The sequence below is a fragment of the Balaenoptera borealis genome, assembly GCF_965194805.1.
Source record: "Balaenoptera borealis genome assembly, chromosome: 14".
NCBI classification, from domain to species: Eukaryota; Metazoa; Chordata; class Mammalia; order Artiodactyla; family Balaenopteridae; genus Balaenoptera; species Balaenoptera borealis.
This window is the reverse complement of record NC_138875.1, coordinates 13,038,036-13,605,601: the sequence shown is the minus strand read 5'-3', so window position 1 is coordinate 13,605,601 and position 567,566 is coordinate 13,038,036. Positions and strand designations below refer to the sequence as shown.

The following is a 567,566-nucleotide window of genomic DNA, read 5'->3' as shown; positions in this document are numbered from 1 at the left end:
GCGTCCAAAGAAGCCTGAATGACACCCCACCACCTGGTTCCCTAGGATGGGGTGCAGGGAGCAGGGACAGGGAGGGGCCAGTCCTGAGGGTTACATGGCAGTGCGACTCCCCGGGACCTCGGAGCCCACCCTATTCTCCACCTTGAAACCGAACTCCTACCTTAGGGACATGCTTAGAATGTCTAGTTCCTCCAAGAAAATCTAGGCGTGGCTCTTGTGTTAACTGCAAAATAGGAGAATGGAGGAGGGAGGTCGCTGGTAGAGGATGGTGTCCGTGCTCTCTGTTGCCTTTTTAAAGGATTTCTTTGCAGAATGGAAACACAAAAGTCTGTTCTATGACTCTAGTAAAGTGAAGCCTGCCAATTTTCCTGGATCTCCAGCACCAGGGTTCAACTGAGCGGTCCCTAGTCATCCAGCAGAGCGGGCAGCCTTTCCGGGCTGCTGGAATGGAGCTGTCTTTATGTCCCTACTGTCTTGTCCACGAGAAAAGAACTCCCATTCTAACCTCTCCCGATAGCTCATGTAAACGCTTCTGCCAAGATTATGAGACGGAAGCCCTATGAACCACGCTATGTGACCTACTAAAATTCAAAGTGTACTCAACGGACCTTTCTTGTCCTCAAATAAAAACCTGTTAATAGTGTTCCCAAATGTGCGGTCACTCAGCACATACAGAAATCAGTCACCAAGAAACATAAAGCTTGATGGGTATCAGGCTTCTCTAGGAGCCCAATTAAAATGTTCACCTGGCTGACCCATGTCCTTTTGTTCCCTGAAGTTATATCCTCTATTGTACACCTGGCAGGAATGAAAGCGATATGTCTGTTTTAAAAGTAGACATATATTCTTGGAGTAGAAAACTTCAGGAGTCTTATTTTCAGGCTCAACTTCAGGAGCCAAAAAAAAATTCTTTTCCTTGTTGTTGTTGTTGTTTTAATGAGAAGCTAATAAGAGTATTGGAAACGCTGATGTTGACCAGGAGCTTTGAATAGGATGATGAGTTACAACACATCAAGCTTTTACTAAAAAAGTTTAGCCTAGAAATATTATTATACAAGAGTGACTTTAAAGACTACGTTGAGGAAGCTACTTTCAGGGATCGCTAATTATTACAAAATGTTTAAAATCTTTTTCAGCTGCTTTCCAAACAATTCTTTAGGAGGAGTCAAGCATTCAGCATGGTGTTGGGTAAACTCTAACACCCTTAGTCATTCATTCCCCCTGACTGGTATTTTAATTCACACTGCATCATGGGGGTTCTGCCTTCTGTCCAGTCTTGTAAAGCTGTCACACAGAGAAGGTTAATTTACTGGGGCAGACCGGGATAGGCAGTTCTTAAGATTAGTTGGGGGCCAGCGCCAGGGCAGGCAGCCACGGTTTGAGTCTGGAGAGGCACAGGCTATATGTCGAAAAGGATTCTCCAGGGAGACACTTCCAGGATCAAGGCAGTTAAGAGCAGGCAGTGTTCAGAAGCGCACGCTGGCAGGCAGCATGGTCAAAGCTTCAGGAAGGCATCACGCTCCAGACTGAGGCGCTGTGCCCATGTGTGGGAGGGAGGGAGACGAGACCAAGGCAGCACCCCAGGTCTTGAAGAACCAGGGTTATCAGGATGGGGCCCCCGGCACTGGGGAGTAAGATAGGATCAGATAGTCTTTAGTTCATTCAACAAAGACTCCTTGAGTGTGGACTCTGTACCTGGAACATGGCCCTAGATTTAGGACAGAGAAGGAAACAGACCCACATCCCTACCCTCACAGAATTTTACATTCTAGTGGAGGAAGCCGGGAATACACAAGATAATAAATAAGTGAAAGAAACTGTGTGCTGGGGAGGGAAAGGGAAGGGAAGAGGGGAAAATCAAGCAGGGAGGGGGGTTGTGAAGACTTTGTATTGGATGGAAGCTGAAATTTTAGTTTGGTGGCCAGGGAGGGCCCCCTGAGAAGGTGCCTTTTGAGGGGAGAGCTGAAGAGGGAGAGACTTCCTGCCATCAGACAGGATGTGTGTGTGAGGGGGCGGGCTCTAATATCCCCACTCCACTGCCCTGGGCTGAGTCGAGATACTGGGATTGGGTTACAAGGTTAGTCAGACCAGTAACATTTATTGATGCTTAGTCACTTGAGGTTGAATGAAAACCGCTTAAATCCAGGCAGGGATGAGATCTTATTCATCTTTGTACCCACAGCATCAAGCATAGGTATCCCATAAATGTTTATTGAGCTGAACCCTTAAATCTCCTAGAACACGGGGTGGGGCTGAGATAAATGTGACCCCATGATTCCCAGGACTGCCCTTCTATCAGGATGACACTTCCACAAAACAATGTGATAATCTTTTGTTATCACTTTTCATGACTGTCTTCTTGATCTTTGAGGGCAGAGAAGATTATATTTCAACTTGTTCCCTGAGCACCTAAGAGGCTAAGAGGGAGGGAGAGAAGGAGGAAATACAGGAGAGAGGCAGAGACAGAGGAGAATTAGGACAGGGAAACAAGCAAACCCTGCCGGGTGCTTAAGACCCCTAAAGATCTTAATCCAGCCCAATAATGAGCGTGAGTTTTCTGTTTACCATGTTTGAGTTTTACATATTAAAATTGCACCTTGAAACTGAACTATGGTGATAGTCGTACACTTAAAACAAGTGGATTTTATGGTACATAAATTATACCTAAATAAAGCTGCTTAAAAACATTGAAGTAGGAGCCACATTTAGACAGCTTTCATGTGCTGTAGATAACCCAAAGAGGCATATTTAACCAAACACATTATCATCCTTCCTAATAGGTGTTTAAACCAAATAGATTTGTATGAAATAATAGGAAAAAGTATATATTGGTCCACGCCCCCAGTTCCTGGCACAGAGCTCCTTAAACCCTTGTCATTTTCTAAGTGAGAAGTACACTAGGAGCATATTTTATTCTAATATTTGGTCTTTGATGCTGGTTCCTGACATCAAGGTGATAGAAATGTCTTTTGTTCTAATGAGGTCACCCTGGGTGGGCTCCTGGTTGGGGGCTGGTCACCAGAAAGACCAAGATCAGAAGCTTGGAATTTTCAGCCCCACCCCATATTCCCCCAAAGAGGGGAGAGAGGCTAGAAGTGCAATTACGGATCGATCATGTCTATGTGATGAATCCTCCATAAAAATCCCAAAAGTACAGGGTTCAGAGAGCTTCCAATTGGTGAGCACGTGGGGGTGCTGGAGAGGGGTGGTCTGCAGAGGGGTGGACGCTCCTCGCCCCTTCCCACACACCTCGCCCTGTGCACGTCTTCCATCTGGATGTTCAGTTGTACCCTTTACTGTACCCTTTTATAGTAAACTGGTAAACAGTAAGTAAACGGTGTCCCTGAGTTCTGTGAGCTGCTCTAGCAAATTAATCAAACCTAAGGAGGGAATCTCTGATTTACAGCTGACTGGTCAGAAGCACAGGGGACAATCTGGACTTGTGAGTGTCGTCTGAAGTTGGGGGGTGTGCAGTCTTCTAGGACTGAATCCCTCACCTTTGGGATCTGACGTTATCTCCAGGTAACTCCAGTTCTCCAGTGTCAGATCTGAGTTAAATCATAAGGCCGCCCAGCTGGTGTCACAGAGAATTACTTACCTTGGGGAAAAAACCCACACATTTGGTGACCAGAAGTGTCAGAAGTGAAGTATATGTGAAAGTAAAGGAGAAACAACCAGGAGGAAGAGTGAGTTTTTCTTTCTCAATTTGCAAATTTACTTTTCCCTTATGTGATTTTTGCCACCTTAAAGTACACATAGTCTTTTTAAAAGTGTAAAAAAACAGTCTTCAAGTACATATAGTCTAAGATAGTTTACTGTTAATGATTGCTAAAGATAGTGCACATTTCAAGACTGGTTTTTATTTGGGGGCCTTACATAAACCAATCTCAACAGACTAATTATTCCAGTAAGGTGTTCTCTAAGTGAGAGAGCTACTATATTTGAAACAGTGTCTAATCTCTTACCTATTTAGAACCAGGTACTATCTATGGACAATGAAGCCTCATCTGGAACAAAATAACTGAAGTATTCTGGAAACTCCAAAGGATTTCATAGGAACCATATCCAGATTGCTTTTCTAAAAGTGGCGATGGGTTGAACAAAGCCATCTTTTTTCTTAACCTCATCTTATTAAAGACGTACAATACACATTCCCGAACTGTTGGTTAGAATTATGTGGCCACAAGCAGGGATGACAGTCAACAGCTATAGGCATAGGTGTCCACCAATCAATTTGGATGGTGACCATAAGCAAGATGGCCTTTTTGGTGCGTCCTGGCTGAGTGTCAGCTTACAGTGTGACGCCATGGTCCTCCGGACACCCTCCTCAGCAGCAGGTATCTGCTGCTTTCTCATCACATTCGTACAGTTTGGGGTTGAGTGAGATCCTCGCTCCCACCAGTAAGGTGCTAGTGTCTTTGCTATAAGCTTGGCGGAAGGAAATCGTTATAAACTGAACTCTCTTCCTTGTACAATCAATATGAGACACTGTTCTCGCTGACTAATGGGTTGGAGTGGCCACAGCTGATCAGCCAGGAAAGGATTGGAAAGCGTAGCTCCTTTCTTACGCCCTTGTGTGTCACCTCCATCTTCTGTCCTATCCTCTCTCCCTCCACAGCACCTCCACCTTCTATCACCCATGCCATTCCTACTGCCTTCCCTGTCTTTTCTTTCCATCAGCTGTCAGGTTCCCGGCATCCAGTTGGCCCCTCCCCTCACTTGGCTCCGGCTGCCAGTTAGGGCAAAAGTGCAGCTTTGAGAAAAAAGGGAAAAAGAATGAGGATGTTCTATCACCATTTGTCGAGACCCAGGTCTGGATCCAAGGCCTTGTCCTGTGGGTCCCCAAAGCTGCCTCCAGACTCTCCAGGATCCATTCTTCTGTGCTCCATCCCTAGCCTTCATCTTACCCAAGTTGACCTGGCACCCCATACCTGCTCCAGGTCCAGACCTGGCTTCGCCCACCCTCTTCTTCCCACTGTCTCTGTTCTCAGCCACCTCCTGCCCTAATCATTCAAACTCAAAGGAACCAAACATCTGTTTCTGTGCTTCTGGATCCAGAGGATCAAGTCAGAGCACCCTCTAGTGGTCAGGAGAGATGGCACCCTTGACATCCCCCAGAGGTCAGACCTTTCAGAGGTCAGTGAAGGATGATGCCAAAGTTCTTCACATACTTCCTACCTCTTCCGGCTTTAATGTATTTCCTCTGCTGTTACTTCCCTCTCTTCCCAGTGGGTGGAGTGTGCTGGGGGGGTGGGGTGGTCCTGGAGTAAAGGACCCCCTACCAGATCCTAAACCTTCTCCTTCACTCTCTTCTGACACCTCCCCCGCTTCACAGGGTCCACAGCAGTTTGACAAGGTCACATATTCGTCTGTTTTAAAGAGCACAGATTATTCTGCCACAGGGCAAGGGAACTACAGGACATCAATCAAGTCCAAAATCAGTAAATACCTATATTCCCTTTTTTGTCAGTGAACGGTTATTGAGCCTGTGTGCAGCTGGTGTCGCTGACCATTTTCCACTCATCCTTAAAAGAACGTTAGCAGCAGTGTGAACGTCTCCACTTTACAGATGAGGACGCTGATGCCTAGACAATTTAAGCACTTTGCCCAACTTAACATGACCAGTAAATGGTGAATGTAAACTTGACCCAGGTCTATAGAACCCAAAGCACCTCCCGTGAATCTCTGCACCAAGACTCCTCCCATCAACCAGGATCAAGACAATTCCGTTTGATTTGGTTTAAAGGCATCTGTCTCTTCCAAGCTTCCTCAATTGTAGCTCAGGGTTAGCAAGTGGCTTCTAAGCCTCACTGTGGCTCACAATCCTGCAGGGCCCCAAGTGTCCCCCAAGATTTCAAGCAGATCCACTCTTTCTTATCCTTACCCTCGCCATTTATTTGTGCAGTTACATGACCTATGTTTATCATTGTAATCCCCAAAGATTCAGTGCTTTCAAAGTTTCCAAGGGTATTTACATCACTGCCTCTCACCCTGACCCTCCGTCCCTTCAAAGCTTACTCAAGTTTCTCCAACCAGATTCATTTTTACCATCTGTGCGTGAAACCCTGTGAAGCCCTCCAGGTACAAATCCTTTCTTTGTCCCCCATTTCCTGTTAGTAGTAAATAGGCTTCATTCACCTTCCTACACCTTCCAGAGCTCCAAAGAGCAGATTCAAACAGTTGCTAATCAGAGAGGGGAAGGAATGCCGAAACAAAGGAGGAACAATCAAGAAACAATAGTTCAGAGATGGGGCAGGGTCCTGGTGCCTCCTCAAGGAATATACATAACGGTATCTCTGATCTCTTCTGCAGGAACTAAGGCCCTCACCCAGGTGGAGGATGGTAATTTCCAGGCTGAGCACAGGATTCCTGAAACACCACCCTGTTCCCTGCCCACCAACCAATCAGACAGAGCAAAGTCACACACCCTGCAGCCCTCACCCCAAATTTTGCCTATAAAAACTTCTCCCGGGCTTCCCTGGTGGCGCAGTGGTTGAGAGTCTGCCTGCCAATGCAGGGGACACGGGTTCGAGCCCTGGTCTGGGAAGATCCCACATGCCGCGGAGCAACTGGGCCCGTGAGCCACAATTACTGAGCCTGCGCGTCTGGAGCCTGTGCTCGGCAACAAGAGAGGGCCCAACAGTGAGAGGCCCGCGCACCGCGATGAAGAGTGGCCCCCACTTGCCGCAACTAGAGAAAGCCCTCGCACAGAAACGAAGACCCAACACAGCCAAAAATAAATAAATAAATAAAATTTAAAAAAAAAAAAAAAAAAAACAACTTCTCCCCCCAGTACCATCAGGGAGTTCAGGGTTTTTGAGCATGAGCCACCCGTTCTCCTTGCTCGGCCCTGCAGTAAACCTTTCTCTGATCCAGACTCAGATGTTTCGGGTTTTTTGGCCTCACTCTGCATCCGGCACATGAACTTGCGTTCGGCAACATGCACTCTTAGGACCCATTGGTTGTTCTTTTATTTAGCACTTCCTGTCTTCTGCTTTACATCATTGATAGCTTCTCACATATCTACATCATCAGTAGGTCCCCAGAGACCAGAACTTTTGTTTACTCATTTTTTCCACCCTGGCATACAGCACGCCCCACAGCATCATGCAGAATAGAGAGCCCATACCCTGCACACAGCCAGGGCTTAATAAATGTTCAAAATGACCAAACAGGCATTTCTTTTGTCCATTCCAGATTCATGCTCCCTACAACCCCTGTCAGGGGATCTTTTCTACGTTTTTACTTCACAAATCTGTTACAACCCCGTTACTCCAGCTTAGCCAGAGTGGGATTTAGGGTTATTTCCAAATCCATTTAAAATAAAGAGTTTGGGAGGGGGATGGCTGTGGGTGGGGTGAAGAGTTCCGACCTGACCTGAGAATTCTCACCCTGTGCTTTTCAGGAAAATAGATCCCCATCGCAATTCTTACTGTATATTATGGGTTGAAATGTGTCCCCTCAAAATTTGTACATTGAAGTCTTAACTTCCAGTACCTCAGAATGTGACAGTGTTTGGAGTAGGGTCTTTGCAGAGGTAATCAAGTTAAAATGAGTGGAAATTACACTTTCTTATTAAAGTGGTCCCTAACTCAGTATGACTCTGGCTCTTATAAGAATGGGAAATTTAGACACAGACATGTACAGAAGATGATGTGAAGACACAGGGACACACTTTGATCTCAGACTTCTAGCCTCCAGAACTGTGACACAATAAATTTCTGTTGTTTAAGTCCCCCAGTTTGTGGCACTTTGTTTTGGCAGCCCTAATAAACTAATACACCCTAGGACTCACAGAATTGGACTCCACAGCCCATGGTGGACTATCCAAGTGCCATTTATTTCCTGAGTGTTTACCTGCATTAGGTAAGCTAAAGAAGATAGTCCAGGGAATTCCCAAGAAGACAGCCCAGGGAATTCCCTGGCGGTTAGGACTCCACGCTGCCACTGCTGGGGGCCCAGGTTCATTTCCTGGTCAGGGAACTAAGATCCTGCAAGCCTCCTCGCAGTGCAACCAAAAAAAAGAAAAGAAGAAGAAGATAGCCCAGCAATTGTGCATTCACACTCCTGGGAGAAGAAAAATAGTCATGACAGCTACCATTTCTGAAGCGTTTAATGCGTGTATCAGTAATGAGATAATGATCAATACAATAGTGTGTATAATCACTATACTAGGTGCTTTGCAAACACTATCTTAGTTAATCCTCCCAGCCCCCCAGGCGGGCGTTGTTATCCTCAGTTCACAGTGGTGGAAATTGAGGCTCAGAGATGTTTAGGTAAGTTGCCCAGGATCCTGCTTCTCAAGGCTTGACTGTGACCTGTTGGAGGTCTGTTGTGTTCTTCTTCCACGGGGCACATCCCCCTTCTTTTGTTACAGCGTCCACCCCACTGCATGGGACTTTGACTATCCTGCCTAGTCCTGTGGTCACTCGTGGTGGTGCCATTTCTCTCTCTGGTGGTTTGAGGATGAGCATGTGACGAAATTCTGGACAATGAGACACAGAGGAAGTCGGCTGGAAGGCTTGTAGAAAAGGGTTCTTACTATGCAAAAGTTGCACCAAGAAGAAGCCGTTCATTCTCTGCTGCTGGATGTTACTGATCTGTATATGATGTCAGGATGGGGGCAACCATCTTGTAACAATGAGGGGAGGTCCCCTGAGGAGAACACTCTAGAGGTAGAAGGAAGGTAAAGGGCCAGGTGATGACTTCAGTTCATATTTCTCATTTTCTGAGGTCATAAATCTATTTTGTGTTGTTTTCTGCTACTGATAGCCAAAATCATACCAATATGCCACTTCTACACATATGCTTTGATTTTCCACTGTTTTTATATTGTATTATTAGAACTAATAACCTTACATTGACTGCCATGCAGAGTTTCAAAGGCCCAACAGAGAGAAATGGCATTTTTTTCTTATTGAGGTAAGCTATACATAACATAAAATTTCCCATTTTAACCATTTTCAAGTGTACAGTTCTGTAGCATTAAGTACATTCACCTTGTGGTGCACCCATGACCAGCACCCACCTCCAGAGATTTTTCATCGTCCCACACTGAGACTCTGCACTCGTTAAACAATAATTTCCCATTCTTCCACCTCCCAGCACCTGGCAACCACCATCATACTTTCTGTTTCTATGAATTTGACTTCTTGGGCACCTCATGTAAATGGAATCATACAGTATTATCCCTTTGTGACTGGCTTATTTCACTTCACATAATGTCCTCAAGGTTCATCCATGTTGTAGCCTGTATCAGAATTTGCTTCCTTTTTAAGGCCGAATATATTCCATTGCATGTATAGACCACATTTTATTTATCCATTCATCAAATAGACATTTGAGTTGCTTGTACCTTTTGGCTATTGTAAATAATGCTGTTATGAACATAAGTGTACAAATATCTGAGTCCTTGTTTTCAATTCTGCTGAGTACATACCCAGAAATGGAATTGCTGATTGCTGGATCATATGGTAGTTCTTTTTTGTTTTGTTTTGTTTTGTTTTGTTTTAGGAACTGCCATACAGTTTTCCACAGCAGCTGCACCATTTTCCATTCCCACCAACAGTACGCAAGGGCTTCAATTTCTCTGTATCGTTGCCAACATTTGTTTCTGGTTGTTTGTTTGTTTTTATTGCCAGTCTAATGGGTATGAAGTGATGTCTCATTGTAATTTTGATTTGCATTTCTCTAATGATTAGTGATGTTGAGCATCTTTTCATGTGCTTATTGATCATTTGTAGATCTTCTTCGGAGAAATGTCTATTCAAGTCTTTTGCCCATTTTTTAATTAGGTTGTTTGGTTTTTATTTAAGTTTTAGGCATTTTTATATATTCTAGATTTTAATCCCTTATTAAATATGTGATTTGCAAATATTTTCTCCCTATCTGTGGGATGCCCTTCCACTCCACTGATAGTGTCCTTTGATACACAAAAGAGAAATAGCATTTCTTTTGGCAGGTTCTCTAAATAATATGGAGAGCCTATATGTTCTTCAAAATACCCCAAAATCTATCCTTGAGTTAAGTCAGACCAGCAGAGCTAGACACCTATTTGATTCATGTTGTCCCCTATTATTCATCCATTCACCCACTCAGCCTTATTCAGTACTGAGCCCCTCTCATCTGATAAACCTTGAATTGTGTGCTGATACTGTGTGAGGTGTATTAAAAGAACTGGCCCTGGGCTTCCCTGGTGGCGCAGTGGTTGAGAATCTGCCTGCCAATGCAGGGCACACGGGTTCGAGCCCTGGTCTGGGAAGATCCCACATGCCGCGGAGCAGCTAGGCCCGTGAGCCACGACTACTGAGCCTGCGCGTCTGGAGCCTGTGCTCCGCAACAAGAGAGGCCGCGATAGTGAGAGGCTGGCACATCGCGATGAAGAGTGGCCCCCACTTGCCGCAACTAGAGAAAGCCCTCGCACAGAAACGAAGACCCAACACAGCCAAAAATAAATAATAATAAATAAATAAATTAAAAAAAAAAAAAAAGAACTGGCCCTGTGACAGGTGTTGCTGGGTTCATGGTATGGATGTTGCCAGTAGTGTTCCCTAAAGACTTTTGTACCGTGTCCCAGTTAGGAAGACCCATGAGACAGATTTCCCTGTGGTCTCCTATCAGGGATATCTGTGCTTCTTCCGGAGCCACTGACCATGGATACAGCCTATCATTCTTCCCTCCTCACAGTGGCTGCTAGAAAGTCTTCAAACCCCATTCATGTGCAACTTCTAGCAGGCAAATTGGACTGCTAGAAGCCCATCTTGACTTTAATGTAATAAACTCAGTCCAGCTCCATCTTAACTTCCTAATTTTATTTTTCCTTTGCCTCAGTAAAAAGCTACTTATCTTCCTCCATTTTAGTCATCATTTATGCTGCCTTAAATTCTTTTTGAAACAATAAAACAAAAATAACATAAATGAATAATCAAACATTGTCACTCGCTATCAGTACATCCTATATAATTTGTAGATATATGTATACGTATAGCTGATTCACTTTGCTGTACAGCAGAAACTAACACAACATTGTAAAGCAACTCTACTCCAATAAAAAAAAATAAAAATGTGGGCCCCCTGCCCCAAAGTTGTTAAAAATTTCAAGATGGTGACAGCAGAGCATTAAGCCAAGCATGGGACTCTTCAGAGTGTGGGGTCCCGTGTGACTGCACAAGTCACACGTCCCTGAAGCCAGCCCAGCCAACTACCGTCATTCTCAAAAGACATGGGTAATAGACACCATTTATTCTACCATTTAGTAATGACATTATGTTCGCTTATCTCTTAAAGTTTGTTCAAGAACCACTTAAGACCCAATTTGCATTGTGTACCCTGTTGCATTGGAGGATGCAGAGGCAGAGAGGTGGGAAAATTAAAGATGTCTTTGGAGAGTATATTTAACTAAAACTAATTATTCTATGAAATTATTCTCGGTCAGCTTCTCAGTTCACCTATCTCTGGTTCATCTTTGCATTTCTCCGCAGATAGATGCTGCCATACGATAGGATCTCCAGCGTCTGCTAGCTGGCTGGCTGGCTGGTGGTTGGATGCGGATAGGCTGCATTTAGGAAACAGTAGAGAAGGTTAGGAAAGCACTTTGGGTTTTGATTTGAGGATGTCTAGAGTAGTAGACTTGGTTTGGTAGGAAATGAAAAGCAGGATGGATTTTGAGAAAGACTGTGACATGGTAAAGCTGATCTGGCCCCAATATGAGGATGATGAATTGAAGGGCAGAGGTGCTGGAGGCAAGAAGCTCAGCTAGAGAGCCCTTACCCAGGGCCCCCGAAGGTGATTAGGACCCGAATTAGACTGGGAGCAGTGAGAGTGTGACCATCATAACAACAGTACCTAACTTCTTTACAGCTATCATGCCTTTTCACCGCACTGTTTCATTTGCTTCTTCAATAATCTTGCTAGGAACCTTTTATCACATTTTATAGAATTGCAAATTGATTCTCAGAAGGTGTGAATGATTTCCCCAGGTCAGCATAATTAAAGACCAGGTCAGCATTATCCCTCAAGGCAACACTTTTCCTTGTCCACCAGTGGAGTTCCACCTGACTACACAGTAGAATCTTGGGATAAACTTTTAAACAATAAGCTGTCTAGGCTCCACCCCAGATATTCTGATATAATTGGCCTTGAGTGAGGCCCAAGGGAGTTTTTGAAAGCTCTCCAGGGATTCTAATTTGCAGCCAGGTTGAGAATCTCTCAGCACCATCAGGACCACTTAGGGAAGGGGGTCTGGCTGAAAACGAGAGACAAGAGGAGATAAAATGGATGAGACTTGATGACTAATTGCAGAAAGATACCAATGGGATGACAAGGTTTTTAGCCTAAGGACTAAACTTCTCAGTAACCTCATCTACACTGCCCAGGATGGATACACTACACCTAGAACAGCTGCATTCAGGGTTAGAATGAAAGGAAAATGGCTGCTTTGGATGTGATCTAAAACAGTCATCTACAGAGGGTCACAAGGAAGCATATGACATGTGTACATGGGGTGAGGAGTAGCAATGTGGATGATGCTTCCTCTGAATTGTCCCACAGGCTTCCAATCAGTGGCACTAAATTGTGTCCCTGGAGACATCCCACTAGAAAGCTTCCCTCTTGGATTCTCGCAATTCTGCCCAGATGAGTGGTCCAGGGAAAACAACCTGGGTGGTGTCAACAGCAGCAGTGTCATCCCTTACATTTAAGGCAGTCAGTCAAGGAGGATGGCTGGAGAGGAAGATGGATTTAGGAGGCAAAAACATTTGAGAGGCCGGTAACGTATCCAGGAGGAAAAGATCGGCAAGCAAGTGGAGATGTGAGACTGAATCACTAAGGGTTGCTCTGGATTAGATTTTAAAGCAACCCAGGTAGAAGTTGGTGTGAATGAGATCACCAAGGAACTCCATTAAGAAAGAGAAGAGGTCCAAGGACCAAACCATGAAGAATGGCTGTCCTTAGGGGTTTGGGCGAGAAAGAGGAAGCACACAGGTGCTTTCTTTGTAGTGCTAGCCCACCTTTCCTGACTCATCTCCCACCAGTTTCTGACGTGCATCACAGAGGCAGATCACTGACACTGCCCTCTTTCCTGAACATGACTTTCACTTTTCCATCTCCTTGTTCTTTCTCCTGAAATGTTACTTCTCTTCTCCATATGCACATACGTGCCCAGTTCTCTGCAAGACCCATCTCAAATGCCACACACCTCCATCGGAGGCTTTCACTCTTCTCCCACAGGGATGTGACCGCTCCCTTCTTTAGCCTTCATTGTACCTCTTTGCAAAGCTCTAATGCACTGTTATAGTATGGACTGCTGTAACAAATTATACCCAAATTCAGCAGCTTAAAAAAATATCTATTATTGCTCCTAGTTTTTGGGGGTCAGGAATCCAGGAGCGGCTAAGTTAGGTGGTTCTGGCCCAGGATCTCTCATGTGGTTGCAAGGTGTCAGCTGGGGCTGAGATGGGCCAAGATGGTGCCCTCAAAATATTATCTCTAACACAGATAAGGCAGGGGATCCTGAGTGCATCAAAAAGGGTGGTGTGTCCCCATAAGTAGATGGAGAAGAAATAGGAACCCCACCCTGGGTGGAAGACCTGACATATTATCAGCCAAACTTCTGGATCTCTTCCCTGGGTCCCAACTACACCCAGCTGAAGAAACAAAAGTTTTTGGCAGCTTCATAGATGGCTTTCTCTCCCAGCTTCATGGAGACTGGTCTTGCTCTACACTCTTCTACTCTCAAGGCCAGAGACACTCAAAGCTGTCAGCCTTCTCCTCCCCACTCTTATTCTCCTGGCAAAGGTGAAAGAAGGGAAGGATGTAATAAAGCCTCTACTCAGAGAAGTCATTCCTCTATCTTTGTTTTACACCCTTCCTAACTAGCCGTGGGATGAAACTAGCTTCTACCAAGCCAAATCAAAGAACCCTGATGCAAACTTTGGAACTCAGACCCAACTCAAGCTCTTTGAGGTCATGGATCTCATGGATCACACCTCTACACCTACCTCAGAGGGTCCGCCATGAATGTTTAAAATTTTCATTTTTTTTCTTTCTCTTTTTTTAAAAATTATAGTTAATTTACAATATTGTGTTAGTTTCAGGTGTATAGCGAAGTGATTCAGTTATACATATATATGTATATATCTATAGTCTTTTTTTTGATTCTTTTCTATTATAGTTTATTACAAGATATTGAATATACTTCCCTATGCTATACAGTAAATCCTTTTTGTTTATACAGGTTTGAATTTTAAGAAAGTAAAGAGAGGCTGAGCAGTGAAGTACTGAAGTTAGTAAGTGTAGCTGCCACTTCCAAATACTTATCAGTGCAGGTAAGGGGCGAGCCAGGACCACTTCGAAGGAGTAACGTCATTGAGAGAAGTTTCCAAGGCTGGGAGAGACACTGAGAAGGAAGAAGATACTGTAGAGTTAAAAAAGAAGTCTAGGAACTATTTATTTGACCTATATATTTACTTAAGGTTGACCTAAAAACTGAATTTGTTTAAAAATGTAAGTTCACAAGCATTCATGGGACACACACACGCACACATGCCCACATATATATACATGTACATGTATGTATGTATACACGCACACACAAATAGTTAAATATATAGTAAGAAAGAAGATAATTTCAATAAATTCCAGATAGCAAAAATTGTATAGGTCCTAATCTTTTACAACGACAATTGAAAAAAGTAATAAAAGTTTAAACGAAAAACCCTTCACTATTTGACAATAAATACACTTCTTATTATGTTACCATAAAAATACAAACTATTTAGAAGAAACAGAAATTAGAACCATACATATTAAAACTTAAGGTATTTAGCCAAAATTGTACCCAAAAACAAATTTAAAAGTTTTAAAAACTCTCACTGTTATTCAAGAAAGGTTGAAAAGAGAAAATATAACCATTTGAATTTGGAAGCTAGAAAAAGATCATATGATACCTAAAATGAAAAAAGGAAGAAAATAAAAGATGTAGAAATCCCAAAATAATAACATTAGGGACTGGTCAACAAATTCAAGAGCTTTATATTTGAGGAAAAATAAGCAAAATAGGCCATGTTTTACAAATTAAATGAAGAAACAAATAGAAATAGCACAAATTTAGAAATGATAAAGTAAGCAACAACTAACATGGAAGGAAATTTAAATAGATTAGCATAGACATGCATATGAAATTCTCATACCATGTTCAACTCTATGCTAATAAATTTCAAAATCTGGCAATTTGCTGAAAAAATGTAAATTTCCAAAATTGAAACCAGAGATAATATAATGTACTAGAGCAATAACAATAATATAAACTGAAAATACTATTAAAGAACTACTTCCCCCCAAAAGTTCCAGAACCAAATCATTTTACTAATAGATTCTTTCAAATTCTCAAGGAATGAAAATTCACATCCTCCATGATTTGTTCCAAAGCAAGTAAAAAATGGAAATTACTCCATTTGTTTTGTAATCCTTCCCTTTGCTTTCTTTTACCCCATCTTTCACCATTTATTTATTTTATTGGTCTTTTACACTCAGTTAACCTCATATTCTATCAAACACTGCCTCACAAAAATGGTTTAAAAAATGTTTTTGCTTCTGAGGAGCATTTAATAGGCCGTGAAACATGTTTATAGATAAGAAGTAAACAGGAAGATGTTTTTCTCATCCTTTCCAGAATCCAAACTTTCAATAATAAATATCTACAATGTGGGCGACACCTACCCTGCTTTTTAAGAAAGGCAAATAGTTTGTGAATATTATGATGTCTTTTTGTATTTTAACTTTAATATGTAATTTGTTTGGCTTTGTTTAGTTTATTTAATGTCTTTCCTTTTTAAAATCTCTGCTGATACTCAAAGGGGAAGGCCAAAATCTTGACTTTCCAATTCTTCCACTTGCAATGACTTTATAACCATGAATGTTGTTCCTTACCAATTCTTTTTCCTGAATACCAACTGCTTAATATTCCAGATCAACCCTCAATAAACAAGTCAGAGTTATGAGCAAGTGAAGAAAACTGCTTGACTCCAGGAAGAAGGTTGCCATCATGCTTGGCACACTTGCTGGAAAACTGAACAACCTGGAAACCTCAGAAATAATTTCTAATTTGCAGAACTGTGTTCACCAAGTTCAAGGGCAAAACTAGTGAGAGGAAAATTTTGCTACCATAGTTCTCTGTTGTGCCTCTTCCATGGGGGCTGTAAGAGGAGTATTTTCGCCAACCACCCATCCAGAAAGATTTGAATCCTTCCAAAAGGGAAGGGGCACAGATTTGCTGAAAGCATTCATAGTTAACTCAATGCAGCCAAAATCATTCATCTTTGAACTTTTCAGCACCTGGACCATGGATAGGTATTCCCTTCCCTCTGCCTCCTTTGAATTTTGTTCTTCCCATGGACCCAACTGCATTCATTTTAACACACACAAATGCACACACACACACTTACACATACTCTAGATGTTTGCTGGAAGGTACAGCTCAATTTTTTGTTCCTCAGGGCCTAAAACAGTAACTAGCACATAGTTTACACTTAGTGAATGTTATTTGAAACTAAAGCAAATCAAATTGAATTGAATCTAGCTAAAATAGAAGTATAAAGAAAAAGCTATGGGAGCAACAGAGGAAAGCAGTTTCTAATCCCACCTGGGGGAGTTAGGAAAAGTTGAAACAAAAATAACACAAAATGTGTCTTGAGGAGTTATACAAACCATGTGACAATGCAATTTAATTGTATGGAGCAAACATTTATTTAATTTTAATAATAAATGCTTACACATCTTTACACAGCACTTTAATCTCTGAAACCCTTCCAGACACTCAATAATTGAATTTTCTAGATCACATTCTTCAAAAATCATGCACATTGATTTAATGTTCCCAACAGAGTAGTCAAATGAAAATAGAAACAAATTAAAGACAGCACAAAGTTCAGGACTCCCCTTCATATTATTCGGACCACCCACTACACAAGAGGTGGAACCAAGAGGAGACAGCTGGCCCTGATTCTGCCTCTGAGAAATGGGAACCACTCGAGCCAATGTGGACACCAACATCACCTTCTGTGCACAAGGGAGATCGTCTAAGAACTCCTCAGATCCTCTGGGCCATACATGCAAAGTAACAGCATCAAAGCTCAATATTGGCTATTCTCCTCAGCACTTACTTCTATAGTCATTTCTTTCTTTCTTAGTAAACTAAAGAACTCCCAAGAATTATATTAGGCTTTGAAGAACTCTCTGATCACATGCAGTGAAGTTTCTGCCCTGGAATATACCTGTGCTATGGTCTATGTATCTGTGAACAGATGTTTAATGGGACTTTCCGTGTTGAAATATATTATGAGGACAGCCCAATGCTGAGAGAAATCAGAGCAAAATCCCTGTCGTCCATCTGCAGCTTAAGTAAGAAAGACTAGAAATAGGAAAGAATAATTGGAGAAAGTTACTAAGTGGCAGAGAGAGAGCTTCCTCCCACTCCAGGCTGGAAGTGGGTGGCCATTGAGAGACCCCTCACAGAGGCTGGGGAGGGGGGGTCTTCAAGAAGATGGTGGGAAGGCAAGGAAAGGGGAAAGAAGGGAAAGAACCAGCCCTTCCTGACTGTGTCTCTGAGCAGAGGTGAGGCCAGAGGTGGGGAAGGAAGAAGCTTTGGATTGAATGGGAGAATGAAGTTTTGCTTTAGACTACAGCAGACATTTTAACTCTTGAAAAATGAGTCACAGCTACCCAAGTGAGATGCTTCTTATAACTGAAAGCCACCCAAAAGCCATGAGACTTGTCCGTGGTGCTGTCATAGGTCAGGAAATAGAGAGCTGACAAAGCCGTGAGGGGAAAAATAACTAATGCCATATCCTGTTTGCATCCACTAAGATCATCCCATTCAGTAAACTGGTTACATTGCCTTAAAACATCACCTCATTTGTCCTAACGTGGCCAAAATAAATATGCTGCTACATGGTCGATTCTGTTTGCTGTTGTAATGATCCAGTTGGCTTAACCACGCGGTATTCCAAACAATTGTGCACACAGAAGGTTGACTGAATGGCTGTGTATAGCTGCAGCTTTTGACTTGTTTCCCTTTTTTCTCATAATACAGCTCTCAATAAAACTAAATAATGAAATCTAGATCAAACTGTCATTAACTTGACATTACGACTTATACGCATAATCAAAACCTGGCAGACATTCAGCGTAATTGTTGTTTTAAAACACTGGTTTTCCACTCAGAAACAGCCAAGGGACTAACCTCCATGATTAATAAGGGCAAAGCTTAGCTGGAGAAACAAATTTCAGCCGAGCCTTCAAATGTCCCGGGTTTAAACTACCTTTTTACACGGACAAGAGGCTGAAGTGGTATATTCCAGCCCCCAGGTGCTTGTGGAAATGGCCTCTTGATTTTGAATCACTGAGACGTGAGACGCCCAGGTCTCATACAACACCTGCGAAGAAACTAGAAGGGGTTTCTTTCACTATGAACTGCTTTCATTTTCACCTGTTGGAAGGGTCAGCAATCCTGACCAAAAAAAAGAACTAACCTGATCAGGAGATGGCTAAATAAATTAACTAATAAACTCTGAAATGCTTTGTAATCGTACCATAATGACAGAATGTACGATAATGAAATGGCTCACGATTTGAATTTACAATCCCTACTTACTTCTTAAAGCCCTAGCAGTTTAGAGACGAGATTATCTATTCACAAGGCTTCTGCCCAACTCATGTAACAGGATTCTATTATGGGTAAACTGGAGATAAAATGAGAGTTTTAATATGATTATAGGTCAGTGGTTTCTGAATTGTTCATGTATAAAAGACCCCAGAGGCATATGCTGAATATATAGTCTGTGAAAGACAAAATTAAATAAACAAAAAGCAATTTACAAGCTGGAAAATATTTTTTAGTTCTCATGGAGCATTATAACACATGTCCTCTAGCATCCAACTTAACAGGGCTGAGCTGACACCACAGAAAAGAGGAGAGTGAATTAATTTTGCTTCATAGGCCCAGAACCTGAAAGAAAATGGTTTGTGGGAAAGCATTTCAAAATTGAAAACGTGAACCACAGGAGCAGACATGATTCCTGAGGGTGTGGAAGCTTCTTGGAATGAGATTCATCCTAGTGATATATTACAAAATAATGAAGATGAGATATATTTATCTATGTGTTTATTTATGTTTGCTGTACCCTGCCCACTTCCAGAAAGGATTTGTAGTGAATGAGAAAATTCTGGGGAGTAGGGGACATATTTTCAGTCTGGATCGGGCAGTATTTTGAACGTATCTGCAAGGCTGTCGTACTAAGTATGGTACCTATGTGTGATGTTACACGCAGCTTCCCCTTTTGCGGTTCAAGGATGACCTTGGCCATGGTAACTAACTTCTTTATTTTCTTGACTCTTGGTCCTGTAGTTGTGCATTTACGCCATTGATTTCTCACCCCGAGATGCCCATCTGAAAACATCAGTCCAGAGGAGAGAGATGGCTCTCCTTATCAGTGTCACTGCACACACACCTCTCCCTGTCACAGCCTAGAAGCGTGAGAAACTCTGTCCGCACTTCTAGTTAATGGTTCAGAAACCAGAGACACAATGCTGGTTGGGGGCAGGGGGATCAGGTTGCAAAACTTATCAGAAATGGTCCTTATAGACTCTCAGATTCTCTGATTCTCCGACTTGGTTACAAATTCTGGGTTCCCATGCCCCCGCTTTCAGTTTTGATCATTTGCTAGAATGACTCACAGAACTCAGGAAAATGCTACTGCTACAGTTTATTATAAAGGATACAAATGAACAGCCAGATGAAGAGGGACACAGGGCGAGGTCCAGAAGAGTGCTGAGCACAGGAGCCGCTGTCCCCGTGGAGCTGGGGTGCGCCACCCTCCTGGCACACGGGTGTGTTCACCAACTTGGAAGATGCCAGGACTCCCTCATTTTGGGGTCTTTTGAAGGTCCCATTACACAGGCATGATTGATTAAATCACTGGCCATTGGTGATTGGACACAAACTCAAGCCCCTCTCCCCTTCTCAGAGGTCAAGGGGTGGGGATGAAAGTTCCAATCTTTTAACCAGGACTCTATCTTTCTGGCCGGCTCCCCCCTCCAGAAGCTATCTAGGACCTCGCCCAAAGTCACTTCATTTGCAAAAATTCAGGCTGAATGGTTGAAAGGAATCCATTATGAATAAAAAAAGATGCTCCTATCACCCCTAAACTCAGGAAATTCTATGAGTTTTAGGAGCTCTGTGCCAGGAATCTGGGACAAAAACCACATATTTATTTCTTATCATACCACACGGGCTCTGTAGCATTAAGCTTAAAAAGGCTCTTTGAGATCCTCTAATCCAAACCAGCTCTCCCACAGTAAGATAAAGTGAGGCTCATTCCCGTCCTACCTCCAGGAACCCCGCAGTGCATTCAGTGGTGGTTTCAATTTTGTTCATGAACAATGCCTGTGAGCCATTTATGAATGTTAGGCACTGCGGGGGTAGAGGGCACTCCCGGAAGCCAGTTCCTACCACGGGCTGACATTGAACAGCACTGTCCCTGCTCTACCGCATTCAGTCCTGTTAACTCTCCTACAGAGAAGGACCCATTCTGCAGATGCGGAACCTGAGGCTTCGACCAGTTAAAGAAGGCCAAGGTCGCCTGCTAGAAAGTTGTGGAAATGTCATTTGAACTCAGGTCTGTCTGACTCCAGGGTTCAGGTTCTTCACCACTCTGCCTCCCAGCCATCACGAGAGAGCAGACCGCTGTGGAACAGACCACAGGCTCAAGACTAAAATAGCCGGCAATGATCCCAAATAATGTAAGAGTCCAATACAATATAATATAATATAATATAATATAATATAATATAATATAATATAATATAATATATATAATATATAATATAACGTATGTCTTAAAAATGATATCCCTGATAGTGAGACCCTCGCAGTGATAGCTTTGGTTCCTCTGAGTGGCACTTTCAGTTATTGGAGACATTACAGATGCAACTGCAAAAAAATTTTATGTAATCAGAACAAAATTTTTAAAAAGTAAAGTTTCACTCAAAATAAAACCTCATTAATTCAGATGCCGCTAATTCATAATCAGTGTTATATTAATAGGAACCGAGCTGAATTTTACCTTTGTAGACACTTTCCTAATAAATCAAGAGATTAACCGTATTGTTGTATGAGATTTATATTCATTATTGGGTTCCAGAGTACTTTAATATTCTCAATTAAAATTCTGCATTGCTATTTTGACTATTATCATCATTATTCTTCTTCTTAAGCCACACTTGCAAAACTTCATAGAAAGGCAAAATATAGTTTCTAGGGTATCTAATATAGAGTGTAGATATTAGAAATATTTATGCAGCAAATATTTGCTTATTTTCCAAAATTTGCATAATCAATTTAGCAAGTTTCTGTTGTTTAATGCATGTATACAGAAAAATCTACAATTTTCTGGTGTAGTCAACATAATACTTACAAAGAATGTGGTTCAGGTGGTTATTCCCTAGGTAATGCTATCATTCATAATAAAAACTGCAACTTCTAAGACTCCAATAGTATTGGGATTTAAAAGTTATTTAACAATAAATTTCTAGGGGCACCCCAAATGTTCTTCCAGGCTATAAAATGTGTTCAGTTGCTTCATAAGAACAAAACAAATAGTCTTCTTTATGGAGTATTTGTTAGACTAAAGGATTCTTTTTTCCTTACTTCAGGTTCATGTGAGATGTGAATCTCAATGTCTATTTTTAGCCAATGAACCACATGGACCTCAATGGTCCCACTGGAAGAGTCGGGCCTCTAAAGACTTGAGATGAATATAAACACATTTGAAGTCCCCTATGTGGGCTTTCCTACCCACCCGCCCTGCCCCCCCTCCAATTCTGTGAGTCTTACACTGGCTTTTAACAGTGTTCAAAAATTGCCAACAGTTGTGATTGAAATGAAGTTGGACCCTATAGCAGACCCTGCTAAAATGGAGGGCAGGTTTTATAAAAATAGAAATAAAATTTAATAACAGTGGTTTAGCAATGAAAGAAGGGAATAAATAACAAATTTCCGTGGGAAGGCTGCTCCCAGGACACAGAGCAGGTGAGCACAGTGGGCGCACCCACCCTGGCTGATGCCGCAGAAGCTCACCTGTGAGGGCTGACGCCGTCCTTCCTTTAGTTGTCTCAGGACCTCATTACAGAAAAATCTCATGAATTCAGGTTCAGCAAATCTGGAATTTGAGATACTTCATGCAACCATAAAATGCTAAAGGTGAGGGATCTGAGTATGTCATCCAATCTCCTCAATTCACAGACGGTACAAATGAGAAAACAGGACAAAAGATGTTAAGTGACTCGTCCAAGGTCATACAGGAGGTTCCTGGAGAGAACCTTCTCCTTCTTGCCACCATCCAAGATCATGTTCATGCTCACTGTTGAGGGTTAGATTGTGTCCCCCCAAAAGGTATGTTCAAGTCCTAAGCCCTGGGATCTGTGAATGTGACCTTATCTGGAAATAAGGTTTTTGCAGATGCAATCAAGTTAAGATAAGGTCTCACTGGATTAGGGTGGGCCTTAGTCCAATGACTGGTATCAGAAGAGGAGGGAAATTTAGACACAGCGACACAGAGAAGAAGGGAAAGGGTGACAACAGAGGCAGATTGGAGTGATGCAGCCAAGGAACACACACCAAGGATTATGAGAAACTACCAGAAGCCGAAAGAGGCAAGGAAGTATCTTCCCCTAGAGCCTTCAGGGGGAGCACAGCACTGCCGACACCTTGATCTTGGATTTCTAGCTTCCAGAACTGTGAGATAATAAATTTCTGTTGTTAGAGCTGCTCAGTTTGTGATAATTTCTTACAATAGCGCTGGGAAACTAATACAATCACATTTATGTAAAACAACATCAAAGCCCACTCTATACTAAAATGGTTTACAGTGACATAAATCCCCAGTGACGATTCACAACCAACCTTAGCCACACATCACGAAAAGCATGTTTATTAAGCATTTATTATTTTCTTAAGTGTCATACTTTACCTCGTTTAATCCTCATGATAACACTATGGTATATAATTTGCCCTATTTTAAAGATGAAGAAACAGAGGTTTGAAGAACTTTCAGGAATTTGAGCAGTGTCAATAAACTAGTAAATGCTGAAAGTTGGGAATCAGATCTGGACCTGGAAAGGTGTACCTCGAAATCCATGCTCTTAGCACTACCTCGGACCGGCTGCATATGGCAGGTCAGCCTGTACACTGAATGCACCGGAGTTGTGCAACACGGCAGCCCTGCTCTGGACAATGGGAATGCAGCCACTGCAAACAAATCATCTAAGAGAAATTGCCAGACATGGCAGAGGCTAATATGCCACTAGAACATCGGATAGCGATCTGACTACACTAGTTCACCTTCCTACCAAGCATTCCTTCATAACCACTCGGCCATGTTCGTTCATTCTTTCTTACAATAAACATACTGCGTGCCTTCATATACCAGCCACTCCCTTGAGGGCCTTCGTGGCCACTCAAAGAATAGAACACTAGCTTCGCCCTGACAGAACTTATAGGGAAGTTGTGGTTGAAGTTAAAAAGACTTTAGTTCTTGCCTGAAAAGGAGTTGAAAACTTCCCTGTGGTTTGTGGACTCTAGCCCTGCAGTGAATTTAGGATTTTCTCCTCTAAGGAATAAAACTGTAGCTCAAAAGACCCAGGGCAGTGGACCACTAACTGGACCCTGTGAATTTCTTCTCATTCACCCAAAGGCTTGGTAATGAAAGCTCAGAAACAGGAGACTGAAACAGAAGAGCACATTTCCCAAGCATGTTCTTCACAGCTGGATTTTTCAGGCAAATGAGTGGTTTCAACAGGCACAAGAGGCATGGAAATCACTAAAGCAAAGACATAGGAGGCACGGAAATTCACGAAGTATGTAGAGAGCTATGAGGTTAATACAGCCAAAGCACTCTGTGTATGTGCGTGTGGGTGTGTACGCATGCGTGTTCACCCACATCCAGGTATATGTGCACAGATGTGCACACACACGGGGTCGTAGGGCAGTGTTGGCTGACAACTCTGGAGAGGTAGATGGGAGGAGCTGAGCTCAGGTGCTCGCTAAAAAGGCACACAGAACATGTAGTTTGGGAAGGAGCAGCTTAGAAGGGTGGCTGGGAAGGAGCCCTCAGACATAAACCCGTCCTGCATTTTAAACAGCCCCAGCCCTGGGGGATACGAGTAAGCTTTTTCTATCTTAACTGCAGTTTAAATAAAGAGGCTAGTAGAGGCTAATATCTGATGCCATTAACATTAGAGCCTTATTCTTAAACCTGATCTTTCCTCTCTTCTGCAGGCATCACTAATAACCTGACCCAAATATAGAGAAGCTTCACGACTTTCACCACCAAAAATATATATATTTTTTAATTTTAAAAGTTCTTCTAACTATTACAAAATTAAGATCTCTTTTATTGTGATTTTTTAATAGAAAAAGAATTTTCCCCCTATACATATGCATGTTACAAACTTCCACCGAGGGTAATTTTGTCCAGCCCAATGGTTACCTCTAGACTAGAGGCTGGCAGACAGTTTCTATAAAGGGCCAGATAATAATATTTTAAGCTATGCAGACCCTATGACCTCTGTCATACCAACTCTAAGGTTGTAGCATGAAAAAAGCTACAGAGACTATGTAAATAAGCAAGTGTAGTTGTATTTCAATAAAACTTTATTTACAAAATGAGTCAGAAGCAGATTTGGTACATGGGTCATATTTTGCTAACTCCTGCTGTAGACCAACATAACTTTCTCCCTTTACAATCAAGAAATGTTTAAACCATTTTTGTAACTGGTCAATTTTTTTTTTTTTGGCTGCGTTGGGTCTTCATTGCTGCCCGCGGGCTTTCTCTATAGTTGTGGTGAGCGGGGGCTACTCTTCATTGTGGTGCGTGGGCTTCTCATTGCGGTGGCTTCTCTTGTTGCAGAGCACGGGCTCTAGGTACGCAGGCTTCAGTAGTTGTGGCGCATGGGCTTAGTTGCTCCATGGCATGTGGGATCTTCCCAGACCAGGGCTCGAACCCACGTCCCTGCCTTGGCAGGTGGATTCTCAACCACTGCGCCACCAGGGAAGTCTGAGGCTTTACTTTGATGTTTCAATAATTATCTTTTTATCTTTCTTTTCCTAGTCTCTCCCAAATCTTATAATAGCAATATGTAAAACCCACCTGATTTGGCTCTTGCCCATAAAAATGCCTTCCTGACTTGGTGCCTTGTGAGCAAAACCGTCAGAAACAGCCCAGCCAGCCCCATTGACTCTGGCCAATTAGTGTTTCATCAGAGAAGTTATTTCTTTTTTTTTTTTTTTTTAATTTATTTATTTTATTTTTATTTTTGGCTGTGTTGGATCTTCGTTTCTGTGTGAGGGCTTTCTATAGTTGCGGCAAGCGGGGGCCACTCTTCATCACGGTGCGTGGGCCTCTCGCTATCGCAGCCTCTCTTGTTGCGGAGCACAGGCTCCAGACATGCAGGCTCAGTAGTTGTGGCTCACGGGCCCAGTTGCTCCGCAGCATGTGGGATCTTCCCAGACCAGGGCTCGAACCCGTGTTCCCTGCATTAGCAGGCAGATTCTCAACCACTGCGCCACCAGGGAAGCCCAGAGAAGTATTTCTACGTAAGGCAAGGGTTCTCTATGCCTTCCAGACTGCTGTGGGGAAGTAATAAAACAGTAAATTAAGGCTGGGTGAAGAACTCGACTTTTGTTTTGATCCTGCTTCTCTGACAATAGCCAACAGGCTTCTCTTTGTGGTGGATTGAACTTACCTTGTTTTCTTTTTTCCCCAAACAGCTGCAGTTGCAAGTTATTGCTTGCCAGAACTTATTTTTCTCATACCTGTTCAAACATCTATGAGAGACAAAAAGCTGATGAAAAGGAAAGAACACTTTGCTGTCCTCAAATTATAGGTGACTAAAGAATTGAATTCATACTGGCCCCAGGATAGGATAAGGGATATTTTTTCCTACACTTATGTCAGAACTAGAGAGTGAAATAGAATGCTGGTTGTGGATATAAATATATGTGCTCCATGTTCTTAAAAAAATTGTGTGCATTATTTGTAACTTCCAAGTCTGTTAGAGTGTGGCTCATCACAGTCACTGTACTGTAATCGTCCTTCAAAAGAAATGCATGTTTTACTTCGTAATCAAAATTCCCAAGGTGAGTCAGTGAGTTCATGAGTATCTCAGCTGGTGGATTTGCACAACTGATCCTGGCCACTCAGCTGCCCAAAAGTCCAGACACCACCATCCCAGTGCCCAGTTTGAGTCTCTTCCCTCTGGGTGCTTACCTTTGTGTCCTCCTTGCCTTCTCAGTTCATACTTTAAATTGAGATTTTATAAGCCAAGCCAAATTGGTGCATGTCAAGGGTTTATTCTAATCTCTTCCATTGTTCTATAATTATGAGATGGGTCCAAGCAATTCAGAATTGTGTGCCAATCCTGAAGTTATTCCAAATTGCTTATTTTGATAATGAGTATTAGAAAGTCTGGCACACAGTAGGCACTCAATAAATGTTTATGGAATCCTGGTATATATACATGGTATTTTTTTTTAACTGAGACAAAATCTACTTTCAACAGGCAGTAGAAGCGAGATAATCCTGGCACGTGACACACTGACTCAGGTCTCTGTGATAAGAGGGAGCACTATACAGAATTCCTGGAAGAGACACATTCTCTCAGCTTCCTTATTATCATGTCATCTCCCACTCTTAATTGATTTTCTCAAAGATCCACAGATATAAGAATAAATATGCTGGAGCCTTAGGGTTATTTAGTCCATGAGGATATAGAATTCAGTAATCTACCCAAGTCTTGTCACTACCTGAGCTACAAGGGCCTTTATAATACACACCTTTTTATGGACTCAAGTACTAGTATGATAGATTGACCCTAGGGGTTTTCTTTTAATAAAATGAAAGAAAAAGAAGAGGAAGAAAAAAGAGGGGGATGGGGAGAAAAGAGAGAGAGAGGGGGTCTCCCAACCCCCAAACTCAGCATATTCATATGAGCATATACGACCAAAAGGATGCAATGTCAAAATTAAACTTGAAAAATTCCATCCTAGGAGAGGTTTTTTTTTTTTCATAAAATGAAACCTTCCTATCTCCTTATTCTGGTGAAAAAAAAAATGAGAAAGATTGATGAAAGCACCTTTCTTTCAAAAGTCCTCTCTGTCAGTTCAGAGCAAGGAAAATTAAATACCAAACAAATTCATCCATCATGATAGGCCTCTTGTTTCCTTTTCATCTTTCTTCTACTTTCTAGATTACTAATTTCTCAGTCACCTTGTTTTTGTTCCCTGTCTGATGGTAAGCATATTTATAAATCTTAATAGTTGTTATATCTATAGATGCTGGTACTTTAGTACTTAATATTTGCCATATACCTAGGAGCTCAAAGAATTTCATTAATATTAATTAGGTATGTCAATCTATTTCAGAAATTAGAATAGGTAAGGAAATCAAGCTTTAGAAAATCAAAAGGATAACGGTTGTCTCTAGTAAAAACTTGAGGATTTCATCCAGACGCTGGGGTCCCTGTCACATTTCATCACTGGCTGCATGACCAAAGGCAAGAGTATCAGTCAGTATAAGTTAGGTTATGCTGTGGTAACAAACAACCCCAAAACCTCAATGGTTTATAACAACTCAGGTTTATTTCCCACTCACACCACATATCCATCATAGGGTGGTTATGGCTTTGTGATAGAGGGAAAAGAGCACACAGAAAATAACATGCTGGCTTCTAAAGCTTTCTCCCAGAAGTGGCCCACGTCACTTCCATTCACAGTCTGCTGCCCAGAGCAAGTCCAGGGACTCTGTCAGTGGGACAGGGACATATAATCCTCTCACAAGGAGAGGCAGCAAGTACTGTGAACATTATACAGTCTACCACAGTGAGAGGCCTCAGCTTTCTTTTTCTTTTTTTTTTTTTTTTTTAAATTCATTAGATTTTTTTTTAATTAAGCATTTTTTTTTAAATTTTATTTATTTATTTATTTATGGCTGTGTTGGGTCTTCGTTTCTGTGCGAGGGCTTTCTCTAGTTGCGGCAAGTGGGGGCCACTCTTCATCGCGGTGCGCGGGCCTCTCACTATCGCGGCCTCTCTTGTTGCGGAGCACAGGCTCCAGACGCGCAGGCTCAGTAATTGTGGCTCACGGGCCTAGTTGCTCTGCGGCATGTGGGATCTTCGCAGACCAGGGCTCGAACCCGTGTCCCCCGCATTGGCAGGCAGATTCTCAACCACTGCACCACCAGGGAAGCCCAGGCCTCAGCTTTCTAACTTGTGAAAAAGTTGAGCCTAAGTTACCTCACAGATAAAGTTTACGATGTAGTAGTTCTGAATACCATTTGACAATAAAGCAGGGCAGTATTATAATTATTGTTCATACCTGCCCACCTCAAGCACCCTAAATGCAGTGGTTCCTCATAAAAGCAATGGGCAAAGTTAGGAAAGGCGTCTTGTTGAGTTGTGCTTGGTCCAGTTTTTCTGGAAGACGCTTCCCAGCAACAACCAATACAGTAGGCCCCACTTATCCACAGTTTCACTTTTCCTGGTTTCAGTTACCTGCGGTCAACCACGGCCTGAAAACGTTACATGGAAAATTCCAGAAATAAACAATTTGTAACTTTTAAATTGCATGCTATTCTGAGTAGCTGATGAGAGCTCTGGTTGTCCCACTCCATCCTGCCCAGGACAGGAATCATCTCTTTGTCCAGTGTATTCTACCCATTAGTCATTAGTAGCCGCCCTGATTAGCAGATCGACTGTCTCAGTATTGCAGGGCTTGTGTTCAAGTAACCCTCATTTTACTTAATAATGTCCCCAAGCACAAGAGTAGTGATGCTGGCAATTCGGATATGCTAAAGAGAAGCCAAAAAGTGCTTCCTTTAAGTGAAAAGGTAGAAGTTCTCCACTTCATAAGGAAAGAAAAAGAATCATATGCTGAGGTGGCTAACATCTACAGTAAGAACGAATCCTCTATCTGTAAAATTGTGAAGAAGGAAAAAGAAACGTGTGCTAGTTTGGCTGTCACATCTCAGACTGCAAAAGTTATGGCCACAGTGTGTGGTAAGTGCTTAGTTAAGATGGAAAAGGCATTAAATCTGTACAATAAAATATTTTGAGAGAGAGAGGGAGAGACTACATTCACATTCAAATTATTGTAATAATTTTTATTGCAATATATTTTTATAATTGCTCTATTTTATTTGTTATTGTTGTTAATCTCTTATTGTGCCTAATTTACAAATTAAAGTTTATAATAGGTATGAATGTATAGGAAAAACATAGTATATATAGAGTTTCGTACTATCCACAGTTTCAGGCATCCTCTGGGGGTCTCGGGAAGTATCTCCTGAGAATAAGACGGACTACTGTATTCTTTCCAACCCAAAATTCTATGATACTCTAACACAGAAGGGGTCAACAAAGTAGGGGAATTCTATGAAAACACTCTAGCCAGGATTTTCTTTAAAATGTATCTGCTTCATAATTATACTTAAATTTTCAAAATACTAATCTAAGTCTTCTAAGCCTCTCACTAGAAATCTTTGCCCCTGAAGTTACTTTACCTAGAAGGAAGTCTTAGAACCCCAGGCTTGGCATATGCAAGGAAAACCCATGGGTTTCTGGTTCCCATTCAATTTGTACTGAGAGAATCATTATTATTTACCTGGCTATGCTGAAATGGGAGGCTGAGCCCTATAGTCACATTCTTTTTAAAAAATTCAAAAACAGGTGTTGGGAGAAGAAAAGGGACTGAAAGTTACTCAGTGATTTATATATTACAGGTTCAGAATGCATTATCTGAAATCCTTGGAGCCTAAATGTTTCAGAATTCAAAATTTTCAGGTTTCAGGAAGCTAATACAGTGCATATATCACCTTCATCAAGCTATATGAAGCTGAACCCATAATATTAAATATTCCAGCATCAGAAATGTATCAAGTATAAACACACGTAAGTATAAAATATAAAGACAATACATAACTGTATGTGGGTTCAGATCTGATTTTTTCCAAATGAGTTTGCTGCAAGCTTATAATAAAATTCTGGGTTTTCAGAGCTTTGAGAATTTGGGAATTGTGGATAAGATTCTGTAGAAGGTATTTTATTTAATATTTAATATAGTCCTATTTACTGATGTGTAGCATGTATTAGGTGAAAAAAGCAAGGTGGAAAAAAGCATGAATGGTATGCTACCTTTATCTTGGGGGTGGGGGGAATGGATATTTGCTTATATTTTTAAAATTTGCTTATGTGAAAAAAAAAAAAAGAAGAAGAAAATGTAAACCAAAAAATAAAACAATGGAAGCAAGGGGAACAAGGTGGAGAAGACAGGGATATAAGCTAGGCCTCTTTGAATACACTTTAACTACAAAGAAAATTTAAAGTTAAAAATGTGTAATCCTTAAAAGTCTAAAGCAAAATGAAGCAAATGAATGGGCTAGTGCAGAATTGAGCTGGCAGCATAACCACACTGAGAGGGATTATTTCAATGACTCCAAAACGCAAAATTTAAATGAACATCCTTTAGTGAAATATAACCTAAGGACAAAAAGAACTGTTGAAAAATTAATCTGCTTTCAGTTATCACATTGCTAGTGGTAGTGTTGGCGATTGTTATTCTGAGACTATTGTCTACATATTTTGAGATAAAGCAAATGAATAAATAATATGCTGGTTTGAGTTGGGAACCAGCAACAGAAAAAGTGATGCAGATGTATTATTGAAAAAGTTAGCAAAACAAACAAACAAACAAACCTGAGTACATAAATTTGAGTTGGAACTAACAGTATGAACTCAACAACCAAACTGAAAAGAGAGTATACCTAAGTAAAGAAGAAAAAAATGAGAGGGAAAACCAATACTTAAAAGAGAATTAATAAATGTCAATCAATTATTTATATACATATTCCCTTGCTCTATCCATTGATAAGACCTAGAAACAATGACCAGCTCAGAAGCAGTGAGTACCAAAAAGCAATGAGATTATGGTCTCTAAATACAGCCTCCTATTAAAAGGAACAGGGCTTCTGGGAGATATGGTTGATTCCATGTCTGGGACAGGAAATGAACAATATAAGCCTGAAACACTTCTCATCCCAAAAGACAGGTAAACCACTAGTGGTCAAAATGAGTGAGGGGCCAACTCTAAGAAGTTCCCAGTGGCCCAGAATGCGACAACTTCAGCATCAATAAGAATACAATAGGGCTTCCCTGGTGGCGCAGTGGTTTAGAATCCACCTGCCAATGCAGGCGCCACAGGTTCGAGCCCTGGTTGGGGAAGATCCCATATGCCGCGGAGCAACTAAGCCCGTGCGCCACAACTACTGAAGCCCGTGCGCCTAGAGCCCGTGCTCTGCAACAAGAGAAGCCACTGCAATGAGAACCCCGCGTACTGCAACAAAGAGTAGTCCCCGCTCGACACAACTAGAGAAAGCCCGTGTGCAGCAACAAAGACCCCACGCAGTAAAAAATAAATAAATAAAATAAATAAATTTATTTAAAAAAAAAAAAAGAATACAATGGATTGAAACCAATAAAATATGTCTAAATCTATGAAACAAACTCACTGGTCACTTTCAGAGGATGCTGATACCAACACATTATTTTTGAAAACAGGTCAATAAAGGGAAAGAATCAAGCATTTAATCTACCTTTCCTATACAATCTATCTCTGGGTTACCAAATAGTTGATGAGGAGACATTTCTCTTTGCAAAAAATTATCACACTAATAAATAAAGAAGGAATGGTAGAATTAGAATACCCCTCTTTTTTTTTTTTTTCACTTTGGAACACTGACATTTTATTTATTTTTATTTATTTATTTATTTTTTAAAAATGTTTATTGGGGTATAGGTGATTTACAATGTTGTGTTACTTTCTGCTGTAGAGCAAAGTGAATCAGTTTATACATCTACATGTATCTACTCTTTTTTAGATTCTTTTCCCATATAGGTCATTACAGAGTACTGAGTAGAGTTCCCTGTGCTATACAGTAGGTCCTTATTAGGTATCCATTTTATATACAGTAGTGTGTATATGTCAGTCCTAGTCTCCCAATTTATCCCTCCCCACTTTTCCCCCCTGGTAATCATAAGATTGTTTTCTACATCTGTGACTCTATTTCTGTTTTGTAATTAAGTTTATTTGTACCATTTTTTTTAGATTCCACGTATAAGCGATATTACATGATATTTGTCTTTGTCTGACTTACTTCACTCAGTATGACCATGTCTAGGTCCATCCGTGTTGCTGCAAGTGGCGTTATTTCATTCTTTTTAATGGCTGAGTAATATTCCATTGTATATATGTCCCACATCTTCTTTATCCATTCCTCTGTCGTTGAACATTTAGGTTGCTTCTATGTCCTGGCTATTGTAAATAGTGCTGCAATGAACTTTGGGGTGCATGTATCTTTTCAAATTATGGTTTTCTCTGGGTATATGCCCAGGAATGGGATTGCTAGATCATATGGTAGCTCTATTTTTAGTTTTTCAAGGAACCTCCATACTGTCCTCCATAGTGGCTGTACCAATTTATATTCTCACCAACAGTGTAGAAGGGTTCCCTTTTCTCCATACCTTCTCCAGCATTTATTGTTTGTAGATTTTTTGGTGATGGACATTCTGATCAGTGTGAGGTGATATCTCATTGTAGTTTTGATTTACATTTCTCTAATACTTAGAGATGTTGAGCATCTTTTCATGTGCCTCTTTGCCATCTGTATGCTTTCTTTGGAGAACTGTCTATTTACATCTTCTGCCCATTTTTTTGATTGGGTTGTTTGTTTGTTTGTTTTTGTTATTGAGCTGCATGAGCTGTTTGTATATTTTGGAGATGAGGATATCCCTCTTTTGTAATTCCTAATTAAATAATTAATTTAGCGATTGCTCTTGAATGGTTGCTGGCATAACAAAAAGAGAGATAATTGGATATTATGTTCTTTGTGATGGAAGTCATAAAAAAATTAAACTTGAATCCAATCAAGCCTCCCGATTTCATTACCAGTTTATAGCAAATATAAGGGACAGAGAAAGATATAATGTGACATCATGGGGATGCAATAGACAAATCTTATGTAATAAGCATGTTTTTTTATTCTAATGTTTTGACAACTGAGGCGTTACAAACCATGGGAGACTGCCCTCCCAGGGCTAATCAATTACTAGTAATAGCAAAGAATTCACCTTCGAGCATATCTTTCATATACAAACTAACCAATCCAGACAACTGGTACCTTCCTTTCCATGGAAACCACAATAAAAGCTCTTGCCCACACTTCCCTCCCACTACTGTCCCCTGATGACTCCAATGCTTCCTCATGTGGCCTTGCGTAGCCCGGCGTGGCCCAGTGTGCCCCTTCCTCTTGGGAACTGTGAGTAACAAACTCTCTTTTCAGGGACAATTGTCTCCTGATCTGTTGGCCTCACCATACCTGAACAATAATAAAACTTACATTTTATTTTTTTTTAATTTTTACTTTTTTTTTTGGTCACACTGCACGGCTTGCAGGATCTTAGTTCCCCGACCAGGGATTGAACCCAGGCCCACGGCAGTGAAAGTGCTGAGTCCTAACCACTGGACCACCAGGGAATTCCCATAAAACCTGCATTTTAAAACACTGTGACTGTGTGAAAACTCTACAAGACAAATGACAAACAAATTGCAAGGGAATTTACCTCAATTAAAAAAATAGAAATAGCAAGGGGATAAAATAAGAGGGAGAGAGAATCTTTGTTTAAAAGAGTTTTAAGAAACAAATCAACTAATTGCAAAGTATGAAACATATTTTACTCTGAATTTGAACCAACTCTTAAAAACATTACGAGACTAATGGAGAAATTTGAACACTGACTAGGTAGCTGATATTTGATATTATGAAATTAATGATCATATTTTTAGGTATCATTATAGAATTGCTATAGTTTTAAAAGGAGGCCTTATCTTTTATGGATTCATACTGAAATATTTATGGATTAAAAGACAGGATGCCTGTGATTTACTTTACAACAATCTAGAATGGGGGATGTTAGGTAAAAGTAGAAAAAAAAAAAACAAGATTGACAAAGTAATAGATGTTGAATCAGGGTTATGAATACACGGCGGGTTATCACGTACAGTATTCTGTTTAATTGTGAAATCTTTGAAAGTTTTCACAATAAAAAATCAAAACCCTTCGAAGAAAGTTCTTTGAAGAACACGTCAAATGCCCCAATTGTTTTAAAAAAGATAAGTGAATTAAGAATGACTAAATAACTTGCCCTATTGCTAATACATGATGGAGCCAGAATCCAAACCCAGGTATGTCCGACCACCCAAACTCCTTGCGCTCCAAAGTCAAAAGAGAAGCTACCGCTAGAGGCTGTTCCTCTGGCTCATCCATAAAGGAAAGGCTTGGGTTCCTGCTTAGTCCCCAGGGCAGCAGCCAGCAGCAGGGGGACTGTACCTGTGGCAACAGTAGCCTCAGCACTGGGGCCTCCTGCTGGGATGCTATTTCTTGCTTTCTCTGGGTTGTACCCCACCCCTCACTCCCAACTCTCCCCTGGCTTTATTTTTTATTCCCCTTTCAACAGCCCACAGTGCCCTGCAGAGAGCACACCAGAATGTGCATGTACACTGTCACCTTGGGCATGTACAGGTTTACTCTCAGGATATTTTCGAAGCTTTCTCTTTTCCAGTAATTTTTCATGAAATACAGCCTTTCACTTTCAGCTTATGAACCACATGAAACAACCTCACCATTTTTGCCTGCATTTTGGACTCCAGTTGTCAGGACTTGGCTTGACCCCTTTCCTTATACATCAGACTCCCCTTCTAAATTACTTTTGACTGCTTGCAAAAATCAAATCTAATATTAATAATTGTCAAAATAAAAAGTCGCCATGTCTCCCACTTATTCAGGGCTAGAAATTGCACTAAGGACTTTAGGAATAGTATCCCTTTTAATCCTCAGAATAGTCCTTCAAAGGATGAAGATTTGCCAGCACTGAGGATGTTCAAATAGAGAGCTCAGGGAAAGGGATTAGGGTTGTCCCAAGGTTTGAATTGACCTTGACCTCGACAAAGGATTTAGTAGCCTGGACACTAATATAAGTCTTTAGATACCATTATGTCCTGTCATCTGTGACTCTTGAGATCATCCTCAAAGAAAAAGACCCTCTGAATATCAGTAACCTGCTCTCTCCAATCTCCTCCCTACAACAACTATCAAAAGCACCCTATAATTCTTTTCTTTTTCTGAATCCAACATTCTTTCCTGGGGATTGCATAGAATTTGTTTTAGCATCTCACAATATATAAAACTATTTCGGAAAGCCAATATATTCAGAGCTCACAACTCTTCCTGAATTTGCCCTTTGGGTTTCTGCATGGAACAGAATTGCAAGGACATAAAAATGCAACTAGGAAAACTTTTTATTCTTCTCTCCCAATTCTTCTTCCCCCTTCCCCATGCTAGGTCCACTTCATGGTGCTTGCCACTATTTTTCTTCAATCAAACATCAAATTTCCACCTGAACGTTATCAACTATAAACAGCTCAAACCACCACCGGGCAGAGGGAGTGCTGTTTCTCCTATGAGAATTTCACCATATACAGATTGAATTTAGAAAGTGATCAACATCTTGAAAAGGTTAGGGGGTTCTCGGATTCAATTTCCTCATTATAGGCTTTAAACTGTTTTCTAGTTCTGGTGCATTAAATCCTGGGCCTGGAAAAAAAAAATTGCCTCTGATGTAAGTGTTAGAAAGAAATGTAGGTTTGGGCTGCACATCACTGTTTAAATAAGAGTCAGTAACTTTCCCCCTCCTCTTAGCCAATAGGACAGAAACCATGATCTTAAATGAGTTTAATCCTTCCAGCAAGACAATTGTCATTCCTCATCAGACATCAGATATGACAACACCAGAGGTCACACTCATAAGACCTCATCACCTATCACTTACATTCCCACTTCAAAATTAAACACATGAGAAAATCTTTGAAAGTATTTGAAAAGTAATATATTTTCCTTATTTGATGTATAAGTGCTATTATAAATAATTCACTTAATAAATCTATTATATCTTTATAAATTTGATCCCTATTCCTCTGAGAGGTTTATTTCTCTTACCTGTAAATACCACAGTTCCTCCGTTCATCCTTTAAAAGCCATCTACTCCACAGTTCTTTGGTCCACAGACGTTAAGCATAAATGTATCATTTAGCCTCAATCGCTTAGTAGCAAGTTGCTTCTGCACACATTTATTACTTCTATTCATAATTAGTCATGATTAACTAGATTGGAAACTCTTCAAGGCCAGAAACTGTTTTGTCTATTATTTTATCCTCTAGTGTAGGGCCTGACTCGGAATAAATGACTAGTTAACACACAGCAATTAATTATTTGGGCCACTGTCAAATGTACAGAGACGATGGTTTAATAATAATCACCTGCAATAATGACAACACTCATATTGCATTTAAGTCCTTGTCTCTACTGGCTAACTTCTTCCAGAAAATGCTTATGAATTTTGCATAAGATTGCTGTCATCTTGACATTACTGTTGCATGAGATTTATAATCTTGCAAACCATTTGTCACTGAAACAATGTGGAAGATAAAAGTAATTTCAATAATACATTGAAAATGTTCTGCTGTTGAAATGTTTGTACAAACATTGTATAAAATGCGGAGAGACATGTTTCAGAAATATCCTAGGCTGGTGACAAGATTGGACATAGAAAGCAGTGCCATCAGACCCTGGGCAAGGATGTACCTAACTTGTAATGAACCAATTTTCTTGGGCCCCAGTTGAAGACTAACTGGGGCTCAAAGAGAACAAAGAGACCTCCTCAACCAGACCTCTTGCTATGTAATAATCTGTTGGAACAAGTGAGATATATTAATTTTCAGGACATAGAAATTCAGGAGGGTGGAGTCAGGTGTGGCACTGCTACAAGTGCCTCATCACAGCAGAAACTTGACTTATTTATTCATTCATTCAACAAACATTACCTACCACATGGCCAGGCACACATCACACTCTTAACATCTCATATAGTGGCAAAGATGTGCATAAACATCACAGCACCATGGAACATGCACCATGACAAGTGCCAGGGGAAGCACCTCCTTCCTGAGCCCAGGCCAAACTCTCTAAATCAAGTTTAGAAACTTCAAATATGCTTTAGCATGAAGCATTTATTTCCCCAAAATTCAGGAACATATTCCCTGCACCCTCACAAAAATTGGAGATTAAAATCCAGTAATATAACTTTGCCTGAAGTGTATTCCAAGAACCACTAGTTCTGCAGGATGATAATGGCTGTTACCCAAAGGGGAAAATAAAGAAGAAAAGGGAGGGGAATTCCTGATCACCAAAGTCTAGAAACTGTTGATTGAATTAATGTAGAATATTTTTTTAGATCCCTTAAAATGTTAGTGTGCATTATGAATCACTAGGAGAGGATACAGTATGCAATATTTCCCAGAGTTAGCTACATGTAGATTTCTTTTTTCAAGAGACATTTTTCTCATTGTACACACCCTAAGAAACTGTTCTCGAGCTTTCCTGAGGCCCATTCTCTCCATATCATCTTTCAGGAGGGAGACGTCAGGCTGAATATCAGCACGGTACAGAGTGGGTAATCAATATATGTTGATCTCAGTGGTCAAATATCAAGGTCCTTCAGGAGGGTATAAGTCCATTTCAAAGATCAAGAAATGATGGATGGTGGATTTTTTAATACTTTCTTCCTAGTTCAAATATGTGTAGACAAACTATTGATATTTTTCCCAGTTTCTAGGACTAGACTCTGTGTACCGCCCTTAGGGGCCCCTACTTTAAATTTACAAATTGGAATACAAGTTTGGTTTCGTATTTCTCCAGCAGAATTTGGAAAATATGTTGATGCAGCTTAAAAAGCATACACCATAACTCAGAAGCTTGAGTAGACTAGCTTTAGGTAGATGAAAGCAGCCTCTGCAAAACTTGGGGCTGTAGATGTGGGTTCTTAGCCGTAGTTGCTTATTGGAATCGCCTGGGGAGCTTAAAAAAACACACACCAGGATCCAGACCTGCCCCAGATGAACTAAATCAGATTCTCTGGAGGTGAGGCCTGAGAATTGTTATTTTTAAAACTCCCTGCTATTTCTAACGTACAGCCAGGAATGAGAAGCACTGCCCAAAAGGTCTACCTGTAAGTCACAACAGCCGGCTGCCACCCTGCCTCATTTTCAGGACTTGCTAGTTTTGGGGAACTTGCAGTGTTATATTAATTTGCTCGAGCTGCCATAACAAAGTGCAACAGGCTGGGGGATTCAAACAACAGAAATGTATTTTCTCACAATTGTGGAGGCTGGAGGTCCGAGATCAAGGTGCTGGCAGGGTTGGTTTCTTCTGTGGCCTCTCTCTCCTTGGCTTGCAGACGGCCGCCTTCTCACTGTGTCCTGACGCGGTCCTTCCTCTGTGTGTGCCTCCCTGGCATCTGTGTGTTTCCAAATTTCCACCAGTCAGATTGGATTAGGGCCCAACCTAACCCCTCATTTTAAGTGAATCACCTCTTTAAAGGTCCTATCTCTAAACACAGTCACATTCTAAGGTGCCAGGGGTTAGAGTTTCAACTTATGAATTTGGGGGGAGACACATGTCACCCCATAACACGTGTGATAGGAGACCCCAAAGTCTCCAGGAAACACTGCATACTGTCATGTCCACAAAACTGACACTTTTTCCTGTTCCCGTTGCAGTTAAGCACATGACGGAACATACAGAAAAAGAAAATCTTTGCCCTTTGAAATAAACCAAGAATAACAAAGTCACTCTGCCTAGTTATGGCCCCCAAGATAATAAAAATTTGAACACATCCCACAAACCTTAAAAAAAGGAGGGGGGATGCTTTATCTTTGACTTTTATAATAGTGGTGTTTACAGATATAACATAAACTTTGTGACTGTGATGATCATGTAAAAAATTATTCTTTTCCCCTCATGAACAGACTAATAACAACTAATATAAATAAACATAATAAATACAAATATCATATTAACATAAACCAATCATCTAATTTGATCATTGTGTTAAGCTTTGTGGTATTTTCCCACTAAACACCTGTTGTGGGTTTTTTCTGTTTTTTGTTTTTAAATATTTATTTTATTTATTTATTTGGTTGCGCCGGGTCTCAGTGGCAGTATGCAGGCTCCTTAGTTGTGGCATGCATGTGGTATCTCTTTCCTTGACTAGGGATTGAACCCGTGCCCCCAGCATCGGGAGCGCGGAGTCTCAACCACTGCGCCACCAGGGAAGTCCCCGCCTGTTGTGTTTTTTACTGGGCACGTCAGTCCTTTTGAAGTCTGACACCTAGCACTTTGAGAGTGAAGAAAAAATATGTTTTTATTTTCCATGTGCTGTTGTGCCTAATTCTTTTTTGTAGTTCTGGAGGCTCCATGGAGGAGATTTATGTGAGGAAGGGCCTTCATCTGCCAGAGCTGACTGAACAGCTTCACCTGAGAACACACTTATCTCATGTGCAGTGTGAACAGATACGTGCCTTGTTTCATTTACAGAATAAATCTCCTGCAGCAAGAGAGCTATACTATCACTGCTTTTTTTTTTCTTCTTCTTCTTCCTAACTCTGTGCTTTTCTGGCTGTTTCTACTTGTGTTTCTGGATCAAGTCTGGTTCCAGGTGTGGTTTGAGCTCGGGCAATAATTTATTCCCTGTTAATGACTGAAAAGTTGAGAATCTAGGTTTCTGGCGATTTCTGTCAGGTGGTAAATAACAGAGACTCTGGTTTATGTGTCATCTTCGTTTATTTGTTTGACGTGGGGATTCTGATATCTTTGACTGTTGAAATGTTAATACAAACAGTCTATAAAATGAAGAGAGACGTGTTTTAGAAATATCCTAGGCTGGCGACATGACTGGACATCGAAAGCGGTGCCATCAGGCCCTGGAAGAGGATGGCCTTAACTTGCACTGTGCCACTTTTCTCGGGCCCCAATTGAAGACTAACTGAGGCCCAAAGAGAACCCAAACCTATTCACCTCTGCCTCCCAGATTCTCTGGGTGAACTGGGTTTATGGCTAGTCATCAGCCAAAATTACCTCCCCATCAATGAGATCACATCACTCAAGAAAATTTTCTGTACCTTCTGGAGAGGCAGACAACCTTTGAGATCTACAGTGGCTGAACCCATGAGTGAGCTTTTGTGTTCTGTTTATTTTTTATCTCTAGCTGAGGTTGTAAAACTGAAGCTGCTAGCTCTTTTTGTGCGTGAAAAATACCTTTTTTTCTTTTTCTTTCCTTGTAAAAGGAAGGTAATGAAATATTTCGTTTATCACATTCTGTATTTGTGGTCATCCCCTTCTTCTCTTCTCCTACTTATTTTCTTTTTCTGCCCTCCCCCCCCAAATTTTTAGAGATGAATTGGTTATAAATATCTTTTGAAATGATTGTGCACTTGATGGATAACTAGTCAGATAAAGGAGGGAAAAATTAACACATAACGTTACAAAGTTACTTGTATTTATGGGAGCACTTTTCTTCATTGGCATATAGAAGCACTCATATAAATTCAAAATAATAACTTTGAAGGTTAAAATAAATTTAAAAGGAGGAAAATCTGGAATAAATACATTCTAGAAGGGAGAAAAATCAAATTTTAATGTTTTCAAAGTGATGGCTCTTTAAGAAAAAACTTCAGAAGCTTGCTGCATCTATACCTCAGAGGAATAAAAAAGTTTAACTCTCAGATAAATTAATAGCTTTGATTATAGGTTAATAAGATAAAAAGTAAAAGAATGCTAAGGTACTTCAAACACAATTTAAAGAATTTTCAATATTAGGTTTATAACTATAGATATTCATAAAGTATAAAGCTTTTGAAAAGCTTAAGATTCTTGTTCAAGGTGAAAATTCTAATTCAAAGCAATTAATTATATTTCTTCTTGATTTTAACACAATACAGAAAATAACATTCTAGTTTATACAAAACTTGGGTTTATTTTATCATGGAAAGCCTAATTAATCTGAATGCTTTAAAGTTTCATGAGTCAAGGAAGTTTTTATTATTATAAAAATATAAAACTATTTGTCCAACTAAATAAAGTATAATAATTAATGTCCTTTAAAAGGGTTTATTCTTGTTAAGTGTTTATAATTCTATATATCATATATATATGAAATCATATAAATATATGAAATCCCTCATTTTTAAATTGAAGCAAAATTCATCTAACATAAAATTAACCATTTTGCAGTGTCTAAGTCAGTGGCATTTAGTACATTCACAATGTTGTACAACCATAGCCTCTACCTCGTTCCAAAACCAGAGGGGGTTTTCATCACCCCAAAAGAAGACCTCAGACCACTAAGTAGTCACTCCCTCTTCCTCCCTGTCCCCAGCCCTTGGCAACTACCAAGCTGCCTCTGTACCTATGGATTTACTTGTTCCAGCTATTTCATACAAATGGAATCATACAATATGTGACCTTTTGTGTCTGGCTTCTTTCACTTAGAAAACCATGTTTTCATGGTTCATCCATGCTGGAGCATACATCAGTACTTCATTCGTTTTAACAGCTGAATAATATTTCATTGTGTTTACATACACCGCATTTTGTTTATCCATTCATTCATGATGGATATTTGGGTTGTTTCCACCTTTTGACTATTGTGAATAGTGCTGCTATAAACATTCATGTACAAGTGTTTATTTGATACTTGTTTTCAGTTCCCAGAAACGGAATTGCTGGGTCCTATGGTAATTCTATGTTTAACTTTTTGTCAGGAACAATCAAATTGTTTTCCACATGGCTACATCATTTTACATTCCTACCAATTAACTTTAAGACTTTGAACTAATAGTAAATCAAGCTATTAGTACATATCTTATACACCTGAAAACTCTAGTTTTACTATACTCTTGCCATAAGTTAGCTGGTTACAATGGATGTAAAATTTTACTATTTTAAGAATTTCTTAAAGATGTATTTGATTGTAGAGAGGTGTATGTGTAAGATGATGGATGTATTTTGTTTTGCTTTAATTAAAATTTTCTGGTTGTGCCAGGATATGAAGAAGGAAATAGAAGACAATTTGAGGATACACCATGAATATAGAACAGAGGAAAAAGTAAGATCAAGAGCCTGGGCTTATAATAACTGCATGTAGTGAATTTGAAATGAGCAAAGAAATATGTTTAAAATGTTTGCAAATTTGACTCAGTGATAATCGATTTATTCATAAGGTAGAAAGAGGCTTGTGTTTCATTTACTGCAAACTGCTACATAAACGGTAATCAAAAAAGTAAAATAGGGGCTTCCCTGGTGGCGCAGTGGTTGAGAATCTGCCTGCCAATGCAGAGGACACGGGCTCGAGCCCTGGTCTGGGAAGATCCCACATGCCACGGAGCAACTAGGCCCGTGAGCCACAATTGCTGAGCCTGCGCGTCTGGAGCCTGTGCTCCGCAACAAGAGAGGCCGCGATAGTGAGAGGCCCGCGCACTGCGATGAAGAGTGGCCCCCACTTGCCGCAACTAGAGAAAGCCCTAGCACAGAAACGAAGACCCAACACAGCCATAAATAAATAAATAAATAAATAAATAAATAAATAAATAAATAAATAAATAAATAAATAAATAAATAAATAAATAAATAAAATTAAAATTAAAAAAAAAAAAAAGATCAGTGCCTTCCACATATACAAGAAAGCCCACAAATACTCTTAAAAAAAAAAAAAAAAAAGTAAAATAGAATTTGGGTCTCCTGTTAAAATGGTAAATTGATCCTTGTCTACATAGAAAGCTACTAACAAAAACAAAAAGAGAAGAGTTAAAAGATGTTCCGTGCCCAGACATCAGTGGTTCTTTTTCTTACTAAAATGCTGTGTAACTTGCTGTTTTTGTCTCACTTCTGTATCAATATTAACAAAATGTCTTTAGTTTTGAAATAGAATTCCGAATAATCATTTTTATGTGTTGCCGTGTTTCCTTTAAATATTACCTGAAACCGTTTCTTGTCTTCACTCATCGTGACTGAGGCTCTTATCATGGCTCCTCTGATAACTCTTTTTGGTACTGCCTTTCCCAAATTCAGGACCCAAAATCAGAACTCCAAAGCTGTAAAGATATCTATTATACCTACGTCACCTTTGGAGTTTCCCAGATGTCCACTGGGTATCACAAAAATTTGATCTCTCAGCTTTTAAAATAAGAGATCATGGAAATAATCTGGTTTTACTATACTCAACACTATTATGTCCACCATATGAAAAATCAGCAAGGCAAAAAGCTAAACTTCTCTGTTTAGCTTTACATATAAATAAAATTTTAATGACATAAATGTTCTGGCAATTATGAAATTTTACATCAGAAACATACTTACATTCATGCACAAAGATGGGCACTATGACTTTCAAAAAATAGATTTTTCAAAAGACCTCTGATTTTCTAAATAAATACTCTTGTCAATTGATGATAATCAGAATACACTTAATGAGATAAATTAAATACTCTGGAGATTTGACAATGCCCTGTTTATAATGTGTTCTTACCCTCATGATAAGTATTAACTAAATCCTTATAAATCGATTGCTTATTGCACCTCAATAGAGGATTCTACTTTTCTGCATCCTGATATTGTTGGTTATTATAATAAATTAACCACAACTTTTGAGTCTTGTTATCCACAAGCATTTTCTGCTTTTCCCTTACACTCACCTAAAAGTCTCTGCTACAAGAACAGATCAGAAATTGAATCTTCTGAAAAAAATAATATATCAAAAGAGCTTCAGTAAAGGACTGAGCCAGACACTCAGGATAGTTGAAACTACAAGGGCTAGACTCACAGCTCCATTATAAGACATATCTTCACCACACTCTGTGAGACTGTCAAGAGTGCATATCAGGAGACCTAGAACTTTCCCCTCCAAAAGCAAATGACTTCATGGAGATAAACTGTTTACTTTGAGATCAACAAAACACAAATTAACTCCTTAGAACTTAATGAATGGGATGAACTGACTTAACTGTGGCCAGTGTTCTATTTTAAATGCTCTTGCGGGGGAAACTCTTTTCTTCTTGATCCAGCCCTGACCCTCAGTTTGACAGGTTACACTTGTTCAGACTAGTTATGAAACCCTCTTTAAATGCAATCTTGTTCCAACTGGACCCTGAGGATTGGGGGTGAGGGGAATCCTATGAAAGATCTTAATATAGGTTATAAATTAATAAATCATGAGGGAAAACAAGAATGATTCTTTAAAAAAAAAGATAAAACAATGGCAACAATGGTTAAATATTTTTCAAAGTACCTTTACTAAGTTCCTTCACTCCCTGTATCAATGGTTATTATTTGCCTAGGTTCACTAAGAATGTGTTCTTTTTCCAACCAGGGTACAATTGGATAAATCAAATCCAATCTACATTATGATCTAAAATGATACTGTATGTAAATGACCATGTGTGATATCTTGGTGCATTCTCTTACATGTTTCACAGAGGGAAAAAACTGGATCACGAAACTGCTTATGATAACCATTTTCCTTAGCCCAGGTTTGTTTTGGGTGTTATCTACTTGTAGATAGACACGCCAATTTGAGCTCTCAATATTCTAAATATATTTAACTGAGAATAAATAAATAAATATCTTCTGGGGAAAAAAAATTCTATACTATGATCATGCCAGAATTCTCATCTAATTAAGTAGCATAAACCCAAGAACTATGCCTTCAATACAGAACAAGGCTGTCAGTGTCCTCCCACGAACCTGGTCTGCAAGCCGTCCTGTGAAACATTGACAAACAAGGGGATGTCAGTGATGGCTAATTTTATATGTCAGTGTGTCTGGGTCACAGGATGCCCAGATGTTGGTAAACATCATTTCTGGGTGTGTCTGTTTCCAGATGAGATTAGATTGAGTAAAACAGATCTCTCTCCCCAATGTGGGTGGGCCTCGTCCAGTCCATTGAGGGCCTGAATGAAGCAAAAACATGGAGAAAGGGAAAATTCTCTCTCTGCCTGACTGTTTGAGTTGGGATATCAGTCTTCTCCTGCCCTCAGACTGGGAGTTACACCATCAGTGCTCCTGGTTCTCAGACCTTCAGACTCAGACACCATCAGCTTTCCTGGGTCCTCAGATTGCAGACAGCAGACTGTGGGGCTTCCCAGCCTCCATAATGACATGAGCTGATTCCTTATAATAAATCTATCTATCTATCTATCTATCTATCTATCTATCTATCTATCTATCTATCTGTACATCATCTATCAATCATCTTACCTATCTATCATCTATCAATCATCTTATCTATCATCAATTTATTTATCATCTGTATGTCTATCTATCAATCTCCTATTGGTTCTGTTTCTCTGGAGAGCCCTGACTAATCCTTACATCCAAAACTTAAAGGTACTGCAGGTAAAGCCCAGTAGAAATGAATTTGAGGCTTCTTGGGTCCTGATCTCAGTGGACAAACTGACAAGGAAATTAAAATACTTCTGAGATATAAAATTTATACCCCTAGGGGCTTTACAAGGCCTCCAGACAGAAGTAACTCTTAAGCCTTAATATCATGTTGCTCTTCTTCTTTTGAATGTACAACAAGAGGGTCTTTGTGTATTAAATATTAGTTACTTCTATGAAAATAAGACTCATCCCTAGGAATTACCTGGCGGTCCAGTGGTTAGGACTCCGTGCTCTCACTGCCGTGGCCCAGGTTCAATCCCTCCTTGGGGATCTAAGATCCTACAAGCCTCAAGGCACAGCCAAAAAACAGAAAACAAAACAAAACTCATCCAATAAAATAAAACATCATATTAATGATAGTGAAACAGAAAATCACTGAGCATCTTATGCGGTCTAATCCATACCTTAGGGGCAGGAAGTTGAACAAAGCATGGACTCCTGAAGCAAAACTGATATTTTGCTCTGCTTCCAATATGATTAAGGATACAACATACCACAATCAGGAAACAGGTAAAAAAGGGGATTTGCACCTTGACACAAACCAAAAATGATAGGGACACTCTGCCTATGTCTGGTCCACAAGACAATAAAAACTTGGGCAGTTCCTACAAACCTGAACTCCCCAAGCAAAATATAGCTTAGTGTCTGACTTTCATAATACCAATGTATTGATCAGTGGATATGATGATCGTGTGAGAAAGTTATGCTTTCCACCATGAACAAAAGAATATGTTTGACCAATTTATAACCTGTGATTTTCCCCCTTTATTGGGGTCTTTATTTGGAGCGTCGGTCTTTTTGATGTCTGATTCCCTTTACCTTTTTGCAAGTTAACTTTTTCTCATTTCTTCTTTCTAAATGTTTTTGTTTGTTGGTTTATCCAAACTTGAGGAAAATCCCCACATTTTAATAATCAGGTGCCCCCACAGATGACGGTTTCTCTCTCATTTGGGGCATTTTTTTCATGAGGCCTTGAAATGTTGATCAGAAGAAGGGGCTGCTTTGACCCCTACCTCCTTCTCACCTCCCAGAGACACTGAAGCCACAGGCTTGAGTGGTCACTCCAAAGGGAGCACACAGCTCACCTCAGCTGAGGGCTAATTAGCTCTTTGGGGCTGCTGGTCCGCAGGGGAAGGACTATGCAAAAGGAGATCTGTTTATCTTACTGTTACCAAATGTCAGGGGACCCTCAGTGCAACTTGCTAAGGGACCCAGCATTTCTCACCATGCAGCATCTGTGAACGTCGCTCTGTGCACCCCTCATCTCATTACATTTCCATAAGCTCTTGTCCCAGTTATGCTCAGAAAGCATAGCCCCCAATCCCCAGGAATGTGCTAAAGCAGAAAAGAAAAAACTGCACTGCTATTCTTGGTCAGCTTAATGGCAAGGAGCTTCAGATTCTCTATAAAATGAAAAACTCAATTGTGTGAGGTCACCAGGTCACAATCTCCCTGAGAACACTGTTATCCGGAGCCAAACATCCTTCTCAGAGGGGTCCTTAAAGTTTAATAACGTCAGTCGACTGCAGCAAGACCCTGTGAGCCCATAATCCCAAAATGAGCCTCTGTGTGCTGTCTATTATGGAGGATCTCCAGTCTACCTGTGGGCAATTTTAGATCATCAAAGGTGACATTGAACACTGTCTCCGAAATTTCAGTCACAGCCTTAACCACCTTGAGATTTAGCCAATAGCAGTTCTGTGGCTCTTTGGGAAAAAAAGGCCACCTTCGCAAGGCTGGAGGAAATGCTTATACCGCAGTGGGAAGCAGAGAAGCACACACAGTAAAAACTAGGCAACGTCAAGAGTGTTTGCTTAGTTGCTGTGCCATGGCATGGGATTGTGGTGTCCCTTGTACCATGCTGGGTACGAGTTATTTTTATACAGAACCTCTTAGTTTAAAAAATTTACATATTATGACACCTGCCCTCTTCTCACTTAACAGCAATCCCAGTAAAATTGAAATAAGTACAGAAGGAAGGGAAAAGCATGTTCTTCAAATTGCTACCTACCAATGCCTCCAGCGAAGATGAATCTCAAATAACTAAGGTTGAGTGAAAAAGGCAGACACAGTGAGTCTATACTGTTAAGATTCCATTTATATGAAGCTCAAGAACAGGCAAAGTTAATCTATGATGATAGAAATCAGGAAGAGGCTGCCTCTCAGTGGCCTTATTGGCCAGGGGTCCTGGGGTAAAAGAAATGGTGCTTGTTTACAGGGGGATGTGCATATGCAAAAATGCAACAATTTTACTGCATGTAACTCTGCTGTTTGCTATGGGCTGAACATTTGTGTCCCCCTCAAATTCTTATGCTGAAATCCTAACCCACAAAGGTGATGGTATCAGGAGGTGGGGCATTTGGGAGGTGGTTGGGTCCTTAGGGTGGAGCCCTCATGAATGGGATTGGTGCCCTTATAAAAGAGACCCCACAGAGCTGCCTCACCCCTTCCACACTGTAAGGACACAAGGAGAAGGTGCTGGCTATGAACCAGGAAGAGGGTTTCGCCAGAACATGACCATGATGGCACCTTGATTTTGGACTTCCCAGCATCCAGAACTGTAAACCATAAATTTCTGTCATTTATAAGCCACCCAGTCTGTGGTATTTGTTATGGCAGCCCAAATGGACTAAGACACCGTATATAAATTATGCCTCAATTTTTTTAAAGTTTGGAAAAACCCTGTACCTACACACTTGAGCTCTAAAGCTGGGGCTAAGACCACTCTCTACCACTGAGGGCAACTGTCGGACCCCTTTCCTCCTCTCACCGAATAGGCCCAGTATGACCCATTGTTTCTTGTTGCCCCTCATGGTAGGGTGGTTGTCCTGCTGTTCTTTAATGAACAACCACCCGTATTTTCCCCTATATAGAAATGCTGGGATGCAGCCAGGGTGCACAATTCTCGGTATGCTCACCCACCTGGACAGTATTTGTTCCCCCTTGTGACCAAAACACTGCAGTGTGATCGTCCTCAAGATGATGGACCTGGTTTGGCATCTCCCCGCAAACTCCAGTCCCTCTCACCATTCTTATTTAGAAACAAATGCACCAGCCTGGTGCAATCTGACCTGCAGACCACTCACATCTCTGACTCTGCAGCGTCCCCTGGAGCGTCCCCACCCACTTTGTTGTCTGTTTTATTCAATTCATTTTCTTTTGTTAATCTTAATACCCATGTGCTAATTGGTGCCCAGTTCATGAGTCAGTGAGCACGTTGGGACCTGAAGCAGAACAGGAGTGCAAACCCCTTGAGCCAAATCATGACCAGAACCAGACCTCAGCTCCCCCAGCTTGGCCCCCGGCGTGCTGATAGAAAACTGCTTCTCCCCATCAAGCCCACCCAGCCAGGGCAGTGACTCATGTTCTACAATTTGATTTGCATTTTCAGTTATTGAAGTTCAGTCTATGTAAACACAACAGTGCGGGGATGCTATCAGCCCATTAGGCATTGGGATTGGGATACTTAAACAGAAGAGAGGTAAATTTGAAGATGTCCTTTGCCAAGCTTAGAAACAAAACTACATTGAAGGATAAGCACCATTATAGATTTTCACTATAGTGGGGCGACATTTTTAAATGGGAGCAGAGGAATTTTTCCATCAGTGTCCTTCTATTGGCAAGATCCCTTGCAACATCTTTGAGATCTGAGAGAAATAATCACCTATGTTTAATTTTTGTCTCATACCATGGACCAGTAACAAAGGAAATCTCTGTATTTTCACTCTTTGGAAACCACACAATCTTCTCTGAAACCTGATGTGTGCTTTCAAGGTTCTGGCACTGAGCATGAGTTTCAAAATCATATTTTTCTCTCCAAATCATCATCCTTGTCTATGCTCCGTCAGGGGTTTGCTCTTATAAAGCCCCAAGTGTAAATTAAAACGGAAACATAAAGGAAATGCTACTCATTTTTAACCACTTAAATAAAATAGCTTTCTGCATTCACGTTAATTTTGTTCACAGGCTATGCAGGGTAAAGCATATTATTTCTTATTTATATCAAAGTTTTATATTTACAAACATGATTTGCGTTAGTTTGTCAGCCCATATGGCATCTTTGAAAGTCAGAGCAGAATTATATTCTCATTTCACAGGTGAAAAAAACAAAAGTCAAGGACATTTAGTAAATTCGTGTCTGAGAAAGCATTTCCAGGGCTTGAATTCCCCATTCATGTTATTATTTCTTAAGTTTTACCAAGTGCTGTGGCTTCATACTCATGACTTCCCTGTCACCCACCCTGTCAAGCACTCTTAGGAATAGTACACAATGTGACTCCAAGGATGCCTGAAGGGGCGCTGATCCTACCAGAAGCTCAGGATTCCTCAGTGTGGGCCTCAAGGTGCCTGAAGATAAACACTCTGGAATGGTTCAGCAATGCCTATTCTAGATAGTTCTTTGGTGATCGGCCTTGTCACTGGCATTCCACAGACGTTGGTTACGTTGCATTCACCAAAGCCCTCGATGGTTCTGTGCTTTGGGTTCGCCTTCAATGCCACAAGTCAATTCTTTGCGCATTTACCTATCACGCAAGGAACTGGGAGGACTCAGGACATTTATCGTTCCTGCTGTGTATGGTTAAATATGGTAGACATGGGGGCATTTCTTGGACACACATGAATATTTATTTTTACTAAAAAATGGCTGCTGAGTTCCCCAAAGACATTCTCTCATAGCGAAGGTCCAAAAATTTTTGCAGGTATGTTAATTATAATATTCTCAATGGCTTTAAAGATGAACTAGGCCATCTCATAAAGGAGGACTGTACTCCACTGCTTGGAGATGGCGTTGCCTTGAAAAGCCAGTCACCTTCTTTCTTTATTAGAAAAGGGCCCGCACATTTTTCTGTGAAGAGAGAGATGCTATCAGCTAAAATGTAGGCTGGAGAACTAGTCTGATTCCCAAATCCTTTTTTTAACTTGTCAGTTGGTTCCAAGATATTACCTACCGCTGTTCCCATCACTAATTGGGGTGCTTTCTGCTATACAACAAATGAACTAAAACTCATGAGTTGGTTTCATTTCCTTTAAATTCTGCTCACTACTAAGACGTACCAACCCTCAAGCTTATTGAAATCAAAGTGTGGGCTGGGGCTAAGTCAGTTCACTGTAAGAGAACTCAATTTGCATCTCCACCCAGCCCAGCCTCGTGGGATTTTCCATCACCTTTTCCTAGGAGCCTGAGCAAATCCCACTCCTGAGCTAGAAGCCTTGTCACCATGAGCTCACCAGACACAGGAGGTCGGCAGGATTTTCATCCCTGGCCCCATGAGTCATCCCTGCTGCACCTTCTTGCCAGTCTCAGCAAAACCAGGCTCCTTCTACTGCCCCGAGGCTATCTCTTAAATACAAACAATTCTCCACTTTTGAAAACTTCATTTTAAAGCAATTGTTAGAAATGTAGAATGCATCCCCACTGTCCTCTTCCAAAACGATGCCAGCCCTGGATCCAAAAAATTGTTATTCTTGCAAGTTGACAGCTCTGGCCCACTGCTACCATCAGGAGAACCATTATGGGACAGAAAGATAAATAAGTGTTCGAGCTTTTAGAGACTCAAAGTGTTTAGAGGAATGAAAAGCAGTCAGAGTTTGGGGCAGCTGGTACCAGGGGAGAGGTATTGGTTAGAAATAACCTGCCTACATGTTGAATGACTTGACTGGCTGTAATTACAGTTGGCCTTTGTATCCGCAGGTTCCTAATCTGCAGATTAAACCAACTGCGGAGCAGAAATACATTTTTTTTTTAATTCCAGAAAATTCCAAAAAGCAAAACATTTTAATTTTCCACACCCAGTAACTATTTACATGGATTTACACTGTATTAGGCATCATAAGTAACCTAGGGATGATTTAAAGTATATGGGAGGATGTGTGTAGTTTATATGAAAATATTACATCATGTCATACAAGGGACTTGATCATCCTTGGATTTTGGTTCCTGCGGGGTCATGGAACCTAACCCCCAAGATACGGAGAGACGACTGTATCTTCACTCACACCGCCTAGAAATATTCACTCTCTGTTGTTGACATATTGTAAATGGTGACCTTGCACATATCCACATGGGCATGCAGGTGAACTCCACCCACAGCTCACCTGAGTCTTGGCCCAGTGCCTTGTGTTGCCCCAGGAGGCCTGTGAGGGCTGCTCTGAGGTCCCCTCCCCATTCCACGTCTCCCCTGGGAGGCTCAGGAGGCAGTTTCTCTTCGCCTTCCAGCTTCTCAGGAGCTCTGAGGCTTCCTTCCTCACCCCTCAAGATCCATCTGCAGACTATAAACCCGCTTAGCTGTCATCTGGGATTGGCTCCTCAGCTACAGGGCAGCTCACAACGCCTGCTGGAGTCCACCTTTGGTTTTGGCATCATCCTCTCTTGCGTGATGCATTCGGTCCACGAAGAACTGGCACTTTGGCACAGAGATAACTGTTCATATTCTTCAAGTCTCATTGTCCATGGTGAGAAAAGTCACGGGGATCAGGGCCTCTGGTACAAGAGATGGCTTATAAATCAAATATTTGGAAACATCTTTTTGTGACACGTTTACTTTTATAAAGTCCTTAAAAACCCTATGGAAAGATAAAAATGATATTCACAAATCAGTTCCATAATAATACAAAAGGGAATATCACCTTGTACAGTCTTTTTTTTTTCTTTTTCTGGATGAGGTAAGTACTGTCATCTTCATCTTTTACTAGTATGTCGGTGGCAAGCAACAACTTACATTGATACACTCCCTCTCTTGGTTCCGAAACACACGCCTGGATCTTTTCACTTCGTTTAGCTTTTGTGTTTTCATTCCTCAGTGCAAATTCCTATCAGGAATGCGACCGCACTTAATCAGCTTATCTATGTTTCTCAGGGCTTCCTTTTGGTCCAGCTGGATTAGAGGAAACCTACAAGGTGTTTGCACCCGTTGCTATGAAGGACTCCTTAGACATTCTCCTGAAATTGGCCGGGGCAGGGGTGTAGGATGGGGGTGTCACAGCGCAGGGCCACAGCCTTTGGAAGCACCTGCCGGGTCACCTTCCACACTGAGCCAATGGCCTGTCTTCTGAGAAGTGACATTCTCCAACTTTTTTCTGCAGGAACTCTTGACCCCCAAGCAGATTGTCTGGGACCCCTATTGTTTTTAGTAAGAATGTTTCCTTCCCTTTATTGTTAGACAATATTCCTTAACCTCTGTTCATGGCTGCTTTGTGTTCCTAAGAGCTTTTCTGACTTTTCAGCCAACACTCACCTAATTCTGCCGCTCCAGTCTTTGGTGCTCTGGCAGTAGTGCCAATTGCCTCTAAGAGTTCCCTCAGGGGCTGCAATCAACCCTCACTCTCTGTCTCTCTTGCTGTCTCTCTGTCTCTCTCTTTCTCTCACACGCACACATAACCATCTCAGACCCCACTTTAGGAAACACTCTTAGAAATATTGCTAGTATCTGGTATAATTTAAGCAGAACAAGATAGGAAACCTGACAGTGTTCCTGGAAACAGAAGATCCTATTATTGCCAACAGTTTGAAATATTCAAGTGCTCACATTTTTCAAACCACTTTGCCAAACAGCTATAAATGATGCAAGTCTGCATTATTTCAAGTCATATTTTCAACGTTCTTTACGAGAGGGGTTACCTCTGGCTCATGTCCAAATGGATGGGAAAACACCAACAAAATATGGTAGAAAATATCTGTGGAGCTTAGATATTGAAGGGGAGACCAGGTTAATTAATTTCAGGTATACATCATCCATACTAGCAATTTTATCACTCCTTGCCTGGAACAACACTGCCTTAAACTTCTCTGGGATTAACTTAGAACTCGTTATTCAGTAGATTAGAACTGTGATGAGAAGAGCTGCTGTTTTTCTATGAGGTGAGCTATGTTGGCATTTGGTGCTGTGTTAATATGCATAATTACAGAATGGAGACTGAGGGGGAAGGGCAGTTCTAAAATAAATCTCTTTCTAAAAAAGAAAGCCTCAAAGGAACTTTTAGTTCGGATTCTTTGCTCTTGCTCCATCTTCTCAAGAAATATAATTGTTTATCTTTTAGTTTTCCACTCACTAATGATTCAAGCCTAAAGAAATGACTTCTGTTTCCATTTGGGTGACCTTGCTGGAAGTTATGCTCACAGGATCAGCCATGGGAGGAAGGAACAGGGCATTCCATGGGTCCTTTTGAGAGAAGACAGCTGGTTTGGAAATCTGACAGCGAGGGCCTGAGGAAGGGTGGATTTGAGTAGGAGAGGTTTGGTCCATTTACCCCTCCAATGCCTGACATGACCCACACCCCACCAAATTAGAGGAAGGAACATACACTGGGCTGACCTGAGAAATAAAGTGTCCCCAACCTCCCTCTAGTCATTCACCATCTCTGCACTCCTGGCATCAAAGACTATAAGCAATTTTCCCATCTCCTTATTCAAAACAGATATTCTGTTCATTCATTAACACAACCACAGGGGCCTAGGTGTACAGGGGGATGTGTAATACTGCAGATAGCAAAGCCTTAAAATAAGGAGGGAAGCAGTGTAAAGATGACTCTTATACTCTCGACCTTCTGGATCTTAGTAACCAAGTCACTAAAAGAAATTCCCAAAGGCCCTTACTTTGATCCCATGATCTCACTTTGAGGCATGGATTAACATAGGGAACTTGCCTAAGAACTATCTTAGATTGGTCTTGTGAAGAACAATAGTTCCTTGTTACAAAAGGAGGGAACTGGATCAGGTAATTGTTAACTTTTCTGACTCTGCCACGTTCTGATTCTCCATCTCAGTCAAGCCTTCAGATAACTGCAGCCCTGGTCAACATCTTGACTGCAACCTCATGAGAGATCTTGAGCCAAAACCACCAGCTAAGCTGCTTCTAATCCACAAAAACTGTGTGAAATAATAAATGTGTGCTATTATTTTAAGCTGCTAAATGTAGGGGACCATTCGATATGCAGCAATAGATAACTAATATACCAGGCATATAACTAAATACAAAATCACTGGTGACCACAGTTCAGAAATGTGGAGAAAACTTTAGACACACAGACATGCCCTGAAAACCTGACTGTGTCATTGCCTCCCACCGAATCCAGGAGTTATTTTACCTTCTCAGGATTTAACTATGCTAAAGATTTGAGTGTTAGGGGAGAATAACAGCACCATCTACATTACAGAGTGCAGGCAGGTAGGGACAAATATAAGGTAAATAGAGGGTCTGGTTTAGCAGGTGAATAAAGGGTGGTCCATTCAATCTTTTTTCCATTTACCAATGTCATGGGTAAATCTTCTCAACCAGTTCTCTAAATAACATCTTAGGAACTGGAAGAGGAGCTGAACTTTTCCAAAGTAAGTCATTTTGAGCCCCATCCCCATGGCACCCCTTGGCTGTATCAGGCAATCAGCCTAACAAAAAAAATCTACAAAAGTTATCTATCCAAAACTGTTATCACTCAGTGTGACCCCTAACATCTCCTGAAATGGTGTTGATAAAAGATTTTAAAGTAATGACTTCACCTCTTTAGCCCATGCTATTTTGAAAATTTTGAAGAGTATTTACAAATGTCCATGCTAGTATAATCAAAAGCATGTTGATTTTATCTGTACAGTATTGAGTTAATTTACCCACTGGGATCAATCTAATTTCCAAAGATTCCCTGGGCCTGTCCAGAGGCACTGAATGTAGCTGACACTTGTGCAAACAGCAGCAGAAGGGCTATGACTGTGTTTAGTTTGGTGTTGTCTGGATTTCAAAGTCACCCAGAGTTCTGGCATCAGCCCCAAAAGTAATTTTCCCAAACACAGATCAAGAAACTTCCCCCAGAAGAACTGAACTCCAAATGGAAAAATAAATATTGAATATAAGCGGGGGTGGGGGTGGGGGAATGTAGTCCCCACCCCCAAAGAGGATTTAAAAAAAATAATGCCAAATATTTTATGAAAGCCCAGAAAACCAAAATGTTACAAAAAGGTATAGAAGAATGTTGTAAGTCTTGTTGAAAGAATAAAGATTCTGAAAAGGTTTTTTTTGCACTACTTTGTAAAAGATTTTTGCAGATTTTATTAGTCTTCTTTTAAAACTCATGAAAATTAGGAGTAACATGTAGGTCTAAATAGTTTTGCTCAAACTTCCAGTTCTTTGGCGCCTGGTTGTGACCTGACAGATGGCAATGGGCAGTGCACAGAGCAAGCTGAAGTCCCCAAGAGGTACCCTACAGCTGACAAGCCCCCACGGACATCTTGGTTGACCAGCAGTCCACAACACTCACTAATTGGATCATCTAACACTGACAGCACCTTGTGTTCCTAGAAAGTTGGGGCTCCCTTAGAAACATGGTGATAACAAACAATCAAAAAATGAGGGGCTTCCCTGGTGGCGCAGTGGTTGAGAATCTGCCTGCTAACGCAGGAGACACGGGTTCGAGCCCTGGTCTGGGAAGATCCCACATGCCGCGGAGCAACTGGGCCCGTGAGCCACAACTACTGAGCCTGCGCGTCTGGAGCCTGTGCTCGGCAACAAGAGAGGCCGCAATAGTGAGAGGCCCGCGCACCGCGATGAAGAGTGGCCCCCGCTTGCCACAACTAGAGAAAGCCCTCGCACAGAAACGAAGACCCAACACAGCCATAAATAAATATAAATTAAAAAATTAATTAAAGGAAATTGTAGCACAGCCTTTAAAAAAAAAATGAGGTATGCTTTCTTGAAACTAGATAAAAATGAATGAAGCTGCAAAAAGAGGTTGTGCTAACAAAGTGAGGGGCTAACAACGAATTATTTGCAAGCACAGATGTATTATTTTTCTGATTATAGTTTAGCTGCCCATCAGCTGGTGCTCCGTCTTTGTGATCTGGATAAACAGGGATAATGTGGGTTCATGTTATTACAGGTGGATACCATGTGGTGTGGGGAGGAGAATATAGAAATGACTCATAAACTCTCTGAGGGTAAACTATTTTTGAGTTAAAATGGATCTAGTCCAAATTAGACCACTGAGCCAACTGTTCTCTTTGATTTTTTTAGGTGTAGGAACCCAGCAGTTTGCCTCTGGGCAAAGCTCAAGTTAGAATCCTAGTCACTTGTACATACTTAGAATTGTCTACAGTCTTTTGAAAGTCAGTTTACTTGCTAGGCTGCCCTGACTATATTTCACTACTTCTCTTCTGTGGTACCTAGACTTCAAGCAAACTTGACAGTGGTCTGCAGTAGTGAATTACCCCTGTGTTCCTCTTCCTGAAGCACACCATGCAGTTGGACCTAACAGCTGACAAAAGATCGTGGGGACACCAGCAACCCTGCAAAAATGTCCAGTGATATCTCCAGCAACATTAGATGTAAAATTTACTCGCAGGGAAGAAATGATGTCAACCCCTTTTCTAAATACTGGTGCAGATGGAAGAATAAGAAATGGAGGGATGAATGAGTAGAAAGTTCTCTCTAGATGTCTAAAGGATAAAGAGGAGGGCCCCAGAGAGGCTCATAGCATATAGAAAGGTGTGAGTTAAGAGCAGGCCAGACAAATTTTACGTTGCTTCACAATTTTGCCAAGGGCAAAATTGAATCTGAAAGCAGCAGCCTCCAGAGGACGTGGCGATGTGTAGCCTACATTCAAGGCTCCTTTGTGCTGTCTCTTCTGGTTGGGGGAATGACATCATTGACAAGTCACCTTCAATTATGTCAGGAGTTTCAGGGACATGGAGACATAGCAACAGAATTCAGAAGAGACTAAAAGGTAATGCTCCTTGGGATCCATTCCCAGTTCTATCACTGACTCACAGGGTGACTTTATTATTCCCATTGTTATTAGGGCTATTTTATTGAAGATTGATACAATACTTAGATTTAGAGGTCAACCCAGGACCTCTCCTTGCTTTAGTATCTAAATTAAAGATAGAACTTTCTTTGGAATACAATTAAGGAGAAAGGCAGATGTGAAGGCTATAAAATCTAAGGGAAGTGGAGTTTGAAATTTTGATGAATAATGCTCTTTTTAAAAAAAATTTAATTTATGGAGGTGAAATTCATGTAACAAAATTTACCATTTTAAAGTTAACAATCCAGTGACGTTTAGAACATTTTCAATGCTGTACAGCCATAACCTCTATCTAGTTCCAAAACATTTCCAACCCTTCAAAGTAAATCCCCACACCCAGGAAACTGTCACTCTCCTATCTCCTCTCCCTCCAGTCTCTGGCAACCACCAAGCTTTATTCTGTCTCAATGGATTTATTTATTCTGGATTTTTCATGTAAGTGGCATAATAAAATGTGACTTTTGTGTCTGGCTTCTTTCACTTAGCATAGGTTTTTGAGTTCATCCATGTGGAGGTATGTATCAGTACTTCATTCTTTTTATGGCTGAGTAATATTCCACTGTGTGTTTATGTATTCCACAATTTGTTTATCCATCCATCTGGTGGTGGACATTTGGGTTATTTCCACTTTGGGGTTATTATGCTCCTTCCCTTCTTAAGTTCTATCCCCCACTCCCCACCCACCTCCCCACATACCCAAACTTTCTCCTTTCCTTACTGTATATCTCTCCTTTGGGAAGACACACATTATTGTTAGCTTATCTCCAGGGGCTTTCTGGAGGGCTAAGAACAGAAGAGAGGGCTGTGGGTAAGAAAATAAGAAAGGGGAAGAGTTTGGGAAAGAAGAACAAAGATAGAAGGGATGGATAGAAGAACACTTAGCAGGCACTCCTTTGTGGAGCTGGAAGCACAAGAAACAGATTGAGAAGAGGGAGTTTTGGTAAGTGGTCCATATTTGTCCAGAGGGCTCTACAGAAATTTCCTCAAAGAGATTTAGAAGGCTGGTTGAAAGGTCACTTATGCTTTTTCTTCTGCTGCCCTCAGGAGAACATTATCCAAAAGTCCAGTGTTTTAAGCAGATATCAGGATTTTCTTCCTTCCAGGTTTCTCTAAGTATTGTTAGTCTAGATATTTTCATAAAAGAATATCAGGTTAATTCCATTTGAATCCTAATATAGTCTTTTAGAAGGAGAGTTAAACATCAGAAAAAGATTTCAATAATAACTAATTGAAGAAAATATTGGTATCTCTTTTCTTTTGTGTTTCCCCATTAAAGGAATTGTTCAGTGGCTATTCCTGCCACTGACATGATGACTCTAATTCACCATTCTAAAAACAGGAAAAGGAAAAAACTGACTTTAAAATAAGGCAAACCTTAGAATAAGAACATCCATTTGATGGAGCAAAGTCCTAAATAAGTCAGAAATAAAACCAGACAAGAGAATCAGTTAATTACAATTTAATGCCCTGGACCCCTATTCCAGCCCTGAGCAGTGTTTTTCTTTTCCATTGTCAGTGTTTGTGTGTGTGTGTGTGTGTATGCATGTGTGTGCATAATAATTTCTACATTTAATTTTAAAATTACCTTTGGCACATGTCCAAAGGAGAAGCCCAAATTCTCTACTGCAGATCAGAAAACAGATAAAGTAGCAATCTTCCACACTAAAAAAGGTACAGTAGCAATCTTTGCTTCAAAAGATACAGTAGCAATCTTTGATGCTAAAATGATACAGTGGCAATCTTTGATGCTAAAAAAGACACAGTGGCAATCTTTGACGCTTTTATTGGTAACTCTATATCTCAACAACCTGACATCAAAATCCTATGAGCTCAACTCTCAAGGTCCAGGGAGAAGGAGGCAAGTGATGGATGGATTCCATATGGACAGTATTATATCTTTTCACAGGACAGAACATGGGTTGCGAACAGCAGGATCTACCAGTTCTTAACCTTAAAACCAGCATTTAAATTCCAAGGAGATGAAATAAAAGAGGTCATTTTTTAAAAAGACATCTAAACCACAAAGTGGCTGACAGCCAGCAAAATCTGAAACAGTGATTTTCAAACTGTGGTCCCCAAACCAGCCACACCAGCAGAAGCAACACCTGGGAACTTGCTACAAATGCAAATTCCCTGCCCCCACCCCAAACGGACTGAATCAGAAACGCTGTGCATGGGACCCAGTAGAGACTGGGTTTTGGCAAGGCCTCCAGGTGACGTTGATGCCTGCTAAAGTTGAGAACTGCTGATGTAAAAATGAATAGATTGCTCTTGATGTGATGCCTAGTTTCTTAAAGCAATAATTTGTGTATTTATTCAACTGAAGGATGCTCTTTTCGTCAGGAGTATTTGAACGTTAAAAGCAGGCCTATAGAATCTGCCAAAATGACCAGTTGTGTTGACCTTTTTGTTATCCAGGACTGAGAGTGTTTTCATAAGGGTTTTTGGAAGCACAAAAGTAATCTATACATTGTGAGAAGGAAAGGAGCCAAACAATTTAATGGGGCCAGAAAGGGCTTTTCTGCTGGGACAGCTGCCACTGGAGGGGGGACCTGTGGCATTTGCATATTAAATATGGCCATTTTTTCTCTGGCCCAGCAGTTGTGGGAAAAGAGAAGTTCAGAGGGAAATATACTGGGCCAGGGAAAGGGGCTTGTCCCTAGTGGGGAAGTTTTTATAGCAGTACTTGGTTTTATTGATTGTGTGTTTTTTCTTTTAATGCATTGATTCCTTTTTTTTTTTTAATTAATCTAATTCATTTATTTATTTTTGGCTGTGTTGGGTCTTCATTGCTGCGTCCGGGCTTTCTCTAGTTGCAGCAAGTGGAGGCTACTCTTTGTTGCAGTGTGCGGGCTTCTCATCGTGGTGGCTTCTCTTGTTGTGGAGCACCGGCTCTAGGTTCGCGGGCTTCAGTAGTTGTGGCACACAGGCTCAGTAGTTGTGGCTCGTGGGCTCTAGAGCACAGGCTCAGTAGTTGTGGCACACAGGCTTATTTGCTCCGTGGCATATGGGATCTTCCCGGACCAGGGCTCGAACCTGTGTCCCCTGCATTGGCAGGCAGATCCTTAACCAATGCGCCACCAGGGAAGCCCTAATGCATTGATTCTTAAATATATTTTTATAAGTAACATTTTGGAGAAATTTAGGAGACTCTTAAGAGTAAAACAAAGCAAATAATTTTTCGTAATCCCACTACCCATATATAATAACTGCTCAAATTTTTATGTTTTTTTACATTCTTCTTCCTTTGTACTTTTAAAAAATTTAGAACACACTTTTTCCAGCTTTACTGAGATATTTTGACATATAACATTGTGTAGGTAAGGTGTACAACGTGATCATTTGATACACATATATATGACAAAGTTATTATCACAGTAAGGTTAGTTAATGTACTCATCACTCGCAGAATGACCAGTGTGTGTGTGTGTGTGTGTGTGTGTGTGTGTGTGTGTGTTTGTGTGTGTGTGTTGAGGACTTTCAAGATCCACTCTTTCAGTAACTTTCAAGTATACAGTGCAATATTGTTAACTATAGTCATCATACCATACATTAGATGCCCAGAACTTATTTATCTTATATCTGGAAGTCTGTACCCTTTGATCACCTTCATCCATTTCTCCCACCTGCTAGCCCTGGCAACCAGAAATCTACTCTCTGTTTCTGTGAGTTTGTCTGCTTTTTTTAGATTCCACATATAAGTGAGATGCAGTATTTGTCTTTCTCTGTCTGACTTATTTCACATAGTATAATGTCCTCAAGTTTCATCTGTGTTGTTGCAAATGGCAGGATTTCATTCCTTTTTGTGGCTGAGTAATTTTCCATTGTGTGTGTGTGTATGTGTGTATATATATGTGTGTATATATATATATATACACCACATTTCTTTATCTATTCATTCATTAATAGACACTTAGGTTGTTTCCATGTCTTGGCTATTATTGTAAATAATATAGCAGTACTTTGGCTACAAGCAATTGCTTTCTAAAACAATACAGGCAGAATAAATAGCCCCTTCCAGCTATGGTAAACAGAAGAGTAGACACAACAAAAGAAAATAAAGTTAGAAAAGAATTGAGAAATATGTTCCTAAAGGTGAGCAGAAAAAACAAAAACAAAACAAACAAAAAACAGAGAGTAACTGTGATAAAGTTTCAGAACTTGTGATCGAGGGGACAAGGTCGAGCCCCTTAGGAAACCATAAGGGACTTACCCTTAGAGAACAGAGAGACAAATTAAAGGGAAAGTCTTAAGAATAGTACAAAACAGAACCTCAGTTTAGCCCAGTCCAGTGGAAAGTGAAATAAAGGGAAACTGAGGTACAGTGTGAGGTGAATTTTTAAAAAAATCATTTCTCTAATTGGACAATGCACAGAGATGCTAGGGCAAAAACAAGTGAAAAAGAATAGCAGAAACAACATCAGTTAAAGTAGTGGTTCGCAACAGGGGTGGGGAGGAAATTTTGCGCCCGCACTCCAGAGACATTTGGCAATGTTTGGAGACATTTTTTGGTTGTTACAACACAAGAGGAAGGTGCTACTGGCATCTAGTGGGTAGAGGCCAGGGATGCTGCTAACCACTGTACGATGCATGGAACACCCCCCTCAACAAAGAAGTATTGGACCCCCAATGGTAACAGGGCCACGGTTGAGAAACCCTAAGTGAAAGTATTGGGAATAGCTTTTCATATGCAAATATGGTAAAACAACAATAACAACAAAAAACGTGGATCCCCTTTTGCTCACTCTTCAAGAACCCATTCAGTTATTCCAAACTCTGGGGGACCTTCGGCAGCTCCCAGAGCACCCGGCTGTCATTGTTTTTCCAGCGGTCATTGTCTTGCACTGCAGTGATTTGTGTGCTCTTTTCCTTCCCACTTACAGGACTATGAGTGCCCCAAATTAGGAACCTTGTTCAAGTCGTCTTTGTATTCTTTATCATGTTGTAAATATTTGGTAACTGTGGGTTGAATGGGTGAGTGAATGAACGGATGGGAATGAGTCACTGGATAGAGACCTGTATCTTGGAGAAATGCATCACCTTTAACATTCATCTGTGACCAGCATCTTAACCCAGACTGTGTTTAGCTTGTAAGCATACCCAGCCAAAGCAGCAAAATCATAATCAGATGGTCCAGTTCAGTGCAGGAGTTCCCACAGTAATCACACCTAAATGAGATTCTAACTCTTAACTCGAAGGTTTAGAATTAAAGGCATTTACTGAAAAAGACCAAAAGAACATTACAGGTAACGTTCTATATTTGCACATAATGTTATATATGCAGATATTGTCTATAATTTCAACATGTTTTACATCCATGAATTCTTATTTAATTACAAAATATCTCTTTGTGCTGAGTTGACAGAAATCTCTAACCACCAGGGTGGACAGCTGTCTTGAACCTCGTGGTGGTTCTGAATGTATTTATCTTGGGTCACTGTTTCCTTGAATTTTGTGTTGACAGGACCTCCCTCTTCTCCAGTGGGTGGTTGCTCTTTTTTGGCCATAATATTGATAAAATTGTGCCTCTGCAGGGGACCCATCTGCATTCATGGATCTCCAGACTCATATCTTTACAAGTGATGTTACTGTGAACATTCTAGTCCTTGTGTCCCTGGGCCCAAATCTGAGAGTTCCCTAGAAGTGAATCATGAGCTGTAATCATCTTCCACTTTACTGGTTATTCCCAAATTACTCTCAAAGTAGTTGTAACAATTCACACTCCTACCAGTAATACACGAGCTTTCCTATCGCTTCACACTCTCACTATATGTGGCACTGTCAGACTTTTTAAATTTTTGCCTTTCTGATGTGAGTGAAATGATGTCACAATGTTACTTTCATTTTCATTTTCCTGGTAGCAGATTGGGGAAAGCATCTTTTCATGTTTATCTGCCATTTTGATTTCCTTTTTTCTGTTAGTCAGTTTTTGTAGCATCTTTCTTTTCTTCATCTCCAGCAAGTTGGAAGTTAAAAATTATGCTTCAACTTTTTAATTTTTGAAAACGTATATATTTAACCATAAAATTTTCTAAGATAACCAAAAGTTATTCAAAATTTCCACCATCCTCCCAATAACCACAATAACCTTAACATACTTCAACATTGAACACCCTCTTTCATCATGTAATTGCTTTCTAGTCTTACAGTTTTACCTGTTTTTAAAAATGTTTTAAGTTAGTTTTTAATCAATAGTTAAATTTTCAGACACATTTTAACAATTTCTGGATTCCCCATTATTTCATTCATCCCCTGCTTTCCCTAGGGTGTCTCTTTTGTTCTTGCTGAATACTTATTTTAATAGTTATTTTATTGAGGAATTATGTCAGAAAATGTCTTTCTTTGACCTTCAATCTTGGAAGATAATTTAGCTGGCATAAAATTCCAGGTCAAAGTATTTGTTCTAACACTTTGCTTCTGGGATCCATTGTAGTTGATGAGAAGTCGGCTGTCAGTCCTTTCCTCCTGGGTACTCTGTCTTTCCTCACTGAGCGCTTTTAATAGTTACCCTTACCCTTGATCCTTTGCAGTTTCATTAGGTGAGGGTTTATCATCGTCCTTCTGGCTTTGTGCTTAGAGTACACTTTAAGTTGTCCTTATTTTCATTGAGTCCTAATAATTACTTGCTCCTTGTTCCCCTAGAAAAAAGGGTTCAGCAAACTTTTTCTGTAAAGAGCTAGATAGTTAACATTTTAGGCTTTTCATGCCACCTATGGTTTCTGTCACTTCTTCTGTTTTTTAAAGAATTCTTCAAAAGTGTAAAACTCACTTTTAGCTCAGAAGTTACACAAAAAGTTTGCCAGCTCCCACCCTAAAATCCCAGTCAGAACTTCCCATGCCACCTGCACACACTGTTCCTACTCTTCATCTCCTTCCCCAATCACCCCAGCTTCTTATGCAAGAGCTACACACACACAAACGCATACAAACACATACACACCCTACATGTGTGCACACGTTTCCACACTGCTATAAACCATGTCCTGCTTAACAGGAGTTGGTTCGAATCACCTGAAACCCAAGGTTTCTGCAGGTATGGAATCCTGACATCCAGAACTGTGATTCTGAACATGTCCTACAGGGAGACATTTTACTTGGTGGCAACAGTCTTGGCCTACTGCAGTGTTTCTCATACAATAAGAAATACATTTGCATTGTTACCCAGGATATACATAGACACACATATCTGAAACAGAAATTCCATGAAATAGTATCTCCCCTTACCTCATGCAATGCATTCTGGTATTTTTCTCATCCATTCTATTCTATTTCATTATTTTTATAAAGGCTGTCACCACTCACTAAATTGCTTTTATGACCCACTAGTTAGTTTTGGCTTTCAATTTGAAAAACAGTGGTCTAGAATACTCTTTTTGGAACATTGGGAGTTAAACAGAGTTTTGTGTGCTGACCTGGGACTTCTTTAACCATCATTTATAACATTGTCTCACTGCAAAAATGTATTCTTATTTCCTAAAAACTGGATTAGGGGGACTCAATTCATCTGTAAACTGGGAACTGCCAAGGTCTAAATCAGGAACATTTTTATATAAGGAGTTCATTTAGACCAAAACAAGGAAGTGCTGACAACCTTCCTAAAGTAATTCCAGTACACTTGTCTGCTTGGGAATAGAGCTTATCAGGAAGTAGTCAACCTTAGCATTTATGCAACTTTTTTTCCCTTTGAAAAAGGACTAAATTTGAATTTCCAAAGACGGCACAGAGGAGATCCATTTTCGCTATAACATGTGGACTGGAAGTTACTTTAATGTGTTTGCTACAAAATGTAATTCCGCAGTTGCCTGCAGGGTTTTCTTTAATCCACTGGTTTTGTTCCTACACTTCCATCTGTGTCTTAGGTAAGATCTTTTCCAACCTAACTGGTCTTGATGGAAAAAAAAGTCAGGCAGTTTGGGAAATATTTCCCCATGCACCCAAACTTCATCAAAGCTACACTTACGACCTTTCAGAATATCATTAGGAATGATAGAACTTGGCCTTATTTTCCAAGTCTTTTGGCCTTGGGTTTCCAAGTCTTTTTACTTTATTTTATGTGAATTTGAACAACAGTCTAATCCAATGAACTCTAAACCAGGTGTGTATCAGTAGTTATCTTCCGGCTTCTTTTAGAGATCCATAAATTAATCATTTTATGCAGTTGCTCTCTTAACAACTTCCATATAACATATGACAATGTTAATTATATTTATCATGTTGTACATTACATCCCTAGCACCTATTTATCTTTTAACTGGGAGTCTGTACCTTTTGACTGCCTTTGTTGGGGCTTCCAGTTCCAGCTGGAACACTGAGCACTGGTATTTGCTTTCTGTCATTCACGCTGCCCCTTTCTGCCACACCTCCTACTACACTTAAGATCCCAATCAAATGGTAAGAAAAGGATAAATCCATAACAGCAGAGAGAATGGGAGCAGGACAACCACTGGACCCTTTGGTGGAGAAAAGACCAGCTCTGACTGGCCACAACGTCACCAGGCTCCAGGATCAGAAAGGGAAATAAAGGAAATTGGGCATAAAGAAAAGAGTTGGCTAGGAACCGTCTCCTCTGATTGGCAAAAGAGTCATGACTTTGGAACTGCAAAAAGGGACAATAAACCTAGCACACAGGGTAAAAACAGATGATTGGTTTTCAGACTTTAAGCATTCACTCATGGAAGATGTCAATGTAATTACAGCACAAAATGTAATATTATCAGTCTTGACTGGAGATTGTAGAGTACATTAAGAGTTGGGGTTTTGGAGCCGGACTATCTGGATTTAAACCCCAGCTCTGTCTCATTGACGTGACGATTAAGTACAGACTAGAGGAGATGAGACATGTGCATGTCTGGAGGAAATGCCTTCCAGGCAGTGGGATCCACAAATGCAACAAATCCAGGCAGGAGGAAACCTGTGTGTTTGGGGAGCAGGATGAATCAGAGAGTGTGCAAATGTAGCCATTAGAAAAAATAAAATAATATCAAAATTCAAGAAGGATAAATGAATAAACAATTTTTGAGAAGTCAGGAAGTACCTACCATATTTTTAAAAGACGTCCAGGGATTTCCCTGGTGGCGCAGTGGATAAGAATCCACCTGCCAGTACAGTGGACACGGGTTCAATCCCTGGTCCAGGAAGATCCCACATGCCGCGGAGCAACTAAGCCCGTGCGCCACAACTACTGAGCCTGAGCTCTAGAGCCCATGTTCTGCAACAAGAGAAGCCACCGCAATGCGAAGCCCATGCACCGCAACGAAGAGTAGTCTCCACTCGCCACAGCTAGAGAAAGCCCCCGAGCAGCAACAAAGACCCAACACAGCCCCCAAAATAATTAATTAATTAAAAAAAAAAAGTCCAGGTAGCCACCAGAAGAACTAGAAATGAAAACTGTTCAAAGTGGTTGACTCTAGGAAATCATATTGGGGGTCGGAGAGGAGGTAATAATGCACATTTTAATTACATCTTCTGCACAACAACAAAACCCATGTGCATATAGTTTTACTTTGATAAAAGGGAAATGAAATTAAAAACTCTCCAAGTGGAAAAAAATGTATTTGTCTGCAGTGAAAGTGATCATAACAGCATTTGCATGATCTATATGCCCCTGAAGTAATTCTACAGCAAATATGTCCCAAGTGGATGCTTTACCTTTGAGATTTTGTGTATCCCTGGAAAAGCCTTTCCACGCTTCTGCTATTTTCTTGGGAAACATTATGCAAATCACTTTACACGCTTCTGCTAGTACAGCTCTATAGTTGCCACATTTTCTGGCCTGAAACACTTAGTCTCTCTACCCTTCCAGAAGCCCCACATTCAAGTTTGAGTATAGATGACCCAGACACCCAAGGGGAAGCAGATAAAAAGGTGCAACTTAAGAGCAGAAGAATGAGAAGAAAGCGTTTTGAAAGTTCCCTGAGCTCTCAATGCCTGTATTAGACCAGAAGAAGGAAACAACTACAACTGGTTACCTGTGAAGCATGATCACAAAGTCAGCAGCTCTCAGGAAATGACTATTGCTTCCAGAGGCTGCGCATCATACTGGCGTCACTGTCACTCCTTTACAGAATATACAAGAAGCAGGGAGTTCATATGTTAACAATTAACCAGAAAATTGCTTTGGAGTTAACTAGGAGCCCCACTAGGTTTCCCCCTTTTAATTCAAATATGAAGATCTAGTTACCTAATAAGCAAGGGGATGATGAATACAAAATTCAGAATCGTGGTTAAAGAAGATCAGATAGAGATCTTCTAGATGGAAAGGGGAAGAAGATTGATGCAATGATAGTGTCAATCTTCCAGCTCTTAAGTTAGGTGGTGGATTCATAGGAGGTTGTATTCTTATTATTAGGTTTCATTATTTACATATGGAACACATATATTCTTTTGCATGTGTCAGATATTCATAATACATTTTTAAGGGAAAAAATACAAGTTGCCTGAAAAAGAGACACCTTTTGCATTACCCTACAATATCATTCCATTTCTTAATAGCATTAAGTTATATCTTCCTTTTTTACCCATCTTTTAAGTTCTTCCACAACATTTCAGTGCTTCGAAAAAATACTGTGCAGGTTGTAGTGGATGAACAGGGATTTAGAATCAAAGCAACTCAAGTTCAATACCTGTGGCCTCTAAAACTCTCACGTTAAGTTTCAGCTGTTGATTTTTATTATTGCAGCTACTTCTTCCCTCATTTCACTTGTTCCTGTGCATTGCCTTGTATCAACATTTACCATCTTTCACTGAAAGACACCATCGTCCTATAAACTCCAGTTGGGAAAGCGGTATGTCCTGTGGTCAGAACTGATCTCACAGAAGCAATCATTTCTGCCACAGAAATGCCACGACATCTTTCCCATGGGCAACTGCACTTACTCCCATGCTGAATCCGAGATCCTGGAACCTCAGCTCAGGCTGCCACTGACCTCTGCTCGCCTGGCTGGGAGAGTCCCACATGGGGGCTGAGGCTGGCTGACGTTCAAGGACACGGCTTGTAAATTCAGACGATCACCAGAGAAAGAAGTCTTGTTGAACCTATGTAACAACTTGTATGAAGACGTCTACAGTGTAATAAAACATCCATTCACATTCAGGTAGCCACGGTCCTTGATGTAGACTGACTCTAATATAGACACCAACAATCCCTCCCAACCCTGTGTGTGCCGATCACTCCTCCATCAGCAGGTGGAGTCTATTTCCTTCCCCCTGAATCTGAGCTGGCCCTGGAATTGGCCTTAATCAATAGAATATGGCAGAAGTAAACTAACGATAGCTCTGGCCTAACCTATAAGGTGTCTGGCAGTTTTCACTTTCATTCTCTTAGAACCTTGAGCTTCCACATAAAGAGGCCCAGATCCTCTGGCAGAGAGACCCCCATGGAGGGTGAGAGGCAGAGAGATGGGGGGCCTGGTCAGGCTCCAGCTGTCCCAGCCGTCCTAGCTAGGCACCAGACAGGAGAGTGAATCCTCCTAGTTTCCTTCAGCTGCTGTAGGTAACAAAGTACAATAAATTTGATGGCTTAAGGCAATAGAAAATTTATTCTTTCATAGTTCTGGAGGCTGTAAGTCCAAAATCAACGTGTATCATCAGAGTTGGCTCCTTCTGAAGGTTCTGAACGGGAATCTATTCCTTGCCTCTTCCAGCTTCTGCTAGTTGTCAGCAATCCTTGGTGGTCCTTGGCTTCAGCTACATCACTCTAGTCTTGGTCTCCACTGTCACATGGCCTTCTCCCTGTGTCTGTCTACGTGTCCTCTTCTCTTCTTATAAAGACACCAGTCATACTGGATGTGAGCCCACCCTCATTCAGCATGACTTCATCTTAACAAATTACACCTGCAAAGATCCTTTTTCCAAAAAAGTCACATTCTGAGGTTCTGGGTAAACGGGAATTTGGGGAAGACACTATTCAACCTAATACAGAAACAATCTTGAGCATTCCTATCCCAGTCAAACCTCCAGACCACTAGAGCTGCATGAGAAACTCCAGAAGAGATGAGTAGAACTACCCAAATTACATTTTCTTTTGCCTGCCCAAATTGTAACATCGTAAGCAAATGAATGGTTGTTGTTTTAAGCCACTACATTTGGGGATGGTTTGTTACACAGCAGAGATAACCAAAACAGACCTTTTGAGACACTGGAAAGGTGATTTGACCAATCATTACCTTGAATTACTGATAATGTGCTGTTACCATGTCAATAAAATTACTAGTAAAAGGATGAGAACAGTGAGATTTTTGCAAAATGCTATTGTAACTTTCATGAAATGTCCTACATACGATTTTATTAAATTGTTTTTCTTCACCCAAGGGTTTCTGAGAGGTGATTTCCTGTTTAAAATGAGAAGGGGAAAAAAAAAATGTGGGGGAAGGGGGCGTCTATGTCTCAAAATGACTGTTAAATGCTGAGTCACATGGAAGGAATGTGCAATGTTCTGAACCAGGGAAGGGAGGTTTGTTTCTTGTGAAGGACAGGAGATTTTATTATATTTGATAGCCCTGGGAAAGAAGAAGGAAGGGAATTGATTGTGTTACAGCTGAGGTCCTCGTCTGTAAAGATTATAAGGTGAATAGACTTAAGGTGTGAAAAACATTGAGATCCAACCCTGACCAGGTGTTCAATAATTCAACCTTCATCTCGCCCAGGCAGATAAGACATTCAAGTCTCTCTCTTCTGAAAGCCTTGTGTCAAACTGTATGAAGGAAATGATAGGCTGCCAATTTTCCATAACAACCTCCAAAAATGATGCAGGATGAGAAATGGCAAATGTTAGTCCCTCATGACCCTAGAAGCAGCAAAGCCTCCTATAAAACTGTTCAGTAAGAAAATATAACATGGGGCGGGAGGAAGTCTTCCAAAAGGGAATGGATCGTGACTTTCATAGTCTACTGGGAAAATAATCACGAATTTTCATAGAGGGACAAGGACAGAGTAGACTCAAATTGAAGTCAAAAGGTAGGGGTTCTTTCCACTTACCAAGCATGAGCATTAGGAAAGTTCCCTGTGCCATTTGGCATTTCATACTCCTCATTTGGAAAAGGGGGATAATAATGCCCTACTTTCCTCAAAAGGTCATTGTGAAAAACATGAAATTATAAATATGAAAGCACTGTGAACACTTGCATGACCAAGATCAGGTTTAATTATTATTATTCAACATATATTTAAGCACATTCACAGGACAAATATTTTCTGCAGTGCTGATGTCAGATATGGCTGATTAAAAGGAATCACTAGGGACTTCCCTGGCAGTCCAGTGGTTAAGACTCCACACTTCCACTGCAGGGGGGCGTGAGTTCGATCCCTGGTAGGGGAACTAAGATCCTGCATGCGGCCAAAATATTAAAAAAAAAAAAAAAAATTAAAAATAAAAGGAATCAGTAAAGAAACCTGTAGACACTACTACATATAAAATAGATAATCAACAAGGACCTACTGTATAGCACAGGGAACTCTAATCAATATACCGTAGTAACCTATATAGGAAAAGAAACTGAAAAAGAATGGATATATGTATATGTATAACCGAGTCACTTTGCTGTACATCTGAAAGTAACACAACATTGTAAATCAACTATACTCCAATATAAAATAAAATTTAAAGAAAAAAAGAAACCTGTGGAACAGTGGTGGTGATGGCAACCATGATCTCATTAACAGAATGTAGAACTTCTGGACTTCTGACTCCCCATTTTCCACCCTGTCCAGGAATTCTAGGACTTTCTTCTGCAAGATGCTTCCTCTAACCTCTACTCTCATGTATTTACAACAATGATAATTATTTGCAAAATGTGAGCTTCCCGTTAAAGTCCTCCAGGAAAACCATCCTCCTGGAATCCCCACACCAGATTCAGCCATCACTTCCTATATACTGTCAAGTCAAAGACAGACCACTGCCAAGACAAAGCTGGTATCTGAAGCATATGTTTTCTCCTTAGGGTCTTGATTACCAGCCAGTTTGGCATCTTACGTGATAATGAGAAGAGAGAAGACTGAATTTATTGTTCTATACCACCACAAATCTCTTGACTTTTGGATTTCCAAGCCAATCTAAAAGAAACTAAGTATTAATTCCTGTTAATTATGCACCAGACAACTTAGAAAAAATCTGTCATCCTTACAAATATCTTCTAATGTTGATAATATTATTTTCCCCATTGGTAAATAAGAAAATCAAAGGTCAAAGATCTTTAGTAACATGCATAAGGCCACAGAACTAAAATGTAGTAGAGCCAGAACATGAATCTAGGTCTGACTCAGGAATTCAAGCTCTTGCTATTACTTAATACCTTGCTTGGAACCCTCATGTAAGAAATACAGAATGAATGATGAAGCTTACACATTCCTTCCAAACTTGGCTTGTTGGCAGCTATTCCACTGTAGATGAGCATACAAGCTGTGGCATGTCTGTGTTCTTTTGGTGGAAATGTAGTCACCCAGGTTTTGCTTCTTTTGCCTATGATATATATGAGTTCTTCTTCTTCTTTTTTTCTTTTTTGGTAACCTAATTCTACTATTAGTCCTTCTATATTAAATCTAATGATTTCTTCAGTGATGGTTCAATGAAAGTCTAAATTCCTAAGTATGACACTCAAGACTCTCCGTGAGCTGGTCCTCTCATAATTCCTGTCTCGTCTCCCCTCATATTTCCTCATTTGCCCAAAGCACTAGGCAAACCATATTAAGGGTCACAGCCTGTGGGCCCAAGTCTCATATTTTCTTATGATATATTTTCATGTAGAATGATGTTCCCATCTAGGATTAATTCTTGCCAATATTTCAAAAATCTTAACAGAAATTAAAGAGTTACCTGAAATAATAACTTCATAGGCTAATTAAAATATTAAATGCTTTGGCTTTTGGCCAAAAAAAATGCTCACTCAGTATGGGAATACTGATTATCTTCTCTGATTAGGAACTTTGATTACCAATAATGCATGGCTTTTGCTATCAAATCCAGAAGTAAAGTACCTCTTGATAAGTGCAAATTTTATAATGACAAAATCTTTTTGAAAACAACATGGGTTGGGGGAGGCGATGGGTGATAAAAGTGTGCCTTGGTGATAAAAAACTTAGGAACCAATTGACCCACAGTGGTCTCACTTAGCCTTACTAAAATCCTACATATTTTTGGCATCTTAATATAAATGCTTCTTTCTCCTTGAAATCTTCCCCTATGTTGTCAGAGAGAAGTAATCCCCTTGCTTTTTGATCCTATGACATGGTGTATATGCTGCTCTTACTTCTGTATTTTCTTGTCTCTAAGCTTCTATCACTTATAATCTGCATCATTATTCTATATACCACAAAGAAAGAAAAACACTAACAACTAAACTATGGAACACCATCTTGACTTCAACATGTGAAAAAGCACAAAAAACATTTGTGTTACAGAACTGATGAGATACAGTATCATGAGTAGTTTGCATTTCATTTCCCTTACCAGATCATTAAGAGAGAGCTACTATGTCTTGTTCATTTCTATTTTCTCAGGACATTATACTATGCCTTACATGTGGTATGTATTCAATATGTATGTGCTATATTGAATTCTTAGCTTAGAATTATCCAAAGCTGGGTGACACTAAGGCTCTTAGTGAAATTTCATAGACTGTTTCTGTCTTTTGCATATACTTATAGATATGAAAAATCTAGTCTATAAATTAAGCAATAATGAATGCATGTGATCCTAATAGATTCCTCATCTTCATAGCAGCTAGAACTAAACATTTTCACTAAAACATTATTTGTTAGATTTCTATTGAGACTTTTATTCAGATAACTTGGGGTGCTGTACAGAAAATTTCATATTTACTTTTGAAAATTGGGCCAAGGGAGGACAAGCATAAAGGAGCATAGGGAGAGAAGGAAAAGTCCATTCAGAACTGAAATCTCTTGTCTTTGTACTGGAAGATACGATAGTCTTAGTGAACAAATGGATGCTTAATTAGCTGGATAGGTGTATGGTTGATGAATGATATATCAGTCATCCATTACTACAATAATTCTGCATAACAAACTACAGCAAAACCTCTGTGCCACCTAACAATACACATTTATTTAGTTCACATGGTTTGTCTGTGTGCTCTGCTGACCTGGGCTGAACTTACCCACGTATCTGTAAGTCAGCTGGGGGTCAGCTGGTCTAGGCTGGGCTCAGCTAAGGCAGCTGGACTGGAGTGGCTCTGCTCTGCGTGTCCCCCGTCCTCTGCCTGGGACCAGAGACGTGTTCTTCTCATAGCAATTGGCAGAGCACACAAGAGCAAGCAGAAACATACCAGCTTCTTAAGACCTAAGTTCAGAACTGCCGGCTGTCACTCTTGCCTCATTCTATTGGTCAAAGCAAGTAACATATTTGCACAATAGTCAAGAGGCAAGGAAATACACCCTCCCTTTTTAGAACAGGACTTGCTAAGTCACATGGCAAAGGGCATAGTTACAGGAAGGGGTGAGGAATTGGGGTCAATGATGCAATTCTACCACGTATAATAATGGCATCCTACATATAAATATTGATCTACAGTTTACAAAGTATACTTACAAATATTTTCTCATTTAATTTCACAACGAGACCAAAGTGGCAGAGCAGATATAATTATTCCTACTCTACTGAAGCAAAAAGGGAAACTTGAAGAACTTAAGTAAATTGCCCGAGATATATACCAAGTGATTGGGATGGAATTCAATCAGAATTAGCAAGTATATTAAACAGATGTATAGGGTTAAGTGATTCAGATAGAATCCAAACCTCTACTACAAAAGCTCTTTGTGGATTATCACATGTAGTTCCATGGTAGGCACAGGGCTAGTGTGTTTTCAGTAAAGGACTAGGTCAATTCAGAAGAACAACAATATTGAGTCTTATCTTGAGGAACAACCAACCACACCCAGAGTTTCTGGAAAGTACGCTCTGGCTGGTTTCTAGGCTACATACATAAACAGGAATTGCTGCTTGTTTTCACACAAACACATTAATTTGTGAAGAGGTTGGGCTAAGAGTCCAAAGAACGATGAAAATCCAAATTGGTGACAGCACTGAAATGCAAACAGCATCACACACTGATAAACTGCTTATGGATTTTCTATCTTCAACTGATTGGGAAAAAAATATTTTGAGGTGATGAACTGTAACATGTTAGAAGTAATTGGTTTAGTAAGACAAAAGATGTCATTTAGAAATATCAATACTACTACCCTCCTGGTGGATTATATAGAGACAGAACAAAATCAGAGCTGCCCAGTGATCTGATAGTTTATTGTTTCATTTACTACCACATATGTCTCACAGACATGGCACTCAGAATAAGTGGGCTTTTGTGTTTCTGCCAGAAACACTGATGCCCAGCTACCCACTCACTGAAATTTATATTCAGAGGGAGAAAGCATGAAAGTCAAGGTCACCTAATGAAAGAGGGATTGGGGGTAGAAAATAAAAGATTAATTGAAAGTCCCAGTAGCTTTCCAATAATCCTACCACTAAATACAATCAGCCCTCCATGTTCACGGGTTCCACATTCTCAGATTCAACCAACCATAGATCAGAAATATTCAGAAAAAAAATTCCAGAAGGTTCCAAAAAGCAAACTTGAAGTTGCCACACACCAGCAAAAATTTACATAGCATTTACATTGTATTAGGTATTATAAGTGATCTAGAGATGATTTAAAGTATGTGGGAGGATGTGCATAGTATATGCAAATACTAAGCCTGATGGATTTTGGTGTCTGTGGGGGGTCCTGGAACCAGTCCCCAGAGGATACCAACGGATGGACATCTGTATTTAGAGGAAACATTCCCTGAGGTTCCCCTACCACTTCCACCCAAGACTAGGACCCCTGCTATTTGATCTCAAAGCATCTTACGCTATTCTTTTGTTGCATTATGTCAGCTTCAATTTACTATTTATTCACGCGACTGTCTTTGTAATGCATGTTGCATCCTAGACTTTAAGCCTTTTGAGGGGAGATCAGTAAGTTTCTGGTTCATCTTTTGTATCCTAGAACCTAGAACAGTGCTTGCCACAGTGTCACTCATAACATTTGTCAAATGAAGGATTGATCCAGCATAACCAACTTTTATCACTTCTACTTCCTACAGCACATTCTCTGTAAGCCAGTACCACAGAGAGCACTGGGGCCATGCTCTTGATTAACTGCCCCGACCCCCTTTCCAATGGCTTCTCCTTAAGAGTAAGATCAAAATCCTTAACGTAATCTATAAGGCACGGGGTGGTCATGACCCTCCCTACCTCCTTTTCCTGTCTCTTGACTTCTCACCATTAAGCTCCAGATGCATTGCTTCTTCATACCATTTTCGGTTCCTTGAATGCACTGCAACCCTGCTGGCTCAGGGCCCACTGCACACATTGCCCCTTCTGCCCTGAACACCGTCTGTGCACCACATTTTCCTCTCTTTTAGAAGACTCATCTCCCAGCTGCAAATCAATCGTCACCTTGGGGAAGCCTTTCCTGACCCCCCAGACTAGGTCAGGCGTCCCATCACAGTCTCTCACAGAATCTATGCTATTGCTCTCTTTGAGAGCACAAACTACAGTTGTTACTTTTCATTTGTCTGTGTGACCATTTGATTACTGGCTATATTCCCCCTGGACTGCAAGCTCCATGAAGGCAGGAACTGTGATGATTTCTGCTTACCATCTAATACTCAGGATTATTGCTCACAAATATCCAGGGCTTGAGCACTGTGCGTGACTTTGGTCAGAACTCAATAAATTTGTATTAAATGAATCAGTCAATAAAAGGAACACACATAGACACACACACACACACGCCTCTTCCGTCTCTTTCCTCTCTTCCTTTAGGATGAGCACCTAGAGGCAATAGATCTGGTTCTAAAAATAACTTCTGTTGGTACACCAATAAGTTTGAATTCAGGTGACCTAGGTTTTAGCCAAGAAACAAGTTCCAACCAGTTGTCCTTAGTCGCAGGTAAGAATTGTTTTACTCATCACACACTACCCCTTAGCAATCTTTTGATTTAAAAAAAAAAGACATAGAATTATCTTGTCTCTGTAGAGAGAAACTCCATTCAAGGTAACCCTTCTTACTAACAAACCAATCATTAGTGAGCTTTCTCTTTATAACTCAGACTTTATCACAGTTGATCACTTCTGTGTTAAAAACTCCTCCTAGGCCCACCCTACCACATATGGCCACAGCTTGTTTGCAAAGAATGCTGATCGTGCTTTCAAACAAAACCGTTCCCATAGGCTTCCGATTCGCTTCCCACTTCATGCCTGTGCTTCGTTTGTTTTAGAACTGGAGTTTAATTTTGAAACGGTTGCTATGACAGGAAGTGGCTGCCGGGGGAAGAATTAGGAGAGAGAGATACGGAGCTGGGGGGATGAGTGAGACAGACACTGCTTATTCAACACACAGCCAGAATCAAAGACTGTTGGATGGGAAAAGCCCTGTAAAGCATACCAAGTTCCCACTTGATCCCTTCCTTCGGTTTAAAGTTGGGGAATGGGGAAAACACAGAAATGGAGAGGCAGCTTCTTTTCCTGGAATGCATGATAGTCCCATTATTTACATTACAACTGAACCCAAGATGTGGTTCAGTTGCTGACCAGAGTGACATTTGGAAAAGTGGAAGCATACTCTCTCCAGAGAATGTTAATGAAACCAAGGAAGGAGTGGGGTGATTGCTGCTTACAACTCAATGCATGACCTTTTAATGGAGTAAAATGTTTGTAATATAAAACTAACTTGGCACTCCTGAACAATTTATCCCTTCAACAAATATTATTCAGCATTCTTTATGTGTCATAGCCCTTGCTAGGCATTGGGCATACAACAGTGGGAAAAAACTCCAGATATCCCTGCCTTCACAGAGCTTACATTTTAATGAGGGAGGGTAGACAATTAAACAACTAAGCTAGAATATGTATGTCAGAATTTACTTGGTACTGTTGAGAAAGTAAGAAGTGAAAATGATTGCAACACACAAGTGAGTGAGGTTGTAGGGCTGGTATTTTGAAAAGAGTAGTCAGAGAAGGTCTCATCTCTCAGGTAAAGAAGTAAGCCATGTGGCTATGGTGTGGGTGGGTGGGGGTGGGGGAGGTCAATACAAGCAGATGGAAGAGCAAGTGCAAAGGTCCTGAGGCAGAGATACATGTGGTGTGCCTGAGGAACACAAAGGAAGCTAATGTAATGAAAGTGGAGTGTAGGAGATAAAGTCAGGCAGGTACAAAGGCGCCAAATTAAATAGAGCTCTGTTGTCTAGTATGAGAATTGTGTATTTTACTCCATAGGAGATGGGACTCAACTGAAGGGCTTTGAAAAAGGAGTGACAGGACCTGACTTATTTTTGAAGGTTCACTCTGGCTGCTGTGCTGAGAGTGGGGCAAGGACAGAAGCAGGGAGATCAGTTAGACAGGAAGGTACTGCAATAATCCAGGCAAGAGATGGCGGTGCTGGGAGACAGGGTTGTCCTAGAGGAAATGGCCAAAAGTTGTATTGGTTTCCGGTGGCTACTATAATGAATTACCACAGACTTCGTGCTTAAGACAACAGAAATGTATTGCCTCTCAGTTCTGGAGGCCAGAAATCCAAAATCAGTCCCACTGGGCTAAAATCTAGGTGTCAGCAAGGCTGTGCATCCTCCAGACTCCATTTTCATCTCTTACAGCTTCTGGTGGCTGCCCTACTGTTTGACATGTGGCCACAACGTTACAATCTTTAAGGCCAGCATCTTCCAATCTCTCTCTGCTCCATCTTCATGTCCTCTTCTCTGTGGGAGATCCCAAATCTCCCTCTGCCTCCCCATTATAAGGATACATGTGTATTTCAGTATCACCTGGATAATCCAGATAACCTTCCCATCCCAAGATCCTTAACATAATCACATATGCAAAGACTCCTCTTTCCTCTTTTTAATCATATCAGGCAATATTCACAGAGCCTAGGGATTAAGATATGAACCTTTTGAGGGAGCAATTTTTCAGCCTACTACAAAAGTAGCAGATCAGGGATATTTTTTGAAGCCATGGCCAGTGGATTTTCTGATAGATTAGTTGTTGGTTGGAAGAGAGAAGAATAAAGGGTAACCTTAAGATTTTTGGCAGGAGCACCTAGACTCTTCCGCAGAGAAAGATTCTGGAAAGAACAGGTTCGGGGAGAAGACAAGTAGCTCAGTTTGGGGATATAAGTTTGAAAAGCCTATTAATTATCCAAATGGTGATTTAAATAGCAAGTTAGACATAAATCTGATTTCAAAAAGGCCAGACAGGGGTTATAAATTTTTGAGTCATCAGAACACGGGTGGAAGTTAAAGCCATGAGACAAAGTGAGATTACCTAGCAGGTGGTTTTGAATTGCATTCATTCGGCTAAAATGAAATTATGTATTCCAGAATCTCTCTCCTTATATGGTTCCAGATGAGTGTTGACCAAAAAGGAAATATGAATGAAACTGGAAGGTGGAGGGGTGTTCGGTTAGATGTTGAAAGAGGCAGACACCGAGGTGCTGGTGGATTCCAGCTGGACCCTCTCTCCCCACTCTGCACCCAGCTCCTCTTCCCAGCCGTTGGCCCTGTTGGCAAGAGCAGCCGCAGGTCCACCAGACTCAGCGGCAACAGCTTCCATAGACTCTCCGTCTCTCTGTGGCTGTCCCACCGGAGCAGCAGGATGTGTCTTTGGAAGCTCCAACTCTGTGCTTCAGGAGGGCTGGTTAGAAACTCTACTCTGATCTCTTCAATCCCTCTTTCAGAACCTTCCTTCCCCAGCTTTTTCCACAATCATAGAAGGTCTTATTCCAACAACAAATCTCATTCTGTAATACTCATTGTGGTCCTGTTTCCCTAGTTAAACCCTGACTACCTGTACCCAGGGAGTGAATTCAGACAGGGAAGAGTCTAAGAACTGAGCCCTGGGGCACTCCAAAGTTTGGAAATCAGAGAGGAAAAGAGGAATCAGTGAAGGAAACTAAGCAGGGCTGGCCACTGTTGCACCTGAAGCTTAGACAATTGGCGGGAGGGGGGTGATTTTAAAGAAAAAGAATACGAAATTACAGTTCAAAAATAAATATAAAAATGAATATACATTTAGAATGTGAAAAGGGAACATCTCAAGTTACAATTTTTAAAAGCTGGCAAATACCATGAATAACATAGTATTTTAAATTATTTAACTGCCTGATACATCCCTATAATACTTTCATCCCTACATTTTTTGGCTGCATACTTTTTGATCAATTCTTCATATTACAATTATCTTCTATTATTATTTTCTTTAGAGAAAATGGAAAAATAAACAATCTTCCTTCTAGCATGATTGATCTCAGTTTTTAAATTATTTTTCACTTATATGCAAAAAATGCATAAAATCGGTGTCTTCACACACAGACTTCCTTGCTGTTTATAGTCCTGGTAGAAATTTGAACTCCACAAACAAAAGAATCTGCTAAATCTGATTTCAAACAATTCTTTTTTTTTAAATTTAAAATATACAGTACATGTATTATTGCATTCTCTTATATTCTTGATAAGAGAGAACTTCTATGTTGATAAGGTATCAAAGAACTGAATTTCACAAAAAGAGCATATTATTTTATACATTTGATGATAAGAATAATTTTCCACAGACTGCTTTTCAAACTTTGTTTCTCTTTCACTCTCACACTCTTCTGATGCTGTATACCAGAGGACAGATTCATTGATACCGTGATTCAATTTCTAAGCAGCACCTTTTGTCTTGATGCCAGTTACATTAGCACACTAGGCAGTAGAAGTATTTCTCAAAGCCATTCCTACTCCAGAGGAATAGAAATAACTCAATTGTACACAAAATAAACTACAACAAAACACATAAATATATCCCACAAAACCCAAACTAAAGGTATCTCCAACTCAACCCATTCTTACCTCCATCTCTAAAACACTTAGTCATCAAAATGCTTATAGCCATTCTAACATTCCAATATCATCTGACAAAAGGGGAAAATTTAAAACTTTGTAATATGGAAACATTCAAACATGTACAAAAGTAGACAAACTAGTATAATAAATTCCCATGAACCCATCCTCCAGTTTCAATAATTATTGATTCATGGTCAACCTTGTTTCAGCAATATTTTTCCTGCTTTCCTCCTTCCTGGACTGAGTTGAAGAAATTCTATATAGCACAACACATCATCTATAAAAATATCAAAATGTATTTCTAAAATATAAGGATTCTTTAAAAAAATGACATTATCATACTTCAAAAAAATTAATAATTATTCCCTTGTATCAGATATTAGGTTCAAATTTCTAACTCATGAGATGCTGTATATTTATTTTTATTTTTATATTTTAAAATAAAGTTGTGATTAATTGATATGTTTCTTAAAGTTTTTTTAACATATAGATTTCCTATCTCTTTTTTCTTGCAAATTATTTATTTAGGGAATCAGGTTATTTGCCCTATAGCATTTCCCTCAGTCTGCATTTTTCCAACCACATCCCTATGGCGTCATGTGTTTATCATGTCTTCCTGTCTTCTGTATTTCCTCTTCATTGATAGTTGGATCTAGAAGCTGGATAAGATTCTTGTTTGACATTTTTTGTCAAGAATACTTCAACTGGTGGTGTTAGAGGCACTTACCATCTAGTTGTTTCTTTTTTTTTTTTTTAATAGTAATTTACACATGCTTTGCAATTTGCAAGTAGCTTTTGACCTCATGTTCTCAGTACCTTCTTTTATTTATTTATTTATTTATTTATTTATTTATTTATTTATGGCTGTGTTGGGTCTTCGTTTCTGTGCAAGGGCTTTCTCCAGTTGCGGCAAGTGGGGGCCACTCTTCATCGCGGTGCGCGGGCCTCTCACTATCGCGGCCTCTCTTGTTGTGGAGCACAAGCTCCAGACGCGCAGGCTCAGCAATTGTGGCTCACGGGCCTAGTTGCTCCGTGGCATGTGGGATCTTCCCAGACCAGCATCTAGTTGTTTCTTGTTTTTTGATGTTCGCAGCAGTTGATGATCAATGTAGCCTTAGGATGGAGTTCCCAAAATAGCCCTGAAGACAGGGATTACTGTAAAAGTACCTTGGGAAACCAGCACAGCACCTTGGGAAAGCACTGCATTTAGTGCCTTGGGAGACAGTAAGGTTGTACAGGGGGCAGAACAGGAAGGGGAGGAAAGCAAACAATAGTGTGATCTCAGGCAAAATCCCACAGAGGGCAGTTTCTCCCTGATCCCATAGGGAAACAGGGCAGTATAGGTAACACTTCAGAAGTGCTCTGACTCAAGGCAAGGGATTCAGGTTTTCCTACACCTCTACCTTTCAGTGATTGGTCAAGAGTTGCTTGACCATGAGAGTGAGTGGCTGAAGGAGGATCTCTGGAGAAGAGAAGAAACTGAAAGGCTATGCACGGTATTGGATAATCTCTATGGCTATTGCAATCCTAAAGTCTTCGACATCCTGTGGCCTATTACTGAGGAAGGTCAATCCTATAGTATCCTTCTCCCTCCCACCTGGACAACCATAATAAGGCCCTTGTTTCAAAGCAGACCTTCTAGGATGTCCTGTGAACAAGTTCGCTCCATCAGCTGAAATAGCACAATATGGCAGGATGCTGGAGGTCCAACACCAGTCAGCTTTTGTTCTTTACATTACCCATTTTAGAAATGAACGCCTGACTCTGAAAGTGGGAAAACACTCTGATGCTTTAAATCAAGCCATATAAATATGAGTTTTGTTATTTACTCCTAAAATATTGCCACCTGTAATATTGAGAAATTTCACTTTGTGTGTGCGTGTATAAGAAATTCATCCATCTGTATGAAAAGTTCAGGAGAGGACTTTTCAGAAGGCCAAACCCCTTGTCATCTCCCAGCATTTGTGCCCATAGACCATATTTCCTCCCTGTAACTATGAATGAACCCTGTGTGCTCCTAAGGTCAAAACACAGTAAGAAGCAAAACCACTGATGACAATATGGAGCTACCAAGGGTCCTGGCTATTCATCTTCTAATAGGAAAACCTCCAGATCATTTTAACTCACCTGTCTCTCACCAGGTCCTGGCTTTTGCCAAATTCTGAGTTTTCCCTTCACATTTCTCAACTCGGCCCTATGCCTCTCACTGTCTTTTTTCAAAGTCAGAGTTGTTCCAAGGAAATGCAAAATGTGATTAAAACTAAGAGCTAGACAGACTTAAAGAAGAATAAGCAAAGTCTCAGAACAGTCAGAGCCTAGAGAGGGAGGAGAGGCGGAGGAAAGGAAGACAGTGTGAGCCTTGCCTTGGACTGTGGTAGCAGCAGGTGCTAAGGATGGGAGAATTGAGCTTGTGGATTAATGGACGCAATATTTGTTTGTTTGTTTGACCAGGATCATCTCATGGCCAACATCTGCCAACATCGCACTGGCAGGGGAAGGGAAAGTTTCAGGGACTCAAGATTCCCTGCTCGATCTATAACCACAGTTCACCTCATGACCCACTGCAGCTTTCTTCCTTCTGGTGCCCTCAACTCCAAACCAGTTGCAACCGAGTCCATTTAAAATGCTGCAGCTGTGACTCCCCTGGTGGTCCAGTGGCTAAGACTCCGCACTCCCAATGCAGGGGGCCTGGGTTCGATCCCCGGTCAGGGAACTAGATCCCACATGCCAGCAACTAAGAACTCGCATGCCACACCCAGCCTGCCGCAACTAAAAAGATCCCGCACGCAGCAACGAAGACCCCGCGTGCTGCAACTAAGACCCTGTGCAGCCAAATAAATAAATAATTAATTAAAATAAAATAAAATGCTGCAGCCAAGAGTCTCTTTACCACTTCTCTGCCAGACTCTGCCTTCGTGGGGGTTTCTTTGGTACAGGACCAGGAGCCTTACCACTTCCAGGTCCTTGGTGGAGCATGCTGGATGACCTCGCTGCCCTTGAGTCCATCCAGAAACCTAGTACCCCAGCATCATTCCCCCACCTCAGGACATTCCTCCAAAGCTTACTTCTTGACAAGAGCTGAGCCCCAATGCCACCCTAATTCCCCACATGCCTCCTGGCATCAGTCATTAATCCCAAATCCACACAGATAGTCTTTCGCTCCTTGACCTAACAATGACATTGACTCCCTAGTGCCTGTGTCTCTGACATTCTCACGAGCTGCCCAAGGAAAGTGCTTTCCCCCATCCTTGTATGACCTTCCTCACATTGGCCTTTGATGCCCCCAAAGGGCCACACGGAGAAGTGGTTTTGCTGTTTCACACCCCAGAAGATGGAGGATCAGATCTAAGAAGTCCTTCCCCACTAGGAGGTTAAATGCAGAGATGACCCTGACAGCCAGAAACAGAATTTTCACCCCAAAACTCGGCTTTGCAGGACAGCTGAGCCACTGAATGGGTCACAAGGACTCAGCAGGACTGAAGACAGCTGTCATTTGTACAGTTTTCAATCAGCATTTGGAGATTGTGTCAGTATACAATTTTTCTCTAATTTTTTTTATAACAGAAACAATAGTGTAATTAAATTATTATGGAAAAATTGAAAAATATGAAAATGTTATAAAAGAAAATCAAACCATCTCTAATCCCACTAAATGGAAATAACTGCTATTATTATTGGTATTTTGGGGTATTGCTTGCCTGTGTTTTTCTACTTACAGGCAATACATTATTGTAGTTAATTTATATACATAGAGTATGAATTGCTTATTAATATAAACAATTTCAATTATTTTTTGTGAATGAACTCTGCATCCCTGAGAATCCTAAAGAACAGTGTTACATTTCACAACATAAATTTTTTTTTTTTTTTTTTGGTGAGTTAATTGAGATCTGACTACTCCTATAGAAAGATTATGGCAGATTTTGAGATCAACAGAGTTAAGTACTGGTCTACTTTGTACCACTTAACAGCTCTATGACCTGAGCAAGTTTCTTAAATCTTCTGTGCCTCAGTTTCCTCTCATTGAAAATGGGGATTAATATCAACTTTAAAGAGTTGATGTGATGATGAAAGGAGAAGGTGCTTAGACCAGAGTCTGGCATGCAGTAAGTATTAAATAAAGATTAGTTATCATTATCATATCCACCATCTTTGTTTTACTCTATATGTATTAATGTCATACACATAGAATTGTAGCTTCCTTAAGTGCTAATATAGAAATTTTATTTTGCGGTAATTAGAATTTCACTTTGACGTGCCAGAAGCCACCTTTATCTCAAATGATTTTCTTTATAAATTAACATTGTGTTTTTCTGCCAAATTCAACTCATCACCCCCTGCAGGAATCCCCTTAGACATCCCTGAGTAATGACCTTCCGGCCTTTGCTTAAATACCACCTATTATGCTGGAGAGTTTATCACTTCTCCAATGGACAGAAACAAATATTTATCTCAGTTTCACACTTAAGGTAGTATCACCTAGGTTTGCACTATATTGAAAATAACAGGAAAACCAACTAAACAGTGGCTTGAATAAAGCAGGGCTTTGCATATATTGAGTCCACCCTACTTCCAGCTGCCTGCTCTTTTGTTCTAGGACTGTGCCTGGCCTGCAACCCCGTGTTTGTAAGAAGTCTCCTATACCTCCAGGCAGCGCTTCTGCATTTCAGGAAAGGAGAAAGGAAAACGCAAAAACATGACCTACTGAGTCAGCCCCTTTATAAAGAATGTTCCCCAAAGCCTCACCAGAAAACGTGCTCTTACATCTCATTGGCCAGACTATTTCACTTGGCCAAATCTGACCGCAGAGGTTGAAGTCAAGGTTTTAGAGGGCTTTCCAGAACAAAACTGAGGTTTAGTTAGTAAAAAGTCTAAGATAATTGTTGTTGGGTCAGCCAACAGCAGTATCTGCCACAAGAATTTAGCCTATTTCCCCATTTTATTCCTTCCCACTTTGAAAGATGAGTAGTCAGAGCCTCTGGGAATAGCTCAAAGCTCAAGGGACTGACTCTGACCCATCTGGGAAGTAAAGGGCTTAGGGGATGAAGTCAAGAACAGAGGAACCACTGAGAGCAAACAGAGAAAGCAGAGCCAACTCCTGCTTCCCTTGGGAAAGGATGATTCATAAAGGCACCCGGAGGACCTCCAGCTGGTCTGGTAGAGTGGGGAGGCTGGAAGTGGGAGACATCAAGTTGAAGACTGAAATAGAAACAGCTGGTGGCTGTGTTTGCTGGCCGGAAGGGGATCGTTTGTTCCACATTCAGTGGAACAGTTCAATTTGATCCATGAACATGCAGAAATCATTGCCTCCTCCACTTTTTAAGCGCTTGGAATTATTCTTTTCCCATTTAAGATTTACATTCACTAGGACTACACATGGCTGTCAGCCTGAACTTGTAGAACTACCACACTCGGTCCACAAGCATACGGTGCTTACTTACCACCCATCGCTCTAGGAGTTTCATTTTTTGTGGGTTATCACAGACTTCTTCCTGGTAACAGGCCATGGGCTGAGCGCATTGCTGGTTATATTATTGTCTTCATAATGACTTTCACATGCATCCCCTGGCTTCAACTATCACCTGTAAGCTTATGATCCAATGTGGCCTAGGACCTGACTATGTGCCAGACCCTGGCCGAGCACTGGAAATGTCACAATGAATAAGACACAGTCTCCATTCTGAAAGATGATATGGGAAACCTCACCCACCCTCGTGGGTACAGGTGGGAGAAACCTTCCCTGAGGAAGAAACATTGATCTGAGTCTAGGATGGCTGAGTAGAAAAAAGATTGAGAATGGGTGTTAATAAAATTGCACAAGATTTCTATGCAAAACTAGTATCTCTCTATTGAAGGGCATAAAAATGGCCTGAATAAATGGAGGGACACATCTTGTCCATGGATGAGAAGATTCAACATTATAAAGTTGTCAGTGCTTCTACTTATATGTGTATTTACTACATATGTATGGTACATGATACATAAAAATGGTATCATACCACACATATACAGTTTAACTTGGTTATTTTCAGTCAATATTAGGTTTTTGTGATCTATTCATGTTGATAAATGTAGATCTAATCCATTAGTTTTAACTATTGAATTGAGCTCCACTATATAAGTAAGCCAGTATATTGATTATTTCCCTACTGAGAGAGAGTTATTTTGTTTCCTTTTGTTTGTTTTGTTTTGCTTTGTTTCTTTCCATTTCCAGAAAATCAGTGTTTCAGGCACAGTGAAGGGTATATGTAAAGACCAGAGCAAGAGAGGGGTCAGCTGCCTGTAGTTGAGTAGGCCTGGAAAAACACAGTGAGAGATGAGTAACAAGAGGTAAAACTGGAAACATAGTTGGGGACTAGTTCACAAAAGGTCTTATGTGTCCTGAACTCCCATATGTACCTGTATTTGGCCCAGGACTTGTCTCTAAGACTTGATTAGGCAAACTTCCAAGGGACAGTCCCCCAGGATTGCATTTGGGTATCTTACGTTGAACAGATCTGGAAGAAAATTCATCATCTTGCCCTTAAGTGCCCTCCTCCTCCAGTTTTTTTTTTTTTTTTTTAACTAAGCCAAGGTACCCACATCCACTGAACATCCAAGCAGAAATATCTACCATCTGTGTGTGACCGCTCCATCCCACAGTCCCTACACCCAGTCAATTGAACAAGCCTGCAAAAGATTTCAAATATAATTCCTGCCACTGTCCTTGTTGAATTCAAGTTCAGTTAGTCTTTTACCTAGATTATTGTTAACCATGCATCTTAAACCCTTCCAAGTTAATGATAATTGTCCCAACAAGGCCTACTTCAAAATTACAACTGTGGGACTTCCCTGATGGCACAGTGGTTAAGAATCCGCCTGCCAATGAAGGGGACACGGGTTCGAGCCCTGGTCCGGGAAGATCCCACATGCCGCAGAACAACTAAGCCCGTGCATCACAACTACTGAGCCTGCGCTCTAGAGTCCAAGTGCCACAACTACTGAAGCCCGCGTGCCTAGAACCCGTGCTCTGCAACAAGAGAAGCCACCGCAATGAGAAGCCCACGCACCACAACGAAGAGTAGCCCCCGCTCACCACAACTATAGAAAGCCCATGCGTAGCAACAAAGACCCAATGCAGACAAAAATAAAATAAATTAAATTAAATTAAAATAAAAAACAAAAAAGAATTAGACAGAGGGGCAAGGGTTCAATCCCTGGCCGGGCAGCTAAGATCCCACATGCCGTGTGGCACAGCCAAGAAAACAAAACAAAACAAGAATTACAAAGAATACTTAGAAATAAGGAAGAGTATTCTAGGTTTCAGAAATGTGAATATTGAGAAATAAATCACAAGAGAAGGTTAATGCTATTATATCCTTTTTCAATAGATAATTTAAAAGTAGGCAGAAAAAAAAAGTCTGAGTAGCTATTTGAACAAGACTCAGGATTATTAAATCTAAAGAATGGTACACACCTAAACAATCTTAGCCCTTTTTGAATTTCAAAAGCAAATGAAAAGTTTCATTCTGTGTCTGATTACTACCGACTCTGTGGCCCCAAGAACTAACCAAGGACCAATTATACCAATAGGGGCGCAAAGGCAAAGATAAATAGCAGCCTACACGCCCCTCTTAAAAAGCCAGACCTTTCAAGTTGGAGAATAATCTACTTTAAAAATATCTTGAGTTAACAGTTATATCAAATTTGATGTCTGTTGTTACTTCAAAGTGTACCCAGTATGCTTTCCTCATACAGAGAATCCCAAGGGCCTTCATGGCTCTGGGTCTGCTACTGTGACTCTCGTCAGAAGACGTACGAGCCACAGTGAATGTGCTCTGGAGACTAGACAGACACATCAGAAGTTGCCAGAGAAGTAGGAAGGAGGTGGCACTGCTGTCCTCACAGACCCATGTGGAACCATAACTACTGCGAGTGTGCAAATCAGTGTGGCCTGAGAAATGGTCCCCTGAGGCACAAGCTTTAAAAAAACAATAAGATGATAAATACTTATTTCTATTTAAATGTACCTTTTTTCCAATGGCATCTGTTATATCCGAATACTGTCACTGAAACTGTGCTCTCCTGCAACCTGGCTGCTTCTACTGCTGTAACAGGGGCGGGGCGGACACGCAGCCGTTAGCGTGAGACCGTGAGCGCGTGACCGTTAGCGCCGGGCCGTGAGCGCGTGACTGTTAGCGCCGGGCCGTGAGCGCGTGACCGTTAGCGCCGGGCCGTGAGCGCGTGACTGTTAGCGCCGGGCCGTGAGCGCGTGACTGTTAGCGCGGGGCCGTTAGCGTGGAGCCGTTAGCGCCGGGCCGTGAGCGCGGGGCCGTTAGCGTGGAGCCGTTAGCGCCGGGCCGTGAGCGCGGGGCCGTTAGCGTGGAGCCGTTAGCGCCGGGCCGTGAGCGTGGGGCCGTGAGCGCGGGACCGTGAGCGCTGGGCCGTGAGCGCGGGGCCGTTGGAGGTCCTGCTCGGCCAGTGGTCAGCGTCGCGGCGGTCCGGCAGCGGCAGACACCCTGGGTTGCAGTCCGCAGGAGCCGGCCCCATTTGGGCGGCCTGAGGAGCCTGAGGGCCGGCCGGGTCCCGGGCACCTGGCTGCCTCAGTGATGGCTGAGCGGTGTCTCGGGGCCTGGCCCGGAGGGCGCCGCGCGCTGAGAGCTGCCTCCTCAGCAGAGACCGGGCGCTGGCGGGAGGACCCAGACCCGGGGCTGGACGAGCCCTCCCGGGCAGGTGACCGGCCCCGCAGAGACCCCGTCCTCTTAGCCGGGGCCTGGACCTCGGAGGGCAGAAGTCAATCTTTGGGACCTTGAACAAGTAAACTGAGGGGTCATGAAGTCGCTTTGCTTACGGGATTTGTGAAGTGTGAAAAGCTGCAAGGAGGCTTGGAGACGGAACTTAATGCCTCCCCTTCCCTCTCTTGTCAGAACAGAGCGTAACATTTGTTTTGATGGAGGTTTATAGGGACATCGTGACCTGACCTACGCGGACAGTTGCAAGAACAAAGGATCCGACACCAAGTAGTTTGTAACAACTAACCACTCCTCTCTCCGTCACCTTTCCTGTGAAAGGGCTTTGCTGAAAGCCTTCCAGGAGCTCAGGGTTTTTGAAGCATGAGCCGCCTGTCTCCTTGCTTAGCCCGGCAACAAACCTTTCTCTGCTCCGAACTCCGATGTTTCGGTATTGTTTGGTCTCACTGTGCGTTGGGCACGCGGACTTGCATTCAATAACAGTACCACAGTCTACAATTCACAGCGAGATCCCACTGAATGGCTGTCAGATTCACTTCCAGCTCCTTCCCCTCGCTCTCAATAATGACAACCATGGCTGTGATAAGCATGCCCAACAGTGGTAGGTGCTACACGCCCTTATACACCTGGTTCTCCTGGGGAGTCTCTCTTTGCCAGTGGTGACAGCAGAGACTCAAAGCAGCATCAATATAGCAGAGGGATTCCACTGACTTTGTTCTCCTGAGATGTTTATCCTTCTAAGTTGTGAGCAACTCTGAAAGAATACAGCAAACCATGTTGGGACAGGCTTAGGCCATTTAGACCATCTGCTGTAAAAAAAAAAAAATTAAAAAGCTTTACAAATATTTTAGTTGAAGGAAATGACATTATTTCGGTAGTAGTAGCAGGCAAAAATAGTCTTCTTGGGAAAACTTGGGGAATTTTCTTCTTAAAGTTTTTAGAAACAAGTTTCTACTCTTTCTTTTCGGTATTGTGATTCTAATCATTCAAACTGAAAAGCATTGTGCAATAAAGGATAACAATTCTGAACAAAATGCCACTTTGATCAACGTTTTCATGAAGATTAACGTTGCTGGAATTTCTCAGGTAAGAGATGTCCCTTTTATAGCAACTGCCTGATTCTGTTTTCTTAGCTCCTTAAAACGTGGAGCTAACAAGGCCAAGGTTTTGGGTTCGCTTCCCAAGTAAGTTACCATCAGAGGAAGAAAGGAAAAGAGCCTTCGTTGGCGGCAACACTATCCTGATTCCCAAAAAGCAGTTCGACATGCTTGTCTCTGGATCAGTAGACGAGTGCCGTCATATTTCCACGTGGAAAGTGGCACAGACCACAGAGGTCCCGGCACCTCACAGACAGGGACAAGCTGCTGATGGGTCAACACAGAGGCTGCGGCAGCTTTGAGAGTCATTTTCAGGGGCATGAATGTCTTTGTCCTCCAAGAACACAATTTGTGACCGAGACAGGAAGGGAACAGCAAGAAGGACTGCAGAGAGAAGAAAATCTGCTCCATTCTTCTGACGGCTTTATACCACTTTTCATTTTTTCTGCCCCTTTTGAGTAAACTGATCCAGAGAACCCTTTGGATCTCAGCTACTCTCTTCTTTTTTTCCTCATACTCCCACTAATTTTTCTGTCCACCTACAAAGCCTGAGGAGAACGTGATTGCAAGTCAGTGTAGGGTCTCTAGCCATTTCAGTTTCCCTAATCCGACCTCCTAGCCGGTGCGCAAGGGCTCAAGTAAAGCTTTTTAAAGGGAGAGACAGAAGGAGCAGGATGGAAGGATGATGGGGTAGATGGATGAATGCAGGAAAGAGAAATTCCTTTTCTATCTTGAAGGAAAACGCATTTGCTCTGTTGGCAACCAGTAGAACTGGCTCAATCAGCAAAGTTAAATTTGATGAGGGAGGGAATGGGGTGTTTAGTACTGGTGACGACTGCACCCCAGGATATATTCAAGAGCAGGGCTGTAACTTCAAATTGCCAGTCAGAAAAGCAACAATAAAAACTGGGGGACTTCCCTGGTGGCGCAGTGGTCAAGAATCCGCCTGCCAATGCAGGGGACACGGGTTCGAGCCCTGGTCCGGGAAGATCCCACATGCCGCGGAGCAACTAAGCCCGTGCGCCACAACTTCTGAGCCTGCACTCTAGAGCCCACGAGCCACAGCTACAGAGCCCGCGTGCCACAGCTACTGAAGCCCACCCGCCTAGAGCCCGTGCTCCGCAACAAGAGAAGCCACCGCAGTGAGAAGCCCGCGCACCGCAACGAAGAGTAGCCCCCACTCGCCGCAACTAGAGAAAGCCCGCGTGCAGCAACGAAGACCCAATGCAGCCAAAAAAACAAACAAACAAAAAAAACCTGGGGAGTGGGGAGGGTGACTAGGAATGGACGAGAGAGCAGAACAGAGTCCTTTGCAGGAGAAGGTACTGACCGGCCTGTTGTTAAAGGCCATCTATGCACTGACAGGAGTCACGTGCATCTGCAGCTCACATCAAAGCGTTCACTGCACTGGGTCAAACTCATCAAGCCGGATCCAGGCCCCGCCAGCTTTGTCCGATGTCAGCAGCCTCCTGGAGGAGCAGGTCCACCAGACTAAATAAGGGAACCAGTGAACCTCGTGCCACACAAGCTCTCAAGTGCAGAGACCCAAGGTATGGCTAACAGGCCCTCACCTCATTATTCCTCCCTCTCAGGCCTCCGACATCCCAGAAGCAGTAAAAACAGCAGCCATCAGACTTACACGAGGTAAGATCTTATAAACCAGAATGTCAGTTAACGTTACACAAGACTCATGGCTTAACAGAGGAAATGCCACTGGAAGGCGTCCCTCTCAGGTTCAGGGAATGTTCCTGTGATGGTGCCCTGTCACGGGGCCTGTGGTGGCAGGCCCTGATGTATGCCAAATCTGGATCAAGGCTGAGCGGACTCGTGTGCAGGGCTGCTGTGGGAAAATTCCCTCTCACATTCTGGATTAGGTCATGGATGCCACAGAGTTAGGGAGGGTGAGGCCCTTCTCAAGAATGCTCCTGAGGCCATGCTTTAAAGGACAACCAGACTTAGGACAAGTTTTCAACTTTCTGCTTTTAACAGAATCCAGACACATAAATACCAAAACTATTGAAGGGAAAAGGAAAGTCTCAGGATCTCTTCACTACTTCCAGAAAAATATGGCAGGAATGTTCCAGAAAAACCAAATCATCAGCAATCTTGACATTAAAGGTTAATTAACTCCACCTTCAGGTTTATGTGCTGATATTTTAATATTTGCATTTTGTGATACTCAAACTTGTGACCCAGTAAACTATGACTTTCAGATAGAGCAGAGCAGTTCACTTTATTTAGATGGGCAGAAAACAAGAAAATAGGCAGCTTCCTGAATCACCCATAGTTTTAGCAAACTCGTCAGCTTTAGGTGGAGCAGAGAAGTGTGTTTTGTGAAATGGTTAGAAGGAGGCTTTTCTCCGAAGGTGTTTGCAACTCTACCAATATTCTAAGTATTTCCTATAGTTTCTCACGTCCTATGCCATTTTCTTTCTGGTTCTACTTGAGTCATTTGCTGGTTTTGATATAGATCAGGAAGTAATGAAATAGATTCCATCACTGAGAGATCATCTCTAACAATCACTTTTGATTGTACATAATATTTAAACTAACTTGAGAGTATCCTTTTGGTTTGGGGGCAAGTGGTCATTGGATTTCATCTAAGAATGATTTCACTGATAGTTGGATTCCTGTTAGTAATAGAACATAGCACTCCTTGCTCTATGTGTCCATTTTAATGAGCTACTCCCTTGAGGCTGTCCCAGAATATGAGTTGGTTACTGAAAAGGAAAGGTGCAGAAGGCAATATTGCACCAATGTAGAAATTGACTCAGCAATGTCAAGTCTTCCTAACCTGTGGCTAGCCTGCTGATCTGCCCCCCCAAAATTATACATAGGACTTGGGTTCTGTGTCTGTTAGAATATTTATGTTCGAGGTGGTCACTTGGCCTATTGTGTCTCTAAGATCCTTTCATATTACTATTTAAGAGGTCCAAATAGCTTACCGTTTGTGCCTATCACCATAGATCTCTGATGTAGTAGCTTCTCTACAGGAGAGCAGCCTTTATCACGTTCTCTGCTGTATGCCCTAAACTATGTGTGCCTTTCAATCAAGCATTTAAAAAAAAAATTTTGCTAGTCATGAAAACAAAAAAACAGGGACTTCCCTGGTGGCCTAGTGGTTAGGAGTCCGCCTGCCAATGCAGGGGACACAGGTTCGAGCCCTGCTCGGGGAAAATCCCACATGCCTCGGAGCAGCTAAGCCCGTGCACCACAACTACTGAGCCTGTGCCCTAAAGCCCACAAGCCACAACTACTGACCACGTGTGCCACAACTACTGAAGGCCGCACGCCTAGAGCCAGTGCACCGCCAAGAAGAGTAGCCCCTGCTCACCGTAACTAGAGAAAGCCTGTGCTCAACAACGAAGACCCAACACGGCCAAAAATAAATAAATAAATAAATAAATAAATAAATAAATAAATAAATAAATTTATTAAAAGATATATGAGAAAACCCCAAAAAAAACAAAACAACTGTATGACTTAGCCATGCAAGTGCTGTGGTTCTATCAAAAAAGTGGCTGATGAGTCTATAAAATTCACCTCCCCAAATGTGTTAGCTTTCTAGGGCTGCCATAACAAATTATCATAAACTGGGTGGTTTAAAACAATGGAAATTTATTCTCTCATAGTTCTGGAGGCCAGAAGGCCCAAATCAATGTTTTCGCTCCTTCCTTGCCTCTTCCAGCTTGTGGTGACTCCAGACATTCCTTGGCTTGTGGCAGCATCACTTCAGTCTCTGCCTCCATCTTTACAAGGCCTTCTTCTCCTTCTTTCTCCTTTCCTGTCTCTTATAAGGACTCTTGCCATTGGATTTATGGTGCACCTCGATAATCCAGAATGATCTCTTTTCAAGATCCTTGACTTAATTATATCCGCAAAGACCCTTTTTAAGGTCCCATTCACAGGTCCCAGGGGTTAGGATGTGGCCATATCTTTTGGAGGATCCACAATTCAACCCATTACACTAAGTGTCCTCTGGACTTCCAGGTCTTGACAAAACTTCAAGTGCATGAAAATAGCCAATATTCCCTTCCTTCCTTTAATGCTGATAAAAAGATGAGGGAGGAAACTCTTCCTCCTTTTGCTTCATTTACCATTTGGAAGACAGCTGACATATGCCTCAAAGGTGAACGTTAAGAATCTGGTGCAAGTGTGCCCTACACCACCATTTGCACAGATGTAGGCAACTTCAAAAGTATGTATACATATTTATGGTGTTTATACTTGATTAGACATGCACAACCAAAGAAGTCTAGTTTTTACATCACCTGCTTAGGTACAGTGACTGTGTTTTCAGAAGCAAAAATCTACAAATGCTCTTATGCAGGTTCCAGGATAGAATGTTTTGGGGGGAAACTATCCTTTTAAAATGTTAAAAAAAAAATGTCTCATACTAGTTGTGGGATCTTGGGTAAATTATTTATAATCATCCTGTGTTTCAGTTTTCCCATCTGTAAAATAGTATAATAATAATAATACCTCCTTCATAGGGTTGTTATGAGTATCAAATAGGTTAGTATTTGTAAAGCATTTAAAACAATGCGTGGCACACTGTAAGGGCTATATGTTTTTTTATTTTTTAAAAATAAATTTATTTATTTATTTAATTTATTTGGCTGCGTTGCGTCTTCGTTGCTGTGAGCAGGCTTTCTCTAGTTGCAGTGCACGGGCTTCTCATTGCAGTGGCTTCTCTTGTTGCAGAGCATGGGCTCTAGGCACGCAGGCTCAGTAGTTGTGGCTCACGGGCTTAGTTGCTCCACAGCATGTGGGATCTTCGCAGACCAGGGCTCGAACCTGCAATGGCAGGCAGATTCTTAACCACTGCGCCACCAGGGAAGCCTGGCTATATAAGTTTCATCACAATTTTTTAAAAAACAGTAATTAGAAACCACACTAAACATTGATGAGATACAGTTACAAACACAATCAAAGCATGCGTATCAATTAAAGTTCTTGGTTGCAAGTAACAGATGCAGACAAAAATTTTAAGAAAATGAATGGCTTGTAGAATAACTAGGAAGGGTTAAAAAAATGGTTGGAACCAAGGGAAGCTGGGCAGCAGAGGACGCAGCCAAAGGGACCTGCAAGGACATCGTTGAACCATTCTGTCCCATCAATCCCCATTTAGAAAGCATAAATATACAAGTATATACATTTTAAGTGGAACTTTGGACTTGTCGTTATTTAGTGTGTTCTTAGAAATACCAGTAAAATTAATCCCTCTTTTTACTGGTTAAGTATGTTGTGGAAGGTTACTTATTGGAAGGTTACTGGAGGATCTCACTTAATTTTCTTTTCACTTAATTAAACTTAGCCGTCAATGACTCCTGAATTTTACATCTTAGAAATTTTCTCTCTGTTCTAGCTTGCAAATCTTGCAAAGAACTCAGATTGGCCTGGCTTGGGCCAAATGTGCACCCCTAAAGTTGTCAGCTGGGTGAGGGAGGAGTCATAAAAGCCACGTGACTCATGCCAGAGACACACGGTAAGCGATGGAGGCAGTTACTGCAGAAGAGAGAGCGCCACGCAGATGGCCCAGCTGAGTGCCACACACTCACAGTGCATACTGAATGTAAGAACTGATGAAAACTAACTCATGAAGAAAAACACACTTGTATACACCCTGGTTTCTAACATAGCTAAGAGAGAGGAGTCACGTGAGAAGAGAGAAATAAGTAAAATAGAAAAACCAGGGAATGCACAAAAATGTAACAGTAATCAACTTCTCTAGTGGCAAATCACAGGAAAATAAGCCAGTATTTGTCGTGAATTTATTTTTCTGGTAAAGGATGTGGTATATAGACTTAGCTAAATTCTGACTGACTGGATGCCCATGCCCTAGTACTGAAGATTCCTGTCAAAGATTACTTGACTTACACAAAGGCAGGGAGAATGGCTAGTACATTTTAAAGTTTTCCCACTATAAAAGTTAAAATGAAAATGGTTTTAAAGCTCTCAGGAGAACAAAACATTCAGTTATGTATAAGACACCCTTTTTTGTTGTTGTTACACTGAACTATGCCCTATGATTTTATTGCATTCTTTTTTTTTTAACATCTTTATTGGAGTATAATTGCTTTACGATGGTGTGTTATTTTCTGCTTTATAACAAAGTGAATCAGCTATACATATACATATATCCCCATATCCCCTCCCTCGTGTCTCCCTCCCACCCTCCCTATGCCACCCCTCTAGGTGGTCACAAAGCACCGAGCTGATCTCTCTGTGATATGTGGCTGCTTCCCACTAGCTATCTGTTTTACATTTGGTAGTCTATATATGTCCATGCCACTCTCTCACTTTGTCCCAGCTTACCCTTCCCCCTCCCCGTGTCCTCAAGTCCATTCTCTACGGCTGCGTCTTTATTCCTGTCCCGCTCCTAGGTTCTTCAGAACCATTTTTTTTTTTTTGTAGACTCCATATATATGTGTTAATATATGGTATTTGTTTTTCTCTTTCTGACTTACTTCACTCTTTATGCAGTCTCTAAGTCCATCCACCTCACTACAAATAACTCAGTATCATTTCTTCTATGGCTAATATTCCATTGTATATATGTGCCACATCTTCTTTATCCATTCATCTGTCAATGGACACTTAGGTTGCTTCCATGTCCTGGCTATTGTAAATAGAGCTGCAATGAACATTGTGGTGGTACATGACTCTTTTTGAACTATGGTTTTCTCAGGGTATATGCCCAGTAGTGGCATTGCTGGGTTGTATGGTAGTTCTATTTTTAGTTTTTTAAGGAAGCTCCGTACTGTTCTCCATAGTGGCTGTATCAATTTACATTCCCACCAACAGTGCAAAAGGGTTCCCTTTTCTCCACACCATCTCCAGCATTTATTGTTTGTAGATTTTTTGATGATGGCCATTCTGACTGGTGTGAGATGATATCTCATTGTAGTTTTGATTTGAATTTCTCTAATGATTAATGATGTTGAGCATTCTTTCATGTGTTTGTTGGCAATCTGTATATCTTCTTTGGAGAAATGTCTATTTAGGTCTTCTGCCCATTTTTGGATTGGGTTGTTTGTTTTTTTGATATTGATCTGCATGAGCTGCTTGTAAATTTTGGAGATTAATCCTTTGTCTGTTGCTTCATTTGCAAATATTTTCTCCCATTCTGAGGGTTGTCTTTTAGTCTTGTTTATGGTTTCCTTTGCTGTGCAAAAGCTTTTAAGTTTCATTGAGTCCCATTTGTTTATTTTTGTTTTTATTTCCATTTCTCTAGGAGGTGGGTCAAAAAGGATCTTGCTGTGATTTATGTCATAGAGTGTTCTGCCTATGTTTTCCTCTAAGAGTTTTATAGTGTCTGGCCTTACATTTAGGTCTTTAATCCATTTTGAGTTTATTTTTGTGTATAGTGTTAGGGAGTGTTCTAATTTCATTCTTAAACATGTAGCTCTCCAGTTTCCCAGCACCACTTATTGAAGAGGCTGTCTTTTCTCCACTGTATATTCTTGCCTACTTCAAAAATACGGTGACCATATGTGCGTGGGCTTATCTCTGGGCTTTCTATCCTGTTCCATTGATCTATATTTCTGTTTTTGTGCCAGTACCATACTGTCTTCATTACTGTAGCCTTGTAGTATAGTCTGAAGTCCAGGACCTGATTCCTCCAGCTCAATTTTTCTTTCTCAGGATTGTTTTGGCTATTCGGGGTCTTTTCTGTTTCCATACAAATTGTGAAATTTTTTGTTCTAGTTCTGTGAAAAATGTCACTGGTAGTTTGATAGGGATTGCATTGAATCTGTAGATTGCTTTTGGTAGTATAGTCATTTTCACAATATTGATTCTTCCAATCCAAGAACATGGTATATTTCTCCATCTGTTTGTATAATCTTTACTTTCTTTCATCAGTGTCTTATAGTTTTCTGCATATAGGTCTGTTGTCTTCTTATGTAGGTTTATTCCTAGATATTTTATTCTTTTTGCTGCAGTGGTAAATGGGAGTGTTTCCTTAATTTCTCTTTCAGATTTTTGTCATTAGTGTATAGGAATGCAAGAGATTTCTGTGCATTAATTTTGTATCCTGTAACTTTACCAAATTCATTGATTAGCTGTAGTAGTTTTCTGGTAGCATCTTTAGGATTCTCTGTGTATAGTATCATGTCATCTGTAAACAGTGACAGTTTTACTTCTTCTTTTCCGATTTGGATTTTTTATTTCTTTTTCTTCTCTGATTGCTGTGGCTAAAACTTCCAAATGCTGAATAATACTGGTGAGAGTGGACAACCTTGTCTTGTTCCTGATCTTAGAGGAAATGGTTTCAGTTTTTCACTATTGAGAATGATGTTGGCTGTAGGTTTTACATATATGGCCTTTATTATGTTGAGGTAAGTTCCCTCTATGCCTACTTTCTGGAGGGTTTTTATCACAAATGGGTGTTGAATTTTGTCAAGAGCTGTTTCTGCATCTATTGAGATGATCATATGGTTTTTCTCCTTCAATTTGTTAACATGGTGAATCACATTGATTGATTTGTGTTTATTGAAGAATCCTTGCATTCCTGGGATTAAATCCCACTTGATCATGGTGTATGATCCTTTTAATGTGCTGTTGGATTCTGTTTGCTAATATTTTGTTGAGAATTTTTGCATCTACATTCATCAGTGATATTGGCCTGTAGTTTTCTTTCTTTGGGACATCTTTGTCTGGTTTTGGTATCAAAGTGCTGGTGGCCTCATAGAATGAGTTTGGAAGTGTTCCTCCCTCTGCTATATTTTGGAAGAGTTTGAGAAGGATAAGTGTTAGTTCTTCTCTAAATGTTTGATAGAATTCACCTGTGAAGCCATCTGGTCCTGGGCTTTTGTTTGTTGGAAGATTTTTAATCACAGTTTCAATTTCAGTGCTTGTGATTTTTCTGTTTATATTTTCTATTTCTTCATGGTTCAGTCAAAAAACGTTGTGCTTTTCTAAGAATTTGTCCATTTCTTCCAGGTTGTCCATTTTATTGGCATATAGTTAAAAGTAATAAAAAAAGAAAGAAAGAAGAGAGCAACCAAACCAAAAAACTAATCCACCAATGATAACAAGCACTAAAAACTGTACTAAAAAACAAAAACAAGAAAAACCAGACAGACAGAACCCTAGGACAAATGGTAAAAGCGAAGCTATACAGACAAAAATCACACAAAGAAGCATACACATACACACTCACAAAAAGGAAAAAATATATATATATATTAAAAAAAGGAAGAGAGCAACCAAATCAATAAACAAATCTACCAGTGATAATAAACTCTAAATACTAAAGTAATATAAACATAAAACCAGAAACAAATTAGATGCAGGAAGCAAACCCCAAGTCTACAGTTGCTCCCAAAGTCTACTGCTTCAATTTTGGGATGATTCATTGTCTATTCAGGTATTCCACAGATGCAGGGTACATCAGGTTGACGGTGGAGGTTTAATGCGCTGCTCCTGAGGCTGCACAGAGAGATTTCCCTTTGTCTTGTTTGTTCGCACAGCTCCTAGGGTTCAGCTTTGGATTTGGACCCGCCTCTGCGTGTAGGTCACCTGAGGGTGTCTGTTCCCCACCCAGACAGGACAGGGTTAAAGGAGCAGCTGCTTTGGGGGTTCTGACTCACTCAGGCCGGGGGGAGGGAGGGGTACAGAATGTGGGGCAAGCCTGCGGCAGCAGAGGCCAACATGACATTGCACCAGCCTGAGGTGCGCCATGCTTTCTCCCGGGGAAGTTGTCCCTGGATCACGGGACCCTAGCAGTGGCGGGCTGCACAGGCTCCTGGGAGGGGAGGTGTGGAGAGTGACCTGTGCTGGCACACAGGATTCTCGGTGGCTGCAGCAGCAGCCTTACCGTCTCATGCCCGTCTCTGGGGTCCGTGCTGATAGCCGCGGCTCACCCCCATCTCTGGAGCTCGTTTAGGCGGTGCTCTGAATCCCCTCTCCTTGCGCACCCCGAAACAGTGGTCTCTTGCCTCTTCGGCAGGTCCAGACTTTTTCCCAGACTCCCTCCCGGCTAGCTGTGGCACACTAGCCCCCTTCAGGCTGTGATCACGCAGCCAACCCCAGTCCTCTCCCTGGGGTCTGACCTCTGAAGCCCGAGCCTCAGCTCCCAGCCCCCGCCCGCCCCGGCGGGGGAGCAGACAAGCCTCTCGGGCTGGTGAGTGCTGGTCAGCACCAATCCTCTGTGCGGGAATCTCTCCGCTTTGCCCTCCACACCCCTGTTGCTGCGCTCTCCTCCGTGGCTCCGAAGCTTCCCCCCTCCACCACCCGCAGTCTCCACCCGCGAAGGGGCTTCCTAGTGTGTGGAAACCTTTCCTCCTTCACGGCTCCCTCCCACTAGTGCAGGTCCCATCCCTATTCTTTTGTCTCTGTTTTTTCTTTTTTCTTTTGCCCTACCCAGGTACGTGGGGAGTTTCTTGCCTTTTGGGAGGTCTGAGGTCTTCTGCCAGCGTTTAGTAGGTGTTCTGTAGGAGTTGTTCCACATGTAGATGTATTTCTGATGTATTTGTGGGGAGGAGGGTGATCTCCATGTCTTACTCCTTCGTCGTCTTGAAGGTCTCCCCCCAACACCCTTTTTTGAAACAGTATGATAAGCTGAGGTTTTTAAGTGCAAAACTATGTGGGGACACTTCTGAAGTATGTGTGCCAGGTGGAAGGGAGACTTGAAGGTTGGGTCTGTGGTCAAGCAAGTGGAAGTTTGGGGCATATTGCTATCTTCTCCCTTCACAATGCACATACCAAATTAAATTCCCCAGTACTACAAGAAATACGCCTATTTAGCTTTGACTAGGTGTTTCTCAAATATATTTCATCAGGGAACCTTTCTTATTATGACATTTATTTGTAACCTAAGAAACCCATGTTCCAAGGGACATACTTTGAGAAATGCTGCTATATGGCAAATACTGCAGTACTCAGGGTGGTGAGTTAACAACTGGGATCTGTGTTAGTGTCTCTAAGGAAATTAATAAGTGATACATTACTTCTCAAATGTTCTTTTTATAGAATGAGTATTAAGAGCAGAAATCCCACCCACCTTTTTTACAAACCACACTGATGCAGAAATGGGAAAATGCTACAAGATATTACTACATTGCTAAAAGCACACACCCTAACAATCTCACTCTCAAGCATTTTACAGATAGAATGTCAGTATAAAAAGAACAACTCTGAAAAGGTGAGACATTACTAAGTTATCTCAGATCTCTTAAAGTAGTCCTCAGTACTGCTTGAAGGGGATCCTCCCCAAATGATTGAGTTGGTGTAGCTCATTCTCTGCAGGGGGCTCCCCCGGCTCCCCTCCCCGACCAGAGAGCATCTAATATATATCGCAGAGCTCACTTGGTTCTCCCCAGAAGAGCTCCAGGAACCCACAGCGCCTCTAGAGACAATCCCCATGCAATGCCCCGACCCCATGCCCTCTGGGCCTGCTCCATCAGAAATTACATATTTGATGGCACAGTTACGTGTCAAAAGGTGAAGGCCAAAGGAGTCCCCAGTCCACTATAGGTGTGTAAGGGTGGGGCTGGAGGTGGGGGATATATATGCTCCTAATATCTGAGTTGACTGAAATTTGGAATGAGTTTTTCATGAGAAACAGTATCATAAGTGATGAGTAGATTTTCTAGGTAAGTAGTTCAGCTCTATCATTGTTTAAATCGTTTGAGGGGATTATTGTGAGAATATACTACCGCTTATAACATTATTTCCTGAAAAACTAAAAACGCATTGTGAGTTCTAAATACAGCACATTAAAAAAAATAGTACAGAGAATTAAAGCATTCCTAAATTACAGACAGGCTGCAGATAGTTTCCTAAATCCTTAGGGTTTCCTCCAAGATTTATTCATGGTCCATGTGACATAGCATGGTTTTTTTTTTGTTGTTCAATATTTTCTCAACCTGATATGCCCACTTTAATTCTTACAGCAATTCTTAATTTAAACAAATGTTAATCAGCACATGTCTTAAGTCTTGACTTGAAAATCTGGTATTTATAGTTAGAATGAAAAAGTAAGTGCCTTAAACAGAAATATATTTTACTTAAATCTTATTTATATTTTCTGTTTTTCAATATAAAAATATGCATTTCAAAACACTTCAAGATATTCTGATAAGCTGCGCAATAGAAAAGGCCCATCCAGTGCACTGTTCCCAGGTGAGTCTGAGGGGTCCTGTCACAGTAGAGCAAGGCCAGCCTGTGGCTGCAGGGGCAATCCCTTGTTTTGTAAATTCACACTGACTTGAAACAATATTAAAAAGATGTGCTTCGAAAAGCAAAATAAAGATAAAGCACAGAGTACCTTTTACCATGTTGTAATAAAATATTCATTAATTCCTCCGTGTGAAAATCTGGAAAAAGATAAAAGGCAAAACTAGATATAAAAGGAAAAATAATAAGTGTTTATAAAGTCAGTTTTCTCTGACTTGTGAAAAGACTGATCAAAAATCCTTTGAGGCCACGTGAAAGTTCATGGGTTCTCCATCTGCCAATACCGTTTCAGCAGCTTCTTAGCTGTCCACCTAGATTTCATATTACAGACTGCATGAGGTCTTACATTGACATCAATACGTCTCTTGTTTTTTTGTACTATAATGCTTTCGCTGGTATACCATGAAGTACTATCACAAGTCAATTATAACTATACTTCATCATAAATAGGAATTAAGAAAGTACATTTTGCCAAATTGATTTTTGAATCTCCTAAATTGTATCTGTTCACTCACCTGCCAATTTGAAAAATCTGCTAATTTGTAGAGGGCTTCCTCATCATTAATATGAATTAGTGATGCTATAACTTAATTCAAAATCAATTATTTTTTTAAAATGGGACTCAGACCAAGAAAGCTTAGCATCAGCCAAACTCTCCTGGCACACCATGGGCAAAAGGGCAACTCCACAGTGATATCTAAAGGTCACTTTATGAAAAGTCCAAATAAAAATTACTCTCAAAATATTTTGTCCATTAAAATTAGTTTATGAATAGAAATTAAACTTTAACGAGAGGACTTTGGGCCTTTGAGCTAGAATCTCACAACCAGAAAGAAAAGCAATTTTAACACTGACATGATATTTTCAGAAAGTTTAACCATTGATTTAAAGAATTCTGTTGGAATAATGCATGATAAAAGCTTTGGAAGTAACAGTTATTGAATCTACAATTAAAAACTAATCATTTAGGGGCTTCCCTGGTGATGCAGTGGTTAAGAATCCGCCTGCCAATGTAGGGGACATGGGTTCGAGCCCTGGTCCAGGAAGATCCCACATGCCGCGGAGCAACTAAGCCCACGCGCCACGACTACTGAGCCTGCGCTCTAGAGCCCGTGAGCCACAACTACTGAGCCTGTGTGCCACAACTACTGAGCCTGTGCTCTAGAGCCCATGCTCTGCAACAAGAGAAGCCACCGCAATGAGAAACCCATGCACCGCAACAAAGAGTAGCCCCCGCTCTCTGCAACTAGAGAAAGCCTGCGCACAGCAACGAAGACCCAATGCAGCCAAAAATAAATAAATAAAATAAAATTTAAAAAACCTAATCATTTAAGTCTTTTTCCCCATGGACAAGACACAAATAACAAGCTTTTTCTGCTTTTCTATCTCCAGAAATTCCACGCTAATCCAGAAATGGAAAAAAAAAAAAAAAAAAAGTGAAGGTCAAACCTGCATCTAGCTGATTGACTATGAAAACTAAAAAAGCACTAAAAAGCATAAAATAGTATTGCTGAATACTGAAGAAAAATGAAAAACACCTGCAAACATTTTTCTACATATCCTGATTGTCTTTCTAATGTTGTTTAGTAGTTAGAACTACTTGCAAAACAAGTGCTGAGAGTTGATAAATATTTATGGTGCCACCTGGTGATTTACTTCATGTTCAGCCAGTGCATTGATTTTGGATGTGACCAGTACTGCCCCGTCAGGAGCACATTCTCCTCTGCATATAATACAGGAAGCTGTACAGCTGGGGACCAGAGACTGTTACAGGTGCTCTGAAACATCGGTGAGAAGAGTTGCCAACTAAAGGAAAAAATGAAAATGCAGAATGCTTTACTCTGCTTTTCCACAGACGTAACCACAACTTCATGAAAATCCTAAAGAAAATGGAAGCTCCTTTATTCCAGATAACCTGTAAATTCAGAATTCCACATATAATTTCCTTTAGATGAGCAGAGTATGTTATACATTAATATCCATCTTCTTTATGAATCCTTGATAAGATTTTAGTTGACAAGGAGAATGAGAAACAGGATCTGGATGCTGAATGACGGCTTTGGCAACATCATATGAGGTGGCTTTTGGGTCTGCCGCACAGTGTGAGTTTCTTTGTTGTGAGCATCTGTGCCAGGCCATTGAGAAACACCAGAAAGATGGTCATGGACATGACAATCACGTAGTGGCTGATGCTACAGAAGGAGAAAAAGAAACATGTTACAGGCAGAGAGAACACATAAGAGGAAAAGCGTAAGATTCCTCTAACTAATATTTCTAGATGTACAGTTGATCCTTGAATAACTCAGGGATTAGGGATGCCGACCCTCTGAGCAGTCAAAAATCAGCTTATAACTTTATAGTTGGCCCTCAGCATCCAAGGTTCCTAAGTATCTATGGTTTGGCATCCTCACATTCAACCAACCACAGATCTTGTAGTACTGTAGCATTTACTATTGAAAAAAATCCACATATAAGTGGATCCATGCAGTTCAAACCCATGTTGTTCAAGGGTCAACTGTGTAATAAAATACACAGAATTACAGAGGATACCAATGATTTTGAAATAGATATCAATATGTTAAAAAGAACAAATTTGTTGTAGAAGTAGTGATGAACATAATATTTTGAGAGAGCTCCAACAACTATAATGATATGAAAACGTCTGATTGGTATTAGTAGTGCCTGTGTCTTTGTCACCATTAGAAACTGAATTTTTAAATTTAGCTTTTAGAAAAATAAAGATAATTTCCCCCCTCTAATTCTTATATACTCTGAATAATATCCACAGACTCCCCAAGATGTCCCCAAGTTAAGTATTCTGATATTTTAGAGCATGCCATCCCATGTTTTGACATAAGTTAGAAGTACTTTGACAAAACTACCAGCCACAAAGAAAGAAAAATGTTACCCAAACTCAAATTCAGTGAAGTGAAAGTTTTAGTCAAAGAATCTAAACAAAAGAAAAGGGACACATCTCTCTATTAATCTCAGAGTCAAAGCTACTATCCCCTAGACTTCTGGAAAAAGATAGAATACTCTTAAAATTACTCAATCCCAGTTCCCATCTATCAGCAATAATAAATGTTCAGTTTTTCTTTTTAAACACAGTACATAGTACATGGCTTGATGATAAATTTGGAAATATGGAAAGAAATTTAGGACACAGATATGACAACAAATGTGCAACAAAGCAGAGGCTTCCTATAGTGATACTAGTACAGTATTGCCCAAGCTAAGCTTCAGTGCAGATTGGCAAGTTATTTATTCACAATGCCTATCAGAGTTGTGTTTAACTATCTAACTTCATAATAGATTCGTACCTTTTACACCCTTCAACAAAGGTGAAGGGAAGGTTCCGCAGGCCTGTAACCAAGCTGGCTTGATGAAGGGAGGTCATATTTTCTCCCCTTTCCTTTCCTCTACCCCCAACAAACGGAAGTCCTGGTGTGGGTTAAAGAAGCGCCTTCCTAAGAATGGCCCCCAGGACAAGCCCCAGGGAACTTGTCTTAGGGCATCCGGGAAGGTGCCTTTTGGGTGCATGTAAAACAGGCCGATCACAGAGAGGGACATGGAGACTAAGGGGAAAGGGAACAGCAGCCTGCAGGTCTCCCTCCCACCTTCTCAATAAATCCAGTCCAATAGGTGGGCAGCCCCCCAAAATGTCAAACTGCTGGCCCTAGGCCAACCTAGGCAAAGCTTCACTTTGCTGTCAGGTAACTGCCCCATAGGCAAGGCCCCTCAAGGCCAGGAAAGAAGGAACTCTACTGTATGCGGCTTTTATTTATTTATTTATTTTTGGTATTGTTATAAGCTTTTAAGTAAGAACCTCCAGTTGTAAAGCTTTATGGTTTGATAAGATTTCCTTTGGAAAGGCACTGATTCCTATTTAGAATCTTTCTCTAGATTCACTGGTTCATCTTGTAAAGTAAATTTGATATAGAAGATCTGGCTAATTAAAAAATAAGAATGAGAACTAGTTATGTTAGAAATCTGGTTCTGGACTAGGGTAGGCTCCTGACCTAAAAAGAAAACAATAAAATTAGATCTTTAACTGCTAGCCAAATATTAACATTAAGTTAAGATTTTTGAAACGTCTGTTTATTTTCACTGTAAAAATAATGTAATAGAATATTGGACCTGGAAATTTTTTTCTACTTAAATTTATGTGTGTATGTGTTTGTGTGTATGTGTGTTTGTATATATTTTTTTAACCCTGAATGAATATGATATAGCTCTTATCTACCACTTAATTATGTAGATTTTACAAAGCTACTTTCCAACTTTAGTAGCTACAGAGGAAATAAATCACTGATAATTATTTATTTAAAAATGAAAACAATGATAAGACATGTTTATTATTCTACAAAGCCCTTCTGGGAATAAAACTATCTAGATATTTATTTTAACAGAATGCTCTTGAACAACTCATGCCAAAATAGACAAGATTATGTTACTAAAATTATGTGAGTTATGCTGAAATTTTATCACACATAAGTTGGTAACTGGTTGACTGATCTTACTTTAAACATCTTCCAAAGTGGGGCAATTCAAGTTTATCACAGCACAGAGGTGTTAGAAAACTAGCAGCTTTAAAAAAAAAAATCAGAAAAACTTCCTTTTCCAGGAGATGGAGTAGGTGTACTTTCCCCAATTCTTCCTGCCAAGTACAACTAAAAACTCTGGGCATTGTATATAAAAGAAACATAAGAAGACTGAACAGTGGAAAGAATACAGACAGGTTAAGGATCTTGGGACCCAAGGAATGATTACACAGTGGGTAGTTTCCTGGATTTTCTTTTTGCTGGAACAAATTGGCAAACCAGAAATGCCAATGGACATAGCCCAACCCCCCCCCAAACAACCCAACATGATAACAAAAGCCTACTCTCCAGCCAAAGGACAGACAAGGAATGGGGCAGGCCCAAAAGATGGAAAACTTTTAGACAGTAACTGTTCCACTTCAGCCAGAAGCCACAGAAAAAAGGGTGGTTCGGCTCCTACCTGCTCCAGCAAAGGCCGAGTGGGGAGCCTACACTTCCACGCTCACCAGGCTGTGATGAGGTACTCCAACCCCCATATATCCCTGACCCTGAACCCCCATGGCATGAGAGAACGCTGAGTAGGGAAGCTGGTACTTTCACCCAAACCTGGCAGTGACAAGCAATTCCCACTGTCTGACAGTGTCAGTGGAGACCAACGTGAGAAGCCTCGACTTGCACACCCATCCAGCAGTAATAAGGGCCCCCCTCACTGGGGTAGTATCAGAACAGGCCCAGTGGAGAGTCATTCACCTCCGCCCAGAGTTAACAAGGCCATTCCCCTCCCCACTGTGATGTTAGTGGAGGTCATGTAGGGGAGCAATAAGGACTTCCAACCCTTCCTAGCCACGGAAATACCAGGGGAGGCCCAGTGGGGAACTGTAATTCCTTCCCCTGACCTGTAATAACGAGGAGACCCCTTTGGGTGTCAATGGAGGCTGAATGGGGAACCTGGATTTCTACTTCAGTCAGTCAAAAAACAGTTTGGTAGTTTCTTATAAAACTAAACATGCAACTACTGTATGACCCAGCAAGTGTACTTCTGGACATTTATCCCAAAGAAATAAAAGCTGATGTTCACAAGAATGTTTAGAGGCTTAATTCATAATAGCCCCAAACTGGAAATAACCTCAATGTTCTTCAATGGGTGAATGACTAAACAAACTGTGGTACATCCATACTACAGAATACTACTCCGAAATAAAAAGGAATGAACTACTGAAACACACAACAACCTGGATGAATCACCGGAGAATTACGCTGAGCAAAGAAAGCTAATCCCATAATGTTACATACTGTATAATTCCACACATGTAACATTCATGAAATAACAAAACTACAGAAATGAAAAAAAAGATTAATGGTTGCCAGGGGTTAAGGAGGGATGGAAGCAGGAAGGAAGTGGTTTTGCCAATAAAAGGGCAACACGAAGGATCCTGTGTTGATAGAAGCTGTTCTGTATCTTGACAATATGAATGTCAATATCCTAGGTGTTCTACAGCTTTGTTGCATGAAGTTACCCTTGGGGGTAACTGGGTAAAGGGAGTAAAGGATTTCTGTATTATTTCTTACAATCTCATGTGAACCCATAATTATCTCAAAATAAAATGTTTAATTAAAGACAACTGGCAGCTTGCAGACAACACAAAAACAGGAGGTGGGCTGGCTTGCGCTAAAGGGTCATAGATTGCTGACCTCTGCCCTAGGCTGTCAGGTCCCTGGAGGCAGGGACCATGGTCTCTGTTTCTCTCCCCATTGCATCTCTAAGGTCCAATTCAAGGCCTTGTGGGCCCTTCAATCAATATTTGTTAAATTATTAAAAATGGTAATTTGTAATTAAAAGAAATCAGAAAATCTTCTTTTGTTTTATATACCCTGGCAGATTTAACCTGGACTGAAATCAGACTCCCCTAAAATAAAAGTCATAGACATATAATCAAAATTAAATGATAAAAAACAAAATCCCAAAATATTTAAAGAAACAAAGAGTCTCTCCCAAAATGAAGTAAAACTAGCCCTAGGAGATATTAAAACATAAAGATAAATGTAATTCTGGCATTAGAATCAATAATCAGAACCAGGGAAGGGAACAGAAAGCACCGTACACTAAAGATAAAGGAAGCATCACAAAAAACTCATGACTGTTCTGGCTAGGCTCACTTTAATTTTATGGGCACAGGTGAGATTTGGTTCTCATGAATGCCTCAATTCTGACTGCACACTTCTGAATTATTTTTCTGTCTCCAAGTCAAACCATTTAACATCCTTTCTTCTCTCCTCAAAGTTCTATCACCTTCCTCCCCTCTCAGTAGATGACTTTGCTTATTTGAGAAAACTTTATTGAGAGCTAAGAGAGAACTTCTCTTCTTGCCCCAAACCTACTAAAACACCCATATCTGTCCATATTTCTTCCTGCACCTGATCCTGTCTAAAACAAACCCCTCCACTTCTATTTTGGATCCTGTTCCAACTTTCCTACAAAAGGACTTTACTTTTGCAATGATCCCACCCCCTCTCTTATAGAGACATTTTCCCCTTCTCTAAAGTGAGCAAAGCTGTCACCACACAGCTGTGTAATTTCTCTCATCCTAAAAATAAAAGAAAAACTCTCCCAAGATCCCATGGCTTCCTCTGACACCATCCTAATTTAAGGCATTTTAAATTTGATATGTAAAACCCAGCTCTTAATTTCCCAAATCTTCCTTCATCAACCTCACTTTTCTGAGGGGCTTCTCCATCTCAGGAAATGGCTTTACCGTTCATTCACTTGGTTACTCAAGATAAAAAACCTAGGAGTCACCCTTGATTCTCACCTTTTCTTCTCCTAGCACATCCAGTCCATTAACAAATTCTACTCACCTCTCTTTCAGAATACTTTGTAAATCTAGCCTCTTGTTACCATTTTGAATCACTGCCCTAGTCGAAGCTGTCATCATCTCTAGTTTAGAATACTGCAAGAGCCTCTTAACCAATCTTCCTCTTCCCTCTCTCAATCCCTGAGTATGTTCTCCATATTGGCCAAAGTGTTGTTTCCAAATGTAAAGCGTATCAAATACTTCCCTGCTCAAGAGTCTAATGCTTTGCCTTATACTTGGAATAAATTCCTAATTCCTTACAATGACCTTCAAAGCCATAAGTGACATCAACTGTCTTTCTGAACTCTCTCCCTACCATGTTTCTCCTCACACCTTTCTCGTCACAATAACCTTCATGTTTTCAAAAGTAATGACATCGGGAAATGGTTATCATAGAAAGCCAACTTAAAAAAAAAAAACAAAACACCCTGTATATGTTTGCATATAAATTAAGTCTAAAAGGAGATACGTCAACCTGTTGGACAGAGGTTAACTCTGAGACATTGAATTATGTGTGACTTCTTACTTTTTCTACATGCTTTCAGTATTTTCTACAATGAGCTTGTGATACGTTTCTATTTATGTGACGTTTACAAATTATGGTAGGTTTAGACATAGAACTCGTGGCCGAGCTCATAATTATCACAGAAATCTTCAACTCTCTCCAACTTCTGTTCCTCACAGGACATTTCAAAATCTGCAACGGTTCCTGAGATAAAAATCCTCAACCCAATAAGCTGGATATAATGGTCACAATTCCTCATGTTATAAGAAGGTTCACTCCCCAACCCAGAGACTGGAGTTTGGAGTCAGAGGTGAGATGAGGGATGGAGTGCAAACTGCCCAGTCTACAACCTCGAGGATCAAATCCAGGACAGCCCAATCTGACCCTGGTTCCATGGGAAGACCAGGCAAGGAGGTTAGGAGGCAGGTAGATGAAGGAAAGCCATGAGGACTGTAAAAGGTTACACTATAAAACGAATATACAGAATGTGGCCTATCCATACGATGGAACACTATTCAGCAATGAAAGGGAACAAAGTACTGATCCATGCTACAACATAAAGGAATGCCAAAAACATCACACTAACTGGAAGAAGCCAGATGTGAAAGACTACATATTGTACGATTCCATTTATTGAAATGTCCAGAATAGGCAAATCTGTAGAGACAGAAAGCAGATTAGTGGTTTCCGGGGGCCAGGTATGGGAATTGCATAGGACTGAATTAGGCACGGGAGAATTTTTTGAGTGATGGAAATATTCAAATACTAGATTGTGGTGATGGTTGCACAACTCCATAAATCTGCTGAAAATCACTGAAGTGATTTAAATCATTTAAAACCTTAAAATGGATGAATTTTATGATATATAAATTATACCTCAATAAAGCTGTAAAAAAAAAAAAGAAGAGATTATATTCTAGCAGATGTTTTTTCCATTAAATTTTACTATCACTTTTAGGTGTTTTAAAAATCTTTAAAATATTAAATATGACTTGATCTCTTAACAAAGTAGTTTTGTAAAACCAGAAAAGTAGGCGACCCATCCTCAAATTTAGTGACAGTCTATTTATAAAAGGTATTCCACAGATCACCTATCTCCTTGACCTGAAGTGGCCTGAAATCATGGACTCTTGGCTCAGTTAAGCTAACATCATTGGCAGGGAACAGTTGTGAAGCTCATCATCTTCGTGCCATTGAGTCTAAGGCATTCAGTTTGTTATATTTTCCATCAATCAAGTCTTGGTGTCATCATAGCATAGCAGAGTTAAAGGAGCATCAAATTTCTACTTGAAATGAGTTCCGCTGTTCCCACTCTCTCCCCTTGACTTATTTTGACAGCATTTAAATCAGTAATTCTAAAGGTATACATATGAGATGGTAGAGGGACAGGGTCTGTGTGTGGAGGGGCATACAGAATCACCAGGCAGACCTGTTCAACGTGTACAATGGGTGATAAAAGGCTAATTATACTTCTCAATTAGGATAATGGGCAATAGAAGCAGGTCCTATCTGTCAGATGTACTGGGGAAGAAACAGGTTGAGAATCACTGATTTTAATAAAGCTTAGTATTCATTGTCAAGTGTAAAGATATTTTATGGCACTTATTAATTACATTTAGGAGGATATTAAAATATTACTGAACTTAATGATAAGTTTTCACTATATCTAAAGATAGAAGTGATACTTTAGTTGTCATTTATATTTTAATAATGTATAACAATAGTGCATGTAGGAAACAAGGTGCAAATGAATACCACTATCAAACTAAAGTTCAAACTGACGATGATGACTCTTCACCTCATATCAAATACATTGAGAACATAAATTTAAATCTATGTTTTTATAGTTATGAAAATTCCCTCAAAGGAATTTTTTCTCTAGTTTAAAAATGCACTTCTCTCATTATGCAATATAAAAGGCAATACTCTGTAAAGTTTATGGCCTGCTATAAATGAAGAAACTGTGTAAAAGATCAAAAGAAGAAAATGCTAAATTATAGCTCTGTTGGCCCAACTCAGTTTCATGGCCTGGGTAGGATATTTTTCACATGGCTGTTGAAAAAAACACCTGATGCCACAAGGTTCTCCAGAAAACCACTGAAATTACACCTACGGTTTCAGGTGATCATACTGACTGGAGTGTATTCCTTTAAGAGTTTCCATTAAAGCCTGGTAAAATCTGCTCCAAAGATGCATTTTGAACATATTGGACTATACTTACAAACAGATATCCTGTCTTATGCCCTAGCAATGCAATCTTTACTTTTAAAGACACTATTATTTATTAACCTGAAACTCATAGCTGAGGAATCTCTCCAACCTATTTTGAAAACCCACTGCAGTCCCCATGACGGCACTACAGACATTACAGATACATGTCACTACAGACATTACAGATACATGTCAGACTGCATTCATGGGGGTCATTAGCCCCTAGTCCTCTCTCAAATTCTAGGACAGGTTCTCACCATTTATATATTTATAAAGCAATAAAATAGTGAGGACAAAAGGACAACATTCCACTCCTGTGAATAATAGGCATGGAATGGCTGAAGTTATTAACTGTATTACTAACACAAAGAAGTTTGGAAATAAAATTTGTCACAAAGGGAAACCACTGCAGGAGCACAATTCAAATAACCCTGGTTCCCATTAAGGAAATTCTGACAGTAAGTTTAATAATATCTGCAACATGACAAGGAACTGCTCAGCTTTTCAAATGTATATCCACATAGGAATAATTAGAAAGCCAAAACTTAAAAGCAATATTCTCACAAATAAAATGCAGGAAAAAGTAGAATAATGAAGTTTTGATAGGTGAACCTTATTATATGGTGCTTTAGTTTTGGATCTTGAAGTGTATTTTCCCACACTATCCAAGCCTTTTCCTGGCAATCAATCAGATGCTTATGAAGATGCATGAACCACTTCTGCGCATTAGACCTGCGTCACATGGTTCACTGCGGCACTATATGCCATTACTGCTACACAGGATGCAAAGGAAAGATTTTAGAATTCTAACTCACCAACAAGAGCAGCAGCAGCAACGAAAACCTCACCTTGCAGCATCAACTGGGGCAATTCCACTTAGAAAGCTTAATTCCACTAACTCAGATTTCATTTTGTCTCTCCATCCCAACCTCTTCCACCTCCCTGATCCCCATCATCTTCCTTTCTTAAGTAGGCATCTTTTGTACAATACAATAAAAGACAAAGAAGACAAACAGAGCAGAGCAAGAAGATATTTCAGCAGGAAAGACTGGGAGAGGATGTGGGTAATTTATGTAGGATAGTTCAATGTTCTCAGCCTGATGAACAGAACTGAGCTCTGAAATCTGAAGTCTCTCAGAGCAAGCATCCCATTTTACCCATGGGAGTTAGACTCGTGACGATGAAGCATTGAGACTGAGATAAACTGAGGTTTAACATAACTTATTAACTGGCTATGCCTTTATTCTCTTCCCATCCACTCTGGATTTTTAATGTTGTATAGATGAGGATGTGAAGATTACACCAGGACAAAAGGCATAAACCAGGACTGCTCCAGGTAAACCTGGACATATGATCACTGTATGTGTAGGGTAGCTCTCTTTATAAAAAAATACTATTACCACAAAATATTTCTACAGCACAATTTTTACCCTGTATAGCATTAATTAATTATATACTATTTTAATATGTAATATAAATGAAGTACAGACTGAAACACGGAGTTAACGTCCTTTTCTCATGGCTAGTGCTGCTGAGGGAGGGGTCATTAATGCATTCACAGCCTACAAGTGCTAATGCACCATTCTGTTTCCCTTGGTTTGAATGATGCTCATTGTTTGTTTTATGCCTCTGCAGTCTCTTTTTTGCTATTATTTTGTGCTCTGATGAACACTTTATTTCCCATGATGGTTGTGTAAAGGAATGCAAGGAAGAGGCCTGGAGGTACCACATGTGTGCCAAGAAGAATGTCACGCTAGATATTAAATTCAAGTTTTGCAATGGGTCAAAGCCTCTTTTAGTAACAAAAATAAAGATAGATAAACTGGACTACATCAAAATTTAAAACTTCTGTGCAAAGGACATAATCAACAGAGTGAAAAAGCAAACTACAGAATGGGAGAAAATATTTGCAAATCATATATCTGATAAGGGGTTAATGTCCAAAATACACAATGAACTCCTACCACTCAACAATAAAAAACCAAATAACTCAACTTAAAAATGGGCAAAGGACTTGATCAGATATTTTTGCCAAAGAAGACATACAAGTAGCCAACAAGCACATGAAGAATGCTCATCACGAACCATTAGGGAAATGCAAATCAAAACTACAACGCAATATATACTTCACACCCAACAGGGTGGCTACTATCAAAAAAAGAAAAGAAAACAAGGATTGGTGAGAATGTGGAGAAATTAGTCTTCTGCACTACTGGTAGGAATAAAATGGCACAACTGCTATGAAAAACATTATGGCAGTTCCTCAAAAGATTAAAAACAGAACTACCATATGATCCAGCATTCTCATTTCTGGGTGTGTATCTCAAAGAACTGAAAGCAGGGCCTTGAATGGATAATGAACACCCATGTTATAGCAGCATTATTCACAATAGCCAAAGGTGGGAGCAACCTACGTGCCCACTGATGGATGAATGGATAGACAAAATGTGATATACACATACAGTGGAATACTATTCAGCCTTCAAAAGGAAGGAAATTCTGATACATGCTACAACATGGATGAACCTTCAGGACATGACCCTAAGTGAAATTAGCCAGATACGAAAGGACAAATATTGTGTGATTCCACCTATACGAGGTACCTAGAGTCGCCAAACTCATAGAGACAGGAAGTAGAAAAGTGGATTCCAGGGGCTGAGGGGAAGGGAAAATGGGGAGCTGCTGTTTAATGGGTATAGAGATTCAGTTATGCAAGATGAAAAAGTTCTGGAGATTAGTTGTACAGCAATGTGAATATATTTAATAAAACTGAGCTGTACACTTGAAAATGGTTAAGGTGTTTTTTTAATGTTATGTATATATTACTATAAGTTTTTTAAATAAAACAAAAACATTATCAAGGAAAAAGACTGTCAAAGTTGGCAATCTGGATTTAGTGCAAGGTACTATGACATGGTAACGGGCCCTGTAACATCACTGAAGCCTGGGAGGACAGACCTTGAAGGAAGCAGGAAAAAATTATGCCTGGAAGCACAGAATAACTTCAGGGATCAAAAGAGAATTGAAGCCTGACTGTTAAGGTTATGACACCAGGAGCACTTAAGGATAACGCTTAATCACCCTGACGGTGCTGGTTTAGTTAGCTCCTCCATTTCCAGACACACATTCTACCCCACCCGTCACTCCATGGAATGAACTTGTATAAAAAAGGCAGTCAAGATTCTTAACTCCTAGGCAATAATTCACTTGTGGAAGTAACATCTAAAATATTAAAGCTCCAGTAGAACCAAAGTACATGGCTGCTCACTTATATGCCAACAGAATGTACACTGTAGTTTCGTATTCAAGGTTCTCCAAGTTAAGGTTCCCAAAGGCTATTTTCTGGAAATTTGTTTATCCAAAACCTAAGGTTTCTGAAATTCAACTTATTTATCACACTCCAGATGAGTAGGCATTGGGCTTTTTCACCTCTATGCTTTGCTCATATCCATTTTGTCTGCTGAAAATACTCTAAGTTCCCTAACTGAAATTATACCCTTCATTCAAGGCCCAGTTCAAACGCTGACCTTGAGCAATGTTTTCTCAGTCATTGAAGTCGGAATTGAAGCGGGCTCCATCTGGTATTCACATAACGCTTAAGCACATGCTGCCTCGTATTACAGTTATTCTGTCTTACAACCCTGAATGCAGGGGCCATGTGTCAGAGTCATATCCTTCCAGGGCTGGAATATTCCTTATAAGTTATACAGTAGAAATTCCCCCTCAGTGCTTGAATTCCCTACGAAAAACTCTGACGCAGGAGTTATCTATCTCTAGCAGTGGGGCATCACCAAGTCTTGAGGAGGCAATCCCATTCATCTTTGGGTCCTTGGTAACACCTGGGAATGCTTCATGGATGGTGAGTGCTCACTATATACTTTTTCCTGAAGAAATGATCTATACATTAAATGTACATATAATGCAAAAAACTGAAACCTAGGTATTCCATGTTATTGTTAAAGTCTTTCAGAGCCAGTTTCCTCTGCTGTAAAGTAGAAATAATTATATTTTCTTCACATCATTGTCATTAAAACTAATGAAATAACCTATATAAAACTCCTAATACACTGTGTGCAATAAATGACATTTTAATACTAATTATTATATCAGTTTAATACCTTTCTCAATAATCCTTAACTTTACCCATTTGTTGCTTAATTTAATCTGGCTTTTCCCCAGATTTGGGTATGTTTTTTTCTGTGGCAAAACAATCCAATCCTCCAAATAGTTTCTGGAAACTTCTAGTGATCCCAGAAAGGAGGAGAGATAAACATGATTGCATTAAATTCCTTAAAACAGTTTAACTTAACATTTCTAAAGAAAGACATTGCAGAATTTTCCAGAGAAAAACGGTGACTATCTTTAAACAAGCAACATGAAAGACTGGGAAAGAGAGAAAATAATTTTTGGACAAAGAAGGATACAGGACTTCCAGAGTGGATCAAGGGCTGATGTTGATGCCAGAAGGTGGAAAATGAAATGCTAAAAAGGGTATTCTTTCTCTTTCTCTCTCTTTCCCTCCCTCTCTTCTTCCCTGCCTCCTCCCCACCCCTCCCTTTCTCTTTTTCGTCCTTCTTTTCTTCTTTCTTTTTCTTCTTTTTGATGAAACAGTATATTACTGGAGAGGAAGAAAAGGTAATTTGAAGGGTTGGTGTTGAGGGGAACGTTCTGCTAATTAAGTTTTAGATGAAAGACTGAAGATGACAGAAAGGGAACAGGACCAACAGTGCTGAATGGAATGGGATCCATGAAGAACTGACAAGAGATGGATGTGAGCAAGAGGGCACAATGTAATGAGAAAGACAGGCTTAGGGTTGTTGCTCAATAGGTACTTGTTGAGTGAAAGCATGAAAGACTAAATAAGTCAGTAAGTGGGGGAAAAGGTCCTGAATTCTGGGATCCAATGCTGAAAAGAAATCTCCTCTACTGGAGTCCTGAGTATAAGGTAACCAAGGTCAGCAAAGGTGACACAGCTAACGAAAATTTCTGTTCAGGGCCTTGCTCATGGGTATCTTGATTCATCACTATGTCCTTGAATTTGCCCTGGACTCTCTGTAGCCCCAGCAAAAGTCCTTCTAGGGCACACACAAAGCCTCAGAATTTCATAAGCATTACAGTACTGCAGCGTTTCTTTAACCGTATCTTTTAACTCTCCTAGGAACAGAGTCTTCTTTATGTCACAAGGTTTTTCTCTCAACCACCAATATGAGACTATCTGTTGCCATCTTCTGACATAAATAAGACGCCACTTTGCCAGCCGTGCAGTTTGGCAGTGTGTGCTTGGGTCTGTGGTGCTTGTCGGCAACCTGCATGCCCCGTGACGGCCTTCCCCTAGCAGGAAGCTGCCACCGGCCTCATTCCCTGCTTCTCAGTATTTTCTCTTTGAGGACACAACTCCGCTCTGTATACTCAACAAAGGCCTCTGGCCCAAAACAGGACTTTTCTGACCTAAGATGCCCTTACTCTTGGCTCATTCCCTCCTAATCAATATTTCTTTCTCCTGTAAATCCTAGATTTATATTATTCAAAACTTTGCACTGAATGGTTCCTTTGCAACAATCACAAACGTGGGATTAGACACAGAGCCACTTTTCAAAAAGAGGTTATTAGAATTACAAAACAAAGACTCCGGGGAATTCTAAGTAGAGGCACTTAGGGGCAGTGGGAATACACAGCCCTGGTGCCCAAGTGCTGCCTCCCTGACCTGCTCAGCCATTTACAGGCTCTGTGGCATGAGCAAGTCGCACTCTCCTTAGGGCCACGGGGTCCTTAACTGTAAAATGAGGCAGTAAATATATCTGTGGTGGAAAATAATGTGTACTTCACAGTGCTATGATAAAGAGCACATGAAATAATGTGCTGGAAGATACTGTAAACATGGTGGCACAATACCAGTGTTGGTTATTAGTGCTACAGCTGTGACCGGGGGCAAGCCTTTGACTGGCATCCTGAGCCTCCTACTCAAGTTTGAGCTTCTGTCTTGTTTTGCTTTTTGCCAAATATAAACGGATTCCCTGGTCTCTGAACTGCCTGTATCATGCCTCTCAGGGCCCATGTCTCAAATAACCAACTACTGGGTACCAGATTCTGTGTTGCAATGCCCTGCTCTGACCTTGCGGGGATGGGTCACTACTCTACTCTGTGAATGGGCTTCCTACATTTGAGCCCCGATGCTGGACCCCAGTTTTGACAGAGGGTAACCAGATCTAGGGATATTCATGCCTTCCAACTATAATATCGTTCCTCACACCACTCATGGGTGAAACAAAATGATAACAAAATCTTAAAAGGAGGTGTGAGGGTATTCCCATGTGATAACTGCCCTATTTCTCCTTCATTTTCCAATTAAGCTTGAAAGAGTGGTCTGGACTTATAACTCTACTTCCTGACCTCCCATTTCATTTATGACTTTCCCTTTAATTTTTTTTTTTGAATTGGAACCTTTTTTGTTGTTGTTGTTGTTTCAGTGTATTAATATACTTATTTCCTGTTTCTCTTCCTCTTCATTTTTTTTTTTAATTAGTCATCAATTTTATACACATCAGTGTATACATGTCAATCCCAATCGCCCAATTCAGCACACCCCCACCCCCACCCCCCCGCGGCTTTCCCCCCTTGGTGTCCATACGTTTGTTCTCTACATCTGTGTCTCAATTTCTGCGCTGCAAACTGGTTCATCTGTACTATTTTTCTAGGTTCCACAAATATGCATTAATATACGATAGTTTTTCTCTTTCTGACTCACTCTGTATGACAGTCTCTAGATCCATCCACGTCTCAACAAATGACCCAATTTCGTTCCGTTTTATGGCTGAGTAATATTCCATTGTATATATGCACCACAACTTCTTTATCCATTCGTCTGTCGATGGGCATTTAGGTTGCTTCCATGACCTGGCTATTGTAAACAGTGCTGCAGTGAACATTGGGGTGCATGTGTCTTTTTTTTTTTTTTTTTTTAACATCTTTATTGAAGTATAATTGCCTTACAATGGTGTGTTAGCTTCTGCTTTATAACAAAGTGAATCAGTTATACATATACAATATGTTCCCATTTCTCTTCCCTCTTGCATCTCCCTCCCTCCCACCCTCCCCATCCCACCCCTCTAGGTGGTCACAAAGCACCGAGCTGATCTCCCTGTGCTGTGCGGCTGCTTCCCACTAGCTATCTATTTTACATTTGGTAGTGTATATATGTCCATGACACTCTCTTACCCTGTCACATCTCACCCCACCCCCTCCCCATATCCTCAAGTCCATTCTCTAGTAGGTCTGTGTCTTTATTCCCGTCTTGCCACTAGGTTCTTCATGGCCTTTTTTTTTTTTTTTTTCCCTTAGATTCCGTATATATGTGTTAGCATACTGTATTTGTTTTTCTCTTTCTGACTTACTTCACTCTGTATGACAGACTCTAACTCCATCCACCTCATTACAAATACCTCCATTTCATTTCTTTTTATGGCTGAGTAATATTCCATTGTATATATGTGCCACATCTTCTTTATCCATTCATCTGTCGATGGACATTTAGGTTGCTTCCATGTCCTGGCTATTGTAAATAGAGCTGCAATGAACATTTTGGTACATGACTCTTTTTGACCTATGGTTTTCTCAGGGTATATGCCCAGTAGTGGGATTGCTGGGTCGTATGGTAGTTCTATTTGTAGTTTTTTAAGGAACCTCCATACTGTTCTCCATAGTGGCTGTATCAATTTACATTCCCACCAACAGTGCAAGAGGGTTCCCTTTCCTCCACACCCTCTCCAGCATTTATTGTTTCTAGATTTTTTGATGATGGTCATTCTGACCGGTGTGAGATGATATCTCATTGTAGTTTTGATTTGCATTTCTCTAATGATTAATGATGTTGAGCATTCTTTCATGTGTCTGTAGGCCATCTGTATATCTTCTTTGGAGAAATGTCTATTTAGGTCTTCTGCCCATTTTTGGATTGGGTTGTTCGTTTTTTATTGAGCTGCATGAGCTGCTTGTAAATCTTGGAGATTAATCCTTTGTCAGTTGCTTCATTTGCAAATATTTTCTCCCATTCTGAGGGTTGTCTTTTAGTCTTGTTTATGGTTTCCTTTGCTGTGCAAAAGCTTTGAAGTTTCATTAGGTCCCATTTATTTATTTTTGTTTTTATTTCCATTACTCTAGGAGGTGGATCAGAAAAGATCTTGCTGTGATTTATGTCAAAGAGTGTTCTTCCTATGTTTTCCTCTAAGGGTTTTATAGTGTCCGGTCTTAGATTTAGGTCTCTAATCCATTTTGAGTTTACTTTTGTGTATGGTGTTAGGGAGTGTTCTAATTTCATTCTTTTACATGTAGCTGTCCAGTTTTCCCAGCACCACTTATCGAAGAGACTGTATTTTCTCCATTGTACATCCTTGCCTCCTTTGTCATAGATTAGTTGACCATAGGTGCATGGGTTTATCTCTGGGCTTTCTATCTTGTTCCATTGATCTATGTTTCTGTTTCTGTGCCAGTACCATATTGTCTTGATTACTGTAGCTTTGTAGTATAGTCTGAAGTCAGGGAGTCTGATTCCTCCAGCTCCGTTTTTTTCCCTCAAGACTGCTTTGGCTATTCGGGGTCTTTTGTGTCTCCATACAAATTTTAAGATGATTTGTTCTAGTTCCATAAAAAATGCCATTGGTAATTTGATAGGGATTGCATTGAATCTGTAGATTGCTTTGGGTAGTATAGTCATTTTCACAATATTGATTCTTCCAATCCAAGAAAATGGTATATCTCTCCATCTGTTGGTATCATCTTTAATTTCTTTCATCAGTGTCTTATAGTTTTCTGCATACAGGTCTTTTGTCTCCCTAGGTTGGTTTATTCATAGGTATTTTATTCTTTTTGTTGCAATGTAAATGGGAGTGTTTCCTTAATTCCTCTTTCAGATTTTTCATCATTAGTGTATAGGAATGCAAGAGATTTCTGTGCATTAATTTTGTATCCTGTAACTTTACCAAATTCATTGATTAGCTCTAGTAGTTTTCTGGTGGCATCTTTAGGATTCTCTATGTATAGTATCATGTCATCTGCAAACAGTGACAGTTTTACTTCTTCTTTTCCGATTTGTATTCCTTTTATTTCTTTTTCTTTTCTGATTGCCGTGGCTAGGACTTCCAAAACTATGTTGAATAATAGTGGTGAGAGTGGACATCCTTGTCTTGCTTCTGATCTTAGAGGAAATGCTTTCAGTTTTTCACCATTGAGAGTGATGTTTGCTGTGGGTTTGTCGTATATGGCCTTTATTATGTTGAGGTAGGTTCCCTCTATGCCCACTTTCTGGAGAGTTTTTATCAGAAATGCGTGTTGAATTTTGTCAAAAGCTTGTTCTGCATCTATTGAGATGATCATATGGTTTTTATTCTTCAATTTGTTAATATGGTGTATCACATTGATTGATTTGCGTATATTGAAGAATCCTTGCATCCCTGGGATAAATCCCATTTGATCACGGTGTATGATCCTTTTAATGTGTTGTTGGATTCTGTTTGCTAGTATTTTGTTGAGGATTTTTGCATCTATATTCATCAGTGATGTTGGTCTGTAATTTTCTTTTTTTGTAGTGTCTTTGTCTGGTTTTGGTATCAGGGTGATGGTGGCCTCATAGAATGAGTTTGGGAGTGTTCCTTCCTCTGCAATTTTTTGGAAGAGTTTGAGAAGGATGGGTGTTAGCTCTTCTCTAAATATTTGATAGAATTCACCTGTGAAGCCATCTGGTCCTGGACTTTTGTTTGTTGGAAGATTTTTAATCACAGTTTCAATTTCATTACTTGTGATTGGTCTGTTCATATTTTCTATTTCTTCCTGGTTCAGTCTTGGAAGGTTATACCTTTCTAAAAATTTGTCCATTTCTTCCAGGTTGTCCATTTTATTGTCATAGAGTTGCTTGTAGTAGTCTCTTAGGATGCTTTGTATTTCTGCAATGTCTGTTGTAACTTCTCCTTTCTCATTTCTAATTTTATTGATTTGAGTCCTCTCCCTCTTTTTCATGATGAGTCTGGCTAATGGTTTATCAATTTTGTTTATCTTCTCAGAGAATCAGCTTTTAGTTTTATTGATCTTTGCTATTGTTTTCTTTGTTTTTATTACATTTATTTCTGCTCTGATCTTTATGATTTCTTTCCTTCTGCTAGCCTTGGGGGTTTTTTTTTTGTTCTTCTTTCTGTAGTTCCTTTAGGTGTAAGGTTAGATTGTTATTTGAGATTTTTCTTGTTTCTTGAGGTAGGCTGGTATAGCTATAAACTTCCCTCTTAGAACTGCTTTTGCTGCATCCCATAGCTTTTGGATCATCGTGTTTTCATTGTCATTTGTCTCTAGGTGTTTTTTGATTTCCTCTTTGATTTCTTCAGTGATCTCTTGGTTATTTAGTAACATATTGTTTAGCCTCCATGTTTTTGTGTTTTTTACGTATTTTTCCCTGTAATTCATTTCTAATCTCATAGCGTTGTGGTCAGAAAAGATGCTTGATATGATTTCAATTTTCTTAAATTTACTGAGGCTTGATTTGTGACCCAAGATGTGATCTATCCTGGAGAATGTTCTGTGCGCACTTGAGAAGAAAGTGTAATCTGCTGTTTCTGGATGGAATGTCCTATATATATCAACTAAATCTATCTGGTCTATTGTGTCATTTAAAGCTTGTGTTTAATAATAAATATTATAAATAAAATAAATAAATTTTCATTTTGGATGATCTGTTCATTGGTGTAAGTGAGGTGTTAAAGTTCCCCACTATTATTGTGTTATTGTCTATTTCCTCTTTTATAGCTGTTAGCAGTTGCTTTATGTATTGAGGTGCTCCTATGTTGGGTGCATATATATTTATAATTGTTATATCTTCTTCTTGGATTGCTCTCTTAATCATTATGTAGTGTCCTTCCTTGTCTCTTGTAATATTCTTTATTTTAAAGTCTATTTTATCTGATATGAGTATGGCTACTCCAGCTTCCTTTTGATTTCCATTTGCATGGAATATCTTTTTCCATCCCCTCACTTTCAGTCTGTATGTGTCTCTAGGTCTGAAGTGGGTCTCTTGTAGACAGCATATAGGTGGGTCTTGTTTTTGCATCCATTCAGCAAGCCTGAGTCTTTTGTTGGAGCATTTAATGCATTCACGTTTAAGGTAATTATTGATATGTATGTTCCTATGACCATTTTCTTAATTGTTTTGGGTTTGTTTTTGTAGGTCCTTTTCTTCTCTTGTGTCTCCCACTTAGAGAAGTTTCTTTAGCATTTGTTGTAGAGCTGGTTTGGTGGTGCTGAATTCTCTTAGCTTTTGCTTGTCTGTAAAGCTTTTGATTTCTCCATCGAATCTGAATGAGATCCTTGCTGGGTAATCTTGGTTGTAGGTTCTTCCCTTTCATCAATTTAAGTATATCATGCCACTCCCTTCTGGCTTGTAGAGTTTCTGCTGAGAAATCAGCTGTTAACTGTATGGGAGTTCCTTTGTATGTTATTTGTCGTTTTTCCCTTGCTGCTTTCAAAAATTTTTGCTTTAATTTTTGCCAATTTGATTACTATGTGTCTCAGCGTGTTTCTCCTTGGGTTTATCATGTATGGGACTCGCTGCACTTCCTGGATGTGGGTGGCCATTTCCTTTCCCATGTTAAGGAAGTTTCTGATTATAATCTCTTCAAATATTTTCTCTGGTCCTTTCTCTCTCTCTTCTCCTTCTGAGACGCCTATAATGAGAATGCTGTTGGGTTTAATATTGTCCCAGAGGTCTCTTAGGCTGTCTTCATTTCTTTTCATTCTTTTTTCTTAATTCTGTTCCGCAGCAGTGAATTCCACCATTCTGTCTTCCAGGTCACTTATCTGTTCTTCTGCCTCAGTTATTCTGCTATTGAGTCCTTCTAGTGTAGTTTTCATTTCAGTTATTGTATTGTTCATCTCTGTTTGTTTGTTCTTTAATTCTGTTGGGTCTTTGTTAAACATTTCTTGCATCTTCTCGATCTTTGCCTCCATTCTTTTTCCGAGGTCCTGGATCATCTTCACTATCATTATTCTGAATTCTTTTTCTGGAATGTTGCCTATCTCCACTTCACTTAGTTGTTTTTCTGGGGTTTTATCTTGTTCCTTCATCTGGTACATAGCCCTCTGCCTTTTCATCTTGTCTATCTTTCTGTGAATGTGGTTTTTGTTCCACAGGCTGCAGGATTATAGTTCTTCTCGCTTCTGCTGTCTGCCCTCTGGTGGATGAGGCTATCTAAGAGGCTTGTGTAAGTTTCCTGATGGGAGGGACTGGTGGTGGGTAGAGCTGACTGTTGCTCTGGTAGGCAGAGCTCAGTAAAACTTTAATCTGCTTGACTGCTGATGGGTGGGGCTGGGTTCCCTCCCTGTTGGTTGTTTGGCCTGAGGCAACCCAACACTGGAGACCACCCGGGCTCCTTGTTGGGGCCAATGGTGGACTCTGGGAGAGCTCACACCAAGGAGCACTTCCCAGAACTTCTGCTGCCAGCGTCCTTTTCCTCACGGTGAGCTACAGCCACCCCCTGCCTCTGCAGGAGACCCTCCAACACTAGCAGGTAGGTCTGGTTCAGTCTCCCCTTGGGTCACTGCTCCTTCCCCTGGGTCCCGACATGCACACTACTTTGTGTGTGCCCTCCAAGAGTGGAGTCTCTGTTTCCCCCAGTCCTGTCAAAGTCCTGCAATCAAATCCCGCTAGCCTTCGAAGTCTGATTCTCTAGGAATTCCTCCTCCCGTTGCTGGACCCCCAGGTTGGGAAGCCTGACGTGGGGCTCAGAACCTTCACTCCAGTGGGTGGACTTCTGTGGTATAAGTGTTCTCCCATCTGTGAGTCACCCACCCAGCAGTTATGGGATTTGATTTTACTGTGATTGCGCCCCCTCCTACCGTCTCACTGTGGCTTCTCCTTTGTCTTTGGATGTGGGGTATCTTTTTATGGTGAGTTCCAGTGTCTTCCTGTTGATGACTGTCCATTAGCTAGTTGTGATTCCGGTGCTCTCACAAGAGGGAGTGAGAGCACGTCCTTCTACTCTGCCATCTTGGTTCAGGGCTTCCCTTTAATTTTTATCTGAGGCATACACACAGTATTAAAAAAGCAAAATAAGGGAGAAAGACTTACAATGAAAAGTAATACCCCTCATTCTTTCTTACCCACTTCTCAAGCAACCACTCTAACTGCTTCCCTTTTTAGACCTTCTGGTGGTTACCTCTTTGACATGAATTAGTATCTTTACATTGCTGTTTATTGATGCAACAATTTAAAACATCATTTATTAAGTCTCTGTTAGGCAAGAGGAGGATTTGGCTGACTTATACCATACCTTACTCATGTCAATTTTAGGTAGTTATTTTAGTTCTTCTATTTTTCCTTATGAATCAACTTTGAAGTATAATTTATATATAAGAAAATGGAACCATTTTAAGTATCTGGTTAAATGAGTATTGACAAATGATTCACCCATGTAACCATCATCACAGTCAAGATGTAGAACACTTCCATCACTCCAAAAGTTTCCACATGCCCATTTATAGGCAGCCTTACCCTAATTCCCAGGCCCAGACAACAACTGATCAGCTTTCTGTGACTATAGATTAATTCTGTCTGTTTTAGAATTTTACATAAATGTAATAATACAATATATACTCTTAATGTACCTGGTTTCTTTCACTCATTATAAAATTTCTAAGATTCATCCATGTAGTTGGGTTCATCAGTCGTTCATTTCTTTTTATTAATAAGTAGTTTTCCATTTTATGGATATAGCATAATTTGTTTATCCATTCAAGTGCTGATAAACATCTGGGTTGTTTCCAGATTTTGGTTATTATTAATAAAGCTACTATGAAAATTCCTGTACAAGTCTTCTGTGTACATATTTTTTCCTTCTCTTGGGTAGGTATCTAGGAATAGAATGCTATTCTATTCAGAATAGCAATCAGAGGGTAGTCTTAAGTTTTTAAGAAAGTCTTGTTTTCCTCTAGGTCTAACTCACAAATAGGATAGTTGCCAGTAAGTTGTGGGTATGTAATAAAAATTGCTATGTCATGTTTTAGGATGAGCAGGAGGGGTGCCTGCCTCTGCCCTTTGGGCCGGGGTGGAAGGAAGCTATGAATGCTAGAGTGGAGGACAATTTTTCTATGAGGTAGAAGCACATGTGTCATAGCAGTGAAATTCTTCACATCTCCTCAGCCTCTTTCCAGGTGTCCTCTGGTTTTTCCCTGGGAGTAAAAGGCAGAAAGTAGTACTTCCTGTGTGGGGATGAAGGAAGGAGGAAAGAGGCCATGGAGAGCCCATTGGTACCATCACTGGACTGGGAGACATGCAGTTAATCCCCTTCCTCATTCCTATGCTCCGTATTACTGTCCGACTGAGTCTGGAGCCTCTGGGCTTCCCTGTTCCTTTGGCAACACTCACTGATAGATTCTGGGCTGCTGCTTCCTCTCTCAGATTATCCATCTTCTAGGAATTTGTTGAACTTGCATTTGCTGATGGTCATTTTTCTATTCTCTTCACTTTTGCTGGGTTTGTTATTTTATTGAAGACTTGGTAGAGAGGAGAAAAATGATTATCTTTGGTCTGTGGTCCTCACCCAGAAATCAATGGATTTGATTCAGTGCAGACGTCTAGTACTAAATCTTACCACTGAACCGTCCCTGGCCAAGCTCATCAATGACCCACTGTTTAATCCAATGCATATCTTTATGTCTTCTCCTACTTACTCTCTCTGTAACATCTCGATAACCTCCCTCCTTCCTGAATGTTCTTTTGATCTCCACCACACTACTCTCACCTGGTTTCCTCCTGCCTTTCTGGCCACTTCTTTCAGCCTCATTGCCACACCTCCTGTTCTCTACCCATAAATATCAGTGGTTCCTTAAGATGCCATTAGATCTTGGCCTTTATTTACGCTACACATTCTCCCTAGATCTTGTGACCCAATGTGCTCTTCTAAATGCTACTCTTGCAGTGTCTAAACAGCCCCTCTCCTGACAAGCCTTCCCTTACCCTGCAAGGCTGAGGTAGGTGCCCTGACTAATGTCCTCACAGCACCCAAGAGACTATTCTAGAAATTCCCACACTGCACCATATTGTCTGCTCATGAGTCTGTTTCCTCCTCCAAACTTAAGCTCCCTGAGAGCCTGAGAATGTGCTTTTCATCCCCAGGAATTCACCTGGTGCATAGTGGGTGATCAATAAATATTTGCCCTGTTGAATTGAGATCATGGATATTTAAAAATGCTTTGTGTTTTATGCGTGTTATTACTAGTAATAACAGTGAAATTTGTACTTTGAAGAAAAAAATCTGCCAAGTAAAGATAAACCTCAAGTGAATCAGAGAAAATCAAATCCTTAATTTGTGTAATATAAATTAATGATGCTGTGCAGAAATTAATGATGCACATCTTCATGTGAGAATTATATCCTCTTCATTCCTTTGCACCTCTTTAGAGCCAAAACCAATATAAATTTCTCCCATCAAAAAGTCTGAAACCCATGTTATAGCAGCATTATTCACAATAGCCAAAAGGGGGAAGCAACTCAAGTGTCCACTGATGGATGAATGGGTAAACAAAATGTGGTCTGTACATACAATGGAACATTATACAGCCTTCAAAAGGAAGGATATTCTGACACATGCTATAACAGGGATGAACCTTGAATACATTATGCTAAGTGAAATAATTCAGTCACAAAAGGGCAAATACTGTACAATTTAATTTATGTGAGCTATCCTAGAGTAGTCAAATACATAGAAACAGAAATTAAAATGGTGGTTGCCAGGGCTGGTAGAGATGGGGAATGAGGAGTTTTTTGCAAGATGCAAACCATTATGGAGATGGAATGATAATGATAGTTGTACAACAATGTGAGTGTCCTTAATGCCACTGAATTCTACACTTGAAAAGGGTTAAGAAGGTAAATTTTATATTATGTATATTTTGCTACAATTAAGAATAAAATAAAAAGTCTCATATGTAAAAATGCTATATTTTGTCAGAATATTTTCCAAACAAAATTCTGACCTATGTTTAAAATGAAAATAAATTAATCAAATTATGGAGAGAATAAGGAGAGGTATCTCAAATACAAGAAACACTATGAAGGATAAAAAAATAGAACTGCAGAGTAATATTAATAATAATAGTTTCCATTTATTGGAGCTTATTTGATGCCAGGCACTGTGCTAAATGCTTTAGATGGATTAATTCATTCAAAACGACAAGAGACAGAGAGAGATTAGAGACGTTAAGTCACTTGCTGACAGTCTCACAGCTAAAAAGTGGCAGAAATAAATCAATCCCAGGAACTCTGGTTTAAAGCCCATGCCATGACCTACTACCTGCCTGGACACTTTGGGATCAGAGGGCTGGTGAGGACACATTAAAACTTTCCCTAAGCTTCAAACTTAAGAGACTAATGAAAACAAAATTAATGACCTATGGAGTACCCTCTTTGTGCCTAGCACACAAGGAATGAAAGAGAGTCAAATCAGCTGACTATCAAGGGAGACAGACCTCTATATAAATAACAAGGCGGTACAAGCCTGAGCTGCCTAAGAGGTAGGAACAGAGGAGAGGACTTGTAATCGAGTACCTCACCCAAACCTACACAATTCCTGGCTGAACAAATACTGACTGAAGGAAATAAAATTAGTCTATAAAAATGTATTCTATCTCTGAATGCATTTGAAAACAAAAAGGCAAAAGGATCAACCTTGCTTTCTTCCCCTCAAAGAGAAGAAATTTAACAGATTATGGCAATCATTGATGTTCAAATCACAATAGAGAGGAAACTGCCTTTTTGTTCAGATGATACTTTAAATAATGATGTTATAGGTATCACATGTTAACATGTTCCCATATTGAAGATTTTAGGAGGCATATGATGATTACATGAAATGTAAACTGCCACAGAAAATTCACACTGCAACTTGAATAGCTTCATTGTTCTCGAGAGAGATTGAGAGATTATGAGAACACAGACACTGGAGTGATCTACCCCAGATTCAAGCAGTTTTCCTTGTACCTTCCTGCTGTTCTGCATTTCTTTCAGACTTAACATCTGTCCCCACATCATCCCAAGGAAACACCTGATAATGTGTTAATGCCAAGAACTGGAGGGACATGTCTCACCTCCAGAGGTTTAAAATAATTGCTACTTGCTATGCTTACTTCAAAAATCAAATTGAAATCTTCTATACTAAGATACCAAGTTACTATTTTTCACTGCACTCTGAAGAATTCTATGTGAATATATACTATACCTTGCTCCAATATCAAGCCAGCTGCCATAATCTTTGATCAAGAAGAAAAAATGCTGTAAAATAAAACAAAATATGGCTCCATTAAAAACAAAGGTTATATAGATTCAGTCTAAAAGCAATTTTGTTTTAGGATTATGTCTTTCAGATTTCTGACCCCTCAGAACCACTATCTGACTGGAATCAATAAGAATTCGCCCTTTATTGAAATTTTTGCTTGGACTAAAATGAGCAATAGCTTAAAAGCCAGAAACAGCATTACCATTCAATCACATAAACACAAAAGTGACATCTTGAATAACTAGAAAGAAAACCCAGCCAACTTTCATAAAAGACACTAAGTATCGATAATACCAAAGACTGCAGTGAAAGGAAGCCGTATCATCTATTCATCAGCAAACACTTACTGATCGTCTACTATGTGCCAATCACTGTGTTAGGTCCTGGAGATAAACTCTCTTTCAGGAGATTTATAATCTAGTGACTGATTCAGTCAATTTATCAGGCGTGTGTGTGTGTGTGTGTGTGTGTGATGAGTGTTATCATTGGAAATACAGGCAAGTACAGGAGCACAAAGGAAGGGGTACGCACCCCAGCTGGGGTAATAAGGGAAGGCAGTCCCAATAAAAAGTCTAAAAATCTAAGTGACAAGTAAGAGTCAGAGGAAAGAGGAGGTTGGAGAGATCGGGGGAGAAGTTTGTTTCTGACAGAGGGAGTAACGTTTATAAACATCAAGAGTCCAGGTAGAGCTTGGCATGTCCAAGGTGAGGCTGGGGTAGAGGAAACAAGGAGAGAGAGGAGAGATACAACACCAGTCAGGTAAGCAGAACTTAGACCACACATGGCTCTCTAAGTTAAACTCAGCAGTCTGATTCTTCATATAAAATTAATCAGAGAATTTAAATTCTCTTCTGTTAACATGTCTTTGCCTATTTGCCACTTTGTGAGCAAAACTGAAAGCTAATTTGTTCTAACATTATGTGTGGTCAATTTCAGAAATATATCCAGTTCAATACAACATAAAAATGTTCTCATCTGAATCAAGTGACTAGGAATCTGATTTGGGAAGTTACCCTAACAGTCGTCTCAGCCCTTTCAGCATAAGATGTTGTGTAGTGAAGAATTAACCCTACCTAAAGAGAGGTCTGGCCTTTACCTTCAGCTACTAGGAGGCGATTTACTCGGCCCTGCCTGATAGGAGTGTTTTGCCTGGGGGAACTCAACCACTGGACAGTTTAATAATGTGATTTATGTTCAGGGGTTTGGGCCGTGTGTTATCAGTTCTACCTCTAGAAGGACTGGAGATTAAAGGTTAGCCATGGGAACAATATATGATCGAGCTCCAATAAAAAGCCTGGACATCGAGGCTCTGGTGAGCCTGGCTGGCAGTACTCCATGTGCACTGTCACGCATCACTGCCGGCAGAGCACGGCTGTCCCAGCTTCACGGGGAGAGTATGGCCAGAGCTCCACATCTGGACCCCTTCTGGACTCTGCCCTCTGCATTTCTTCCCTTGGCTGATTTTAATCTGTCTCCTTTCCCTGTAATAAGCCGCACTGGTGGAAACAACAGTCTTCAGTGAATTCTGTGAGTCCATCTAGTGAATTATCAAACCTTAGGGTAGTTTGGGGAACCCTCCTGAACTTGTAGGTGTAAAATGGGTTCTTTTTGTTAATACATTACATACAAGAGGCCCACCTACCTGTTCCTCACTAGAACTCATTATTAGAGCTAGCATCTTGATAACATCATCCCACTCTGTTCCCTCTTTCCTTCCTTCCCTTCCTCCTCCCCTCTCTTTTTTCCTTTCTTTTTCAATCTGACAAAAAGGTTAAAAATCAGCATTTCAAGTAGGAAAATGGTATATTACCTAAACCTAAAGTTAGCTTTTTCTGTTAACCTCCTATGGACGTTTCATTTCAGATACACTGTACCACTGAAGACTATGTATAAAGTAACAGATTCTAATAAATCAAGTTAGAAGATTTCTGACACTTTAAGAAGAGCACTCTTACCACATTATAGGTCATATAAAAAGAAAGTAATTTATGTGTAAATTATGCCAGCACTAATAATTCAGTATCTAAAGAGTTCATGTACAGAAATGCATTCATATTTCACTTGATTAAATCAACTCATTGGGGGACTTCCCTGGGGGCACAGTGGTTGAGAATCTGCCTGCCAATGCAGGGGACACGGGTTCGAGCCCTGGTCCAGGAAGATCCCACATGCCGCGGAGCAACTAAGCCCATGCGCCACAACTACTGAGCCTGCGCTCTAGAGCCCATGAGTCACAACTACTGAGCCTGCATGCCACAACTACTGAAGCTCGCACACCTAGAGCCCGTGCTCCACAACAAGAGAAGCCACCGCGATGAGAAGCCCACGCACCGCAACGAAGAGTAGTCCCCGCTTGCTGCAACTAGAGAAAGCCCATGCGCAGCAACGAAGACCCAGCGCAGCCAAAAATAAATAAATAAATATATTATATATATATAAAAAAAACAACTCATTGTTTAGCTTGTCAATCTTATTTATATTGAATATCCAGTAATGCCTTACCAAAGCCATGATGTCTGATATGTTGATAACCATGAGAAAAAGACTGGAAAAAAAATAAAGAAAAAACACATGTAATACTGCAGACACATTTAAAAGCACATTAAAATCAAAATGAGAATAATCAAATAATCTAACATTCTGTTATTAGTATTTCTGCTTCTGAAAATATTACATTTGACAAAGGCTCTTTTCACATTATCATGGACTACTGTCCCACAGTGATGGGCTGGACTTCAAAAATGTTATTTAACACTTTGAATATTTATTTCAATAGTATGAAAGGGACATGATAGAGAACAAACGTATGGACACCAAGGGGGGAAAGCGGTGGGGGGTAGTGGTGGTGTGATGAATTGGGAGATTTGGATTGACATGTATACACTGATGTGTATAAAATGGACGACTAATAAGAACCTGCTGCATAAAAAATAAATAAATAAATAAAATTAAAAAAAAGAAAGGGACATGAATTATGATTTTTTAAATTAAAGTTTTTATTTTAGATAATTATGGATTCACATGCAACTGCAAGATATGATATAGAGGGAACCCATGTACCCTCTGCCCAGTTTCCCCCACTGGTAACATCTTACAAAACTATAGTACAGTATCAGAACCAGGATACTGACATTGATTCTGCCAAGATACAGAATGTTTCCATCATCACAAGGATCCCTCATGATACTCTTTTATAGCTACATCTATCCTCCTCTTGCTTACTCTCTGTCTAATCCCCAGTCCCTGGAAACCACTGATCTGTTCTCTGTTTCTATAATTTTGTTATTTCAAGAGTGTTGTACAAGTGGAATCATTTGAATCACTTATAACATTTTGGGATTGCCTTTTTCACTCAGCACAATTCTCTTGAGATTTATCTAAGGTTCTGTGTGTATCAATAGTTTGCTCCTTTTTATTGCTGAGCAGTACTCCATTATACCACAGTTTGCTTAACCATTCAAGCACTAAAGGACATCAGGGTGGTTTCCAGTTTGTGGCTATTACAAATAAAGCTGCTATAAACATTCGTGTACAGTTTTTGTGCAAACACGAGTTTTCATTTCTCTAGGAAAAATAGCCGAGTGCAGTTACTGGATTATGTTGTTTGCTCAGTTTCATAAGAAACTGGATAACTCTTTTCAGAGTAGGTGTACTATTTTACATTCCCACCAGCAACGTCTGAGAGCAATTTCTTTGCAGCCTCCCCAGCATTTGGTGATGTCACTATTTTTTATTTTTTGCTTCTTCAACATTATTTTGTCAGTTGTAGATTTTACTCTGGGTGGTTTTACTTTTTTACAGTATTATTGTTGTTGTTTCTACAGTATTATTTGTTGTTGTTTCTACCAAGTCTAATTTTTCCTGGGTCAAATTTTAGTGCTCTCTGGAACCAAAAGGGGGACGTTCTTAAGTCAGTCTTGTGTATAAAAGAAATGTCACAATGTGTAGTAGTAGCCATTTCCAGTTTTATTTTGTGCTGATAACTTCTACCACTAATTTAGCACATGTGTTTTCCATTTCTATTATATGCCAGCCACTGTTCTTGTTGCTGGTAAAACATTGGTGAACAGAGCCTACCATCTACTCAGGGAGACAAATAATAAATAGAATGTTTGTAATAACAATAAAATGTCAGGTGGTGTTAAATGTGAGGAAGGAAAGTCGATTGATCGGGGGAGACCTCTATGAGGAGAAGACATTTAAGTAGAGACCTGTGTGAACAGAGTGAACCATGAAACTATATGAGTAAAGAGCAATGCAGGTAGAGAGAGTGTGGAACGTACAAAGGGCATGAGGTGAAAACGTGCATGGTGTATTTGCAGAACAGCAAGAGGGTCAGCTTTAAGCAGAGTGTGCTAGCATAAAAGTTGTGGGAAATAAGGTTGGAGAGATAGATATGCAGGGGCCAGATCACATGGGGCCATTTAGGCCATAATTAGGACTTTAGAATTTTTCCTAGTTGTGACAAGAAGCCACTGGAAGGTTTTAAAGGCTCCTCGGTCTGTTGTATGGATAATAACTGTAGGAGGACAGGAGGAAAAGCAGGGAGATCAGCTAAGAGGCCCTGAAGACGACTGATGATAGTGGGCGGGTGGAGGTGATTGAAAATGTGAATAGAAAGAACAGACGATATCAGTGACATGTAGCGAGTGGATTTGGCAATGAGGGATGGATGGACTTGGGCTTGTGTGACGGATTAGAAAAAGAAAACAGGATGAGCAGCCAGAGTTCAACAGGAAGAAAGGGAATTGCTGGGTTCAATGTACGACATATTAAGTTTGAGGGGTCAGTGTTATATTAGGGGGGAATGTCAGTGACTTGTAAAGGTTTAAAGGTCGAAAGAGAAGACATTTATAAAGCCACAACTTTGTCATCTTTGCCTCAGTTCTCTCCCTTTGTATTTAGTTTTTCGTTGTAAAAAAACCAAATACTAAACAAACTAAATACTAAACGAACAAAACTAAAATTCTCCCTTTGTATTTAGTTTTTCGTCGTAGTAGTCTCAGGTTAAAATTACTACACGCACACACACACACACACACACACACACAAATACACGCATACATATACACACACATTTTGATGAGCCTTCTACTTCTCATCCCACATATCCCCAGCTCTTCTTAAACTTTAATTAAAAGCCCTTCTAAAATCTTGCATCTGTTAACAGAGATGTGAGAAAGTACATGTCACTTACTAGTCTTTTTTTAAATTGGGTCTAAGTATCTTCTATGTGGTACTGACAAGGTATAAATGCTTTTAATGTTAAATTCATGTAAATATCCTGCAAAAATATACTAAATTAATCTAGAAATGAGATTTCTACTATTTTTAAACAGTGTAAGAAAACCTTTTTATTATTTTTATTATTATTATTATGGCAAATACATAATAATATGCTACTCTTGGCTCTAGCTTAAATTCATCAAGAAGAACATGCAAATTTATGCTAATATTAGTTATTTCTTTCAGCATTGAATATTCCAGTTTGATTCAAGAATAACAAAACTGCTAAGAAGCTACACATTTATCTCAAGTGTCTTTCAGAGAGGCTGATCAGTCCTGTGCTGATGACACAATTTCATTGCTTCAAAAAAGCAAATAGTTGAGTTGACAGCTTCTCTTCCAGAGTCTTGATTGCTTAACACTGACTGCTCCAGAAATTCCTGGAAACTCAGAAAGGATACTTCCCATTCCATTTGCCAAAAGTGTAGAAATCAAGACTAAGAAACTATGTAAATTATTGACATCTAGAAGTTAATTTCAAGCCATGTAAAATGATATAATGTTAACACATTTGTCCAATACACATTTAAGAAATAATCCAAAAGAAAACAGAATGGTATCCCTTGGAGTTTCTAGGCACAGTTATATCTACAATAAACAAGTTATTAACTACAAAAATTTAACGTTTATATTTTATAGTTTTTTAGTGGGGCTCCTCTCTAGCTTGAATAATATTCTAATAACATTTTATTGTTGAGAAAGCATATTATTCTGCTAGAGGCTCTAATCAACTAATTTCCTCTCATGACAACTGAATTCTGACTAAAAGGGTGAAACATTTTTTTCTCATTTTTATAATAAATCTATGTTACTGTGTCTTAATAGCAATCACACAAAATACCCTCAAGTGTTAACTCTCATTTCCTAAAAACTAACAAATTCAATGTTTCTTAAGCATTCACCTTACCTTTTTGATGATAACTGGGTAGTTAACTGAACAGCTTCAAAAGCACACATCACAAGAGCAAAGGGGATTAAAATCTGTTTAAAAGAACAACAAATGATGCCATGGGTAGCTGTAGCATTTGAAGAAATATTTCAATTTCTCAAAGTTTGTCTGTATTAGTGAAAAGCCAATGCTGAAATAAAACCATGATACCAATGACATATAGAACGGTGACGAAACGGATTTAAAAATCCACATCAATAGCATATGTAGTATAAAAGATAACAACAAATATTTCAAATAAAGTCTATTCCAAATTTTTGTTCTATTTAACTCAGTATAATAATTAATGACCCAAATCAAATAAACTATGGAGCCTGATGATTTGATTCACAGATCCCTGAACTCATCTGGTTATTTGATACTACAACTCTATTAACATGATTTAGCTGCTTTACCATTGCTTGCTGTTGTTTTATTTTAATACTAATTTATTTCTGATTATAAAATTCATACTCCATAAAAAAAAATGGAGAAAGGTATAATAACATTTATACTGGTTGAAAAATCTATAATCCAGAGGTAACACTTAATATTTTGAGATACTGCTTTCCAATGACCAATTAAAAAAAAATACATACACACACACACAATGTTTAAACAAAGAGGGGAGGGAGAAAATATGGAAAAGAAATGATGTTCAAAACTGCATAAGACTCTTATTCAAGCAAAGGCTACATGTAGTTAAGGCTACATGACTGAAATAGAGGTCCAGGAGAATTTTCACTTCCAGCCACATCAGTCAAAGAAAGTGACCAAATATATTACATCAGTAAAGCTTGCTGAATTAAGCTGGAGATTATAAATCTAGCATTTAGTTTAAACTTCTGTTTTTCTTTCTCTCTTTGCTTGTTTTTAATTAAAGGCCCATGATCTTTAATAGACTGAGAAAAGAACAACTACCATTAAGAAAAATGTAAATAAAGATTAAGGAAACTATTAATACACATTTCAAAATAATTCAATAGCGAATGGGACATGAGAAAATGAACACCTTTTTTAACATTTCTTAAAATTACATTTGTATTAGTGCAGTAACAAAAAAAAAGGATATTAATCCTTTAATAAACACATACTTTTAACAGTTATTACTTCTGTGATCTGAATAGAAGGCAATCAGATTTTAGGCAGATATTAGTTCCTTTATTTAAACAAATATATACTAAGTACATAAAATGTGCCAGGCACTACGGTAGAGGGAATAAGACAAGCTTAATGATCCTAGAGAAACAGGGAAAGAACATGAATTACATTCTATTGGAGCATCTGAACCCCTGGAAAGCTGATAATTTGTCATTATCTTAGACTCCTCAGTACCCAGCTGGTGCTGATAAACCTTCAATGACATATTTATTGAATGAATGAATCAGTTCTAAGTACAGGGATTATGAGAAAAGATGGTAACATGTTGACCGTCTCGGGCGTGGGGAACATCAGTTCGGGGAGCCTTTGATCTGGAGGAGCAAGGCAGTTTTGATCCACCCATCACTTCCCACAGTCTTTAATCACCTTTGATAGGACTTCCTGGGACTAACAGACTCTCTACTTTTTTGAAGTTAAATGGGCTTAAGAGTAAAGTAAAAGGATTAACTATATTTTGGAGTAAAAGCTAAAGTGTCTGACTTCCCATTCAACAGTGTCTGAGAAGGTATCTTCTTTCCATGTGACTTAACTCTGTCACTTTATAATCTTAATGTCACATGTTACATAATCTTAATTGTCACAATGAGTTCATAATCTTATTAATCAGTATCTTAAGAAAATAAGAAAACCAACCTTCCACATCATCAGGGCTCCCATCATGTAAGGACTAAACACGGTCAGAAAGCAATAGACAGAGGCAAGATCAAAGCTAAGGAATCAACAAAAAGAAAAAGGAGTTTAGAATTCACATTGCAACTTTAAAAGAATGTTCTTCTAAAAAGCATGTTTAAACTACTTTTCTGAAATCTACTCTTACTAAAGCACAAGTATACATTGTCTCAAGAACTATTACAAAATCAGTAAAACGAATGAGATAGACTTGTATGTGCCGATACATACCAATTTTCAAAATACATCCTTTAGTGTAAAAAGCAAGGTACAGAACAAAATCCCTATTTGTATTATTTTCTGGTTATACATATGCTGTTTTTATTTTAAATTACCTGTTAACAGAAGCTATATTCCCAGTTCCAAAAAAGGCTGTCATTAAGAAGAAAACCTAAATAGAGTTAAGGAAATGCCAAAACAAGTCAGAATTCATTAAAGTTCTTTTTCATTGAGAAAAGATATAACTATTCTACCATGAGGGTAATTTGCTTTTCTACTTGTACATTTGATCATAAATTATTGTAAATGAGTGTTCCATTGTATCTCCTTGTGAATGCATTTGGAAAGGACCAGACTGAACAAGCAATGTACTAAGAACAACGAGGCCTGGGAGGTCATCCTTACTTGTCACTAGTAACCTTGGGAAGGTTACTATTTTCCTCGCCTCTAACATAAACAGTTGGATTATTGTTATTTGTAGTTGGCTGCTAATGATTAAAAAAAAAAGCAACAGACATTTTCAGCTGAAATACGATTTCATTTCATACATGCTCGCTGTGTGCCCACTACATGTGAAACGTGCCAGGTTCTTTGAAAGACTTAGGAAGAAATAAGATATCATGTTTTAAAATAATTCAATAGAGAATGAGAAAGTAAACATCTTTTTGACATTTCTTAAACTTACATTTGTAATAGTGCAGTAATTAAAAAGTAGGTATTAATTATATTGGGGTCTAAGAACTTACTGCTAGTAAAGTATTTAAAATAGTGCCTGGCCCACTGAAGGGCTCAATAAATGTTAGTTACTTTATTATCATAAACACATACACAAAAATAGTACAGAAACACTAAAAAGGAAGTATGAATCAAGACAAATTTCAGTGAAAAAGCGGCATTTGCGTTGGTAACTTGAGCCTTAAGTATTTTCATTGTTCCATGCATTCAACCAGTCAACTAACCAACCAAGATTTATCATCTAGTACATGTCAGAGGCAGAGCTAGGCACTAAGAATATAAATATAAATAAAATAGTTTAAAGTGCTCATATGGTGACTAAGATTATGATGATATGTAGAAGTATATAAGATGAATTTAAAGGTAAACAGTGGGAAATAAATGACGTAGTCAAGGACTTCCCTGGCAATCCAGTGGTTAAGACTCCATGCTTCCAACGCAGGGGGTGCAGGGTTCAATCCCTGGTCAGGGAACTAAGATCCCACATGCCACCCGGTGCAGACAAAAAAAAAAAATGATGTAGTCAAGAAACAGTAAACAGGTGTGATAGAAGCTGACGGTTTATTGAAGGGTACAGTGAAAGATGAAGCAAGAAATGTAGATTGGTGGCATATTAATAAAAAACCTTGAACTTTATTGTGGAGACAATGAAGAGCTAGCAAGCATTTTAGGTGAGTAATATAAATAAGAAATACCAATAACAGTGAGATATTTGGATCAGGGATACAAATAATTAGAGGCAGGAAATTCAATTAGGAAGCTATTTCAGTAGTCCATGTTGGGGACAAGGAAAGTCTGAACCAGTGTGGTTAGAGTGGAAATGGAGAAGGAGGGGAGACCATGGAACTTTAAAACTGGACAGGGAGTTGTTAAATATGACAAGTTTGATGCCCTGGGTAGCTGGGAGCATGGCGATGCCATTAAATGAGATGAAACCTGGCAGAGAGTGATTTTGGAGAGGGGTGGGCAGTCATTAGTCAGTGTGGACATATATCTGGTGATGCCCAGCAGGATGTTGGACATATGACTCTTAAGGTCAGAGAGGTCAGGGCTGGAGAAGTAGATCTTAGAGTTGTTTGTACAGAGGTATCAGTCAAAGCTATCGGAGAGGATGACATTACCCAGGCACAATTAGAGGAGAAGGTTAACGATAGAGCTTGCAGAAAAACATACATGGTTCAAGAGCAAAGGAAGAGTAAGTTTCCATGAAGGAGAATAGAGATGGTGTAAAAAGCTGAGAAGAGAACCTGGATCATGTTCTGGATGTCAAGGGAAAAGAAAGAGAAAAATCAATTGAGTTGAATGTTATAAGAGTGGTCAAGTAAAACTGAACAGATTAGACTGTGCAATCAGGAAGGCCCTGCAGACCACGAGAGGACAACTTCAGCACAGACATTTGACAAATACTGAAGAGCTACTATGTGCCAGGCACTGGTCAAGGCTTGAGGATATAGTACATAAATGGGGAGGAAATGGTAGCAGCAAGGAGCTTGGTAGTAAACACAAAGGACAAGATGAAATTATAATTTAGGGAGATGCAGGGTTCAAAGGAAGAAGTGTTTTATTAGTATAGGCTGAGTGGAAGGAATCTGCAAAGACAGAAAGCAAAATTGAGAGTGAAGGCAAGAGGTAGAGGAGAGAATAAGAACATTTATTTTCTGGACCTATAAGGTCCAGACTCCACCACAGTAAGTTCAAAGGAAATATCTCCCTATGAGTTTCTTCAAGTCAGTCAGCCAGCCTTCCCAAAGTGAGACTTTATTCTGTCACATTGTCTTTCAAACTTCTAATACAAATAACTTTCACACAACATTGCCTCTGATGTGATCCAAAAACCTTGTGAGACAGATGTTATATAACATGAGTATAGTATAAAATACACATAGAAAGATACAAACCTAACTCATAATAGTGGTTTCTTCTGGATGAGGGAAATTAGTTTGGAGTTGGAAGTTGAAAGGAGACTGTCTTTAGCTGTAATATTTTAATTTTTAAAAATGTGTGACATATGTGACAAAATATTAGTTGTTGTTATCTTGGATGGCAAGAATACACATATATACATTTGTTTGTTGTATCATTCTTTATGCTTGTCTCTAGTTTCAGAATTTTTTTGAAGTGTAAACTATATGAGAAAATTATGGTTGGGAGGGTGGTTAAATGGCCTCCAAGGTAATACCACTACCAAATGACAGGCAGAAACCCCTCCCACTTCTTATTACTCCATTAAATGGGAGGTTGCAGTGCCTTAAAACAGAAGTCCATAAAAAGGATACAAGGAAGAAGGCCCTACGGATGTCATCCAGATAGAAGTCTCGAAACCGGGTTATATCAGTATTATAGGTGAATTGGATACTGGAGACCTGTGAGATAAGAAGACATTTATAAATGCACAATAACAGTTCGCTTACTTCTACCCTCAAAAGCAAACTTACCGTCAAAGTTACAATAGCTAGAAAGATAACTTGTACTGACAAGAAAACAAACAAAAACAAATAAATCTTTTCCTATAGCTTAATTTCACCTTAATAACATCTGCCGAAAGGTAAAATATACTGTTAATAATATACTGAACAGAGTTGTAGTATTGCCACATGTGTAATAAAAGTGAGAATTGAGCTTTTTATTATCCTGTATAAATGCTTCACTTTTAAATCCCTATATAATTTTTCCCTTTTCTAACATCTGATTTCTCAGTGTCCCGATCTTCTCAAACTCAAGTATGGTATGATATTAAAAAGCAGGATAAATTAAATATTTTTCTGTTTTTTTGTTCTTCTGTTAACTCATTTCCAGAGAAATTATTTTCTCTCTATAAAAAAGCAAAATATTTCTGTCCTGGTAAAATAAAAAGCCTCTCAATTCCAACATGATGGATGCACTCTTGCTTAATCCCCCTTTTCCCACAAAAGAAAAACTCATGGATAAGTTTAAAGGGAGACTTTCCCTATCTCCCACTTCCCATGTAATTTTCTGTTAAGTTCTTAGGATGCTTTAATCCTCTTTTCTAGAAAAAGACATATCTCCTTTCAGTTAAAATACAGAATTTGAAAAATAACACAGTAAACCTCATTTTTAATTTAATAATATTTAATTATTAAAATTTTGAATATTTAATACTAAGGACAGTCTGACCATTTACTTGAATCTGATCAAAACTTCTTTTCATGTATTGTTTTAATATTCCAGGACTGAAAGTTAAAAACCAGTAATTACTCAATATACTTCAATAAAGTTTCTTCTTTATTGAAATTGTTTATTCTAAAACATCAAGTACTCTTTGTGAACTCAACTAGAACCAGTTAAGGATGAATCAATGGATCAACTATGAAGGTATTTTCCTGCAATATTTCTTTTATCTGACCTCAGTAAAATTATAAATATTTTATCACAAATTTCTTATAATTATCTTCAGTTCTGAAATAAAGGCAAGAGACATCAATTAACTCTCTAGCTCAACATGATAAAGGTGTCCTTAATATCTGGCTGGCTTTTAGCCAATTCAAAGTATATTATGTTGAATAAACAGTCTAAGATTTGGACTGAGGCCATGATCACTAAGGTGACAGAATAAGCATTTTGGATTAGAATGACTAGAAAGAGAAAAATAACACTGGAACACAAATGTCACTTTATGATCAAATTCATAAATTGAAGTGCGACAACATAAATATTATTCCAACGAAAATAAACTGAAGGAAAGAAAAATTAGATGTGAAAACAAAGGCAAACAAGATAAAGAACATTCTTTCTCCTATATTCTTTCACCTATATTAATGTTTTTTTTGCATCAGAGATTTTTTCAAATAATCTCTAAGAAAAGCCCAACCCATATAATGCCCATGAAACAATAAAATCATGCTTTTCTGTTGTAAGTGAAAATTTCCTTACAAACTGTTTGACTTAATTATTAACTTAATTATTAATGCCTTAAGTACTGTAAATTTTTAAGTAGAATTTTTGATGAAATAACATTGCAACCTCCTTATAGGATAGAGAATACTCTAATATTCTTAAATAAATGCAAGAATGATTTTGACAAGCTACCTTCTGTTTACAGGAAACAATAGATTGTGGCAGGGTTTCTTGTTCCATGTGTATCCAGACAAACATCAAACATGACAATACTAATGGGAAGAGAGCTTCATACCTAAGGGGTGGAGGATGTGAGGCGGAAGTGGGAGGGTAGAAAAGAAAAAAACATTAAACAAATAAAAATGCAAATTTATAATACTAATAGGTCTTTCTCAAAATTAAAACAATCTTGATAATACTTCTAAGTTACAATATCACAAAATTTAAATTTTTTAGGCTTTCCAGAAGAAGAAAGTAGGAAAGGAAAGTAACATTTAAATATCAACTCTAACACCATCTTTTGAAATTTATCAGATCTTGAGATCATTAAATGTTTAAAATAGTAGAGATATTTAAAATTCATTCATGAGGTAAATGACAGAAATACACAAAAAAGAAAGAAAACATAAGACAAAAGTAAAAAGACAATTCCTGCGTTAAAATGATTAATATACAGAGAAGAAAAGCAAGACAAACATCCCCAATTTTTAAAAAAATGGGTGCAATACAGGAATAGAAACCTCTCAAAAAGAAAAAAAAAGAGCCAATAAATCCATAAAAGTGTCTGACCATATTGATAACTGCTATAGAAATTAAAAAATAGATGCCATAGTCACTTATAATATTTACCCATATTAAAAAAAATGTCAACAAGAGTATAATGAAAAAGGAACTCTCATACTCTCTACATAGGAACAAATACTTCCTGGAAGGCAATCTAATACTATGCATCAAGAATCTAAAAAATATTCATATAGTATAATCTAATAATGTCACTTCTAGGAATTCACCCTGAGAAAATAATCAGACATATGCACTACGATTCCCATCTGAAGATGTTTGTTACAATATTGTTTACAGAAGAGAAAAACAAGAAAACAACTTAATATCCACAGGGGAGTTTAGTTAAATAATGTATGGTACATCTTTAGGCTGGCGTATAATGTGGACATTATAACGTGGACAAAGGAGAAATGTTCATGAGATAACGCAGTGGCAGATGCTTTTCCTAATCCTTTTCTGCCCTAGTTTAAGACAAGTGTTTCACCTTTGTAATCCCCAAAATACTCTACATATGATAGTAGTTATCACACTATTTTAATCACATGTTTACTAATATGCATTCCTCACTAGTTTGGAAAATCTTTGACTGGGTCAGTCTTGTCACCACTACAGGCCCCCTCATAATAAGTATTTGTTGATTGGAAGTTACAAAACAAAATCAAGCAAACCAAATTAAAACAAAAAAACCTGTATTTCTCTTTCAAGTTTTTCAACTATTGAACTCTATTCCATATTGTGCTATTTCCTAAACATGAGAAAGCAAAAGAAACAAAATGCTTTAAACTCTACCACCGATCATAAAACTAAAACACTGAAGATCAGGCAGAAGAAAACATTCAGGTTTGAGAAGGCATACACAAATCACTTGGTATCTAAGATTTAGGACGCCCCAGGATATGAACAGACAACACATATGTGAGAAAATATTATTAGTAAAACAAGTGCAGAAAAATGTATCGACACAAAGCTCCACTATTTTTGGCTTACTAAAATAGCATTTGATATTCTTATTTAAAAATGAGATATGAAAGGATATGATGAAGTAGGTCCCCTCATAGGTTGTTGGTAATATTATAAGCTGGCACTGTTCTTAAGACAAAAGTAAAAAAAAATTCATATTTTACGGCCCACCTATACTACAACTGAGAAGTGAAAAAAGGAAATAATCTAACTATATAAAAGGCTTATGCATAAAAAATTCAAAACATTATTCATGACAATAAAAACTGGAAATAAAGTGACCAAAAAATACAGGAAAGATCAAGGTACAGCCATGTCATAGTATATTAAAAATCTATTAAAATGATGGTTAGGAAGCCTATAAGCCAACTAGGAAAATGCTTCTAAAATAAAGTAGAGGGACCTCCCTGGTGACGCAGTGGTTAAGAATCTGCCTGCCAATGCAGGGGACACGGGTTCAATCCCTGGTCCGGGAAGATCCCACATGCCAGGGAGCAGCTAAGCCCGTGTGCCACAACTACTGAGGCTGCGTGCCACAACTACTGAAGCCCATGCCCCTAGAGCCCGTGCTCCGCAACAAGAGAAGCCACCGCAATGAGAAGCCCAAGCACCGCAACGAACAGTAGTCCCCACTCAACACAACTAGAGAAAGTCCGCATGCAGCAGCAAAGACCCAACACAACCAAAAATAAATAAATAAAAAAAAATAAAATAAAAATTTCAAAACATAAAAAATAAAATACAGCAAAGTAGAAAATAAAGATATAAAATAGTATATGGACTATGATTAATACTGTGTTAAAAGGATAAATACAGAGCTAAGACTGGAAGGAAATATGTCAGAACATCAATAGGAGGGGTAGGGTTAATAGATGATTTTTCTTCCTTATTCCTACTCTTCAAAATGTGATTATACTATGTTCACAATGATTAAAAAAAAAATTGAAAAAGAAATAGAATGCCTGTATCCTAGCCATTCTTGAAAATTTAGTTCAATTTCCACATGAGTCCTTGATGGCACCAGTTCAGCTCCCTTACCCAAACCCTGTCTCTAGTCATTCTTTATATCACATAATTCACAACTTAAATTATGATAACTTAATTGTTGCATTTTACAATTGCCTAACATTGTAAAATAGAGGCCATATTTTATAGCAGCTTACAACTCTATTATACACCTGGGGTACACTAATTGTTCTAACTGTATGTCTGTCTAGTGTTTAGGACACTAGAAATGTGAAAAAAAACTTGTTGACTAATTGAATCAAGAAAGTGTACTCTCTGAGCAAAAAAACCCCAAAAAAACCCATGATTTTTAAAATATTTGCACTTATATATGAAATTATTCTTTCCTAATACGTAAAAACATAAATTCCATAGTTCTACATATAGTGCTACAGATATACTTCTTTTCAAAAACTATAAAATAAAATTTTTGTAAAATGTAGATGAATAAATCTGATAAAGACAATCTTCTTATGGGACTTTATTTCTTTAGACAACCAATATCTCATATAAAGTCTGTATATCTGAATTAATAAACTGAAATACCAATAAAATGTCATCATGGGCTCAGAGTGTACATAATAAAACCTTTCTAAATTAGGATCTGCTAGTTTGGTCTCTGTGCAAATTGAACAGGGCTGAAAAGACATTTCGTTTGTATTATACTTTGTTAAGCAAAGGGATAATATAATCAAAATTTTGGAGGAAAATGTTTAACCAACTTAAGAGAACTATTTTCAAGTATTATAATAGCTTCCATCTGCATAAAAATAATTAAATGTTGATTAAAAATAAATCTTCTTTATTCATTTAATCAAGGGTGCATTGTTAGAATGTAGGATTACTATTACTGTACTTTTGTAAAGTAATGAAACTGCATTTCTTTTAAATATCCTATAATTCTGACTATTCACTTATTTACATGGAGAACCCTCCAGGTCATCCAAAAATAGTGATGTGGAATGATAACAGGTGGACTATGTTTTGCAAAACTGATTTGACACTGAAAAATGTACTAACTGAAATTATCAGACTGCTGTTTCAGGCTACCTCTGTTTAATTTTTTTTGCAAAGGTAAATATACTTTCTGATGTTGGGTAATATATTTCTTAATACATTCATTAATAAGGTCATACTCATTATTCTGATTATAGGCATGATTTTTCACTTTTTAGATTTCTTAAATTAAATGTGCTTAAATGTGCACAACGGTAAATCCCTAGGTTTATTCTAATTGGGATCAAGATCCTATATTTGGACCAAATTTTGAAACTGTCTGAGCGGTGTTTATTCGATTTGTCTGTTCTATTCAGTGTTTATTATAATGTGCATATTTCTCACCCTCATAAAGATTTAAGTAAAGATGAAATAAAATTCAAAAGCAAGTGAAGAACTCTTTTCTTCAAAGTAGATGGGAGAGTATGTCATTGTTCTCACTGATTTCTAGAGAATGCTTCAGAATCCAACCCAAATCAAGCTGTTCTTTTTTGTTTTTGTTTTACAAGAAAATTTTAATCTTCAATGAAAATGTTTAACTTTTTAACAGTTTAACTTTTGGGAAAATATTCTAAAAGGTTTCTGAATCAAAAGGAATATCTGGACTATGACATATGCAAGAGTAAAAATAAAATATTATACTCAAAGAAGAATGAACAAATCAAAACATAATTTAAAGTGCATGAAAGGAATGCAACAAAGACTAAAATTCTTGTAAGTCATTGTTTGAGACTTAAAATTCCTCCACAATCTATCAGAACTCTCTAACACTGTAGGTAAGCAATATTTAAGCAACTTCAGGAAGTAAACAGAAACACAAAGACTACAGGCAATACTGTGAAAATGATAAGAAAAAGAAAACTGAAGATTACAGATCAAGTCACATACAGTTTTTACAGAGGAAAAATACTTCTAATTTATTCCTCAAGATTCACATATTTTTCATTTCCAGAGGTTAAATACTCAGAGAAATGTCAATATGTCATTTAAAACTTGCTACTAAAAATTAAAATTTAAAAACAGTTTATACCCTGTGCTTAGAAGTAGGTAGGTCGACATTGAGGAAACAAGAATGCTAAACAGCCGATCAAAGAGAATCAGAGGACTCAGTAGAGGCACGATGAAGGAAGAGGCTGCAATAAAACAAATGTGGGTAGTGTTAGTACAAGCGACACAGGGTATGTTGAGTTTAAAGCACTGAATAATCTATTATCATTTATAGCATTTATTATTTGTGTGACATTTAAAATGAAGCTACATTTGCCCTACTCATTTTTGTTAGAAATTTGAAACTTCACATTTTTAGTTAAAATTACATTTCACCATTTTAACCACAATTTAGTTCAGATTTTCCCAATTTATATTCAGCCTTGCTCACTGTAATAACTCTTAAATAAATAATTTGTCATTTTCTAATGTAAATAATAAAAAAAAATATTACTCAAGATTCAGCAACTTTTCTCCTAATTAAACATTTAGTTCAAAGACAACTTACTCCCCAGAAATTGATTTTTCCTAAGCACTCCCTCCTCCAAGTTTTCCCACTGCAAAGTATGCATTGAGAGTTGTAGTGTGCCAGTTAGAAAATTAGAGACAGGAGACAAGGACTTCACCACACATGACAGTTGTAATAAGAGTAATCCAAATAAGTGAAGTAATCTTTCTTCTCAGGATTAGAAAGCAACTACTTCAGTGGGAGAAGAGCAAATAAATTGGGGGTGGGGTATGGGTAGCAAAACATAAACTCCCCAATCTTTATTTTGGAAAGAAAATATGCATAATTTCCTAATCCTCCTGGCTAGGATGGCAATATGCGTGGAATGAAATGCTCCAAGGTATGAAGACAGATAACTTGGGAGGGCATCCTGGCTGAATTACTTATAACTCTTTAACCATGAGGCAAGTTTGTTAATCTATCTAAGCAGTATTTCCATCTGTTAAGTAGAAATGATATAAAGTTGTTGTGAGGTTTAAATACAATTTCACCTATAAAATGCTCCTTAAGCATAGTGCCTGAGATACAGTAAGTGCTTAATAACTGCTAGGTGCTATTATTACTACTAGTCAACATCTACTAATAAGTTAAATGTAAAGACAATCTCATTCAAAGTTGAGTCACTGTAAGATTTAAGATTATGTAAGTTATATTTATAGTAATCTTAGAAGAATCGCTTCTGATTTTTTTTCAGATGTGTAGTTCCAGTAATGTTATCATCATCTGGTACATATTTTAACAGAAAGAAATAGTATTTTAATATTTATTTAAAAAGTCAGTTCAAATGAGACCTGTTTTACCAAACTGTATTTTCTGTATTTGTTTGACTTTTGTGTAAAGGATTGATAAGTTGCTAAAAGGGAAATAAGAGTCCCCATCCTGAGTGACATAAGTTAGAACCAGTTGCATAACATATAACCCATTTAGGGATCCCAGCACATTAGCAAAAAACGTTCACTGGAGCTAGACTATAGTGAATTAGTGCCTGGAAGATATCTCTGGAGATACTGCTGACCTACCTATGAGTCAACCATTTCATGCCTTGCACCATATGGTAGGCATCCTCTAGTACCGATGTTCTCCTAATCCCAAGGAGGAATTGTCTTGTTTAAAATATATGTCCAGCCTATAAGAGACTCACTTCAGATTTAAGGACACACATATGCTCAAAGTGAAGGAATGGAAAAGATATTCTATACAAGTAGAAACCAAAAGAAAGTGAAGGGTAGCTATAGCTACATCAAACAAAATAGACTTTAAGTCAAAAAATGGTAACAACAGACAAATAAGGTCATTATATAATGATAAAGGGGTCAACTGATCAGGAAGATATAACAACTGTAAATATATATGCACCCAACATCAGAGCCCCTAAATATACTAAGCAAATACTAATAGATCTGAAGGGAGAAATAGACAAGAATACAATAATAATAGGAGACTTCAATATTCCACTTTCAGAAAGGGATAGATCATCCAGAGAGAAAATCAACAAGGAAACATTAGACTTGAACCATACATTAGACCAAATGGATCTAACAAAAATTTATATAACATTCCAACCAGTAGCAGCAGAACACATTCTGTGCATGGAACATTCTCCAGGATAGATCATATAATAGATCACAAAACAAGTCTTAGCAAATTTAGTAAGACTGAAATCATATCAAGTATCTTTACTGACTATAATGGTATAAAACTAGAAATTACAACAAGAGAAAGCTGAAAAATCTACAAATATGTGGAAATTAAACAACATACTCCTGAACAACTAATGGATCAAAAAAGAAATTAAAAGGGAAATAAAAAGATATTTCAACAAATGAAAATGGAAACACAACATACTAAAACCTATGGGATGCTAATGTTAATCATATACACTAGGGCACAAGGAAAATATCAGTAGGTTCTATAAGGTAAAAATAATATAAAAAATACTCTCAGACACAATATAATAAAACTAGAAATTCAAGATAAAGCAAAAATTAATGAGGTAGTGAACAGAAAAACAGTAGATCAAATTAGTAAATCAAAATCCATGTTCTTTGAGAAAATAAACAAAAAGGACAAACCACTAGCTAAGTTAATCAAAGAAAAGGAAGAAAGTGCAAATATACAAAATAAATTGAGGGAAATGACTAATAATACAGAAGGAATTTTTTAAAATCATAAGAGATTACTTTGCATCCCTCTATATGAATAAATTTGAAAATCTAGAAGAAACAGAAAATTCCTTAAGCAAATATAGATTTCCAAATTAACCGCAGTAGAGATAAAAAGCTTAAACAGACTAATTTCATAGAGAAATACAAAGTTATCAGGGGACTACCCAACAAAAAAGGACTAAATTCAGATAGTTTCACAGGGGAATTCTTTCAGAACTTTACAGAACAGATAGTCCCAGTGCTACATAAATTGTTTCAGAGTATAGAAATTAAAAAGAAACAATTCTTTTTAAGTAGCAAATATAACATTGATACCTAAGCCTGATAAATTTAGAACAACAAAGAAAATTAAAGACCAATATCATTTATGAGTACTGATGGAAAAATAGTAGCAAATGAACTCCAATGCTACATTGAGAAAATAATACATTATAATCAAATGTGTCTTAGGAGTTTATATCAGAAATGCAAGAATGGTTCAGTACTGGAAATCTATTAGTATTATTCACCACATTAACAGGTCTAGGGAAAAAAAGCCATATTATTATCTCCATAGATGTTGAAAATGTCTTTGACAAAATTCAACATCCATTCTTAATAAAAACCCTACATAAAACAGGAGAGCATGTACTTTCTTTAACATGATAAATATATATACCTCAGTCCTAAAGCCAGAATTTGTCTTAAATGGGGGGACTCCAGAGACACTCCCACTAAGATCAGGAAAAAAATCAAGGAGGTTCACTATCTCTACTATTTAACATTGTTCTGTAGGTATTAGCCAATGCGAGTAAATGAAAGAAAAGAGAGGAATAAGAACAGGAAGGGGGAAATACATATCTGTATTTGTAAACTACATGATGGTATACTTGGAAAATTCTACCTAGAGAGTCAATGATAAACCTAACTCAAGAAAGGAAAATTCAGTAAAGAAGTAGGATATAAAATTAACATGCAAAAATCAATAGCATCACTGTTGGTGGGAATGCAAATTGATACAGCCACTATGGAGAACAGTATGGAGGTTCCTTAAAAAACTAAAAATAGAATTACCATACAACCCAGCAATCCCACTACTGGGCATATACCCTGAGAAAACCATAATTCAAAAAGAGTCATGTACCAAAATGTTCATTGCAGCTCTGTTTACAATAGCCAGGACATGGAAGCAACCTAAGTGTCCATCGACAGATGAATGGATAAAGAAGATGTGGCACATATATACAATGGAATATTACTCAGCCATAAAAAGAAACGAAATTGAGTTATTTGTAGTGAGGTGGATGGACCTAGAGGCTGTCATACAGAGTGAAGTAAGTCAGAAAGAGAAAAACAAATACCGTCTGCTAACACATATATATGGAATCTAAGAAAAAAAAAAAAAAAAAGGTCTTGAAGAACCTAGGGGTAAGACGGGAATAAAGACACAGACCTACTAGAGAATGGACTTGAGGATATCGGGAGGGGGAAGGGTAAGCTGTGACAAAGTGAGACAGTGGCATGGACATATACACACTACCAAATGTAAAATAGATAGCTAGTGGGAAGAAGCCGCATAGCACAGGGATATCAGCTCGGTGGTTTGTGACCACGTAGAGGGGTGGGATAGGGAGGGTGGGAGGGAGGGAGACGCAAGAGGGAAGAGATACGGGAACATATGTATATGTATAACTGATTCACTTTGTTATAAAGCAGAAACTAACACACCATTGTAAAGCAATTATACTCCAATAAAGATGTTAAAAAAAATCAATAGCATCTTATACTCAAAAAAAAATTAAAAATTAGAAGATACGATGAATGAGAAAAGCTCATTTATAATAGCAACAAAAAAGATAAAATACTTAGGAATATATTTAACAAGAAATATTCCCAGCCTATATGAAGAAAACTATGAAGACTGCTTTAAAAGGCACAAAGGTAGACTTGAACAAGGGAAAGGACATCCCTTGTTCTTGGTTAGAATGTCTCAACGTAACTCATGGGTAAAATATAAGTTTTCCCAGAGTTAATTGGCTATATTCTTCAAAAATGTCAATGTCATAAAAGACAAACAAAGGGAAAATGCCATAAAGGATATTATTAAGTCAACTGAAAAATTAATATAAGGATGGTAGAATAGATAAAAATATTGAATATGGTGTTTAAAAAATTTTATACATACATACACTCGTAATCACAGGTGGACAAGGACATGAAGTAGAGGATGACTTTCTGTAATTCTAGGAAATTTCTATTTTTTTAACCTTTTTAGACATTTTAGATGTTTAAAAATGAGGTACAATAATATGAACACAAATTCTATTTTCTTTGCTTCTCTTCTTCATGTGGTTTATCCCTAGGTGATATATTGTTTATATGCTGGTGTGTGTTATATACACTGCATATTTTTGAAGCTATGCAGGAAAATAAAAAGACTTCCCTTTAATGTCATCGTTGCCATTCATAATTTTTGATTTTTCTGTGGATTTGAAAACTAACATGTCATGTGAGAGACAATTACATATAGATACCCCACTAGAATATTAGCCCCACCACCCAGCCCTGCAGAATATAAGCTCCAGGAGGGCAGGGACTTGTTCCATATTTATTATTCTCAGAGAACAGAATAGTGCCAGAACATAGTACAAACTAAACACATTTTTTTTTAAATGAAAGAGCAGTCTCTGCTATTGTCATGCAGAATGAATGTAAATAGTAACTTTAGTAATCAAGATAATTTAAAAGGGAAGGCCTACATAATGCCCATAATGAAATGAAGTTTACATAGTGAAAATAAAGTTATATATACAAGAACACTTATTGTCCAAGAATAACTTCCACTTATACAATGACCAAGGTGTATAGAAAATGAGCAAATCAAAACTTTAGGCGATACATGTCCATTTCCTGTTGTATTTTTAAGCCTCTGCTTGGATTTTAAGAGCAATCCAAGGACAAACACTCCTATCCCTTAATCGTCTTTTTAAGATAAAGTTCCATCCAAAGATCTTTTTTTTTTAATGATGAACAAAAATCATTTATAAATAAATAAATGTTAAATCACACATCATGTCATTCATAGGCATTACAAACTTTTTCTTTTTTTTAATGAAAAACCTCGACTTAAAATTTGCTCCTGTCTTCCAGTTGGAAGGAAAAGGCTAAGTCCTTAAATGACATCTGTTTGCTCCACACGCACATTCTTAAAAGAATTATAGAGGAATACGTTTTAAAATGTATAATCGGCTTTATAAAATGTGTAATGTGTTGGGAGGTGACTAATCAATGTTATTTTCAGCAAGGGAAATACAGATAAAATTTAACTGCTTCCTAGTCCCTGTGTAAGAAAGGAGAATTTATGAATTGACATGAAATTTCAGCATAGGAATCTCTTCACAAAACCCTCTTCTCTTCTGGAAGCACTTTTTATCAGGTGCGAATAAATATACAGCCTTATTATCAAGTCATAAATATTCTATCAAGTAATTCTTAATAACACATGAATGCTCACAAAAGTTCTAATTTTTTTGTCAACTTCCAACAAGAGATAGAAATAATAGCTCGTTATTATTATTTTCCCACAACAAAATTATTTGTTTCAACAGCAATGATACAGATGTAAATGGATAATTTTAAGATGTAACTTGATGGAAAGTTATCTCATTTGATTTGATTGACCTCTTACCTAATATCATCCAGCTAACAACCTGATTAATAAGAGGCAGTCCTTGTTTCTCGAGTAGACTATTATGAGTGCCATACACAACACACACGGAAAGCACCGTGCTTAGCATCTGAAAACAAACACAGAAGACGTAAATAAAAGAGAAGGTGGTGAGTGACTAATTTATATATTAGAAAGAATACTTAGAAAAGTGCTTGAACAACTGGAGTCTGGCCAAAATGTTATTGAAATTGGACCAGTTCACCTTCTTGTGGCTAAGACCAACAGTCAGAATTCTTGTACTAAGCAAAAGCCCTCCTTTACAAGCATGAATGAGGTGTTTTACACTTTCAGGAGTATTTTGGCATACATTATCACACTGTTTCTACTTAGAAATATTTGTTATTAATCTTGAAGTTTTCTTAAATCATGGAACTGCAGAGAGTGAAATGTATATAGCTTGGTGTATATGGCTGAGTGTCTTCCACCTCTGGCCCTCACTAACAGTCATATCTATTTATTCATTCAATACATATCTGTGGCCTGAGTTTTCACTGGTACTGGGAATACAAGGAGTACAATATTCTTTAGGGAATATATACAAACTAGTGTAGAGTTGGTAAACTATTGCTTTTAGAAATATTGTTTTATTGGAACATGGTAACTCTCATTCATTCACATGTTGTCTACAGCTCCCTTTGCCCTACAATGGTAGAGCTGAAAAGTGACAACAGACTCCATATGCCCCACAAGCCTAAAATATATACAATCTAGCACGTCAGAAAAATGTTTGCTGACCCCTGAACTAGTGGATTAATAGCCAATTTAAGAAATGAGCTAAATTATGGCTATGAACAAAGTAAACTCTCTTAAAGATCAGATTAGCAACCTGATCACCAAATCCTAGAGATACATTTAATTTACTCATATTTTCAGTGAATTAAGAAGGAAAAATTGCTGTCAATAAATCTATGACACAATTCTAGGATCCTTTCAAATGTGAGACACATTCTCATTTTAGATACATTAAAATGTGAGAAGACACAAATCTTAGAATCATAAAAATATATATATGGTACACAATAGAGGAATGAATGCAAAGTAATAAGGTTAATGTAAGAAGGAATTACTTTATACTTAGGGGTATTTCTCACAAAGTCCATAAGAATTTTAACATGGTATTCTTTGCTCCTACAGAGTAAGATTCAGAAACACTCACTTCTGTCAAAGTATTCATTATTACAGGTGAATTTTTTCAAAGCTACTATGGTTTAGTGTAAAACCAGTCGGTACACCATTTAAAATGAAAAGATACACTTCAATGGCTTGATAGGATCTTTGACAAAAATACTTCTCTTTTTATATGTTCTCTGTTGTTCTCTAAGAATGAGTTAACATCTTTTAAGTGTTGTACATTTTAATTTTTGAGTGTTCTTGGAAATACTATTATCCCAGCTTTGTTCTGAGTAAATTTTTTGAGGAGACTCAAATAAGTTTTTTTATCAGTGTTGTAGATGTCGTTTATTGTTTATTGTTGAAAAGGAAAAAAAAAGTGGTTTCCACTCTTATCTACAGAAAAGCTATCATTTTACAGAATATGACACCATATAATCTCTTACAACCCTACTGGATATTATCTTTACAGATTAAAAACAGACAAGTTCTATTACTGAAAATCACACATCTAGTACAAAGCATAACTGGGAATTGACTCAATTTTGAAATTTCAAGTTCAAAGTTCTTTTCACCACTCCAAAGCCACCAACCAAAGTGAAGTTTCTTTTCTCCTAGTATGTCATCTGAAGTCTTAAACTGACTAATCTTCATATAAACATACTAAGCCGCTGCTTTCACTTCAAAGAACTTTTTTCCTGACACAAATTAGGACAACACAGAATCTCAGACCAGAGGAAGTCTTTTTCAGTTCAACTCTTTGGACAATACCTCTTATATCTCCTTAATCTCTGCTATCTAGGCGTTTTTGGGGGGCCTCCTGCTGACCTTTTTGCTATCTCATACCTTTTAGAGAATATATTTCCATGTAATATCTTAAACAGAAAACTCTTCTCAGCTGGTATTGAGGTTAAAAAAAACAGGATGGCATCTTAAGAACAAGATAATTAAATACAACTGTAAGATACATTTTAGTGTATCATTTGTATAACATAGTGTTGAAAATCTGTAACTGACCTGTAACAGATGTAACACCAGCTCTTCATTTACAAAACTATCTTTTCTTTTTATGACAGATGTTACAACAAACAGGGATAGCAGAAGAACCAGCAAGCCTGCACCCACTCTGTTTTAAAACACAATTCACAATTTCAAATTTTCCTAAGAATATATGTCACATGAAAATATTAGATATTTTACTCTAATGTAGAATCTCTCAATCATTTGGCTTAATCAAGATGAAGTAACAAAATGAATACACAGGTGTAAGAAGAATAAAAATCTTAGAATAAAGATCCTGTGGGGATGGTGTCATTTGTAACTTTTCACACAATTTTTTAAGTATCTTCATCTTATCTCTATAATTTGATTTTTTTAACATTTACGCATACCATAATTCTCAGCTTGACTTGGACAAATTTACAGAAAACAATATAAAAGATAGCTAAACAAGTATATCAGTATCTACACCATATATTTTCTGACTATGAGCACTTACTCATACAAAAAGGAAAATCTACATTTATAATCCACAAATTGTTCCTCTCTATCATTGACGTTGGTGCTTTTCACAGCTGTTTCTGGCTAAGGGAAGGATGGAAGAGGGGCCACAAAAGCAGCATGTGGGTGAGGCATTGGTACAGTAATGAAACAACAAATTACACTTTTTCAAGAACACCAGATACAGTATGGTTCCTGAAGTCAAAGGAGACTAACATCAAGGAAACACTGTACTATTACTATTGAGTTCTATTTCTCACCTCCTAAAAATCCAAGTAACATAGGACGACTGAAATTATGTTGAGGATAGAATCTGGAACCCAGTAATATAATAGAACTATGTGAAAAGGAGTTGGTTTAAGAGAAATAAGAAAGAGCAAAAGGCAGGGTTATGGAGAACGTGAAGCAGGAACTCCCAGGAAAATGCTTGTTTTTGCCTTTGTTTTGATTCTTCTAGTATTCTCTTTAAGAATCATGAGGGAAAAGTTAATTAAAACTTATGAAAAACAACCGTGTATGATTAAGATTCTTCGTTTGTTTTTGCTTTTTCTCCCCCATACCCTCTTAAAAAAAATAATTTGGTATTTCAATTAATTGGCAAATACGTTTTTACCTCAGAAAACTGGAGTAACAGGAATATTATAGCTATGTTATATATATTTTTGCTCTTTCTTTTAATTTATCCTTAAATATTTCACATATCTATCTTTGTAATTTTCTAAAGAAGGGAGATGAGGTGAGAGATCAAATGGAGAGTAGCAATTTCTCCATAAACCAGGAGGCAAAATGAAGAAGTTGCAAATATAGCTACTGGGAAACTTGAAGCACTGAGGAATTTAAATTAAGAGGGGAAACAACATAATTTTTAAAAATATAAATTAGATTTCTCATGATTTAACAAGTTTGCTTCCTGAATTAATCTTTACTGGAATAGGTAAAGTGAAAAATTTCTATGAAGACCATTTATATAATTTCTTTTCCTTTTAGCATAAGTCCTGTTCAAATATGTCAATAGTGCTTGAGCAGGACAGATGGGTAGAGGCCAATGAAAGGAGGGAAAGTGGCTTTATAGAGACAAGAGAAGAGCTCACAGAGTAGTGGGAAACAAAAAATAAAATGTTCGAATTCATCTTTGCACATGCTGTTTACAGTTTATGACAGCTGCAAAATGTTTTCACTTAGAACTAATAAAGTATGGCTTAGATAAAATCTTCTTAGAATTCAATACAATTTTTTGAGCTCTGCTAATAAATTGACTTCCTGGAATAATTTCTGATCTATTCCATATTGTTATTCTCACAGAAATGAGATAAAATGTATATACTTTATAGGTACTTTAAAATGAACACATACTTTAAAAAAATATTGAGTTAACTTTCCTTCAAAAGATATACTCTCATCTATTAAAGATGGGGTTAGAATGCTAAAAAGTTGGTTACACAAAGTTCAAAAGAAAGTAACAAAGATGATTACATGATTAGAAAATAAGAAAGGAAATGTTAAATGAAATAATGACCATTTAATTTGCCAAGCGCCTGGCACAATTTCATGTTTTACGAAGGTCCAGAAGCATCTTCAGGGAGTTTTAATGCCTCTCAGAGCCTGATCCAAAATTATGACTAATGGTTTGATATTAGTATTTTAACTTCTAGTTTGTTCACATGATTTTAAACTCATGGCCAAGACTTGGTTCATATTTCATAGTGTTAATTGAGAAAAACAATTGCATTAAAAAGAAAATAAGTTAAAATATGGTGCATACACTAGAAAGATATTTGGCTTTCGTCCTACAACAGGCATAAGTGGGAACACTGCCAGGAGCAAACAGAAGAAAATCCAACTCAGTGAGGTGCTCTGAAATAAAGAAAAAAGTTATCTTTAGACAATTATGGTACAAAAAACTGTCTTCATTGTTTCACAGACTACATGGCTGTGAAACTAAAAGGAAAATTCAAAGCCTTACATCTCTTTACTTTAAAAAGTAATATAGTTACTATTTGTGAAGAATCTGTTATATAGTAGGCACTATATTAGGTATGATATAGGCATTATCTCATTTAATTCTCACAATAACCTCAATAGGTATGCTATATTATTCACAGTATCTCAGATGAGGAAACTGAGCTTAGAGATGTCAAAGTGTTAAGTAGCACCAGATCTATTACTAGTAAATGAAACAGCCAGGATTCAGACTCAGGTCTGCTGTTTCAAAGCAAGCACTTCATTCAATTTATGTTCTACCATATATTGATGACATCTTTAAGAAAGCTGGCCTGCAATCATAATCAAATGATTGTGCCCAGGAGGGAAATAAGTAAAAATACTTCTGTAATTAGATTAAGACAAAAAAATTGTCAATAGTCCCATTAATTGGAAAATTTTGTAGGTTCTCATAGAGTAGAAAGAAGATATTTCTATCTTCCTGCTACCTCCACCAAAAAGTATCAAAGTGGAAACATGAGAGTATTCTTTGTAGAAGCACACTGTAATTACCTACCTAGTTAAAGGCAGAAAATCAGGAGTAATCATACTTTAAAATAATCTATCATGAATAAATACTTCTCCAGAGAAAAACTGAGGTGGCTCCAGACCAGGAGGGAGGTGACTCCTCTGACTTGAGCCCAGAGTGTGGCCTCTCATGCCACCGCACTGCTCTGGGCAGTTCCTCTGTGGCATTTAGATATTTGAGCCTAAAGGAATCTAGGAAGTGCTTCAGAGAAGGACAAATCAGCTCTGCTTCTTGAGTATTTCAATCACCACAAGACCAGTTCACTTTGATATGAAAGTCTGCATGAATCACTGAAACCTTAAAGTCAACATCAGTCCTCCTGTTAAAAGGATCAGGATCTTTATGTAAGGTCACATTCTACCCTTTTCTTAAAAAAATGAATAATTCCCTGAGTTAAACGCATATCAAAACAAAGCCGCTATGAATCTGCCTAATTTCAAAGTGAGTACTTATACCTTTGCTCGAGTCCACAGTGGAGTGATAAATGGCCAACCTGCAAACGCAATGAGTCCAGCTGTAAGCATATAGCGGTAGAAAAAACTGAGAACCTAGTAATGCAATCCAAAGAAGAAAGGGAAAATGAAGTCATTTCAAAGGAGTTACATGTGTATGAAAGAGACCTGAAAATGTGGTAACGTGGTAAATTACTTACTAATACTTCAACTCCCAGGATAAAGAGTAACAGGTATCCAACAAAATGACTTGGAGGGAAGGTCAACAGTAATGTGACCAAGCCTTGAATAACTGGAAATCTGTTTAACAAGATTATTTATAAAAAGATTATTTATAACCTATATTGAATATAAAAAAATTAGTTCTCATATAGTAAAAAATAAAAATTTTGTGCATAGAAATCAGGGAATTTTCAACTCATAGATTTTTCAAAAACTAAGATAATCTCCAACAGATTTGTTTCAGTGGCTTTACTTACCTAAATCTTTTTTTGAAACCTAGTATTCTAGGAAAAATGTAACTTCTGAATTAAGTTGATAATGATCACATTAATTTGCTTGGTTTTTTTATAAACATTAATGATAATAAATGAGTCTTATTGGATCTTAGTTTAAACATGGGCACATACAATTACAGATACAACATCAGAAATAAAATACAATAAACCCAAATGAATAAACATAGAGAACATTTTTAAAATTCACTAAAGTTAATTTTCTATTGAAATCCCAACTGTCTTAATAAAATAAAGGTACGTTTTCCTAGTCTAGGTAGAGAAAATCTTAATTGCACTTTTTCACTGGGTGAAATAACCTTTTCCAAACTCAATTTAAGATGTCACTAATTGTATACTAATTGTAATTAAATGTGAATTCATAACCATTAAAAATGTATTACATACTTGAGTCCTTTTTACATTTCATCAGTGGAAAAATTTTTTTAGCATTGGTAGTGCATTATTAAGTAGGCAATTATAAAAAGTCAGTATCACTTGGTTTATAACCTTTTTCTGATTGAAAACAATGGTTACATAATGTCATCAAAACAATTAAGGTGCCATGTTAGGAAAGAAAAGCTAACACCAGTCAAAAGGAGAATGTTTCTTTTGTTCTCAACAGTGATGATTTTGTAAAATCATTTAGATTATTTCTAGAAGAAAAGTGAATTTTTATGTTTTATTTTCTTTATAATCTATCAAAAAGATAAAGATAGAACACAACATATTTTCAAAATCACTCTGTCCTTAAAATTTAAATGTATATGTGTTCTTCATAAATAGAACATTTAATAATTCAGGAGGGAATTTTGGATAACACCTTTCACTCTAAAAATTTTTAAGCCAGAGCAAATGACATTAGGAAAAAATCCAATTTAAGTATGTACATCCAACAACCCTATTCCTTTCAAATGGAGAAGTAACAGTCTGTTCTTTTGTCAGTGTCTTTTTGCCTTGTTTTTAAAAATGTTAACATTTAAAATATTTTAACATTAATTTTTATTTTTCATATTAAGAAGAGGTGGTCAAAGCTGGAGGTAACAAAAATTAGAAAAGAAAACACATTGTGTCATTGCAACATGCTCACCAACCCTGACAACACCCTTATTCTGGGCTGTCATTCCCTGGTCTGCTTTCGGCGTCTGGTTTGCTCAAAGGATGCCCAAGACTAAGTTTAAGTTCTAGATTACTGGTGCAAATATAGAAGTCAACACGATCTGTAACATGACCCTCGCTGCCTGTGAACGTGAACCAGCCCAACATTTTAGTGATTTTCTTTTAAAGTGCTTATAACTTGCATGAGAGCTCTACCTCTGATGTTTTCTACAATGATAAGAATCCATTTCAAGTCCAACTTGTGAGCAAGCACTTAAAGGTAGAACCACAGCATACAAGAATAATCTCCCCTAACCCCTGTAGGTATACATTACTAGATTGGATTTAATTGCGAACTTTCATTCATCTAGGTTTACGTGATAGCTGGGAAAGGAGGGGCAAAAATGTATAGAACAAAAGCATGCAAATTGCTTTGTGAAACATGAAGATACACTGGAAACTGGGATGATGAGACAAATTCAAAACGTAAGTCACTCCTGACATAGTACAATCCATATTAATTATTTAATTTTTACTCCAGATTTTTCTTATAAAAGATAACACAAAGAAAGGAATGAGGCCAGTGCTACCTCAGGGTAATCAAGATGAAGTCAAAAGGGAAAAGTAAAAAGGATGTTTAGGGAATTCCCTGGAGGTCCAGTGGTTAGGACTCTGCGCTTTCACTGCCGAGGGCCCGGGTTCAATCCTGGGTTGGAGAACTAAGATTCTGTAGGCCTCAAGGTGCGGCCAAGAAAAAAAAAAATGCCTGTTTATATGCAACGTTTATGCTGCTATGAATGAAATGAAAGGGCTTGGAGATTTGAGGGTATTATAATTATCTTTCATGACTTATGTTACAGAAATCTAATGCATCTAAATACAGATTTAACTGTCAGTGAAGTGAAAAACAAGACCACAAGATGTGTTACTTACTCTCTCAGAACCGCATACCATACTGGCAGTGGCAACAAGCAATATATGTAGTAAGTCCAGGGACAGGCTTGAATCAGCAGGAAAAGTGCTAGTAAAACGCCAACAGCTACAAAACTACATGACAGGAGATGGCTTGGTTTCTGAAAGTTAAACAAAACATTGAAAACACTCCAAACCCATGCTACTTGATAGGTTTTTAAAAGAGATTTTATAAAGTGAAGAAAACACATTACTTTCTTTCAGTGATTCTACAACTATATGATTAATCTAAGAACTGCATTTAAAAAAAATCTGTCATTGGAGAAGCACATTACAGGAGAAAAAGCTGGATAGCCTGGAATTGTTGCAATTAGGTAATTCTCAATTTAAAATGACTACGCTCCTAAAGTTTGTTTGCAAGTAACTTGTTCGGAACTCTGAACATATTTCTCCTTAGTAACAATTTTATAAATGTTGATTGAGTTCACTGACAAGCCCACAAAAGCCCATTTAATCTACAATAAACTGTGGGACCTAATCTTCATTTGGAACAATGATTCTATCTATTCAAACTTCAACTTGACATGCTGCCCACGCTTCTCTCTCCGTCACCCAACCACAGTAGGTTCATTCAGTCATATCTTCTCTCCCAAACACCTGCCAAACAAGAAAGGAGCTCCTCCATGTAAATCACCAGTGACGGCCTCCACAGGCCGCGGGTGCTCTGGGCCAGGAGTAATGCTGCGAGGGTCAGGGACAGAAATGCCAACGATTGGGACAAGAACACACTTACGGAAAGCTGTGATGCTAAGAGCGCACAGGAGATGAAAACAGGGCTGGAGGGGTCACACGGTACTCTCCTGCCTCCGCGCCTTGTTTTCTCTCTCTCTGTTTCCCCCTTGACAGGACTGGAGGGGTCACACGGTACTCTCCTGCCTCCGCGCCTTGTTTTCTCTCTCTCTGTTTCCCCCTTGACAGGACTGGAGGGGTCACACGGTACTCTCCTGCCTCCGTGCCTTGTTTTCTCTCTCTCTGTTTCTGTTTCCCCCTTGACAGGACTGGAGGGGTCACACGGTACTCTCCTGCCTCCGTGCCTTGTTTTCTCTCTCTCTGTTTCCCCCTTGACAGGACTGGAGGGGTCACACGGTACTCTCCTGCCTCCGTGCCTTGTTTTCTCTCTGTTTCCCCCTTGACAGGACTGGAGGGGTCACACGGTACTCTCCTGCCTCCGTGCCTTGTTTTCTCTCTCTCTGTTTCCCCCTTGACAGAACTGGAGGGGTCACACGGTACTCTCTTGCCTCCATGCCTTGTTTTCTCTCTCTCTGTTTCCCTCTTGTTTTGCTACCCAAACTAAATAAGGTGAGAATTAAGAATTACCTTCTGGAGTAGGGGAGGTTAGGGAGGAAAAGCAAGAGTTTTTTTTCCCCTTTATAATTCCTCCCTCTGGCCTAAAATGTCACCAGAAAGGAAGTAAAGAAGCAAGAATAAACTAGGGCAGAGTAGTAAAAAGGAAGGTGAGACATAGCATTGTGATTAAGAGTTTGGAGCTACACAGATCAGAATTCAAATCCTGGCTCTGTCACTTGCTCACTGTATGACCATGAGCAAAGTACAAAACAGATTCTGAGACTTAATTTTACCCCATCTATAAAATGTGAAGAATAATTCCATATCTATTTATCAAGGCTAGTAATGCTTAAATGAGATTATGAAAAGAGCTTAACAAAATGCCCAGAATATTACTACTGCTTAATAAATAATGGCTATCATTATCACCTTTATTTTTCTTCTCTCCTCCTCTACCTCTCTGCATTAGTCCCAAAAGTCACTACAGAAACCTCTCAGTGACTAGCACTGGAAATGGAGGTCCCATAGCAAGGGATGGAGGAAGAAGGAGCAGGTCTCTAACAGATATGGACAGGTAGAGTCTCTAAAGCTCAAGGTGCCTGAGGCAGGGATTCACTTTAGGAATTGGGACTGGTTTCACATCACTCTGAGGATAGTAAAATAATAAGAAAATAAGTTTAGAGAGCACCTAAAAAAGACACTCGAGCGATTTTCTAGAGTCAGTACAATATCATATAATTATCCAATCCTTTGACACATAGAGTAATCGACATTACAAATAAACATCTACTTGTAGGAAACCAAATCAAAAAGAATTCAGTTCAGCTGAAGTAAAAATTGAAAGGATTTTAAATAACAGGAATGGGGAACATTTCCTACCTCATCATCATTAACTCCCTGCCTCCCCAGACCCTCCAAAAAACACCTGATGATAATGAGCCGTGCTGTGTGCATTGTCATCACTCCTCCATCCAACTAACAATGATTACGTCGCACAGTCTACGCCATGCTCAGTACTAGGTGCTGGCCTATGAGGAGTTTAAACCATACAGGTGGAGATGGAATCCTGGGACTTGGTTTAAGGGGTTAACATTTTGTGATTTCCCTAAGCAGTGAGAGAATAAGGGAAGCATGTGGCAAAATAAGGATATTCAGTTCTAAAGCAAAAGACATCTGAACTAGCAAAAGCAAAGGAGAAGAGCAGATAGAAGTTAAATGCAGAGTTCAATTAGGAGGAGCTATGGCAAATTACCTTTAAAGAGAATGTTCACTGCAGAGTTGTCTGTAAGAGTGATAAACCTGTATAATCTGGGGGACACTGTCATGGAGAAGTGACAGAAACTTTGGAGTCAGACCTAAATTTAATTCCAGCACTGCTGTTCTATTTGCTGTCAATTTGACTAAACCATTTAGCTTGTCTCAAGCTCTGTTTCCTCATCTGGCAGTGGAGGGTAGAATTTGCTGCGAGCTCATCTCTCACTCCCCCCGGGGCCCTCTATAGTCTAGCTGTGTCAGTGACTTGCGCCCTTCCAAGAAGCCATGCTACCTCACTCCTCATCTGGCACATGCTGCTCTCCCTGCACCTTCTTCCTTTTTTCTATTGGGCTATCCGACTCACCCTTTAAGATTTGACTTTGGCAACAACTACCTCGGTGAAGGCTCCCTACACCCCAACTGCAAGCATCATGTTCTAATGCGTGCACAGCTGCAATCATCTCACCCCCTAATTGCTCTCCAAGCCTCCCTTTGGTTAATGCTGTAGACTTCTGGCAACTTATTCTTCCTCCAGATGCTGACACTTCACTAGATTATAAACTCTCGCTGAAGAAGAATCAGAATGTTTTGCAAACAGAACCAAAGGGTTCAAAATACTTTTAATAACCTCAACTGTAATGGTCAGTTTTACGTGTCAACTTGGCTAGGCTACAGACCCTGGTTAGTTATTCAATCACATATTAATCTAGGTGTTGGCTGTGAAAATATCTTGTAGATGTGATTAATGTCCATGATCAGTTGACTTTAAGGGAGATTATCCTGAACAATCACGGTGAGCCTGATTCACAAAAGGCTCTAAGAGCAGAACAGAGGGTTCCCTGAAGAAGAAACTGTACTTGTGGAGTGAAGCTTCCACTCCTGCCTGCAAGTTCCAGTCTGCCCTTCCTGATGGCCTGACCTCTGAACTTAGGACCTGCCTAACTAGCCCCACAGTCACATGAGCCAATTCCTTACACTAAATTTCTTAATACAGAGATCGTACTGGTCTACTTCTCTGGTTTAACTCTAAGTGATAGACCAGCTCTTCACTAAATAAAGTCTAAACTCTATAGTCTAGCATTTGAGGCCTTTGATTACTTCCATCTAATCTATATTATCAGTATTATCTCTCTCTCTTTTTTTTTTAAATTAATTAATTTATTTTATTTATTTATTTTTGGCTGCGTTGGGTCTTCCTTGCTGCGTGTGTGCTTTCTCCAGTTGCGGTGAGCGGGGGCTACTCTTCGTTGCGGTGCGTGGGCTTCTCATTGCGGTGGCTTCTCTTGTTGCGGAGCACGGGCTCTAGGCGCGCGGGCTTCAGTGGTTGGGGTACGAGGACTCAGTAGTTGTGGCTTTTGGGCTCTAGAGCGCAGGCTCAGTATTTGTGGCGCACGGGCTTCATTGCTCCGCGGCGTGTGGGAACTTCCCGGACCAGGGCTTGAACCCTTGTCCCCTGCATTGGCAGGTGGATTCTTAACCACTGTGCCACCAGGGAAGCCCCAGTATTATCTCTTATTAGGCCCTTGAACAAACCTCCCAAATTCCCCCCAAACTGAACTATTTATTTTGAAGGCAGCATGGTATAGAAAGAGCATGAATTTAAGTATTAGAGTTCAAGGACACCAGTGTGTCCTTGAGGAAAACATTTATCTCTCTGAGCCTAAATTCCCCCATCCATATTATGAGAATCATAACCATTAAATTTAGGGTAGTATTAAGCTTAACTGAATAACACATGTACAACACCAAGGACAGTCCTGGAATAGTGCAGTTTAATAAATATTACTTATTTTCCCAGCATAAAAATACATCTTCCCAACTCTGCCTCTATTTATGTTATTCAATTTGCTTTAATTCTTATCCTCTCCCTATATTCTGACTGTTAAACTTCCACCAAGACTTATTTTTTCCTGTTATCATCACCCTAGCTAAAGTGAGATTTTCTTTATTTAAAATATGAGTCATTGTATCACATTCACTTAACATTTTATATTAAAGTTCTCAAACATTTGTTGTCTTATGTAATATAGCGTAGTATATGACCTATACCTGATAAGGTGGCTATGTGTATACATCTCTTACCTACTTTATTTAATTACAAGCTCCTTGAGAAGCTTGTAATTTTGTATCTGAATTTTGTATTTCTTGGTGTATCCTATGAAGCATCTAGCATTGTGCTGTATACGCAAATATTCTCTGCATTATCAGATTAATGAATAAAGAACTATCAGCTGTGAAATCTGCTGACACAACAATCTAAAGACATCATATCCCTTCTCAATAACCCAAAACGTCAAGACAAATACCAAAAGGCAGTGTTTGGCATTAGACTACTCTGGACTCAAATCTCAGTTCCTCCACATCCTAGCTGAATGGCCTTTTGCAAATTACTTAAATAGCTTCAGTTTCCTCTTTTATACAGAAAAATTATAATGCCTACTTCCAGCACTGTTACGTTTAAAGTGGCAAAATAAATTTCAAATACCCAGCTGAATGCCTAGTTATATCCTCCACTAAAACACGTTTGTTTTTGTCTCTTTTCCTACCACATAAGAAATGATTTCTACTCTAGCCAATTTCACATACATTCAAACAATGAAAATTACTTGGGGTAAATTATTTAAGATGCATTACAGCATTATAAAAAAATGGAATAAATACTACTGCTCTTCCTTCCATTACAGAAAAATAAAGTATAAAATTGAAAAAAGTTACCACTGGAAATGTCTGCAGACTATTATTATTAATAATACACCATTCAGGTATATTACTTTTTAGAGGATTTGGACATGGTAATAATCATTAGAGAATGAAGTAAAGGAGATGGAAGAGGCATATTATCCCTGGTAAATGACAGTAATATATTTTAAAAGAGCAAAGTGTTTTAATATAGTAAAACCACATATGTACTGTTATCTTTTCTTAGTTGTATAAAGTATTATTAAAGAGCGGGGTTTTTTTGGCATTGAAAGTACAGTAAACTAGGGACTAATTCTTAAAATGAGGATATATAGAAAGTTCTGGAAATCTGTATTTAAGAATTTTAGAAAGATGAAGAAGGTAAGGATAGTTCCAGAAAAATGTATATTATTTTAAAAGGAACATTTTGAATAAGTGATTTTATTTCTTTCCAGCTCCTAAACTTAATATCAGATAAAGTTAAATATATTGCTTTGAAACTGTTTTCTGATCACCTGTACTGTAGAAAGATACGGAATACTTGTAACATGCTAAATAATTATAAAAATAAACAGAAAAACAACACAGTTAATGCCATAGGCAAATGTAAATTACACAGCTATCTTTATAGCCTCTTAAGTTATAGGACCATTATTACTGATACACCCTTTTCCCAACTAAAGAAACAGAGATTACTGAGAAAAAAAGACCCAGTACAACAAAAGCAAATGAAAGAGTTAGCTTAGTATAGCATGTACATTATATGAACTCACTGCAGTTAATTTGATATAATTTCTTTCCTTAGTCTTATGATTTTACACCATCATCTGAATCTTCATTATACTTTCTGAACATACCTTGACTTCTTTACTAACACCTCTGGTAAGGTTGCAGTGAGACTTGATGATCAGCAAAGAAGCATAAGATGTCCATCCCACAAAACCAAGAACGACATTGAAAGCCAAAAAGAATCTGTCATAAGTGTGATAATAGGACAATCCTTTCAATGCAAGATTAATCAGCTCCTTGCAAAGGGAGACCTATGGAGAAAGAAAAATATAACTTGCCACATGCAAAGACAAAGAAAATCTAAGTTTCAAAGGAAGAAAAATTATTAAAGTAACCGTAGATGATTGATCAAAAACAGATTTTGATTGTTCAAGGATCTTCTTGCAAAGTATAAGAAAAATTCCTGAATAAAATAAATTTCTAAATCTTGATAAAAAAGGACATTTAAAATGCAAACTATCTATGAGATGTGCAATGATTTTAAATGATTCTAAATGATTCATTTTGTGGAAATTATCTTCAAATGACACATGAAAGAAATGGTTCTCTAATATAGGTCCCTGATAGGAGATGCCCACATTTACATTTTTTGACTTTCTCATATCAGATTACCCAAATCAGTTATAAAACGTTATTAAAATAGCTTAATATTTTAGTGGAGAAGAATAGCTTGCCACTGTAAAACCGTAACAAAAATAAGCATTAGAAATGCCATCATACTACTTAGGCAATTTTAGAAACCAAAAATACAATTCTTTCTTACTTTAAAATTATATGACCATTTAAAACAGAGAAAATTAATGAAAAACATAGTAGGGTAGGAGTTGGGAAAAGTCAGAGCTTCAGTATGAACCATTAGATTTCTAATAGTGTGAAGCTAATTCTAAATGCACAGATATGTCATGTTCTAAAATATTACGCATAAATAAGTTGGATGACAGAAGCTTGGAATATACTTTCTCATTATAGAGAACAGCAATTGTTCATTTCCAATGTTAACCTAAAAAAGTTTACCTATAACATTACCTGAAATAAGAGAAGTATGTCCATGTGGATAAAGCAGCTATTTAGGAAATTCAACCCTTCCTTAAAGGTTCAGGAAAGCTCCCTGGCCTGCCCACTTTGCTCTCCATCACCATACTTGCCCCTCCCCATACCTGAATGATCAGCTATTTATATATACAAGGCCTGCATACTTACTGCTTCATCATACTTTTTCTGTTTTATGTAAGATCTTGCTTTTCTTAAAATGTTGATCTGTTTAGAATCAGAAAGCGAGCTACAAAAGAAAAAAAATGCTTTAGGTTTAAAATGTTTCTTCATTTCAATTACATTTTTTCTTGGTTCTTTGCTTAATTGAAAATAAAAGGATGGTGAAAATTGAGAAAAGAAAGAGAGAAAGAAAGAAACAAACAAACTCTGAGCCAAACTGTATCACTGCTGGTTATCTGAACTCTTCCAAGAAATAACTTACAATTAAATTTGGTTTTCTTGATTCAAAGTTTCAACTGCCACACTCCACTTATGATAGTCATACAATATATCATTGGAAGAAATGTAATGCTCTGGCTAACACAGAAATTCTGATTAAATCAATGTAATTAATGGAACAACAAACGAGTGGTCTGAGTTACAACACTCAGCTCTCTCATGCTCATGGTAGACACAACAGACAGGGCAGATTCATTACGGTGCTTTGTACCCTTGAGCCAGACAGGGCCTGACAATTTTCATTATCAAAGAGATCCGAGCAGAGCTTAACCAACAATTAAAGTTAGTGAATAATTTGAATCTATTTGCTATTTTTGTATTACACCATATACTTTTTTGGTTTTCCTATCTTTCATTTCTCTTTCCACCATTTCCCTGTCCCTGTTTTACCACAGTAAAAACCTTAAATACAAAGGAGAAATACCCCTAATACTGCATAAGTAATTTTTAAATAAGTATATTTAAACACAAAATTGAATATATACTGCTTAACTAGCATCTACATTCCTAAAGTGAATACCTTTACATTTTAAAAGTGTAAAAAAGTTATTTAAGGATATATTAGGTTGGATCATTTGAAATTGATGTTTTTATATGTCAAAAACTACTAAATTAAATTTTGACAATTTCATATGGCTCAATAATCACTTGTCTTCTTTCTACTTGGTTTCAGCAGCTTCTAAAGAGATAAGATGGAGACTTTGTAGAAAGTTCATCTTTTAAGCAATGTTATTAGTTTGGGTGGGTCACAGACATCTTTCAGAATCTGAAACTCACTCTAGAAAAATAAATAATCCAAAATCTTACATATAATTTCAGAAAATTCAAGAACCCCAGAACTCAACTATGAACTCTCTACAGTTCTATAGAGGCTTGATTAAGAATCTGTGCCTACTCCAAGGGATACCAGATCTTTCAACTCATGGGAACCCAATCACTTTGTCAGATTGTAGGAAAATCCCCCACCCCTGGACTCAATGGGATGTGGAAGAAAAAGGTACCAGGAAGCAAGAATACATGAAAGAAAAACAAGTTACTTCAAACTGTTGCCATGATCCAGTTCTCCGCCCTTCAGACACCACACATTTTGGAATATCTTCCTAGAAGTCTTAGAAATGGAATTACTGGGCCAAAGGGCTTCTTTGAAGGCTACATCTAAGATAAATTTTCCAAAGTTCTATAAAACCCTTCTAAGGTGATCTTCCTTCTCCTTGCTCTAATCCACTCCACTTCCTAAAATACTGATTACATCTTCTAATATACTTGAAATTGATATGGGTATATTATTGTCTACTGCATCAATTCTAAACTTCCTGGACTACTGATGACCATCTCCTTCTATTCTACTTAATTTCCCATTATCCCAAATATATACTCTCAGTTATAAAATGGTTAAGCTCTTCATTCTTCACCTATCTTGCATTCACGTCTGAGTTATTGTTCATAAAGATCCTCCCATCTCTGCTTTCCAAAATCAAATCTTCATCATCCTTTATGGTCTACTCCAAATCTTACCTCACACCATTAGCACTTTAGTGTGGTCTCATCATCAATTTATTTCTCTTCAATTAAATTTTAACTTTCATGAGGGCAACTAATTATTTACATTAATATCAATAATACTCAGCAAAGTGCAAAGCACATAAAATGAATCAATAAACCTTAATTGATTAAAATGCTATAAGGAGAGGAGCTTCAAGATGGTGGAAGAGTAAGACGTGGAGATCACCTTCCTCCCCACAGATACATCAGAAATACATCTACATATGGAACAACTCCTACAGAACACCTACTGAATGCTGGCAGAAGACCTCAGACCTCCCAAAAGGCAAGAAACTCCCCACGTACCTGGGTAGGGCAAAAGAAAAAAGAAAAAACAGAGACAAAAGAATAGGGATGGGACCTGCACCAGTGGGAGGGAGCCGTGAAAGAGGAAAGGTTTCCACACACTAGGAAGCCCCTTCGTGGGCAGAGACTGCGGGTGGCGGAGGGGGGAAGCTTCGGAGCCACGGAGGAGAGCGCAGCCACAGGGGTGAGGAGGGCAAAGCGTAGAGATTCCTGCACAGAGGATCGGTTCCAACCAGCACACACCAGCCCGAGAGGCTTGTCTGCTCAACCGCCCGGGCGGGCGGGGACTGGGAGCTGAGGCTCGGGCTTCGGTCGGATCGCAGGGAGAGGACTGGGGTTGGCGGCGTGAACACAGCCTGAAGGGGCTAGTGCGCCACAGCTAGCCGGGAGGGAGTCCCTGAAAAAGTCTGGAGCTGCCGAAGAGGCAAGAAACTTTTTCTTGCCTCTTTGTTTCCTGGTGAGCGAGGAGAGGGGATTCAGAGCGCCACTTAAAGGAGCTCCAGAGATGGGCGTGAGCTGCGGCTACCAGCACGGACCCCAGAGATGGACATGAGACGGTAAGGCTGCTGCTGTAGCCACCAAGAATCCTGTGTGCAAGCACAGGTCACTCTCCACACCTCCCCTCCCGGGAGCCTGTGCAGCCCACCACTGCCAGGGTCCAGAGATCCAGGGACAACTTCCCCGGGAGAACACACGGCACCTCAGGCTGGTGCAACGTCGTGCCGGCCTCTGCCGCCGCAGGCTCGCCCCACACTCCGTACCCCTCCCTCCCCGCGGCCTGAGTGAGCCAGAGCCCCCGAATCAGCTGCTCCTGTAACCCCGTCCTGTCTGAGAAAAGAACAGATGCCCTCAGGCGACCTACATGCAGAGGCGGGGCCAATTCCAAAGCTGAACCCTCGAACAAAGAAGAGAAAGGGAAATTTTTCCCAGCAGTCTCAGGAGCAGTGGATTAAATCTCCACAGTCAACCGGATGTACCCTGCATCTGTGGAATACCTGAATAGACAACAAATCATCCCAAATTGAGGAGGTGGACTTTGGGAGCAACGATATATATATATTTTTTCCTTTTTCTCTTTTTGTGAGTGTGTATGTGTATGCTTGTGTGTGTGATTTTGTCTGTATACTTTTGTTTCTACCATGTGTCCTAGGGTTCTGTCTGTCTGTTTTTTGTTTGTTTGTTTGTTTTTATTTTAGTATAGTTTTTAGCACTTATCATTGGTGGATTTGTGTTTTTGGTTTGGTTGCTCTCCTCTTTTTTTTTTTTTATTACTTTAAAAAAACTTTCTTTTAATGATTATTTTTTTATTTTTTACTTTAATAACTATTTTATTTTATTTCATTTTATTTTATCTTCTTCTTCCTTTCTTTCTTTCTTTTCTCCCTTTTATCCTGAGCCGTGTGGATGACAGGCCCTTGGTACTCCAGCCAGGTGTCAGGGCTGTTCCGCTGAGGTGGGAGAGCCAAGTTCAGGACACTGGTCCACAAGAGACCTCCCAGCTCCACGTAATATCAAATGGGGAAAATCTCCCAGAGATCTACATCTCAATGCCAAGACCCAGCTCCACTCAATGATCAGCAAGCTACAGTGCTGGACACCCTAAGCCAAACAACTAGCAAGACAGGAACACAACCCCATCCATTAGCAGAGAGGTTGCCTAAAATCATAATAAGGCCACAGACACCCCAAAACACACCACCAGACGTGGACCTGCCCACCACAAAGACAAGATTCAGCCTCATCCACCAGAACACAGGCACTAGTCCCCTCCACCAGGAAGCCTACACAACCCACTGAACCAACCCTAGTCACTGGGGGCAGACACCAAAAACAACGGGAACTATGAACCTCCAGTCTGAGAAAAGGAGACCCCAAGCACAGTAAGTTAAGCAAAATGAGAAGATAGAGAAACACACAGCAGATGAAGGAGCAAGGTAAAAACCCACCAGACCTAACAAATGAAGAGGAAATAGGCAGTCTACCTGAAAGAGAATTCAGAATAAGGATAGTAAAGATGATCCAAGATCTTGGAAATAGAATGGAGAAAATACAAGAAACGTTTAACAAGGACCCAGAAGAACCAAAGAGCAAACAAACAGTGATGAACAACACAATAAATGAAACTAAAAATTCTCTAAAAGGGATCAAAAGTAGAATAACTGAGGCAGAAGAATGGATAAGTGACCTGGAAGATAAAATAGTGGAAGTAAATACTGCAGAGCAGAATAAAGAGAAAGAATGAAAAGAACTGAGGACAGTCTCAGAGACCTCTGGGACAACATTAAACGCACCAACATTCGAATTATAGGGGTCCCAGAAGAAGAAGACAAAAAGAAAGGGACTGAGAAAATTTTTGAAGACATTATAGTGGAAAACTTCCCTAATATGGGAAAGGAAATAGTTAATCAAGTCCAGGAAGCACAGACAGTCCCATACAGGATAAATCCAAGGAGAAACATGCCAAGACACATATTAATCAAACTATGAAAAATTAAATACAAAGAAAAAATATTAAAAGCAACAAGGGAAAAACAACAAATAACATACAAGGGAATCCCCATAAGGTTAACAGCTGATCTTTCAGCAGAAACTCTGCAAGCCAAAAGGGAGTGGCAGGATATATTTAAAGTGATGAAGGAGAAAAAGCTACAACCAAGATTACTCTACCCAGCAAGGATCTCATTCAGATTTGACGGAGAAATTAAAAGCTTTACAGACAAGCAAAAGCTAAGAGAATTCAGTCCACCAAACCAGCAATTTACAACAAATGCTAAAGGAACTTCTCTAGGCAGGAAACACAAGAGAAGGAAAAGACCTACAATAACAAACCCAAAACAATTAAGAAAATGGTAATAGGAACATACATCTCGATAATTACCTTAAATGTAAATGGATTAAATGCTCCAACAAAAAGACATAGACTAGCTGAATGGACACAAAAACAACACCCGTATATATGCTGTCTACAAGAGACCCACTTCAGACCTAGAGACACATACAGACTGAAAATAAGAGGATGGAAAAAGATATTGCATGCAAATGGAAATCAAAAGAAAGCTGGAGTAGCAATTCTCATATCAGACAAAATAGACTTTAAAACAAAGACTATTACCAGAGACAAAGAAGGACACTACATAATGATCAAGGGATCAATCCAAGAAGAAGATATAACAATTGTAAATATTTATGCACCTGACACAGGAGCACCTCAATACATAAGGCAAATACTAATAGCCATAAAAGGGGAAATTGACAGTAACACAATCATAGTAAGGGACTTTAACACCCCACTTTCACCAATGGAAAGATCATCCAAAATGAAAATAAATAAGGAAACATAAGCTTCAAATGATACATTAAACAAGATGGACTAAATTGATATTTATAGGACATTCCACCCCAAAACAACAGAATACTCTTTCTTCTCAAGTGCTCATGGAACATTCTCCAGGATAGATCATATCTTCAGTCACAAATCAAGCCTTGGTAAATTTAAGAAAATTGAAATCGTATCAAGCATCTTCTCCAACCACAACGCTATGAGACTAGATATCAATTACAGGAAAAAATCTGTAAAAAATACAAACACATAGAGGCTAAACAATACACTACTTAATAACCAAGAGATCACTGAAGAAATCAAAGAGGAAATCAAAAAATACCTAGAAACAAATGACAATGAAAACACGACGACCCAAAACCTATGGGATGCAGCAAAAGCAGTTCTCAGAGGGAAGTTTATAGCAATACAATCCTACCTTAAGAAACAAGAAACATCTTAAATAAACAACCTAACCTTACACCTAAAGCAATTAGAGAAAGAAGAACAAAAAACCCCCACAGTTAGCAGAAGGAAAGAAATCATAAAGATCAGATCAGAAATAAATGAAAAAGAAATGAAGGAAACTATAGCAAAGATCAATAAAACTAAAAGCTGGTTCTTTGAGAAGATAAACAAAATTGATAAACCATTAGCCAGACTCACAAGAAGAAAAGGGAGAAGACTCAAATTAATAAATTTAGAAATGAAAAAGGAGAAGTTAACAACTGACACTGCAGAAATACAAAGGATCATGAGAGATTACTACAAGCAACTATCTGCCAATAAAATGGACAACTTGGAAGAAATGGACAAATTCTTAGAAACACATAACCTGCCAAGACTGAACCAGGAAGAAATAGAAAATATGAACACACCAATCAGAAGCACTGAAATTGAAACCGTGATAAAAAATCTTCCAACAAACAAAAGTCCAGGACCAGATGGCTTCACAGGCGAATTCTATCAAACATTTAGAGAAGAGGTAACACCTATCCTTCTCAAACTCTTCCAAAATATAGCAGAGGGAGGAACACTCCCAAACTCATTCTACGAGGCCACCATCACCCTGATACCAAAACCAGACAAAGATGTCACAAAGAAAGAAAACTACAGGCCAATATCACTGATGAACACAGATGCAAAAATCCTCAACAAAATACTAGCAAACAGAATCCAACAGCACATTAAAAGGATCATACACCATGATCAAGTGGGGTTTATCCAGGAATGCAAGGATTCTTCAATATATGCAAATCAATCAATGTGATACACCATGTTAACAAATAGAAGGAGAAAAACCATATGATCATCTCAATAGATGCAGAGAACGCTTTTCACAAAATTCACCACCCATTTATGATAAAAACCCTCCAGAAAGTAGGCATAGAGAGAACTTACCTCAACATAATAAAGGCCATATATGACAAACCCACAGCCAACATCGTCCTCAATGGTGAAAAACTGAAACCATTTCCTCTAAGATCAGGAACAAGACAAGGTTGTCCACTCTCACCACTATTATTCTACATAGTTTTGGAAGTTTTAGCCACAGCAATCAGAGAAGAAAAAGAAATAAAAGGAATCCAAATTGGAAAAGAAGTAAAGCTGTCACTGTTTGCAGATGACATGATACTATACATAGAGAATCCTAATGATGCTACCAGAAAACTACTAGAACTAATCAATGAATTTGGTAAAGTAGCAAGATACAAAATTAATGCACAGAAATCTCTAGCATTCCTATACACTAATGGTGAAAAATCTGAAAGTGAAATTAAGAAAACACTCCCATTTACCATTGCAACAAAAAGAATAAAATATCTAGGAATAAACCTATCTAAGGAGATAAAAGACCTCTATGCAGAAAACTATAAGACACTGATGAAAGAAATTAAAGATGATACAAATAGATGGAGAGATATACCATGTTCTTGGATGGGAAGAATCAACATTGTGAAAATGACTCTACTACCCAAAGCAATCTACAGATTCAATGCAATCCCTATCAAACTACCACTGGCATTTTTCACAGAACTAGAACAAAAAATTTCACAATCTGTATGGAAACACAAAAGACCCCGAATAGCCAAAGCAATCTTGAGAAAGAAAAACGGAGCTGGAGGAATCAGGCTCCCTGACTTCAGGCTATACTACAAAGCTACAGTAATCAAGACAGTATGGTACTGGCACAAAAACAGAAATATAGATTAATGGAACAGGATAGAAAGCCCAGAGATAAAGCCACACACATATGGTCACCTTATCTTTGATAAAGGAGGCAAGAATATACAGTGGAGAAAAGACAGCCTCTTCAATAAGTGGTGCTGGGAAAACTGGACAGCTACATGTAAAAGAGTGAAATTAGAACACTCTTTAACACCATACACAAAAATAAACTCAAAATAGATTAAAGACCTAAACGTAAGGCCAGACACTATTTAACTCTTAGAGGAAAACATAGGCAGAACACTCCATGACATAAATCACAGCAAGATCCTTTTTGACCCACCCCCTAGAGAAATGGAAATAAAAACAAAAATAAACAAATGGGACCTAATGAAACTTAAAAGCTTTTGCACAGCAAAGGAAACCATAAACAAGACAAAAAGACAACCCTCAGAATGGGAGAAAATATTTGCAAATGAAGCAACTGACAAAGGATTAATCTCCAAAATTTACAAGCAGTTCATGCAGCTCAATAACAAATAAACAAACAACCCAATCCAAAATGAGCAGAAGACCTAAATAGACATTTCTCCAAAGAAGATATATAGATTGTCAACAAACACATGAAAGAATGCTCAACATCATTAATCATTAGAGAAATGCAAATCAAAACTACAATGAGATATCATCTTACGCCAGTCAGAATGGCCATCATTAAAAAATCTGCAAACAATAAATGCTGGAGAGAGTGTGGAGAAAAGGGCACCCTCTTGCACTGTTGGTGGGAATGTAAATTGATACAGCCACTATGGAGAACAGTATGGAGGTTCCTTAAAAAACTACAAATAGAACTACCATACGACCCAGCAATCCCACTACTGGGCACATACCCTGAGAAAACCATAATTCAAAAAGAGTTATGTACCACAATGTTCATTGCAGCTCTATTTACAATAGCCAGGACATGGAAGCAACCTAAGTGTCCATGGACATATGAATGGATAAAGAAGATGTGGCACATATATACAATGGAATGTTACTCAGCCATAAAAAGAAACGAAATTGAGTTATTTGTAGTGAGGTGGATGGACCTAGAGGCTGTCATACAGAATGAAGTAAGTCAGAAAGAGAAAAACAAATACCGTATGCTAACACATATATATGGAATCCAAAAAAAAAAAAAAAAACAAGGTCATCAAGAACCTAGGGGCAAGACTGGAATAAAGACACAGATCTACTAGAGAATGGACTTGAGGACACAGGGAGGGGGAAGGGTAAGCTGGGACAAAGTGAGAGAGTGGTAATGTATATATGGACATATATACACTACCAAATGTAAAATAGATAGCTAGTAGAAAGCAGTTGCAGAGCACAGGGAGATCAGCTCGCTGCTTTGTGACCAGGTAGAAGGGTGGGATAGGGTGGGTGGGAAAGAGGGAGATGCAAGAGGGAAGAGATATGGGGATATATGTATATGTATAACTGATTCACTTTGTTATAAAGCAGAAACTAACACACCATTGTAAAGCAATTATACTCCAATAAAGATGTTAAAAAAAATGCTATCAAAATATTGCAGACCTAAAAAAGGAAGAAAAATAAAAGAATGCATCTTGCCATTCTTAAAGCACCTAACAATTTGCTAAACTAAATAAAAAAAGGGAAAAAAAGCTTGTCCGGAAATAAATTACTTAAGCTAATTTATGTTCTCAAGTGCAGTCTTAAAAAAAAAATGAGCAGAAACATTTTTAAAGAGAAATACTTGTTACATTACATTAAATACATATTTTATATAAAATTACATTATATATGCAGTATTTTGGTAAAGAAACCATGGTCAGTCGAATTTATATTTTTCTAAATGGACTCTTTATAAATCTAGGGACATACCAAAGGTTCAGAATGTGTCTGGAATTCATCAAAATGTTCTATACAAACCTCACTGTTGCATTATGACATTAAAGACTCTTATAAACGTGTTCCCCATGTAATTTTTTTAGTTTTCCGTAAGTTGAGAACGAGTGCAAAATAAGTCTTAGTATCACATATTTTAAACATAAAGAAGTTTTGTGAGAAATAAAAAGTCCAGAATAAAAGGTACAATATTTTAACATCCATGTAAAAAAGACAAAACAAATAACAACAACAAAATAAGGGGGGCTGGCAAGGGAGTAATCAAAGGAGTAACGTATACAAATTAAAATGAATAAAGGGGAGCTGCACGTGCCAATGCTGGTAAATCTTGAAAATCGTACTGAAGGGAAAAAAAGAGAATTGTAAAAAAAAAAAATCGGTAGATTTTAAAAATAGGGATTCAATTATATTACACCACTTTATTTCTTAAGAAAAAAAGAGGATCTAAAGAAATATGGTAAAATGTTAACATTTTTTAAATCTGGATTGTAGGTACAAGGATTTTTGTTATACTCTTTATTCTTTTCAGTGTGTTTGAATAATTTCATAATTAAAATAAAAAATATGTTAGCCAAAGGGATATATACATACACATACATAGGTACACATGATATATATAGACAGATACATAAGAAATTGCAGCTGTGCCTCCAGGAACAAAGACTGTAAAAACTGGAACACACCAGGCACGGGAACTTTCATCATCTGTGTGATTTTTATTGTGAAGATGTATTACTTTTTCATTCACATTTTACTAACCAGATTTTTAAAATAATTAAAACATTAAAATTTAACCATAGTTTCTGGCTATGATGGAGAAGCTTTGGCATACCAATGCTCCCACCAGGAACAACCAGAAAGCCTGATAAAACAAAATTAAAAATAAATTTGAAGGTACTGGAGAGCTAGCAGACCCTTGATGGTCTTGAGACCATCAAGAATTGAAGGGTTTGGACCCTAGAAAGAAATCACACAGAAAATTGTAACCCTTAGGGCATCCCTACACAAGGAAAAAGGCTGAGAATTTGGGCAGATGGCTGCTACCAGGATGTAGAGAATCCAACAAAGCCTTTGGCAATCTTATCAGACTGTAGAGATAAAAATTAAGGTTTGCAGCATCCCATGAAGCCAGGACTTGAGGACCCAAAAGAGAATAAAAATAAGAGAAAAATATACAATTTTCATTCTGGATTTTTAAAAAAAGACATGAAAAGAAGGTTATCTGGAATTACTTAAACTAATTTAATACAGATTCTGAAGTGAAGTCTTAAGAAAAATGAGAGAAGGAATTTTTATAAGCAAGAATTTATATATGGAGAACTCAGATAAAGAAACAGAGGCCAAGTGCTGGTAAGAGGGAAGGTTAACTTTACACTCAGCTGAATTCTTCAGCTGTGTAGGACAAGAGGATAAGAAGCTGGGGAGACGGCACCTGAAAAGTAGGACAGTAATCTCAAGATATATGAGAGAGGAAATCTGGTGTTCAGGAGCCACCTGAGAGGAAGGGCTTTAGCTAACACAACAAGCTTCAGCTGAGATCCCTGGGCGGCTCCACTCTAAGAGCAGAGACAAACCAGCGGGAAGAAGAGACAAAGAAACAAACTGCAACACAGCTTTGAGTCAGCTACTGCTCTGTGCCTGTCAGATGTTAAGGTAAGACCTCTCCAGAGAATGAGATAATCCAGAGCTTCTAAAACTTTTAATGTACAATGATAAGGGTTCATTTAAAAACTACCAGACAACAACAGGACCAACTGACAAAGGACAACAGTAACAAACTCACGAACAATACGGTTATTAGTGTTATCAAGTACAGACTTTAAAATAATTGTGGTTAATACATTCAATAATGGAGAAAAAGACAGAAAATTGCACCACATAACTGGAATCTACTTTTTAAATAAATTGAAATAAAAATCCTAGAATTGAAAAAAAAGTGATAACTGATAGCCACAAACTAGACAAAGCAGAAGAGAGATTTGGTATATCGGAAGATAGGTCAATAGAAAATATCTTGCCTCAACCTTGAAGAGCAGAAAGAAAATACAGAAAAGACCATTTAAAAAACCAACCATACACATCATTGTGAACAGGAACATACATATATATATATTTCTCCTGTATATATATATACACACACACATATATATATACACACACAATTGGAATCACAGAGAGGGAGAAGAGAGAGAATTTGGCAGAAATAATATTTATGATAATAGCAACACAACATTTCTACGTACTAATTTGTATGAAAATTTCTCCTCTATTGACTAAATCTTTTATATTGAAAACATCAAATTTTAAAAGAATCTGTTATCAACATGTTAAGCTTAACTAAAAAGCAAAAGAGAAATAAATATTAATTGTGCACATTTCTTTGCTGTGATTGCTATTGTTTCATCTTTTTTCCACAGTTATTTGAACACTGTAGAAGAAACTAAACCATGTTTTAGAATTATCAAGACTTTCAGCATGAACTAGTGTTTGGAGGGTGAAATCTCCTTAAAATGCTACCCATAGAAGTATTATATATTCTTTACTCAGATTTTTATTACAAAGATATTTCATTTGCATTTACAAATGATATTTTAGAGGTACCTAATGATATCTACTCCATTCCTTTTTAGAATATCTATTTAAAGGAAAAACTATATCAAGACGACAGACAGAAAAAGCAGAATAAAAAAGTATTTATAGAATAATTTGCACTCCTTTAGACTGACCAATGATGGAGAATCTTATCTTTCATGTCATAATAAAGTAAATGAATATTTTCCAATGTAGGTATGTGATGTATAAAAGTTACTTTTTAAAAAACCATTTATTTATTTATTTATTTATTTTTGGCTGCGTTGGGTTTTTGTTGATGCACACAGGTTTTCTCTAGTTGTGGCGAGCAGGGGCTACTCTTCGTTACGGTGCGCGGGCTTCTCATTGTGGTGGCTTCTCTTGCTGCAGAGCATGGGCTCTAGGTGCGCGGGCTTCCATAGTTGTGGCTCGCGGGCTCTGGAGTGCAGGCTCAGTAGTTGTGGCTCATGGGCTTAGTTGTTCCGTGGCATGTAGGATCTTCCAGAACCAGGGCTCGAATCTGTGTCCCCTGCATTGGCAGGAGGATTCTTAACTACTGTGCTACCAGGGAAGTCCCCAAAGTTACTTTTTTAAAAGAAGAATTTCGGGTTTGAGGCAGAAAATTACACTTTTAGTAAATAATTAGTAAATCAGATGGATGAAGTGGTAGAAAGATTCACATTAAAACGAATATTTAAAATTTGGTCCAAGGGAGGAATTTTAATCCATATCAGACTAAAAGAAATAAATATATTAAAAAGAATAAAAGTTATCTTTTGCCATTTTAGTAGAAAATATTAATATTAAAATATTCTGTTAAAATTTATTTCAGTTCCCTGAATTTAAATAGTGATTTTTAAATAAAATATAACATGTTTTGGCTTCTGTTGGCAAGGTACAATATCTCCTTCCCATTTTCATTTTTTTCTAAAATATCTCTTAAGAGTCTTCTCTTGTTCTTTTCTCATTTCATGGAATTGTTTTCTTTTAATGTTTTTCTTATCTTACTTTAGCCTCTATACACACTTTCCAAATAGAAAGTGTTTTTTCCTCCTTTTTAAGGTACTTTCACACGTAGCCAAACTATACTTTTTCTAGTCATGTAGCTCCACCTGCTGGTCATTCCTGGGCATAGACTCGGAGTCCATTAGACCCAATTTTAGTTTTGAGGGTTTTTTGAGCAGTTCTATTTGTCATAATGAATATTTCATGATTTTTATTCTTTCTTAGAGGTCTTTAAAATATCAAAGGTAAAATTTACTTATTTTTTAAATAATAGGATAAAATAGGATATGCAATTACCATATGGATCCATTGGACACTTTTACAAATCTAAGATATGTTACAGGATGTTAGCAATCTTGTTCTTCCTATATCTTGACACATTTGCTATTTCATCACCCTAGGAACTATCACATTATTCACAAATTATTCATGCTAGAAAAGACTAAATAAGACAATGGAAGAATGGTAGAGAGATATTATTAAACCTAAATCTAGTGATGCTGGTGAAATTAATCACATAAGTAAAATCTCAAGACTGAATTTTCAGCTGTCAGTATCCTAGATAAGTTTTCTTACATTTAAGAACTGATGAGTGAACAATATATTTCTAACAAGAAAAAGGAAATATGGTACTTATTCAAGAAGGAAGGACTTCATTGAACAATTATTTGTAACAAGAATCTGAGCTGTTTTACAAAAAGGATGTGTGACCACAGCATTCTTTCATCTTTTATGATGTTTATGTTCCAATAATTACTTGATATAGTTTCTAAGTGGACAATGCTAACATTAGGTGTATATATAAAGGTGACTGGAAGGAAAGAGATGGTGTAGAAATGAAAAAAAACTCATTGGATTAGAGAAAAATAAAGAGCCCATTGTACTCAGATGATAAATGATGATAACTGTTTTTCCTGGTATACTGAACATATGTAACAGGGAAAACAGGATACTACTCATAATAGAAATAAAATATCCAGGAATAAAATAATGAGAAATGTATACTGGATGGGAAAAGATAAAATTTTACTTAGGGACATAACAGAAGATATAAATAAATAAACAAAGTTCAATAGTGTAAAAACGTCAATTCTCTCCAAATTGCTTCCTAAATATAGTGTAATAACCAAAGAATTTTTCATATAATTCAAGTTGATGATTCTAAAATTTATATGGAAGAATAAATTTCTTTTTTATCTGTGCCCATAACTTTTATGATTTTGATTCATGCCAATGATTAGAATACCGTTTGTTTTGTTTTTTGTGTTTTTTTTTGCCGCACTGTGTGGCTTACAGGATCTTAGTTCCCCAACCAGGGATTGAGCCCAGGCCCACATCAGTGAACATGCCAAGTCCTAACCACTGGACCACCAGGGAACTTCCTATTTTTTGTTTCTTTTTAAATTATGTTTCATCAAAGCAATATATACATATAATTTTTTAAAATCAAAAACAGTACAGAGGGGCAAAATGACAACCAATGTGTCCCTGCCCCACCCTTCTCAGCTCTCAGTTCCCCAACCCAGAAATAAAAACTTTTACACGTGTCTGATTTTAGTTATTCTGGTAGTTACCCTCATTTTTCTTAATAATATGCTTTTATTACTATTTCTTTTTTAAAAAGTTTATTTATTTGTTTTTATTTTTGACTGTATTGGGTCTTTGTTGCTGTGCGCGGGCTGTCTCTAGTTGTGGTGAGTGGGCGCTACTCTTCGTTGCAGTGCGTGAGCTTCTCATTGCAGTGGCTTCTCTTGTTACAGAGCACAAGCCCTAGGCATGAGGGCTTCAGTAGTTGTGGCTCGCGGGCTCTAGAGTGCTGGCTCAGTAGTGGCGCACGGGCTTAGTTGCTCCGCGGCATGTGGGATCTTCCTGGGCCAGGGCTTGAACCCATGTCCCCTGCATTGGCGGACGGATTCTTAACCACTGCACCACCAGGGAAGCCCCTATTACTATTTCTTGACTTGATAACCTGAGACCCTTGCTGTTGACTCCCCGCCGACTCTGTTCCTGCTGTCTCCTCCCACCTCAATACGGTTATATTACTATTTTTACCTCCTGGTGGCTACGTTGGTCACTTTAATAATCTAATACCCAAACCTCTATCTTATTCTCTCAACTATAGGTGGAATCATCTCCACATTCTATTTTATGAGGACAATAGCACCACTATTATTCCATTTATATTTCTGCCTTCCAACCTGTAGCCTTGTACATTGCCGAAGTTGGTAACATTTGCATTCTATTCTGTAATCATTATGAAGTCTTCCTTGCTTTGTCTAAGGTTTGACTCTAAAAGCTGAAAACCAATATTTACATTATTTATGATTACTTAAATGCTGTTCACTCAGTAGCAAAGTTTTATACTGTAATTAAATTTTCTCATCTATTTCTTTGAAGCTTTGATCCACATGCCAATCTTCAAATCTTTCTTACAGTCCCAACAATTGTTCAAAATCATGTCGCATCTTAGGTTGCTTCAGAAGCCTGCTTTTATTGTACAATTTAAAATGTTTCCTTTTCCCTTAAGTTTCCAGTGTATGGGGGGTGAAGAAACGACACCTTCCAGTGTTTCCTCCAGCTTCTCATTCAGTGCATATGTTACTTAAAATTCATTTCACTTCGTTTGAGGTCTACTTGCTGTTCTAATTTGGAGGATTTGCCTCCCATTTGGACCATTCTTGTACAATTTATCATTCTGTAAGTTTTTAGTTGCATTTTGCATTTTTTTAAAAAAATGCATCCTATTTTTTTTCTCATTTTGTAAAGTTTGTGCTGCTTTTTTATTTATGGATACAACAGTTTCTCAGATATTTCTGAGGATTTTAATATTTTTAAGCCCTTTTCTATTCCTTCAGTTATCTATTTCCTCACGAGTCAATTCTTTGTTTTATCCAAGGCTTTTCTGGTCATACTGCAGGCTTTCAACAAATGATGATTTTCAGCCAGACAAGTTTGCAGGCAGGGTGGGTGAGCCAGTGGGTGAGAATCAACCATTCTGTTGGGCCCCCTGGTGACACAAAGCTAGCAGTGGCTCCGCAGGCAGGTGTTGAGCATGAAAGCAGGGGAAGTTCATGGTCAGCTCCTGGGCCAAGTGGAGGAAGGTGGGCAATGTGCACTTGAACCCCTTCCAGAAGAGCATTTCCCTGATCAGTCTTTCTCAAGTAGCTAACCTAAAGTAACTCTCAGTTACTTTCAGTGTCCTGTGTATTTTCTTCATATCAAAAATTGATAATATATTTCTTGTTCATTTATTTATTTTGTTACTGACTATACCTCTACATTACAAATAAACAGATGCATATGATATCTAAATGATATAATATAGGGCAAATTCTAATTGATAAAGACTTGGCTTATAGTCTTTATAAGTATATGTGATAATCCTACAATTAGGGACACTCCTCAAAAATAATTCTACCTTTGACATATGTAATATAATTAATTTCATATGGTCATAACTTGCAAAATCCTAATTTTGCTTTGTTTTTGCTCTCCTATACACATACACACACACACACACACACACACACACACACACACACACACAAAGGCAAGCTGCCATAGAGAATGATGTGATTACATGATTCAGAGGGCAATAGTTTCTAGTTTATGAATACTAGTCTAGTGCTATATAAGTTATGAAAAATAACTCCAATGAAGTCATTCAATCACATCCTTACCACCCATATTTCAAACAGTTTTTATTTATTTTGGTCAAGAGCAAAATCCTTCCTAATTAAATGTGAGTCCCTACTAATTGCAAACGAAGTCCAAGGAGGCTGAGTAAACCCGCCCGAGTCGGTGGTGCAGAGCCACATTTATGACTCAAATATCCCCATTCTCAATTTAAGGAAAGCACATCTTTCTGGATGTGGGACAAAATCTGCTGCCCACCAAAATCTACTCTCCTCTTTGCCCAAGTCGTTGTCAGTGTTTCCCAGAATTGTCTCATTGGCCTTTTCTTGTCACTTTTTATATTCTCCCCAGAGCCTCCTACATGTTTAACAGTTTCCACCACCATCTTTATGCTGTTGGCTCCAAAATCTTAATAACCAATTCTCATCTCTATCTTGAGATCCAAGTCCTTATTTTTAACTAATTAACTGGTATCTTCAAATGTAAGTTGAACTCAGTAAATTCATCCTTACCTTTCATACTAGCTCTTCTTTCTTTCTATAAGCCATATGGCACAAGCATCTTCCCAATCAACCAAGCCAAGAGCCCCACACCTTCCCAGTCAAGCCCTGTTGAATTTATCTCCTTAATGTTTCCCATATCTCTCTGCGCCCCTATATCTCCTCTACCAGCCATTCAAAGGTATATAGCATCTGGTTCATTATTTATAAAACAATAGAAGAGGCTTTCATTTAGAAGACTGCACTAACATACCCAAAAAAGACAGTGTTTCTAAGTACCTAATCTATCCTGTCAAGCTTTCAAACTCAGTGAAAAATTATTTCCTACAAGTTAATAAAAAATATAAGAGACTTACTTAAATGGTGTAAACAGAAATGGTAAAGTAGCTTCTTTTTTCTGAGTCATTTTCACCTGCGAACCAAGTATGAAAATACTTTATATTATAAATGAGAAAAAAAAATTAATTTCATTTTGAAATATAAACATCCATTGAAATGGTTCTTCAGGGACAGAAATAAATGGCATTTTGTGTTGCTATATTATTTCATAAATATCTAAAGAAAATGTTAATATTATTGTACCATTACAATAAGCTGAGAATTAAGCATATCAAGCCTGCAAAATAACATATTGTAATGTAATTAAACTATACTTCTTTAATTCTTAGGAAACAAAATAAGCCAAGCTGCATTAACACATTCTGTTATTAAGAATAACAGAAAGGGACTTCCCTGGTGGCGCAGTAGTTGAGAGTCTACCTGCCAGTACACGAGACGCGGGTTCAATCCCTGGTCCGGGAGGATCCCACATGCTGTGGAGCAACTAAGCTCGTGCACCACAACTACTGAGCCTGCACTCTGGAGCCCGCGAGCCACAACTACTGAAGCCCGTGTACCCTAGAGCCTACGCGCCACAACTGCTGAGCCCACGCACCGCAACTACTGAAGCCCGCGTGTTCTAGGGCCGGCATGCCACAACTACTGAGCCCACATGCTGCAACTACTAAAGCCCATGCACCTAGAGCCCATGCTCCACAGCAGAGAAGCCCGTGCACTGCAATGAAGAGTAGCCCCTGCTCGCCGCAACTAGAGAAAGCCCGCACACAGCAATGGAGACCCAACGCAGCCAAAACCAAAAAAGAATAACAGAAAGTTTCAGTTAAATGATCACTTGTTTAAGCTCTTAATGCATGTAATAATATACATGGAATGACAAGAAATGTTGCAATCTCTAATCCTACTTCTACAAGGCAAATTCCATTGATAAAGACTTGGTTTGTAGTCTTTATGAGCATATGTGGTACTCTAACAATTAGGGACACTCCTCAAAGGTAATTCTACACCCTCAAACTGATTCATGGAACCTGCACCTCAGATATGTGAAACTTTAGGACACTAGTTAAACACACAAAATTTAAAGATAATAAATTATAGAAAATCATTTCTTAAAATGCAAAATCAAATATTTTCACTTAATATATGCAATTTTTAAATTGTAATAGCATCCATTTTTGTGTGTGGTCTTGTTTTACCTTGAACTGTTCAAGAATCTGTACTGCATTTGTAAACATGCTCTCTGCTTTGAAGAGATCAGTGCTGTTAAGTATATCCACAGGAAGGGTTCCCTGTAAATAATAGACACTGATTTAATATTACAACTAACAAAGCTCAAAATATTCTTATAAAACAAAACAGACTTACAAAGGAAGCAACAGAGATGACATATGGACAAATTATTGGAAAAATTAAACAAAAAATCTTTTTAAAAACCATAACTAAAAAATGTTCTATTATTTTTTCTTACAAAGTAGATATAATAAAGTAAATAAAGCAAAAGAGATGAATTAAGTTCAATAAAACCTAACATTTATTGAGAGATTACTGTGTGGCAGGCAGTGAACTAAAGGTGCTCTGCACACACAAAAAATTACTATGGTGGGCCACAGCCAGCTCACGTAAAAAGAAAAAAAAGACATAATAAGAAAAATAGGACTATACTACTATGCATAGTAATGGTAAGGATTGTTTTGTGAAACTTTGGTTTCAGTGACAGACGTACACACACACTTATGACTATAGGGGTCATATCAGAGTTCTGAGGTAGATGACATTATTTTTTTTAAGTTTGATTTGAAGGGCTAGGAAGAATGGCTGATGGGAATGGATTTTGTTTGCTTTTAGCTTTTCAGCATCCAGTTCCCATTCTTAACAGCATTACCATTCTAAGTTGAGATATCAGGTAGAGCATAGTAGGTCTCTAATGAGCGCCCCCCAGCCTTCCCTCACTGAAGTGTAGACAAATAACTGAGGCCAGACCACTCAAATGGTAAGCACTGGAATTGGACACTTGAGAGTCAAGGAACAGAGAGTACAACAGGTGTAATGCTACTCTCCCCTAGTGCCGGTGACCTTGCAGACTGGCCCTGCCATGGGACCACGGTGAGCTTCTTTCTCCTGAGTCTCTGGAGCACTCTTGGTTCCTGTTCATTTCCCAGTCTGGCTTTTGAGGACCCCTTTGATTTAGCAAACCAGCAATATCTTTTTAATAAATTTCCTTTAAATGGATTCAGTTTCTGCTGCTTACAATAAAAAACTACTTATATATTTTCATCATGTAACTAAAATACAGAGATATAAATCTATTTACATTTTAGAAAATACAAATTTTTTTAAGAAAAGCTATTAGGCTTGTGCTCCATGTTGTATTTCATACATAATTATGAGGTGTTACATCTTTAGAAAGAAATATAAAGGAAAAAAGTTTTAAATGTAATCAAAGATAATTCAGAAACACAAAAAAAGTAAATTTTACTGTACAATAATTTTTTTTAATTCTGAGAGTTGTTAAGAAAATTGTATTCTTTACCACTGAATTAAGAGGGAAGGGAACTCCAATAAGAGCAGCCATCAGTGGTGCAACATCAGCCTACAAACAGAAGAAGTTCAAATCTAAGAAGTCGACAGAGATCAACAAGGAAAGTAAATAATCTAATTAACATCACTGTAGTTTGAAAAATAACCATGATATTCATTATAATCCATTACCTTCAAACATTTATTTAATACATAGTAGGTACTGATCTCTAAAAAATGTCATTTGCTAGAGGTACGTGAACTTATGAAAACTTAAATTTGACAAGAAACCACTAGGAGCCCCAAATGTAAAACACATAAAACAAAAAGTTACTTATTCTAGATGTTAAAAACTTGACCACTTTATGCAACAGTTTTTGAGTATTATGAGAAAGATGCTTTAAATAGAAAATAAATAGCAAAAATAGACTTTAACTAAAGAAATATATATATATATAAATTAAAGACAGTATGTATCAGAAGGAGGTTGGTTTGCCAGCCAGTGAAGTCCAGAAAAGATACAAACCAGATAAGAGGCTCTTTGGACAAAAGACCTCAAATATCGTTCTGGAGAGCTCCCTTCAAGTCCAGTTCCCCAGAAGAGTTGTTCGTGCTTTCTGTCCCCATGGCCTCACCTCCTCATCACTCCCCAGGCCACTCTAACTTGTTTTGACTCTTTATCATCCTGTAGACCGCTCTTCCTATAGAGCTAATAACCTCCATTTTTCTACAACTAATTGATTGCTTTTATTTTAGTCCATACAATTTTTCAGGGAGTAAAATACTTGGCTGTCAGAATACCCAGTTTCAAACACTTGCTTATGATCTCTGAGACCTTGGGCAGGTTATTTAACCTCTCCAATGCTTCAGTTTCCTTATCAGTTAAAAAAGAAATAAAAGTTTCTCCCTTACAGAGTTATGGCAGGATCAAATGAGACTAAATTTATAAAGTACCTGGCGCACAATAGTCCTGCACTAACCGGTGGCTACAAATGCTGTGTGATGATTATAATTACGTGACCTCTTGGCAGTGCTGTGTGGACCACCCCCTCCTGGGCCTCTGTAACATCGCTCTACTGAGTGTCTCCAATCTCATTGTGGCTTCTTTCCAGATACCTTCTCTAGCCCCCATTTAAAATTGGAGTTTGGTCCCAGGCTCTCAGTCTTACTTTTTACCATCTAGACTCTCTTTACCATCTCATAGAACACTGAAAACCCCATTGGCCACCTAATCGCTTCCTCTCCTTCCCCCAGAATCCACCATTGGCCTCCTCTGATCTAGTCTCCATGCTGCAGCCAGAGGAATCCTTTCACAGAAAATCAGATCATGTCACTCCCCAGGCTTTGAGCACTTCAAAGGCTTCCTCAAGCTTTAGGATTAACTCCATAGGGCCCATGAGGCCCTGTGTGGTCCAGTGTCTACCTTATTCTGCTTCACATCAAACCACGGTCTGTTGCTCTGTACACCCGCTTTCTTCAAGATCCTTTAAAATGCCACGTACCCTCTGCCAGAGCTCCGGGCACATGCTGCTCCTTTGCCTGAAAAGCTCCCTTCCTCCTGCCTTGGCCGGGCAACTGCTTCTCATTCTTCAATCTCAGATCAAGCCTCAATTTCTGAGGAAGCCTTTGCCGACCACACAGCCTATGAGATATATCTGCTTTGTACTCTGATGGCTTCACAGGCCTCTTTTGTTGTACTTATCACGGCTATAATTTTATGTTTATTTGTATGATAAATACAAATAAAATTTATCTTATTCCTAAACTATAAGCTTCCTAGGGTAGGGAGTGTGTCAGCTTTTATTCACCATTATATCCCTTACACAAAGTTTAATGTTAATGTGTTAATGTTTCAATATTTTAATGTTAATGTTTGCACGATGTTTAAACATACTGCAGACACACAACAGTGTTGGCAGAAGGAACGAATAAAGAATTCTCATCTAATGTAGATCTGAAGCAGTATTCAGAGAGCAGTAGCTGAATCTATATTGTTTTTGATTATGATCCAGTCTATATAAAAAACATGTTCTTGTTTTATGGACTTCAAGTTATTCCTATCCCTTTGACAGTGATTTTTATTGCAAATTAATAGACTGCTATCTGATTCTATACATTGTCACTTGGATAATAAGCATCCATCCTGAGCGAAGAGACCATTCTTAATATGCTGAGAAAGAACAGGCTTCTATAACCGTGAGCCTGAAAATAAGACCCTAGACCTTGGTTTATCCACCACAGTAAGGAATGTCAGCTTGTGAGGTGACCTGGAAAAGTAAGGTATTCCCGCCATTTTGGAGGCCACATACCAATGATGCCATGCCTTCCACAAATAGTAAAGATGGCTGTCTACACAGCATATCTTCAACAAGAAAAATCTGTGCTTCATATTTACAGATAATGTTACTGGTCTAACTTGATTAGGTTGGCCACTCATTTTCCTATAATGTAAGGTTTCTAGCTGAGTAATCTATATACTCTTGTCACTTTTTCTCCATTGCATTTGTAAAAACTCTGGGTAGAATTAAAGATAAAATGGGTGTTAATAAAAAAGAAATGGTACACTGACACACTAACAGGAGAGAAACCTATAATGGGGTTTTATTAGATCTGTGCTTAAAGCAACTAAGCAAGGCAACCATGACAAGAAATCACAGAAATGTAACAGGCATGTAAATTTTAATTTGCATAATAATTCTTTAATTAGCCAGTGTTATTTGGAGGGAGGGCATCTTCTCCTTTCACTTTTATTTGCGGCTGCTTTTTTTATTTTGCCAAAAGGAAGATTACTTGGGGTTAAGATATTCTCATTTAACAGGATTTCCCTTGGTAACTGAAATGTTTTAGAAAAATTTTTATCATCTTTTATCATTATTAATATACTTTTTTTCCAGAGTTTTTTGGTCTAAACTTCTTATAGATGAAATTAAATCTGAACATGATTAAATTTAATGAATACCTGATTGACATCTTGTCTCTTCCAGTTCTCCAATTTCCATTCTGAAAGATACAAATAAACACCAGAGCTGATGTTAAGAATTCTTTAAAAAAATAAATCATTTTATTATTATAAGTGGTCAGTGGAAAAAGAAAGTATTGGTAAAGTTCATTTTAAGCCAAGTATGAACAAAAAGCGTGCTTAAGAAGGAAGAGCTGTAAATTTTTTAAACTAGAATTTTAAAAGAATAACTGAAAAGTAAATATTTGATATTTTCTGTGATAGTTTATTAATTTGGAAATAATTTGGAGATAATGGTTTCAAAACATCCAAAGGCTAAGGAAGGAAAGATGGAAGTAAAAGGCACAATGATAACAACTGTCAGCGTGACTGCAACTAATGACAGTCCTGCTCCAGGGAGTTATTAAGGCAACCGATAGCCCGTTAGTCAATCTAAGCTTTTCTTTTTTCTGTAATGAGAGTTGCTTGCAAAATATTTGAAATTTTTTAGCTCTGATGCTCCTACCGTCACTAATCCCAAATGTGAAAGTAGTATAGTGAGTTACTATGAAAACTGCCTCACTCCCCTATCTTTCTACATATAAATTCAGAAATTTCAATAAACAGTAATCAAAACAAATGATTATGAGGCCATGTCTTGATTTTAAGACTTTGTTTTTGACTTTAAGATATATTACCCAAAGGGTTCTAAGGCATTTTTATGATGAAATTTCCTTTAATAAGCTAATAAAGTTTAAAAATATGATCCTAATTCTACCAGTCAGCTACTAAAAATTCAGACTAATCACCTGATGAGGAAAAACACAAACATTCCCTTTCTCTGTAACTTATGATACCAAATATCCATATAAGAAAAAATACATTCTTGCAGTAATGATTCTTGAAGTCATATAATTCTAAAACGTTAAGTCACTGAGAAATCAACTGCCAAAAGAAAGTTCTGTCTCCTAAGTATTCAATACAAACATACTATTTAACCTAGCTTCTATTTAGATTCAATCTAATCCATTTAACACAGAGCATAAGAATATAAAATGGTGCAGCTGCTTTGGAAAACAGTTTGGCAGTTTGCAAAAAATAAAACATAGAGGAACACATGACCCGTTAATTCCACTCCTAGGTACCTGCCCAAGAGAAATAAAAACACATATGCACTCAAAAACTTTTACACAAATGTTCATTGCATCATTATCATAACAGCCCAAATGTGGAAATGACCTAAATGTCCATAAGATGACAATGAAATATGGCATAGACACACAATGGAGAGAGAAGTAAGGGGTGACTGCTAATGGGAAGGGATTTGGGGAGGAGGGGTGGCAATTAAATGTTTTGTAATTAGACAGTAGAGGCGACTGCATAATCTTGTGAATATACTAAAAAAATTTAATCATACACTTTTAAAACATGAATTTGATGGTATGAGAATTACATCTCTCAATAAAAAATAAACAAAAAAAAAAAAAGAAAGAAAGTGTGTAGGAAAATTTTATTATACAAACCAAAAAGTCTTCTATGGTAGAAATACCTAATACAGCTGGGAGTCCACATCCCTGGAGAAGGTTTTAAAAGGAACATTTCTAGGCCTTACCCAGACTCATGGAATCAAAATACCTACAGACAAGGTCTGGAAATCTGTAACTTTTTTTTTTTAATCTGTATTCTTAACAAGTGCTTTGAATGAGTCTGACACAACTAATCCAGAGAAAGGCATTTGAGAGGAATTTATTTTGTCCAATTAGTAAAAGCTTTGAAATGCTAAAATACCCTTACCTTACAAAATAACCAGAGCTCCAAGAAAAAGGAATTCCTTTTCGTCATGGATTGAGACGCAAGGGAGGCTTGGGCAACAGAGAGAGCCTTCAAAAGTACTAGAGACAGGGCAAAATCTGTCTGGTTTTGAAATATCAATTGTGACATATGTGTGATTTATCTAATTGATAGTCTTTGCAGGTAAGATCTAAGCCAAGGGTTTAATCTAAGTCTTGGAATAAGGTTTGTGAAAAAAAAATATTAAAACTTATACTTGAACTTTTACAAGGCAAATAACTAACAATTATATTTCAAGCTGAATATTATAAACCAAATAATATGAACTATACAAAAGTAATACATAGAAATAGTAATGACACAAATATCAAAATGAAAGCTATAACTTGAAAAGTAATTTTTTTAAGTTAAACTTTGGTTTTATTTTAAAATGTCACATTTATAAAAACAATAAAGATAAATGTTCATACCTTGCAAATATGTATCATCAAATTTCTGAGCTAACACTTTTTGAGGATACTTGATTCCAGCTCCCCAAGTGACAAAAGGAGTACAAGTCTCTAAAGGATGACCAGCTCCATGGGAACCTACAAATGAGACACAAAGAGTAATAAGACAAGTATCAATATATAAGAATTAACTTACACCTAAATATTTTTTAATACTTAAAGAGTTGATCTCTATATAGCTAATTCTAGCCACCATACTCCCAAATGTTTGCATCTCTATGTAACAATTCGTTTTTAAATATTCCCAAAGCAAGTCAGAGCATCAACAACAAACAGGCAAAAACAAAAAGCAGAACATCCGTTGAGTGACTGGTTGAAAGAAGAATAAGAATAATAATAAGACTTGGAGGAGATGCCACCAGAGTAGCACCAAAGGCAGAAAGAACAGGGAAAGCTCCTTTGGGGAGTAACCACCCAAGTTTGAGGCCAGGTCTGCTCTGAAGAGGATAGCAAAGTCTCTATATGCTTTTCTTCCAGGCCACTCTGGCCGGTATAGCCAAAAGCCCTTTATAAAGTGGAACCGGCTCACAAGAATTCTACATTGTGATTTGGTGACCCAAACCTCAGCTTTGCCTTATTTTGTTCTCTGTGCACACACTGTGTTTGCCTTGGGAATCTCACAGGGGGGCTAGGCTCATCTAGTAGTACCCTCAGTAATACTACCTTAAACTCACCCCCTCTGCCATCACATACAGTTAATTCTAGGTGGATAAATAATCAGTATTTTTTGTTTTCTTTACCACACTTTTCTCTAATTTCTCATGTTAAATGAGAGTATATTCCTTTCATAGTTAGAAGAAAGATTATATAAGATAAGTCTTTTATACACTAACATTTTATGCATGCTATTATGTGCTAGACAGTTTGCATATACTAAGATATCTAATCCTCTTCAACATTACAAGATATTTGCAAGCCACATTTACCACTACTTTAATCGTAAAGTATATATCACTTAGAAACAGACTAACCCCAGTCTGTCATTCCATGGTCAGCAGTAAAGATAAATGCTGTTTTCCCATCACTTCCGTAAAAATCTTTAAGAGTAGACACAATTTCTTTCAATCCCTCATCAACTATTTTAATATTGTTTAAATATTCCCTGTTTAAAAAGAGAAGAGAAAATTAAATTATATTAATTACATTAATTTGGGAAAATCAAATTTATTCAACATGAACTTATAAAGTCAGTACCTTGAAGTACTTTTAGATCTCATCTTTAATATTTTTTTAAATCAGAGCTCTTTAGAGTGTTAAAAGTAATTTTCTTCTCCTCTTAAAGAAGTAAAAAAATCTGGAATCATTTTCAAAAATGATTTTTAAAAAGATATTGATTAGCAAATAGATTTTAAGGAATACATTTTAAGTCTCAAATGCAACAATGATGGCTTTTAAGCTCATGCCTCTCATAATGTAAACTATATTGCTCTTTCCACATTAGTAATAGGTAAGCATCACTGTTTCAACTATAGAATATTTCCATCCCTTAGAGTGTTTGTGATATAAAACACTATAATATAATATGTTTTGAACAAACTATATTTAAGCTTTCCATACAGTTGAACAAGGATGGTTTGGTATAAGTTCTATCACTTAAGACAATGCATTGTGTTAAAGAAGGGAAGCATGAGGTATTCATTACTGGCAGCTAACCAATAGGCTTTACAGTTAGTTAGACTAATCTAAATCAAATTCAAAATGAAGAATAAAAGTATAACATGAATTCTTCCTTTCTTATGGTCTGCAAAAGTGAGAAAAATAGTCGCTCTTTTAATATAAGGAGTACTACTGAAACATCATATACAAAACTTTATACTATTATCTGCTACATACAGCACTGATTAAATGGAACATAAGGAACAGCTAATTACGTCTTTTTGTGATATAAATATTAACACCATAAAAATGCTTTTTATTTCAAAATTTACTAAAATACTTCTAAAATATAAGTTTTTTCTCTCTGACCTGATAAATGAAGAATATGCAATACACATACAGGATATATTTTACTTATATTAATGTGCAGTGTGGTCACAGCATATGTGATTTTAGCCACTATATCATACTACATCTCATATAAATGAGAACTTATTCTACTTTAGAGTTATTTAAAATATAATGATCTGTTGTGATCATTACAAAGAAAACATTATAATAATATTTTAAAAATTCAAACAGGTGTTTCCCTCAAAACCATGAAATTAAACACAGCATTTAAATTACCTTGACGATGGTCGGTGAGCATGTCCATTTGTATCTATTCCTAGTAAATGTAAGAAAAAAACTATTTTGTCTTCATTTAGTTTAGAAAACAAAGATTGGTTGTTTCTGGCAGCATGAAAGAATTCCTATATGTAACAAATCAGTTAAAAATTTTAGTTCATTTATTTTATTTAAAAAGTAATTCCAATGAAAACATTTAATTAAATTTATACATAACTATAAAATTAAATTATCCTATTTTGTTTAAATTTGTCCTCAGGACCTACCAACACAAAGTACTTGTACTAAAACCATGCTCTGAGGGTAGAAGAGAAACTTAGGAGACTGGGTCTTAATGACATTGTGGAACCACTATGGCAATCTTGGACTGCATCAATCTTGGGCTGCCTACTTCTGGCATTATCTTTTATTGAGACAGAACTTCTAAGCAATATTTTTTTTTCTATTACAGAGTTGAATTTAATCTAAATTAATCATGTATCTATGTACCAGACAATTCCATGATAGGAATTTAGATTTAACAATGTGAAAAAGACAGTATCTCTGCCACAAGATGTATATAGGATTGAAATTGTTTGGGTTTTTTTGTTTGTTGTTTTGTTTTGTTTTTAAATCCCCTCCTTTTTGCATGAACAGTACAGAAATGCTTGTTAGATCCAATGGCTTATAATATAGGCAGTTGTAAGCTTAAATGAAAGCAGAGTTCCTTTTAATCCTCTGGGATGTATTGGAACAGTCAGTCCTCACACATCTTTTTTTTTTCCATTCTTTTTTAGATTCTTTTCCCATAGGATTGAAATTGTTGCCAATGTATCAAAAATTACAGCATAGCATAATAAAGTACTAAGATAGAGGTATTAAGGGAATGTAGAAGAGGGTTCTCTAAGGCAAACTGGAAGTGGGGTAAAGCAAAGGGAAGTCATGGAAGACCTAATAGAGGAGATGGCTATAGATATTTTACCACAATTTTTAAAAAAGTGAGTAGAAATTGGCATATATTTGTAAACCGTTTGACTAGAATTAAGCATGAGTCTCTGGCCAGGGCACAAAGTCCAGGTTGGACCCCTGACTCCCTCTCTAGGCTGATCTCAGACTGTGCTCTAGTAAGTGTTCCTGACATGCTAACCTCCCCTTTTTTCAGTTCCCCAAATCCATTATGCTGGCTCTCCTTTCAGGGCCCAAGTTTACATAACGCTGTTGGCCTGAAATACTCTTCTCTATATGCAATCCAGATCCATCCATTTCTTTGTCTCCTATACTTCTCCAGAGACTATCTCAGAACTCTCAGGAAAGTCTTCCTCTAACTGTTTAGTTTAGATCAGAATTTTCTAAAGATATATTCTTAGTCCCTGCATTTTTCCTTCACACCACTTACCATTGTTGATGATTTCATATTTTTGTTATTACTTGATTAATGTACATGTCTCTATCATATCTTATGAAGTTGTAGGCAAATTTTTTTTCTGGTCACTATCATATCACCAACTAGCAGCGTTGAAGTAAAGTAAAAAAGGCATAAAATCAGGCCAGTCATTAGCAATATCTGCCTAACCACAAGGAATCAAATCCATGATTTTGGAACATTTTTGGCTATGTTTATGAAATTAGAAGCCAAAGGCCTTTAAGCAGATACTAATATAAGTCAATTATATTAAGAAGTGATAGCAAAATAAATTGCTAATTATTTTTTTGAAGAGATTTTATTTAACTTGAAGGTTTTCCCTTTTGACAAAAGCATATGTTAAATGAAAAAAGAAAGCTTCAAGGAAAAATATTCTGATAAAAGAAATAGGGTTTATCAAAGAACACATTGAGCACTTAATTCCTGATAAGTAAATACAAAGAAAAATGCAGACACATACTGACTGTTTACAAACAAACAATAAAAATGACTACATTATGGAGAAGTCTGCAATGTCAGTCCAAAGACACTACTGCTAAAAGGAAGAATCATTAAGGGTCAATCAATGAATGCTTCTTACAACAGATGAATTATGAGTTATAATTTGGAGATGAGAAGGAATAGATTGATAGAAAGGAGTGAGCCCATATCCACAGCTGAGATTTTCACACAATTTTTGAAAATATAAATTCTATTGGATTCCTGGTAAAGCTGTGATGATTGTCACTGACAAACAGTCCAAAAAACTCGATATCTTAACGAAATTCAAATATTTTATTATGATTAACTTGTGAATTTGTTTTTGCTTATCTAATTTTTCTTTAAAGTACAAATTTTTTTAAACATCTACTTTATGTTACAACAAATGCATTAGATTTGAACAGCATTTTTCAGAAGACTTTCACACAAATCACATGGTCCCACTACTTGTAAGAGACTGGTTCTATGGTCAATGAAAGATCAAGAAGGTTTACCTAGGATGATTCAGCAAACTAGGAAAGAAATGCAGGTTTCCTAAATCCAACCAAGGGCTCATTTTACTGTCAGAAACACGGAATTTAAGAGTTAACTTTTTTTTTTTTTAATAAATCTATTTATTTTATTTATTTACTTTTGACTGCACTGGGTTTTCGTTGCTGCGCACGGGCTTTCTCCAGCTGTGGGAACTACTCTTCGTTGCGGTGCGTGGGCTTCCCATTGCAGTGGCCTCTCTCGTTGCAGAGCACGGGCTCTAGGCGCGTGGGATTCAGTAGTTGTGGCACACGGGCTCAGCAGTTGTGGCTCACAAGCTCCTGAGCACAGGCTCAGTAGTTGTGGCGCACGGGCCTAGCTGCTCCGCGGCATGTGGGATCCTCCCAGACCAGGGATTGAACCCGTGTCCCCTGCATTGGCAGGCGGATTCTCAACCACTGCGCCACCAGGGAAGCCCAGAGTTAACTTTTTCTAATTATTTTTTTTAAAATTCTATTAATTGGTTATTGTAGAATGTGTAATTTCCTAGAATCCAGTCTTTTAAAAATAGTATGCTACAATAAAGAACTTTCAAGTTCATACAAGTAAAAAAAAACTAAGATGCATTTACTAACAAATCAGTTTCTAGTACATTAGGTACAAATACGTGTGCTGTAGATTAGCCACTCAATAGCACGTACCTTCACATTATCAAAAACCCAGGTATCCAGTTTTGTTACGTCCTGGGCACCAAAATCCTCACTGTAAGCGTCATAATTATGTGCAAAAACATGGTTTCCACTAGCACCTGAAAAGGAAATTTGGAGAAAAAAATTTTTAATGATCTGCCATGGACCATAATTTATACTATAACATATGCTGTTGTTTTTGTTCTCACAGTAACATATTCCAATTTTACAGATACACTACAAGTGAGTTAATTAACTTGCCAAAGTCACAGTGCTAATGAATACACGACAGCACAAAAGTAAACACCAAAGTTTGTCTCCCTGTAAGGATTAAACTATTCAAAGAATTTGTGCATCTAAGGATGGTACAATCTAAAATAGATGAAATCGTTTGTTTTACAAAATTCCCTAACCAAGAAGAAAATTCAAATATTTCAATTCTTTTATTCATAAAACATGTGCATTTTTCTCAGTATAAGAGAATAAATATTGCTTATTGCCAAATAGTTTGAAAGGGTCAACAAATATATTAATCTTACACATCTGTAGGATTTTGTTAAGAATCTAATCAACTTAGTGAATTTCTGAGTTAGGCTCTTACAGCTCATAAGTAAGAGATATAACAAAATAATGACAAATCTCTTATAATATCAGCTTAGCTCTAATGACACTATTCTACTGTTCAGCCATTCTACTTCCCACATTCTACGTAAAGATCTGAGTGGGTCTGTGGGTTGCCATAAGAAATGGAACATTCTTATTCGATTATCTCCAATTCAGGTGTCCTGTCCTATCAACTGTAGTCAGAAATAGGGAGGTAAGTTTGGTAGCCATAGCAACTTAATCCATCCTCACCACCACCAGTCCCCCAAAAATCTTAACTGCTTTCCAAAGAAGGGAGTATATAAATGGCAAGCAGTATGAGTTTTTTGACCTGCTCTACATAATAATGTTCTGTGACTACCATACAGAAAATTTTGAATATCTGTTTTGCTTTTGAGACGTATAATAATCTTTAGTAATTACAATTATTATATTATATTCTTGACTAAGTGTAAACCTTTTCATTAGGTGAAATGATCATAATGCTCTCACTAAAAAGCATTTAATGTTACAAAATTCAAATGGAATCCAACTGATTTTAGAAAATAATGTAAATGAATTTTCTAATCAAGAGATGTTCTAATACTTGCAGATTCATGCACAGAAATACAACAAATCCAAATGGCATGATCCTGAATATATGCAAATAGAAGTTATAAATATAAATTTTAACATTTAAATCTTTATGTGACTATCTACTAACTTCTTAGTAATAATCTATCGAAGTAAAATGAACCAAACATCTACATCATCATCACAATGAGGAGTTATCATCATCATAATAAGCATTTTGCTAAATGTTTCACATGAATTATCTTATTTAATCCCCAAAACAAACCTAGAAGATAGAAATTATTATTATTATCACATTTTACAGAAAAGAAAACTGAAATTCAGAGAAGTTATCTAACTTGCCCAAGATTAAAAAGCTGTTAGATGTTAAGAGTCATATACCATTTCATCGAATCCAAGGTGTTAAAAACTGTATAATTCAACATTTCAAGTACAACTAAGAAGGAAAAAAATCAAACTGACATGTCTATCTATTGTAATATACACCCTTATTTCAGAGATGTTAAATATGTAAAAACATGTATTTCAAGATCAATAAAATATAGTCTATATTTTAAATTACCATATTGATTTACTGCCTATTTAATAGCTGAGGAAATATAATCAATGACTTTTACCTTTGGCAAACATAGCCAAGATGTCTGGGCTCCCCCAGCACCATGTGTGCCTGGTTTCATTAATAAGAGAATCAAATTCTACAGGATTTTCCTTCCATCCTTCAGGTAATTGAGAAAAAAAGCAAACAATGACAAAAGTAATATATACATGATGAAATATTAGTATAACCCCTAAAGAAGTATTTTTCAAATAATAACAATGAGGATTAATTGCAGAACAAATGCAAAACTAATAACAGATTTTGTTACATGTATTATATTACAATTTTTTTTAAAAAGCTTACAATAGATAATTTACTTCTTACTAAAATATAGAATCACTTTTGACCTTTCGAGTGTTAAGATCTAGGAAATCCATGAATTCGTCCAATCATATTCTATCAATAGCACAGGATGATAAAAAGCTAAAGCTTAATTCTTGAGTCAATCCCAGTGTGTGTTTATGTGAGTTAGGCATGCTAAAATACTTGTCAAAAGTATGTCAAGACAGGGACTTCCCTGGTGGTCCAGTGGTTAAGACTCCATGCTTCCACTGCAGGGGGAGTTGGTTCGGTCCCTGGTCAGGGAACTAAGATCCCACATGCCACGCAGCATGGCCAAAAAAAAAGTATCTCAAAACATACTTCACTTTGTGTCATGATTCACTGTTAAAGAAGCAATATTTTTGCAATAAATTTTTCATGTGATAAAATCATCTAAATAGACAATACCTTTGGCAACTGCACTGACGTCTTCATAAAATCCTGCTATCAGGGCTACATGGCCTGGCCGAGATTCAGTTGGCACACGTGTGTGAGATATCCCCCAGCTGCCTTCATGCATTATGATATTCCTAAAAGATGTTACAGATGAATAGTTAACACAGACTATGATCAAATGCTCTGTTAAGGCTTTAGAAAAATAAGATTATTACTGAAGGAATCCAGTCAAAAGAATGAGTCAAAATTTAAGAAGGAAAGGAATCTTTCTGATCCCACTTGAGCCCAGTCCTATCCCTCCCACCAGCTGGATTCAGTAGCACAAGAAAGCCCAGGTGAGACAAAGAACCACTCAACCACTGTACAGGATCACAAGACAAAATACACCATTATTGTTTAAAGCCACAAAGTATTGAAATGGTATGTTACATAAGAAATCATTGATATACACAATATTATTCTGTCAATGTTAAATTTTATTAGGTGTGATGGTGGTTAAATTATCTTCCTAAATTTGAGATTAAAACAGGCCAAAATTTCTTTTGCTAAAATGTATCAACATTCTTTAAGTTGTCTAACAATGATTTGCAAAATTTGGGGGAAAATGCAAAACTATCAGTAATGCTGTTGCAGGTGAAAGGCCAGCAGAGCAACAAGTTATAAAACACTAATTCATTGGTAACAACTTTCAAGATAAACTTTCAACTCTCAAAATGTTCTGTAGAAAAGTATCTAAAAGTGCTGGTTTAGATACTTTTAATATTGACACCTCATAATAAAACCAACTTTGGTCAAATATATACATAAAAAGTAAAAGGCTTAAAAAACCATTGAACCACCTGCTGAGGGAGAAATATTTTTTAACTTCTTCAGTTATGTAATGGAAACTGAACTCCAACAGAGAGAGAGAGGTATAAAGAAATGTGGATACTTCTGTTGAAAACATTTTGATCAGATCGTATTTTTTAAAAAACAGTGAGGAACAAATAAAACCTTTCAAACAAAAGGTTTAGAAGAAGCTAGAATGGCATACAACACAAGGCACATCAACTGTGAGCCCTTTGCCCTCTATGTAACACCCCAAGGAGAAGCAAGTGGTACCAGAAAGCCTTGCCTTTGCCTTAACAACCAGTATATTTTATATCTTATTAATTTTGCAATGAACTATATTTCTCTCCTTTCTTTGACAACTAAGAAATTCAACCAAATATATCGCCCCAATTTTTAAACTATTCATAGAAATTTATGTTACACATTGTTGTGTACTGAACTTAACCCAGGCTTGATCTCATTTTCCTACTCATATTTTCCTATTGCCCTGAGTTGCTCATTTATTTGCATACTTTAGTATATTATGCATTTCTTTGAGGCACCATAAATTTATTCCTGGAAATTCAACATAGAATTCAGGTTCATTCATTCTTCTAGCAGTCAACAAATATTTATTAATTGCCTATATGTTCTAGGAACTAGAGATAAAGTGGTATATAAAACAAAGTCCCAGACTTAGTGGAAGTTGCACATGCTAAGTAGTACTATAAAGAAAACTGAAATAGGGTAAAGAGATAGAAAGAAATCATGACAGGGGCAGGAGAAAGACAGACGATTTTAGATAAATTTCCACTTGAATTTGAGTTTTAATCTCTCTATAACAGCATTAGGAAGGGCTTTTGAGGGGCTTGCTATGAATCAGAAAAAGAACAGTTGATTGCAGGAGTCCCCTAAGCCCCAAAAATTAAATATTTCTTTTCAAAGCCACTTAATAGAATCCAAAATTGCATTATGTAGTGATATAGACTTGGAAGGGCTTCATATATTTTATAGAAGATGTGTTTTGAGTTGAAGTCTATATTTTCTAGTTAAACACCTTTGTAATTGGCAATTCACTAATATATATGCTTGTCATTAATAAGAAAAGGACAATATAGTGAGTTGTAAGCCAGGTTTCAGAAATTAGGACAAGTTAGGCCAAGCAGCTAAGGTCATTCATTTCGATTCACCTGATAGCAACTTCCACAATATGAGAAATAACTCCTAGAAGGAAATAAACTTGCTAATCTCTATGGCAAAGGCCAATATATATGTGCCCTATTCTCTTTCTCATCATCACTCCTCTACCCAACGTGAGATAAACAGTATTAGTGTAACATTTTCCAGAGATGTCTTTGTACCAGTTGACATGCTTACCTAATAAATGGTGCCCTAGAATTTCCATTTTCATCTAATTCATAAAGTTTATCTGCTCGCAGGCCATCAGCAACAAACAGCACTAATCTTTTCGCTGGGGGAGGCAATGGCGTAAACTGAGGAGTCATTCCATGAACCAAAGGAGATGTAAAGTAAATGTCAAAGATGGAGGCGAAGAACACCAAATGTATGAGCAATCCCAAAATAATGTACAGCAGCATATCCCATGTAACTAATCTTCAAGAAAAACTGAAAAGAGGGAACAAAATTAAATTTGGGTAAGCCTTAGTGCAATCATATATATTTTCACTTATTTTGATGACTACATATAGATTGTATATTTTAAAATATTACATAACACAGCTTCACCTTCATTTATGATGGTAACAAGCATTATTTAATAATGAGATATTACAGAAATAAAATATATGATAAAGTACACTGAAGCAAAAAGAAAAGTTCAAGTATCATAAGTAATTAGCACCAATAAACTATTTATAATAAACTTAAATGCATACTAAGCTCATAAAAACTAACATAGGATCAAAAAACAAAGAAAGAATTAAATGAGTCCTAAAATGAGTTAGGGTTCAGTCAAGTCAAATCCTGTATAAAATAGAAAATATAACTCATGGTGGTCTTGGTTACCCATGTGACAACCATTGATATTCTCAGAATTTAACATTATTTAACTATTTGTGCTTCTTTTTTTTTTTTTTTTTTTTGACTTTTGGTTATCAGCTCAGTACAGTTTTAGCTTCTCTTGACTATCACCAAGTTGAGCAGACAACATGCATTTTGTCCATTCAGTAGGGGAAGGAAAAAGTAGTTAAATTTCATCTTTGCTTCAGAAGATATACACTCATTAAGGGAACACTTTATTTTAGTTCCCTGAACCAATACAAAAAAGAAGAGGGTTACATTCATTCATTCAGTAAAAATGTTCTGTGCACGTATTAAGCACATAATTATGTGCTGGGGAACTACAGAGACCACCAAAGTGACACAGTCACAAATCTGATGAGCTTACAAATACTTAGGGAAGGAAAACTAAGCAATGTGAAACATTTAAATAACACATTTAAATATACCATTAACTGCCTAAATCAATGGGAGTCCATGGGAGTGCTTTTCAAGCCAGTCTACAATTTGCTTTTGTTGGTGAATCTCTCCCCAGATTACAAATAACAGCAAAGTACTCTAACTTGTCCTTCTTGTAATGTAACTGCATTAGTTACACATAGTGACGCTTGGCTGAAAAACACTAAAGATGAGTTAATTTAATTACAGATACATCTTATTCTTCCTGGCCTGAAGAAGTACATTATGAAAGGAAAGGGTGGCAAAATATCCTGCAAAAACACTGAAACACTGGGGAAGAAACCTTATCAAAGTCAAGCATATAATAAAATAAAATAGAGAAAATGGTCAAATTATGGACCACTTTTTTCTTGGGAGAATCAAGAGTCAACTAAATATCAAAGATATTCCACAAATTATAAAAGTCCCTTACTGAGTAGATGCTATTCTGCAATCTAAGGCAACACTCTCAGAATAAATATGTATTTTCCTTATGAGCTTTGACTACATAGCAACTCCCTTCTTAATAATAGCAATCTGATTATAAAAATAAAATCACTGTGGTAAGTTTGGAAATATAGAAAAATTACCTACAATTCTACTACCTAAAGAAAAATCTGTTCACAGTTTCTTACAATTTTTATCCTATCTACATTTTTATAGAGGCTCACAATTTTATATAGATCTTTTCCTTTATTATACATTAATATTTCTGTTATTTAAAAAAATAACCCACCTTTTCCTACACATCATTTACCATTACCATAACTCTATTCTATGGGTGCATTTTAATTTTCCTGATCACCCCCATATTGTTAAGCAGGTTTTTACTATTAAAAGTATTGATGTGATTAATCTAAATTTATAATTTTTATGTTAATTTTTCAGACATTTCACATTATGTGCTTAAGATACTGCCTATAAGTACAGTCACTGAATCAAAGGCTATGAACATCTTTAAGGCCTTTGATATGCTATATATGGAAATAATTGTTTCAGCTGAATACTGATTCTCCTAATGGTAAATTAATTAAACACTTGCAATATATATTTCTCTTGCTTATCTCACAAGCCCTCCTGAAGAAAAAGTCATCACTTCAAATACACAAAGTACAACAAACTAAATTTGATGAATTAAAAAGGAGACGTTTAGCAGAATATTCTAAAGGACAAGATTTCACACACAGAAATTATTATTAATATCAGTGTTTCAAGAAAGGAGGGTGTGGTCAACTTTATCAGATACACTTAAAGACTGGAGTAAGAGCAGGGCAGCAAACTGAAGTCCTTGTTAACCTTACTGAGGAATTTCAACAGAGTAGTGAGAGGTAAGCCCCATGAACGTGCTTGCTCGAAAGTAAATGGGAGGTCAGGGAGGGAAAGACAGTGGGATGAGTACAGCTCTTTGGGAGAATGCTAAGTCTCAAGAAAAGTTCTTTTCTTAAATGAAAATTGATGTATGGCCAATAGAGGGTTTTCCTCAGCTAGGAGACACTAGATCTGTGTGCTGAGGAATGATTTCAAATGTAGAAAGAAATTAACGCTGCAACAGAAACGTGGAGTAACTGCAGGAGTTAAAAATCCTTGTGAAAGCAAGAAGAGCTGGAGCCTAGAGCACAGTGGAGCAGCTGGACCACGCTGTTGTGCCTGGGACACCCCCCCCCCCCCACCCCGCTTTGGGCACTGGAAGTCTTGCATCCAGGGAAACCGCTCAGTTCCAAGTGAACTATCTCTGGGCTCTTCAGCTGGCTCTTCCCACGGCGGCCTCCTTCTTATTTTTCACACCATCTTCTCAAATGTCGCCTCCTCAAGGTTTCTACACCACCCTAAAGTAGACCCTTTCTTCATTTTCCCTGATTTAAACAATGACACGCTCTGTATTTATTGTTGAAATTTACTTAGTGATCCTCTTCCACTGGAATATAAGCCCCATAAGGACACAGATTGATATCTTGTTCACCACTGTTATGTCCTACCTACTGAGAAAGTAGGTGCTCAATCAATGTTTTTTAAGGAACTTATTAAAATGAATGGCAAAGTAATTTTGGCTAAAATGAATCCTACTTCAACAACATTTATTCAAAACCTACTATTTTGCAAGTATTATGCTCAGCAACAGAATTAGAAAAGTGAATAGACATGGACCACACGTCCGTGTTGAATACGCACGACCACATGTTTTAGGAGGACCACAAAGAACGAGGCAAAGAACCCAGCCAAAGCAAGGAAAGACTTTGAAGATATGTGGGATATTAGGCAATCAAAAGATGTATGCAAAAATACAATATCTAGTAGCCCACTTTTCAATGCTAACAAGGAGCCCTGTGATAATTCTTTCAGATCCAAAAAATTACCTACTAATGTATGTTTTTAACCATTTTTTTAATATATGCATATTAAATAAAAATTACCACTAGTTCATACAATTGTTTTTCTTTTGAGTATAAGGGTTCTTGTTATAATACATTCCACTTATTTAGAGTTAATTATTCTAAGGTCAATAGTCTTACTAAATTTTTTCTGACGCACTCTAATGAATGGCATCTATTTTTAAATTTTTCAATCAACTTTATTAAAGTATAATTTATATACAAAAATGGACATTTTACATTTTATAAGTTTTGACCAATATATACACTCATATAACCAACCACCAGAATCAAGATATAGAATATTTTTATCATTCCAAGAAGTTCCCCCATGTCCCTCTGCAGTCAAACCCCATCCCCACAGCTCTGACCATGAGCAATCACTGCCTTCTGTGATGCAAGATTAATTTTTAGCATTCTAAAGTGTCACTGAGATGGAATCATGCAGTATGTACTTTACTGTATCTGCTTTCATTCAGTATTACATTTTTGAGATTCATGCACGGCTGTGATTCAGTTGTTTGTTCCTTTTTAATACCGAGAAGGATCCATTGTATGGATATACTACAAATTGTTTATCTATTCACCTCTTGATGGATATGTGAGTTGTTTCCAGTTTTGGGCTATTATAAAGAAAGCTTCTATGAACAGTAAATGACTTTGTGAATATATGCTTTCATTTCTCTTGAATAAATATGCAGAATTAGAATTGCTGGGTTAAATGGTATGCAGATGTTTAAACATATAAAAAGAACTGCCAAACTTTTTCCAAACTGTTTAACACACCTACAAGCAATGTCTTTAAGTGTTTTAAAACTTTATTGACAATCTATAATTTGGCTATAAATGTCGTTTTAGAATTTACTTTTATAGTAAGTATAATGTGCTTTATAATTTCTTATATATTGTTATAATGTTTCCCCCCACTCTTGAGTATATTCAATTACAGTTAGTTAGTGGGAGTGTAGTGGTAACCTACTGTGGTTTTAATTTACCTTTCCCTGATGACCAATAACGTTGAGCAACTTCTCATGCATTTAATGAACTTTTTTTAATCCTCTTTTTTTTCCCTTTTCACTTTTTAAACAGTGTTTTTCAAATAGCAGTACTTTTAAATTCTGATTAAGTTCAATTAATTTTCTTTTGGCGATTGTATTTTGTGTCCCACCTAAGGAATTTTTGTAAATGACAACACTTTAGTATAGATTTTTAACATTTTTATTTTCAAACAATTCCAAATTCAGAGAAAAATTGCAATAGTGGTATGAACATCCATACACCCCTTAGCCATATACATCTAACGTTAACATTTTTCCCACTTGCTTTATCATTTTCTCCCTCTTGCCTCTCTGGTCCCTGTCTCACCTCTTTAACTTACCCCTCCCATGTGTGCGGGTGGGAGGTTTGGCGGGGGTGTGTGTGTCACATAATATTGTTTCTGAACCATGTGAAGATAAGTTACATACACTATGGCCCTTTACCCCTAAATACTTCAGTGTTTATTTCCTGAGAATAATGATATTCCCATATATACCTACAATAGAGTTATCAACTTCAGTACACTCAACGTCAGTATTTTTATCTAATCTACCATCTATACTCCAAATTTTTGAAGTGTCCCAATAATATTCTTTATAGCATTTTTATAGCTTTATTGAGGCATAATTGGCCTATAATAAGCTGTATATATTTAAAGTGTATAATAATTACAGTCAAGATAGTTAACATACCCATAACCCTCAAAAGTTTCCTCATGCCTCTGTGATTCATCCCTACATATTTCATTTTTGATATTATTGTAAATGGTATTTTTTATTTCAATTTCCCCTTGGTAGTTCTTAAATTACCACTGATTTTTATACATTCACTTTGTATCCTGCAACACTGAAAAATTATTAGTTATAGTAGCTTTTATGTAGGTACCTTTTGATTTTCTAAAGAGATAATTATGTCACCTGTGAAAAAAGGACTTCTTAGCAATCTATACTTTTTTATTTATGTCTCACGCTTGTACTGTCTAGGACCTCTAGTATAATGTTGAATAGGTGTAGTAACAACAGAAATCCTTGCCTTGTTTCCAGTCTTAGGGTGAAAGTTGTCAGTTTTCCAGGTTTTGTAGATTCCCTTTCTTAAGTTAAAGAAGTTCCCTTTTACTCTCAATATGCAAAGAGTTTTAAACTGTGAATGTATGCTGGATTTTGTCAAATGCTTTTGTTCCATCTATTGAGATGATCATGATCATTCGGTTTTTCTCTTCTAGTCTCCCAATGTGGTGAATTACGCTGATTGAATTTCCAATGTTAAACCAAGCTTGCACTCCCAGAATAAACCCCACTTGATCATTAAGTATTATCCTTTCTATATACTATTGGATTTTATTTCCTGAAATACTATTTAGCATTTTGAAGTAATATTTATTAGAGATATTAGACTATAATTTTCTTTTTTCTCTGGTTTTGGTATCAGACAATGCATTGGGAAGTGCTGTTACCTCTTTTATTTTTTGGAAGAGTCTGTGTAGAATTTATATTATTTCTTCTTTTCTTGTGTGACAGAATTCACCAATGAAACCAATGGCTCAGAGTTTTCTTTGTTGGAAGGTTTTTAACTATAAATTCTTCATATACAGAGAGATGTTACGATTATTTACTACTTGTTGAGTGAGTTTTGGTAGCTGTATCTTTTAATTTGTCCATTTGTCCATTTCATCCAAATTGTCAAATTTATTATTCCAAAATTATTCATAATATTCTATTCACTTATCCTTTTTTCTGTCCTCTAGCTCAGGACCCCATCTATCAGGTATCATATTTAGTTATGCAAAGTAAGCCATTTTTCAAGTACTTAATTCATTTCAGTTAGATCTTAAACTCTATTTACAACTAAAGTACATACTGTATATATCTAGATGTACAGAAGCTCACACTGATTTAAATACTCCTCTTTACCATGGAAACCTGAGTACTCTCCTTTTCATGCTGATAAATAAGGAAATATGTATACCACTTCTCACTTTCATTTGTATTTACAAATAACTCCCTGGACTTATGTTCTTTCTTTTCTCCATTGCTATTACACAACTCTTAAAGTTTCAAAGTTTATGTGTTAAAGGATAATACAAATTTTCCATTACCCAAAACCTTATGGAAGTAGTGAAACAAAAATTGTGTTTGAGAACTTTGACCCTGAAGCTGTAACAGCCAACATAAAAATCTAGCTGTGTTATATAGTGACAGTGGGCTCCTAGTCAAGTCCCTACCTTGCACTCTCAAGCATCACTTCCTCAGGGACTATGCAGTCCAAATCAGAAGCCAAAACCTTTACTTCAGTTTACAATTATATGGCTATGACTCTGACTATTTGTAGTAATGTCTGTCTCTATCATTTAAAGCTGATTCCAGGACAGCAAGACAGGCCTTCTCCAGCACTCCTCACAGTCCTGGGCACTTACTAAGGACTAATAAATGACTTACAATTATCATTTCAAAGGTAAATGTAATATGCAGGATAGCCACTAGAGGCTGCCTTGTTTCTCTATTTATTCCTCCTCCAGAACATACGCATGAACTGTGAAGATTCAGGATCCTTATAAACAACCACAACAACTTTTATGTTTAAGTCATTTACCATACATAAAATTTCGGTGATTCCAAAATATCATTCTTCACACGCTACTTATTTTATTATTGCTAAGCACATGTAATTAAGCAATATTATTACTTAATATTTCTGTTTTTAAAAATCACTTTTTATTCAGATTTAGTGAAAAAGAAAACTTTGTCATGGATGAATCATTTGGAAACCACCAAAATAAATGAATAATTACTAAAAATTTTAAAATACACATAACCATGTATCAATAAAAGTTATTTAGCTCATATCTGTGGGATGTTTACCACATGCTGAAAAACAATGTTACAAAATTAGAATGCATAAAAATGTATAAAAAGTTAGATACTTATAAAACTTTAAGTCAATGAAAAACTTGCATTTAAAATATTACTTGTGGTTATTTTAAGACTACTAAAGCAAAAAATAATGTTTTAAACATGAAAATGATTTAAGTGCTTGGAAAAAAGCGATCTTTTATATCTTCATCACTAAGATACAAACTTCAATGACTATCTATATTATTCAGTGAAACATTAGCTGTAAAGACCAAATTAATGCAGATCTTGCTAAGTAGAAAGAGAATTTCTCAACAATATTAACAGCAAATTATTAAAAGTAGAGATCAGCAATTATTAATATTCTAGTATGTGCTATTTCTTAAACATTTTTAATTGGTAAGTAAACCTCTATGTATTGTGGAAGAGAAAAGTACTTACTGAGAAGACTGGCCAGTTGATTTGTCACGGGCTTGGAAGGTCACATGAACAAGTCCATGATTATAGGATACGAAGTAGAATCAGGAAACTACAGACGTGTTATAGGAAGCCAATCATGGAAGGACTTCTACATCCAACTTCTTACGACTCTCTGAGGAAACATATTTTAAATCTATTGATATTTTCAACTTTCATTTTAGAAATCAGACCTTAAATTAAAGATATTCCCTTTGGGGCCACCTTAATTGCTTTTTCTGGCTGTAGCTACTAAACAATTGACAACGGGTTTGTTTTGCTTTATTTTTTAAAGTCTGTCAAATGTTCTCCATATACTAGTATTACATTAATTGATAACTGACTATAACATTTATTGTGTACTAGGTACCAGGTACGGTGACAAGCACATTCCTAATTCTATATACTTTCAGTATCCCCTCGACAGATGAGGGCTGAGAGAAGTAAAGTAACTATTTAAAAGTCTCACAGCAAATAATTGGCAGAACTGGGATATGAACTTTAGGCTCTTCAACCTAATAAGCACAATTCTCTAAGGGAAGACCCTAAGTGCAGGGACCCTAAATACAAAAGATTTCTAAAACTCCCCACTACAGAGATAGAAATATTGTACTATACAAACAACCCATTTCTAATCATGCCCTTTCCATGCCATTCCCTAATCCCTTCCATTCCTCCATTCCAGAAATTGGTTCCATTTTCAGTCTCTCTGGCAAACTCAATAAGGAGCAGCAATCCTTTTAGCTAAGAAATATGTAACAGCATTGACTAGTTTGATATTATTTTTCTGAGATTCAGGATTTTTTTTCCCATGCTTTTCTTCAATATACGGCTCACACACAAAAAAATTTAGAATTCAAACATTAGGAGCTAATGTTCTACAAAAAAATACTTCGAATTCTTAGTATTAATAACATCAAAAACAACTTCTACCAAAAACAAAACGAAAAACCCAAAGCCTCATTCAAATGAAAATTTTAGTTTACTGAGCCAGGGTAAACTGAAATTAAAGCCGACATTTAACTGTTGGCATACATTGACATGTAAACCAATAACCTGACCTAAGGCTATATAAGAACGCTATATTTTTATTTTTCCACAGACCTAAAGGAGATACTTTACTGCTTCAATGTAACATAACTTACCTGATAACATAATTATTGCCACCTCTATTTTGGTGCTTAAAGGAAGAACCTATGCAGAATGAGAGGGAAATCTAAAAGTACAAAAGTGGCAAACTTTGTATACTGTGCTAACATTTTTGTATACTGTCCAATATATATATACTGTCCAAGGTATACAGTATACTGTATACTTTGTATACTGTCCAAACTTAGTATACTGTGCTAACATTTGATAAAGGATATCAAAACTGTCAAAAGCAGCCAAGTTTGAAAACAATTTCTCGGTTCCACAGTCAGTACCTTGACTCCAGCCTAAATGTACAAGTCAGAAATGTTGCAAGGCATAGCGGAGAAAGAATGGCTTTGGACATGAGAACTGATTTTAGTTCCTTTGAATACTTATTGATGGAGTTGACTTGACCGGGTCATTGAACGTCTCTAGAATTAAGTTTACTTTTCCCTCCACTGAAGGACTGCATTTGATATTCTGAGGCATCCCTGTGTATTAAATCCTGAGATCCTAACAGTTTGCTATTGAAGTCGAGGCTATCAGGGTATTCTCTGATCCACGCAAATCCAAACCTCTGAGTTCCATTTACTCTCTCCATCTCCCACACCCCACCCTATGGCATCCTGCCCTATCACTACTAACTCGGTGGCGAGAAGGCGCTCTCCTAGGCCTCCAGGGCAAACGGGCACACGGCTAGGAAGGCAAGGAAGAGAAAGGAAGCCACATTCTGACTACAGCCGCTGCCCTGGGCACTTGCTACACGTGCGGAGAAAATGTCATCAACTGGCGGCACACAGCAGAAAAAGTGAAACGTGCTAAGGAAAAGTGAAGCAGCTCGGCGGCGGGCGTGACCGCACCTCTCCCCCACTAGTCCCGGACTTTACCTGGGTTTATACAGGTCAGGCCTGATCTCAGGAATGAGGCCTCCTCACCGCGAAGGCGGGACCCAGCTCGAGGTCAGAGTTCCCCTCTGTTCCCGAAAGGACATCCAAGAGAATGTTCCTAAGCCACCATCAAAACCGCTCCTCAACCACTGAACGCCCCTGACACTTACCTGGCCAGAAGCTGCTCTCGCGATAATTCTTGGGTCAGCCCTCCGTAACTCCAGTCCCCGCCCCCTATCTCATTCGGCCAATCAAAAAGGAGTGGGGCGGGATTTTTGTCTTGGAGCGGGGAGCGGGGCCCTCTATCTTTGCTCACTAGTGGGGAGAATGGGCGGGGTGGGGGCGGGGCTGGGGCGGGGAGCGGGGGCACGGCACGCGCCATTTCTCGCGAGACTGGGGACCAGGAAGACGCCTGCAGAGCCGGGCTGCTGCTGCAGCTGTGGCTGAGGCAGCGGGTGGTGCTGCTTCCACACCGTTTGCCTCCGAGCCTGGGCCTGGTCTCCAAGTGAGGAGGCGGGACGTGGCCAATCCGGGGCCCTGGAGGTGCCCAGTGCCCGCTGAGGCTTAGTGGGGATTCAGGCTGCGGCCTGTCAGAGCCAGACAGGGAGGCGCCCACGCTCCTGACAGTATAAGATGGCGGCGATGGCGCCTGGAGGTGGTGGCGGCGGCGTGAATCCATTCCTCAGTGATTCGGACGAGGACGACGACGAGGTTTCAGCGACCGACGAGCGGCGGGCAGGACTTCGGCTGAGTTCCGGGGTCGGCCTAGATCCTGGCTCTGCGGACTCGCTATCGCCCCAGGATCCCGTGGCCTTAGGGAGCAGTGCACGGCCAGGGCTCCCTGGGGAGGCGTCGGCGGCTGCGGTGGCACTGGGGGTCACCGGGGAGACCCCGGCCCGATTGTCAGTTGATGCGATCGCGGCTCAGTTGTTGCGCGATCAATACTTGCTGACCGCCCTGGAGCTGCACACCGAGCTGTTAGAGAGCGGCCGCGAGCTCCCTCGGCTGCGCGACTACTTCTCCAATCCCGGCAACTTCGAGAGGCAGAGCGGGACCCCGCCGGGGTTAGGGGCGCCGGGGATCCCTGGAGCAGCCGGCGTTGGAGGCGCAGGAGGTCGGGAGCCGAGTACTACGTCGGGTGGGGGACAGCTCAGTAAGTGAACAACAGCCCTGTCACTCCGGCTGGACTGTTGGGATTGCAAGGGGTAGTTGTGGGGAGGGGGTACTTCCGGGCGGGTACTGAGTATGAGGAACATTTTAGTTAAGAGAGTTGGGGCGGGGGGTGATGTTTTGCGGCGGAAGCAAAAGGATCTGGCAGTTACTGTTCTCTGCCTGCCTGCCTCCAGCTCTTGGCTGGACTTGCACCTGCTCCTGGCTCCACTCTTGGTGTCGGGATCTACTAAATAGCCAGCGTTCACTGGCTAGTTCACTGGCTATTACGTGACTCCAGAAGACTCCCTTGCAACCTTGGTTTATCGCTTTAATCCTTTTTCCGTTTTCTCCAATCCCCTGAATCACCACTACCTGGAAACAGTGTTCCTTAAATTGTTCGCAGTAATTGTTTGACTCAAAGTCAAGAGAGAAAAGAATAGGAAATTTCTCTCCACGAAGTCAGATCCACTTGAAGACCCTTTGTCTTTGGGGTGACTTGCTCACTCAAAAATTAGGTTTTCTGTTGCATAAAATTTGTTCTGTTTAAACTCAATTTAATTGCATTTCTGTTCCTTAATTTCAGTAGGTTTCCAAAATTACAGGAAGTCTAAGGAGCTGGCTAGGCAAGTTCTACCTGCAGTATATCTGCTGGTCTCACCACCTCACAGGCTTTTTTCTCTGCCTAAGTTAGGAATTAACTTTTTTTTTTTTTTATGGCTGTGTTGGGTCTTCGTTTCTGTGCGAGGGCTTTCTCTAGTTGCGGCAAGTGGGGGCCACTCTTCATCACGGTGCGCGGGCCTCTCATTATCGCGGCCTCTCTTGTTGCGGAGCACAGGCTCCAGACGCGCAGGCTCAGTAGTTGTGGCTCACGGGCCCAGCTGCTCTGCGGCATGTGGGATCTTCCCAGACCAGGGCTCGAACCCGTGTCCCCCACACTGGCAGGCAGATTCTCAACCACTGCGACACCAGGGAAGCCCAGGAATTAATTTTTTTACCTTGTTATAATCATTGTTAGCAGTATAGAGTAGTTGTTTACTTCATTCATCATATATTTATAAGCATTTCTTATGGCTTTAAAACGTGCTGTCAAGGATGTATGCTGTATTCCTAGGACCCACCCCTTTTGAGAGGCATCTTAGATTTTTTCCCTTATTAATGGTATGAGGTGTTTTTGTGTGTTATGTGAGGCCAACTGGAATTTACTAACAAATGTTAAATATACAATTTTAAAATTGTAACCCAATTGATTATTTTTTGTCTATACTTTTAAATGGTGCCAGAGACTTAAATTTCCTAACTTAGATGTAGTGAAAGTGCAAAGAGTGAACTTTCCATCAGGGTAAATACTGAGCATATTTCTCTCTTGAATATGGAATTTTCTCAGCAGGTGTAACTTCCTTGCTCAATATTATAGGATAATATTCCATTTCTGGAAACGATTTGCTCATTGCTGACCTTTAAGACCATAAAATGTAACAAAGAGCAGTGTAACAAAATTGTTAGGTAGTTTGGCTTTCTTTGTTTGGTTTCAGATTTTTGAACTATCTAATAATGATTTTCACCGGATAAGCTCTTACTACTTCCTCAAGACCCAGCTCAAATGTCATCTTTGTAAATGTTTCCCACACTCTCCAGGCTTGGTTGTTTGGTTCTTTCATTGTACTATTTTCAAACCTCAACCGTTGCTTTTAACTTTTTGTATTTGATTTGTTAACAGTATCATTTTTCTCCATTAGATAGTCACTTCTTGAGGGTCATCTTTATATTCCTCACAGTTTGTACAGTTCCTGGCCTGTTGTTGAACATAATTAAATTGCATCTGCTGTGTTTTTCTACTATATAAATATAATGAAATGGGTTATTCCTTACTTCATAACTTTATTTAATTTAAAAGAATTTATTATCCTATTCACCCTACCTTATTATGGCGTGATATCACTGTTTATAGTGAAAATGTCTCTTAAAAACCTTTTGTATACAAATATATTTATAATTTAGACTAAATATTATAGAGGTGTTTTAGAGTAAAAATTGACTTCTGAATGCCTTTGCATTATACATTTTTATAGTTTCTTGAAATAACTTAAGTCCTGTGATCAAAAATCAAAATTTAACTACTATCAAATATTCATCTGCAGTTGTGCTTTTCTATTATCCTCATTTAATTGGACCTGTTTTGGGTATAACTCAAAAGTATATAATTAGATAATATATTTTAGATAATGTATTTTCAAGTTAATACAAAACAAATGAGCAACAGGGAAAAAAAAATCAAAATTATCCATAATCCAACCAGTGGTACTTGCCTTTTCTGTCTTTTCTATCCATATAATTTAAAAAGCAAAAATTGTTTTAAACTGTTTTATATAGCTTTATATTAGTTGACAGACACTGTAATTTTTACCATCAACTTTGAGATAAAATTGCATACAATAAAATGTGCCCATTTCAAGTGTACAGTGTGATGAGTTTTGGAAAACAAATTATTACTACAAATAAAATATAAAACATTTTTATTGTCCCCAGAACTCTTTCATTTTCTTTTGCATTCAATATCCCAAGACCATCACTGACCACTGTAGAACACAATTTTCCAGTCTTGGCCTAGGCACTATCGAAACTTTGGGCCTGATAATTCTTTGTTGTGTTAGTGTCCTCTGCATTCTAGAATGTTTAACAGCATCGCTGCCCTCTCTGTCTGCTAGATACCAGTAGCAACCACCCTGACCCCATTCCCTAAGTTGTGACAATCAAAAAATGTCACCAGCACTGTCCAAGAAGGGGAGGGCAAAATTTCCCCAATTGAGAACCACTTCCTTAGTTAAGTTTTGTCTATTTTAAAATTTCATATAAATGCAGTTCCGGAGCATATAGTCTTTTCTGTCTGGCTTCCTTTGCTCAGTAAAATGTTTTTGAAATTTATCCAAATAATGTTTTTATGTGTATTAATAGTTCATTCCTTTTTTGGTTTATCCATTCATCTGTTAGCCATTTGTGTTTTTTCCATCTTTGGCCTATATGAATAAAGCTGCCATGAACATTCTTGTATAAGTTTTACATGGACATATGTTTTCATTTCTTTTGGGTAATACCTAGGAATAGAATTGCTGGGTCATATACTTAGTATATATTTAAATTCGTAAGAAACGGTCAAACTGTTTTTACAAAGTGGTTGTATCATTTAAAATTTCCATCACCAGTGTATGAGAGTTTCAATTTCTATACATCCCCCAAACACATGGTATTTTCAGGCTTTTTATTTAACTCATTCTAGTGAGAGTGCTGTGGTATTTCATTGTGGTTTTAATTTTCACTTCTTGAGGGCTAGTGATGCTGAGCTATTTCTTCTGAGCTTTTTGCCATTGGGTGTGTGTGTGTGTGTGTGTGTGTGTGTGTGTGTGTGTGTTGCCATTAATGTATCTTTTGTGAAATGTCTGTTCCCAGCTTGTTATTGAGTTATAGTTCTTTATATATTCTGGACCCAAGTCCTTTATCAAGTATGTGTTTTGCAAATTTTTTCTCCCAGTATGGTTTGCCTTTTCATTTTTTAATAATGGGTCTTATGAACAAAGGTTTTTAATTTTATCAAGTCCAGTTAATCGGGTTTTTTCCTTAATGATTCGTGCTCTTTGTGTCCTAAATAAGAAATATTTGCCTATCCTAAGGTTGCAACAATTTTCTTGTGTATTTTCTTCTAGAAGTTTTATAGTTTTAGCTTTTAAATTTAGGCCTATGATGGCATCATAAAAAGAAGAAATATTTCTTAAATATTCCTCCTATAAATGTGCAGATATTTATAGCACAAACTTTAGTATAGCTTAAATGCAAGTGCATTGTGTATGTCAAAATATCAGTGCACTTAAATGTCTTAATACAGTCAGAAAATAGATAAATGCTAAAATAAGTCTGTAAAACTGTGGTTAGTACCATGTTTTGAAGATTTTGACTAAGCTCCTAATCACACAAATTCTGTTTTAGAGATTCTAAGGATGAATCCTTCTTTAGGACCAGACTACTGTCTGTTTTAAAGTCCTCTGTGTTCAGTTCTAGCATGTCAGCTGTTGCTAGTTGGATTATGACTTTATAATACTCAATAAATACTTTTTGGTTCATTATAAACAGTATAAAGATTGATAGTATGGATTATCTAAAACATTAAATTATTTTTATTTGTTTTTATGTATTTTTTGATTGATGTGTGTCTGATCTGAAAATTCATAATACTTCGGAATAATAGATGTGTAGTCAAAAGTAGTTTTCTTTAAGGATGTCTAAAAGCAATTTAATTTTGTAAGATTTACTAATTCGTTTACCCAAAAGTCTGTTGACCTCGGTTAATACTAGTATAGTGGTGGTTTTAAAATACTGTAAGAAGTCTTCATACTATATTTAATCTTTTTTTCTTGATTAGAAGAGTAGTCTATATTTATAAAACATTCAAAAATTAAAAGAATTATAGCTTTATAAGTTTGATGTTTTCAGTAGAAGAATTTAAAATGAGCTCTAATGAAGTCTCAGTGTTTGATAAATTGTTGCAGCATCATTTTGATGTTCCTACTAGATCCATTTGTTAAACTAATTAGATCTTTTGTATTTCGTTTTACTTGCTTGAATATATACACACATTAATTATATATTTTCCCCTGTATTTTTGCCAGTTGAGCCAATTTGGTAATTGTTTTGCTTTCCAATTAGACTGCAAGATAAAAGTTGTGCCAATGCCATTGATTAGCACTGAACAGATTGTAGTATCTTATCCTGAGGAATGCTGGTTCCACTCTAAGCCTTAGAGTTCTAATCAAAATTGGTCTGTAATTGCTTAGGATGAGCCAGTTCTTTGTAGAGACAGTAGGTGGTCACATAACTTATGCCTTTCAATGATGGATTTCTTTTATTCTGTATTTATCATGCTTTCAAATTTTTGTAAGGCTGCTTATCAGGAGGCATTTATGATTGAATTTAATAATTTAACTTGTGAGCCTACAGACTTCTTGAGTCACCTTTCTCCTTTTTAAAATTTTCTGTTTCATTACCTTGCCTATCTTTTCTCAAAACTCTGAAAGAGTACGTATCTCACTGTGCTCTGTTCCTTTCTTAGTATCACCTGTGCTATATGATTACCATCTTCCAGAGTTCCCATCTCTTCTGCTTTACAAAGTACGGTAGTTCCTCCCTGTTAGGTTGGAATTGGGTTTAGTGCTTCCTCTGGCTTCTAACAAGAGAGTATCAACAGAATATTTCTAAAATTTATTAGGTTCACTGCTTTTAGCTGAATGAGACTTCCTACTATTGTCTGGACCATATAGATTCCTAAATTTATCTCTTACATGACTGTCATTTTTTTGCCTATGCCTTTCAGTAGCTTCAAACTTATTAATTCTTGTGGAAATTTCGTCAGATATTTTCATTGCCTAGAACAGTGACGGGTATAGTTGGTATTCAATATTTTACATTGATCAATACATTTATTAAACTGTGATCAGCTAAGGGTTGTAGGAATCCAAAAGAAGTTTAGTGTATGTCCTTGAGTTTATGTTCTTGATGGAGAGGCAAGAAAATGAGGGTAAAGAGAAGATAATGTTTATTTTATGTTTTGCCTTGTTTAAAACATCATCTGGGAACGTGCTTACTATTATCTGGCTCACCAATTAATAATAAAGAGATTTTAAAATGCAGTATGATGTTTCAAGCCATTGTGGTACATAGTTTAAAAGGAAGCAAGATAGGGGCATTAATCAAGGGAAACAGGCCTTATTTCTGTCAAAAATTAAACTTACACTTTCTACTTTAGGGGTGATCTTCAGAATGTATGCTTATCTGTTTCTTTGCTTGTTTTTTTAAAAACATTTGTTGGAAAAAACCTTCCAGGATTAGTGTAATTTTCATTTTGTTTAGTATATTTAGGTCAGAAACTAAATTCGGTTAATTTGTTTTTATATGATGGCTTTTAATTGTGCCCACCCCCTTAACTCCCATGGTTTTAGGATGATTAACTGAAAAAGAACACTTATCTTAATCTAAAAATACAGTCTACTTATATCTAAATTACAAATATGGATTGAGAAGTATCTTAAATATTAATAGTCTATTTTTTTCTTTCAGGTAGTTGTTTTTATTGGCTTCTACCTATAAGTACTGTAAGAGTTGATGATAAAGTGTGGTTTCTAAATTATTTATACTAAAAACATACTTGTTAATGCTTAAGTGAATTATGTTTTGCTGTTTGGCCATATTTTGAACACAGCTCCTCTTGGGTTGATTTTCGGGGGTTTTGCGTTAGTTTAGGATTGATCTACTTCAACTCCCTTATCATATGAGTGTTTGTTTCAATATTACAATTAATTTTTTTTTGAGATCTAATTGTCATGTGACATGTTATTAGTTTCAGATGTCCAACATAATGATTTGATAATATGTCTATATTGTGAGATGATCACCACAGGAAGTTTAGTTAGCATCCATCACCACACAAAGTTACAATTCTTTTTCCTGTATGAGAACTTCTAAGATCTACTCTCTGAGCAACTTTCAAATACACAAAACAGTCTTGTTAACTATGATCACCATGCTGTACATTCCATCCCCAAGACTTATTTATCTTACAATTGGAAATTTGTACCTGCAGTTAATTTTTTTTAACATCTTTATTGGAGTATAATTGCTTTACAGTGTTGTGTTAGTTTCTGCTGTATAACAAAGTGAATCAGCTATATGTATACATATATCCCTGTATCCCCTCCCTCTTGTGTCTCCCTTCCACCCTCCCTATCCCACCCCTCTAGGTGGTCACAAAGCACCGAGCTAATCTCCCTGTGCTATGCAGCTGCTTCCCACTAGCTATCTGTTTTACATTTGGTAGTGTATATATGTCCATGCCACTCTCTCACTTTGTCCCAGCTTAGCCTTCCCCCTCCCTGTGTCCTCAAGTCCATTCTCTACGTCTGCATCTTTATTCCTGTCCTGCCCCTAGGTTCATTAGAACCAATTTTTTTTTTTTTTTAGATTCCATATCTGTGTGTTAGCATAGGGTATTTGTTTTTCTCTTTCTGACTTACTTCACTCTGTATGACAGACTCTAGGTCTATCCACCTCACTACAAATAACTCAATTTCATTTCTTTTTATGGCCAAGTAATATTCCATTGTATATATGTGCCACATCTTCTTTATCCATTCATCTGTTGATGGACACTTAGGTTGCTTCCATGTCCTGGCTATTATAAATAGTGCTGCAGTGAACATTGTGTGTACCTGCAATTAAATTTTTTTAACATCGTTATTGGAGTATAATTGCTTTACAATGGTGTGTTAGTTTCTGCTTTATGACAAAGTGAATCAGTTATACATATCCATATATCCCCATATCTCTTCCCTCTTGCGTCTCCCTCCCTCCAATTAATTTTTAAAGTGGTTGCTGGCCCCCATTTCGCTGGAGCACGATAACTCTCTAATTCCGCCTATGCATATAGTTTCTACAAACTAAGGACATCTGCCCAGGAAATCTGAACAAGTTGAATGTAAATTGTCTAATTCACTTTAAAAATAGATTCTTCAGATTTCTGAGAAATGAATACCTGATATAATTGAATACAGCAATGGTATTTACTAACATTCAGCAAAAGATAACACTTAACTATAACAGGATCAAGAAGACTGTCCTAGAGCTGATATATTTGGATTATAGCAAGCTACATGACAGATCTCTCACACTGGTATGAATAAAATAGAGAAATATGGGCTTGGTAAAAGAGTAGCTGTGGAAAGATGCGTAACTGATAAAACAGCAGTAGGTCTGTGCCAGTCTATACCATCTATACTTTTGAACTTGGCCTATTTTTTGAAGACCACTCAACTTGTAGTACTGATATCTGATCCTCAGTTCTGCTCTGCCACTTACAGCTCTGTTACCTTGGGTAAATTACTTAGCCTTTTAGAGCCTTCTTATTCTGTGTAAAGCATAGTAATCATTTCTGTCCACTGCTAGTTATAGGGTTTTAATGAAGTTTACATGAGAGTATATATGTGAGAGGACTTCAAAAACTCATTTTATAGTTCTTTCTTTTATAAGAAAAAATATATGAAGCGATGAGGGAAAACTAGATCAGATTTGCTGATGATAAAAGACTGAGAAAGATAGGTGATGTCTGCTAATACTAATTTATATGATTAAATGGGACTAATGGGTATATGGCATCCTAATTAAAATAATCGTTTAAAAAACATACTGGGAACATTTGTACTTGAAATTCACAGGAAAATTTGATAGCATTTCTATTTGAGTAGCCACCATAAATTAGATCAAAGAAGTCTGCTCATTTTAAGGGAAAAAGCTGTATAGCATAGTGAGTTAAGAGCACAGTTTGGAGTCAGACTACCTGGCTTGGATCCTGTTTCTGCTACTTTTTTATCCTTGTGACTTTGAATAAGTAACTTAATCTCTCAATGCCTCAGTCTCTTCATCTAAAAATGAGGATAACGGTACCTACCTCATAGAGCTGTTGTGAGAGTCAGCTGAATTAATATTTATTATCATTTGCAGTAAGTCTGTATAAGTGTAAAATAAATTATGAAAAGGCAGACATTGGATTTAGGATTTTTGTAATGGTTCATTAAAATCTACTACCATGCAGTTAATGCATTGTATTTTATGTCTGTAAAGGCATTGTACCTACATTTTTACAGATGTGTTTAATCACATTCATGTAAGTTATTTTTAAATATTTCTTTTTGTGTTCTTCTTAGACAATGGTTACTTACTTAATTTTATAACTAACGATGGCCAGAAAAGGGGTTTTTTCCCTTTATTTATTTATTTTTTTGGAACTTAATAATAGTTTTAAAAAAATCAATGTATGTTGCCATCTACAGAACAAATGCTTTAAAAGCAAAGAAGAGCAGAGGTAGACAGAGTGAAGTAAGAAAGAGATTACAGACCAGAAACAAGCTCAAGGAGTCTTTTGTATAGGAAAAAGAGTCAAATCAGTGCGGGAAGGGTAGGCTATTCAATAAATTTTTCTCCTTCTAGAGGGAAATTATTTATTTACCTCTTACCATATACATACACACACACCAAAACAAAGTCTCCAAATGAATTAAAATACTAAATGTGGGAAATGGAACTTGAAAACTTTTGGAAGAAAATATTAAAACATATTTATGACCTTGAGGTAAGGATTTCTTAGACATAAAAATTGTATACTTTAAAGTAAGAGATTGATATATTTGTATCAAAATTAAAATTCCTGTATGTAAAAAGCTAACATAAAGTAAAAGACAACCCACAGACTAGGAGTACATATTTGCCATATACATACAACAGTCAAAAAGTATTTCAAATTTAGAATCTGTATAGAATGCCTATAAATTAAGAGAAGGAAAAATAACCTAATGAAAAATAGGCAAAGGATAAAAATAGGTAATTCAAAAAGAAACAAACCAATGAAAAGTTGCTCAAATTCACTAGTAATCAGGGAAATGCATTTCACAATACCCAGCCTTTTGGCAAAAATGAAGATGTCTGACAACACTTAGTATTCCTGATATGGAGGAAGCAGGCACTCTTGTGCTCCCAGTAGAAGTGTCAATACAACTACTTTGAAGAATATTTTGATAAAATCTAGAAAAGTTGAAGATGTGCACACCCTTCAACCCAGCTTTTCCACGTGTAAGTATTTATCTGGAACTTATGAGGGTGCGTAACAAGGTGTGTACAAGGTTGGAAACAGTCCTCTTGGCCATACATAATGGAAACATTAGTTATGGTATATTCATAAAATGGAAATCTTAGCCTTTAATCAGATCTCAGGTCTGTTGTGGAGCATTACACACAGTTCTATACCATTATGTAAATTTTCAAACACATAAAACAATACTGTATATTATTTGTGGGTACTTGTATATGTATTATAGATATAAAAGCATCAACTAGAATCACACCAAATCCATTATTGTGATTGCCCTTGAGGAGGGAAACATTAGGGACATGAACTTTAAGGTATTATTTCTTTTTAAATTGCAAACTGTTAGCAGTTGTTCATATCAGGTGGTGGTTATATGGTGTTGTACTTTGTACTTTTCTTTAAAGCAATTTAAAGTAAAGCATTTTAAAGTATTTTTGTCAAAATTTGCATGTAGTAAATTCTGGTAAAACAAGAAAAATTTGTAATGGGAGTTATAACTCCACTATTCCACCATTAATTGGCACCTAATCCTATAACTGTGCAGTGTAAATTGAGTTTGGTGTTTTTAGTGACATGAAATACCATCTTCTTTCTGGTATATGAACACAGAGAATGAATTTTGCATAGTAAGTTATTTCTGCATATGTGTTTGGTATATGTCTACCTTTTTTGTTACCTTATATTGAATATCTGTCTTGTATTATCTATTAATTAAATTTGCACAAAATAACAGCAAAAAAATGTCATTCTTTGCTCACAAACTATTGGTACATCTGTACCAGTTTCTCTATTCTCAGTCTCCTGTTGCCATTTGTAACCTTGTGGATCAGTTTTATCTGGAAGGGAAATCTTCAGAATCAGTTAATAATTCTTAGTATAATGTTGACATAAATCTCTTTTAAGATACATTTGACATGTTTCAAGTGAACAAAACTGTACCAATAGCTTTTTATTGCATCATATGGGGAGTCTTGTAACGATTCTGTTGATGTATATCTGTACGGAAATAGAATTACTGTTAGAAAAGTACCTAGCAACAGCCTTAAAGTTTCTAATTTTTCTAGGCAAGAGTAGCTCCTGATTATAGGCATTTCTTTACAATCATGGTAAGCTTGTTTTTTGAAGCTTTTTTTTTTTTCTTCAGGGATGGATATGTGAGTAAGGAGAGTTGACCAAAGAATATAAGGTGGAATGATGAGTTATGAATGTATCACCAAAATCTCTAGTCACATTTTATTATTGTTCTTAATGTTTAATATTTGCATTTTGTACCCTTTAATAAGTTACAGTAGTAAGAATTTTTGTCTCCTAAACCTTCTAATAAGATGTCCATATCAAATAGGTAGCCTGTATTGATAGGTGATTTTTGAATCTACAGTCTCACTGAACTCTTCCTGACAGATTTTTTTTCTATAAACAGTATTGTCTTCTGAATGTAGTTTTGATCAAATATGTGTGACACAAAGGTCGGAAAGTAAAAGGTATACTTATGTACTGTTGGTAGGATACTCTTTTTGAGAATAATTTGGTGATATCAATCATATTTTTAAAATACATATTCCTTAATATCCAATTCCATTTCTATAATTTATTATAGACAAGCTTGTTTGCATTACTACTGAACCTAGATTTTTTTTCATATATTCTACAAGTAAAGGTATCAAAGATTGAAAACAACCTGACTGTCCAACGGTAGGGGGTTGGCTGATTAAAAAAAACTATCTATATGTGCTGATGTGGAATGATCACCAAGATATATGATAAATTGAATAAATTAGGATGCAGGCTAATTTATTCAAGTATTTGTGTTTTCCATTTACATACGAAAAGGGAGAAATTGGCCTATGCCTAGCATATTTCTAAAAGGATATATACAGAAGAGTCTAAACAACGATTGTCGTCACAGAGGGTGATTGGTGGTTGGGAGATGGGTTTACCTTTTCTTTGTATGCCCTTTTATATTTTACCACATATCATGCCTTAAGTGGCAAGGCTGGGATTCCAAACCAGATCGCTAACTTCCAAGTCTGCATTCTTTCCATTACACTACAACTACTGTTTTGTCAATTTTAAAGCACAGTCAAGCAAATATTCTTAAATCATTTTAGTGTATGGTCAGGCAAAGTATCTTAATAACTCATTCAGAGTATATCTTATTAACTCAGAATAGCCAGTCGTTTTAATGCAGAAGGCAAGTCAGGTAGTATAATGTTGATCATTTAAAAAATAAAGTGATAAACTATAGCACCACATCAAGACAGAGGTGAATAATCTGCTGAATGAAATTCTAAGGAAATCCGCCAAGGTTGGATTAGCATGTACTCTCTTTTTCAGTCTTGAAGCTTTGCTGCATGGTTACATCTAAGTTTCTGGTCTAGACATGGAACATGGCTAAGCCTCAAGGAGGAGACCCCAGTTGCCATCATGGGTGTAACCTTCTTCCAGATATACCCACCTATTATTTCAAAACTCCCCAGCAGTCAGAAATGATGTTCATTTGTTTTTGAAACCAGCTGGTCCTGGTTAGGTGGCTTAGATTGCTCAAGGTAGTGTCATCATATTGGCTATGTTCTTTCTAACCATCCATCAGCCCTGTGCTTGTGTGCTGCCTTAGTTCAGGCCTTTAGCTTACATCTGGACCCTCAGTTTTAGCCTTATAACTGGTTCCTGTGCCTTTAAACTTTTCCTCCATCCTTGTTCTTAATTGATTTTAAAAGTTATTCATTCCTGTCACTGCGGCTAAAACCTTTTAACATTGCTTTCTCCTGTCCATGGCAACTTTTTCAAACTCTTTTTTTATTAGCAAAATTATATATTGCAGAAACAAGAATTTAATTGTTTTTAGGAATTTTATTTTTTCCCATTTTTGCATAGTATATGATAAAAATGACTTTGAAATATGTTATTATAGATGTGCATCATAAAGTTCTCCCTGTAATTTTGCTTCTTCCTGCCTTTTCAACCCTGTTGTCATATACCAACCTTTGGTGTACTCACATTGTTTACTCAATGTCCCTTGAACGTGTTTTGTATATTCCTATCTCAGTGCCTTTGACCATATTATTTTTCCTTCTCTTGGAATTCTTTTCCTCCATCCTCCTTTTGTTTTTTCCAGATTCTGTATATCCTTAAGGGAAGGTCCAGTTTATGTTCCTTCCTCTCCCTGAAGCTTCTCCAGCACATAGTGATCTCTAAATCCCCTGAACTTGTGGGGTTTTTTGGTCTGTTTCACTTATGGAAATTAATTATATGGAAACCTGTGACTGTGTTAGTGTTACTGAAATTTTTGTATATGTTAATGTTTTAGCTGACTGGATTTTTTTTTAAGATGTTTGTTCGAGTTCCTGTCTGATATATCTTTGACTTCTTTCACACCTGGCACAAATGCCTAAAGTAGGCAATATATAAATGTTTATTTAGCATGAGTATAGAAAAGAGACCATATTTTATTTATCTTTCTGTCACCAGTGCGTAATATTGTGTCTGGCAAATAAGCCTTTGAAAAAATGTTGATGTTATGTTAAAGAAATGATCTTTAGGTAGTGGGATCCTATAAATATGTAAGTTTGGAATATTCCTTGTGAAATTAGCTTTTCCCTGTATAGCCTGAGGAAAGTTGAGTCCAGGCTGATCTTTCTGAGGCCTTTCACGGTATCAAGCCCAACTTAGCTGGAATCTAGGAGATCTGAACCTGCATGCTTTTACATATTGTTCAAGGGAACTAATGGTTTAGAGCTCAGGCTTTGGCATCAGAGAGCTTGAGTTCATATTTTTACTCTGCTACTTCCTAGCTGTGTATCTCTGGGACAGTCTCTGTTTCCATACTGTAAAATATGGAAGGTAATGACTCCTCTTGCAGGGGGCTGTCACGAAGGTTAAATAAGGTTATCTATGAAAAATATCTGGCACAGAATAAGTGGTCAGAAAATGTTCAATATAATAACTAATGCTGTTATTAATAATAATCTTCCTTTTAACCTGATAGCTGTTCATATGGTGAAATCATCCAGCATTATAGAAATTTTAACTTCAGTGAATAGTTTGTCAACAAAATTTCAGCGTTCAAGTCTCTTCCTAAGTTTAAGTCTTTTGATTTGACGTTTAACTCAGTGGAATCTTGTGACAGAAAAGACAGTGGACTGCAAACTGGGAGACTTACATTGTACCCCTAGCTTGCTCACAGATTAATTTGCTTAACCTTTAACATAAAGTAGTCTAATTGTATTATCGTTATCTGTGTACAGCATGAAACTACAGTGGTTTATAAACTTATTAAGGCAAGAACCAAGTCTTACTGAATTTTATCTTTCTACTCCCTACCGTGGATTAGTAAATATGCATTGAATGAATACACGGTTCAGTTTTCTCATCAAACTGGGGTTGATGGAGGGGTTGGACTATCTCTAAGATTCCGTCTAGCTCTCAGATATTTTGAACATAGGGGTCAGTGAAGTGAGTCCCAGCGTTAGAGAAGAACTGAGGATCAGAAAATATAAATATAAGTTTTGCCATTGACAGATTTCTGAGATCCATTTTTAATTTAAGTGGATAACATATTAAAGTGTTTATGCATGACCTCAGGTTTAGATATGATTACTTTTAAGGTAAATTTGTTATCTTTCTGTTTATTAAATTTATATACTATATACTTCTTTCTTTGTTACTTATCATGACACAGGCATGGTTCAGTAAACGATCTTTACTAAACAAATTGGAATTTAAAGCTAATTGCTTGACATTATTTTTCTTCCTATTCTTTAAGTGTGAACGGGGTACTTTTGTGACTTTTTAATTATAAAATGCCCATATCATAAAAGGTATTAACTGTGTTTGGGGAAAAAATACCAAAGTACAAATAAAAAAATTCAAGCAGTATGGAGAGGAGTATGTATTGAAAAATTTTAACTCTGCTTCTTGGAGTCAGTTATATCTACAACCTTTAAAAATTATCATTCAATCTTTTATTGTAGCTTCCTGTCAGTAACCTGGTACACTATAGTTGTTCACTAAATGTTCACTGAATTAACCAATGCTCTTTACCAGTCAGGAGCTGATCAATTTTCCTGGTACACTTAGCTTTTAAAGTGCTATATAATTTCCATAAAAGATACCTTTTCAAGGGTCTGAAACTCATTTTTTTAACTACTGTAAAAGTTACCTTCTGTCATCAGTACTAAAAGATTAAAAGTATATGTATAAATAAGACTACTCTCATATGTGATTTATAAAATCAGTCTGCATGCCTTATAGTCACACTGTGTATAATGGTTTTAGTTTTCAGACCTAGTAAAACTTACATACAGGTTTTACTGGTTTGCCAACTATGATGAAAGTCCCTGATCATTCGGTTTCTGAGTTGTAAAGTGAATTACTAAGAAGTTACACAATCTTGGGATTTGAAGAAAGGCTTTGTGGTATACTTTATATTAGAAAGTGGTAGTAACTTCTTTCTTAATAAAAGAGGCTGATTTTTCCAAACTCTTCCTCTTTTATATTAGAGTATTTGGAAAGGCATGTGCTTGCCCTGGAAAAGAATTGTGGCTGAATCCAAAGAAGCGTATTTTTCTAGGAGCTGTAATATTACCTATTAGTCTTAAATTCCAAAGTACATTTTATGTGCAAAATCTATTTTAGGTTAGCCCCATCAAAGTTAAAATTACTTCCTTCTATAATTTTTTTCTGACATGGAATAAATTTTAATACATTAGGAGATTTTTTTTAACTTTTATGACACTATAGTTATTGTTAGTTAAAAAGACATTAGAACTTTTTTTCTTGGAGAATATAAAATTGTTGGCTTGGAACTAAAAAAAATAATTAGAATATATTTTTCAATGGCCATAATAATACCAAGTCAAAAATTAAGCAGTGTTTGCTTTCCGCAAGAACTCTTCCTATTGCATAGGTGATTTCTTTGAAAGTTTTAGAGAAATAGTAACAGTATAATGGAGGAATAATATATGGTGATCAAATAGGCTCTAACCTAGGCCTGTATGTGTGATTGAAAATACTCTAACCTAGGCTTGTATGTGTGATTGAAAATACTAGAAAACACTTAGAAAACTAACATTAGATAGATACTTAACATAATAGAAAAATATTTATCCAGAATCAACAACCAACATCATACTTAACAGTTCATGATAACCCAAACTCCTGTCAAAATATAGAACATTACTGTCACCCCAGAAAGTTCCCTCATGCTCCTTCCCAGTCAGTCAGTCCCTACCCCTTTCAGCCCCCCACTCCAAGAACCACTATAATGATTTTTTCTACCATAAATTACTACTGCCTATTCTAAGACTTCATGTAAATGAAATTATGCATTATGTACTCTGTGTAAGACTTCTATCATTCAGCCTAAAGCATTGAGATTCAGTCACGTTGTGGCATATATCTCAATAGTTTTTTTTTTTAATTGCTGAGTAATGTTCCTGAGTTCAGCCTATATTTAATATGAACTTTCTAGATTTCTGTGGTTGCTATTGTTATTTGGTGTTTCTTGGTTTGTGCTTAAAATAAATTATGCTCTAATAAATGGTACTGTAATACTTAATTTTCTGTTATTTGTTTATGCTGTCTTAAAACTTAAGTTAGTAGCAAGTTGTTATTTATCAGATATAATTAAATTGCAGGGGAATTAAATGCTTCTGTGAATACGAACACAGTGTTCTCAGAAGAGTACTATATATAGAATTTCACTTAGTTCACCTTAATAGGAATTTAAAGATAAGTGGTTCATTGATAATGACATAGCTCTATTTGAAGAGTCAACCATTTCAATTATTGGCATGTACTAATTGTTTTAAAAGGAGGTGAGGGAGCCCTATGTGGAGTTCAAATCTTTATTTCTATAACTTGCATTCATTTGTCCAGACTGTGCTTTCTAAACACAGATAATCTATTCCTTAGAGCAATATATAAACAGTAGACACTATGTAAGTAGCATGATTTAATAAAAAGAGTTGACCTAGCCTCTCATTTGTCCCTTCTTTGCATTAGCTAACTAGAGCTCCTTTAATGAGTATCAGCATTGATTTCTTCCTTTAAGTGAGAATGTTTACATCATGTTTTTCTGTTTAGGGACACTTAAAAATCTGGCACAAGCTAGGGACACTCCCCACTACCACCATGCACGTAAAACACAGAACTCTTGAAACCCCTTCATTTGCCTTTTGCATCCCATATTACAAATTCAATAAATGAAATCTTTAGGAATCATCTTGTTTACTTTCTTTTACTTAAACCCACATCCATTTCACTACCAGGACATATTGGTTCTACATCAAAAAATAACCCAAATCTGACCACTTCTCACATTTCTACTGCCTCTATTCTAGGCCAAATCTGATCATCTCTCACCTACATGACTCTAATAGCCTCTTTTTTTTTTTTAATTTTTATTTTATATTGGAGTGTAGTTGATTTACATAGTAGTCTCTTAACTGGTCTCTCTACAAACCACTTTCCTTACAGCAGCCAAAATGATTTTCCAAAAATGTATGTGTTTTTGTTGTTTTCCATTGTACTTGGAATAAAATTCAAACTGTTTGCAGTTTTGTTGTCCTTAGCTGGGCTTGCATTATATCCTGTGTGTCCGTTACTCAGGAGTTAGTTAGAGATCTGGGCAGGGAAACTTGAGTTACTTCAAAGTAGCTTAATTGGTATGAGCATTTTTACCTTATTGTTTTAATAGAATTCCTATATCTTAGAATCACAGTTTATTCACTGGAAAAAAAATCATAGCTAATTGATTTCCAATCCCTTATTTTGGCAGTTAAATAAAAATCTGTTTAATTCTTTTTTTTTTTTTGGTTTATTACAGATCGAGCTGGGAGCATCAGTACCCTTGATTCTTTAGACTTTGCAAGATATTCAGATGATGGTAACAGGGAAACGGATGAGAGAGTGGCAGGTGAGTAAGATTGTAAAGACAGATTTGGATTTTTTGACATTCCAGAAATAATGAAATGACTTGAAGAATTCTCTTCTTTCTATAATTTGGTATGTGAATATATTGATATAGTTATTATACAAAGTTATGTTACTAATTTATTGGTTGCAGGGAACATCCCAGCCCCCAACTGCTCTTTCCAGTGGTGCTCTGAATTTTTGGTTATGCACACCTACAGTTTGCTGAGTTCTGCTTGTAGCTAGTAGTTTACAACCATGTAGTTATACAGCTGGTGTAAAAGAGGTTTAAGTTAGCCATGGTTTAGTACAAAGTTAGTTGGTCATTGGCCTCCTCATTCCTTTTATCCTCCAAACCAGGGCTGAGTAATATTCATGTGTTATATACCAGTACGGCTCTACTGATTGTTAAAATTGGTTTAAATACTTCTATGCTGGTTGGTGAATAAAACTTTGCTTGGTTCCCTGGATGCCCCCTGGCCATCACTGCATCTCTCCAGAAACTTCTTGACTTGCCTGTGATCCAGAAAATAAAGGGTTAATGCTTGGTCCAGCAGGGGCCTCCAGGACCTTGCCCATTCCAAAAAGAAGGCCAACATCCTTCTTAGTTGCTTGGTTTCTCATTCCAATCTCCTTCCCCTCTCCATCCTCCCACCATTTCTGCCTTTTAGGCATCACCACTGGATCTGTAGGGACTTCAGAAGACCAATTTGTACCCTCTGTGTTCTGCCCACATCAAATGAGGCCAGTTGGATTCTTCTGGGGGTCCACCCTGGGATTTACCATTGTAGCAGCTCTGGCTCCTCAGGTGTCAAGTGACTGGTACCTTTCTGGTGCTTCAAGGCTGTGGCTGTCTGTTATTGAAGTAATTTTTGAATGTCTTATTGGAATTGTAGTTTTCATAGGACGTTGACTCTGAGATAGATGGGAAGTAGACAGACATCAGTTAGGTATTTTAATCCACCAGAATGGTGGGCACACCTGGCACAGGAAGGATGCCACGTGGGACAGATGGGAGCCTGTGAGGGAAATATTTTTCTTCCATTTACTGGGACAAGTTTGTTAAAACCTACCAAATGTTTGCCTGTCATAGTCATTGTGAATAAAAGTGAGTGCTAATTTTTATATAGCACTTGCTCCATTCTGAACACTGTTGTAAATGTATATTAACTCTTTGAGTTATACAATTATCATCATCCTCCCCTCCCCAAGAAACTGAGGCACTCAGAGATTATTAAGACTTTAGTGGCAGAGCTAAGACTTGAACGCAGATAACCCAGCAGCAGAGCCCACAACTGACTGCACTGTATGCTGCCTCTTAGCGTGAAGGATGAGGTTTGACCTGGTTAAGATGACATTCCAGTATGTGGTTTTCATTTATTACTCGAGAATAGAGCCATTGAATGTTTAAAAAAATCTCTCTTTCCCTAATCTCTTCCCTGAGTTAGGGGAAAAAAATGATGTAATTGTTTTTAGTTCAACAGAGGCTAAGAGAGGATTCAGCAGTGAGAACGATAGCATTATCAATTGAATGGGGAAGTCATTGGAAGAGTTTAATGCAGCTCCATATATCAAGTCATGATTTAGTCATAAGCATTATTAATTAAAAGCTGTATCAAAAAGGAAATCACATCAGTACTGTCTGAAAATTAGCAAATCAAATGGGAATTATTTGAATAATTTTAGGACAAACTTATCCTACTAATTATATCATTTGTTAAGTGGCATTATGTTATATTTAATTATATAGTAAATGTTAGCTATTCTGTGTTTTCTGTTATATGTTAAGTATTAAATGCATGGTGTTTTGGTTTATTAGAGACTAACCAAATATATTTAGTTTTGTATATTGTATTGTTGTTCAGATGGTTATGTATTAGAAAATAACTTCTACCCAGAAATAGACCACATAATTATTTTCTTCCCTTTAATTTTTATTTGAAAACCTAAATTTTAGACTTAGTAAAATTTAAGAGGTTCATCATTATTCTCAGTATTTAGGTATTTTAGTATTTCTAATTAGGGGAAGCACTGATGCAGAAGCAAGATGTTATAATTAAGCAAAATGTTATAACTAAGCATAACTAAGAGTGAATATTTTAAATATTTGGTAGTTTTGACCTTATATTTTTAATCTAAAGATTATACTCTTGTCTCTAAGTTTGGGGAGATAAAGTAATTTTTGCTTACTATATAATGCTAATAATAATAAGACAATATTGTAAATCAACTATACTTCAGTGTAAATGAGTGACTGAGTGGTGTCTTCCATCTTCATTGGAAAAGGGAAGGAAATGTATGTTATTCCAGGAGAATGGCATTTAGACTTTTAGTGCTCTTGTGCCATCGCCTGTTATTGAACCAAATGTGTGATATGTGGATGAAAATTTCAATTAATCACAATTCCCATTTACAAAAAGAGTTTTGGCTCTTTGCTAACCATTGCTAGTAACTTAGAACCTAATCAAAAAATGAATAATCCAGAAAAGATAATTATCCTGCCATCTATCATTGGATCACATGTAAACCTCACTGAGAAAGAATAAAAATCTCTTTTATTTTCATATGCCAGTCTTGGGCAGAAGGAGATTATAGATAATACAGGTATTGAGTCCGCTGCCCCACGATGCAAATGTAGGGTCTGCTCCAGGCTTTAATAAACTGTTGCTGTTTATGAGACATATATATACTACAACATGTGGGTTCAGCATCATTCTTATCATCTTTTCCCTAAATTTAAAAATCTGGTTATTTTTTCAAGTCTGTACAGGTGTTCCTTTAAAGAGGAAAAGATCTCTAAATGGACAGATGTTTATTGAGCACCTGCTCTGTGCCAGGCACTGTTCCGGTTGCTTTATATAAAATACTTATTTAACCTTGTGAACAATCCTTCAAAATAGGTCATGATATCCTTATTTTATAGATCAGAAAACTGAGATTGAAAATTTTTCCCAGTAGCCTCCGTACGGTTAAAGGGCAAAATCAGGATGTGAACATATAGGTTTTTATTCCAGGGCTCACGATGTATCTTTAAGTACCAGGCTGGAGCTTTGACTCATCTGTACATTCATGTGGATAGCAGAATCTTATCTTTCCCATACAAGACTGTTTCAACATAGTCATTTTCTTTCAAAAAAAAGTAAAATTTCAAAAGCATTTCATTTAAATTATTTTCCACTTCTGAATTTAGTAGACACCAAACCAAAATGAGCTTAATTTAACTGACTTTTTAGTAAAAGCCTTTCTATATGTTATTAAACAAAGCTGTACAGTGTACATACAGTGTAGCTGTTAAATTTTCAAGTTTTCTTCAGGATAGCAAGGGACATCTATGTTCTAAATATTGGGATTGCCATTCTTTAATTAGACATTTTGAGCATCTGCTACATATTAGGTACTATGTTAGGCGCTAGATACAGAAGCATGAAATAGACAGAGTTTCTGCCCTCAAGGAATTTGTACTAAAACCTGTCTATGTCTGTAATACAATTAAATGTTCAGTACTTTGGAAATAGTGATAAGGAACTTGTTGATTTTAGAACCATCTATATCCCTGTCTCAGGTTCACTTGATCCATCTTTTAGCATCAGTCTCTGACTTTATTTGTTCTCATACCTCTACCTGTTACTGTATTACTTCTCTAGTTCATACCTTAATTTTTGTATTGGGATCTAGAGAACTGCAGAAGCTGTTCTTTCTAATTTGCAGGGAAAGACACTACTGAATGCTGGTAAGATCACTGATGTTTAGATTTATTAGATATGGCATCAAGTACTGGAATGCCCATTCATACAACTAACATTTGTTGAGTCCTCTATATTCAAGGTATTATACTGTTATGGGAACAATAAACAACAAAGTAGACATATGAAACCTTTTTAAGCCTACGTAATCTAGTAAACATTCTAAAATGAAATTCAAATTTTTGCCTGTGGGATAACCTGGCCTTACCCCCTGGGTAAGAAGCATCATCAGTAGCCCTCTCACTCCTTAGCTGTTGGGCTGCAGCATACATATCCAGCGTTATCAGGATTAAATAAGCCTATCTGTCTTATTATAATATATTTTTCCTTAGTACAGATATCTTTAATTCCTGTTTGCAGTACTTTTTTGTTTTTCTTATTTTCAACTTTACTTAAATCTTATTTATGGTTTTGTATGATTTAAAATAGGATAGATGCTCCAACAAGCCTTTTAAGGGCAACAAGCCTTTGATATGAGTTGTAAATTGTTAAAATTTATATAAGCCATAAAGGTCTGAACTAGGACAATTGCAGAGACAATTGAGATGAATGGTTATTTAGGATTCAAGGGCTGGAATCATTATAGCTTGACATTTAATTAATGTGGGAGTAAGGGCAAGAGGTAAGTGAAGAGTAATCTCCAGGTTTCTTATTTGGGCATCTGGGTAGATAGTGGTGCCCTTAATGAAGAGATACTGCAGGAGGAGGGAAGGCAGATTTGAGAGGAAGATGATGAAGTTCATTTAGATAGGATTAAAATTCAAAGTTTATGAAACATTCAAGTGGGCATGTCCAGGTGATAAACAGGTAGCCCTGTTTATCTTGGGGGAAAAGTTTAAAGATTTCTGAATCTTAAGAGTACTGGTGAGAGTAAAACTGTAAGAGTGAAATGTTTATCATCCCAGTATATAGAGTAGAAAAGGACCAGGGAGGACACTCTGGGAAACACCAACTTTGAGATGAATGATAGAGGAATCTGTAAGAGAACCTGAGCAGGAGGAACAATAATGGGAAGAATTTTCCTCTTTTAAAGTTTAAGGAGGAGGAATTTTTTTCCCCCTCAGAAGAATATAGAAAACGAAATGTCTACAAACCATGGAGATTGCATCTTGCTTCCTTTCATTTATTTCTCACTATTTGCTAAGGCATGCGTAACAGTCCTCTACCTTTCTTAAGTCTGTAATAGGCAGGGAGCATTCTCTAAACCCAGAAGGAGTGGTGATGGTACTGTCTGGGGATTTTTGTATTATTTTAGGAATATATTTTTATTCTAACTCATATTCTTATGAGAATTTTCCTCTTTTCCTAGAACCTTTCCTGGGATAATAAAATGAGTATTAAGGATGGGGAAGTGGTATTTTATTATGAAGTAAAATCACCTTATATTCAGGGGAAAAGAAATCCAAGAAATTCTGACTTGAAAGAAGACAATTTCATGTCTACTATGAGATGGCAAGGTCCTTGACTCAGCCCTAATGATATGAACTCTTCACTAGTGAAGAAAAATGGGAATGAAAAATACTTTACTCTGATCAGTATTATAGGAAAGATCTAAAATACGTATTATTTTGAGTTTTGTGCCAAAAGAACTAAGACTAACAAATATTTCGAGATAATATTAGTAATATATTTAGTTGGGGCAACAAAGAATCAATATTTCTTTCTGCTTTGAAATTTAACACTGCACCTTTGGTGTCTCGACATGGTCAATTGTATATATCCCAAGTCATGAGCACCTGATCTTGAAGCTCTCAAGTACCCCTGATATAATGCCAGTATTATCCAACCCTATTTAGGAAATAACTATTTCAACTAATCTAGAATTGCTTATACTGACTTAGTCATTAAATATTTTGGTAAGATTGTAATATGCAGTATTAGAATATACCTATGTCTTTGCGATTACTTTAGTTCCAATAAAATTGCATTCAGCAGGGTTGGGCTAGTGGAGGGTTGGGATAGTGGAGTGAGCAGGCTGGTAGTTGGTTCCTACAGTGTTTTTTAAAAAACATGTACTTCAAACATTTTTATGAAGAATTATAGTATTTGAAAAATACTTGGAGGTTGCTTGGTACAATGTATCTCTTTACAGGATAATAAATTTTGAGATTTAATCCAATATTTTTTTAATGAAGAAGTGACAAATTTAAATATGTGTAAATATAGCTGTTCAGACCTTTCTTGTGAAACTTTCTCGCATAACTGCAAATACTTGATCATACTGTGCCTTTATAGAGATGTGCTATGGCTTCAAAGATATGCCTTTGTCTTTTAAAGTCTATATTGTATATTAAGAAACATGCAGCAGAGTGAATTCATTTTGATAAGCACTATCTTTTCAGAGCATTGGTACCTTTTAATGACATTTGGCAATGTATGTGTAGATGTGCATAAAAATATAAATTCTTGCCGTCTGACATGGGTTTTTCTGGCTTTCTGTGCCTTGATCATTTAGTGTTTTGCTCCTGGTCACCTAAACTTTCACCAGTTGAATTTGAGTTTTTTTCACAGTTTGTGTTTTAACCAGTTTTTTTTAAATTTATTTTTTTCATATTTCTTTCATTCTGGTGCAGGGCATTTCTGATCTGCAATTATTCTGTAATATGTTAGTAAATTGTAAGTGATACTGGAAGCATAATATGTATACTTATTTTGCTTGTGGTATAGTTAAGTGCTTTTAAATCAAAAAAAATTACCTAAAGTTTTGAAATAAAAAGAAAAGTAAACCTATTCTGTACTTACCTAACACACTGAATGTGTGCAGTCTGACTTTAAACACAAACTCTAAGAGTTTCCAGAAGTGTAAGTTTTAGGAAATGTTTTAACTTTGTTGCACAGAAATGTTTGCAGATCAGCATTGCTGACTACCAAAAAAGAAATAGTCACGTACATGTCATCTGATTTTTAGTTGTGCTTCCATGTTGCTGCAGTGAAATTCTGTGCATCAAAATAATTGGCTTTAATGTACTAGATGTGATTCAGTTACATCTTAAGTTTTTAATGAAAATATGCAAACTGAGTGAATTCTATTTTTTCCATATATTTTTATAGCTTCGTTGTCTCTGATAGCATTTCATTTGCCATCTTCTTTATTCTGTTTATTAGTCAGTGAGGAAAAAATGCATCTTTAAAGTGTTAAATTTGCTAATTTTTATGCAGAACTATTTAAATTATAATTTTTTTAAATATCCAGTTGTGACAAAGATCACTTAATTTTCTCAGAGCTTTACTTCACAGAAATGGTTTTTTTCCCCCACATCTAAGCTTGCTTTTTCTTCAGAGCAGTATTTATATATTTTAAAGAAAATTCCCAGCAAAGACACATATAGTTAGATCTTGCTCATGATGAAACATTTTAAAGAGCTCATTAAAATGTCTCCTCAGTATTCATGTTTATCTTATAATCAGACTCTGTGGTAATAGGAGAAATCTTTAAGTTTCATTAGTACCTCTTACTATGAACAAATATCTATTTGAAGAGTTGTCAGAAACTTTGAAATTCTACTTAAATTTACTCAGTATCCTTAGATTACCACACTTGTAGAATTGTACTCAATCATTTGCTTTAGAATGATCTTAATTATAAATTAAAGGACAAACTATTTCTATCCTTTGGCTTTAAATGAAACCTAAAATAAACCCCTCAGAACTTTTTTTAGATATGTGTTTAACATATCTGTGCTTGTTTATAGAAGACATACTTGTTTGTAGAAAAATTGATAGGCATCCCACATTTGTTAAATATTTAAACCCTGTTCTTTCAACATCTTAATTAAGGACTATATTCACTAATGTTTCTGTATCTTGATTTATAACATTATTCTAGATAATGCATTTTAAAATACCTTTTTTTTAATCCTAAGATTTTCTTTACGTATATTTGCTAGGACTTCATCTAATTTTTGTCTTTTCCCCTAAAATTATGTCACCTGAAAACATTCCATTACATTTCTTACCTAGACTGAGTGAAACATAACCACCTAAATTACTAAGATTTTTATTTACCTAAAGGAGAGTATGCCATAGATCTTATTTTTAAATAGAGCTATTCCTTGTCAGACAGCTGGAACATTTGATCAGTAGTCCCCTGTATTCTAAAACTATGGAAAACATTCACCAGTTTGCTTGCAAATCCACTCTGCTGCATGCATTCACAAGTTTCATAAAGATTGCATGCTTTCTGTTTTCAATACAAATTGTATTTTTTTTTCATACCCATCCTTGCTTTTTATTTTTTTATTTTTGTTTCCCTTTTCTTGGTTGGATGCCTGTGTGTGTTTATTCCAAATCCCTGTCCAGTCCTGGAGTTTGAACTACGCAAAGCCAAGGAGACCATTCAGGCCCTCCGAGCCAACCTGACAAAGGCTGCAGGTGGTGTACATAAACTTTTTTGAGACTTTTTCTACTTTGACAATGTAGAAGTAGCTGAGATATTTTCTAATGTAAAATAGTAAAATATTATTCATATTTTCTTCCACCAGAACACGAAGTTCCTTTACAGGAACGAAAAAATTACAAATCAAGTCCTGAAATTCAGGTGGGTGAATGACAGATCTAAAAGTATCTTCCGTATGAAATGGTAGCACAAGTATTGAAGGAAGAAGACTTACAGTATTGTGTCTGTCTTTTATTTATCTCTAGGAGCCAATCAAACCTCTTGAAAAGAGAGCTCTAAACTTCTTAGTCAATGAATTTTTATTGAAGAATAACTACAAGCTGACATCAATAACCTTTTCAGATGAAAATGATGATCAGGTACAATTTCTTTTCGTTTTTTTTTTTTAATAAGCGATGATTTGTTTCCTTTTTAATTTATAATATACTTATTTTCTCTTTTATCTAGTTTCTTTAGTTTTTTAAAAAGTTATACATATTGTAAAATTCCATAAGGCTTCCCAGTCTAGTATTCTGTTGGCTTATAGATTTCCTCTTTCTACATAAAGACTTCTCATTCTTTCCAGGGAGCTTTTTACAACTCCCCTATAACTATGTAATCTACTCATATTTCCATGTATTTATAAAATGTGCTTTTTTTTTAACTTTAAAACATTTACTTAGTAGTACAGATTAATGTGTACTTATAAATTCAGTTTAGCTAAAACCTCTTCAGTAACACTATAATAATTAAGATGATAGATAACAGCAATTAAGAGAGAATATTTTGAATGAGAGAATATAAGTTGTGTTTCTGAATAGGAGCCAATCTTAGAACTTCATTATTTTACTGATAAAATCTTATAGGAAAAGAAATGATGCTTTGTTTAGTGTTATCTCCTAACTCTGGAATATTTTGACTTCTTAGTGCGAATAGGTCAGTTTGAATCTTTTACCTTAGTAAAGTAATACCAAGGAGTGTATTGTATAGAAATCAGGAGGCCATCATTTTAAATCAGGTATATCCCATTGGTCCCTAAACTATCCCATGGATCATTTAGCAAAAATAGAAGTAGCAAAAATAGAAGTTCTCTTAAGGAAGATAGCAGTACAGTTACTCCCTCAGTTATTGTAATGTATTTGGCAAAAACTAAATTTAATAAAATATATAGTTATTTTTTATTAAATGGTAGTTTTACTCAACTATATAAAAGACATTAAACTAATATTTACCTAATATAAATAATGTTATAATATACTATGATTATATTTCAGGTTAATCATGTTTTATCACAGACTTAGGTTAATGATCAACTAAACAATGTATAAGAAATATGTTGAATATATGAGAAACATTGAGAGGCCAAAAAGAAGGCAGAAAAAGAAGAAAAAGGGAACAAAGAATAGATAGCACACACAGAAAACAATAGCAAGATGGCAGATTTAAAACTCAGCCATATCAATACTCACTTTAAATATAAATGATCTATCCTTCCAATTAAAAGGCAGAAATTACTGGAGATTTCAAGCTGGCTCTCTCAATAATTGATAGAATAAAGTAATAGAAAATCATTTAGGATATAGAACACTTGTGCTATGCTGTCAACTAACTTGACATAAGTAGAATTTATAAAACTTCATCTTTCAATAGCTGAATACATGTTTTCAAATACGTATGAGTCACTTATCAAAATAGATCATATTATATCTATTAAATAGATATAGGTGATAAAGCAAGTCTTAATATTTAAGAGGATTTTAAATATTTCCAAATAACACATAAGTTAAAGAAGAAATCAAAAGGGAAATTATGAAGTATTTTGAACTGAATGAAGGTGAAAACAAAACCATCAAAATTTGCAGGATGTAGCCAAAGCTACAGGAAAGTTTATGACACCAAAATGTTTATAATAGAAAAGAAGGAAGATTTCAAATTGATGAAAATCAGCTTCTACTTTAAGAAACTAGAAAAAGAAAACTAAGCAAAGCCCAAAGTAAGCAGAAGAAAGGAAATATTAAAAATGAGAGTGTAAGTCAATGGTATAGGCAACAGAAAACAATAGAGAAAAGCTAATAAAATAAAAAACTGAGTTTCTGAGGTTAATGAAATTGGAACACCTCTAGTCTGACTGATTAGGAAAAAGAGAGAAGAAGCAAATTATCAAAATCTGGAATGAGCAAGGTTATATCACTATAAATTTTACTTATTATATATATTTTTAAATATATACCACTGGATTTCTTTTCTTTTTTAAAATATTTATTTATTTACTTACTTATTTGTCTGCGCTGGGTCTTTAGTTGCGGCACACGGAATCTTCGTTGTCACGTGCGGGCTCTTAGTTGGGGCATGCGGGATCTAGTTCCCTAACCAGGGAACGAATCTGGTACCCCTGCATTGGGAGCGCAGAGTCTTAACCACTGGACCACCAGGGAAGTCCCTAAATTTTACTCATATTAAAAGGATAAAATGGGAATGTTATGAGCAACTTTACTTGAAAGAAGACAATTGCCAGAGCTCATTCAAGAAGAAATAGATTTGAAGAACTTTGTATTTATTAAAGAAATTGAATTTGTACTTAAAAACCTTCCGACAAAGAAAACTCTAGGTCTAGATAACTTCACTTGTAAAATCTACCAGGCATTTAAGGAAGAAGTAATACCACTTCTCCACAAACTCTTCTAGAAACTGAAGAGAAGGGAATGCTTCCAAACTCATTCTATGAGACCAGAATAATTCTGATATCAAAGTCAGATAAAAAACATTGCAAACAAAGAAAATACAGGGTCATTTTCCTTGTGAATTGGATGCAGAAATTCTATATAATTCTATATTTTACTATATCAAATCCAACAATATGTAAAAATGCTAATACATCATGACCAAATGGTTTATCCAAGGAATGCAAGGTTTATTTAATCCAAAAATCAGTCATTGTAATTCACCATTTTAAGAAATTTTTTAAAAGAGAAAAAAATCATATCTCAGAAGAAAGCATTTGACATAACATGCATTTCCCATAAAAATTTTAAAGAAATTAGGAATTATGAGGAATTTCCTCAATCTCATAAAAGATATTTACAGAAAAACTATCACTAACATCATGCTTAATGATAAAAGATAAAGAATAAAATAAGGATATCTGTTCTCACTATTTCTACTGAACATCATACTGAAGATTCTAGCCAACACAAGGCAAGAAAAATAAATAAAAGGCACACATTTTGGAAAAGAAGAAATAAAACTCTAAATTCACTGGTAACGTGATTGTATATGTAGAAAATCCTGTGGACTACATAAAAAAAATACTATAGGGACTTCCTGCGGTCCAGTGGTTAAGACTCCACGCTTCCACTGCAGGGGGTGTGCGTTCGATCCCTGCTCAGGGAACTAAGATGCTGCATGCTGCATGGCACGGCCCAAAAAAAAAAAAAGATGCTATAGCTAATATGTGATGTTAGCAAAGTTGTAGGATACAAGATCAGTAAACAAAAGTGAATCATATTTCTGTATGCTGGCAACAAATAAACATTGAACTTTTAAAGATACCATTTACAAAAGTATCAAAAAATAGGAAATAGGGAAAAATCTGATAAAGGATTATACACTGAAAACTATTATACATGCTGAGAGAAAGTAAAGAAGACATAAATGGAGAGATATATTGTGCTCATAAATCAGAAGATTCAATATTGTCAAAGTGTCAGTTTCAGCAAATTGATTTGTATTTTCAGTGCAATCCCAATCAAACTCTCACCAGCGTTTTTTTCTGGAGATTAATTAGTTTATTCTAAAATTCATATGGAAATAACATAGTATAGCCAAAACAACTTTAATAAAGAAGAACAAAATTGGGGGACTTCAGCTACCTGACTTCAAGATATTGTAGTTTAGACAGTATCTTATTGGCATAAAGGTAGACAAATACATCAATAGAACATAATAGAGAGTCAAGAGATTAATTTATGCATAGATAATCTTTTGATGTCTGACAGAATGCAAAGTAAATTTCATTCAGAAAGGACAGTCTTTTTTATAATTGGTACTGGAACATTTTGATATCTATAGACCTCCAAAAATGAATTTCAAACCATACCTCACACCATCTACAAAAGTTAATTCAAATGGATCATAGCTTTAACTTCTAAAACCATAAGGCTTCTAGAAGAAAACATGGGAAAAATTCATTGAAACCTTGGAAGGTGGGCCAAGATTTCTTATATATGACACCAAAAGTATGGTGTTCTTCAGCAAAATTGCTCTCATCAAAATCAATAACTTCTGCTCTTTGAGAGCCACTCTAAGCAAATGAAAAGGTAAGCCATAGATTGGGTGACATATATGCAAGTAACATATATGATAAAGGACTTTATCCAGAATATTTAAAGAACTCTCTAAACTGAATAATAAGGAAACAGCCCAATTTTTAAAAGCATGGACAAAAAATTTAAACAGATACTTCAACAGAGAACATATATGGATAGCAAATAAGCACATGAAAAAGATGCTCAGCATCTTTAGTCATTAGGGAAATACAAATTAAGTCACAATGAGAATACCATAACACTTAATAGAATGTCTGAGACTGTACCAAGTCTTGGCAAAGATGTGGAGTAACTAGAAATCTCATCTTTGCTAGTGAGAATGCAAAATGGTACAGTCACTTTGGAACACTTTTTGGCAGTTTCTTTAAAAAGTTAAAACCTTCACCACCTATATGACCTGGTCATTCCACTCATGGATATTACAATCCAAGAGAAATGAAAGCATATGTTCATACAAAGACTCCTACACAATGTTCACAGCAGCTTTATTTATGGTAGCTAAAATCAGGGAAACAACCCAAATATACAAGAGCAGGCGGTTGAATAAAAAATTTTAACATATCCTTATAGTAGAATACTACACAGCAACAAAAAGGAATGAACTGCTGACAGATACAACAACACAGATCAGTCTGAAAATCCTTAATCATTAATCTGGGTGAAAGAAACCAGACAAATATAGTACTTGCTGTATGAATCTATAAAAAATTCTAAGAAATGTAAACTATTATACAGTGACAGAAAACAGATCAGTATTTGCCTAGGAACAGGGCACATGTGAGGAATAAGAGGGAAGGATTACAAAGGGACCAAGAAAACCTTTGGTAATGAACAAGTTCATCTTGTTGATTGTGGTGATCTATTCAGGGGTATACACAGATGTCAAAACTTATCAAATTGTACATTTTAAATTAGCTCATGGATTTAAATCATGCAGTTTATTGTGTATTTATTATATACCTCAGTAAAGCTGTTTTTTATGAAAGGCAGTGGAAGTGCTCATCAATAACCTGTTCTTTAACCATTAAACAACATTTAGTGGTAATTTCAACTGACCTAAAAGCAGAGCTATATAGAGCCCTCACTCCCCTCATGTTTAGTCTCTAGACAAAATGTAAGACTTTTTGCCCTGTTTTATTTTTGATCATATACCCCAATTTTACCCTCTTAGTGGCACTTATCATTACCTGCAATTACCTCTTGTCTCCCTGACTAGACTATAAGTTTCTTGAGGGTAAAAGAATCTCTTGTTCATCTCTATATCTGCATGTATAGTAAAACTCCGTAAATATTTATTGATAGTTTTCTCATATTTTTATCTGCATGCAATCATTGTCTTACTGTTCTTTGCTTCCCTCCTACCAGTTCTTTTATAATTTTTTACTTTCTATCCTTTCTTTCTATTGTGCTATGTGAAATTTTGTTTTTATTGTAAATAAGCGTTCTGTGTATTTTCAACTTCTTTCAGAATATACTTTTTACTTTAAATACAACTTGTCTCTTCACTGAGGACCCTGTTTCCCCTATTTTCCAAATACGAGATGGTGGTGCCTCTCACACTCTAAAACCAGGATGTTTTCTCCTAGGATGTTTTCTCAATTGGAACATACACTTTGACATTACAACAAAATTATGATTATGTTGAATTTTCAAGATATTAGCAATAAGGGGACTTCCCTGATGGTCCAGTGGTAAAGAATCCTCCTTCCAATGCAGGGGACGTGGGTTCGATCCCTGGTCAGGGAACTAAGATCCCATGTGCTGCGGGACAACTAAGCCCACGTGCCACAACTACTGAGCCTGCATGCCACAAACTACAGAGACCACGCACTCTGGATCCCGCACGCCAAAACTAGAGAGAGAAAAAACCTGCATGCCACAACTAGAGAGAAGCCCAAGTGCCAAAACGAAGAGCCCGCACGCCACAACGGAAGATCCCGCGTGCCGCACTAAGACCTGATGCAGCCAAAAAAAAAAAAAGATATTAGCAATAAGGAAAAGATAAATTTCAGGGGAGGAGCTTCAAGATGGCAGAAGAGTAAGACACAGAGACCACCTTCCTCCCCACAAATACATCAGAAATACATCTACATGTGGAACAACCCCTACAGAACACCTACTGAATGCTGGCAGAAGACCTCAGACCTCCCAAAAAGCAAGAAACTCCCCATGTACCTGGGTAGGGCAAAAGAAAAAAGAAAAAACAGAGACAAAAGAATAGGGACAGGACCTGAACCACTGGGAGAGAGCTGTGAAGGAGGAAAGGTTTCCACACACTAGGAAGCCCCTTCGTGGGCGGAGACTGCCGGTGGCAGAGGGGGAAGCTTCGGAGCCGTGGAAGGGAGCGCAGCAACAGGGGTGTGGAGGGCAAAGCGGAGAGATTCCGCACAGAGGATCAGTGCCGACCAGCACTCACCACCCCAAGAGGCTTGTCTGCTCACCTGCCGGGACGGGTCGGGGCTGGGAGCTGAGGCTCGGGCTTCGGTCGGATCCCAGGGAGAGGACTGGGGTTGGCTGCGTGAACACAGTCTGAAGGGGGCTAGTGGGCCACAGCTAGCTGGGAGGGAGTCCGGGAAAAAGTCTGGAGCTGCCAAAGAGGCAAGAGACTTTTTTTTGCCGCTTTGTTTCCTGGTGTGCGAGGAGAGGGGATTCAGAGCACCACTTAAAGGAGCTCCAGAGACGGGCGTGAGCCGTGGCTATCAGCGCAGACCCCAGAGACGGGCATGGGACGCTAAGGCTGCTGCTGTCACCATCAAAAAGCCTGTGTGCAAGCACAGGTCACTATCCACATCTCCCCTCCCGGGAGCCTGTGAAGCCCGCCACTGCCAGGGTCCTGTGATCCAGGGACAACTTCCCCCGGAGAACACATGGCGCGCCTCAGGCTGCTGCAACGTCACGCCGGGCTCTGCCAACGCACGCTCGCCCCGCACTCTGTACCCCTCCCTCCCCCCAGCCTGAGTGAGCCAGAGCCCCCGAATCAGCTGCTCCTTTAACTCCATCCTGTCTGAGCGAAGAACAGACGCCCTCAGGCGACCTACACTCAGAGGCGGGTCCAAATCCAAATCTGAACCCCGGGCGCTGTGCGAACAAAGAAGAGAAAGGGAAATTTCGCCCAGCAGCCTCAAGAGCAGCGGATTAAATCTCCACAATCAACTTGATGTACCCTGCGTCTGTGGAATACCTGAAGAGACAGTCATCCCAATTTGAGGAGGTGGACTTTGGGAGGAACGATATATTTTCTTTTTTCCCTTTTTCTCTTTTTGTGAGTGTATATGTGTATGCTTCTGTGTGATTTTGTCTGTATAGCTTTGCTTTTACCATTTGTCCTAGGGCTCTGTCTGTCCGTTTTTTGTTGTTGTTGTTGTTTTATTACTTAAAAATTTTTTTTCTTAATAATTATTTTTTATTTCAATAACTATTTTATTTTACTTTATTTTTTTAAAAATAAATTTATTTATTTATTTATTTTTGGCTGTGTTGGGTCTTCGTTTCTGTGTGAGGGCTTTCTCCAGTTCCGGCGGGCAGGGGCCACTCTTCATAGCGGTGCATGGGACTCTCACTGTCGTGGCCTCTCCCATTGCAGAGCACAGGCTCCAGACGCACAGGCTCAGTAGTTGTGGCTCACGGGCCTAGCCGCTCTGCGGCATGTGGGATCTTCCCAGACCAGGGCTCGAACCCATGTCCCCTGCATTGGCAGGCAGATTCTTAACCACTGCGCCACCAGGGAAGCCCCTATTTTATTTTATCTTCTTCTTTCTTTCTTTCTTTTTTTTCTCCCTTTTATTCTGAGCCGTGTAGATGACAGGCTCTTGGTGCTCCAGCCAGGCGTCAGGGCTGTGCCTCTAAGGTGGGAAAGCCAAGTTCAGCACACTGGTCCACAAAAGACCTCCCAGCTCCACGTAATATCAAACGGCGAAAATCTCCCAGAGATCTCCATCTCAATGCCAAGACCCAGCTCCACTCAACGACCAGCAAGCTACAGTGCTGGACACCCTATGCCAAACAACTAGCAAGACAGGAACAAAACCCCATCCATTAGCAGAGAGGCTGCCTAAAATTATAATAAGGCCACAGACACCCCAGAACACACCACCAGACGTGGACCTGCCCACCACAAAGACATGATCCAGCCTCATCCACCAGAACACAGGCACTAGTCCCCTCCACCAGGAAGCCTACACAACCCACTGAACCAACCTTAGCCACTGGGGGGAGACACCGAAAACAATGGGAACTACGAACCTGCAGGCTGTGAAATGGAGACCCCAAACACAGTAAGTTAAGCAAAATGAGAAGACAGAGAAACAAATAGCAGATGAAGGAGCAAGGTAAAAACACTCCAGACTAAATAAATGAAGAGGAAATAGGCAGTCTACCTGAAAAAGAATTCAGAGTAATGGTGGTAAAGATGATCCAAAATCTTGGAAATAGAATGGAGAAAATACAAGAAACGTTTAACAAGGACCAAGAAGGACTAAAGAGCAAACAAACAGTGATGAACAACACAATAAATGAAATTAAAAATTCTTTAGAAGGGATCAATAGCAGAATAACTGAAGCAGAAGAACGGATAAGTGACCTGGAAGATAAAATAGTGTAAATAACTACTGCAGAGCAGAATAAAGAAAAAAAAATGAAAAGAATTGAAGACAGTGTCAGAGACCTCTGGGACAACATTAAACGCACCAACATTCAAATTATAGGGGTCCCAGAAGAAGAAGAGAAAAAGAAAGGGACTGAGAAAATATTTGAAGAGATTATAGTTGAAAACTTCCCTAATATGGGAAAGGAAATAGTTAATCAAGTCCAGGAGGCACAGACAGTCCCATACAGGATAAATCCAAGGAGAAACACGCCAAGACACATATTAACCAGACTATCAAAAATTAAATACAAAGAAAAAATATTAAAAGCAGCAAGGGAAAAACAACAAAAAACACACAAGGGAATCCTCATAAGGTTAACAGCTGATCTTTCAGCAGAAACTCTGCAAGCCAGAAGGGAGTGGCAGGACGTATTTAAAGTGATGAAGGAGAAAAACCTACAACCAAGATTACTCTACCCAGCAAGGATCTCATTCAGATTTGATGGAGAAATTAAAACCTTTACAGACAAGCAAAAGCTAAGAGAATTGAGCACCACCAAACCAGCTTTACAACAAATGCTAAAGGAACTTCTCTAGGCAGGAAACACAAGAGAAGGAAAAGACCTACAATAACAAACCCAAAACATTTAAGAAAATGGTCATAGGAACATACATACCAATATTACCTTAAATGTGAATGGATAAATGCTCCAACCAAAATCCATAGACTAGCTGAATGGATACAAAAACAAGACCCGTATATATGCTGTCTACAGGAGACCCACTTCAGACCGAGGGACACATACAGACTGAAAGTGAGGGGATGGAAAAAGATATTCCATGCAAATGGAAATCAAAAGAAAGCTGGAGTAGCAATTCTCATATCAGACAAAATAGACTTTAAAACAAAGACTATTACAAGAGACAAAGAAGGACACTGCATAATGATCAAGGGATCAATCCAAGAAGAAGATATAACAATTGTAAATATTTATGCACCCAACACAGGAGCACCTCAATACATAAGGCAAATGCTAACAGCAATAAAAGGGGAAATCGACAGTAACACAATCATAGTAGGGGACTTTAACACCCCACTTTCACCAATGGACAGATCATCCAAAATGAAAATAAATAAGGAAACAAAAGCTTTAAATGATACATTAAACAAGATGGACTTAATTGATATTTATAGGACATTCCATCCAAAAACAACAGAATACACATTCTTTTCAAGTGCTTATGGAACATTCTGCAGGATAGATCATATCTTGGGTCACAAATCAAGCCTTGGTAAATTTAAGAAAATTGAAATTGTATCAGGTACCTTTTCTGACCACAACGCTATGAGACTAGATATCAATTACAGGAAAAAATCTGTAAAAAATACAAACGCATGGAGGCTAAACAATACACTACTTAATAACCAAGAGATCACTGAAGAAATCAAAGAGGAAATCAAAAAATACCTAGAAACAAATGACAATGAAAACACAACAACCCAAAACCTATGGGATGCAGCAAAAGCAGTTCTCAAAGGGAAGTTTATAGCAATACAATCCTACCTCAAGAAACAAGAAACACCTCAAATAAACAACCTAACATTACACCTAAAGCAATTAGAGAAAGAAGAACAAAAAAACCCCAAAGTTAGCAGAAGGAAAGAAATCGTAAAGATCAGATCAGAAATAAATGAAAAAGAAATGAAGGAAACCATAGCAAAGATCAATAAAACTAAAAGCTGGTTCTTTGAGAAGATAAAACAAAATTGATAAACCATTAGTCAGACTCATCAAGAAAAAAAGGGAGAAGACTCAAATCAATAGAATTAGAAATGAAAGAGGAGAAGTAACAACTGACACTGCAGAAATACAAAGGATCATGAGAGATTACTACAAGCAACTATATGCCAATAAAATGGACAACCTGGAAGAAATGGACAAATTCTTAGAAATGCACAACCTGCTGAGACTGAACTAGGAAGAAATAGAAAATATGAACAGACCAATCAGAAGCACTGATATTGAAACTGTGATTAAAAATCTTCCAACAAACAAAAGCCCAGGACCAGATGGCTTCACAGGCGAATTCGATCAAACATTTAGAGAAGAGCTAACACCTATCCTTCTCAAACTCTTCCAAAATATAGCAGAGGGAGGTACACTCCCAAACTCATTCTACGAGGCCACCATCACCCTGATACCAAAACCAGACAAAGATTTCTCAAAGAAAGAAAACTACAGGCCAATATCACTGATGAACGTAGATGCAAAAATCCTCAACAAAATACTAGGAAACAGAATCCAGCAGCACATTAAAAGGATCATACACCATGATCAAGTGGGGTTTATCCCAGATATGCAAGGATTCTTCAATATATGCAAATCAATCAATGTGATACACCTTATTAACAAATTGAAGGAGAAAAACCATATGATCAGCTCAATAGATGCAGAGAAAGCTTTTGACAAAATTCACCACCCATTTATGATAAAATACCCTCCAGAAAGTAGGCATAGAGGGAACTTTCCTGAACATAATAAAGGCCATATATGCCAAACCCACAGCCAATATTGTCCTCAGTGTTGAAAAACTGAAACGATTTCCACTAAGATCAGGAACAAGACAAGGTTGCCCACTCTCACCACTATTATTCAACATAGTTTTGGAAGTTTTAGCCACAGCAATCAGAGAAGAAAAAGAAATAAAAGGAATCCAAATCAGAAAAGAAGAAGTAAAGCTGTCACTGTTTGCAGATGACATGATACTATACATAGAGAATCCTAAAGATGCTACCAGAAAACTACTAGAGCTAATCAATGAATTTGGTAAAGTAGCAGGATACAAAATTAATGCACAGAAATCTCTTGCATTCCTATACACTAATGATGAAAAATCTGAAAGTGAAATTAAGAAAACACTCCCCTTTACCATTGCAGCAAAAAGATAAAATATCTAGGAATAAACGTACCTAAGGAGACAAAAGACCTGTATGCAGAAAATTATAAGACACTGATGAAAGAAATTAAAAATGATACACCCAGATGGAGAGATATACCATGTTCTTGGATTGGAAGAAACAATATTGTGAAAATGAGTATACTACCCAAAGCAATCTACAAATTCAGTGCAATCCCTATCAAATTACCAATGGCATTTTTTACGGAACTAGAACAAAAAATATCTTAAAATTTGTATGGAGACACAAAAGACCCCGAATAGCCAAAGTGGTCTTGAGGGAAAAAAACGGAGCTGGAGGAATCGGGCTCCCAGACTTCAGACTAAACTACAAAGCTACAGTAATCAAGACAATATGGTACTGGCACAAAAACAGAAATATAGATCAATGGAACATGATAGAAAGCCCAGAGATAAACCCACACACCTATGGTCAGCTCATCTATGACAAAGGAGGCAAGGATATACAATGGAGAAAAGATAGTCTCTTCAATAAGTGGTGCTGGGAAACCTGGACAGCTACATGTAAAAGCGTGAAATTAGAAAACTCCCTAGCACCATACACAAAAATAAACTCAAAATGGATTAGAGACCTAAATGTAAGACCAGACACTCTAAAACTCTTAGAGGAAAACATAGGAAGAACACTCTTTGACATAAATCACAGCAAGATGTTTTTTGATCCACCTCCTCGAGTAACGGAAATAAAAACAAAAATAAACAAATGGGACCTAATGAAACTTAAAAGCTTTTGCACAGCAAAGGAAACTACAAACAAGACGAAAAGACAACCCTCAGAATGGGAGAAAATATTTGCAAGCGAATCAATGGACAAAGGATTAATCTCCAAAATATATTAACAGCTCATGCAGCTCAATATTAAAAAAACAAAAAACCCAATCCAAAAATGGGCAGAAGCCCTAAATAGACATTTCTCCAAAGAAGATACACAGATTGCCAACAAACACATGAAAGAATGCTCAACCTCATTAATCATTAGAGAAATGCAAATCAAAACTACAATGAGGTATCACCTCACACCAGTCAGAATGGCCATCATCAAAAAATCACAACAATAAATGCTGGAGAGGGTGTGGAGAAAAGGGAACCCTCTTGCACTGTTGGTGGGAATGTAAATTGATACAGCCACTATGGAGAACAGTATGGAGGTTCCTTAAGAAACTAAAAATAGAACTACCATATGACCCAGCAATCCCACTACTGGGCATATACCCTGAGAAAACCATAATTCAAAACGAGTCATGTACCACAGTGTTCATTGCAGCTCTATTTACAATACCCAGGAAATGGAAGCAACCTAAGTGTCCATCAACAGATGAATGGGTAAAGAAGATGTGGCACATATATACAATGGAATATTACTCAGCCATAAGAAGAAACGAAATTGAGTTATTTTTAGTGAGGTGGATGGACCTAGAGTCTGTCATACGGAGTGAAGTAAGTCAGAAAGAGAAAAACAAAATACCGTATGCTAACACATATATATGGAATCTAAAAAAAAATAATAATAATGGTCATGAAGAACCTAGGGGCAAGACGGGAATAAAGATGCAGACCTACTAGAGAATGGACTTGAGGATACGGGGAGGGGGAAGGGTAAGCTGGGGCAAAGTGAGAGAGTGGCATGGAGATATATACACTACCAAATGTAAAATAGATTGCTAGTGGGAAGCAGCTGCATAGCACAGGGAGATCAACTCGGTGCTTTGTGACCAGCTAGAGGGGTGGGATAGGGAGGGTGGGAGAGAGGGAGACGCAAAAGATATGGGGACATATGTATAGGTATAACTGATTCACTTTGTTATAAAGCAGAAACTAACACACCATTGTAAAGCAATTGTACTCCAATAAAGATGTTTAAAAAAAAGATAAATTTCAAAAATGCAAGATAAAACTGCCACATAGATTTTTTTTATATTATTATTTTTTATCTTTTAGGATTTTGAACTATGGGATGATGTAGGGTTAAACATTCCAAAACCTCCAGACTTACTGCAACTCTACCGAGATTTTGGAAATCATCAAGTGACTGGGAAAGATCTTGTGGATGTGGCCAGTGGTGTAGAAGAAGATGAATTAGAGGCTCTGACACCAGTTTTAGGCAACCTTCCTCCAACCCTTGAAACTCCTCAGACTGTAGAGGTGAGAGGTATTAACTAAGTAATTCAGTCCACAAAAAGTATTTAAACCGCATAAAAGCATACTATGAGATCTTGAGTTTCTGTTTTTCTCCCATTTTGATTTTAGAACTCCTTGCTAGTAAAGAAATTAGAAGATAAAATTAGTTTATTAAATAGTGAGAAATGGTCTTTGATGGAACAAATCAGAAGACTTGAAAGGTTAGTACTTAATCATTATTTCTAAAAGACCTCAACGTTTTTAAAGAAATTGACAGATTATATAAATATATAAAATAACATTTCAGTTGTAAGACATAATTTTTCATATCCTAATACTTCTGGAAAAAAGTCTTATAGTTGCTTATATACTTAAAGTGTCCTTTTCCCCCAAAAAAAGTTGTTAAGTCCCCGTAATAATAATGTAATTGCATATGTCTTGGAACCAAGAAATAAGATATTTTTTATTTTTCTCCAAATTATATCAGTAGTAATAAAATAGCTTCTTCACATTAGTGTTGTACATATTTCCCATTCATTATTTCATTTAATTCTTAATTCTGTATAATTTTCCCCATTTTGCAAATGAAGAAAGTTAAGTGCTAATCCAAAGCATAGTTTATAAAACCATTTTTATGCTTTATAAGAGTTTGTAGCTGCACTTCTAGGTATATGAGGCATCAGTGTATATGGTGCAGAAAAGATTAATCAGTTGCCAAACCACTTTCTATTAATATGTTATACTTTTAAACCATTAAACCCATTATGAGGTTTATGCTATTACCAAAGTTTTAAAAAATACAGTTATTCTCTGATAATTTCTCTTTCTTTCTACAGTGAAATGGACTTCCTCAAAAATGAACACTTTGCCAGCCCTGTAGTTTGTGACTCTGTTCAGCCTTCTTTGGATCAGTCTTCCCACAAAGACTCTGGAGACAGTGGACAGAATTCAGTTATAAATAGTTCAGAAAAGGGAGAAAACAAGGATATCCATCTTTCAAAATCAGATGAAATTGATTCCACTATTCCTAAAGAGAATTTCCCAAATTCTTTCCCCAGGAGAGAAAGAGAAGGAATGCCATCTTCTTCTCCATCAAATAAAAACACAGTCCATTTTGATAAACCCAATAGGTTAGTATGCATCCTGTGTTTTGAAATGCATCTTTCAGCTATTTAGAACATTGTCAAAATAGAAGAGTTTCAATTCTTATTTTGCAGGTCAGATGTATGAATTTTTATGTTTGGCATGAACTTAACACATAGCAAAGTCCATGTCACCAAAAAAAAAAAAAAACACAAGTAATTACTAAGTTAAACTGTATTAACAAGGAATAGACCATAAATGGGATAGGTCCTATCTTAGCCAAGTACTTAAACCCATAAATAATATGTATGTTTTATGTGCTGTATTTTACCCAGTGCTTTTTACCTTTTCTGTATTCTACAGTCATTATCAGACTCATTAGAAGGTTTTGGTACTGAATAGTTGCCTGTACTAAAGAGGGGATTAGCTATTAATCTTAGGCCTTTTTCCTGTGTCTGCTTCCATTACTAATATTGTATCATTAATATTCTCTTAATTCATTTAGTTTTTATTGGATCGCAGTGATTGAACTCAGATGACAAAAGCACGGTCCCTTGCCCGTCATGATTATGTTTTCTAGTAGAGGAAACAAAATGTGTTTAAAATTATTTTACATTTTAATGTGAAAAATGTTAAGAAAGGAACATTTACTGAGTTCTTTTTTGTATGTCAGGCACAGTTCTACATGCTTTATGTATACTAACTTAGTTAATCCTCACAAATTACCCTGTGGTGCATTCTGAGCCACAAAGCCATGCTTCCTCCTCCTCCTATTAAATGGAAGAATATTATACCAAGTGTTAGGATGTAATAGGAAAGCATGACTAATTTGTTTTAAAGGTACTCATTATTAGTGAGAAGTATTTGATTTTTTTTTCCCCAAGCAAATCTTTCCCCTCATGTGCCACAACTTTCTGTGTACCTGCTTAAGTGTGTGTGTGTGTGTGTGTGTGTGTGTGTGTGTGTGTGTGTGTGTGTGTATTTTTAGGTATTATGGGGGTTGAAATAGACACAGCCCAATCCTCAAAGTGCATTTAATCTAATATGGTTAAGATACAGTCATAAAAATGATACTCAATAACAGTGGCATTCGTAATAGTTCTTAGTGTTTAGGAGTACTTCCATATATCTCCTTTGATACACCAAAGCCACTCTCTGGAGAAAGATGACTGTTAAATTTCTTCAACTAATTTTTTTAGCTCTTAACTATATGTCAGGCAGTCTTAAACGAGGAGTGTAATGGTAACCAAACATATGGTCATCCCTTCGGTTACAAACCTTACAGTATGAGAGAGGCCAACAGACAATTATTATAAGTATGAAGAGTAGTAATATAAGAGAAGTTCACCTTGCTTTGGGAAGACATAATCAGGGCACCTAACCTAGTCATCAGAGCAGGAAAGATTTCAGGGAAGAAGTGTTATCTAACTTTAGACCTGATGACTAAGTAGCAGTTAACCAGACAAAGAAATAAGACGAAGTCTTCCCACTAAGAGAGAACAGCATGTGCAGGGAGAACACTGTGCACTTTGGGAGCTAAGAAGAATTTATTAAGGTTGAAGCAAAGAATGCAAGTGAGAAGAATGACAGGAGATGAAGTTGGAGAACTAAGCAAAGACTAAGTCATATAAGCCGTGTTAACTCATTTTAGAGAGTTGGGACATGATGGCATCTAAGTTTTAGAAAGAGTCCTCTAGGGTAGAGGTAATTGGAGGGTAGCAAGACAGGAAGAAAGGAGACTAATAGGATATCTATTGGAAGAATCCAAGTAAGAAATGATTGAATTTCCTGTATTAGAAAGAAGTGGATAGATTTATAAGATAGTTAGAAAGTAAGAGATTGATTGGATTAGGAGATTAAAAGAAAGGGAAGGATAAAGGCTTTCTGGCTTGGGCAATTGGATGCATTATAGCTCCCTCCACTGAAAGAATATGGGAGGGGAAACATAACGAGCAAATAGGCTTAAGCTTTGGCACACTAACTCCACAATGAGATGTTACTGGGGCCACTTTGTGGTGTATACTAAATAACCTCTATTATGTAACTTTGGTGTTAGCCCTTTTCTTTGTAGATAGAGCAAATAAAGTACAACTCATAGTTATAATATTATGAATACTATTACGTAGAGACCAGTGTTGTTTTAAAAATGTAAATGTTTTAACCTTTTTTATTAAACATAAATAGGCTAATATTTTCAATTACAAAAATACTTCCTTTGAGATATACCATGAATGTTGAACAAGCCTCTCCTTCATTTATCTTTAATTTTTAATTCTTTTATGTGGGTTTCTAACATTAAGGATTATCATTATCATTATATAGATCTGTAAAACTTCTCAGCAACATACCAGGTCAACCTTTGTATCCACTGTTTACCTTTCTGGGACCATAGAGAATTAGGGAAGAAAAAAAAAACTCATTTCAGGTTTTACAAGCACTTTCTGTGGTCATTGACCTGCCATACCACTTCAGGTTTAATCCACTAACATTTATAAGTCATTCATTCCCATAACATCAAGCTCTTTTAAGATCAGCATCTATTGCTGATTTCTTTTCCCCAGTATAATTCTCCACTGAAGTGACCTTTAAGTCTTTTGTGGCTGAGATATTCAGTTAACATTTGTGGGATAGGGATCATGCAAGGATGGGAATTATAACCTGCAACTTACTTTCTCCTTAAATGCCAGTGGTAACTATTTGGTATTGTCCCATTTTCATTCAATATTTTCTTCTAGGAAGTTGTCTCCTGCTTTCCATCAAGCACTACTCTCTTTCTGTCGAATGTCAGCAGATAGTCGTTTAGGATCAGAGGTAAATTATACCCGATTCTTTCAAACTTTCTTAAAACATTCTGTTTTTCTTCTTAGCATCTTACCCAAAAATAATTGTGATAAGACTCTATTTCAAGTACAAATCTATTATTTAAAATAATGCTCTAAGAAATTGTTCCTAAAATTTTAAAATTTTAAGGAAAGTAGTTGATTATTTTTGTCTTTAGATTAAAGCTTTGTTTAGTATTAAAGTGGCCTTTTACAGTCTAGTTTTGTTATGTCTACCAACATATGGTTATATGCCTCTCTATGGTATAATTCAGAAAACCAAATCAAGTGTACATATTGTTTATAATTTCAGTTATTTTTAGATTACTGTATTTTTAATTTCATTTGGATTGTCTTTTTTTCCCCCACCTTCATGCTTTATGCTTTATAGTCTAATAAGTTTGAACAAATATTCGTGATTCCAGAAATAACTGATAAGCTTTCTGCTTCAGGGTCAGGGTGAGGGTATTATTTCAGCAGTTAACATGAAATTCCATTAAAAAAATACCTAACACACACTAAGCATTATGTTACATGTCATCTCATTTAATCTGCATTTTAATTTGCAAACTTACAAAGTAGGTAATATTAGTCTAATTTTCCAGATAAGGAAATTTTAGACAAGTCCCATAACTTTCCCAATGTTAGACAGCTACCCAGGTCTATATGATTGTAAAGCCTAATTGCTAAGTATTTGCATTGGTGTCAGGAGCTGAATAACCTACCTCTGCAAAGTGAATCTAAACTTAGGTTATTTAGATGAATAAATCAAAAATATTATTTCCTTTTGATGCTGACCAAAAGCTGTAAACTCAAATGTCTGCAAAGAAACCGGGCAGGTCTCATAATATGGTGAAGCAAGAGGGTAATAATAAGGAGTGGTGGGTACTGTAGTAAATTCAAACTTACATCCTTTGCCTAAATCTTCCAGGTGATTGCTTCTGTGTGTGTGTGAGGGCCCAAGGATAGTGCCATTGCTAGACTATATAGCACCTTTGTGCAAATTAAAACGATACTCCTTACTTTTGGTGGATATATACCTGGTGTGGCAAATGAGTGCCTGTTGGATGTCAGCCCCACTTACCATTTAGGCTGATTCTCTGTGCAAGGCATAGCTGATAACAGTCTTTTTCAAGAGAAGTTGGGCATATGGATTTTTTTTTTTTGGTTGTCTGTAATTTTCTTTTTTTTTTTAACATCTTTATTGGAGTATAATTGCTTTACAATGGTGTGTTAGTTTCTGCTTTATAACAAAGTGAATCAGCTATACATATATATATATCCCCATGTCTCCTCCCTCTTGCGTCTCCCTCCCACCCTCCCTATCCCACCCCTCTAGGTGGTCACAAAGCACCGAGCTGATCTCCCTGTGCTATGCAGCTGCTTCCCACTAGCTATTTTACATTTGGTAGTGTATATATGTCCATGCCACTCTCTCACTTCGTCCCAGCTTACCCTTACCCCTCCCCGTGTCCTCAAGTCCATTCTCTACGCTTGCATCTTTATTTCTGTCCTACCCCTAGGTTCGGATTGATTGTCTTTGGTTTCAGAGTTTATTAGCTGTCAGATTTGTTTTCCTCAAGTCCTTTGTAATTGTTGTTGCAGGCTTATCTTCAGAGGGTTTTTTTCTTTTTTTCTCCTATCTTTATACTCACTCCTCCCTTTCTAGCTGTTTTGTGGTTGATTCCACTTCACCTCTTTTGGGCTTCTGTGCCACAATGTCATTAAGAATATGAAAGAGCTAGAGGATGGTTTGGATGCAATCTGGCAATCTTCATTGTAAGACTGGGTCAGCCCCCTTGGACTTCCCTTGCATGCAGCTTCATTATACAAACTACTTTCACCTTAGGCAAAGCCTGTAGCTTTGTGGGCACCTTTTCCTCAAGAACAAAATTAAAAACCGTTGAAGCTGCCCCAGTCCTGTGTTATCCCTGTTTGTTCCCAGAACTGAAGCCTTGTAAGCCTCCCTGTCTTCACCCTTGCTTCTTAACAGTGTTTTAAATCCATTTCTGGTCTATAAAAATGTTTATCCCATTAGGGATTACAGTTGTTCTTATTGTTGTTTTTATCATCATCATCATCAATTGTAATTTTGGTTGTGTGTTTGGAACAGAGGTGACAGGGTCCAAAACATAAACTTTAAGTACAATACCATCATGCACAGAAGTTCTCCAGTGTCATCATTTATTAATTCTTCGGTTTTCTAGGTGTCTCGGATTGCAGACAGTGAGAAAAGTGTTATGTTAATGCTGGGGCGCTGCCTGCCACACATTGTTCCTAATGTGCTGTTGGCAAAGAGAGAGGTGAGACACATAAAAGTATTTTCATTCCCCAGATCTCATCATGTTGTCCATTTTTTGTCATTTTGAAGTTTAGTGTTATATTTTTATTTTGTTAAAGTCTATTACTTGCAATCATATTCTTACTTTTGTGCATGCATCTCTGCTCCTAGAGAATGGTTTTACACCTCTGTCAGGTGAGTTCAGTAAAACTGCATGGTATTCATGTTTTCCAGTTTTGCTTAAAGCATCATTAGCTTTTGCAGCACTAACTATTACTGTAGGTCCATTTATGTGCCATGAACACTGTCCGTTTTTTACATTACCAGTTAACTAATTTATTCTATCTCTGCTTTTGATATGATATGCATGATTTGTCTACAGAAATAGACACACTTTGTATTGAACATTCACAGGGACTAATAATGTAACTTTTCTTAAACGTAGTTACCTATTATTAATGTTAGTTTTATTGTATTTGTTTGGCAGTAATTACACTTGTCTTAGGATGATAGGATAGTTATAATATTGTCTACAATAACTTTTGAAAGTACCTTTTTTGTTTTTCTTGTAGCTCACCTGTTATTGACAGATGCTTTATATGTCCAAAATAGAGTAGCAAATTTATTTTAGTACACATTGCCTATGTTATAAGCCATAAATACTGTAGAAAGTTATTTTTAGAGTTATATTTAGCCAATAAAAGACTAATGAAAAGTTATCTGTAATCTCATTTAAATGACAGTGAATGATTTATTTGCAAACAAGTTATTTATTTGAATTATTCAATTTATGAAATCAATTTTCAGTTCAGAAATTTTTTTTTAATGGGTTAAGAATATTTTAGAATGTGTCATAAAAGTTTCTTTTGTTATCCTCTTAATATTTACCACCGGTTTTAATCATAATTCACGGGACCTACAGTATGATAGGTACACAATGCATTGGCAAAACCCATGTAGAGCTTATCCTTAATTATCTGTTTAGCACAAGAAATTTGTACTGATCCTCAAGAAAATGTATGTGTAGAGCTTAAAAATTTTTTATACCTATAGGTATTTTTAATTTAAAAAAGATAAACATGACTGTTTTCTTACTGATGGTTTTATTTTACCTAATATTTAAAAATAGCTGTGAGACGTTAATAAGTATGGAAATTTTTCTATGTCTTGAAGGATCAGTGTCCAATTTCAGATTGTTTTGCAGTTCTGCCTGGCAGAATGGTGTTTGAGCTTCTTTTCCTTTTTCAGCTTGTAACATAATCCATGCAATGCATTAATGTTTGCATCCCTTTTACTATGTTTCCTTAATATAATCTTTAAAATATCACAGAAACCTAATTGTTATGAGATGCAGTTTAAGCTTTTTATTTTAATTTTCCCTTTTTTAACCATAAAAAACTACCACTAAAATCTGATTGTACTGCATGAAGTATTTATAAATTTGCATCATCAGTAATCAGATATATATATATATAAATATATATGTAAACATATTTATATATACACATATATTTTATTTGTGGTATGATGTTTACTTTTTGGCTGATTTTAAGGTTTTTATATTTTAAAATATTTATATACTTATAATTTCATGAAGAATTGATCATTTATCTTTGTTTAATTATTTGTACTTTATTCTGTTTTACCAGAAGATTTACCATTTATTATATACCAAAGTTGTATTCCCTCAAAATTAAATTGGTAAATAATGAAGTATACCTTGCCTTTCTTTGAAACTAATCCCAGGGCATAAAAGGTCAAAACTTTTATTTCATTTTATCCTTTGATATATTGGATTACTTGTATTTAATATTTTACCCTAGTTCTTTATATCTATATTTTTAAAAAGGTCTTGAGATTGAAGGATTAATATTTTTATTTTTTCTTGTTTCTCAAGTTTTATGTGTTCTCTTATCAGTATAAACCTTTTTATTGATATGTAAATACAATTAAAATGTCCCTTAGTAAACTGATCATAGCAATATCCTAGGTAATTAAAAAAATAAAACATTAAAAACAGGTTTTAAGGTTTGAAAAAATAATACATTCACATGGTTTAACATCTTTTAAATATAAAAAGATGTACAACAAAAACTTGTCTTCCCTTGTCCCTGAGCCACCACCCTACATGCAATAAATTTTATTAGCTTCTAGTGTATTCTTTCAAGTTCTTTGCCCATTTTTTAAGTAGATTGTTTGCCTTTAAATTGTAAGAGTTCTTACAATTCTGGATATTAAACCCTTATCTCATACATGATTTGCAAATATTTTCTCCCATCCTATAGGTTTTCTTTTCACATTGTTGGTAATGTCCTTAGATGGACAAATGTTTTTCATTTTTGTGAAATCTGATCTCTCTACTTTTTTCTTTTGTTGCTTGAGTTTTTGGTATCAATCTAAGAATCCATTGCCAAATCTGAAGTCAGAAAGATTTATTCCTGTGTTTTCTTCTAATAGTTTTATACCTTTAGCTCTTATATTTAGGTCATTGATCCATTTTGAGGTTTTTTTTTTTTTGTAATATATGGAGTGAGGTAGGAGTCCAAAACTTTATTCTTTTCATTTAGTTATCCAGATATCCCAGCACCATTTGTTGAAGAGAAAGTTGTTTCCCTAATGAATGGTCATGGCACCTTTGCCAAAAATCAGTTCAATGTCGATGTTTGGATTCAATTCTATACTTTCAATTCTGTACCATTGGTCTTTGTGTTTATCTTTATGCCCATTCCACTCTATTTTGATTACCGTAGCTTTATAGTAAGTTTTGAAATTGGGAAGAATGAGTCCTCCGGCTTTGTTTTCTTTTTCAATATCGTTTAGCCATTTAGGGCCCCTTTCATTTCCATATGAATTTGATGCTCAGTTTTGATTTCTGCCATAAAGGTCATTTGAATTTTGATAGGGATTGCACTGAATCTGTAGATCACTTTGGGGAATACTGACATTCAAACAACATTAAGTCTTGCAATTTATGAGCATGAGATTCTTTACAGTTATTTGTGTCTTTCAGCAATGTTTTGTAGTTTTCAGTGTACAAGTTTTTCACTTCCATGTTAAAATTTATTTCTAAGTATTTTATTCTCATGGATGCTGTTGTAAATGAAATTGATTCCTTAATTTCCTTTTCAGGTTGTTCATTGCTGGTATATAGAAACAACTGATATTTGTATGTTGATCTTATAACTTGAAACTTTGCTGAATTTGTTCATTAGCTCTAGTAGTTTTTTGTGGATTCTATGAGATTTATATAGAGTCATGTTATCTGCAAATGGAGATATCTTGCTTCTTTCGTTCCTATTTGGATAGCTTTTATTTCTTCCTCTTACTTAATTGCTTTGGTTAGGACTGCCAATACAATTTTAAATACCATTGTTTTCAGAAAGCAGATATCCTTGTCTTGTTCCTGATCTTAGGGGGAAAGTTTTCAGTCTTTCACCATTGAGTCTAATGCTAGCTGTGGGTTTTTCATAAATGCCCTTTATCATATTAGGGAAGTTTTCTTCTAATCCTAGTTTGCGGAGTGTTTTTATCTTGAAAGGTTGTTGAATTTCATCAAAAACTTTTTCCATATCAATCAAGGTGATGATCTTTTTCCCTGGTGTAATACATTGATTGATTTTTCATATGTTAAACCACCTTCACATTCCTGGGATAAATCCCGGTCAGTCATGGTGTATAATCCTTATAATGTATTGTTGAATTTGGCATTAGTATCTTACTGCACATTTTTCCTTCTAAATTCGTAAGGGATATTGGTCTGTAGTTTTCTTTTGTTGTGCTATTTTTGTCTGGTTTTGATATCAGGCTAATGCTAGCCTTATGGGATGTATTAGGAATTGTTCCTCCTTTTCTATTCTTTCTAAGAGTTTGAGTAGGATCAGTGTTAATAATTCTTTTTGTAAAACATATTTATTGGAGTATAATTGCTTTACAACAGTGTGTTAGTTTCTGCTTTATAACAAAGTGAATCAGTTATACCTATACTTATGTCCCCATATCTCTTCCCTCTTGCGTCTCCCTCCCTCCCACCCTCCCTATCCCACCCCTCTAGGTGGTCACAAAGCACCAAGCTGATCTGCCTGTGCTATGTGGCTGCTTCCCACTAGCTATCTATTTTACGTTTGGTAGTGTATATATGTCCATGCCACTCTCACCCTGTCACATCTCACCCCTCCTCCTTCCCATATCCTCAAGTCCATTCTCTAGTAGGTCTGTGTCTTTATTCCCGTCTTGCCACTAGGTTCTTCATGGCCCTTTTTTTTTTTTCCCTTAGATTCCGTATATATGTGTTAACATACTGTATTTGTTTTTCTCTTTCTGACTTACTTCACTCTGTATGACAGACTCTAACTCCATCCACCTCACTACAAATAACTCAATTTCGTTTCTTTTTATGGCTGAGTAATATTCCATTGTATATATGTGCCACATCTTCTTTATCCATTCATCTGTTGATGGACACTTAGGTTGCTTCCATGTCCTGGCTATTGTAAATAGAGCTGCAATGAACATTTTGGTACATGACTCTTTTTGAACTATGGTTTTCTCAGGGTATATGCCCAGTAGTGGGATTGCTGGGTCGTATGGTAGTTCTATTTTTAGTTTCTTAAGGAACCTCCATACTGTTCTCCATAGTGGCTGTATCAATTTACATTCCCACCAACAGTGCAAGAGTGTTCCCTTTCCTCCACACCCTCTCCAGCATTTATTATTTCTAGATTTTTTGATGATGGCCATTCTGACTGGTGTGAGGTGATACCTCATTGTAGTTCTGATTTGCATTTCTCTGATGATTAATGATGTTGAGCATTCTTTCATGTGTCTGTTGGCAATCTGTATATCTTCTTTGGAGAAATGTCTATTTAGGTCTTCTGCCCATTTTTGGATTGGGTTGTTTGTTTTTTTGTTATTGAGCTGCATGAGCTGCTGGTATATTTTGGAGATTAATCCTTTGTCAGTTGCTTCATTTGCAAATATTTTCTCCCATTCTGAGGATTGTCTTTTGGTCTTGTTTATGGTTTCCTTTGCTGTGCAAAAGCTTTTAAGTTTCATTAGGTCCCATTTGTTTATTTGTGTTTTTATTTCCATTTCTCTAGGAGGTGGGTCAAAAAGAATCTTGCTGTGATTTATGTCATAGAGTGTTCTGCCTATGTTTTCCTCTAAGAGTTTGATAGTGTCTGGCCTTACACTTAAGTCTTTAATCCATTTTGAGTTTATTTTTGTGTATGGTGTCAGGGAGTGTTCTAATTTCATACTTTTACATGTATCTGTCCAATTTTCCCAGCACCACTTATTGAAGAGACTGTCTTTTCTCCACTGTATATGCTTGCCTCCTTTATCAAAGATAAGGTGACCATATGTGCGTGGGTTTATCTCTGGGCTTTCTATCCTGTTCCATTGATCTATATTTCTGTTTTTGTGCCAGTACCATACTGTCTTGATTACTGTAGCTTTGTAATAAAGTCTGAAGTCAGGGAGCCTGATTCCTCCCGCTCCATTTTTCGTTCTCAAGATTGCTTTGGCTATTCGGGATCTTTTGTGTTTCCATACAGATTGTGAAATTTTTTGTTCTAGTTCTGTGAAAAATGCCACTGGTAGTTTGATAGGGGTTGCATTGAATCTGTAGATTGCTTTGGGTAGTAGAGTCATTTTCACAGTGTTGATCCAAGAACATGGTATATCTCTCCATCTGGGTGTATCATCTTTAATTTCTTTCATCAGTGTCTTATAGTTTTCTGCATACAGGTCTTTTGTCTCCTTAGGTAGGTTTATTCCTAGATATTTTATTCATTTTGTTGCAATGGTAAATGGGAGTGTTTCCTTAATTTCTCTTTCAGATTTTTCATCATTCGTGTGTAGGAATACTAGAGATTTCTGTGCATTAATTTTGTATCCTGCTACTTTACCAAATTCATTGGTTAGCTCCAGTAGTTTTCTGGTAGCATCTTTAGGATTCTCTATGTATAGTATCATGTCATCTGCAAACAGTGACTGTTTTATTTCTTCTTTTCTGATTTGGATTCCTTTTATTTCTTATTCTTCTCTGATTGCTGTGGCTAAAACTTCCAGAACTATGTTGAATAATAGTGGTGAGAGTGGGCAACCTTGTCTTGTTCCTCATCTTAGTGGAAATCGTTTCAGTTTTTCAACATTGAGGACGATATTGGCTGTGGGTTTGGCATATATGACCTTTATCATGTTCAGGAAAGTTCCCTCTATGCCTCCTTTCTAGAGGGTTTTTATCATAAATGGGTGTTGAATTTTGTCAAAAGCTTTCTCTGCATCTATTGAGCTGATCATATGGTTTTTCTCCTTCAATTTGTTAATATGGTGTATCACACTGATTGATTTGCATATATTGAAGAATCCTTGCATTCCTGGATAAACCCCACTTGATCATGGTGTATGATCCTTTTAATGTGCTGCTGGATTCTGTTTCCTAGTATTTTGTTGAGGATTTTTGCATCTACGTTCATCAGTGATATTGGCCTGTAGTTTTCTTTCTTTGAGAAATCTTTGTCTGGTTTTGGTATCATGGTGATGGTGGACTCATAGAATGAGTTTGGGAGTGTTCCTCCCTCTGCTATATTTTGGAAGAGTTTGAGAAGGATAGGTGTTAGCTCTTCTCTAAATGTTTGATCGAATTCGCCTGTGAAGCCATCTGGTCCTGGGCTTTTGTTTGTTGGAAGATTTTTAATCACAGTTTCAATTTCAGTGCTTGTGATTGGTCTGTTCATATTTTCTATTTCTTCCTGGTTCAGTCTCGGCAGGTTGTGCATTTCTAAGAATTTGTCCATTTCTTCCAGGTTGTCCATTTTATTAGCATATAATTGCTTTTAGTAATCTCTCATGATCCTTTGTATTTCTGCAGTGTCAGTTGTTACTTCTCCTTTTTCATTTCTAATTCTATTGATTTGAATCTTCTCCCTTTTTCTCTTGATGAGTCTGACTAATGGTTTATCAATTTTGTTTTATCTTCTCAAAGAACCAGCTTTTAGTTTTATTGATCGTTGCTATGGTTTCCTTCATTTCTTTTTCATTTATTTCTGATCTGATCTTTATGATTTCTTTCCTTCTGCTAACTTTGGGGTTTTTTTGTTCTTCTTTCTCTAATTGCTTTAGGTGTAAGGTTAGGTTGTTTATTTGAGGAGTTTCCTGTTTCTTAAGGTAGGATTGTATTGCTATAAACTTCCCTCTTAGAACTGCTTTTGCTGCATCCCATAGGTTTTGCGTCGTCGTGTTTTCATTGTCATTTGTTTCTAAGTATTATTTGATTTCCTCTTTGATTTCCTCGGTGATCTGTTGATTATTAAGTAGTGTATTGTTTAGCCTCCATGTGTTTGTATTTTTTACAGATTTTTTCCTGTAATTGATATCTAGTCTCATAGCATTGCGGTCGGAAAAAATACTTGATACGATTTCAGTTTTCTTAAACTTACCAAGGCTTGATTTGTGACCCAAGATATGATCTGTCCTGTAGAATGTTCCATGAGCACTTGAGAAGAATGTGTATTCTGCTGTTTTTGGGTGGAATGTTCTGTAAATATCAATTAAGTCCATCTTGCTTAACGTATCATTTAAAGCTTGTGTTTCCTTATTTATTTTCATTTTGGATGATCTGTCCATTGGTGAAAGTGGGATGTTAAAGTCCCCTACTATGATTGTGTTACTGTCGATTTCCCCTTTTATGGCTGTTAGGATTTGCCTTATGTATTGAGGTGCTCCTATGTTGGGTGCATAAACATTTACAATTGTTATATCTCCTTCTTGGATTGATCCCTTGATCATTATGTAGCGTCCTTCTTTGTCTCTTGTGATAGTCTTCATTTTAAAGTCTATTTTGTCTGATATGAGAATTGCTACTCCAGCTTTCTTTTGATTTCCATTTGCATGGAATATCTTTTTCCATCCCCTCACTTTCAGTCTGTATGTGTCCCTAGGTCTTAAGTGGGTCTCTTGTAGACAGCATATATACGGGTCTTGTTTTTGTATCCATTCAGTCAGTCTATGGATTTTGATTGCAGCATTTAATCCATTCACATTTCAGGTAATTATTGATATGTATGTTCCTATTACCATTTTCTTAATTGTTTTGGGTTTGTAGGTCTTTTCCTTCTCTTGTGTTTCCTGCCTAGAGAAGTTCCTTTAGCATTTGTTGTAAAACTGGTTCGGTGGTGCTGAATTCTCTTAGCTTTTGCTTGTCTGTAAAGGTTTTAATTTCTCCGTCAAATCTGAATGAGATCCTTGCTGGGTAGAGTAATCTTGGTTGTAGGTTTTTCTCCTTCATCACTTTAAATATGTCCTGCCACTCCCTTCTGGTTTGCAGAGTTTCTGCTGAAAGATCAGCTGTTAACCTTATGGGGATTCCCTTGTGTGTTATTTGTTGTTTGTACCTTGCTGCTTTTAATATTTTTTCTTTGTATTTAATTTTTCATAGTTTGATTAATATGTATCTTGGCGTGTTTCTCCTTGTATTTATATGTATGGGACTCTCTGTGCTTCCTGGACTTGATTAACTATTTCCTTTCCCATATTAGGGAAATTTTCAACTATAATCTCTTCAAATATTTTCTCAGTCCCTTTCTTTTTCTCTTCTTCTTCTGGGACCCCTATAATTTGAATGTTTGTGCGTTTAATGTTGTCCCAGAGGTCTCTGAGACTGTCCTCAATTCTTTGCATTCTTTTTTCTTTGTTCTGCTCTGCAGTAGTTATTTACACTATTTTATTTTCCAGGTCACTTATCCGTTCTTCTGCTTCAGTTATTCTGCTATTGATCCCTTCTAAAGAATTTTTAATTTCATTTATTGTGTTGTTCATCACTGTTTTTAGTCCTTCTAGGTCCTCGTTAAACGTTTCTTGTATTTTCTCCATTCTATTTCCAAGATTTTGGATCATCTTTCCTATCATTATTCTGAACTCTTTTTCAGGTAAACTGCCTATTTCCTCTTTATTTGTTAGGTCTAGTGGGTTTTTGCCTTTCTCCTTCATCTGCTGTGTGTTTTTCTCTCTTCTCATTTTGCTTCACTTACTGTGTTTGGGGTCTCCATTTCGCAGGCTGCAGGTTCATAGTTCCCGTTGTTTTTGGTGTCCCAGTGGCTAAGGTTGGTTCAGTGGGTTGTGTACGCTTCCTGGTGGAAGGGACTAGTGCCTGTGTTCTGGTGGATGAGGCTGGATCTTGTCTTTCTGGTGGGCAGGTCCACGTCTGGTGGTGTGTTTTGGGGTGTCTGTGGCCTTATTATGATTTTAGGCAGCCTCTCTCCTAATGGATGGGGTTGTGTTCCTGTGTTGCTAGTTGTTTGGCATAGGGTGTCCGGCACTGTAGCTTGCTGGTCGTTGAGTGAAGCTCGGTCTTGGTGTTGAGATGGAGATCTCTGGGAGATTTTCACCGTTTGATGTTACGTGAAGCTGGCAGGTCTCTTGTGGACCAGTGTGCTGAACTTGGCTCTCCCACCTCAGAGGCACAGCCCTGACGCCTGGCTGGAGTACCAAGAGCCTTTCATCCACAAGGCTGCTAGTGTTGGAGGGTGTCCTGCAGAGGCGGGGGGTGGCTGTGGCTCACCGTGGGGACAAGGACACTGGCAGCAGAAGTTCGGGGAAGTACTCCTTGGTGTGAGCCCTCCCAGAGTCCTCTCGTGCCGCCCCAGTCTCGAAGCTCCCGCCCCTGCTCCTCAGGCTGGGTCCCCCTAATAATTCTTTAAATGTGTTTTAGAATTCATCAGTTCTGATCCTAGAACTTTTCTTTGGGGGAGGGTTTTTATTACTGTTTCAATCTATTTGCTTGTTATTGGTCTGTTGTGATTTTCTATCTCTTCTTGACTCAGTTTTGGTAATTTATGTGATTCTAGGAATTAGTTCATTTCTTGATTATCTAATTTGTTGCTGAAGCATTGTTTATGGTATTCACTTATAATCCTTTTAATTTTTGTAAGGTTGCTACTAATGTACTCTCCTTTATTTCTGATTCTAGGTATTTGCATCTTCTCTCTTTTTCTCTTAGTCAGTCTAGCTAAAGGATTTTCAATTGTGTTGATCTTTTCAAGGAACCAACTTCTGATTTTGCTGATTCTCTTGTTTTCCTTGTGTATATTTCATTTATCTCTGCTCTAATCTTTATTATTTTCTTTTTTCAGCCTGCCCTTAGTTTAGTTTGCTCTTTGTTGCAAGGTTGTTGACTTGGGATCTTGCTTTTTTAATGTAGGCAATTACAAGTATAAATTTCCCTCTGTGTCCTGCTTATGCTGCATTTCACACATTTTGGTATGTTCTGTTTCTCATTTTCATTTATCTCAAAGTATTTTAATTTCCTTAGTGATTTCTTTGACCCATTTTTTGTTTAAGAATGTGTTGTTTAACATCCACATATTACTGAATTTTCCAGTTTCCCTTCAGTTATTGAGTTTTAATTTCCAATCTGGCTGGAGAATATTATCTGTGTGATTTCAATCTTTTAAAAACTTACCAAGAATTGTCTGTAGCCTAACATATGTTCTCTCCTTGAGAATGTTCCATGTGCACCTGAAAATAATATATATTCTGCTCTTGTCAGCTAGAGTGGTCTATATATGTCTATTAGGTCTAATTGTTTTACATTGTTCAAGTCCTCTATTTCCTTACTGATCTTTCGTCTGGATGTTCTGTGCATTATCGAAACTGGGGTATGGAAGTCTCCAACTATTATTGGAGCTGTATTGTATTCTTTCAGAGGTATTCTGAAGAATTCTCATTCTCAAGACTGCATAATATCTAGTCTTCTGTAGTCTTTTAAACATGTTTTAAATTGGGTATTTCAAGCTTTATTGACTACACTGTCAGTAAGGAAGATATTTTACATCATGTGCCAGTATATAATTACATATGTAATTAAAATAAAAGTGTTACAAATCAAGTCTTGCCTTTATTACAAAAAGTTAAAATAGAAGATAGTATCAAACAGGATTTTATAAATATTTTAAAACACTAAAGAATATACCTAAATAAACAATAAAAAAGAAAAAAAAGCTCTTTGTGACCCATTCAGTTGACTTTATGACCCACTATTTTATTTTATTTTTTTTTATTTTTATTTTTTTTAATTTATTTATTTTTATTTATTTATGGCTGTGTTGGGTCTTCGTTTCTGTGTGAGGGCTTTCTCTCGTTGCGGCAAGCGGGGGCCACTCTTCATCACGGTGCGCGGGCCTCTCATGATCGCGGCCTCTCTTGTTGCGGAGCACAGGCTCCAGACGCGCAGGCTCAGTAATCGTGGCTCACGGGCCCAGCCGCTCCGCGGCATGTGGGATCCTCCCAGACCAGGGCTCGAACCCATGTCCCCTGCATTAGCAGGCAGACTCTCAACCACTGCGCCACCAGGGAAGCCCCATGACCCACTATTTTAAATGGAGTGACATAAAGGTTAATTAAAACTGTCTAATAAATTAAACTTTATGTTGTATAAAAGTGGAAAGTACAGTGGCTATAGATATTAGTGTTATTTGTTTTTGTTTTTTAAAAGAAAAATCGCAACCTCACTTAACCTTCAGGGCACAATTATAGCATTTTCCAAATTCAACATACCTTATTTTCAAATCTAAGATACCATTGATTGTAACAATTATGTACCTTTAAGAAATAAGAATTCCAATTAATTTATGATACGCTCTCCATTGTAAGGTGCATCCCAATTTCAGAGATGATAAAAAGTGAAAAAAAATTTTCTCCTATGTTCTGCAAAGTAGTGATAATCTCTTTTTACCAGCTTGTATTTTAAAAGACTTTTTTGCCTGTTCATTTTGGGAGAAAAAAATAAAATAGTGAACTGATTTTCTATATAGTAGTTCACATTAATGGTTTGGTTGAGGAACTTGTATCTTTCAAACCAAATTACAAAGTAAATATATTTGTCATTTGATATATGTATATAGTAAAATAGGCTAAAGAAGTTGATTTTTCACAATTTCTGCTTTAAATGCATTTGAAGGGGAAATTCTGTAATTTAAAACAAGATTTCTTAAAGAATTACTTCTAAAAGCATTTTAAAATAATACATCTAAATTTAATGTTCATTTTTATTCTACGGCAAGGAAATATATGTCATCAGCTAGCTAAATTAGAAAAGCAAAGGAGAAGCCTGGGCCTGGAATGGGGGTGCAGCAAGGTGAAATGGAAAATGAGTCCAAGCTTTCTTTGTAGGATGTTCCAAAATTAGATTGGGGATGGTTGCATAACTCTGAATCTACTGAAAAACCACTGAATGTACACTTGAAATGGATGAGTTTCATGATATATAAAATATATATCATTAAAGCTATAAAAAGAAAAAAGATAAAGGAGAACACCAATTCCCTAAAAGACTTAAAAGTAGCTAGTACCTCTAAAAGACTTGCTCATCTTCTGAGAAACTAAAGTTTGCTCTTTTACATTGCCATTAGTGGTTGCTCCATGGTAAATTTTTAACTTACGTGTAACGATAGCCCCAGATAATTACAACTGTCTGAGAGTAATATAGTAGTACAAGTAAAGTAGATAGTACAGTAAAGTACATAAGCTTGGTCCATCCTCTTTACCCATGTAGACTGTGTGTGTGTGTGTGTGTGTATCTTGTAATTTTTGGAGTAAATCACATGCTCTTTAGCAGTATCAGAGTTTGAAAGTCACTTAAGTATTTCAGTTAGGCTTCCTAAAGGCTGAGCCCCAGGAATTATAGATATTAATAATTCTAAGAATAGATATTTTAGCAGCCCTTGAAGTGTAAAACTTTTCCAGAGGTGAGTAATCCTGTCTTTTCCTTATGTGAGTCTTTGCAATGTTTTTTCTTTAGTTTTTTTCTTTACATGTTACTGTCAACATCCTGACAAATTTCAACTGAAACTCTAAATCAGAGGATGTACACTTGTTGGTACTTGAATTTAAATTGTAATTCATTATTGCTTAATCCCTAGGCTAAAGACTAGATGAAAAAAAATTTAATAACAGTTATCTAAAATTGTTTAATTAATTTATTTATTTTTTGGCTATGTTGGGTCTTCGTTGCTGCACACGGCCTTTCTCTAGTTGTAGCAAGCAGGGGCTAATCTTTGTTGCAGTGCACGGGCTTCGCATTGCGGTGGTTCCTATTGTTACAGAGCACGGGCTCTAGGTGCATGGGCTTCAATAGTTGTGGCACACAGGCTTCAGTAGTTGTGGCGCACGGGCTTAGTTGCGCTGTGGCATGTGGGATCTTCCCGGACCAGGGCTTCAACCCGTGTCCCCTGAATTGGCAGGTGGATTTTTAACCACTGCACCATCAGGGATGTCCCCTATCTAAAATTTTTAACGAAGCTTGGGTTATAGGAAATAATTTTAGTGGAACAGTGAGGACAAGCAGTGAACTATAATTAATTGGACTAATGTCACCTTTCTAGAACTATAGAATTTTGCTTCTTGACCTGAAGTACTCAAACGTTTCCTCCTTGGCATCTGATCTAAATGCAGTACTTCCTTTTATGGTTTAGATTCCTTTCAGATCTTGGAGCCATTATCTTATCAACATTTCCATGCTTTTTTTTTTTTTACTTTTAAAATTTGCCTGATCTCATTTCCTACTTCATTTCTTTCCCCTTTAACATCTGATCACTCACATTGTTTTAGATCCTGTTTAGGTACTTTTTTTCTTCTGTTTTTGTAGTCTGAACACACACTAATCTTACTGAAAGTGATTTCTTTATTATTATTAGAAGTTATTTTGTTTTACTTGTAAAACTGAAAAGAAGGGACTTCCCTGGTGGTCCAGTGGTAAAGAATCTGCCTTCCAATGCAGGGGACACGGGTTCGATCCCTGGTTGGGGAACTAAGATCCCACATGCCTCAGGGCAAACTAAGCCCAAGCACCACAACTACTGAGCTCGCGTGCCTCAACCAGAGAGCCCACGTGCCGCAAGCTACAGAGCCCACGTGCTCTGGAGCCCATTCGCCATAACTAGAGAGAGAAAAACCCGCACACCACAACGAAGAGCCTGCACTGCAACGAAAGATCCCGCACGCTGCAATGAAGACCCCGCGTGCTGCAACTAAGACCCGACATAGCCAAAAGAAAATAAATAAATTAAATAAATAAATATTTTTTAAAAAGTAAACTGAAAGGAAAATCCTGGAAGCCTTTCCTGTTTAATTCTGTACAAAATTTCATAGGAAGAGTGGGAGACCCTTCATATAGCGAGAACTAGCATTGTTGTTAAAATTGCAAAAATCAAAATAGTTAAAGCAAAAATCATTTACTTGAGTAAAGTGCAAATTACTAAGTCTTTAGGTTAATGAATTCTATAGGCCTTGGAAATATCTTTTCTAGTATTGTGGTAATAAAGTACTGGAATACCTTCCACAATATGATTACTACACTGATTTCCTCTCTAATAATCAGTAGATCAGTTTTGTATTTCACTTCAATACACATTAATTGAGTACTATCAGGTGCTAAAGTATGTTTGAAAATATTTAAAATTTCTGTTGCCTTGAAATATGGAGACAATAACATTTTTATTGGGGGGGGGGGGCAAGGGATTCTTTTTGGATATAATGTTACCAAAGCTGTAAGTATTATTTTACCATGGTTATTATTCAAAGACATTTTCAAAACCACTATCACATTGTTTTCTGAAGAAAATTTAGCCACCATTTTTAAAATGTTTTATTTATAATTATAAGGAAAGCTTTTTAAACACTAGACTTCATCAGTTGGAGAGATGATACCAAAGGGAGAATATTGATTCAAATCTATAAATTTATGAATACAGTTGACCCTTCCTTGAACAATGCAAAGGTTATGGGTGCTGACCCACACACAGTTCAAAATCCCAGTATAACTTTTCATTCAGCCAACCACAGACTGTGTACTACTGTAATACATACTTAAGGGGGAAAATCTGCACATATGTGGACCGACACAGTACAAACCCATGTTGTTCAAGGGTCAATTGTAGTGTGAAAATGGTAAATAGGGTCTTAAATGGATGAATTAGTACTTTAGAGGCTTGAAAAAGGTGAATTCACAATAAATAAGTGATATACAGCACAGCAGATACATACTTAACACAGAATTCATTATTTCAGGAATGGTACAAATAGAAGTTGTGAATAAATAAATGAATGATAGAGGAAGAGGAAATTAGGATATTTGGAGATAGTCATAACTTAGCAATTAAAATCCTTGATGGCTCTATCACATACAGACTACACTTTCCACTTTTTTCTGCCATCACTTTCTGGGCCTCTTCTCAGCTCAGTGTTGCTATAAGAAGAGGAGACCATCTGGCATACTTTATACACCGGGTTATAACTGCCATAGTCATTAATGTGCCAGGTTGTACCCAGTTCTCCTTGCCATAGGCTATCAACCAAAACTTATTGGCAATGACTTCCCATATTTGTTGATTTAACCAGCAAGAAATAAAAACAGATGGCAATATAAATTATTACTAACTGTGACTGAGCATAATTTTAGAGTTCAAGGAGACAAGGACTGACAAATCGGTTTTCTCCCATGTGTCAATTTGGATTGGTTGGTAATGGCTGCTGTGTTGAGAAGGCTTTTTGAGGCCAACTTTGATCTCAGAAGGAAAAATTAACAATCCCATTAGCCATAGATAAGAAACATACAGAATATATGTAAAGAATTTTTGACTTCTGCACTAATCTTAATTAATTCCTGTATGTTTCACTTGAGGAAACTAAAACTCAGAGAAATTCGTGGTTTTCATTAGGTTCTTTGGTACTAAGAAGTATTGAGACAGGAGCTCTTCTAGCTCCGAGTTCAGGGTTCTCGGTTTAGCAAATCTATAGCCACATTCCAGTTAAAAGATTCTTTATATTAATGTATGACATAAACTTCCTCTTCGATTAAGAATCACTAAGCCTCATGATTTTAAAATAAAGAGAAAAGGAAAAGAAAATGTGAGGCACAAAAAATAAACAGCAACACAGCTATTTTGGTATATTTGTTATTGAGATAAAGAAGCTATTGTTGTATATTTTAAACAGAGTGTATATGCATGTATTTGCAATTATAGCAAATATCTTACCTACATTTCATAACTTTATTTTTTTAAAGAGTAATACAATAGGAAGAGAATGGAATAAGATAATGTAAGAGCGTATATTTGGAGATGATCGGAAAGCAGGAAGAAGGGTTATGAGGAAGCAAGAAAACCCATGGGAGAGAAAGGTCTGACATGAGGGGAAAGTACAAATAAAATATTTAGGGTCTTTTTGATTTTCAGGCATTAAAATATTTTCTCTTTTTGTTAGTGCCTTCTAGAATAACTACTTTTTCATCCTTAAAGTTCTACTCTCAGTGTGATATGCTGATGTGCAGTCTTAGTCCTCTTATTAGTGTCATTGGCTCTTAGCAGCCTCAATGGAATCCTTAAGGATCCTTGATATTAATGGTCTTCTACCCTAATGTTTTATAAAAGCTTGTTTATTTTCTCCTCCAAAGTCAAGACTTACCCATCAAGCAACATATTAAGCATCTATGGAAACATTATATAACAATATAGGATCCATACATATACTGTTCCATTCCCAGTGCAAAATTATTTTCCCTAATTATTTTTTATTTCTTTTGCTTTTCAGTTATTCACTAATCTAAAACGTACAGAGGTGCCTCAATAGAAAGATGGCAGAATAAATGTTTTAAATTTCTTTTCGCTTCTCATTTATTCTTAGCTCTTCTTATCTACATCTTTGTACTTTCAATTTAGAATTATACCGAGTAATTATAATTTTAGCATAATATATAAAGATGTTAGAAATAATGGAAAGGACTTCTAGTCATGCCTTTAAGTTTCAGTCTCAACTCCTCTAAAAAGCATATCATCTGTTTCTAAGGGAGCATCTTCAAAATAGGAAGATACTTCTCCTACAGTGTAGACTTTTCTTCAAGGTATCATGTATTAGTATGCAGTGATCAATTCCTATTTTAAATCTGCTAGTACTTTTTGTTGGGTAGGGAGGCAGATGGGAAAAAGAAATGGGAGTAATCATTCTACCCTTTTTATTACATCATAGTGACTTCTTTAAAATATCTGCAAAGTAAGTTAGAGGATTTCTCTCCAAAGATATTTTATCACTTTTGGACTTTTATTTCATTAAATTTGAAAATCTATTCCAAAAATGAAAAACATTAATATCCTTTGAATATATTTTAGAATTTAGTCTTAATTTAATTAAAATGGGAAACAACTTTAATTTTCAAATACTTCTTTGGAAGAGAGAAATAAACTTTTGTCTATTACTTTCCTTGAAAATATTGAATATACCTCTGCATGTTGAAAGTGCAACAAACAAAATATTGTTTAAAATTTTCATTTCAGCATAAAGCATTTCTACTGACATTTTCTAGTTGTACTGAGAGCATTCAACACCTGTGGAAATGGTCTTTAAAATTAGCCACTAGGTTAGGTGCTAAGGGTACAAAATTATTGATTATATCTAATCTTAAGAAAGATTATATTGTGCTTATGGAAGTGGGACGAGTTGTCTTTATTTTCTGTTATCATTTTAAGTTTTAAAGTATAGTTAACTTCTGCAAGTGTTTGTTTAAAAACACTTTCAAAATTAAAACTACTATATCAGCTTACAGTAAGATAGAATGTTATTTAGTTTAAAAGCTAATAGACCCTTGGGAGGTATTGGATAAGAAAACAAGGTTATTTGAATCTTAAGTTACTTTATTACATTGTGATCTGCATCTTCTGCACAACCAACATAAAAATATATGTTTCAGTGTTTTCTCTTGAATTATCAGCCTTACAAAATTAAAATTTGCTCCTATATACGCTGAGGTTTATTTCATTTTAAATGTCCATTTAAGAATACATTGGGGAAAAAAAGAATATTCTGCAATGCATTTTTACTTTGACTTTTTCCACCTTCATATTTCTTTAGGAGTTGATCCCCCTCATATTGTGTACAGCCTGCCTACATCCTGAGCCTAAAGAGAGAGATCAGCTTCTCCACATACTTTTCAATTTGATCAAGAGACCAGATGATGAGCAAAGGTGGGTATGACTACTTCTTTTGTAAATAAATATAATGTTGACTTATTAATTTTATTAATTTGGCATCATGATTAGCATTTTAATGTAAATGCCATTTTTTCTTTCTAATATCTATTTTAATAAGAGGAAACACTGACCTTGTTCACAGTGCCCTGCAATGTTTTCATTCTTGTCATTCCAACTACTCATGTTGAATTTGTACACTTTTGTGTTAGTTACCTTTGGATTTCTAATTCCGATATTTCTTTGCTTTTATCTTTCACATTTGATTTCCAGGAACTAAGTATTTCCCTTTTCCCCCACAGATGAACTAGATACAGCATGGCCTCTTAATGGTTATGCTTTACAAGAAATAAAATATTTAATATATGAATGTCTGCATCACTGAGCTATCTGTAAAGCAGTTTCTGTGTGGCTAAAGGGATACAGTGTTTTGGTTAGTCCTGAGTCAAATACCCACAACCAAGGATGCCTGAATGGAGAAATGAGTTATACCTGATGGTGGTGGGGGGATGGGGCACACATCGAGAGACTCTCTGGAAGAAAGAGGAATGGGTTTTGATCAAGCAACAGTGATAGAGGTCTACCTCAGAAGGTAAGGCCTTTAAATACTAGGTGAAGCTGTGCAAGTGTGACTGTGAACAAAACATCCCGGTGGATGGGTAGGTAGACTAAGCACCAGTTGGATAAGATTGAGCTATTGAAACGTTTTTCTACATAGTAATTTTCTATCTTAATAAAGAAATAATTTTTGCTTATACTTTTGCAAAAAATAGAATTATACATTATGATTAAGTAACTTTATATAATTTCAGTACTTGTTTTACTGACTGTTACAGTTTTTACCTCTTCTGAGAAGGTTGGAAAATCATAAAAGTGAACCATAAGACAAATCAAGCTCAAAATTTTAAACACAAGGGATCTCTCCACTATGAGAATAAAAAGTCATGTAGACTTTAAAACTCTGTAAGCATATATCTCTTTCCTACCCTTACCAAAACATACCTGAGCAAGCAGAGAAACATGTTTTTTCAGGATCCAGTCAAGATTAATCTACATGCTAGTCGAATGGAAATAAGGGAAATTCAATCAAGTTCCATTCATTGCAAACTGAAAATTTTCTAAGGACAATTCGATGGTGCTATATAGGAAAATTAATATTTTATTTTCTCCTTGAAAAATACTATTCCCTATCTTGGTAACTTAGTTAATAATTAAATACCACTTATTACATTGTCATTTTTAGATTTGCAAGGCAACCTCTAGCTCTACATAGCCTATTTTCATAGACTCTGCATGTAAAGCTAACGGCTGCCGCCTGGTGGCCAAAAGTACCTATAGCCTTACTTCAGGTCAAGATATGTCAGGATTTAAACACTCATGTCCACACTTAAATCTTTCACGTTACAGAAATAAAGTTATTTACTAAAATAAACTAATCAATTTATTAACTATATATGATATGAATAACAAACTAACAAAGCAAAATTTTTAAGTTAGCATGATATGTTTAACATATAATCAGTTGTTACTTTACTTAATGAATCTCAAGCTTCCTTGCATCCTAAGAGAAACTTAATTTTATGCGCAATAGTATTGCATTTTGGCAGTTCTTTGCTAACAGCCGTAACTAACACCATATTTCTACCTGTGTCAAATAATTCCTATCCTGATTTTCTACAAGTAGGAACAGTGTTTATTTTTACTATCACAGGAGCCTGTTTCCAGTGCTGTTAAAAATCTGTAGGCCATCTGATCTTTTCTGTTTTCAAATGTATTTCAAAACTGTCCTACTTTTTAGAATTTTGAATCTTAACTCTGCTGACTAAGAAGTTTGTTCTGAGGGGACTAACATTTTTTGAACAAGTTTGTACATCTTTAGTATAGTGATGGTGACTCATTATTTAAAGTCATTTCACGTGAAGCTCTTATATAAGTATATACTTCTTATGTGTGTTTGAAATGCTTAAATTTCACCAAAGTTCATTTATTATAATTATCAGATTTTTCTAGAACCTACATATATGACTTCTCATTATTTTAATATACTATGGGGGTAAAAATGATCAGACATTTGGAAATTTTCAGTGGGAACAGGCAGCTAATGTGCTGTCTTAAAGCTTGGGAATTTCTTTTTCCGTTTATCTTTTATTCACTTTATTTGCCTTCCTAAAGTAGGAGAAAATAGAAAAAAGAAAAGTTGAGAAACAGGCATAGAAGACAATGATATAAATATAAAGGGAAATCAGATAGATAAAAATTACAAGGTTATGGTGAGGAGAAGCTGCAATATACAATGAAGACATATTGGCTCAACATTTCCCTTCTCATTGTCCAGATGCTTTTTGTCTGTTATTTCCTCAGCCTGAGAGAACAGTTGTAGCTAACTTGGCTGAACTAAATAGAAATGTAAGGTCATTATTCAGTTTAAGTTAAATTGACGTATTTTGAGAAATAGCAATGAGTAACGCCTGGGCTTTTATAATTAATATGAATTAAACATTCTATTTTGGTTTTCCTTAAAGTTGGCTACTTTGAAACATCTATGGAAAACACACTTTTTTTTTTAATCAGGTTTTACTGTTTTAAAGTCATAGTCAATCAAAAGTAAAAAAAACTTACGGGGCTTCCCTGGTGGCGCAGTGGTTGAGAATCTGCCTGCCAATGCAGGGGACGCGGGCTCGAGCCCTGGTCTGGGAAGATCCCACATGACACGGAGCAAGTGGGCCCGTGAGCCACAACTGCTGAGCCTGCGCGTCTGGAGCCTGTGCTCTGCAACAAGAGAGGCCGCGATGGTGAGAGACCCGCGCATCGCGATGAAGAGTGGCCCCCGCTTGCCACAACTAGAGAAAGCCCTTGCACAGAAACGAAGACCCAACACAACTAAAATAAATAAATAAATAAATAATTTAAAAAACAAAACAAAACAAAAAAAAACTTACAATTCTGCCTTTCAGAGTCATTTTAAATGGAACTTCATTTTGAAGAGTGAAAAATCTTATTTAAAATTTTAGATTATAAATCTATCAATTCAAATGAAATTATCACATTAGTTATTTATATATTATTTCATAACAAATTTCCCCAAAAGAAAGTGGTTTAAAATAACACAGTTTATGTGGGTCAGTTTATCTGGGTCTTCTGCTTCAGGGTCTCTTATAAAACTGTAGTCAAGGTGTTGGCTGCAGCTATAGCCACCTCAAGGCCCATGGGGGAAGCATTTTCTTCTAAGCTTGGTCGTTGGCAGGATTCAGTTTCTTATGGATCTTTGGACTGGGGGCCTCGGTTCCTCACTGGCTTTTGGCCAGAAGTTGCCTTTAGTTTCTAGCCACATGAAACTGTCCAACATGGCAGTGTCTTCATCAAAGCCTGCCACCTGAGAAAGCAGAAGAGAGTGTCTCACAAGATGGATATCACAGGCTTTTGTAATCTGATCTCCTAAGTGACATACCATCACTTTGGCCATTATTCTGTTCATTAGAAGCAAATCATTGGGTCCAGTCTACACTCAAGGAGATGGGATTACTCAAGGGTATGAATATCAGGAGATGGACCTCATTAGGAGCCGTGTCAGAGGCTGCCTACCACAGTTATCTTGGGTGCAATACCAAAAATTCTCATTAAGAAGTATCATTTTGGGCTTCCCTGGTGGCACAGTGGTAAAGAATCCACCTGCCAATGCAGGGGACATGGGTCGGAGCCCTGGTCCGGGAAGATCCCACATGCCACGGAGCAACTAAACCCGTGCACCGCAGGTACTGAGCCTGTGCTCTAGAGTGCGGGAGCCACGACTACTGAAGCCCGTGCACCTAGAGCCCGTGCTCCGCAACAAGAGAAGCCACCGCAGTGAGAAGCTTGCGCGCCACAACGAAGAGCAGCGCCACAACGAAGAGCAGCCCCCACTCGCCGCAACTAGAGAAAGCCCGCACGCAGCAACAAAGACCCAATGCAACTAAAAATAAATAAATAAATAAGTTTAAATCAGCTATACTTCAATAAAAATTAAAAATTTTTTTAAATAAAAGAAAGAGGGCTTCCCTGGTGGCGCAGTGGTTGAGAGTCTGCCTGCCAGTGCAGGGGACACAGGTTCGAGCCCTGGTCTGGGAAGATCCCACATGCCGCGGAGCAGCTGGGCCCGTGAGCCACAATTACTGAGCTTGCATGTCTGGAGCCTGTGCTCCGCAACAAGAGAGGCTGCGATAGTGAGAGGCCCGCACACCCACAACTAGAGAAAGCCCTCGCACAGAAACGAAGACCCAACACAGCCATAAATGAATAAATAAATAAATAAAAATTAAAAAAAAAAGAAATATCATTTTACTAATATGACATCGTAGGTTTTAATTATAGAAATACTGGAAAAATAATCACTGATTGTTTGAGTAGCTAGAAACTGAAATTCATTAGAAACTGAAGCATTAAACATATTATAATCTCAGAATGTATATGTGGGAAGTTAATTTAGGAGGTTATGAGATTCAGCTTCACACCAGTAGGGAATCCCTTCACAACATCTCTCACAAATGGTTTTGCCACTGCTGGAGGGACTAGTCTTAAGAAACTTACTTTCTTGGTGGCAGCCCGTCCATAGTGAAAAGTTGAATTTGTACAAAAACATTGTACTTCATGTTAATTAGAGCTGACTCTTTTTAACCCTTTGTCCTAGTTGTGCTTTCTATGCAAATACAAATCTTTATTCATCTGTATTATCTTTCAGGCAAATGATACTGACGGGTTGTGTGGCATTTGCACGTCATGTTGGCCCAACACGTGTAGAAGCTGAACTTTTACCACAGTGTTGGGAACAGGTAAATAACTGTACAGTGTTTTCCCTAGCTATTGTATTCTAATTTATTATAAATGTTCATATTATCTTTTAAAAATGCTATTAGGAAATATGTGGGATATAAATTATGCTACTGTTTCTATAGCTCAGCACAGTGATTTAATAGTCCTTAAGAAAGCTCTGGGATGCTTTGCTTTATTCGTTCTTCCAACAAATACTTAAAGAACACTATTTCCACTGCCAGGTACTGTTGTAGTCACTAGGGATACAGTGGTGAATAAAAGACAATGACATCGTAGTGGAGAGGTAAGAGTAAACAAATAAATGAAACGATGTCTTGTAATTTATAAACTATGAAGAAAAAAAAAGGTAGGCTAAATGTTAGAGAGTGATAGGGAGTGCTATTTTAGAAAGGATGGTCAGAGAAGGAATCTCTGAGAAAGGGATGTTTAGACAAGAATCTGAATCCAATGAGACAAAATACAAAAATACAAAAATTGCTGAGTTCAAGGATCTGAATCAAGTGAGATACAAAATACAAAAAGTATACAAACTAATGAGTTCAAGGGAAAGGAAGAGGTTGTGTGTATGTGTAGGTAGTTAGGTAGATAATAGAAATCGTATCTGTATATATTGTATACTTGTATATATTACAAGTATATACAGAATATAAAGTGTAAACCTTTGATGTAGGAGGTTTATATATATTTATATTTCAACTCACTATTTACTAACAATACTTCTGGTTTTATGTTGAATTGTAATATTCCAGTCCTCTCTAGAACTCAGAATCTTTGACTTTCTAGACTCCATATTTAGGTCATTAAGTAACTTATTCTTCCATCTTAAAAAGATGGATTTCTTACTTATGAAGACAAATTGCATGGCCTTATTTATACTAGCTTTGTCACTTATTCTTAAGAAAAATTATTAGTCTCTGGAATATCGCTAAAGTTTATGGTCTTTTAGAATTCTGTTCCCATTTTCTTTGAGTATTCATTTTTTTCTTTAGAATTTAGTGGAGTCATATCTAGATTCAGTATTTAAAAGGGAACATTATATATATCCATATTATCTCTGACAATCCATATGTCATCTAGAAATTATAGTGCATACTAATTTAGGGTTAGGCTGTAACCACTGAAAAGTCAAATTAACTTGGAAACAACATATACAACTTTGAATTTACAATTCTGTACAGTTATACATATGTACATGTAATTTTTAATAGTTTTTTCCATTTTCTTTTCTTCTTTTAACTTTTATTGAGATGTAATTCAGAGAGCATACAATTCACCTATTTAAACTGTACAATTCAGTGGTTTTTGTAGTCACAGAGCTACACAGCCATCACCACAGTCAATTTTAGAACAATTTTATCACCCCCCAAAGAAACCCCAACCCCTTGAATTGGTTCTTGTATTTCAAGATTGTTTTGGCTATTCTGGGTCCCTTGAATTTCTGTATGAATTTTAAGATCAGCCTGTCAGTTTCTGCAAAGAAGCCAGCTGAAATTTTATAAGGATTGTGTTGAATCTGTAGATCAATTTGGAGAATGTTGCTATCCTAATAGCCTTTCAATCCATGAATTTAGGATGTCTTTCCATTTATTTAGGTCTTTTAAAATTTCTTTCAGTAATGTTTTATAGTTTTCAGAATATTACTTATGCACTTTTAAAATTTATTCCTGAGTATTTTATTCTTTTTAATACTATTGTAAATAGAATTTTTAAAATTTTCTGTTTGTTCATCGCCAATATATAGGAATACAGTTGATTGTTGGTGTACATTTAATTTTGAGACTCATCTTGCTAGACTAAAGGAAAGTAAAATAGAAGTTTACGTATTAAATACTATGACATTCAAACTATTTTGTTTTAAGGTTACTATTTCTGGATTAAATTTTATTCAGAGATGTCAGTTACCAACGTCTCTACCACCACCTCTTCTGTAACCTGAATAAACATGGATATTGGGGATCTGTCTAGCCACCTACCTCCAGTTTGTTGCCCAATAGATTGCTACATAATTTCTTTTCTTAATTTTAGGCATCCAATACATTAATGAATTATGTCACCTTTTCATATGGGAATATGAGAACAGATACACTTCTTTTCCAGTCAAAGAAAGATTTATATTCTATGAAGAAGACATATGGGAACAAAACCCAGTATGTGTCATTTTTTTGTTTTTGTTATTTTTCATTATGGTTCAGTGTAGTCATTACAATAGCAAAACCCCGTCATCTTGCACATGCAGACAGGAATGAATTGACGTCCGCTTACTTTAAAAACAAAATCATAACACCAGTCAAGAGCTCTGGTTAAATCATCGATTAATTTACGTCCTAATCCCTGAGGTAAAAAGAGAGGACTGAGGAATCATTCCTTGCACATATTGTAGACTGTATCAGTAAATATCTAGAAGCTGGGTTTTCCAAATTTAAAAATATACTAATGTTGCTAGGAAAGGAGAAGGTTGCTCCTGACATGCTAAGGAAAGCTTAGTCTTGGGCAAGCTCGCAATCTCTAGACACCTTGCCATATTTTCATCTTTGCTTTATCTTCTTTCTCTTTAACAGGTAATCCCTGTGACCTCATTTTTTAGGCTCTCCCTGATTCCCTTAATCCTGATCCAGGTATAGGGATCCCCGAAGTGGAAAAGAAAGAAGCTTTATTGCATTCCTAACAGGATTTGTGGTGAAAAATAATTTTCTATTGGAGGAAGGGAGGGTATGTTGTTCATGCTTGATTTATTTATTTTTTACTCTAGATTAATCACAAATACCCAGAAAGAAGATTGCTTGTGGCGGAATCTTGTGGAGCACTGGCACCTTACCTTCCTGTAAGAATTGTAATTTTTTCTTAAAAACCTTTTTCTTCCTTTTTTAACAGTAGAGAAACCTTTTTTTCAGGTGTCTAATTATACAGTTTAATCCAAATTCTGTCCTAACAAAGGAAAAAGATGAGCCAAAAAGAGAAGGCTCACGTTGACACCATATGGCATTGCAGACAGATAGGTACATTAACCATTGATTTTGCATGAGTATAAACATATTAAACCTCATCAGCAATTCTCAGAGTGTGGTCTGAGGACCCTGAGGGTCCCATGAGATAAAAATTATTTTCATAATAATACTGAAACATTTTTTGACTTTTTCTCTGTGTTGACATTTACATGTTGGTGCAAAAGCTGTAATGGGCAACAATGCCAGTGCATTAGCACTGATCAAGGCAGTGACACCCAAATAGACAGATAATGATTGTATTCTTCACTGCCATGCACTTGCAGAAAAAATCAATTTCACTCAAAAATAAGCTTGGTGAATCAGTAAAATCATTAATTCTACTAAATTTTGACCCTAAGTATGCATGATTTTAATATTCTGTGTAATAAAATGGAAGATACTCATGTCAAGCCCTTTTGCTGCATTCTGAACTATGATGGCTGTTTCAGGAAAAGCACTCGAGTTGTAAGCTAAACCAGTTTTAGTTGACAGACCACTAAAAAAAAAGCTGTGGTTATTCAAACTTGGGATTTTGACAGACATTTTCATGAAAATGAATAAAATGGAACCTGTCATTTCAAGGAAAACAAGTAGACAGCATTCATTGCCAGTGATAAAAGTGGAACTTCTAAGTGAGAACAAGAATTTTGGAAAACTTGTATTCACCACTGTGAGCTTGACAGCTTCTATTCTTATCAGAAGAGGCTATGAAAATACCTCTCCCTTTTTCAATTATATGTCTGTGTGAGGCCAGATTTTCTTAAATACTTCAACCAAAACAGTACAACACAGTTGAATGCTGAGCAGGTAAGAGGATCTATCTTCTTTTAAGTCAGACATCAATGAGATTTGCACAAAATATAAAACAACACCATTCTTCTCACTAATTTTTTGATTATAGTTATTTTCATTAAAATTATAATTTCATTATGTTAACCTTTAATGAGTTTATTGTTGTTTTTAATGATTAATCATTTTAAATTTCTCTTTTTTTATTTCTGATATGATAAATGTCAATAGATATTACCCACCCAAACAAAAGCTGTTTGAGGTGCTCATTAATTTTTAAATGACTAAAGGAATCCTGCCACCAAAAGATTGAGAACCACTGGACTGTTGTGCCCTTTTAGGTATCTTCCCCTAGGTCTAGGGCTTAGAAGGGGTAGAGGAATGAGGTGACATCAAAAATTATTTTAATTTAAACAACCATAGTTTAAAGCAGAGCTTGACAAAATACAGCCTGGAACCAAATCTAGTCCATAGCCTGTTTTTATAAATAAACTTTTATTGGTACACAACCACACCCATTTGTTGTGTATTGTCTGTGTCCACTATCACACTGCAACAGCAGAGCTGAATAGCTGCAACAGAGACTTTTTGGCCCCAAAGCCAAGAGTATATACCATCTGGCCCATTACAGAAAGTTTGCTGACCCCTGCCTTAAAGGGTCCTTTCTGTAAGATTGTTCTTTTAAAGGGGTACAAAAATTGGAATTGTATAATACATGAGCTGTTTATGTTGCACTTACTGTTACCTCATAATCTTTGGTGAAGAGTGAGAAACCAATAGTCAAACAATTGTCTTTTTAAAAAATAAAATTTGGGGGCTTCCCTGGGGGCTTCCCTGGTGGCCCAGTGGTTGAGAATCCACCTGCCAATGCAGGGGACACGGGTTCGATCCCTGGTCCGGGAAGATCCCACATGCCACGGAGCAACAAAGCCCATGTGCCACAACTACTGAGCCTGTGCTCTGGAGCCCGTGAGCCACAACTACTGAGCCCACGTGCTGCAACTACTGAAGCCCACGCGTCTAGAGCCTGTGGTCCGCAACAGGAGAAGCCACCACAATGAGAAGCCTGCGCACCAACGAGGACCCAACACAGCCAAAAATAATAAATAAAATAAATAAATTTAAAAAATAAATAAATAAAATTTTTGGTTTTTTATTCAGAAAAATATAAAGAATAAAGAATAATTCATAGTCTCACTCCCAGTAACATTTTTTTTATTTTGTTAAAAATAAATTTTCATGCAGTATAGAAAAGAATAAAATGAAAGTCAAAGACTTCCCTGACCCTAGTCATTATCCCCAAAGATTACTTCTATGGGTAATGGTTTTTAATTAATACTTACAGAGAATAAAAATTTATGCATATACCAGCTTGCATTTTTACATCATTTAAATTTTTCTTACCCAGAATTAATCACTCTGTGTGTTAAAAGAAGCAAAATACAGAGATATTAACAGTATGTGAAATTTTAAAATGCAAACAAGGGAATCTTCATTTTTAAATTTCACAAACTATTAATACCTGTATATCTTGCTGCTTTTAACATATGCATTTTTTATTTTGACAGTGTTAAATTGCCCCCAACCAAGATAGCACAGATTGTACTCCTATCAACAGTGCATTGGAGTTCTTATCTTGCCATACTTCAACTGGACATAATCACCTTTTTTTTAATGTTTGCTATCTTTTAAGAGAAAATTATCTTATTGTTGTGATAAATCATATAGATAGATATACATGAGTGAGTTTGAGCATCCTATTACTTATTGTTCTAAGACAGAGATGAACATCACATGCTATCGAAGAAGAAGGAAACTGTTCCACACTGCTCCTAGTACTAGAATGCTAAGCAGTATTAATAATGGACTTAATGTTTCCTACATGGACCTCCACTTTCTTGTTCCCCACTGTAACTGGTAACAGTAAAACCTCAGTGCGGTCATGGCTTAAATGGAGTAAAGCATCCTGACTTGTCCTGTGGGTTCCCTTAGCATACTGAAACTAACTGCCACAGTTGACCTCAGGCTAGATCATTGCAAAGCAAATACTCAGCTGAAGTTTACTTACCTCTGTCCTTTTGCCTGTGCTGATATTAACCAAAAAGCCCTTTTAATACACTTTAAAAAAAATTGGGGGAAGCAATTTTAGCCTAAAGGATAAATAAACAAGGCTGTACCAAAAGGCATATTCACCAACCTAAATGTAACCAAAATTTGCTAAACTTACATATATTTTTGTCTCTAAAAGTCAAAACAAAAACTAGGTCATTTAAAAATGTCTTTTAAGACCTTGCTTTGCATACCAGATCACACTGTAAATTTATGAAAATGATCATATCCTTTTATTTTAACTATTATATGTAAAAGTAACTTAAGTTTAAAGAATTTTATAAATTTGTCAACTTACAGTAACAGTACAAAAAAAGGGAAGGAAGGGCAAGAATTTGTATAACAGTAACACTTTATTCTAACCTCAGACATTAATTAGGCTAAAACCATGGGAAAAAATTGTGTGAAATTAAGACACAACAGTGGTTGACATTATATTAAATAGCATCTGAAAATATCAATGCAGTTTTTTAAGCACTTTTAAAGTTTACTCTCATGTTTTATCATCCTGTTTTAATATTTTTTCTCAGTTCTTCAGAAAATAGAACACCAGGATTTCATGTTTCCACACTCCTACCCCAGGCAAATGTTTTGCTTACCAGAGTGATTTTTGTAATCCCTCCTATTGTTATGACTGTCAGTGCTCTTCTCTGAGTTGTACAGGTAGTGGTAGAAGAGTCATTGTCTGTTTATAGCAGAGTGTTGACTGTTGATTTGCCAAAAGGGCACTGTAAAGGTTTGAGGGATTGACACATATTTAGAAAAATACAAAAATATGCTGGGAGATGATTAATACCAAGTTCAGGGTAGATGTTATCTTTAGAGAGGGAGTTGGAGGAAGGGGGAGAGGGTGGAGGAGAGTGATATTTCACCTGTATCTGTAATGTCATGTCTTTCAAAAATGAGGACTTGGAGCAAACATAGCAACATGTTAATATATATTTAATCTAGATTTTTGAATACATGGATATCTGTCATTTTCTATCCTTTTCTGCTGCTAGTGTAAATAAATAGTAAAACATGTTCTTGTTTATTTTCAGAAAGAAATCCGTAGCTCCTTGGTTCTTTCAATGTTGCAACAGATGTTAATGGAAGATAAGGCAGATTTGGTAAGAGAAGCTGTGATCAAAAGCCTCGGTATCATTATGGGATACATTGATGATCCAGACAAGTATCAACAGGTATGTTTTTCAGAATGAATCCCATTTATTTCATTATAAAATTCCAAATAGTATAATATTCCAAATCTCTGATTCAGATAGCCTATAATCTATAGTAGGGATGGCAGACGTGTCAACTTTAACCAGTTGAAGTTGGCTGCCTGGTTTCAATTCTGCTATTTCAAGGAGGAGATGCTTTGATTCATTTATAGTATCTGCCACAGCTTTGTGGCAGTAAACTGGCAACAAGCATGCCATGTTACCACCCTTTCTCTTTGGTTTCCCCATCAACGATAAATGACATTTTTCTTTAAAGAAATTGGGAAGGGTAGGATTACGAATGGTTTTCTTTCTTGCTTAAAATATCTGCTAAATGTACTGCAGTGTATATTTATTACATATTATTATGTTTTTTAGGTTTTTTTGTTTTAAATCTACATTTTGCCTGTTTCCTTTTGGCAGGGTTTTGAATTGTTGCTGTCAGCCTTGGGTGATCCCTCAGAAAGAGTAGTTAATGCAACACATCAAGTATTTTTACCAGCTTATGCTGCCTGGACTACAGAACTTGGAAATTTACAGTCTCATCTTATACCTACATTGCTGAACAAGATTGAAAAACTTCTCAGGGTAAATACTTCCTTTATTTATATAGCTAATAGAAATTTAAAAGGTGTGTTCTAAGGCATCTTGAAAGAATGTTGGGGGAACAAAGACAGAAAGTACCACTTAGCAAACATTCTAATTAACTACCTGTTAAAGACTCTATTGGTCTGGAGCCAAGGGAGATTTGAGGAAGTTTTGCTTGACTGAAGCTAGAGGAGAAAGAGCATGATCTGCCGTTTTTTAGCTAAAATAGCACCTTTGTGGCACTAATTTGTGTACTATTCACAGTGCTACCTCTTCCTAGCCTCTTCTGAAGACTTAAATATTTTAGATAAAGTGTCAGCATCAGTTCCCAGAATGCAGAGATGACTAAAATATGAGTCTCTAAAGCTTTCTTATTTATACAGTGTCAAAATGCTTTAACTTTTTTTCACTGCAGTAGTTCATGTCCTGACTTTTTAAAGTGAACTTTCCATTCTTCCCAAGTAAAAGAATTGAAGAAAAGTTGAAGAAACAATAGAAACTTCTTGGTCTAATTTTTGTACTAAAAGTCTCTTTTAGAGTCTAGAAGAAAAACATTTCTTTAATGCGTATTAATTATGTACCATTAAGGTAGATACTTTATAAATAAAATATATTATTTCATTCTTGTAACCATTTGAATTATATTTTGTTTTTTGTGTGGAAACTGAGTGTTCAATTAACTTGCTCAGGGTCCCAAAGCTGTCAAATGACAGAACCAGGATCTGATATCAGTCTCTAAAACCAAACTCTTGCCCTTTTTACCCCTAGATTTTAAAGGCTCTTAACATAATGTACTTTAACTACTCTGTAGATAGTCTTATATGTATACACATGTATTCATTTAATTTAAAAATTGGGCTGTTTTTTCTATAAATTTCAAAATGGGTGTTAAAAAAACTATAAATAGACAACTAGACTGAGTACTCCTTTTTATGAAACCTAGGGAATTTTTTTAAGTATTTTTTTTTTTTAATATTTGCATTCCTTCTATCTGAGAATTATCCGTACCTGGTTTGTTTGTTTGTTTGTTTGGGTTTTTTAAAATTTTATTTATTTATTTTTGGCTGCATTGGGTCTTCCTTGCTGCACGCGAGCTTTTCTGTAGTTGCGGCAAGCCAGGGCTACTCTTCGTGCAGTACGCAGGCTTCTCATTGTGGTGGCTTCTCTCGTTACGGAGCACAGGCTCTAGGCGTGCGGGCTTCAGTAGTTGCAGCACGCCGGCTCAGTAGTTGTGGCTTGCGGGCTTTAGAGCTCTGTAGTTGTGGCACACAGGCTTAGTTGCCCCGCGGCATGTGGGAATCTTCCCGGACCAGGGCTCGAACCCGTTTCTCCTGCATTGGCAGGCGGATTCTTAACCAGTGAACCACCAGGGAAGCCCTGTACCTGTTCTTTTTTTTAGCTCCATTTCATAACACAGCTAATTCCACATTGTTGCTAAACATAGCTTCAGTATTCAGCACACAAGGTAATTCTTCCATGAAGAAATTAACTAATTTAGAACTTGATAGTAAAAAACTAACATATCTGATATTTCTGACACAGTTGTTATTTATAATATAGTAATGACATCTCAAGTGGATTTGAACAGCAATAAATGTTTTCCTCTCTAATGATTCTATTTTTCACTTTAATATTTGGTTTCTGTGTACCATAGTGATCCTTTTACTCTTTTTTTTTCTGTTATCTCTTTCTTTTGTTTCCTTTTGACATTTCTTCTCCTACATTTTATCTATGCATTGAATTGTTTTAAAGTGCTTCCAATGCTGGCAAATACAGTTGTCACCAAATCTATAAAAGGAGTTAGGAATAGCAAGTGCTGCTGCTCTTTTAGCAGTTGAGCGTTTAAAATGATTCCTGTGGCTCACTTTAATTTCTTTAACCTGACTTATAAAATGTCAAAAGATAAGACCCTCTTAAAAGAAAAAAACCTGTAAAAGAAGTTCCATACAAATGAAATGACTGATGTTCACCCTAAAGTTTTCCATACAAAAGATTCTATTACTTCCACAATGCCTTAGTACTTCACATTTTCACATACTCAGAGAAATTCAGAAAAGATTCATGGTCATCTCCATTAGGTGTGATGCTGTGAGTCTAACATACATGTCCTTAAATGTCTTATTGTTTGCCACAGAAAGGAAGAACATCATAAATATATAACGTCAGAAGACTAAAATTAGCTTTCACCTCCTTATATTTCAGGAAGGAGAGCACGGGCTGGATGAACATAAGCTCCACATGTATCTGTCTGCCTTGCAGTCCTTGATCCCATCTCTCTTTGCATTAGTGCTACAGAACGCACCTTTCTCCAGCAAAGCCAAGCTTCATGGTGAAGTGCCACAGATAGAAGGTACTGAACTTAAATTATGGAAGGAAGATGTAGTATATTAACAGCTTAGCTTCCCAAAGAATCGTTTCTGATTAAAAATGTAAAAGTCACTTTATATGGCAGCATAATTACTAAAATGTATTATATGTGTGGAACTGCATGGCCGCAGATTGTATGATATCTGGGGTGAACTACATGGCTCCATCTTTTATGGATAAGCCTCGCGGTATTATTTTATATTTGTCCTTTCTTTCCATTCTTAATCTAGAGCCTTTTTTATAGCCTTTTTTATAGAAAATAAGTGTTTTCTTTCATTAATAGAGCTGAATTAATAGTTACCAGGGCCAGTTTATGAAGCTTTTCATTTCCACTTTCTTTATATTTTGTCTTCCCCAGCTATTTCATCTTATTTTCAGTAGGGGAAGGTAAATGTAATTACTCTTTCCTGCTATGTCCTTGATAGGAATATAAGCATATGCAGCACAAGTTTTTTTTTTTTCCAAAAAAAAAATATGATTTATTTTCAGAAATACCTGAAATTGATAGTAAGAGCCAGTATTTTCTTAGCTCAAAGTCTAGCTAACTAGTAAGTGACCTTTGATCCATGGCACGTGGTAGCCCCACTGCACCTAACCTCCAGGATAAATGGCTATAGACAAGTTATTACTATGTATGAGATTCCTTTGCAGCTTTTTTCAGATTTGTGAATTAGCCGTGTCTCTTACGGGCTTCTGATAGACAAAAGAATTATAACATTGAGAAAATCAACACACAGTGTTTTTAGAATTATTGTTTTCATGTAAAGTAAACTGGGCTACTTATAATCTTTGGGATATGAAGCAGTGTGTCCAAGAATACACAAAGCACAGCATAAAAATGGTGTATACTGTTAGAATGCCAGTTTTACTTCGAAAATTGAGAATGGATGGGGTAGAGTTAGTTTTATATTTTTTAATGATATTGAGGAGAATGAAAATTCAAACTTTTAAGATAAATCTTCATAAAGCACTCACAGCTGGCTACTTTAGGTTCTACCCCTTCACTCATTAAGACACTTCATCTGCCTAGGGACTTTCCTGTCTTTCTAATTCCCTCTCTTTTTCTTTCTATCTTGCTGTATTGTTCTGCTGGGGCCAGCATAACGAAGTACCATAAACTTAGTACTTTAACAACAGATATTTATTGTTTCACAGTTCTGAAGTGAACTCTCTAGAAGTCTGAGATCAAGGTGTCAGTAGGGTTGGTGCCTTCTGAAGGCTGTGAGGGAAAAGCTGTTTCATGCCTCTCTCCTAGCTTCTGGTGTTTTGCTGGCAACCTCTGGTGTTCTTTGGCTTGTAGATACATCACCCCAGTCTCTGCCTTCATCTTCACATTCCGTTCTCCATGTATGTGTGTGTGCACGCGCACGCACTTGTCTCTGTCCAAATTTCCCTTTTATAAGATCAGTTATATTGCATTAGAAGTCCACGCTATTCCAGTGTGACTTCATCTTATCTAATTATATCTGCAACAACAATATTTCCAAATAAGGTCACATTCTGAGGTTCTAGGGGTTCGGACTTCAACATATGAATTTTTAAGGGAGACACAGTTCAACACACAGCACTTGCTATCATTCATTCATTTAGCAAATAATTCTTAAATGTCACCTATTGCCAAGCACATGTTAGAGATTAGATAGAAAATTTTAAAAACTACTTTACCATCCTGAACATATTCCTTCTGGTGTTTATGTGACCTTTCCTTGTGATTATGTCTTTATCATGCCAGAAATAATCTTTTAAGTTCTTATTGACTTAATTTGACCCTCTGACTTTTAATAGTAGCTGTAAATGTTAATGTTATTATTCTCACATGTAGGTTATGATACATTTATTATAAATGAGGAAATATTATATCCTTATTTAGGGTCTATCTATATATCTATGTCTCTGTGTCTGTATGTACGTACATCTGTATAATTTGGGATACAGTTTATTACAAGTGAAGATTTAATAGTTTTCTCTTACATAATGAAAATTCCAGAGCACTAGCTAATATTTACACTTGGGATACACTCATAAACAAAACAGACAAATATCTCTGCCATGAAGAGCTTACATTCTAGTGAGAGGGAAATACATTGAAGAATCATAACAGTTGTTATTTTGCTGGATTTGTATAATTGTGGTAATTTTTTGACAATAAAATACCTATTAAAATGGCGTTCTGGGGACTTTTCTGTATGGTTACAAGTTAGATGCTCAAATTTTTTAAAATCTTTTTAAATAGAATAATGTTCTGAGGTCCCTGAACCATTCTGATTGCTTTTCTGTTAGAACTGAGTTATCCAAGTAATTGCTTATTTCTTGACATTGTTTTGCTTCTGTTGCACCTAGCTTTAAATCTTTGGACCTCACTTTGCCTATAATAAATCTTGACATTATCTGATTTACTTTTAACTGTTCCACTATTTTTCAATAATTTGTCAGTATTTTTGAAGGAATAATATATTGATACATTCCATCATAGTATCACAGATTGTGACCAATATGATATAATCCTTTTTGAAATTATCAGATATGCTTTGACAATATAGAAATATGAAGTACAGATATCCCTCACCATCCAAATCTATTTGATTCCTAGGTTGAGATAATGACAACTCAAGCAGAAACCTCAGATAGTATGGGATACCATGTTACCTAAATTCATTTATTTGTTTGTTTGTATGTGTATTATGATAGCAAATAGGAGACTTCAGCTAGCAAGGGATAACCTTTATCTGTACTTAAGATATTGTTAAAAGCCTTGGGCAGCATAGGAGGACAATACCATCTTAATTTTGTCTTTGAGCATTTTTAAAGTTATTTCATGTTTTCTTAAGTTTAATAATTATCATTACACCATTAATATGTTTTGAGAAAATGCTGCATCCTTAATTGTGTCTTTTTAGGGTGTTAACCTCTATGCAGGAGTTGCTAGGCCGTTAGGAATTTCTGTTCAACAGTTAATGAGCTGTTGGTAGCATTATTCACTTAACAGCCATCTAAGACCTGTTCTTTAATAACCTGGAATCTAATTATGATCTGTAGAATCATAGATTTTATTGATGTGTTCAAATTTTACAATATACTAGTATATATTCATGTTTTATTTACATAATTTTAAAAGTAAGTTTTTCAGTTTTTCCCCCAAAACTTTTAAAGTATATACCTGAGACTCTGGTTATAATATTTATAATACATTTTTAAATAATAATTTTGCTTTATCTTACTGGTCACTGGTTTTAACACTTTATAGTAACTTAATGTTTATCAAACTATGGAACATTTTTTAAATAAATCATTTAATATTGGAGATTAAATACTTAAGAAGCCTGTTCAGCTCAAGTTTTAATGTATTTTAGGTCATTATTCTCTGCTATTAAACAGTTTTTCCCTGCTGTCAACCTATTAGTTTCTTGCTGCCTGAAGGAAATGTTTATCATAGTTATTAGTTTTTGACATAAACAGGCTGGTGGAATTACAAGTATTTCTATTTTTTTAAAACCAAATTCAAATCCACATTTTAGCTGAGATCCTATTTTGTGGCCAATTTTAATTTAAACTAAGTGAAATTTTACTCTTCACTGCAAGCTCTTTCATTACAATATTCATTTACTAGTTATTTAGTCTCATAAAATCTTAATTTTTGGGATTTGCTAAATTTGTTCACATGTGACAAAAATTTACAGTTGATCCTTAAACAACAGGAGTTTGAACTGTACACGTCCACTTATATGTGAATACTTTTCAATAGTTAATGCTATAGTGCTACATGGTCTGTGGTTGGTTGAATTTGTGGATGTGGAAGAACCTCTGATACAGAGGGCCGACTGTAAGTTGTAGGCGGATTAACCCCTGATTGTACAGGGATCAACTGAATTTCATTTTTTTCTAAAAATGGTTTAATTAATATATTTTAGTTTTATATTTAAAGTCTATAATAAGCTAAATAAATATTAGGAGGCAGAACCTTACTTTTCTTTTGACAGAATAGCTAACTTTCCAAACTGTCATTTTCTATGTGATTTATTTTGCTTCTAATTTTTGTAGTGACTAGGTTCCCTCGGCCTATGTCGCCTCTTCAAGATGTGTCTACTATTATTGGAAGTCGTGAGCAATTGGCAGTACTGCTACAACTTTATGATTACCAGCTGGAACACGAGGGTACAACAGGCTGGGAGAGTTTACTATGGGTTGTCAATCAATTGTAAGTTACCACCTCCGTATTCATTTGGTACATCTCAATCAGTTGAATGAAAGATAGCTCACTATATTTAGCCTGGGCACTGAGGGACAAAATATAACAAAATATTAAAAAACAAATAGCAAAACATAACTTGGCATCATCTGTGGTAAATTTCTTTAGGAGAGGAGATTTATACTACTAGATACGTAGTTATTTATCTATGAAGATGGTGCTGCTGTATTATGTCAGAAGACCTATCTGCTGCCTTATTGTCTACAAGTGGTGATGGATATTAAAACTACATCCAGACTTTTCATTTTTGAGGCTAAAGTGGATGATGCCATGTTAGCCAAGCTCTTGTATGAAATATCAGCTCCATTGATTTGAGTCTCATTAACTCCATACTTAGAACCCTACCATTAAGATTCCATATATTTTATGGCAATCAGTTAAAATTTATTTTAAGAAATTTATAGAGTATAAACTGAAGACTTTGCAAAGGGTCCCAAACACCTCCTTTGCATTCCAATTTTACTGGCTATGAAAAGCAGAACAGAAGATATTGTTAGATTTGCATTGTTTCAGAAATTGGCAAGGAAACAGTAATTTATTTGTACCCCTGCCTATTTTTCTTTCCTTTCATATTCAGGTTGCCACAGCTTATAGAAATAGTTGGCAAAATTAATGTTACTTCAACTGCCTGTGTCCATGAATTCTCCAGATTTTTCTGGCGCCTTTGCCGGACATTTGGCAAAATTTTTACAAACACTAAGGTAAAAACTTGTATTCCATGTTTTCTTATATGCAAGAGACATAGAAATGTAATGTGTTAATTAATGCTATAGCAGAGTAAATAAAAGCGTGAGCCCTTCCTTTATTCAAATTATCTTTTAATACCTTAGAAAACTGTGATAGTAAAAGAAAATTCTAGCCAGTAATATTCTTCTCTTTATTGATTTTCAGAAGATGATTTAGCCAAAACTTAGTTTGTATCCAGATTTGGATATAAGATCTACTCACTGTGGATATCTCAAAGCTTTCTAGCATAGGAAGTATCAGCTAGGGGACTCAACTGCGATTCTTTGAATGTGCTTCTGGTACTTTACCATCTACCACAGATCCAGGAAGCAGCCATTTGCTCAGCATGCTTTGGTCAAAACTTCAGGTGATTATAGAATCAAAGCAGCTTGTATAGAATACTTGCTACAAGATACAAGCGCTTGGAATAGAATGGACACTTGAGATAAATGCTGCATATTTCAATCACTGTCGCATTTGCCTATCTAGGTTATTCTGTAGTTTTAGATATTAAATTGGAATGTCCTTAGGTCCCACTTTCTTCTTCAGTCCTGTTACTCCATTTGTCTTCATAGCATATTGTTAAGCCAGTTCTTTAGAGCTCTAATAAAAACATAAAAAGATGTAATTGCTATAATCAAATGTTAATCAAGACATTTAAAAGGTAAAAATTTTGTGTAGCTCTTTACTATTAAATCTGTAGTTACTGAAACATTTAGAGCATGACAGTTTGGTATAGTGGACTGGACAAAATTCGGAAAATGGGTTATGACCCTGTTATGTTTGTATCCTATGATAAATCATTTAATGTATCTGTGCTTAATCTTTCCATGTGTGAAATGAAGAAGTTGCTTCAGTGTCATTTAATTCTATAAGTGTGATTCTGTAGATTAATCTTTTCACAGTGGTCTACATCTCAGTTTAAATTGAATTTGTAAATTAATATGCCTGACCTGTCAATAGGAGGACAAAAACCAGAGCTTGATGTTATTGTAGAAGAAACAAAATCATTTTACATTTTTCACTAACATGTAATTATTAAACAAATATAATTTGATTTTACTGGTAATCACGCTTGGCACAATTTGTTTGACATCTCCAAAAGAAGTAGCTGTTATTTATCTTACTTTTTTTACAAAAACAATTAGGAGTTCATTTTAGCACTTAACAGTAAGTGGTTGACTTCAGTGGCCTGAAATCTGAAATCCAGTAATGTTAAAAATAAAAAATTGAAACAAACATTTGCTTAAACTTAAAATTTTAATGTTAAATTCTGTACTTGATGTTTAAAATTAAATTTAAAAGAAGTTAAAGACTAATCTAAGCTGATGGATATCACATGATGAATATGTTACTTATTGAATACCCTAAATGAATGGAATTTCATTTTCATTCCTTTTATATACAGCAATTTTTTTCAATAATTCTAATCATATAATATCTGCCTAAATACCCTTTCTAACATCAAGGTCAGTTTTAGGGGGTAGTAATTTCAAGCACTTAAAATTACCTTGGAAATTATTTTAATTTAGTGAAGGAAGCTAAAGGCCCTTCAGAAAACTTGCTGACCTGAATTGATTTTTTAAAATATTTTTTCTCTAAAAGGTGTTGTTTTCAGTAACTTAACTCTTCTTTTTTCCTATGGCTCTTAAGAATTATGTTTTTGACTACTTGAATCAACGGTCTATAAAACAAAATAAATAAATAAGTAGTAGTAGCAATGGTAGTAAACATTTTATTTATTTAACCATTGATTGGTCCGTTGAACTTGAGACTTTCTGGATCTTTTCTTTGGGTTGCTTAGGTAAAACCTCAGTTCCAGGAGATTTTACGACTGTCTGAAGAAAATATTGGTAAGTTTGTTCATTATTACTTTTAAAAACAATTGAATCTCTTTACTCCAGAAAAATACTTTATTCATTGTGTGTAAAGTGTATAAATAAACTAGCAAGTACAACTGAAAAGGATTTATACTATGTAATTCTTGGTTTTACAACTCTGCCACATCTAATATTCTCCCAATGGGGTGGCGGTAAGATTAATCTTTGTCAATTTGATTGTAAATATCTACCTTCACCGTAATCAAATTGACCTAAGGCTGAGCTTCTCAAACTGAGTACTTGTACCGTTGGAGAGTTGAAGTGGTATATTCGAGATACTGAAAAGGAAAAAATAAAGAGCATCTAATTCATAATTAGTTACTTAAAACTTTTCAAACTTAAATTGTAATTGAAGAGAATGCAAGATACACATATATGTTTTTTAAATGAAACATGAGATTTTAAAGAAACTACAGGCTTTAATGGGCAGCTCCAGCCCCTCTGTTCATAGTTTTCACTTATCTGTCATAAGAAGTCTAGTTGTAGCACCACTGGCCTAAGAACTCCTTTATGTGTCAATCTTATGTCCATGTGTATTTTTCTAATTTCTTAGGAATAATTGTGAAAAATGTTAGGAACAAAAATGTATAGCCCCCCTGTTTTGTTTTTAAACTTGGTTGATTTTGAATGTATAGGTAATTCTTATCTCAGTCCTACCTTAGTGATTTGAATTGAGTCATCTGAAGAACTCCATTTTGGGCTGTCCTCAGAGATAGAGAATGAATAAATGATTCCCTTTAAGTTTGAAAATGTCGATGAGATTTTTTTTTTGACAAATGCTTCCCAAAGTTTATATTTAATAGCTTTCTAAAGGGTTAATGCTTGGAATACCTAATAGTTGGTATTATCTCTTTAGTTAATTTTTAATTCTGATGATAAATTGGTGAAGAATATTTATATATTTTTGGAAACTGATAGCTTTTAGAATTATTAGTTAGCTGTGAATATTTAGCTGTTCATATAGGAAGTGATTATTAACCACTGTGTATACAGTCTGTATCTGTGAATTCAACTTAAGCTTATGTTCCTAGCCTCAGATTTACCTCTCAGCTACCATAGTCACAGTCAACCAGCGTCAGTACTCCCCAAAAGAAAAAATTACCCTTACCAAGAGAATAAACAAACCTCAAATACTAATTGATATGAAAATGGAACTTTCTTTTTTGCTGAAAATTCTTTCAGGACAGTTGAATACATTTTTTCAAATCAATTTCTTTATGTACTACTTTCTGAAAAGAATTTAAAACCATATAAAAATAGAAAAAAAGTAATTAAAAAAGTTTGAGTACATGAAAGCAAATGTAAAGCACTTAAAACAGTGCCTAAAAATCAATAAGTGAGAGCTGTGGTGCTATAAATAGCAACTGTCATATCACCTCTGGAACATTTTTATTTTTAAATCATCTGCGCGTGCTGCATAAGAAAATCTCTTATGTTAACAGTAGTCACAGGACACTCACCTGTGATTGGATGCTTTCCCCTCTCCCCATGCTTTACTTAGCCTCCCTACTCCATGAAAATAATCAGGGTTCTGTCTGGCTGCAAATCCCTATACAGGATGCAGGAGGAGCTCTGGAACTAGGCTAGCACTGGAAACTAAGTAGTATCTCATATCTGGAAGCAGGTAAAATGTATATCTGGGTGCCTCCTTTCAGCTGAGTGCCTTTACGTTTTGCTGAATACTGCAAATTGAAAGCCTGACAATTTATGAAGACCTGCTTATACGGGCACTTGGGAGAGTGTTAAAGAAAGCTCTGATTTCTGACTGTGCAAATAACAGTAGAGCATCTCATTTTGGTTATTAAACTTTTTCCCATCTATCAAAACTGTTTATGCTAATGGCTCTGAAAAGTATTAAGTTGTATAATATTTTCACAACCACCAGTGGATATGTGTTTTAATTTTTATTTGTAAGCCTTGTAACCAGTTGTAATTTTAAATATAATTTGTCTTATGACCTTTTGCTTTACATTTAAAGCATACTCAGATTTTTTTAATTGTTTTTGTGATTTTAGATTCCTCAGCAGGAAATGGGGTCCTCACTAAAGCTACTGTCCCCATTTATGCAACAGGAGTCCTTACATGTTATATTCAGGTAAGGGAAAAATTCTTTTGCTGGAAAATGTAAAGCACTTTCTATTTAGAAAGATAGCTAATATTACGTCTTTTAATGTGTTTATAATTGAAAATGTTACCCATAAATGAAAACAAAATTTATTTATTCATTTCATTCAATAAATAATTTACAGTGGGGAGCATATTTCAGTAATAGTCTCTGAGGAAAATCTCTGTTGGACAAATAAATTTAGAGATTCTGTGCTTCTTGATATTTTGTTAGAGGTGTTAGATTGCACTTATTTAGCAATTTCTTTGTGTTTCATGGTAATTTTTTCATTAATAAACAACAAACAAAGCACATGTGTTAGGTGAAGCAAACTACAAAATGCTGTAGCATACTATATCATCATTTTTAGTAAGGTACTTTTTAGTAATACTTTATTTTTCTTAATTGTTACTGCATAATAAATTACCCCAAAACATAAAGGCTTATTATAACCCTTTTATTTGCTCACGGTCTTTGCTCAGCTAAGTGTCTCTTCTTGCTGGTAGTGGCTTGTGTTGCTGCATTCACTTGGTTGGTTGGTAGGGGGTTCAGCAAGGATAGCTGAGCTTCAGTCTCCATGTAGTCTTAGGGCCTCTCTCTGTCCTCAGGGCCTGTGGAACAGCAGAGCTGGACTCATTACATGGTGACTCAGGGCTCCCAAAATTGCAAAATCAGAATCTGCTAGGCTAAAGCCTAGGCTTGGAATTAGCACATCACTACTACTGCATTCTATTGCTTAAAGCAAGTCACAGGCCCAGCCCAGATTCAAAACGAGGGAACTAAATGAGAGCATGAGCCAGGAGATGTGGTTCATTGGTGGTTACCAATGTAACAGACCACCTCACTCTACTTAACATTGTTTTAAGTAAACACATTATGTTTATTAAGGCATATCAGTCATTTTTAAGTGTGAGGCAGTCCCACCTGTGAGGCGAAGATACGGACTTAAGATAAAGCATTTTTAGGAATTAGAATGTGAGAAGCAAACAGGAAGATCTTTTTTCCCAAATTTACCCAATTAATACCTAATTTCTTTTGCCTTTTGTATTCAGAGTACAGCAGTTCATATTTATTGCACTCTTCTTCCAAAACAGATTTGAACCATCCTATAATATTAAAATATAGTTCTACAGTATCATATGATACCTTGCAACAGAAGCTCCAACTCTGTTAAAGTAGTAGAGTATTCTTTTAAACTTTTCTACACTAGTTTCTAAGACTACTCCATAATATGTATACACAGAGAATCCCTGTGTTTAGAATATTTGAAGTCATATAACCTTAACAGATTGTATCTATTGTTATTCTTAAATTCATGGAGATTTAAGTCCTAGCACATATTACGAGGCACAATAGCATGAATACCATTTTCCTCTTTAATTTTAGAAGCTCTTCCAGCATAATAACAAGTGTGATATCAATATTTTTCTCTCTCATTTTTAAGCTCTGGAAGTTGGTTAGTACGTTGATTTTTACCATAAATGGTATTTTAAGGCATAATAAAGTACGAAGTACAAAGTTTGCCTCATGGTAGTCCCTCAGTATAGGTTTGTTGAATAAATGAATAAAGACATGTTTTTTGAGCCACTGTATGAAATCCAAATATCTAAAGAGATAAGAACTTTCCTGCTGGTTACAAAATGTGAATTGAGGTGGCTGTCCTAGATTGCCCACACCAGCTGTTAATATTTTTCTTACTAAACCAAATTTTCTGTTAGAGTTAATCACTGCCCTGATTGCTTTGGTAAACAAAACCTATTTTGAATCAAATACATGAGCAGTATTAAATTTCAAAGCTGAGAAATAGTATTATAGTAAATTTTCAAATCAAAGGAATCCATGCTCATTTAGAAGTATATTTCATAGGTCTTATTTCACACTTAAGTTTTTTCAGATTTACAGTTTATCTTCCAAATTTATGGATACTCTGTTTAATATAGTAAGCGACTATAAATGAGAGATCTATATTCCAACATAGCTCTGATGCTGGTTTGTCAGTGTCTAAGTTCTTCCCTAAGTAGACTGGCATATTGTAAAACTGCTGTGTCCATCCTTTATTCATGCTGATCACTACTTTTGTCAATCACTTATCTGTACCTCATTCTAAATTAACCTGACCATGTAGAAAAAAGGTAGGTGGTAATCTAGCCTTCCTCATGGATCTATTGATATATACAGAAGCCATTTATTGTTGAGCTAATAAAGACCTAAAGACAAAATACCTGACTCTATATATATTTATTTTCTGATAGAATGTCAGATTCCCTCCCTTACAGATTCAGGTTAATTTAACATACAGTTATTTTTTTTAACTTTCCTATTTAGTAGACCTGCTTTTTCTAACATATTTCTTAATACAGTACTGGGTAAGAAAAAAGAAAGAAACATTTTCAGATTATTAAAATAATGGTTTGTCAAAGAAAGATTAAAAGTAAAGATTATTTTTTAGTCAAGGGTGCGATTGTTTTAAGAACACAGTGGTCTATATTTCAGCAAGTGTGAAGCTTCTCACCACTAATAATTTCTCAGATATCAATTTTCTGCTCTTAGGAGGATAACTATTTTAGTGGTTTGTATTTAAGTATTTAGAGCCAGAGTTAATGGGAAGTAAAATTGGTAAAATAGATTTTAATAAAAGAATATACCTTGTTATGTTTTAAACCAGAACTATCTAATCGATAGTGCAATGATGTAAGTAATCTGTATCTGAGCTGTCCAATAAGGTAACCACTAACCACACATGGCTGTTAAACAACTTGAATTGTAACTAGTGCAACTCAGGAACTGAATCTTTTATTTTACTTCATTTTTAGTTTAAATATAAGTAACCACATGTGGTGAGTGGCTACCATATTGGACAGCACAGGTCTACATCTGTGAATCAAGATAGTCTTTGTCCTCATACCATTGTGATCATAGATATGCTTAATAAATATCTTTAATTAAAATGCTCCCAAATTAGGATATTTTCCCCTTATTTGGTAAAATTTTCTAATTATAGTTAGGAAATTATGGTTTTAGTTCTACTTGATTGCGTGAAAATTCATTATCAGTCTTTTTCCTCTGTAGGAAGAAGACCGAAAGCTGTTAATTGGATTCTTAGAAGATGTAATGACCTTGCTTTCATTATCTCATGCTCCTCTTGATAGCCTGAAAGCTTCTTTTGTGGAACTGGGGTAAAAATAATAGCTTATAGTTTTTTAAAAGCTATGTAAAGTTTTAAAATTAGATTTATAGAGTACATACTTTTAGTCTAAAAAGATTGGCATACACACCAAATCTCTTGGTTTTGAGACTGAAGATTTTTTTGTTTGTTTTTGGTTTTTCCTATTTGTACATTCTTAATATTTTGTAATCAATGCATTATAATAAAAGAATGGGGGAAAGGATACAGACATATCTTCTTTGAAGCAGTTGGAGAAATAAAGTCAAGTACAAATTTGAAGAAAATTCAGTATCCCAAAACTGGAAAAGGAGCCCCGAGTGAAAGCCAGCTCATTAGGCTCCTTTTTCCATTCCATTTGATTTGCCTAGTCCCTCATAAGCACATCATCTAGCTGCTTAAGTAGTTTTATCTCATTCTTTACTTATGTGTTTATTAATAATACTGTCCCACATTTGGATAGGCTTCACAGCCAACTTACCCTTCCATATAGGTGATTTAAGTTATCCTAATTGATCCTACAAACAACCATATGATGTAAATAGGACAGTATTGTCCCAGATTTTTATAGATGCAGAAATTAAAACCCACAGAGGTTATAACTTACCCATCTGGCTCTTAGTCCAGTGTTTTTTTCTCATAAGTAATAAATTTAATTTTACTTTATTGTTTTGTAATTTTAACTTTTATGCTATTAAAGAGTTGAAATATCTATCATAATTGCAAATGCTTAGAGAAACTAAAAGTATAGTTCCTGAATATGCTAAAAGTTTGTAGTTTTATAAGGTGACTTCCTTTTTTAAAGAATCTTAGATGTAACCTATTAAACCATACATAGTAATTCTATATGTTTTGCCAATATTTTTATCATTAATATTCCTCATAAATGTAGTATTTTTCAATACACCAGTAAGGCAAAATAGACTTTAATGAAAGAATATACCTTTTTTTGTTTTAAACCAGAACTATGTGGCTCTCACTTTTAGCATTGATTTTTTTTTCTTTCAGTGCAAATCCAGCCTACCATGAGTTATTGTTAACTGTTTTATGGTATGGTGTTGTCCATACTTCAGCACTTGTGAGATGTACTGCTGCTAGAATGTTTGAGGTATGTAAACAAATGCTTCTGTTGGTTCAGATCATAATGATTTTCTTTGGAAGAGGGAGAGGGAATATTTCTTAAAAAGGCAGAGAGGGTTTTCATACTATGGTATGTTGATGTATATTTTATGGCATTGAAGAGTATCTAGTTGTGTACTGTGTGATGGGGCAGAAATTTAGCTTTGGTACATTTCAGATTATTTTCTAGCCTTATTGGTTCCTTGAATGTTATTGTATTATCATTTCCATTTCTCAGAATTTCTTTTAAATCTTATTTTAATTTCTATCCTATGTAAATCTTCCTGGCTATACTTTCTATTTACTGAGGCACACGGCTATTAAAATAAACTAAAACAATATAAGATATCTTTAAAGTTGTAAAATATAGTTGGATTCATGAGTAAAATATAGTTGGATTCAATACATTATTCCCTCGCCTTTCATATCTGGAATAACAACATCTCTATAACTGCCCATAGACTTGTAAGACAGAAGAGACTTCATATAATTTAACTAGATTTTCTTAAATTGCCACCTACCCAAGTTTAGTATGAAAATTGGAATACCTATCTTTTTATCCATCATAGAGGAAATTATGTTAGCCTAGTGTACATATATATATATATATGTTTCTAGAACTTGAATTTGAGCACTAAAATTGGTTTAGAGTGTTATTTACTGTTCTTGAGTCTTCTCGTAGAGCCATACTGGCTGGGTTCAGTGTCTGTCTCTGCCACTTAATGCCAGTTTCAAACTTCTCTGTGCCTTAGTTTTCTCATCCATAATGTAAGTGAAGATGATAATAATAAGTATCCATCTCAAAGGATTTTTGTTAATATTAAATGAATTAATACTTCTAAGGTCTTAAAACAGTGTCTGGCACATAATAATAAGAGCTTAATAAATGTTAACTATCATTATGATTACTGTTTTTTTTAATATGCTGTTACTTCACAAAATAATATAATAGTTTAGGAAAAGTATACTTACCCAAACTAAAATTGTCCTTAATACACATGTGATTCTTAACATATCTTAAAGCACTTATTTTCATAAGAATTAGAGAATTCAATTTTTCCTGAATTTCAGAATTTTTACATAATTTAAGATAAATTGCAATCTAAAGGATAGAGCACTGACAGATTTAAAATATATACCTTCTAAAACTCTTAAATATATAAAATAGATCTGTGGAATCTAAAGAAAATTCCATCCTTATGAGGAGGTTGAAAATCCTGTGAACATGTTATTCCCACAATTATACATATTTGATCAAAAAAAACGAATCACATGTTCTTTGTCAAGATAAATTCCAAATTAAAAATTCAGTTAGATGTCTAGCATAAGTGCCTTCTGGGTATAAATAATTTTTGATTATTCAGTATACTGAAAAATAATTATTACCATGAAAGAAAAAAGTTTTTCTTTAGCCTCCTCTGCCCCCCAAAAGAAAAAAGTATCCTATATCTTTAATGTACTCACTTAATAGGATTTTATTCTAAGACCATAACAGCTATTTCTTTCTCTTAAACCATTTATTTCTAAAATGTGTGTATATACTGGTGAAGCATACAATATAAATGAAAATAAAGAAAATGAAGCGTCCTCCCTTTTTACTTGTTTCTGTGGGTTTTTTTCTGCCTTATTTCTTACATGTGGTTTTTGTCTGGTTTTGGTTTCTATGTCTGCTGTCAGTGCTGGTTGGAAACTATACCTATGCTTAAGCAGTTTTCAGTGTTCTCTCAGGTTGATTATGAGTTTCTGAGTCTAATCTGAGAGACTTATTTTAATGATTTTTCAAGTTCATTTATGATAAAAAAATTTTTACTGAGCATGCCAGTAAAAGTCATTAGTAGGAAAAATTAAAGTTACTTTTTTGTCAGTGAGGCTTATTTTGAATAATATTGTATTAAAAGAATAATTACTTCATAAGATTTCTTTTGATACTAATACTTTATAATTTACAGTTATGCCTGCTTCCCCCACCCCCAAAATGAGTTAATTCAAAATAAAAACATAAAAAACAGGTCACTTAAAATTTTTAATTTTTTTAATGTGAGACCAGAAACTACTGAGAAGAAAGCAATAAATGGATATACCAGGAACATAATATGAGATACTTAGTGAAATTGAACACTAAATTTAGCTCTGAGTTTTCAGACAGCAGGACAAAAAGGGGAAATCTAATCAGTCATATTATTCTCATTGTTAAATAAGAGACAATATATTCTTGATGTAACAAATTATTATTGAAATTGATTTATAAAAGAGACTTTATTATGTGACTTCCAGTGTGACATAATGGATTTCCCAAACGATGCAGAAAAGAACTTCATATAATGATTTCTTACATCAATCATAAGGAGATAAATCAGGTAACATTAAGACCACAACTCAAAGAAGGCATGGGCTTTTAAGACAAATGTGACTGAGTCTGTTTTCTAGCTCTACCTCTTTTGGGCTCTAAAACCCTGGGCAAGTTATTTAACTTCTCTCAGGCTCAGTTTCTTCATCTGTTAAAACATTAATAATAATTGTATTTACCTCATCATGTTTAAAAATCAAATGATAAAGTGTGTCTAAAATGTGTAATAATTAATAGCTCTTAAATTTTGCCTTCCGATTTTCCAGCTTAATAAATTAAACCTAAAAACTCCAGTGCAATGAAAAATTAACTTGCCCCCTGGATTATCCTTTTTTTTTTTTTTAATGCTTTTTGGCTGGCACAAGATAGACATTTCAAGGTACACTTTACTAATTTGAATCTAAGCTACCTTATTTATAAAATGATACAGAGGAGAAAGTTGTATTTAATGTATTTGAACTTCTTCCCCCTATTTCTTTCTACCTGACATCTGTAATGTTTAAGGTAGTAACAGAAGTTCGTTTGTCATTTTATTCCTGCCTTAATTATCCATGGTTCTGTTGAAATAAAAATTATTTCAGAATACTGAAGTAGGTTCTAAAGTGTATCAGTTGTTAAATGGTAACAGATTATTGTAAAATTAAAAATCTCTAGTAAAGGGAGCTCTGCTCTCTGATGTGCTGTGTAGGAGGAATGGTTAACCCAACACAGTGTTGCGTTTTTGTTACTAAAAATTCCATGGCATCTTCCATCTTCCATAAGGACTAGTTCCATTACAAGGTGAAGAGATTGATTAGCATTTAGGATTAATTTGTGTTTACATTCTGAAATAGAGAATGTAGGATTAGGATGTTACCCTTTTCTGTTGAACTCATAAAATTCCGTGATTTTTATAAAAACAATGCGTACAGCTCAATATTGTCCTCTTATTCTGCGATTTAGGGTTGGTTGCTAAATGAATTGTTTTATGATTAGATTATAGAAATAGGTCTAATTGTGCTCATTGTATTTTTTTTATTTGAGCTTTTAGAGAAATGCAAAACAAAGAACTATTTGTAAACATTAACTAACTACTTGGACCAGACAAAAACATTTTTTAATTAATAATTTCTTTTTCCAAATATATCACAAATCTTATGTCCTTTGAGTAGTCATAATAATTCAACTTGCATTTCTTGAATGCCTAGTCTTTGTCAGACACAATACTTAAGTATATTATGTGTAGTTAGTAGCACAATGATCCTTTAAGGTAGATGATAGTGTCACCATTTTCAGATGAGAAAACTGAGTTTCAAGGGATTGTGTAATATAGCTAAGGCCACATGACCAATAAGTGGAGAGCTAGAGTCTGAACCCAGGTCTGATCCCCACATGAAATAAGTACTTTCCACTAGGCTGCATTATATTTCTGTACCTCAAGAAATAAAGCTACGTGATGTAAAAGATTGGGAATTTTTGTGTGTGATTTTTAAATTTACTTGCGTTAGAACAATCAGAAGCAATTTAGTGGTGGCTGCTAGCCATTTGAGTTTTGTTTAAAAACAGTCCAGTTCGTACCTTGTTGGTCATAACAAAATTGTATCAGATTTATTTAAAGAATTTAACCATAGAGCCCAGTATGTCTTCTTCTTGGTTTCTTTAAAAAAAAAAAAAAAAAAAAAAAAAGGTAAAGCTTTCTTTTAAAATGAACATGGAAATAGCATAGACTATTTGACCAAAAGTACAAACTGCCATTGAATTGGTAACAAACTGTTTACAGGGACTGCTAGGCTGTGTAAGCTTTATTTTTCTCCTAAGCATTCTCTGCCTTTATAAAGCACTCTAGTAGCAATATTTGCTTAGCTTCTAATTTTGGTTTTGCTTTTGTGTTTTCTCTCTTTCTCTTGGTTGTTCCTTTCTTCTTCTTGTGGCATTGTGTTTGCTCTTTCAATGCATCACCTGTGAATACCCCCTGCGCTGACCAATCAGCTGTTGGTGAAGGGGGTGAATGAAACTCTGGTAGCTCAGAGGGTTGTTCCTGCTCTCATAACTCTCTCCAGTGACCCTGAAATGTAAGTGTCGTTCCTGCCTTTTACATTCAGCATCCCTTTCAAAATGCGCCTGTCAAGAAATAACCATCAGCTTTTAAATTCATTGAAGAATAGATTTAGCTCTTTAAAATAATAATATTGAATTATGCTTACTTGATTTTAAACTTTATTATACTACTATTCATGTATTTTTTTTTAAGTCAACCTTCACAGTAAACCTAATGACAAGGCCATATATTGAAAAGAATATATTAGTAGTATTAATTAGTCCTCAATAAACGTTTCCAAAACTTAAAACATGCTGATGGACTATTTCTTCCAAGCCAAGAAGGGATGCTCTGCTAATCTCACTAATATGTTGTTACCAGTAAGTATAGTGGCATGAACCAGAGGCTTAACATTTTAATGTCTCGTGTGGGTGACTAAACCAAGAAAGGCCAATGAGTCTGCCTGCCCATCCTCAGTCACAGCTAACCCAGTTCTCATTCCAGTTTACCAAACCATTTTTTATTGCATGTTGACTGGTTTACAGCTGACTCTTCGAGGCATGAGTGAAGCGTTAGTTGACAAGCGGGTTGCTCCGGCCCTTGTTACCTTGTCCAGTGATCCTGAATTGTGAGTTTCACAGACTGCGACCTTAAGTTATCCTGTCTGTCTTTTTGAGCATTCTTCTTGGTCTGCTTTTTTTTTAATTTAATTTGTCATTGCTAGAGACTAATACAGTATATTTACCTTGTACTTACTTTGATATATATTTTAATAATAATCAGTTTTTCATCTCAAAGAAAGTTTCAGTTTCTTTCTTTTTTAATTTTAACAGCTCTGTCAGGATTGCCACAATTCCAGCCTTTGGCACTATTATGGAAACAGTTATTCAAAGAGAGGTAGGAAATGACTGGAATTTATTTAATCTATGTACTGTTGAGGTGATGATAACACATTACTATACATGTACCCGGTAGCATCATACCCTTCATTTTATTTCTTAGTTACTTACGGGCCAGAAGAGGATCTCAGTATTTGAAAATATGATAGCCTACCAAAAGTATATTTTCATAAGCTAAGGCAATCTCTAGTCTTTCTTCTCAACTAGAAAATTAAGTATAAGCCAACTCTCAGATGTTCTATTTTAAGTCTATCTGGATATTGCAGTTTTGAATAATCCTTCAAAGCAGATTTAGCTCCAAAGGCTTCTATTATCCAGTAGACTTCTGGATAGTCTACATAAATTCCCAATTGCCAGTTTGTACAGATTTGAAGACAGGTTTTCTCAGTTTCACGAACGGAGGCTAGAGGGTACCTATGTTCTTGTAACTGTCATTGATAATCAAGCTGCAAGTCATGTCGTAGACTGGTATCATCTTTTTTGCAGCACACATCACTGTGACAACCCTCTGTCACGCCTGCTTCAGCAGATTACCAAAGCCTTCCTCCCTAAATATGTATTTTGATTCAGAAACTTGTGATTTAATTTTCAGTTTGTTAGGTTCTATCTGCAACATTAACTATAAGACACTTCTCAAAATTAGTTATCAGAATTTTATTCTTTACTATCAAATTGGACATGTCCTTACACAATGAAAAACCCTATACATTAGAAAGTAAATTATTTGTGGGCATATCACTTAGCCACTTAAATGGAAAACAAGATTTTCCAACTCATAGACATTTTACCAAAAAAAATAAATTATATATATATATATTAAACTGTTCTGTAAAATTTTTTTGTCATATAGATTTTTTTTATAACAAAAACTAAACAACCATGTTAGTTGTGGGAAAAAATGTTTTCCATTTTTTCACTTATATATTTCACCGGTGGAGCAAAATAAAAAAACACATTGTTCTGCAAAGCTTGCAGTCTTGGCAGAATTTCAACATATTCTTAAATCCCAAAATAAAAATGTCTTTTAGGGAAATATGAGTAAGATGTAAGTCATTAATGACTCATTGCTTTCAGAAGGTGAATAAGTGGGTAACTTACACTCTGATTTGTTTTAAGAATTATAATTTAGATACAAAATCATCAAAACTCTATCTTTATCCCTAAATATTGTGGGGTCTTTTCTACAGTTTGTCAGGGAATATTTGTGTTTTTAAAAAACAAAAAATGAATTAACAAGCATAAACAAAAATTTAACATCTTTTCTGAGCCAAAAGACTAAATAAGTACTTATTTAATTCCAAATTTCTACTATTATGTTGATATAAGTCATTTGAATCCAGTGATGCAAGCCATGTTTACTGTGTATCCTTCTCTCAATTTGACTGTATAATATTCAATTTTAAGTTGCTGGAAAGAGTGAAAATGCAGTTGGCTTCTTTCCTGGAAGATCCTCAATATCAAGACCAGTATTCTTTGCATACAGAAATCATAAAAACATTTGGTAGAGTTGGGCCTAATGCAGAACCAAGGTTCCGAGATGAGTGTAAGTTGCATTTTTTTTACCATTTTTCCTGAATTGTAATGTAAGAGTGAGACCATAAGCTTCTCTGAGGATTTGTCATGTGTTACATGACACCTTTCTACACCTTATCTTTCATATACTGAAAGCTGAAAGTGAAACAAGTTTGTTATTGTGGATTGATCGGTATTGCTATTAACTGCTATTAAATGGCTTCTTATACTATATAGTGATTGCTGTAGACATATGAAAAGTAACTCATAAATAATTTCAAGTTATTTTTAAAACAATTCTTACTAACTGTTAATTTCAAAATACTGTGCTCATTATATTTAGAGCTTATTATTTAATTCTTATTTCTAAGGAGATTTTTATGTGTTTCTAGACATGTTCTTATGAAAGATACATTTCTTCCACTTAGCATGCCATTCCACTATTTTGTTATAAATCATGACTTGTTGATCTGCTAAGTAATCTGCATGATGATCTGCTAAAGCATTTTCTCCAGTTTCTATAGTATCACTTTTTACTTTATGACAACAATTTCTTTGGGTGGCATCAAAGCATCCAGTAATTATTACTCCAAAAGCATGACAGTTATCACTGTTATACCTTAGTCCTTTTATTTTTAGCAATTTGACATGCTCTTGAAAAGTCCGCAAGTTTGGCTTCTTACATCAGTTTGGTTTCCAGTACAAAATTGGATTCTCCCATAGACTAGTTATTGCATATCTAACCTGGTATTTTTAAGATGAACAACAAAAATATTGTCAGGATTTGGACTGCAGTGTCCAAAAGGTCTGTTGAGGGCATGAACACATATTGAGCTACAGAAACACAACCACAAGGTTATTTTTCAATGAGTAATAGTGTTGGTAGCATGAGGAGAAAATAACAGTATTTCACAATCAGTTAACAGAAAAAGGTTTAGTATTTTAGTTAGCATTAGGGATAGTTCCTCATCATAGTAACGTCAGGTTTACAGGTGACCCTCTGCAGGTGCTTTGACTAACTTTTTTGAGGCTGTAATTGCTCTGAAGCAAGGAGAATAAGTCTTGGCTGTTGGATCAAGGAATAGGCTGAATAGGCAATGGGTCTTTGGTGGGTGCCATGTTGTTGAGTTAATAACTGTCTAGAATATGATCTAACCTCTTTGTGTACACTCAAAAGAAAGATTTATGCATCACATAGAAAAGAGAAATATTCTGTTCATAATGGCCCCAAAATAACAATTAAAGATTGGCTTGAGAAAAAATTGAGAATAGCAGTTTCCACTGCTTGAATAGTTGTAGTAAACCATTATCCCTGAAGCCTTCTACAACTTACTGTATACCCACAAGTATGTCTTATACAATCTTCCTTCACATTCTGGCACAACCAGACTTTTTTTTTTTTTTAAGACAAAAGAATTTTTTTTCTTCTGTATTTACTACTCAGTCAGTTGGCTTCTCTTCTGCTTTAAAACTTTACCCTGAGGAATTTAATGTCCTATATTAATAAGATTAATGGTAGATGAAGTAGAACCCATATTGGCAAGGATGCTATATTGTTATCCATCTGTAGTTACAGACAGTTTCTGTTAGGAGTTTAGAGAAAGAACAAAGAATTGCTGGGTGGTAATGTCTTCCTTGGAGTGGCATTTTTGGATATTTTTCCCTCTATTTCTTAGAGAATAGAAGACATTGGTTCTTCCAGTGGCCCTTTTTCTCTCCCAACTCTTAGTTATTATAGGACCTTTGGGTCCTGATTTTATCTCAGGGGCCATTTGTTTTATTCAGAACATGATACAGTTTTGTTTGTTTGTTTTCTACTTTTTTAACTTTATAAGTCTCTTTGAAAATGTTCAGTCATACCTTGGAGATTTTCTAGCATGGCAATTTTACATTTCAGATCAGTTTTTTTCAAAGTTCCTTATTTTAGATCTAAGCCCATTTACAAAAAGAGAGGACAAGATTCCCTTCACTTTTGCTATTGGATCTACCCCAGAATATTTTTTGAAAGTTTACAAAAATCTATTTTTATAAAGTTTCCTATTGATTTATCTTTATTTTGTTCGCAGTTTTGAATCTTTGTCCAATCTGCCCTTAAGTGAAAGGCTTCAGAAGTGGCCTTATGTTGTGTATTTCCTGTTTTCCTTGCCCACTGAAGGTCAGTTGTAGAATTACTCACATCTAGGTTATTAAATCTTTTAACCATTTATCTCCATCTGAGGGGTTAACAATTAAATGAATTAATTGGTACAGATGTGGTAGCCCAGGACAATACATATATAATGAAATGTTGAATTCTTTAGTAAACTTCTATCTTCTGAGATTTAGGAAGATCCTTAATTGTAGCCTTTAACTGTCTGTAGACTAGAGTTTAAAGTAACTTGTATAGGTTTGTTTCCTAGTTAAGCAGTTTTACAGGGATCTTGTGTAGTGTGGTTGTTGAGTTTCTGAGAAAAACACTGAGGAAAGGATTGCCTGTGTAGGAAATCAGAGAATGAGCGGAATGAATAGAGGCCACGTGTTTATAGATAAAGTAGTGCAAGGAAGGTCAGTTTCAAAATGTTTGGGCAGAAATGAAATAGGGAATCTTTGAGAGACTGTCTCAGAGCCACCATTTTGTTGAGGCCTCAGCATGCCAGTTAATGAATCGGAGTTTCAGCGAATTCATTGGGAATTCAGTGAATATTTGGAGTTTTTTGTCTTCTACTTATTTTTTCTAGAGCACCTCTGAAGTATGTTGTTATTAATTTTGATAAGTCAAAAAGTCCCCTAAAAACGGCCATTGTTGTCCTAAGTTTGCGTGGGGTTTTTTACCGTTTACTAAGGTAAGCATAAAAGTTGTAATTATAGTACTGGTTTATTGAGGAAGCAGGAGATTTTTCTAGGAGATTGTGGCTTTAACATATACAAGCTCAAGGTAAACATGAACGAAGTCACTACAGTTGGTCAGAAGTATGTGCTTATGAACCATGTTTTGGGTCCCCCAACGAAGCAGGGACTAGAATGGGACCATGTGATCAACAATTTGATAATCACTTACCCTGGAGCCATTTCTGCAAGGGACCCTGGTTTTAGTGGGAAATGGTATTTAGAGAACACAATCTTAGGCAGTAGGAGTGCTCAGTGCTACTGAAATGGTTACTGTTTCTTGGGCCAACACTTTTATTTTAGCAACATGTTGTCTGTATTTTTGAAATTTTACACTATGCATTGAGATATAAGATATTGAGCCCATTGGGTGACTTGAAAACTCAACCACCAGTGCTATTTGACACTGGTCTTTGCTAAGAACTTGAGAAACTAAAGCTAATAATAGTTTCATGAAGTAGTGAAATAATTTGATATTGAAAAAGAATCAGTATACTGTATTTATCTTTTTAATAGCAACAGTAATACAAGATTTATATAAACTTATTTATAAAGATGATAATAACACAAGAGGTAGGTTGTTTACGTTTGTTTATTTGGCTTTCATTTTTCAAATTGGGAAACTGAATTGCAGTGAAGCCAAATGACCTGTATACATCCTCATAATTAGGTTATAATGGCATGCTATAATCTATTTCTCCCAAATTCTAGATCACTCTTTATTCTGAAAAACATGCTTTCTTCCCTAGTAAGAAAAAGCAAGTATGGGATGTGGGTAATCTTTCGAAATCATCCAGAATTAAAATAAAATTTTATAAAATAAAATGAAAAATTATTTTTTTAATGTATTAAGCATGTTTTAGATTAAAATTAATAATTTCTTTTTCTTTTTTCAGTTGTTATACCACATTTGCATAAGTTAGCCTTGGTGAACAACTTACAAATTGTGGATTCTAAAAGACTGGATATTGCTACCCATCTTTTTGAAGCCTACAGTGCACTTTCCTGTTGTTGTATCCTTGCTTTATTAATGTATATCTATATTTAATAATCAATCTTACAGTGAACCTCAGTTGTTAAAGATTGAGAAGTAGAATTTTTTTTCTTCAACTTAACTAAGAAGTAGTTAAGTAGAAGTTTAAAAATTTGAGTTGACTTGCCCCACTCCTTATTCTAGCCATCTCATAATTTTAAAAGATAACTTTAAGTCTTCTGTGTTTATATGTTCCATAGTTTTGAAAACATTGACTAAAATTTTATCTATGTTAATCAGCTGTATAACTAAGCAAGCAATGAGTTATAACTGAGGCTTCTGTTAATCAAAAGGAATCCTTGTATGTGTCCTGGCATTCATTTTTAATGAATGTTTAACCGTCTTTATGACCCTGTGAATATCTCTTGAAGAGATATCACTCATTAAAAAAAATACAGGGACACCGTGGTTAATCATTTGCAGTGATGGTAGAACTGGAGGAAAGCTCAGAGATCATCTAACCCATGTCAGCCACTACATTTTATAAATGACTAAACTAAAACAAAGACATTAGTGACTTCTGTTTTTTATAATTAAAAGCAAAACTGTGACTAGAACAGTGAACTTTAGCTATCCTGTTAAATGTTCTCTTTACTATCCTTGGCCTAGTAAACTAAAAGTAAGAAGGAAGTAAAGATAAAGATGGGCAGAATAAACTCTAGCTTTTAGGCTCTCCCATTAAAAGCCAGAATATTTCAAGAAAGGGGGAAATAAGAGATTGAAAAATGAGTGAACGGCTGAACACTTGAATATAACCGTAAAAGTATGTGCTAGACAACATAATCAGAGAATTATGATTTTGACAGAAAAAAAAATGATGGTAGAGAAAGAAATGCAGAGCTGTCTGTTAAGGAGCTACTTGTCCTTTTAGAAATGTTAAAACCTGAAGTTTGATGTGTGGTTGAGAGCATTTCATTTTGGTACTCTACTACAAATTGCCTATTCATGTGGCTGATATAAGCCACTTTCTTATACAATAGATCATAAAGTGGGCAGAGATACCGTATTTTGATAATTTTGCCTCAACTAACCATATACCTTCTATAAGTTTAATTCCACTAAAAGCAGAACTTACTATCATTCCTGATTTATCTTGTTGGCATTTTCAACTTAGAGAAGATAGAGGAAGCAAAAAGAGGAAGTGATAATTCTGAATTAGCAAGAAAGGACTCTTTAGTAATGGAGAAGTGACAGGACCCTTACAAGAAAGTAATAATGGCATGTCAGAGTTTGGCATGTCAAAGAAAGAAAACATTGATACGCTTATACCTATTCCCTAAACTTTGCGTAAGTAAATGTTTACAAACTTAAGTGAAGAGTTGTGTGTAATCTTATATAGCAGAGTTTCTAAAGAAATATGCCTCAAGGAAAATGAGAAAGTCAAAAGATTAAAAATTTTAGCTCTGTTAACCTAATTTTCAAATGGACTAAGCAGTGGTTTCTGAAGAGCATAGAAGTCTGTGTAGAAGGAATATTATTGTGTATTTAGGTATGTACAGAATATTACTAGAGAAAATACAGTAAAAAGTCTTTATAACAGCACAGTAAGAGGAAGAACCGTCTTAACAATAGACCCTGTTCAAGTACTAAAAGCGTTAGTTCTCCGTGAGTCAGAACTTGTACTTGTGTCAACAGGGTGGTTATGGCCACTAATAAAATCACATTGTCCATATCTGTTCTGCTGTTCTATTGAATTACGAGCTGATAGAACACAAGAGTATTCCTTTCAGCACGACATCGTATTTCAATAGGGACATAGGAAATCTATATAATTTAACATTTGGCATGGTATTAAGTCAAGAAAGCATGTTTAAGAAAAATTTGAAGGAATTTAGAAATGTTTAACCTGGAAAAGAAATGGTTTAGGGATGAAAAGATAATTTGAGAATTATTTTAAAGGTTGTTATATAGAAAAAAGGTTAGGCATACTTGTGTAACTAAAGTGCAGAGCAAACACTAACAAGCAGAGGTCATGGAGAGGCCTATTGTGTTTATAAGAAAAACTTTCAAATTGAGCTCTCTAAAAATGCAATGATCTGTCTTACAAAACTGAATGTCCTGTCATTGTTAGCAATCAGAGGCTTTATGACCACCATTCACAGATGAGGTAGAGGTGATTCCTAACATCAGATAGGACTAAATGATCTCTAAGTTTCCATCCCCTAAGAAAGATTGTGGGGTTCCATGGGAGAAAAGGACCAAACAGTGGGTAGAGAGAGAGGAGAAGGAAAGTGTCTTCCCTCTTACCTCCAAGTAAAGCCATTTTCAGTTTCTCAATCCATGCCCAGATTACTCTAGATCAGAGACCTTTCTCTAATCCAAAGGTCACTCACAGATATATCTAGGTGATACTTTTCCTATACGCAGAAAATAAAACTACATAGCCATTAGGTTGTAGAACTTTGTATATCTATAGGGATTTGGTTCAACCAAATGATGTCTATATTTTTATAACTGCCTATTTATAAGTCACTCAATTATAGGAGCTTTATTTACAACTAGTGTTTATTTATAACTATATTTTTAAGGCAGTAGTTATATGGATTTTTTTTACTTAATATAATTTATTATTTTTTTCAGAAAGACTAACTCATCTTTATAAAGGAACTCATTTACTGGCATTTTTCACTTTAATATGGTATAATATTAAATAAGAAATATTTTTAGATGGCTCACAACTATAATGGGTGAGAATGTATCAGAAGCGATGTGGATAAACAAGGTGAATTGTTTGAGAAATGCATCTGCTTTCCTGACTCCTTTCAATGTCGTATAATCAACTAAAACTCATACGACTAGGAAATATAAGTAGTACTAAACTTATTGCAGCAAAAGCTCTCTTGCCCAATTCAATGAGGACCAGTGTGGGTCAGTTTAACAGAATGGTTAAAGTAAGAAATCAGGAAAATGGTATATACCTAAGATAACTTCTTTTAACTTAAACACATAAATGTAATTTCTTTTACCAATCTTTTGATGTAGGACTGAGGCATTTCTTTTGTGAGTCTGCTGATTAGAATTAAACATCAACTTTCTTAGGTGAACCACATTCGTAATATAACTGTCTATGAATTTCAGCTTAGGTTTCTTTAAAGAGAATCCAGAGACATTTCTGATACTGGGTACTGAATTTTTCTAGATTTTTGTATTTTTCTTTATATTTAAATATGTATATATTTACAGTTGTCTTATATACATAATTAAGCAGCAATTTTTTTTAACAACTTTATTGGAATATAACTGCTTTACAATGTTGTGTTAGTTTCTGCTGTTTAACAAAGTGAATCAGCTATATGTATCCAAGCAGCAGTGTTTTAAGCAACTGGCCTTTATCAATTTTTTCTGAAACTTTCAACTTAGTTGTCATGGAAACATTAATTTTTTTACTTTTCATACTCATTTAAACATCCAATTAAATTTCATGATTTAATTTTCACCCTTATTATTTCATATGTTTACATACCATGTAATTAAATTATGTGCTGTTACAATAATCAATGCCACTGACATAAAGAGATTTGTGGGAATAAACACAGTTGCCTCTTGACAAGTAACTAACTCAACAAATACAGATCATGCTTGATGGAAGCCTGTTTGCTCTAAGTGATCAGCATGCCATAGGCAGCATTTAAGAGATCTGCTTCTTCTATATTCTTCTGTTGTTCTGTTGGACATACCAGTTTGGTTTTTTTTTAATGTCCTTAACTACCTCATCTCAAGTCATTTCAGAGGATTTAATGGTTAATCACTTCTTACCTGGTCTCAGATGTTTACGAATTGACATGGAACATCTTTCTCCAGAGCATGAGGTAAGCTACTTATCATGATTAAGCCACTGTGATTATCAGTGCCACGTTCATGTGTTTTAATATCTCCTATATAGACTTTCATTCCTCTCAGTATGTGGTGTGATTATGATATGCTGTGCCTAATTTTTTAAAGTTTAGTTCAGCATCATTTTATGGATTTATTTACTAGCTATGAGATCTTAAGCCACTCCTTTAACATCTTTGAGCTTCTGTTTAATTCTGTAAAGTAGGAATAACGTTCTGTCCTTCACTGAATATAATTAGAATTTAGTAAGAGAATGTATGTGAAATGCTTTTTATCTGTAAAATGCTGTACAGTATTATCTCTGACCATTAACTTTCTTAGAAGCAAAGTTTCTATTTTCTCTCTCCATTTCCTCATAACTCTTTTCATTCTATTTGTCTTCCAGTATTCTCCAAAACCCTGTTTGTCATTTATTTCCTATTCTATATCTTCAACCTGTTTTTCTAGCAGCTTTTCTTTAACCTATTATCGTGTTTGACTCTTCCCTCCTAAACAAATCAAAACAAAAACAAAATCTTCCCTTCATCCCTCCCTCATATCTCTTTTTCCTCCCAGCAGTTTACACCCCCTCTCTCAACTTTCACACTGTCTGTTGGTACGTCGTATTCATTACCATCACAGTAATCCAACAAAACTTCTGTCTCTACGATCACTACTGATCACAGTGCTGCACCGAAAGGACACTTTGCAGGCCTGATAGGAGCATGCAGGAGTATGTCGCCTTTTCATCCATCTCTTCGTCAACACTTGGTATTCTGAGACTTTTTAAATTCAGCAGATATAAAGTGGTATATCACTATGGTTTTCATTTGCATTTCCCTGATTATTGTCAAACTTGAGAATTCTTTGTATGTTCACTAACATCAAAGCCTTTTTAGGTTTTTTGCCCATTTTTCCCACTTTGGGTTGTCTTTTTTCCTGTTATTTCCTTGAAGTTTGTTATATAATTGGAATATCAGTATTCGGTCAGTTTTGTGTCTTATGAATATCTTTTTCCAATTTTTGATGTTTTTTCACATTTTTGGCCCATTTGAACACTGATTTTTAATTTTTTAATAGATTGATTGATCATTTCCATGACATGATCTCCTATACTTTCTTCTTAAAACGTTTAAAGTTGTATTTTCACAATAGAATTCTTAATCCATCTAAAATTAGTTTTTACATATGATGTGAGGTAGTGCTTAAGTTAAATTTTTTTCTATATGGATAACCAGTTGTCCCATTATTGCTTATTGAACAGTGCATCATGTCTATACTGATTGACAGTGCCACCTCTATCATAGATGATGTTTCCTTGTATGCATGTGTCTGTTATTAGGGAACATTCTTTTCCACTGGTCTCTTTCTCAATTATTGTAACATTGATACCCTGTCTTCATTACAGTTGCCTTGTTAAAAAGTCCTAAAATCTAATAGGGCAAGTCCAACACCCTGTCCTTTTTTAGAACTGTTCATGACCCCTAGCGTTTTTATGTAAATTTTAGCATTATCTTATGAGACTCCAAGAAAGATCTCGTTGAGATTCTGATTGAAATTGAGTTGATTCTATAAATTAATTGGGAGAGACATCAACTTCATGATTTTGAGTCTTCCTATCCAGAACATACTATATCTTATGTTTATTTAGATCTCCTTTAATGTCTTTTAATAAAGTTTTATAACTTTGTTTGAAAAAACTGTCACTTTATATCTATAATGTTATAATGCTACCTTTTTTAGGATTATATGTTTTTTAACCCTTTCTTGCTGATGTATAGCAATAATATAACTTTTGTATGTTGAACTTATGTCTGGCCAACCTGAGAAACTTTATTATTAATTCTAATAATAAAATGTCACTGGATTTTTTATAAGTTTCAAGTGTAGAAAAGTCACCTGTAAATAATAGATTCTTGCGTAATACTTTTATTTTTTTCCCTTTTCCTTACTGTAGGATCTATTATATTGCTATCCCTCTTTTACTTCTGATATCAATTTGTTTCTTGCTTTCTTTTTAAAATAGTTTTGATAGGGGTTTATCAATTCTATTAACCTTTTCAAATATTGAACCTTTGGCTGTGTTGACTTTTCTCTATGTGTTAGTTTCATTGATTTCTATTTTCATCTTTATTTCCTTCTGCTTTCTTTAGATTTGATTTTTTTTCTGTTTTTCTAACTCCTTAAGGAGGAGGCTTAGATTATTTACTTGTTAACTTTTCTCCTTTTTGGATACATAAATTTAAGGCTCTAAGCGTTCCTTTAGCCACATCCCTTTTACTGCATTGTAGCTTTGTTATCATTTAGTTCAAATTAGATTCTCATTTCCATTATATTTTTATTGATCCATGGATTTTGTTTCATAAGGTAAAGGCAGTTAATTTTATGAGTCAGTTCTTTTATATTTGTATTAACTTTTTGTAATCTGCTTGTTCTATCAGCTATTGAAAGACATGTTAAAATTATGATTGAGAGTTGCGTCTTTCTCCTTTTAGTTTTATCAATTTTTGCTTTGTATATTTTATAGATTCCCTTTATCAGCCTGAGGAAGTTCGCTTTTTTTGCTAGTTGCTTGAGTATTTTTATCATGAAGGGGTGTTGAATATTGTCAAATGTTTTTTCTGCGTCAGTTGAGATGATTACATGGTTGTGGTTTTTTATTCTCTTACAGTGTTTTATATTAATGGATTTTTATATGTTAAAGCAACCTTTGCACTACCGCAATAAATCCCACTTGGTTATGGTATATAATTCCTTTTATATGAAGGTAGATTCAGTTTGCTAGTATTCTGTTCAGGATTTTTGCATCGAAAATGAAGGCCACTTGTAGAATAGAACAAATAAGAAGGCTTATTTTCACTACCTTCCATTATTGTAGAGTGGGACTGAAAATAGGGGGAGTGGTTAAAAGTTTTTGAAAGGATCAGACTCCCAGATTCCCTTTTGAACCTTGGTGGAAGACTGGAGCTTTCCTTTCTAGACTTGAGATATCAGGCCTAGCTGAGAGCAGGAATAAGGTGCTATAATGAAAGGAGGGAAATTAAGTCGAAGGTATAGTTAGTCATTAGAAAGCTCATTACCTTTCTACTTCTTGGCTCCAGGAATGGGATGGCAGCCAGAATTATATTTGCAGGGAAAAAAAGATTGGCAGAAAGTTTGTGCCAGAGTCACCTTAAAGTGAATTTACTCATGCATGAAGAGATCCTAATCAACGTTTTAGTACCTCAGTCTTTAGTGGATATCCCAAGATCACCAACCATTTGAGAAAAGCCTCTGACATCAAAGACAGAGGTGAAAACATACACACAAGAAAAAGGATACTGGAGGGAACAGACAATACAGGGAGCGGAAGACAAAGTACAAAAACTCTCCCAAAAAAACACTGATGAAAAAGAAAATAGCCAAACAAACGAAATCTGTAATCTGTCAGATGAGAGAGCGGGAAAACATTAAAAAATCAAAAGTCTTTACCATAATCTGCAAGGCACTAGAGGACCCAGCTCCTTCCTCCTTACCTCCCGGGCCTCACCTTCTACCTTCTGCCTTGCTCACTCTGCACCCACCACTCTGGCTTCCAGGCTTAGAATACAATAGACATACTCCCTCCTGGAGTCTTTGCTCAGCCTCTAACCCGGGTCTCACACACTTACTCCTCATGTCCCTCAGGTTCTTGCTTAAATATCATCCTCTCCATGAAACCTGCTTAGAACACCTCCATGTAAATTGTGATATTCTTCACTTTGGCCTTCTATACCCCTTATCTCACTCAGTGTTCTTTCCAAAGCCCTTATCACTTTGTAATATACTATATGATTTACTTATTTTTTGTGTTTGTTGTCTATAACAAAGGAACATAAGCTCTCCTCAAGGAGGGAATGTTGTCTATTTGCTGCATCCTCTGTGTCTAAAAACATGCCTAGCACAAAGAGGGTGACAATAAGTTTGTTGTCTAGTGACCTCCATGCACAAATATGGGCCAAGAAAACTCAGGAGGGCCATTTGGTTTCCGGTGTGGGTGCCAGCATTTGGGGCAGCAGCTTCCATCCCTCCACCCTTTCCATTACTCAGTCTCCCCGCAAGAGTGATAGCAACTCTTAGACACCCATTGTCTCCCCAGTTTTAGTGACCACAGACCCATATCTGGTCTCTGCCCTAGACTTTAAAATAGAGCATCTTGCTTTTTGCAACCTGGAAAAAGCAAGGGACAAGGGACAGAACAGCTTTTACTGGGAAAATATGTCTGACCATGGTATGTGTATTTGTTAAATGTATAGATGTATATAAATTTTACTTTTAACATTAGATAGTGGGGAAAGCTAAGGGAGAATGGAATCAGACTCAGAAGGAAGGTTAGTGAAAATCAAAGTGAATTATTAAGTTATACAACTGAGATCTTTTAAAGCTATTTCGGTACCTAGTCTAGCAATCCAATGTGAATTCCTTTAACAAAGTAACTGCCAAAATTTTCAATTTTTGGTTAACATATTAGCTTATGGGAATATTAAAAATTCAATTAAAAACTTTAAACCATAGCATTTTACTATGTTAACAGTATTTCTCTAAAGTCATTTTTTTTTAAATCAGGTTATTTTAACTTCCATGATAAAAGAATGTGAACAAAAAGTAGAGAACAAGACGGTCCAAGAGCCTCAAGGGTAAGACATTAATTCTTCTTTTAAGGCTTTAGTTAACCTTAATTTCTCTATATGAATTTTCTTTAGGTGGGTATAGTGTTTTATATTGTGTTATTTTATGGTCATTAATTTAGAAGACAAGAAAATCCTTTAAATCAGCAGTTCTCTAATGCTAATCCATAAACCATCTGGGAAATATAAAATTCAGATCTCTATCTCATTCTCTGTGACCTCAACATTCTGAGTCAGCCTAGGGATCTGTATATTTAAAAGCTTCCAACAAACACACTAATTTGAAAAGATATATGCACCCCAATGTTCATAGCAGCATTATTTATAATTGCCAAGGTATGGAAGCAACCTAAGTGTCCATCAGCAGATGAATGGATAAAGAAGATGTGGTGTGTGTGTGTGTGTGTGTGTGTGTGTGTGTGTGCGTATATATATATATACGCACACACACACACACACACACATATACATACATACATACAGTAGAATACTACTCAGCCATAAAAAAGAATGAAATTTTGCCATATACAACAACATGGATGGACTTGGAGGGTATTATGCTAAACAAAATAGATCAGAGAAAGACAAATGCTGTATGATATCACTTATATGAAGAATCTAAAAAATACAACAAACTAGTGAATATAACAAAAAAGAAATAGACTCATAGACATAGAGAACAAATTAGTGGTTACCACTGGGGAGAGGGAAGGACGGAGGGGCAATATAGGATTAGAGGATTAAGAGGTACAAAGTATTATGTATAAAATAAACTACAAGGATATATTGTACAACACAGGGAATATAATCAATATTTTATAATAACTATAAATGGAGTATAACCTTTAAAAATTATGAATCATTATATTATAAACCTGTAACTTATATAAGATCGTACATCAACTATACTTCAGTAAAATATAAAAATAAAATAAATACAAGCTTCCAAAGAGATTCTGATAGGTAGCTGGATTTGGGAATCACTGGTGAACATAGTTTGTAGAAATTTATGAGAGGAGTTGTAAGATTTAACTTGATTCACTGCATAAAGGATTGTCAGAGATTCAGTGAAATTAAAATATGAACATAGATGTGAAAGAATAAAGTTGGGCATTTCAGGACAGGAAGTAATTTACAAATAGTCTGTGTGTACTCTCTCTCTGAAGTAACCTTGAACAGTTGATCTTAAATGGACTCTGTTAGGCATGAAAAGCTCAACGGTGTTTCCTTTATAAAACTGACTACCAGGAATAAGTGTTTCATCTTGTCAGGCTAGGTACACAGAAGCACACTCCTCCACACCCACAACCCCAAGACACACACACACACACACACACACGAGTCTTTTGCCTTTTACTATGAGTCAAAACTCTTGCTTTAGCCTCCTAGAATGGTGGGAGCTCTTCTGTCATTTTAGCCATGGAAAGTTATAAAACAATAGACATACTTTGATAGGTTTCTATTCTGAACACAAAATCCATAAAATTAACATTAAGGCAAATAATTCTGTTCATTAGTTGTACATTAAATATTAAAATTATTTGGTGCCTTATTAGTTTAAAATGTAAAAGGTTTTGGACCAAAATTGAGAAAAATTATATGTGAGATACATTCTAAATGAAATTTCATGAATTATCATGTAGGAATTTTACAAGAAAGAAATCTCTTTGTAACTTCCTAAGATTGCTAAGGTTATATGACCTTCCTTTTTAAGAAAAAAAAAAAATTCACTTTCATAATCATATTTTCCCATGTTATTCAAATCCTCTATATTATCATTTATTATCATAACTCTTTTTTTTAATTTATTTTTTTATACCGCAGGTCCTTATTAGTCATCAATTTTATACGCATCAGTGTATACATGTCAATCCCAATCTCCCAATTCATCACACCACCACCCACACATGCCTCTGCTTTCCCCCCTTGGTGTCCATACGTTTGTTCTCTACATCTGTGTCTCAATTTCTGTCCTGCAAACCAGTTCATCTGTACCATTTTTCTAGATTCCACATATATGTGTTAATATACGGTATTTGTTTTTCTCTTTCTGACTTACTTCACTCTGTAGGACAGTCTCTAGATCCATCCACGTCTCTACAAATGACCCAGTTTCGTTCCTTTTTATGGCTGAGTAATACTCCATTGTATATATGTACCACATCTTCTTTATCCATTCGTCTGTTGATGGACACTTAGGTTGCTTCCATGTCCTGGCTATTGTAAATGTTATTCAAATCCTCTATATTATCATTTATTTTTTTTAACTCTTACTGTAGAGAATTTCAAAATAACACAAAAATAAACATGATATAATGATTTCCCATGTACTCATCACTCAGCTTCAACAATTATCAATTCATAGTCAATTTTATTTCATCTATACCCAACTCTTTTCCCCTCCCATATTCTGATATGCATCTCTAAAAGATAAGTGCTATTTTTTTAAACATAAACACAATATCATCACACCATAACAACACCTTAATATCATTTATTATCTGGCCTTTGTTCAAATTTCTAATTGTTTCATAAATGTCATTATTGATTTGTTGTTTGTTTTTTCCTTACAGTTTGTTTCTTTGAGTCAGGATCCAACATTCCATATATTATAAGTGGTTAATATGTTTCTTGAATCTCTTTCAATTCAGAGGTTCCCCTTGTATCTCTTTTTTTCTCCATACAGTTTACTTGTTGAAGGAACTGAGTCATTTGTCCTATAGAGGCTCCCACAGTCCAAATCTTGCTAATTGCATTTCCCTCGTGTGTTTCAAAATGTTCCTCTGTATTTCCCATAAATTTACTAGTTGGATCTAGATCTAGAGATGTAATCAGGTTTGGGGCATGTTTTTTATTTGCCAAGACTTCTACATAGGAGGAGGTGTGTTTTCATCGTGAGGCAGGTAATGTCTGATTCTCTCTTTTTTTGGTGATGTTAACATCTATTAATGATGAATGCTAGATCCGTTAATCCATTAGCAATTACAAAATGTATTACTCTATCAATCCTTCTTCATTTGTGAGCTAGAATTCTTCAGAAAGAAAACTGTCCCCCATATGTACTATTTTTACCAAGTCATACCGTTTATATAGTAAAGACAAGATAAATGTTCAATTCTTTCTCTTTGTGTACCAGTTTCCAAAGTAATGAACTGATCCACCCTCCAACCAGAGGCAAAAGAAAAGAAAAAAGGGATTACATGCAGAAATATCAGCACTGTGCAAAAGGACAAAAGTTTCAGAAAAGCATATTTGGGAACTGAAATTAAAGCTAGAGCACAGAGTATGTACGGGAGAACAATAGAGATAAGTCTATAAAGGTAGACGGGCACCGTTAATAAAGAACTTTGTATGCCACATGAGAGGTTTGGACTTATCCTGTGGCCAGGAGTCAACAAACTTTCTCTGTAAAGACAGTAAATATTTTAAGCTTTGCGATTCATACGGTCTCTGTTACAAGTACACAGTTGAACTCTGCTATTGTAGCAGTAAGCAGCCATTGACAACATGGAAATATATGGCTTTGGCTGCATTCCAATAAAACTTTATTTACAAAAACAGGCAGCAGAATGGATTTGGCCTGTGACCCTTAGTTTACCAACCCTTAGTAACTTTGCTTCTCAGGCCTTAGGGTCCATCAGAATCACCTGGAAATTTTTGGGTGCCATCTCCAGAGTTTTTGATTCAGAAGATCTGGATGGAGCCTGAGAATTTGAATTGCAACAAATTCCCAGGTGATGTTAATACTATGGGTCCAGGAGCCACACTTTGCGAACCGCTGCTTTGGAAGCCATGCTCTAGTGAGTACAAGCAACAGAGAAGCAGATGGAACAGAAAGCTACTGTAGTAACCCATGATGAAGGCAGGTGTGGGCATGGATGGGCAGGTAATAATAAGATACACTCATAAACCAGACACCATTCTCAGCATTTTTCATATATTTGCTAATAATTTATCATAATAACCCTATGAAGTAGATACTATTACTATTCCCATTTTACAGATGACACAGAGGTTAGGTAACTTGCTCAAAGGCCACCTAGCTACTAAGTGGAGGAACCAGAATTCAAACCCAGGCATTGTGGTTCTTGAGACCATGGTCTTAACCACCATGTTTTACTGCCTATATGTAACAGTGAGTATGAGAATAAGATGGACTCAAGATATATTCAAATGTGAACTCAGTTTAACTTGGCAACAGATTAGAGTAAGAGAGAACTAGAATCTAATAAGGATTCCCAGATTGAATGATGGCACGGTACAACCAATTGGAACTGTTCTGAAGAGGAATATTTAACATTTGAGGTACAGGAAGAAAAACACTACAAGCAGTTGTTGAGATTTAGGAACAATTAGGATATAGGTGGTAATTAAAGGCTTAGATAAGGACTAGAGGTGGATGGATGATATCACTTGGAAATGGAGCTCAGACCTGGAATTAGACCAACATTTAAAATGCAGCATTTAAGGAACTTCCCTGGTGGTGCGGTGGTTAAGAATCCGCCTGCCGATACAGGGGACTTGGGTTCGAGCCCTGGTCCGGGAAGATCCCACATGCCGGGAGCAACTAAGCCCGTGCGCCACAACTACTGAGCCTGTGCTCTAGATCCCAAGAGCCACAACTACTGAAGCCCACACACCTAGAGCCCATGAGCCCATGCTCCACGACAACAGAAGCCACTGCAAGGAGAAGCCCGTGCACCGCAACAAAGAGTAGCCCCTGCTTGCCACAACTAGAGAAAGCCCACACGCAGCAATGAAGACCCAATGCAGCCAAAAATAAATAAATAAAATAAATAAATTTTTTTTAAAAGTGCAGCATTTAAGAGAAGCTTAACTGAGAAATAGGAGGCAAATCAGAGTGGTGTCAAAAAATCAAATAGGGGTTTCAAAGAGAAGGAGTAGTGATCTTTGATTTGCAAGATATAGCGATGTGGAGAGAGAGAGAACTATTCTAGGACATAAATAATTTTAAAGATAGGCCAGAAGTAAGAGATTCTATAGATTCAGAATCAACAAGAAATGGCAGCTGGTTGGCTATGAGTTGCAAAGGAAAGATCTGAGAATCCCTTGAAAGCCTGCAGTAAGAAGACATTACTTTACAAGGCAGCCCATTTCATTTTTAACAACTCTGTTTTTAAAATATTCCTTTCTCACCCTGAGTTAAAGTCTCCCTTCCTATAACATCTACTCTCTGTACCAGGTTTTCATCATTTGGCGAGGGGTCAGAGTCAGACCCTTTTGTCTAACTGATAAAAATGTAAACTCTTTCTTCAGAAAAAAAAAAAAAAAAAAGCCATAATGCAATGGTTCTTTACTAGAAAGCTTTGTAAAATACATACCTGGGTCCTCTACCCCAGATGGAAAAAATCAGAATCACTGGGGTTAGGTCTAGGTGTCCACATTTCAAAAAGTTCCCCCAGGTAATTGTGATGTGCATCAGTAGAGCTCTATAGATATATACAGCCGTGCAGATATATATTATATATCTCATTTTTCACGAGTAACAGAGAGAGGTATCTTAAGTCTCCTAAATCTTCTCTTCTCCAAACCAAACATTCTTCATTGCTTTCGCTTTTACCTCTTATGGTTTCCAGACTCCTTAGCATCATTGTTGCACTCCTCTTAGAATATCATTAACACTTGATGGGGGACTTCCCTTGTGGCACACGCTCCCAGGGAAGCATGCTCCCAATGCAGGGGGCCCGGGTTCGATTCCTGGTCGGGGAACTGGATCCCCCACTCATGCCACAACTAAGAGTTTGCATGCCACAGCTAAAGAGCTGGCGACCCACAACTAAGGAGGCCCACCTGCTGCAACTAAGACCCAGTGCAACCAAATAAATATTTAAAAAAAAGAAAAAGACTTGATGGTATCTCAAGTATTATCTGAGCCATGTATCCTGTTTTTGTAGATACAAACTAAAATCATACTTATCTTTTACTTAACACTGTTCCTTACAGAAAAAAATAGTACTATAAACCTAGAGTGTTAAGGAAAGGCATCATGGAAAAGATGGGGCTTGAGCTGGGAATTGAAAGATGGCTAGACACGAGATAAAAGAAGAAATATTTAAGTTGAGAATGGTTTGAACAATTAGACTAAGCAGACCTGACTCAAGGGGGTCTAGAAGTTAAGTAGTGATGGTTGGTTAAACACACACACACACACACACACACACACACACACACACATAAGAATTAGATTGCTATGTTTCTTGAATGCCATGCATATTTTATCTTGTAGGTGGTAAGTGGCCACTGAGGATTTTGAGAAGGGGTGTGATATAAAGAAGTGATTATTTAACAGGTGAATCTGACTAATACAAGGAGACCAGATCCAAAACTTTTGGAATAATTCAGTTGTAAAGTATTGGCATTAGAAATAAAAGTAAACAATAAAGAAGATGTTGTAGAATAAAGTCACAAGATTTGATGATAGTTTGAAATGGAGAGCCATTATATTCACTGTTGGGAAGAGAGGAAAAGGATAGAACCACTGGCAAGTAAAAAATAAAAGTGAGTGATAAAAACTCTCCAGAAAATGTGCATAGAGGGAACCTACCTCAACATAATAAGGGCCATATATGACAAACCCACAGCAAGCCTCATACTCAACGGTGAAAAACTGAAAGCATTTCCACTAAGATCAGGAACAAGACAAGGATGTCCACTCTCACCACTATTATTCAACATAGTTTTGGAAGTCCTAGCTACGGCAATCAGAGAAGAAAAAGAAATAAAAGGAATACAGATTGGAAAAGAAGTAAAACTGTCACTGTTTGCAGATGACATGATACTATGCATAGAAAATCCTAAAGATGCCACCAGAAAACTACCAGAACTAATCAATGAATTTGGTAAAGTTGCAGGATACAAAATTAATGCACAGAAATCTCTGGCATTCCTATACACCAACAACGAAAAATCAGAAAGAGAAATTAAGGAAACGATCCCATTTACCATCGCAACAAAAAGCATAACATACCTAGGAATAAAGCTGCCTAAGGACGCGAAAGACTTGTACTCAGAAATAAAAGTGAGGAGTTATTTCTAAAGTTAGGGTATGAAAAAAAACTTGAGACATTGGCTTTATCTAGCAAACAGTGGTAATGTGGGACTGGCCCTCAGGAAAAATGTTGTGATTCAATAAATATTTTTGAGTCATCCTATGGAGATGTTACTTAAAACTTATAGAATGAGTATGTTTTGTAATTGAAGTACTAGAGCAAAATGCTGAGCCTTATGGAGGATTACTTTGTGGGAAGAGGAAAAGCAGCAAGAGAGGGGTTTTCAGAGCACATAGGGACAGACCAGGTTGATGTACTGGCAGAGGAAAAGCAGCAAGAGAGGGGTTTTCAGAGCACGTAGGGACAGACCAGGTTGATGTACTGGCAGAGGAAAAGCAGCAAGAGAGGGGTTTTCAGAGCACGTAGGGACAGACCAGGTTGATGTACTGGCAGAGGAAAAGCAGCAAGAGAGGGGTTTTCAGAGCACGTAGGGACAGACCAGGTTGATGTACTGGCAGGAGAGCAGTGGGAAGAAGAGACTTTCAGGATGGGCATCGTGGTCAGGTATTTAACTGAGTAACTCAGCACGCACCTTTAAAGACCACATAGAACCAGAAGTCTTTGGTAGCAGCACATACTTCATGTATAGATTTAACCAGACGTCTGTTGAGCTCCTGTACCTTGCTCACCACTCATCGTCTTTGACAGGTTCAAACATATTCTCTTACTTAGTCCTCAAGATATTTTGCAATAACAGTTGCAAAATTTTACAGAGGAGGAAACTGAATCAGAGTGATTTAAAGCATCTTGGCCAAAGCCACAAGGCCAATAAGCTGGATTCCTTAATCCATTACAGCACAATTGTTGGATCACTGAAAAATTGTCCTTTATCAGTACTCTGTTCAGTAATATGATAAACCAGCTGTCTTTAGTAGCCATTTAGATTGTGCTTACTTCCTACACAGAAGGTTGGTCAAAAAGAAAGGAAAAGATTTGACACTGTCCATCAAAACTAGTGCAGTTGGCAATTGAGGACATGTTTCTTCTCCCCAACCCCGCCCCCCAAAAAAAGTAATATGTCATAGGATTGTTAAAGACCTCACTGTGATTTCATTTACTCATCTGTGAAAATAGGGATAATATCTATCTTCCAGGGTTGCTGTAAGAATTAAATGAAGTAATGCTGATAATAAGAAGAATAACTAACACTTAGAGCATGCTATTACGTGCCTGGCACTGCTAATAAGCACTTTACACTTGTATAATCCTAAATAGCCCTGTGAGGTAGGTACTAGAATTATCTCCATTTTATAGATGAGGAAACAGAGATTAAATAACTTGCCCAAAGTCACACAGCTGGTAAATGACAGAACCGAGATTCAGTCTCATTCCACACTTGCTCCTAATCACTATACCACACTGCTTCCTTTAAAAAAACAATGAACATGAAAGCTGCTAACCTATTATGGTACCAAAAAACTCTAGTCCATAAATACTTGTTTCCCTTTTGTGATACCAGTTCAGAATGTATTTATTAATGTTATACTACTAAAGAAATGAAAAAATAGATATTTTAGTTTTTTAATTGCTTTACACAAATTTCAAAATTTCTTTCCTAGCTCAATGTCAATTGCTGCAAGCTTAGTGAGTGAAGATACAAAGACCAAGTTTTTGAACAAAATGGGCCAGTTGACAACATCAGGTGCCATGTTGGCCAATGTGTTTCAGAGAAAGAAGTAAAAGCAGGAAGGAAGCCCCCAGTAAACACTAAATGGACCTCAAGCAGACTGGTTCCTTGTACTTGAAGTACTTGCCTTTTTTTATTTCTTTTTTATGTTCTTGCATTATAATTTTATCTTAACCTCCAAAGATATTTGCACTGCTTTTGATTATTGCTGTATATCTGTTAATTTTGGAGTTACAACTGTGGTGATAAAAAATTGAGTTGATAGTCTGTACCAAGCCCCTCCTCTATGTTCTTGTCTTTCAGAATAATTTTATATATATATATAGAAGAGGTTTTTTTTTTAATTTTTGGATGGGATATTAGCAAATATCTGTATGATACACTAAGCTATTACAGTGGTACTTAAAATAATGTAAATTTGCAGTCATTGTTATAAAGTAATAAAAGTGGAGATTACTTAAGTATTTAAATTATGAAGAATAATGCAGACTTTTTATTGTTTCTTAACTGACTAGAAAGAGCCACCAGCATTACTCTGTGCCTTTTGGACTTCAGTTTGTGTGTCTGTAGGAATGGTGTGCATTCCATTCACACAGTGTTTATAATACTGCAATGAATTTGAATTGCAAATCCTACAGTAAGTAGATAATAATGAAACTTTCAATATTTCAGCACTCTCATGAATATTCTTTAAGTGCTATTTAAACCTCCCCATCACTTACATGCGTATAATGGACTTACCTGAGGAAACCCAGCACAGAAGCATGGGGAGTGGTTAACCAAGGTGAATTTTACATACTGGTGTGTAGTAGATTTAAATTCTCAAAACTAAATTTTAGTAAGAAGAACTAATAATTGTGACATTTTTTCCCAAACCGAAATACAGAAAAAATATGGTTTGAATCTAATATTTAACACCTATTTACATAAAATATTTTATTTAAGATGTTTTCTAATGATTTTAATTTCAGAGATTATCTTTTCATTCTGTGTGTTACAGAGAAGTACAGAAAAGTTCAGGACATTTGGGGGCTGCTTTTTTCCCTCTAAACTAAAAATGACATTGGCTAAATTGTGACTGGTTAGTCATCACCTTGTCCCTTGAAGTCAGTGACTATTCTTGTGTTTGATATATATTACATAGAGTCTTAAGTCAGTGTACCGTTCCACTGGAATTTGACAGTTGTCTTTAAAGTAACGCAACTTGAAGTAGAAAAGAGTGGTCCTGGACATAGAAGGGAGGTGGTTGGTTTAAGGGGTTAATGTGAGGCCTTTTTGAAAAATGCATATTTTGGTAAAGAGAATTCTCTTTTGAGCACAGCTGATACAAATGGGTGATTGTCATGTTTGTTGTATAAACTGGTTTAATACACTTGGAACATAGGTGGATTATATTCACTTCCTGGGAAAGCTAGCTTACCACATATTAAAGCTTATAAAATAAGTTGCCATAGGCAAAGCCATTTAAAAAGTTTATTCTGAAATTATTTCTTTTACCTACAGTGAAATAATTGTTAACTAATTAGTCTTTATGGAAACTGTTGGATTCTAGGCATTCCTGAGAAATTGAAAGTGGCTACCTTTCATGTCAAAAATGTTGATCTATTATAAATAAAATGTTTTTGCATACTTGTTTTGGTTTTTGCTATGTGTGTTTATTTTCATTTTGAAACACTATATCCTATATCCAAGCAAAATGAAATGAGAAAGTGTATATTCATTAAAATATATTTTATTTTAGGAATATAAGCTATATAAATTACCTATTTTAGTTTACTTTTACTAAAAAAAGATTATGTTGTATAAAATTAATACATTTCTGAGGTGATTTAAAGAAAAACTGTTTAAATTCTTATTTGCTTTGAACTGTAGTAGAATTAGTATGTTTATTACCTGGTGAATAAATATAATGTATTTTTAATGTGATAATTTTTATTAATTTGACTCCATTTATCTAAATGCTAATGGTTTTTTTGGAAAGGCACCAGCTAGCAAGATACACACTATATCTCAAGTGAGTCCCCCTTATTATGCTGTTAAATATCTTAATGTCAGTAAGACTTCCCATTTATTTTCAAGTTGATTTTTATGGTAAAATATGGATTCTTTAAACACAAGACAGTCATTAATCACTGAAACTGCGTGTGTTCTTCCAAAACAAGCTGTAAAACTCCCGTCCTCACTCTTTTTAAACAGAAGTAAAAATGATACAAATAAAAGTTAAGTTTGCAAAGTAATGAAAAGTTAATTTGAAATTATGCTCCAAAGCAAGGCAGAGACTAAAATTTTTCAGAAATCCAGAAGTGCCATAGTTAACAATTTTGCTGACTTAGTCCAAGAGCAATGCTTGAGTAGTAACACTATCTACCTCTCTATACATAGTATCCTTGACCTTCATTTGTTTCCATCAGCGTGCCTTTTGAAAGATTACTTTGCTAAACATCAGATTGACTTACAACCTGAATGAAATTGTGAGTAATTTAAGTAATTTTAATGGGATATCAATTCAAGGTGCTATCAAACTTACTTTTCTTACAGAAAAAAAAAAAAATTGGTTCAAATAGTCTCTGAACTAAAATTTAGGGAGGTGAAATCAGTGTGTGCTGAATTGTCTTTTCATGACCCTGATTTTTAACATAAACTATTTTAGACCATTACTTGACCTTTAAGGACATAACTTTGTCTAGACCTACCTTGTTGATCTTTGAACAGTGATAGCCAACTGCTGCTAACATTTTGTGCTGATTACCAATTTCTTAACTACTTTTTGTGTAAATAATGTATATTTAAAGAGCTTTGTAATTGGCTACTCTAATTCCTAAAATTCTCCAGATTGTCCAGGTAACAATATTCCAACTTTATTTTGGTTGTTAACTCTCTTACAAGCAAACTGTGAAATAAATTTAGCCTTTCATATGAATAGACGTGTTTGAAAGTTGTAATGTAACGTTGCGGTGTACTTGGTTTGGTTACTATTTTATTTCTGTACGTTTAAAAATAATAGGTTAAAGCTGTATGCTACTAATCAAAAATAGTAATTCTATCTGCATATTGGTAAAATAATTGGATTTTAGGCTATTTTTATACTACATAAGGATGCCCTGCATGAATTTCATCTGTGGAATCTGTGTTCTAATCACAATCTGAGAGTGCCACAGCTCATCATTCCTATTTTCCCTTCAGGACTAACTACAGGAAACTTTGTGTTGATTGCCTTCTTTATGGTTTACTTTGTTTGTGTATTTTAAAAAATCTTAAAATAAAAATTTCTATTCACTGTAAGAGCATACCAATCATAAAGTATACAATAGTTAATATAAACTTTACCACAGTATTTTAAAACTTTATTATGTGTTTTTGATAGTATATAAATAATTCCTTCAGTTCAGTGTGGTGAGGAATGTAAATTATTTGCTTTTCTCCAAAGAGTCTTCAGTAATATCTGGAAAATTCTGTTCAAAGCATGTCTGTCTATATTAGAGGACTGTTTGCACGCGGGCTTTCTCTAGTTGCGGTGAGCGGGGGCTACTCTTCGTTGAGGTGCGCAGGCTTCTCATTGCAGTGGCTTCTCTTATTGCAGGGCACGGGCTCTAGGCACACGGGCTTCAGTAGTTGTGGCTCGCAGGCTCTAGAGCGCACGGACTTCAGTAGTTGTGACACACGGGCTTAGTTGCTCCGTGGCATGTGGGATCTTCTGGACCAGGGATCAAACCCGTGTCCCCTGAATTGGCAGGCGGATTCTTAACCACTGCACCACCAGGGAAGTCCTGTTTTACTATTTTAATTCCTTTTATTTTGTTAAAGATTACTCCATTATATTTATTCCAATTAGATCATTTCATGAATAGATTTCTTGAGGGACTTTAATGTAGCAATATTTATGTTGTCTGTAAACTACCATTTTGTGTCATTATAGGTATTAAATTCTTTGTCAGTAATGTTATTTAGGGTTGTCATTTGTTGATAGCAGTCTGCTTTTTAAAATTTTAAACTACTATCTTAGTGGAAAAGCAACCCTCTCTTGAACTGTTGGCATTTGCAACCTTGGATATTTTTAGATATGGATTTTCAAAAAAGCTGGAAATATTATAAATATCTCTATATGAAATATGTATTGTTGAATAGTACTAATAATTTCTCATTGACTTTATGATTTCATAGATGCTTTATCTTTGTTTCTGACAATTACTTGACAGTTCTTTAAATTTTTAGCTTTCTCTGTTTGTAAGCTGTCCATCATGTATCAAATAACGAACTTATAATGAATGCTTTAATAATGTAAATCATTTCCTAATTTATTTTTTATATGGATTTTATAAATATAGTCACTTTTCTAACAAATTCTTTCGTCTTACCATCAAAGAGAATGAAAATAATAATATGCTTTATATTCCTCACAAGACTTTATGAAAATTACATAATAGTAAACCTGAAAGTGTTTTAGCACTTCTAAAGTTTTATGAAAGGTCAAAGTGAAATTTTAAATTTTAAATTACTGAATCACTAAAGTGTGGATAACCCCCTCCCTCATACTTTTGTTTTCTAGTAAGTGAACAGGTTATACCATGCCAGGCATGATTTACCTAATACTGCAGTAGAAGGCAGAAACTACTTTTGATGGTTACTTTGGCCTACTTTAACCACTCCCAGAGTCACTTCACCTAGTGAAGACTAGTAAGGTAAATTTGCTCTTTAGGGACTTCCCTGGCAGTCCAGTGGTTAAGACTCTGTGCTTCCACTGTAGGGGGCACGAGTTCAATCTCTGGTCAGGGAATTAAGCTCCCACGTGCCGTGTGGTGAAGCCAAAAAAAAATTTTTTTTGCTCTTTATTTACTAAAACTTGTGATTAAATTAAAATTTTTTCAAAGACCCAAGTAAATTAGTTTGATAGATTCATTTTCCATTACATAAGTTGTTTAGGTTTTGAAAAAGTTTTACCCTCTTCATCCCCACTGTTGTCTGTTAGTACACATTTGATTCTTATAGTAACTAGCTTTGACGTGTAGTTTGAATGTCCAGGCTCCCTGTAACTAAACTTTTCATACTGAGGAAAGCAAAATAAGAACTGGCATTTCTTGAAAATAATTGGCTTCTACTGTTATCTAAGAGAAGGAAATCCTTCAGTTAACCATGGACCAATAAAAAAAAAAAAAAGAATTCAGGTTTCTTGCTGAAGCTACGGAGTCTTCATAAGGAGGTAAATGCTACATATCAAATTTGGAGACCATTTTGCTTTCTTTGTCATACTACAGAAACACTTAATATTGTAATCATCCTCAAGAAATTATGAAGAGGTGACAGAAGACTAGAGATGAACAAATGTCCTGATTTTTAAAAATGAGAAGCCAGTAGATTTTATAAAATGTGGATTCCCACATAGTTCTCAATTTATATAAAGCCTCTTCAAGTTGGCCCTTTCTGACCACCCAATTCAAAGTAACCGTTGTAATTCCTTCATCAGCCTGGTTTATCTTTTTCATGATTCTTAGCAGCACTCGTTTTCTTATTTTTTACTGTTCATCTTTCTCACTAGACTCAGCTCCATGAGAGAAAATGTTTTCTATCCTTTTCAACCAGTGTCTCTCCAGTACTTGAAGAATGCCTGGTATATGGTTGGTACTCAACAAATATTAATTGAATGAATTAATGAATTGTTGAGCTTGATATCAATTCTATGCAAGTTTTCTAATTAGATTAAAAGAGTGATTATGAGGATAATCAGAAGTCCCCAAAACAGTATGCGTTTACTGAGACTACATTCTGAACTAACCTAATGTCCTTTTCGTAGAGCCATTATATTTTGATCAGGAGAATTGTGTAGTCTTGTGCATTATGAGCTCAGCAAAGTATTTGACTGTTTCTCTTAATGTCTTTATTTATTTCCAACGTAGAAAATATGGGTAAATAAAAGTGCAGATTAAGAGCTGTGCCATGTGCATATGGCCTAAAAAGCTCTCGGAGCTTGTATTCATATCTCTGGCTCCCTGGGCAGCGCCTTTAACAACAAACCTTACCACGTTTCCTAAGCCATTTGTAACTGTAGGGAAACTACCCCTTTCTAAGGATTATAAAGTCATTCACCATTCAACCTGTGTATTATTTTTGGAGTACCTATGTTGTGCTAGGCATGGGATGCAATGAATGAGACCAACAGAGAACAGAGCTTGCAGCCAGGCAAGGAAACAAACAGGTTGAGAGGGAAGGGCTCTGAGGAGGACTTACCTTAATTAGGGTGATTACTTTGGAAGGCCTCTCTAAGGTGACATTGAACCTGAAAACTAGGAAGAATGGGCTTTAACTATTTGGAAATAGGAAGAGAAGAAAGAGCAGTATATGCATAAGCCTTGGTGTATTTAAGGCATTGGAAAAAGAAGGCCAGTGTGGCTGGAGCATTTTGAAATGAGATGGAGTATCAAAAGATGAAATTGGAGAGGGGTATAGCCAGATCACAGAAGGCCTTGAGCACTATGATTAGAAGTTAGAAAGGGAAGCCTTTGCATAGTTGAAGTAGTAGAATGACTTGATCCAATTTGCATTCCGATGAGATATACTTATGCTTTGTAAGAATGCTTTGGAAAAGGGTATGAGTCGAGGCTACAGACAGAAGCTAATGCAGCAATCTAAGCAAGAGATGATGGCAGCTTGGACAAAAATGGAGGGGAAATGGCTGATCTGAGATATATATCTATATCTATATCTATATATATAGATATAGATATATATATATGTATACTTTTTTTTTTTGTGGCTGTGTTGGGTCTTTGTTGCTGCGTGCAGACTTTCTTTAGTTGCGGTGAGCGGGGGCTACTCTTCATTGCAGTGTGTGGGCTTCTCATTGCGGTGGCTTCTCTTGTTGCGGAGCACGGGTTCTAGGTGTGTGGGCTTCAGTAGTTGTGGCTCACGGGCTCTAGAGTGCAGGCTCAGTAGTTGTGGCTTGAGGGCTTAGTTGCTCCGTGGCATGTGGGATCTTCCCGGACCAGGGCTCGAACCCATGTCCCCTGCATTGGCAGGCGGATTCTTAACCTCTGCGCCACCAGGGAAGTCCCTGAGATATATTTTGAAAGTAGAATTGGCATGACAGGTTGGGTATGAAGAGTGAGGGAAAGAGAAAAACCAAAGATGTAACTGAGATTTCTGTCTGGAATAACTTGAATAAATAATGAGTGATAACAATAGTAAGGAAGTAAGATAAAGAACAAGTTTTAGGAGTGAATCTACAATTTTGTTTTAGATGTGTCAAATTCGAGATGTCTGAGAGTTACCTGTCTAAATATCAAGAAGTTAGTTATACAGGTCTGGATCTCAACAGAGGTCAGGATTGAAAATATAGATTATGGAGTCAACAATATTTGACTAAATCCATGGAAGTAAATGAGATGGCCCTGGGGAGAGAGTAACCGTGGAGAAGAGTATCCAAGTCTGGGACACTCCCATATTTGGAAATTCAGCAGAGCAAGAGGAACTACTAAGAGGTTCAAGAGGAGTGAGGTAGGAGGGAAACCAAGAAAGTGTGGCATCTTGGAAGCCAAGAGAAGAGTGTTCCAAGGAGGGTCAATTGCTACTCAGCAGTCAGGATGAGGATGGATCTGAAATCCGGTGGAAGATTAAAGTCACTGATGACTTCAATAGTAGTTTCAGTGGATTGGTGGAAATAGAAGCCTGATTGGAGTGGGCTAAAGAGAGACAATGACTCGAGATGACAGCTCTTTCAAGAAATGTTGCCATAAAGGGGAGCAGAAGTACTGGTAGCTAGAAAGGAACATTAGGTCATGTAGGTACGTTTTTTAACATGAGAAATTAGATCCTGTTCATATGCTGGTGAGAATAAGCCAGTAAATTGAGAGATAGTGATGATGCAACAGCAACAACAGGCAACAACTGCGAGAGTGAAATCCTTGAGAAGGCAAGAGGGGGTGAGATTCAGAGCACAAATGCAGCCTGGCCTCTTTTGTAATTGGAGAGAAAGCAGAGAATAGATACACTTGGAGGTAATTTGGTAGATTTAGTGGTGGGAAGGTTTGGGGGTTTCCATTAATTTCTTGTCAGTGAAGTATGAAGCAAAGATATTAGCTTGGCTGGCATGTGGAAAGTATTGGAGGTTTGAGGAGAAACAAGGTAGAAATGGTTGTCTCCAAGAATGGTAGAGTGAATTATTGAGGGAATTGTAGGATTGCCAAGCAATTTTGAAAGCCCATTTGAGGATAGTAATTATGAATTTAAAGAAAGACAGTTAACACAATTGTGGGTTTTTTTTGTTTTTTTTGTTTCTTCCAGACAAAACTGTTCAGGAGCAGATGTGAAGATACACAAAATAAAGTATAACCAGGTCTGGGTTTTTCTAGATGCATAAGAGGAGGAGAAAAGACAAGGACATTAAAGCTCTTGCAAAGAAATGATTATAGTGATGGACCATAGGCTAAACTGGGAAAGGGGGAAAATGAGATATTGGAATGAGGGGGGAAATAAATAATCTGAGGGATGGGTCTCAGTAAAGTAAACAACATGTAAGTGAACTGGAAAGATACTTCCTTTGAGAGTAGAAATGGAAAGCAAATAATATACCTGTTCTGTCTCCAGCCTTTAAAGTACAGAGGTTTGTGGGAACAAAATTGAAAAGCCTCCACTTTAAAGAATAGCAGGGAAGGTGATGTCTTAGGGGTAGTCAGGTTTCAGTTAGTATAAGATGAACAAGAGACTCTTCAAGAGAAGAGGTTGAGGAGGTAGATAAGAAATCTGAAGGCACCGTGAGTTCCCATGTGCCCAGTGGGTGGTGGGGAAGGGTTAGAGATTAAGTAACTTTAAGGAATGTTCAGAGTAGCTCAGGGGTAAGAGCTCAGGTCAGAAAAAGCTTGGGCTTCTGATGAGTGAGGTAAGTGGGTTTGTGAAATGCAGTAGACTGACAGTCTCTGAGAAAATGGGTCCATTGGGCACCTGTACTCTCTGAAAGTCAAAATGTTCCTGATAGTGGCAAAACTTCAAGTTACTCACCATTAAGTATGCTAGCTAGGGTTTTCGTAGATATTCTTTATAAAGTTGAGGATGTTCCTCTTCTATTCCTAGTTTACTGAGTTTTTATCATAAATAGGTGTTGGATTTTGTCAAGTGTTTTCTTCTGCATTTATTGATATGATCATGTGGTTTTTCTTCTTTAGCCTGTGAATGTGATGGATTTACATAATTGATTTTCAAATGTTGAGTCAGCCTCTCATACCTAAGATGAATCCCACTTGGTTGTGGTGCATAATTCTTTTTATACATTGCTGGATTCCATTTGCTAATATTTTGTTGAGGATTTTTGTGTCTGTGTTCATGAGAGATATTGGTCTGCAGTTTTCTTTTCTTGTAATGTCTTTGTTTAGTTTTGGTATTAGGGTAACATTGGCCTCATAGAATGAGTTAGGAAGTATTCTCTCTGTTTCTATCTTCTGAAAGAGATGGCAGAGAATTGATAGAATATCTTCTTTAAATGTTTGGTAAGAATTCACCAGTGAACCCATGTGGGACTAGTACTTTCTGTTTTGAAAGGTTATTAACTATTGATTCAGTTTCTTTAATGGATATAGGCCTATTCAGATTGTATCTTGGATGAGTTTTGGCAAATTGTGTCTTTCAAGGAACTGATCCATTTCATCTAGGTTATCAAATTTGTGGGCATAGAGTTGTTCACAGTATTCTTTTATTATCCTTTTAATGTCCATGGGATCTGTAGTGATGTCCCCTCTTTCATTTCTGATAATAGTGATTTGTGTCTTCTCTCTTTCTCTCTTTCCTGGCTAGAGGATTATTGGTTTCATTGATCTTTTCAAAGAATGAGCTTTTGGTTTTGTTGATTTTTCTCTATTGATTTCCTATTTTCAATTTCAATGATTTCAGCTCTCTTTTAATTTCTTTTTTTCTACTTCTTTGGATTGAATTTGCACTTCTTTTTCTAGTTTTCTAAGATGGAAGCTTAGATGACTGATTTTATATCTTCTTTTCTAATATATGGATTCAAGGTTGTAAGTTTCCCACTTAGCACTGCTTAATGCTGCATCCCACAAATTTTGATAAGTTTTATTTTCATTTTCATTTAGTTCAAAATATTTTAAAATTTCTCTTGAAGTTTCTTCTTTGGCCCATATGTTATTTAGAAGTTGTTTAATCTCCACGTATTTTGGGATTTTCCAGTTATCTTTCTCTTACTGATTTCTAGTTTAATTCCATTGTGGTCTGAGAACAGATACATCTAACTTCTTTAAAATTTGTTAAGATATGTTTTATGTCCCAGAATATGGTCTATCTTGGTGAATGTTCCATGTGAGCTTGAGAAAAATGTGTTTTCTGCTGTTGTTGAATAAAGTAGCCTACAGATGTCAATTATACCCAGTTAATTGATGGTGTTGTTGAGTTCAACCATGCTCTTATTGATTTTTATGCCTCCTAAATCTGTCCATTTTGAGCGAAGTGTGTTGAAGTCTCCAACTATAATAGTGGATTAATCTATTTCTCCTAGCAGTTCTATCAGTTTTTGCCTCATGTATTTTGATGCTCTGTTATTAGGCACATACACTTTAAGGATTGTCATATCTTCTTGGAGAATTGACTCTTTATCATTACGTAATGCCCCTCTTTATCCCAGACAAAGTTTCTTTTGTCTGAAATCTGCTCTGCCTGAAATTAATATAGCTACTCTCACTTTCTTTTTATTAGTGTTAACATGGCATATCTTTCTCCATCCATTTACTTTTAATCATATGTGTCTTTATATTTAAAATGGATTTCTTGTAGACAACATATAGTTAGGTCTTGTTTTTTGATCCACTCCAACAATCTCTTTTGATTGGTACCTTTAAACCATTGATGTTTAAAGTGATTATTGAGGGACTTCCCTGGTGGTCCAGTGGGTAAGATTCCGTGCTCCCAATGCAGGGGGCCTGGGTTTGATCCCTGGTTGGGGAACTAGATCCCTCATGCATGCTGCAAGTAAGAGTTCATATGCCGCAACTAAGAGTATGCATGCCACAACTAAGAGTTCACATGCCGCAACTAAGAGTCTGTGGGCTGCAACTAAAAGATCCCACATGCTGCAACTAAAGATCCTGCATGCCGCAACAAAGATCCCGCACGCTGCAGCTAAGACCCAGTGCAGCCTAAATAAATAAATAAATAAATAAATAAATAAATATTTTTAAAAACAAAGTGATTATTGATATAATTGGATTAATATCTACCATACTTGTTACTGTTTTCTATTTGTTGTCCTTGTGCTTTGTTCGTAGTTTTGTCTTCCACTCTTTTTCTTCTTTTTGTGGTTTTGATTAAGCATTTTGTAAGATTTCATTTTCTTCCCTTTCTTAACATATCAGTTTTACCTCTTTTTTTTAACTTATTTTAGTGGTTTTCCTGGAGTTTCCAGTATACGTTTACAGCTAATCCAAGTCCACTTTCACATAACACTAGAATGCTTCACAGGTAGTGTGGGTCCCTTATATTAACAAAATAATCCTAATTCCTCCCATCCCTTGTATCATTGCTGTCATTCATTTCACTTACATATAAGCATACATAAGCAATATATATAATATATACATAAGCACACATATGTATATGATGTATACATAAGCAAACATTGTTGATATTTTGAAAAATCTTTATCTGTTAGGTTAGGTATAAGAAAAAAGTTTTTATTTTACCTTCACTTATTATTTCTTCAATGCCTTCCTTTATATAAATCTGAGTTTCTGACCTATGTTACTTTCCTTCTCTCTAAATAACTTCTTTTAACACTTCTTGCAAGGCAGGCCTACGGGCAACAATACCATCACTTTTTGTTTGCCTGAGAAAGTCTTTAATTCTCCTTCACTTTTGAAGGGTAATTTCACTGGTTACACAATCCTAGGTTAGTGAGTTATTTCTCAGCATTTTAAAAATGTCTCTCCACTCTCTTCTTGTTTTGCATGATTTCTTAGGAGAAGTCAGATATAATTATTATTTCTGCTTCTCTAAAGAGCAAAGATTTTTTTTTCCTCCGGCTTCTTTCAGGATATTTTTCTTTATTTTTGATTTTCTATAGTTTGAAAATGATAAGCATGTATGTAGTTTTTCTGGCATTTATCCTGATGGGTGTTCTCTGAGCTTCTTGGATCTGTGGTTTGGCATCTGACCTTAATTTGGTAAAATCCTCCATCATTATTGGTTCAATTTTTTCTTCTGTTTCTTTCTCTCTTTCTTCTCTCCTGATATTTCCATTATACATACGTTATAACTTTTGTAGTTGGGTGGTTTTTTTTCAGTCTTTTTTCTGTTTGCTCTTCAATTTTGAGGTATCTACTGATATATCCTCAAGTTCAGAGATTCTTTCCTCAGTCATGTTCAGCCTATTAATAAGCTCATCAAAGGCATTCTTCATTTCTGTACAGTGGTTTTTATCTCTAGCATTTCTTTTTCATTCTTTCCTGGGATTTCTGTCTCTCTGCTTACATTGCCCATCTGTTCTTGCATGCTGTCTACTTTATCCATTAGAGCCCTTACCATATTTACCATAGTTGTTTTTAAATTCCTAGTCTGATTATCACAGCATACCTGCCATGTCTAGTTCTGATGCTTGCTCTGACTCTTCACACTGTGTTTTTTGTCTTTAGTATGCCTTGTGGTTTTTTCCTGATAACCAGACGTGATGTACTAGGTAAGAGCAACTGTTGTAAATAGGCCTTTAGTAATGGAGTGGTAGGTGACAGGGGAAGAGAAACATTCTAGAGTCCTGTGATTAGGTCTTGGTCTTTAGTGAGCCTGTGCCTCTGGACTTCGAACTTCGCAAGTGTTTGTCAGCTTTTTCCTCCCCTCTTAGGTGGGACAGAATGGCAATAGTGGGCTGGAGTTGGGTATTTCCCTTCCCCGGGTTAGGCTCTGATAATACCCAGCAACTTAGGCTCTGAGGTTAACTAGTTTCCTAAGGGCAAGCCTTGTTAGGAAGAACAGAGCACTCTGGTGTATTTCAAAATTGTTTCTTCTCCCCTCCCCCTGCCAGAAGCACAGGAGATTTTTCTCTGACATCTGCTGTGAGAACCTGGTCAAGCTCCTGGAGGTAAAACTCACAAAAGAGTAGGGACCCCTCTATGACTGGGTCCCCTGGAGTTTTTAACTCTCAGACTTATCCACTCTGGGCCTCCAGCAATTGATCAATTACAGTCCTGGTTTTTCTACCCCTGCCCTGGTTCCCACAGAGGTTACAGCTTGTGAGTTTCTGCTCTGGTAACTTGTGATTCTCTGTATTTGCCTGTCAGTCTCTCCAATTTGGGGGGCAGTGGTGTGCCCTGTGACCTCCCTTCTCTTAAATGGATTTAGGAAGATTCACTGATTTTTTCCGTTTGTTCAGCTTTTTACTCATTGGGACAGAGTGGCAACTTCCAAGCTCCCTACATGTGGAACCGGAAACAGGAAGCAGCCCAGATTTTGTTTTTTAATGCAAAACACAGAAAAGAGGGTAAACGTCATATGGGGCGAAGGGAAGATGAGAGAGATTGGGCAGAAATGTTATTTGAAGAGAGAGTGGCCAAAAATTTTCTCAAACTAACAAAAAACATCAAGAAGGACAATGAACTACAAGCAGGATAGATTCAAAGAAAACTAAGCCTACATATGTTATAGTAAACCTGCTGGAAAGCAAGTACAAAGAGAAAATCTTAAAAGCAGCAACTGTAAGACTGATAGTTGGCTTATCGACAGAAAACAAAGCAATTATATTTTTTAAATGCTGAAAGAAAATAACTGCCACCCTAGAACTTCAAATGAAGGCAATTTAAGATATTTTTAGACACTGTCCCCCTAGAAAAACGCCCCCAAAACAGAATTTGTTACCAGCAGACTCACACCAAAGAAAAACCAGAAAAAGTTATTCAGGCCAAAGGAAAGTGGTCCTAGGTGGCATCTTAGAGATGCAAAAAGGAATGTGGAGCAATAAAAAAGATAAATATGTGGGCAAATTTTTAAATGTCTTATAGGATTTAAAATATACATACCCAACAAAAAGAGCACAAGGTGGGGACGGGATGTGATTGATGTTAAAGCACTCTAAGTTTCCTGCATTGCCCAGGAAATAATAAAACTACTACTTTGCATTAGACTTTAACAAGTTAAGGATGCATGTTATAATCTCTAGTTTAAGTAACCATTAAAAGAATGTCAAGCTTGTAGACAGGAAGAATAGAATGATTTTTTTTAATCTTTTTTTTTTTCATGTAATGGTTTCAAAATATATTAAGTAAACAATTACAGAACTAAAGGAAAAATCATCGTATAATCATAGTGGAAGTTTTGTATGTTCTTAACCCACTCCTCTCAGAAACTGACAGAGAACAAGCAGTTTAAAAATCAGGAAGGACATGAAAGATTTGAACAACACAATTATAAATTTGACCTGATCATCTTATGAAGAAGTCTGTTGCAAAAGACTTGTAGTTGCAAAATACACATTTATTTTCAAGTGTACATGGAGCATTTAACAAATGACGATATGCTGTGTCACAGAGCAAATCTTCTCAACAAGTTTCAAAGGACTGAAATCCTACAGAATATATTATCTGACCACAGCGGAATTAAGTTATAAATTAATAACAAAAAGGTAACTAGAAAATGCCAAATGTTGAAAATGTAAGCAATGTGCTTTCAGAAGAAACCATAGGTTAAGGAAGAAAGGGTAATGAAAGTTAGAAAACATTTTTATTAAATGATGAAAATTCAAATATATCAAGCTTGTGAGACAAAACTAAAGCCATGCTTAGAGGGAGCTGTACATAAGCTTTAGATACATAGATTAGAAAAGAAGAAAGGCTTAAGGTCAATTATCTCAATTTCAAGAAGTTTGAAAAGAACTGCAAAGTGGAAGAATCAATAAAGATCAGAAATTAATGAAACAGAAAACTCAAAATACAATAGGGAAGATGAACAAAGCTGAAAATTTGATTCTAATTAATTGAACTCTGATTAAACCCCAGCAAGACTAACCAAGAAAAAGAGAAGGCATAAATTACCAGTATTAGACACTAAAAAGAAGAAACCCCTACAAACACTACATTAAAAATATGAGATTTTATGAATGACTGTATACCAGCAAAGTTAAAAGATTAGATGGAATGAACATATTCCTATTTAAAAACAAACACACATATGAACTACTTACCAAAACCAACACAAAAAGAAATAGAAAATCTCTGTGTTCTATATCTATTAAATACAGTGAACTTGTAATTTAAAACCATGCCACAAAGAAACCCCAGTGCCCAAGTGGCTTCATCGGTGAATTCTACCAAATATTTAAGGAAAAAAATAACACCATTTATACACCCTTTCAAAGTTCTTCCATATACCTCAATCTTATCCAGCAAAACCCTGACACCAAAACTTGACAAGACCCAATTCAGAAAGGGAATGACAGGCCAATCTCTCTCACAAACATAGATATGAAATTTCTTATTATATTTGGGTGTCATTATGGGATAGTACTGCACCTTGATTTATCTGTGAGTGAACATTGATTTATCAATGGTTTACTTTTGTTTAAAAAGTGTTTTATAGGCAAGATGAGTGGAGGAGCAAACCATAACAGGGTAGGTAATAAAAACATTTGTATTTACTAGTAAGCTTTTACTGAAAGATTCGTGGTCTTACATTTACTTAATAACTTCGCTTTTTAAGTGTTTGCTTTAGCTCTGCCCAGTAACTATTTTGTATCACCACGTGAAAAAAATTACATAAGCTGATTAATTCTCATTCTTGCGGACATTTATAAGCATTTCATTAACAAGATAGTGTCTATTTTCGGGTGCATAAATAAAGACCATTAAAATGTAATGCTACAAACCATCCACTAGAAACAAAAATGATAGCCACATTTTTATTTTACCTTTTTGATTCTGAAAACTAAACAGTTCCTGCAGAAGTGGGGAGTAGTGGGGATTTCCAGGGTGAGGTGTGCATTATCCATGTAAAATAATTTTCAAATAAACCTACAATGCCTGTATTTGTATAATATGTTTTATTTTTCCCCAGTACAAATAAAACAATTCACTGTCACCTGATTACTTTTTAAAAATTGGAAATGTTTACCTTTAATAAATGTTAAAACATCTATTATTTAAAATGAATTTTACATTTATTACATATAACCAAAATTTAATTGTACATGTGCCTATAAATGTGGGGCTTATAAAAATCATAAATAACACTTAGTTTCTGTAAGTGATGAGCAATCTCTTTAGCTATAGTGTATGCATCCTTCACTTAATAGAGGAAGATAGTATTTGATTTAACTTACTTCCATGCTTCTCATAATAATGCTATTCATATAGGAAAGATAATGTCCTCAAGCTCATTTTAATGGATATTGTTGATGACAAGTGTATTCTACATTAACCTTTATAAAATATTTGAATTATTTGAGTGATAGTTCTGTAAATACAGAAAGAGAGTCTTTAAAAGTATTTTCATTTTTTTTCAATTAAACTTGTTTTAGTAGATTTAATATGTTAACATGGGCATTCTGTTGTTCAGAGTGCTTCCAAAACCAGCACACTCACCTCTGGGGATTTCCAAGCAGAAGTTTTAAGTCCCCTAAACTTTTTTGAAAAAAGAAGGGGTTGATGTTGGAAATGTGCCAGGAGTAACCCTTGGTATTTCTCATAAAGTGCCACAGTGAAAGTACCCTCTCCCACAAGTCAGTTCCTTTTATCAAAATCATAATCTCACACACTACCATTTCCAGAAAGCCTGTGTCCACATTCAAGACAACAGTAGGCCAGATAAATATTTTTTACCATTCCTGTACTTACTTCATCTGGAGTTTTAACATCTGTTTACCAAATTTACAGACTTGTCAGTTAAAATGTAAAAGTACTTTTTCCTCAGTGTAAATAGCTTAGGAACATCAAAAGTTAAAATTAGCAGTTTCTCCTTTTCCTTTTGGAACTCACCTAATGTTAAAAATTAGGTGCTTTAACCTAAGTGTCCATCAACAGATGAATGGATGAAGATGTGATATATATATTGTATGTATATAGATACATATATACACACACACAATGGAATAGTACCCAGCCATAAAAAAGAATGAAATAATGCCATTTGCAGCAACATGGATGGAACTAGAGATTATCATACTAAGTGAAGTTAATCAGACAAAGACAAACATGATATTGCTTATATGTGGAATCTAAAAAAATGATACAAATGAACTTATTTACAAAACAGAAACAGACTTACATAGAAAACAAACTTATGGTTACTAAAGGGGAAAGGGGGAGGAGGGATAAATTTTGAGGATGAGATTGACAGATACACACCACTGTATACAAAATAAACAACAAGGATTTACTGTATAGCACAGGGAACTATATTCAACATCTTATAATAACCTATAATGGAAAAGAATCTGAAAAAGAATATATATATAACTGAATCACTTTGTTGTACACCTGAAACTAACAAAATATTGTAAATCAACTACAGTTCAATTTTTAAAAACCTGAAAAATAAATTGGTGCTTAGTAAGGCAGAACTCACACTCCAGAGCCAGATAGCCAGGGCTTGAATCCCAGCTCTCTCACTTTTCGGCAAGTGACCCTAGGGCAAGTTATTAACCTCTATGCCCCAGTTTCCTCATCTGTAGAATGGGACTAATGACAGTATTTCTTACAAAGCTGTTGTGAGGATTCAATGAATTTGTAAGTGTAAGGATGCTGTTAGTGTTTGATACTATTATTGTCTCTCCAGAAACTTCCTCTGCTTAGGTAAATAAATCATGTTTCTGATTATTGTTTACAACATGGGATGGTATTACTCTGTAACTTGTTTCCTTTACTATGATATGGAATTGCTTTGTCAAAGGATATTTCCACTTTTATTTTTTTTTTAATCAACACTACCAGACTGCTTTCCAAAAAGCACAAAAGTAACTGGGCAGTGTACCAATCAAGCTGCACGGGAGGGAGTTACAAAGTAAAGCAACTAGCATGATTACATTAGCACAAAGGTGGGAGGGGGAAATGGAAGTATGTCATTCCGAGGTTCTTACAATATACCTGAAGTGGCAGAGTTTTATCTGAAGGTAGACTGTGATGTCATAGATACATATTGTAAACCCAGAACTAAAAAGAACAAAACAAGAGGTATATAAAATAAGCTAACAATGGGGAAAAACCAGAATCCTAAAAATACTCAAATCATCCAAAAGAAGGTAAGAAAAGAGGGAAAAAAGGAGCAAAGATGGAACAAACAGAAAACAAATAGCAAGACTTAAACTTCACCATATCTATAATCACATTAAATGTGAATGGCCTAAACACTCCAATCAAGAGACAGAGATTGTCAAACTGGATAAATTGAAAAAGCAAGACCCAATTACATGCTGTCACTTTAAATAGACATAGATAAGTAAAATGACAGAATTAGATATACCATGTAAATGCTATTCATAAGAAAGGTGAAGGGCTATACACTATCAAAGGTTTCAGAAACCAAAATTTAACCACCGATCAAGGAGGACATGTAATAATGATAAGAGGATCAATTCATCAAAAAGACATAGTAATCCCGAATGTTTATGCCTCTAATCAGCACTACAAAAAGATGAAACAAGAAAACTGACAGATCAAGAAAAATAGACAAACCCACAGTTTTTGTTGGAAATTTACAGTTTTCTCACAAGTAGACAGAAAATCAATACGGGTATTTCAACCAATTTAACCTAATTGACATTTATAAAACACTTCACCAGCCACAGTGAAATACAGTTTTTCCAAGTGCACACGGAATATTCACTAAGATACACATGCTAGGCCAAAAGTTGACAAGTTGGTGGTTCTGGAACTCAAAACAATACATTCTATTGACCTGAGGACCAGTTTTCACTCAAAAAAGTTATCTGTGCAAAGGCTTGGGTGTACGCGTGCATCCAGCATCCACCTGGCAGGTGAGGGCAGACGTACTCCTAAGCACGTGAGGCGGGGGACGGAGACAGCGTGGCGGCTGACAGCTCGGAGGAGGCAAGAGGAAGTGGCTTCTGGCCGGAAGACCGAACGAGGGATATGATGAAGCGTGCTCGACGCTATATTGGGTTGATCCTTTCACTGAGCCCTATGGAATCTCCGATGGAGACCCTCTCTTCGTTAACTCTTGGTCGAGGTGCACCTGCTTTGGGAGGCCCCACCGGGAAGCCTGAGCGCGGGCGCGAGGCGGGGGTCAGGCCGCCGGGCTGTCTTCCTTCTCCGGGAATTCGGCCCCGACAGTCCTGGGATGCAGGCCGGCTGCGTCTGTGACCATGAAAGACACCCGAAGGCAGGTCGCAGGCAAACCTGCGTACAGGGGCGCACAGTGCGGCAGAGGACGCGGGCGGCGGGCGCGGAGAGCACCCCAGGTCGCCCCCGCGACCCTCACCTCCCGGCACCCTCCCCGTCCCCCCCGCCCCCCACAAGGCGCGGGAAGCGGACACCACCCGCCTCGTTCGGGCCCCACCTGGCGGGCGGGCGGGCGGGAACAGGTGCCCGAGGCGGGGCGGGGCCGGGCGTCGGCGGGGCGGGGCGGGGCGTCGGCGGGGCGGGGCGGGGCGTCGGCGGGGCGGGGCCCGGCGGCGGCGGGGAGGACCGACACCGAGACCCGGGGCTGCCGCGCCGCCTGGGCAGCAGAGGCCGCAGAGCGGGCCGCCCAGCCCGCCCCTCCGCGCCATGGCCCCGCGCGCCCGGCGGCGCCGCCCGCTGCCCGCGCTGCTTGCGCTCTGCGCGCTGCTCGGCCGGCTGCAGGTAAGGAGGGCCGCCCCGGCTACCGCTCCCCGCGCGCCCGGTCCCGCGCCCGACGCCTTCGCGGGAGCTGGGGAAGGACGCGGCGCGGCGGCTGCCAGACGTCCTGAGACCTGGACGGAGCCGCAGGAGCTGAGGATTTGGGGGCGGAGAGGGCGGAGAGCTGGGGGTGCTGCGGGGTGGACGGTGGAAGGAGGGAACGGGCGAGTGGAGGGGAACTGGGGTGCAGAACGGGGAGTTGCGGGACCCCAGCACCCGGACACGGGCGCTTCCTAAAGTCCCACTTAGTGGCAGGCTTTGGTGGTGTCGTTTATTCTCTAAACATTTCTGGAGCGTCTACGAGGTGCCCCCGCAGTGTAGCTGCTGCGGAGACAGCGGCGTGGACACAGACCCTTCCCCCGCGAATAGAAGAAGAAGCGAGGGAAAAATTCGGAGCCGCGGACAGTGCCCACGTTAAGTAACCATCCCACATACGATTTCTCCTTTCGGGCCATTTTGAACCCGCCGGAGCTCCCGGTCCTTCCCTCTAACTGGGCTTCACACCCTCTCCCCGCCTCAGCTTCGCTGGTAGTCTGAAGACTAGAGCGATGCTCGCCTTCCGGGCGTGTGGTGAAACAGGGTTTGGTAGTTTCTTCAGAAAGGCTGACATCGGATTTCTTTCTTATGCTCCCCTCTTTTTTATGTCTCCTTTCTCCCCTCCGACTCCTCCCTACAGTTTAAGGTCCACCGGCTCAGGTTCTGGCCCAGAATGACATAGAATCACTTGTTCTCAGAACCCCTCTGATGGTGTTAGGACAAAATAGTGTTCACAGTTGGAGAAACCCAGGTACCTGGGGTGCTTCAAGCCAGTAGGGGAGCCAGAAACAGACCCGTCCTCCATGCGCTCAGCCGGGCTGGGACGGGGACGGGCCGGCGGGCACAGCGGGCAGTGGTTAGTCTCACTGGGGCCAGGCCCTGCTGGCCTGGGGGTGCCAGAACAAGAGCATTTTCCCGTGTCCTGTTGTCCTTCCCACCCCAAGTCCTCTCAGAAGAGATTTCTTTACAAGATCACTCGGTACATTTGCCAAATAAATAAAAGCAGTTACTGGTATTCTGCCCTCCCCGGCGGAGAGCTGTAGTGTAGGAAGCCCAGCACCACAAATACTATGAAAGCCTTGTATACTTGGAAGTCCCTCAGAGGGAAGGGTAAACGTTGGTGGTTTTCTGGGTTTCAGCAGTTTCAGATTTCCCTTCTCTGTAAAGATTGGCTTAGGCTCTTGTTAACAGCTTTCGGGGGAACAGCTCGAAACCCCAAGAAGACAAGGGGAACGGCACTTGGAGAACTGTGTTTGGAGTGAGGAGAAGGGGGAAGCCAGCCTGGGATTAGAGCCTTGACAGAAATAGCAGGAGCGTGCTATAAGGCTGGAGCAGACAATTCTCAGGAAGATTCAGTCTATTTCGTTTCTACTGGTGTGAGTCTCTAGGAATGGTTGAGGGCAAAGAAGGCGGAAAAGCCTGCTGGAATTTTTCATTTTAAACACTTCAGATGTTGCTTAATTAAGTGTTCAACAGGTTGGACAGGGTGCTGCCTTATTTGAACCACAGCACTAGGGCTCCAGTGAACAGCTAGCCACCTGAGAAATACCTGCTCACTACACAGTTTAAAAAAAAGCATCTCACAGCGTTATTGCAAAAACTACATATGTACATATATGTGTAAAATGCAGTACGTTCTAACATAAACTCGTTTGCTATCAGAACATTTATTTCTCAGAGCTATCTTTCAGCAAGTGCTATCTTCCCCCAACCCCTTTCCCTTTTGGCTACTTATATTATGTGCATTTTTAAATCATACCTAAACAGGAAACAATCAAATGATATTGGGATAGCTCTAATCAAATGATATAAGTTTGTGCCCAGTCTCCCCAGTGGAAATCCATTAATTCTGAAAGGTGGAGCTAGATGTAATGTTGCAGTATTATCCCCCAAAGATACTGTGGTTACAAGCACTCTGTTCAATTACTGCTTCTTTGGCCAACCTGATCTATTAGTTCAAAGAAAGGCATTGCATTGGCGATTAGTTATCACACACTGGGCAAGGCTTAAAGAACTGTTGAGTGTGGAGGATGGGGGAGGTATTGGTTTTGTAAAATAGTTGGCAAAAACAGCTTCTGGAAAGTGCTTTATCTGCAAGTATTGTATTTAGGTTTATTTACATTATATTAAATCGATTTAAACTTACCTGGGGGGCTGTAAGTTTTGCCTTTTAAAAACATCTCTGTGATTATATCTCTGCGCCTGTGTGAGGGAATCTGAGTTCAGACAGAAGAAGAGTATTTGCCTACCGAAAAAAACATTTAAAATTATGTTGATAGTTCTGCTGTTTATTCCAAGTAAGAAACTATAGGAGCAGGCTGTTTTCTTTGAGGTAATTGATCACACAGCCGTGTTTATCCCTAGTTATCCAAGACCTAAGGGCAGATTCACTCGTGCCCAGGCCAGCAAACATATTTGGGATGTAAAACCTTGTGCTGGTGAGAAACAAGGCGAAGACATAGCTGGGTCTTCACAGGTCACAGTCCAGTCGAGAGGACGAGACAGATGAAGCAGTGATAATAATAACGCAGACTATGATAACGAGAAGCGCAGAGGGTGGTGGAGGGAAGGAGGGAGTATAGTTGGAGGAAACAGGGAGGACTTTTGGAGGAGGGGGCTTCTGAAGTGGTCTTCGGAGGATGGGTAGGAAATCAAGGGTCAGAGAGGGAATGATTCCAAGAGGCTGTTGTGGGGAAGAAAGCTTTCTATTTGAGAGGGTGGCGTCAGTGGTTTAGGCCTAAAGGAATCTTGCCAAAAAGAGAAAACCCACATATTTTTATGACTTTATAGATAGCACAAAGCTATCTGTAAAGCTAGCTTAATTCAAGGAACCCCACGACAGACAGCACATTAAACATTTATAGTTTTTGAGATAACACTTGTATGGCCCTTGTTGAGATGGTAATGTAGACTAATCAGAAACAGATAAGCCGCAGGGCCCTGGAAGGCCTGTGGGGAGACCCCGCAGAGGAAATCCCCTGGGTGGGACTGGGTAGGTAGGTGCCCACGCCTGCCCCGGCTGTCTTCCTGCCCTGCCAGCCCATCCTAGTGGGAAGGCTTGGCCATAAGTTACTACTTTGTTTGGAGAATCACAGACTTGGGGATCAGTGTCCTTTTCGTTCATTTTGTTGATAAATATTTCAAATGCCTTCCCTGTTATTTCCTTCCCACCACTTCCCCCGAAAATGGCACATCTGTAATATGAACATATTCTCCGTGTTGATAAGGAAATATGAGCTTGCTTTTTCAGTTATCTACCAGAAATTCATATGCCAGGAAAACTGAAACAATAAAGGTATGTCTTTGAAGGTCAATAAATCAGTGTTTTATGAGGCCATGAAAAGGGGAGTTCCAAACCAGGGCCTCCTTTGCAGAGAGTATTGTTTGAAGAAGGTGCCACGTGAACTTTCTCTGCCAGATCAGTATTAAAATTCCCCCCATGCTATTTTCCTATCTTTGAAGCGCATGGAAAAAGATAGTGGTGTTTTTTCCACATGGTGTGTCCAGAGGATGCTGTCTGGGCCGGTCTCGCTGTGGATGTGGATCTGCATCCCGCCCTGACAGTTGCCCTCTCTACAAATGAGTCACCCCCCCAGGGCATCTCCCCTCGGGCCAGGTGGCCGCCAGGACAGCTGTGGCCTGTCTGCTGTCTCCCTGCAGCGGCCGCACCCCAGCCCGCAAGGGAAGCATACCTGACCCCACCTCCCGGCGCCCAGAGCCGGCGTGGGTGGGATTCGCGCGCCAGGTGATTCTCCCTGCGAGCGCCTGTAAATTCTCCACCTGGTTTGTAGGAAGTCGGGCACCTAATCTTCGTGTTTCCCTCTGGCTGCCACGTGGGAGCTTCCTGTAGGACCCACTGCTAGGAACACAGATTAAGCTCAACTCCTCCTTTCTACCCCCCAAACCCAAGCCCCGAGCCTGAAGAAATCACGAGTGAGACAGTGGACTTCAGCAGAACAGAAGAGCGAGTGGGTCTGAAGTTCTCAGTGCGCTTTTGAGGTTTAACACTGAGTGGGCGGCGGGCGAGGTTACGCGCAGCCCAGCGGGTTCCTCTGCCCTGGTTCCGAGAGGCGCCGTCAGGCTGTTTCCTGCCCGCGAGCCCGGCGGGCGCGGCTCCCGGCGCGCTGCCCTCCCTCTCGTGGGCCGCGGCTGCTGGCCCCGCTCATCGCCCGGCAGCAGTCTCAGCGCGTCTGCGTGCACGCGTGCTAACCCGCTGTCTTTGTCCTGTGCGCCACCGGCGCCCTCCAGCCTCGGATTTCTGTGGGCTGCCACGTCCAGGGCACGGCACTCAACAGTGAGAAAGAGGACTGCGTTTGTGTTAGATGTGCTCGTTTAGCGCAACGAAGCGAGCGCCTCCTCCAGGTGGGCCGCCCTGCAGCAGGCTAAGGAGACGGAGAGCAGGGGCATAGCCCTCGTCTCCGGGAAGCGCCCGGCCTAGGTGCGTGCAGACAGAATGCAGTGGGACACTCGAGCCATCAAGAGGGCTTTCAGAGTGTGGTGGGCGCCCAGGACAAGAGCGCTTTAACCGGCCTGGAAGTGTCGGCGGAAAGTACCCCCTTTTCCTTACCAAAGCACAGAAAGAGGGGCAAGGGGGCAGCATGTGGGCTAGGTGATCAAGACTGGTTTGTGCTCTGCCTGGTGGTGGGAACGGTGGGGAGGCCAGACCGAGTGCAGCGTTTTCAGGCGACTCTAACGAGGACAGTGTTCCTGGGCTCCGAGGGCCGGCGGGGGGCGGGAGGCGGAGCCAGCACTCGAGGGCCTTCTGTGCAAGGAAAATAGTTTAGATTTTATCTCCATGTATTGTGAGCTGGGGAGGGACGTGATCAGATGTGGGGGTCACGGGGAAGGGTGCCATGGCGCTGGGGGGAAGAGGGGGTCCGGGGCGTGGTAAGGAGGCCACAGCCCCTGCTTTGGGGAAGAACTGGTAAAGGCTTGAATCGGGTCAGGAGGGTGGCAAGAGAAAGAAGCGCAGGAGCGATTTCAGAGCCAGCAGGCTGTGCTGGGCGCCGAAGATACGGGGCAAAGGATGTGGTTGGACCTATTATTTAAAAAAAAAAAAAAAAAATGTGGTAGATGTCAGAACAGAATAGCTGACCGTTTGATCGTATTTTTTCACGGTTTATTAAGGAAACTTCTGTCTCAGTCCAAATCAGAATCACAGCAGGTTCAGGTTCAAGTAAAGAAGGATTGGTTTTTTCCCCAAACAAGCAATAAAGAAGGTTGCAGTTTAGGATATGGAATCGCATCTGCTTTGGATTATCTTACTGGGAGGCAAAGGTCCTTAGACCCCACTGGGGTAAAAAAACAAGCTAAGAGCCCCAAGGCGTTAGCTCTGCAGGAAATTTGTGTGCTCTGGAATTCAGAGCCGTTTCCTGACCTAAAGGTGTCTTTGAATCAGAGGTTCAGGATGTAGGCAGAGTTTTAAAACTCAGGACTAAAGAGATAAGCAGGCAGTGACCCCCAAAGAGTCCAGCGTCAGAGCTGGTGTGGCCTGCGCCATGGTCTTCCCACGCTGGCCTCAGATAGGTCACCTGCCCCCAGCAGAAGCAGTGTTTACCTTGGACCCACAGCTCAGCAAAAACTTTTTGCTTGCATGAAACACCTTTTCCTGGTGGCTATTAGTGCCTCAGCTGAGTGTTTCCCTTCCTCTCTGCCCACCCCCCTTCTGCTCCCCACTGCAAAAAGTCCTAGGCTAGCAGGTGACACAGAGGCCCGTCTGGCACAAGCAAAGTCAGAGAGCTGCCAGGGTTCCAAGTGGTAGGAAGAACTGACTGCAAAAACTACCCTTTCAGTTCATCGGAGTAATAATAACTCATTACATTTCCTGTGCAGTGTTGAGAGTACAAGAGCCACTTCCTCCAGCTACCAGAAATTTGAAGACTTTCCATTAAAAATGAGGAAGAAAAACTAACTTTTTGTGAATGTGATGGTTAAACCTGGCAAGCAGGGAGAGTGGACATGTGCTATCGCACAAATCCTATTAGCACCACCGCGTTTGCCAGCCTGGGTTCTCGTTACCCACCCCCAGAATGGGAAATAAGCCACTTTTCTAAGGTTCTGATTTTTTAAAAATATTTGTTCCTTCTTGGAACATACTTAGCAACTAACTTAGAAGTGTATCCTTAAGTAGCACAAACAGCAGCCAAATTCATATCCAGTTGAAAAAAAATCTGTCAAGGGTTCTCAATTTTGTACCCAAGGTAGGAAAACAGAATCATGTCTGAAACGTTCATGGTAATTGAGAATCTGTTCCATTTTTCAAGCCTAGTAGAGATTATTCACACCTACCCTTGCTATTCCAGTGCATTATTTAACAATTCCCAGTGGTAGGAACTTCCCTATAGCAGAATCTAATACTGTGTCACAATTTGACCCCGTTTCCTCAAATTTGTTCTTTCATGGGGGTAAAGATCAGTTGGCCAACGTCTTCTTTATTTTTGTGTTTCTCTCGTTGAAGATTGTCAGCCCACTACTTCCCCTTGCTCGGGTTATTCATGCTACTTCCTTTAACCTCTCTGTCAGCCTTTTTTCCTTTCAATTCTCTGGACCCTGGTTTTGCACTTCCATAAGACCCTCTGGAAAACATCAGACTTACCCCACAGCCTGTGCCCTGGAGAGTTTCCCCACCTAGTAGGGAAAATAAGACACCCCGTCTTCAGTCCTTGCAGTTAGGTGGGTCTAAAGCTGCCAAGAGCAAGACGCCGCGGGAGCGCAGAGAGCACAGGGTTGTCATGGAGAGCTGGGCAGGTGGCGCTTGTCTGGGCCTGGAGGGACGGACATGAGTCTGAGGGCAGAGTGACCAGGGGAAGGGGCAGAGGGGGGACAAGCAGAGCCAAACAGGAGAAACTCAAGTCCTGTCCGGTTGTCTGGAGCCCAGAGCTGGCCAGAGACCAGGAAAGGCCAAGGCCAGTTGGGGACGGGAGGGGTGCTGGTTAGTCACGAACAAACCTCAGGAGGGAGTTGGACTCTGCCCTGTGCGGGGGGGGGGGGGGGGCCTGGACCCAGCGTCCGCAGCTGGGAACTTGTTAGAAATGCATGTTCTCGGGCCCCACCCCAGACCCACTATATCACACACCGTTTAACCACCTCTGCAGGGGATTCTGACGCACACTCGAGTTTGAGAACCATTGCTGTAGACGTGGGATTCCATAAAAAGATTTTGAGCTCAGCTGTAAGTTAATATATATGGTTAATGTACTAAAAGCACCTGCCTCTTGCTGAATCCGTCCTGTGTGCCAGGCACGTGCTAGGTGCTTTACATAGATTTTCTCCAATCCTCACTCCACCTTGCCAGGGAGATGAGAAATGTGAGGCACAGAGAGGTCCAGTTTGCACAGCTCATAAGTGGCAGAGCTGGAACCCCTCCCAGGTGTCCGCCCCAGTGGCATGGCCTTAACCCCTCAGGGAAACTGCTTATGCAGTCGCCTATCGGACAGGTAAGCAGCAGAGAAAGAAACTTCCAGGACGTGGTGGGGGGCTGGGCAGAAGCAAGCTCTTTTAGCGTTTTGGGAAATAGCATAACCAGTTTGCGTTCTTGGGGCTCGGCTCAAGGAGGTACATCCATTGAGGCCTTTCTGTTGTTAACTGTCATTGAGCAGAAAGAAGAACACTATGACCTTAAGGCTGAGTTTAAACAGGCACCCTGAGCATTCTCAGCATAGGGTCCATGTGCCAGTTGCTCCCTGACTCAGGAGGAAAAGAAATGTGACATTTTGAATCATCTCTGCCACTTCCTGAAGCAAAGGCATCTCTGACTCCTCTATGCCACACACACCCCCACCAGAAATAAACTGTACTGTACCACTGACGATAGCCCTGCTCCTGCGTTTGTCAAGACAGTTCACGGGCCACGTTTATCCCACTTCTGCCACCTGCCAGGCTCTGTCCTGGACGGGGTGGGGTGGGGGGAAAGTGCCCCTTCTGATGGGCTTAGGTTTTCTATGTCCCATTTGGGATCCCTGTGACCAGGCCGTTGAGGTCCTACTTAGGTGTAAAATTACAAATAACCAAAGCACTAGAATGCACAACCAGTCATCTTAACAGCATGGAGCAGTCCTCACGGGCAAGGGAATGCCGGTGTGACCGGCACCTGGCTGCTCTGTGCCTGAACAGCGAGTCCAGGGTGGCCTGGTGAAAGGGGCCTCATCCAGTGTGAGAGGCATTCTGTTCCCAGCACGAGGGACAGCGTAAGAGGCTGGAGCAGCTGTGTTGTGTGTTGATTAGTCGGACCTGTGTTCTATCCCTATTAGAAAAGACAATTTGAGCCCAGGAAGAGATTTCTGATCTTGATTTTGCAACCCCTTTCCCCCAGGGTGTCTCTAATTTTGCCAACTTGTGGAACCTTTCCAAGTCCATGCTTGGGAGTGTGAATTTGATTCAGAGCTAGTAGGAAACCATCATAGTTTTCTGTAAAGGGAAGTTATAAGATCACAACAGTCCTTCAGGAAAAATTATTCATTAATTTACCTAGAATTCGAGCATTTGCTCTGTGTCTGGCACTGTGCCAGTCGGCTTATCACTAACTGTCTGAATGGGCTGCCTTGTCTCTTTGTGAGGAAGCAGAAATATAAGGAAGGGAAAGCCTCAAGCGTGGTGCCTGGCACGCAGTAGGTGTTGCATTAGGGCCGACTCTTTCCCCTCACCCACTCAAGATAAATGGTGTCTGTCTCCAGCGATGGGCGAGGTGGTTCTCAATGTCCATTATGTAAATGGAGACAACTGTACAGCGTTTGGGAATATGAGAAAGTTCTGGCTCTCGGTCTTTAATGTAATCTCTGACCTTGCTACTCAAAGACCAGCAGTGTCAACATCACCTGGGAGCTTGTTAGAAAATCTGCATTTTAAAAAGATTTCCAGTTGATTCTTTTTCGCAGTAAGGATTGAGAGGCACTGGTCTGTGACCATGGCAGTGGAGGAGAGTCAGCTTCCCGTGCCTGGCACAGTGCAGCCCTTAAAGGTACCGGATAATTTTGAATGGTTGAGTTCGTTTTTTATATTTTTAAAATTCTTTATTGGAGTATAATTGCTTTACAATGGTGTGTTAGTTTCTGCTGTATAACAAAGTGAATCAGCTATACATATACACATATCCCCATATCCCCTCCCTCTTGCGTCTCCCTCCCACCCTCCCTATCCCACCCTTCTAGGTGGTCACAAAGCACCGAGCTGATCTCCCTGTGCTATGCGGCTGCTTCCCACTAGCTAACTATTTTACATTTGGTAGTGTATATATGTGCATGCCACTCTCTCACTTCGTCCCAGCTTACCCTTCCCCTTCCCCATGTCCTCAAGTCCGTTCTCTACGTCTGCGTCTTTATTCCTGTCCTGACCCTAGGTTCATCAGAACCTTTTTTTTTTTTTTTTTATATTCCATATATATGTGTTAGCATACGGTATTTGTTTTTCTCTTTCTGACTGACTTCGCTGTGTATGACAGACTCTAGGTCCATCCACCTCACTACAAATAACTCCATTTCGTTTCTTTTTATGGCTGAGTAATATTCCATTGTATATATGTGCCACATCTTCTTTATCCATTCGTCTGTCGATGGACGCTTAAGTGGCTTCCATGTCCTGGCTACTGTAAATAGAGCTGCAGTGAACATTGTGGTACATGACTCTTTTTGAATTATGGTTTGTTTTTTTAAAAAGTGTAGGTTAGTTGTGGCTGAGACAAGAGACGATGAAGCTCAACTGTGTTAAAAAAAAAAAAAAGAAGAGGGACGAGTTCAAACAAGTCCAGGGATAGCACTAGGTGTGGGGTTTAAAGTCTTGAAAAGCAAGATAGATGAAGGGTGCCGAGCATGGCAATGATTATTCCAGAGGCTGGGGCAGTGGTGTCTGGTGCCCCAGCCACCTCGACAGGGAGGGTCCCCCCAGCTGCATCTCCCCCCAGGTCCAGCATCCTGTGGGCACCTGCTCAGTCGCCAGCACTGGCTTAGTCCTTCCGGGAACTTCGAATCTAGTTGAAGTCCTTGGATGTGGCCCTGTGAGGACATCGGAGGGTGTGAGACGTGGGATACATGAGATACATGGTGGGATACAGGAAGGGTGGAGGGTCTTGTGGGTCAGAGTCCCCGGGCAGGGCTCCCCTGGAGAGGTGGGACGGGCCGAGCCAGGAGAGAGGGCTGGCATTTGGATTGGTGATAGAGGTGGGGAGAGCCGAACAAAGCTTGGGGACAGGGTTGACACAGGAGCAGGCGTGGTTAGTAGAGTGGCGTGTGGGTGGTCAGCAGGCCCGCGGGACACAAAACCAGGTTAGGGGGCTTGGAATGCCGGCAAGTTAACCAAGGGTGCTGAGTGGGGGGTGACCCTGAAAGTGGTGTAGGGCCGTCTGTTGAAAAATGCTGGGGACAGGCGAGCGTGGGGAGGGGGCGGTGTGCTGAGGGCCTAGCTGCGAGCTTTCAGTCTACCAGGAGGAGCAGACACACGAAAAACAACCGTAGAGCATCAAAGGGATTGGGACAGGAGACAGTCCTGGTGGATGTGAGACCACCTAGCGCGAGGGGCTAACCAGTCTAGGTGTGAGATCTGAGGTTAAACCAAAGTGGCCAGTGTGGGCGAGTTCGTGTGTCAGACTAGTTGACTCAGGCTCCAGGGTTGAGTAGGATGACACGGGTTGGCTGGACGAAATGGAGCGGGATGGGGGCCAGGGGCCGCAGTGTGTTTTAGGCCTAGGATCCAGGGCAGGGCTGCGAGGAGACAGTAGGAGGAGTGGGTTGAGGTGGGACTGAGCACACGTGCGGGCCCGGGGAGCCTCGCTGAGGAGCCGGACTTCATCTTGGCCTTGAACCATCTCTGACCTTGCCACTCAACAGCCAGCAGCGTGAGCATCACCTGAGAGCTTGTTAGAAATGCAGGGTGAGGCCCCGCCCCAGACCTACCCAATGAGGATCACCTTTTAATGAGATTTCCAGGTGATTCTGTGCACTTTTAAGATTCGGGCGGGGGCAAGTCTAGTCCCTACCCCGGCCACTTTGGGGGCTAACCACCTTATTAGCTTGGTCCACCCCCAGTATGGAGGCAGAGCCTAGGAGAGTCCTTGGCGTCCAGCAGACCAGCACACGCTTGGAAGCACAGGGGCCATTAGCGCTTACTACAGGAAAGAAGAGAAAGCAGTTCTCATCTCAAATGAATAAAAGTTAAACAACAACAACAAAAAAATTCAAGAATGGCAAAAAAAAAAATCCTTTCGCACTGGGAGAATAAAGGGGCATTCACTGGAGCCTGTGGGGTGACGATGTGAGGACAAGGCAAACCCATCCTAATTACTGTGTTTAGGAAACTAACCTTCCTTGGGCCTTCATTTCAGGTAGCCCACGGCTGCAGACTTTTCTCACCCTTTATCTCCCCGGAAGACAAAGAAACTTGCAATTAAAGTTTTGAGATGCAAAGTTATTTCTTCATTTTCCCGTAGGCCCTATGTTTTCTTGTCTAGGAGCAGAGATAATAAATACATTGGGAGGAAAGTAAGAAGGAGAGTTGAAGAAAAATCAATAGACCTTTGATATGTTCCTGTCTAAATAAGTGCAGCACTTTTTTTCTTAAAGGAGCTTATCTGGAATCAAGGTGGTCAGAGAAAAAAAATACTGATGGGGCCATAAAAAGCAACTTTCAAGACAGCTCATGAAGTCACCTGTAACGTTTGCTAAATCGAAATGGTGAATATACCCAGACTTCTAATAGGCCACAATTACTCTACATTTTTAAGGGGTTTTTTTTTTCCTTTTTTTTTAATCAAACCTGACCTGAGTCAGATTTTTTTTTCTCTGTATAATATCTATTTTTTAAAAATCTGGTGGCAAAACAGTGAAGACAGTAAATTTTATGTTATGAGTATTTTATCACAAACGTAAAAATTAAAAACTCTTATGACAAATATTGTATTTCCTGCCTGGTGATAAAAATAGTATGAAGTGCTGATTATTTAAAACATTATGTCCACTACGAACCTAAAGTCAGTATCACACAGTCCTGGAGCTGCAGGTGCATATTAACTCACGATCTGGGTAAGTTATGTCACCAGTTGTGTGAGTTTATACTCCAGCCTCTCCTCGCTGCGCTAGTCACACAGGCCTTCCTGCTGTTCCTGGTCAAGCCAGGCACACACCCTCCCGGGACGTTTGCAAATGCTTTTTTGTCCACCTGAACTACTCCTCTACCTGACACTCGCTATTAATTTGGCTTGTTCCCTCACTTTATGCAGGTCTCCACTCAAAAAGTCATCTCATCTGATGAGACTCCCACTCATAATCCCATCACCTCACTTATCCTGGTTTTTTTTTTTTTTATTTATGGCTGTGTTGGGTCTTCGTTTCTGTGTGAGGGCTTTCTCTAGTTGTGGCAAGTGGGGGCCACTCTTCATCGCGGTGCGCGGGCCTCTCACTATCGCGGCCTCTCTTGTTGCGGAGCACAGGCTCCAGACGCGCAGGCTCAGTAATTGTGGCTCACGGGCCTAGTTGCTCCGCGGCATGTGGGATCTTCCCAGACCAGGGCTCGAACCCGTGTCCCCTGCACTGGCAGGCAGACTCTCAACCACTGCGCCACCAGGGAAGCCCTATCCTGTTTTATATTTTTCAGCGCAATCATTCCAACCAGATTCCGTTACATGTTTGTTTACTGTCACTCTTCTCCCAAAAAGTACAGTATAAGCAAGGACTCTCTCTGTCTAGTATCTACTGTATCCAAAAAACTTAAAATTGTCTCTGGCACATAGGATATGTTCAGTTAACCTTTGAGGAGTAAGTGAATGCATATTTAATTTGTTCCACTTTTAGGTTGTAGACTCACTGAGCACGTCTTACTTAAATGCTAAACCTCCTTGATTGTTTTCTAGAGAGCCATGCAGTGATGCTGTTTAGACTGGGAACGTTCTTCTTAAACAGGAAAATCAAAGATTTCTTTCAAGTTGGTGAAAATGAACCCAAGGGTCCTACAGCCCTCTAATAACCATTCCAGTCCTATATAATAAGTCAGTGCTGTTGACAGCTAAATTGAGTCCTGTGAACAGGTCCATGCAAAATGAAATTACCCCATAAAAATGGGCAAAGGACTTGAGTGGACATTTCTCCAAAACTGGCCAACAGGCACATAAAAAAGATGTTCAGCATCATTAGTCATTAGGGAAATGCAAATCAAAACCACACTGAGAGACCACTTCATACCCATTAGGATCGCTATTACCAAAAAAATGGAAAATAACATGTTGGTAAGGATGTGGAGAAATTGGAACCCTCCCGCATTTCTGGTGGGAATATATTAAAATGGTGCAGCAACTATGGAAAAAAGTTTGGTAGTTCCTCAAAAAGCTGAACATAGAATGACCATATTTGTGTGCCAGTGTTCACTGCAGCACTACTCACAATAGGGAAAAGGTGGAAACAACCCACGTATCCATCAACAGATGAATGGATAAACAAACTATGATGTATTCATACAATGGAATATCATTCTGCCATAAAAAGGAATGAAGTTCTGATATATGCTACAATATGGATGAACCTTGAAGACCATGCTAAGTGAAATAAGCCAGACACAAACAGACAAATACTGTATGATTCCGCTTATATGGGGTACCTAGAATAGTCAAATTCACAGACACAGAAAGCAGAATAGAGGTTACCAGGGGCTGGAGAAAATGGGGCATTGTTTAACTCCAGGGTTCCCAGGTGGAGGGGAAAATGGGGAGTTACTGTGTAATGGTTAAAAGAGTTTCTGTTTGGGGTGATGAAAATGTTCTGCAAAGAGACCATGGTGACGGTTATACAACATCATGAATGTAATTAATGCCACTGAATTGAACACTAAAAAAAATGGTTTAAATGACAAATTTTGTTATATATATGTATATATATATATACATATATATATGTATATATATATAAAATTTTTACCCCAATAAAAAACAGTTTTTAATTAAAGTACCCCCAAAGTTTTTTTAAAAATGGGTTTTCGAAGGACTGGCATAAAAAGACCTAAATTCAGTGTTTCACGATGGAGACAGCCCTTTCTCATCTCCCTGAGATAAGCCACTTTCTTTGCTCCTCCTGCAAGATCCAGACTCCCTACCTTGTTTGTTCATGCCAGCTCTTTACATGGCTATTCCTTCCATAAGACACCAGTCATTCCCTCCATCAGACACTGTTCATTGCCAAAAGGAGTTCGCACCTTCTTATTGGCCCTTCTCATTCCACCACTCTTTGCAATACACTCCATGGCACTGCTAAAAATGACCCCCCCTTTCTTCTACAGCTGCCTCTTCCCAGAGCCCCACTCCCCTGCCTCCGCATCTGCCCCAGGTCTCCCACTGCTTCTCCTCTCCCCCTCCCCCCGCCCAAGCCCCATTCTTCACTCCTCTGCCCTTGCCCCTGCCCTCTGGGCTTTGTGCATCTCCCTCTGTGATTCCTTCCCATGTATCCCAGGCCGGGTTCCCTCCCCTTCCCAGTCCGTGAACAGTGAGGGTTGCATCCAGGGACTTGGTAGAACTTGATCTTTCCAGTGCACCAGGTCTTGTGTTGTCCTGTGGGTCTCTATCTGTTAGTTTTCTCTCCTCTCTATCTGCCTGTGTCCTCTGCTGCGACACACTTTGAGAGGGTAGGGATGGACTCATTCCCTTGTGCTACACAAGCCAATCCCTTGCACAAATACTGATATATGAGAGCTCAGTAAAGACAGCTTTGAAGGTGTGATGATAGCAGAGCTTTTTAAGAGACTGGTGCTTTGTATTATTAAACCCTAGACCAGGCCGAAATTTGTCTTCTGGTCATAATCATATGAAAAGTCATCTTACAAGATAAGGCAAATGACTCAGGCAAAGCAATGACTGGCCTTACTCTAGTGTCTGCATCGTGAGGAAATCAATTCACAACCCCTTCATGGGGAGTGGTCTGTATGTGGGGAGGGGGTTGATTCATATTAGTGGGTTTTCAACGAGACCAGCAGGAGTTGACCAGCTGTGATGAACGCCTTCGAGTTGGAGTTCTGAATACTCTTTATCACTGGAAACATGTTCATAAAATGCATTTTAGAATGCCCCAAATCCCTTAGTAGCTGGTCAATTATTATAATAGTATTCATGATGGTCATCATTTTCTTCACATTCTTCTCAAACAGACACATCTTTTCATATTGTACCAATCAGAGAACAGTTGAGCCTCACTTTTTTTTCTATGCAAATTATTTATTTTTGGCTGCATTGGGTCTTTGTTGCTGCGCGCAGGCTTTCTCTAGTTGTGGTGAGCAGGGGCTACTCTTCGTTGCGGTGCGCGGGCTTCTCCTTGCAGTGGCTTCTCTTGTTGCAGAGCACGGGCTTTAGGTGCACTGGCTTCAGTAGTTGTGGCACCAGGGCTCCGTAGTTGTGGCTCTTGGGCTCTAGAGCACAGGCTCAGGCTCAGTAGTTGTGGCACACGGGCTTAGTTGCTCCACGGCCTGTGGGATCTTTCCGGACCAGGGCTCGAACCCGTGTCTCCTGCATTGGCAGGCGGATTCTTAACCACTGCACCACCAGGGAAGTCCCGAGCCTCACTTTTAGCAGCAGAATTTTTTTTTCAAGAGCTGTGTGTAAAATATATTTCTGTAAAGTGAATTGTAGTATTTTGGACACTCAGGGAGTTTTCTATTTAAACCCTCTGATTCTCTGTATCCACTTCCATCATGACTTAGACCACATACCTGGCTTGTATAACGTGGGGTCTTCACACTCTTAACATGTTCCACAGTTCAGTGTTCTCCAGGGAGTGTGCGGGGTGATCTGCTGGGGTGCACAGGAGATCCCCAAAAGCTGCTCCTTTATTTTCTTTGCCTCTTTAATTGATAACATACTATCTTCATAGGTGCCATAGGTAATGTTCTGAAGTATGAAATGTGAAGCTTTGGTTTGTGCAAAAGAAAAACAAGTCTGATGTTTTCTTTGTAAACCTGTAAGCTTGAAATTCTTTCTGCTTGAAATTCTTTCTGCTTGAAATTCTGAGTTTTTCTAAAATGAAAATGTCTAGAAGGGCATTTGGTCATAACTCGATTCTGTCCCAGTTGACAGAAATCACTGACAGAGTCTAGGAAACGCTTTATCAGCAGAAGCTTTGAGTAAGCTCGCTCCTTCCCCAGCCCAGCTTCTGTCCCCATCACTGACTGAAGCTCCAGACAGAAAGCCACTACCATGACTCAGGCCACCGTTTCAGTCTCATGAGAAAGCACTCCTTTATGTGAAGTCAAACATGCTTTAAAAAAAAATAAACCTTTTGGATTAAAAACATGTTTCTCTGGGAATTCCCTGGCGGTGCAGTGGTTAGGACTCCACGCTTCCACTGCAGGGGGCACGAGTTCTATTCCCAGTCAGGGAATTAAGATCCCACAAGCCTCGAGGTGCAGCCAAAAAAAAAACCCCCAAAATCATGTTTTTCCAATTGCCCAGCTGAAACACTCTGCCATCAGCTTTTGTCATCAGAGCCATGTTAAAACTAAACAGGGATTGTTCGCTTAGGAAAATTGCCAGGCCTTCAGAATTTTTCTACGAGTCCCTGGTCTCTTTTCCACCCTCTTTCCTTTTTCTGTCACACTCCTTTCCCTCCAGCCCCCCACCAGGGAACGATCTGATAAAAGTAATTGGTGTTCACCGATTCTGCCCAGGTGCCCACCGTAGCATCCCCCCTACCGACCGCCATCCAGGTGTGCGCCCCTGTGCTGAGTGAGTGACACAATTCCCGTCCCACCTCATTCCCCCAGCCACCTGCTAGAAAGGTCCCTCGCTTCAGAGTGAGAAAGCAGAGCCTTCATTTTTCCTGAGTTTTGCCACTTGCCATTGCTACATCATTTTCCATGAATTATACCATCTCATCCTCACTGCAGTGGGATGGGTGCAATTATTAGCCCCATTTTACAGGTGAAGAGACTGAGGCTTAGAACTGACTTTTTACCCCCTTGTCCTCAAATTGTAGAAATGTAGACAGTTTTATTACAGAAATGTCAGGCATTCATCTATCCAGGCCAATCTGGAAGCTCAACTCTAAGAGCTGCCCTGGGTGGAAGAATCCTGTCCTGAAGCCTGCCCTGCCCTAACCGACCAGGGGAGCTACCTGGCCAGGCAGCTTCTTCCGTCTTCACCAGCGTGCTGGTACCATGCTCCCTTCTCCCTGTGTCCTTCTGGCCCTGGCCTCTGGTCTGGTAAATCCCTACATTCTGGCATGTCAGACTTTACTTAAGTTAGTGTTTCATTTTCTCCGTTTTCTCTAGAAACCTGCCTAATCTGATGTGCAAGCTCAAAATGATTCCTCTATGATATCCACTTCCAGTTCTGAACCAAGAAGCATGACAGTGGATGCTTTCTTTGCAGTAACAGACATATAACTGTGCCATGTTCAAGAGTAGTAAGCCGGATAAAATAGAGCAGGACCACTGGAAGCTTCTGGAGAAATGGAGCTAAGAAAGGGACCAAACTGGTCAGGTCCCCTAGAACATCTCGGTTGAAAGGGTCTGTGTTTGGATTCACTAACTGAAATGTTTTTTCTGTTTTTTAAATTATTATTTATTTATTTATTTATTTATGGCTGTGTTGGGGCTTCGTCTCTGTGCGAGGGCTTTCTCCAGTTGCGGCAAGCAGGGGCCACTCTTCATCGCGGTGCACGGGCCTCTCACTATCGCGGCCTCTCTTGTTGCGGAGCACAGGCTCCAGACGCGCAGGCTCAGTAGTTGTGGCTCACGGGCCTAGTCGCTCTGCGGCATGTGGGATCTTCCCAGACCAGGGCTCGAACCCGTGTTCCCTCCATCGGCAGGCAGATTCTCAACCACTGCGCCACCAGGGAAGCCCCTAACTGAAATGTTTTGAGGGGAGAAACTTAGACCTCGTCTCTGGCCTGACTGCTCAGCCAGCTAAAAAAACAGACATTCAAAGAAATGGACAAGGAACAACATTTGTTTTTCGGTTCCTCTGGTCTGTGACTGAGACCTTTTATTTGTTTGTTGTTCATTTATTTCTAAAAACAAAAGGCTTCAGAAAGAAACAATTTCCTGGTGTGAGACCCTCATAGTAAAGCCGCTTTCTTGGTGTTCTTGGGAACACAGGTCACTTGTAATTGATTTCTGTTCTATTCTGGATTAGAGCACTTTTCATTCGTGACTTTCTTTAAGGATATTTTTTTCAAGGGCAGCAGAACTATTAGGTGTTATTTTCACACTCAGTAGTTTCTCTCTTAAGAAAAACCACATCTTTCAGTTTGACTGTAACATTCAGAAATTTGATACCATCTTTACTTAATTTACAGCCAAACTCTCAAATATAGTCATGGATGATATTTTATAAAATGAAATCTATGGAAAATCCCTCATTTGTTCTTCTGGGTTGGGTTCTTTTCTCCTTGGTTTGACAGAAAGAGCCAGGCTTCTTTCTGTTTTGTTATATGTCAGCATGAATTTTTAGTAGAGCAGAAAAGTAATTTTAGTATTCATAATGGCTTTCACTACAATTGGTTTGATTAACAGCACGAAAAATAAATATTTAAGTCCACCTTCCCTCCAGGATTCTGAATACAGATCCTCCGGTCTCTGCAGCTCAGCTCACAGAAATGTTTTGTTTCTTCAGCTTGGGGTTTCTCAGGGTTAGACCCAACATGGCATTGCATTGGGAAATAAATCCACGGAGCTTTATAAAGACAATTTTGATTTACAATTTATTATCTCCCTCCGGCCTCCCAAAACCTTGCACAGACTGTGGACATGCTTATTCCAGAAGAGTTTGTCAGCTGTTAAAATTAAATACCAGCCCGTATGCCCTGAAACAAATATACACATGACACAAAACACACAAGAAAGTGAGGCAACAGCTGGCCAATAAATCAGATGTATTGTCTTGCCATTTTAACTCCTTTATTTAGACTTTCCAAAGAATTTATATGGGGGGAAAGGAAAGGCAGAGGATGTAAAGGATACTTGCTATAAACAGACTCTAGTGTTTCTTTATACATTCAGGGGAAGTCTGTTAGAAAGCAGAAGTTAGTCGATGTAAACTCTGTGGGCCAAACATTACTTTTGTAGTTTATTGATTAAGAACTGTGGTAGGACATGGCTGGTTTTCTACGAGACTTCTAAGTACCATGCATGAATCAAATCGTATTCCCCAAAACACAAGTGCTGCAACAGACCTGATTTTGAATGTATGTGACTATATTCTTTATTCAATAAATAGACATTTTAGAAGTGGTTCTGCTTTATTTGCTTAATGAAACCAACGATGGCTCAGAAGCTGTATTGTTTTAGAGGGAAACAGGTCAATCCTGAAGGCAAACTAGACAAAAACGTAGGTAACTCAAAGTTTGTACGTCTCAACTCGGTCACCAAAGGCCTTCTCTTGCTACATCTTGGGCAAAGAGAGGAGACTGGAGGTGGTTGACAAAATCACCCCATGAACCGAAAATCTGCAGCCTTCTGCTGAATCCCCCCATTCCCTGGGAGGTTGCTTCCAAAACACTGAAGCAGGAACATGTTTTTATCAAATTACTGTCTTACTAGGATTGCTACCAATAATAAGAGCTACCACCTCATAACCATTGGGAGCTTGGTCTTGGGGGCTAGAGTCAGGCCCAAATTCTGAGCTGTTGGGAGGCAAGGGCCAGAGGACCAGGAGGGGCTTGAGCAGCCTGGCGGCTCTCCCAGCTGCTGTTGAGATGGGAGATGTCAGAGCTAGAATCTGTAGGAAAAAGAAGGGGTCATACCATATGCTAACACATATATATATTGAATCTAAAAAAAAAAAAAAAGGTTCTGAAGAACCTAGGGGCAGGACAGGAATAAAGATGCAGACGTAGAGAATGAACTTGAGGACACGGGGAGGGGCAAGGGTAAGCTGGGACGAAGAGAGAGAGTGGCATGGACATATATACACTACCAAATGTAAAATAGATAGCTAGTGGGAAGCAGCCGCATAGCACAGGGAGATCAGCTCAGCTCGGTGCTTTGTGACCACCTAGAGGGGTGGGATAGGGAGGGTGGGAGGGAGACGCAAGAGGGAGGGGATATGGGGATATATGTATATGTATAGCTGATTCACTTTGTTATACAGCAGAAACTAACACAACATTGTAAAGCAATTATACTCCAATAAACATGTTAAAAAAGAAAAAGAAGGGGTCAGACTGGGAGGGGCTGAAGGGCATCCGTTCATTCACATCAAAAAAATGCCAGTCTGGGGATGTACTTGGCAGGCTATCCAGACAGAGGGAGGCTGGTGTCAAGGAGATCCAGCTCAGGCTAACCGGAAACCGAGCCCAAGAAGGTTGGACGCGGAGACTTGGGATGGGGGAGGCAGGCAGGCAGAGCCCGTCTGGTCTGTATCATGGAGGGACAAGTGCGCAGGGGATCAGCAAAAGGTGACAGGCCAGGGTGTCCAAGATCTGGATTTCCTAATAGTTACAAATGCGGGAACTGCAGTGCCGAGAGCAAACCACAGGGTTCCTGGACGTGGTGCTCGGGATCAGAGTGAGACCAGCACAGGGCAAGCTTTACACGCTGTGTGAGGTCCGGGGAGCTGCACATCCTCTAGTAAGAGGGTCATCCTAGAGCTGCAGCTCTGCCAGTGGGGGAAAAGAAGCAGAGAGCTTCTTAAGAGCAGAGAGGCAGGACAAGAGAAGGAAAAGAACAACAAAGACACATCTTGCCTTCTGAAGGTGTAGGCCTCCTACAGAGAGTTTTCCAGATTCTTTTTATTTACCCACAAACCACATTTCCTTGACCATAACTATGTATGTATGTTGCCTTTTGAGTTGTATATTTATTGCCATTTTGAAGGTTTGAAGGTGTACTGCGAAGTATCTGATGTAACTCAAGAATAAAGTAGGGTTCAGTTTAAGCTATACCTTAAATTAGATAAGTTCCATAATTTTCTGCCTCACCGTAGCCAATTCTCCCAGTAGCAGAATTGCTTATGCAACTTAAAAGATCTGTAATCCTAGAGCTGTGTCAAGCAGACGTATCAGTTTTGGAGTGATAAAGGTGTTCTGGCATTAGACAGCAGCAGTGGTTGCACAACTTTGTGAATATACAAAAAAAAACCCACTGAATCGCACCCTTTGAAAGGGTGAGTTTCATGGTATGTGAATTATATCTCCATTTTTTAAAAAAGAAGACATGTCCAGGTGTAAAGCCACAGTAAGCTTAGGAGACAGATATGGATTCTAAGGAATAATCTGTGAAAATCTGTTTAAGAGCTACGACATCTGGTCACCTCTGGAATCAGCAGCTCCCCCATTTTTGCTAGGAGGTTTTACGCTCCTGGGTTAGATGGTGGATGGGTTGAATGAATCACTGCCACTCTCCTAAACGTGTAAACAAATTGTCCACACATTCAGGTCAGTGATGCTCACCAGGTACCAGGATTTGGAGCCCCGGGCACAGCCTGTAGCACCTGACAGAGCTTCTGAGCTGCTGCTTCGGCGGAGTCCTTTTACCAAATTCCCCTAAAAAGAAGCTGTGTGTGTAATACAGACCAAGTCTGTGCTTATCTTACAGAGACTCTTGCAGCTTTCTTATGGGTCAGAAGCAATCGACCTTTATCTCCAACCACACATTTCTCTTGTTTGCCTTTGTCATCAGCATCGCAGGAGCGCTCACATATCATCAGGCTCAGACAGATCCTGTTGGTGAGACGAAAGTTGCAGTGACCGAATTCAGTTTCACCATTTTGCCTCTGTGCATCTTTCTTCTGTGTGCACACATTACTGTGCCAGGCGCAGAGAAACAGATTCCTATAAAAACAAAGAGAAAAAGAGACCCGAAAGGAGAGGTGGGGTGCTCTCTGTTACATCATTCTTCCTAATGTTCAGTGGGCTCACTGCACTGTCCACCAGACCCCATCATGTGGTGAATGCTCGGGGAACATCAATCCATGTTATCAGGGGTCCACGGAGAGTGTTAGACAGGTCTCGGAAGCAAGTCCAAATACAACCTTCCTGGCACACCTGGCTCCAGAAGCACATCTGACCTTCTCATCAGCCTCAGAGTAACTGTCCCTGGCCCCAGCCCTCCTGGAAGCCCTTTACCTGGCCTGGGGGAGGTCGGAGAGGTCCATACTGGGGGCCTCCTGCACACCCTACTCAGCTAGCCTGGGCTTTTCTGGTGTGGTGCTCTCTCTGGAAAACTTCCTTCATAACTGAGGTATTGTGAGGATGCACGGCTTCTTCCAAGCTACACTATTTCTACACCTCCCATCCAAGCTCGTTAATAGGCAGGTGAAGCCCTCTGATTGCTCTGACCGTCCTTGGCCTCGTCTCCCAGGACCCTGCTGATGGTCTCCACTGCCAGCCCCACCCGACATGCCACTTCAGGCCTCAGTATCCCTGTTTGAACATCTCATACTCTGCCGAAGACGGCTTCCTTGCCCTGCCCCCCACTTCCACGGGCCAGTTCCTTTTTCCTCATCTGGCTGAGTTCTTTTTTATCCTGTGAGCCTGTGCTCACTTGTCACACTCCTTGGGACACCTCCCCTGGCCTTCAGCCGAGGGAGGGACCCGCCTGGCTTCATCATAGCACACACCCTGGTGTGCGGAAGTCCCTTGAGGGCAAGGTTGTAACCTTGGATCCCTGGGACCCAGCAGGAAGCGGACCCTTGGTATGCACAGTGTGAAGTCTGAGCAGCTGAGCCCAACGCTTCCACTTCATCGTTCAGTCTGTAACTCCACTGCCTGCCTGTCAACAGGAATGTGTGGTTTTTTTTTCTGACACTGAGAAAGCTGATAAAGAAAAGAGCTTTTCTGTGGCAAACTGATAAGAATCTGAGTGATTGTAGGGGACTTGGCTTTTTGTTTTGCTCTGCTTAGATGAGCAGACTTGGAAATTAATATTGGTATTAGAATCATACAGAAAGGAGACAAGGTTCCAAGAGCTGAAGCAGCTTGTCCGGGATCCCTCAGCCAGCGGGCGGTCGGTCAGGGCTCCTGGCTGTAAGCCAGAAGGCTTCCTGTTACCCCTTGCTGTCCCACTTTTTCAGGTTCTCTGCATGTTTAAAATTTTAAAAGGTAAGCGGTATTAAGCATCTTTTTAAAATCAGAGCTAGCTTGTAAGACCACAGCTGGCCTCCCCTGGTATAAGACACGTATTAAGAGGCCCCACTCTGTCCTCCTACAGTTTTATGACCAAAGTGGACTGAGCAAACTGTCCACCATGTGATGACACAGAAGTGGGACCAATTTCGTACGTGGGTTGTGTAAAGCGGTTTTCAACCTTCTGTGTACCATTTGTAAATTTCCCTTTCATCCGGCCTATTACCATGAGCATGACCGAAATTGTTTTAAATGCTTAAATGGATTTTGGTGCCAGAATCATTGGTTTTGTACATTGTTAGGGAGAAATGGGCTAGAATAGGAAAGTGACATCTTTGGGAGGGGGGTGGTATTATGCAGAGCAGTTTCAGGACTGTTTATGGTGATTTCTTATACTTTTCAGAAATGTGAGTCAGTAATTCACTTTTTGTTTTCTCTAGAAAGAACCTGTGCCTAATCTCTACCTGATGCACATTTTCTCTTTAGGTGACTTTTCAGATCACCTCTCCATGTGCTAGCGAGAGGCATTACGAGCATCTGGGACGATGCTGTCGCAAATGTGAACCAGGTTTGTGCTTCGAAACCTCCTGTCATTGTCCTCCAGAAGTGGGTGGGGTTCTTTGTTTAATCTAAGGAACCATTTCTATCCTGCCAGACAAAAAAAGAAATTGGGTAGGCGTTTTACGGCAGTGGCAGGTAGTGGTGTTTGTCACTCTGAAGACAAAAACTTTTCTCTCAGTAGATGAAATCACTTAAAAATCAAGAGCAATTTCAGAAACTGGTACTTAGGTTAAGTACATGCCGGACCATGATTAAGTACCAGCTTTCCAAAATGCTGTTTCTTGAGAAGGCAAGATGGTTGTTTTTTTTTGTTTATTTATTTATTTATTTATTTATTTATGGCTGTGTTGGGTCTTTGTTTCTGTGCCAGGGCTTTCTCTAGTTGCGGCGAGTGGGGGCCACTCTTCATCGCGGTGCGCGGGCCTCTCACTGTCGCGGCCTCTCGTTGCGGAGCACAGGCTCCAGACGCGCAGGCTCAGTAGTTGTGGCTCCCGGGCTTAGTCGCTCCGCGGCATGTGGGATCTTCCCAGACCAGGGCTCGAACCCGTGTCCCCTGCATTGGCAGGCAGATTCTCAACCGCTGCGCCACCAGGGAAGCCCCCCAAGATGGTTTTTGAAACTCTGTTTCAGAAGTTTGTGATTCAAACTCTCAAAATATGAGATACAACTCTTATTTAAAAGTATTATTTTGGGAAATTCCCTGGCGGTCCTGTGGTTAGGACTCGGCACTTTCACTGCCAAGGTCCCAGATTCGATTCCTGGTGGGAGAACTAAGATCCTGCAAGCCATGCAGTGTGGCCTAAAAAAAAAAAGTATTATTTTCACAGAAATCAGCAGGGGATGGGGGTGGTAATCTATCCTAGAATCACTGCTAAAAATTGCCGAAACCCTGTTATAACTCCTCCGCACAATACCTGCTGAGGGGTAGATGGTGGACTGGTCACCACTTCCCCAAAGTTGTTCTGCCAGAAGGTGACCAAGTGTTTCTGTGGCCTCAGTGAAGCCCCACGTCCAGAGGGTCCTCACTCACTCACTGCTCTGGGGAGAGGAGGAGAGCTTTGAGGAAAAGGTGCTTACCTTATAACAAGATCCTTTAGATATTTCAGCTACAAATAATTTTTTGGGTTCGTAGAATGAAGATCCATTGATTTTCATGCACGCATGTGTGTGTGTTTATGTGTGTGTGTATTACTCTCTGATCAAACTAAGTTAACCGTGAGCCCACAGTATACTTGGGACAAAAGAAGTTAACTATCCAGGTTGACAGTAGAGGGGTTTTGAAGATGGGAGGGGAGGGGTGAGAGGAAGTTCCTCTTGCTTAGCCCCCAGGGAACCCCTCAAGTTCTGCAGGCACCAGTTTGAAAACCATAGTTCTTTTCCTTAGTCAGCAGAGGTTTGGGGTGGAAGGGGTGGTCTTTTACTTAGAAGATCTAAAAGACTGCCGTGAACACAGGCACAGCAAACCCAGGAGAGGTTATCTGAGCCAGCCCGGAGGCCTGAGGAGCCCTCACTGTGAGATGTGGTCTTATCTCATGTATCAGTCTACCTTTGGGGGATGTCCTGGGATCATGGTCATGTAAGGGCTCCAGTAGATTGGTGCTTTTTTTTTTTTTTTGGCCACACCCCGTGGCTTGCAGGATCTTAGTTCCCTGACCAGGGATTGAGCCTGGGCCCACAGCAGTGAGAGAACGGAGTCCTTACCACTGGACCACCAGGGAATTCCCAGATTGGTGCATTTTTGTTGATTTGTTGGCTTTTTTGGGAGGGAGTATTTTTGATTGGTGCATGTTTCCCCTTCTAATTTAAGGAAAGTACTTGTCTTCCAAATGCACTGCTACCTCTGAAAGCGTCTGTCTGCCCTGTGGCCCGGATGAATACCTGGACACCTGGAATGAAGAAGATAAATGCTTGCTGCATAAAGTTTGTGATACAGGTGAGTCAGTCATGTTGGGGACTGTGTGGATAAATGATATTTTTAGATACAGCAATACTGTCTCTTTTAGGGGCCATGGGAAGAAGTTTTGACCACAGACCCCCAGAAAGATGTGCTTCGGATCCCAGAAGGATTGTGTTAAAATTCTTCATGTAGAACTTCTGTTCTGGAATAGTTTTGTTTTGTTTTGTTTTTATTGAAGTATAGGTGATTTACAGTGTTGTGTTAGTTTCAGCTATACAGCAAAGTGATTCAGATATATATATATATATATATCTGAATATTTATATCTCCGATATTTCCTGTAAAGGGGTTATTGGCTGATCTAGAAGGCTGATCAGAATCTGGGTTTTTCTGCTTGTTTTTGACAAAACTCCTTAAAAGGTGAGCATATGTGGTGATGTCAGTACTCACAAAGTAGCTGCTTCTCTCTCTTTTGGGTGATATTAGCAGCTGTTGATGATCATGGCCTAGATCCATTTTCATTAGGGGCTGCAGAAAGGTGATGTTCTAATTCCATCATCCCTTCTTCCTTTATTGGCTGGAATGCTTTCTAAAGAGAAACTTCCCTCATCAACGGGTTGTTACCCTGAAGTACAGTATATACAGGAAAGGCAGAATGACTGCTTGTAACTTTATTTACCACTTTTCAAAATAATGACTCGATCACCAAGTCGTCTCCAAAGGATTTGTATGAATATTATGAACTCATGCATTTACGTATTTGAGGTGTTTTAATCTGTTGCGGTTACTAGTTTTACTGGTGCTTGGATTATCTCACCTCTCCCAGGTGGCCCCCAAGTCTTTCGATGTGGCCCCCGGTGTCTTTCTGAGCTCTCTTGCTCCCAGCCTCATCTTGGACGTTTCCTGCCCTGAAGCTGGAATCAGCCATTTCTCCAAGGATTTCTCCTTGCTTTCAGCAGAACATCTTATTTAGCAACTTCAGTCTGGGTGCTGGGAAGGCTCATTGCTACTGGATTGATCCTTGTATATAGGTTTGTTTTTTTTTTTTTTTTCAGTAGACAGAACTAGGAAATAAGCATTTTTCTAAACATCGTAATTTTTCTAAAGTGTTAGAGATAGCTGGCAGATTTTGTCCAGAGAAGGTAACGTGGAAACTCCATTGAGCAGAAGCATCTGATCAAGTCTTTTTTCTTTCCCACTGCTTAGTAATGAGCTTGACTCATTGCTGTCTCTTGGAAAGAAAGATTCACTCTGTCTACTGCCAAAATTGATTAAAGCCCCAAACCTAGTGCATTAAGATATTTAAAAATATGTCAAAATTGTTCATAACCACCCAGGCGTATATGCACTTACTTTTTATATATATATATATATATATAAATTTATTTATTTTATTTACTTATTTTTGGTTGTATTGGGTCTTCATTGCTTCATGCAAGCTTTCTCTAGTTGCAGTGAGCAGGGGCTACTCTTCGTTGGGGTTTGCGGGCTTCTCATTGTGGTGGCTTCTCTTGTTGCGGAGCATGGGCTCTAGGCGCACGGGCTTCAGTAGTTGTGGCTCGCGGGCTGTAGAGGACAGGTTCAGTAGTTGTGGCGCACGGACTTAGTTGCTCCCCGGCACATGGGATCTTCCTGGACCAGGGCTCGAACCCGTGTCCCCTGCATTGGCAGGAGGATTCTTAACCACTGCGCCACCAGGGAAGTCCACATGCACTTACTTTTGAGTGGGATACTGGAATTCGAATTTTCCAAGGAAAATGATACTTGTCTGTATGTTCCAGACAGTATGTCCATGTTTATGCAAGTTGGTCTTGGTGCTTCAGAGCTGACCTGGGCCTCGGAGAGTGGACACAGAAGGGAGTGGAGACTTCTCAGTTTCACCCAGCTCTGGTCTGAAAAGAATGGGAACAGGAAGCATTCCCTCCCTGCTGGTTATAACTTGAGACAGTGAAGGAGGGAACAGGTTTCTGGTTTCTTTGTTTTCTCTTGGAACTCTGTCCTAGGCAGTTCAGGCTGCGATAACAGAATACCACAGACTCAGTGGCTTAAACAACAAATATATATACCGAACAGTTCTGGAGGCTGGAAGTCTGGGATAAGGGTGCCAGCATGACGGGGTTCTTGGTGTGTTCCCTATTCCTTGTTTCAAGACAGCCACTTTCTTGTGTCCTCACATGGTGGCGAACAGAGAGAGAGTGGAAGCAAGCTTTGTGCCATCTCTTATTATAAGGGCACTAATCCCATTCATGGGGGGCTCCACCCTCATGACCTAATCACCTCCCAAAGCCCCCACCTCCTAATATCATCACACTGTAGTTGGGGGGAGGTTTTAGGATTTCAACATATGAATTTTGAGGGGACACAAACATCAGTCCATAACAAACTCTGATAAGTATTAAGAAATATAAAGTACAAGGGCTGTTTGGACAATCCAGGTGAGATGGGGATGTATAGGAGGAGTAGGAGGTCTGTTTTAAATAAATGTTATTGTGTTGTTTCATGTATGCATGTGTGTGTGCAGGTGATTCTTGTTATTCACGGTAGTTATGTTCTATAAAGTCACCACAAACACTGAGCTAGCAAATACTGAACCACCACTCCTGGGTGGGTGAACATAACCTCATTTTGTATGTGTTTCTGTTTAAAGACACCTTATTTAAGAAATATTTTGATTCATTAACAATGAACTCACAATAAACAGCCTTGAACAAAGTTTATCTAATGTATGGATTTTCTCCAGAAGACACATCATCGCCTTCTTGGACTTAGAAACACTCGACAGCACTTCAGCCCTATGCTTGGGGGCCGTTTTAAACAGTGAACTCACCAATAAAAAACACAAAAATGCCCAAAATAGGACACTAAATAGACCACAAAAAGGACTCTGATTACCAGTGTGAGAGCTAAAACTAGAAGGCAGTGTCACCCCGTTTGCCCTTGGCGGGGGACATGCATGTCCAGCCAGTGACTCAAAATTTTCGCTGTTCTGCATGTGTTGGAGAATAACTGCAAAAGCGCCAGGAGTTATTGATTTGGGGGTTACGATTAAATTTTAACCAGTAGGCAAAATTGCCAATATGAACCAGCGAATAATGAGGGTCGACTGTGTGTGAGCATTTACCTCTATTCCACAAAAACTGGAAAGGGCCAGGAGGTTTGAGATAAGGAGAGAGCGCTTTGCTATGTGTTGTGAGAAAAGAGACAACGAACGTGTTATCCTTAGTTTGGGGGGAGAGATTAATTTCCAAGTATGTCACCAGGCCCAACCTCCTTAGTTTGCCTGTATCTAATCCCACAGTGACGCCTGTTTTCAGGACTGAATAATCCTGCGGCCCTGCAGGATCCCAGGATGAATCCCCAGTCTCCAGAAACCCAATTCTCTTAGGTCTGATCTAGCATTGGTGTTAAGAATGTTTATCACATTTGAATTTACTAAAACTCGAGAAGCTGTGAAGTCGACTATTTTGCATTCGTCAAAATAGTCAATGATCAGAAACTCCCCAGGCCTTAATCTTCCTACCAACATGAAAACTGATTTTTCAAAAACCACAAGACTCTTAATTATTGAGAGAGAGAGAAAACAACAACAACAACAAAACCTTCTGGGATGTTTTAGTGCCAGCACAGGAAGTGTGAGGGGGAACTTGGGAGTTCCTGAATCCCGGCGTGCTGAGTGATTCATCCGTGCGCTGCGTGCGGGGGGGTCTGGGTGGTTTGGGGCTGGTGGTGCTGGAGAGCGAGTGGCACGAGGTGGAAGGTGTGTATCCGCCCTTGCTCCCGCTGCCTCACCGCCCTGTCTTTCTCTCCCGCAGGCAAGGCCCTGGTGGCCGTGGAGCCCGGCAACCGGACGGCTCCGCGGCGCTGCGCCTGCACCGCCGGGTACCACTGGAGCGAGGACTGCCGCTGCTGCCGCCGCAACGCCGAGTGCGCGCCCGGCTTCGGCGCCCGGCTCCCGGGTACGAGCCGGGGTCCCGCGTCTGGCGGCGCTCCCCAAAGCCGTGCAAGTACCCCCAGGCCAAAGCGGCCTCTCAGACGGCTTCCCTGAGTCATCACACTCTGCGGGACCAGGGGGCGCTGGAGGGGGCTGAGGGTTCCCTGGGAACGGACCCCCGGTTGTGCGCCTCCAGGGGAATGTGAGAGCTCGGCCCACGCGCTCTGCTCAAGGCTTCTCCTTCTGAACCTTCCCATGCCCACTAAGGGGGGAACCGGATCATGCAGGGGTCCCCAAACTTTTTTTAAAACATGTGCACCCTCTTTGGAGAATTTTGAAAAGCCGTGCACCTCCTGCCAAAATTTTAAATAGACAGCTAAACATTTTTTATTACAAATTGAAAGAGTCGCTTAAGGACTTAGTTTCCAGGGAATTGGAACAGCAGTAAGTTACACTTTCCAAAATATTCAGCGGAATCAAAACATGGGATAGCAACTGAATAACCATCATCATCCATTTAAAAATGCACCGATCGTCTTTAACTGTTGGAAATTTTATGTGGTTCTTTTCTCTCCTTTGATTTGTATCCATTTCACCTTCCCCACAGAGTTTTATCCTAATGTATTTTTAAGCTCGGGGGGTTTATATCACCTTTTCATACTCTTTCACATGAAAAAAAATGCACCTATTTGAAATTTTAATTTTTAAAAATTTCTTGTGACTCAGGGTTCTAACCTTAAAAACATTTCTTCTGGACTGAGTTGTTACTACAGTTATTATTATACACAGTTGGTCCAAAAGATGAATATATTATATTTTGCTATACTATAATTATAAAAGTAAAACACAAGGTTGGGAGAATTAAAAATATTATTCATTTCATTTTGTATGGAGGAAAATGTCCATCACAGAGTCTGACACAGTCCTTCAATTAAACCAGACAGGCTTTCTCATGGGAAGAAGTCTGACGATTTTTTAATTACTAAAATAAATCTCCCTATGACAGCCTGCTCCCTTCTGAATTCTGGTTCTGAGATATAGGCAAGACCCAGAGCCTTTCCAAAAGTTTGTTAGCTGCATGAAAAAAGGTGCTGGTCCCTTTCTGCTTTTTTTTTTTTTTTTTTCTGGTCAGTGTTCTCTCTGCTTTGCTCCTTTGGAAATGGTGCATTCTTCAGCAATTGGTGGAGGGTAGAGGGGGTGACGTGGATGACTGAAAATTTTACCCCTGCCTTGCAGTATATTTGAACTCGGAACAACTGAACCTGATCCCAAATACCCCATATCTGTTGTCACACCCTTGCCCTTAATAGATAGGGAAAGACAGAAGCTGTAATGAGGTGCTCTGAATGCAGGAGCTTTCCATCACCAGTATTTTGACTTGTTGCTTTGTTTGGCATCTCAGAAGTTTGGCACTATGGTAGGATTTGGAGAAGGTATGAAGTGTGCCTTCTTTTGTAAAGTGGGAGTGTGATTGGGAAAGGAAAAAAGAGAAAGGAGAACGTGCAGGATGCCCCCAGCAGGTCAGTGTTACAAAGAGCAGACATGAAAGTCGTGTCCCTTCAAGCTCTTCGTGACTTGCAGCCCCTTTAGGAAGTCGCTTTGTTTTTAAGGGTTACTCTTCCAGAGGGTGTTTATCTTTTTAAAAGCTGTTTGAATTAATACGAGTGACTAGATGTTAAATGCACCTTTGTTGATATCATTTCAAGGCAAATCAAATTGCTAGAGTAAGGGGTGGGTACCCTACTTATTGAGGCAATTGCAGAAATCAAGAATGTGCTTCCCACTTGACTTTGGACAAAGAAAATGTAATTCCTTATTTTAGGGTTTTATTCATGAAAATAAACCACAGAAGTGCTACTAATTTCAAGAGTAATTTGTGGTTTTGGCACAAGCCAGTTGCTTATTATGATATCACATGGTAGCCAGTGTCCTTCTTTACTGGAATTACCAAAGGGTCATCATGTGTCAATTGCAGTAAAGGTAATAGACATAGGAAATCTGAGACATTTCCTATTTTGATAATGTAGTTCATGTGGAATATGAGGGAGGTGAAGACAGCTTACTAACCAGGATCAATTCCTGCTTTCAGTGCTATGGTTTAAGGTGGGGGTCCAAAATCCATCCCACCACTTGTGTTTGTGTAAATAGGATGTTATTGGAACACAGCCCCATCCATTTTTTTTTACTCATTATCTGTGACTTCTTTCACACTACAAGTAATTTGCAGAGACCAGAAGGCCTGCAAAGCCTAAGATATTTATTGTATGGCTCTTTATAGAAAACTGTTACTACCAACCCTTGGTTTAAGAGAAAGAGACCTATAGTGTAGGTTGGTTCGTTTTTTTCTTTTTTCTTTTTTTTGAAAACTTTATCAACACTTCGATACTTAGACTGGTGAGAGTATTGATCAGAAAGGGTCAAGACAAGAAGTTTCCTTTAAAAGCGGTAAATGAGCTGCCATTCTCTGTACCCAAAGCCTGGTGTAAGCCCCAAAGGGGAGACAGGGGAGAACAGACAGGTGCTTGATTAAAACAAAACAGATAGCAGGCTCCCTGGCCAGGAAACAAAAGATCGGTGAGCAGGACGGTGGCTCTGACCAGCAGAGGGTCCGGACCAGAGAGCTGGATCTAATTCAGATCTAATTCAGATCTGGCGTTGGCGCCCTGACACTGAGCCAGTTCCCCTCTGTACACAGTGCTGTCACCTGCTGTGGGGTCTCGGGCCCTCTGAAGTCTGTGAGGACTTCAGCCACCAGCCGCAGGTGGTGAGGGTGGGAATGGGGAGGCAGGAGACAGGCGGGGCGCTTTTGATCTCTGGTCCTCTGGACCGTCCTCCTGGCCGATCTCTAAGTGTCCTCGTTTGTCTTGTGTTCTTTTGTCCGTTGGTCTTTTTGACAGTGCAGCTCAACAAGGACACGGTGTGCGAGCCCTGCCTCACAGGCTACTTCTCCGACGCCTCTTCCTCCACAGAGAAGTGCAAACCCTGGACCAAGTAAGTGACAACGAAGGAACCCAGAGGGTTTGTTGATTTTAAACCCATCTCAGCCTCTGCTGTCTCATCTGTTTTGAAAACAGACTGATTCAGTTTGATGAGGCTTCCTCTGGAAGCCAGGTTCACAACAGAAAAAGTCTGTCAGTTGGGCGTGAGGGAAATAAACCACTGCAGCCAATCTTCACCCTGATGTGTGACAGGAGTTGTGTATTGCTTGTTAGATTCAGTTTGACTGAAGCTTTGACTTATAGTTGCAGCTGCTTTTTCCCTTTTTCTAACCTTATTTAGTTGCAAATTACTTAGGGTGCATATTATCGCTCACCAGTCCCACTTTTCCCAGCTTCCCAGCATCACTGGTTTACTTGTACAAAGATGTGTGTGTGTGGTGTATGTGCAAATAGAAGCCTCCTGTTTAAATAAATGTTTACACACTTGAGGGTTTTTTTTTCCGCATAATATATCCTGAAGGAAGCTCATTCCATATTAGTTCACTTAGATCTTTGTGGCTTTTTACAGCTACATAGTATGTCATCATAGAGATGTACCATAATTTATTTAATAAGCTCTCTATTGATAGTCATTTAAGTGGTTTGCAGTCTTTTGCAGTAGTAAATAAGTTTGCAATGAATCATCTTTTCTATATACTATCTTATGCTTATGTGAGTATATCCAGAGTGAAATTCCTGAGTCCTTTCATGGCATGCTTGTTGTTGAATACTCATAATCAATGTCATGATTCTTTCAGTTCCCAATAAATTAATTCTCGTAAAATATTTATTTTCTGATCCACTTATCCAAGTTTTATTTTGAAAAGATTTTCTGTGTTTTCAGCTTCGAAAGGGTATTCATCCAAAGTTTATCACTTAGCTATGGTAATTGAATTTGGAATCTTCTTTACTGAAGACACCAATCTTTTCTCTTTTGGACCATGCTCTCAGAGTAGTTCTTAGAGAACACTGGCAGTAGTAACTATTGCCTTTGTCCACCTTAATGATGTGTGGATAGACACTGGGGATTCAAACATCCACAAAGACCTGGTTCCTCTCCTGAATGAGCTTGCAATCGAAAGGGATAGAATCTTTTGTAGCTTTTTTTTTTTTTTTTTAATAAGACTATAAAACCAAAGCACTTACCTACCTTTCCCCTCACAGCTGTACCATTCTTGGAGAGACAGAAGCACTTCACGGGACCGATAAATCAGATGTGGTTTGTAGTTCTCTTCCACCTACAAAACCACCAAATGGTATGTTGAATAGAGCAGGTTGGTTGGGTAGACGTGCCCCAGTCTAGTCAGCTCTTCTAGATTTCTCCCGAATTACATGCTGTATCCAGAGGCGTCCATTTCTCCCTTTTCATCTCGTCCTATCCGTGGTCAGCTCAGTATTTCATTTTTATTAGTATTTTAATTCCAGATATGTTGTTTATTTGATAATTTTCTACTGTGGAATGGATAACTAGTAATTTATTCGTATATGCCAAAAAAAGAAAGAAAACTGAGGTGCAAACATAAATTAAAATGCCCAAATGTGATAGGATGGTGGTGGTCACAGTGGTCACAGTAGGGTACCTATGGGAGATTTTGGTCACCAGCCAGAGTTAGCAACTTGTTAGAAGATAGTTATCATTATTTCTGGAACATCCTGTGGATCAAATCAATCTCAAGTACAGTTTCATTGGTTGACAGAAAGTTGACAGTTAATGGCGGAAGCTGCTTACCCAGGTGAGCGAGATGCTGTGAAGGTGGGTCCAGGTATCACAGCACAGGAGGAGGCATAAGTGGCAAGAAAACCTTTCTAGTGAGGCAAGAGAACCTAGGCCACAGAGCGATGGAGTTGATGAACATTGACGAAGAAAATCAAGGCCTTAGCTTTGACATTTTGGCAAACAGGAGAACATGAAGGGGTTCTGGATAAGGAATTGCACAGTCAGAGCAGCATTTTAAAAAGACCATTAAGAGAACATTAAAAATAACTGAGGGAATAAAAAATTGTCTTAAAAAAGACAGAAGGAGAGGACTTCCCTGGTGGCGCAGTGGTTGAGAATCCTCCTGCCAATGCAGGGGACATGGGTTCAAGCCCTGGTCCAGGAAGATCCCACATGCCACGGAGCAACTAAGCCCATGCACCACAACTACTGAGCCTGCACTCTAGAGCCTGTGAGCCACAGCTACTGAACCCGTGTGCCACAACTACTGAAGCCTGTGCACCTAGAGCCCAAGCTCTGCAACAAGAGAAGCCACGGCAATGAGAAACCCACGCACCACAACGAAGAGTAACCCCCGCTCGCCGCAACTAGAGAAAGCCCGCGTGCAGCAGCAAAGACCCAATGCAGCCAAAAAAAAAAAAAAAAGGAGAAGAAAGGCAAGAGTCCAGAAACCAGGTCATGTAAACCAAGAGCTTACAGTATAAAGGTACTAGCATTTAAGTGATCAAGGGGGGATGAAAAAAATGGTTGAGTCCACATTGTGTTGTAGATGAAGTACCAGAAACACTTCGCAGGATGGCTGTGGTTCTGTTCTCATGACCAGCAAAACCCTGGTGCCATGTTGTTATTTGGAAAGAGATTTGATAAGGGGCTTCCTTTTGCCTCCAGAGCCCATCCAACTGGAGAGAGTGAAGTGTTCTGTAGGTAAGCAAAGATGATGGATGGTGTGGTCATCCCTATTAGAGTTATTCTAAAGTAGAAGCATTTAACTATGGTCCTGGGCTGGCCCCTCAGAGCTCTGGCAGCCGGCAGGGCTGGGCTGCATTGTCGATGTCACCCTTCGGCGCGCGAGCGCTCCCTGGCAAACCTACAGTCAGGGTCGGGGACCTTCCTATTGCTCGTATTCCACACCAACATCCTTGATTCTGGGGTTTGACTGAAAGGGTTATGTTTTTAAATGGAGAAAGTAAAAATAAACAATCTTTAATGCCATTTTTCTCATTTTCTTCCAACACAGAACCCCAGATTTACTTGCCCAGTTTAATTATTCTGCTTCTCTTCATATCTGTGGCATTAGTTGCTGCTGTCATCTTTGGTGTTTACTATAGGAAAAAAGGGAAAGCACTAACAGGTATTGTGTCTATGGTGGGGTTTGAAAATGAATCTTAAAGCCAATAGATACATTTCTAGGTGTATGCTTTGAAGAGGCGTATATTGCCCTCTGACTGCCTCTGGTGATCTGTTTAAACTAAGGTGACACACGCTTCATACCTAGTTCATTGTTCTCTGGCAAGACAAACAAACGAGCAAACGAACAAAAATCCATTGTGCCTGTTTATGTATATGCAAACAAAAATATTCTAGGTGCAGGAAACCAATGACTGTTGTATAGATTATATAGTGTCAGATATACAGAGGTTGCACTTATCCTAGAATACAAACATTTTTAATTACTTAAATTTAATTAATTACTTAATTAAAACAGAGACAAAATGTTCAGGTAAATGGCAGATGGAAAGTTTTGACTGGGGTGTTACCCTGATAGGTAAATTTAAAATTCTGAAAATAAGTGGTCTTATAGTCAGTAAAATGCAGGTGCTCATTCTTAGAATGAATAATCAAGTGTTGTCTTGTTTATTGGGAATAGTTTTTCCACAAAAAAAAATTGTTTGATAGTGTCTTTTAACATCACATCCTGTTTGACTTTTATACTACAAAACTAAAAAGTATAATTTGTAAGTAAGTGTTCAAGGCTTCACTAGGTTTCCTAAACCTAGTGCACATCATTGTCTTTTGAAGCACCTGTGGTCTCACCATCCTTTCCCATCTTCAGTTGCTCACTTGTTTTGTCCGCCTTTGCTTTGCTGTGATTCCATCAGTTCTCTCACAGTCACGACCATAGACTTCATGAAATCCTGCATCTCTTACTATTTCCATTAACATTCCATCGCCTAATGTAACACTGGGCAATCAAAAGATTAAAGAGGGAAGATGGTGACTGACGATGCCAGTGTTAAGCAGAGAGTATTTGAAGAGGAAAAGTTGGAATTAACTTTTTAAAAAGTCTATCATTATTGAATATTGTTATTTAATGCAACTCCACCTCCCCAACATCGGAACTGGGCATTTGAATAATGCATGTTCAGAGATGCTGATGGATTGCTCACTCATATAGCCATGGTTTCATGAGATAAACAGACTCCCAGTGTTTTATTCTTTAGTTTTTTTCTCTGTGATAATCTCTTTTGGCCATATCTTACCAATGCCAAAGGCAATGGGCCTGCCCATCACTGAGTCGGGATGTGGGACTGTCAGCTTTCTCTTCATCCCTTCATTCAGCACATGTTTTTTGGCCACCAGGGACTGGACAGACACTGGGGTCTCAACACTGAGCAACACAAACAGAGCCAGTGCCCTCATGGAAGAAGCTTCTCTGTGAGCAAGGCAGGGATTGGCCCATAGAATGAGGCTGAGTGAGGAAAGGGAGGTGCAAGAGCTCCAGGGGTGACAGAGTTGTCTGTCCAGCCTCGGGGTCAGCCAGGGCCTCCCAGGGCGGAGGCAGGGGACCTGAGATCTGAAAGACAAGTTGGAATGAACTAGCCCAAGGGGAGCTAAGGAGAATCAGAAGCATTCCATGCAAAGAGAATTGCATGATTGGAGGGAGCAGAGCAAGTTGGGGAGATTGGAAGGTTAGCGCAGCTGGAGCAGAAAGTCAGAACCAGTGTGACATGAAACTGCTACGAAGTGTGCTTCCATCCTGAGCAGAGGGAGGCAAAACAACCCTGTGGTTTTAGTATTTGGCTATTTTAGTAATTAAAACAAATTTGGGGGTACAGAAAGAGTGGATGCAGACCCACCAGTAAGGAGGGCTTTTGCAGTCAACCAGGAGAGAGATTATCATAGTAGTTATGAGTAATTACCACCTCTGTGTACAAATGTTATTTTTAGTATCATCTGTAACTGTCTAGTCCTGATCCCTAAAAAGAAAGAGCTGCAACTTTCCTTTTATTTGGAGTATCTTTATTTTTATATAATTTTAAAGTGATAGAAAATAAGCACGAATAATAATGACGATGATAGTCGTAACTGACATATTAAATATTTATCATGTACCAACACTGCTCTACACATTTTACGTGTCCTAAGTCTACACAACAGCACTGAGAGGGAGGCATTATTATTTCCCCCGTTTTATGATGCAGAAACTGAGGCTCAGAGAGGTTAAATAGACCAGGCAACGTCACATAAGAGGTATCATTACCTATTATGATGACGTCATTATCTTCCAGTGGAGAATGGACAACCTCTTAGCTTTAGTCTTTATAGTGAATTCAACATCAAATATTCAGTGGAGGTGGGATAAAATTTTATCTTTGTATTATATACATTCATAGATTTTTTTTAATTCATAGATTTGACCTTTTAAGCTTCATCAGTTCTATTTTAAAAAGTTAAGGAAGATATACTTTGTACACGCCACAGAACATATTCTTTCTTCTGAGAAGCAGCAGGGTGTAGGGAAAAGGATTCAGGGCCCACTGGAATTCAGTGGGGCCTGACACAGCCTTCTGGCATGCACTTTACTTTTATCATACATATATTTGTGCTAAGTCCCCTAGACCCATGTCACCTTTGTTCCCCTGCAATACCTAACAGGGTCCCTAAGAGTCAAAGAAAAATTGCTAAGGGCATGAGAATGTCTAGTCAGAACAGCAGCTCTGACAGCCCTCAGATGTGCCTGAAGGTATTCGATGGAACATTAGGGCATCATATTTGTCTTTACATAGATCAAAAAGTTCTGTTTTTGATAGGAGGAGGAAGATGCCTTCATAGTCTTTAAATTGGTTGATTTTCTTTTAAATGTTTCACTCTCAGATTTGCAGACGATTGTGTTTAAAGACAATATTGATCTGACATAGTGGTCAATAATACTGAATTAGAAATAGGAAATAATAATATGAAGCGCTTATCCTTACTTTGTTTTTCTAGCTAATTTGTGGCACTGGGTCAATGAAGCTTGCGGCCGCCTAAGTGGAAATAAGGTAAATTTAAAAGTCTTAAGTGCCTCCTTTAAGTACTGTTAACAATTTGGGGGAATTCACTGATGGTCCAGTGGTTAGGACTCGGCGCTTTCACCGTCAGGGCCCGGGTTCCATCCCTGGTCGGGGAACTAAGATCCCACAAAGCCAAGTGCACGAAACCAAAAAAAAAAATTGGCTGATATAACTATTATTAGTCAAATAGTGAATGGGTACTTCCTTGAGAGGATGGAACCTCAAATCCCAGGACTGATCCCCACAGAGTAACCCAAAACCCAAGTCAGTGCTCATCCTAAATGCTGTTTTCTTTGTATTGCATTCCATTTCTGTCATCTCTGTGCCCATGTACTTTTTATATTATTATTTTAGTGCCAATCTCTGTTGCCTAGGACAGATTCCTAGGAGGGAAGAGCGGTCACATTCCTGTACTCTGTAGTTATTTTGGTGGCTTTTAATTTTGGTATAACTTCAAAATTGTTGGAAAGCAGTGAGATAGTACAAAAACTTCCACCTGCCCTATACTCAGATCCACCGATTGTTTATATTTTCACATTGCTTTATTATTTGCAATCTGTACGTTTGTATATGCATATGTATATTTTTTCTCTTGAACCATTTTTTAAAAATTTATTTATTTAATTAATTTATTTTTTGGCTGCATTGGGTCTTTGTTGCTGCATGCGGCTTTCTCTAGTTGTGGCTAGCAGGGGCTACTCTTCGTTGCGGTGCGCGGCCTTCTCATTGTGGTGGCTTCTCCTGTTGCGGAGCACGGGCTATAGGCGTGCGGGCTTCAGTAGCTGTGGCTCGCGGGCTCTAGAGCACAGTCTCAGTAGTTGTGGCACATGGACTTAGTTGCTCCGTGGCATGTGGGATCTTCCCGGACCAGGGCTCAAACCTGTGTCCGCTGCATTGGCAGGCAGATTCCCAACCACTGTGCCACCAGGGAAGTCCCTAAAGACATATAAACTTTAAACCTTGAGTTCATACTGATTTCTCCAATTCTGGTCCCAACACTACAGGATTTATTGTAGTCTTTCTGTAGCTGTATTTGAATCTTCCCTTCTCCAACAGTAAGAAACCCAGCTCCTATTATTCTCAGTATATTTACTCATTTACTCAGTTCCAGAATACACAGAAAGTAGTTTCAGAATCACTAAGCCATATCACAGCAAAAACCAAAGCTACCAACCAGAGTTCAATATTTGTTTACAGGGTTTTTTAAAAATTTAGATTGAGGGTATAGACAAAATCCTGTGTTCTAAAGTTATTTGGGTCAGCTCTCCCCCTTGCTTCAGTGTAAACATGCTATCCCATTGGAAATGCAGTTAGACTCATCTGATTCTGGTTGTACTCTATCTGAGGGTTCTCCCCACCCACTAATCTTAAATAACCCAAATAAAGCGACACAGGGAGTATTCCATCTGTACTTGTTATGGTGGAAATAATTACTATAAACACCATTTTCAGCCACGTTTAGCAGACCCATGTTCTAACATCGCTGGTATTAATGCTCTGCCTTCTGAATTTAAATCAGCAGGAGTCCTCAGGCAGCAATCTTAGCTGCACTCGTGTGGAAGCCCCGAGTCAGCGTGAAATCTGTGAGGGTGTCTTACTGCTGACTCTGGAACAGAAGATGTTTTCTGAAGATATGTGCTGTCCTGACAGTGGAGGTGCGTGCGCAGGTGGCGGTCCCTGTGCGCCAGGAGAAGACGCCGGGATGCTCACCCTGGTCAGCGAGATTGAGGGGGACCCCTTCAGGCAGATTCCCATGGAAGACGAATATGTGGACAGGCCCCCCCGGACCCCAGACTCTGTATTGTTCCTCACTCAGCCTGGAAGCACATCCACACCGCCTTTCCCTGAACCCCTGGAGGTGGGAGAGAATGACAGTCTAAGCCAGTGCTTCACTGGGACAGAGAGCTTCGTGGATTCCGAAAGCTGCCACTTCGCCGAGCCTCCGTGCAGGACTGACTGGATTCCTGTGTCCTCCGAAAAGTACTTGCAAAGAGAAGTGGAGGGTGGCAATTGCCCCCACTGGGCAACCAGCTCCAACTCTGCAGATGGCTGTGCAGGCTGCAGGAACCCCGCTGGGGAGGACCGGGAACCCCTGATGGGTTGCCCCCGAAGTGGACCCTTGCCCCAGAGCGCCTATGGCATGGGCCTTCCGCCCGAAGCGGCTGACGGGGCAGAGGCGGGAGGCCAGCCCATGGATGGGGCTGATGCACGGCTTCCCAGCTCGATGAGGGGAGGTCCTGGCTCTGGAGGCCCTTCCAGTGACCAGCCACCTGCCTCAGGTAAGTGACTCTGCTGGTTCCTCCCTTCTGAGCAAAAAGGCCTGGTCTCTGTGCAGTATCTGGGGACAAGTGCCACATGCCGTTCAGGAAAGAGGGACGCTAACATGGGAAAAGTTCAGCTCGAGCATTTTCTCCTGATAAGCCTCTTTACAGGCTGGGTTTTGAGTCAGTCCACATGTTGGGTTTGTGGATTGTACCCCTGGGGCTCTCTCTCTTGGTTTATACGTGCCCCATGCGCTTTTCCATTCAGGCTTCTCACAATGGGATTAGACCTCAAATCCCAGCATTGACCCCTGAAAACAATGCCAACATTGACCGCAGGACTGGCTGAAGTCAAGGCATTGCCTCAGATTTCTGGGTTTGGCTGCAAAAGCGACCTAGGCCTCAAATTTCTTTAAAGTGACCTAGGCCTCAAATTTCCCCCCAAAAAAAGCTCTTAAAAGTTTCAGGACAACAAACAAAATTGTTTAGTTAATTGTTGATTAATTAATATTTATTGAGTGTAGCTTGTTGATTCTGGGCCAAATTAATGGGGCAGTGGCTGTCCTTTGATGCTTTTTATGAGAAGCCCCTGTTATAAACACTGCATAGGATATATTTATGGAACCAGGAGAATGGTTTTACAATTTAAAATCATTATAGAGATTTATTGCTGCACCACTGCTTGAGTGTGAATAGGCCACCAGTTGTAATATTATAACTTTTTTCTGAGAAGGTAAAACATCCTCTGTTTTATTATGTAGTTACAGGGAACTTTTCTGCTGATGGTGAGGGCTTCCTCTGGTTCCGGGGATTGTTTGCTGTATTATGGGAAGGGGTGGTCAGGGATCTCTGAGAAATTTCTGAAAGCTATAGACCCTCTCTCCAGAAAAATGAATATATGCATATGTACTATTTAAGGGGCTTCACAGAACCCTCCCACTCTCCAAAACCACAAAGCCCGTTCATGGACCACCTTTATCCTGGGATGCTTTTTCTTTTTCTTTCCTGCCTCTTTATTTAGACTGCCACCGGGTCTAGCAGCTGGTCTTTGAATTATTTTATAACTATGAGGTAGCTCAATCGGGCCCTAAATGGAGACTGTTTTACCCCATGCTGATAATGGCTCCTGGCTTATTGGGTAGAACAATGAATTTGAATCTGTTCTCCAAGGTTTGTGGTTTTGCTGCAACTACACAGATTCACTGATGGGTAAATTCTCTACCAGTTCTCAGTCAAACTGAAAGGAGGACATAGGCCTGGGGATATTTTTCAAAGAACTGATATGTTTTTCCTCCAGAAGACCTCAACTTTTTTTTTCAAAGATTTTAAGTAATTTCCGTGTCTAAAAGTTTGGCTCTATGGTTCGTTTGCATTGGTCTCTTTCTTTTCTACAGGTTAATTTTCTTCCCACTGGTTGCACACACACAGAGAACACGAGTATTTGGGGGTGTGGGGAGGAAGGAGGCAGAACCTCAGTGTGGCAGCTGCCACGTCTTGTGACACTGCAGGGGACAGACCTGTTTTTCAGTTGCTAACATCAGGAAGGTGAGGTTTGCTGCTGTGTGAAAAGCAGCAGCAGTTCTTGGAAGAACAGCACTGGCCAAAGTGAAAGAGATCAATTTTTTCGTAGTGTCGTGAAACCAAAAATGCGGATCCGAGCTTTCCTATAAGGAGTTAAAGCAGTGCCCATCTCTGCTTTTTTTATCTTTTTTTTCTCCAGCACTAAACATCTAGGCGTGGAAAGAAGGAAAAAAAAAAAAGTGTGTCATCAACTAAATGGTATTAATTTGCAAAAAGTTTACACTGCTTTTTCTGTCTTAATCTGGTGCTCAGCCATATAAAACATCCATAGAGAGTTGCCAGCAAGTGGGCCAAATTCATGTTCGCCTGAGGAGAAGTAGCAGCCAGATTGAGTTTTGAGGCTGTGCAGGTCTCTCCATAATTACTTCTACATAAACAGGCCTTCTGATTCCTGGTCAAAATAGCACTTTCTCATTATTGCTTTTTTTTAATTGTCATAGTTTATCTTCTATAAAATGTGTGAAAGAGAATGGAGCTTGGGTGAACGTTATAGGTGGGGTTAATCCTACACGATCTCCTGAAAGCCACTGTGCTCTCAGGACTTGAGGGAGGTGACCTTTTTATTGGCTTTTGGATTTTTATATGTGAGTATTTAAGAAGAAAAAAACTTACAACCAAATCAAGTGGTTTCTGCAGAAATGACAGGGTTGGGCGCCACCTAAGTAGGGAAAAGTATCTCCTTTGCACCCAGCTTCCTTGTGAAGAGGATGATTGTTCTTCAAACAGCTGCACAAGCCTGTCTTTCAAAAATAATACCTGATGGTAAGTTTGTGTTAGCAGTGTCACAGCTCTTAAAGCACAAGGAGAGTTACCAGCAAAAACCAATGAAAGGGGAAAACAAACATACTTGTGGTTTTGTTTTGCGAAACCATGTCTTGATTTACGTCTTAAATTATCCTGATGACATGACGGTGGTTACCTTGGTTACAAGCCCTTTCACCTGGAGTTTGGAGAATTCTGTGTCTAGAAAATGATGTCATGTGAAAGAACAACTTCTTACGATTAATGTGTCACTAGTTGGCCTGTGACTTGCTTCTGGCTCCTGAGATCACTTAATTGGTTCAGACACTTCTGAACTGGAGAGAGGTGTTTGTTCCCAGGGCCCACAACAATTCTTCATGAACACCAGCTACATGATTCTCTATCACATCTTTATTGAGGTTCCACTGAGACACGGAGACTTGGAAAAGCTTGGAAAACAAGTAGGGATTGGTGCTAGGGAATGGACAACACAAAGAGAATCAATAATTTGAGAAAGCAAGGCCCTCCATGGCCAGCCCCCCTAACCTGCAGCCTGTTGGTGCTCTTCACCTGCTCGCCCACCTAAGTTTGGCCAACGCCAGCCTCAGCCATTTTTAGTGGGAATCTCTCACTTTCCTGCTTCTGCACTGTAACAGGCCTCCCCTAGTGTGGCCACTCTGTCCCCACACGGTCCCCTTTTCCAAAGCACCCAGCTCCTCCTGACCTTCAAGTCCCAGCTCAAATGCTGCTTCCTAAACCAGGGATGCATGTTAGCTGCCTGGGTGGCCACTCTCCCCTTCCGTGCCCTCGGCAGCCCCTCGTAATTCGTCTTGGCATCTTTCTCACCGAGCCCAGCACACTCGTACCTTTATCAACAGCCGTCTCTAGGCAGCCACGAACAGTTAGTTGGTAGGAATTGCCATGACCTTCACCACTCCCGATCTTCCTCGTCTCTCCCATGGCAGCTTACTCACAGTATAAGTGAATAAATGTTCATAAGCTCATTCATTCATTCATTCATTCCTCCATCCATCCAGTCATGAATAACTAAAGGAATAAGAGCCCATAGCTTCCTGTTTGTTCCCTAACTCACTCCCAGCCTCCTACCTCTTCGGTCTGTTCAGGGGAGCAGGGGGCCAGGCAGGGGATGGAAGGATGGCCGCTAGCTGTCCTGGGCAGACTTAGGTGTCCTGGGCAGAGGAGGCAGAGATGGCAGAAACAAGAATGCGCTGGTCCATCCAAGTGGCATAGACACACCTAGGCTAATGCCTGGGAGCCAAGGGCACTGGAGGATGAGGGTACACGCCTGACTCCATTGTCCCCCATCCTTGGTCTCCCATCCCTGGGCCCCACCCCGTCCTGAAATGACTATTCTTGACCATCCACTTCCATCCTGAAAGACAGATAAACATTCTCTTACCCCAGTTTTCTTCCCCTTCCTCCCCTCTCCCTGAGCAAAGGACAGTCCTCTGTTTCTAACTTTCTTCTCTCTCCTGTGCAATGCCATCCACTAACTTGTGTTTGACTTTTAGCTAAGTATCGTAAGGGCAGGTATTAGCTCACTGATTCTATAAGTTAAAAATATTTTTTAATTCAGTTATTTGGTAATAAAATTCAGCATTCATTGATGCTAAAGCTCAATGCATTATTTCAAAATATAAGAAAAATTTGTTCACTGTATCTTTTAGTTTAGCCCTACTTCCCTTCCTTCTATTCTAATGGGGCTCATTTTGGAAGGGTTTCGTTTGTGAGCCATTCTAAGTAATTTTCAAGCATGATTCAGAATGGAACTATTAAATACTGTTTCCCTTCCCATATCATCATAGACCCAGTTTCTTCCAAATGCCTGAAACAGATCTTGCATTTCCATAAAAAGGAAAATCACATGAGAAGCATATGGGTTAAATATAAAATAAGTTTTTAAAAAATTCCAAAAGAACCCAATATAGCCTGGGTAATTTGAGTGGATTTGTGTATATTTTTAGTTCTTTTCCTTGGAAGAAAATCTACATGACAATTGGGTGATATTATTTGCTATAGTTCTTGTGATTTAATATTCATACGTTATGCATTTTAAACAACATAATAAGCCTTTGAGAAGACAAGTATGCATTACCTTGCTTAAAAAATGTAAATTGTGTCAAGGATTGAGTTCTTAAAAGGAATTTTGTTCTCTCTGCTGGAGAAATAGGGATTCCACGGGGCCTGCTATGCAAAGCAGGGGCTTAGCAAACTATAAACATCTTTCTGGTCATGATGAGACACTTCATTTATTCATTGTTTCTGTTGACTTAAAATGCTATTTTTAACTCTCTCAAGTGACCTGAAAATTTTTCTAGCTAAGTCACATTAAATATTAATGTTAAGCCAACCAACCCATTTTAAATGTTAGAAACTCTTCAGGTGTTCTAATTTAATAAAAACCCTCATGTCATGCTAGTTCTCAAATCATCCTTTTGGGTAGCCTTCACATAGAAGTCTATCAATCCCCTTGTGTTCAGAGGCACATTAAGCCTGTTCTGACATCCTGAAGGTTGCATTTTTATCAGTGACATTATAGGTATTAGCTACCAGGTGCTGGCTAAGTGCTTCGTGTAGGTATTACCTTCCCACTTCCTCACAGGAATCCTGTGGGCAAGGTCCTCGCCCAGGACCACAGAGCAAGTCAGCGATGAAACCATGACTCAACTATCTGATTCTGAAGCCTATGCCTTCAACCATGGCACTGTCTCCCCATAAATCAGTGCCAATGTTACTGACTTCATTTGTTTACCGTGCGCTGGAGAATCCTCACTGTGCTGTAGAATAAGGGCAAACTCGGGCTGGGATCATTGGCTACTCAGGCTGAGCACAGGGCAGTGGCCAGGCCAGGCCCAGAAGGTTCCATGGGAAGGGGCGCTAGTGTCTGTGCAGGAGGTGATGGCTACTTTGGCCTCTGAGTCCCCTTTCTTCTGCCAGTTGTCTCAGGAAGTTACTGTTTTCACTATCACCGATTCTTTTGGGAGGAAAGCTCTTTCTTCCATGTGCCTCCAACCCCATCTTTTTTTGAAAGTAAAATAAAATTAAAATAAATGCCAGAGGCAGCTTGCTGGGGAAAGCTGGCGGAAAGACAGCTTCGGAGAGTAGGGAAGAGGGAAGTGACGGGCCTGGCTTTGCTCGTATTCCCATAGGTCTGTGGACTAATGGGACCTATGAAAGCCTTAAGCCTTCTTAAGGCATCTTGGACAAGCCTCATGCACCCCATCCCTCCCTTTCCACATTCCCCCCTTAACCAGCCACCAGCAAGGGAGAAGGTCTCCCCTGACATCAGAACGTCCTGGGGTTTCCTTGGCTGTCAGTGGAGAGGGCTACCCCTTCCGGGCATGTACCAGCTGCAGAAACCCCGGCAACCATGCTCATGAGGGGGCCCGCAGCACCCACCTTGCTGACATGGGGTCCTTTTGACTCTCCATCCCTGGGCCTTGCCCTCTCAGGTCCATTCACACAACCGTGTAAAACCCTCTGAAAGGCAGAAAGCTGATTTCAAGGAACGATTGCTTGTAAACAAGGACAGTTCAGGACTGAGGCGTAATACAGGATAAGGATATTACCAACTCATTCAAAACCTTGACCTACTCTAGTGCTACATTCAACTAGCTGCTGACTTGCATGATGAGAAATGAGATGGTGGGGGATTTGTGTAGAATTACATAGATGAGTGTTCAAAATGGAGACAGTCAGAATGATGGATTATTTCAGCAAAGAAAATAAAAGTTGGTTAGATTGCTAGAGGTAAGTGCCCTTTCAGTCTTCAAGGTATTTTGAAGTCCTTCAACAAGACAGGGATGGAAAGATAACATGACCGCCCAGTACATTTCCTGAATCTCGTTTCCTGGGGAGTTCCATGAGCACAAACATTACATTCTGGGAGTAATGATGCCAGCATTGCACCTGTGAGAAATTCTGTGCTATTTCCCAAGCATTTTCAAATCCACTGTCTCGTTTGACCCTATGCCATCCTGCTGGCTATTCACGCGTTCATTTATTCATTCATTTAACATTTATCATATGCCTGCTCTGGGCGGCTGCACGCTGCCAGGCTAGCTGGGCTTGAAAATTGATGCTCGTTTCATAAAGAGCAGACCGAGTTGTTAGGTAGTTTGTCCCAATTCCACAGCTAGTGGATGCCGAGCCAGGGCAGGACAAGAGCTTTCAGGGTCCTGCACTCTCCTCTGTCCCAACCCCATTTCTGTCCCTCCTGTACTCGGGCCGCCACTGAAACCACCACCCTTTTAGTCACCAGTCATGTTCTTTTTTTTTTTTTAACATCTTTATTGGAGTATAATTGCTTTACAGTGGTGTGTTAGTTTCTGCTTTATAACAAAGTGAATCAGTTATACATATACATATGTTCCCATATCTCTTCCCTCTTGCGTCTCCCTCCCTCCCACCCTCCCTATCCCACCCCTCTAGGTGGTCACAAAGCACGGAGCTGATCTCCCTGTGCTATGCAGCTGCTTCCCACTAGCTATCTATTTTACGTTTGGTAGTGTATATATGTCCATGCCACTCTCTCACTTCGTCCCAGCTTACCCTTCCCCCTCCCCGTATCCTCAAGTCCATTCTCTAGTAGGTCTGTGTCTTTATTCCCATCTTGCCCCTAGGTTCTTCATGACCTTTTTTTTCTTAGATACGACCCAGCAATCCCACTACTGGGCATATACCCTGAGAAAACCATAGTTCAAAAACAGTCATGTACCCAAATGTTCATTGCAGCTCTATTTACAATAGCCAGGACATGGAAGCAACCTAAGTGTCCATCGACAGATGAATGGATAAAGAAGATGTGGCACATATATACAATGGAATATTACTCAGCCATAAAAAGAAACAAAATGGAGTTATTTGTAGTGAGGTGGATGGACCTAGAGTCTGTCATACAGAGTGAAGTTAAGTCAGAAAGAGAAAAACAAATACCATCTGCTAACACATATATATGGAACCAGTCATGCTCTTAAGAGAGTGAAACACCACTCTAAGCTGCTAAAAGCTCTTTGCTTTTGAAGTTGAGACAGGTGAGACTAGGATGCCATGGATGTTAGTAGATTACTTGCAGGTGAGTCTGTATTGTGATGAGGCTGGAGAAAGAAGGCTGTTAGACAGTTTTCATCCCTGAAGCCATGTCAGTCAGTAGAGGGGGAAAAAGAAGCAAGCCTGGAATGCTCACATGAGGAGGAACTGGGAGCTGGTGTTTGTAATGCAGCCAGCCTGGCACAGAGGGAGCATGCAGTAAATTCTGGATTTGAGGTGTTCCATCACTATTAGTATTGTAATAGTGATCCAGCTTAATCTTAATCTAGCTTCACTTAACCATAGATTAGCCCACATCCTCCTAACCTCTGTAGAGTGGCCTGACGGAAGCCGACAGCACACTGATTACTCACAGCTAATGGGTCACTCTAGGACACCCCGGACCTTCTGCTGCCGCCCAGAGAATGGCCGCGCTTACTAAAATCCACAGGTCTGCCCAGTCCTATGAGCGTGAGTTGATCCTGTTGTAATTTAAAACTTTAACTGTTGCATTAACTGGTTAAAAAAAAAAAAATGAAGTTGATAAGCATGAGAATTATTTCAATGAAAACTATTAAGTGCTTCAGGAAGATTCAAAGAATGAGCTGCTAAAATCTTTTTGCTGTTGAAGTTGAGAGGGTGAGGTGATAAAAGGCTGAGGCAATAAAACTCTAGAAGGATTCTGCACTTAGACTGCTTGGCAGCTGGCTTGGTTCTCATTTCACTTTAAAGAAACCAAAATGAGATCGGAGGCAAAGCCTGACAGGTATAACTGACACAGTCAGCAGACCTTTTCTCAAAGGGACAAGCCTCAGTTCTCTATCAGAAAGTGGGTGTTGAAAGTTTTATAGCGGGTGGCAAGTGGCTTGAACACCAGGGAAACATATCATAGAGTCCACATTTTAGGAGCACCGGTGGGTAGCCTCTGCAACTCAGAGTTTTACCGAACGTTGAGTTCTTTATCAATAGAGAAAATTAGATCAGCAAATGTGTCTGCAGTATTGAAACATGTCCAACTTATAAAATGTTACCTCCAAAAAGAGTAACATTAAATTAGAGCATCAGTGAGGGGGGAGGGGGAAACAGAGCAGCACTCCTTATAGCTGTCTGCCACCTGCTACAGAGTTTCCAGAGCCCAGTGAAAAGTGCATATATGAAGCCCCTTGTGCAAAAATTAGTGAGAATTTCAAGATGATGACAACAGAACATTAAACAAGCACGGGGCCCTTCTGAGCACAGGGCCCTGTGCGACTGCACAAGTCACATGCCCCTGAAGATGGCTCTGCTGTCACTTACTGTTACTGGCAAATAAGTAGAGCTTTTTAAAGTTTAGCCTGTACCAGTTTACTACTCTCATAAAAGTCAGTGTGAATGGAACAGACTTGGACTTGATCGAAGGTAGTTTTTGTCATTAATTGTACTTTCGATGAAGAAACACATGAAGAATAAAATTGTTTGAGAATCTCATACTCTTTCTAGGTAGCTTTTCTTTACATCCTAATCGTTCAGGAGTTTAAAGGCCTTTTTTTGGTCCTCCCCTCCGTACTGTGCCCCCTGCAAGAATAATATTCTTGATCCAGTCTATGGATCGAAGAATTACAAAATGTTTAAATATATTTCTTAGGAAAAAGGGTTTGAGTTCCATTTGGAAAAAAATATAGAAAATAAGGATATCGATCCTATAGAATATATCAAAAATATGTTGTTGACCAGGAGGCAAAGGCATGGAATGACATTTTTTTGTTTTTTGGTTTTTTGGCTGCACGGCATGTGAGATCTTAGTTCCTTGACCAGGGATCAAACCCGTGCCCCTTAACGTTGGAAGCGTGGAGTCTTAACCACTGGACTGCCAGGGAAGTCCCCTGGAATGAAATTCTTAAGAAGAAAAGTTTTGGACCGCCAGGGAAGTCCCCTGGAATGAAATTCTTAAGAAGAAAAGTTTAACACAAAATCTTGATGTGTAAGATAATGGTTAAAAAAAAAAAGGGTTTTTATCTGAGTTCAGACAAACTGAAGATTCTGATGAGGAAGGTAAACAACAATGGAGTCATGATGAGGATTTGTTGGAAAATAAAATTTTAAATGATGGAGAAATTATATATACCATGACATAAACAGATAAATCCATATGAAGAGGACAAAAAAGATATTAAATTCAAGACCATAGATCAATCACGCAGTGGCTAGCACTGCCCTGTGTGTAGGTTTACATGATCTTGAAGAACAATAGAATCATGATGTTCTTCAATGTTGTAATAATAAAAAGCTAAAGGAATTATACCAAGAAAAAAATCATACTTTAAAGCAACTTAAATTTGCTGCTCTTATTAAATAATCTTGGTATTTTATTTTTTATTTTTAAACAGTACATTTTAAATTGGAATATGGTTTATGGTATACACATATTATTTTTGATTTCTCACTTTGACTTTTTCTGTTAGCTAGTGATCCCTCAACTAGGAAGACTTCTCCTGTGTTATTATGCTCATTCATGCTGCTGCTGCTACAGTAGAGACCTTATATCAGCTCTCAGTTAGTAGTTGTTGAGTTACTTGAAAAAGTCATTTACAAGTTCACCTCTTCAACATCTTTTTAAACTTAAAACATATAACTTGCATTCACACATTGATTTTTTAGTATAGGGACATATGTGTTGGCCAAATATAGTTTCCTGAGCCTTTTTCACGTTAACCACACCATCTTAATTTCCAGGCATAACAAGTCTGAATGCAAACTCCTTCTGCATTTTTAAAGTCTCTTTTTCATTTTTTCTTTTAACAGCTGCCTTGTCCACGCCACCACACACCAGTTCAGCAGCTTGCTGATGCCTTTTGTTTTGCGTTTAGTGGGTCACATTTATTTGGGTCCTTGCAAAGCATTCACTTTAGTTTTCTTAGAAACATTTGCCTTTTTTTCACACTTACTTACATTTCACAACTTTACATAAAGATACAGACAGACCTTGGAGATACTGCAGGTTCAGTTCCAGGCCACCGCAATAAAGCAAACACCACAATAAAGTGAGTCACACAAATTTTTTTGGTTTCCCAGTGCATATAAAGTTATGTTTACACTATACCGTAGTCTATTAAGTGTGCAATGGCATGTCTAAAAAAATAACGTACATACTCAGTTTAAAAATACTTATTGCCAAAAATGCTAACCATCATCTGACAATGCAGGGTTGCCACAGACCTTCAACTTGTAAAAAACACAGTATTTTCAAAGCACAGTAAATCCAAGAGCAAGAAAACGAGGTACACTTGTATTTCATTAGATTTCCTAATAGGTTCAACTAGTTAAAAGCAGACTTAAGAACTAACTTGGTAGCTGGTGAGAGCAGAAAGACATAGGCATAATAGAGAGTAGACCTGTAGTGTAGAGTACGCTTGATGTTATGAGCACCTGTCTATGTTTTTTTTTAATTTTTATTTTATATTGGAGGATAGTTGATTCACAGTGTTGTGTTAGTTTCAGGTGTACAGCAAAGCGATTCAGTTATGCATATACATATATCTATTCTTTTTCAAATTCTTTCCCAATTTAGGTTATTGCAAACATTGAGTAGAGTTACGTATGCTATACAGTAGGTCTCTGTTGGTTATCTATTTTAAATATAGTAGTGTATATATGTCAATCCCAAACCCCCAATTTATCCTCCCCCTCCACCTTTCCCCTTTGGTAACCATAAGTTTGTTTTCTAAGTCTATGAGTCTGTTTCTGTTTTGTAAACAAGTTCATTTGTATCATTTTTTTTTAGATTCCACATTTAAGTGATATCATATGATATTTGTCTTTCTCTGTCTGAATTCACTTCACTTAGTATGATAATCTCTAGGTCCATCCATGTTGCTGCAAATGGCATTAGTTCATTCTTTTTAATGGCTGAGTAATATTCCGTTGTATATACGTACCACAATGGATTCTCTTTATCCATTCATTTGTTGATGGACATTTAGGTTGTTTCCATGTCTTGGCTCTTGTAAACAGCACTGCAATGAACACTGGGGTGCATGTATCCTTTCCAACCATAGTTTTCTCTGGATATATGCCCAGGAGTGGGATTGCTGGATCATGTCTGTGTACTTTAGAGGTAATGGAGAACATGGGTCCATCTGCCTAGTTGGTGAATGGAATACTAGCTGTACTTGCCCAAGTCGCTTGGGGGAATTAATAGGCAAATAAATCCCTGCCACCACCCATCTAGGAACATCCCCAATACAACTGCCAACAGGAGAAAGAGCGTGAGTCACAAATCCTTCCTTGTGACTTTCAATTTGTTGCTCATATTTGAAATCTCTGTTTTCATTGAAATCCCTGTAATGGGCCACTGTGCCTGTCTCAGGATCTCTGAAGGTACCCTGTGGGTGGAGGGAAGGCTCCTGGTATTTCCTGAATGCTGTTAGTATTTCAGTCAGACCATCCAAAATATGCCTACCACATTTGGGAGAAATCTCTTCATGGAGAGTAATGACAGAAACGATTTTATTTGTGTAATTATTATTAAGCTTTGTCGCAACACAGAAGAAAAAAAAAAAAGATGAGGTTAATAGTGAGGCACTGTTTTTATGTTCACCTTCCCTGGTCAGGCTGAAAGATTCTGCTTGTGATGCTGAGTGTTGGGGCATTTCTGCATCTGCTTGGTTTGTGGCATTTATTTTCACCTGGGTCATTTGTAGAGCATCAGTCTTTAACATAGGAGAATAAGAGGTAGTAGGTTTCCTAACATTTGTTGAACTTTCTATTTGTTTTTCAAAAGGCCCACTAATTAAAGACTGGCTAAATCCAGTCACCCACAAAAAGTGATGGTAGAACCCCCCTGAGGACAAAACAGCTCCCAGGGATCAGAAGGAAAGAGTGATTTGTAAGATTGTTTTTGTTTGGTTGGTTGGCTTTTCTCCATTTTAGTCTTGTGAATCTCTTTTTTTTCTAGGAGTTTAAAAAAAATGTTAAGGAAATTAATTTCTGCTGAATCCTGAGCCCGGGTGGCCCCATGGCCCTCCAGGGCTGAGCTTAGGGACCTCCCCAGGGAGGGTGAAAAGATGCGAAAGAGTCTGGTCAGAGAGGAGGCTGGGCTGCGGTGGGCTCCAGGGTCCTAACGGGCAGCAACCTTCGCTGCAGCCTTTGCTTCCCTTCCTGATGCATTTGACCATTGCTGAGCCATTGGCTGTGTTTGCTGCGTGTCCATCACGTGCGCACACCCTTTTGCAACATCTGAATCCCGTCTGTGATTCTGCGATGCGGGCGGGCTCTCCTGCCAGTGTCCCCCGAGGTCAGTGTGGCCAACGACAGAACTTGAGGATGGCCCACTGTCGTGCTTCTCTTCCCTCGTCTTCTTTCTCGCTCCCTCCCTTTTTCCTTCCTCCACCTCAGTCAGGCCCGGTGAGACGGCAAAGGAAGGAACCACGGGGAGCGCCCCATGCATTTTAGGAGACGGGTGGGTGAGGAGGGGCCGCCCGGTGAGAGGGCTGGGGCGCCAGCGCCCCTCCATTCACTGGGAAACTTTCCTCTCACAAGACCAAGTTCTCGCCCAGAACTGATGATGACTCACCCTCTGCGTGTTCTCTCTTCCTCTCCCCTTGTAGGAAATGTGACTGGAAACAGTAACTCCACGTTTATTTCCAGCGGGCAGGTGATGAATTTCAAGGGCGACATCATCGTGGTCTACGTCAGTCAGAACTCGCAGGAGGGGCCGGCGGGGCCGGGCGGCGGCGCGGGGGAGCCGGTGGGCCGCCCGGTGCAGGAGGAGAGCCCGCCGTGCTGCGACTCGTTCGCCGGCCTCGGGCCGCGCTTCCCGGACACGTGCGCCGGCCTCGAGGTGGGCCCGGGGCTGCAGGAGCGAGGCGCCCCCGGGCCCGACAAGGCCTCGCGGCCGGTGCAGGAGCAGGGGGAGGCCGAGGCCGGCGCGCCCGAGACGCGGCGCTGAGCAGCCGAGAACCCGCTGCGGTTCGCAGCGCCCCTCGGAGCCGCGATGCAGCCGGGCGGGCGCAAAGCTGCGGCCCTCCCATCCCGCCCTCTGCGCCGCGCACGTCGGGAGCCGCGTCCCCACCTGACGACGCCGCCGCGCACCCGCGCCTGGGCGGGGCTGAGGGCGGGGCCTGGGATGGGGCGGGGCCGTGGCCCCAGAGGTGTGCCTTGCCGCCCCTCCGTTCGGTACACCTGCGTCAAATGACCGGACGTTCTTTATCCATTTTGTTCTAACTAGAATCGGGGACTTTAAAAACAAACAAGCAAACAAAAGGACATTTGTTATTACTACTCACTTCCATCCACAGTCACGTGTCAACTAATTGCACAGGTACACGTTGATCTCCTCGGTTACTCCACTTTTTATCTCCTTCTATAGTTTTTCTTCTTCTACTTCCACCTCCCATTGTTAGTTCATCAGTAGTTTGTCTCTTTATGGCATCTTTTTATGGCTGTCCTGTTCTATTTGGGTCTGTATCCCTCCCCCCACCCCGTCCTCCATATTTGATATTTGTATTTCACTGTCTCTCATAACGTTTCTCTTGATACTGTCCGCCCTTTTTTCTTTCTACTATTTAACGATTTTCTTGAAAAGTCACCTAAGGGTGATGGTCTTCTTTATACGTTTTCTTTTGGTCCCTTCTCACGAGTAGATGCCTGTGTTTGGGTGACGGCGGGGTTGGGGAGAGGTGAGGAATCTGCACTAAGCACTTTTGGAAGAAGGCTGGAAATGTGAAGCCTGGGGGAGGCTCAGAGAGCAAGAGGAGGGACTTTTAGCGTTCGAAAACTTTTCTGAGTTCTCAGTTTTCTAAACGAAGGAAAAGGGGAAACCCCATTTTCCCCCTGAATGTTTTTTAAGTTTGTGTCAATTTCTAGGCAGCACTAAGTTGCAATTCGTGTCTGCCTCCTTTACTCCATCTCAAAATGGTTCATTCCCCCCGGGTGAATGCAGTACCCTTCCCAGCAGAGGCAATCAGGTACTTGGGAAACTAAATCTGTAAAAATCCAAGTTGCTGCACTTGGCATTCTTATTCTTGATGTCTCCCTGGAAAAGATGTGGAAAATGAGTAGGACATGGGATGGCCTGCACACACGGTGAAAGGAAGGTGCCAGCAAAGTTCAAGAAAGGAAGAATAAAGTTGTGCATTTGTTTTCTTTCTAAACAAGAATAGCATAAATGTGTTTAGGCAGTAGGCACCATTTTCTTCCTAAAAAATCGTGTATCTGTAATTTAGCCTTGTAGAAGTGGAAAACATTATTTTCCATGCGTTTACATTAAAAACCAAATCCTTATATTGTGAATTTAAGAAAACTTATCATAGAGGTGCTTTTCTCTTAGCGTCAGTGCTCTTGTGAGGAAACATACAATGTGAGTCAGATTGAAAGGAATTACCTAGGATGTTTCATCTGTTGTGGCCAGTGAGCATTTGTTCTCCTCAAATACTAAAGTTAAAATATCTAAACACATTAAAATTAATTTTGCAGATCTGGTTGGTTTTAAGAGTGCTGATAGTGGTCACTGCCCAGACTTTAATGGCCACAAATGCCCAGCTGAAGGGAATGATCGTTGATCACTGGTTTCTCCCTGTTGGTTGCAGGTCTCTTGGAAATGCTAAAATAGTAACCATCAATTATGACTTTTAATGGAGAAGCGGAGGTGGTTCTATAATTTATGGGGCTTCTTAGCGGACATGAAAAACTGCAGGAAATAACTGTGTTGCCAGGATGATCCATTGGTGGGAATTTACTGTCTGTGCTGCCCTTTTAGTTCACATCCATCCAAAGAGAGATGTTATAAAAATGGAAGAAACCATTAAAACTTTTGACATGTTAAAGTGTAGTTCACAAAGGAGAAGGCTGAGCTAAAGACCCAAGTTTCTACTGTGACTGTCATCATCTCACTGATACTTTTCCTTTTTTTTCCTATAAAAAGGCACTAATTTTTGACATTTTCCCAAACTAGAGATAACATAAGGATGCTACAGTGAATGTTAAAGTATCTTGAGCTCCTTAAATAAAAGGTGCTAAATAAATACATAAGAATCTACTTTCAGAAAAAGGTAGTATTCTTTCCCACGCTGATCCCTACTGATTCTATATTGATCCAAAGACAATTAAATGATAGGAGGTATATAGCAAATATAGGTCTGTGTCTGTGTATTATAGAGATGTATATGACAAATGTAAACAGAATGAAATGAAGACAATAATGAAAAACTGGGGAATGTGATAAAGAGATTATTAAACTTATATTTGATGATAAAAATTTTTTTTCATGGCTTGTTTAAACAAAGCTTTTTGTGAAATAATGATCTGACGTCTTTCTGATCTCTATGATGTGCTGTGGTATCAAATGTTAGTTATATGGTGTCATTGGTAGAAACCTCAACAAGAGTTGGGACAGAAAGTGCCTTGTTTTAATAATATATCTACCATTGATCTCATAAGTAAAATTCTTTAAAATGTAGGTTGGCTAGGCAGTGAAAGAGTTGAAACGGAAATGGAGTCTCGTGTTTTCTACCCACACCTAATTCAGCTATCAGAAGTAGGAAGAATTAATTTCTTCTCTTTACCTGCAAGCACAAAGAGTAGTTTGAATGTGAGGTATTGGAACCTTCCTATGGCAAGGGAAAAGAGGGCTCTTGCTGTGTAACAAGCTACCCCAAAACTTAGTGGTTTAAAACAACCACCACTGATCTAGCTCCCAGCCCTGTGGGTTGGCTCAGCTCGGTTGGTTCATTAGGCCTGGACGAGCCCAGCTGGGCTTGCTGACCGGCGTGCGGCCTGCAGGCTGACTGGCTGGGGGAAGGCTGGCCGGACTGAGCCCTGTCCACGCGGTCCCTCGTCCTCCCAGCAGGCTGCCCTGGCCTTCTTCTCATGGTGGTGCCTGGGTTCCGAGAGCAAACAAAACCATATCAGGCTTTTTGAGACCTAGGCTTGAACTGGTGTGCTGTCACTTCTGCCACATTCTGTTGGCCGAAGTAAGACACAGGGTAGCCAGATTGAAGGGGTGAGGACACAGAGTTGCAGGGTGACACTGAGAGAGTGGTAGATACAAGGAGGGGAGAATGGGGCCCTTTTGCCCTCTCTACCACGGGAACATTGTTCATAATCAAATGGTGCTGGGGAGAGTGCAGCTGGGAGCAGTAGAGGAACGTTTCCCAGCCCCCAATAAGTGCTTCCTTCTTTGGTGACCAGATTCCGTTGATGCAGAGTACAGTCAATTCCTACAAATGAGAGACTCCCACGTTCATATTTAAGTATTGAGATTCCTTCCAAAGCCAAATATCCATGATGAGGGAACTGGGTCTATGGTACTACTGCATTCCATTGGCACAGATCGTGGAAAAGTGACGATTTGTAAAGTCAAGAAAACTGGTGAGATCCTTTGGGTAGAAGAACCTGCTACATAAACAGATAAACGATGTCCTGTTCACCCTTTAGGCTGATTCAACAAACAAACTCTTTATGGTTAGGTACTCGGCAAAAGGGTGAGCTTGAGCAGAAGTACTGTCTTCGGTGGAAGAGGCATAATTTTGAAATGTTTGCTCTTTGACAGTCTCTGATGGCACATGACTCTCCTTGGCCATCTGCTTTGGGGAGCTCTGGGGTGCTCTGGGCATGAGTTGCATAACCTCTTTTTGCGAGAAAGGATAAATCATTCAAAGGCCTAAGCATTCGGTTGGTGAGTCATCATTTTTATTTGATGTGCTTTTGATGCTTGGGCCCCGAGCATCCCTGAGAAAGGAGATGAAGATAGCTGCAGAGTTCCAAGGAGTCTGGGATGTCCTAGATTTCTGGGGAAGACTGTGGATATTGCTGTGCTCCAGGGCACAAGGAGGGGTTATCTGTGGAATTCCTGACTCCCCAGGGCTATGCTGGTGAACAGAATACTTTGCAACTACTAAAGCCTTTCCAAAAATAGGTGGGTAGGACTTCCCTGGTATCACAGTGGTTGAGAATCTGCCTGCCAATGCAGGGGACACGGGTTCAAGTCCTGGTCCGGGAGGATCCCACATGCCGCGGTGCAACTAAGCCCGTGAGCCACAACTACTGAGCCTGCGCTCTACAGCTCGCAAGCCACAACTACTGAACCCACGTGCCACAACTACTGAGCCCGCGTGCCAGAACTACTGAAACCTGTGCACCTAGAGCCCATGCTCCGCAACAAGAGAAGCCACTGCAATGAGAAGCCCGTGCACCGCAACGAAGAGTAGCCCCCACTTGCCACAACTAGACAAAGCCCACGTGCAGCAACAAAGACCCAATGCAGCCAAAAGTAAATAAATAAATAAATAAATTTATTAAAAAAAAATACGTGGGTACCTGAAATTGGGCAGGGGTGGGGTCAGCAGTGGGCACAAGCATGTAAGGTGGTATCACTGAAGCCAAGCTCAGAAGTGCAGGGGAGCCACAGATTCTGGAAACCCTGGACCAATGCTCCCATGGCAGCCCCTGCTAAGGAGCTGAATTAATATAATGAAATGGGTTATTCCTTCCTTCATAACTTTATTCTATTTAATTTAAAAGAATTCCTTAACCCTTTCAGCCTACATTATGGCTTGGTATCACTGTTTATAGTGAAAATTTCTCTAAAAAACTTTTTGTATAGAAATAGTTATATTTATAATTTAGACTCTTCAAATATTATAGCATAATACCCTTGAGATCCATCCAAGTTATTGGGTACATCAGCAGTTAGTTCATTTTTATTGCTGAGTAGTATTCTGTTGTATGGATGCTTATTCACCCACACTTGGATTCTTTCCGGCTTAGGGCAATTACAAATAAAGCTGCTATAATAATTTGTGTGGACATGTGTTTTCATTTCTCTTGGGTAAATACCCAGGTGTGGAATTGTGGGATCATATGGTAAATATGTATTTAACTCTATAAGAAACTGTGAAATTGTTTTCCAAAGTGGCTGTATCATTTTACATTCCCTTCATTTCATCAGCAGTGAAGGAGAGTTCCAGTTGCTCCGTATCCTCACCGGCACTCGGTAGCATCAGTTGTTGGTTTATTTTAATTTCAGCCATTCTAATAGATGTCATTGTGACTTTAATTTAATTTACATTTTCAGCCCATGACTGAGCATCTTTTCATATGTTTATTTGGCCATCTTTATCTCTTATTTGGTGAAGTGTGTGTTCGAATCTTTTGCCTATTTTTTAATTGGGTTGTTTATTTTCTTATTGTGTTTTGAAAGTTCTTTATATATTCTGGATATGAGAATATATAGGGTTTTAGGGCCTTTTATTTCAATGACAAAGAAACCATGGAAAAATACATATTTAAAGCTTTTAGAGCATTCTGAAAGTATATTTAATACCGTTAGTAAAAAAGTAAAGATGTCGCAATTTTTCATTTTATTAAAAAATTAAGGTTCAGGATATGTATAGCAGTAACATTTTTTCAGAGTAAATGTTTCTACAATAAAACCTCTTTTCACAGTGGGACTCGCAGTGTCAGGGCCCAGAGCTGTCGCTTGCTCTGTGGGCTGCTATGTCCTATAAGGCTTTATGGAATGCATCAGTCACACTTCTAGGGAGCACATTCACCCATGGAAACTGTGAGTTCTGTGTTTTACATGCTGGTATAAATGTCTTTATTTGGTTGGAAACGTGGAATGTTTTTCTGTTGATATTTTCTGATATTTTATATATTAATAATAATATTATAATAATGAGGTGCTGGGAGAGGGAAACCATGAAAACAAACTCCAAATGCCACCGTCACCTATGTCTGGAAATAGAGGGAGCTGGTAGCCATGGGATAGATTTTGTTATCATGGGAAAGGTGGTCTGGTCTTATGAAGTTAAGGCCAGTTGGTATCTGTTGGCTGGAGTGTAATGGGATCCGTTGTGCCCTGACAAAAATGCTCCGCGGTTGCCCTTGGTCTGCAGAGCCAGTGGAGGGGAGGGCCGTAGGTCCGGGCTGCATGTAGGCCCAGCAGCCTCCTGAGACGTTCCACACTCAGGAGCTTCGTGAGGGATTAGGAGCATCCATGTGAGGTCCCCTGGGAGAAAGGACACCAAGCGTTCTGAAGAGCACTGGGCTGGTGCTGAACTGTTGGGGCTGACAGGTGGACACTCCTGCAGGCCCAGCCACGTCCCACTCAGCTCTGGGGACAGTGGCTGAGCATGAGCGAGGTAAGTCCAGCATTATCCCTGGAGGCTCTCCTCCCCTCAACAGCACACAAGTATCTATATGTGTGGGACAGTGCTCGACAGTGACCAGAGGCCGTGACAGACCACAGCTGAGCTTACTAGCTTTTCTCATCTTCTCTGGGGTATTTGGAAGGAGAACATTTCCCCTTGGGACCAAGTAAGACCTTGGGGTTCTTGGATGCCTGGAGGGGGAGGCTTTAGATGTGAGCTGTTTGACATATGGGGGCTCCAGCAATTAAAAGGAAAAAGAAAAGAGGTGCAGCTGTATTTATACTTGCAGCTGGTGAAACAGGCATGCCAGAGATGGACAGATAATGGAAAAGAGGAATCAGGACTTTATGAATTTGACCACAACTACCCCAAAGAGATCAAAACCTTTCACATGGACTCCACGACCCCCAGCCCTCCAGGTTCATCCCACACCACCCTCCTCCATTCCAGCTTCACTGGTCTCCCAGGGCACACGCTGCAGAATGGTGCAGTCAGAGAAAAGAGCACGTGCGAAGGGGTAGGATGTGTGTTCCCCCGGTCCTGACTTCTTCCCTCTGAGATAGACTGGGATGGTATTAGTAGCTCTTTTTTTAACCAATCAGAAAACAAGGACAATCTAGATGGGGAGAGGCCATGCCATGGAGCAGGGGTCACCGATGAGAATGTGTCAGAACCAGGGAAGCTTGTCTCTCTGTGTGTCTGCCCCCCATCCTCCTGCACTCTTCCTTTCCAACTTCCCTGACCTCTTCTCTGTCCCCTCATTCTGTGTCGCTTTCTCCCTCTTTTCCTGTTGCTCAAGCCATTCTCTGTCTCTGTGACTCTTCCCCCAGGCACTTGGTCCACTTCCCCTTTTCCATCCTTCCATGTGGCTCCCACATTCCGTATTGTTCCCTCAACGCCTCTTCTGTTCCTCCCTGCCTCCTGGGCCCTCAGAGCCTCCCCTGCCCAGATTCCTCATGTCCTGTGTCCGATCCCCGCTCTGGTCCCCTCTGCCAGGTCCTCCATTTCCCTCCTCCACCCCGGGACCTCGGGCTGCAGAGGGTGCTGTGCTGAGGTCTTCTTGCTGAAGCTAAACCTTCTACCCATCACTCTCTTAGAATGTGACTTTTTCTTGGAAATTACCCTGTTTATTCCTCTTGCACCAGTGAGCATATTGCTTTCATGTCAAGGCAAAGTCCAGATCCCATCTTCCTTAGGAAAGGACCCCTCAGACACAAAGGTGGGGTTTGGACTCGAATCTCACCATTTCAACCTCTGGCTGCATGTATGGATCCATAGCATTGTGTTTTATTTATTTTTTAATTAATTAGTTTATTTTTGGCTGTGTTGGGTCTTCGTTGCTGCGCGCGGGCTTTCTCTAGTTGCGGTGCGCGGGGGCTACTCTTCATTGCGGTGGGCGGGCTTCTCATTGCGGTGGCTTCTCTTGTTGCGGAGCACGGGCTCTAGGCACACAGGCTCAGTAGTTGTGGGTTGTGGGCTCTAGAGCGCAGGCTCGGTAGTTGTGGCGCACGGGCTTAGCTGCTCCGCGGCATGTGGAATGTTCCCGGACCAGGGCTTGAACCCGTGTCCCCTGCATTGGCAGGCGGATTCTTAACCACTGTGCCACGAGGGAAGTCCAGCATTGTGTTTTAAATGGTTGTTTAAACCCTTAAAGCCTGCTCAGTGGTAGTTGAAACCAACAACTATTTCTGACTGCCTCAAAGTCAAGCTTGCACAAAGGAACCCACTGTGGTGAAATCAGGTCAATTCAGGGAGGGATTTCAAAAACGAACCTTAGATGTTGGAAGCGCAGGAAGGAGGCAGCTCCAGAGACAGCCCCTCTGTTCTTGCCCCCTCACGTTCCCCCTCAGACTCAGTTTCTCTCTGTCTCCCTCGTAGCTTTGCTATGCGTGGTGCAGGTAATAGCTGCTCTCTTCCCAAATCTTCAGCGCCCAAATCCTTTCATTTCCAGTGTCCACTACCCACTGGCCAGATGTATTTGTGTGTATGTGTATATGTGTATAGATAAACCTTATAGATATAAACTACACCCAGTTTATACATAAGACAGTTCCAAATTCCATGAGATACACTCTCGGTATCTCAACACAACTTTCCAACCAGGATACCATTCATAGATCACATGGATCAGTCCAATCAGTGGCCAAGGAGGGCCACTAACATAAAACAAGGCACTTGTTTTATGGGACAGTCAGGCCTGTGGGCAGAAATGTGTCCAGAGGAAGATGGAGAATGCTGGACCCCTAAGCCATGTGTAGCCCCGACTGCTGAGGTCTGATAACATGAGCAAACACAGTGAGGACAAGATCATTATAGGACTTCCATTCTCTTCCAATTTCTGTTCTATCAATAATGACTCAAGGAAAGATACATCTTTCTAGTTGGAAGACACAATTTAAGGTTCTGCTCTGAAGATGTTGGTGGGAAAGTGGGACTATTTAGAAAAGAGTTCTTTGTGTGCCTTCCTTTTTAAAATAAGCATTTTTATTAAGCCAGAGCTGGCTATGCTTCTGAAGGTAAAGTAAGGATAGAGCAGTAATTCCTGACAATATATTACTCAGCCATAAAAGAAGAAGGCAATTCTGCCATTTGCGACAACACGGATGGACCTCGAGGGCAGTATGCTAAGTGAAATAAGTCAGACAGAGAAAGACAAATACTGTGTGATGTCACTTGCATGTGAAATCTAAAAAAGCCAAACTCACAGATACAGAGACCAGAAGTAGTTGCCAGGGGGCTGGAGGTGGGGAAATGGGAGATGCTGGTCAAAGTTACAAAATCCCAGTTATAAGAGGAATAACTTCTGGAGATCTAATGTGCAGCATGGTGACTCTAGTTAACAATACTGTATTAAATACTTGAAAGTTGCTGGGAGAGTAGATCTTAAATGTTCTCATCCCAAAAAATTATGTGAGGTGATGGAGGTGTTAATTAAGTTTATTGTGGTAATCATTTCACAACGTACGTGTGTATCAAATCATCACGTTGTATATGTTAAACTTATGCAATGTTATATGTCAGTCAATAAATCTGGGGAAAAAATAATTCCCAGTGATAAAAGAAACAAACCTTAGGTGCCACGAGAGTTCACATGTCAGGACTGAGGTGCAGTGTGACAGCAGAGCCAGGGGCCCTAAGCTCTGACCAGAATCCTTGCCCAATGCTGAGCTGTCATTCGTCACTAAGCCCTGGCATCTCACACTGACAGCGGACTCTGCTCTTGACCTTCAATTCCTGCTGTAAATAAATCCACTTGTGGCGGCCTCCGGGGGAGGAGCAGCAGTGATCACTGACAGTCCTCTTACAGGAAGACAAGAATGTGGATTTGACTCAAGGTAAAAAGAGAGCCTCACCTCACGTGGGTTATAGGTAACGTCTGGGCAAATAACTACCATTTGTTGAAGCCACCTGCAAAGTTATATACATATATATATAATCCCATTTAATCATCACAGCAAATCCAAAGTGACTATTGTTATCTTTACAGTAGAGAGAATAGGGTCAGTGAAATTAATGAACTTCCACAAGCTCACAAAACTAGTGTGTGGGTTTTGCACCCAAGCCCTAAGGTTTGCGTTCCTGCCCACTATTATAATGACTTTGTGGATTGTAGTCATGTTTATATCCACTCTGTTTTGCTTCCTCTAAAGTGTTCTGTTTTTGGCTATAGCAAAGTTATGTACACTAGAGTAGAACTGATGTAGGTGGAATAAATCAATGATGTGAATATTTTCTTAAAAACCCCAAACCCTCTTATTATAATCAGACTTAGTTTCCCAAATTCATTAGTGAGTCCTAAAACTTTGCATTAGACACTTTATATCCTAAGCATACAGTCTGTTGGCCCTATGTTCCCAAAGGGATTCCTGTCTGTGAATAAGATGATGCGGGTTATCCTTTTTTCGCACCTAGAGTAAGTGTAGACTCACAGGCAATGTCAGAAGGATGAGCAGCCCCACTGACGGCAGCTCATGGGCACTTGTCTGTGATCGTATCCACTGGGTGAATGCTGCAGGGCCCTATACATCTGTGTCAATGACTGTATGTTCATTACAGCATTTATGATAAATAATGAAACAGCCCCCATGGCATGGTTGAGAGATCTTTAAAGTCGAGCAAATACAAACTCAGCAATTATCTGACACTTCATATCTGAGCATCCATGGATGGTGTGGGTGGTGAGCAGATGTCCACGGGATCGAGGACCTCTTCCAGGAGGGGCAGATGGTGACCTCTGTTCTCCAAGAGCACTCCAGTCAGTCAGGGCCCTGTCAACCTGTGCATCTGTCTCCTGCTCAGACGGAACAAAGCAGCTATAGCAGAACATCTGGGCTAGTTATTTGAAGAACAAAGGACCTGCCCACCTTCCCCACACTTGTTTGCATCAAGAGTGTTAATGAAAGCTTATTCAACATCAGCATGATACTTAGGAAGTCACAAAATGACTGGTTTTTAAATCAGTTTTATTGAGTCAGTATAATTTAGTACCTGCAGTAAAATTCACCTTTTCTAGGACTGCAGTTCTATGAATTCTAACAAATGCATGTCGTCATGTAACCACCACCATAATCAAGACAGCATTTCAACATCTTTGCAAAAGTCCCCCCTTGCTCCTTTGTAGAAAACTGCCCACCTCCCACCAGCCCCTGCCACCTGCAGATCCGTTCTGTGTCCCTAGAGCTTTGCCTTTTCCACCATGGATGGAACCATACAGTGTGCAGCTGTTTGAGTCCGGCCTCCTTCACTTAGCACAGTGTTCGTTTTTGCATGTATCAGTAGTTTGTTCCTTTTTATTGCTGAGTAGTATTCTTTTTGCCTGGATATAGTATGTTTATCCGTTCACCAGTTGAGTGACATTTGGGTTATTTTCAGTTTGGGGTAATTGTGAATAAAGCTGCTATAAAACTTCACATCCAGGATTTTGTGTGGATATAGTTTTCATTTCTCTTGAGTAAATACCTAGGAGTGGGATTGTTGGGCTCTCTGGTAAGTGTGTGTTTGCAATATGGCAATGTGTGAGAGTCAGTCACCCACCCTCCCTCCTCACCAGCACTTGGTATTGTCCACAACCTGGCTCTAAACACAGTTTCAAATGTTTACTAATGACGAGCGGACTTTGTATTGTTTTGTTTCCTAAAAGCAAGGCTTCTGAGGGCTTTAAATCTATCCGAAGAAGTTAATAATGAGGTAAATTATTCTGGGTAATTGCCCTCTTAAATTATGGCTTTTTCCCTCTTATTATGTAATTAAAACTTTTACAACCAACATCCTTGATACCCATGCAGTAAGTAGTCTAGCAGTTGATCCTGTGTTCAAGGGGTATTTTTAAACATTCAAATGAGGTTATACTTTCATTAAAAGGAAGCTTTCAACTTCCTTAATGCTGTTTTGAAAAGAATGTGAAGATTCCTGTGCTCTGGGGAAAACTGAAACCATAATAAGAACAATGGTAACCTTGGACTGTTCTCATTTGTCTTGTAGGAAATGGCTTTTTTTTTTTAAAGCTAGCTGTCTATATGATACATGTGGATTATCTGCTTCCAGAATTCTGCACAACCAATTTAGAATACATACTGAGTTGTCCCCAATTTGCCTCTAATTCCCCTCATTGCCCAACTGATTTTTTCCTAGTCAATCCAGGCATGCTACAAACAAATTTTAAATAATCAGCATTAGTGCAAAGGGAACATAATTAGAGAACCAACACTTTGTAATCAAAATAATTATGTAAACCAATATCAAGACAGAGACTCACAGCTTGAAGTAGTCACCATCTTTGGAGCATGGATTGGGCCGTTCTTGGTTACCCAGGGAAATTGAGAGTAATGTGACGTTGTGTCGGCCACAGGGTGACAGGGAAGCACGTGGAGAGCCACCTGGGCAGGACTCTCCCTTCCCCCTTGGCAGCAATTCACAAGCCAAGCGAACATTATTTGTAAAATCAGCACTTTACAAACAAAACATGGAGGCTTCTGTGATGATTTTAACTGATTGTCACTGGTAGAATTGTCAAATGTTTGAATTACTAGGAAGGCAAGGGGCTCCTGGTTTAGTCTCGCTAGAACGGCCTCCAGATGGGCCCGTTGTCTTCAGGCCTGAAGGGCTGACCCGCGAATTGTCAGTCGGGTTCTGACTCTGAACTACTGAAGCCCCACAGAAGCTGAAATGGAGAAGATGGAAGTTTCACAAGTGGCTAGATTGCTTACCATATCTCTCAGAATTCCAGCAAAATTGTTTCCTCAGTGATTGATCCCAAATAAGAGAGGGAGATGTGAGGAGAGGTTGGAACTAAACGTTGATTAAGCAACTACTATGTGCTACTTTGTGCTAGAGTCTGTTTCATGAATTTTCAAATTTAATTCTATCAACCACTCATGAGGGAAGTGTTATCTCCCATAACTACGTAGAGCTGGAGAAATTGAGTCTCAGCGAAGTTAGTTAACTTACTCATGTTGCTAATTAAGTGACAAAACTCAGTCCCACCAAATCCGACTCTAGAACTTGTTTCCCACCACCCCACAACTGCCTCCCTGAAGACCTGACAGCATCCCTTCAAAAACCTGCCTTCACTTGGTGTCCCAGGAATACGCAGGCTACCCAGTTAACTTTTCAGATAAACGAGAAATACATTTTCAGTATTTGGATGGCCCAAAGATTGCATGAAGCATGAAGATTCTAAAAATTATTCCTTGTTTATCTGAAATGCAAATGTAACTAGGCATCCTCCGTTTCTGTTTGCTAAATATAGCAACCCTGGCCCTCACTGATGCTTTCGGGCCATAATGGAGATGCCAGTAGTCTGCAGGTCACTCTTCACGGCAAAAACATTTTTTCCCATTGTATATTTTGGGTGGTGGAGTGAGAAGGATGGGCTGTAAAGGAGAGTTCCATGTGAGCACCATCACATGTGTGAAAATAACAAGCATGTCCCTCTTTAAGGATCATAGAACTATGATCGGGCTGGAAAACGCCGGGCTGGATTTCCATGATCCCCACGTGCCTAGTTTAGAGCTTTGCAAAGTTTGTTTCTGTGGAGTCTTAGCCCATGAGCGATTTTGTGGAAAAATAACTTTGGGAAATGCTGCATACGGGACCCCCTGGGAGAGTCCTGGAGCACATTAGATCATTGAAGGTCCTGAGAAATCCTATAGGAAAGACTGCTGTTAACTTTCTGAAGCTGAGAGCTTCTCAGTCTCTCCGAAGACCACAGTTGGAGCCCCTGCCTGTGGGATGACTGGAAACCCAGTCCTTCCTCAGGTTCCCCTCTGAGAGTGTTTCTGAGAACCTGCAAGGAATATGTGTACGTATACCTTTTTATTTTGGGAGTCTCAGAATGGAGTTGAGCCACCAGTACTCAGTTGCTAACACCGAGCTTCCACAGTCTATAAACCCTTAGAGGTGTCGGCTCTCTGGGCCGGGCTGTCTCCACCTACACGTCACCTCTTTCCACCTTGTCACCTGCTTGCTCAGGCTGCTGGGCTCTGCCACATTGATTTGTCCTGTGTGTAGACACTAGCCTGCTCCTTTATTCCCCTTTTCCAGCACAGAAAAGACAGTCAGCCTGGGAAGCCAAACAACTCCCAGTAGTTCAATCGCCTGCGCAGTGCTCCCCGTCAGTGGAGGGCTGGTAGATATTTAACAACTGGATGGAGACGGCTGCTTTCTCATCTTTGCACTTCCCATGGTGTACATCCCACCATGGCCAATTTCAAGCTGCCAACTGTGATGTCATTGAATGGAAGTTGGGAAGAGATGTATGGTAACACACCCTATGTAACCTGATACAGTATTTCCACCAACTGACACATTAGACTTCGAGAATATAGATAATAGAAAAAGTAGTAAAATATTATGAAGTGATGAGCTCGAGTATTTATTAACTTTGTTTTTAATATAATTTACTTAGTTACACATTTACATAATTTAATTTTTAATGAAGGTCATGTTTATCAATTAGCTTGCAAAATTCCTGAGAAGCTTACAATCATCTACTGCAAGTCCACACAGCCGGCTCCGGTACACACACTACTGCCTCTTCAAGGTGACGTCCTCCTTAGCCTTCAGCCTGGCTGCATTTTGCATGACCTGTAACTCCCACCACCCACCCCTGCCACTTCTCCCACCTCCACCCCAAGCAAAGGAATGCGCTTGAAACCATCTTTGCCCTACCCAGAATCCAGGCTCAACTGCTTCCCCCAGAAACAATCTGCAGATTAGTGAGGACAGATTTTTATATTACCTAGAGGTCCTTTTATCTTGAGCTACCCTATTTCAGAACAGGATATTTGCTCTACTTTCCACAAACAATCAGCGTATTTTTCCCAAAGCAAAAGAATCATCTGCCTCCAAAGATGACTTCTAGCCTCTAGCAGGGAGTCAGCACAATGGAGAACCATTGAGGCTTTAGAGTTTGGGGGTCACTTTTCCCCCCAGGATATCAAGGACTTCAGGATCCAGTCTTAGATGGGGACCCAAGTCTCTCACTCAGGGATCCCTGTCCTCAGTAACTATGGAAGAAAGGCTTTTCCCATATAGGAGGCCCATGGGGGTGTTGTAAGTTGAATTGGGTTCCCCCCAAACATGTTGAAGTCCTAACACCTGGCACCTATAAATGTGACCTTATTTGAGGAGTGGGAGGTTCCTGCCTCCTGTCTAACCACTGTGGACTGCATTGCCCCAAAGAATGTAGAAGCCCACCCAGGACTAAACAGATCCTTCTACATAATTAACCCCTGGGTGGTTCTGTCCTGATCTTAACTTTTCCTTGATTTGTAACCCATGCAAATGGGAATTCACCTCTACTCCAAAGGTTTGTCATTAGCCGTGAACAGCCCTCCTCCTCCCCGCCCCCCCCCATTGCCTCCCAAATAAATCACTTCCCAGAAGGGGCCTCAGAGTTCTAGAAGTCTCAGGATTTAAAATAGTTTACCTTGGAAATTCTTAATTCAGTTGACCTTTTTTTCATAGCAGATGTTATATAAATATTTGATTATTAAAGATATTCTCAATTTGCATAAATGTTTATACCATGTTAAAGGAGATGAGAAGAGAAATGATATAATTACTGCAAACTAATTTTACTAATTATTCAGAGTGTGACATAATCAGTGGTTTCAAAAGAGCAGAGAGAGGGAATTTCCTGGCAGTCCAGTGGTTAAGACTTCACGCTTTCCTTCGATGCCTGGTGGGGGAACTAAGATCCCACAGCAGTGTGGCCAAAAACACAAGAAGAGCGGAGAGAGGCCCAGAGTGCCGAGCGCTGAGGATTCGGGGTGCACGGGGGACCAAGCACTGGGTGTGTGAGATGGGGGCAGCAGCCAGGGTCCTTCACCAGCGAACTCAGGAGCCAGTGGTGTGGCTGAGCCTCTCCTGGTACCGGCTCCCAGGCCTGCAGTGGTCCCCTGTCCCCAGTCTGGGTGGCCAGGCCCACTACCCCTGGAGTTCTAGGAGAAGATGGAACTCCTGAGCTGACCTAATAAGCTCAGAGGAGGTTGTTGACCAGAAGCCATCACCTCTTTCCATATATTGCATTTGATTATTAGGTCTCAAGTCCTTTTTATTCTATTTATCCTATTATAGACTTTTTTTTAAAATAATGCCATTGATTTGTTTGAAAATGAGTAGTTTAGCCTGTAGAATGTTGTACATCCGGGGCTTATCTGATTCCTTCCTCGGGCTGTCATTTAACTAGTTCCTCCTACTGTTTCTCCTGTAAAAATAATATTTACAACTAGCATCACGATTAGATTCAGGTTTAATTATTTTAGGCGATTCCTGGGTGGTGGCATGTCCTACTTACTGCATCTTGTCGTGAGATATGTTGTGTCTGACAGTCTCACGTTCTTCTGATGCCTGTGTTCTAGATGGAGCTGCAGATTCAGCTGGTCTGACGATCACTCCATTAGAAAGACTCTTATTTTTTTTTAATGGGAATGTTTTATTGTCTTTTCATTCTAGTCAGCAACAAATATTCTAAAGGAGGTCAATACCTCAGAGAAAGAGGAATCTGTATAAGGCAATTTTAAGTAGTCTGTGGTCATTTTTTTTTTTTGTATTTACTATTTTTTTATTGAAGTATATTTGATGTACAATATCATATAAGTTACAGGTGTACAATATAGTGATTCACAATTCTTAAAGGTTATGCTCCATATATAGTTATTATAAAATATTGGCTATGTTCCTTGTGTTGTACAATATATCCTTGTAGCTTATTTTATACCTAATAGTTTGTACCTCTTACTTCCCCACCCATGTATTGCCTCTTCCCCCTTTCCTCTTCCTACTGGTAACCACTGGTTTGTTCTCTATATCTGTGAGTCTGCTTCCTTTTTGTTATATTTGTTGTATTTTTTAGATTCCACATATAAGTGATATCATACAGTATTTGTCTTTCTCTGACTCACTTCACTTAGCATAATGCCCTCCAAGTCCATCCATGTTGTTGCAAATGGCAAGATTTCATTCTTTTTTATGGCTGAGTAGTATTCCACTGATATATATATATATATATATATATATATATATATATATATATATATATATATATGTGTGTGTGTATATATATATATGCCACATCTTCTTTATCCATGTCTGTCCATGGACACTTAAGTTGCTTCCATATCTTGGCAATTGTAAATAATGCTACTATGAACATTGGGGTGCATGTATCTTTTCGAATTAGTGGTTTTGTTTTTTAGAAAGCCTTTATCTTTACGACGTTCTTTCCTAGAAGTGTCATCTCCTCCTGCCCTCAGAAGGCTCACCTGATGGTTGCAGCATCCACCAGTGAGTGCTGCTTAGTTCTATTATTTCAAAGTGGCAAAATGGCAATTATTAAATTCTATTATCCCCTCTAAAGTTATCGGCTAGAAGTCCTTTGTTAAAACAAAAAACCTCTCCTCATGAACTCTTGGGCAGGAACCCATTTTAGTGCTATTCTTAAGTGTGTGATATTGCTTGATTAATGTTTACGAAGGTACCTCTAAAGAAAAGCATGATTTAAGCATCCACGGCAGCAGAGTTGGGGGAGAGCCTGGCCTCTGTGACTGTGTGCTTGATGCCTTTCTCTTCTTCCTTGGTCTTTCCAAGGTTAAGCCCTTGGTTTAAATTGCATTTCCTGCTACATCACTTTGGACCTTCCTATAGCAGTTGTACTATTTGATCTTTGTCTTTAAACTCTATGTCTTGATAGTTTCTCTCCTCTGCCTAAAAATATATAGTCGTTTTCCCTATTCTGGAAAAAAATAAATCCTTCTCTTGTGCTCTAGTGCTGAATTCGTCAGCCTGGCATGAGGCTTCCTTCTGACCTGAGCCTCCCCGTCTCTCCAGCTTGGCTTCCCTTCGTCTCTTCTTACACCTCATGCCTTGGCCCAAACGAATCCTATTATCCCCCCAAAATGGCCTGTGCATTCTTTCCATCACTCTTTTATTCGTACCTTCTTCTGCCAGTAACATTCTTCCCAATGTTTGTCAACCCTACCTGTGCTCAAAGACTTGGTTCAAATGCCATGTCTTCATGAAACCATTCCTGGTGATCCTGCCAGAAGAAAAAAATCCTGACCCTGATCGCCCCAGGAAGTGTGTACCTCTTCAGGATATAATCTACTAAACTTTTGAAGAGGATCAACTAAGTGAAAAACGGATTCAAAGAGACAATAACAGACATACACAAAATGTAATGAAATAGAAAATACAGATTAAGGAATAAAGAGGATGTAAGCATACCAGCTATTCTGGTGAACAGAGTTGCTGGGCTATGGATCCATTTCTCAGCTTCCCAATAGCATGAGAAAATGAGGGAAATGCTTAAATTCTGTGATTTTCATTACTGAAAGAAATCCCTTCAGTTCTGTGGTGTTCTGGGAAATTTTTCTTGGCCCCAATTTCTGAAACAGACTTTCCAGTTGGCTTTATATAAGTGGTGTAGTGAAGAATATTTTATAGCAACTGCAGAAGCAAATTTCATATGACCATTTCCTATAGCAACATCAGATAAAAGCTAAGGCAATTAAAGATAATCTTCTAATGGGCTAATCTAATATACTTCAAATATCGAGGCTTCTGGTGTTCTAATCTGATCTAAGGATAAAACTCAGAATACTTAAAGGAATAAATGGAATGCACAAGCTATATAGACAATCAGCTCTGTTTATCACATTACCAATCCAGTGATAAGAGCTGAGTGAATGCTAGTTTAAACTGAACCTATTGGTGAGAATCTAGAGTGCTTGTCTCCTGTATTGCTGCATGAGGGTAGATGCATATAATTTGGAAACCAAGTAAGTAGATGGTAGGGTTGATTACCCTCTAAGGGAGTTGAGAAGTTAATCTCTCTTTTCACTCAGATGGAAGGTCATTCTGCCTGTAATTAGCTGTCCAGAAAGCCAGCAGTCCCCTAAAAAGGCAGTTTTTATTGGCTCCTAAAATTGAACACAAGGATCTCTAGAAAAAAAACATTTTAGGGCCTAGAAATTTTTCAGAATTAAAAAAAAAATTCCTACAATAATATAAGACCTCGGTGGTGTTCTCCTAGAACAACTGGTTCTCTGCAGTTTGGCTCCTGTCTGCCACCATGGGAATGACCCCATGCAAGCTTTCTTTAAGGAATTATTTCGTACCATCCAATTATTCAACATTGGATTTTGGAGAATATCTGACAAAGATGATGATTTGCTTGCTTTAATTTATAAAAAAATTTTATTCTGAAAGATTTCAAAATACACAAAAGTAGAGATAATGTAACAAACCTCCAGCTTCAACAATTATATATATATATTTTTAAATTTGCTTGTTTTTAATTATAACAGTACTAAGCACACATAATAAAAAAAAAATCAGAGAATGCCAAAAGACATTAAATTCAAAGTCCCTTCTACCTTCTACCCCAAGATAACCACTTTTACAGTTTCTTGAGTACCCTTTCAGAAATGTTCTGTGTATGTATGTGTGCACATTTGTCCTTTTAAAAGTTTGATCATAGTGGGGGTTTTTTTAGAGTTTTTATTTTTTCCTCTTTTTCGGCCATGCCCTCGAGGCTTGCGGGATCTTAGTTCCCGACCAAGGATTGAACCCTGGCCCTTGGCTGGGAAAGCGCAGAGTCCTAATCACTGGACCACCAGGAAATTCCCATGATCATAGTGTTTTTATATGTTTTTTTTTCTTCTATGCATACTGTTTTTCACCTTTTTAAACTAATAATATACCTTGGAGAGAAAGCCATATCTTCATGTATAAATGCACTTCATACTTTTATTAATAACACTCTTATGTACTCCTAACTATGTACCTGCAATTGCTCATCTTTCTTTACATATTCTTTACTCTTAATTCTCACAACAGCTCTACAGGGCAGGTACTATTATCCCATTTTATAGATGGGGAAACTGGGTGGGGAGGTAAAGTAACTCACCTGAAGTTACACAGCTGGTGAGTGTCAGAATCTGTGTCCTTAGCCACCACACTAGCCTGCCTCTGTGTAACACAATGTTGTACATCTGTGTGGTATTCCATTGTGTGGACCTACTATGCTTTACTCCTGTGGGTGGATGCTTAGGTTGTTTCCAATTTTTCTTGCTATCATAAGCAATACTGCTGTGACTTCCATTTAAACACAGATATCTGAACTTGTATTTATTGCCTCTCCCCACTGAAACCCACCAATGTGACAATAAAAGTGTACACACACACACGGACAAAGATAACAGGGAAAACAGATGAAAGCTCCAACATTTGGAAGCTGAAAAAGCATATGACTGGATGCAGATGGTAGGTGACTGAGAGCAGATCAGAAAAAGTTGAAACCTTCACTGGTAGCGGGTGAAACCAAGAAGCAGGTCTGTTGGTGTTTTAGAATCCCAGAAAAGCTCGGGCACCTGGAGCCTCTGAAAGAAAGGGTGCAGGTGGGGCTGGGTTTAAAATGTTTGAGATGATAACACTTTAAAATGTTAATAAAGCAGAATATAATCAGCCCTCCAAATCTATGGATTCTGTATCCACGGAGTCAGTCAACCTCAGATGGAAACTATTCAGGGGAAAATATTCCAGAAAGTTCCCAAAAGCAAAACTTGAATTTGCTGGGAATTCCCTGGCAGTCCAGTGGTTAGGACTCCGTGCTCTCACTGCCGAGGGCCTGGATTCGACCCCTGGGTGGGGAACTAAGATCTCATAAGCTGCGTTGCGTGGCCAAAAAAAAAAGAAAAAAGTCACCACAGAATTTGCTATGCACCAGCAACTATTTACATAGCATTTACATTGTATTAGGTGTCATAAGTAATCTAGAGATGATTTAAACTATACAGGAAAATATGCATTGGTTACATGCAAATACTAGGCCATTTTATATAAAGGACTTGAGAATCTGAGGATTTTGGTATCTCTGGGGGTCCTGGAACCAATCCCCCAGGGATTCTGAGGGATGACTGTATTGTCATGTCTTTAAGGAAGAATTTCATAAAGAAGACACAAAAGGCACTAATCATAAAAAAAAAAAAAAAAAAAAAAAACTGGTAAATTCAACTACACTGAAAGAACTTCTCTTCATCAAAAGACATCATAGGGGCTTGCCTAGTGGTACAGTAGTTAAGGATCCGCCTGACAGTGCAGGGGACACGGGTTTGAGCCCTGGTCTGGGAAGATCCCACATGCCGCAGAGCAACTAGCCCGTGCACCACAACTACTGAGCCTGCGCTCTAGAGCCCGCAAGCCACAACTACCGAGCCCACATGCCACAACTACTGAAGCCCGCGTGCCTAGAACCTGTGCTCTGCAACAAGAGAAGCCACCGCAATGAGAAGCCTATGCACCACAACGAAGAGTAGCCCCCATTCGCCGCAACTAGAGAAAGCCCGTGCGCAGAAACAAAGACCCAATGCAGCCAAGAATAAATAAATAAATAAATAGTTTTTTAAAAAAATTTTTTAAAAAAGGCATCGTAAAGAACACAAATGAAAACCAGAATGGGAAAAAATATTTGAAATACATGTAACTTACACAGGACTAGTATTCAAAATATGTAAAGGATTCCTGGTAATAAGAAAACAAACATTTAAAAAATAAACATAAGACTTAAACAGGTACTTCACAAAAGAGAAAATCCAAATAGTTGATAAACATGTGAAAAACTACCCAATGTCATTTTTCATCAAGAAAATGCAGAGTAAAGCTACAATGAGAGATCATTACATACACAACAGATTGGCAAATTTTGAACATTTCTAATAACAATGGTTGATGAGGAAACAAAGACACAGGCACTTTTTACACTGCTGGTGGGAATGAGAGTCAGGAACAGCCACCAAGGAGAACAGGCTGGTGTTATGACAAAGCTCAAGGTACGCATCCCCCATGACCCAGAATTCACTACCAGCTGTACATCCTAGAGAAACCTTTGCAGACATGCAACAGGACACACGAACAAAGAGAGCCCGAGCGTCATTCCTCAAAATAGCCCCAAAGTGGAAACAACCCAAATGACCGTTAACAATAGGATAGATAAGTTCTGGCATAGTCCTTCAGTGGGATTCTATGTGACAGTGAAAATGAATATACGATTCATACAATAATATGGATGTACTATATAAAAAATAGATAACAAATAGAGACCTACTGTATAGTACAGGGAACTCTACTCAGTCTCCTATAATGGCCTATATAGGAAAAGAATCTAAAAAAGAGTGGATACACGTATAACTGATTCACTTTGCTGTACCCCTGAAACTAACACAACATTGTAAATCAACTATTCACCAAAGAAACTTTTTAAAAATAATAATAATACAGATGAACTGCAGAAAAAGGTTGAAAAAAAGCAAGACACACAAAAATGCAATATGATGCCACTTATTTTTGAAACATCTGGTGAGAACTGAAAAATATTCTGATAACTTTATTTTATCTAGTTGAGCAAAACACAGAATCTAGAAGTCCCTCAGGGAAATACGTGGAGCCCAAGCTCCAAGCTGTGTCCCGTGGACCTTTCCCAGCATTTCTGTGAATCCCCGATCTCAAGAGGTCTCCTGGCCCTCTGCGTCCAGGCTGGTTCATGCTAATCTGGCCGCCTGCCAGAGATCTTCTCATCTCTCTGCTGCACCACCCTAGGCAAGAGCCCAGCGGGGCTTTTATTGCCCAGCCCTCTCCCCAAAGGCGCACGCGTGCGTGTGTGCGCGCACCGGCACAGCGGACCTGCTGACATGTGGTTGGGTGGGTAGGAGGGTGGACGGAGCCCTGGGCTTAGACTTGGGGTCCTGGCACCATCACCTAAAGGCTTTGTGATCCTGAGCAAGTCACTTAACCCTTTTGCACTTGCACTGCCACCCCCAAAACAAGCATATTAACAGAACCCACTTCATACTGGCTCTTGTGAGAAATAAATGAGGTAAACCACATAGGGTGCCAGGCACAGCGTATGTGCCAAATAAATATTGAATTTTATCAGCACCTGCAGAAGTACAAATAATGTAAAGGAATGTTATCCGGGCCTCCAATGCTAGGGATTTCTCACGGGGCGGACTTCTCTGCAACCTCTGTTATCTTTCTTGTCACTCCCACCCCGAGCCAAGTCTTTCCCAAGGCTGTGCTTTTCCAGTTCTGGACTTGCTTCGCCCCTAGGCTCCGTCTCAGTTCTGTTATTTCTGAGAGCAGTGTAGTCCCCTCCTCAGCCCCTGGCCTGCCTCGGCACAGCCCACGGTACCCGTGTGCCCCTCTAAGCGCAAGGCCATCCACTCCAGGTGACGGCCAACAGGTGAGGCTGAGACGCTTCAGTCTCCCTGGCTCTCCGCCCCCCACTGCCCATCCCTCTACGTGGACTGAGCAGGAGGGAATTTATTTTCCCACGGAAATGAATGATGCCACTGCCCTTCAAATGGGGAGGCCGCTACAGTCACCTGAGGTCTTAAATAACAAAATTTTCATTCTCGCTTATAAGTAAGCCGGTCCAGGTCCCTGTTTGATTTGCATCCACTGTCCTCTCAACTAAACAATTCCCGGCGGCGTGGTGAGACTTTGCTCCTTCTGCTACTGTATTTGCAGCTCTCGTCCCTCAGTCGCTGGGTGGCGGCAGTCTATGGAGTCCAAGACTGGTCAGGCCTGAACCTGAACCTGAAGGCACACCGTGTCCCTCTTCCTCAGGAGGGCAATTAAACTGGGGGAGCGACAGAGGGTTCTTATTACAGGAGCCTGGGAGCTCTGGTCTGGCCCACTTGGTACTGAGATTAAAGTGGCCAAACCACAAGGCATGTCTCTGCGTGTTGCTTTTTGGATTTTTTCCCCTGTAAACTAGAAAAGAAAAGGACCTCAAGCCTTGGCGATAAGAAAATTCATTTTGTAAAATGCAGGCCTCTGGGAGCAGGTAATCATAACGTAGGAAAGCTGACACGTCAGGACATTTGCTTTAGAAGCCAACCATGCCCATCTCCAAGCAGGTGTGAATTGGTTCCACATTCAGGAGCAAAACATGTCCTATTACTATATTTTTTTCTAAATCAAATTAAACGTGACCCTGAGCCTCCACTTGACAAGGGTAGTGAGAAGTTCACTACCAGCCAGGTTATGGGGTGCCTCTCTGCCTACCTGGGGAACTGTGAGTCTGTCCAGAAAATGTGGGGAGAGCCTTTGGTTTTTAGTCCATCCTTGATGGTGCTCTGGATCCTCACAGGCTTACTGTCCCAGCTCCCATGGTCCTCAAACGTGGGCTGCCGCGTTCTTCCTGAGCGGAGCTTGCACACAGAGGTCTTTAGTCTCATGGTTTAGGGACTGGCCTTCTGGTTATCCCGTTGGAATATCCCACTGAGTGCTGTATAGGAAGGGGGTGGGAGGAGAAGTGCACCGCACTCGGGCTTGGAAAATCTAACCCCTCTCTCGGGGGTCACACCGGTGGTTCCTCACTTCCTCAGCCCCCTCAGCCCCTTAGTCGGCTGAGTAATGGTCTCCTAAGATGTCCACATTCTAATTCCAACCTGGGAGTTCCTCCATGGGTGTCCATTTCTGCCTCCCATGGCCAGGGGGCGGGATAAGCCCTTTTACTCCCCAGGGTGACTCCTTAGAGATATCTGGAACTGACCCTTGTTCCAGTCCTCAGCACTGAGTTCAGAAACATCCCTGGACCAGGCTGTGCTAGCCTGAATCTGAGGATGCTGAGTGAACTGTGTACTGTAGCCTGTATAACTCTGAGATGGATCAGGTGCGCCCAGCGCAGGTAAGATAGTTTCCGGCATACACGCAAATTAGGCTACATCATGCCTGCTTTAACCATATATAAATGGTTAGGTTTCCAGAAGGTGTTGTGTGACTCTCATTCTCTCAGACCAAATGTGCACACCTTTCCCTGATGAGGACTTAATAATCTAAATCTGGGCTGTGGCCATTTACATCTAAATGATTTAAAATTAAATCAAATTTAAAATTCATTTGCTTGGTGGCACTAGCCACGTTTCAAGTGCTCAACAACCATATGTGGCTGGTGGCTACCATATTCGACAGCACAGGTTCGGAACGTTTCCATCATCTCAAAGTTCTGCAGGACAGCTCCGATCTAGATGCTTGTACCTCTGTCTTTGATAGTATTTCTGATTTTCCGCAGGTCCCCTAGCTGATCTGACCTCCTTCTTGATCCTTTAGAGATGAAATCCTGTTGATGTCATACAAACCATCTCTGAATCTGCTCTTGTCAGAAGTTTGTGAGCCTGTGTTAACATTTGTCATCACAACGTAGACCATCATGCTTCATTTCTTAAGTGCTGGCTTTTCTGACATTTTTGCCGATTTTATATTTTATGCATAATATTTCCTTTCTCAGTCACAGTGATGAATGAAAAATTGTCAAAATTTGGAGAAAAATGTACAAAAACTAAAGAGAGCCATTAGAGAGATGCATTAGCTCGAGGTGTGGGTACTGACTGGCGACTTCTGCTGGCCGTTAGGCAGACATGGATATGAGTTTGGTTATTAATGAGGGTATCATTTATGATAAAGGAGCTGTGACAGCAAGCGTTACAAGTAGTCATTATATGCCAGTGTTGACTAGACACACTGTAATCGCTACAACCAACATACTTGATTTCAATGTCTTCATAGCTGGATATTCAAATAAATTGGTAGTTAATGAAGCCATGCCCATTGAAGATTTCAGTCTAGAGTGAAAAATCCATAGTCCTAGTAGAAGGGGATCACCGTGCGGATTTTTTTCCCTTTTCTACCTATGCTGGAGGACTCCTATCAAAGCATCTCAGACTATAGAAATTGCCTTCTCCAAGTGATTTTCAGGGGGGCAAAACCTGTTCTCCTAAAACACTACTTTTAACTATTCAATTAAATCCTCCTTGAAACGTATTTTTGTTAGTCAAATAGCGGCATCATTACTGCCCAGGCAATTCCCCGAGGATCCCCATTAAGGATATTTCTGGGAGTCTTTTTCCTGAAGAGGTAACTCTTTAAAAGTTATGCTCAGACACCTAGAATTTCCCTGAAAGATTACAGGAGAATACTCCTGGCAGGGGTTTGACATTACAGCACATGCTAGCCGGGCTAATAGTTACTACCCATCATCTTATGCAGGAAGGTGCTAGCATACTGTATGAATTTAAATTGAAATTCAGAAATATGGCTGGTGTGGTAATGAAAAGATTTTGGCAGAAGCAATGTGGAGCCCTTGACAATTACAGTTGAGAAAATATAGTGAGATGGCTGGAACATCAATTACAAAATAACCTTCCAACTTGACATTTTTGGAATTTCATATTTTCCAGGGTTCCAAACGGGAAGACAGGCTGCTTTAGTAGTCAGACTTATCTTTCAGTATATTCAGTATATTGAGAAGCCAAAGTTAAGGCAAAAACGTAGTACATACTGGACAGAGAGAAGCAGGCAGACATGGGTGCTGGTTGACTGCTGTAGTAAAGGCAAACTCTTGGGGCCAAAGTTTCCAATCTTTTATGAGGTATGAGATAGTAGGAGGTTAAAGACATTGGATCAATCGTTTATTCATGCATTCATTAAATTATTTATATATTCAATTGATTATCTGTTTGTGGAAGAATGGAATTTTCTCTCCCCCTTACAGCCTGCCTTCCTTCTGCTTCTATCCCAGTGTGGAGAAGGTTTTGGAAAGACAGCCGAGCTAGGCAGACATATTAAATACGATAATATATATTTAGTGGTCAATCTTAGCAAGAAGGGTTTGTTTTGTTCACGTCTTGCTCTGAGAAACCCAGAAAGTCTTAGGACTTATGCTAAGCAGGGCAGCAGGGTGGGATGGAGCTCTGCCTTCCTGGACGGAGCAGGATGAATGGCCCCCATGACCCTGTGGGCTGCTGCTGGGATGATGCCGGGATCCTGGGGAAGGGGGGACAAAGGAAGGAGAAAAGGGAGCAGAGAGAGCAGGGACCCTCTCAGGAGCCCAGTGAGGAAGGCTCCCTATGAAGGGACACAGATGGAAAAGGAAAGAAATGTCTGACCCCATCTTTTGGGCCAGAAGGTTCTGTAACCAACACTTGGAAAATTACCGGGAATCATGAAAGAGGAAAGCTAGTATGAATTTTTTCAGGAACTCTTCAAACATAGAAAAGGAGTAGGAATAATATAATGAAGGTCTATGTAGCTATCAAACAAGTTCAATAACCAACAACATGTGGCCAATCTTGTTTCTTTTACACTTCAACCCACTTTTCCCCATCCTCAATGCATTATTTTAAAGAATATTCCAGACAAATATTTCATCTGAAAAATACACCAGTTTGCATCTCTAAAGATAAGACTATTTTTTTAAAATTTATTTATTTATTTTTGGCTGCATCGGGTCTTCGTTGCTGCACGCGGGCTTTCTCTAGTTGCGGCGAGCAGGGGCTACTCTTCATTGCGGTGCGCGTGCTTCTCATGGCGGTGGCTTCTCTTGTTGCGGAGCATGGGCTCTAGGCGCGCGGGCTTCAGTAGTTGTGGTGCACGGGCTTAGTTGCTCCATGGCATGTGGGATCTTCCCGGACCAAGGCTCGAACCCGTGTCCCCTGCATTGGCAGGCGGATTCCTAACCACTGTGCCACCAGGGAAGTCCAAGATAAGACTGTTTTAAACATACCATAATATTATCCCATATAAAAATAATAATTCCTTAATATCATCAAATGTCTCCAATTCTCTTATGAGCTTTTAACAGTTTGTACAATCCAGGACCTAAACAAGACTCATACATTGCAATGGGTTAGTATGTCTTTTATGGAGGTTTTAGTCTCTCTCTTCCTCTTCCCTCTCAAAAAAAAAAGAGGGAAAATCGTCGTACCATCTATTTATTTAAATACACTGCGTCATTTGTCCTATAGATTCTCCTACATTCTGAATTTTTCTGACTATATCCTTGGTGTCATTTAACATGTTTCTCTGTTCTCTGTATTTTTTGTAAAGATACAAAATACCTTTATAAAATTTTTGAAATATTGGCTGGAATTCTTCTACAAAGAGTAACTTGCCCTTAGCAAATATTTGGTTACCTTAAGGTATCACTTATACAGAAAAGATAAGATACACACTTGATTCTTTCCCCTTATTTACCAGTTTTCAGAATAATGAGTGGTGCCCTAGCAATCTTCTAAAGCGACCAATAGAAGCTTTTTATGAACTCATGGATTTTAACATAATGTATGTGTTTCATTTTAGTAGTTATTATTCTTTTTGATGCTCAAGTTTTCCTATCTTTGGCCAGTGGGAACCACTTCAAACTAGTTTCTGTGTCCTTCAGGCAAAACTCGGTAGTCTTTGAGAGCTTCCTTGGTTTCTTGTATAAGAAGATTTTCCAGCTTGGCTTATGCATCCCCTGACTCTGAACTGGAATCCACTATTCCCCAAGGAGCTTGCTTCTTTTTATTGGGAAACAGTATTTAGAGACCCACATTTAGCACTAGGAATACTCATACTTACTGGGTTGGTCATTGTTTTTAGACCTTTTTAATGGAATATCTAGGAAACATTTTTTTTTAAATTTATTTTTGGCTGCATTAAGTCTTTGTTGCTGCACGCGGGTTTTCTTTAGTTGCGTCGAGTGGGAGCTACTATTTGTTGTGGTGCGCAGGCTTCTCATTGTGGTGGCTTCTCTTGTTGCGGAGCATGGGCTCTAGGGCGCGTGGGCTTCAGTAGTTGTGGCGCGGCTCCAGAACACAGGCTCAGTAGTTGTGGCGCATGGGCTTAGTTGCTCTGTGGCATGTGGGATCTTCCCGGATCAGGGCTTGAACCCGTGTCCCCTGCATTGGCAGGCGGATTCTTAACCACTGCGTCACCAGGGAAGCCCCTAGGAAACAATTTTTAAAAAGATACTGTACATTCTGAGTTCATACTGATATTTGCCATTCAGAATTAGGATTACAGAATTTTTGCTTTGATTTTTCACATTCTTTTCTCTTATACTGAAAATCTTGCTTCCTAATACCATTAACATAATTCCTTATTTGTTTTATCCTACAAATGTGTTCAAAATATTAGTTCAAAATAACAATACCACATCATTACCAACAATATGGTTACTGAAAATAAGTTTTCTTTGCGGGTTTTTTTTTCTGGTTTTTGTTGATATTTAAGAGATCATATATATATATGTGTATATATATGTATACATATGTGTGTGTATATATATATACACATAATATAATAATTAGTGTTTTAAAGTCATTTGCAATAATGACTTTCCGTGTGATTAAATTATCAGGTCAACGTACAGTTAGGTTCAGTTGTTTCCCTTTGCTTTTGAGTTTTTTTAAGCTTTTTCCCCATTTTGATTTAATTTTGCTTTTAAATTGTTAAATATATACACAGTTAAAGGTCATAGCCATAAAACAAGGTATCTTTAGAAAAGTCTAGTTATCATTCCCATTCCCTCTCTTGCTTCCCTTTCTCTATAATAATATATTTTGGGGGGTTTTGATTTGCCTTCAATTTTTTTATATAAGAAAACATGTATCTGAATATATATGAATGTATATTTTTTCATTCTTTTGCCTCTTAGAGAAAATGTAACCTATTACATACATTTTCTGCACCTCAGCTGCACCTAAAAATAACTCCCAGTCCTTTTCAGTACATAGAGAAATGCTTCATTCTTTTATAGCTACACAGTATTCTAATGTGTGATGTGCTTTAGTTTACTCAACTGTTTCCCTATTGATGGACAGTTGGGCTATTTCCAGTCTTTTGCTTTTACAAATCGTGTTATAGTGAAAAGTCTTGTGCATATGCATTTCTTATTTTTGAGAGCAGACCTTTGGAATAGATTCCTACAAGTAGGATTGCTAAGTCAAAAGGTAAATGCATGTAGTTTTGCCAGCTATTGCCAAATTCTCATCTATAGGAACTGCATCGCTTAGCATTTCCACCAGCAATGAGTATGTTCTCCCCTTTTGGATTTTTGCCAAAGGGAGTGTCAAAGTAGTCTAACAGTGAAGCTGAGTTTTTATTTCTTTTTCTATGATCTGTATACTAAGAATTTAATTCCAAAGAAGCAGGACTCCTTTTGGACAGTAACACCTTTGAGGTTGTCAGAGCAGAAAAATCACTCCCTGGCTACATTATATGGTATTGAATAAAGAAGTTTTTCCTATAGCTGGGCTTGAATTGCCAAGCTCTCATTCAGAGGAGCTCAGCCACGGGGAGTTTATACAAAAGGAATGGCCAAAATTCACGGAATAAGAAGCCTCAAAGGGCTCTTTTGAGCAACATGTGCCATTGGATATCTTTGGAGGCATTTATACCCATCAAATAATCCATGGGCACTTTTTGAGAAGATTGAACCTGCTCTGGAGTTAGAAGTTCTTGGCACAATAAAGAAAACAATGGTTGAAACTGAAGGATTAACCGGGTAAAGAACATGGTCCTTTCAGTCAAAACTTTATGAAATTCTTGCTCTTAAAAGCTCCATCTCATCCTGTGTATGCAAAAGAACCCCAGAAGGAATATTCACAGCATATTATATATATTACCTGTTTGGATTTCAATACTGTATAAATGCTTGCAAAAATATAGATTTGCCTTTCCCTTTCTTTTTGTTTATTTTTGATCAATTTGGCATTCAGTGCTATACCGTGGATCTTTTAAGTGGGGGACTGACTTTACAGAAAGAGTCAGTACACATGTTTACAAAGAAGCACTCACTGAGGATTTGTTTCTCTTGCACTTAATTTTACCAAGTTGCCAGCTAGCATGCTACCAATTTACAGAGCAGTCAACATTTAGTGATGATCTTCTATGGCGTAGAACTGTGCTAGAAGCTGGGCATACGAAGATGACTAATGCCTGGTTCCTTCCCTAGAGGATCTTACCATGTGGTCTGACAGACTGACAGGTAAACACGTAAGTTAGAAGCACCTCTGACATGGGACCGTTCAGAATGTATGGTAATTGTTTACATATATTTCTGCTAATAGAGTTTACTCTTCCTTAGACACAGCTTTATTGGGTTAAAATTCACATACCATATAATGCACCCATTTGAAGTGTACAGTTCAGGTGTTTTGTGTGTTTCTGCACGTTCACAGAGTTGTGCAATCATCACCACGTTGATTTTAGAACGTTTTCATCATCACAAAATGAGGAGAAACTCCTCATTTTCCTCCAACCTACTCCCCAGCCCTAGGCAACCACTAATTTTCTGTCTCTACAGATTTACCTTTTATGGATCTTTTAGACAAGGAAATGAAAATGAAGTCACACAATATGTAGTCTTTTGTGGCTGTCTTCTTTCACGTAGCGTATTTTCAAGGTTCATCAGTGTTGTAGTATGTATCAGTACTTCATTCTTTTTTGGGGACGCAAATAATATTCCATTGATGGATATGCCACATTTTTTGTAGTTGTTTACTGTTCTTTTATTGAGGTGACATTTGTATACAATGAAATGAGCAAATCTTAAATGTGGCTATACCACATTTTTTTATTCACTTATCAGCTGATGAACATTTAGGTTGTTTCCACATTTTAGCTACATATAAAGTTGTTAAGAATGTTTATGTGCAAGTTTCTGAGTGGACACTTAGTGAAATTACTGGGTTTAACCTTTTGAGAAACAAGCTCACTTAAGGAAGGAGTGCATCTTCATATTCCCAGTATCAAGCGCAGTAGTAGAAATGTATAGTAGGTTCTCAACTCTGTGCTCAAAATTGGCATCCCATTGATTTTCCTGTGTTTTGGAATTGGGAGGGACCTTTGCTGTCAGAAGGCTTATGCTCTGAGTCAGGTGATCATCCAGCCCATGGTTGTGATGTGATATTATACAGTTCACAGTTCTCCATCTTGTTTACATGGTACCATGAGAGCCTTTGCCAAAATCCACATACCTGAGCTCTGTGACTGCCCTGATTTGCTAATCTACTAGTAATCCTATGAAACGGGAAACTGTGGTTAGTTTGGCCATACCTAGAGCTGAAAACGGACGACTTAATGATAGATTCTAATCTTTAGCCTGGAATGAACACTTCCTTGTCTATCCTTCCCAGATTCCACCTTTCCCCTTTTTCTTAAATGATGACATCGTACTTGTCATTGGGATTTGTCATTTCTCTCTCATCCATCTGGTTCTTCAGACACCACCCTGCACTCACTTCCAGTCACCCGCCCCCCGAACATGGTTCATGTAAGCTTGGTGGCCTGTCTGCTCTCACTGTCTCATGAACTCAAGATGTTAAAGCTGGAGGGCCCCTCCCTCTCTGGGTTTCACATCTTGAAGCTTATTTTTATTTTACACTTCCCAGTAGAAAGATCATTTTCCATGATACAGAAACAAAAGCGCTATTGAGTAGTTGAGTTGAAGTTCTGAGTAGTTCTGTATTCCTTCGGCAGGTATTTACACTGTCCCTCAAGCGGGGGAGTGGTCTTCCTTGTTCCTTCGCTCTGATTGATCAACAAAGCCCTTGGGATTGGCCACAGTATTTTTCACCAGCCCTGATCGCTGGAGTCTTTAGAACTTCCTGACTTGGTTCTTAAAGGTCCAGGCACCTCTTGGGTGGCTGGCCACAGGGAAGTCACCCGAGGACTATTTGCCTGTGGGCGCTGTCTTAGAATAATTTCTGTGGTGGGGATGCCCCCTTGTTTCTCTTTTCAGTGGGTCCTAGGGCTGCTCTCCTTCTTAGCTGCCACCAGCCGCTTTTCCCCAGGCTTCCTTCTCCCACTTGGGCGCTGCAAGAAGAAGCCCAGCTGTACATCTTTCTTGCTCCCCTCCAACTCTAAATAAGCTTAGAAAATATTTTTGAAGCCATCCAAGGCAATTTAGTGCCCGTAAGGGCAGGAAAACAGTCAGAAGAGGGGATTAAGAATAACAGAAAAATTATAAGAAAGCTTTAACATCTATAATAGTCATCCTGGGAACCTATTGTGACCAGATTAAATCTGGATCTACTCTTTCTTAGTCCCCTCATGGGATCAGCAAGTCAGCTCTCGCCAACCCCTCTATCCCTGTGTTCATTTGTAGGGAGCCCCGTGAGTCCTTCTTCTTATTTATACCTTCCTGCCTTAAATGAAAGATACAGTTATTAGGCTATTTGGTTTACAGATCAGAAGTCCTCTCCAAATCGAATAACTGTTTTTTTCATCTAGTTTAATTACCTTAATCAATATGTCCCCCTCCCATCTGAGAGCTGGCTGAGCAGCCTTACTGACTTCTGCAGACGCCACCCCCATCATGTGGAATTCTATGAATACTCCATATAACTATATGTGTGTGTGTGATGGATATATACAATTCTTCTTATTCACAGTAGTTTTGGTCTCTAAAGTCACCATGAATGTGAATTGGTGAAACCTGAACCATTGGTCCTAGGGAAAATACGGGCTGAGTTTCCTTTAAGCCTTTGGCCACAACATTTTCTTTCATCAGTGGGTCAATACATTGCTTTATGTGTGTTTCTGTTTGAAGACACCTTACTTAATATATGTTGTTAGTTAATTACATCGAACTCACAACAGCAGCGCTGTAACTCACGCCTGAAGGAAGCTTACCCAGCACACATGTTTTCTCCTGAAGGCACATCACAGCCTTCTTGCACTGGGGAACACTCAACAGCGCACTCCAGCACTACACTGGGGGGCACTTTAAACCGTGAAATCCACAAAAAGCACAAAGGTGTAAAACATGGGACACTAAATAGATGGTGAAAAGGACACTTGTTTACAGTGTGAGAGCGGAAACAAGAAGGCAGAGCCATTGTCTTGTTTCCCCTCAGCTGGGAAGGTGTCACATCAAGTGATTCAATTTTTTGACCACTCTGCACATCTGGGCAAATAACCGCAAGTATTGATTTGGGGTTTACAAATAAATTTTAGTGAGTGTGCCAGTTTGCAAATACAGTCAGTCCTTCGTATCGTCTGATTCTGATCTGCAGTGGGTTGAATCCATAGATGCAGAACCTGTGCGGATAAGGAGGGCAAACTGTACTACGTCATTTCATATAAAGGACTTGGACATCCATACATTTTGGTAAATCCACGGGGTCCTGTAACCAATCCCCTGGCAGATACTAGGGATGACTGTACAGAATCCACGAATAATGAGGTTCAACTCTATACACACATGCACACACATACATACACATACACACATAGACACAGCCATACACACTCATATATACACACGTATACACAACTCTATACACACATGCACACACATACATACACATACACACATAGACACAGCCATACACACTCATATATACACACGTATACACAACTCTATACACACATGCACACACATACATACACATACGCACATAGACACAGCCATACACACTCATATATACACACGTATACACAACTCTATACACACATGCACACACATACATACACATACACACATAGACACAGCCATACACACTCATATATACACACGTATACACACTCATACACACATGCACACACATACATACACATACACACATAGACACAGCCATACACACTCATATATACACACGTATACACACTCATACACACATGCACACACATACATACACATACACACATAGACACAGCCATACACACTCATATATACACACGTATACACAACTCTATACACACATGCACACACATACATACACATACACACATAGACACAGCCATACACACTCATATATACACACGTATACACACTCATACACACATGCACACACATACATATACATACACACATAGACACAGCCATACACACTCATATATACACACGTATACACACTCATACACACATGCACACACATACATATACATACACACATAGACACAGCCATACACACTCATATATACACACGTATACACAACTCTATACACACATGCACACACATACATACACATACGCACATAGACACAGCCATACACACTCATATATACACACGTATACACACTCATACACACATGCACACACATACATATACATACACACATAGACACAGCCATACACACTCATATATACACACGTATACACACTCATACACACATGCACACACATACATACACATACACACATAGACACAGCCATACACACTCATATATACACACGTATACACACTCATACACACATGCACACACATACATATACATACACACATAGACACAGCCATACACACTCATATATACACACGTATACACACTCATACACACATGCACACACATACATATACATACACACATAGACACAGCCATACACACTCATATATACACACGTATACACACTCATACACACATGCACACACATACATATACATACACACATAGACACAGCCATACACACTCATATATACACACGTATACACACTCATACACACATGCACACACATACATACACATACACACATAGACACAGCCATACACACTCATATATACACACGTATACACAACTCTATACACACATGCACACACATACATACACATACACACATAGACACAGCCATACACACTCATATATACACACGTATACACACTCATACACACATGCACACACATACATATACATACACACATAGACACAGCCATACACACTCATATATACACACGTATACACACTCATACACACATGCACACACATACATATACATACACACATAGACACAGCCATACACACTCATATATACACACGTATACACACTCATACACACATATATACACTCATACACACACACACACACACAACTCCGAGGGCAGATTTCATCTGTCTGTGTTGCACCTACCATGGCACAGGCCATGGGGTTATGTCATTTGGTCATCAGTGTATACACTATACCTTGCCCAGCGCCTGGCACATTGTCCAGTGAGGTCAATCACACACCCACAGAGAGACTGCACTCCATCTACCATCTACTCCAGGTCCATAAAGATTAGATGTAATTTTATAGAAAGCTACCAAGGCTATTTAAAGTTGCCCATCACATCTTCAGCTTCATTAGATATATAATTTTTACTATTACAATTTTTACATTGATGTAGCTCTTTATGGATCAAAAACACATTCACGTAGTTTCCAAGCTTATAGTGTCTATTGTACATAGATGGATTGCTGATGTCAATTCCACGTGGCATCACTGTGGAATTTTATTTTCACTTTTAATAAAACCTAGAGAAACACTGTGGTGAACAAGGTACTCCATAGGCCCAGTTTTGTGTGTTTTGACTCATTAGTAGTCTGGTTCTGGTTCTATAGCCATTTGGATTTCTAGCACCCAAAGTGGAGAGATGTGTTTACTAACGGATTGGGTAAAGAGTTCAAGATCTTTCGGAGGAGAGAAAATAGGCATATCTCCACCTAGCGGTCAAAAGTAAAATGTGGGAATGTTGAGATGGGTTTAGACCATTAGGTGTCAGTGTATGCACCTAAACTGGGGCTGCTTTTCTTGTGAGTCAAATGCTGGGGAGAGGAAAATAAAAACATAGGGCAGTCAAGGAAAATCCACCAGGATTACTGTGAAAAATATAAAGGTAGTCCAGTATGAGCTTTGGAATCATAAATTTGAATCTAAATTCCAGCTTCACCACTAAAGAGGTATGTGATTTGGGGCAAGATCTTAGTTACTCAAGTCTCAGCTTCTTCATCTGTAAAATGGGAATGACAACACCGACAGCATGATTAGTTTAAGAATAAAACAAAATAATGCATATAAACCAATCAGCACAGCATCTGGAGCGTAGAAGACAGTCAGTCAGTGACAGGTATCATTATTATGTCTGTTTGAAAGGAGAGATAAAGTATTTCCTTAACACTTAAGTGTTGCATACATGCATGTGTTATCAGTAACAAGGCAATACGGACTGTAAAAAATATAAGTAATGAGTGCTATATGCTTTCGTGCAGTAGGATCTATTGAATTACCTGTCAAATAGATAATGTATTAAATAAGAAGGAATCCTAGATAAAAAGACTGAGAGGAAAGTTTCTACATATTTCACATTGACTCTCCATTTCATGGAAATGCACAGATTGTGTTAAATGGGTCATATTTATTTTCTTTACACCCACTAAAAATAAAGGGCAGTAAGTTAGTGACAGATATAAACTGGAAGGGTGTTCCCAATAAATAGTGGACCCTTATCTCCTTTCTAAGGAAACAGCATGTCTTTAAAATATATTTCTGGGACTTCCCTGGCAGTCCAATGGTTAAGACTCTGCTTCCACCGCAGGGAGCACAGGTTTGATCCCTGGTCGGGGAACTAAGATCCCGCATGCCGCACAGCACGGCCAAAAAAATTTAAAAATTTAAAAAATATATATTTCTAATCCTATTGAAATAATAGTGCATATCATGGTCTTATCTGATGTTGCAAACATAGCCTCATATTACAGAGGTCTGGATGGATGAGAATGTGGGAATTCAGGAAAAGAACCACCAACATCACCGAGGTGACCCTGTGTCCATCACCTCTCCCTCACCCTTGTAACTGGTGTTGGTCTTGTCGTTTTCTGCCTGCCATTGTCCCTTCCTATTTCTTGTGGGTTAAATGTACCCCCAAAAAGATATGTTGAAGTCCTAACCCCCGTGCCTATGAATGTAACCTTATCTGGAAATAGGATTTTGCAGATGTAATCAAGAGTGAGTTAAGATGAGGTCACACTGGAGGAGGGTGAGCCCGAAATCCAATAGGAGTTGTGTCCTTATTAGAAGAGCAGAAGAGACCACACAGAGCAGAATGCCACGTGAAGACACCAGCACGCACAGAGGGAAGACGACGTGAGGACACAGCGCGAGCACCGTGTGATGCTGAGGGAGAGACTGGAGTGATGTGTCTACAAGCTAAGGAACGACAGGGATGGTCGGCAACACCAGAAGCTGGGGAAAGTGCAAGTATCCTCCCCTAGCACCTTCAGAGAGAGCACGGCCCTGCTGACACCTTGATCTTGGACTTGGAGCCTCCAGAGTTGGGAGAGAATACATTTCTGTTGTTTCAAGCCACCAGTTCATGGTACTTTATTAAGGCAGCCCTAGGAAATGAATACACTACTTCTAGCAGAGAGAAATTCCAGAGTGGAATTTCTGGTGGTGGGTGTTTATCTGAACAGTTTTTAATCCCCTGAAATTCTTTTTTTTTTTTAATTAATTAATTAATTTATGACTGCGTTGGGTCTTCGTTGCTGCGCGCGGGCTTTCTCTAGTTGGTGCGAGCGGGAGCTACTCTTCGTTGCGGTGCGTGGGCTTCTCATTGCGGTGGCTTCTCTTGTTGCAGAGCACGGGCTCTAGGCATGAGGGCGTCAGTAGATGTGGCACGTGGGCTCAGTAGTTGTGGCTCGCGGGCTCTAGAGTGCAGGCTCAGTAGTTGTGGCACCCAGGCCTAGTTGCTCCGCGGCATGTGGGATCTTCCCAGACCAGGGCTCGAACCCGTGTCCCCTGCATTGGCAGGCGGATTCTTAACCACTGCGCCACCAGGGAAGTCCCTCCACCCCCCCCCCGCCCCGCTGAAATTCTAACCTTATAAAAGTAGAGTGAGCTGCCGCTAAACAAGAGGAATGAGAGGATTGAAATCATTTGTGTTCAGACCACATTAAGCAACAGGTGATGTGCAAAGAATCTAAACATTTAGGATCTTTGAACAACGCCAGCCCGCCTGGGTGGGGAAGAGACAGGGATTTTCCTCTCTTGATGGCTGAGAGCCAGCTTCTGAAGCCTGGGATGCCGGGTCACCTGTCTGCTTCTGTTTTCATGAGGATAATGCTCACTTAATCTGCCCATGCCTGATCTTTTTCGAAAATTTCCAGGACATTGCCTTGTTCTCTCCTCTCCTTCCCTGCTACTTTCCCAGCTGCCTGGGACTCCATCCCAGTGTAAACAGGTCCACTCTGCTCCCCTAGTCAAGGGTAAATGGAACTCAAGCTACTAGGCTGTGAAGAGCCTCGCTCAATTAACGTCCAACTTGTTTAAATCCATAATATGTTAACTCGGCTTATTTGGATTTAGGAAGTCCCCAATCATCCTGTTGACACAGCGCCTGAAATAAGAAGCAAACGCCAAGCCCCTTACACAAAAGGGACTCCCTTGGCAGCATACTGCTGGTATTTGAAAGCAATTCCGCTAGGTGGCGCTCCATTGAAGGTTGGGCCCAGGATCCTGGCGCTTCCCTCTCGGTGTCGGCAGGTAATGGAAGCAATCCCGGAATGAATGAGGAAGTCCAGAAGGCAGTCCTAAATTGCTCTGACAGATGTAGAAGACGACATTACTTACCCTTAATCTTCCGATTAGACAGAACCTCTGACTGCTTCCCTCATTGATAGCCTCCTCTGTGATCAAGTTCCTTCTACCTCCGTCCCTTGAAGGGCTCCGGATCAACACACAACCAAACCATAAGGGCAGGTGGAAACAAGTGAACGGGGCTGCGGGGCTAACATAGGAGGTGATTCTCCATCGGGCTTAGCCTGGTGCCCGGCGTGGAAGTGGTTGGTTGGGCAGGGAAGGCTAATGTCAGCATCTCATGAGTGGATGCCCCCTGGTGCTGGCGAACCGGCGAGAACCCTTTGTGCCCATTAACACCCTCTGGATCGTTCAGAGAGGGACCAACTGAGAAAGCTGGGATATTTTCATGTGACAGGATTAAGTGCATTTCCGGTTGGATCTGAGCCAAGTTCTTGCATCCAAAGTATTTAAACATGGAAGTCAGACGGGGTCAGGCTAAAAATAAAAAGGACTAAAAAGTTTAACAAAACAAAACAAAGCAAAAAACAATGAGAAGAGTTCTCTGGCTGCCACCACCGTGTACCTTGAAAGAGGCTTCGCCTTGTATCGACTACAGAAGAGTTTGCGTTTCCTAAGCGACAACGGTTCTGTCGGACACCAGCTTCCTGACGTCCTCCCGATCCCAATTTCCGAGGCTGTAAGTTGGCAAAAATAGTTCTTTTCTTGTGGTGCTGTGATGAGGCCAGGAAGTAAAACATGAAACTCCCTAGCAGGTCCTCAAGAAATAACTCACTCCTTCTTTCCCTGCTGCTCTTCTGAGAAGTTTGGAGGAGAAGGGCTTTATAAACACAAGAGGTTGACATAATCAGTACACACCAATCACCAAAGCAAAGCTGCCAATACTCTGGTACAGATTTTTGCCCTACTTACAACTCGAGCAAATCCTGTCATCCCCACCTTCACCTGCTTCAGTGTTGGTTGTTGGTTTATGAACAGTGGAGAGGGACTCAGGGGGCTCCCTCTGGCTTTCCAATTTGCCAGCAGAATGGCTCTGGGGACAGAGCCAAAAAGACAAAGCCAGGTGTGCTGACTTCCTTAGAATAATCTGAGCACCGGAGGCTCATGGCAAGTGCTCAGTCTGCACCATCCCAGGGACAGGGTGAAATAGACAAATCTGATATTGGGTACCTTCAATTTCTTCTTATGTATCCCTTTCTTTACTCTCTCATTGAAATTGCAGGCCCCCATCGCCTTCCCTTTTCTCCTCTGTTAAAACTTGGTCTCAGGAAAAAAATTGATTATCAGTAACCTTATGTCAATGGACATTTGTACACTGCTCTTCACTAGATGAGATTTTCCTCATTTATTCACCACCAAGAAGGTGGTAGGAGTGTTTTGGAAGACAGGGACCTTCTGGTGTCCCTGAAATCACCCCCGAAGGACATGTCTGCCCTTCACTCTACACAGGCTGTTGGAAGCGTGAATGTATTTCAGAAGCCCTTCCCCGCTAACAGGTGGAGGTTTGGAATAGTTGGATAATTGCTACTAGAATTCCTGAAAAATTGCAGCAAATATCCATAAATAAACATTAGATATGAAACACAGATGCTTGGCATTTAACATATTTTAAAAACACTTTACCAATTTCTTTCCTCTTTTGCCAATCGTTAGAGTTGCCAAGTGGCTCTTTAAGATTTGACCTGGCCCCGCCTCTGCAATGATGAGACCAGCTCAAGGAAAACACCACCTGAATTCAAACAAGCCAAAATATATTCCTGAAAAATTGCAGCAAATATCCATAAATAAACATTAGATATGAAACACAGATGCTTGGCATTTAACATTTTAAAAACACTTTACCAATTTCTTTCCTCTTTGCCAATCGTTAGAGTTGCCAAGTGGCTCTTTAAGATTTGACCTGGCCCCGCCTCTGCAATGATGAGACCAGCTCAAGGAAAACACCACCTGAATTCAAACAAGCCAAATGTATATTTGTGCTTGCTTAAATCTCCAGATTTTATTCCACTGCCATGTTGAGCCCGTAAGGAAAGGGTAGCCTTAGGATGAAGGACACATGCTTGGCTTTGACAGCTGAGAAGCAAGGACAGGAATGGCAAGTATGGAGCTCCATGTGCCCGCATTCTCTGCTTCCTTTTCCATCTCTGCTTCCTTTTCCATAGCAGGGATTCCTAATCCATCTCAGCCTTCCAATTAGAGCTTCAGGTGGTCCCTAGTGAGAGGGCCAAAGCTGTATTCCAATTGTTAAATTCTCTAAGACAGTGCAGAGCAGGTCTCTCAAAAGAAACTACTGGTTGCCCCTAAAATTCCTCCCAACTCCATGTTGTCTGATGCCTAAAATTCTGTCATTAGAGCACCCCTTCCTGGAGTCCATAGGTATGGTGCCTACAGGGGCAGACACTATGCTAAGCCCTCTACATATGTTCACTCATTTAATTTTCATAATCTGCTCTTATCTCTATTTTACAGATTAAAAAAATCGTGGCTCAGAGAATGAATTGCCCAAGGTCATACAGCCAGTAAGGGACAGAGCCAGGATATCAAAACTAGGTCTTTTTTTTTTTTTTTTTTTACAAAAAATAAACAAATTAACTTTAAAAATAAACAAATTAACTTTATTAAGTTACACTTCAGTCCTTACATTGATTTGTTTATGAAAATATCAAAAACTAGGTCTACACACTACTAGATATAAAATAGATAACTAATAAGAACCTACTGTATAGCACAGGGAACTCTACTCAATACTCTGTAATGGCCTATATGGGAAAAGAATCTAAAAAAATAGTGGATATATGTATATGTGTAACTGATTCACTTTGCTGTACCCATGAAACTAATACAACATTGTAAATCAACGATACTGCAATAAAAATTTAAAAAAACAACAAACTAGGTCTATTTTATCCCTTAAGACCCTCGCTTTCTCCACTGTATCCATCACACGGCCTTCAGTAGGTGAGGATTTGAGAAGGCAGGTGAAGAAAGCATGCGAGGCAGAGGAATTAAATTCCTGAGACAGAAGAGAACAGAAGGCAGGCTGCAGGGCCAGAGATAAACCCCCCAGATTTCACAGTCCTACCTTGGGCTGGTCTTGGTTTGAAATAAGAGAACCTCAGAGTGGAAGCTGACATTTCCCCCAGAATCAAGGTACCTGCATCCAACAGGATTCAGCAGACTTTCCCTTTAGGCAGCCCAGAAGAGAAGCAGATGGCAAATATCTGCTGTGTGATAAAGGGTAACCATAGAAATGTAAATATCAGTGTTGGTGCTGTTGTTATTATAAAATTATATATTATTATTATTCTCTTGGTACGAGTGAATGTCACATATAATGGGCAGAAACTCCTAGAATGTTATGCTTGTGCCAGTGGTGGACCTCATGTATTTCACACCTGGAGTGGATTCTTTTTAACAACTCCCCTATCATACAACAAAGTTAGTTGTAGTAATAATCATGAAATTAAAGTATCTATAACAGCAGAGAAAGAAATGCAGGCAATGACATTTTTCTTTTGTTAAACTTCACATAAATAATCATGGTAGTTAAATAAATTAATGAATAAATAAGTAAATAAACAGTACATTACCCCAAAAAGGGAAAAAGTAAATACTTTTAAATTAGTCTCTTTTTTAAAAAATGCCAACTACTTTATTCTTTTCTTTTAAAGATTTTTTTGAAGATTTTTTTTTTTTGATGTGAACCATTTTTTAAAGTCTTTATTGAATTTGTACAACATTGCTTCTGTTTTATGTTTTGGTTTTTTGGCCACGAGGCATGTGGGATCTAGCTCCCCGACCAGGGGGTCGAACCCGCACCCCCTGCATTGGAAGGCGAAGTCTCAACCACTGGACCACCAGGGAAATCCCTTTTTTTTTTTCAAAGAAAAGGTGAAAACCCTTTGCCTCCAAGCTGGTAATAAACAGAACATTACAGTTTTTGTTTTTGAGACTTCTGCAGATTTGTCAACGATTTCATCAAAATTAATCATGAATATTCACATTCAGTACACAACATAGCCAGACTTGTCAATCTAGTTCATAGTTGATTGAGGAATATTTTTCACTCATTTTAATTCCTGAAGTTTTCTCTCACCTGTAACAAGGGACATATAAGTAGTTGGGGAAAGTCTGAAGCATAAAGATAATTTTGACAAAGACCCAGCTCAATCTCATGTCACAGCAAATTCCAGAATCGACAATACAACCTCCTTCTTCAGGATCGATTCTAGCAGCTTTCAAAGGTCTCTGCAGTTGAAAGTTTTTCACTAAAACCCATCACCAGGAAACATCACAAATTTCTGTTGTATTTGGTTCTCAAGTTTCTCTTCTGCCAAAATCAGGGAAAGTGTCGGAATGACGGCAAACTGGACTTATTTGAACCACCAAGTACTTGTCCAGATTCTGGCCACAGTAACTCAGGCTTCAAACACTGCCCTTTCATCTGGCAAATGTAAGATTGACATCTTCAGTCATTTCTCCTAACATTTCTTCTTTGAATATGATTTTCTTTGAATTTGATTTTCTTTTCTATATAAACTACATATATAGTTTTCTATATAACTGTCCATTTCCTCACCTTTTTTTTTTGGCAGAAGTAGCAGCCTCTTTCCAGTTTCTTTGCACTGATCTTCCAGGAACAATTTCAAAGCACTGTGTGCCTTGTTCAAGGTGGATTCTGACAGTTTGCAAATATTTTTGTACACTTACATGGAACAGCAGAATTAAAGTCACTCAAGTTCGCACCTCTGTCTACCATCACCCCCATTGTTAACGTCTCATGCCCTGTTTGGGAACAAACGCATGTAGCTGAGTCCTCTCCAGGTGACAGCCAAATTAACTTCCACGTGGAATATGTATTAAAGCATAAACAACACAAATGTGCTAATTGAGGCTTAAGTATAGAATATTAAACTCTACAGTAACCACAACTGTTTAGAACGTAGACCAACAAAAGATGATTTGGGGAGGAATCTTGTATCATTAACATTTAGAATTGCCAGTGCATGGTGGTAATGAAAGGCAGACCAACTTTTAGATGGTTTTACTAGCGTTTTAAAATTCTCTACAGCAGGGGTCCCCAACCTTTTTGGCACAAGAGACCGGTTTCATGGAAGACAGTTTTTCCACGGGGGTTGGGGGATAGTTGAGGCAATAACGGGAGCGATGGGGAGGGATGTGGAACAGCCGATGAAGCTCTGCTCCCTCAACCACCGCTCGCCTCCTGCTGCGCGGCCGGTTCCCAACAGGCCGAGGGCTGATACTGGTCCACGGCCTGGGGGTTGGCGACCCCTGTTCTACAGACAGCGCTCCCTCCCCTTCCCCCTGCACCAGGCAGGCTGTTCCCACTTGCCTGCCTGTAACTCACAACCTTTCACCAGAAAATTCAGTGGCCTCATCCCTGGGGTTTGGATCTCAGGACCAACCCCTTTTGCTCCCACGACCCCATGACTTCTTACCGTTAAGCTAGTTTCATTACACAGGATTCAACAGATTTAAACAACGGAAATCCCACAGGTGGATTTTTTTCCTGCTCAACCTACCACCCTTTCCCTGGGAAGGGACCCGCGGGTATCAAAGTCCAGCTGGCCTCCCTCTAGTCTCAAGGCTCATCTCCCAAAGCCAGCTCTTCACAGGGAAGACGGGCTTTCCCTCCAGCTCCCTGGACATTCTCTTTTTTCCTGGCATGTGGAAAGTAAGGTTCTTGTCCCCTTTTAGCCACTCATTTGGGATCCTGGCAAAAATGACTTTTTCTACTGCTTCCTCACATGCAAACGTTTAACTGAGTAATTTCTAAAGCCGCTGATAGTGTCCTCTGGGGCTGGCCGTGAGGTCAGATGACCTTGGCCGCCGGTCCAGGGCGCCTGCAGACGGTGCCCACGTGGGGAAAGGTCAGCTCCTGGCACCGTCTCTCTCGGAGTGTTCCCCGTCCCGGGGGCACTGCTGACTTTTCAGATTATCACGTTTCCTTGTTTGGCATCCTCAGAACGGTTGGGCCCTGGAGACTTCCAGATGTCTCTCTTTAACAATCAGAGCCGGATTTCCTGGGCAGTGCCCTCCTCATACAAACATTCTTATTTGTCACGGCACTGCCCTCAGACTGTGCAGGAATGATTTCTAAAAGATAACTCCCACTCTGTTCCTAGGCTACATGACTGCTAAGGGTTGAAATTACCCATGGGGGTGCATGCAGCTGCCCTTAGGGACAGAACTGGGACTAAAACATTCCCATCCCCAATTTCTTATTCACTCATCCACCCCCCACTTCAAGGAGCTTAGCTCAGGCCTGGCCCAAGCCCAGTAATCCTGGTCACACGTGATACCTAGCATGCACTCAGCTGGAGAGTATAAACAGACACAGTGCCTTGCCTCTAAGAATTTACGATTCAAAAGTCAACTTGTACGTTGAGTATCAAGATGTCTTTAGAAATAAGAAAAAGTAGTGATAGCATAGAAATAACTTGTTTCTATGACTTTGTATGTTTTTATATCAGGACATAAAAACCTGTCATGTATGTATGGCAACAACATATTTAGGAAATGGTCCAAACAAAGCTATACACCAGGGATGACAGATTTGCGGCACGTGCCCCGAGAGTCCCTGGGGATGTTTGTGGCAGATGGTGACTTTATCGTGACTCTCTTCCCACTTAGCACACAGATGCAGCCTCAGAATCTTTCCTAACACAGCCCTCTGCTCAGTCACACGTTTTCTCACCAGATTTCAACTGGATTTGCCATCCCTGCTACAAATTTTAGGTTTATTATTCTAGGAAATATGAAATGAGTGAAGTGTGGATGGTTGGCCCTTTCAGGCAGCTACTCCCTGGTCTACCTTACCTTCTCTTTTCCCACTCACACCTCCTCTCAGGCCCCAGACAGGTGCTGGAGTCAGCGGATTGCAAGGAAGTGCATAATCATGGTTTGAAACAGAAGTTACACACCTGAGATGTAGCAAACATTTGCAGGAGTGCCAGCATTTCACTATGGAAATGATTTATTTGCAAGGTACTCCTTCCTCCCACCCCAGGCCCCGGGCCAGATAAGACTCCCTGTCACATGATTCTAATTACCCCATCCCTTTGAGAATAGTAGCTTGAGAAATTATTTCTCAGAGGTATTTGCCATTTCTCAGAGGACTGCATCTTGAAGACTGAGTCAAGTTGCTTAGAAATTGTTCATGGGAAAATTTCAGCCATAGGAGTAAGCGGTGAGGGAGGTACCAGCTATGTATCCCCTTCCACGACATCCTCTCTCCCTCCCCTTTCAGCTTAGTCTCCCTGTCAACATTAGGTAATTCCAGAGTTAAGGATCCTTGAGCCCTGTGCTGGGTTGAAATTTCACATTCCCCCAGAACCTCAGAATGTAATTAAGGTAAGGATGGAGATGATCGGGTTCAGGTGGGCCCTAAATCCAATGAGTGTGTCCTTTTAAGAGAAACACGCAGCGCAAGGCCACGTGATGTGGTTACAAGCCAGGGAATGCCAAGGGTTGTGAGCAACTGCCTGGAGCCTGGAAGAGGCGAGGAGGTATTTTCCCCTAGAACCTTCAGAGGGAGCGTGGCTCTGCAAACATCTTGAGTTTGGACTTCTGGCCTCTAAAACTGTGAGAAAACACATTTGTGTTATTTTAAGCCACCCAGTTTGTACTAATTTGTTACAGCAGCCTTAGGAAGTGATTACGTTTTCCAAATGCTCTATCTGCTCCCAATTCTTTACTCGGGCTCTGCTCTTGGGAAAGAGGAAATCCAAACCAAGACAGTAGGTATAAATATCCTGAGATTACAGACTGGGGCACAGTTCTGCTCGCGAAGCAGCTGTGGGCGCCAGCACCTAGCCGTTTCGCTGGGGGCTTAATTTCTTATACCTTGCCTAAACAGATCTTTAACAGGCTTAATCACCAGGTGTTCTATTTCACGTGTATGGTCGTTGGTTGTGAGGATACAGTTAATCAGAACATTTTTGTCTGAGAAAACTGCTTTAACAATTAATAGCTCAGAAGGCAACACAAAGGTACTTTTCTTTCTCTTGTTTGATATATTTTTCAAGGTAACATTTCTTACTATTTTTTGAGAGCTCCTGGGTGCAACCGATATTTTGTCTTTAGGGGGAAAAATCCTCAAGCCGTCTTGCCTTTTCCTTAATTTACAATTATCACTAAAAATAATTGGAAAACATTAGCGACTTACACTGTATGTTTCCATAAACTCAAATAACCAGTTGGCCAATACTCCTTCATCCCCTTTGGAAAAGAAAAATACCTTTTCCAATAAAGCAGTGTCCCCATGAATGATGATTTACATCTCCATGGCACTGTTTATTCCCCTCTGGTGGATGGGAGAGAGGCCATTTTCAGAGCACTGGTAGATTCTAGACAGGACAGTCACCTGGTGTCCTGTGCTCCCAGCCAGCAGGGGCTGGTGTCTGAAGACATCAGGGGTGGAGGGACCAACAGAAGCACATGAAAAGGAGGACAGGACATCTGCCAGCGGAGTCTCTGTGTCCTTGGGTTGCTGCATTTTCATCCACCTTCTTCCCTGGAACAAAGCCCACTTACATGTGCTCATCTGCCTGTTTGCTCCTGGTGCCTCTCGAAGGATGACTCAGAGGCACTGGTGAGCTGAGGACTTTCTGCAGGCTGGCATGGCAGCCATTCGAGCTCTGTAGCCATGATCCGCGGGTAGAGGAAGGCCTGACTGAGTGGGAAGAGAAGGCAGTGAGGCCTCTGGCCTTTCCAAGAAAGGCAGCAGGTGATATCATGCCAAACGAAAGACAGATTGAAATCTTGGGGCTGCTTGCACCTCCTTTCTAGTAGGATCCACTGCCCATCCCACTAACGGAAGAGCTACAGGAAAGCACAGAAAATGGCTGAATTATTGCCACCTGCTAAAGTGGGTTCAGGAAGGGCCATTGTGTATTCTCAAGATATGCACCAAACATATGCTTTATTTTCATGATTTCTTTAGTTTTTAATTAATTTATTAATTTATTTATTTTTGGCTGTGTTGGCTCTTCATTGCTGCATGTGGGCTTTCTCTAGTTGAGGCGAGCGGGGGCTACCCTTTGTTGTCATGCGTGGGCTTCCCTCTGTTGCAGAGCACAGGCTCTAGGCATGCGGGCTTCAGTAGTTGTGGCACGTGGGCTCAGTAGTTGTGGCTCCCGGGCTCTAGGGCGCAGGCTCAGTAGTTGTGGTGCACGGGCTTAGTTGCTCCACGGCATGTGGGATCTTCCTGGACCAGGGCTCGAACCCGTGTCCCCTGCATTGGCAGGCGGATTGTTAACCACTGCGCCACCAGGGAAGTCCTGTATTTTCATGATTTCTGAACCATATTTTGATGAACTGGAGTGATTTATTGGTTACATTCCAAATAGAGGTTAATTTGCCCCACCCTGGGTTTCATATTGCCCAGGATGCAGTGTGTAAATTCAGTCACTCCAGAAGGATGGTACCTCCCAAAAAGTCAAGAGAGACTCCCGGAGCTGCCCAGGAAACTGCCATCGTATAGGGTGGGGGGAGGGGACAGGAGCCCCATGGGGGAGTGACCATGACCTAGTCTGGATCTTGACCCGGCTTTTCTACTAACTAGCTATTAACTACTAACTAGCTGTCAGCTGCGGAAACATCCCTCCCTTGGGCTCTGGTTAGCTCACCTGCTGGATGGGTAAGCTGTCCTGTGATTTCCCCAGGTGCCAGCTATTCCTAATATTTCCTGATCTTGAAACCCTTTAAGCATCCTGGTTACCCTCAGACCGCTGGACAGAGGCTCAGTGGTTCTCTCGGATAGTTCAAAACCTTCCTAGCCCTGGAAAGCTCATAAATGAGAAAGAAGAGAACTGTATAGCTGGCTGGTCGCCCCTTCCCAAATAGTAAGCTTGAACAGCCACCTTCCTGAGGAGTGGAGAAAACAAATCAGTTAGAAATAAGGGGTGACAGTTCAGGTCAGGAAAGAACTTGCAAGGACAGCTTCAGGAGGGTTGTGAAAGAAGATGAGGGCTGTGGATTTCCTCTTCATAAACTGTCACAAAACTAGAGAAGCAAACTAATAATCATGTTGTCTACGGCATGATTCTGTCAACTGCAGCTGGGAAGGGGCGGGAAGAGAAAAATGCTACCCTCGGCTTCCAATTATGCTATGATAACTGTTTAAATTTTATTGAGTAAATAATTATCTCTGTGGGTTGAACAAAAAAACACAACACAGCATAACACCCATTAGTCATCTGTCTGAGGTAAGGCTTAAATATATGTTTAACATATGCGTTTTTCTATTCAGCACCTTGATGCAGAGCAAGGCATGAGCTATTCATACCTCCAGTGGGTGAATGACTAGTTCTTTTGATACATTAGGTTTTTGTTTTCATCTCTTATTAGAATTTTTGTTTGGGGTTTTTAATTTATTTTGAACCAAAGGTCAGAATGGAGGGGAACATACAGGCTTCTCAATGTGACCTAGGTGAGAACTGGGTGTGTTTTGTAGAAGAGATGCAAACCCAGTGGGGTTTCCCTGGGTCCAGCTCACAAGGAACCAGGGAAGTACATGAATGTGCCTGGAACAAGAAGGGAGGCGGACAGTAGAGCTTCAGACACACTGGTTTGTTTTTTTAAAGAGTAGTTAGAAGCCCTTTTATAATGTCTCTGCTGGGCTGAAAACGAAGGCTTTGTGGACAATAATAGCAGAAGCAATGTCAAGAGAAAGGGGAGAGGTGAGCAGTATTTTTCCCTTTTGATTACAAGTCAAATCAAAGCCTGGGTGTGTGGTTGATGTCGATTCGGCCGTTGGTATAAACCGCAGCTCTCTCTCTGATTAAAAAATGAAGGAATGGACCATCCTCTGGGGTTGCTGGCCTCCGATGGAAGGTTTCCTACTCTGGAGTTGCTCTTGGTCATGACCACATCTGGGTCTTCTCGCCCAGCTGGTACAGGTTTAGGGAATTTAAATTGCCGTGGCTGGAAATGGGGGTGATAATGGGGACTTGGGGCTAAAAATAGTAGAGACCTGTCTGTCCTAGCCCAGTGGGGGGCTGTGGAGACTCTGGCAGAGAGATGCTGGAGAACACAGAGACGGGGTCCCTTGGTGAAGGTGGAAAAGTATATGTTGTCATGCTTTAGACAAGTTTAGATAAAGCTGAGCCATTTGATGGTGACAGGGAAGAACTTTCATGGAAATCTTGGGCTACGGGTGGATTACCTCATCATAGGACACCACTCCTTAAAGAACCCCTTCCTCTTGGTTTGCTACTGAGCCTAGTTCCTCATGGGAAAAGAAGGACAAATATATAGGTTTTTGTGCTTTCTTCACCTTTGTTGGCGAAGCCGTCTAGTTCCAGTTTGAATCTTCTGAAAGTGTGAATTGGTGGCTGTGGATGCCCACCCAGGTGTTCTTTACCTGGCCCGCGCACCTGTCCCCCAGCTGCTCAGGGCACCCAGGAGCTGCCTTGCCTCAGAGGCTACCCCCTACTCCCAGAATCATGCTGCCCCTGCCAGCAGCAGCCTGATGAACTGCCAGGGCACGATGGCAGGGGTACAAAAAGCCGGTCCCCTTACATCAAGATGACACAGCTCTGCCCTGCAGCTTGTGTTCCAGAGCTTTCTTCAAGTTGAATGAACTTAGATCCCAATAATTCCTTGGAGAGCTTTGTGCAGGAGGTCATGGTGGCCTGGACAAAACATCCCAGCCTTCTGGCTAGGACCCTGCCTTCAGGACTAGAGGCCTGATTCTCTCCTTGGTGAGGGAGCTGCTTAAGATTTACTCTGACTGTGTTGGGAAAGTAGTATCTACCCTGCATAACCAGCTAACCCCAACGTGCAACTTTGTAGGAGAATGGTCCTGAGAGTCGAGTGAAGCAGCTGACACAGGGAGAACAGCACGGTCTCCAAGAAAAGACTTGTTACCAAAGCCAGAGCTTAAGGCAGTAATAACAACTTTGATTTATAACAAGAACTATTTGTACATAATCACTAAAATCTTGATTGCACATTCAACAGTACACTTAAATTAGAGGCAAACCAAATCTGGTAACAGAATCTTATTGCAAACAGTCCCATTTAGCCCTTTCCTGCAATAATCTGGGATTTTGTAGAGCACATTTCAGTATATTGAGCGTTGCCTTTGATGACCGTGGCTCATCCTCATCCTTAAGGAGCTCCTGGTTGAAGGCATAAAACAGTAAACATGATATAATGGCCGTTCTTTAAGTACAGACTGAGATAGGAACAGGGACGGGGGTGCAAATAAATCAGACAGAAAAGGTCAGGGAAAACATCAAAGACGAAGGACTAGGGGAAGGAGAGGAATCCAGATACAAGAGAAGGAATGCCAGGCAAGCCGGGATGGGAGAAGCTTTAGGGTCACTTGTGAGCTGCATTTTACAGTTAAATTCAAATTTAAATTCATAAGCACAGACTGCATATAGGCATTTAAGGTGTGATTGCCACCTGGCATCGTCCCTTGCTATCCTGCAAGGCCCCAGGACCTGCCCCCTACTACCACTTGGACCCCCGCCCGGTCTTTCCACCCATACAGACCTCTTTTCCAGGAGGTCAGATTTATCCAGTGCATCCCCACCCCTACCTCTGGGCCACGATACTCACTGTTCCTTTGGCCTGAAATGCTTCCCCCCCCCACCGCCCCAGTATTTTCATGGGCTGTTCCTTCATCTCTTTCAAATCTTTACCCAAATGTCAATTTCTTGGCGAGGACTTTTCTGTCCTTCCTATTTAAAATACAGCTCTACTCACACCCGGCATTCTCTATCCTTTTCCCCTGATTTATGTTTTCAAAGTATTATGCTATGTATTTTATTTGTTATCTATTTTGTAACCTGTGTGTGGGCAAGGACTTATGTCTGTTTTGTTCACTGCCATACACCCCTGGCCTAGAACAGTAATTGACTTGTGGTAAAGATTCAATAAATATTCAAGGATTAAATAAAAATAATCTCTTCAGCTATACTAATTTTCTCTTTTACCTACTCAATTGAGGTGTGTTTTGTTAACTTTTATAATTTTTCATTTTTCAAATTGACTTTTTTTCCCATAATCTTCCTGGTCATTTTATAGTCTCTTATTGCTTACTTATTTTGTGATTCCTTTGTTCCGCCTTTAAACATTGATACATCATTATTTTATATTTTTGTGTCCGATTAATTCATTAACCTGAAGGAAGGGAGTTTGATTCTGTGGTTCATAGTTTCTGCTAATTCTCACGCATGGTGGCCTGTTTGCCTGTATTTTTCATGTTGGTTGATTCTGAGCTCATTGGTTGATCTTAAACTGGGGGACTCCCGAGGGCCTAAGATGGGGATGCTTTTATCCAGAGGGGACTCCAGCACCCCAGACTAACTCGAATCTCCGTTTCCCTTCCCCCCATCCCCTTTCACTGCGGCCTTGGCTTAGCCAGATCATGACGGGGCTAACCCTGGCGGCCGAGCTCAAGACAGCTCTGCCTTCCTTATTGGCTTGTTCCCCAGTGTTCCCACTCTGGGTTCGTCTCTCTTTTTTTCTCCCTTAACATGAGCCCCACAATGCAATAAAAAGTCTGTTGTATACAGGAGTTAGGTGTTGGATAGGATACAATACTGCTAGACTACATCTCGTTTGTCCTTCTCCCAGGCACTTCCATTGAATTCTAAGCTCTAGTTGGAGTGGTGCTGAAACTGTCTCACACCTCTTGGTTACCTCTCAACACAGTGCTTCATAAATAGGAAGTGTCCCATTTATAACTCCTGGTGTGTCGGCTAACATTAAACATCAAATCGGGCAAATCAGCATGCTTCAGTTGCGCTCCTTTACGTCAGTGCTCTAGTTCCATGTGGCATGGCCTTCCCTAATTGTTTGAGCTTGAATTCTTCTAAAGAGCTTCCTCCCTTCGCTCACAAGGATTAATGCAATATGGTTGGTACTATCTCACCCACCACCTCCGAGCCTGCTGCCAGCCGTGGTTTGGAGTGGTTGGGCCTGCATCCCGGAGGCCTGTTTGTTTGTCCTAGTATTCATTACTACTTGGCTCTCCTCCCACTGGCTGCCAGTGCAGAGTTATTTATATCAAATCAGGGAAGCCTTGGTGAGCTTTGCCGTGGTAACTCACATCCTCAGAATGCCTTGCCTCCCTGAGGACTTCACACGTGGTATCCTCGCAGGAAACCCCTACCCCCGGCCCAGGGGGATCTCCTGGTTTCCCTGGGAAGTGGCAGCTGCTCCGTCCATCTGCTCCGCCGATAGGGCCTTTGCATTTAGATTAAGAGCTCTGGCCCACAAAACATACAGTGGAACTTATCCAAAGAGGTCGTGTCAGCTGAGTCACGGAGAATAGCATTTAAACTGCCGTCCTGGGGATAGGAGAGTGTCTCCCAGGAGTGGAGCTAGAGCGCTGAGTCACGCCTCTCAGCCCAGTGTTACCTGCTCTGTGTCAAAGTGTCAAAGCTTCCAGAAGGAGACACTGCTTAGAAGCCACCAGTCTCCCCCATCCCAGGCTTGCTCTGTGAGCTCTGCAGTTCTGAGACCCACGTGCATCCCCTCCCCGCTCCCCCCCCTCCCCCACCCTCCCCCCGCACCGCCCGGAATGATCGAGGCTCATCAATGTCACATTCTGCTTTAATTCATCAGCCCTCATTTTTTCCCAACCAATACAGCTTCATTACAGTCAGCGTTTCAGTTAGACACAGGATAAACCCAAGCGAAGGTCCTCTGATGTTCTGGCAGCAATCTAACTCAATTAACAAATTAACACGAGTCTACAGGCACAGATCGCTCAAGAAATTAGATCAGCTCTGAAAGAAACCAGGCTGGGGGGAGGGGAGGGTCGATAATCATTTTAAACGAAACGGAACAGACCATTGACGGTCAAATCCATACTCTTGTTGGTGCCCGCAGCAAGCAGCGTCAGAGACATGACACTGGGGAAAGGGCCAGTAGAGAGAATGCATGGCCTGGCAAAATTCTGTGCTGAAAGTAAAATTTCAAATCAAATTAATTTGCAAGTCTGCCCCACACTATCAAATCACTATGCAGGGAAGCTGCTACGAGAAGAGCTGCTTCGTCCTCTAGCCTCTGGGAAGGAGTTTCTGCCAGGGGAATATTGACATTGCTCCACTAGCCCAGTGTTGAAATTCAGAGGGTGCAGAGAGGTGGCCAGTGTGGGCGGCAAGTTTCAAAACATTCGTTTTGAAACACCCACGGTGCCTAGCATCACAGGCTCTGTGGCAGACAGAATCATCGGTGCTGTTTAACATCCATGGAAGATTGTTCGGATTCTCCCAGTGGGAGAAGACCATTCCAGTTCCAGAAGAGCAAAACTGGCTTCTTTTTCTCTTCAGTGCAGCACTTGTCTCGGTGCACTGTAATTGGTCAGTTTTCCCTTTGCTCTGAAAGATTCCCTCCTCGTTCTCACAAGATTAGTCAGAATAAATATTACAATTTGGACTTTAAGCTTAGAACAACCAGAGGTTAACTATCCCATCATTTTCCTTTCTGGAGAAAAGTAAATAGATTGTGGTTTGTGAGAGTTTCTCCAGAACTTGATGGCGTTCTTTGATAGAGAAACTGTTCCTGTAGACCGGCAGCTCATTCCAAAGATGAAACCTGATACGTAATTTTTATTCATTGGTGAACCATTTTAAGGGATTTATTTCATTTGATTTTTATCGTAGAATATGAAAAAATTAGGAATAGAAAACCAAAACCTTTGAAATCTGATTAACCTTATCTGTTTCTCTCCTGTTCCCAAGCCTCCAATATTCTGCTCCCCTCTTAATTATCGGCAATTGGTCTTACTGCTCCACCTAGAAAACAGAAGTTCGTTTCTGATTCCTTCTATGTCCGCCTCCCCCAATCTATTAGGCTGCCTGCATTGGTCCCCTCTTGCTTCAGTTTCCTTCCATTACTCTGATGACCTGTCCTTCCTCCCCATACAAGGTATCCCATCCTCTCCTATCTACTTAAATCTTTGCTTCCATGAGTCTCTGCTCTCTTTTGAGCACTGGGTCCTTCCCACGAGCATACAAATATGCTGTCATATTTCCTCTTTTAAAAAACCCTCCTGACCCCACGGCCCCTTCCAGCCACAGTCTCACTTCTCTGCTTCCCCTTCACCTCCTTTCTTCCCATTTTCTGCTAAACCCACTGAAACCAGCCTTTTGTTCTCATTACAACAGTGAAACCACTCTTGTCTAAGTCAAAATATGGTCCCCAACGCCAAAGTCCATGCAGTATCCAGTGTCTGAGTTGAGGGTGGTATCTCTACCAGGCCAGTTCTGGGAAAGGTTTTGGGGCATCTTTCCTGTTTCAGAAGCCATTGTCCAAGCCTGGTTCTCTAAGCTTCTGAACGTTGTTGGCACCCTTTTAATAAATTCCATTTTGGATTACATTAGCTAGAGCTGGTTTCTGATGTTTGTAGTAAAGAGCCCTGAACTGATTCATTGGGGGAGCTAGACTGACTTGATTCTGTGGAGTCATTCCTGGAATACAATGATTTGGGGGATTTCTCCGGGCTCCACACCACCCGGAGGGGTGGAGTAGTATTGTAGTTCCATCTGCTGAGGGCTGAAGAATGACCTATTACCACCATCAAGACAAACCAGCCTCTCTTCCCAATGGTGCCTCTCTTCCTCCATTTCAGGGTTGACCATGTTCATTCTGTCCAGATTTGGCCATTCAAAAATGGGGCAAACAACCTAAAAATTAAAGTGAGCAAATGATATGAACAGAAAGGGGTTCATAGAAGCAGCACCAATGGCCAAAAAACACATGCAAAAATAGTAAAAATTAGTAATTAGGGGCATGCATATTAAAACCCATCAGATTAACAAAACTAAGTCTGGTACTACTGAGCTGATGAGGCGTGGGGCAAGGGGAACTAGAAGATACAGCTCTCTCGAACAGCAAATGGGCAGTAATTAGAAAAGTTAATGCTGTGCAGACCTTTTGACCACAGCTGTATAGAAACCCGAAGGAACTTGCACAAGACTATATATAGCATCATTGTTTTTAATGATGATAAACTAGAAACCACCTAAATATTCATCCTTAGAGAGTGGATGAATGGTATATACATACAAAGGAGTATTAACAGCAGCAAAAATCGATGAATTTGAGCTACGTGTTCAACATGAATAAGTTTCACGGACAGTATGTGGAACAAAACAAGTTACAGAAAGAAGCATTCAGTATCCTTGTAAAAGTTAAAAAAAAAAAAAAAGGAAGAAATGCTACATTTTCTTTAGGGATACAAATGTGCATAGTAAAGTATAAGATACATGGGCATGATGGACACTAAATTATGAAAAATTGTTATTTCTGGGTACAGGGGAGTGAAGGTGGAAAGAGGAGGTATAGTAATGAGCAAAAGGCTTTTATGTTTAACAAGTTGGGTTGTGGGTTCACCTTTTTCACATATCTAAAATATTTCTTAGTAAAAACTTAATGAAACAAAGGGATTAGGAAGAAGGGGTCAGCCAGAGTGGGTTTCCCAGGTCACTCAGGGGCAGCTACGGGTTTTGCAAACAGTGATTTTTCTAGAAGTTGCCTCGGGATTAATTTGGCCAACATTTCCACCAACATCACCCCGTTTCCTGTTTCATGAACTAATGATGCTATTGATACTAAATCTGCCTCCTGCAACTTAAATTACATGATTTGTTGAGAGGAAATGTGAGCAGCTAGCAATCACTTTGGTTCATTTCATCTTCTCCTTTCCATCTCTTTCCTGTTATGGATTGGATTTGTTTTGGAGAAAAAAAATAGGTAACTGATTTCTGGCAATGTTTTCTTCTTTCTGAGTTCTTGGTCTTGTGCTCACTAGCCTTCTCCAGCAGCAGTGGAAGAAACAAAGCATTTGAATAAAAGAGGAGGTAGGTTGCTATTGCGGGCTATCGACATCATGGTCCTGTAACAAAAATGATGGGAAAGTTCCATAGCCTGTCCATATCAGGACAATGACCTCTTTCTCCGTGAAGAGTCCATTCATAGGTTGGTCAGTTGTAATACAAGGGTAAGACAACACTAGGATGTGGAAAGGACACAAGTACAAACTGTCTCTGGAAATGAATTACTCTTTATCAAATCCTTTCAAATGCCCATGCCCTTTAACCCAAAAATTCCACTTTTAGAACACTAACCAAAGGAAACAGTCAAATGTTATCAAATATTTATGCCCCCAAATTACAAAACAAACCTAAAGTTCCCAAAAAAGGGCCAGTTAATAAAATTATAGAAAATCCAAATAACGTACAATTAAGCAGCCATTGAATATGATATGCATAAGAGTGACAGAGGAGATATAACAACAGTTTAATTGGAAGAAGCAGGATATGAAACTATAATTACAATATCAACTCTGTTCTATACATTTATCTACCATCTGTCTGTCTATGCAGATACATAGGAGAAAATCAGAAATAAAATATATAGGACTGTTAGCAGTAGTGATCTCTGGGTAAAGAAAGGGATTATAGAAATTTAAAAATATACTGTGATGCTTTTGCCAAAGTTTTATACAATGACTATGTACTACTTTAAAAATTAGGGGAAAAGTTATTAAAAGAAAAGCACATTGGATTGAGAAACAGGTAAACGAGGTGGGTTAGAGAATGCTCTTCCACAATTCTCTTCTGGGTCTCCTTGTTCCAGGCTGTAAGCAGAGACCTTAATATCCCTTCCTTGCCCTGGTGGAGAAGCCTGAACTGTATTTGACAAGATGCTGGAGGCTCAGTGTGGACAACTTTGAGAGTATAAACTCCAGAGAGATCCATTCACGGTTGGGGCAGCTGGGGGGGTCCCCAAAATGCAGTGAGTTTTACCTCCAGGAGCTTAATCAGCTTCCTCTTGCTTCCAGCCGGGGGAAGGGAAAAAGGGACCATTCTGAAATACACCAGAGCGTTCTGTTCTGAACAGAGCTTCTGCCTTCAGGGGAAACTAGTTAACCAGAGCCTAACCAACTGACCTGGGGAAGGGAAATACCCAACTCCAGGCCTCTCTAGTCATCCTATCCCACTTAAGGGGGGAGAAAAAAAAGTGAGAGACACTTGGGAAGTTCACAGTCCAGAGGCACAGGCCCCTGAAGACCGAGACCTAATTGTAGGACCATTGACCATAGCCTCCCCTCCCCCTGCACCTCACCACCACATTACGAAAGGCCTGTTCAGGGAATTCCCTGGCGGTCCAGTGGTTAGGACTCCTCGCTCTCACTGCTGGGGCCCCAGGTTCCACCCCTGGTTGGGGGACTAAGATCCCACAAGCTGTGCGGTGTGGCCAAAAAAAACCACAAAGGCCTGTTTACATCAATTCCTTTGACCCAGTATATCATGTCTGGCTATCAAGAAAAAATTGTAAGGTATGCCAAAAGGCAAAACAAACAAACAAACAAAAAAAACCGCACGATTTGAAGAGACAGAACAAGTATCAGAACCAGACATGACAGGTATGTTGGGATAATCAGACTGGAAATTGTAAACAACTATGATGAACACGCTAAGGGTTCTAGCGGATGAAGTGGACAGCACATAAGAGCAGGTGGGCAATGTCCACAGAGAGATGGAAATCCTAAGAAAGAACCACAAAGAAATGCTAGAGATTAAAAGATCACTAACAGAAATGAATGCTTTTGGTAATCTTATTAGTAAACTGGATATGGCTGAGGGAAGAATCTCTGAGCTGGAGGATATGTCAATAGAATCCTCTAAAACTGAAAAGAGAACAAAGACTTAAAAAAAAACAATATTCAAGGACTGTAGGACAACTACGAAAGGTATAGCATAATGAGAATATCAGAAGGGGAGGAAAAAAGGTAGAGGAGAAATATTTAAAACAACGACTGAGAATTTCCTCAAATTAGTATCAGACACCAAACCATAGATTTAGGAAGCTCAGAAAACCAAGCAGGATAAATGCCACCTCCAAACTACATCTAAGCATATCATTTTCAAATTACAGAAAGTCAGAAATTAAGGAAAAATTCCCGGACTCCCCTGGTGGCGCAGTGGTTAAGAATCCGCCTGCCAATGCGGGGAACACGGGTTTGAGCCCTGGTCCGGGAAGATCCCACAGGCCGCGGAGCAACTAAGCCCGTGCACCACAACTACTGAGCCTACATTCTAGAGCCTGTGAGCCACAACTACGGAGCCTGCGTGCCACAACTACTGAAGCCTGCGCGCCTAGAGCCTGTGCTCTGCAACAAGAGAAGCCACCGCAATGAGAAGCCCGCACACAGCAACGAAGAGTAACCCCCGCTCACCGCAACTAGAGAAAGCCTGCGTGCAGCAAGAAAGACCCAACACAGCCAAAAATAAATAAATAAATTTATTTTTTTTTTAAAAAGTGAAGGAGAAACAAATACCTTCTCAGACAAACAAAAACTGAGAATTTGTTCCTAGTAAACCTGCTGTGCAAGAAATGTTGAAAGAAGTTCTTTAGAGAGAGGGAAAATAATCCAGGTCAGAAACTTGGATCTGCATAAAGAAAGGAAGAACATCAACACCGAAGGAAGAATAAGTGAAGATAACATAAACTTTTACTTTTCTTATTTTTAATTGCTCTAACAGTTAACATTTTGTTCAAAAAAATAATAGCAACAATGTATTCAATTATATTTGCTTGTGTGCATGTGTATATATATATATTTATATACATATATACTTATATATAAGTGGAATGAATGACACCAATGATACAAGGGACAGGAGGAAAGAATTAGGATTATTTTGTTCTTATAAGGTACTCGTAATACCTGTGAAGTGGTATAGTGTTATTTGAAAGTGAACTTGGATTCGTTGTAAAAGTATATTGCAAGTTCTACACCACACACCCAGACTTCTGCAGGGGCATAGTTTATTTAACTGTCTGGTCCATCTTTATTACTCATGACACACCATCATACAAGTGACTCATAAAAATTGGATGCAAAGGAGTGTAGTGTCATTTTTAATCCCTTTAATGTAATGTGATGGGGAAATGAATCATTTATCACAGCAGACAATTGAAAACCACTCAGAAAGAGTGTTCTCTCCTTCCTGAAACTTGGCAGCGGAAGGCTCATTCCCACAGTTTTCTGAAATCTTTGCATCTTTTAAATCTTTGGCAAAGGAAACATCAGATAATTTAAATAACAAAGTTTTTGGGTTCTTTTATCTGTGTTTCGTTTTCAAGCTTCCTCATCAAGGGTCCTAAGAAACAAACTGAAAACGAAATGCAGGTGAGTTGGTCGTTCTGCAGCTGTCAGCATTTCGGGACTTCACTGCAGTGTGAAAAGAGAATAAATTACCTGCTAGCTACCCAGAAGAGAAGGCCCAAGTCTAATTCATTACCCATATTTAACAAAAATACTCTTCTCATCTCTAATGAGGACCTCAGAATATTTTGCAAAGGGAATTGAAACTTCACAGTGACCCAAGGGATAGACATAGTTCAGCTAAATTTGCAACAAAGTAGGGCAAAAAGCATAGGAGACAGGGCCAGGTCAGCCAGTTGAGCCATCCAGATTGGCCGGGCCCCTGCTCCAGCACCTTCCCAAGGCAGCTCGGCCTGAACAGTCACACCACGGTGGCTCCGTGCAAGTATATCAAATATCACTACCCTGAGAATACGCTCATTGTCTCTTTGAGGCTCGTCCTGGTCCCCGACAAACCCATGCTGGTCCTTGCACTGCTCACGCTTAGCATGGAGAAGCAGCCCAACAGATGCCACTGTCAAGAGCAACCACGCTGTCTTCAGGAGCACAGCCAAGGTGACATTGTGGCAAAGCGGCCACTGGCTGCAGAGACTGATGCTACCGGTATTATGTGGAAGGCTCCTGCTGCTATGATAAGTCGCCAGCTTACCAAGTGAGGAGATTGGATCTGCTCCAGGCAAACCTAAAACCCCCAAAACTAACCAACCAACAACAAGGGGAGTCATTAAAGCTACTGAAAGCAAAGGTCTCCAGCCTTGTTGGTGCATTATGGATTCACATGGCAAAGCACAAGAATGTTTCCAAAGGGTTTTTGATTCAAGGATAAATAGTGGTTCCAGGAGTCTGTCCCTTCAGCGTCCAGGCCCGGGAGAGCTTCCAATAAAGAATCTAATAGGCTGACATGAGTTACCCGAATCCAGCCGCTCTTTGCTAACTTTCATTGGCCAACTTCTTCCCCTTTTGTCAACAGGGTGTGAAAATGGGTGGACAGGCCCCAGAACATTGCATGTCACCTCCATCAACGCTGGGGCCGCTTTTGCTCACTGGTTTCTCCAAAAGATCTGTGTGGAGATGGCGCGTTGAGCTGCGCTCTCCACGGGGCTCCTACGCCTCCCCCTCGGCCTTCCTGCCTCCCACTTTGGGATGCCTGCTGCCCTGGAGGACACAGTCCCTCCCTCCCTCCCTCCCTCAGGTTTGGGGTGCGTGATAGAATTTCTTCTCCTTTGCATTCTGTCAGCAATTTGTTGGGTGTCTACTGTGTGTCCAGTCCAAAGCAAAAGGAAAGACTTAGGTATACTCAGTTCTGGAAAATGTCTTATGTTACGTAGGTCCATGTATTTCATATAGAAGCATCCCTCAGTATTCAACTCTCTTTACTTCCTGAGTTTTGGAAAGTGATAGCAAGAAATTAGATAGCAAGGGGTGTTCTGTCTCCAAACAGCCCTATTTCCAAAAAATTTTATCTAAATCATTCAATTCCTGAGTAATGAAAAATAAGAACATATCAGAAAAAGGAGGAATTGATAAGATGCTTCCAGAAGAGCTAGCAAACCAACATCACAGCACAATATTAGTTATCTCCCTAAGGCTTTATTTCCAATTTTTAAAAACATTAATTTGATACAGGGTCCCTCCCAGGAATGGATTTTATGTATTTGTTAAAAATGCTTTATTGTGTCAAATATTAAAAATAACCGTAACTGAAATATTAAATCTTTAAAAATAATACAAAATTCCCATGACCTAACAAACCAACCATTTCATTTGCCATATTTCCTACTAGTCTTTTTTTAATGTATTCCTATTTTATACATAACTGCACAACATAGATGGAATTTTATCGTCTTTCTCCCATTTTTACCTTAAATCGTAAGCATAAATCACAAATTTCCCATTTTTACCTTAAATCATAAGCATCTATATCAATTTCATGCTTATGAATGTTTACTGATTCATGATATTCAATCTAGTAAATATGCCATAATTTACCTACCATTATTTGCTGTTATAAATATCTGCAATTAAGATCTTCACGTGTGTATCATTTTTTCCTTTGGTGGAATATTTCCTTAGGAAAAGTTCTACAATTAGGATTATTGGTCTAAAGGGTCTTTTAAATATTATTTTATTATTTTTGGTAAATTAAAATGTGTTTTGTTTGGAAAATTTCACAACAGCTTTTGAGGTCATGGGGGCACGAGGGTGTTGCAAAACCCAAGGCTGGTGATCCTAGTGGCTGGCGTTGAGTCTGCTCAAGCTATATCACTGGCATAAGGACACACCAGGCTGACCTTTACACACAAAGGAGGGTTTTTAGGAGGCAGACAGAAAAAGAGACTCACATCTAAAACAATACAGACATGGCATACAAATGACTAGACTAGAAAAATGATCTTTTGCCTTCATTGATTTTTGTTTTCTGCTGTTGTACAGCATGTTATGAAAATAGAGTTCCCAGCTTTCATTTATCTGTGACTCATCAGAAAATCTTTTCAACTATGTTCAGAGCCAGCAGTGGGCCTTATAAAAACAGGCACTCAACAAATATTTGTTGAATTGAATTGAAGCGAACTGAATTTTTATAATTTAAAAATTTTCCGATTTCTGCATTGGACATATAGCGTGAGCAAGAAATAGACCACTGTTGTAAGCACAGAGATCTGGGGGGTTTTTGTTACTGAGCATAACCAAGACTCTCTGGGCTGATATACCACTTGTCGTGTGCTTTCTATGAAAAATGGCTAAATGTACAAAGGTATTGCATCATTGTTTATAGTTGCAAAATAAAAGAAACTGGAAATTATTAAGTAAAGGATGCAATTCCACTCAATTTATTATATAATCATTAAAATGAATGTTTATAAAGACTTTGAAATTACATGGAGAATTCTTATAGTGTAAGATTAATTTTAAAGGGAAAACAATATAGATATAGATACATAAAAACATGGTTAACATTACATTAAAATTTATACATATGGAAAAGAAATAAATGCAATGCAACAAAATAACGATAGCTTTAACTCTGAGAGAACAGAGTTGATTTTTGTCCTTTTTTCTACTTTTCTTAATTTTCTAAGTGTCTTTTGTTTGTTTTTTATAAATTTAGTTTATTTTTTATTTATTTTTGGCTGTGTTGGGTCTTCGTTGCTGTGTGCGGGCTTTCTCTGGCTGCGGTGAGCAGGGACTACTCTTCATTGCGGTGTGCGGGCTTCTCATTGCGGTGGCTTCTCTTGTTGTGGAGCATGGGGTAGGTGCACGGGCTTCAGTAGTTGTGGCACGGGGGCTCAGTAGTTGTGGCTCGTGGGCTCTAGAGCACAGGCTCAGTAGTTGTGGCGCATGGGCTTAGTTGCTCCGCGGCATGTGGGATCTTCCCAGACCAGGGATGGAACCCACGTCCCCTGCATTGGCAGGTAGATTCTTAACCACTGTGCCACCAGGGAAGTCCCATTCTAAGTGTTTTTAAAGTGCGTGTCATTCTTCTTTTTGGGAGATTATTATATTTTATTTATTGGAGTATAGTTGCTTTACAGTGTTGTGGGTGCATCATTCTTATAATTAACAAAACTTTTGCAAAAGACCACTTTCCTTGGGAACCCATTTTTTCTTATCTACTTCTTTTATAGTTATTTCTTCAAGAAATGTTTATTATTGAGCACTTTCTATGTGCTTCTTATGGTTCTACACACCAGAACACAGTTGTGAACAATACAGACAATAATGTTTCTGTTCTCATAGAGCTTACATCTAATGGAAAATTATAAGCAGAAAATTTCCATAATAATCACTTACGTCAATCATTTTGAGACTTCTTGGAAGGAAAGGAAGGAGAGCGGTATCTATATAAATGGGAAATTGGACCTTGTTTTTTCACCAGATGTTTAAAGATCTGGGTTATTCGTTTTCTGTTTTAATTAAAGTCATTTGCTAACACTTTTTTAAAAATCTGCAATCACTCTTAGGAGTTGTGTCTATGTTTTGCAGTTTTACTTAATATTAATAATTGTTACTAAAATATAGAAAATAAGTTCCAATCAGAATGTTGCTAGAGAGTAACCAGTGTTCTCATCAAGATACTGACCATGGATATGTACAGTATGTGACAGGTATACATTTACTGGAATCCAAGTTTCACAGAAATGTTCAGCTTGATTCTCTGAACTCAGAATCAAAAGCTAGACTCAAAATAGCTGAAAGACATTGTCCCACTGCTGCAGGAAATGAGGGTAACAGAGATTTCCTCTAGCTCTTAGGGCTATCTTCCTATGTTCTCCAGAGCCAGCAAGGAAAATTGCTCTGATTAACGAAGTTTTTCCCTGAAAGATGTATAAAACATGTAGAAATTAAAAATTAAAAATAATTAGTGGGGTACTCAATCTGGTTTTTAATAACTTTTATTGTTTTACCGATTATAAAAATATGTTCTTTGTAGAAAATATGAATAATGCAGAAAATTAAGAAGAATATAAGGCTCATCTGTAATCCTGGCACAGGATTAAAGATAACCACTGTTATTATTATGGTGAACCTGTCTGCAACCTTTCTTCTAGAGCAGGGGTTGGCAAGCTTTTTTGGCATAGGGCCAGATAATAAATATTTTAAGCTGTACAGGCAACTACCCACCTCTGGTTAGTGGGAGAGCAGATGTACACAACACCTAAATGAACGAGCGTGGCTCTGTCCCCACAAAACTGCGTTTACAGAAACAGGCAGCACCCCTGATTTGGTCCCGTCCACAGTTTGCCGACCCCCTATTCTAGAGCGTTCAGTTTGGAGAGGGGCAAGCATGGACTTATAAATTCGTATTTCCCCTCCTGCCCTTGACATTTCCATTGCCGTCATCCTAACGGAAGACTCTCATCACTGTTCTCCACGTTCACTGGTCAACATTTACTGAAAGCCTGTGGCTATGTATTTGCGCCTAGAACGCGTTAAGGGAGCACCCCCCCAGCCCCCACGTTCCTGCCCTTCTAGGGTTACAGGCCGTCAGGAAACCATTACAAATATGTGAATAATGACAAGCACGCGCAGGAGAGCTGTAGGGTGCTCTGGGAGCGTGTAACAGGAGGGCCTAACCCCATCGGAGGTTCAGAGACAGCTTCTGTGGGAGGGTCAGTGAGGCTGCGATCTGAATGATGAGCGGGGGTGGCCTGGGCCACGTGCTGAGAGAAGGGGGAACAGCAGATGTGAAAGCGGAAATGTGGGACAGCTCACATGGCCAGAGCGCAGAGACGCCGGACAGCCAGTGAGAGGAGCAGGTAGGAGCCAAAATGTGCAGGGCTTTAACACCACCTAAAGCATTTGGACTTGATCCCGTGGGCAGTGGGAAGCCACAAAAGAGTTTTAAGCAGGAGAATCATGAGATCAGCCTTATTCCAGTGGATCCTGAACTCAGTACCCACACCCCAGACCACCAGGAAATCTCCCTTTCAGTCCTTTTGATGCATCGCTGCAGAGGGATCTTTTAAGTATCCTCATCTTGTCATGGTGCTGCTAAGACACCAGCACCCCATGGCTGTGAAATTAAGTCCAGACTCATAGGTCACCTGACACACCTCCTTAGTCTTGCTTTTCTTCAAAGAAAGACATTTGCTTTTCCCTGTACATAGCTCCTATTTCCCCATCTTCATGATTTGGTGCAAGCTGTTTTCTCTGTCTAGACTGTTCCATAGCACCAAAGAGGAACACTAGAACTGGCTAAAAATTTTATTTTTTCTAAAAGATTTAATTTCCAAAATTAAAAAAATGTAAAGCCTAAAAGAATGAATAATAAACATGGCAATTTTTTACATCTTAATGAAAATATTTATAAAGAATGTAGACATTTTTAAAAATCAGAAATATATATATGGAAAATAAAAAACACCTATAATCTTGCCACCCAGAGGCAATCATTGTTAATATGCGGGGCATTTTCTTACAATTTGTATTTTAGCAGCATTCAACTTGGAAAGTTAAAATGGAACGACCTAAATGCCAGAGTGCTTCTTAGGGAATGAGTACTTTCGACTTACCTGCTTTTTTTTTTTTTTTTTTTAATTGGCTTTGTTTTTTAAAATAAATTTATTTTATTTATTTATTTTTGGCCGTGTTGGGTCTTCGTCGGTGCTGGTGGGCTTTCTCTAGTTGCGGCGAAGGGGGGCTACTCTTCATTGTGGTGCGCGGGCTTCTCATTGCGGTGGCTTCTCTTGTTGCGGAGCACAGGCTCTAGTCACACGGGCTTCAGTAGTTGTGGCACACAAGCTCAATAATTGTGGCTCGTGGGCTCTAGAGCGCAGGCTCAGTAGTTGTGGTGCACAGCTTAGTTGCTCCGCGGCATGTGGGATCTTACCGGACCAGGGCTTGAACCCGTGTCCCCTGCATTGGCAGGCGGATTCTTAACCACTGCACCACCAGGGAAGTCTCAACTTAACTACTTTTAAACAGAAGAGTACAGAGTGTAAATTTTTCTGCAGTGAAAGCAGCAGACTTCCTCCCCTGCCCTGCACATACGTCGTTTATGAAGAGAGTGAAGAAGAGAAGAGAAATGGGGAAAGAAGAGAAAGAAAGGGGAGCAGGATGGAGAGAAAAAGGCAGGGGAGAGCAGGGCATGAGCAGAAGAGCAGGAAGTAGAGAGGGCAGAGGAGGAGACAGAAGCAGATTGAGAGTTTCCGAAGAGACAGAGACAGAAAGAGATGGAGACATACTGGGAACGAGAAGCTTCCACACATTCTGAAGTGAGAGCTGGATTGTTTGTCTGTCAGCTGCTCAGGGCAAAAGGAAAATAAAGTGGAAACAGATGAAGAGAGATTCAAGTTAGGTAACAGCTAATTCGCCCAGAACTCAGGTCCCGGGAGCCCATGTACAGAGGGCTAAAGTGAAGATTTGTTTGTTTGAATATTTTTTTTATGGTAGCATAACATATGGAAAAGTGAACAGGTCATAAATGCACAACTTGACGAGTTTTCACAAAGTAAACACATTAGTGGAACCACTACCCAGGACAGGAAATGGGGCATTCTTAGCACCCCCAAATCTCCCAGTTCGTTTCCTATCCTCCGCCCAGTAATGACCCCTCGAAAAATAATTACTATCCTAACTTCTACATAATGGATTAGTTTTGCCTGTTTGTTTTTGAACATTGTATTACATTTACATGTAGGTTAACTGAGATGGTACCATAAATACTTTTCAGGATCTGGCTTCTTTGGCTCAATATTATGCTTGTGAGATATGTCAGTGTTACTTTGGGTGCAATAGTTCATTGTCATTGACATCACAATGTTCTGTTGCATGAGTATATAACTATGCCTCTTACTGTTGATGGATATTTGGGATTGTTTCCAATTTATGGCCATTATGAAAAATGCTACTATGACCATTCTGGAACATGTCTTTTAGTGTATACATATTATCTTAGAATTATAATATCTCTTTTTTTTCATATTTATTTATCTGGCTGTAATGGGTCTCAGTTATGACTCGCGGGATCGTCGCTGCAGCATGCAGGATCCAGCTCCCCAACCAGGGACCGAACCCGGGCCCCCTGCATTGGGAGTGCGGAGTCCTAGCCACTGGACCACCAGGGAAGTCCCTATAGTATCTTTTTCAAGTCTGTAAGATCTTTAGCAGTGTCTCCTTTTCAGCCCAGATAATAGTGATCTGTGCTAATGGGAGAAGATAGTTGTAGTGTATTCCATACGTGTTTAGAATCTAGAATATTTAAAGAACTCTAACAACTAAAAGACAAACAACCCAATCTAAAATTGGCCAAAGACTTGAATAGACATGTCTCCAAAGAAGATATATAGACAACAAGCACCTTAAAATATGCTCAACATCGTTAGTCATTATAGAAATGCAAATCAAAACCACAGTGAGATACCACTTCGTACCAAACTAGGATGGCCATTATAAATAAAGCAAAACAAAAACAGAACCAGAAAGTAACAAGTGTTGGTTAGGATAAGGAGAAATTGGGACCCCTGTACATTGCTGGTAGAAGTGTAAGATGGTACAGCCACTGTGAAAAACAGTTTGGCAGTTCCTCTAAAATGTAAACATAGAATTACCATATGATCCAGCAATTCCACTCTTAGGTATATACTCAAAAGAACTGAAAACAAGTATTTGTACATGAGTGTTCATAGCAGCAGTATTTACAGTAGGCAGAAACAACCCAAATGTCTGCCAGTGAGTGAATGGATAAACAAAATGTGGTATAGCCACGCAATGGAATATTATTCAGCCATAAAAAAGAGTTTGGTTGCACAGATCTGTGAATGTACTAAAATCATTGAAGTATACACTTAAAAAACTTATACTCAGGACCAAACCTGAAGTGCTGAGTGATTCACTAACCTCTAAGTGATGAGTCTATAGCTTATTTTGTACAGTCTCTGGGAGGATGTGAATAAAAAGTGGTTATAAGAAGGGTGTGTTCTAACAGACAGTAGAGCCATAAATTAAAATACTAAACCTCTGGGTTAATTTCCCACCTTAAATCATGAGTCTGAAGTGAGGTTTGGGGTCTCCTGGAATAGCATCTGGCTGTTCCTAAAGGGAAGGCTCATTAGCTTTGCTTAAACCATTATAATTTGCTTTCAGACCTGTTTGACTTCAGTTAGGAAAGTCATGCAGTGAACAAGCCTGATTGTGAAATATTTATAAACCCTAATATAGCATTTACACTGCTGTTAAGGTATGTTGATAATGTTGAGACTGGCTCAGGGCAACACTGCGTCATAAGGATCATGACAGATTTAATACGTATGGGGTTTTACTCATCTCACCCTCAAATGTTCTTTCTGCCTTTTAAAGGAAATATCCCTCCCAAGGCATTCTTTTATGCTCTTCCCTTCCTTTCCTTTCATTCCAAAGTTTCTACACTTAATGCTGCTTCTCTCCACCAGCTCAAGATCATTCCAATGTATCTGACGAGAGCTCAAACTTTTAGAAAAGGGATGTTGGAATGCCATCTGGCTAACCATTAGATGTGTCCAGGCAGACACATTGTGGATTATCTCCAGGAAGGAAGAAAAATAGAAGAGAGTCTCAGAACTATTTATACAACTATACAGCAGGCTTTGGCCTGGAAAATAAGAAACTAGGACTTTAAGGGTTTTGATTGCATTTCCTCTTTCCGGTATTTCATGAAGTTTAAATTATAACCGTCTGTTTTAGAAGATATAAAAATCCTGAATTCCATCTCCTTCCATATTAACAGCATACTAACCCCTTGGGGAATCTAATATCAGTGGAGGTTCTCAGTAATGACTCTCCTAAAATCACAGTGTAAAGCAAGCACTAAGCTACATCTCATTACCTCTCTACCTCATTTGCCTCTTGAATGTAGTGATGAAAAGGCCATCTAACTCTGAAATGCATCTCCTAATGAGGATGTTTGCCTGTGTACTAACAGTGACATTGTTTTCTGCTTGTTTAATGATGGTGTTGAGGACGGTGATCATGATGGTGATGATGGTAAAAGCTCTCTTTCCTCCAGCTCCTATTAAAGACCATTAAATTACCTACTATTTTGGGCTGATTCTTTTGCTCGTCTTAACTTTTCAAAATATCCCCAAATTATTCCTGGTGAATTCAAAGGCATTTTATACTTGGCGATTAATTTAATTTGCTTTCATTCTTATAGCCTACAAGACATCGTGGATGGGAAAAACACCACTCTGAAATTCACCAACTGCAATGAGTCTGATCCCATTCCCCAGTCACCCCTCCCCTCTCAGTTTGATAGGTAATCCTTGGTGCATTTCCAATAAGCTGGAGGGAAAACATGGCATTGTAGCTGCATAAAATAACCTTTTCTGTGGTGCAGAAAGTCACTGAGTTTCTTTTAGTTAATGTGCTAGACTCCAATTTTCTTTCTCAATAGGCTTTCTCCATTCTTCTCTCAGAAACACTTTCTTTTCTTCTTCCCATTAATAAACCTTGATTGAGCAGCTACTGTTTTCTAAGCACAGCGCTGGGTACTGGAGACACGGAGGTAAACAAAACCTGGTTTTTATCCCTGAGTAACCAAAATCGAATATAGAACAAACCATGTAAATAAATACTCATAACACAGTGAAACAAGAGCCTCATGAGAAAAAAGTTGAATATTGTGGAGGAGGAATGATTCGTAAGCTATAAAATCTTGTTTTTTCTTCGACCATGTATGGGTTTCTAGTATTTGATGGTGAATTTATTTTTATTTTATTATTTCATATACCTTTAAAATCTCTGTGGCTTCAAGGCTTATGTTTTTCACCTTTTATTATAACACTCTACCTTTTGTGGGTCTCACAGATAAATATAACCTTTTATTGCATCCATTGGACTTTTATTTGGGATCTAGAAATCAGGTAAAGAGAAAGATTTAGAATGAGTGGCAATGCGGGTAAAAAATTTTGCCGGCATTGCTGAGATATGAGACAGAATATGCAGTTGTGTCCCACACCCTCCAATAAACATGCTTCAGGCTCTTAGGAGAAAGGCACAACAAAATGAGTCAGAATGCCTGAGAGGGAAACCTCCCCTCTAGCCATAAAGAGAAAAGAGAAAAAGAAAGCTTAGAAGGCTAGAGAGATTTCAGTCATGTGTCTTTCAGGAGAACAACAGGACACACTCCCATGTAAACAATTCACTGACTGCATCATTGTCAAGGTGAAGCATTTTTAAGAACTAAGATGAAAAGCAAGTGAAAGCTACTCAATACACTGTTCCTTCCTATCAGGTCCCTAAACCCATGGGGAGGCTAAAACCAGTGTCTTAGAACGAAATGTAAACACATGTGTAAGGCCTTTGTCTGGGCCTGGGGATGGAGCCAGGGAAGAAAATACAGAAGTATATTACCTGAGAAAGATTAGAGAACAGAAAAGCTCTTCTTATCTTGAAAAGGTAATCACATTCTTGCATAACTGGAATCGCCAACAGCTCATTGTGAGGGAAAGGGAATGAAATGAAATGAATACTAGAAAGAATATTCTGGAAAGCATTTAAGGCCTTGACCAACTACATCATCCACCCTCAGAGTGAGATGTAGAGTTCTAGTCGCCCCACTGTACCTGAGGGGGGTTCATCTTGAGAAGGATTCTTTGCACTGACTGGTGTTTAAGGCAACCTGGTGACAAGTCTCAGGGAAAGAGTCAGTAAGCTTCAGTAATTTTAAAAAGTCAGTTGTCAGAGGCAATGGCTGTCTGTCCATTGGGGCCAACAGCCCACACTTGGGGGCATAAGTAGGGGGTTAGGGATGCTGGCTAGAGACTGCGGAAGGTCGGGATGCTTTGCCTGTGCCAAGTGGCCGCACAGCTGGCGGGGCTCAGCCATGTGGGCACTCCACAGTCTGCCCGCAAGCCCCCAAGGGCACCGGGGCGGCGGGTGAGGCCCTGTGGGACCGGAAGCCACAAGATCCCGCAGGCTTTGGGAAGCCTTTGTTCTGTGACTGCAACCAGATGTCACTGCTTCAGGGCCAGGCTCAGCGGGGCGGGGTTGGAAGGTGGGGAGGGCAGAAGGTTCAAGGGCCGAGCAGTGGAAACAGCAGGGCAGGTACAGCCCTGAAAGCTACAGTGGAGGGCAGTGACTTCAGGTGGACATTCAAGTGAAGCACCAGGAAGTCCTTCAATGCGACAGACAGTCCAGGAGACCTGACGGTAGCTCCCAAGGAGGGACTTGCCATCACTCACTCCACAGCGAAGGCAGCACAGGCCCTAAGGACGATGGGCAACATTCTCACACGACACCACCTACTTCACGCTCTTCCGGGCCGGGAAAGGCAAAGTGACCTGCTGCTTGTGTTCTGACATCCACAGGATTTCATCCAGCCTGTTTCAATGAGTTGTTTTCACCCTGGCTGTTCATAATGGTGTCCCCAAACTTTCTTTCTTTTTTATTATTATTATTATTTTTTTAATTTATGGCTGTGTTGGGTCTTCGTTTCTGCGCGAGGGTTTTCTCCAGTTGCGGCAAGTGGGGGCCACTCTTCATCGCGGTGCGTGGGCCTCCCATTATCGCGGCCTCTCCTGTTGCGGAGCACAGGCTCCAGACGCGCAGGCTCAGCAATTGTGGCTCACGGGCCCAGCCGCCCCGCGGCACGTGGGATCTTCCCAGACCAGGGCTCGAACCCGTGTCCCCTGCATTGGCAAGCAGACTCTCAACCACTGCGCCACCAGGGAAGCCCCCCAAACTTTCTTGATTGCGTGCTCCACCAACAAATAAATGTGAGCATGCACCCCAGTGTGCCTTTATTTATTTATAAATGAATTATAATCATAAGCTCCTATATGGTATGTATGTTATAAACCATATACAAAAATAGAAATGACAAAAGGATCAGATTAAAAATATATATAAGTAGAAGTTCTGTTATTTCCTTCCAGTGCCGCAGTAGGGTTTCTTGTGCACCTATGGGGTACAGGGGCCCACTTTGCAAGTCACAGAAGATGAAATAGAACGTATGCATAAAGCCCTCTGCCGTGTATCCAACCGTCATGGTTATCTCCGGAAAAAGCACTTGTACCACCATTTAACTGGTGAGCTGAACCAACTGCTTTCTTCATGGAATATCCTTTTTACTTGCAAGAACAACTGGCAACTAGAGTTATTCAGACTTGACTGCTTGGTGGGCATTTTCTTGAAAATGAACCAAGTGAGCTTGTCACACCAAGGAAAAGCAACCGATAAGATTTGTTTTGAGCTTTTAGGCAAAAATTAGATTTTTAAAAATCTCGTATCGGGCATCATAAGCTTGACAGCATCCCAATACTTAAAGACTTTTCAGATGAGATTGGTGTGGATAATAATGAATGTGGTTTTTTGATATTGTGTAATGAAATGGGTCAACATTTGGAAGAAGTCCACAACTCAGGGAACCAATATTTTCCAAATAGTCAATGCATGATGTTATAAAATTATGCAAGGGTATGGACAGAAGATCCATTCAAAGTGCATGTGTTTCCCCCCCTCCGCAATTCAAACACTGAAGCCTAATCCCCAATGTGATGGTATTAGGAGGGGGACCTTGGGAGGTGATTTGATAGGTGATCCTGTCCTCATGAATGGGATTAGTGCTCTGATAAAAGAGACCCCAGAGAGTTCCCTCACCCCTTCTGCCACCTGAGGACACGGTAAAAAGTCTGTCTACGAGGCTCTCATCAAACACTGAATCTGACAGTGCCTTGAACTTGGACTTCCCAGCTTCTAGAACTGTAGAGATAAATTTCTGGTGTTTATAAGCCACCCAGTCTATGGTATTTTTGTTATAGCAGCTTAGTTATAATGAAGTGATTGCACTCATTTAACCACTGGTTATAATTCATCATAAAGTTATAACAATTTTTTTCAGTTTAATTCCACAAAAATATATTCACTTTGTGTTCTTCCTCCATTTTTGCTTTTCTCTGAAATTGCTTTCTGTTCTTTGACCTACAGTAATATCTAAATCACTAAGAAAGACCATAGGACAGTCATACATCAAGAAGATGAAGAATTAAGATAAATACTCAGTTAATTTAAAGGAGAACACTTTGCATGAATGTTTTATGAAGGTTTCTGAGGACGGCAGTGGGGTGGCTCTTCTAATTGGTTGCCTGAGTTCTACATTCATTTAATTCCTCAATGCTGTTATCTGCTTTGAAGATAATGTGGGGATTTTTAAGTGAAAGCAAACAAACAAAAACCTTTATCACTAACATTACCAAAGCAGTATTGTGGAATCATCAACTAATCTAGAGTAAAAATAAGACTTTTCATACAAATTGCACTTTTCATTCTAATGCTGACAGTGTGCACTGCACAGATCTTTGCTTTGGATTTTGTAACTCTTATTAACCTTGTCTTGGATACAAATAAATCTGTGGCATGTCCAGAGGGTAGCAGGACCACTGGAGATTAGGAAGACTGTGTGGTAAAGACATTTTTTAAATTTATGAAAAATACTCTACTGTCATGCATACTGGTTTCCTGGGCTTATTTCCATCCTCTTCTTTCAGTACAAGACCCAATCATGTTTATACACAGTGTCTTGGCAAACACGTGGTACTTACCATGTCATGTACACTAGAATGAGAAGTTCAGTCTTGAACTGTACTGCCCAATATCGTAGCCACCAACCATCTGTGGCTATTCAAATTTAAAAGTAAATTAATTAGATTTAAATAAAATGTAAAATTCACCTCCTCATTCTCAACCAGCCACATTTCAAGTGCTCAAGACCTCATATGGCTAGTGGCTACCATACTGGAGAATGCAGATGTAGAATATTTCTTTTGTCACAGCAAGTTCTATTGAACAGTGGTTATCTAGAACACAACCTGTAGTTCTCATTTTTTAATAGATGGCTGTATGATGATCATACCTGCTTTTTAAAGAATGTTAGTAATTTGAAAAATTAATTACATTAAAAAAATGAGTTTTTGGAATTCTGTTTACAAACTCATGTTTTTAAACTTAAGTAAAATGAATACAGCAAAAGCATGTATTTGCAGACCAGCTTCTTCCAAGTTGCCTGTTTCACTCTGCCAACGTTCACTGACTCATTCGAAAGATATTTACCGAGTGCCTTCTGTGTGCCAGGTACTCTTCTGGGCTCTGAAACAAAACGAACAAAATCCCTGGCCTCATGGAGCTTACGGTGTACCCTGTGGGATGAGAGGCAAATACTATTTCTGTTTCCAGGTCCAGACACAAGTATCTGTTTAGAGTATTATGTGCCAAAGCAGGGAACAAAGTGAGAAGATTCCAATTCTCATATTGTTGCTCATTAAGAAGTCATAGAAAGAGGCAAATACTAAGAATATAACTTCTGATTTTAAAAGACATTCTCATCATCAAAAACAAAACAGCCTTGTAAAAAAATTTAAAATACTAGTCCTGAAAAACCCCATTTGCCTGACAAAGTGTGCCAAGAACTTATGCACATTTTCCAATGTCACCATCTTCCTCCATGGGATCAGAGTATAGACAGCTAGAAGTGGTTTTAGCCTCTTCTGTTCCAGCTTCCCTCCCAGAGCATCCAGCCGGGTAACCGTTTCACCCCTAGCTGGGCACTTTGGATAGCAGAAAGCTCACCAATTTAATGAACAGCAGGGACACATTTTCATCAGTCCTAACTTTTATTATTATTATTATTATTATTATTATTATTTTTATTTTTATTATTATTATTATTATTACTACAGTATTACATATCCATAGTTAGAAGTTTAGAAACAACAGATAAAAATGAAAATATTAAATTAGTTTTATTCCTGATACCCAGAGAGATAATCACCAGAAGTGTTTTGATATGTTTTCTTCAAGAATTTCTCTCTCTCTCTTTCTCACTCTCTCTTTCCCACATCTATATATATAAAATGTATATAATATATATATTTCTATCAAACCAAAATGGCACCATTTGTATCTCACTTTTTTTTTACTTAACCATATAGTACAAATGTATTTTCATTCAAATAAGTATAACTCTCCATCACCATTTTTTTTTTCTTGGTCACGCCACACGGCTTGCAGGATTTTAGTCCCCCAACCAGGGATCAAACCCAGGCCCCTGGCATTGAGAGCGCCGAGTCCTAACCACTGGACTACCAGGGAATTCCCTCTCCATCATCATTTTAATAGCTATGTAATATTACATTCACTGACTATATTCAATGAGTTATTTAAGGCCTTGTTGTTGAAAGTTTACATTATTCTAAATGTTTCACCATTATAACCAATACACCATTAAACATCCTTGTACATATATCTTTGTGAAGTTGATTTAATTTCAGCGATCAAAATTTAGAAGTGAAATGCCTGGGTCAAATGTTTGGCACATATTTAAGGCTTTTCATGTAAATCACCAAATTCTGTCCCAGAAAAACTGAACATCTACCCTAATTCCAGCAGTTATGAGAATGCCCCTTTCCCCAGGACTTACCCCAATACTCTTCTTGGGAGAACTTTACCTTTTTTCTAGTTTTCGCTCATTTGTGCCCAGCTTGCCCCTGGGACAGCCGTTCTAGTGTTTGAACAAAACCGTCATGTCCCAGCAAAGTCTCCTCCTTTTTAGACCTCACCTCCCTCCAGTATGGATTAATAAATTATTGTCAGCCTGGCACCTGGAGAATCAATAGTTCTGTTCTTGATCTTTTACTGCTCAACATTCTAATAGATGACTTGGAGGAAATTATAAAAAGCATGCTTGCAAATTCTGCTCAACGTTTATTTAGTACCTACCAGATGCCAGGCACGATGCTTTGTTCTTAGGACATAAATATAGACGAGCTCTCTTCCCTGCCCTGGAGGAGCGCATGGTACTATCAGAGCGAGGAGAGTATGATGGGGCTGGACCAGGTGATTGATTTCCAGCATGGCTCACATAGGAAGTCGTAATATTTGTGGCAGAGGGCACCGGCCACCCCATCCCTTCCACGGGCTGTAGCACGCTGATTGGGAGACTCTGCTCCGTTCAACAGATATTTATGGAGCACTGTCTGTGTGTCAGGCTGTGTTCTCCAGAACGAGCCCCTAGAAATTCGTTTTTGAAGTGTGCTGCCCTTTCCTCCAGAACAGACACAGCAGAAACATGTTTCCAGTACACTCATACCCAAGTGTCCCCTGCCTTAACTCTGCCTTTCCCCGTGCCGTTATTTATTTTCTCTGACAATTTCCCAAGAGAATTTCTGGCTGACTAATATAAAACCAAATGCATTTTGTAGAGTTCTAGGATGCAAACACATTAACCTTAAAGGGAGATAAGCTGTTTCGAATCCTTTTGGGAGGGGAATGAGGCAGTGTATAAATACCTAAGATGGTAATTCCAAAACTCCACTGTGAAGTATAAATTAGTCTGGAATAGAAAAAGAAATACTCCAAACTCTAAAACATTCGGCACTTGGTGATTGACAGATGATTCCGTTACTAATATTAAACCTCCAGGGGCTTCCCTGGTGGCGCAGTCGTTGAGAATCTGCCTGCTAATGCAGGGCACACGGGTTCGAGCCCTGGTCTGGGAAGATCCCACATGCCGTGGAGCAACTAGGCCCGTGAGCCACAACTACTGAGCCTGCGCGTCTGGAGCCTGTGCTCCGCAACAAGAGAGGCCACGATAGTGAGAGGCCCGCGCACCGCAATGAAGAGTGGCCCCCGCTTGCCGCAACTAGAGGAAGCCCTCGCACAGAAACAAAGACCCAACACAGCCAAAAAAATAAATAAATAAAATAAATAATAATTAAAAAAAAAAAACAAAACCTCCAGAAACTTCTAAACTGTACTCCGAGATCAGCTCTCCCCTATGTCCTATTTCCTTCTGTGCCATGACAGTCAGGTCTCAGATTTACGTTTTCTTCAGAGAATGGGGTTGTTGTACGTTGCAGGAAATCCTCATGTCTGACAGGATTTAACATAAGAAACAGCTCTCCACTGTGGGCCTCCTGGTCAGATGTCCTGGCGGGGCCAGAAGGACGTAGAAAAGTTTACTGTGCTTTGAACTGTTGGGCGTTGGATGCCAAAATCAACAGCCCTTCTTTCCAGAGGAGTACAATCAGCTTGTGATTTGAAGGTTGAAATAATGAAGCATCCCTCGTTCAATTTCAGGTTTAAATATTTCACTCTTTGCATTGGTGCCTGACATTTTGCTGGATGCCACAATAGTTTGTGGTTGATTGGAGCAGAGCAGTTGATCTTTGTCTCTGTGTTTTATGAACCATGTCCCACTCACTAGAGGTGAGAGAGTGTGTGTAAGGCTGGCTTTGTCTTCTCACTTTCCTTTCCAGAATCTTCAAGGGAAAGAAACCATGTGCCTGCCTGTCTCCCCTTCCCCTCACTGGTCACGGCCATGAGTGGTTACCAACATTCTAAGCCTTCATTTTCCAAATCAAGCTTTGTTCATACGCTCCACAAACAGCCACCCCTGAGGCTACCCTTGGGCCTAGAAGTGCACACACACCGGCAGTGCAGGACAATTCACTCAGGAGGATGGCAAAAGGGAAAGGCCACGCAGGCCCCGGAAGTGGGCTGGAGGCTATTTCCTCAGGGAATTCCAAGGCCTTGGTTTGGAAGGGGAAGCACCCAGGAGCCCTAGGCAAGACCCCGTAGCCTGTGGGCTCCTTGTCCTCTGAGGAGGGGCCAGGCTGAAAGTGACCAGAGGGGGCTCTTGAGAGCAGACAGCACAGCACAGGGGCACATGTAGTTTGAGTATATGGGCCATACTGCAAACACACACACACACACACACACACACACACACACACACACACTCTCTTTCTTTTAATTAAAATTTTTATTGAGATAATCGTAGATTCAAATGCAGTTGTAAGAAACTAATATAGAACTTGGACATGTTGCCTGGAGTGTCCACCCACATACATGAAAGGTCCTTCCTGGGGTAAGACGAGAAGAGTGTCAGGGTAGGCCCCGGGCAGAGGCAGGGGATTCTAAATTGGAACATGCTTGCCGTGTCATTGCGAAGTTATATTTGTCAGGGAAGGAGCATATGAATACCATTTAACAGTTTGTTAGCTTGATTTATATCTGGATTTATAGACCTATGGCATGTGGGCCTCCCTTTGTACCTTTCCCCTGCACCCCTGCAAAGGTTAGGGGTGAACCTAGGGCTGGAGGGGAGTTTATTCCTAAGTTAATTACCCCTAGAGATAGTTTGAAGGTTCTGAAACCTATCTAGAGCAACCTGTTGGGTCCCAGAAAACGTCCTATCCCTCCCTTGGAGAACCTTCTAAGAGTCTGGCAGCCAAGGAAGGAGTTTGCTAGGAGTATTGGGGATGGTGTGTGGAAAACTGGGGTTTGGGGAAAGATTCTCTTGGTAAGACTGAAATGAAGAACTCTCGTTCCCGCAAGATAAATGACCCATGTCTTTTTCTCTGCTTTGGTTGTTTCTTTTGTTCTTGCTCTTTTGGGATTTTCCCTTAGCATCCAAGTAAGATTTCATATGAAAAACTCCTACATGTCTCGGCTAAGCTGAGAGGCTAAGGGGGCGGTGCACTTGTGGGCTTGAGTAGGTGAGGTCAGAGCCCTGGGACGAGGACAGAAACAGTAGCCAGGGCAGGTGGAGCCCTGGAAACATTTTGTGACCTCTGCTGCCTACAGCAGCTTCAGGAAAGCAGGGTCTGTTCCTGTCCCACCCCGTGCCCAGGGCGTGTGTGTGCTCAGACAATGTTCGTTCAATGAACGAACAAACGTCCTCATCTAGCCTGCTACACCAAGTAAACACTCAATCAATTGTTGAGTTAAAGAATTATTCTCAAGCATTTTAATTAATTAAATAGTACTAATAACTGTGATTAACAAATATTAATGTTACCTGTAAATATGATATAATTATATAAATAATATGCATACACGGTAATAAAATTAAAATATAATTAATAATTGTTAATTTAGTTAAAATTTAAATAGTGAACAATTTATTTAGACCATTTCATTGAATTTATTTAAACTAAATTCACTCCTAGAAAGCTTCACCACTTCATCTAAAGAGAGAGAAAAGCAAATTATGTTACCAAACTGAAAAGAGGGGCTGATCTAAAATAGCTGCAAGCAAATGCATCATAATTTCTTCCTGGTTTTAGCATACGGAGCACTGTGGTCTGAATTGTTTGCAGTGTCCTTGATGGATGTGCCCTTCTGTAAGGTGTTTGCTTGAATTTGTAGAACAAGTTCAACCACCAAGATAAACACCATCGCTTCTAGGCCAGGCCTTCCAAGTATGGCTCCTCAGGTTGTCTCTTTATATATTTATTTCAGGCTCTTGCAAAGGTCCCTAAATTGCTGTCTCAGTATACGTGTTTGCAGTATTTATGCTTAATGTTAACAGCTCTACTCTTTTTTTTTTTTTTGCTACAAAGCATTTTATTAATAAAGTCCAAGATTGTTAAATAAATATATAATGAGTAACGTGTTTAATGTGTAGCATTTTTTTCCTCCAATAGAGGTGATCAACACTATTCACATCATTATTTGATTTTTTGCATGCATCCATTTTTGCAATGCATCCTTATTTAGGTTCAATAGAGGACCTATCAAGTTTCTCTCCAGCCCTAAAATACAGGATGCAATACTATAAATTGAAACTGAATTATTCCCAAACAATAGTGGGCATGTACAGCTCTACTATTTTATCAAGTTTACCAAGTGCTATGTATCTGATCTTTGGCCAGAATTTATTGATACATTACCATGACTCAGTGCAAGGCATTCTTATGCATATTTATCCGCACCAATTAAAAATGATAAGACGTATAGATCAATGGAATAGAAATGAGAGTCCAGAAATAAACCCATATATCTACGGTTAATTGACAAGGATGTCAAGACAATAAAATGGGGAAAGAACAGTCTTTCAACAAATGGTATTGGGACAGCTGGATATCCACAAGCAAAAGAATGAGCTGGACCTCTATTTTATAGCATATACAAAAATTAACTAAAAAAATAGATCAGGGCTTCCCTGGTGGCGCAGTGGTTAAGAATCCGCCAGCCAACGCAGGGGACACAGGTTCGAGCCCTGGTCTGGGAAGATCCCACGTGCTGCAGAGCAACTAAGCCCGGGCGCCACAACTACTGAGCCTGTGATCTAGAGCCCGTGAGCCACAACTACTGAAGCCCGCGCACCCTAGAGCCCGTGCTCCGCAACAGGAGAAGCCACCGCAATGGGAAGCCCGTGCACGGCAAAGAAGAGTAGCCCCCGCTCGCCGCAACTAGAGAAAGCCCGCGTGCAGCAACTAAGACCCAACGCAGCCAAAAATAAATAAATAAATTTATTTAAAAAAAATAAAAATAGATCAAAGACCTAAATTTAGAAGCTAAAATTATAAAATTCTTAGAAGGAAATATAGGGGTAAATCTTCCTGACTTCAGATTTGGCACTGGATTCTTAGAAATTACATTAAAAGTACAAGCAACAAAAGAACAAACAAATTGGCCTTCATAAAAATTAAAAAGGGCTATCAAGAAAGTGAAAAGACAATGTACACAATGGGAGAAAATATTTGAAAAAACATGTATCAGATAAGAGACTTGTATCCAGAACATATAAAGAACTCTTGGAACTCAACAACAGAAAGACAAACAACTAAATTTAAAAATGGGCAAAGAGCCTGATATTTCTCCAGATATATAAATGACCAACAGGCACATGAAAAGATGCTCAACATCATTAGTCATTAAGGAAATGTAAATCAAAACCACAATGAGATATACTTCACAACCAGGAGGATGGCTACAATTACAAAAATAAAATAAACAAAAAAATAACAAGTGTTGGCAAAGATGTGGCGAAATTGGAACCCTCATTCATTGCTGGTGAGAATGTAAAATGGTTCAGTTGCTCTGGAAAACAGTTTGGCAGTTCCTCAAAAAGTTAAAAATAGAATTACCATATGATCCTAGACTGAAAATAGATACTCCAATAAATACATGTACATGAATGCTCATTACCACACTATTCACAATAGCCAAATGGTGGAAGCAACCCATATGTCCCTCAATGGATAAATGGATAAACAAAATGTGGTATATCCACACAAGGGTATATAACTCAGCCATAATACTACACTGCTATCTGCTGTATCCTACAATGTGGATGAGCCCCCCAAAACATGATGCTAAGTGAACGAAGCCAGACACAAAAGGTCATATCGTGTATGCTTCCATTTATACAATACATCCAGAGTAGGTAAATCCATAGAGACAGAAAAGAAAATTAGTGGTTGCCAGTGGGTATGGGGAGGGGGACTAGGGAGCGACTGCTTAATGGGTACAGGGTTTCCTTTTGAGATGATGCAACTAGATAGAGGTGATTGTTGTGCAACATTGTAAGTGTACTAAATACCACTAAACTCTATACTTTTATTTATTTATTTTTTGGCCACGCTGCGCGGCTTATGAGATCTTTGTTCCCCCCACCGGGGATCGAACTGGGGCCCTCAGCAGTGGAAACGCAGAGTCCTAACCACTGGCCTGCCAGGGAATTCCCTGAATGCTATACTTTTAAATGGTTACTTTTATGTTATGTGAATTTTACTTCAACAAAATAAAGGGCAAAAAAGACAACCACCAGACCCTTCCTTGCCCCTCTCCCAGGTGCCTCTGTGCAGCTGCTTCTATGGGAACGATCCTCAGGCTCCACAAACTCCTTCAGGTGCTCAGCCCATCCTCAGGGGGCAGGAAGCACAGTGCAGCCCTGTCCTACCATTTACTGGAGTTTAGGGAAAAAGTCACACACACCAGGGCAGTTCCTGGTCTCCCTGTGTCCCCCCCTCTTCGTCTCCCCACCAGCCCTCAGCTAAGCAAATCTTGGACGTTGTATCGGGACTGGCTACACAATTTGGGGAGCCCAGTGCAAGGTGAAATTGCCAGGCCCTCCGTGAAAAGATTAAGAATTTCAGGATGGGGGTAGCAGAGCACCCAAAGAAGCATAGGGCCCTTCATTTCTGAGCACGACGTTCTGTCCGCCCAGGTCCTGTGCCCTGGCGCTACCCCACCCCCGTCTCCTGTTTCTGGCTCCGTCGTCACTTTATAGCACTATATAGACCCCCTCTCTGACAACAATGAATGTTGTATCCTGTCCAAGCTGCCTGGGACCACTCAGCTGTCCCCCCAGAGCCACCTTCCAAAGCCAGATCAGTTTAATGTCCTCCCAGCCTTTCCCCTCTCACCCCCTCCCTCACATTGCTTGGCATTCAGTTTGCCTGAGAGCTTCAGTGGGCCCAACAGAAACCTCGGCTGCCTCTAGAACTCACTATAGGAACGGGAGAGATGGGCCCTGAATGTGAGGGGGCTGGGAGGAGGCATGGCAAGACTGAGGCCCTGAATCAATGGAGGGGGTCAGGCCTGCTGGTCTCTAAGTCCCCTTAGAACCCTGAGAGTCTATATTGAAACTAGGCCGACGTGTACCGTTATCCCTATTTTCACAGATGAGTAAACTGAGACTCAAGAGAGGTTAAGTAACTTCAGCAAGATCACACAGCTGGATACATGTTTCATTTTGAGTCTAAATGTAACTTAGGAAAACTTAAGATATCTTTACTCTTGGTAATACTGGATAATATATAGTTACCTGCTAGAACTCTGTTAAGATCAGGACTTTTTTTTTTCAAATAGCTTTGCTGGCTAAGTTTCAGTTTCATTTCATTTTCTTTCTATCATTTAAGTTTCAGTTCTGTTGTCAGGATATTCTCTTTCCCTTTTTAGTGGTATTATCTGATCCTGTTCATTATAATTGTTCATTTGTGCCCTTGAACCTGGTTAAGATACACAAGTTATTCTATGGCAGATATTCCTGAACAAGAAGTTTAAACAGATTTAAAGCTTAGCATCATGCGTATTTATTCTAGCATTAAGCAAAATGCATCTACTTTACTATTACCATAAAGTTTCCCAGTAGCTGCTTCGGTATCTATGCATCCATGGCTTAACTTACCCCATCTATACATTCCTTGATATGAAAAGGCCAGCAGGAATCTCTGACACCCTAATCAGCCTACTGTGAATGAACCATATCCAGGGTTTCTGCCTTTGCCAGAAAAAGGACTGATTGAGAACTTCCTGAACTTGCTGGTATTCTGGCCATAAAGTGGAGGAAAGGAGCCTGTGAGCCTCCTCATTCACAGCTTATTCTCAAATCTATCAAAGCCAAACAGGCCAAGGACTCCATGGGACAACATGAACTGGAAAGTGTGAGGAAAGGACTCGAAATAGTGACCAAGTGGTTAGAAAGCTCTTCAGACTTGACAGCACTTAGGGAAAAAGAAAGATTGAACTTCTATTTAGATAGCCAACACATACTTCAGACGCTAAATCATTAAGATATTTAAACTCTAAAAAATTTCTGCTTGAAACTTGAATCCTTGATGACCCTCTATTTTTTAAAATTAATTAATTATTATTATTATTGGTTGCGTTGGGTCTTCATTGCTGTGCAGGCTTTCTCTAGTTGCGCCGAGCGGGGGCTTCTCTTTGTTATCGTGCACGGGCTTCTCATTGCGGTGGCTTCTCTTGCTGCGGAGCACGGGCTCTAGCCGCACGGGCTTCAGTAGTTGTGGTTTGCGGGCTCAGGCTCAGTAGTTGTGGCGCTCGGGCTTAGTTGCTCCGCGGCATGTGGGATCTTCCTGGACCAGGGCTTGAACCCGTGTTCCCTGCATTGGCAGGCAGATTCTTAACCACGGTGCCACCTGGGAAGTCCGATGACCCTGTATTTGAAAGTACATGTTTTTCCTTTCCAAAATTAATATATGCCCCATTTTGACAATTTGGAAAACAGATGAAAGTAGAAAGAGAAAAAAATTCAAATTGTAATTTCACCATTAAAGGTAACTCCTCTTAACATTTTCAGGTATTCTTCTCCATTTCTTTTTTCTACTCATATTTTTTGCATATTGCCTTGACCACGCTACTTGTAAAATTTTATACCCTGATTTTTTTCACTTAACATTATATTATAGCATTTCCCTGTGTTGGTACAAATTTTACTAACCCCATTTTTGTAATGGTTACGTACTATTCTCTCATTTGAATATAATGCATTTGCCATTCACTTATTTTTGGACATTAATATTACAAATTATCCTGTTATGAACATGTTTGCATATAAAGTTTGTGTTTTTGTTTGTTTTGTTTGTTTTTTAGAATTATTTCCTTAGGAATCATTCCCAGAAATAGGTGTATAGTCAGGCATTCCGTATCTGCGGGTTCTGCAGACACAATTCAACTAACCTCGGATCAAAAATATTCGGAAAAAATAAATTTCAGAAAGTTCCAAAAAGCAGAACTTGAATTTTCCATAGGCTGGCAATTATTTACACAGTATTTACATTGCATTAGGTATTATAAGCAATCTAGAGATGATTTAAAGTATACGAGAGGATGTGCATAGGTTATAGGCAAATACTATGCCATTGTATACAAGGGACCTGAGTATCATCAGATTTAGTATCCAAGGGGGTTCTGGAACCTATACTAAATGGTACAAAAAGTTTTAAGATTCTTGACACATAGTGTCACGTTGCTTTACAAAATGATTGTAGCAGTTTACACTCTAAAGTAACCTATTTAACATCAAGGTTCCTAGCAAAATCAGTTACTTGAAGTTGTTTGAAGCAAATATTCCCTTAAAAGAAGTTTCCCACACATCTAATTTATACAAAAATGTCCTTTATTTTACCTATGCTTCTGAAAGGTTTTTAGCAGTTCACTACTGTGACCATATTTGAATTTAAAAATCAAGCTTTAATCAGTTTATTTGTGTGACATGGAGGCCTAAAGAGGAGTACAGACTGTGGTCTGTGTCCCATAGGATAGACAAGAATTACATATAGAAATAATTGGGGTGGTAAGTGGGTGGTAAGGGCCCCCATAGTTTGGAGGGAGATGAGACTCACGGGGACTGGAATGCCTGGGGAGACAGGTGAGTTCTGTTCCTCTGGAAGTGGTGGAATCTGACACTGAAGGACGATAAGACCTAGATAAACACAGATGAGATGAGGAGGGCCTTCGAGACTGGGAAAACAGGATTTACAAAGAAGGTTTGCCATAAAAGGAAATGAGGAGACAGTAGGCTAAAATTTACAAGTGATGTAACCTACATTTGTACACTAAATTCTGATGTTCCATCTCCTGATTTGTACTCAAAGAAGTCAGTCCACATAAGCTCATCTGATTTTAGAGCTAGAAGAGATCTTAGCTCAGGCCAATATCTCCCGTATTCTATATTTTTCAAAGGAGGAAGTAGAAAAGAGTGAAGGATTAGAAGCTATATGTTCTAATTCCTAGGACAGTGCTTTTTCTATGGGGTCCTACACTCAGGCACACCAGACGGGAATCTGACAGAGACCAGGTTTATTTAATGCCTTATATTTATATGTTTAAACACACACACACAACATTCTTACAGAGCCTGGGAAAATAATTGGGGGGAGGGGGGTGCCAGGTAGGAGTGATTATATAGATGTGAAAAGGGGACTGAGTCTTCATCAACTTTAAAGTTTAGTTCCATACCCGTATTAGAATATTTTGTGTGGAATGATTAAATGACACGTAACTAAATATTAGAACTATTTATGTCTTTCATACTTAAGTATATTTAAAGAAAGAGTGCAAATATAATCATCATACAAATTAAACTTTTCCTTTAAGTCTTAATAGAAGTCACTCTGCTAAATTTTATGAGGAATGCAATAAATAATAAGATGGAGGGTGTAGCCCCAGGCAACTCACAATTTAACTGAGAAAATAAGATTTAGAAACATATATCTACAATGTGCATACAGATACACAGATAGCTTTGATACAGATAACTTTTACCTATCTTCTATCACATAATCAGTGTCTTACAAAGAGTAGGTACTCGATACATATTTGCTAAACAAATAAATGAAGGAAGGAAAAAAAGACCATTTCCAGGTGGGATAGCAATGGGAGAGTTCCTGAAAGAGTGAAGATTTGACATTGGTCCTTGAGAGTGGTTAAGATTTAGAAGAATTAGGAGGATGTAAGAAACATTACAGACAAGGAATGAAACAGAAGTCTAATGTGCCTATTTTTGGCAAGTTAGATAAATGTGCTCTCTGACCACTAAAAATTAACTTTCTTCAACAGATAAATGTGGTATACACAGAGGCATGTGAACATACACGTGGGATAAAATTAACAGTACACCTCACCAAGAGGTGATTTTTAGGGCTAGGGGGAAAATATATTCTAAAAGATAGCACTGAAAAATAAATAAACTGTTTGTCCTCAAAAAAATAAACACAACAAAACAAAAAAACACACCCTGAAAACTTTTCCTCAATTATGTTGCTAAAAACTAGAATAGTCCAGAACAGAAAATATACCATTTCCTGAACAGCCTAAGGGATATTAATGATTAGTGATCACATAGTTGCAAAATACTGGTGGATGCTGATTCTCTGCTGGTGTAAAAGATCTGTCAGTTCAGTTCTGTGAGATTGCATGAGGGCAAAGGTGTTACAAATATACACAGATCACTCACTCTGCACACAATACCTTTGCCCCAAATAACCTTCTGCACCTTTTATACAGTGAAAGAATTAGAGCTACTATTCTAGGCACTAGTTCCTAAAATATAAAGTCGTTCTTTCCTCTTTGCAGAATTTTAAACTATAGGCAAAGACATGTGCTATTTATAGATGCAGAACACATGTAAAGAGTTTTTGTTATAACTTTTTTTTCTGCTAAAAGCATTCGTCTTATTTTGAGTGAAAGGGGGCTTACTAGTTATTTAATCTAAATCCTGAAAGTTGTTTGTACATGTGTGTATATATATGATAACACAGTGTAAAGGACAGGAGGTAGGGGTGTTTACAGTCTCTAAGTGGTAAATGAACCTACATATTCCACGACAAAGGAACCTATACAGGAACCTAAGCAGTAGTAAATCAACCTATATATAACAAGGTTTCTACATTTTGTATGAAGTGGAAACATTAAATAAAGTAGAATGAAAAGTTAGGGATGTGTATTGTATCCCTATAGAAAGAACTGGGGGGGGGGGCAGGGGGTAAGGCAGGGGCAGGATTACCCAAATGACTGAGGGAGAAGCACAGCAAATGTTTTCCCCAAACAGCAACAATAAAATTGGACAAAATTATCAAAAACAACCATCTCAGTACTCTGTAAATACAAGAAGTTGAGAAGAATTTATTTGAGACAACTATTGAACTTCAGTGAGATCAGTGGAAGTTTGTGGCATTTTAGCCTGGGGCTGCTCCCAGCCACCCCTTTCCTCAGCTTCGTGGAGAGGTAGCTCTACTCAGGCAGAGTAAGTGATGAGAGACAGCTGCCAGAGCAGGGCAGCATCCAGTAACATATAAGAAGAATGATACATTATGACCAAGTGGGATTTATCCCAGGAATGTAAGGTTGGTTCAACATCTAAATATCATTTAATATAATACACCATATAATAGAATAAAGTGCATACACCACATGATCACCTCAAAAGACCCAGAAAAAGTATAGGACAAAATCCAATACCTATTCATGATAAAAACTCTCAGCAAACTAGGACTAGAAAGGGACCTCTGCAGTCTATTAAAGGGCATTTATGAAAAATGTACAGCTAACATCATACTCAGCAATGAAAGTCTGAATTTTTTCCCCACTAAATTGGGAATAAGGTAAGGATGTCTACTCTCACCACTTCTATTCAACATTGTGCTAGAAATTCTAGCCGGTGCGGACAGGGAAGAAAAAAAAGGCATACTGATCCGAAAGGAAAAATAAAACTTGTCTTTATTCAGACTCATGATCCTGTACGTAAAAAATCTTAAAACACACACGTACACAAACACTCACACAACTAGTAGAATGAACAAGTCAGCAAGGTGCAAACTCCAAGATCAACATACAAAAATCAATTGTATTTCCATATACTAGCAATGAACAATCCAAGATTAAAATTAAGAAATCAACATACTCTTAAGTTAAAAATGTAGCACCCACAAAACTATAGTGTATAATATATATACCCTGCACAAATATACACACATATGTGTGTGCATACTCAAACACATACAATCACAGGAAGATATTGGAAATAAATTGTATAACAGTTACCTCTAGGCAGTGGAATTATGGCTTACTTAAAAATTTTAATTTTAATCAAATTTTTTTTTATTAATCAACATTTTAATAGTGACTGTGTGTGGCTTTTAAAGTCAGGAAACACGTGGTAAATTATTCATTAACTAGATGGTATAATGGTTGAAAACAGTGTAGGGGTGGCCAATCAGGGTTTGAATCATGTATCAGTCACCTTCTAGCATGAGACCTTGGGAAAATAGCTTAACATTTTAGTCTCGCTTTTCTCATTTATAAAATGGCATATACCATTTTATAGAATGTCACGAAGATTAATTGGCAGGTGGATTCTTAACCACTGTGCCACCAGGGAAGTCTGATTTTGCACTCTTCTTTAGGAACATTTCTGTCTGAGGATGACCTTGCTTGCATTTGGCTGTGGCCCAGGTTTCCTTCAGAATGCATTGACAAACTGACTCTTGGGACACCTTATGACTCTGCAAGCCATTTCAAGTTGATTCTAACCAGCTTCACTCTCTAATTTTTTGAAAGGTCAATATATTGAGGTAACAAATTCGGAAAACCCATTCTCCATTAGGCTTGTGTTCCTTTTACAAATCTTATTATTCTATTTTATATGTAGTTTTAAGGGGACTTTGATTAATGTTTTGTCCCATTGACAAGACGAGTTAATTAAGCAACTTTAGGGACTTCCCTGCTGGTGCAGTGGTTAAGACTCCGAGCTCCCAATGCAGGGGGCCCAGGTTCAATCCCTGGTCGGGGAACTAGACCCCGCGTGCCACAACTAAAAGATCCCACATGCAGCAAAGAAGATCCTGCACGCGGCAACGAAGATCCTGTGTGCCGCAACTCAGACCTGGAGCAGCCAAATAAATAAATAGTTTTTAAAAAGCGACTTTAAATGTGCTAAACTCCATTCATAAATTTAACTAATTTTATTTTTTTACTCATCCTGTGGATGTGTATTTGCAATCGCCATTTTTTCCCACTTTAAATATTTTGTCACATTTGCTTTATTTCTCTCTATATAATTTTTAAATTAAAAGATTAAATTGTAGATATCATGACATTTCAACGTTCAGTACTTTGGCATGAACCAACGGAAAACATTTTTCTATGAAACCATGATGTCATTCTCACCCAAGAAAGTTAGCATTGATACAGTAACCATATCAAATAAGAAGTCCATATTCAAATTTACCTAATTATTCCCAAAATGTCTTTTAGAGTTTTTTAAACCCAGGATCCAATCATAGATCATGAATTGCATTTGGTTGTCATGTCTCTTTAGTTTTCTTTAAGCTACAACAGTCCCCTGCCTGTGTTTGCTTTTATGACGTTGATATTTTGGATGATTCAGGCCCGTGTCTCGTATAATGTCCCCAATCCAGATTTTGTCTCTTTCCCCATGATTAGATTCAGTGTAGACATTTTGGCAAGAATACTGCAAATAGTGTGTGCTTCCAATGACATCCATGACAGGAGGAGGAATGTTAGACTGTCTCATTATTGGTGATGCTAATCGTGACCACATGGTTAAGGTGGTATCCATCAGATTTATTAATGTAAAAGTACCATCCCTCCCTTTTAATTAAGTGAGGTGTTATTTTGAGGACCTGAGAATGTTTTGCTTCCCAACAACTTTGCACCCAGTGGTGAAAATGCCTGGATCAATTATTGCACTTGGTGGTTGCAAAATGATACTTTCCTCCTAAAATTTTCAGCTGGCGTTCTTCTATAAAGAAGCGCTTTCCATGCACCCTTCTTCACCCCTTTTTCTTTGAGAATCCCTATGAACTTGGATTCTTTTTTATTCACTGGCTCCATCTTATTCTTTTTGATCTTCAAATTCTGCTAGATTTGGCCAGTGGGAGCCCCTTCACGTACCAATTTTATAGAGTTTGTTGGCTCGTATGTCCATTTGACATATCCCAGTCATTCTGGGTTTCTGAACCAATTGGAGAGAAGTATGGGCTTTCCTGATTGGGTTACTGTTCAAGATCCACAGAGCTGGCAAAGGTATCCCCCAAGCCACACAGGGTCTTTGGGAGAAGCCTGGATACTTGAAGAAAAAAAAATCAGGCTTCTTTTATGAAGATGGAAGGGTAAGAGATGGCGGGTTTAAGGTGGGTTGACAATCAACAGCTCACCAATAATATGATGTTACCATATGTTTAAAGAAGTACACGAACTCAGCAAATTCCATTCCAGAGATGCTGCTGGAGCAGAGGTTATTTTTCTGTCTAGCAAGTCAGCCTTCCAGAACTTCGATTCTACCTTTCCACAGGTCCCTAGAAGGCAGTGTGATTTTTTTTGGCGGGGTGGTGGTGGTGGGGGAGAGACAGCCCTTGCCTTTTTGAGCGATTGGGTACAAGGTCTATTTGCAAAGCTACCAAAGAACCACACAAGTGCCTAAGGTCATCCAGCTCCTTAATTTCTAATACAAATTAGAAGCCTGAGGATTTTCCAAACCAAACCACTTCAGAATCAAGTTTATTTCCGGACAGGCCTCAAAGATTGGTGGATTTCAGGGTTTCTCTAAAAGTTTTGATGTACAAGTGGGAAAACTCGGGCAGCCTGGTCAATCTAAGTCCCTAAGAACCTTTCTGACAAGTGGAACCATAACTCCAGCGAGACTCCGAATTTTACCCGATGGTAGTCTTCCAGAAAAGGTGCCATATACCACAGTATTGGGCATGGACTTCCAGCTGATCAATGAGAATACTGTTACAGCATAAATACTGAGGATTTCTTTTTATCTCAAATCTGTCATATTGGGTGTTTCTGTAAACCTTACAAAAACTTATCCTTTTAATTTTAAATATGCAATACTTTTTCCCCTTAAGTTGTATGTCAATGAATAATTTACCTGCGTTGTTTGCAAGACTTTTAGACCAGCTTTTTAACTGTAATCTCTAAAGACAATATTTAATCTCTTAAAATAAATATGATGTAACAAAAGGAAAATATGTGACCTAACTAAACAAAAAATTGTCTTTGAGGTACCTTAAACCCATGACAACTTAAGTGATCAAAACTATAGATTGTAAGTACGATGACACTGGACACATGTTGGGTGCTTCCGCAGCACCCATGTCTCCCTTCTTTCCAACAGCCCTGGATTTCTTTTGTGGGATCCACACAGTTCTGAAGAAGCTGCCTCCACTTCTCTGGCTCCAGGATTGATCAGGAACAGGCATGTAACCGAAGCCAATTCAGTTAGAATAAATCTCAGGACTAGCCTGGCAAGGTTGGGACGCTGATGTTTTCTCTTCCCTGCTAGAGGTGATAAGGGTTCAGGTGATCCCTGGAGCTGTTAGCAGTTACTTTTGGTCCCTGGAGCATTATTCGTTCATTGTTTATTTAACAAACATTTAGTAACAACTACTGTGTTCCAGATGTGAAAATATAAAAGTGAATAAAACATGGTTGTCGATGTTAAGATATTTATATTGTAATGGAGGAAACAGGGAGGTATAATGGGGGAGGGGGCAGATAGGTCAACATTCACAAAGACTAAGAGAACAAATTCTTGGTGCGGATCAGGTTAGCTGTTGCAGGATATCATCTGAGGTAGACGTGGCTGTAGCTAGGCATCCTTTATAGGGAGTAGATGTCATTACCAGTCTGCCTTGAACCATCCAATTAATTGTGGTTTCAGTGAAATTTCTTGCAGTAACTTAATTGCAAAAGGGTTACAAAGTCTCCTCAATCTTCAACCACTGGCTGGTGTCTTAATCCAAAGTATAATCTTAACTTGAAACCAGTCTTCTGGGTACACCGTCTTTCATTGTTAAAGAGGCAAATAAAGTATATTGAGTACGCATAAATATCACCTAGGGACAAGACACAATAGCACATTGTGTCCTTAAAGATGTCTTTTACAGGATATATTCCTCTGAAAGATCTGGATACAAACACACACCCACCATTACCACAGCAATACTATTTGGCCCATCTGAATGATTATATAGAAAATATATAAAATACCAGGGAATCTAGAGCAGGTGTTCCCAAAAGGTAGGCCCAGTGGGAGGAATACCTTCCTAGGATGTCTTATTAGAATCATCTGGATAGTTTTTTCCAATAAACACGCCTACACCTCATCTTGGGATTTCCATCTGGGCCCCTCCCTGTTGTAGTACATTGGTCTTAACTGAAGGTGTTCTCTCTCACTTAGGATGGGGTGGAAAAAAACAAGAGGCCTGGTCTAATGAGTAGCGGTATGGAGAGGGACCTCTGAAACCATGTACTGGGGCATAAATAGCAAATTATCCAGCTGATGCATGATGACCAGAATCATTAAATCACTGTGTGTCATGTATGTGTAGGAGCTTTGATCACTGCATTTTCTTTTCTTTTTTTTAAATTAATTTATTTTTGGCTGCGTTGGGTCTTTGTTGCTGCGTGCGGGCTTTCTTTAGTTGCAGCAAGTGGGGGCGTAAATAGCAAATTATCCAGCTGATGCATGATGACCAGAATCATTAAATCACTGTGTGTCATGTATGTGTAGGAGCTTTGATCACTGCATTTTCTTTTCTTTTTTTTAAATTAATTTATTTTTGGCTGCGTTGGGTCTTTGTTGCTGCGTGCGGGCTTTCTTTAGTTGCAGCAAGTGGGGGCGTAAATAGCAAATTATCCAGCTGATGCATGATGACCAGAATCATTAAATCACTGTGTGTCATGTATGTGTAGGAGCTTTGATCACTGCATTTTCTTTTCTTTTTTTTAAATTAATTTATTTTTGGCTGCGTTGGGTCTTTGTTGCTGCGTGCGGGCTTTCTTTAGTTGCAGCAAGTGGGGGCTACTCTTTGTTGTGGTGGCTTCTCTTGTTGCAGAGCACAGGCTCTAGGCATGCGGGCTTCAGTAGTTGTGGCACGTGGGCTCAGTAGTTGTGGCACGTGGGCTCAGTAGTTGTGACTCGCGGGCTCTAGAGCGCAGGCTCATTAGTTGTGGCGCACAGGCTTAGTTGTCCCGCGGCATGTGGGATCTTCCCGGACCAGGGCTTGAACCTGTGTCTCCTGCATTGGCAGGCAGATTCTTAACCACTGTGCCACCAGGGAAGTCCACTGCATTTTCTAATATGGACGAAAGATAGAAGGACAAAAGTAATCATCATTGATTACAAATCTGAATTCAGACCCAAAATTTATGGATCAAGTATCGTGGGGAGTTCATACCAAATGGCTTCTTGTTGCCAAGGGAGAGGTGAAGACTATATGCCTGGATCACCTCGATCCTCATCTAAACAGGGTGACTCACTGTGGACCTGTGAGCATCTAGCAAGATTATTATTGGTTGCCTAAAGTATTTCACCCTAAGCTTCAGAAATGTGGGAACAGATGAGATAGAAGATTCCAGGGCAGGTGAGGTTGACAGCAAAAAAGGGGCAAGGACTGTAATAATAAAAGTCCTTGTAAAGTTTTCTCCTGATTGTAATGATTTCTACATCACACCAAAAGAACACAAGGAAATAGCAAATTACAGGAAAGAATGGCTTTCATATATTTTACTAATCTCAAGTGTGTTGAAAACAATTGCCTCCCTATTTTATCACTGAAACTGATTTAGGCTTTAGTTCAGCCTTTTACTGAATTATAAATTAGCTTCTTAGGGCATAAAGCTGTGGGGTAAAGAGGGCTCAGCATATGCTCTCCCAACAGATGTCCAAATACTTTCAGAAAGACTTTCGTAAAAAGTGATTCTTTTTTTACATACTGCCACAATATAGCTATAATAGGACTTCCTAATTTAAAACATTAAGGATTTTTTTTTTAAACCCACCTTTCTAAAGTTAACCCTCAAAAGATCCAGTGGGACGTTAAAAATTTAGGTTCCACTGTTTTTTAAAAAGCAACAAACAGTGAGAGAGAGAGAGCGAGACATTTTGGAGGTCTTTAAACCTTAAAAATGCAACAAAACTTTAAAAAAAAAAGAAGTTGAAAGCCTGTCAGGTCACAGGGAATTCGCACCGGCATGGGAATTCAAAATGTTAGCATTAGGCACAGAAACGTTTTGTAGCAAATAAAATAATCCCCCAAAGATGGGGGCTTTGGGGGGCTTTTGCTAACTGTCGTGAAAATAATTTCCAAAGAGCGTTACAGACCAGAGGCAACTGTTAGGCCAGGGGCGTCCACACCAGCGCGTCCCGCTTCGGCCCAGAGGCCGTAGAACTCCCGCGGGTCGGGTCGCCCCTGCGCCCCCGGCGTCGCCCCGTGCCGCCCGCGGCCCGGGTGAGCGCTCGCCCGGGATCGAGGTGTCCAGGCCCCCAGCCCACAGCCGCAGCCCAGCTTCCCCACCCTGTTCCCCGATCCGCAATCCAGAGAGTCGACACAGAGATCCCGGTAAAGCTGCGGTGGGAACTGTCCTGTCGCTGACTTCCAGACAGTCGGCCGGGCTGTGGACCGAAGAAATGCGGGTTAGCGCGCTCCCTCCGGAGGAAGCCCGGTTCCTGGGACGCGTACCACGCGGCCGAGAAGGGAACCCGGCGGCGCTGTGGGGCGGCGGCCCCCACGATGAGGTAGGGCAGAGTCGGTAGTCACAAGCCGTGCTCGGGCCCTTGGAAAAGGTGCAATTCCCCACTTCCTCTTCACATGTGGGCCTTGCACCCTCCTCGCTGCGCTCCTGCCCATCTAGCCGCCACCCACGGTCCCACAGCGTCCTCCCCACGACCCGCAGGCAACCACCAGACATTAGGACCACGCGGAAGCCGTCCAGAGGGAAGGCGCCTAGAGGGCAGTTGGGCGTGGCTTCTCGGAGAGAGGCGGGCCCCGGGGGCGGGGAGATCAACGCAACCATTGGTTCGGGCTGCTGATTGGCTGAAGTGCCTGAGTGGAGCCCGCAAGCGTCTCCGCCCGGACCAGCCGCTCCTCCTCTTCTCCCAGCCGCTCGGTCCGCACCGGTTCGCGAGGGAACCGCTCAGGTACCGCCGCCACAGCCCAGTGCGGACGACGGGAGAGGAAGGCGGAAGGAGGACACACTCGCTCGCTTGCTCTCTCCCACCCGCACCCGGCGCGGAGCCCAGGGGGGAGGAGTCACTGCGGGCACGCCCCGCCTCCGGCCCGGGAAGACTACGCCAACGACCCCGCCGGCTGGCCGCCGCCCCCCTTGCCGGCCGAGACCCGCCCCCGGCCCTCCCTTGGCGGCATGGAGGGGCCCCGCTCCTGACGGCCGCGCCGCCGCCTCGGCCCCCGCCCCTCCTCCTGGCCCCTCCCTCCCGCCCCCGCTCGCATGTCCGCACCGCCTTAGCCGAGGATGCTGAGGATGAAGCTGCCGCTGAAGCCGACGCACCCTGCGGAGCCGCCGCCCGAGGCGGAGGAGCCTGAGGCGGACGCGCGGCCAGGCGCGAAGGCGCCGCCGCGCCGCCGCCGCGACTGCCGCCCCCCGCCGCCGCCACCGCCGCCGCCGCTCTCGGGCCCGCCGCGGGGCCCCCCGCCACAGCCGCCGCCGCCACCCGGGGGGCTCGGGCAGCCTGTTGCTGGCGGATCGGCGGCGGGGGCGGGCATGCCGAGCGGCGGCGGCGGGCCCACGGCGACGCTGCGCGAGCAGGAGCGGGTGTATGAGTGGTTCGGGCTGGTGCTGGGCTCGGCGCAGCGCCTGGAGTTCATGTGCGGGCTGCTGGACCTGTGCAACCCGCTGGAGCTGCGCTTCCTCGGCTCGTGCCTGGAGGACTTGGCGCGCAAGGACTACCACTACCTGCGCGACTCGGAGGCCAAGGCCAACGGCCTCTCGGACCCCGGGCCGCTGGCCGACTTCCGAGAGCCCGCCGTGCGCTCGCGCCTCATCGTCTACCTGGCGCTGCTGGGTTCCGAGAACCGTGAGGCCGCCGGCCGCCTGCACCGCCTCCTGCCCCAGGTGGACTCGGTGCTTAAGAGCCTGCGCGCGGCCCGGGGCGACGTCTCGCGGGGCGGCGCGGAGGACGAGCCCGGCGAGGACGGCGACAACGAGGAGGACGCCGAGAAGGACGGCTCCGGCCCGGAAGGCGGCGGCGCCGAGCCTCAGCCCGGAGGCGGGCTGGGCTTCAGGGCCCAGGAGGAACTGCTGCTGCTCTTCACCATGGCCTCGCTGCACCCGGCGTTCTCCTTCCACCAGCGGGTCACCCTGAGGGAGCACCTGGAGAGGCTCCGCGCCGCGCTCCGCCGGAGCCCCGAAGACGGGGAGGCGGAGCCGTGCAACTTTGCCGGCCCCAGGGCCCAGGTAAGGCGCGCCAGCCTCCCTGCGCCCGCGGGGCGGTCACTGCCCCGGCGGCCTCCCCTGCCTGCCTTTCGGACGCCCCTTGGCCGAGCCTCACCCCGGCGCAGGTGGCTCGGCATCCCCAGCCCAGGCTCCCAGCCCCAGAGCACTAATCTGCGTTTTGCTGGGCCGCTCAGTTGCACTCCGCACCCCCCCCCCCGCCCCTACACACACGGGTACCCGCCATAACAGAATGCTCTAGAAGTCTCTTCCGTGCCGGAGTTGCCACGGAAAACATGGAGCTCTCAGCCCCGTCCCCCTCTCGGATGAAGGGTCTCGGGACCTTTGTGGCTTTGAGCATCTCGACGTGTTGGGAAAGGCGAAGCGCTAGGGGAGCCTGTGTGTTGGCCGCGGTCAGCCCTGGGCTGAGCTTTCCCTTTCCTGCCGCCTGGCGCTCTGGTCACGTTGTAAAGCTCTGCCTTGCCCCTCGGTGAGGCGTCCTAAAGGTGCGCTCCCGGCGTGTGGCCCTGTCTTTGATACAGAGGGGCTCTTTTTGCTCAGTGTATGCCTGAGGTAAAGGGAGTCGTAGGGTCTTTTGGCTCCTGCTCAGAGAACTTCGTGTTCCCAGAAAAACGTCAGATGTGGAGACCCGCGAAATGACTCAAATTAGATAAGTCGTAGCGCAGGTTGTCTGGGTAAAGAAACCCCTCCTGGGGCGGTTGGTTATGCCCTTTGCCTCTGGCGGTGTCCTGGTTTCTAACGGGTTTGAGTTGTGCTTACACATTTGGGTACGGGGATGTTTGTTGGTCCTTTGCTGAGGCATAAGTGTTTTCTAAAAAGTTATTAAACGCCAAAGTGTAGAAGAGGAGAATTAAGATAAGTCATTTGTCGCAAACATTAAAGAAAATAATTTTATATGGCTACGAAAGCAATTTAATAATAATCTAGGCCCAATATAAAGTTCTTGAGCGTCACAATTTTATGGAGTAGTAGCTTTTGTTTAGAGTAAAACCCGAACAGTAAGTTTATTTTCGTGGTTCACAACTATTTAAAAAGTATTTATTTGGATGCCATGTTTTTCAACTTGGGTGACCTCCAGGATGATATATTGGAAAGGGGGAGTTTTTTCACTCCTTGCTTGAAAGTTAATTCAACTTATATATCTGCTGCCATTCAATACCTTGGAATTAAAACTGGGCATTGTATTTCTCTACTGGCTGTGAGGACTCAGCACCCATAGAATCAAAGGAATTTGGGGGCTGGAAGGGATTTAGGGATAATCTAGGCTGAACCCCTCCTTTTTAAAACGAGGCTTCTGTGAGGTGACTAACATTTTAGGACATAACTTTATCAAACTCAGATGTAGTAACGCTAGTATCCAGAATTTTCTTGGTGAGCTTGAAATATTATCTTCCAATGTCTATTTACTACTAGCATGCAACTGTGTATACTGATGGTATAAGCCCTTACCACTCTTCTTCAGCCTACTCACTAAAATAATTCCAAAAAAATCCTGCGCCCGTCATTAAATTTAGAGAAGCAAGTCTGAACTCAGAAGCAGTACTTATATATCTTAAAAAAATTTTTTTCTTGTAATAGTATATATTGTAAAGATAACCTTAGAGTGTAGATATAATCAAAATGCCCCACAGTGGAGCAGTTTATATTATTCCATTCGTATCATTCCAACGAGGGTAACCGATTTCTCGTTTTAAATGCTGAGTCTTTTTTTTTGCCTTTAAAATTTGCTTATAGTGTGTTGGAAGGTGACTAGACAAGGAGAGAGAAGCATGAAAACCACAGTAATGAAATTTTTATCTTGACTGCAGTGTGTGGCCTTTTCTGGCAACCAGTGAGTGCTGGGAAGAGTGGACAAAGTGAGGCTGGGCATCCTGCCATTAATTTCAGCACATCATTACTTCTCAGGCAGTGCCCTGTGCTGTGGCCATCAGTAGAAGTGGAGGAATAAATAATAGGGGATACACACACTACAGGTGACACTGAAAGCTATTTCTAGACGTTGGTGTTGTGATGAACTTTTTTTCTCCAGTAGTTGTTTAGGGTTACCGTTAACAAGTCACTTACGTCTCACTAAATTGTTACTGCCCCACACTTTCTGCTGGTTGGCGTGGACTCGGAGGCCCTCAGCTGTGGCTTGTTCTGGCCTTGAAGACATTTCCGCGGATCTTATTGCTCCCAGGCTCTCTCTCTAGAGGCGGCAGATGGGGGTGGATTGATTTCAATCCCTGTTCACTGCAGTCCAACCCAGCTGTTCCGCGGCCTTGCGCCGTCGATCCACTCGGGGGAGGGACGGCCCACCTCCGAGTCTGCAGGGAGGTGCCCGAGGCTCGCGCCCGAGGGCCGCGCGGTCACGCGCCGCCGCCCACCGGCGGACGGCGACGGGGGGCCCGTCCTGCGGGGCTCCTCCCCTCCCCCGCCCTGTAAGATGGCGGCAGCGCGCCTCCCACGTGACTGGCGCTGGCCCCGCCCCCGAGGGAGCGGGCTGAGGACGGGCCGCGCTTCCAAGGGGGTGTCCCTTAGGCCTTCGCTGGGTGAGGCGGAGACGCAGGGTCGAGCGAAGAACCCGGTGGATTGCATGGTGCCCTCTGGGAATGGCAAAGGGGAGTTCTTGTGGCAGCCTTTTTTGGCCCCGGAAGTAACCTTTTAGACCCATACTTGTAACTTTTTCATTGCTTAGGAATAATTCTATTTCTTCACTAGTGTTTTAAGCATCACCTATACTCAATGGATGAAGTAGAACTAATTTTCTTTTAATTTTCTGTTGGAGTAAGGGTATACTAGTCATGACTTTTATGGGAAGTTTTAGGTTGGTTTGGCTGCAGCAAAGAATACAAACAGTTCACTTAATAAATGCCTTTTGGGAGAGGCTTTTAGAAGATCACAGTTAAGCAGTGATTATTTTAGTAGCAAATGGGAGCTATTGGGTATCCTCCTCCAGTTACTTACATTTTTCTCTGCAGTGGTTTTCTCAGGTAAGGAGAATTCAGGGAAAATCTCACTTATACCATAAGTTAATATACCATTAATTTTTCTGCAAATTAACTAATGTAATATATATCGGAGTTTTTTTTTTGTTTTTAATTACCTTTTGTGGATTTTTTTGTGGGGTAGGGGACAGGAAGTGTGTTGTAGAGGCTATCAAAGCGTTGAAGAGTGATAGCCATGTTTAGTAGAGCACTAGACTTGGAGGCTTAAATTCCAGCTCTGCCACTTACTTCGTAATATTAACCAGGCCACTTAAATCCGTGAGCCTCACTCTGATCTGTAAAATGGGAATAATAACTTATTCTTAAGGTTATGGTGATTGAATTAAGGAGATACGATGCAAAATAATTCACACTGTCTTGAGCACAAATTCTTTGAGAATGACGTTCAGTGCGTTTTCTTTTCCACTAAGATGCAGCCATCCAGATTGTTACATCAGTTGTTTTCAGGAGTAGGTTTTCTTTTCTTTTTTTTTTTTTTTTAACCTAATAGAAGTCTATACATAATAGTATTTTCTATATTCTCTATTACCATACCTCTAAATTGATTGTTCAGGAAGGATAAGTAATTAAGCTGGTGTGTGAGACGCATTTGGGGCAGTTTTGTTAATTCTTACATTGTAAAGATCTGGTATGCTACAGATAAGCCCAAAGGAAGCATTTCTCTGGGTCACAAATCATTAAAATATGTATTTTCCCCATATTGGATTTGGAGATGGGAATAGAGAAAATACGTATTTTGAATTTGGGTTATCATGAACTCCTGTGCAACCATAATCTACTTAAATCTTTTTCACATTTAGTTAGGATGATGTAAAGCTATTTTACAGTTTTGTTAAGTTATGTAATTTTTCGTTTATTTCAGAGTACAGCCTGGAATCCATGGATAATTAAACATTTTATGCCTTTTTTATAGAAGCTATTAAATTGGCTGATGTTTAAGCATATTTAATATTTTTGTTCTTCTTGAGAAATATTAAGCTTAATTTTTTTTTTAAGAAAAGCAAAAAAAGCCTGAACTACCCTCAAAGCAGACTGAGCTTCACTTTTATCAACCGTGTTTCCATTATGGAGGACTGTGTTGTCACAGCACTCCTTTTCTTCACAAAGAGCGCTTTGTTACACAAGCCGCCTTCATCCAGGCTGTGTAGACAGTCACTCCAGAAGGGAAGTGCCTAATCGGGTGTTTATGTCACAGGTGGCAGAGCTGCTGGGCGTCGGTAGTCCGTTTCCTTCTGTTCTTCCTATGCTCCAGGGAACGTTTGGCTTTAATGCCCTTCTAAATGTCTTAGTTCATTAGGCCTGTTTAATGCTCATTCAAGAAATAATTTGAGGTCAGGTTTAGGTTTTGAAGAGGTCATTTTTGCAAGTTATTTGGTTTTTCAAGTTTCAGACTGCCTAGTATTGAATGGGGATCTCATTACCATTTATTGCATGTAACTGCTGTGAAGATGAACGTGATAACGTACATGAAAATGCTTGGTAAACACGAGTGAGATAGGTCAACCCATTTGTCTGTTGATGGTTCCAAGAGTGGATAGCACAATTTGGTTGCAATGGATGAACAGAAATACAGAAGCCTGAAGAGATGATAGGGGTTGGGTTGCAGAGGGCCTTGAAGGTCAGATGAAAGAAACTGGTTGCAGTGGGAGCAGGTGGAAATTTGTGTGTCTCCCTGAAATGTTCACTGTCACTTTAAATTCATATGTATGAAAAGAATGCATCACTGATTTGTTAAACAGAAAAAGATCTTCCAGACTCATCCAGTTTTCTCAATGGCACCATTATATTCCTAGTCACTCTGATTTGCTTGATAATCTTAATCCTCTCCACCCTCATATGCTGAATCCACTCTTTTCTCATCCTTGCTGACACCATTCTGTTCTGGGACCTTTATCTCTGATTCCCTTGCTTTCAGCCTTCCGACTTTTTACCTGTTGGATACCACTGCCAGATACATCTTCCTAAAGCAATATTTAATCATATCACGTTTTCTTACAGTGACTGATGGAACGTGGTCTCTAATAGGTCTTTGGACTCAAAATCTTTCTTCTGCTCCTTCCTCTCACGTCTGTTCTTTTATTTAAGGCTGACTCATGCCATCACTTCTTGCATGTTGTTCTCTGGAATTGTCCTTATGGTAATCTTCTCCTAAGAGTCTTTGCTGCCTCTGCATTCCAGTAGCGTGTATATTCTGTGTTACAATTTCGGTACATATCCTATGATTCTTTTTTTTTTTCTTTAACTTTGAATTATTTTTAACTTAAAATCCAGGGGGGAAGGTCAATTTTATAAGTTCCCCAAAGACTCAGGCATGACGTCTCATTTTTTTGTCAACATTGCATATGTTGTAAGTGTTCAGTCAAAATTTCCTATGCTTAGTATATTTCAAATATAGCTCTGAAAAATACCATTATGATTAATTGCTCTAAGACAATTAGAGTGCATCAGGAAGTGATTTTTTTGGGGGGGGGGGTTGGTGAATTATCAGCTACTTTATGGTTACTTGCAGCCATGTAGTATAGGCACAGTTGTTTTGGAAATAATAGAAGGAATTGTTCCTTTAGGTAGAAAGCATGGAGCAGTATAGATTTGAACTGCAGCTTCAATGAGTGAATGCTCAATAGTTGTGCTTATTAATTATTCTTTCAAAATCAGGTCGTGTGTTATGTACACCACTCCCTAAATTAACTAAGCTTTTGTGTGTAGGGGTGCATATTGGTGCAAACCTATGGGTGATGTTTTGATAGGACGGAAGAAGTCACAACTTACAAACTGTATTATTGTTTGGGTAGTTGTAGTTACTGTCGCCCAGTGTTGATCTCTGACCCGTGATTTGCTTGAGGGGTGGTGGGAGCCAGATGTGGAATTGAGATAGTACCTTGCTTATGATCTGAAAGTTAAAAACTTTGGTCACTCAAGTGAGCAGTTTATAATCTAAGAATTGTGGGGTTTTTATGTTTCTTGTTAGGAACGTTTAAATGGGGAGAGTTAAGAAGCATAATGTTCCCTCAGTATAATGGATTTTTGTTTTGAGTATGAAACGCTTGAAATTCTCTAGTGGTCCTGGAAGGAACAGCATGGTCGTGTGTCAGCCACAGTGCTGTGGTGCTTGGAGAAGACTTCCTCAGGAAAGAGGTCAAACACTTACAGAGAGGGTGATGTTGAGTGGTTTTGTTAGTTTGGGGAAGGTGCCTGTTCTCCCAGTTGGTATTAAGCACAAGTCCTAATGCAGTGTTTCCCAACACTAATAATTACCGACCTGTAAGTCACTTTCTGTCAAGGATGCTTCATAAACTTTATAAGCTACAATTTCCACATGGTCCCAGGAACATTTCTCCACTGGGGGTGAAGGCTGTGCTTCAGCTAGAAGTTCCTGCAGTGCCATTTGGCGGTCAGGCTCCTGAGCCCAGGCTCACCTCCTACCAAGATCCTTTGGTGTCTCCTGTGGGGTGGGACTGTGTAGGAGAGGGCAGTTTGGTCATATACGGGCTGGGGAGGAGAGACACATCCTCGCTAGATCCTTCTGTACTCATGCTCATGGGTGCGTTCTTTTCAACTCACCCAAGAAACATTCTGGCAAAGTGGGGATTTAAAGATCTGGGGGCTGCTAGCCCAGGGATGCAGCAGTTCTTGTTCAGCCTCCTAATTCCAGGGTAAAAGAAGAGATCTTTCCCCTTCTGTGGTAGGAGAGCAAGAAGGTTGGTAAAGGAAACAGACGCTGATGTTAAAGAGGGGGGGGTACCCCAGCTTTGGTCTAGGCTGGAAGCCATTACCACTACTCCCTGCATTCTATACCTTTGTAGCTTTGTGGTCCAATACAGTTAATATTTTTTCACCAGTCCACCTGTCAACTACAGATGGCGCTATTGAGGTTCAAAGAGCAGAAACACAAAGGGAGTTTCCTAAACGTCACACATCCAGGCTGGTTCTCGGGTAAAAACTGCTGCCCTCACTTCTTTCATTCTCTACTCTCCTCATCCCCAGTAGGCTTTTGTATCAGGGTTCTTCTGCTAGATCTTCCCTAATTGTGCATCCTACAAGTTCAGTTCTCTAGAAAAGACGATGACATCGACAATTTTAAGGTTTTTTATTTGTAATAAATTCAGAGCTCCCCAGAATACGTAGAAAGTTACAGTGAATCAGGTTTCCCACTCCCATCTTTGTTTGCTGCACCCAGTTCCAGGCCACTCCTACTCTATACAGGTAGCCACTGTCAGTTCAGAGATGCCGTGTTAGGAAGAACTTAACAGAGCAAGGTCTTGTCTGTGGGCTATGATGGCAAAGTGTATACACGGATTCAGTACATAGTTTAGCACTTCCTCCCACATTCAATAACTAGAGCGCACTTACCCATGCTTTAACATAGTGAATTCTACCACACTCGTCTTGCTGAATCACCTTATTCGCACATTTCTAGTTAAACAGTAAATCACCTAGGAAGTGAGTCCATGATCATAGCAGAAATCCGTGGCATACTGTTTCTAAGCTGCTGATTCATTGCTCCCTCCTTTCTGCACTGTTGGGTCAGTTTTGTTCTTTGCGGCATAACTTCAATACATTTGCCATCCATGTTTCTTCTCACACCACAACTTGCCTTTTATCAGATGCTATAGATTGATTCAAGGCATTTCATTGGGTTGGGTTATACTGTTTCATTGAGTAAAGATGAGACAGATATCTGCTTTTCTACCACATCCTCTCAATTAAAGAGACAGACAATAATTCTTAAATTCACCTCAGCTTCTTCCCTCTTTTTCTACCAAAATAGATGAAATTTGACATCTCAGTAATGTTTCTAATAATGAATCATTTTCTGACATTCACAGGAAGACTTTCTATGAATCTTGTTTAAATAATAGCATATGCTTTAGGTACAACCCTGGTTATTTAAAGAAGAGAATCTGAAACCTAGAACTGTAACAGATTACCCCAAAACTTAGTGGCTTAAAGCAACAGCCATTTTATTATTATTTCTCATAATTCTGTGGCCCAGGAATTTAGACAGGTAACTAACAGCAGGGGCGACTTGTCTCTACTCCAGGATGTCTGGAGACACAGCTGGGGACTGGGGGCATCTCTCCCCCTCTCCTCTCTCTGCATGGTCTCTGGCACGGCAGCCTCAGGGGAATTGCACTCCTCACAGGCTGGCTCAGGACTCCAAGAGCAAGTGTTCCCAGAGGCCCAGCTGCAAGGCTTCTTATGACCTATCCATAGCCATCCCGGAACATCCCTTCCATCCCATCCTACTGGTCAGTCAGGTCTCTAAAGTCAGCCCAGATCCACTGGTTGGGGAATTAGACCCACCTTTCAGTGGGAGGAGTATCAAAAGTATTTTTGGCTATCTTTCCTCTACCACAAAAACTTAATAGGGTGTTGTTGTTTTATATACTAGTGTTAAATTCTAAGTCTGATTTGATGAGTGTAAAAACTTCTGAAGTTAGTAAAATTAGTAAAAAAAAAAAAAACAAACTAAGAAATTCATTTTCTGCTTTTGTTTTTTGTTTCTTTCTTAGAAAGAATGTCTTGGTATTTTAAAATGTACAGTCCGCATCAAAGGACTAGAGGAAACGTTTAGAACATTGGTAGATGAGCTAAAATAAACTCTACCTACAGTTTGACCTTTGTTAAAGTAAAATGAGACCAGTGTGATTTTTGTTCCAATGATGTGTTTTCAGAGAAGAGTCTTTTTAGGACTGTCCAGTCACTTGACTATTTCACAAACTTTCTCCACATTTAAGAGATCGCAAGTATGTAATTGTGATGGCTCTACATGTGTAAAATTGAAATCTGAGCAATCTCTAGAATGAATGAGATACATTACATGACATGTGGATTTGAGCTAACCAGGAGCACGCCATAGATCAGAAAAGGCTTTACACACTCAAATGAGTTATAGAAAGGAGAAGGGCACACACATACTAATGCTCTTTTTGTTCCTGTGCATTCTTTTGCCGGCTTAGAATTTTTAAACTTTGTCTTCTTAATCCAAGCAGAGAAAATTCTCCCACTTTCCACTTGGTCCTGATTCTTTTTGTAAAATGCCAATTCTGGCATGTCGTCTATATTGCATTTGCGTGGGAATCTGAACTTAATAGAAAAAGTGGGCATAATTCCTTCCTGTACGGTTCCATTGAACCACTAGTTTTCAGATTTTATGGCACCTTCTTCTACACAGAGTAAAGCACACGTGACGTGGAGAGGGGAGACGGCAGAACCGACCCCCGTTCACGCTGGGACCAATAAACACCGTGATTCTGATCTCTGTAGCTCATGAGGCGTTAAATTTTTGTTAATAAAATTTAAAATTTTATAGTTTCTAAATTTAGTCTAAATGATTTTATAGCATTGGTACATGCTGAGACTTGGTGTTGGGAGGGGGCAGAAAACTTAATTAGTAGATGTTTCATGGGTTGACGAACTTAGGTCCTTGGATAGAAACTCAAATACCATTTTTCTGCCTATCTTATTAAACTAGGAGGCTTTTTACTTGGTTGTTAAATTGTGTTCTTTAAAGTAACTTTAGGCTTTAAAAATGTGATTTTGATTGTGAAGCAAACTACTTTCACACAGTTGTTTCAATATAAAATTTGTGGAGGCAACATGATAAAATTATTCTTCTTAATTTTTTATTGTGGTAAAATATAATAACAAAATTTGCTGTTTTAACCTTTTTTGAGCGTACAGTTCAGTGGCAGTAAGTACGTTCACACTGTTGTGCAACCATCACCACCATCCATCTCCAGAACTTTTCTTTTATCCCACACTGAACCTCTGTATCCATTAAGCAGCTACCCCCTCATTCCCCTCTCTCTGAAGCCCCTGGTAGCCACCATTCTACTTTCTCCATGAATTTGACTACTCTGAGTACCCCATGTAAGTAGAATCATACAGTATTTGTCTTCTTGTGTCTGGCTTATTTCACTTAGCATAATGCCCTCAAGATTCATCCATGTGTCAATTTTATTCCTTTTTAAGGCTGAGTAATGTTCAGTCGTATATATACCACATTTTGTTTATCTGTTCATCAGTGGACATTTGAATTGTTTCCACCTTTTGGCTATTGTGCATAATGCTGCTATGAACATTGGAGTACTAATTATCTGCTTGAGCCTCTGCTTTCAGTTCTTTTGGGTTTATACCTAGGAGTGGAATTGCTGGATCATATGATAATTTTATTTTTTTGAGGAACTGCTGTACTGTCTTCCACAGTGGCTGCACTGTTTTACTCTCCCACCAGCAATGCACAGGGGCTCCAATTTCTCCACATCTTCACCAGTACTTGTCCGTTTTTTGGATAATAGCCATTCTGATGGGTATGAAGTGGTATCTCATTGTAGTTTTGCTTCGCATTTCCCTAATGAAAACTGTTGTTTCTTTTATATTTTGCATTCATTTATATTTAAAGGTGTTACTTTTAATTCATGAACTACATATGAACAGTGTGGAAAATACTCTATATAAAATGGTTGACCTATTCAGCTAAACTTCCAATTTACACAAGTATTTGAGAGGATTACAGTGCTTTATTTATTTTGATTTTTGAAGTATTTACAGCAATTTTAGGCCAATGTGGTTGTATTACTTTGTAGTAAATGATTATATGGTTTGGGTTAGGAAATACTTGATTTTGTTATTGTTGGAAGAATTCCTGTATCCACTTTTTTTTATTCAGTAATATTGAAAGTTGGTGAATGCCATTCGAAAGTTGGATGTTGACTTAAGAGGTCGGTGCTCTCCTTCTTAAGTGTTTCTGTGTAGACAGTCTTTATTTCCTTGGGTTTCTAGAACAAGACATAATGTAAGGCTGAAGCTTTGCTCCCAAGAGTATCTATTATGATGCCTTATTCCTAGAAATAGAGGTGTCAACTGGCAACCCATACTCATTGACAGGCCAGGATGAATGATGAGACTATAGAACAAAATATTATCTTTTTAACATCTTTATTGGAGTATAATTGCTTTACAATGGCGTGTTAGTTTCTGCTATATAACAAAGTGAATCAGCTATACATATACATTTATCCCCATTTCTCCTCCCTCTTGCGTCTCCCTCCAACCCTCCCTATCCCACCCCTCTAGGTGGTCACAAAGCACCGAGCTGATCTCCCTGTGCTATGTGGCTGCTTCCCACTAGCTATCTATTTTACATTTGGTAGTGTATATATGTCCATGCCACTCACACTTCGTCCCAGCTTACCTTTCCCCCTCCCCGTGTCCTCAAGTCCATTCTCTGTGTCTCTAAATTAGGATTCTTGGAAAGTTTAGGGTCTTCTGTTTACTTCATTTCTTTATACAGTTAAAAAAATTAATGTATATTATTTATTGCAGATTTGCAAAATTGTAATTGGTTCCTGTAACTGAGATAATTTTGGTCTGAGTAGTGTTTTGAGATTCTGAACATAAAGGGGAGGATAAGGTGTGAGTTGTGATAAAGAATTGTGTTAAAGCTGTTTTAATTTTTGGCTTACCCAGTGGGTTATAGTAACAATATATACAAGGCAATACTTGAATTCTGAGCGCTGTGTGTAAGATTAGCATGCTCTTCATTACTCCAAGTAGCAGTTCTGGGGTAAAACTTACCTCTAGTTCACTAATAGTAGTGATTGGCTGAGCAAATGCAGATTTAGAGCACCCAGTTGCTCTTAGATGGTTTAACATTAATAGTAAACTCATTGTCCACACACATTCTTGTTTAGAATTGTGTATTGATGATACCTTTTAAAAAACTTTTTCCTAACAAAGCATCTTGTTAGACTGTCACTAAGACCAAGTAATGAATAAAAATTGCATAATTATATAAAAAATACAAATACCCTTACATCTGGGGAATAGCATAAAGGGTACCATCTTTTTATATTTATTCCTTCGATCCTGGTTCACTTTGGTAAAGAACTGACATCATTGGCAGTTCTGAATAGCAGTTTGCAAGCTGTCCCAAGAAACTGGGACAGTGAATAATGGATAGAATATTGCCATTAAATGAAGATAAATATTGATACTTCTTTCCCCACTGCTCTGACACTGTACCCTTCTGCTCTTAATGTGTAATCACCTATTTTATCTCTAAAAATTGCTATTAAAATTATTGCTATTAAAAGTAAGACTTTAATCTGGTTTATTTTTGTGCCATTCGCTATTCTTAGTCTCTGATATAGATTAACATGTGCCCCTCTTTCTCCTCTAGAATGACTCTGCTCATGGTGATTATATGCAAAGTAATGAGGCCAATTTAATGGAACAAGCCCCGATACCTCATGATGGACTTACTGTGGCACCTCATAGAACCCAGCGAGAAGGTATGCTGTATTTTTCCTGAACTTTAAAACATCTGTACACGAAAAGATTGCAGAGTGCTATTGACATTGGTTAACTCACTCCTCTTTCTCCTTTTTGAAGTAGAGAAATCCTCCAGGTCTTGGGTTTAGCTCAAATGCCAGCCCTCCCACTTCCTTGAGTCTGTGTCTGGGCTCTGGCTCTGCAGCCCCTGGCCTGTCCCAGCCCACGCTTACTTGGTTCTGCCTTGTGGTCTCTTGTCTTAAATCTGATTGCATACTTCTGGAGGACAAAGACCTTAACCTACTCCCAGAGTATTAGCCTAGTGCTTTATCTGTAGAATGTGCTCGGTGTCTACTGAAGAAATTAATTTTTTTTTTTTTTTTAATTATTAGCACCTTTAACTATTATTTATTTATTTATTTATTTTTTGGCTGTGTTGGGTCTTCGTTTCTGTGCGAGGGCTTCCTCTAGTTGCGGCGAGCTGGGGCCACTCTTCATCGCGGTGCGCGGGCCTCTCACTATCGCGGCCTCTCTTGTTGCGGAGCACAGGCTCCAGACGCGCAGGCTCAGTAGTTGTGGCTCACGGGCCCAGTTGCTCCGCGGCATGTGGGATCTTCCCAGACCAGGGCTCGAACCCGTGTCCCCTGCATTGGCAGGCAGATTCTCAACCACTGCGCCACCAGGGAAGCCCGAAGAAATTAATTTTACGGAAGTTCGCTGCAAGAGAGTGAAGAAATTCCTTACAAGCCCGTTCTTCCTGCAGTAATGCAGTTTTCAGGAGGACCGGGTGGAGGAGTGAAAGGACGTTGCCACCTGAGAAGAAATGAGTTCAGATACTCTCTTCTCCTCGCATCTGGGGAGCCCGTTAGCCTGTATTGAGGGAAGTCTGAAATGGCAGATGTAGACTGCCACCCGGGCGGCCTCGGAAGGGTGAAGGGTGTACACTGAGCATCACACTCAGGTATAGCAGCTTTGAATTGATGTCGTTTTGCTTCCTTTTCATTCCAGTAATAATCCTTTTGTGTGATGCATTTTTCTTCACGGAGGAAAAATAGGTGTGAATGTTTAATGTTTAGAAAATGTTTACAGAATTACCACTTCTATTCAAGACTATTAAACTACTCGAGTCACGAATGAACTGCTTCAGCCAGGCCCAGTGAGCCTACCAGTAACCTAAAGCAGAGTTTGGTTTTGCAGTGAAGGTCCTTTTTTAAAAAAAAGTAAAGATATTAAAAAAATAAAACATAAAGACTACATCAAAAAGGTAACAATTAACTGTAATGTGGTACTCATAGATGGTTTTTCCTTTATTCTTAATTTGTAAACAAATGTACACAGTCCCTGCTTTTCAGTTTTAATTTATGAGAGTTAGGGGATCTCCCGTTATCAGCCATTCCTCACCACATACCCCTTTGTTTTCCTCATCTTGATTCTGATAGATCACAGCAGGTATAACTCGAAATCAAGGCTGAAGCCATAGCCGTGTTCCCGTACCCACACTGCCCCAGTGGTCCCCTTCCCTAGAAGTAAAGCTGCTTCATATTTTGGAACATTGATTAGTTCAGGTGGTTTTTATTTAATAGCATCATCCTTCATATAATTTAATAGAACAGCTTTTGGAAACAGCAGACTCTCCCTTCCCCACTTTGGCCTTTATCATACTGCAGCAGTTGTGAGCAATTGAAGGCTTCTCACCTGGCTTCTGAGATTTTCTTTTGTCCCATTCTCAACATTTCTCACCCACCAAGGGAAATTGGCCCAGAAGCAGGCCACCAAACACTATAGATTTGGAAAGTTAACACAAAATACTGGTAATGGTATCTCCTTAGTTTATTATGCCTGTTTACCAGCAAATTTCTGTAATCTTATGTTTCCTGCTTTCTCAGTGCCCACCTTCTGTGATCTACAGCAGTCTTTAATTCTTCCTGTATACTTTTGTTACTTTGTATATTCTACTTCGCCTATTTTAACTTCTTCTTTTAAGGCAGAGTGAGTCCTTCCCTTTTCTTCTCCATCTCCTGTCCCCCGAATCCAACAGTGACCTTCTGATGAGTCACTTTCCTAACTTCTTACCTGTGACCTTTATCATCTTCATGACTATTTCTTCTACTTACACCGTGAGCAACAATCTTTTTTTTTTTTTTCCTTAAGTCCTTATATTATGCTTAGTAGACTGGCTCTTTTCAATTTGTAAAGAGATTTGCTTGCTAAGGTGATAACTTTTACTGAAGGATGTATGAAATGAGTAGTTTGGGGATTTGCACTTTTGCTTATTACTTCACGAGTAAGCGGACCATCTAATTCAATTCAGAGTAATTGTTCTTAAGCCATTAATGTAATTTATAATCACTATTTTATCTGTATAATAAATTGTGAAAAATTTTGCTGCAGTGAACCATCATAGTTCGTTATAATGTTAAGTTTGTGTTACTGTTATATGATATTAAGGGTCACATTCGAGAAAAACAATTTTTAAATTCTCAATTGGAAGGAAATTTTTACCAGTTCATATTACTTTTGAAGGGTTTTTCCCCCCAATTAAAAAACAAAAAAACCAAAAAACATTTTCTAGTTTACACCTAATATGCATAAATAACTGAATGACTCTAAAGTGCTGTATTTGTGGTAATCTGAATTAACAGTTCTGAAGATTTCATCTAGAACAATAATCTTCACTGCGGGCGCCTTTTATTATTTATCTTTGGTGCTTAGCAGAGTGCTTGAAATGACTTCAGCCACTCAGCATGCTTAGTGGATATAGAAATAAATTACTTCATGAATGGACAGCACATTGCTGTGCTTCTGGGTTTTTTTGTTTTATTTCATGATTAAGGCTAGTAGTAAAGATGAAGATAAATAGCTTAATCGTTTGGCTTTGTCAGGTTGGGTAACTGAAATATGTATCTAGTCTCTGTAGAACAAGTCAGCATGTTTTCTTTCTTTCAGCTGTACACATTGAGAAGATAATGTTGAAAGGAGTCCAGAGAAAAAGGGCTGACAAATATTGGGAGTACACCTTCAAAGTAAGCTACTCTCACCCAAAAAGATATCTCATACTATGTTAAATGATCTTTTGGAAAGAATGAAAATTGATCTTTGGAAAAACTTAATGGCAGGTTTGCTAATTTAAGGGAAGCTATACACATGTCTGTGTTTGTCTTAGTTAAGGGAATGTACTGTTTTCAGTATATACTGCATGGTTTGCCAAGTGTTAAAAATTGTATCACATTAAAGTTACTCTGACAGTTTTATTAAAAAGAAATAAGAGCCTTAGATTTAAGGTGTAAGATATATCTTTAAAAAGTGAAAGTAAACATTCACCAGTATTTTTAAAAATCAAGATCACAGGCATTGTCTTTTCCTGGTATTTTTCTCCTCCTCTTCTTTCTCCGAGGCTTTGATTTTCTGGCCTTTGTTGGCTTTTCTTATCTCTGCTTGCTCTGCTGCCATTCTGTCCTTCACACGGCTTTCTGATTAAGTGCAGAGCCCAGCTCTGTTAGTCCCCATGGCTCCTCTTTGCCTGTTGACTGTGATGTGGATTCCGTGTCCACGTCTTCCTTCCCCCCTGCTCAGGCTTCGCTGTCAAGCCCTTTCTTCTGACGTGGGACTGCCCACGCCTGGAAGTCGCGTGGAAGGACGCTGCGTTTCTCTGCATCCTCACTTCACTTCCTACCCAAAGGTGTTGCTTGCCCAACTTTAGCTGTACTTGCCTCACAAAGTCATTTCTAATCCTCCAGCAGAATGTTTTTTCATTCATCCCAGGTGTACCACCATCATCCCTTTCCCAGCTTCTTAATTTGGGTTCCATGATTTTTCTTTCCAGAAGGCTGTCATCTCATAGAGAGCAGGAATCTTCATCCTCTGCATCTCGCCATATCTGACTTGCTTCGTACATTAGTTGGAGTTTCAGGACTCTGGCTTCTGCCTTCTGTGAGAAATATCCTAAATTTTCAAATTTTAAGTCCTTATCTCCATGTTTCACCTATGTTTGGAACATTTAACACAAAGCCCCCCTGCTCTCTTCATTCAGTTAGACCAGCTCTCCTTTTGTTGCTGGAGCTCTAAGCGCATTCCTTCCTGAAGGCCTTCGTTGTCCTCTGGCTCTGGAACGATATTCCCCCCGGACCCTGGCAGAGCTGACGTCCCTTCAGCTCACACACAGGCTTGACGGCCCCTACTCTGAGGCCTTTCTTGGCACCCATCTGACCTGCTTCTGCCACCTCCTGCTCCTGCTCCATGCCCAGCTCGTTTTCTTTGGAGCACTGATCACTGATGGAGCTCCTTGTACATTCATTGACTCTAATCTGACTCCTGCACTAGACTCTGACCTCAGCCAGCAGAGGCTTCACTGTCTCGTCCACTCCTGTATCCTTTCATAAGAACAGTGTCTGACACAAGTAGCTGCTCAACAAACATTTGAATAATTAAAAATCATTTAAAAGATGTGCCAGTTAATAAGGATATTTGTTTGAGGGTTGCTAGATAAAATTTTGTATGTATTCTTAAGTATCTGGTTAACTGTGGCATGATTGGTTGGTAAGGCTTATGTATTAGCATAGTTCAAGTATTCACTCAGCTCAAATAATTGTGAAGTAGAAATTATTAGTGGGCTACCATCGAGTCCACTGAGTTAAAGGTATCCAAGAAGTAAGTGGGTAATAGATTTTAGTTCTGGCTCTTCTGCTTACCTAGAGTTGAATCTACGTAAGTTAACCTTTTCGAGTTCTAGTTTCTCCATCTGAAAACGGAGGTAGTCATATCTGCCCCATCTACGTTAATAGGATTGTAAAGCATTAAGATAAAGATGAAATCTTTTCATAAACCATAAGTCCCCATAAAAATGCAATACAGTACTACCAAAGAAGGGCAGTAAACTTGGTATTTCTCTTAAGAATGTATATTTAATAAGTTCCAGGAGATAGAGTTTTTCTTTTTTCTTGGGGCATAGATCTGTGCTGTCGAAGTGTCATTTTAGAGTCCCTACAACTTCACCAAAAGGAACGTAAGACATTTCCCTTTCTGAAAACTTACTAAAGTATAGTCACATTTTTAGAAGACAGCTTGTTTTGAAAACCATGTGCTTTGAAAGGAGTTATTAAAATTTTTTTAAGTAGAATGTCAATATACAGTTAATTTTAACAGTTTTGAAGCAATTATGACAATACCAGATTAACTTTATATTTCTAATTGTTAATCTTGATAAAGTTAAAGTAAGGTCATTTGTTTTACACATGGCTTTTTTGCAGTCAGTTCCTGCCTAAGAAATAACTGTATAACGTGTTTTTTTTTTAAATCAGGTAAATTGGTCTGATCTTTCAGTCACAACAGTAACAAAAACCCACCAAGAACTACAGGAATTTCTGCTGAAGGTAAAAGTATAGATTTGTTGTTAAAATGATTTTGATGTGATATACAGCAGGGGTCCCCAAGCCCCGGGCAGCGGGCAGGTAGCGGTCCTCGGCCTGTTAGGAACTGGCCGCGCGGCGGGAGGTGAGTGGCAGTGAGTGAAGCTTCGTCTGCCACTCCCCATTGCTGGCATTACTGCCTGAACCATCCCTCCTGCCACGCCACCCCACCCCACCCCACCACGCCCCGCCCCGGTCCATGGAAAAATTTCTTCCACGAAACCGGTCCCTGGTGCCAAAAAGGTTGGGGACCGCTGATACACAGAATCCGAAAACCTTAGTACCAAAACAAACACCAGCAAAATTAAAGCATGTATATAGAGGCTGGCTTACAACTCTTCATGAACATTGCTGTAGAAGATGTCATGTTATTCTAAACATAGATTTTGTTACCTTACATTACCAATATAAGGAATTGATGGTTTTCCACATTAAAAAAAAGAAAAAAAAAAAAAGGGAACCTTATTCCTAGTTCCTTGCTGAGATGTATATTGTTGGTGGCTCTGCGCCTAGTGCCCGACGGGTCTCTCCTCTAGGTTTCCCTGAACTTTATCTACTCTTTGTCTTGACAGATTTCATTTTTCAGTCACAGAATTTCTCTAAAGACTTAGGTGTTTTTTTAAAAAAAATGCAGCCCGAAATAAATAATTTGCTCTTCAGAATCACAGTAATTAATGGTCCCCCTGCTTAGCCAACATCTGAATATAGTGTTTTTTCCATAGGACCAACGCCTTATCAGGTTATATGAAATAATTGGCAACTAGCGTACTTGTAGGAACGAATTGCCGATTATGAAATATCCTTTCAACTTTACCATGTCTTTTTTCCTTTTCATCTTCCTTTTAAAATCATCTACAAAAGGTAAGAGCATAAGCTGTCCGCTTGACAACCTGTACATGCTAACTAACGTCTTTGACTTCTGTGGAGGCGGTTGAACTGCACCTAAAGTTTGCTATAGTGAGGAAGGTCAGTGAGTTTGCTATAGTGAGTTCGAGGTCAGTGCTTTCCAGTCCTTTTTTCCGTATCAGTAGCAGCCTCTGTCCTCCACATCCTGGCCTCCTTCCCATGCTGCTCCTTGACAGCTGTGTCTGCCACCTGTGTTGTTTCTCCTTACCAGAAAGGAAGCTCCATGAAGGCGGGGTTCTTGTTTCATCCTCACTGCTGTATCCACAGTGCCAGAAACAGTACTTAGGACAGGATCGGAGTTTGAACTCTATGTTGACTGAATGAATGAATGGATTAATGAGGAGAGTTGCAAAAACCAAATTGTAATGAGATTTTGTAGATGGTTATCCGTTAGGCCTCAGTGTTCTTCTTAAAGAAGAACGTGTAGCGAGGTGTGAATGCCTTCCAGCACGCTGAGCTTGTGCTGTGGCTGAGCCGGGCCTCCGGAGGTGGGGGACTGGGTATGCTGGAGCAAAGACCAGACAGGTGAGAAAGTTCGGGGGACTGGTATAGAAGAGGCGTGTATTTTTAGTGAATGTGCCTTCCTCTAGCACTGGAAGTAGTCCCTGGATATCGAAGATAAAAGCACTTGAAAATAAATCCGTTTGCAAATACTGATGGCTGCATATCCGCACTCTGCCCAGTCACGTGAGCGGTCACTGACCAGGTGAAAATGTATATATTCTCACCTTCCTGTGTTGAGAAGAGCCATCAGTCATTCGGTAGTTGAAACAAGCTTCTCCGCTGAAGCTGGTTTTGGCTGTGTGCAGATATTCAGGAGAAATTGTGTTTAAAATGGGTAATGTGATATATGCCTAATGTTCTAAATCTGTATTAAAATGATAACATCAAAGTATAAATACTGAAATGAATGGTCATTTCCTTGTTTGCAAAAATGTGTAGATCCAGAACGTGTTTCTTCCTGTTAGTGGTCTGAGGACATAATTTACACAGTGGGTGTGTGGAATGCCAGCAGAGCGTTTGACCTTACCAGGTTAATAAAAGGACCAGGAAGAGCTTCATTCTGTTATAACATCTTGATTCCATAGTCTTACTGTGCCTAAAATAGTAATTCTTACGCTACCTTTGTTAAATGTTCCATTTCTGAATTGTTGACTCAAAAGGCTTATTTGTCAGAAGAATACTTACTTTGGGTTCTCCAATTAAAAATTAATATGTAAACTGACAAATTTGTATAGATTGTTATATTCCCGTGGCACCTTAGATAAATGTGTTAATGGTTCTATTCTTAATTTTAGTGAAAGTGCCTGCAGTTCACGAGTTAATTGCAAAGACTAGTTATCAAAAGTCAAATTTAAAACTTTGACTTCTTGAAAGACTTGGAAAATTAGTTTTATAAGGGATCAATTTATTAGGCATTTTAATAGGTAAACTAGTTAATAAAAACAAAGTTTTAAGTCATTTTATTTAATTTAAAAATTCTCTTGGTCAACTGATGATTTTTTTGTGATTTCTTGTGCATGGCTCTGAGGCCACCTCCATCACATTGAGGAAAAGGTTCCTAAACCTCCAATTAATCTTTTTATGTAAGATTCTGAGTTTTCACCCCATCTTTCACACCCAGGTCTTTATTTGGTGTGTAGCGTTGACAGCCTGACATGGCCTGAGGTTCACACGTGATACAGAAGGCACAAAAGTGGTAACTACAAAGGCAGAGATCACGTTTTCAGAATACTATTTGAGGATAAAAATAATACTCCCTGTGCTCTGTGAAAGGCTCCATTTCACTAAAGAACCTTGGTGCGGTGTCCTGGGATGGGATGGGAGGGGAGTGCCGGGGGGCCCAGAGCAGGCTTAGCGCTGCCGGCACCCTCGGCCCCTCCCCTTCCCTTGGGACCCTGCAGTTCCCTGTGCAGTGGGTTCCCTGTGCAGTGCCGCTTCAGGCTGCAGCCCTATGTCGGGAAGATTTAGAAAAGGAACTGCTTCTGGATGATTTCTGAGTAGGAGGCATTCATCTTCCTTTTGTGCCTCTTGTGTGTGACATATTTGCCAGTAAGTGAGAAACTTAACGTTGGTCGTGCGGTTTTTCTTTCCTAGCTTCCAAAGGAGTTGTCCTCGGAGACTTTTGACAAGACCATCTTAAGAGCCCTGAATCAGGGCTCATTGAAGAGGGAAGAACGGCGGCACCCTGACCTGGAGCCCATCCTGAGGTAACGGTTTACTGGCACCTCCCCGGCAGCCTCACAGGCTGGGCCACGGCCGTCCCGGGGCTGAGGATGGAGTTCTAGGGGAGATCACAGAGATTCCTCCTCTGGAGTACTTTTCAGAATGGACTTTTTATCCTTGTGTTATTTAGATCTAGGCTAGTAGTAGACACCAAACGAATTTCTCGTATCATTGTACTTTTCAGCTGTCTGTTATCATAAAAATCGTTTCTAAAGTATGCATATATTCAGTGAAACCTCTTATTTTCACCATAAAGTATTTATTGAAAGAGGCCCGTGTCCAAGAGCTCAACTTTGGAGGTGGTTTTGGATTTAAGTTGTTGAGTAAGGTTAGGCTAATGGGTGGGAAAGTGAGGGGCGTCCGAGGTCTGCAGTGTGGTTTTGGTCACTGTTGGCGCTCACCCCTCTCTGAGGGCCCCCCTTTAGGAGAGAGAAACTAAGGAATAACGGCCAAGGGAACAAAGGCTGTTATACTGGAAACTTGCAGTTATCAATAAGTAAAATAAGTGAAAGCAGTGTTGGCGCATATGCGGCTTAGAGTCGGGGCTTAGGTGAGACTGATCTGCCCCCTGAAGCTCAGCGGGCCCAACCTGGGAGGAAGACTTGCTGGGGCAGAGGTGCGGGCCGTGTCATGCAGTGACCCTCCTGCTCCCACCCAGGCCCCCTGAGTATTCTCAGGACGGGGTGGGGCTGGGGACAGAAGCAGAAATCCGGGAGGGAGGGTATTTCCATTGTATGACAAGATTTAGGGTGTGATTTGGAAGCAAATGAGGGAAACCAGAGAGGAGATGGAGGGAGTGACTGGGAAAAGGCAGCGGAGCAGAGAGCTGGAGGGTCCGATTCGAAGCCCCCCTACGAGCACGAGCACGATGGAAGGCGTGGAGGGACTGAGGAGCGACGTGGAGGCTGGAGCCAGACGTGGAGCGGCCGGGGAGCAGCTTCAGGGGAGCGCCCCTCCCGCGCAGCCCGCGTGCACGATGGGCTGTGAGGCCTCGGAGGGCACAGTGGGAGGGTCCAGAGAAGGACCGGAGGAGTGGGAGGGGCTGGGCTCCTGGCGGTGGGCGCAGAGAGCATTCCAGGGCCGAGCCGGGGTGGGGTGGGGTTGGGCGAGGAGGAGTTGGCTGGGCTCCTGAGGCCCCTGTGCTGCTGCTCAAGCATGGGGGCGTGTGCATCCCTGGGGAGCCTGTTAAAGGGCGGAGTCGTGCCCCGCAGTACTGGGGTGAGCGCAGTGCTGGGGTTCTAGGCTGCTGGGGGCGCGGGGTCCGCAGAGCACGCCCAAGAGGGTGGCGAGTTCTCAGGCCCCCGCACGTACAGGTGGCTCAGGAGGGGCGTGTGCAGCTGTGATACGGGGGTGGGGGGTGGCAGCGCGGGCCTGGTGTCTGTGCTGGGTGACAGCCTCTGGGGAGGGAAGTCATTCGCCCCCCGGGTGACGGTGCGGGGAGGCCTGGCCTAATGTTCCAGAGGGTGCACACGTGACAGGTGGCACGGCAGGGGCGTGAGGCCCAGATGGGGTCAGGAGGGCGTATGCGCAGGGCTCCGAAGGGAGAAGCAGTGACAGTGGGAGACAGATGAGCTTACTACAGGGGGATGGGCCTAGTTAGGGTGTATCTTAAGAATCATGAGAACCAAGTTTCTCTGTTGGAGAAGAGAGTTATGGTATGGAAAGGAGAAAACCAGAATGAACCCTGGAGTGTCTCATTGGAGTTGAAGATATCGGGGCAGACTCACAATTTTCAGTATATATAGGTAGATACAGAAATAGATATGGTTGTGTGTGTACACATGTGTTCCCCGGCTCTGGTCATTGAAAGGGTCAGGAAGCAGCCACACCCCAGTAGCGGTGGGCATCCCTGGTATCCAGAGCTTGACTTGTAACTCTGTTCTCCACTGAACAGAGCTAGGGCTCCTTGGAGGAGAAGCTGATTGCAGGGCTGGAGGAGGAAAAATACAAGATGAGCCCGTTGTGCCAGAGAGCAAGGAAGCGCTCAAGGAATGTTTGGCTCGGTCACGAGGACAGAGGCCAGCCTGAAGGGCTCCTAGTGGTCAAGTCTGGAGCAAATTGAACATCAAAATAAATAATAACAGTAACATTGAATGAAATAGGAAACCATGGGTCTGTGTTGAAATAAATAATAAACAAATAGATTGAACGTTTGAGGACTAGGATATTTACATTGTCAGAGTCATTTCCCAGTGCTTATTACTTCTAAAGGAGGGAGAGTAACTCTGGGTGGAGAAGTCTGACAGATGCTACTTGGATCCAGGAGAGCGAACTTGACTCAGGATCGCCCACCGCACAATAGGCTGCAACGAAGGAGCACTGCCTCACTCCTGTGATACTCCTGCTGTGAACCTAATCTCGAGGAAACAGCAGGCAAACCCAAATTGTGACCATTCCACAAAATATCTGCGCTGTCCTCTTAAAGCCAGGACAGTCGAGGGAGGGCTGAGAAGGTAGCACGGCTAGCTGGGTGCAGCGCAGGATCTGAACTGGGTCTTTGTGGTAAAAAGGATACTTTGGGATCAATTGGCAAAATTTAAGTGGCATCCGGGGGTTAGGAGGTCATAATTTATCAGTGTTAGCGTCCTGATTTTGATTGTAGGAGAATGTCTTTGTAGGAATACTCATGTTTCACCCGGTGTTGGGGCAGCAGAGGTCAGTTATTTATGGTTTAGAAAGAAAGTTCTCTTTATTTGCAACTTCTCTGTAAGTTTGAGGTTTTCAGAGGGAAAAAAATACTTCCACAAGGAGCCACTTTCAGAAATTTGGCTCTTGGCCAGCACCACAATTAAGAAGTATGTGTTGGACTCCTTGTTATAGCTTTTAGGGTTCTCCTCAGTTATGATCTCGTGTGTGTGTGTGTGTGTGTGTGTGTGTGTGTATAGCCTTTTTACTGTAAAGATGTTATTCAAGCTATTTGTGGAGAATGCAAAGGAAGGTGTAATGTGAAAAGTCCCTAATATCCCTTTCTTCAAGTCTAGTCACTAGAAGTGGCCTTCATTAAAAACTTACATAGCTTTCCAAAAATTTTCTGGGCATGTACACATCCCTGAATTTGTGTATTTGTGTGTATTTCCTTTGCGCAAATGAACTCTTCTTTGCACACTTTTTTGCCATTTAGTCTTTTCATTAAATAATATTGGACGTGGTAAAGCATCAGTACATGTAAAAAGATTGCTGCCTGACTTGAGTCTGTATGCTGATTCCAACCAAGCCCCTGCCTTTATCTCAGGTGTGGTTTTCCTATACTGGATATGCCTGTACTTTTGACCAGTTAATTTGGTTTGTAAATGTAACTGGGCAGTAGATGCCTTTGGATTTTAATCCTCAGCCTTAGGTAATGTGTTCAGACCTGGAAATTTAGATCAGCTCCATACTTCGTATCTCAGTTTCTCTTCCATCTCTTCATTTCCTCCCTTTGTCTTCCTATTGAATATTTACCTCCACATTTGAGAACCAAGAAGCAATTTTGTCTAACGCACAAGGCAACTTTGGTCCATAAGGGTCATCTCTTCATATGGTATTTTGATGATTTTTTAACTAATCTGAATGATAGGTCCAAAACCTTGGGGAGACATTAAGAATTAAATTTTTAAATGAGCATTTAAAATGTTCAAAAGTAATGCAAGGGGGTTTGGATGTTGAGCAGGGTGACAGTTTAATATGCGTATACTATTTGAGTGTCATAACCTTGAAGAATGTTAGTATAGTCCCTAAGAAGAAATCGGAACTGAAAGGCCAGATAACTTGTTTAGGGTGATGCAGCTTTTAAGTGATTGAGCTGGTATTCAGATCCCAAGTAAACTTTCCATTAGACTGTGCTGTAACTATGCCCCTTTTGGCAGAGTCCCTTTTGTAGGGAAGACCTCCAGTTGGAATCTTTTAATGACATTAATAAAACATGAGGAAAGCTGTTTTTTAAAAATAACAGCTTAGAATTGTGGTATGATACATATTGAGGTGAGTCATCAGTCATACCTTAGTCTGTAGTAATACTTGTAACTAACCTGGCCGCTGCGTTCCATTTGTAGTTTCCAGAACTCCTGCATCCCAAACTTCCCAACCTCTTACTTTCAGACTGTGGGAAGGTGCCTTCATGGTACACCCAAATGATGAAAAGTAACACCTATGAAGAAGGGTAAAGAAACTGAAGTTGTTTTTCTGAGCAGAAAGGCGACTATTGGACCACTTGGGTAAAAGGCTGAAATAATACATAGTTGGTCAGAATTGAAGCATTACCACTAGATTATATAAAATTAAAAATAAGCCTGTTTATTAGATTCTTGTAAATAAGTCTTTTATTCACTTCCTCCTATGGGAAATACATTAGAAAATAATATTCTTTTCCTTAGGAAGGCAATTTTTTATACCTGAATTAAACTGCCACTGGGTTTGTTTACAATCTAAACTGTCTCGTGGATTTATAGTACATGAAATTAATGAATCTCTTTTCTTTTTATGTGCAGGCAGCTATTTTCAACTTCGTCACGAGCTTTTCTACAGAATCAGAAAGTACACAGCTTTTTTCAGTCCATATCATCAGACCCTTTCCACAGCCTCAGTAAGTGCCCCTCTGCTTCTCTGTAGAAATTTGGCCTTTTCCTTGCTTGGATGTCTTGCTTTACCATGCCATCTTGTATGGGATTGTCACTTTAGTTAAGGTCAAGGAATAGTGGCATACAAAATTAGAAACATTTGTAGTTTTTAGTGAATTTTACCCTGCAGTTTTAAAGAAAATAACAACAGCTAATGTGACAAAACAGTAATGACCTGTATGCAAAAAGAATATAAAAAGGAGTGTATGTATGTATATATATAACTGATTCACTTTGCTGTACAGCAGAAACTAACACAACACTGTAAATCAGCTATACTCTAGTAAAAATTTAAAAATTTAAAAAAATTTAAAAAAAAGCTAATGTCACAAAACAGACTGATTCCAAGGCAAGGGCCAAGTATCTCAAAGTCGTGTGCATACTGGATCCTCAAGTTCCTTGAGAGATCTGGCTTACAGGTTGTAGAGATGCTTCAGTGCTGCTTGCATGATGGTGCATGATGGATAACCTCTCATGATCTGCCCCTGTTCCCATAATGACCTCCCCAGCCTCCCAGGCTGGAAACTCTGGCCTTACTCTTTTCACTTTTCCTCTTTGTATTCAGTCATTTAAAGGCCAAGCCATGCCAGACAAAGGACATCATCCTTTTTACCCCTCCTCACCAATCCCATTGTTAGTTAGGTCGTTTTTTCATGCATAGACTATGCAAAGCCTCACTTCTCTCAGGTTCTGGTTTCTTACTGTACTATAACCTGTCCTGGGATTATCTCGGGGATCAATTTGTTAATCCTCTATTTAGAACCTTAAACGTTTGCTGTGAAATTCAAGCCCTGCCGTGAGCCCCTTGAGCCGCCTCTCACCTCTCTCAGGCTCCCATTGGCAGCCACTCAGGACACCCTGCCGTTTCCTGTCCCAGGGTCTTGGCTCGTTCTGCACCCTATCTTTTGTTACAGCCTGTTAAAATCACACCTGTTTCAGGACCCAACTGAAATAACACCTCCTGAGGATTTCCTAGCTTTCTCTTACGTTCCTGTGTTTTGGTTTTGCCCGCATGTTTCAGCATTCATCATGGTCTGCCTGGAGTTTAGTTTTATACACGTCTATCACAGCTGCCTTTTTTAGCAAATATTTTGCCAGTAACATCGATGTGTGCTTTAGGAGAATTTCTGCTAACTTTAAGCACAGCCACTATGGCAAGTCGCTATGTATTTTCCTTGTTTTTTGAATCTTTCCTTCTGCTTTCAACAAAGCCATGTCTCCCTGTACCTAAAGGGGAAAGAAAATGCATTTTTCCTCAGTTTGAAGTGGGAGGAAAAAAAAGAGGTAAAAAAAAAAAAATAGTATGATTGGATATTTATTGTAACAAAGGGGTTAACTTTTAGTTTTTCTGATCATTTGTGTGTATGTATATATGCCTTAAACATTTTAAACAAAAAGTAGCAACTAGAATTAATGACTCTTCATGACTAAGACAAGATGAACAACTCCATGTTTAAATTCATGTCTGAATAGTGGCAATAGCTTTTTAAAAAGAGAATCCTGATCATTCTAGAGTCGTTAATAGATTTAACAGCCAGTGCTTTCCACTTGAACCAAGTGTGGTTTTTAGTGAATATCTATAAATAGCGTCTAATTCTAAAAAAGCATTGAAGCATGAAGTTAAACTTTTAATTCAGATTTTAGCAGGCTGCCTAGGAAAATGTACCCAAGTGAGTAGTACACACATAAATAACAGAAAACCCGTCTGGAGAGTTTGGCAGTATCTAAATTACATGAGCAATGCTAAAGAGGCTGGTAGATTTTAAGAGATCAAATCGTTATGAAATCAAAATAGTGTATTAAAGGACATGTTTTGAGATTGTGGAAAATCTGGTCAGGATGTTCAGATTATTTCACCAAAGAACACATCATTGGCAAAGTTCATTTGCACTTACTCTTTTAAGAAATGACAGCTCTAACTTACCCTGCCCCCACAATAGAGAGCAATATTCCGTATCCTGACAGCTGAGAGAACAAATGTTAAACTCCTGAATGACTTAAAATGTTGACCTCCAGAAGCCTACTGGTGTGTATTTTAATGGAGACGTAATCCAGTGCATCAGGGTGGGTTCCGTGGGTCAGTGCTGGTCCATGATTGCCGGTCACTGGTCTGTGGTAGAAGAACAGGAACAGAGAGGAGACGCTGGGAGTAATCTGACGTTGCCACATTATACTGTCTTTCATAAAAGGAGCGATCCACACGATCTGGAAAATTCTGAAAAACCTTACACAGCACAGATAGTTGAGAAGCACTGATCTAGTCCATCTCCTCATTTTGCACAAGAGCACGCGGGGGCAGGCAGATGTGAAGCAGCTTGCTTCACCCCTGTGGCTTGTATGGGGAGAGCTGGCTCCGTGCTTCAGGGTCCCCACTCCCAGTCCAGGGTTTTGTACTATGTCCTCTAGCTTTCTTCAAAGTCCTAACTACTAGACACGTTCTCTTTACCATTAACTCTCCACTCTCATCCTCCATGGGAGAAGAGTAATCATTATATTTGTTTTTCTCACTATTACAATTTTCCCTAAAAGTTAATGGTATTTAATACTTCCCGCAGATAACTTACAATCCAATCTGAAGACTTCTAAGATATTAGAACACTTAAAAGAAGACAGCTCAGAAGCTTCAAGTCAAGAAGAAGGTAAACGCTGATTCACTGGAATAAGTCATTCTGCGTGATATTGTCACAGGGATAGGTAAACAAACCGTTAGAACAGATTAAGGAACTGAGAAACAGACATATGGGAACTTGGAATGTGACAGGTGGCCTTACAGAAAAGTGGGGAAAGAATATGCAATAAATGGTATTGGCTGGCTTTCCAGTCAAAAAAAATGTTATATAATTAGATCCCTACTTCTCTTGGGCACAGAAAATTTCAAATGAATAACAAATTATTTGCAACATATATAAACTTAATGTAATATGTAAAATGTAAAACTTAAATTTTTAAATGTTAATAGTCTGGGATGAGAAGGCTTTCTTGACAAGACAGAGCATGACCATAGTGGAGATCTTTCTAATGTAAATTAAAGCTTAACACGTGACAAGAGGTTACCATTCAGAGGACATTTGCAGGATATTTACAGGTGTAAAGACTATACATCCAGACTACAGATTCTTCTAAAAATCACTGAGAAAATCAGTCTGGTCAACAATATGGGGAAAGATAAACATAGGCAGTTCTCACAGAAGAACGTTGAATGGTTCAGCCTCACAAGTAGTCCAGAAAATGCAAACTAAAAACAATGAGAGGAGCTTCCCTGGTGGTGCAGTGGTTAAGAATCCGCCTGCCAATGCAGGGGACACGGGTTCGAGCCCTGGTCCACGAAGACCCCACATGCCGTGGAGCAACTAAGCCTGTGCACCACAACTACTGAGCCTGCACTCTAGAGCCCGCGAGCCACAACCACTGAGCCCGTGTGCCACAACTACGGAAGCCCGTGTGCCTAGAGCCCATGCTCTGCAACAAGAGAAGCCACCGCAATGAGAAGCACTGCAACGAAGAGTAGCCCCCCGTTTGCCGCAACTAGAGAAAGCCCACGCGCAGCAACAAAGACCCAATGCAGCCAAAAATAAATAAATAAAATAATTAAAAAACAAAAGTACAATGAGAGATTAGTTCACACTCATCAGATTGGCAAACCATTTTCAAGTCTGACATTATCAAAGATATGAAGTAATGGGAATCCTCATCTACTGTTGATGGGAATTTAAATTGGTACAACTATTTTGGACAAAAATTTGACACTCTCGTGAAGTTGGAGGTGATTAATGCTACTACCCAGCAGTTCTGCTTCTATGAAAATTGTCGTCCGTGTGTTCAGGGGACAGGGATTCAGGCTCTCCCAGCAGCTTATGGGTAACAGCAAGCACCTGGATGTTAACCCAAATGTTTCAAATGTTAATAAAGTTATAAACAGATTGTGGTACCTTCATGCCAGGTGGTAATTAAAATAAAGGGTATTTGTAGTATATTCAAACATGTAGCACCACTGTGTGTTTGTGAATACACACAGAGGTAGTTAAAATAAAAACATGCACTAGATTATTTCAACTAGTTAACCTCTGTAGAGGGAGGGAGCTGAATGGAATGGAGGGAGGCCTTCAGTTGTTTCTGGGATATTTCCTTTCCTAATAAAAAGAGGCAAATACAGAGATACCTGCGAGGTGGGTACATGGGTGTTGGTTTTATTAATATGTGGTTTTTTGATATTTGAGACACTTCTTTTTTTTTCCTCATGGTTAAAAAAGAGCCTGAAATTGAATGTGTGGTTTTGCAGCTTAATGCTCATAGTCAAATTTCATAGTCTTGGACAAAATTGATTTTGCTATTAGGTGGAACATATTTGAGAGGATATTTAAGGAAATTACTGTGTCTTACTGTGTCTTTGAAAAATTGTTTCTTTAAGGAATTTTCTGTGAAAAATGCTTGGAAGTGCTCTACGTGGTCTGTCAACACTGTTATGGTCACATACGATAGTTGCGTCTTCCTTTTGGATTTTGCAGAAGCATCTGGTATAATAAATTGTTTTTTTCCTCCACTCTAGATGTGTTACAACACACCATAATCCACAAGAAACATACCGGGAAAAGTCCCCTTGTGAAGTAGGTATCTAGTTCCTAAAACATGAATGCCTTTGTGCGTTTTTAAATCAGCGTCACGTTTACTTACTGATGTATTTGGCTATAATTTTGCCGTTTTACTGTTTGCTTATTATTTGTCTCACCTTTTCTGTGTTTTCCTTTCTCTCCTTTCTTGCTTTTGGGCGTTTTTTTAAAATTCTGTTTTTCTCTTCTGTTAGCCTTGATAGTTTTCCATACATTGTTTTTCGATTCTTCTGATGGTTACCTAGAGGTTTTATTCTACATCTTTGACTTAGGAAGGTCTGATATTTGTGCTTGTACCATTTCCCACGTGAGGGCCTTGGATCACTGTAACTTCACTTACCTCCTCCCAGCTTATAAACTGTAGCTGTCATGCATCTTAATTCTGTTTTAAACCTCATGAACCTTTTCACGTTAATCATTTAGTTTTTCCCATTCCACTGTTCTGCATTCCTTCCAGTGTGTCTGAGCGTCCTTGTAACTGAAGAACACTGGAGAATTCCCTGTCATCATATCTGCCAGTGATGAAATCACTTTGTTTTTTATCTGGAAAAAATGTCTATTTTGCCTTCATTTTTGAAAGACTTTTTTGTTCATACGACATAGGACTCCAGGCTGGCAGTTACTTTCTGTTAGTGCTCAGAAGCTCCAGTGTCGCTGTCTCCGGTCTAGTGCCCTTGGTCCTTCACATCATATCCTCTCAGCCCAGTTTGATTTCTGCTGCAAGCCACATAAAATCATTTATGTGACTTCTGACCCCCCTCACACTGTGACCATCCCTCCGCAGGCCCTGCCTCGTGACTGTCCGCCTCCTGCCTCAGGGCCCGCACTGATTCTGTGAGCCTGCTTAGCCCTTGAACCAGCCCAGTTCAGAGCTGCACGTTAATTTGCCCCGGGGGTCAACCCTCAACTGGTGGGGAGCTCCAGCTTCCTGCCCTTTGGGGAGATAATTCTGGGAGGTCCCAGCTGGTTTGAGCCTCTGTCGCTCATAGCGGCAGCCTCACTAATGGACCCACACGCTGGTTTTTCCTCCTTTCCTGTTTCATTCTCCCCACTCCTTGCTCCCACTTCTGGATCACCTCCCAAGTCAACTGTGTCATCCCCAGATTCTGCTTTTAGGGGCAACAGTGGACAGTGGGTATCCATTGTTCTTCAATCTTATTGCTGCTCTTTGAAAGTTAGTGTGCTTTTCCAAACTGACTGTGTTTTTTAATTTTCCCATTGTCTGGTTTTCAGCAGTTTCCTATGATACATTTGTAGCTTTCTTTGAATGAGTTCTGCTTCCTGAGTCTGAAGCTTGATACAGTTTTGTTTTAGAGAAGCCCAGGCCATTCTCTCTTCACATATTGCTTCTGCCTGTTCTCTTGTTCCCTCTTCTGAGGCTCGGGGTGCTTACAGGTTAGACTTTTCACCATGTCCTAGGTGTTCTCTCAAATTTTTTTTGTTTTCCACATTTTTTTCCTCTCAGTGTTCCCGTTTATTTTCTCATGGTCAAATTTCCTCTTCAGTGATTTTTTTCATCTGTTTCCATCCATTGAGTTCTTAATTTCAGTTTATTGTACAGTTCTAGAATTTAAATTTGGTTCTTTTTTTATATTTTCCAGTATTCTTCCAAAATTCTGTCATCTTGTAGTCCTTGACCGATGTGAAACACTGTTAATTCAGAGTCTGTGTCCAATCCCTTCATTCTCTCTGGATTCTCTCTGAGTCTGTTTCTGTTGTGTGTTTCTCTTGGTTTTCAGTCACATTATCCTGTCCCTTCACTTGCCTTAGACACACACAGTACATAGTGGTTCTCTTGAGATTGGGGTTAACACCCCAGCTGTGAGTGGTGCAGGATGAGTCTAAAGACAGACTGTGCTTCTGTTGTCAACCTCCTCAGAGGCGGGTATTAATTATTAAATAGGTAAGAGAGGTATGAACTGGTTTATTCTTATAGTAGACTTTTTTCCTTAGAGCTGTTGCTAGGCATTCTATAAAAAACTAATATACTGAAGAAAGCGTTAGTAGAGCTTCTTCATTATGAGATGAGAAGGTTAGCTGACTGAGGACAGAGTTTCATACTTGTGTGAACTCTTCTTTTGATAGCACTATTGGTACAAGTTGTTCTCCGTTGGATGGGCTTACCATGCAGTATTCTGAACAGAATGGAATCATGGATTGGAGGAAGCAGACCTGCACCACCGTTCAGCACCCGGAGCACTGTGTGGCCTTAGCTGACCAGGTACGGCGGCTTTGTTTTGTCTTCATGCCATACTGTTCAAGCATTGTCACTGCATGAGAGTCGAGTTCTTTAAGCATATTATGTCAGATAGTGTATCTGGTAAGAAGAAATGAAGGAATGTTTGAATGTAAGACTTCAAAGTTAATTGGTGTACATGATCTAAGCTCCTCTGTGACCTGAAGAAGTGTATATGTATTACTTTGTTTTTCGGGTTTTTTTTAATTTAATTTATTTATTTTTGGCTGTGTTGGGTCTTCGTTGCTGTACACGGGCTTTCTCTAGCTGAGGCAAGCGGGGGCTACTCTTCGTTGCGGTGCGCGGGCTTCTCGTTGCGGTGGCTTCTCTTGTTGCGGAGCATGGGCTCTAGGCACGCGGGCTTCAGTAGTTGTGGCACGCGTGCTCAGTCGTTGTGGCTCGCGGGTTCTAGAGCGCAGGCTCAGTAGTTGTGGCACCTGGGTTTAGCTGCTCCATGGCATGTGGGATCTTTCCGGACCAGGGCTCGAACCCGTGTCCCCTGCACTGGCAGGCAGATTCTTAACCACTGCGCCACGAGGGAAGCCCCGTATTACTTTTATTGGTCAAAAATATTAGTACATTTTATTGTGATGCCTAAAATGTTTCACTAGGGATGCATTGTTAAGCCAGGTTTTTTGCTTTTGAATTATTCACATTTCAGTCACTGTCTTGCTATTGGTGATGTGAATTTTGAAACGGACCTTCCCTCATGAGTTGTTGGGCCAGTTTACCAGCAGTCCTGAATGTACTTAGGAAATACTTGGTTCTTAGGAGTTGGTGTAATCAGAGAACAGAATGCTCTCAAGTGTGTTTAGGTAACATGGCACCACAGATACATGAGAGATACTTACTGGTACAGCTATGGAGAGAACCACCTTCTTTCTAGAAAATTGATTTTTATTACTGGCCAACACTCAGATCCAAATGTTAACCTTTACTGGAATGTGTTTTTACGAACTAAAGCATTAAAACATACTTTGAGAAATTGTGTGTTATCGGAGTCATACTTATTTAATGGCCGAGTTTCAGGTCTATGTGATTATACTTTTTCTCCCTCTACTTCAGTGCCAGCACCTTTTCTTCTTAGAGTTGATGCAATTGTGTGTTGCAGTTTTACCAACCTGAACTTTACGAGAATATTAGTAAACGTATAGCAAATACTGGTTACTTGACTGTGTTTTATTTTGTGGTAAGAAGAAAAAATACACATCCATTTTAAAAGCAAAATACGAAATAGATATTTTTTCTCATAATTAATATTAAGTATTTGTCAGAATATGCAGATTTTAGTGGGTCAAGTAGGTGACTTCAAAAAAGAGGTTGGAAATAAAAATGTGTTAGAATATACAACTGGGACTGCATCGTTTTAATGTTTTGTATCAGAATAAGAGGACCCTACATGAGTATGGTCTCACTTTAGTCTGATATTTTTTTTTATTCTTTTCCCTAGCATTCAACTGAAAAACGAAGTTTATCTTCAATAAATAAGAAGAAGGGAAAGCCACAAATAGAAAAGTAGGTTCAATTTAATCTTTCCAGTAATAGAAATTGGTAAGAAGAGACAACATTTGATAATGGGCATGTTTAATTTATGTAGTATAAATAGTATTTTTCCATTAGTTTTCTTTATATTTTTACTCTGGACTTAATTTTTTCAGTTCTAAATAATCAACACATGCAGGTGATAAAAATAAAGCTATTGTCAAATATTATATTCAGTTTGGAGGGGCAAAATTCTCAGCCCTGTAAACTAAAGGGTGAATCTTGGATTTACATTATACCTTACTAAACGTTTTTATTTTAATTATAAAAAAAATTTGAGGGGAATTTTATTAATACTGTGCTTAGTGTGTTCTCTAGGGACTCTTATAAACAATGTGGGTAACGTATACTTTCGGCTTAGGGAGAAAATTAAGAAAACTGACAACAGATTGAACAGTAGAATAAATGGTATTCGAATCTCCGCTCCTCAGCACGCCCACGGGGGTTCTGTGAAAGGTAAGGGTGTTTTTCTTTCAAATACGCGTCACCTAAATATATTTAGCAGGGTACCTATTAGAGTAGGTATTAGGCTGTTGTGTCAAAGCCTGATAACACTTTTTTCCTGCGTTGATGTGAATAGTGATTTCTGAATTAACTCCATTAATACTTCAGAATTGTTTAATGCAGGAAATTTGATTTGGCCACGGAGGTAAATTTCTCCTTTGCCACAGTGACACTCTGGCACCTTTTCCTTCCCCTGGTAGCAGCGGTCTCCTCGATTGTTTCCTTCTCAGCCAATCCCTGCTCCAGAGCAGAGGCCGCAGGACCTGCGGGGTCTTTCCACCCTCGTGAAAGCCTGTAGTTCTTGTGTGTAAAGTCACTTCTAAAAATCTTGTTGACTTTTTCATGTTTTAATGACTGTCCTTTGTGGAGTTTTATGGGACTTCAGGGGAATTCAGACCCTCAGATTTTCGTTGTACTAGATTTATGTGGCTTCCATCTACCCACCATTATATTAAGGTCCTTTTATTTTTAAGTGAAAGATTTTATGTTCATTTGACTGAGAAATGTCCCTTGTGCTGGTTCATTGGTAACTTTTCTGTGTTACATTTACCTTCACCACTAATAGTAAAGATTTTTAGAAAAAGAATAAAAGCTCACAGACCTCTAGGAAAGTGTTTGTCCATGTGTGTGTCTAACACATAATGTTGACAGCTGACCCTACAAATACGATTTGTTTAATTTAAATTTTATTCAAATGTTAGTACCTTCAGTTGTGATGCAACATAAATAACCAGAATATATCCATTTTTTTAATGGAGTATATTTTTAAACTAGCTATTTGTTTAGAGAGATTTAATATTGATAAGGAAATATAGTTGCATTTTGACTCTAAAATCATCTGGCCCACTCATTGAATTAATTAACTGAGCGGTCTTTGGGGGGAAAATGACATGGGGGAAAAAACCATGTTTATGAGTATATTGTAACACTTCAGTATCTTTGAGGTTTCCTGTGGTGATGGCAGCTAAAAGGAGGGGGAGAAGCTAAAATAAGGAAGACGAGAGTTCTCTGTCGGTGGGTGATTAGAAATAGCTTCTGCCAGGCCTCCCTGTCTGTTTCCTCCTTCTGGTTTATTTTCTGCACTGTCTTCTAAAGCACACACTAAATCAGGTCATTCTATAGTTGAAATTCCTGTCAAATATATACCACCCTCATGACATCACTCTCTCTCGTCTCTCACATGATTTGGGAACTACACCAAAAAAGCTTGTAACAGTTCTTTCCCTTTTAGCTTCATATTTTCAGAGAAGTGTGTGGACTTTGATCTCAGACAGATGTGGGTTTGAATCCTTACTCCACCAGTTTCTTAAATTTGTAAAAGAAGAAGAATATCTACCTCACCAGACTGTAGAACTTAAATGTGATAACATGAAAAGCATTTAGCTAGTATCAAGCACAGAGGTGTTCAATAATGTGGTTCCTTTTCCCTATTCTAATAAGTTAGAAGAAAACATACGCTGTATAGGTTATTAAGAACTTTTTTTTTTTTTAAACATCTTTATTGGAGTATAATTGCTTTACAGTGGTGTGTTTCTGCTTTATAACAAAGTCAATCAGCTATACATAAAAATATATCCCCATATCCCCTCCCTCTTGTGTCTCCCTCCCACCCTCCCTGTACCACCCCCTAGGTGGTCACAAGCACCGAGCTGATCTCCCTGTGCTATGTGACTGCTTCCTACTAGCTATCTATAAGAAATTTTGATAACATCTCAGGCTCTAATTCCTTTATTTCTTTATTTTTAAATATTATGAAAGTACAATCTCAGGATTTTTGATTCAAGATTAACCTTTGCTGTCTATTTTGTTCTCTGTATATGTCACTGATTCATATATATTTATATTTATAGAGTACGACTATAAATATATATATCAATACTTTGTACAACTTGTCTTATTGTCTAGTATAGCTCAGATGTTTGCTGGCTCCAACTTAAAGGGAAAACCCTCTATTTATTAATTCCCCTTTGAAATACTAAGGAATTACCTTTAAGTAGGTGATTACCTTTAAGCATTCAGTAAACTTAAGATATATTTAAGATTTTTTTTTAATAGAACCATCACACATATCATAAATGTAGATACTATATTGAAGCTGAAAATTTTAAATAACTCAGTTAAAGATAAGTATTATTTATTTTTAATTTAAAATTTAACTTCTATTTTGAGTAATATACATTTATGTAGTTCAAAATTCTGAAGGTACAAAAGGGAACAAAATAAATCCCTCACTGCGTCCCTCCATGTTGTCTTCTCCCCAAAGCAGTCAGTGCTGTTCATCCTCTGTGTTTTTGCAGTATATTTGCTTTTAAAATCTCTTTGAGACATGATAAATAAAACAGTTTGTCTCTCTGTTTAAAAGGGCAATTTGTGGAATAGCCTTTGGCATAGTTATTTCATCCTCACCTTCCAGCCACACCTCTGACTCCAAAGGATCACATATTTTTTTATTATAAAAATTCCAAAGACTCTACACAATTCTGAAGCACCTGGATTGTCAGAAAGGGAAAATTATGTTCAGTATAGATTTACATTTATGTGTTTAGTTCTTTGAAAATTGCAAATTAATATATGACATTTGGTGATTAGAATATTTGCTAGCTATATAATCTAAACAAAATCATTTCATAAATTGATTTTGAGAAATAGCTGCTTTTTTTAATTTTTCTTTTTACATTTCTGAAACTTACTCTTTAGAGTTTCAAAGTCATCACTGCATTTTAGTGAGCAAATCTTGGCTCACTCTATCCCAATGGTTTTGTTTTGTTTTTTTTTTCCCCCAGTCCATCATTTCTGGTTCGAACTCAGGGGTTACTCAGTCTACTTGATGGGAAGCAATTTACTCTTTTAAAGAAAGAATTTTACAACATGCTCTGAGGAGTTAAAATATATAGACTTAAGAAGTGGCTCAATGTGCTAATATTGGGCAGATCCTACAAAGAATCTTATTTCTGATTTTTTGAAGTCGGTTGTATTGATTTTTTCCTCTGCCTTTGTTTTAAGAATACATTTGTCCCCCCCAAAAAAAGTCGTCAATTATGTTCAAATAATATTGTGCTTCAGTAATGAATTTTTACTTAGGTCAGAGGCCAGCTTTTTAGGTAATTATAGAAAAACTTGGAAAAAAAAAATTTAAGGGTGTAACTAATTTCTGATGGTTCACTTCAGAAATTTATTTAACTAAACAATTCTATTTTTTAAAAATCACGTTATTTTTAGATGTGAATTTGGACATTGGATCTGGACATGACACATGTGGAGAAACATCTTCAGAGAGTTACAGTTCTCCGTCTAGCCCACGACATGATGGAAGAGAAAGTTTTGAAAGTGAAGAAGAAAAAGACAGAGGTTTGCTCTTTGGAGGGATTTGGGGGTGTCAGAGGAAAATGTGTGCTCTTAAAATCAGTCAAACATAAGTATTTTTATGTTACTGTAAATGTCATTATTGACTTTAATTGGTATAAAGGGTGTCTTGTAGACCACTGACTTAGCAGTTTCTAGTGATGTTGATTTTTTTAAGCCTATTTCACTTCATATGAAATTAAAGAGAAAGAAGACAGTCACAACAAAATGTGGAGTTAATGTAGAAAGATTGAAAACTTGCATATTGTTAGATGCACATATATTTGTAACGTTTATGTCTTCCTGATGGATTGACCCTTTTTATCATTATAAGTATCCTTCTTTGTCTCTAATGACAAGTTTTGTCTTAAAATCTATTTTGTCTAATAATAATATAGCCACTTTAGCTCTCTTTTGGGTGTTTGCAGGGTACCTCTTTTTCCATCCTTTTACTTTAAGCCTATTTGTGTCTTTGACTCTAAAGTGTCTCTTAAAGACACCTTATAGTTGGATTATGGTTTTTTAGCAATTCTGCCCATCTCTGCCATTTGATTGGAGTGTTTAACCTATTGAAATTTACTGTAATTACTGATAAGGTAGGATTTACGTCTGCTATTTTGCGCTTTGTTTTCTGTATGTACTATGTCTTCAATTCTGCCTTAAATGGAGGCTCAGAGTCAGCCAGAAATGAGAGTTTAGGGCCTTCTTAGGTCTCTCCTGGGCATGCGTATATAGCCCTAGATATGAGCATGGCCTTTTAGATTCCCAGGAATATATTGAAGCTTTTCAGAGCTCCCTGTGAACATCTCATTTTCAGTTTTTCCTTTTAAGTTTTTTGGTCAGGCTATTGTTCGCCTCAACCGGTAATGCCAGCCCAGGCCCAGGCCGCCAAATTGTTAAACAGTTGCCGCAGATTGATTGTGACAAATGCCCTGTGGGTAAGCAGCTGTTAACACAGAGTGAACTCAAGTTGCCAGACAGATAGTGACGGTTCCTTAGGAAGGTGCTTTTATAGAGTTCCAAATCCATGTTTCTTAGAGTGGCTGCTAGGCTGCTTGTTTTCATCGCTACTATAGTTGCAAGACTATTCGTTTACAAGGCTACTTCAGAGATGGAGAATGTGAGCAAGAATTAGGGCAAGGTGAAATACTGCAGTGGTTGCTATTCTTACAAGATTCAGCTGTTTTTCTTTAATAAACACTCTTCACATCGCTGCAGGCCTTTAATTGATTTCCAGAGTTCTGAAAAAGTTGATTTTGATAGTTTTTGCCAGGATTTTTGTTGCTTTTATGGAGGAGTGGAGTGTCAGAGGTTCTTACCCTGCCATTCCAGAAATGAGGTATCAAAAATGTATATGTTGGGACTTCCCTGGTGGTCCAGTGATTAAGACTCCCCCTTCCAATGCAGGGGGTGCGGGGTTTGATCCCTGGTCCGGGAGCTAAGATCCCCCATGCCTCGCAGCCAAAAAAAACTGGAAACATAAAAAAACAGAAGCAATATTGTAACAAATTCAATAAAGACTTTAAAAGTGGTCCACAGACACACAAAAAATGTATATGCTGAATGAGGATGTCATTCTTTACAATGATAATGCTATCTGATAACATCTTGGCTATAAACGTCTGAGTAATACTGTCTTGGTTATAAGGTGTGTCCATGCTGGTGGGCAGTAATAAATGGTTTCTCTTGGGGCACTTAAAGATCATAAAGATCCTTTGACAACAGCATTTCAGACACGTGGCTTTTTCCTGCACGGTCCACAACTCTTCGAGACCTTAGCCTTTGTGTTATAGCGTCAGGTCACATCTTAGGGAGCTATGACAGTGATTCTGCTGCATCACATACAGTTAAAGCCAGTTTTTACTTTGAAGTTATTTTGAAGTCATAACAAATGTAGCATGCAGTGACTACTGCCAGTTCTACTAATCTGAGGCAACACTGCACTTCTGATCTGCAGTTTCCTCCTGAAAGAAGAAAAATGAAAGTAACTGCCCAGAGCTCTTATGAAGGTTAAATGAGAGAATTTTTATGCCTTATCCAGAACAGAGAAGCTTTCCATATGCTATGCTCAGTTCTGTAGGATGTACCAATAATCCATGGCTCTTAAGCTAACAACGCAGATTTGCCTCTTTGTCAGAATTAAGGGTACATCTGCATGCCTAGATGACTTTGCAGCAGTCCTTTCCTGACATCAGATAGGGTGAGTTGGTGGGCCTGTATAGAGGAGCTTGCCCTTTTTCAGATAGGCTCCGTTATCGCGTGACTAAATGAGCCTTCCCTAAACGAAGTATCATTAAGGGCTCTCTGAAACCAACCAGGGGGGAAAATGTCCACTGTGATAACAAGTGTGGATCATCTTTAGAATTTGGAGTGCATGAAAAGGTTGCTTTGAAAAGCATGGGGCTTTGTTGTTCTTGTTGGTCATAAAGGGGTTTTGTTGTAAGACTTCATACTTTTCAGAGTCAGTGCAAAAATGGAGGACCTCTCTCTAAGTAGCTGGGTGAGTCCTTATAATGCTTAGAAAACCATTTGGGATCATGGGGCCATTTGCTATGACTTAAGAAGATTTAAACAAAGACCAATTCCTATAGAAATTTAATTGATCATCTGAAAAATGTTACAGCTTCTTTTGAACTTAAATATTTATTTTTAACTCTATACTTGTATGAAGGTACAGATATAAATACAGTGCCTTAAATAAGTTACTAATTTTTGGATACTTTGTGTTTTGCAAAGTTTAACAAGAAACTCCTCAGCTATTAAGGAGAGTATATGTTAGAACCATTTACTCATAAGTTGAATCTTTTCTAATATAAATTATTATTGTTGAATTAATAACATTGTTGACATTCTGTAGGTTGGCTCAGGTTTAACCTTTCTCCAGGAAGACTAGTATGATTTGTTTTTAGTATTATTTCGAAAAATTTTAGCATCTTAGCTGAATATAACTAGTTATTACCTTAACAAATATAAACATTTTAAGTACACAATGCAATTCTGCTTATATTTGTAAGCAGAAAGATGTTAAATTAGGCACTACATTTAACTGAATGGTCTCTATACATAGTACTGCAATATCTGGGTTTACGATATTTAAACATTGTGAGTTAGATTTTGTCTTTTGTCCCCTTTATACCAAAAGTCAAGAAATCCAGGGGAAGCCTAGATCGAAGTTATTTCTGTTTACAAGCAGAAGAGTGATGCAGAAATAAAAACAAATGCAGTACAATTTTGTATCTGCCACTTTGCTGTTTTGTTTTAGGAGAAATGGCACTGCTCTCATATTTGCTCTGCTTCTTGTGTTCTAGCACACTTGTTTTATGACTGTAATGGTAGCTTTAAATTTTCTTTCCCCCACTGAAATATTTAAAAGTAAGAATATTTATTCCATTCTAAGAAAACTCTCTTCCCTTCCCTATCTCTGGATATTTGAGTTAAATATAGTTTTTTTTTTTTTTTAATTATTTATTTATTTATTTTCGGCTGTGTTGAGTCTTCGTTGCTGCACGCGGTCTTTCTCTAGTTGTGGTGCGCGGGCTTCTCATTGCGGTGGCCTCTCGTTGCAGAGCATGGGCTCTAGGCATGCGGGATTCAGTAGTTATAGCACGTGGGCTCAATAGTTGTGGTGCACGGGCTTAGCTGCTCCGTGGCATGTGGGATCTTACTGGACCGGGGCTCAAACCCGTGTCCCCATGCATTGGCAGGCGGATTCTTAACCACTGCGCCACCAGGGAAGTCCTGAGTTAAATATAGTCTTGATTGAACTCCTTTAAATTGTATTATTTATGTGAGACAAATGTGAAGACCTCAGGTTTAGTGGTACAGAATATAAATCAAGTGAATTGCCTAAAATTGATTAAGGTTAAAAATATCTGATCCCAAAAAAAAAAAAAAAAAAAAAACTGATCCCTTTCTCTGTAATAAAGGTCTGTATTTTATACTGTGCTTCATTCAGTCTCCATTCACGTTTTGTTTCTTACCTCTCCTTGGATTTTTTTTTAAATTTAAGATTTAATTTTTTTAGAGCAGTTTTGGGTTTACTATAAAATTGGGAGAAAGATGCAGAAATTTCCCATGTATTCCCTGCTCTCACACAGATATAGTCTGCCCTGTTAACAACATTGCTCCCTAGAATGGCACATTTTTTACCAAGGATGAACCAGTCTATTTTGACGCATCATTATCACCCAAAGTCCATGGTTTATCTAAGGGTTCACCTTCAGTGGCTTTGGACAAATGTATAATGATACATATCCATCATTACAGCATCACACAGAGTATTTCCACTGCCCTGAAAACCCCCCGGGCTCTGCCCGTTCATCCTTCTCCGGGGCCCCTACCCCTGGCAGCCAGCAAGCTTTTATTGTTTCCATAGTCTTGCCTCTTTTCCAGACTCTCCATACGTTTACAGTGAAGTCCACAGAAAGCCAAAAATTAAAAGAAGTTCAGCTTGGTAGTCAGGAAGCTTAGGGATACATTTATTAGTCCAGACTTCAGTGTTTATTTTAGATATACTTAAATTTTATTTCTAGCAAGAAGGTTGGGAGATTTTGCTTGTGTTAACATCTACTTATGTTTGTTTCCCTCAGACACAGACAGCAATTCTGAGGATTCTGGAAATCCATCAACAACCAGGTTTACAGGTTATGGTTCTGTCAACCAGACTGTCACTGTCAAGCCACCTGTTCAGATTGCTTCATTAGGAAACGACGATGCAAGCCTCTTAGAAGATCCCTTAAGCTCACCCAAGTATCAGCATATTTCTTTTATGCCAACTTTACACTGTGTCATGCACAATGGTGCCCAGAAGTCTGAGGTGGTCGTTCCTCCACCCAGATCTGCTGATGGTAAAACAATAGGGGTGCTTGTTCCTAGCCCTGTTGCTCTCTCTGCAGGAAGGGAGTCCACGAACTCAACCCCCGTCGGAGTACTAGGGCCAACAGCTTCTACTGCAGAATCAGAAAAGCACCTTGAATTACTGGCGTCCCCTTTACCTGTTCCATCAACATTCCTTCCACACAGTAGTACTCCCGCTTTGCACCTCACAATTCAGAGGCTAAAACTGCCACCGCCGCCGGGATCTTCCGAGAGTTGCACAGTGAACCTCTCCCAGCAACCAACCGGGAGTCTGAGCGTCGGATCACCAAACACTGCCTTTATTCCTGTTCATAATCCAGGTAGTTTTCCAGGATCTCCTGTGGCTGCCACAGACCCCATCACAAAATCTGCATCTCCAGTGGCAGGACTAAATCAAATGGTGCCTCAGATTGAGGGCAACACGGGGACAGCCCCTCAGCCTGCCAATGTGAAGGTAGTTCTTCCAGCAGCCGGCCTCTCGGCCGTACAGCCACCAGCTTCCTACCCCTTGCCAGGCTCTCCCCTTGCGGCCGGGGTGTTACCCAGCCAGAATTCCACCGTCCTCAGCACGGCGGCAACGTCTGCCCAGTCAGCGGGAGCAGGCGTCAGCCAGGCCCAGTCGAGTGTTCCCCCCGCGGTTCCTACCCACACCCCCGGCCCCGCCCCAAGCCCGAGCCCTGCTTTGACACACAGTACTGCGCAGGGCGACAGCACGTCTTACATCAGTGCTGTGGGAAACACGAACGCCAGCGGGACAGTGTTGCCTCCGCAGCAGATGGGCTCAGGTCCTTGTGGTTCCTGTGGGCGAAGGTGCAGCTGTGGGACCAATGGAAACCTTCAGCTAAATAGTTACTATTATCCTAATCCAATGCCTGGACCAATGTACCGAGTCCCATCGTTCTTTACTCTGCCATCCATCTGCAATGGCAGCTACCTCAACCAAGCACATCAGAGCAATGGAAACCAACTTCCTTTTTTTCTGCCTCAGACTCCATATGCAAATGGACTGGTGCATGACCCAGTCATGGGGAGCCAAGCCAACTATGGCATGCAGCAGATGGCAGGATTCGGGAGATTCTATCCTGTGTACCCAGCACCCAATGTAGTTGCCAACACGAGCGGTTCGGGGCCCAAGAAGAACGGGAACGTTTCATGTTACAACTGTGGTGTAAGCGGGCACTATGCGCAGGAGTGTAAGCAGTCGTCCATGGAGGCCAGTCAACAAGGTAATCATGAGAGCTCCCAGAGGACTTGTTTCTGAGTGTGCCCGCTCCTCCCTCCCCTAGTGATCGCGGTGATCCTGTTGGAGCAGAAAGAGCTGTTGTGTGTTTGTTTACGGAGGTTGTGCTTTCGGTGACAAATCGTAAAATGCAAACGGCAGAACCTAGTGTGGACACACACAGGTCACACACACAGCACAAGGAAGTTCAGAGAAATTCAGTTTCCAATTAAGGAATAAACCATTAAGGCACTTCTTAAGGAATATAATGGGGATTTGCAAATCTCTTGCTAGCAGCACTTTTTTTTAAAGCTACAATCCTATGTCATAGAGTAAGCAAAATTTTTAAATGCTGAAAAACTAGGAAGTGATAGTCATCTGACATGGAAGATTTTTAGTTGTTTGGGTCTATCTATGCATAACCAACTGGCCTCATGCTATACCCTTCCTTCCCAGCAGACGTTTTTTTTTTTCAGTGCTATTGCATTTTAAAAGGAACAAAATATTTAAGCACTGGTTTTTGGAGTAAGGAAATTCAAACTAAGTTTAATATTATTACCACCAGAATAAAGAAATTGTTCTTAAATAAGTACGTGTAAGATACCAAATTCAGTGTAGACCTGAGAAACTGTTACCTTTCACTCACATTAGGCTTTTGTCATTTTGCCAAATCTCACACAGAAAAAAAGTCTTGACTTGGGAGTATGTGCTTGACATTTTTAAGGGAAAATTGAGTTTGATAGCTTTAGGTTGAACTTAAAGCACAAACTTCGTTATTACTTTTTAAAAGTCATTTCATGGACCGTTTTGCGGTCAGAGTGTTGCAGAAGGAGCAGCGCCTGAGGAGCATGCCCATTTGATATCTTGTAGTGGTTTGTGATGCATTGCATTGTACGCAGTGACTTAGCGGCTCTGTCTTTCCCATTTTAGGCACTTACAGACTGAGATACGCACCTCCCCTCCCCCCTTCTAATGATACGTTGGATTCTGCAGACTGAAACAAGTAAAGCTTGCCTACTTAATACACTGAAGTGTGGGGAGTCATGGTTGGGGTGTGGAGGGGAGGAAAGGAAAGGTATTTTGTTTGTGTTTCTTTGTCTATACATTTCCTAGATTTCTATGCAGTTGGGGTTTTTCATTTCTCTTGTACCAATGTCCAAAACAAGAAAGAATGCATTGCTTTTGAGCCTCTGGTCTCCTGGTACAACAACAGGCTTATCTGTATGATACATGTAATTTAAACATCCAGACAAACTACCAAAAGGAAAATGTTGATGCGTACTTTTTTTTTTTTTTTTTTTACACTGAATACTTGCTGTGTGCAATGTTTACTGAATCTTTAAAACTGTGTATTTGACCTTTTTTAATAACACTGGTGACAGTCCTATGGTTTTGAAAAAAAACTTTGCTTCTTCCCCAGTGTTTCTCACTTTGGTCCTACACTCCGCTTTTCTCCCCCGCCCTCACTCTTTCCAGTGGCCGCAGGAGTGGTTGGCACTGCATTGTCCACACTTTGTAAGCTGCTCTGCATATAAATTGAGGGTAGAATGTTTCACCTTAATCATAAGGGAGAATCGCATTCCCAAAAGAGTGTGTATATATGTAATGAACAGCACCACGTAAATACATATATGCAGCGCTTGTTGTCCAAATAAAAATTAAAATAAGTGGAAGAGAGAGGAGGAAGTAAAATCATATGAAACTGAGAAAATATGACATGTGAAGTGGACAAAGAGCTTTTTCTTTAAAAAAAAAAAAAAAACAAACTTTTTACTTTATCATACTTTTTTAGCCTGTTGCTTCAGAGAGACATAAAGTGAACAGACTAGTGTGAGTGTGGTTCTTCTGTGTGTTTGTGTTTGTCATGAAAATCAACAGCCAATTTTACCTGTAGTCTACCACTGTGTCATGTAAAAGAGACACTTGAGTCAAGATTTCTTTTCCTACACCAACTGTTACAGTGTTCCATTGTGTTAAAAATGTGTATGCTGTATTGCAATCTGAACAGAAGCTCTGCGTTTCTACAGAAGTCAGGTATTTGTTCCCTAACTTGTCTCGTAGCAAAGTCACTTTTATAACAGTTTACCACTATGCTTCATTATAATGTGAAAGACTGAATTCTGAGTGTGTTAAGATGGTATGAATCATGTCAGTGTCACATCACTAAGTTTAATGCTGCTGTTTAAAAACAAAAGTTTTTTTTAAAGCCTATCTATGTACTAAATTGCTTCCAGGTAATTTTTGATTTCCTAAAGTGCACTGAGGTTATCTGGAAGACGGGGTGTAGGTTTGGACTGCTGCATCCAACAGCAGTGAGCAGCTACCACTGTAGAGTCGCAGGTTGAGGGGCTTGGGGTTGGGTTTGTTTCCCCATCCTCAGTACAGGGCAGAATCGACAGATATTTGTTGTGTGGGGTCACGTTGGTGTGCAGCAGAGGAGGAACTTGAATATCATATCTGGTCTCGGTTCAGAAGCCTAACAGATTGCCAGACAAAAGGAAACACTTGAAGAAAGAAGCTTTGTGTAATGCTTCACAGATAGAATTTATATTTATAGCACCAATGTACATTTTGAAACCTTCTTTCCGGGTTGGGAGTTAAAGGGGAAGGAAGGTGGGGGTGTGAAAGGGGGTAGACGAAGGCTTTAATTTAAAAAGAGAAGAAGTCCGAGTAAAGGAAATTATTTTGATTAAATGTATTTTGTTTTATCTGGGTATTTTTGGACCACATTATTAAATTAATTGTTGAGCTGCAGTTGAGTTGTTCACGTGAGAGTTTTGATAAGCCCCATCTGGACCGCATTGTGAACCACTTGCCAGTTGTACTTTATGGAGCTTATTTTATGATTTAAAAGACTGTACTGTACATAGGAGGTATGTTACCTTCTCCTTATTTGTATGTTTACCATATACTTTGATATTTGAAATGTTATGTACTGGAAAGGCCACTTATATTTCTAGAACAGATTGGATTTTATGCAACCTTTTTTCCTTGAATTAACAGCAATAAAAAAGTGAAAAACGGCTTAAGGATTGTGCTTTATTGCAAATTTTGTACAAGTGAAAGATAGGAGGACATCATACCTGGTGGGTTTGGGGTTTTTTCCCTTTTTAGAGAATCGACCCGTTATTTTCCTGCAATGTGGGTAGTGAATCCCGAAGTTATTTACCATCTGGAAATGTTTCCCACAAGCAGCCTTAATAAATATGTGGGTCACCTGTGTGACCGCTGAACGAAGAGTCTGCACTTCTGTGCTTCCTGAGCACACAGTGTGTGCCAGAGGGCACCGTGGCGGCTCAGACAGAGTCCTTATCGCCCGAGAGCGGTGTTTCTGGTTCAGGCCCTCCCTCACCAAAAGCGTAGAGGACCTAACTTACTTCCTCAAATTTGTTAATACCATTTTGTTTTCCAGGCAACTCTCCCAATACAGTACCTTTGATTACACTGGTTCTGTCTTCTGTAATCCAGTCTCAAGTCAGTCTTTACACAATCAGTAATTTTATAAGAGATTGTGGGGAGGCGCTTTCCACGTATCCATGCATCAGTCATGTCCTCTGGTGATGACTGATGTCACTCGGCCCAGCCCCTCCAGTTGTCCCCAACGTTCCCGTGCAGTGATGGACACTCAGAATGATTGTCCTGAGCCACCTAACGCACGTTCCCTCTGTACCCAGCTGGGCAGTGGGTTTGAAAAGATCACAGGACCCCTGATGGCTTTTCCGTTAGCCAGCAAACAGGCACCTACACGTAACACACGGCAGTTATGGACCCACCTCCAGTTAACTCACACCTCCAGTGTCATCACCTGGGTCCCTTAACAGACCCTTCTCCTTCCTTCCCCCACTGTGCAAGGTCACCACTACTATCAATTTCACTATTCCTCTTTTCCCCTCACGTTTTACATCCTCCTTCCCCAAACAGTGTATTTTTACTTTTCTTGAGCTTTATAGAAAGGGTACCCTTTACCTCGTCTTCTGTGACTATCTCTACTCATCTGGTTTTACAGTCCTGATGTTGCATTCCTTCAGTTTATTCATTTTCACTGACTTTACAATATTCCATTGCATTGGGGGAGAACAATACACACACACACACACAATTTATCCATTCTGTCAACAGACATTTGGGTGGTTTTCACTCGTTTGCTCTTGTAACAGGAGCAGTTTTGTACCGGTCTCCTGGCTTGTATGTGCGAGAGTTCCCTGGGATATACATCTAGGAATGCAAGTGCTGGGTTGTAAGACGTGCCAAGTATTCAGTTTTCCCAGATTCGCCATGTGGTTTACACTCTCAGCAGCAGCCTGCATGCCCCTCAGTCCACATCCCGATGCTGTGATGGTGCCCGGGGCGGCTTGGCGAGGGAGAAATAAGTGTAGGCTTGGAGGGGTTTGTGTGAGGCTTCATGGAGGAGGTGAGTGTGGAGGAGAGCCTGACGTGACAGTACGGGCGGGGTTTGGACCAGCGTGGACCAGGGGCCGCGCTCTAGGCAGAAGGTGTGTGTAAAAGGCACAGGACCCGAGGTGATGGGTTGTGAGGTCGGGAGGTGACACAGGCAGCTGTCGTAGAGGGAGCATCTTGAAAGAGTTACGAGATGTGTGGTTCAGTAGGTAAAATAGAGCCAGACTGGAGAATTTGGAGTTGATCGAATGAAAAATTGGAAGTTGCCAAGTTTTAAGTAGAGAAAAAATACGTTGACGATAGTTTTTGAAAGTGTCGGGTGGTTGAAAGAAGGCTTGGAAGTTGAGAGACCGGTTAGGGTGAGGCGACAGGAAGGAGGAGGATGGAAGGAGCCCTGGGCTTCAGAGCCACGTTTTCCCCACATGGAAGATGAGCTTGTAGAAGTTACGGCTGTGAGGATTACACGATACGTGGGAAAGGTCCAGCGGGATGAAGTAGCACCAAGGAGGCACCCAAGTGTTAGTTGAATTCCGTTTCAGTGAACAGGAGGAGAATTGTGATTCTGTTTTCAGAGACGAGGAAAGTGCGGACGAGAGTTAAGTCTGTGTGAAGGCAGTGGTTCGCTGGGTGGCGAGGAGCCTGGTAACTATAGTTCTTCATTATATTAAGCTTAGTTGTTTCAGCTCTATCCACTTATAAAGGACAAAATATTTCTTGTGCTCAAAAAGTAAATCTATTTGGAGGTAGCTATGGGCTCTATATCCATGGGCTGAGCCTTGCAGTACCAAAGTAGAACAAGGTCTTACAAGGCAAATCCACATTTAATTTTTTATGTAAGTGCTAAACATCTAATTTTTCTGAGAAGTTTCCAAAAAGATTAAAGCACAGTGTAAAATAATTTCTCTCTCTCTCTCTCTTTTTTTTTTTTTTTTTTTTTTAACAGGTAGCATCTAGTACTTGAGCACCACCATCCATGTGAGCTTGGAGGACACCTTTTTTCAATTCTACATACTGATTACAAAAACATTTAAGGTTAAGGCAGTGAAACCAAATGGAGGCAAGCTGTGACAGTAGTTAACCCCATAACCCTTCCATCTTTCCTCTCAAAGGATAAAGAAAAATGCTGACTCCCCCCCGCACCCCACCCATAGAAAGGGCCCATTTCTGTCCAGAGAAATGAGTTGAGGTCTGGGGGATGAAGGAAGAGAGAGGTGCCCTGACCTTAAACATGGTGGCTGCACCTCTGGACCTTTCCTCGGGGATGGAAGACAGTCTGAAGTTGGGTTCTATTATGAGAGTGAAGGGCTCTGGGGCCCGAGGTTGAGAGGCAGGTGTAAACTCAGATGAGGGCGTGTTCTCACTGCAGTGCCCTAGACCGCCTGCAGAGGGCAGCACCATCCTTTCCCAGAGCACGCCCATCCGCTTGCACGGTTTGGATACCTAAGGTCAATCGAACATCAGTATTTTAGTATACCACTGCTTATGAATCACAGCTGTTGTACTCATATGTGCAAAAATAACTTTTCCACGTTTCAGGAAAAATTGACCTAATTCTTAAATGCTGTCCTCTTTTGAAAACTGTGAGCCCCTACATTGGAGCATGGGTACACATGACGTGAACTCTGTGTGTATGCAAATGTCTGTCCATCCTGGAAGCAAGATAGCTTTAGGCTCCCTCTTTCCTGCTCTGGAAAGTGGGGTACATCACAAGTGTGGGCGTCAAAAATCCTTCCTTCCTGCAGTCACACCTCTTCTTCAGTGACTGCTGGCCTCAAGTCTCCAGAGCTCTTAATTCCAAGATCCTGATTTGCTACTTGAAATTTGGGGGTAGGGGTGAGGTGGGGGGGCTGGGTGGCTCTTCATTGTCTTTCTTTTTCCTCTTGCAGCTCCAACTTGATCCACTGTAAAAGGTCTCGCTCGGCCAGCCTCTCACCAAAAGAAATTGCTAATTGGGAAGCGGCGCCACCTGGTGGGGGACGGGGACAATGCAAGCAAGCCGACGTCATTGCCCACTTGACCTGATGTAGAGAAAATTGAACGTAAGGCAGAAACAATTGAGATTGTAAACCTGTGCTCAAAACCTTAAAGAATGCAGGCAACTGGCCATAAAAGCAATTTGAGCGGTCTCCTCTTTCAGCCATTGCAATCTCAGTTTGTTATAAACATCTTAAACGCATTGATGGTACTTTAGAGTTTCCTTTGCACTTTTCTCTGTGCTAATTGGCCTGCACAACTGTGAAGGATATGGGGTCTTCCTCCTCCCTGTTTTACAGATCAGGAACTCAGGGTTCAGAGGGGTTAAGTGCCACAGACATGCCGCCAGTGATGAAGGCCAGGCCCCAACTTCAGATTAGTGCTTACCTCCTGCCCCACTTCCTGGCCTGCAACTGCTTCTCCACTGAACCCAGGGCAATGACCTTTTAAACCATACAAAGCGATAGGCACCCATGGTCTTAAGAACCATGGGGCCTCTGGATTCCTGAGAGAGGAATGGGCTGGGTCCTGGTCAGTCAGAATGTCTCTTTTCTGTATCTCTGTTGAAGGGGTGAGGGAAAGTTTGCAGAGCTGGGAGACCTCAGGCCTTTTAGAACTAGGCTTTCAGCGTTTGCCTGTCTCAGATGAGTTCAAGGAGCAGCAACTGTTGCCTACATCCAAGGTTTGAAACATGCACCAACATACTCTGTTGGAACACTGAGTCTTGCTCTGCAAAGGTTTTTATTATCCCCAGATGTCTCAGTGACTATTGAGCATTTGGTGACTATTCCATTAATTTTAAGACTTCAGAACTTAAGAAATGCAGTAGCAGGGCACACAGAAAAGACACTTCACTGCTGATATTTGCAAAGCTCTGACAGTTATATATAGATTGTCCCAAGCACTCCCTCTACCAGCCACCGCAACTCAAAGACACTCCAAAGACCAAAAATGACGGAGGCAAAGTCACCTTCAAGCAGGAACAGTGACAGTCACACCCACCCCAAAAGCCTTTCTGGATGTTAAGAATGCCACCAGGTCACCTAGTACTCGGTGCGCATTCTTGCTAGCGTATCAGGATTGGGTATTTGTGACATGGTAACTCACTTTTGCATTGGAAGCCTCCATCAGATGAACTTGTACAAGAGGTGGCGCTGGTAAAGCCTTATTTTCAGCACCCACCCACAGTACGCATGACCTTTCTCAGGCTCATTTACAGAACGGGGATAACATCCACTTTGTTAGAATAGTTACAAGGATTGAATCTGGCAAAATACATAAAGCACTCAGCGTCTGGCACACAGTAGGTGCTCAGGAAATGCGTGATGGTGGCGAACGCCTTCATGCCCAGCGGGGGGCAGACACATTTCAGCCTCACTGCAGCCATACGAGGTGGGTACTCCGCTCCACCTTACCGTTGGGGAGGTTGAGGCATGAAGGCCGCCCAAGTGTCTGAGGGTACAGAGCGGTTCAGTGGTAGGGCTGGGACTGGTACCCGCCGCTCTTAGCCCCCAGGCTCCTCCAATTCTTTGTGCCCGGGTCACAGGATGGCACAGGCATGGCGTGACAGTGCAGGGCACCCCACACGGGGGTCAGGTAGGCAGGACTCAGGCCGGCTCTGCCGTAAACTCTGTCGTCTTGAACACCTGGCCCTCCTGGACCTTCATTTTTCTTACCCGAAAGCTGAGTGTTGCTTGGAAAAGAGTGGTAGAAACTGAGCTAAATGACCTTAGAATTCTGTGGCTTGAAGCTTACTTTTTCACTTTAAGTGATTTATCAAGTTTTTATAATTCTTTACCTTTACACTTTTGTTTTAACTGATTTGAAGTCCTTTTTGGGTGTGGTCAGGAGCACAAACCCCAGCTGTCACCGTGTGCTAACAGGACAGGAAACGTTTCCAGGTCCTTAGGGAACGGCGAGAGAAAAGACCCCAGTTGGGGCTGGCTGGGCACTAGGTGGCAGCACCGGGTTCTGACCGTGTCTGGTCCAGCGGAGGAGCAGGTGCTCTGTCCTCTGTCATCAAGATTCTAGGCTCTCCTCTACTCGTACTGATAAAGTTTTCACTTAGGCGGGCCTTCTAGTCAAAAAACGAAGCTTGCATACTGAGTCCTGTGCTGAAGGACACAGGGTTAGCCGTAGCTCACAGGTCGGCAATGCGTAGAGATGGACAAACTACGGTCCACAGCTAAGAATGGTTTTTACATCTTTAAATGGTTGAAAAGAATACGTTTTCATGACGCATAAAAAATGATATGAAATTCACATTTCAGTGTGCACAAATAAAGTTTCTTGGAACACGGCCACTCGTTTGTCTCGTTGTGGCTGCTTTCATCGGAAATGGCCAAGTTGAGCAGTTACGACAGAGACCACGTGGCCCTCAGAGCCTGAGGTACTGTCTGCGCCTTTATGGAAAAAGCTTGCCGACCCCTGACACACAGCAACCTTCTCTAAGTAAAGGTGCGCTCTCCGGTGTCTTTCAGGTCCTACGAGCGAGTGCAGGAATTTCACTCTCTCCTTTTTGCTGCTGGGTCTTCTTAGCAAAATGAGATCACCTCTGGTGCACACATTCCATCAGCTGTTTAGCAAATATCTCTTGGCTGGGAGCTGAGTGTCACGAGGGGCATAACCAGCTACAGCCTGGTCACCAGCTGTGGGATCCCAGCGGGTGGACAGGTGAACTCTGCCTGCTGAGAACTGGGAAAGGGTTTCCAAAGGACAGCATTTCCGCTGGGCCAGAAAGGAAGAAGTGAGATATTCTTAGTGAAGAGGTAAAGAGATGGCAAAGAAAATGTCATCGAAGATGGACTTCAGGAGTGTTGGGTAGGGAGGTGAGAGGGTGGGAGGAACAGGCAGGGGCAGGTGCGGGGCAGCAGGGCACGAAGACGGGAGGGAGCCAGGACGGGCAGGGGTTTGGAAGAAAAGAACATGGATTCTTTTGCTCTTGCTGAATTTGTGGTGCTTGAGTGACACCTGGTCATGCAGTGTTTGTCTCACAGTGTGGCCTTGGGTCACCTGCAGCAGAGTCACCTGAAGGGCGTGACTAAAACACGGACTCCTCAACTCTCCCTCCCCCCAAACACACACCTAGAGAATGGAAGTTCCCAATGTATATTTTGGTGGGTGCAGGGGAGGGCAAAGCCGATCCGTCAAGGAAGGCTGAGAAGGAGAATCCAGATAGCAGAGAATGTTCCCTGAAGACCGGAAGATAAACCTTGAGAATGAGATGGTCGTTGTTGCCACATACAGTAGAGATCAGGAGGTATGGCCATGAGCTTGACAGTCACGAGGTCACTGGTAACTTTAAGACGACAGTTACAGGGGACTGAGAGGAGAGCCAGAGGAAGACAGACAGAAGGATGTGAGGATGGACAACTAACCTCACTCTAGTTGCTACTTTTTTTTTTTTTAATTTATTTTTGGCTGCATTGTGTCCTCGTTGCTGCGTGTGGCATTTCTCTAGTTGTGGCGAGTGGGGGCTACTCTTCATTGCGGTGTGCGGGCTTCTCTTGTTGCGGAGCACGGGCTTTAGGCGTGCGGGCTTCAGTAGTTGTGACATGCGGGCTTAGTAGTTGTGGCTCGCGGGCTCTAGAGCGCAGGCTCAGTAGTTGTGGCACACGGGCTTAGTTACTCCGTGGCATGTGGGATCTTCCTGGACCAGGGCTCGAACCCGTGTCCCCTGCATTGGCAGGCGGATTCCTAACCACTGTACCACCAGGGAAGCCCATAGTTGCTACTTATTTTTAAAGGCAGTATAATGTAGTGCTTTGAATCCCAAGGTTGTCACTTGAGCCGGGGCCTCTGAGCAAGTTCCCTTACCTGTAAACAAAGATTACAAGAGCGTCAACCTCCTAGGGTTTTTGTGAGGGTTAAAACGTTCCAACGTGGTGCCAGGCATACAGGGAGCACTAACACGGTGTTATATTTCCTTTAAAAATATTTTCTTATTCAGAACCTGCCTTCCTATTTTAGGGCCTGTCAAAATTAGGCATGCCTCCCTTTGGATTATGACTGTGCTTTGTTCTTTTCTGTTAGCTGCTATTTTTGTTTTACATAATTGCAGTCATCCTATACACGCATTTTATATCTTTTTTTGGTTTACAACTGATGAGCCAATATCGACACTTTATTACTAACTAAAGTCCACAGTTTACATCAAGGTTCACTCTCGGTCTTGTACATTCGGTGGGTTTTGACAAATGTATGATGACACGTATCCAGCATTGTAGTATCATACAGAGTAGTTTCCCTGCCCGAAACATCCCATGCTCTGCCTATTCACCCCTCCCTCCCGCCCCTGGCATCCACTCATCTTTTTACTGTCTCTATAGTTCTGCCTTTTCCAGGTGGTCATATAGTTGGAATCACACAGTATGTAGCCTTTTCAAATTGGCTTCTTTCACTTAGTAATATGCATGTAAGTTTCCTCTATCTCTTTTCATGGCTCAATAGCTCTTTTTTTTTTTTTCTCTGAATAATCCACTGTCTGGATGTGCCAGTTTGTTTATCCAGTCACCTACTGAAGGACATCTTGTCTGCTTCCAGGTTTTGGCAATTATAAATAAAGCTGCTCTAAACATCCATGTGCAGGTTTTTGTGTGGATGTAAGTTTTCATCTTACTTGGGTAAATACCAAAGAGTGCGATTGCTGGATCATATGGTAAGCTATGTTTAGTTTTGTAAGAATCTGCCAAACTGTCTTCCAAAGTGGCGCCCCGTTTTCGTTCCCACCAGCGGTGAACGGGAGTCCTTGTTGCTCCGCATCCTTACCAACATTTGTTGTCGTCCTTGGGTGGATTTTAGCCGTTACAAGAAGTACGTAGTAGCACCTTATTGTGTGAACTTGCAATTCTCTAATGACACACGATGGGGAGCATTTTTCACGTGTTTGTCTTTTTTGGTGAGGTGTCCAGATCTTTTGCTGATATTTTTAAATTGGGCTGTTTGTTTCCTTATTATTGAGTTTTAAGCATTCTCTATATTTTGGACACCAATCCTTTGTGCTTTGCAAATATTTTCTCCTTAAAAGCATTCTTTTAACGCTTTTTTCTTTTTATTGGGATGAAACGGGAATGTGAGGCCACCAAGGGACAGAGCCCAGAGGGTCCCCCTGCGTCTTTGCTCTTCTCAGACGCAGCGCCAGACATCTCCAGCGGGCATCTGGCAACATGTCAGAAGCAGGATGCCGCAGTGGTTGCCAGGTCCTCAGTCCAGAGCTGGGGGCGCACTTGGCAGCTGGGGTGGGACCCTGGAGGCTTCCAAGTACCTCCTCTGAAGGGACAACGGCAAGATTAAGCGGCTGGGCCACCGCTGGCCCTTTTATTACTTGCCCAGAGAACAGAAATTGCGGGTCTACAGCGACATCCCTTCGTAACTTCTTCAACCTTATTTGGGACACAGAGGACCGAGTTCCTCCCCAGTGTGTTTACAGAGACGTGCACGGCAAAGGAAGCAAGCCGTTTCCACGCCGGGCTTCAAGCAGGGCTGCCGGCGTTGCATGTGCTCCTCGGTGTGGATGAGCTTCCTATCCGCCAGACACAAACAGACCTTGGCGGGGCCTCGGCGGAACAAGAGACAATAGTGCTTCCCCCAGGATGGAAAGTCGTCACCCCGCAGCGGACGGGAAGTTCAGTTCCACAGAGGGGCTTTGCCTGTGGGTCTTCACATCTCCCCTCCCACCCCACCCACCTCAGGATAAATTGATGCAATGTCCTAATGCTTCCACATAGCTGAGTATCTTCTCTGGAGTTCAGTATCAAAATAGGCATATTTCTGGCTACATTGAAAAACCTGGCGAGGAGGAAGTGAACTACTCTAGAGTGTGCGTGATCCCAGTGGAAATAAATCATTGTGCCCAGCTCGTTCTGAGTCCCAGTTTCCTCTTAAACCAGACTTTCCACCTAATGGAAAGTGGAGGTGTGTTTACTCTAGCAAAGATGGTCTCTTGATTGAAAACAGTTGGAAAAGGCCCGTCACGTGGAGGGAAATTGGTGGAGCGCGGTGTTTCTCCCAGTGCCGTCTGGGAAGCCCCTTGGGGGGCCTGTGAAATACAGACTCCAGCATTACCACCACCACCCCCGGCCCCCCCCCCTCACAGGATGTCCGGCGGAGGGCGCAAGAGCGAGCTCTTCACAAGCTCTCCATTCCGATGCACAAAATTTTGAAAATCATTAAGTTAAAAGCACAAACTTCAGAAGCCTAAAAAGCTGGCTTTAGATCTTGACTCTGTCACGCAGTAGCCGTGTGACTTTGGACAAATATTTAAATGGCTTCATTCGTATCTGCAAAATGGGAATAATAACAATGGGGTCGTGGAGACCCCCCAGTGCCTGCACAGCTACCAAAGCTAAAGTGCTTGAAACATGTACTGATACACACAAGAGGTCCTCAGAAGACAAGAAAAGGGGCTTCAGAAAGTGTAGGCTGTCCCCCTCCTCTACTGTGGGGTTTTGTTTGTTTTACACGAAGTAACAATGACTAGCTTTTATTTGAGTCCATATCATGCACCAGGCATTATCCTGAGCACTTCCACGTATTATTAACCCTCAAACAAGCCTATGAAATACGTATAATTATGATACCCACTTTATAGATGGAGAAGTCGAGTCAAGGACAGGTTAAGGAACTTGCCCACTAAGTTGCGAAGTCGGCATTTGAATGCGGGACCTCAGAGCCTGGAGCTCTCTTCTCCTTGGGCCTCGTAGCCCTTAAAGACCTGACAGTAAACTGATAGAGAAAAATGGAAGTCCATTTTTCTGGACTTCAGTGGAAGTTTAACTCCTCTTCAGCAACCACATGGTAAGCATGGAATGTTCAAATAATTATTATTGTGGAGCCCAAGGCAGAACAATGTTTTCTCTGACGAGCCTTACAAACAGTATCCTTTCTGAGATGCTCAGTCTAAACCCGAGCTGTCCAATCTGGTAGCCAGTAGCCACAGATAGTTATTTAAATGTAAGTCAATCGATCCCTGGAAGAGACTAGAGAGTCCGGATATAGACCCACACATATGCCAAAAACTGACTATTGACAAAGGTGCCGCGGCAGGTGCAGCCGGCTGACCTCGGACGCCCAGGGACTGACCGGCTGCAGGGCTGGGGACGGCGGCGGGGCGGGCGAGGAGGGTCCTTCTCAGCGACCACCCCGCGGCCTCGGCCCCCCTCCCCCCGTCCGCGTGGACGCCCCTCTGCGCTTCTCCGAACCCATTTTAGGACCGAGAGAGCCGCCCAGGGGATCTTCCCCCGGCGCGCCGCCCCCAGGGGTGTTGTCCTGCCAGAGCTGAGGATGCTAAATGTCCTGACAGAGGCCCGCACCGCCAAGGACGGTCCCTCCGGAAAGGCGACCGGGGCCCGGAGCAGGCCCCGCCCCTCCCGCCGGCGCGCGGGGTCCACGTGGGGGCCTCGCCCCGCCCGCCCGCGCTGGGTCCACGTGGGGGCCTCGCCCCGCCCGCCCGCGCTGGGTCCACGTGAAGGCCTCGCCCCGCCCGCCCGCGCGCGGGGTCCACGTGGAGGCGTCGCCCCGCCCGCTCGCGCCTCCTCGGCCTGCGCGGTGGCCCCGAAAAACCGAAGAGCCGGGGAGGTGGGCCCCAACCCCGCGCCACCTGCCCTTCGGAGCGTCAGTGTGTGCGGGTCTCGAAGACGGTGAGAAAGGGGCCTTTCCAATAGGCTCGGGACAGTTTCCCCAGGGTTGGTCTAGAAAGTGCTCCGCGTCCCTTAAACTGGTTCCCGGCGCCGCAACTGGAACCGTCCTGACCGCGAGGCCAGGACACTTTCCCCTTGGATGGGCTTGTACCCCTGTGCACGCGGCCCGCCCTCACCCTGGATCCTAATGCCTCAGACTTAGCGTCACAGCTTTTGGTTCCATGCTGAATTGAGCAGGGAGAGATTTGGACCTGGGAATATCCGGAAAACAAGCGGTGTCTGTATCTAACAGACTCTCGGTAAATGTTACAGGAATGAATGAAGTGAGGAACCATCCCCCAGACGCCACGGTTCCCTTTGTTCTTCCACGAACCAGAAAATGACCTGTGTATTCTGAGTGGGCATTCTAGGACCGCAGCCCTAATGAGAAAGAATTATGAGGACTTTACACTCCTGGGTTTTTTTTTTTTTCCCCTTGAGACAAGAAAAGGATGTTCAAAGCCATTAACCTCCTTAGAACAAGCAGATAGGAAAGGCGGAAAGCAACGTTTTGAAAACAAAAGCAGATGGCCTTATTTACTTTTAAAAATGATACACGTAAAACATGAAGATATGTTCAAAAAGAATATATTTCTGAAAAGTGTAAACAGTTAAAATCCCTGGTCCTAGAGCCCCAGTCTTAATTCTCTCCCCAGGTGTAACCTCACCCCACGGCCCTCCTTTCCCTCTGCGCAGCTCCAGCTGCGGGTTTCTGGCTGTTCTCCACGAGGGCCAGTCCACCTGCAAGCCTCTTGCTTATTATTCCCTCCACCTGGAAAGCCACCCCCTCCCTTTCGTTTCCCTTTTTTGGGGGAAGGGGTATTTCATTTTATTTGCAAGATAAGTGCACAAACAAAGTGTGCCGCTGGATGAATTTTTACATACTTTTCTGCATATATATTCACCCAGATTCAGATGCAGACCATCTCCAGCACACGAAGCCTGCCCCCCGTACCTCCCAAAGTCAGTACCCTCCCCAGAGGTAAGCACTGTTCTGACCTCCATTGCGGCAGATTCCTTTTGTCTGTTATATAAATCTCCTAATGTCCTTCGGAGTCTCCAGCACTTTCTTTGGGAGCTCATTCCCATCCTCCAGGTCTCAGCTCAGATGTCATCTCCTCTCCTGTTCCTTTCGATAGCAGTATCCATAGCAGTATCCTGTGCCTTTCCTTCAGAGCCCTTCACGGTTTGCAATTTGTTTACTTGTTTACTGTTTGTCTCCCCAACTGGAAGGTAAGTGTCCTCTCCTGTTCACTGCTGTCTCCTGAACCCCTAGCCCATTGTCTAGCATATGTAGACAGTCAACAAATATTTATTCAATGAATGCATACATGTGTGAATGAAAGGAAGAAATGCCCCAGGTATCAATTTGTATGGTCCTGAATCCAAAACTAATTATAGTCATCCAAACACGCCAGAGGCCTCTGCGCTGTTGGTTACAAAGACAATATTCACCAAAGTCAAATGTGAAGATTTAGAAAGAAATACTGGAGTTGTTCCAGTCTGCCTGGAAGCAAAAAGTGGGCTAATTCTCCCCCTCTATAACAGGATTGCTTTCTCCACCAAGACTGGGCTTTCACTTTATAGTCTTGAATCAATGTTTTATAAAACAACTCCACTTTGGCTACATAAAAAGACTCTCTCAACAGTGGTAGACTCTGTTGGAGTGATAGAGGATGATGGTTTTAAAACTTCCTTTATATTTTGTCATGTTTTAAAAATGAGCACATAATACTTAAAAAAAATTTTTTTTTAATTGTGATAAAATACGCATAACATGAAATTTACCATCTTAACAAATTATTTTAAGTGTACATACAGTTGAGTGGTTCTACGTACCTTCACATTGTTGTGCAGCCCATCTCCAGAACTCTTTTCAGCTTGCAAAACAAACTCTGTAGCCATTAAACAAGTCCCCCATCCCCTCTCCCCCACACCGTCCTTGGCAACCATTATTCTACTTTATGTCTTTATGAATTTGACTACTATGGAACCTTATGTAAGTGGAATCTGTAACACAGTATTTGTCCTAGTGACTGGTTTATTTCACTTAGCATAATGTGTTCGAGGTTCATTCATGTTGTAGCATGTGTGAGAACTTCCTTTTTCTGGCTGAATAATAATCCACTGTATGTTAAACCACATTTTGTTTATCCATTCATCCGTCGATGGACACTTGAGTTGCTTCCAACCTTTGGCTATTGTAAATAATGCTGCTGTGAACATGGGTATGTGGGTATATCTTTGAGACCCTGCTTTCAATTCTTTTGGGTAGTAACCAGAAGTGGAGTTGTTGGATCAGATGATAATTCTGTTTAATTTTTTTGAAGAACTGCCATGCTGTTTTCCACAGCATCTGCATCATTTTACATTCCCAGCAGCAGTGCACAAGTGTTCCAGTTTCTCCACATTCTCGCCAGCACTTGACATTTTCTGGTTTTTTGATTGCAACCATCCTATGGATGTGAGGTGGTATCTTTTTGTGGTTTTAATTTGTATTTCCCTAATGAAAAATGATGTTGACAGCATCTTTTCATGTGTTTGTTGGCTATATGTATATTTTCTTTGGAGAAATGTCTAGTCAAGGCCTGTGTCCATTTTTCATCAGCTTGTTTGCTTCTGTTGTTGGTGTTGGGTTCTGGGCACGTATTACTTTTAAAATCAGGAAAGAATTTTATTTTATGAAGAAATGGGTAAAATGCATATAGAAAGCCAGTTAAGAGAGTGTGGTGGTTAAAAGCTTTGGGCTCTGGAATTAGAACACTCAGTCACCGTAATTATTGAGTACCTACTATATAAGTCGGGGTAAGGTAACTACTCTAACGTACAACCCTAAAAGTGACCTAGTAGAATAAACGTTGCTCGCTTACTTCAAGTCCATGGTGGTCTGAGGCAGAGGTGGAGGAAGGGCAGGACTTATGGAGGGACACTATGTCATTTGGTGACTCTGAGTGACATAGTCATTCAGGGACCTCGGCTGCATCCATCCTGTGACACTTGACATCCTCAACATGTGGCCTCCAAGGTCACCAAAGGACGGGATAAAAGGGAGGATTACAGGAGGGCATCGTTTTAGGGACCAGTCTTTGCCTGTATCGCATCAACCTAAAGTTGTGCTTCAGCCTCACCCACTGCAGAGGAGACTGGGAAACATCCTCTTCCTGTGTGCCCAGAAGGAAAGGAAATGGCGTTGTCTCTGCCCCAGTACATCCTTTTGGTCACCAGCCATCTCATTCTCCTTCCCCTCCACACACAGTCTCATCCCCTTCTCTCGGGAGACAACCTAAAGTTACATCCAGGATCTCCGGGTCACGCATTCTTCTCCAGCAGGGCTAGGTTCCGATCTTGTGTTCTGGTGACCAGTGAACTAAGGGGGGGTGAGCTGTCTGCCTGCCCTCCTGACACCCAGCGTACAGAGCTGAAGTAGAAGTGACAGATTCCCATTGAGCAAAGGGAGGGCGCAGTAGCCCCTGGCTCACAGAAGTGACAGATTCTTTCCTGAGAGACAGGTTTTGTGAGGGTTCCCAGCCCTGACAAGGGGAACGTTCCCTTAGGTTTCTGATCTGGCCTCCAAAGGGCACCCCAGCTGCATCTCAAAGGAGTTTCTCCTATTTCATTATCTTCCCTGACTACACCTGAAATTCTCCTTGGGGAGTAAGCCCTTCTCCTTGGCTTCCTCATCCGGTTCTTGGAGCGTTCTTCCTGCTCAGGGAACCCAAAGGGATGTTTTAAGTCTGCTGTGTGCATAGTCAAAGACATTTTCAGGGTGACTTTGTGATTTCTCTGGCAATAATCTTCTCAGAAAGGTAGTGGGCTGAGCGAAATAGGGAAAACTCTGGGAAGGGTAGATTTGAGATGCCGACCGGAGATCCCTGCACAGATGTAGACTAGTTGGATGTAGGAGCCTGGCATCGGGGACGAGTCCAGGCTGGAGAGATACGTGGGGAGCCATCACCATCTGGCTGGCGTTTATCAGGAGGCTGGCACGTGTAGTCAGAAGAGAAGAGGTCCAAAGACTCAGCCTGGGTCCCTCCAGTGGCCAGAGGTGGGGACGAGGGGTGCGTGCCACAAGCCAGGAGATGAAAAGGAGGGCCTGGGAGGTAAGTAAAAATCCAGAAGAGTGTGGTGTCTCAGAATAAGAAAGAAGAACACGTCTCAAGGAGGAGGGTGTCCCCAACTAATCCAGTGGTGCTGAGGGATCAGTAAGATGAGGGCTGAGTGGACACCTGAGGCGGTCATCGGTGACTTGGGCAAGAGCTGTTCCTCTGGAGCAGTGGAGTGACAGTCCCACTGAAGTGGGTTCAGCCAACAGTGGGAGGGGAGCGTGAGTGGACGTGACTGCGGACGGGGTGGTCTTGCTGTGAAGGGGAGCGGG

At 39.4% G+C, this 567,566-nt stretch overlaps 4 protein-coding genes and 2 long non-coding RNA genes across 37 annotated transcripts; 3 read left to right on the top strand and 3 right to left on the bottom strand.

Moving 5' to 3' along the window:
- Positions 1 to 47,357: 47,357 nt before the first annotated feature.
- On the bottom strand, positions 47,358 to 76,284 carry LOC309610323. Its single transcript, XR_014233852.1, has 2 exons — positions 73,388 to 76,284; positions 47,358 to 52,055 (listed from the first exon to the last, which is right to left on the bottom strand). It is a non-coding gene; the product is annotated as an uncharacterized lncRNA (long non-coding RNA).
- A 15,158-nt stretch (positions 76,285 to 91,442) lies between these two features.
- Positions 91,443 to 214,283, bottom strand: PIGN (phosphatidylinositol glycan anchor biosynthesis class N). Of its 3 annotated transcripts, none has more exons than XM_082352981.1 (30): positions 213,985 to 214,148; positions 211,952 to 212,102; positions 204,175 to 204,423; positions 202,000 to 202,121; positions 201,290 to 201,388; positions 199,509 to 199,615; positions 196,455 to 196,579; positions 195,203 to 195,333; positions 194,193 to 194,309; positions 191,953 to 191,993; positions 189,007 to 189,066; positions 187,673 to 187,765; positions 186,497 to 186,552; positions 168,888 to 168,966; positions 167,756 to 167,938; positions 161,640 to 161,779; positions 159,315 to 159,414; positions 159,118 to 159,210; positions 157,916 to 158,007; positions 155,671 to 155,779; positions 153,502 to 153,610; positions 147,205 to 147,307; positions 142,623 to 142,725; positions 140,852 to 140,938; positions 137,957 to 138,012; positions 137,586 to 137,661; positions 135,771 to 135,844; positions 132,080 to 132,122; positions 129,521 to 129,573; positions 91,443 to 94,776 (listed from the first exon to the last, which is right to left on the bottom strand). In XM_082352981.1, the coding sequence occupies exons 3-30, from the start codon at positions 204,393 to 204,395 to the stop codon at positions 94,722 to 94,724; spliced, it is 2,727 nt and encodes a 908-aa protein (XP_082209107.1). In that variant the 5' UTR covers positions 204,396 to 204,423; positions 211,952 to 212,102; positions 213,985 to 214,148; the 3' UTR covers positions 91,443 to 94,721. The 3 variants fall into 3 exon arrangements, with proteins under 3 accessions (XP_082209107.1, XP_082209106.1, XP_082209105.1); XM_082352980.1 differs by lacking the exons at positions 91,443 to 94,776; positions 213,985 to 214,148 and adding exons at positions 104,031 to 104,354; positions 214,155 to 214,283; XM_082352979.1 differs by lacking the exon at positions 91,443 to 94,776 and adding an exon at positions 104,031 to 104,354 and having other exon boundaries at positions 213,985 to 214,168.
- A 78-nt stretch (positions 214,284 to 214,361) lies between these two features.
- On the top strand, positions 214,362 to 336,589 carry RELCH (RAB11 binding and LisH domain, coiled-coil and HEAT repeat containing). 10 transcript variants are annotated; one of them, XM_082352969.1, is made up of 30 exons: positions 214,362 to 215,137; positions 232,641 to 232,730; positions 240,769 to 240,840; positions 240,951 to 241,006; positions 241,111 to 241,224; positions 254,672 to 254,875; positions 254,981 to 255,072; positions 255,688 to 255,981; positions 258,670 to 258,745; positions 260,961 to 261,056; positions 261,206 to 261,229; positions 278,933 to 279,045; positions 283,763 to 283,853; positions 286,604 to 286,675; positions 290,777 to 290,917; positions 291,359 to 291,523; positions 293,726 to 293,873; positions 297,929 to 298,085; positions 298,714 to 298,837; positions 300,667 to 300,715; positions 302,758 to 302,837; positions 305,916 to 306,022; positions 307,018 to 307,117; positions 312,038 to 312,120; positions 312,326 to 312,389; positions 313,796 to 313,934; positions 317,665 to 317,781; positions 321,522 to 321,610; positions 326,199 to 326,269; positions 334,890 to 336,589. In XM_082352969.1, the coding sequence occupies exons 1-30, from the start codon at positions 214,618 to 214,620 to the stop codon at positions 335,008 to 335,010; spliced, it is 3,669 nt and encodes a 1,222-aa protein (XP_082209095.1). In that variant the 5' UTR covers positions 214,362 to 214,617; the 3' UTR covers positions 335,011 to 336,589. The 10 variants fall into 10 exon arrangements, 9 of the variants coding, with proteins under 9 accessions (XP_082209095.1, XP_082209093.1, XP_082209098.1 ...); XM_082352967.1 differs by lacking the exon at positions 312,038 to 312,120 and adding an exon at positions 311,444 to 311,526; XM_082352972.1 differs by lacking the exons at positions 240,769 to 240,840; positions 312,038 to 312,120 and adding an exon at positions 311,444 to 311,526.
- Positions 336,590 to 354,569: 17,980 nt separating this feature from the next.
- On the top strand, positions 354,570 to 517,721 carry TNFRSF11A (TNF receptor superfamily member 11a). 12 transcript variants are annotated; one of them, XR_014233828.1, is made up of 11 exons: positions 354,570 to 354,726; positions 378,306 to 378,387; positions 380,188 to 380,313; positions 384,090 to 384,233; positions 387,106 to 387,199; positions 388,351 to 388,442; positions 390,141 to 390,254; positions 393,113 to 393,165; positions 394,697 to 395,456; positions 414,231 to 414,348; positions 517,613 to 517,721. XR_014233828.1 is itself a non-coding variant. In XM_082352987.1 (10 exons), the coding sequence occupies exons 1-10, from the start codon at positions 354,652 to 354,654 to the stop codon at positions 408,733 to 408,735; spliced, it is 1,878 nt and encodes a 625-aa protein (XP_082209113.1). In that variant the 5' UTR covers positions 354,570 to 354,651; the 3' UTR covers positions 408,736 to 411,042. The 12 variants fall into 12 exon arrangements, 6 of the variants coding, with proteins under 6 accessions (XP_082209113.1, XP_082209111.1, XP_082209112.1 ...); XR_014233829.1 differs by lacking the exon at positions 517,613 to 517,721 and adding an exon at positions 500,364 to 500,429; XR_014233830.1 differs by lacking the exon at positions 517,613 to 517,721 and adding an exon at positions 478,347 to 478,425.
- Positions 500,591 to 505,118, bottom strand: LOC309610316. 2 transcript variants are annotated; one of them, XR_014233844.1, is made up of 3 exons: positions 505,040 to 505,118; positions 503,548 to 503,645; positions 500,591 to 502,326 (listed from the first exon to the last, which is right to left on the bottom strand). It is a non-coding gene; the product is annotated as an uncharacterized lncRNA (long non-coding RNA). The 2 variants fall into 2 exon arrangements; XR_014233845.1 differs by lacking the exon at positions 505,040 to 505,118 and having other exon boundaries at positions 503,355 to 504,171.
- Positions 504,378 to 561,496, top strand: ZCCHC2 (zinc finger CCHC-type containing 2). 9 transcript variants are annotated; one of them, XR_014233822.1, is made up of 16 exons: positions 504,378 to 505,444; positions 517,613 to 517,724; positions 520,651 to 520,727; positions 523,002 to 523,073; positions 526,113 to 526,225; positions 530,708 to 530,802; positions 533,392 to 533,475; positions 535,383 to 535,440; positions 537,529 to 537,664; positions 539,130 to 539,194; positions 539,583 to 539,677; positions 542,945 to 543,073; positions 547,657 to 549,150; positions 550,074 to 550,146; positions 554,485 to 554,598; positions 555,428 to 561,496. XR_014233822.1 is itself a non-coding variant. In XM_082352978.1 (16 exons), exons 1-14 carry the CDS (start codon positions 504,503 to 504,505, stop codon positions 550,139 to 550,141), a joined length of 3,540 nt encoding a protein of 1,179 aa, XP_082209104.1. In that variant the 5' UTR covers positions 504,378 to 504,502; the 3' UTR covers positions 550,142 to 550,146; positions 554,485 to 554,516; positions 555,428 to 561,496. The 9 variants fall into 9 exon arrangements, 3 of the variants coding, with proteins under 3 accessions (XP_082209104.1, XP_082209103.1, XP_082209102.1); XR_014233824.1 differs by having other exon boundaries at positions 550,074 to 550,218; positions 554,485 to 554,516; XR_014233825.1 differs by having other exon boundaries at positions 550,074 to 550,218; positions 554,485 to 554,573.
- Positions 561,497 to 567,566: the final 6,070 nt, after the last annotated feature.

Bases quoted from the DNA above. Each gene is read 5' to 3' on its own strand.
- PIGN (XM_082352980.1), bottom strand. From the start codon at position 204,395: ATGCTGCTGTACATTATTTTGGGATTGCTCATACATTTGGTGTTCTTC. The intron at 155,780-157,915 runs GTATGCACCATA...GTTTTAAAACAG, and splicing joins AAGCCAAATATCTTTCTAGT to AGTGGGTGCAGGCTTGCTGG. The intron at 137,662-137,956 runs GTAATTTAAAAT...TTGATTCCTTAG, and splicing joins AATATAGCTTCTGTTAACAG to CTTTGATCTTGCCTCTGTCT.
- RELCH (XM_082352969.1), top strand. From the start codon at position 214,618: ATGGCGGCGATGGCGCCTGGAGGTGGTGGCGGCGGCGTGAATCCATTC. The intron at 290,918-291,358 runs GTATGTTTTTCA...TCCTTTTGGCAG, and splicing joins ATCCAGACAAGTATCAACAG to GGTTTTGAATTGTTGCTGTC. The intron at 326,270-334,889 runs GTAAGACATTAA...TTTCTTTCCTAG, and splicing joins ACGGTCCAAGAGCCTCAAGG to CTCAATGTCAATTGCTGCAA.
- TNFRSF11A (XM_082352985.1), top strand. From the start codon at position 354,652: ATGGCCCCGCGCGCCCGGCGGCGCCGCCCGCTGCCCGCGCTGCTTGCG. The intron at 390,255-393,112 runs GTATTGTGTCTA...TTGTTTTTCTAG, and splicing joins AAAAGGGAAAGCACTAACAG to CTAATTTGTGGCACTGGGTC. The intron at 393,166-394,696 runs GTAAATTTAAAA...AATTTAAATCAG, and splicing joins GCCGCCTAAGTGGAAATAAG to CAGGAGTCCTCAGGCAGCAA.
- ZCCHC2 (XM_082352977.1), top strand. From the start codon at position 504,503: ATGCTGAGGATGAAGCTGCCGCTGAAGCCGACGCACCCTGCGGAGCCG. The intron at 535,441-537,528 runs GTAGGTATCTAG...TTCTTTTGATAG, and splicing joins GGGAAAAGTCCCCTTGTGAA to CACTATTGGTACAAGTTGTT. The intron at 539,678-542,944 runs GTAAGGGTGTTT...CGTTATTTTTAG, and splicing joins CCACGGGGGTTCTGTGAAAG to ATGTGAATTTGGACATTGGA.